This window comes from Staurois parvus, unplaced genomic scaffold (genome assembly GCF_062004578.1).
Source record: "Staurois parvus isolate SC_StPar_1 unplaced genomic scaffold, SC_StPar_1.0 ptg000186l, whole genome shotgun sequence".
NCBI lineage: Eukaryota > Metazoa > Chordata > Amphibia > Anura > Ranidae > Staurois > Staurois parvus.
Window position 1 is genome coordinate 8,899,012 of NW_028317982.1, and position 576,716 is coordinate 9,475,727.

General features: G+C 42.2%; 6 protein-coding genes across 14 annotated transcripts in view; 4 read left to right on the top strand and 2 right to left on the bottom strand.

Moving 5' to 3' along the window:
* Positions 1-9,211, top strand: part of CLRN2 (clarin 2) — a 22,176-nt gene extending 12,965 nt beyond the window's left edge. Inside the window, exons 2-3 of the mRNA XM_089677494.1 lie at positions 2,622-2,801; positions 8,677-9,211. Of these exons, the coding sequence (XP_089533620.1) occupies positions 2,622-2,801; positions 8,677-8,942 (446 nt within the window). The 3' untranslated portion in view covers positions 8,943-9,211. The remainder of the gene's footprint in view (positions 1-2,621; positions 2,802-8,676) is intronic.
* Positions 9,212-23,473: 14,262 nt separating this feature from the next.
* LAP3 (leucine aminopeptidase 3) lies at positions 23,474-47,317 on the top strand. The gene is made up of 13 exons (XM_089677454.1): positions 23,474-23,632; positions 25,291-25,403; positions 25,506-25,560; positions 28,422-28,527; positions 30,616-30,775; positions 33,368-33,532; positions 34,618-34,776; positions 38,119-38,243; positions 40,123-40,211; positions 42,103-42,205; positions 42,951-43,030; positions 45,510-45,622; positions 46,942-47,317. The coding sequence occupies exons 1-13, from the start codon at positions 23,534-23,536 to the stop codon at positions 47,135-47,137; spliced, it is 1,563 nt and encodes a 520-aa protein (XP_089533580.1). The 5' UTR covers positions 23,474-23,533; the 3' UTR covers positions 47,138-47,317.
* A 9,366-nt stretch (positions 47,318-56,683) lies between these two features.
* MED28 (mediator complex subunit 28) lies at positions 56,684-64,415 on the top strand. The gene is made up of 4 exons (XM_089677455.1): positions 56,684-56,879; positions 61,351-61,417; positions 63,392-63,504; positions 64,099-64,415. Exons 1-4 carry the CDS (start codon positions 56,724-56,726, stop codon positions 64,294-64,296), a joined length of 534 nt encoding a protein of 177 aa, XP_089533581.1. The 5' UTR covers positions 56,684-56,723; the 3' UTR covers positions 64,297-64,415.
* A 4,030-nt stretch (positions 64,416-68,445) lies between these two features.
* FAM184B (family with sequence similarity 184 member B) lies at positions 68,446-232,151 on the bottom strand. Its single transcript, XM_089677462.1, has 14 exons — positions 231,605-232,151; positions 125,812-126,576; positions 118,095-118,230; positions 117,850-117,998; positions 115,666-115,872; positions 111,460-111,570; positions 108,460-108,569; positions 106,294-106,378; positions 94,961-95,133; positions 90,121-90,264; positions 85,890-86,004; positions 77,159-77,269; positions 75,081-75,283; positions 68,446-68,721 (listed from the first exon to the last, which is right to left on the bottom strand). The coding sequence occupies exons 1-14, from the start codon at positions 231,728-231,730 to the stop codon at positions 68,631-68,633; spliced, it is 2,526 nt and encodes an 841-aa protein (XP_089533588.1). The 5' UTR covers positions 231,731-232,151; the 3' UTR covers positions 68,446-68,630.
* On the top strand, positions 82,970-337,051 carry NCAPG (non-SMC condensin I complex subunit G). 5 transcript variants are annotated; one of them, XM_089677458.1, is made up of 24 exons: positions 82,970-83,083; positions 89,927-90,011; positions 116,155-116,340; positions 191,771-191,958; positions 281,978-282,181; positions 292,533-292,761; positions 295,108-295,253; positions 295,725-295,809; positions 297,263-297,455; positions 299,074-299,223; positions 304,102-304,242; positions 309,768-309,891; positions 311,639-311,728; positions 316,546-316,725; positions 316,826-316,936; positions 317,430-317,549; positions 319,054-319,314; positions 322,712-322,893; positions 326,204-326,378; positions 327,681-327,842; positions 334,080-334,215; positions 334,947-335,036; positions 335,782-335,854; positions 336,829-337,051. In XM_089677458.1, exons 5-24 carry the CDS (start codon positions 282,071-282,073, stop codon positions 336,956-336,958), a joined length of 2,889 nt encoding a protein of 962 aa, XP_089533584.1. In that variant the 5' UTR covers positions 82,970-83,083; positions 89,927-90,011; positions 116,155-116,340; positions 191,771-191,958; positions 281,978-282,070; the 3' UTR covers positions 336,959-337,051. The 5 variants fall into 5 exon arrangements, with proteins under 5 accessions (XP_089533584.1, XP_089533585.1, XP_089533587.1 ...); XM_089677459.1 differs by lacking the exon at positions 89,927-90,011; XM_089677461.1 differs by lacking the exons at positions 82,970-83,083; positions 89,927-90,011 and adding an exon at positions 88,975-89,082.
* Positions 337,052-367,145: 30,094 nt separating this feature from the next.
* Positions 367,146-513,829, bottom strand: LCORL (ligand dependent nuclear receptor corepressor like). Of its 5 annotated transcripts, none has more exons than XM_089677463.1 (9): positions 513,695-513,829; positions 452,555-452,620; positions 449,081-449,157; positions 448,860-448,989; positions 442,335-442,586; positions 435,015-435,096; positions 392,428-396,530; positions 389,314-389,416; positions 367,146-367,861 (listed from the first exon to the last, which is right to left on the bottom strand). In XM_089677463.1, the coding sequence occupies exons 1-8, from the start codon at positions 513,807-513,809 to the stop codon at positions 389,322-389,324; spliced, it is 4,920 nt and encodes a 1,639-aa protein (XP_089533589.1). In that variant the 5' UTR covers positions 513,810-513,829; the 3' UTR covers positions 367,146-367,861; positions 389,314-389,321. The 5 variants fall into 5 exon arrangements, with proteins under 5 accessions (XP_089533589.1, XP_089533590.1, XP_089533592.1 ...); XM_089677464.1 differs by having other exon boundaries at positions 513,691-513,829; XM_089677467.1 differs by lacking the exons at positions 367,146-367,861; positions 389,314-389,416; positions 392,428-396,530 and adding an exon at positions 429,162-432,905.
* Between the last annotated feature and the right edge of the window lie 62,887 nt (positions 513,830-576,716).

Below are 576,716 nucleotides of genomic sequence, written 5' to 3' on the forward strand. Positions count from 1 at the left end.
GAGAGAAGAGCTGGATGCAGTGGGCCTCGAAGGAGGAGAAGGATAGGGAGGGGGGGTTAGGGAGGACCTGGAAGGTGCTCAGCGGTGACAGGAGCATGCCGACCCCGCCGCCTCTGCGACCACTCGGTCTGGGTGAGTGGGTCCAGACGAGGCCTCCATAGGTGAGTGCTGCAGGGGAGGTGGAGTCAGTGGCTTGGATCCAGGTTTCGGTGACCGCTAGGAGGTTGAGGGAGTGGGAGACAGGTCATGGATGGCGGTGAGCTTGTTGCAAACCGAGCGGGAGTTCAGGAGTGCAACCGAGAGAGGAGGGGTGGATGCGGGGAGGAGGGGGACGGGTATGAGGTTGAGGGGGTTGCGGCGGCTGGCGGGAGCAGGAGGGTGCCTAGAGGGAAAGTGGGGAGGTGAGGGGCCAGGGTTCGGGGAGATGTCACCGGCGGTTAGGAGAAGGGTGAGGAAGGTGGCATGGGATCGGGATGTGCAGGAGCGTATGGATCTGTTAGTGGTGGCGTGTGGGTCGGCGGGAGAATGGAGTATTAGGAGGAGGTGGTGAGAGCCGTAGTGGGGAGAAGGAAGAAGTGAAGGAGCAATGTAGAGCTGTTTTGGGGGAGTAGGGGGGTAGGGGGAGGCAATTTTGGGAATGGAGGAGAGGAATACGAGGAGGAGGAGTGCAGGTGGCATGTTAGGGTGAGCGGAGTGCTGGTCAGATCGGGGAGGTGAGAGGTTTCATATCAGAGCATGATGAAGCAGAGAGTCTGTCACGTCGTGGCAGAGTTCATCTGTGTCCATCTGTAGGAGGAGAGTGAGAGTGGTGGGTGGCTAGGTCAGCAGCTGGCAAGTTGCAGTCTGGGGGTGCTGTGGCACGGTGTCTGGGGATGATCGAGGGAACGGCGTCTGGGGATGATGCAGGGCATGGCGTCTGGAGATGATGCAGGGCACGGCGTCTGGAGTTGATGTAGAGCACGGCGTCTGGGGATGGTGCAGGGCACGGCGTCTGGAGATGAAGCATGGCACGGCGTCTGGAGTTGATGTAGAGCACGGCGTCTGGTGATCCCTGGTGGGATGGTGGCTGGCGATCCCTGGCGAGATGGTGGGTTTGCGATCCCTGGTGGGATGGTGGGTTTGCGATCCCTGGCGGGATGGTGGGCTTGCAATCCCTGGCGGGATGGTGGCTGACGATTCCTGGCGGGATGGTGGGCTTGCGGTCACTGGCGGGATGGTGGGCTTGCGGTCCCTGGCAGGATGGTGGGCTTGCAATCCCTGGCGGGATACTCCCTGGAATCATAAAGAATGCTGTAGATACTCCCTGGATTCATAAAGAATGCTGTAGATACTCCCTGGAATCATAAAGAATGCTGTAGATACTCTCTAGAATCATAAAGAATGCTGTAGATACTCCCTGGAATCACAAAGAGTGCCATAGACACTTCCTGGAACCATGAAGAGTGCCCAAGGGCCTGGGGTCAGTAGGGGGCCCCATGAGATGCCCCTGGTACCTTTTTCATAGGCTTTTTTGAGTTTGGGCAAGGACACAGGGGCCCCATGATCCCCTATTGCCCGGGGGCCCCATGAGTTGTCAGTCCGCCCCTAGTTATAATTAGACACCCTAGCTTCCCACCATGCTTCCCCTAGTCCCCCCAAGAGCCTCCAGCTAGTTGCAGTTCCTCTAACCTCTCACAGTACCCCCTAGCTCCCATAGTGGACCTCAACCTCTCACAGTGCTTTGGTTGTCCCTAAACCTACCACATTCTTCTCCCCGGGCCTCCTAAGTGCCCCAAGCTCTCACAGTGCTCCGGATCTCACAAAATGACTCACAATTTCCCACAGTACTGCCCCACCTGCTGCAGAGCCCTTCTGTCTCCAACAGTGCCTCCACAAAGCATCCCCCCCCCAGTTTGCTTCAAAGTACCCTACCTCTTCCAGAACCCCCTTCCACTTGCAGTGACACCCAACCCCATCCAGAGCCCATAGTGCACTTGAAAGCCCCCTATATGTTTCCTTCTCCTACTGACACCAATGTCAGGGCAATTTTTCCTACTATTGACCACTTACTGGGGGCATTTCTCTCTCCTACTAAAAATCAACACTGGGCAATTTTCCACTATTAACCAATGACCACAAGGTATGATTTTTCTGCTGAATGATGCAAGGACAATTTTTCCTTTTACTGAGAACTAATGCCAGGCCATTTCTTCATGTGTTTGTACTGACCACCAATGTATGCCATGTGAATATTTGCACTAGCTACCAATGTATAACATTGCTAACAGCAGCTTTTCCACTGATCAAAAATATATAATAGAGGCACATTTCAATGACCACCAATGTGCAGAAGAGATATTCCTGTGATAATCACCAGTGTAAAAGAAGGGTCGTCTTTTAGTGCATGCCAGGTTAAAGAGATCTGTTGTCAGAGGTGTCACAAAACAGCGGTGAGAGGTGCTGCTATTAGGAATGCAATATAATCACCAATACAAAGACCACAAAGGTACCACAGAGATAGATGCCAGAGGGCCCCATCAAAACTTTGCTATGTGGTCTTGTGATTTGTATGGCATGTTCATGGTCACGAGTACTGGAATAGAGGATACAATATAATTTTCTGTTTTGTTATTTTTTTACAGTATTTCCGAATCTGGTGAAACAGCTGAACACCGCTCTTCATGTCTTCATTATCCTCTTCCTGTGCACTGCCATTTCTTTTGCTCTGATCAGTCTCGGGTTCTGTGTTTACAACGCACTGAAAGTCCCTTATCGGTCAATTAAAGGTCCTGCTGGAATATGTCTGTGGAACTTCATTGCAGGTAATTAACTGGAAACAACATATATCTAGGTGACATCTGGATGATTAATAATTCACAATAAGGACACGTACCATGAAGTACGGTTTGGTAAGATTTGACTTTACTGAATATACTGTACATACTGTATATTGTACATGTATTTATGTAAGTGTGGGAAATGCTGCCCACCAACAAGAGACGACAATCTTTCAATCCCAACCAAAAAAAGTGATTGGACATGTTGGATTTTATTGTGCAATTGTTATTTTTTAACAAAAGTTGGAAAAGAACTGTACCTGCAAGCTCGCTTCCTAGCTCTAGCCACTGCCTACAGAGGAATACTGTATTTTTGTTGAAGGGTGAGCCAGAGCCATGAAATGATTGGATTGTCAGACATGCAGATCCAATCAGTTTCTGAAGAGAGTTGTTCTTCCATCACACAGAACATATGAATCTGTAGCTCATGTTAGGGCCGTGTTTACCCACACAGGGAAGCACAGGTGTTCTATGCATCCCCGTGCATGCAGACCCATTGCTGTCAATTGGGATGCACGGATACTGCTCCCAGTCTGACATGCATGTGGTGCGGGTCCATGGTAGGGTTACCACCTGTCTGGGATTTGCCCAGAGAGTCCGGTTTTTGAACCATGTGTCTGGTTTTTAGTCTGCCTGAAACCCGGACACATTATTCAGACCAAATTGAACAGCAGGGGCACATTTACTAGAATCGATGGGCTGCATTCTCCTTCTGCAGGAAATGCAGATGATCAATTCTAGTGAATTAGGCCCCCCATCGCCCTCCTGCTTTCTCTGCCTTGTGCTTCCCAGTGTCCGGCACCCCCGCAGTGCTGCAGGTTCCCTTTCCCCCTCCTCTCTTCTCCCTACAACTGCTCTGGATAATGTTTCAGGATGGACAACGGGGAAGGGGGCCCATAAATGTGTCATTTACCGCCCCTTCCTTTTCTGAATGAAAACAGTGAGTGATGAGTACTGATCACTTACTGTTTTCATTCATAACTGAAGCATAGTAAACTGAGAAATATAGTAGACGGAGACAGCATAGCAGCTGAAATTTTTTGAAGCTGGGTGGGCTTAGCCATGGGGATACAGAGAAACCAGGTTCCCATTAGGTCTGTTGCCCTTGTGATTGACAGCAGGCAATGTATGGAGCCTTGGCCAAAAGACAGCCTGTCATGAAATCCACCACCTGCATGCAGAGCACAAACCTTATGGTGAACTAGTGTCTCAGCTTCCCCATTTGGCTCCCTGCCCTGTATCAGTGTCACTGGATGTTTGGAGGCTGTTTGTTGTGAAGTCAATATCATCCTTAACAAACAGTAACAGGTGGGGTTGGGAGGGCATAGTGATGGCAAACATACCGCCTGCTACACAGCACTCTGCCTGTCTTTGTATGCCAAGTTGGAGTTGGCCTTAATAACCTCTAGTTTCATTATCTACAAACTGAAAGTAATTACTGGCATAACAAACAGCACAAAAGACTAATAATGTGAGGCTTTAGTTATGCCATGGCTTAACAAACTCCATTAACAACATATTGTTTTTTATTATGATCAAAATATATTTATCTCTGAAAAAAAAAACATTTACAATTCACCAATTAAAAACATCAAAGATGCTTGAAGAATTTATGACAAAATAATAATAATATAGGACCAGCAAATAATTTGGGCAAGCACAGGTCCCACTCAAGGTCATCAACATCCAAGAATTGCTTGCTGGTCCAATGTTTGTCCCATATATGCTCGGAATATCAGCAACACTTTTGACTATGTGATACACCATTTTGATTTGGGATAGAGAAGTTTGCAGGGCCTTGCTATGGGCTGTGTGGCACATTGCTTACCCTGGTTGGAGGACAATACCTACAGTATACAATAGCTGTGGAACAATTATTTTTTTTGATGGCCAAGTTTGATATAAAAGCATCCAAGCTCCCGAAGAAGTGGCCTCATCCATGAAATGAGTAGACCAGAGAGAGCTAAGATGATCCCATATTACGATACATTTTGTCACAACATCTTCAAGCATGCTATAGGTTGATATTTTTAATTGTTGTATTGTTTTTAAGAGATAAAAGAGAGTATGTGTTTAGCAGACTTTGTGAACCCAAGTTTATAAATGAGCTCCCGACTGGCATAAAGTCTCACTTTATCAGTCTTTTGCACTGTTTGGTAGATTTTTTTAGGATGGTGAACCTGGGACACCATTTATATAATATGTGCTAGTTCCTCAACTCAAATACATATTGGTATAATTTGGCATTCTTTTTAAACCCCTTGCCAAACTCATGGGTATCCACAACCTTCTTTTTGAGATCCTTAAAAGGGCTTTTTGTGTTCATGGAATGAGGACTGCAAAGAGAACAATAGAGACCCTAGATATCTGCATTTTTAAGACAGATTCCATCTGCATAGTCCCTAGAAGATGGTAATTATGGGCACCTAATCTGGAATGCCAAATTCAAATTTCATGGATTTGTAGTGATGGTTAATGTAGGGGAGTACTTACTTTTTCCAGCTGACAAATCTACATTTTGTTAATTTTAGGTTATGAGAATGAATATACCATGTCATGTGTCATTTGTTCACATGTAGTAAATCATCTTTTATTTGTAGGCACTGTTTGACTAAAGGTCTAATGTTTGCCTATTCAACTATGTCAAAGAAGTTACCTTTTCACATGACTGTATGTAATTCCTTCACAAATGCAGCACTGTCTGTTTCTACAAATATCCTATTAGTTTCTCCAGATAGCAGCCTGTATAGTCTCCAGCCTTACCTCCTGCCAACACAGCAACTGGTATGTGGTGTGGTGTGGTGTTCTGGGTTCCCCATGGTGTCAGTGCTACAGTTCTCAGCACATCACATTGTTCACGTTTTTAACCACTTGAGCTCCAGAAGGTTTTTCCCCCTTCATGACCAGAGCAATTTACAATGCTGTATGCAAATTAAATTTTAATCCTTTTTTTTCACACAATATTTTCTACTTTTTGTCTTAAAAATTTTCCAATAAAATCATATTTCTTTATAAATGTAGGCCAAAATGTATTCTGCTACATGTTTTTGGTAAAAAAAAAAAAAAAAAGTGTATATTAATTGGTTTGTGTTGAAGTTATAGCATCTATAAACTATGGTATCTATATATATATATATTTGAAAATGTATCAGTTTTGATGTAGTGACGGCCTATCTAATTTCTTGAGGCCCTAAACTGCAAATATTCTCCAAATGACCCCTTTTTTAAAGTAGACCAGGATATTTAGTAAGAGGCATGGCGAGTTTTTTTAAGTTGTAATTGTTTTGAAAATGAAGAAATTGTAAAAAAAAATTTTTTTCACAATTTCTTTTAACATATTGCCACCAGCGCAGTACAGCATCATCTTGTGGCTGATGTGGCCAGGGACACTGACTGGTAACAGTATGTTTACAAAAAAAAATTTGTTTCCATTATTTTTGAACTTTTATTTTTTCCATACTTTCGGATACTGTACTACTCTGGGGGGGGGGGTGATCAATGATTTTTTTTTCTACATTTTGCTGTTACAATGAAGATCATTGTAACAGCAAAGTTTTCAACTGTCATGAAGGGGTTACATTCATGGTAGCTGTGATCACTACTTATCTACGATTGGCTACAGCTAATCACATGGTACATGTAATTGGCCCAGGTACCATGTGATAGCTGTGGGCCAATCAACGCATAGGAAACACAGTTGTTATGAATGAATTCATTCATTACAGCTTTGTTGAAACTGTGATCATGTAATCGCATGGATCCACAATCTGTTGGTGGACACAGCAGTTGCAGGGGTTGGGAGCAGGCAGAATGACATATATGTAAATTATTTTCCCTGCACATGCCATCCAGCTTCAGTATATGTATTGCGGCTGGTCAGCAAGTGGTTAAAAAAACTTTATTGAAATGTCACACTGACATTTCATCAAGTTCCATTGTGTGCTGCACAGTGCAAGGCAGTGGATTGCCTCTCACTGCGATGTGCTATAAAAAAGTACTGCATGCAGTGTTTCTTTTCAGCTCACACTGCCTGCACACTACCACAACAAGGTGGTATGAACCGGCACATAGGAGACAAGGCAATCTGGAAGCTGGAATACCTGGCCAAACACAATCCCTCTGTATCTGGTGTGAATGAACCCTCATACATTTATTACTCTGCACATCTTGGAATATCTGTTTGCCACTTATGTACAGTAAACAGTAAAATGTAGTTACTTCTGTGTTAGAAATAGTGCTTTACACACTGGAAAAAAATGCAACTCACAGAGATGCCTGGTTTTCATCAGAACAAATGTTATATAGGCCTCTGTGTATATTCTCTAGAAACAGAAGGGTTTTTTTTTAAATCTTTTACTTCTTTCATACAAATTAATTTTTTTCCTTTTCGAGCTAATTCTCTCTCCAAGCTTGCGTGTCTTGGAATACACCTGTGGACTGTAATTGCTAACTTCTCCTTCTGAAAATGCTAGTTCCTTGGCCAACATGCATATTCTCCCTGTGCCTGTGTGGGTTTCCTCCAGGAACTCTGGTTTCCTCCCACACACCAAAGATCCATTACCTCCTGCGCTCAAAGACTCAGATCAAACGGGCATTAGTAACAAACAGCGTGTTCATCCGCTGGTGATCAGAGGTTGTGCAGCTCTATCATGAAGCTGGGGAAGCTTGATAAAACTGTAGAAGAGGATGAAAGAAAGAGCGCACAAACCTTGCGCATTACCTCAATAAATAGTGACTAATTTTATTTAATTTAGGAAATATACTCACAAAGGTGACTGTAAAACAGGCATAAGTAAACTATAATCCACATAGGGTTACAGGTAAATCCAAAGGGGGGGGATAAAACGCATTTCGAAGGGTGCTCTACTGAGTGTCAGTATTACAGCAGTTCAGCCTGTTTAGTTTAAACACTGTAATACTGACACTCAGTGGCTGAATGTCTCCTTGCTATGGGAACTCTGCCATACTGAAGTTTCTATCTGCTCAACCCAGCTCTGATGAAGAAGGGAGCACCCTTCGAAACGCGTTAGTTTTATCCCCCCCCCCCTTTGGATTTACCTGTAAACCTGTGTGGATTATGGCTTACTTATGCCTGTTTTACCATCACCTTTGTGAGTATATTTCCGAAATTAAATAAAATAGTCACTATTTATTGAGGTAATGCACAAGGTTTGTGCGCTCTTTCTTTCATCCTCTTCCTCCCACACACCAAAGACATGCTGATAGGTGAATTGGCTCCTGTCAAAATTGGCCCTAGTATATGTATGTATGAATGTAAGTTAGGGACCTTAGATTGTGCGCCCCTTGAGGGTTAGGGACTGATTATTATTATCATTATTATAATACAGTATTTATATAATGTCAATGTACAATATATATGTAAAGCTCAGCGTAAATTGACGGCGCTATATAAGTACCAGAAATAAACATACTCCTATTTAGGCTGGCCATCCACAGCTAGATTCCACTAGTTTAGCCCCAAGGGCTGAGCAAGAGAAATCACTTAATTCTGGTCTTCAGGCTAAGCAACATGAATGGAGAAGAATCTCCCTTGCTGACTATTGTATTCAGACAGTCAGAGCATGTACGGATGTCTGAATACCTGAACAGTGACTGTAGAACAAGAAAATAGCAAATAAATCAGAATTTTAATTTATTGCATTCTGATTCTGGCACAGTAATTATTAAGATATCTAAAAGCCAGATACATCTAGAAAACTAGAATTTTCGTAAGCATGGTTTTGGAATTAAAGCAAGATTAAGAAGAAGAAACACAAACATGGTTTTAAAAATATAATATGTTAGTACATCTTTTGTGTCCAGATGAACCTATTTATTAATGGAAATTATGTCTTCCCAGGTCTGTTTATTGTATTTGCGGTGACCAGCTTTATAGCTGCAGTCCAGCTCCACCACCTGACAGATCGGATAGCTAATTTCAGTGAAAATGTCTTTAGGATTGTTATTCTGGAAGAGAAGTATGAAGACTCCTTTTGGGTCTGCGTTGCAAGTGGAGCAATGCATGCTGTCAATATGTTGCTAATGGCGGCCACCGCAATACGCTTACCCAAGCGGAAGACTAAAACCGAGGAGGCAAATGTGACTGCAGAGGACATCATGTATTAGTGATATTCATGGAGATACAAACAGATTTCTTCCCGGCATGATGGTGGTTCATTACTTCAAGACTTGCACCTTATCATTTTTTACCCTCTTCAGAGAGATACAGAATATGGTAACTTACAATTAGATTTTACCCCATGGAACTTGTAGATAAAAGAACACTTTGAGACAATGAAGCTGATTTTTGAGTAAATTGGACTCAAAGATGCAACAGAACAAAGGGTGCTTTAAATACACCTAAAAAATAAAATTTAAATTTTATTAAAAATTAACAGTAATTTTGGATTTATTGTATGATAAAACAATGGTGTGTTTATTCTTTATTTTGTATCACAAAAAAATAATACCCTAGAATACAATGCATGATAATAAACCTGCACTAAAATACATTATACAAAATGTGATAAAACCTGCTTTCTGAGACTTTATTATTACTGGGTAACATTGATTTGAAAATTTAACAAAGGAAAGCTGTTAGATGAACCCAACCCCATTCACCTCCAACAAGACAGCCTGTATCCTTCTCAATTCCCATGCAGTCAGCTGGATGCCAAGGCTCTAGAATCTGCATTTGATCCAACGTAGTCCACCTTCAAAATAATAGGCTGCACACCGAGGATGTTCAACTCCAGCCAAGGTTTATTGCAATGACAGAACACTGCTCACTCCCACCCAAAGCTATGCCCTCATGATTAAGCCTTGCTGGGGTGAAACATGTTGGCGGGGTGGCCTTGGGTGAGAGTGACCGGAGTGCTGTCATTGCAAAATAAACCATAGCTGGAGTTAAACGTCTTCATTTTGTGGCATGTTATTTGGAAGGAAACCTGTTAGAGAGTTTTTGGGGTCAGTTGCTGACCCGCCCCTCTGAACTTGCTGGTTGCCTGCCTGTCATGCTTATCCTATGGCTTTCTAAGTCAGTGACCAGTAACAAATATGCAGATCAGAGGTTCTCCGATGAGCCTGACTTAATTTAATAAATGCTTGTTCTGGATCAGTTACTGACATCCAGGCAACCTGCATTGTTAGCAAGCAATGTCATGCCACCTATTTCTCTTGAGTTTTGCTTTAAAGGATAAGGTCACCTTTCCACAAAAAATAATAAATGCACATTTTTTGCAGGTAAAAAATGTGCATTTATCATTTTTTGTGTTAGGCAGGGGCGTCCCTAGGGTTGGTGTCACCCGGGGTGGTAACACTTGGTGTCACCCCTGCAACAATCCCCGCAGGATGGATCAGATCTGCAGATTGAGCATAATGGATCAGAGTCCAATCCATTATGCTCCCCAATCCACAGATCTGATCCATCCTGCAGGGATCGTTGGCTTGCAACCTGTACGGGCTTAGTTGATCTTTCAACACCGGTCCGGTCTGCACGTGCTCGAGAAGTGATGTTAGATGGAGGAGGTTCCTGTTATCGCAGCCGCATTTCTGGTTACAGACAAGTCCCGGATCTTGCACAGCCTTATCTACAGTAGATCAATTAACCCCATATAGGTTGCAAGCCGATAATCCCTGCAAGATGGATTGGATCTGCGGATTGGGGAGCATAATGGATTGGACTCCGATCCATTATGCTCAATCCGCAGATCCGATCCATCTTATGGGGATCGTCGGCTTGCTTTAAAACTTTCCTTTTCGTGGAGCTCGTGGAGAGGGTCCGGTGTCACCCCGTGCGATAGGTGTCACCCGGTGTGGCCCGCACCCATCTAGGGATGCCACTGGTGTTAGGAGCCTGTGAAGCATTGCACCAGCAATCAGCTGATCGCTTATGCCATGCAGGTCTCCTTCACTCTGTCAATGTACTGTATTTGCTTGCTCGTACATTCCATACTGGCAAGCCGATACTTGCTGACAGGAAGACTCAATGAACTCATACGGTGCTCACAGTGCTGCGGTAGTTGATTGAGGACTACAAGCCGACAGCCGCTAAGGCTGTCAGGACATGTAGTCCATTCATGCACAGAGCACTGAATGATGCAGCCGTGTGGGTGGAGCCCCGCACAGCCACACTGTTTTTGAAAACTGACAGCTATTACAGGGAATTTCTCCCCATATTTCCATCACAGGGCAGGGGGGGTGGGGCAACGGGTGGCGGCTGCAGGATCAGGAACATGTTACATGTTGCACCCTATAAACAGGTGGAACATGTAAAATGTTCCCAAAGGTGATACTTTAAAGCTGACCTTTACCCCTTTGCACTAAAAAAATCACACGTAGCTTTGCATATTGATATGAAATCATCTTACGTTCATTAGTTAAATATTTTTGCTTTTACCTAAATTTATGCAAATAATAAAAATCCTAAATGTATCTGTTTATAAATTGCCATTATTACATATTTCCAAGGTTCCCTTGTTGTAACGATGAGGGTAAAATCCGTTTTTAATCAGAGCTGCAGCAGCTGCTACCATAGGGCTCTGCTTCATTGGGGAACAATACACAGAAAAAGAACATAGGTCAACAATCTGCAATGAATATATAATGATTCATCCATAACACAGATATTACTTTCTCCTTGATGGCAGAAACATGTCTCAGAAAAGTTAGGACAAGACTACAATATAGCATCCCCTCTTCTTTAAACAACACTCTGTAAATGTCTGGGAACTGAGGAGACCTGTTGCTGGAGTTTTGGGAGAGGAGTGTTGTCCCATTCTTACCTGACATAGGATTCTAAATACTCCTGGGTGTGTTTTGTCTTATCTTTTGTTTCAAGGTGCAGCAAATATTTTCAGCTGGTGAAAGGTCTGGACTGCAGGCAGGCCAGTTAAGCACCTGGTCTCTTCTACTACGAAGTCGTGCTGTTTCATAGATACAGTATGGGGTCTAGCATTGTCCTGCTGAAATATGCAAGGCCTGCCCTGAAAAAGACATCATCCATATGCTGCTCTAGAACCTGGATATATCTTTAAGCATTGATGGTGCCTTTCCAGATATGCAAGCTGCCCATTCCATACACACTAGTCCCCCCCCCCCCATACCATTAGAAGTGCAGGCTTTTGAATTGAGTGCTGTTAACAAGCCAGAAGGTCCTTCTCTTCTTTAGTCCAGAGGACACGGCACTCAAGGTTGCCAAAAAGAATGTCAAATTTTAATTCATCTGACCACAGAATAGCTTTTCACTTTGCAACAGACCAATTTAAATTAGCTTTGGCCCAGAAAAGAGGGCGACATTGGATGGCACAGCAAACTGTGTTCACAGACAGTGATTTTTGGAAGTATTCCTGAGCCCAGGTAGTAAAGTCCCTCACAGAATCACTCAAGGTTGCCAAAAAGAATGTCAAATTTTAATTCATCTGACCACAGAATAGCTTTTCACTTTGCAACAGACCAATTTAAATTAGCTTTAGCCCGGAAAAGACGGCGACATTGGATTGCACAGCAAACTGTGTTCACAGACAGTGATTTTTGGAAGTATTCCTGAGCCCAGGTAGTAATGTCCCTCACAGAATCACGTCTCCCGCTGCCCTATAGTAGAACTACTGCTACAGGGCTGCGCAAAATCACATATATATATATACTTGATTTGCATCTCCAGGTAGAGGGCACGCACATGCGCCGCCCTACCCATGCCACCATTTGTGGCTAGGGATGTCAGTCACTGGGTTCCAGCTGGAGATTCCCCACCCAGCAATCACCATGTAGAACTGACAGGGGAGAGACCTGTGTGTAAACAACACAGGTCTCTCTCCTGCCAGCAAGGACATGTGCTGTGCACAGCAGAGAAATACACAGCAGCATGTCTCCCTAGTAAAACACACACAGCACATTATGTAAACCAGCACACAGCATACAGTTATCCCTTTGATTGCCCCAGAGGTTAAACCCTTCCAGCCCAGTGTCATTAGTACAGTGATCAGTGCTTTTTATTAGCACTGATCACTGTATTAGCATCAATGGGATGTCAGTGGCAGTCAGTCCCCCCCCCCTCCCCCAGTGTCAGAATGACTGCTGCAGTCCTGCTATAAGTCACTGATTGCCGCCACTACTAGTTAAAAAAGAAGTAAAAATTAAAATTCCAGTATTTATATCGCCATTTGTAGACACTATAGATTTCACGTAAACCAATTAATTTACATGTATTGAGATTTTTTTTCTAGCAAAGACATGTAGTAAAATACATTTTGGCTAAATTTATGAAGAAATTTGATTTTTTAAAATTTTTTACTGGATGTTTTATAGAAAAAAGTCAAAAATATGTTTTTTTTTCAAAATTGTCGATCTTTTTTTGTTTATAGAGCAAAAAATAAAAAGCACACAGGTGGTCAAATATCCCTGAAAGAAAGCTCAATTTGTGGGAAAAATGGACATAAATTTAATTTATGTACAGTGTTGCATGACTGCACAATTGTCAGTTAAAGTAATGCAGCACTGTATCACAAAAAATGGCCTCGTCAGGAAGGGGGGCTCAATCCTCTGGAAGGCAAATGGTTAAAGAAGAAGTATAGCTAAAGCACTTTTGGCTATACTTCTCCTGAGGATCACAGGAGTGCAGTTCATTCTGCACTCCTGTGACCCATTTTTAGTCAACAGCAATTAGACAAGTTGCAAAATGCAAAATGTTCTTCCAGCTCTTCCTTGTTATTACCTGGTAATGCCAGCTTTTTGTTTCCCTGTCCCAATGTTTTTGAGATATGTTGCTGCCATCAATTTCAACATTTTATTATCATTTTATTATTATGATAGCGCTTTACAATATAAAGGGAGACAATACAGCAACAATACAGTTCAATACAAGAGGGTTAGGAGGGCCCTGCTCCTTGGAGCTTACAATCTAAGAGATATTATTATTATGTATTTTATTTTTTTGCTTAAAATGGTACATTTTCTCTTTTGAAACATTTGATGTTTTCTATTGTGAATGAAATATGGGTTTATGAAATTTGCAAATCATTGAATTCTGTTAGATTTTACGCAGCGTCCCAACTTTTTTGGAATTGGGGTTGTGATAAATGTTAGCAAAATTGCAACAATAGCAGGCACACGACATGTGAGTATTTTATGCAAATACTTATACTTCTGCAAATAGAAAGTTTGACTCTTTGGCCTTCCACCTTTTATAATTCACTAACTGACAGTGAAATTGCCTCTTACAGTTATGGTCCATTGGGGGACGCAGTAGGGGGTAAAACCATGTCTTTATGTTAACAAAAACATGCCCTCTGATTTGGGGTTCCAAGGTTCTCTAAGAAAAAAACTTATACCATGAGCAGGCACCAGGCTTGCTATCACTTTGAGGGGCCAGTTCACTAATGTCACATTGGCTAAAGGCTTCATAAAGTTTGTTACAACCACCTGTAATGCATGCCATTACTTTGCTGAGAAAAGCGGAATGCTTAGAAGTAGCGTAAGACACAGTGGGAAGGAAACTGAACTCTCTGTAAAGAGTCATCTTTCAACTAAAAGTATCAAGTTGCTTTGATTACTTAATTCATTAGGCTATGGCTATTCTGGCAGGCAGAAGTGAGATAAGACCATGAATGTAGACAGTGGTATCAATAATACAAGACTTTCAGTAACTGGCAGCATAAGAGGTAGATAAGTAGATGTAAAGACTAAGTGAATGACATTTAGTTTGTAAAAGTACTGTGTATCCTTAAAGGCTCTTGCACACAGGCAACCAAGCCTGTTTAGCATAAATGCCCAGAATCTTTCCTCCACCTGGGTAGCCAGCCTATGTCCAGTATACAGCCTCCAATAGACATGAATGCCTGTGTCCTGCTGTACTTGGGTATGCAGCAGTGCTATCATTAACACAAGTATAGTGTACAAGTATGTGCAAAAAATAGATTTTCTATCTGGCTCTATTACACAAGCCCAGTTCAGTTCCAATGCAGAGACAAGGCAATTTCTTAAGTGTATACCACAACACAGTTCATATCTGTGTATACTGTGTATATATATATATATATATATATATAGTTACATAGTCTGGCTGAAAAAAGACAAAAGTCCATCCAGTTCAACCATAAAAAAAAAAGTTATAATCCTATACCCACAGTCAGGGGCGGACTGACAACTCATGGGGCCCCCGGGGAATAGGAGATCATGGGGCCCCTGTATCCTCACCCACACCCAAAAAAGCCTATGAAAAAGCCAATGAAAGGTACCAGGGGCATCTCATGGGGCCCCCTACTGACCCCAGGCCCTTGGGCAGTGCCCAAGTGCTCAAATGGTCAGTCCGCCCCTGCCCACAGTTAATTCAGAAGAAGGCAAAAAAAACCACAGCAAAGCATAATCCAATTTGCTCCTGCAGGGAAAAAAATTCCTCCCTTGTGCCCGAGAGGCAATTGGATATTCCCTGGATCAACTTTACCTACACCATAGCACCATAGCACCTACACCATAGAACAGTTCCTTCCTGATCCCTCGAGAGGCAATCTGATATTCCCTGGATCAACTTTACCTACACCATAGCACAGTTCATATCTGTGTATACTGTATATATATAGTTACATAGTTAGTCTGGCTGAAAAAAGACAAAAGTCCATCCAGTTCAACCATCAACAAAAAAAAAAAAGTTATAATCCTATACCCACAGTTGATCCAGAGGAAGGCAAAAAAAAAAACAGCAAAGCATAATCTAATTTGCTCCTGCAGGGAAAAAAAATCCTTCCTGATCCCCTGAGAGGCAATTGGATATTCCCTGGATCAACTTTACCTATAAATGTTAGTAACCAGTTATATTCTGTGTATCCAAGAAAGAATTCAGGCCTTTTTTAAAGCAATCCACCTAGCTAGCCAGAACCAACTCTTGTGGGAGTCTATTCCACATTTTCACAGCTCTCGCTGTGAAGAAACCTTTCCGTGTTTGGAGATAAAATTTATTTTCCTCCAGACGTAAAGAGTGCCCCCTTGTCCTCTGTGATGACCTCAGGGTGAATAACTCTACACTGAGTTCACTATATGAACCACTGATGTATTTATACACGTTGATCATATCCCCCTTAATCTCTCCTCAAGAGAGAATACATTCAGTTCCTATATATATGAAAAAAAAAAAAACTATTAACACTTTTATTACTGAAACCATTCTTAATTTACAGCAGTTTTCACAGCTGCCTAACGTTTTCACAGTACAATGTATATATATATATATATATATATATATATATTACTGTGAAAACATTAGGCAGCTGTGAAAAATGCTGTAAATTAAGAATGGTTTCAGTAATAAAAGTGTTAATTGTTTTTTTTCCATTAACAAAATGGAAATTAAATGAACAGAAGAGAAATCCAAATCAAAACAATATTTGGTGTTACCACCCATCAAAACAGCATCAATTCTTTTAGATACACTTGCACAGAGTTTTTCAGTTTTATTTATTTATTTTAGGTACTTATATAGCGCCATTAATTTACGCAGCGCTTTACATACATATTGTACATTCACATCTGTTTCTAACCCTCAAGGGTTGCATAATCTAAGGTTTTAAAGGAACTCTTCAGGTAGGTTGTTCCAAACATCTTGGAGAACTAATCACAGATCTTCTGTGGATGTAGGCTACCTCAGATCCTTCTATCTCTTCAAGTATAATCTGAGACAGACTCAATGATGTTGAGATCAGGACTCTATGGGGGCCAAACCATCACTGACTTCCCCAGTGATACCAATACAGTGATCAGTATTAACCTCCCTGGAGGTACTCGGGGTAAAGTTTCAGCACCACAAGCGGTAACCCTGAGCTACACTCAGGAATACCCTGCAGCGTTGCTCCGGGATCTCTTCTTCACTTACCTTGTCCTGCGCTCCCGCGATGTCCCTGCTGCAGTGTCCCCGGCCATCTCCTCTGGCCGATGCCGGCATCTGTCTTCCGGGTTCCGTTCCCTGCGAGCATTGGTATGTACAGGGACGGAACTGGTGAGAAATTTAAAAATGTCAAAAAGTGACATTCACTAAATACACTAAAATCACATAGTAAAACATTACTGTATCAAACCATTTCACATACATTTTTTCCCGAGTGCTTTGTCCTGTGACCTGCCTGCATTTTTACTGTTCTTTCTGCCTGGAAACTGAGAAACGTCCATGGCGTCCAAAAAGCGTCCCTTTAGGTCACAAGCGGTTTTAGATCAGCTAGAGAACAGCGATAGTAAATTAGAACCACTTGCAGAATCGAGTGATAATGATTTGTGGGGAAATTCGTCATCAGACACTGAAAACGATTTTGCGACTTTGCTCAGTGATCTGCGAACTTGGCGCTATATTTCAAATTTCAGTGTTTTTGGTTTGATTATATTATTGAATTAAATTTATTATTATTATATTATTATTTTTTATGATTATTTATTAAATTATAATTTATGATTTCGTGTTTCAAATTGTAACATACCCGGGATGTTTACTAGACTCTTCTTTGGACAGATTTCAGTGAGTTATTCCTAAAAATTACAGGCCTACAATAAAAAAAACGACATATTTCCATGCAAAAAAATGTACCACTTTGAGCACAGAAATATGGACATAATCAGACCACTAGGGAGGTTAATAAAAGCATTGACACTGTACTAATGGCACTGGGCAGGAAGGCGTTACCATGTGGGGTGATCAAGGAAAAACACAACAAAAATATTTCTCTTTAAATCCTATGGGACTCTCCACACCACTGTGCTGTGGGTGTGGTGTGTTTTGAAAAGTCCTGCACGCTGCACATTTGGTGCTCTTTTTAAAACAGCTCCCCTTTGACATGAATGGAAAGGCATGAAAACTAGGGTTTTGTTTTTGTTGAGTTTTTTAAATCCCATATCCATGTGTCACAGTAGCAAGCCAACCAAAGAAAACGCACCAGAAAAACATCAAAAACGCATATGCGTTTTAACATGTTTTTTTTTAACAGAGCAGAGTGAAAGCACCCTAAAGGACATCTTTCTGTAGGCAGAAACATGATGTGTCATATGGATGGACATGTCCTTGGTCATTAGGAGCGTACTGGCATAACATTTACATCCCCCTAGTAAAAATGAGCCCTAAAATAGATTCTGCAGCAACACAATTTCTAAAGAGAATACTCTATGCTGTTCTCCCAAGCTGGCTCAAACACTGCAGAAGCTCGCTCCCCAGTGATGGAGCAGAAATAGAGAAGCACCTTGCTGGTTTGGTCAATGAGGGAGCACCACTGTTACATACTTGCCAACTTTGAGGCTGAGAAAGGGGCACAAACTTTACTGCAACATATGTAGGAAAAGGTTTTCACCTTCACCTTCACCTTTCACCTCTGGTCATCATCCAGAGTCCCCAACAAACAACTATAAAACCAACACCAACAAATAACTTCTGTTAATGGACTACAATGGACATAATACAGTATATGCAAATATACATACTTCAAAAATATAAACAATACACTATCAGCAACCAGACTTCCAAGAAGACAATTGTTATACAAAGACTAAAAAAACACACTGGTATACCTATCCCCATTAAGACCCAGCCACTGAAGATCCTCAATTTAGTACATGCATATTATGAGGAAACATAAATGAACTCCTCCTATCTCTCCCAAGGCACCTATACCTGTCATTCAACTTTATATCACAGTCATAATAATATAAAATCAGGTTAAATGCCACCTTGGGACATGGAGCCCCTATGGAAAGGCCTGTTCAAAGGTATTTGTAAGTATGGTATGATATCACTGGAGGTGCCATCTTGTGGGGGGGCTGGGCAATCCCTTACTTCTCAGTACATGTTCATTACATGATGCTGTGGGCCATGGCACGTGTGCGTCGTGATGTCATGGGCCACAAATTTGCGACATGATGCTAGACTGGGAGCAGTATGACCCACATGGTAGCAAAATATATTTTAAATATATTTCAAAAATATTATTCCCAAATATATTGACATATATTTGAAATACTACAATTTTGGCCATATTCCATATATGTCAATACAGGGGCGGATTGACCATTTGGAAACTCTGGCACTGCCCGAGGGCCCGGGGTCAGTAGGGGGCCCCATGAGATGCCCCTGGTAACTTTTTCATAGGCTTTTTTGAGTTTGGGCAAGGACACAGGGGCCCCATGATCCCCTATTGCACGGGAGCCCCATGAGTTGTCAGTCTGCCCCTGTTCTGTATATATATATAAATATATATATTTATATTTATATACTGTATGTTGAAATGCATTTTTATTACAAAATATCTGAAAAATATTTTTAAAAATACATATTCAAATATACTGTATGTCTTTAAAAATATATTTATTCTACTTTTTGGAATTTTCCTTCCATGTGGGGAGGACGGCAGGGAAAGAGTGCATCTGGTGGAGTTCTGGTCTAGATGAGTCAGATTTTGCCCCAACTCTCCTTAAGAGGCAGATGATCAGTGTGAGGTTACTTTACATATTAGCCAACACAACATGGATCTTCAAACAATGGCCAAAATTTAATTCAAAGTGATCACATCACAGCAGAAGAGTGCAATGTTTTGAGGCCACGCAGGACCCCTTCATTATCACATGCTTGACCAAGGCTCTTGCATTATGTGAAGATCCATGGTGTGCTGGCAAATATGTACATTGATCTGTGAAGTCTATAGTATCCAGCTGGATGTTGCTGCAGCAGTCTTTGAACCTACCTACTCCAGGACCATGTGTGATGGGTATGTTGCCAGTGTGACATCTGGGGAAGCAGGGTGATACTGGTGGAAATGATCCAGCATCTGCTGGCACCCACCTCTTTCCTCTCTCTCAGGAATGATAGCTAGAAGTATGAACAACTACAGTTATAGTACATCCGAGATTGACATCTATGGCAATGGATGGCTATTTCCAGTTAAGACCCTTGAACCCTGTACACTACAAATAGCAAGTAATTATGTTTGCAACATTCAGATGACCTTGTGAGGAGGCTGCATCTGCATTCCATTTTATGATTTTGTATTGTAAAATGATAATCCATTTTTCTGATTTTGATTCTGATCTATGGACATTGTTGTTGTAAGTGATCAGTGACTGTAATCTATGTTGTATGTGTCAGCATGTGAATTTAAAATATTCTTCTGCGGCAATAAGACAACCTATCTGTGGCCTCATTTGGTGCTGAAAGGACAGTATAGACTGTTCTCCATGACCCACACAGTGGTTGAGTGTGTCATTTTGCTCCCCCACAATGTGTGATGTACACCTGCTGTGGATACTGTATATGTGAGGCTCATTGGGGTTTGGCAAGCAAAGCCCACCTTTTGAGGGCTTTCTTTATAATACATCAGCAGAAGTGTGACTTTTCAGATCAAACCTCATGGATATCTCTGGGATCTCGTGTTTGAAGTGACTATATGTGACATACAATCACTTTTCTGGGTCCTTCTAGAACCATGTTACATGGAAGTATTAACATTTTGAGGATGTTAATATTGATTGAACAATGCTAATCTCTGATACTTGGAGGACCCAGTGAAGTACTATTGCAAACATTAATTGGTGTGTTATCTTGCCATGGCCTAAGTGGTCTGGTATTGGAAGGATCAAGCAAGTTCAAGGTCTAAAAGCATATATTTATTCATGTCCGAGAGTGGAATTTTACATGATGTTATGGTCTTATGTTTGTAATATAAAGTTGAAGTATAGGTATGAGTGCCTTGAGGGAGATAGGAGGAGTAAAATGATGTTTCTTCATAATATACGTGTACTTCTGAGGATCTTTGGTGGGTGGGGTTTATAATGGGGATAGGCATATCAGTGTGGTTTTGTCGTATTTGGAATGTGGCTGATGACAGTGTATTATTTATATTTGTAAGTGTTTAGTTATATATAATGCACGCTTTTCACCTTATATATAGACGTGCAGAACGAAAAATGTGTTCTGTTTATTCTGATTCGTTATTTAAATAATTTTGTTTCATTAAATTCGTTTAATTCATTTTTGGAATCCATTTAGTTTTGTTTATTCGTTTTCAACAGAATTAGACAGAATTCAGAAAATTCAAACCAAATTAGAAAAGTATCAATAGGCATTGAATTTCAAATGTATTCTGTTACAAATTTTAAGTTTAGAAGACGGTTATATTCTTTCCATTTTATTCTATTCTAGTATTTTTTCTATTCTATTCTTTTATTTTCTATTCTGTTTTACTCTACTATTTTCTATTCTATTCCGTTCTTTTACTCTATTATTTTCTATTCTATTCCTTTATTTTCTAACCTATTTTATTCTATTCTTTTATTTTCTATTCTATTCTTTTCTATACTATTCCTTTATCTTCTACTTTATTATGTTTTTTTATTTTCTATTTTATTCTGTTCTGTTTTACTCTACTATTTTCTATTCTATTATTTTATATTCTATTCTATATTTCTATTCTAATCTATTCTATTCCTTTATTTTGTATTCTATTTTATTCTATTCTTTTATTTTCTATTCTATTCTTTTTTGTGTTACTCTATTATTTTTTATTCTATTCTATTCTTTTTATTCTATTCTATTCTTTTCTATTCCTTTATTTTCTATTTTATTTTATTGTATTCTTTTATTTTCTATTCTGCTCTGTTTTACTTAATTATTTTCTATTCTATTCTTTTATTTTCTATTCTTTTTTGTTCTATTCCTTTATTTTCTATTCTATTTTATTCTATTCTTGTTTTCAAATGCGATTTAGTTTTTGCAGAGTGAGGGGATGCTGGGGGGTGGCAAGCAGGAACTGGGAGGGGTGGGGGGGACTAGCTCTGACAGTTTGCAAGGTGTCTCTGTTTTGTGTTAATTGCAAGCTCTCAAATCCAGTCATATTCCATAAATCCTGATCTAATAAAATTACAGTCATAACAAGCATCTACACAATGACCCATTTTACAGTCTGGCAACCAACATATTATGGTATGGAACAAAATGACCATTTGTGCAACACCAAATATGACACTCCTTGGATATTGCTTATACATTATAAGCAATATCCAAGGAGTGTCATATTTGGTGTTGCACAAATGGTCATTTTGTTCCATACCATAATATGTTGGTTGCCAGACTGTAAAATGGGTCATTGAGAAAAATGGAGCTCTTAATTCTCCATCAAAACTATGCCAGAATGCTAAGGCTGGCCATACACTATACAATCATTGTGTAAGAAGACTGTTTGATCCTGTCTTCTCTGATCCTTCCCTTCTTTTTCTGTCCCCAATCCATCCGCCATAGTACAGAGCAACAGCAGCAAGTCTGCACTTGCTCAATTTGTTGTGTATTGCTAGAAAGCTTTGGGTTTTTTTGGGGCGGTGGTGCATGTGATTAGCACAGGGCCAATCAGCACCGTCCAGAGAGAGGGTCAGGGGTCCTGCAGTCTCATAGGACAATCATAGAAGAATAAAAACTCCTCCTATAAGATTAACCAGTGCTCTGCTGGACACTGATAGAAGCCACAAGACTGTTATATACTGCTGATGAGAAAAGGTATTATTAGCAGTTTATACTTAATAAAATAATTGCATTTCCATGTTGTGTGTACTGTGGGAGACCAGATATAGTGAATGCAGGGTCCTGGGTTTAGTAAAACACAGGTGTCAAACAAAAGGCCGAGGATCATATCTGGCCCTCCAGGCCCTTTCATGTGGCCATCAGACCTCTCCTGCAGCTGTGGCACTCCCTCATCTTCACCTTGTCTCAGTAGTCAACAGAAGAGAGAAGGACAGATCTCCTACACCAGATCCTGCTCTTCTCCATGCAGCTACAGAGAGACTCATTTCTGCAACCCCCCACACTTGGTCTCAGCAATTGGCAGCAGAGGACAGATCTCCTCCTACAGATCCTATATATATGTGTGCAGCCGCAGCACCCCCTGTCTCCACCTCCCCTGCAGACTTCAGCAGCTGACTGCAGCCATCCTTTGGTCCTCCTCCAGACCCTGCACTTTCTGCTTCCCAGCTCCACCTCCAGCTTCTTCCTGGCAGCAGCACAAGGTAAGAGGGGTGCACTGTGATGTAGGAGAGATGGGGTGTTCTGGACATCTAGTCTTACATATACAACCAGCCCTTTGTGGGCAACCATAATTTTGATGCGGCCCGTCGTGAGTCTGACACCCCTGCTTTAAAGGATCTGCTACTGATGGCTTGGTGCCAGATATCACAGCACATCTTCAGAGGTCTCCTCGATGGTCAGGCTGTGCCAGAAGAAGGGAATCCTACTCAATATTAGGTAAATGCTCATAAAGTTTTGGGTTCTCAGTCCCAGCTTGCCTCCTCATTACTGACCTCCATCACCAGACAGTGCTGGACATAAAATAATAAAAAAAAAAGTGCTAGTTACAAACGTAACAAAAAAATGATACAAGAAGAGCATAGGAGTCTGCTTGTATTGGTCTGAAGTCAAACAGATGGTTTCTGATTGGTTGTGGTGGATTTGTGTACTTTGCAGATCCTCTGTGCCTTGGACCTGACTTGCTATCCTGCAAGTGACTATTCTGTGCAGTACCGCTAGGTGGCAGACGTGGGTTATAATGATAGACGAATAGTGATGGAGGGGCGGGGTCTGGGATCTTCCCTGTGATAGGGCAGTGGAAGGACATTGGGCGGTCACTCCAGGTTCTCTGCCACAACGTCATCACTGTGTGCCTCCAGTCACATGTTAGAGGACAGTGGCTGTGCAGTGACAGGTCCTGGCAGTCACCATGCTGCATCCGATCAGATGTGTCCTGCACAGGAGTCTTCACCGCGGCTGCTGCCGGCACCTGTCACTGTCAGCTCAATGCTACAACACTGGCCGGAAGGTGAGCCCCTCTCATGGATCCCCCTTGTCTCAGGCGGTGTGTTTACATGGCAGATATGTTACAATCGGTGTTCCCCCCTCATCCCTATAACACCGATCACATTCATTACACAGGGGCTGAGGATCGTACGAGGCAGAGAAGGCACTGAGTTTAGTGACCACCTTAACCAGCCACAGAACCTGTCATTAGTGTGTGATCGGGATTGAAGGGATGAGGGGGAACCCTGATTACAATGATGTGTCTACAGGCCTCGTCCATTTGATGATATTCATGCTGGATACACTATAGAGGCAGGCAGGCAGGCAGGCTGGGTATTGCCATGTATTGCTGGATCTTGGATTACTGAATGCTATGGTCAGCGTTGTGGGATGAAGTCCAAAACCAGCACCACTCTGTGCGTAGACCGCGCTCCTCTCTGTGCGTAGACCGCGCTCCTCTCTTGTGCGTAGACCGCGCTCCTCTCTTGTGCGTAGACCGCGCTCCTCTCTTGTGCGTAGACCGCGCTCCTCTCTTGTGCGTAGACCGCGCTCCTCTCTTGTGCGTAGACCGCGCTCCTCTCTTGTGCGTAGACCGCGCTCCTCTCTTGTGCGTAGACCGCGCTCCTCTCTTGTGCGTAGACCGCGCTCCTCTCTTGTGCGTAGACCGCGCTCCTCTCTGTGCGTAGACCGCGCTCCACTCTGTATATAACTGTCCTGTGTCCCTAATTTCCCCCTAATGCTCTAGTTTTTACAATTCATGGAGATAGGTAGTTGCTGTGGCCATACTGCAGAACGGAATCTAGCCTGTATGATCTGCGGGTGCAGCATAGAAAAGTCTGAGGACACCTTGTGAACACTGCATGTGAGTCACTGATAGTCTGTCACCGGCCCCTTGCAACAGCTGTCCCCATCAGGGCGGCCCCTTACAGCAATTGTCCCCATCAGAGTGCCCCCCCATATCAACTGTCCCCATCAGACTGGCCCAAGAATCCGGGAATGCATTCTCAGAGACCTGAGGGTGTAGGTAAAATCTAGGGGACACAGACCACCCTGGGCCCACAGCACAATGGCTTAAAGTAGAACTTTAATCAGAAAATTACAGCGTCAAAATTGTAGAGGCCGATTTGCTTGCACCTTAAAGATTTACTGCTGCTCAGTGGCTCCTTGACAACAACATTAACAAAGGGGCGGAGCCCCAAAATGCATATGTCCACCCACTCCTCCCCACGGCATTGGCTGTGTGATAGAAGGAACTGTCACAGACACTGTGGGTGGCATGTTTTTTTTGGGAGTCTGGTTTTCCATCATCCAACTCAGCGATCCTCTGATGTCCTGCTGTTGTCCAGTGGAGGCTCACTCTCATCCTTGAAGCTGCTCCACAATTCCCTAGGTGTAAATTTGAATAAGTGTTGTTCAATAAACGTTGCATTTTACTGATCCAGCACCTCGGCCATTTGTCTCTCTTGTAATTAAATACATTGTGGTCAATGCCAGCTTTCCTAAGGCTTAGTTCAAAGCCAATGTAACTAATCTGTGTCATCATACATGAACTAAGAAAATGTTTCAGCTTTTTACCATTGAAAAACCCAACCCTAAAGCAAATGACCAAAAAATGAGCATCACTCTATATACAGCTACACACAATTGTAAGACACATATCGTTTCTTTCTTTTTTTTCAGGGTCTTGTGTTGGGTGCTTATGAAAAAACTGAAGAAGAAAACGTGGTCTTCACTCAGGCAGGGGACAGGTTTGACAACATTGTGTCTGGGAAGCTGAGAGATCAGTTGACAAGGTAATGTAAATCTTCTGTTTCTGTTAGTTATGCCTTATAAATTTGTAATGTTCTCTGAAGCTTGTCAAAAATAAACCGGCATGTTGTCTGTTTCACCTGCAGATCTGGACCTTCCCTCAAGAAAGGCAAATCACGGATATTTTATGGTTTACATGAGGTATTCTTTTCTATAAGCAGGATGTCATTGTAATATGTATCAAAACTTACAATCTTGAGGGTCAAATGATTATAGTTACACACCATTTTGTTTTTAATAATCATAAAATATTCATGCTGGTTTTCCTTGTTTAACCCTTTCGTTGCCAGAGCCGTATGCGTATTGTTTGCACACATGTTTAAAAAATAATAATTTTAGGCCTGAAGATTACACAAAACCCCTGAAACATTATATATTTTCTGAAAGACACCTTAGAGAATAAAATAGTGGTAGTTCCAATATGTCACACAATATTACCGCAAAAGTCTAGGAAATGCAACATTTCAGTAAAAAACACACTAAAGTAATTTTTTAGGGCAAAAAATGCAGTAAATGACCCAATTTTTTTGGTAATATATCAAAGACGAGATTGCACCGAGTAAATAGATACCCAACATGCCAAACCTTAAATTTGTGTGTGCCTATAAAATGGTGACAAACTTCAGTACCCTGTATTTTCTATAGGCGATGCTTCAAAAGCCCCTATAGGTCATCAATTTACACGTGCATTTGTGAGGGGGAGGGGGTGTTATGTGCTTGGGTATAACTTTTTATTATTTTGCAAGAAAAAAAATTGTTTTACTGTTTTCATTACATATGGGAACAAAAAGTCCCCTATGTGACGATGTTTAAGTGACAGGTTCTCTTTATTGAGGCAGGCAGGGTCTCTGGCCTCTAGGCTCCGCTCAGTGTCTGGCCCCTGGCCTCCACTCAATGTATTGCAATGCCGACGCATTGCAATACATTGCTTCTCGGCTGTGCTAGCTGAGAAAGTGACAGCAGTGACCTGGAAGTGACTTAACAAACGTCACCTTCGGGGTCACAGAAAGAAGGGGAGGAGAGTGGATGTTCGTCCGCTCTCCTCTCCATCTGCATGGCTCTCCCCGGGCCTGTAGATGGGCAAGTGGGGCCCAGATACATGGCGGGAGCATACGTGCAGGGGTGGCACCGGTACCGGGGGGCTGTGGAAGCGATTGGGCAGCAGCTGAGCCTCCTGACTTCTTCCACCTGACAGGCAGGAGTCTGCCTGTCAGTTTTATACACAATCCTGGTGTCTGCAGCCAATGATGTACGATGTACGGCCCTGGTGGCGAAAGGGTTAATGCGAACAGGAGCTTGGTGGTTAGTACTTTTTTTTTTGCAGCACTGGGGTCCTCCGTTCAAGTCTTGGTCAGGACAGTATCTACATGGAGTTTGCATGTTCTCTCTGTGCTTGCTGGGTTTCCTGCAGGTGCACCTGTATCCTTCCACACTCCAGAGATATGCTGGCAGGTCAGTTGGCTGCTGCCCAAATTGACGCTAGTATAATAGTGTGCACCCAAGGTGATTGCCTCACCATCTGCCCCAACAGCAGATAATGCACTTTGAGACCCCAGATTGTTATAGAAATCTTGATAATAAAGTTAAACTGAATTAAAAAAAACTTCTCTGAGCAGCTGCTGGTGCCAGTGATGATTAAGGTAAGTTTTGAAAACATAACTTGTCTTGATGGGTCATCACCTGCAGGTGCCAGTGGTGGATTAGTTCGTTTTTGTCCACTTTTGTTTTGTTTTTTTTAGGCAAGGTTTAAAAATATGTACACTCGTTTGTCCTTTACTGTATGGCAGTCTTTGTAATATAATATACTCCTAATTTTCCTTGTACCTTCCTGGTAGTAAAGAGGTTCAGGCAAAGCTGACGCAGCCCTTACCTGCCTCTCTCTGCAGCAGTAGATTACTTCTATTGGGCTCTGCTGTGTGGTAGAGCTTAGTAAATCATAGCTCTGGAAGGACAGAAATCCAAATCCATTGTCAGTTAAAACCGCTTCCTAATACGTTTTCAACTGTTTGCATGAAGTTCAGCTTTAAAGCCTTATCCTGGGAGAGAGCAAAGACCATTGCAGTGTCCCCACACTGCAAGGGGGAAATAGTTCAATGCTTGCCCCTTACATCAGCTGTCCCCATCAGAGTGGCCCCTTACATCAGCTGTCCCCATCAGAGTGGCCCCTTACATCAGCTGTCCCCATCAGAGTGGCCCCCCCTATATCAACTGTCCCCATCAGAATGGCCCCCCCTATATCAACTGTCCCCATCAGAATGGCCCCCCCTATATCAACTGTCCCCATCAGAGTGGCCCCCCCTATATCAACTGTCCCCATCAGAGTGGCCCCCCCTATATCAACTGTCCCCATCAGAGTGGCCCCTGTACATCAACTGTCCCCATCAGAGTGCCCCTGTACATCAACTGTCCCCATCAGACTGGACAAGGATCAGGGAATGCATTCTCAGAGACCTGGGGGGTGCAGGTAAAATCTAGGGGGGGCACAGACCAAACTGGCACCCCTCTAGATCTGGGCACACAGTGTCATAAAGTGGAACTTTAGTCAGAAATTTACTGCGTCAAAATTGTAGAGGCCGATATGCTTGCACCTTAAAGATTTACTGCTGCTCAGTGGCTCCTTGACAACAACATTAAGAAAGGGGAGGAGCCCCAAAATGCATATGTCCGCCCACTCCTCCCCACGGCATTGGCTGTGTGTTAGAGGGAACTGTCACAGACACTGTGGGCGGCATGTTTTTTTGGCAGTCTGGTTTTCCATCATCCGGTAAGTTTTGGAATCCTAACTTATCTTGATGGGTCATCACCTGCAGGTTCCAGTGGTGGATTAGTTCGTTTTTGTCCACTGCAAGGGGGAAATAGTTCAATGCTTGTTAACTCGGGGGTAGAGGAAACGGCTGTAGTACTTTATTTTTTGATGCAATGGCCGCTGATGCTCTTCTCTTCTTGGTTGGAGTTTTTACACTGTATGTGCCAGAGAAGAACTTTTTGTGTTTGTGTTTCAGGAATTTCCCAGTGTTGTAGTGGTTGGGCTGGGTAAAGAATCTGCTGGCTTTAATCAACATGAGGTTTGGAATGAGAGGAAGGAGAACATCAGAACTGCAGTGTCAGGTAATGGCCTTTGGTTTGGCATTGGGGCAGTGTGAACCACATCATACTGCAACTGGAAACAGGGACTCTGCAAAATCACAATTCCAGTCAAAGCCTAACAATGCTTAATCACTCCCCTCCCGGCCTATAGTAATATGACAGCTGGGCAAACCTCTTGTCCCTCCGGGAGGACATCATATGACGTCCTTCCGGAATTGCACATTGCGGTGCCCGCAGGGCCACGCTGTTGCGAGATCTGTCACCGGCTGTGTACCTCAGACATGGCCGATGACAGATCTGTGTACCGATCCCGTTGCCAGTACCATGTGACTTGCTGTGACAAATTACAGCAGGTCACATGACAGTTGGAAGCAATGGATGGCTTCCTTTCATGTCATCCATTTTATACAGGTTTGTCTAGCTGTGAATGGTCACAGTGATCACATGCACAGGCTGGGCAAGTCACAGCCCATCTGTTTCATGTGATTAGTCGTGGCCAATCACAGCTAATCACAACAAAAAAAGCTGAATTAATCGATTTCATTCAGTTAAATGCTTGCTTATAGCAAAGAAATTCTTTGCTGTAAGCAATCAAATTGTGTATAAAAAAAAATACTGATCACTTCCCCAAAGTAGTACAATGTTACTATGGTAACATACTGCTTTGGTCATAGTGAAATATGAAAAACAAATCTTACATAAAGAGAAAAAAAGTAATAAAAAAAAAATGTAAACAAAATTTAATTTTTTTTTTTTTGTACTGTCACCAGTCAGTGTCCCTGATTACCGCCACACCAGTTATATGCTGATGTTGTACTGCACTGGTGACAGTATGTAATAAAAAAAAAAAAAATTGTGATTAATAATTTTTTTTTAATTCATTAATTTTCCAGAAAATCATGACAAAAAAATTACAACTTCAAAAAAACTCGCCATGCCTCTTTTGAAATACATCGGACTGTCTACTTTGCAAAAAGGGGTCATTTGGGGGATATCTGTACTGTTCTGACATTTTTGGGCCTCAAGAAATTAGAGATACTGTCATCATTTGCAGCTGATGGCTTGTAGTTTTCAGTGAACTACCAGAGCGCTGGTGAGTGCTCTAGATTGATCATTGATGCTTTCTGTCATTGTGTAACTGCATGCTCTCAAAAGCTATGAGCAGACAGCTTACACTGACAGTCTGCAAGTCATGCACTGTACCCACAATCTGCGGATTGTGGGTGCAATGCTTTGCAGGCTTCTAGTAAAAAAAATAATAAATGCACATTTATTTACCTGCAAACAGATGTTCATTTATAATTTATCCTTTAAACTTACTCCCACCCCTATTCCAAGCCTATGCTCTCTACCCTGTAAATGGAAGGATGTTTATACTTACCTATTCTGAAGGCAATCAGGTTCGGTTACATGATCTCTCCAGCGGCAGTTTCCGTGTACAGAAAAGACTGCTGACAACGGCCTGGGCGATTACGTCACCCTTATGCTTACTAGGGGGCAGCCATTGTTGGCTCTCCCTCCTCTACACTGAAGCTGGGACCCGATCATGTGACCGCACTAGAGTGACTTCAGAATAGGTAAATCTAGACATCTTCCCTTTTTATAGGATAGATAGAATAGGCTTAGAATGGGGGTGGGAGCAGGTTTAGGTTTAGTTAGGTTTTGACTGAAATTACACTTTAAGGGCTACACGCCAGGACAAGGTAATTTTGCCTTTTGTCCTTTTGGCTTCAGTTCTCACCAAGGTGCAGCATAATGCAAAGTGCAGTAGGGCATCCCAACATGCTGGAGCACAAAGGAATCGCATACATGTTGGAAAAAAAGAAAGTGAGCACTGCAATGCATTTTAAGAATACATTTCAGCATGTGTTGATATTGCATACCGGTGCATGCTTTAGAAGCCTAATAATGTGCACTTTGTGGTGTGAATGGGCTTTTGTCAAACGCTTACAGCCAAAACTGAACTTGCATGCACACTTTTTAACAAGGAAATGTTGAAATGAACTAAATGTTATTAACAATAAGAGAACATCTAAGACAGAAAATGAGAGGTATATTATAATAATGAAATGGACACTTGATGTTGGAATGTGTTTTGGTTTTTTGCAGTGGGCTGCAGACAGCTTCAAGACATGGAAATTGAACAAGCGGAGGTGGACCCTTGTGGAGATGCCCAGGCAGCAGCAGAAGGTGCCCTTCTTGGGCTGTTTGAGTATGATGAGCTTAAGAAGAAAAAGAAGAAACTTGTTTCTACCAGGGTGTATGGGAGGTACAATGTAATACATGCAGTCTTTACGTTTTTATAATCAAAGTGACCACAAACATAATTTTGTTAAGATTTTGAAAAAAGACCTCCGCATGTTGGAAAATGTCCAGCTGTGTTCTGTGAATCAGACATTATATCCGCTACATGACTCCATTACCTGTTTACTTTTAAATATCTGGTAAAAGTCGGCTGTTCCCTCATGCTAGAGCCTCTTGTTGGTCACCTTAGCAATATTTGTTTCAGAACGGGCGCACTCATTTTCTTACTATTGGAGAGCTTTTAAGCCTCTCACACATAATTTGGCTGCCCTTAAAGCTCAACTCCGGGAAACTTGAAGATCTTCCCTTACAGTGGGGCTGTGCTCGTACTGCAAGGGTTAACTGTTTGGGTGTAGGGGGCATATGAAAGGAAATGTATTACACTATCTTCCATTCCTTCATGCTGCAATGGTCCATGCAGTGCCTTTTCCCCATGCATCAGTGGTCTAAAGTCTTCACATCATGAAGACCAATGCAGGGTCTATTGCCCTGCATTGAACATGATCACACTGAAGGAACAGTCCACCATCTGAGTGCTGGGGGAGCAGAGGATCAGGTGCTTTTTACTCTCCACTAAAATAAAAAGTTAACCCTCACAGTGCAGGCAAAGTCCCACCGCAAGGGAGAATTTTCAAGTTTTCTGGAGTTGGACTTTAACAATAGAGAATAGTGTGGTTCACAGACTATCATCAGATTCAACCCTCTTTGGTTTGGCACATGGCTGAAATTTATTTCACGTAGGAGGTATCCTGAAACTGGAGTTAATATTTATTAGCTCCTTGCTCTTTTACTTTCCTATTAGAAAACATATGCTCCTGTAGCATTATAGCTTTGTTTGTGTATGCTAGCCAGAAAGAAAAACTAGCAGTATGTCTTCTTTAATTTACTATGGGTAATTCACAATGGTCTGGAAACAACATTCTTTCCATCATCCATAGGCCAGATTCAGCCACTGCAGATTGTTATTGCCTATTCTGTTGCTTGACTACTGAGTAGCCTTTGTAGTCGTGGTCTATGCCAAAATCATGACACAACATAAGGACTTGTTGCAGGCCTGATATAAAACTTGTAAAGCAATGTGCAGTTGCTAAGTGTTATGGGATCTTGGGATATATTTTTTTTTAAATTCAAAACTAAGCTTTATTGAAAGATTAACATCCATATGTAATAAAGCACAGAGTACAAATATAAATCCTGTAGATAGTTTAAGCATAACAATGGACAAAATTCTTGGCACCTTCTCAAAATTGTAAGAAATAATTGCATTCCAAGTTTGTGATGCTCCTGTAATTTGTAATTAAACTCACCTGTATCAGTTACAAGTGCTAACAATATAGAAATCGCAACGACAACCAGTTAAAATGGTGAAAAATGGACTCCACCTTTCTGTTGTGTGTCTCTGTGTGCCACATGGAGCATGGAGAAGAAAGAGCAGCAAAGAATTGAGGATTTGAGAACGAAAATTGTGGAAAAATATGGACAATTTCAAGGTTACAAGTCCATCTCCAGAGATCTTAATGTTCCTGTGTCCACTGTGCGCAACATTGTCAAGAAGTTTACAGCCCATGGCACTGTAGCTAATCTCCCTGGAACGTGAACAAAAGAGAAAAATCATTCAAAGATTGCAACAAAGGATTGTTTGAATGGTGGATAAAGAACCTCGATCAACTTCCAAACAAATTCAAGCTGACCTTCAGGTACAGGGTACAACTGTGTCCGCTCACACTATATGTCAACATTTTAATGAAAAGGGACGCTGGAGGACCCCACTGCTGACACAGAAACATAAAAAAGCCAGATTGGAGTTTGCCAAAACTTACCTGAGGAACCCAAATGTTTTTTGGGAGAATGTGCTTCAAACAGACAAAATTACATATTTTTGGTAAAGCCCATCATTCTGCTTTCAAAAAAAGCAAAGGATTCTGGGGTGCAATGTAGGGCCCAGTGTCAGAAAGTTGGGTCTCTGTCAGAAGATATGGGTCTTTCAGCAAGACAATGACCCAAAGCACACATCAAAAAGCACCCAGTAATGGTTTAAGACAAAGCGCTGGAGAGTACTGAACTGGACAGCAATGAGTCCAGATCTCAATCCCATAGATCACCTGTGGAGAAATCTCAAAACAGCAGTTGGGAAAAGGAACCCCTCCAATCTGAGAGACGCGGAGCAGTTGGCCAAAGAAGAGAGAAGAGTGGTCCAAAATTCCAGTAGAGAGGTGTAAGAAACTCATTAATTGTTACAGGAAGCAATTGATTTCAGTTCTATTTTTCAAGGGGTGTGCGACCAAATATTACATTGAGGGTGCCAATAATTTTGTGCACTTTTTGGATTTTGCGTTGAATTTGTCAGATTTGGCTTTTAGTTTCTCCACTTTTTTGTGTCATACCAATACAAACAAAAGAAATAAAGATGAGAATGCCTAAACATTTGTAATTGCAACAATTTTCTGGGCGAAGTGGTGCATTATCTGACAGAAATGCAGGAGTGCCAATATTTTTGGTCATGACTGTATATGTTAAAGATGACATCAAGAAATGTGATTGCATTTTTCTACTTTAGTCAAGAAGGAGAGGCCTGGCAGAAAGGAGTGTCCTATGCAGAGGGACAGAACCTGGCCCGCTATCTGATGGAAGCGCCTGCAAACTACATGACTCCGACTAGGTTTGCGCAGATATTTGAGGAGAAGTTGGAAAAGTTGGGAGGCAATGTAAAGGTCTTCACAAGGTACGTTTTGAGTCTGCAGCATATAAAAGCAGTGTTACATAGAACAATGTTTCTCAGTTAGCAGTATACAGACACTTGTGCGATGGCGCTGTTAAAAAATCATATATTCCAGGTATTTCTTCATTGCCAATCACAGTTGGTGCTGTATAAATCCTGTGTAATAATAATAATTTTGATGACCTGTGAAAATTTGTGTCCAGCCCCCCCTTACCACTCCCTCCTGAATGTAATTGCTGGCAGTATAGATTTCTCTCTCCATCCGCACTGTTCATCATGGATGGAGAAATCAAGGAGTGTATGGCTAGCCTTGCTGTCATGAGTATTCTAGTAGAATCAGACGCATTGACACTTCACGTTGAAGTGCTAATACAGTGCCTTGAAAAAGTATTCATACCCTGTGAAATGTTCCACATTTTGTCATGTTACAACCAAAAAACGTAAATGTATTTTATTGGGATTTTATGTGATAGACCAACACAAAGTGGCACATAATTGTGAAGTGGAAGGGAAAATACATTTATGTTTTTGGTTGTAACATGATAAAATGTGGAAAATTTCAAGGGGTATGAATACTTTTTCAAGGGACTGCATTTTACCCTCTGAAGCTTGCCAGTTTTTTTTTTTTTTATCTATCTACATGTCATCTTTTAGCATCCTATTCACATTTTATGTACTATTACTATGGCTTTAAGTAAAATCTGTGTGTGTGTGTATATATATATATATTTGTATATTTTGCTAGTTCAGCTTTTCATCTGCCATAGTACATAAAGAGGGAGCCATGGAGCTCCCAGGGCTTGTATTGTTTAATCATTTTTAGTTGGCCACTTTAAGGTGTCCATTTGACCACGCTTTTTTGCCTGTGGAAATAAAATGAAGATTCCGAAGAATCAACATAGGGAAAACATTATTTTTTTTTTTTCTATACTAGGTCCACCAATACTCCACTAGAGCTTCCTTTTTCAGCACTGTGTAAGCTCATTATTAGATGTAAATATTTGTTGTTGTTTTATTACTAATTATAAACATGTTTTTGATCATTTAAAATGAAAAGTAACTTACAATGACTTTAAATGTCTCCCTAGGTCAAAGCAATGGATAGAGGAACAACAGATGGGAGCATTTTTAAGTGTAGCCAAAGGGTCTGATGAACCTCCACTGCTGTTGGAAATCCACTATACTGGCAGCCCTGACCCTAAGGATCCACCCCTGGTCTTTGTTGGGAAGGGGGTCACTTTTGATAGGTGATGAAACTGAATAGATTGTTGAAGTTAAATGTTTTGTTGTCACCGAAACTGACCTCTAAAATTCTATAACCAGGCAATGTAAAAAAGACAAAGCCTCAGCGCCCAGGACTCTCCTATTAGACACACTATTCCCCGTGAGATGCTGCTGTACACAGGTGCAAAAACCAAAAAAACTTATATCAATAAAAACCAGCGCAAACCCACATAATCAATTGCATTACTCAACTTATTAAACAAACTTAAAGACCGTGACAAAAAAACTTTTGTGCTAATAAGGATTAAATTATAAAATATATATAAATAAATATAAAAAATTATTAAAATTCATAAGTCCAGTGACACAAAAATCCCAAACAATTATTAATTGACAGTCCCGTGACAAAATAAATCAAATTATAAAAAAATTTTCATTGGATTCTTCCGTGCCTTTGATCCCTTCACCATCCACCAGTGCAAAAACCAACATTAACCGCACTCACCAGATATTAGTGAGTCACACGCCTTTCAGGAATATTAAGGGCTCCTGGACCCCCTTTACTTTTTATGAGACCTCCAAATGCTGTTTCTTCTTATGTCTGGGTACCTCTTCTGCTTACTCCTCTCACCGAATCCCCCAAGGAAAATCAGGAAGAAGAAAAGACCATAGCGTGATACCGTAGTGGTTTCTCCTCTAAATAATCTCTCCAGACCACTCACATTTTAGCGGGATGTAACCCGCATTTTATTTGAAACAACAAAGATTTTCCTTCAAAATGATCCACTTTCCAAGTACAGCGACTTTGCATGAAGACCCCACAGCCTAGTATACAGCAGGATGGCAGACCTCAGATGCAAACTCATCCACTATGCTAAGATGGCCGGTGCGTTCCACTCACCGGAAATGACGTCAGACGCCGGAACAGGCAACCGGAAGTGCATCAACGCGTTTCGCCCCACCCACAGGGCGTTATCAAGACGCTCATCTCCACTTCCAAGCCGCTTATAAGGCAATGGGAGATCCCTCCCACTAATTAATCTGGACACAAACCTGGACACAAACATGTCCATCACCGCCATCCCTCTGTATACCCATGTGGGGTCCCCTTACACCAAAAACAGATGCCATTAAATTAGATACATTAAAATTAAAAAAACCTCATTTAAAAACCTAATTTTATAACCTTAAGTCTTCTACCCCAAACATAAGGGTAAAGACAGGGAATTACAATACATTAAATAAAATTCTATATAAAAATAAAATAAAATAATAATAAAAATAAAATAAAAATAAATCTGACTAAAAATAAAAAATAAAATATAAAAATAAAAATTATATAAATAAAAAAAAAAAAATATAGAAATAAAAATAACAATAATAATAAAAATAAAATTAAAAATAAAATAAAAATAAAAATCAAATAAAAATCAAAAACGCCTAATCATGAACACGCACTTCGGACATTAACTGGATATTACCAATTTGACAAAAAGCAATTTATATCTATATCTAGATATAAATTGCTTTTATTATTATTTTTATTTTTATTTCTATATTTTATTTTTTTTTTTTATTTATATAATTTTTATATTTTATTTTATTTTTTTATTTTTAGTCAGATTTATTTTTATTTTATTTTTATTATTATTTTTATTTTATTTTTGTATAGAATTTTATTTAATGTATTGTAATTCCCTGTCTTTACCCTTATGTTTGGGGTAGAAGACTTAAGGTTATAAAATTAGGTTTTTAAATGAGGTTTTTTTAATTTTAATGTATCTAATTTAATGGCATCTGTTTTTGGTGTAAGGGGACCCCACATGGGTATACAGAGGGATGGCGGTGATGGACATGTTTGTGTCCAGGTTTGTGTCCAGATTAATTAGTGGGAGGGATCTCCCATTGCCTTATAAGCGGCTTGGAAGTGGAGATGAGCGTCTTGAGAACGCCCTGTGGGTGGGGCGAAACGCGTTGACGCACTTCCGGTTGCCTGTTCCGGCGTCTGACGTCATTTCCGGTGAGTGGAATGCACGCTGAGCGGTGCGTTCCAAGGGGCCATCTTAGCATAGTGGATGAGTCTGCATCTGAGGTCTGCCATCCTGCTGTATACTAGGCTGTGGGGTCTTCATGCAAAGTCGCTGTACTTGGAAAGTGGATCATTTTGAAGGAAAATCTTTGTTGTTTCAAATAAAATGCGGGTTACATCCCGCTAAAATGTGAGTGGTCTGGAGAGATTATTTAGAGGAGAAACCACTATGGTATCACGCTATGGTCTTTTCTTCTTCCTGATTTTCCTTGGGGGATTCGGTGAGAGGAGTAACCAGAAGAGGTACCCAGACATAAGAGGAAGCAGCATTTGGAGGTCTCATAAAAAGTAAAGGGGGTCCAGGAGCCCTTAATATTCCTGAAAGGCGTGTGACTCACTAATATCTGGTGAGTGCGGTTAATGTTGGTTTTTGCACTGGTGGATGGTGAAGGGATCAAAGGCACGGAAGAATCCAATGAAAATTTTTTTATAATTTGATTTATTTTGTCACGGGACTGTCAATTAATAATTTTTTGGGATTTTTGTGTCACTGGACTTATGAATTTTAATAATTTTTTATATTTATTTATATATATTTTATAATTTAATCCTTATTAGCACAAAAGTTTTTTTGTCACGGTCTTTAAGTTTGTTTAATAAGTTGAGTAATGCAATTGATTATGTGGGTTTGCGCTGGTTTTTATTGATATAACCAGGCAATGTCTGCTAAATGTTATGTAACTATAGATTTAAAAAAGCAATTTTTGTGGTCATGTCCCAGGTTATTTGTTTGGAAGAAAAAAACTATTTAATAGCATTCATAAAAAAATGCACATGAAATTGGGGACCTATTCTGCTAACTAATCCAATGATGCCTCCTGCTGGTAAGTTGGGTACTGCAGTTTGCTATTTTAGTTGTACATAGTAGCGCTAGCATGTAGTGAGTACTATTATTTCTGTTCTGGTGGCAAGAGCAGGTTCCTGTGATTAGGGGAAAAAAAAAAAAAACAGGAGTAGCTGCATCCCTGCAGTTTTGCCCATACATAATATCCCCAGGGTTTCATGTTCCCCCTTCTTTTGTAAACTCAGAGTTTTGTAACTCCCTTATTCTTAATATGTCCTGATCTCCTTTTTAAATTTACATAGACTGGCATCTTTGTCCACCTTACCATATGTGTGGAGTTGGACATAGGATAGAACCCAACATATGTAAAAGGAATATATCATGGTTTTGTAATATTTTCTTTACATATGTTGGTATTACATTTTTTTTATTTTTGTATAACTCTTACCATTACTTTTGATATCTCATCTTATGTCTATTTTTTTCTTTTAGTGGTGGGATTTCTATAAAGCCATCATCGGGAATGGATGCAATGAGAGCAGATATGGGTGGAGCTGCTACTGTCTCTTCTGCAATATTAACTGCTGCAACACTAAAGTTACCCATCAATCTGATTGGTAGGTTAATGTGCCATGCCTGAATATGTGTGGTATGAACACAAGGAAAAACCATCAGTTAATTGAAAGTGGGCTTGTAATTATAACAAAGTGCTGCCATTTGATCTGGTGGTATTAGATTGAAAGCAGAGTGAAGATGGCTATACAACACATTTTGTTGTGATTTGATGCACATAATGATATATTTCCATCCCTATTTAACAATTACACAACATTAATTTTTTGCCCTTTAAATAAGGCATATCACCAACACACAAATTAATTTAGACATAAAATAACAATTTATTGATCTATATATAACCTCAATACATACGTAAGAGATTGATTAAAATTAGAAAGCTGATTTCCTAGATTCCAGTATATATTTATGTAAAGTATACACTATATCCACTCTATTAAACTACTTTCAATGTTTCCATTCAGTTAGATTAATAAGGAGACAGAATGCCATATTGCAGCATATCAGGAGTTGATGCTACTAATAGGTTATCTACAGAATATATGAAAAACCTAAATTAAGGGATAAGTTCACTTTTTGGATCATTAAAGTGGAGTGCCAGTCGCACTGTGAAAAAATAAGTCAGCAACTACAAAAACTGTAGCTGCTGACTTTTAAAAAAAACAACCACTCACCTGTCCCACGATCCTGTGGTGTCCTCCCCGCAGCCCGTTTCACCAACCGTCTGGTGTTCCAGGCTCCGACATCTTCAGTGTGGGCACCCGGCTGTAACAGCTTGTGGCTTCCCAGCCGGGTGCCCACTGCGCATGTGCGATTAGCGCTGTGCTTCCTGAATGGTCCCGTAGTCTTCTGGGACCTGTCAAGTGTCCCAGAAGACTACAGGGAGGGAGGGTAGGACGACAACTTCTGATTGCCTGGGTGATCGCAGCGGAAGTGGGAGCAGGTACCTGTCAATTTTGGGTTCCCGCTCCCCAAAGGTGCCAATCCTTAATGGGGAGCATGTGACCAGTCTTTAAAGCGGAATTTCCCCTTTTGGGTGGAGCTCTGCTTTAAGGTAAAACATGTAACGTTCCAGCCACTGCCGCAGCTCTCCCTGATACCTTCCTCAGTGTGCCAGCCAGTGGGGGATCTTCTCTCCGCATCAGCTGTCACAATTCAAAGAACAACACGGTCACACAGGGCTCCGCCCAGACGGATGCATCATTCATTCAGTTTCCTGTGAGTGACTAAACTACAAGTACCTTCATCCACTGCAGCAGATGGCTTGTAGTTCTGAATGAACTGTGAAGGTTTCTGATGAGCGCCCTTGTAGTTCATTTATACTGACAGCCTGTGCGGATGCATGGGCTGAAAGCTGCAGGGCTTGTCTGCAGAAGCTTGACATTGTACCCCAGATCCACTGATCACAGGTGCAATGCTTTCCAAGCTTCTGCATACAAAAATGATAAATGCATTTTTTTTTTTGCAAAAATGTGTACATTTTGTTATTTTTCTAAAAAGGTGAACTTATCTTTTTAACTTCAAAACAGTTGCAATAGAAAGTGACACTAATCCAAAGGGGTAAACTTCATCTAATCATGCCTAAAGTCTAAAAGAAAAGCATGAACAGTCCAGTGAGTGACCCTCACAGCTTAGTCCAGCAGAGTGTGTTTAGTACTGCACAAATAGGTCAAATGTATTAGATGAAGTACTTTGATAAGTACTCTATCCCAACCTGTATGGCTGTAACATACATCTTGTACTGTTCATCTAAAAATTACATGGCCAGTTGCTTATAGTCAGCTTGTTTAATCAAGCCATCAAAGGCTATAAAAGCAGAGATTATTTCTAAAGTTTTAGACTTTGACACCAAAAAACACTTTGAATTTGTCCTATGTTCGGAACATATTGATAAAATTAATCTACATTGCAATTTTTCAGGTTTGGCTCCTTTGTGCGAAAATATGCCCAGCGGCGGAGCAAATAAACCTGGTGACGTTGTGAAAGCAAAGAATGGAAAGACGATTCAGGTGAAACACTTGCTGGCCTAAAAGTGGAAGTTCACCTTTTCAGGAAAAAAATGAAAAGGTGAACAAACACCCTACTCCTTTCTCACTCCCCACTGTACTTACCTCCATGAGTGATGAGCTGGCAGTGCCCACGCAGCCAGTGTAGCAGTTGGGGGTTTGAAGTCCCCACTCCTCTCCCCCTTCTTTCTGTAGAGCTGGATAAGAGATGGATAAGAGTGATTCTGATTGGTCAATGCTAGCACAGAAAATCGCTCTTATCAATCCCGAAAGCCTTACGGAAGGACGGGGGAATAATAAAGGGGATTTTAAATCCCCAGACTGCTACACTGGCTGTGTAGGCCCTGACAGCTCATCACCCACAGAGGTGAGCACAGCAGATACTGAGGGGTGGGGAGGGTGCAGTGTGCTCCTTTTTCATATTTTTTTCTGAAAAAGTAAACTAACCATTTTAAAGGGAATATTCAATCTACTTTTAGAAAGTGCCAGTGTCTGCACATAGCTGACACTCCCCAGGCATGTATATTTGCCCACCTGTGTTTGCCGCCTCCCCACAATGTCAGATCACTTACTGAGTGGGGTTTTTGGGTACGAAGGACTATGTGACCTTCCCTATATGACAGTGTTCAGGCCTGATCACTCAATTATAGGACCGAACATTGTCACGTAGATGGAGGTGACATATTACCCTATCTAAGCTCTGAAACAAGTCAAATCCACAGCTGAGGAGCATGTAGATGAGGCAGAGGCGAGGGATCATGGCTGGGCATGTATACATATCTAGAGGGGTAAGCTATGTGTGGAAAATGTTGCATTGCAAAGTGAGTGTCTCTGGACAGAGATCAGCATTTTCTGTGAGTGTTCCTACTAGGATTCTGGTCCTGGTGCTCATGACTACCCTAGCTATAGCAAGGATTGTCAGCTCTGTAAATGATTTTAGGAATGGCTGGTTCAATTCAAACAATAGAGTCTGAACACCAAATTTTCTGACAAATAGGTATAATTGATAACCTCCAGCACCACATCTCAATTTTAACATAGTACAAAAAGAAAAATAGGTTCCTCAGGAAAAAATACACAAAATTATATGTAAAAAATCTCACATTTTATTACAGCGTCATATTTTAAAAAGCAGGTTGAACAACCCCCAAAAGGATAAAAAAACAAGTCTGGATGAACCTTAAATCATACATGATCAGCAAATCCCCATACATCTTCCGTAAAGTAATAATACTCATATAGATGATACAATTAACTACATTATGATATTAGAAAATAGATTATGGGGAGTTGCAGCATCTCAATGCATTTCGCAGGTTCTTCAGGGGTTTAGAAGAGGCAGCTGATAAAAAAAAGAACAAAGTGACTCATATGTAGTTAAAAAGTGAATATACATACAATGATACAGATACCATAGAATTTTCTCACAACAATGTATATCAGCCAAAGCATGAAGATTATCGAATGTACAGGTGAAGACCCACCAGGAACACATACAGAGGAGGTAGTGGCAACAAATCAGATAGGGGTGCCTCCCAGCAGTACTGGTTATATATCATAATGTGTTTAATTGTGTCATCTGTATGAGTATTATCATATTTTAGGGAAGGTGTATGGGGGTTTGCTGATCATGTATGGTTTAAGGCTCATCCAAATTTACGGTTTTCCACATATGATTTTGTGTGTTTTTTTTACTGAGGGTTACACATTAGCACATTAAAAAGTCCCATTTACTCATTTCTCTTTTTGCACTATAAACCCCAATTTTACTTGTATGGGTTGCAAGAACCTGCTGCAGTCACAGACTATTTTCACATTGCATAATTGTTAAACCCCTTATTCTTCAACGTATTTTGGTGTTTTAGATTTGGTAAACATCATTATTCTTTGACAGGTGGACAACACTGATGCCGAAGGGCGATTGCTTTTGGCTGATGCTCTCTGTTATGCACATAATTTCAATGCACGAGCCATCGTAAATGCAGCAACTCTAACTGGTATGTACATGCTGGTATTGAATAGTACAACGCAGAAACTAGAAAGAATAGGCTTTGATTTGTTCTTGAGCTTTATTATATACTATACAAACTGGATGTGGGCAACACATGCAAAGTTATTTATGGGTCTAGGAATTGTAAAGGAGTTATCGATATGTCAGTTTGATTTGACCATTGACCACCGCCACAGTTATGCAGTTTTACCTGGAGCTGAACATTTTGGTAGTGTCTAGTGCAGGGTCATTATGCTTTCATTATAACATGGTTCCATACTTGAGATGTCTGCATATGCCTTTTGAAATTTACAACATACCTTACTACTGGCTCAAAACTGGATGGCCTCACTGACCGGTAGGATAGTGCAGAGGGGTTGGGCACAATAAAAATTTTTGCATAATAGTGTGCCCTGGGTAAGGGACTACTCGAGTTCCAGATTTTATTGAAATTTATCCTGCAAATGGAATATTATTGGAATCCTGAACTGAGAAAATTAAAGCTAACATTGCTGACCCTCTTGAAAATGCTAATTTTCCTGACTGTCATGCTGTCTGATGGCTTCGGTACTTTGAGCATCTGGCCTGAAATATGCAGATTAGGTGTTCTGGCATCACTACATATTTATTTCAGTGTCAGTGACTCCAGAGTATTGAGGGTAGAGATGTCCCAGCAGCTAGCATATGCACAGTTTGTCACCCTGACCTAAGTGTCCCAGATTCCTCTCTGCTTACAGTACTCTCTCTTACAGGTGCTATGGACGTGGCTCTAGGATCTGCTGCTACCGGTGTGTTCACCAATTCTTCCTGGCTGTGGACTCATCTTCAAGAGGTTCAACGGTTTTTTTTTTTTCCCCTTATCTACATTACTGTGCAGTTTACAAATAAACTTGTACAATGATATGTAAACTAGTACAATTGGTAAACAGTAATTGTAATAATAGGTGATGGAAGGGACAGGGAATAGAGACTTGAGCACCTTGTGTAAGTCATGCTTGCCTTCATACCCATGGTCACAAAATGTATACAAAACATCATCTTCTGGAATATTCAGAAAAACCTTTTCTGTGCACACTTCTTTTCCTGGTTTTATGTTAACAAGCATTTTACTTTCCTAAAGGAAGCTCCATCCTTTGGTTCCTCCTTTTCCCGAAATACCTCATTTGTTTGACAGCTACATTTAGATTAACTATATATGTGTGGCAGTCTCTGCTACCCCTTCGAAAATCTGCAATGAATTACTTTTCAGAGGGCAGTAGACCTGTGGTTTGCAGGCATTTAGCAAGAGATATTGCCATCTCCTGAATGCCTCTTCTTCTTTTGTGAACAGGGGTTTTGAATGCAATTACTTTGCTGCAACTGTGGTCCAAGCATTTGGCTCATGGTTGCAGCATGATCCCTTTGACTTCAATTGGTTAATTTTTTTTTTTTTACAGGAGGCGGTATGTGTACAGCCCCCTCCTAGCTGTATGATATCTTTTAGGGGGGCAGTCAGAGGCTGGTAAAAACATGGCTCAGATGCCTGCACTTTTGTAAACAAGGCCTTAGTAAAATAAATAATGCATGGCTGATAAAAGAGAAGAACAGAGGGAGAATTAGGGAGTGATAGAACTTCTTGATTACATGCCAATTGCACGTTCTATTTTTCTCTGATCTTTCTTCGTTCTCCATGACTCAAAACAATCTGTGTCAAAATGTGGCTTGATTGTTATTTACGCGTTTATGAAGCAATAGATTATAACATGCTCACTTACAGTCATGTTAAAAATGAAGTACATCCCATGAACGTTGTTTAAATTTTTTAACATAGTTGAACAGGTAGATATTTAGATTTTTATTCAAACAAAGTCTACAGATAAAGGTGATGTACTTGAATAAGAAAACAAGAAACATTTGCCGTTTTATCATTTATTTAAAAAAATACCAATAGATGTAATGATATACTCTGCAAAAGTTTACTACACTCTTGGCATCAAAAACTGGTACTGCCCCTGTAGCATAAATGACTTATTGTAGGCATTTGTATAACTGTCCACCAGTCTCTGACATTGACACATTTAAACTTTTGACCACTTCTTCATGCAACATTCCTTCAGTTGCAAGCTGTTGGTGGGTTTCCTTCCATGAACTGCTTTTTTCAAAATTCTACAAAAGTTTAAATCAGAAACAAACTAGGGCTTTGGTTAGAGCAGTCTATAGCCTTCTCTTTCTTCTTTTTGAGTAATTCCTTGGTGGATTTACTGGTGTGCTTCAGGACATTAGCGTGCAGAAAAACTCCTTTACAATTTACCTTCAGTTTTTTTTCACCAATAGCCTCACATCCTCATCAAGCACACTTTGATGCAGAACGTGTAGTTGACTCGATAACTGTGAGCTGCCCAGGTCCTGAAGCAGCAAAGCAAACCCAAACCATAACATTTTCACCACCATGCTTCACAGTTGTTATGAGGTTCTTCTCCTGAAGTTCTGTTTTCGGTTTGTGACAATCATGCCTTTTTTTTTACTAGGGCCAAACGGCTCTATCTTTGATTTATCAGTCTTTAGCACATTGTTCTGGGAAGTCTGGTGTTTGCTTATATGTTCAGTCGCAAGCTGTAACTTCTAATATTCTTTTTTGGACAGCAAAGTTTTTTTTCTTTATACACCTCATATGCAGGTTGCATTGATGCAATCTCTTTCTGATTTGTAGATGTATGCACTTTGCCCCCCACTGATACCCCACAAATTGTAGGGTTCTTGGAGACTTCATTTAGCACCAAACAGTCAGCTGTTGGGCCAAACCTGGACAAATTAGAAGTTGTTTGAAATCTATCCCACTTATAGATGACTTTGCTTACAGTAGAATGACTGATTTCAAATCATTTGGTGATCTTTTTAAATACTCTACCTGACTCCTAGGCATTCACTTTTTTTTTTCTCTTCTGAGGACCCTAGAGAGCTCTCTTGATCTTAGCATGATGACCCCACACATGTCAATAGCAAAGATATATGATGTTTAAATCGGCACTCCATACTCTCTAATGAAGTTCTAATCCTTGGCACCTAATCTGGAACACTGGGATTTTAATTTCATGGATTTTATTGACGTGGGGGTAAAGGTAGGGGTTGTACTCACTTTTTCCATATGACAAATCATATATCCCTCCTATCGGTAGGCAGTATTTAACTCAAGATCCAATGACTGACTGTTCGGATATGTTCAAAAAGTCAACAATTTCCATGGTGTTTACTTAAGTATTGGTTGTCAGAAGTTGTCCTTTAATAACCCATTAATATTTGTTTTCTAAACTGATTGTATTAATTGTTTTCAGGCCAGTGCTGTGACAGGAGACCGAGTTTGGAGGATGCCTCTGTTTGAGCACTATAGTAAACAAGTGACAGATTCTGCCCTTGCTGACCTTAATAATGTTGGGAAATACAGCAGGTATGATAACAGTGAAAGCTTTTCCTTCTTTGTTTTTCTTTGTTTTGTGCTCACACATGGTGGTAGCCTTTGGAGCTAACTGTATACATAACAAAATTAAATTGTAAGCTCTGTAAGAACGGGGACTGGTGTGACTGTACAGTATGTAAGTTATTGGCGCCGTCTAAATGCCTGTAATAAATTAAATACATTGGTTAAAACTACAGATTTATATAACATATTCCATAAATATAATTCCATCAGGTTGAATAACATTTCAGTGACCTTATCTGTCACTGAATGAGATTCAGCACTGTTTGTATTTATAATGGCAGCATAATGTAATGCTATGGCCATTTGAGAAAACCTACTTGTGTAAAAGTAAATGATTTTTAAGCCTTCTCTTCAGCCCTGGAATGGGTTACAATATATGTGAATAAATAGCATCTGTACTGCCTGACTTTGGAGAATTAATTCTAACTCCTGACAATTTTTGATGTAAAGTGGAGAAGAGTTTTTATTTCTGTGACTGCATTGGGGAAACTGTTAATTAGTTCCTTTCCCCGTGATGCCCTTAGAAGAAATAAGAGGAGCAGTTGTCACCATACAAGTACTAACACTTCCTCACTGCCCTAAAATTGTAATTTTGGTTTTCAGGTCCTTATTGGACCAATTTCCCATCTGTTCCTGCTGTGATGGGAAGTAAAACCAAATCTCCCTGATGGGGACATGAACATGCATAAAAACTTTGACTGCGCCCACTCTAAAGTCAAGACTTTGTATTTAGTTTTGGATAAAGACTATTAGTCTACATGAGGGCAGCACAGTGGCTTAGTGGTTAGCACATCTGCCGTGCAGTAAATAGGTCATGGGTTCAATTCCCAACCATGGCACCTCCTGCATGGAGTTTGCATGTTCTCCCTGTGCTTGCGTGGGTTTCCTCTGGGTACTCCGGTTTCCTCCCACACTCCAAAGACATGCTGGTAGGTTAATTGGCTCCTGTCTAAATTGTCCTAGTTTCATCGCTGGTCACGTGGGATCTCCTGTATGGTAGGGGTTGGGGAAAAACCTGGCAACCTACCCTGTAAAATAATTGCTAAGAGAATTCATGGAAAAAGTCACTTACGAGTGACAGTCCATGCAATCGCCAAGGGTCGGATGTGACTGAATGGATAGAGAGAGTCTACATGCAGTGTTGGGGGGGTAGAGGCAGGTATTTTGTCGAGGAGCTGAGGTCACTGGGGTCCTCAAGAGAGTTAAGATGTCACTGGCTGTGTCTACTCAAGGCTGCAAATCTCAGCAGTATTATAGAAGTAGACTAACTGTATCGTACCTTGCAGGTCTGGAGGAGCGTGTACTGCGGCTGCATTCCTGAAGGAGTTTGTCACCGTGCCTCACTGGGCTCATCTAGACATCGCTGGCGTCATGTCAAACAAGGATGAGGTTCCTTACTTGCGCAAAGGAATGGCAGGGCGCCCCACAAGGACCTTGATTGAATTTGTTGACCGACTTAGTAAAGACAAGAATCCCACATAATGCTGAATGGAATAGACCAGCAACCAGTAATGGAAATTTTCTAGTCATAATGAACTTTATATTCACTTTAAAATACCTAAAATTGCGGTTTTTCTATCTTTTTGTTACTAACATAGCATCCAGAAAAAACGTACATGTTCATAGCATTTTATGGACATTAAAGACAATGGAATAATACAAGTAGTGTTAAACAAGATGTTATTTCTTCTACCATCTGTGTTCTATAAAAAAAAAAACATCACTAGGCAAATGTTTTGATATCATAAACCTTTTCTATAACCTTCCCCTCACCTCAAATCCTACCCCTCATTCTCAAAAATGTCCATAATAAAGTCCAAAATCCAAAAATCCAAAAAATAGTCCACACTCTCCAATCTTCCAACTGTGAAAATATCCGATTCTTCACTCCAATCCAAAATACCTAAAAAAAATAAACTAAATATAGTGCATTATCTTTCACACTATAATATTAAGTGATATCATGCAAAAAACACTAGTGATGTAAAGTATAATATGAACAAGATTAAAATCAACACGTGAAATAGAAATCCACACAACTCCACTAGTGATCTTGTGAAATAATCACTCCAATTCATGAAATGCTACAAATACAAAATTTGTGATCAGTGAAAAAGTGTGCAAAATCAGATAAGTGCCACCACTCTGCGTTTAGGATAACATGCTATTACCCTCTTTCAGCTGCTCCTTCCGGTTGGAAGGACGTGACGTCAGACGCAAAACCGGAAGGAGCAGTGCGGCCATTTTGGATATGGTCTCAGCATAGGAAGGACTCAACATAGGATGGACGGTGTTTTCTAAAATGTAAGCAGATAATAAATTTGTGTTTTATACATATTACTCCACTGAGTTTGCTCTTCTCTGCCCTGTGAGGAACGGGGATCCCAATGCCCATTGCTTTATGAGGAACGGGGGATTCCACTGTACACTCCCATAAGAGGAAAGCCATCTGGCATATGGGATTTGTGAAACGCCTGTGCAAGCTGAAAGAGGGTAATAGCATGTTATCCTAAACGCAGAGTGGTGGCACTTATCTGATTTTGCACACTTTTTCACTGATCACAAATTTTGTATTTGTAGCATTTCACGAATTGGAGTGATTATTTCACAAGATCACTAGTGGAGTTGTGTGGATTTCTACTTCACGTGTTGATTTTAATCTTGTTCATATTATACTTTACATCACTAGTGTTTTTTGCATGATATCACTTAATATTATAGTGTGAAAGATAATGCACTATATTTCATTTTATTTTTTTTAGGTATTTTGGATTGGAGTGAAGAATCGGATATTTTTACAGTTGGAAGATTGGAGAGTGTGGACTATTTTCTGAATTTTGGACTTTATTATGGACATTTTTGAGAATGAGGGGTAGGATTTGAGGTGAGGGGAAGGTTATAGAAAAGGTTTGATATTTGCACTTTCAAGGGTGAAAGTTTTACTTTTCTTTGGGGATTTACAAAGATTCTAATCTAAATGTTTTGATACAATGGTCAAATATCCTAAAACTGTTATCACTGCAAAAAAAACCCAAACCGTTCCCATACTCCCATATATCCGGATAGCTCCGTACTTGCAGCCATCCTAAGGAATGAATAGGTATTGTGGCACACATATGGAAGGAGCAGGGCTGTTTTAAAGAAAAGGCCTCAAAAATGTCAGGACTGCAAATTAAAAATCTAGGGAATAGTGGCAGCACATACTTATTCACGGGAAATACTTGGGGAACCTATAATATCCAAATACAAGAGACGTGTATTGTTCCTTGAATCCTGTTACGTTTTGTGTGTGTATTCCAGAACTGGGTAGCAATCCAGTGTGAAACTTTACCTCTGTGCAGGAGCTTCCTGTAATAGAGCAGCAGTGAGCAGCCTTTGTCTCCTTGTGCAGGGTGGCAGGTTATGTATCTACCCCTTCATTTACTTTTCTGCAGGCATCCTGTAGTGAGTAAGTCTGCTGGACCCCTCTCACTGTTCTACTCTCTGTACAAGCTGTGTGCAGTAAAGTGATGATGGCACTGTTACTTTTACAGGATAAAATCTGGTGCACACTGTGATGAACATGATGCCTGACCCCTGCCCTTCTGACCAACTCAGATCAGCCAATCTCACTCCACACTGTCACTTGCGTTACAATGCCACCCTCAGCTGCACCCTACACAGAGATTTTCCTGCTTGCGGAATCACAATCTAGGTGCCACCATCCTGAAAGTTACTGGGTTAGGTTAATTAGCATTAACCCTTTAAACCCCAATATGCCACTGGATCGCTTTGGGCCTATCAATCCTTCACAATGTTAGCAACTACAAATGTGAACAATAAACATCTGTAACACACACTGTCACCAGAGACAGGTATATTCAGAGGATTATTATATAAAGTAGCACTCTTCACAGGGATTCTTTAGTTTGCCTTAAAAGCCTTAGCGATGGCTTTAACACTTTTCAAAAGGGGGTTTATTAATGAAAAGGCCAAATGGTGCAATTAAGATATTTACAGAAAAGGATGTTACAGAGACATAAAGAGAACAATAACGCAACAGAGAAAGCAGAGTCTAATTGTCCAAGCAAAAACGTTGCTGTGGCTCTCTTGGGTGTTCCTTGGTTGATGTTAAAATGAGAGCCCCCTTAACAGTTTCTGTTATCCCTTTTCTGTGATATCAAAGGGGTGTGGACAGAGACCATCTGACCAATCATCAGGTTTAACCACTTCAAGTCCAGACGCTTTTACCCCCTTCCTGTCTAGGCTAGTTTTCAGCGCTGTCACACTTTGAAGGACAATTGCGCGGTCATGCAACACTGTACCCATATCAATGTTTTAGCATTTTTTTGAGACAGATAAAACTTTAATTTTGGTGGTATTTATTCTCCACTGGGATTTCTATTTTTTTTTGCTATATAAATGAAAGTCCAAAAATTAAAAAAAAAAAGTGTCTTATAAAATTTTGCAAATAATCTTTCTTCATAAATCTGGGCCAAAATGTATTCAGCTATCTTTTTAGTAAAAAAAAAATAATCCAATTTAGTTTATAACTAAAAATTATTATAATTTTTCAACTTTTGTGTTTTTATTTTTATTTTATTTTTTCATATTATGTTTTTTTAACATACTGTCGCCCTAGCAGTACAATTTCACCATAATGACACTGTACTACTTGGGGGGTGATGTTTTTTTTTTTTTTACACCCATAAAGGCTGTAAAAGCAATCATTTCTCCTTCTCTCTGGCTGCATTCTTGCAGCCATTGAGAAATACTGTGAGAGCTGTGATTGGTCACAGCTTGTCACATGGTACAAGGCTGTTGTGAAATCTTAGAATGATCACATGGTACAAGGCTATTCACAAGTAGTAAGCAATGATGTCAGAAGTGACATCTTGCTTACTACTATTCATGTGATCACTGATTGGCCAATCAGTGATCACATGATCGGGACCTCACACAGAGATCCCGTACAGCTCCCAGGGAGCGCGCACAGGCTTAAAATGCGGGCGCCATTTATGAATGGCAACTGACTCCTGCACTGCTCCCATCCAGGTGTTTATGTACATGGGCCAGACGGTAAGTGATTAACGGATAGGTGCTGGGAGGTCACCACGTGTATGACCAAGTCCCAAATACAGTTTTATATTGATGTTAATATCTTCAAACATGTGCAGGTTGTATTCTAGAAACTAGCAGATTAATATTCAGAATTATATTTCGTATCCAGGGATACCAAACACAGCATACCTTGGAGGAATTTGTTCCCAATGAGGCAGGAGAGTGCTATCTCCCCTTTCGTATGTGCTAGCATAGTCCTGTATGACCTTGATTTACTCGGTATGATATTCTCCATTCAAATATATACCTAATATTAATGTGTCCTGTTCCTGTTTGATTTTAGAAATTGTATATGGATTGCTACATTGTGGAATAGACATTTTATGGCACGCTATGCATTCCTAAAGCTTTAATGGCCTTTACAGGTCATGTGTGACAGGCTGACTGAGTTATTATGTTTTTACGATAGGGCAGAGTTTTTCATGGTTCCTGGAAACAGACATCCTGCCAAGACTAATTAGCTGTTCACAGCTAGCATCCAGGCCTGGACTCTGGCGTGTGTTCTAGTGGAGATAAGAGGCTCATTTGAAGTGTTACAAGTTACAACCACAAATTCCATAGTTTGCAGGAGGAGGGAGTAAGGTCACTGCTCATGAAAACAAAATGACCTTAACAAGATGGCTGTCGCATACACCTTCCATGTCCCTATTGCACACAATCATCACACACACACAGTGGATTTACTGTATATCCTTTGTGGCTATTGAGCAATGTATTTAAATTTAACGTTTTTGTGCCCAGAGTTCAGCTTTAACTTTTTTTTTTTTATATATTATTATTATTTTGTATGAAGTAAGAGTAAGATGTGATGTTTTAATATGATGTTTTTAATGATGTTCAATAGTCCCCTCATTTCCTGTGTCAAAGACGGTGAGTGAAAATTTCACTAATGTAAAGGTAAATCCCACCATTGATGGTGACCAGAAGCACCAGAACAGGATGTGAAAGAGAATTTTCCAAATGAGAAAACAGACAAGCTAAAAAGACTTTGCAGTGGTTTTGCTTTTTTCTCAGTCTGTCCAAAACTAGAAAAAAAAATTTGCCTGGAGTTACACTTAAAGGGCTCATTCAGACAGGCGCCGACACCTGTCTTGCCTGCAGAGCCGCTGTTTTCTGCTCTACCTCAGAGCTGTGCACAGGCAGCCTATAGAAGGGGATGCAGATGCAGCGGCTGAACAGACGTCAATGTTCCATCTTCTCCCGGTGTTTTAGATCTGGAGTCTTTGGCCTCCTTGATTGGTTGGCCGGGGATGATGTGACTCATCCAAGCACCCTCAGAAGACCAAGATTGTATACTGAGCCGGGCATGTGTGGCTTAGTGTTCAACTTGACTACTGTAACTCCCTCCTCACTGGCTTACCTCACCGCAGGCTATCCCAGCTTCAGTCTATTCTGAATTCTGCGGCCAGACTCATCCACCTTACTAACCGCTCCGTATCCGCCACCCCCCTCTGCCAATCCCTCCACTGGCTTCCGATTGCCCAACGGATAAAACTCAAAATGCTAACATTGATGTACAAAGCTGTTCATAACATTGCCCCAAACTACATCACCGACCTGATATCCATCTACCACCCAAAAATGCACTCTCCGCTCCTCACAAGACCTCCTACTCACTTGTTCCCTGGTCTCCTCCTCCCATGCCCATCTGCAGGGCTTTCCCCATCCTCTGGAACTCCCTACCCCAATCCATCAGACTGTCACCTACTCTCCTCACCTTTAGGCGCACCCTGAAAACCCACCTCTTCAGGGAAGCCTACCCCACCCTCACCTAACAGCCGATCTCCTCCACTCTTCCTACCACTCCATCCCCCAGAGCTATTTCCCGCTGTACCACTATCCCCTCCCTCCTAGATTGTAAGCTCCAAGGAGCAGGGCCCTTGAACCCCTCGTGTATTGAATTATATTGTTACTGTACTGTCTCGTGTACTGTCTCACATTATAATATACAGCTCTGAGCAAACTGTTGGTGCAAACTGTATGGCAGAAAAGACATACGGGTTGATTTACTAATACTAGAGAGTACAACATCTGGTGCAGCTGTGCATGGTAGCCAATTTGCTTCCATGATTTTTGTCAAGCTTAACTGAACAAGCTGAAGTTAGAAGCTGATTGGATACCATGCACAGCTGTTCCAGATGTTGCACTCTCCAGTATTAGTAAATCGACCCCATTGTGTTTGACATGTATGCAGGAGCTGGTGCGCAGATCTATGAATGCCCACTTTCTGTGTTTGGATGTGTGCACTCACACTCCTGTACATCAAATTATGTCATGCGGCTGTGTCCATGCAGTGTCAGAGAATTTTCTCCTCCAGAACATCATCCCAATTGCAGTCCAAACTCAACTCCACAGCTGACTGCCATGTGGTCCATATAGATATTTAGTTGGTCCCTAGGTGGTTCTACAAGGCAAGGACCAATTCAGACCTAAATGCAGCTCATATCTCATACTAGCAAGATTGGTAACTCATCTACTAATGACTAATATTTTGAATCATATGAGGAATGAAATATATTCCCTCCAACCTTTGGAAAACAATCCAGGCAGTACAGTTCCCCAGTCCTGACTAACTATTCCCTATGTCTACTCAGATGACACCACTCTGTCCATATGCCAAACCCTTTGGATTATTCTAAGGCAAGCCATACACACAGCCTCATGGACTAAATGAGAGAAATCACTTGATTTCCCCTCATCCATGCTAAACAGTGTTTGTAGTAAAAATTTCCCTTGCTGGCTTTTGTATTACCGCGGCTGGCACCTGCGGATGTCAGAATACCCAAACAGTGACTGCATCAGCTTGGCTGCAGTCTGTTCAGCTGACATTTTTACACCCAGCTCCTTCCATTTTCAAATCAAAGTCACTCACTGCTCAAAATCCAACCGATTTAGCAAGAATCAGCTGAAATTCAAGTCGTGGGGCAAGCAGTAGTGTAAAGGTAGACCAACTGGTAGAGAAATGGGATATTAACTTTCCTCTCCTGCTACCTGAGCATTCATTCTTCACTGTCTGAGGCCCCCTTCACATGGGTGGTAAAAAGTAGTGGATCAATGTTTTTACTGCTCCTGACTGCCCATTTAAAGCCTACCAGCCAGAGGGGGTGCCACATGCCTTGGCCATGATGCTTTGCAGTGAATTTATCTTGGCTTGTTGCATTTATCAGACTGCACCACCTGTCAAACACACCCATTAGGACAATAGTTTGAGCCACAACTGAGACAATTGCTTGACTCATGATTTGCAGTGCAGTATTCCATACAAAATCCTCCTTGGGATTAAAAGTGAAAAAAAACAAAACACTTTCACGAGAAGAAAATATCAGCACCTGAATGCCTGAGAGCCATTGCTCTACCGTCCTCTGAAAAATGATTGTGGGTGATTGACTGCCAGCGCAAGGTGAAAGGGACCATGGAGAGTTCGTGCTGGCTGAAAATATTTCTGTATCTGACACTTCCAGAAGTGTCAGAGATTGAGTCCACCTTTTTGTGCTGTGGTCCCACCCACAAACCCTTATGTCACTATAGGGGATGTCATCAGTAACCAGAGCACACAGTGAGGGAACAGCAGAATTTTCAGCGGCAGCATAAGACAGAGAAGATCAGGAATAGAACATGTTTTTAACCATTTTCTTTTCAGGCACAACATATTTTACAGTTTTTTTGTGGGGAGGGATTAGAGTCCCTGTCAGGTTTTTACTTTTGTCTATGCCCCTGCTTGGGAGATTCGCCTGCTTTATTTTTCCTATTTACCATTCACATTGAAAATCCCAAATTTTGGACTATCCCCAGAACAGGAAAAGAGGCTATTTATCCTGTTTACTGTTACCACCAAAAGTGAAAGTAAAAGAAGGATGGGTGCGACTTGAATGCAACTTTGATGCTACTTGAGTGCCAGAGTGTGTAAAGTAGTGTGGCCACCTCATCCTTTTAAAACTGAACACATTAATTACACAGGTTCTGAGGCTAATTTATTGCAGATAAGGCACTCAGGGAGTTTGATTACTGCCTTAACCTCCCTGATGGTATTCCCGAGTGTATCTCGGGGTAAAGTTTCAGCACCACAAGCGGTAAACCCGAGCTACACTCGGAAATATCTTGCAGTTTTGCTCCGGGATCTCTTCTCTTACTTTGTCCTGCGCTCCCGCGATGTCCCTCCTGCAGTGCCCCCTGTAATGTCCTGTAATGCCGGCATCCGTCTTCTGGGTTCCGTTCCCTGTGACATCGGGACGTCCGGGGGACGGAACTGGCGGGAAATTTAAAAATGTCAAAAAGTGACATTTACTCAATAAAGTCACATAGTAAAAATTACTGTATCAAAGCATTTCACATACATTTTGTCCCGAGTACTTTGTCCTGTGCCCTGCCTGCATTTTTACTGTTCTTTCTGCCTGGAAACTGAGAAACGTCCATGGCGTCCAAAAAGCGTCCCTTTAGGTTAAAAACGGTTTTAGATCAGCTAGAGAACAGCGATAGTAAATCAGAACCACTTGCAGAATTGAGTGATGATTTGTGGGGAAATTCGTCATCAGACACTGAAAACGATTCTGTGACTTTGCTCAGTGATGTGCGAACTTGGCACTGTATTTTATATTTCAGTGTTTTTGGTTTGATTATATTATTGAATTAAATTTATTATATTATTTTTTAAGATTATTTATTAAATTATAATTTATGATTTCGTGTTTCAAATTTTAACATACCCGGGATGTTTACTAGACTCTTGTTCGGACAGATTTCAGTTATTCCTAAAAATTACAGGTCTACAATAAAAAAAATACATATTTCCATGCAAAAAAATGTACTGCTTGAGCATAGAAATATGGACATAATCAGACCGCTAGGGCGGTTGCAGCGGAGCTCCACTCACCCTGTCAATAAAAGTCAGCAGCTACAAAAGCCACTTACCTGTCCCATGGTGTGTCCCCCACAGCTCGTTTCCCCGGCCGTCCTGGAGGCCGGCATCTTCAGTGTGGGCACCCAGCTGTGATAGCTTGCGGCTTCACAGCCGGGTACCCACTGCGCATGCACGAGTAGTGCTGCACTTCATGAATGGTCCTGTAGTCTTCTGGGACCTGTCACGTGTCCCAAAAGACTACAGGGAAGGAGGACTCCTATCGTTTCTGATTGCCCTAGGTGATCGGACCGGAAGTGGGAGCGGGTACCTGTCAAATTCGGGTACCTGCTCCCCAAAGGTGCCAATCCTTAATGGGGAGCGGGGAAGCAGTCCTTAAAGCGGAACTTCCCCTTTTGGGTGGAGCTCTGCTTTAATCAGCCACAGAACCTGTGTAATTAATGTGTTCGGGTTAAAAGGGATGAGGTGACAACCCTAGTGTAATGTCACATCAAAGTTGCACTACATAAACAGAACTGTCATAATTTCCTATTAGCGGTAAAAGTTGCACCCATCCAAGGTGACATAAAAGTCGTATCCATCAAAACTTTCCTATTGGCAAAAAAGAAAAAGAAACCCAAACAGATTACATGTGTTTGTGCTGCACATCCAGTGAAGTCCATTGTAATAAAAACGCACCAGCTTGTGTTTAAAAAAAAAACCTCCCCGACCTTTTCCAGAAAGGCAGCGGCTGAAAAACACCCCTTTGAATCTTTGCTTTCCCTTCCAAAGCAGCTGACAATACAGAGGCTTTTCCCAGCAAACAAGCTCAGGCCAGGGAATTGGTCACACAGCATTACAAACTACACATCCTGATCTCCAGGAATATCGCCAGACACTGCACATGGGTTTCCGCCTCTCACGTGACTCGCAATCACATGATTTACCTCGCTGGCTTCTCTCACTTCCAAACTGGTGCCTGCTCGGCGCTAAAATATGACGTCAGCACGGAGGGAGATCCCAAAGTAAAGATGGCGCTCGCGGAATACTGCCTCTTGTTTTGCCCTCAGTTAAGATGGTGTGTGACTTCCGGGAGGTGTTCCTGCAGTGGGCCCGTCCTATCTTCTGGATGTCATGGCGTCCTCCCTGAGCGGGATGTTCTCCGGTCAGCCGCCCGGTCCTCCTCCTCCTATGCAGCCTGGAGGCGCCTCTGGGCTCATGTCCACCCCGCCTGGGGCGAAGAACCCCGGGAACAGCACGCTGGTGGACGAGCTGGAGTCGTCGTTCGAGGTATGGTGGAGGCTGTATGTATGGGAGTTCAGTGCCTGGAGCTCTGTATCTGTGAATGGCAGATATCTAGAATAGAGAACTATAGGCACAACTTTTTAAAATGATTTTGGATAGAGTAATATGTCCCCAATGGAGAGATTTCCCTATACTTCCTGTTTCATAGCCAAGACAGGAAGTGAGAGGACATCTCTCCTAAGTGAGGGAATCCTGAGGTGTCCCCATTAGAAGATTTCCCCTCAATTCCTGTTCTGGGGACAACAATATGTTCAGGATTTCATTTACTTTCACCTTCAATAATAATGGTAGATGGAGAATCTCCCTACAGCCCCATTCACAGCTGAGTGTATTGTAACACAATGCTGAGGAAGAAAACAAAATCAATCATTCTCTATGGAGATGGTTCACATCTCCACTCGCAAGTCGCCTGAGGCCCCGTTCACATTATGGCGTTGTGAATCGCGGAGTTACCACAATTCTGCTCTAGATTTCAAACCGCTCTGCTACAATGACAAGTCACGGAACCGCGTGTTTAGGTGTTATTCATATTCATGGCACCGAATAAAAGCAGAGTAGTTCTGCCACAATTGTCATTCCATAAAATGCATCCTGTGGAGTGTCGCCCAGAAGAAGTTTTGGGTGATGCGCTTTGCACAATGCAGTTTGCTGCGATTTATTGCACCAGAACTGCGCCATGGTAAAATGAATGGCGCCTGAATACGTGGTTCTATATTTTGTCATTTTAGAGAAACGTTTCTGCCCGCGATTCAAAACGCCAGTCTGACCCCGGTTCACATATGTGCGGCACGAGAGCATTTGAATGGACGCCAGTGACACGCAGGGAAGAAGTCCCTGCACTTCTATGGAAAACGCAGCCGAGGTTCCCAGTACGGTTGTGTTTTCCAGTGTAGGCGGCGTGCCGCTAGAACTAATAGCACCCGCCCGCGGGTCCGCATTTACTTGTGCGGGTGGTGCGGCTGCACGGATTTTCGTGTGGATCCACAGCAGCACCACCCCCACAGAAGTTTTGGAGCTCCTTTTGTAGCTGGATTCGGGTAGATTGGTCTGTTTGTGAAGCCTTCTGTTTTTTTTTTTTTTTTTTTTCCTCCACAGAGATGCATTGAAACGTGCGATATGCAAGTTTTTAAGCATTTTCACGCATTTTGTCCCTCATTTGAGTGTTTTTCTGCTCAATTGGAACAATTAAAAATGAATAAATATAAAATACAGAAAAGTTATAATCATAAAATAAATATGAAAGTGTTGTTACTAAGCCCAGGACTCTGCATTCACGCTATCCAGTCCCTCACAGAACTAGGAAATATAATTATTTTAGTAAATATAAACTACTAAATACCTTTTCTCATCAGCAGTTAGAGCAGTCTTGTGACTTCTATCAGTGTTCAGCCAAGCACTAGCTAAAGCTTGCAGGAGGAGTTTCCTTTCTGCTCTAGGAGGAGACAAATCCCCTGACCTCTGTCTGGACAGTGCTGATTGGCCCTGTGCTGATCACATGCACTCTCTCAAGGGAAAAAAAAAAAACCTTTCGTAGCAATACACACTAAACTGTGCATGTGCATGCCTACAGTTCAGTCTGGAGGTAAGAGGTGGTCACTTGAAAATTGTGTCTCCTCCTGTCATCGGGGGGGGGGGGGGGGCCAGGCTCAAAGAACCTGGAAAAGCTGGCCTCCTGCCGTCATCACACAAGAAGATGGCAGCGCGGTACCTGGAGTGCTGAGATGGGGCAGCGGCTTACACTACAGGAGAGGGCAGGTGGGTATGTTTTTGGGGACAGCCCAGTTGTACAGGTAAGACAGTAGAAAAAATGTAAATGGAGGGGGAGTGAAGTTCCTGTTTAAAACAAACCACCTCTCCCCACATCCACTTTTCCAGATATGAATGCCCCCCAATGGCTCCCACTGCTGTCTCAGCCAACGAGAAGGAGTCCTGGGATAGCAGAGACTCCAGTGCACATCACTGGATCGAGAGGGAACTTAGGTTGGTATTGGGGGGCTGCTGCACAAAGAAGGTTTCTTACCTTCATGCATAGAATGAATGAAGGTAAAAAAACCTTTGGAACCACCTTAATGCAGCGTAGTTTGTCTCCATATCATGGGCCTGCACATTTTTATAGCATGGTATGAGAAACACTAAAAAATAACTTTTTTTTTTTTGCACTAATGCAGCTTCTAACGTCTAGATGCCTTTCCTAGGTTAGAATGACGTAGTCATGGGATTCCAGGAGACTTCAAGTCAACAATGTGCAAAGGAAAAGCAGATTAAAGTATAACTAAAGACCAAACCTTTTTTTTTTTGTTAGTCTTGAATACAGTGGGGAGGGATTAGAACACCTGTCAGGTTGCTGCTCTCTGTGCCCCACTAGGGAGATTCACCCTCTCTATTTGTCCTGTTTACTGTTATCATCAAAAGTGAAAGTAATTGAAAAAAAACAATTTTGGGTTGTGTCCAGAACAGGAATAGAGGGGAAATCCCCCTAGGGGACACTAGTTCTGGTGATGCCCTGGGATTCCATCACTTTGGAGGAAGTGAAGGGAATGGGACACAGATGGCAAAAAAAAAGAAAACTGACAGGGGGTATAACCCTCCCTTATATTATCCAAGATGTTTAAAATAAAGTGGGGAAAGGTTAAACCCCTGTCCAGGACTCAGCTCAGTTCACACTGGCTCCTGTTCTGAAAAGTGGATTGCTTTTTGGAGTGCGACTAAACAGCCACTGTCAGGCATTCAGGAGGTGAATCTGTCACCTCCTGGGGGCCTGTTTTTTTTTGCTAGCCCAATGTTTGGCTTGTGGTATGGCATGGCCCTATTGACTTGAATGACCGAGTTTGACAGGTGATGCTACCTGTCAGCTCAGCATGCCGGGTGCATGCACATTGTGCTAGGAGGGCATGCAGTTCCTTCCGTGCTCTGTGTCATGGCTCCCTTGCACATGTGGGAGTGATGTCATTGCTGCTCAGAAGGAAGACTGGGTGAAGTTATGAGCTCTGGCAGTGGTGACAGCACACCAATGGAGGGCTTAGTTATAAGGCAGGTTTCAATGTCTGCGATACATACTAGCACATTGTGCTATTACCTTGCAAGGGGAAAGTTTTTTTTTTTTTTTTTTTTTTTTTTTTTTTTTCTTAAAGTTCACTACTGCTTTAAATGTGCCACAGCAAATAAACAGCCTCTTTCAGCTGTATTTTAGACTTTGAGCAGGCAGCTAAGGAAGGATGAAACTGTTCATGGGCAGATTTTATTTGTGCACCCTAAGTTGTATCCATGTCATGCTGAGCCTCCATGATTGAAAGAACTGAAATCTAATGAATGAAAGGGGTGGGCCAGAGACAGCAAGACTGAGGAGAACTAGATGATGCTGGATGTCCTCCAGCCAGGAAATGTGGTGTGCTCTGTCTGACTTGCTGCAGCTTCTAATACACATTGTAAAAAAAAAAGTGATTAACTGCTTGCTGTCTTGCGGAGTTATACACACCTCCACTCCAGCAATATACTGTCGAGGAGCTCCCTGCTGGCTGCTGACATCTTCAGTTGTCTCCTGCCGGGTCCTGATCTTTTCCCATTTTAATTGGTCAGGCCAACAAAATAGAATGTGACCTTGGCCAGGTCAAGATAGCGTCACTCCTGCGCACACAGCCAAAATTGTAAACTGTAAAGTACATTCAGGCAGATAAAACTAATGCAGAAGAGACATACCAGTAGTATGTCTCTTCTGTATTCAAAAAAAAAAAAAGCCTGTCCGTTCCCAAACTTTTTGGAGGTAAAGTTTCATTTTAAAGTGTAGCTATAGGAAAAGCTTTTTTTTTCTCTCTGTTTTGGACAGAAGAGATGGATTAGAACACCTTCTTGAGGAGCAGAGATTTTCCTTCTCCCCATTTTGGCTATGGGACAGGAAGTGAAGGTAAATCTCCCCAAAGGGACGCAGATGGCAAAAAACCCCAAAAAACTGACCGGGTCTGTAGACCTCCCGTACTCCCTTGCCTATATACTTTAAAGCTGAACTTCACTCAAAAGGGGAAGTTCTGATCTTCATCCTCCTCCTTCAGGTTTGGCACTTAATTTTTTTATTTTGAGGGGGGGAGTGGGTACCTGTTTTAGACATGTACCCGCTCCCGCACTTCCTGTTACATTGTCACAGTGATCTGAGCAGAAGTTTGACCACGCTCTTCCCCACACAATCTTCTGGGACATGTCACAGAAAGCTGTGGGATCTGTGATCACAGACAGCGCCCACAGTTAGGATTCCAGCGCTGGAAACTAAGCCTGATGAACAAAACGACTGGGTGAGCGCAGTGCTGGATCCTGAGACAGGTGAGTGTCTAATTAATAAAAGTCAGCAGCTACAGTTTTTGTAGCTGCTGACCTTCAATTTTTTAATACAGGACTAAGAACCACTTTAAGCTTCAGCAGTTTGTTTTTTCCTGCATAGTTATTGTATTTCTTCTTCATCTTTCAGGCCTGCTTTGCCTCTCTTGTAAGCCAGGACTATGTCAATGGAACAGATCAGGAGGAGATTCGTACTGGTAAGAGCCACAAAGATTAGTTAACGGAAATGTATGGTCAAAGCATACACTTTCATTTTATCGCATCAGCATTGTAATAGCAATAAAAACATTGGGTATTATTGACATTACAGTGTAAGCGTACTTGAAAAATCTCCTTTTTAATGAATTCTGCCTGTCTGCTGGACAACTCTTTTCACAACTGCCTAGATAAACTGCATGATTTGCAGCTTCTCCTCTGCCATTTACCTTCAAATTCTAAGGACTACATATCCCATGGTACCTTGCTGCCTGGAAACTGTAATTCCTGTACTGACTCCACCTCCTGAAACTCCTCCTCTCAGCACCTCTGTAGTACAGAAGGCAGGCTCTGTGAAATGTGTGACATAGCAGTGCCTACTCACAGGGGAGAGTGAATGAGAGTTACAGAATCCAAGGATGTAAATGTGTAGGATCTTCACAAAATAAGTTTATAAACTTCAAGATTATTCAGAGTAATAGGAATAGGCTAGAAATAATTGACATACAATGTGGAAATTGTTATATAATTTTACTTTTTGACCATAGATGCTTTAAAAATATGTGCATTTTTTTTGTATACCTATGCCCACATTTTTTGCTGTTGGCCCCTTTATAAAGCTGTTGAGCAGTGACTACATAGCTGTCTGAGTTGAGAAAAATGAAGTCTGTCAAGTTCAATCTTATGTTCTTTATTATAAATTGGAATGGAAACCATTTTGTGTTGGGAGTAATGTTAAAATTTTCGGTGCACATGTTTAAAAAAAAAAAAAAAAAATATATATATATATTTTTTTTTTTTTTTGTGTGTGTGTTTATTTTGACTGGAAAATTCCCCAGGTGGGAGGGCTTCCGAATCAAATATGGTTGAGGCAGGGATAGTTTGTGTAGGACTTTAGGTGATTCTAAATGCAAAAAAAAACAAAACCACAAACATGGCATACTTACCTGCTCTGTGCAGTGGTCTTGCTCAGAAAAGCCCCAATATCCCTCTTCTGGGGTCCCCTGCTGGCGCTCCTGCCTTCGTTTCCTCGATGAGTGACCCCATAGGAAGAAGTGAGGTCATGCAGCTCGCTCCAGGCTCCACTGTCTGCATCCATAGAAAGGCTTGACCCCGTTCCTTTTCTCCCTCATCAAAGGATTTGATTTTTGAAATTTTGGTGTATCATTGAAATATTGGAGCTGCCAGTGCTGGCATTCTGATCCTGGCGTTATTACCTAGTAAGGTCCTGACCGGGAATGAGCATACTAGTCAAGAGTTCAGGATCTCCAGACTTCCCTGGCTACATGCTTTTGCTAGATCAATGACTTACTGACACCAGGATCAGGATGACAGCCTTGGAGCTCTGCTTAGAGGTTAATTTTCGATTTACTGGAACACAGACTTGCTTCCTTCAGTGAATTTAAAGCATAATTTTTTTTTTTTTTTTAATTAGTCTTAGATAAAGTGGAGATGGATTAGAACACCTGTAACTTTTTATTGCTGTCTGTGCCATTGTTAGGGAGATTTTCCCTCTCTATTTGTCCTGTTTACTGTTGCCACCAAAAGTGAAAGTAAAAGAAGGTCCCAAATTTTGGGTTGCCATGAGAACAATAATAAAAGGGAAATATTCCAATGAGGAAACTAGTTCTGGTGACAAACTGGGATCCACTCACTATGAAGGGATTTTCTCTCACTTCTTGTTTTGGCTCTGGGACAGGAAGTCTCCCCAATGGGAAGTTATGGTTAAAAAATAACCTGACGGGTTATAACCCTCTATTACTGAATCCAGGATGAAAACAAAATCCTTTAGTTACACTTTAATACAATTAGATGTGTTGCTGAGGAAATGCAGATGTATTACATTGAAAGTGAGAGGAAGGAATGCAAGAACTAATCTTCGGCTTTTGTAATACTTGGTTTGCTAACTGAAATTGTATGTGAATGTAAAGTTGTCGGTGGCGCTTATTAAAATGTGCTGCTGTTTCTTCCTCCAGGTGTTGAACAATGCATTCAAAAGTTCCTGGATGTTGCCAGGCAAACAGAATGTTTTTTCTTGCAGAAAAGATTGCAACTTTCTGTACAAAAACAAGAGCAAGTCATTAAAGAGGTAACTATTTCTTTGTGGGGGATGGAAGTTTAAGAATTCCTGGTTGTTATATTTAAATGAAACCACCAAAAATAAATTTTGACTTTAAAGGATAAGTTCACCTTTCTCAGCATGTTACACCCATATTTAGGGTGTAACATGTTGAGCATCTACCTCCTCGCAACCCAATCTGCCCCTCCCTGTGACAGCGGACTAGGGATCATCTCCCAGCACTTGCTGTCATAATTTGAGAACTGCCCATATGGCAGCATCATTCATTCTGTGAAAGAATGCCTACAAGTACTATCAGCTGTTGTGGCTGACAGCTTGTAGTTCTCAATGAACTGCGAAGGCACTGGTGAGCATTCTCATAGTCCACTGAGCTTCCTGGACTTCAGTAACTGCCTGCCTGTATGGGAGATATGGGCTGACAGTGTGTTGACAGTTTGCAAGAGCCTGACATTGCACCCGCGCAAAGCCTTACAGGCACTCCAAAAAATATATTATAAATGCACTTTTTTTTTGTAAACTGCAAAAAAGTGATTTTCTTTATTTAAAGGTGAAGTTCTCTTTTAAAGCCCTATTCCTGGATAAATCATTATTTTCTTTTGGCAGGATGTGACAGAACTGAGAAGTGAGCTACAGAGAAAGGAAGCACTCATTCAGAAGCACCTAACTAAGCTCCGCACCTGGCAGCAGGTTCTGGAAGACATTAATGGTAGCCAAAAGAAGACAACTGAGATGACACAAGGGCCACTTGCTTACCTGGAGCAAGCGTCAGCCAATATCCCTGCTCCTATGAAGCAGACTTGACTCCCGTGTACTCCTTTATACACAAGGTGTTCGTTAAGGACTAGAATTTTTTTTTTTTCTACTGTGTATCATAAACTTAAGTATGTTGTTTTTCATAAGAAATAAAAACCTAAAATGTTTTTATGCAGCTTGATCAAAGACTTATGTCCCAAAACTGATGCAATTCCTATTCTATTGTGCCCCGAGGTCATTGATACCAGGATGCCCAGGTTTAGCTGTACTGTATGCAGCCCAAACATTTGCTTGTAAAAGGGAGTCTGGCTGTTATGCAACTGAATGTTAAAGTAAATTAAACTTCTAACCAGATGGCATTTGGTTTCCTAACGCCTCTCAGTGCTGATCTCCTGCAGTCACTTCTGGTCTATATGCATGCCTTCCAGAAGTCATTCCTCAGGACAAACTTCCTACTTGTTCCAACAATGAATCACACCTGTACACTGCTGCTTATAGTATCAGCCAGATGCAGGCTCTACGGGATGACAAAACGTGACACCAGGACAAAGAGCCTTCCCCACACAACAGAAGTGTGAGATTGGATGTACATTTACTTTAGTCCTCTCACTGCCAGACACTTTTTTTTTTTACAAATGTAAAACAAACCAAAAAAAAAAAAATTTTTAGGTTTCAATATTAACTCAAACCCCCCAAAAGGTATATACAAATATGAAAGCAGAGACCCTGGAGATGAAAAAGGTAGTAGATTCAAATTTTATGTAAAACATTTTAGCCATTTGCGGACCGCTTGCTACAGTTTTTTTTTCAATATATAATCCTCTAATAACCTATTTGTCCTTCCCATATGTAAACGTTTTTAGATTATGTTGTATGTTTACCTGGAAATTGTAGGCGTGATAAAATTGTGCTAACAGTAGGAGGTGCTTAAAACGTATTTATTTATTTCAGGTACTTGAGCTTACAATCCTCGTATCCTGTTTATGAATGGCAACCCGCTCCTGCACGGCTCCCGTCCAGCCGCTTATGTACAAGGGCTGGACGGGAAGTGGTTAAAGTACCTTTTAGACAAATTTTAATTATGTGCAATTTAAATTGTTTCTTGACGGAACATTCTATCCATATTACTAAGTAGTAGTTAGTAATTCATTAAAGTTAGTACAACCTTACTTAAATATTTGTAACTGCGAGGCAACAAAATGAAATAGAACACAAATTTAACCTGAGTTAGTGTCTTAATCAACATATAGGGGTTTCTTTTTTAAAATTGGAGCATGCAAAATCAGGCTCACTTCTGCATAGAAAGCAGGTTCTAGGTTTTATTCACAAAGCTTAATTGAACAAGCTGAGGTTAGAAGCGGATTGGTTTCTATGCAGAAGAAAGTCTAATTTTGCATTCTCCAGCTTTAGTAAATAAACCCCATAGTGTGTTACAAATTGTCACCAGCAAAAGGTTGATGACTGCAGATTTCAGGATCGTCTACTATCACCTCCTAGCAGGGAAGGTTTTGCAAAGGCGACGCAAGCAAATGAGAGTCATTGCAGCAAAAAAGAATGAAAGTGGTAGTAAACTTTTTTTTTTTTAAATTCTTTTATCTGTAGGTAAGCTTATAATAAAGCTTAATATAATCAAACAGGAAACCAAAGAGAATTAATAGTTTGTTTTGAAAGTGAATAGGCTATTTTAAAGCAACTACTGAATGAACCATAAGATGGATGACCTATTCAGTGAAGGTAGGAAATCAGCAACAGAGTTCTGCTTTACATTGTAAGGTGGGGCCTCCATTGATCAGACTTGTTTTTCCAGCACATTTTACAGATGCTTGATAGATTGAGATCTAGAGAATTTGGAGGCCGAGTCTACACCTCTAACTCGTGTTTTTCAAACCATTTTTGCTGTGTGGCAGAGCGATAGACAGTCAGGTCCATAAATATTGGGACATCGACACAATTCTGACATTTTTGGCTTTATACACCACCACAATGGATTTGAAATTAAACGAACAAGATGTGCTTTAACTGCAGACTGTCAGCTTTAATTTGAGGGTATTTACAAATCAGGTGAACGGTGTAGGAATTACAACAGTTTGCATATGTGCCTCCCACTTGTTAAGGGACCAAAAGTAATGGGACAGAATAATCATAAATCAAACTTTCACTTTTTAATACTTGGGTGCAAATCCTTTGCAGTCAATTACAGCCTGAAGTCTGGAACACATAGACATCACCAGACGCTGGGTTTCATCCCTGGTGATGCTCTGCCAGGCCTCTACTGCAACTGCCTTCAGTTCCTGCTTGTTCTTGGGGCATTTTACCTTCAGTTTTGTCTTCAGCAAGTGAAATGCATGCTCAATCGGATTCAGGTCAGGTGATTGACTTGGCCATTGCATAACATTCCACTTTCCCTTAAAAAACTCTTTTGGTTGCTTTTGCAGTATGCTTTGGGTCATTGTCCATCTGCACTGTGAAGCGGCTTCCAATGAGTTCTGAAGCATTTGGCTGAATATGAGCAGATAATATTGCCCGAAACACTTCAGAATTCATCCTGCTGCTTTTGTCAGCAGTCACATCAATAAATACAAGAGAACCAGTTCCATTGGCAGCCATACATGCCCACGCCATGACACTACCACCACCATGCTTCACTGAGCAGGTGGTATGCTTAGGATCATGAGCAGTTCCTTTCCTTCTCCATACTCTTCTCTTCCCATCACTCTGGTACAAGTTGATCTTGGTCTCATCTGTCCATAGGATGTTGTTCCAGAACTGTGAAGGCTTTTTTAGATGTCGTTTGGCAACCTCTAATCTGGCCTTCCTGTTTTTGAGGCTCACCAATGGTTTACATCTTGTGGTAAACCCTCTGTATTCACTCTGGTGAAGTCTTCTCTTGATTGTTGACTTTGACACACATACACCTACCTCCTGGAGAGTGTTCTTGATCTGGCCAACTGTTGTGAAGGGCGTTTTCTTCACCAGGGAAAGAATTCTTCAGTCATCCACCACAGTTGTTTTCTGTGGTCTTCCGGGTCTTTTGGTGTTGCTGAGGTCACCGGTGCGTTCCTTCTTTTTAAGAATGTTCCAAACAGTTGTTTTGGCCACGCCTAATGTTTTTGCTATCTCTCTGATGGGTTTGTTTTGTTTTTTCAGCCTAATGATGGCTTGCGTCACTGATAGTGACAGCTCTTTGGATCTCATCTTGAGAGTTGACAGCAACAGATTCCAAATGCAAATCGCACACTTGAAATTAACTCTGGACCTTTTATCTGCTCATTGTAATTGGGATAATGAGGGAATAACACACACCTGGCCATGGAACAGCTGAGAAGCCAATTGTCCCATTACTTTTGGTCCCTTAACAAGTGGGAGGCACATATGCAAACTGTTGTAATTCCTACACCGTTCACCTGATTTGGATGTAAATACCCTCACATTAAAGCTGACAGTCTGCAATTAAAGCACATCTTGTTTGTTTCATTTCAAATCCATTGTGGTGGTGTATAGAGCCAAAAATGTTAGCATTGTGTCGATGTCCCAATATTTATGGACCTGACTTTATCCTGTTGAAAGAGGTCACTGCCATCAGGGAATACCATTTCCATGAAGGGGGTATACTTGGTAAGTAACAATGTTTAGGTAGGTGGTTCATGTCAAAATAACATTCACATGAATGGCAGGATCCAAGGTTTGCCAGCAGAAGATTGTCCAAAGCATCACCCTGCCTCTGCCATCTTACCTTCTTCTCATACTACATCCTGGTGCTGCCTCTTACCCAGGTAAACAAAACACAAACACCCGACCATCTACATGATGCAAAAGAAAACATTACTCATCAGGCCAGGCCACCTTCTTCCAATGCTCCGTGGTCCAGCTCTGATGCTCATATGACCATTGTAGGCACTTTTGGCTGTCGAAACGAGAGAGCATGGCCACCCTGACTGGTCTGCGGCTATGCAGCTCCATACACAACAAACGGTGTTGCCCATTTTTCTGCTGTCAACACATCAACTTCAAGAATAACATGTTCACTTGCTGCCTAATAGATACCTTCTACTTCCAGATGCCTTTGTAACAAGATCAATGAAATTCGCTTTACGTGTCAGTGATCTTAATGTTATGGCTGATTGATGTATATTTAGAACAGCAACCATACCAGAAACACAAAATAAAACAAATGAAAAAAAAAAACCCAAAACAATCTGACAGGTGATCCTTTCTTGCTTTTTTATTACCAAGAAGCAATTTGGTACCATGAAAAAGCTCACATCATTATTTTATTAACAAAATTAAAATTTACAGCAGAACACATATGACAGTGAAATGTGTGCATTGTAGTAATGCAGCTCATTCATCGGCTCAGTGGTGACTTCAGCTTTGTACTCTTCTCAGAATGAAAAATACTTTGTAAACCATTCAGGACGTTTGGACTCCTGTTCCTTTGCTTCTGTTTTTATTGGTACATTGGCAGGGTTCCGCCTTGGATCAAACAAAATAAAGATTGTCAATAAAAAGACAAGTCCACTTAGAATTTCAGGCTCTAATCACACACACACATGGTGGATCATGCTTTATTGTGTGATGCATTAGAGCAGCCCATTTATAATGACTTGCTTAAAATTGCATTTATTTTTTTTTTTAACTCATTGCACAACACACTACCATGTATTGTGTGCTACGCCATGTGCGCTACCTTACTGTGTTGATGAATGGTACTGCAATGCGTGTTTTGTGCCGTGACAGGCCAGCACCTGGTTACAAGGTAAAATGGCATTGGGTGTGCAGTTTAGCATGGGGGCAACAATTATAATATGGGAGGAATTGTGAACTAGGTGTGAGAGGCTTGAGAAGTCCTCAGGGCCACTGTTAGAAATCATGGGGCCCCGTACAGCTTACCTTACTGGTCCTCCTGCAACACACATTTCTGTCATTCATTATGGGGTCATTACTGACCCCCAACTGCTCCCCCGTATGCTGCAAAGACAGTGCAGGGGGACAACAGATGCTACGGTTATGAAGCTTTTTGCGCAGCAAAAATTATTCCCACTGTCACATTCGTGCACAGCGTAGTAGCACAAATACCTCCCCCCACTTAAAAATAATTATCTTCTCCCTCCCCCTCCTATTACAAATACTCTCATCCCCAGCACAAATCTTTATTACTCTACACCCCACCCCCCCCTCCACATTGTTTCCCAAGTGTCCCCAGTGCAGCCTCCCCTCCCTCAAACACACAGACCTCAGATACAGCGCAGCAAATGGCACTGTCATGTCCTCCTTCCTAGGCTCCTCCTCATCTTGACACATCAGAGCTGAGGAGGAGCCTAGGGGAAGCCGATTTCTAACCCTTTCTACAAGAAGCTGGCGAGAGAGATGGGATTGTGGCTTGGCAGATCAGCACTTTACAGAGTTTGCTTACCCCTCCCCTATCCACATTCTTTGCTAGGAGGAGATGGGGGCGGATAAACAAACTGTAAAGTTCCGATGGGACAGTCCTGATGCAAGAGCGCTGCAGTGACAGCATGAAGCTGGAGAGGGGAGAGAGTACATCCTGCACCTCCTCTCGGCTCTCTTCTGATTTAGCTTCTCTAGTCCAGTGCTAAGCTAACTGGAGTAGTGATGCTGCTGTCACTGTTCCTGTCAGCCTTGTAGTTACAGAAACGCTCCTCCCAGCTCCCCCCCCCACCACCACCACCAGCACATCACATGTTACTATCGCCCTTTTGCTTCCCCCTTGTCCCGGCCCTGCTCTGTGCCCCTGCCACCACCGCTGCTGCCAGAATTACGATCCCTGCACAGTGTTTTTTGTAGTATAAAATAATTCTCCTAATTTACTTTTGGTGGGCTTGTGGCTCTCGGTCTTCCGGGACAGCAGCACTGCCAAGATGTTGGGCAGGACTCCTCCCTGGGCGATGGTGATGCTGCCCTGCAGCTTGTTGAGCTCCTCATCATTGCGGACAGCCAGCTGGAGGGGTGATCCCTGCATTGAGTGTACCCACCCCATGCACCTTGCTGATGGATGGCTTCAGTTCATCACAGTCCTGCCCTCTGCCGTCAACACTTACTGAGGAAGCAAGGCAGACAGGCATCTCTTCCATATCACTCCACCAGGGAAGGACAGGCTGGGGGTGGAACTTTAAACTTATTGTCAGCAAATGCGGTGCTGTCCGCCTCCGCACCGACATAAAAACAAAGAGTTCGTGCTCTGCTGCTGTCTCCTGGGCCCCAGTGATAAAAGGATGAGGTCCCAGGAAATGTTATTTATCTATAGGCCAATCTAGGAGCTGCTCTCGAGCTTTGAACACTACCTGCACGTTACAATGTAACACAAAGCTGCCCTGGCCCCACACGTTTCCTGGGCCCTGTACAGAAGGATTGGTGGTACCCCCTTGTCAGCAGCCCCGTGAGTCCTAGTCTGGGTTCTGCAGCCCAGAAATGTTGAGTTTTGGGTGGGATGAAGTCTCCAACCCTCGGTTCACATTTTGGTGGTAACCAGCACCTACTGATTGTGCAGGTGTACACAAAGGTTTTATTATGGGAGCTGACTGTAGCCCAGGGCTCCTTGTGGGGATAGTGAGGTCTCCTCCGAGGAGTCAGAGTGTGAGTCAATACAGCTGGTAGCCTCTAGAGTCAGTGCATGTGTGCACAAAAGTGAGTGCTGTCTGGAGGATCAGAAAAATCCCTGAGGTATAAGGCCAGAGCAGTTGATTGTACAATGTTTTTCTTACTTCTTGTAACTAGAGGTGAGCCTGGCTGGCCTCCGAACTCATCTCTAACCTGAATGCTTGCTTTTTTGCACTCCAATGAGTTGCGAGCCAGGTCATTCCCTGCCCCAAAGCTCTACTTTAACACCAATGTTGTACTTGCTTTGGTGACACTGTACTCAACTGATCTCCAAATCCATCCTTTGTCTGCATTACTCTACTTTTTTAAACATAATACAAAGTTCTAAAATAAAAAAAAAAGTTAAAAAAGGTAGCTAACTTCATAAGCCTGCAGTCCACACCTCATCTCCTGCAGAATGTGGCAATACCCTTTAAATTAGGGTTTCTCTAGTAAGCATAGCCATGACCATGTTTACTGGCTCTGTCCCACCTGCACAAAAAGCTAACAACTGGCCTGGACTGTTATAGGTAACCACACTAACCAATTAACCGGACTGAAATTTTTGTTCTAGCTACATGTTTCCTTTAAAATGTATATCCACTTTTGCAGTCAAATTTGAGAAATCTCCACTATTTGTTTGTGTTTAACCACCTCCCACCTGGCCTATTATATTAATATAGCTGGGCAGGAGGTCCAGTATCCTGGGAGGATGTCCGCAAGACACAGTGGAAGACAGATCGTTGTACCAGGCCAGCCCTGGTACCATATAACTGCTATCACCAATCACACCAATCACGTTAGATTGGTCACAGTGAGCACATGGTACAGGGACAATCACAGTGGATCCTGATCAACTCCCCAGAGCAGTACAGTGTCAATATGGTGATACTGTACAGCTCTGGTCACAGTATTGACCATAAAAAAAAGTAAACAAAAGGAGTATAAACAAAATTGTAAAAGAAAAAAAAAAGTTTGAAAATCATTAAACATTTTTTTCATACTGTCACCAGACAGTTTCCCTGATCACCTGCACACCAGCCATATGATGACGATGTACTGCTCTAGTAATAATATGTGAAACAAAAATTGTGAAAAAAATAAAATTTATTTAAAGTCTTCATTTTCCACAAAATTTGTGACAAAAAATATAATAAAATAAAAAAACTCACCATGCCTCTTACTAAATACCTTGGACTGTTTACTTTCCAAAAGGGTCATTTGGGGGGTATTTGTCCTGGCATTCAAGGGCCTCAAGAAATTATCAATTTCCATAGTTTGTAGACTCTATGACTTTCACCCAGAGTAAATAATATACACTGATTTGGGTTAATTTTACCAAAGAAATGTAGCAGACATTTGGCCTAAATTTATGAAGAAATATAATTTATTTGTCAAATTTTATAACAGAAACTAGGAAAAATGTGGTGTTTTTTCCAACATTTTTGGTATTTTTTCATTAATATAGCAAAATACTAAAAACCCCGGTGTAACTAAATACCACCAAAGGAAAGCTCTATCTGTCTCTATCTGACAGCGGTGAAATCTGAAAATTGGCCTGGGCAGGAAGGGGATGAAAGTGTCTGATACTGAAGTGGTTAAATTCACACTGCTTACCTATAAATACTTTTAAAAATACTTTCTAACTTTTCTAGTTGTGTCCTTGGAGCAGGTTTATACATAGGACTCTATTTGCAATTAGGGGACAGACTGAGGGACTTTTTTCAAGTGCATTAACTGTATCACCCAAGCCTTAAGATCTTTGACCCTTTGATAGGACAAACAGTGTGCACATCAAGTTTACATACCAAGGGATAATGAGATCTGTCAGCACAGTCCAGACAGGGTTAATTATGGTAAGCATCAACTCCCAGCTCCCTATTTGACATTTGCACAAGTAGCATGTAATAGCAATCAATTAAGGGTGAACATGGGTTTGCTCTGGAAGCTGTCAATCTCGCCTACTGCTACCTAATCAACTGTAGCCAAGGCATTCCGCACCCTGTAGCTGCATGTACACTAAGGGGCAGGGATGCTTGTGACTTCATATAGCCATGTAATTATATTAGAACAATGATATCACGAGCATCCCCTTCCCTTTGTGTACATGCAGCTGTAGGGCGTAGAATGCTCTGGACACAGTTGATTGGGTAGGCAGGAGTGACAGCTTCCTTCCAGGTTCAGTCGGAACCCAAGATCAGACCAAAGCTGTGCTCATCCCTACAATCAATTTCACATGATAGAACAATGATCCATTCATCTGTGACTGCTATAAGATCCTGCTACAGAGCAAGCCATTTGTTCCATTTATTTAGGGATTGTTTGCTTCTGATAGAGATTTATCACTAGTGATTTAAGAGCAGGATTGAGCTACTAAAAATCCACTGGGTAGCTCTAGCCTAATCAGATCACTAGTTTGCTGTGGAAGAAAACTTTTAATGACGAAACACGCTGGTAGGAGCCTCCAACTGAGGTCTTCATGCTTTATCGCATTCAAGGAAGTGGGTGCTGATGGTGGTCCAGTGTGTATATGTACATATGCATGTGTTTTTATTTATGTGAGTGTATTTATTGGCTACAATAAATCATTTTAAAAAGGTTTTACACTATGGAGAGGCTTTCCCTTTCTTGTTTTACATTAATTTTAATGTGGGAATACCTAGCTTATTGATGGTGTTCTTCGGTGATACTGAGGTGGCCTGGAAGGTGTCTCAGATGCTCTGAGAGATTACATAAGCGTTTTATGACCACTCTTAAGTCTAAGGGGGGTCATGGGCAGCTGGTATGAGACCATTCTATTATCACTCTGGGTGTATATTGGTTGTCGGTGACACTACATATACAAGGTTTTGAAAGAGGAGTGGTTTCACTTTCCTGCACATCTCTGGATGGGACTGTTTATTGACTTTTTTTATTTTAATTCCATTTTTCAATTTAAGTTCTTTTGTATGTTATATATTTAATGTATATTTTTGCGCCGTGGTTGTTTTTTGTCTTGTGCAACACATTTTTATTTCTATTAATAAGATCACTACCAGCCATTGGAATAAGGCAGTCTGATCTGACTGCTATACTGGTCGGAAAACAGGTCAATATGATGCATGAAAATTACCTATTATTTACTAGCATTCCTGATCTGCCAGAGTTTTGAGAAAAACTCATCCATACAATTTGTGTAGCCATGCAATGGGTTATTGCTTTTAATTGGAAATCTGCCGCAGTAGTAGACACTATCATGTTAATGGAAAAAATATTTCATAGGATTCATGGTTCTGAGTCTTGATTTGATGATAAATGGAACCCATGGTTCTCCCTGCTGCAGATGAACTGTGCATTTTCCCTGATTTGATTATGGTCAAATGTTTATCTTTATTATGTGTTATCCTTTTTGTATTCTTAGGTGGTGACTATATGGTGATCTTCACTTCTCTGGAGCTTTAACATGGTACCCCTTATATGACATCCTTTTTAAATTGTACCAATTGTTTTTTTCTCTTTTACTTCCCTCTCTGTTTGTTTATATCATTGCTACTAAGTATGTGACTTAAGGGCCAGTTCACAATAGGAACTGCAGCGGAACGTGTTGTGTGATTTATACACAGTTTAGTGTATCAGTTCACTTTGAATGGACTGAAATTGCACCCCACTGACCCAAACCAAAAGTAGTGCATGCACTACTTTTGGAAACTCACTGCAACCAGATCGAATGGTACCTCTGTACCATGCGATTCAGTGCAGGCAAACACGTTGCGTTTGTGCCCTGTGTTTGGGAGTTTTTTTAGCTGAGCATTGACATCTGCTGTAGATCATTCTGAATGCAGTGTGGGAAATGCGCATGGAATGCAGGTTATCCTGCACTGTGTTCTGGTATTCTATTCTATGACTGCAAACCTTCTCTGATCTCTCTGATTTTATTTTTTTTTTTTAAGTGTTGACCCCTTTCACAAGGGAGGACTGATCAGGTCTGTCTGTTCATTTTTAAGGCGGACCTGATCGGACCATCCATTGCCATTCATAGAGTGGTGGTCCATTTACATTCGACCGCCCTATAGGGAACAGTAGGCTGTGTTATCCGCCTATTCCGTGGGGATCTGCGGACAAATTCCTTGCTGAGCTGGTGGATCCGCTGGCAGAGTCCTCCAGTATGAAAGGGGATTTTATTTTATAAAAATTTGTAACAAAGAAAAGGGCCTGCGTGATTTCTTTTTTTTTTTAATACATTTGAGCTCCATTACCTATTTGGCCGGATGATATCTAGAAGCTGTGCAGGTGGTCGGAAAGGATAGCCAGGCTTCATGCTGTGAGCTAAGCTGGGAGAAGATCTCACAGGACTTGTTGGCTTTTTCGAGCTGACACTGTTATTCGTAAAGGTTTTGTCATACGCCGCCAGATTGGGTACGCTGATCACACGGGTTGGTATCTCACCTAATTTTTTTTTCTGCAAGCAAAACAATAAGACACTCTCTTACATGAAAGTTTTTGACAGAAATATATACCTTTAATGTAAATAGCTGACTCAATGTACTTTATCTGAACTCCAGCCTTATCTTCAGTCCTGACTCCTCTCCTGCAATGAAATTGCTTACTCTGATTTCACTGCACACTGTGGTCATCTCATAGTGTGCATTAGAAGATGCAGCAAGTCATATACAGCCTGTCTCTTTTCTTGCCCAGTGTTTTCTAGCCCTTTCCCCCCAGCGTTAGTATTTCTGGACAGCCCCTTTCATTCATTGGTTTTCAGTTCTTTCAATAAAGGAGGCTCCTAATCACATTTTGGCATTGCCTAGGGTGGTCTGCATGCAAATCCAGCCCACTTAGGAACCCCCACTCCTCCAGTTTACTATCCACTCATCAAGGCATTTTGATATTTTTTAGAACACCTTCAAAAACCATCTCACTACTTGCATCAGGGCTGAGGGCTCTTGAGAGAAGTGCTGAGGCAAGGTGTTGAGATGTTTTCGGAAAGCTATGTACAGCATCTTGCCAGCCCCTCCAACCAGGCATAATCTGCCTTCATTGCATAGAGTAGTACAGGTACCTAGTGATGACATAGTAGGGTAAAATAAAGATATTAATGAAAACCGGTTTTATTTAAAAAAAATAATTAGTATGTTAATGAGGGTAGAGGAGAGATCTGGGGTCTAATAGACTCCAGATCTCTCCATAGAGAGGACCTGTCATGGCCCATTCTATAAATAGGGATGTTGAAGTTAAGCTAAAACAAAAACTTTAAAGAAACATTTTAAAAAAATAATTTTAAATAAAATAAATAATACAATTTAAAATAAAATTATAGCGCCCGTTTCCCCAGGCTAAGAGGTGAATACGAATGCCTACGTAGATCCCACGTGCATATCTAAACAGTGATTGCACCACACGTGTATGCTGCAAACGTCAGAGTGAGTGCAATAATTCTAGCGTCAGATCTCCTGTTATTCTAAAATGGTAACCTGTCAAGGCATTTAAAGTGTCACCTATGGAGATTTTTAGGTACCATAGTTTGTCCCCATTCCACAGGTGTATGCAGTTTTAAAGAGTGACATGTTTGGTATCTATTTACTTGGCAAAACATAATTTTTTATATTTTATCAAAAATTGGGTATTATATAGTGTTTAGGTGCACTAAAATTAATTTAAGTGTATTTTGATAAACCACTGCACAGATATTGTGTGACATAAAAAATTGCAACACCACCAATTTTTTCTCTAGGGTCTTTGCTTTCAGAAAATATATCATGTTTAGGGGGTTTAAGCAATTATCTCATTTAAAAAAATGCTAATTATTACATGTAAGTGAGAAATGTCAGAATTGGCCTGGGCAGTACTACAGGAGGAGCAAATGGCATTCTCAGAGACACATCTGTCTGTCTATGGCTACCCTTTGGCAAAATCATTGCACTCTTTAAAACACTTTCGAATGTTCAATGTCCATTATATATATTTAGTTAGGCACTAGGGCCTCCGGTTCAAATCCCAGTCAGGGCATTATCTGCATGGAGATTGCATGTTCTCCCTGTGCTGTTGTGGGTTTCCTCTGTGTACTCCGGTTTCCCCCCACACTCCTAAGACATGCTGGTATTTTAATTGGCTCCTGTCTAAATTGGCCCTAGTATGTGTTTCTGTGAATGTAAGATATGGACCTTAGATTTTAAGCTCAGTGAGGGCATAATAACTAAAGTGTAAATTGTCAGAGCTATATAAATACCTGAAATAAATAAATAAAATGTTAGATGATCACAATCTATTTTAAACACTTTAAACATACATAGATTCCCTTTAAACAATTGGATATGATATTATGAGATTTGTTTACCTTCATTGTGGGTGTTAGACTGCCACCATTTGGATTGCAGGAAAATGAATGACTTCTGTGTGTTTCTTGAATAAGTGGCATTGCGATGTCATCATCAAAGCTTTGAATTTCCTGGAAAAAAAAAAATAAAGCTTTAAATCTACCGTATATTATATTAGCTGGAGGGTCTTCTCTATTATTCACCTAGATTTCCAACAAGAACAAGGGATGCTTTTATTGCATTTGATGCTTATTTTATAATTTATACTGTAATGGTGGTATAGTTTAATCATTTAGTGGAAAATATTATATATTATTATATTATATATGTTAAAAGAGCAGATAAAACCTTGCCGGACACCATTTTAGGAACTATTTACTGATATGCTTGTGCGTCGCAGGGGGATAACTACAAATAATGGGATCTCATAGTAAAATTTTGATGGCACTCCTGGCTAAAGCTGGCTATACAGAATTTTTTATTTTTTTTTCATTCATCCAGCTGAACAAAACAAAAGAAACTAGCATTCCTCCAGTCACACCGATGAGGTGTTTGGTGGAATTCCCTCCACCAGGACATTGTATTCTGACAGCGGGACTGGACACAGTCAGAATACACCGATCAGCAGCTGCAGCCACTGATCAATAGAAGTCTTCCAGCATGTTCCTCCAACAGAAGTTGATCAAATGATCAACTTTTGTGGAGCAGAAATGGCCACACACTGATCAAAATTAAGCTGATCCATGCTGATCCGGCTGAACTTGGATCAGTGTGTATAGTTTAACTCTCCCTGTAGCAGCTTGAAATGTCAGCTGTGCCAATGTGTGCCATTGATCTTAACAGAACATATGCCGAAACTAAGCTAAGGCAACAAGAGAGCTGTCAATACAGTCACTATACTACAAGGCACCAGCAGGGGCAGACTGACCATTTGGAAACTTGGGCACTGCCTGAGGGCCCAGGGTCAGTAGGGGGCCCCATGAGATGCCCCTGGTACCTTTTTCATAGGCTTTTTTGAGTTTGGGCAAGGACACAGGGGCCCCATGATCCCCTATTGCCCTGGGGCCCCATGAGTTGTCAGTCCGCCCCTGGGCACCAGTGCTGTGGATAAAAGTCATAACTGCATCAGCAATAATAAACATCACTATCATGATACCAGCTGCCCTAGGGCGTTTTAGCCGAGGAAAACCTCTTGGATTTTTGATCTATAAGACATACAGGTCTAATCCACACTGCTAAAACAGATAATCAAATGGTTCCTATTTCACAGAGGGGGATCTGTATCTAGCAACAACTGCTGCAGCCTGATTTCAGCCCTTCTATATTAGAAATGTAACACTTTAGTATTTTTCCTTAGCAGCCTCCCTAATGGGGCTCCCTTCTACAACATGCCCCATAACAGATGCCTGGGCTGATATGGCTATTGTTATGCTACCGGTGTGCTGTTTATTGTATCTAGCAGTGTTGTGGTATCTGTGCTCATTTATTGGTTTTGCAGCCTCAACAATAATCCATGTATAATTTTTTTTACCATATGTACAGCATAAATTGTTTACTGGATGTGTTCAGCAACACATATGGGGTATCCATGACTGTTGCATTGGATTTTATCATGTATGTATTGATGCCTTGGTACTTATATCTAGTGGCAGTTCAGTGTAACTAGAGCTTGTTATTTTATGTCTGTAAATGGTATATTCCAGATTTCCTGTATGTTGGGGCTAGTTAGTTTAATCCAGCCTTTCACAACAAGCACCCTGGGGTGCCTTGAGGTTTCTTCAGGAGTGCCTTGGCAAAATGTCTAAAAATTGCCCAAAACTTGTATACAAGCCAGTGGGTTGAACAAGCCTGCCTTTTAGTTACACAAAGATACAGGTTGCCATTGTGCACAATTATGACCTTCTAGCCGCCGACATCCTCACAACCAATGACATCATCAGTTGATAAGGAGGATGTCAGCTGCCCGCACAGCATCCTACTTTGACCCTCCCCTGCCCCTCTCCATCAGTGCTGGGGTCACATTAGCTCAGTGATGGATAAAAACTGAGGGAGAAGAGAAACATTGGAATACTAGTCAGTACCAATGTGCAAAAGTGTATTTGCTTTTGCAGAATAACTCACTTCTAATGTTGGGTGTCCTACATGTGTGGATGTTGTTATATAAAACTATTAGAATCGTTTTTCACATTGTAGACTGTGGTGCCCATTTAAATATATGGACAGCCTTGAGGCACCCCATTTTAGAATGGGGTGCCTCAAGACTGTCCATAATTTTAAAGGGTGCCTTGGGACTGTCCATAATTTTAAAGGGTGCCTTGACTGAGAAAAGGTTGAGAAACACTGGTTTAATCCCTATATAGACCCCTCCTTTCTTCTTCATGTTCTCTCAATAAGCGACCAGCCTAGTTAGCAGGCATGAGAAGATTATTGTTTCTGTACAATTCAAATAATTGGTGAACATCTCATGTATTTCATTTTAAGTAAAACTATGTTGGATTTGTAGAGTTCACCCCCTAAAGGGCCCAAGTTAATATAGAAGCAGCCAGGCTCACAGCAACAGTCACTCTTCTGGCTCAGTGGATAGCCTAGGGGTGTCTCTTTGTTATTTATTGCTGAATAAACTTGGATAGGGTACAGGGGGTACTCCAGTAAAACAGTGCAATAATCAGAGGCTACTCCTCATTTTGTCAGAACTTCTTAGGACAGTCCTTTTAGTAACAGCTAAGGGAATGAGCAGCACTGAGACACCATAAGGAATATCCCACTCAAAGTAAACTCTAGCACTGATGCCCAAGGGATAGTAGCAGCAAACAGTCACTAGGACTTCATGGGACTGAGATTGAGCTCTACAGTCACTTTTGCAGCAGTTGTTTTCTTAATATGGGTCACAATCCTGCACAATGTCCTTTTGTCTCTTTCGGTCAGATGACCATGTCCACCGCACTTATGCCTATCAGATGACGTTTTTCCTGAAACTATATATGCCATCATAACCTTTGATACTGTACCTCATGACACAGCAAATAAAGTGGCAATTTCAGTCACAGAGGCACCAGCTAAGCGGGGACCAACAATTTGCCCTCTTTGAAGCTCAGTAAACTCTGACATGACTCCAGATTACTAGCAGCACACAGTGAATGAAGAAAGTAAGGCTTCCCACCTGTTAGCTAGGTGTCTCATCACACAGCAGAAGCAAAAGAATGTTATATCGCTTCCACTTTCTTTCACAGCTGCAAATCATGTAGTGTTTTCATTTTTTTTTGTCTAACCCCTGTACTTTAACCACTTCCCATAGCAGAAATACTGCTACAGGGTGGCACAGGTGCGCAAAATCACATGTATATACACGTGATTTTGCATTTACGGGTAAGGGGCACGCGCCATTCACGGCCACGGCTGTCAATCACTGGGTCCCGAAGATCTCCAATGGGGAGGAGAACTGTTTTGTTTACTAACAGTTCTCCTCCCTGTCAGCTCGGGCACACTGCTTTGGATGGCTGTGCACCGCACAGCCATCCAAAGCAGTGTGATGACAGTGAAGCATACTGACACCACCCCCATGTAAGCTGAGCATCTCCAACGGGGAGGAGAACTGTTTGTAAACAAAACAGTTCTCCTCCCTGTCAGCTCCTGCATACTGCTTTGGATGGCTGTGCACAGCATAACCATGCAAAGCAGTGTGATTACAGTGATTACAAACACACTGCCCCATAGTATAATACACCCAGCACACAGTTAACCATTTGATCTCCCCTCATATTAACCCCTTCTTGCCCAGTGCCATTACTACAGTGTCAGTGCTTTTTTTTAGCACTGATCACTGTATCGATGTCACTGGGGATGTCAGTGACACCAAGTCAGTTCCCTCCAGTGTCAGAATGTCCGCCGCCGTCCCGCTATAAGTCACTGATCGCCGCCATTACTAGTAAAAAAACAAACAAAATCCCAGTATATATAACGCCATTTTTAAATGCTATAACTTTCACGTAAACCAATTAATTTACACATATAAGGATTTTTTTTTTAGCAAAGACATGTAACAGAATACATTTAGGCATAAATTTATGACAAAATTAGATTTTTAAATTTTTTTTACTGGACATGTTTAATAGCAAAAAGTCAAAAATATTGTTAATTCTCAAAATTGTCAGTCTTTTTTTATAGCGCAAAAAATAAAAAATGTACAGATGATCAAATACCACTGAAAGAAAGCTCAATTTGTGGGAAATAAAGGACGTGAATTTAATTTGGGTGCAGCATTGCATGACCACGCAATTGTCATTTAAAGTAAGGCAGCACCGCAACGCAAAAAATGGCCTGGTCAGAAAGGGGGGTAAATCCTCAGGTGGGCAAGTGGTTAAAGTAAACCTGTGCACACAAGACAAAACAACAGGGTTGCCGGCATGAAGAGAAGAAACTGCATGTAAGCTCCAAGACAATCTGGTCAGACTTTACACCGGGTGCTAAGGACCCCCCATATGACATGGTTTGGACCTCTCAATTGACCACTCAGGCACTTAGTGCTGCAATGTGATAGGAAGAGGAGAGTCATCTGTTCCCCTATACCTGGAAGTACTAGGTATTTTACATTGCCCTGGGAAAAGCACAGATTCACAGAAAATGGGATTAGAAAAATGTACAGTTATAACAAAATCTCTTTTATTTCTTCTTTGCTATCCTTGACTAGATATGCCCTGATCACACTTTTCAGGTTGTAGCTTGCTCATGTCTATTTTTGATTGGTTTTTAGTATAACGTTGTACTAATAAAGTTTGCACATGCATTCACACACTGTCTTTCTTGACAAACAAGTGTTACATATACATCCCCTCCTGTTACATTTAGACAGTCTAGATTATGAATTAATTTACCATCACACAACAGGACAAAGCAGCTTCTATAATGAAGTCTGTACTGACATCTAATGCTGACAGCACACTAATGAGCTTAGATTCATATATTACTGCAGTATTGGCAGAGTACCTAGGATTTTTTAAGCAGGTCATGGGCTTATTCTGTAACGGTGCCAAGTAAAAAAATAATGTGTCAAACGCATTAACCCATAGCATGGCTTTTTGGATAGGCCTAGGGCAGGAAAGTCTAAAGGGGGTAGCTGGATGTACCTGATTGTAACTGGGAAAAACAAGGAATCAATACCTAATGACACAGAGGTAATGCTCATTTATTTTACAGATGGATGAAATTGTGTGATTACAAAAAATCTATAGTCAAGGTGGCCATTTATAGTTACGCATTTTAGTAGCAATCCTATGAGGGCTCAGAGCAGGGAAAAGTCTATTAGCTATTAAATAAAGAAAAAGGAGTTAGATCAGAATTATCACGGGGAAATTTAATGGTTAACAGAGACTGTCAATATTCTCTATGACCAGGGCAAGTGCACACGTGGCATTTTACATTGCTGCACTGCTGTAGGCTATATACTCTCTGGCCATGGAAATTAGATCACTATTAATCAGCATCTGAGGTCTGTACATACAAGTATCTGAGATTTACAGTCATGTGAAAAAGAAAGCATGTACTAGGTAGGTCCCTTATGTGTGAAGTTGGCCATAGATGGATCAAAATGTGACCAGTTCAGCAGGAACCGACGGAATTTCGATCCATCTTTGGCCAGGCTGATTGTACAGAAGTCAATATATTGATTGACTTCAGTACAAGCAGCTTGTCAGTTTTTTTCTTATTCGATCACTGCCGGTGGCTCTAGTCACCATCAGTGATCATTGTATTCTGTGGGTGGGGAGGGCTCCCCTGACTGTGTTGATGGGGGAATCAAGCAATTTTCTTTCCTTCAACCCTTGTTGTTCTGCCCAGGTAATATGCGACAAGGGATTCCTGATGTTTGTGTGGAGGAAGCCAGAAGTAGCCAGCATATAGACTGTGGAGGTTATCCTGGTGGAATGAACTCCTTTCCAGTGACCAAGCCTGTGAGTTTCCTGGTTAGGAACATCTAGCCTTTTGCAACTGAGCACAACTCAATGACCACCAAGGTTGTATTTCCCAACTGGGGCACTTTGGGTTGCTGGCCTTCCCCTTGGTTACAATTATACCCATGGAAACTGTTCTTATCAGTTGCACCTAATCAGAAAAACCTGATACTAATTTGAAGGATTTGATGTGCTACTAAATGTAGGAGTGCACTTACATTTTCCATGTGACAAATCTACAATGTAATTTATTTAGATTATGAGAATGACTGTGGCTTGTCACTTATGACCTTTTTCTAATATGTCCCCTTTATTTGTTAGCACTGTTTGAATGAAGATCTAATGTTTGACTGTTCAAATATGTTGAAAAAGTCAACAGTTTCCATGGGGTGTACTTACTTTTCCCCCTGACTGTACATATATTTTCTATGCCACTGAGGGAGGGTTAGGTTAGATGTATGAAAGCACATGTACCCTATAAGGAGCCTGTGTCAGATGATATTTTGGTTATATGGGTTCTGGAAACGTACACACATACTTTTAAGGCTCCTTCAACACAAGTTACCAGAACGTATGGCAACACACAAGCTTCTGTGCATTACTGTAATATTCCAACATAAAATGTGCCTTGCATAAGATAAGGGATGTCCAGAAGCCACATAACTAGATTATCTCCCACAGCTAGGAGTGCACTCCTACATTCACCACATCAATGCCAACCCTGCCATTCATATTGAATGGCACCCCAACACACTAATGCAGTGTCATTGGATTGTTGTGCATTGCAGTATTCAGCATAAAAAACATGAATGAGCTGCCTTAACGCATGCCAATGTGTAACATTAATGCAACACTAAGGGGTCTATTTATTGCAGGAAGCTCCTTCCTGTATACTAAAGAAACAATACGCTTTTTAATGTCCTCCTTAGCACTGAACCTTACAATACAGACCACTTTTCCTCTCCATCACATATCCTGAAAAATCATTTGGTGTGAACAGTGGCCATCATCCTATCCTTGTTATAAAATATCCATAGCTGGAATTCATCTTTAATGAAAGCAGCCTGGGGCAGTAGCGGACCTAAATGTAATTTTGCACATCACAACCCACAAAGGCTCCATGCACACTGGCTTACAAATTGCTGCTTCTACAGGCGCTTTGTGTTTTGCTTGTAGAAGCAGCTCAGTGTTAGGGCTCATGTACACTGCAGCTGCTAAACTCACGATGAGGAGCTGTTCAGCGTTTTTTTTGGCAGCCCCTGAACTTACCCTAATATTTTCCTATGTGTCCATGTACACATCTTTATTTACAGTCATTTACAGGCAGTTGAGTTTACAGTAGTTTTTTTTAACACAACAAACTTGCATTCAGACGTTGATTTTATCAGCGTTTCAAACACAAAATGCTTGTAAACGAGGCTAAATGCGACAAATCGCGTTTATAAGCATTTGCGGTCGAAATTTTTTTTTAACTCTTCAGTTCCCAATGCTGTCCAGAGCCTTTTTTCATTATGAAAAATGCATGCAAAGAGTTTTCAAGGTGCTCAGATGGACAAAACACTGCACACAGGATGTCCCTACCAAGCTTGTCACACATGACCAATTCACACCTCAGACCTCTCCCACCCTTGGAAACAAAAGAAACAAATGCTCATTCACACCTCAAATTCCTCATGAAGACCCCCTGCCAGGTGACCTTAATGACTCCCTCCACCAGACACCTTCCCACCCTTGGAAACAAAAGAAATGTTAATGAGCAACTCACACCTAATTATCTCAACACATACTGCTGTCTCTGCTTCTACTCTCTGTATTTCTCTGAAACAGTCTGAAATAGTTAATAATTTACCACTTTTCAGTGCATTCTGGGCATTTGAGAAGTTCTCCCGTGCTTATCTTTAAAAAATGCTTCTAAACGAAAACGCACATAAATGCGTTATGCAAACGCGGCTAAACAGATGTTTTTAATCTATGTTTTCCAGCAGTCACTTTCCATCGTTCAGAAGTGTCCTGTGTACATGGGGCCTTATCCTATATGTCCATGCACATTAGGACGATTAGAGGCATATTTTAAGCTCAACGTTTAGAGGCAGGAAAAAAACATTTTCTGGTTTGCGTTTTTGATTGGAGCTTTCTGGCAGAAAAAATGCTAAACTGGCATTTTTTAAGCCCAGTTTGCATGGAGTCTTAGGAAACTTTCAGATGGGGTGGACACGTCAGCGGATCCACTTGCACAGTGGGGGATCTCTGCTGCAGAGCCGACACAGACACAGCCCGCTGTTTTCTATGGGGCGGTCAGATGGAAATGGACAGCCTATTTGATTCCACTCGACTGTCGATCTGATCTGCCAGATGGATGGGGAATGGATCCCCATTCATCTGTTTTGAGCATACAGGATCAGATGCCGGTGGGTCCATAGAGGGCTATGGATGGTCCGATCAGGTCCACCTGAAAAACTGGCAGGCAAATCCAATCGAAAGGGGCCTTAAACTCTCTTGTTCTCAGACAGGAATGTTGGTAGGTCTGTATTTTGACTACAACTTTGTTCAAAACAAGACAAATGTTTTCTCCCTTTGATGCCAGAAACTTTTCTCAGCTGCTTAAACGAAACCTACAACATTCATTGCTGCATCTCAAAATCAGGAAAGAAAACCCCATATGCATAAAACCAGAGATTATATAAGATTAGTCTGGTTGGAGTTCCCAATTCTTCCATAAAGCATTCAAATTCAAAAGAAAAAAATAATGTGATCCTCAACAGGTGTACTTTCAAGAGAAATAATGTGTATAATAGGATAATCTTACCAGCAGGTGTTTAATAATTTGATCTTTATCAGCCAGTTTATCCTGCAAGCTGTTTATAAGCTGCAGATTTTCCATCCGAGGCTGCTTCTTCGCCTTATCTTCCATCTCCTTCAGCCTGTATACATAAACCAAGAAATCAGTTTGAAGTCTGACTAAAGAACCCAATATGATCAGCTACAGATATATCTTTATCCTTCAACAATATAGAAATCCTGAACCTGATCTTTAAAAACAAATTATGTCTGTTATTATTTATTTTAGGGAATTAGAATTAAGAAATTCTGTCAACAAAAGCTAACCTAAAATTTATCTGTAAAAAAGGCAGAAATTATAAAATCTCTGAAAAAAACTGCAAAAACAATGTTTGTCAGTCACAGGTGCTGTCACATTTCTCATTTATATACAGTTTACTGGACTGACAGACTAACAACACTATTTTTCAAAAAATTAAATGCTTACATTACAGCAAAGCCATAAATCAAAAAATCGAATGCAGTTGGTGTATCGTGGAAATGCAGCACCCAGTAAATCCAATTACAGAAAAAATAAAACTAACAGTGCACATTACCATGTAAAACCAAAATAACACCTATATGACTATATACTTATTATGTACAGTACCTCAATCAATATGATCCTAAACCATGCTAGTAAAACAACCAATTCAATATTACTGCACATTAATAATTAAGAAAAAAAAATGTTTTAAAGGTGAAAAATAAAGTCCACACCGAGTGTCCAAATAAGGCCCTAAGAGCAACTTGAACCTGATAAAAAGCTTTGGTTCTGAAATTGAACATACAGTGCTCCCAAATCTCCAGACACCAATAGTGCCAACTCCTTACAAGAAATATATGATCTCTGTGTTATAAAGAGATCAAATACAGTGAAGGATATAAGTATTTGATCCCCTGCTGATTTTCAATGTTTGCCCACTTACTAAGAAATGATCAGTCTACAAATCGAATGGTAGGTGTATTGTATCACTGAGAGACAGAATAGCAACAAAAAATTCAAAAGAAATGCATGTCTAACAAATTATGAACTGATTTGCATGTTCATGAGGGAAATAAATATTTGATCCCCTTCACAAAACATGACTTAGTACTTGGTGGCATATCCCTTGATAGCAATCACAGAGGTCAGACGTTTCCTGTAGTTGGCCACCAGGTTTGCACACCTCAGGAGGTATTTTGGCCCACTCCTCTTGGCAGATCCTTTCCAAGTCATTAAGGTTTGGTGGCTGACGTTTGGCAACTCGAACTTCCAGCTCCCTCCACAGATTTTCAATTGGATTAAGGTCTGGAGACTGGCTAGGCCACTCCAGGACCTTAATGTGCTTCTTCTTGAGCCATTCCTTTGTTGCCTTGGCCATGTGTTTTGGGTCATTGTCATGCTGGAACACCTATCCACGACCCATTCTCAATGCCCTGGCTGAGGGAAGAAGGTTCTCACCCATGATTTGATGGTACATTGGCCCATCCATCGTCCCTTTGATGCGGTGCAGTTGTCCTGTCCCCTTAGCAGAAAAACACCCCCAAAACAGAATGTTTCCACCACCACGTTTGACAGTTGGGATGGTGTTCTTGGGGTCATAGGCAGCATTCCTCCTCCTCTAAACACGGCGAGTTGAGTTGATGCCAAAGAGCTCGATTTTGTTCTCATCTGACCACAACACTTTCAACCAGTCCTCCTCTGCTGCATTTAGATGTTCAGTGGCAAACTTCAGACAGACCTGGACATGTGCTTCCTTGAGAAAAGGGACCTTGCAGGCACTGTAGGATTTCAATCCTTGTCAGCGTAGTGTGTGCCAATTGTTTTCTTGGTGACTGTGGTCCCAGATAATTGACAAGATCCTCACATGTAGTTCTGGGATGATTCCTCACTGTTCTCATGATCGTTGACACTCCACGAGGTGAGATCTTGTATGGTGCACCAGACCTGGGGAAACTGACAGTTGTTTTGTGTTTCTTCCATTTGCAAATGATTGCACCAACTGTTGTCACCTTCTCACCCAGTTGCTTGGCAATAGTTTGGTAGCCCAGTCCAGCCTTGTGTAGTTCTACAGTCTTGTCCCTGACATCCTTGGACAGCTCTTTGGTCTTTGCCATGGTGGAGAGTTTGGAATCTGATTGTTTCATTGCTCCTGTAGACAAGTATCTGTACTGTTAAACCTTCCAAGGCTTAGGAGAGGCCTTAAGAAGTCCTGGATGATCCTAGCTCACTGAGGAGCCATAGGATCGCCTGAAAAGTCACAGGAACACCTAAGGCAACACCCAGAGGGGATCTTCCTGGGAAACTCCAAGCCAGAGTCAAACTGAAGCTGAGAGGAGGCCTTCAGATTGCCTGGACCACAGTGAGTAGGCCTTAGAGAATTTTCAGGAGGAAGACTGTTGCCTGTACCCCCTTTCTTACTAGAGGGACTGTTCCAGACTTTCTGCCAGGGTTGTGCCTTAGAGGAAGGCCTTGTGTTAAAAGCTGTGTGCTACCTTTTGTACAGAGAAATTTGTGCTACTCTGCTTAATTGCTTCAAGACAGTGTCCTCATTCAAGTTATTTAGTTCCTGGCATCCCAAAACTTCACCCAATCCATATCCCAGTTCTACAAAACAAATAAAACAACAAAAAAAGAAACTATCTGCCTGGTTACTGTCTGAGGACTGAGTGAGAGTTTTTGCACCTGGCTAAAAATACCCTGTGCTTGGCTGCTTGCTCCATAAAAGGATCAGAACCTGGGATCAAAATTGCCAGACAAATCCGGTCTGTGAGCTACACACATAACATACACTTACCAGCCACTTTATTAGGTATACCTTGCTAGTATTTATTTATTATAATTTATTGCAGGTACTTATATTCTGGTTTGGACCCCCTTTTGCCTTCAGAACTGCTTCAATTCTTTGGGGCACAGATTCAATAAGGTGGTGGAAACATTTTTCAGAGATTTTGGTCCATACAGACATGATAGCATCACGCAGTTGCTGCACAATTGTCGGCTACACATCCATGACCAGTTGATACAAGGCAGGATGGATCCATGATTTCATGTTGTTTACACCAAATTCTGACCCTACTATCTGAATGTTGTAGCTGAAATCGACTTCTGTGACCAAGTCCCAGTGGGCGGGGTGAAACATGTCAGAGGACGTGGTCAGAATGGCAACTGAGGTCATTCCTCAACTTGGACTCCTGGGGTAAGTTGAGCAGCATCCATCCCTTCACTTGTATTGGCTGACACTGGAATCACTCGGACTCATGCTGCCCTCTTCTTACTTGCTGGTGGGGTGACCCTTTTCCTTCCATCCATAGCTTGGAGCCATAAGGTATACTTTTTCACTATGCAGCTGAATTCGAGACTCATCAGACCATGCAACATTTTTCCAGTCTTCTATTGTCCAGTTTTGGTAAGCCTGTGCGAATTGTAGCCTCTGTTTCCTGTTCTTAGATGACAGGAGTGGCACCTGGAGTGGTCTTCTGCTGCTGTAGCCCATCTGCTTCAAGGTTCGATGTGTTGTGCATTCAGAGATGGTATTCTGCATACCTTGGTTGTAACAAGCAGTTATTTGATTTCTATCATCTCCAACCAGTCTGCCCATTCTCCTCTGACCTCAACAAGGCATTTTTGTCCACACAACTGGCGCTCTCTGAATATTTTCTCTTTTTCTGACCATTCTCTGTAAACCTTAGAGATGGTTGTGCGTGAAAATCCCAGTAGATCAGCAGTTTTTGAAATACTCAGACCAGCTTGTCTGGCGCCAACAACCATGCCACGTTCAAAGTCACCTAAATTCTCTTTCTTCCCCATTCTGATGCTCGGTTTGAACTTCAGCATGGCATCTTCACCTCTCCTAGATACCTAAATGCATTGAATTACTGCCATGTGATTGGCTGATTAGCAATTTGTGTTACCAAACAATTGAATAGGTGTACCTAATAAAGTGGCTGGTGAGTGTATGTATTGCATTTAGTTCAATATTCCTCTGTTCTCACAGCTTATCAATTGCTGCAGTAAACCAATAGTGTATCGGTTTCTCTTAGGGAAGCAATCATCTATCTAAAAAGAACAAGGAAGGGTAGAAGATGTCTCCAGGATCTTCTGGTGGTTTTCAGTGTAGTAATACTAGTAAGTCACGTCATTTTAATTATTTTTTCTACAAATCTGGTATATTAAAAGATCATCAAAGTGTCAAACTGAACCAAGTATGTCACACTGTAGGTTTACATGAACTTACTCAGCTTCCAAGGTAACAATCTTTGCCTGAAGGAAAGTCTGAGCGCTGCTAAACTTGGACACTATGGACTGGATCTCCTGCTGGTGCTGTTGTTTCAATGAGTCCAGTTCAATTCTTTGCTTTAGTTTAAGTTCTTCTTGATTTCTTTCCATGAAATTAAAGAATATAAAAACTTTACAAAAAGCCAAAAGAAGTAAATTTAAGTGATAATTGGCTCCATTCACAGAAGCAAATTGCATGTGATATTTAGGTGTCTGGACACATTTTGCCTAAATACCGCTTGCGATCCTGCAACTGTCAATTCACTATACAATTTTTCTGTATATACCGCAAAATGCTCAAAACCCTCGGTAAATACTGTATGAAAAGGTGTTAAAGTCAGTTCACAGAATGAAATAAATAAATGGATGTAGTAATTAAGTAGTGGTCCAGAGAGCATGCGATATTTAAGGAATGTAAAAATATAAAAGGCAATTTTGAGTCGTCTCTGCCTTTTGGATCAGTTCTCTGAACAGTAATGTATAGAAGCCTAAATATTGAAATATGGAAATCATTGGGGTTGATTTACTGGAAGAATAACTAAAGACCATTTTTTGCTTTATGTTTGGATTTAATGGAGGTGGATTAGAACACCTGTCAGGTTTTTATTGCTGTCTGTGTCCCGTGACGGAGATTCACCCTCTTTACTTGTCCTATTTACCATTATCTTTGAAAGTATAAGTTAAAGAAAATCTAAAATTTTGGGTTGTCCCCAGAAAAGTAATAGTGGGGACATCCTCCAATGGGGACACAGGCAAACAAATTTGAAAAAATTGACAGGGTTATAACCCTCCCTTACTCTATCCAAAATGAAAATAAAAGTGTTGCCTATAGCTCTACTTTAAGGCAAATAGACAAGTTGTTCCAGAGCTTAGTACATGAGGTAAAGCTTCACTTTACAAGTAATACCCAATCACATGCAAGGAAAAAACAGCATTTTTTCTTGCGCATTATTGGATGATGGAAATCAGCAGAGCTCCCCTCATTTATTAAGTTGTGGAGCAACTACACTAACAAAATGGTCAGCCTATGTGTCCTTAGTAAATCAACTCCATCACATGTAGTAAAATATTCCTATTTTCTCCTGTTATTTTGCAAGATTTATAAAGTTTTTGTGTGAATATACAAGCATATACGTCATTTGCTGCAAAACCCTCCCAATCACTCCAAACATAATACAATGTACATGCATATCACAATGGTCTAATCGCTTGTTAGAACATATGTCATACGTAGTGGGGATACTTTACTTTTTCACAATTATTTTTAGAGATATCTTCCCACTGACAAGTTCCCACAGACACCGTTGATCTTTTTAGCTATCTATAAGGGGGTACTTCTTCCCAGTGACCACAAGTGTAAGGAGCATTCTTCCCACTGACCATCACACTAATGTATCATGAGCTGTAGATACAGTCATTATTAACAGGGATTCCTGAGACTGGAAACTATTCCAAGGGTTCCTCTGTATTGGAAAGGTTGAGAAAGGCTGTTTGAAAGTGTAACTAAAGTCAAAACTTTATTTTTCATGTTGGATAGAGTAAAGGAGGGTTAGAACCCCTGTCAGTTTTTGGTCCCATTGGGGAGATTTACCTTCATGATAATGATAAACAGGACAAATAGAGAAGGTGAATCTCCCTAATGGGGGCAGAGACTGCAATAAAAACCTAATAGGTGTTCTAATACCTCTTTACTCTATCCAAAGCTAAAAAACAATGTTTTTCCTTTAGTTATACTTTAGGTAAATATAAAATATCTTTCTAAATGTCAAATATTGAATGAAAATAGTATCAAAAATCGCACACATATATAAATACCTTTCTTCCACTAATAAAAAGACAACATTGTAGAAGAAGGGTATTTATATACGTGTGTGATTTTTGATACTATATTCATTCAGTATTTGAAATTTAGAAAGATAATTTGTATTTACTTCATTTATCTTGTTGTTTGTTGTTTTTGATACACCACTTGTGTCCTCTTTAGTAGCAATAAACACTGACAGGGATTCTAATTCTTCTCCACTGTATCCATCCCACTGTATATCGCATGAGATAAATACCGCATGGTTTCATGAGATAAATGCCACATGGTTTCATGAGATAAATACCGCATGGTTTCATGAGATAAATGCCACATGGTTTCATGAGATAAATACCGCATGGTTTCATGAGATAAATGCCACATGGTTTCATGAGATAAATACCGCATGGTTTCATGAGATCGATGCCACATGCTTTCATGAGATACATACCACATGGTTTCATGAGATAAATACCGCATGGTTTCATGAGATAAATGCCGCATGGTTTCATGAGATAAATGCTGCATGGTTTCATGAGATAAATGCCGCATGGTTTCATGAGATAAATGCCGCATGGTTTCATGAGATAAATGCTGCATGGTTTCATGAGATAAATGCCGCATGGTTTCATGAGATAAATGCCGCATGGTTTCATGAGATAAATGCCACATGTTTCATGAGATAAATACCGCATGGTTTCATGACATAAATGCTGCATGGGTACATGAGATAAATGCCGCATGGTTTCATGAGATAAATGCCACAGGGTTTCATGAGATAAATGCCGCATGGTTTCATGAGATAAATGCCGCATGGTTTCATGAGATAAATGCCACATGGTTTCATGAGATAAATGCCGCATGGTTTCATGAGATAAATGCCGCATGGTTTCATGAGATAAATGCCGCATGGTTTCATGAGATAAATACCGCATGGTTTCATGAGATAAATGCTGCATGGTTTCATGAGATAAATACCGCATGGTTTCATGAGATAAATGCCACATGGTTTCATGAGATAAATGCCACATGGTTTCATGAGATAAATGCCACATGGTTTCATGAGATAAATACCGCATGGTTTAATGAGATAAATGCTGCATGGTTTCATGAGATAAATGCCGCATGGTTTAATGAGATAAATGCCGCATGGTTTCATGAGATAAATACCGCATGGTTTCATGAGATAAATGCTGCATGGTTTCATGAGATAAATACCGCATGGTTTCATGAGATAAATGCCACATGGTTTCATGAGATAAATGCCACATGGTTTCATGAGATAAATACCGCATGGTTTCATGACATAAATGCTGCATGGGTACATGAGATAAATGCCGCATGGTTTAATGAGATAAATGCCGCATGGTTTCATGAGATAAATGCCGCATGGTTTCATGAGATAAATGCCGCATGGTTTCATGAGATAAATACCGCATGGGTACATGAGATAAATGCTGCATGGTTTAATGAGATAAATGCTGCATGGTTTCATGAGATAAATACCGCATGGTTTCATGAGATAAATGCCGCATGGTTTCATGAGATAAATGCCGCATGGTTTCATGAGATAAATACCGCATGGGTACATGAGATAAATGCCGCATGGTTTAATGAGATAAATGCCGCATGGTTTCATGAGATAAATACCGCATGGTTTCATGAGATAAATGCTGCATGGTTTCATGAGATAAATACCGCATGGTTTCATGAGATAAATGCTGCATGGTTTCATGAGATAAATACCGCATGGTTTCATGAGATAAATACTGCATGGTTTCATGAGATAAATGCCGCATGCTTTCATGAGATAAATGCTGCATATTTTGATGAAATAACGCATGCCTTTGGCTTTTTTTGTGAATTGCAAAAATTTTTTAGAAAAATGTTATGAGGTATCTTACCACAAATTTTTAAAGCGGAAATTGCCACTTTGTGAATGGAGCCCACAGTTCTGATAACAAAAATAAGTTCCTGCAGCATTTCACAATCAGGTAATACATCTCAGTTCTGTGAATACTTTCACAGTGTTAGGGTCCTTTCACAAGGGTGATCCAATCAGGCACACCAGTCATTTTTTCATGCGGACCTGATCAGATGGTCCATGCATTCTTAGAGACCGGTGTGTGCAGACAGACTTGTGTTTGTTTACATCCACCTATCTCAGGATTTAATCAGGTCTGCTAAAAAAATGGAAGAGGAGAACTTTATTCTCTTCTGTTTGGGTGGACTGGTCTGTCAGCTCCCGGCCGGTCATAGAGCAGAGCAAGCTGTGTTCATGTCCATTCTGCATAAACTAAGCAGACACAGACCTGCCATCCGCCCGCTCTACTCCAGTCAGGAGATCAGGAGGAGATCAGCGGACAGAACAGAAGGCCCATGTGTGAAAGGGGCCTTAAATTGCATGATGTCCACAAGAGTTGTGATGTGTGTGTGTGCACATCCACGTACGTGTGCCACATAGGTAATGATGATACATTAAAGGGGAACTAAACCCTCCTATCCTTTACAGCCAAGACCTGTTTGATCTGCAGTTGCCACGGTGATGCACGCGATCAGTTATGACATCAGCCATTTGATGGCTTGACAGTTCATTTGAGAGCACAAGCAGCTGTGATAGTTATCATTCACAGCATGCCTTGAATGTAACTGTTTTGTAAAGCTGTTAAATTGATGGGTTTAGTTTCCGCTTTATACAGTTCAAGATGAAGATGACAGAGGCAACAGCATGGCAACCATCCAAAACTCCTCTTATTTATAACTTCAGTATACGGGTGACAATGCCAGATGTCTCATTTTGGTTGTAACATCCTTAATCATGCATTTTCCACACATATTTGCAAATGAATATATTCAAAAATCAAAAATGACCACCTATTACACAGGTCTTCTTTGCATGAATGTATAGCATAGTGTGGGGGAGTTGTGTGTTGTGGACAATTTGTTTGATGGGTTTTTGTGTTTTCATCTACATCATCTATATGTACAACCCCAATACCTGTTTTGCTTTTCTTTTACTCCCAAGGCCTCTTGCTGGGATTTGGAAATTTCTTTGCTTAGTAGTTCCATGGAATCTCGTAAAACTAAATTCTCCTGTTCCATCCGGGACATCTCTATTTCATATTCATCCAACGGAGTATTTTGTTTTTTTAAATCCTGAGCACTTTCTTCCTAAGAACATGATCATAAATAAGAAAGTTACCCCTAAATTAAGAACATTTCTACAGATGTTTGACCGCTCCCTTGAAGCATGGAGACTCCAGCAGCTGTGCCACTATCTTTCTTTGGTCGCCAGTAAAGGCGTGCACCCTGACTTGGAAACTTCTTTTGAACGCATCTGCACAGATGCTTCACCCTCTGCTCATACAATCTCAGCAGCTTATCGCCTACTGGTCCTTCCAGTGCAAACCTTTGTCTCCCCATTTTTACTTCAATGGGAAAGGGACTTGGAGACCTCATTTTCTTCTACTCAAAGGGAAGACATTTTATATTTTGCACAATACTCATCCATCTCTAACAGGTACCAAGAACTGGTTTATAGTATCTTAGTGCGCTGGTACAGGGTGCTGTCAGTGCTAAGCAAAATTTACACCCAAGCCACAAACATCTGTTGGAGATGCCGTAAATCGAAAGGTACACTCATACACATCTTCTGGACTTACAATGAAAATTAGTGTTTTGGGGCCTCAGTCAGGTCTTTCATTCAACAACTAACAGACTTTGATCTGGGTACAGACCTGGCTAAGTATCTGTTACATTCCTCTCATCTACCAAGGAAGAGGTATAAAGAGACACTGTTGATTAAACTAGTGCATGCAGCCAAGGTGTGCATCCCGACCCTCTGGAAGCAAGAGGCTACCCCTACTTTTAAAATGTGGTTCTCCAAGATGAATGAAATTCAGCAAATGGAAACTAACGGCAGCACTAAATGCTAAAGAAGAGCATTGTAGGATTGTAAGTGCACTTGGTTCCACTAGACTATGTTCATGGGAAAATGAGTCCATGTTGGTTAGCAACACATAAAAAATGTCTTACATCGCCTCTGTCGTGCATCATGGCAGTGGTGGTTAAGGCTCCAGGTCATCAGGATCTCTTTTCTGTCCTTCTTTCCCCCCTTGTTTCGCCTTCCTCTTTCTCTCCTCCTCCCTCCATTTTATCTTTTTCTTTTACACCTTTTTTCCTGTTGTAGGGTTGGGGGAATGCTTTGTTTTTTGATGGCAAGGATTAGGTTGTCAGCATTTTGCTTCATGGTGCTAGCAGTTTTATAAGGGTAGGCCTACTGACTCTATCTAAGCTTCACCTCAATGTATGTGACCCTCAAAGGTGATTGTACACTGGTCTGCATTCTATGCTGTAACCTGCTCTCAGGAGGTGGCTGTGCCTACAGTTGCAAGAAAAAGTATGTGAACCCCTTGGGATTATGTGGAGTTTTGCATGAATTGGGAATAAAATGTGCCCTGAACGTCATCTAAGTCACAACAATAGAAGAACACAGTCTGCTGAACATAATACTACACAAACATTAGATGTTGCCATGGTTTAATTGCACATAACATGTAAACATTCACAGTGCAGGGAGGAAAATGTATGTGAGGCCCTAGCTTAATGACTTCTCCCAGAGCTAATTGGAGCCAGGAGTGAGCCAACCTTGACTCCAATCAGTGTGATGATATTGGATGTGTTGCTGACAGCTGTCCTGCCCTTAAAAAACACACACCTGTTTTGGGTTTACTGGTTTCAAGAAGCACTGTCTGATGTGAACCATGCCTTGCAGAAAAGAGCTCTCAGAAGACCTACGATCAAGAATTGTTGACTTGCATGAAGCTGGAAAGGGTTACAAAAGTATCTCCAAAAGCCTTGATGTTCATGTGTCCACAGTAAGACAGACTGTCTACAAATGGAGAAAGTTTAGCACTGTTGCTACTCTCCCTAGGCGTGGTCGTCCTGTAAAAATGACTGCAAGAGCACAGCACAGAATGCTGCATGAGGTAAAGAAGAATCCCAGAGTGTCAGCTAAAGACCTACAGAAATCTCTGGCACATGCTAACATTTTTGTTGATACATCTACAATAAGGAAAACTTTGAAAAAGAATGAAGTACATGGGAGGACATCACAGAGGAAGCCATTGCTGTCCAAAAAGAATATTGCAGCACGTTTGAAGTTTGCAAAAGAGCACCTGGATGTTCCACAGCACTACTGGCAAAATGTACTGTGGACAGATGAAACCAAGATTGAGTTGTTTGGGAAGAACACACAACACTATGTGTGGAGAAAAAAAAGGCACAGCACACCAACATCAAAACCTCATCCCCACTGTAAAACATGGCGGAGGGAACATCATGGTTTGGGGCTGCTTTGCTGCCTCAGGGCCTGGACGGATTGTTGTCATTGATGGGAAAATGAATTACAGAGTTTATCAAGACACTTTGCAGGAAAACGTACGACCATCTGTCCGCCAACTGAAGCTCTGCAGAGGATGGGTGATGCAACAGGACAATGACCCAAAGCATACAAGTAATTCAACAAAACAATGGCTGCAACAGCACAGAATATGCCTTCTGGAGTGGCCCAGTCAGAGTCCTGACCTCAACCCCATTGAAATGCTGTGGCATGACCTTAAGAGAGAACTTCACACCAGACATCCCAAGACTATTGCTACACTGAAACAGTTTTGTGAAGAGGAGTGGTCCAAAATGACTCCAGATCGTTGTGCAGGTCTGATCTGAAACTACAGGAAACGTTTGGTTGAGGTTATTGCTGCCAAAGGAGGGTCAACCAGTTATTAAGTCCAAAGGTTCACATACTTTTTCCTCTCTGCACTGTGAATGTTTACATGTTATGTACAATTAAACCATGGCAACATCTAATGTTTGTGTAGTATTATGTTCAGCAGACTGTGTTCTTCTATTGTTGTAACTTAGATGAAGTTCAGAGCACATTTTATGCCCAATTCATGCAAAACTCTACGTAATCCCAAGGGGTTCACATACTTTTTCTTGCAACTGTATATTCTATTGCTATATAAATTTTGAAAAAGAATAAATAAAAAATGTACAAAAAAAGAGTTCATACTTTGGCTTTACTTTGGAAAGCAGTATGATGACTGGATCTACCCAAATATTTTGATAACTGACCAGTGACAGCTAAGGTACACTGACACTGAATAGGTCAAGCACTCTTTTTCATCCTCACACTTAGACTAAGTTTAGACTTGTGTCTAAACAGCTGCATCTCTAAAAAGCAATCAACACTTGAATTACTTTTTAGAGGCATTTGACAGGCTGTGAAGAGGCAATGTGATGCCTACTCACTGCCTGTTTTAACCCCGTAATGTGCACCAATGTGCCACAGCTGCATGCATTGTGAGCAGTTGTGGGGCATTTGTGGTGCTTATCCATTCACTTGAATGGGTACTTTTTAGCAGGCTTTCTGCTTGCCAAAGATGAAAGGGGCAAAAGTTTTTGACGCAAGTGCAAACCATCACAACCATGACATGTAAACATCCTCATCTTCTGCCTTGGCAGCTTAGGAGGAGGCAGTTAGGAAGCATTAAAAATGCAGTTCAACTGCGCATTTTTAACATCCCCCCCAAGCTCAAGTCTAAACGAGCCCTTAAAGTACATGTATAGCCAAATTTTTCTGTTTTGGATGGAGTAGGGTGTGGAAAAAAACCCTGTCAATTCAATTTATCTTTTATTGTCAGTGTCCTTTTGGGGACCATCCACTTCCTGTTAATGAAGACTGTTAGACAGTAGTCCCCAGAACAGGTGTCCCCATTGGAAGATTTCCCCAACGGAAAAACTGTGGGTGCCTGACATGTCCTTAGCAACCAATGACATCATCAGTTGGTAGGACACAGGAGGGCGTCTGCCTCAGCTTTATAGTTCTAGTAAACTCTAGGGAATTTTGGAAGGGGGGGGGGGAGTTTGTGCTAGGAGCAGGGATTAGGAAGGAATCTGTGTTAGAAGAGGAGATTTTGGGATGGGGGATTTATACCAGGAAGGGGGATTTTGGAGGAGGATTTGTGGAAGCAGAAGTGATTTTGGAGGTAGGGATTTGTGCTAGGAGTGGGGATTTGGGGGGGGGGGGGGTTGTGCTAGAAGAGGGGAATCTGGAGGGGAAGGGATTTGTACTAGAAAGGGGGATTTTGAAGGAAGGGATTTGTGCTAGAAGTGGAGATTTTGGTTGGAGGTTGTGCAAGGAGGGGGTTTTGGAAGGGAGGATTTATGCTAGAAGGGGGGATTTGATTTTTGTGGTGGCGGGAGAGAATTTTTATGCTAGGAGGGGGAACGTTGGGGGGGGGGGGGGGGGGGTTACAACCTACAGACCACTGAACCCTGCCTCACAAAATAACATTTTGGGGCTTGTTCACACCAGGTGTTTTTTTCTTATACCCCTATTTCCCAGTTCTGGGGTTTTTGTTTTTTGATGGCAAGAAGTGAGTTGCCAGTAACTTGCTTCATGGTGCAGCATTTTTAGTGGGGTAGGTCTAGTGACTCTAAGCTTCCTCTTGATGTACAGTATGTGACCCTCAAAGGTAATTGTACACTGGTCTGCATCCTATGCTGTAACCTCCTGTCATAAGGTGGCTGTGCCCATGTTCTATTGCTATGTAAATTTTGAAAATTGTTTAAGGATTTGCAAAAAAAAAAAGAAAATGTCTAAATTCATACTTCGGCTTTACTTTGGAAGCAAGTACGATGACTAAATCTACCTAAATATTTTGATCACTGAGCAGTGACAGCTAAGGTACTCTGGCACTGAATAACAGTTTAGGGCTTGTTCACACCAGATGCAGTGTGATAACATGTGCGAAATGACACCTCTTCCCGCACAGCACAACCGACATGGGTGCCAACAATTCCTAAAGGCACCCCTATGCATACAGCAAATGTGTGTTTGCTTCTGCTAAAACGCATAGTACCGCAGTAGCACACATTTTGGTGCAGCGCAATTTTAAAAATCATGCTGGCACCCTTTGTGTTTTTCACACACATAGAGCAGCCCATTTAAAAAATGCGCAAAAAGGCATGCGCGCGCTCGGACGCAGCTCCTGGTGTGAACAAGCCCTTAGACTGGTGTAGCCCAAGTTTGTGAACAATTTTAAAGTGTGTCTTGACTGAAAGAAGGCTTAAAAACACTAATCTACAGACATACAGTAGAAATGTTAGTGGGGACTGAATTGGAAAGTGGAATTTAAAGTGGAAGTAAAGTCCACTTGTTGAATTTTTATAATAAGGCTTACCTGTAGGTACTGAACTTGCACTGTTTATCAGATATTCACACGGGATGCAGTGGGTGATGTCACTGACACATGTGCTCCGAAGGGACAACATACCAATGTCATACCTTCAGAGCTCCGTGTCCCGGCCATTCATACAGCTGGAGCCCGCAAATTCAGAAGGAAGATCAGATGAAGGCAGAAGCACCAGGGAGCTGTGACAGCACTGTGCTGGGCTCCATGTGTTGGTAAGTCTGTCATAATGTGCTAGTATGTAGTGCATACTAGTACATTATGACTTAAATCTGCAGGGGGCACAATTTTTCTTCATTTTTGTGGTGTTTACTACCGCTTTAAAGGCTCAAGGTTTTTCACCTTCATGCATTTTATGCATGAAGGTAAAAAACCTTGTGTGTGCAGCAGCCCCCCCAGCCTTCTCCCCCCCCCAATCCTCACCTAAGCCCCATCACAATCCAGCGATGTCTGCGAGAGTCTCGGCTTGCTGGGGACTCTCACTCCTCTTTGGCTGGCTCCTGCTGCTGTCAATCACAGCCAGTGAGTCAATGAGGAGAGAGAGGGGGTGGGATCGAAATTGTGGCTCTGTGTGTGAATAGACACACAGAGCAGCAACTCGGGAGTGCGCCTGCTCTGGTGATCCCAAAAGGAGGAAGAGGCCAGGAGCACTGGCAGGGGACCCCAGAAGAGACGGATCGGGGGTTCTCTGTGCAAAACCATTACACAGAGCAGGTAAGTATAACATGTTTGTTATTAAAAAAAAACAAAAAAAAAAAAACGAGCCTTTAGAATCTCTTTAAAGCCCAATTAACTGTTAGCAAATGTCGATTATTTCAATGAAGACTGTATAACAATGCCTTTGGCTGAGTGACAGCAAGAACTATGCAGTCAGCAAAGCTCATGATCTCTGCTGATTACAGAACTCTAGCTGTCGGTCAGCGGAGGGATGTTAGCCCGCTGCTGAGACATTGCTGTTTTCACATGGGGTGCAGTGGTCCTCTGAAGCCTGCTGGCGGGCGAAGAGAAGTATTTTGGGGAAGCATTGAATTGGGCTTTAATGTGTAAAAGGCTCCTTCTATAGTGAAATTTGTGTGCCTGACTTATAAATTTTACTTGTGACATCTCAGAACAACATAGGACTTTTCTTTCATGGTATTCTCATCTAAATCTAGGCCACGGTGTTAAATATTTATGAGTGAGTTATGTTGGCATTGCGGTACAGTCCTTGGCAGGTTGTGGAAGTGACCTTTTTATACAGGGCATTAGGCAGAACACAGAGAGAGGGTGATGTGACAGAAATGCTCAGATCACCGAGAAATAAAATGTCCATTAAGAAAGAATTAGAGCCAAGGCCTTCTGACTTGAAAGAAAGCAACTAATTAGATATCATTTCAATGTAACGTGACTGCTATAAATTTATACATGGTAAGACTGTATGTTATGTGTAATAGCTCAATATATACAGTATATATATATATATATCTATATGTATTTACTTCTGGGAAGGCTGTCCACAAGGTTTAGGAGTCAGTCTATGGGAATGTTTCACCACTCTTCCAGAAGTGCATTTGTGAAGTCTGATGTTGGACGAGAAGGCCTGGCTCAGAGTCTCCTCTCTAATTCATCCCAAAGGTGTTCTGTTGGGTTGAGGTCAGGACTCTCTGCAGGCCAGTCAAGTTCCTCCACCCCAAACTCACTCTTCCATGTCTTTATGGACCTTGCTTTGTGCTTTGGGGCCATCCCCAAACTGTTCCCACAAAGTTGGGAGCATGAAATTGTCCAAAATGTCTTGATAAGCTACACATTAAGAGTTCCCTTCACTGGTACTAAGAGGCCAAGCCAAACCCATGAAAAACAACCTCACACCATAATCCCCCTTCCACCAAACTTTACACTTAGCACAATGTATTCAGGCAAGTACTATTCTGCTGGCAACTACCAAACCCAGACACGTCCATCAGATTGTCAGACAGAGAAGTGTGATTCGTCACTGCAGAGAACACATCTCCACTGCTCTAGAGTCCAGTGGCAGTGTGTGGTTTACACCACTGCATCCAACGCTTTGCATTGCACTTGGTGATGTAAGGCTTGGATGCAGCTGCTTAGCCATGGAAACCCATTCTATGAAGCTCTCTACGCACTGTTGATGTGCTAATCTGAAGGCCACATGAAGTTTGGAGGTCTTTAGCTATTAACTCTACAGACAATTGGTGACTTCTGTGCACTGTATGCTTCAGCATGCTCTGACCCCACTATGTCATTTTACATGGCCTACTGCTTCATGGCTGAGTTGCTGTTGTTCCCAGTTGCTTCCACTTTGTTATAATACCACTAACAGTTGACTGTGGAATATTTAGTAGCAAGGACATTTCACAGATGCACTTATTTCACAGGTGGCAACCTATCACGGTACCACGCTTGAATTCACTGAGCTCCTGAGAGGGACCCATTCTTTCACAAATGTTTGTAGAAGCAGACTGCATCTCTATACACCTGCGGCCATGGAGGTGATTGGAACACCTGAATCCAATGATTTTGGCAATACAGTGTATATATACAGTATATATATATATATATATATATATATATATATATAAACACATGGCATATAGTATCCATATATAATACCTGAGGAAGCTCTCAATCACTGTAGTACATGGCACTGCTACAGTGACAATGGCAATCTTCTGCGTCCTGTGCCGGCTATTGCCCCACTGCATACTGACCACAGGGGTTGCTCGCCACCCTTTACAGAATGCCTTTTATTTTTTCAGTGAATATACGGCATTCTCTGATCAGACGAAGTGAAGATTGTAACACCTCCTCTCCACCTTATCTAATCGAAGAACACATTTGGATTTATCGAAAAATCGCATTACTAACCTACTAAGTGACATATCGGCATGAATGTCGCTCCACTTCCTCAAACTCAATCTTTCAAAAACTGAGCTCATACTATTCCCTCCAGCCTGTGCCCCCTCCCTTGACTTCTCCATCAAGATCAATAACACACCCATCAGTCCCTCCCCTCATGCCAGGGTACTAGTTGTAATCCTGGACTTCCATCTGTCCTTTCATCCCCAAATCCAATCCCTGTTCAAATCTTGTAGACTTCACCTCCGCAACATCTCCAAGATATGCCCGTTCTTAACCGTTGAAACCATTAAGCAACTTATTCACTCCCTTGTTATCTCTCACCTTGACTATTGTAACTCCCTCCTCATTGGCCTACCTCATTGCAGGCTATCCCCTCTTCAGTCTATCGTGAATGTTGCTGCCAGACTCATCCACCTTACTAACCGTTCCGTATCTGCCATCCCTCTCTGCCAATCCCTCCACTGGCTTCTCATTGTCCAACGAATAAAATTCAAAACATTAACAATCACATATAAAACCATTTATAACTCTGCCCCAAATTACATCACCAATTTTGTCTCCAAATATCACCCAAACTGCTCCTCCCATGACCTCCTGCTCTCTAGCTCCCTTGTTTCCTCCTCCCATGCTCATCTCCAGGACTTCTTCAGAGCATCCCCCATCCTCTGGAACTCTCTACCCCAATCTATCAGACTATCGCCTACTCTGCCCACTTTTAGGCAATCTCTGAAAACCTCTCTCTTCAGGGAAGCATATCCTGCCTTCAGCTAATAATGGAAGCTTCTATTCCTTCTATCAGTTCATCCCTCACAGTTATTACCTTTTGAAGCACCAGCCCCTTCCTCTTAAATTGTAAGCTCCAAGGAGCAGGGCCCTCCTAACCCTCTTGTATTGAACTGTATTGTTGCTGTATTGTCTCCCTTTATATTGTAAAGTGCTGAGCAAACTGTTAGCGCTATATAAATCCTGTATTATAATAATAATAAAAATTGCAACATGCTCTGTGAAAGGTAGCGGTGCCAAGCTAGAAACCCCTCATAACAACACTTTTCAGACAATATGGCCTCTTTAACATGACCTGCACCCAATTCATGAAAGCTGTGCCCCAGTTTTGATACCAGTACCGATTAGTGAGTCAGATTCAAGTACTTCTTACTGACACAACCTTTAGAACCAGTCATTACAGATGTAACACATTCAAACAGAATTAATGCCGGTTCTCAGAAATTCAAACCGGTGGTAATTAAGATCAACTCTGTATTGGGGTACACAGAGGTGCCAGCGCTCACAGTTGGAAATTTGTGCCAGAAAGCTGTCATCAATGTAGCAGCTTCCCACACAGGCCTTGTAGTTGCTAGAATGCCGGCAGCCATTGGCTTCGTAGCAAACAATGATTCATCACTGACCCCATTCATCTGTAGGCCTGGCTGATATCATTGTCCAGCTATGGTTATGGCCATTTTTAGGCAACAATATCACCAGTATCCCCATCCCTTTGTTTACTTCCAGCTGTCAGCTGTAGAGGATAAAGTGTTCACAATATTAACTCTCCAGCCTCAGTGCCGCTTCCACTACTGCAAAAGCAAATGAATGAAGCCATCACATCTAAAGATTGGTAACCTGCAATATAATACATTTTTGTTTTTGGGTTTAAATACGCTTTATCTCACTTTTATCTGAATTTAAAATGGTCAGAATAATGAAGAGTGGCTGCTGAGGTTACTCTACTTCACACACTGCCATTTCCCTAAATATTAATCAGTTAAAATCAGAACCATTTACAAATTTCAGCCACTGGACTATTAATGTGGCAACAACTATATGATTACATAAGATACCTATATTGTTTTTATATAAATATATATATATATATATATACACATATACACAGTTGTGCTCAAACGTTTACATACCCTTACAGAAATTGTGAAATTTTGGCATTGATATTGAAAATATGACTGATCATGGAAAAAATGCTCTTTTATTGAAGGATGATGATCATATGAAGCCATTTATTATCAACTAGTTGTTTGGCTCCTTTTTAAATCATAATGATAACAGAAATCACCCAAATGGTCCTGATCAAAGGTGTACATACAAAGAGAGGAGGATACTTTTTCACACATGTACATGGTACAACATACACATCAGGAATATGAAATGTTGGAGTAATATATTCTTTATAGTTTAAGTATATGTAAACTATAACAATTACCTTTACTTATTCGCTCCCTTTTGTTCAGTAATATATACTGAATGAAAGCATTTTGCTATATATGTTTGATAAATGTTGATTCTGCCAGAAACCCAGTGAGCTTGTAACTTTCTGCCAGCTGACAATGCTGTTCTATAATCTCAAGTGTTATTTGCCCTGCCTAGCTCATTTCTGAACTATAGAACACCTCCCCCATTCCTGTTGCCCAAATCTGAAACAAGCAGCCTAGGGAAAATGCTGCTCCATCATAGATAAAGTACAGTGAGCAGGCATTGTTACCCTAGCACAGAAGGTGTGTTGCTGGAGGGATCACCAGGGGAAGATAAAAGAAAATGCAGCTACCACATCTAAGGATTGCAATATATTGCAATATTATTCTTGGGTTTAGATACACTTGTAGCTGTAAACATACAGTATTACAGACAGTTTCTAATACAGTTTAGCTATGCAGTCACCATAACTGGTTTTCTTAGTTTCAAAATTTATCTTTTTTACCTTTTTTACAAAGTTCTGTCATGTGACCGTGCATCTCTTGTTCCTGATAGTGGGGGCTGGGTTACAGGACACTGTACAGACACACACTTTGCCTGTATTCAGTCTCAGGCAAGAGGCAGGCTGTGCTTGAGCAGGGGGGGCATGGTGGCTGAACAAACTACTTAATACATGCTGTGTGTCTCCACAGTGCCCTGTACCTCTAAATGGCCAGGCAAAGGATGAAAACTGACCACCTAATACAGATTAGCTTCTGTGCATTGTGTGGTCAGTTTAGAACATGGAAGAAAAGCCACTGGAAGGATCAACCAGGTGCTTCGGATGGAAGAGGTACATGAAAATTATAGATTCTATGCTTTTCAACATAGACAGACATACTGTATGTGAACAAAAACATAAGAAAATAAATAAAACATATTTATTTTTTATCTGTTATAACAAAACATATATATAAATAGTAACATATGCTTCAAGCTAAAAGGATTACGTGATATAGACAGTGATGAATACCTGTAGTCCAACAACATGTTCGCACTCTGCTTGTGTTGCATGTAATTGAGAAGCAGGGCTTGAAGAACAATCACATAGCTCATATCTATCAAAAAATGCACATATTGTAGAAGATTAATTGTGTTATTAACATGATTATGAATAGCATTAACTTTCATAAGGACTGTGCTCTTTCCTAATGTCTATACAAGCATAACATTCTGATTAAGAACGTCAACCTCCGCTTCAGCTCTTGCCTTGCATTCATGTAATCTCATGCAGATTATTTGACGATTTAGTTTTTGACCTCATTTAAAGATCATCAACCTATATACAGGTAACAGACAACTTCCATTATTATTATTATTACTAGCTCAGACAAGGCAAAACTGGTCAGCCATATTTGTCATCATTCAGCCATACCCAGTGTCCCTTGCATGATCGCTGATTTATCATACAATATGGAAGAACACCCACTCCTGATTAGGTGATCCAATCTTTAAAGTAGAACTATGGCCTACCGTTAAATAAAAAAAAAATGTGCTCCAGCATTTAATTGTAAGTTTGCCATTTTTCCTTAGTACCCCTGCAAAGTCTTACAGATACCTGTTGATCCCATTGGTGAAGTCCATCTAATGCAGCTTCCTGTGATGAGGGGACAACCCTGCTGCACTGATCCTGAAGTCAAAGCAGTGTTGCCACCCTTGTGTAGGCTGTGCCTGCTTACACTACAGTGGGATGAAAAGATGTTGTAGGAGGTGTGGCTATCAGCATTGTCTTTGATGATTCCTAAGCCTGTAGCTTGTCAGCCAACAGCCGGTCACACCTATCCCTGCCCACTGCTTTCTGGATTGGCAGTACTGACTATGTTTCTGAAACCCTCCCAATGTAGACTGCCTTCTCTGGTAGGGAGGGACAAGTGGAGGATTTTGAAGACTCATAAAATGTAGACAAAGTTTTTGTTTCATTTATGAGACTCTTGTACACACATAGTAATTGGATTTGAGCTCTGCCTAAACTGCCACATAGGAGCCTACAGATGTACTTTAGGTGTATGGGTAACCCAGTTGCAGTCTAACACCTTTTTGTCTCTAGTTAGTTTTGTAGCCCCCCCCATGGTATAATTCATGACTCTTTTTCATACAAAATGCTATAATATACTTTCTTCTCAGTGAAAATGCTGAGTCCTTTCTTCTCACTCCAGTGTTTTTACTTATATAGCTAAGTAACAGCCACACTATTCAGAACAAGCGTTGTCACACAGACATGTATTTCAGAAGCAGCAAGGGGGTGTTTCCGACCAGAGCTGTTACTGAGTGCTGATTAATGGGAGCTCCAGGTCTTATTCTTGTGCCTATTAACTGCATTTTGCACAACTGCCGTAACAGGGATGTAGAGGTAAGGCCAGCCAGTGGGCTGATTAGAAAAATAATGAATGGATTCCCCCATACACACAAGTGAGGAGGATGGAGGAATCCTCCCCACTGTGGTATTGTATGAGGACAGTTGGACTTCTCCATTGTCAGAATACACTGATTGGTGGCTGCAGTCAATTGGCTATAGCTGCTGATCTAGAAGTTTCCCAACATCCCCATTCAACAGATGTTGACCGTTAGATCCATTTCTGTCAAGCGGGAATGGTCATAGATGGATCAAAATTAATCCGGTCCATTTTGGACCAGCTGGATTTCAATCAATCTATGGGCAGCTTAAGATTTTGAAAAGTCCACTGTCATCTGATGTCACAGAGCTGGTCCAGGCTCTTAAAAGATCCTGACCGTATGGTCAGGATCCATCCAGATGCCTGGACAGGCAGCTGGCTCAGCTTCTCAGGGAGCTGATGAGATCCTGAACCAGCCGCTCCCACCCCCTCCATAGCCCAGCGCTCCAGTAAGCATTGGAGGGGCATAGCAGAGAGGCAGTGACTAACAGTCATCGGCTGTATGCAGAATGAAGACTGAGCAGCTCAGTTCTCACTCCTCCCCAGTGGGGGACAGATGCAGCATTGGACTGATGCTGCATCCACCTAAGTGAGTATCTTTTCTTTTTTTTTAATTAGTCTATTAGCTTCTGTCAAAGCAGTAGATTTGTTAGTAGATGTCTATTCCACTCACATGATTTCAACTAAACTAGGGAGAATCACCTAGGAGGGGCATTACATCTGCTGTTATACCATCACAACCTTACCTTTTAGTTTCCTTGCTTCTAAAATCAGCCGACAGCTGTGCGTTTTCTTTAATTTCCTTATTCGATATACTTGAACCGGACATTTCACATGGCTGAGGAAGAGCTTTATTCTGATGAAAAATTAAATTATTGTTATATAACTGGTTTTAATACCACAAATGTACACTGCCACTTACAATTAGGTATATCATCATATTTTTACTTATTGAGTTAGACAGCTAACATAGCATTCCAGCCAAGCACACATTGCACTCATATATGAAAGTCCCGGAAAAAACGTCCTATGTTGCCAATGGCAAAATTCTATTCTCCCTTCCACTTTGTTACCTCACTAGAATCATAAAAGGGAAATTCTAAGCTTTATTATTAGCAGAATTAAAGTTTTGTCTTTTTTTTACATGTTTAGGGACTTTTATACAGGACAATTAAGTTAATAAAGCAAGATGAAAGGCTTGAAGCAACAAATTTAACCACTAGCCTACAGGGCACTTATATCCCCTTCCTGCCCAGGCCAATTTCCAGCTTTCAGCGCTGTCACACTTTAAATGACAATTGTGCGGTCATACAACACTGTACCCATATGAAATTTTTATCATTTTTTTAAGACAGATAGAGCTTTTTTTTGGTGGTATTTAATCACCTCTGGGATTTTTATTTTTTCTTAAACAAACCAAAAACCACTGAAAATGTAGAAAAAAAAAGTTTTTTTCTTAGTTTTTGTTATACAATTTTGTAAATAAGTGATTTTTCTCTTCACTGATGTGCGCTAATGAGGCTCCAGTGATAAGCACTGATAGGCTGCACTGATGGACACTGATAGGTGGCACTGATGGGCACTGATGAGGAGGCACTGGTAGGTTGCACTGATGGGCATTGACAGGCATCACTGATGGGCACTGAAAGGCAGCACTGATACATGACACTGATACATGACACTGATAGGCGGCACTGATAGGCGGCACTGACTGGCACTGATAGGCGGCACTGACTGGCACTGATAGGCGGCACTGACTGGCACTGATGCACACTGATAGGCGACACTGACTGGCACTGATAGGTGGCACTGATTGGCATTTATAGGTGGCACTGACTGGCACTGATGGGTGACATTGTTATGTGGCATTGATGTGCACTGGTATGCACTGATTTGTGGCACTGATATGTGGCACTGATGGACACTGGCACGTGGCGCTGATGGGCACTGGCACGTGGCACTGATGAGCACTGACAGGTGGCACTTCTGGGGCCACACTGATCATCAGGGCACACTGATCATCAGTGCCCTGATGATCAGTGTACATGTCCCCTCCGCAGAAAGCCGAATACCGGCTCTCCTCTCCTCTTGAGCTGTCAGCGTGACAGCTCGAGAGGAGAGAAATGCCGATAACCAGCATTTCCATGTTTACATGTGATCAGCTGTGATTGGACACAGCTGATCACATGACCGAGCCGACATCTTCGGCTCTTTCCGTGATCCGCTGTGTCCGCGCTCCCAGAGCGGAGCATGCGCAGTGAGAATGGTAGGATGTCATATGACGTCCTATCAGAACGAGAGAACCACCTTGCGCTCGTCATTGTACTATAGGGCTGGGGGGAATTGGTTAATATGTTTTACATTTAGTGCAGGTCAGAAAAGAAAGAAGCTAGTTGCTGCTGTAGGCAACACAATGGATGTTTCAGAAATAAATCTGGACTCATACAACTTTTTATTAAAGTATAACTAAACGCAACACTTTTTTTTTTCAGGTTTGGATAGAGTGGAGATGGATTATCACACTTGTTAGTTTTTATTTTTACTGTCTGTGCCACCTTTAGGAAGATTCACCCTCTCTATTTGTCCTGTTTACCATTATCATTAAAAGTAAAAGAAAATCCCAAATTTTAGGTTTTCCTCACAAAAGTAATAGAGGGGAAATCTTCCAGTGGGGACACTAGTTCTTGTGACCTGGGGGTCCCCAAGGAATTTCCTTAATTTGCAGGGTTTACTCTTCACTTCCTGTCTGGCTATGGGACAGGAAGTGAAGGAAAATATCTGCAATGGGACACAGATGGCGAAACAAAATCTGACAGGGGGTATAACCCTCCCGTTCCTTTATAGTAACTATAGTTCTTTTTTCAATGAACGTAAATAATGGATTCCAAGCAGAAGCAGCATGTCATCATTGAGTTCTTGACAAAGGAGGATGCGGGCTGTCATGCTTTGTCTTCAGTGCTGGTTTTCCCTTTTTTAAACTTCTTCTTCAATCTGTGCACATTGCTCCTGTCAATGTGTCATTCTGTAGACTTCTGTGGATGTTGGACAGCCTGTACCCCTCCTTCGTCAAGAACTCAGTGATGGCAAGCTGCTTCTGCTTGGAATCCATTATTTACCTGCAGTGAAAAAGAAGAAGAGTTAGTATAGAGGAAGAGTTACTCTATTTGAATGAACTTCAACATAAGTTAATAAAATATTGTCCTATGAAGCTGCAGGACCCCTGACCCTCTGTCTGTACAGTGCTCATTGGCATTGTGCTGATCACATGCACTCTCCCAAGAAAAAAAAACCTCTCTAGCAATACACACTAAACTGAGCATGTGCAGCTTGCCCCCAAGACTCTGTTCTAGCAGAAGGATTGGGGACAGTAGAAGAAGGGGAGGATCAGAAAAGACAGGATCAAACAGCCTTTTTACACAATGCAGGGGATTAACCCCTTTGGTTCCACAGTGAGTATAACAAGCATGCTTTACTGCATATACAGACTGATTTTAGTGTTGTGGGTTTAGTAACACTTTAAGTGACTTTGAATGTGGCATGGTTGTTGGTCCTAGACGGGTTGGTCTTGGTATTTCAGAATATGGTAATAGATCACTGTGTGATCTCTTAAGAGGAAAATAGCCTGGCCAGGTGGTACAATGGTAGGATGAAATGCCCATGGGGATTAGTCTTTGTAAAGGTTCCATTACAGTATGAGCCCTCCACTTTGAAGCACTACCCAGATTGTTCCTTCTTATCACAGATACCTGACATATGGAATCTTGAAGTTTAACATAAAGGGTGTCTCTCTCCTCCATCAGTTGACTGATCTTGGCTTCATTTTTCTTTTTCAGCTCTTCTATATGCATTTCATGTTCCTGTAAGCATTTTAAATGGGCAGAAATGTATTAATAATTAAAACAAAAACACAAAGCAATAAAATAATCTGTCTCTAAACAGAATAAATTTTATATATTTTGTGGGGGGAGGGCCAAGCATGTCAATGTCTGTTTGTAGCTAAACACAGGAATTTGCATTAACTACTTTGTGGCAGTGCACTATAGTACAGGCACCCTGAACAGGAGTACCCACTTCACTACTTTGTGGCAGTGCCTGTACCGGCACCACAGACAGTTCCAGTACTTTGCTTCATTGAAGTTCTGTTCACTGCAGATTGAATGGAACTTAGCCGCTGGTATGTTATAGCTTCAGTGAACACTGTGGACTGGAGTATATGTTAGGTTCATCATGTATCTGATTAAGTGTCCTAAAGGTCCCAATCAGAGTAGACATGTGCAGTTCATTTCGGTCCGAATCTAAATTTGGACACATTTTTGGTTATTTGGGGATTCAGATGTATCTGAATTTCTGAATAACAATAGTAAATTTTTGGTCAAATTCGTTCAGTTCATTTGTTTTTTAATTCCAAATTTTCAGAACAATTTGAATTGTTCAAATTTTTTTTTGACCGATCCAAATTCTGTGTGATGAATAGCTGGTTGTTAAGGAGCAGGCCGGCATGCCAGCTGCCGCAGCCTTAGCAACGGTGACTCATCAACTGTTAGTTGATTTTCCCATTGACAGCTAAATGTAAACAAAAAAATACCGGCAATGGAAAATAAAGAAAATTAAAAAAAACAATGTGGGGTCCCCCCTCCATCCATAACAGGCCCTTTGGATCTGGTATGAATTTCAAGGGGAACCTCAGGCCATAATTTAAAAAAAAAAAAACATCATGGGGTTCCCCCAAAATACATACCTGACCTTTATCTGAGCATGCAGCCCGGCAGGTCAGGAAAGGGGGAACATGAGCGAGTGCCCCCCTCCGCCAAACCCCCACCCCACACACACACACACACTCCTCCTGAGCCATACCAGGCCACATGTCCTCAACATGGGTTTTCTTTTACATTTTTAAAATTTTGACGTTACAATCAATACCATACCCGAAGGGCTTGGTATAGATTGAGCTGTTCGTGGAGAAACCCACTGACTGCTGATGAGTCATAAGTTGTTAAGAACGTGGTGGCTGGCTTTCTGGCGAGCTCTTAAACAACCAGCTATTCTTCACTCAATAAATTTTCGACCGATTCAAATTCAAAAATTTGGAATTCGTTAGAAAATGAATAAATGAAACATGGCAAAATGAAATTATACTAAATTAATTCTGAAACAAATCCATGAAACTAAATTAACAAATTTATCCGAAATGAAACAGAATGCATTTTTCCGTTATGCACATGTCTAAATTAGAGTCTCAATTTCCTATTAAACTGAAGTTAAACCCAAAAACAAAAAAAGTTATATATTTCAGCTTAGCAATCCTTAAATATGGGGGTGGCATTAGTTTCTTGGGGGGTTTTTTGGCTTTATTTTCATCTGACGATCTGGCCAATAACACACCACACTTCCTCCTTAAAACAATTGTAAAGGTTCTGATTTTTTTTAAAATAAACTTATCATACTTACCTGCGCTGTGCAATGGTTTTGCTCCTCTTATCAGGTTCTCCGCTAGTGCTTCAGGCCCCTCCCCGTGATAACTGTCCCCAGAACGAGCTGCTTGTTCAGGGGGCACTGGCGAGTTTTATGTTTTCTGCAGCCAGGCAAAAGTTAGCCAGGGGATTGGGCAATGTACAACCAACTGAAGACGAATAATGAACAACAAATAATGGGCACTATGGTGCGTGAGAAGTTAACTGCAACGCTCAATGACACCCACCCACCTACATTTCTGAAAATATGGCCCCTATGTTGGACTACAACAGCCTTCTAAACCTCGATCAATTTCTTCTCTCTCTTTAGTGTAGCCTGTGAGATGTTATGGGGTTGCATGGCTAACTAGTTCCCAGGGAGCTCTTCAGCTCCTCTCCTTATCCCCCCTCCACCCTGCAACTTGACCTTTCTCTTTTCACCCTTTATTCGTGTGTGCGCTTCCCCTCTTTTTATGCTTTAGTTCCCAATTACAATTCACACTCTATCCCCTATTGCATAGTTGGAGCTTGTGCCTAATTCATTACAATTTCTCCTGTTATCACCTTCCCTATATTGTTCTATGGAAGCATGGTGCATTCTTCCAGCCACTTAGATTTACAGTACAGTTCATATCTACTTTCTCTTTTCTCCTCTGACTGTGGCATTGACTGTCTGTAATTTTTGATATGGAAAACAATGGTGAAACTTTCCTTTCTGTTTAGTTTTTTTATGGAAAACAATGGTGAAACTTTCCTTTCTATTTAGTTTTTTATGGAAATCAATGGTGAAACTTTCCTTTCTATTTAGTTTTTTTATGGAAATCACTGGTGAAACTTTCTTTTCTATTTTGTTTTTTATGGAAATCACTGGTGAAACTTTCCTTTCTATTTTGTTTTTTATGGAAATCAATGGTGAAACTTTCCTTTCTATTTAGTTTTTTATGGAAATCAATGGTGAAACTTTCCTTTCTATTTAGTTTTTTATGGAAATCAATGGTGAAACTTTCCTTTCTATTTTGTTTTTATGGAAATCTATGGTGATACCTCCCTTGCTATATTTTTCATTGTCCTTCTTTAATTGTCAGTGTAATGAATTGTGTACCATTTATGCTTCTGCACATGTAAAACCCAATAAAAATGTTGTGAAACAAAACTCACTGCAGGATAGAGAAATTGGCCCTAGCTTTCTGAAAAGCACTTTGGGGTTGAACTAATAAAGGAGTAGATCAAGTTCACTTTGTTTAGTGACTTTTGGCTCAGCTTAGTGAATAAGATGAATCTGTGCTGAGTTCGATCACCCAATAATGTATAAGGAAAATGTTTTTGTTTTTTTTAATTTGTACCTTAACCAATTGCCCTCCTGACCAGGCAATTTTTTGCGTTACAGCACTGCGTTATTTTAGCTGACAATGGCGCGGTCATGCAATGCTGCACCTAAGTGAAATTTACATCCCCTTTTTCCCACGAATTTAGCTTTCTTGTGGTGGTATTTGATTGCCTGTGCATTTTTTAATTTCTGCGCTATAAAAAAAAGACTGACAATTTTGAGAAAAAAAACTGTATTTTTGACTTTTAGCTATTAAACATGTCCAGTAAAAAAAAAATTTCAAATCAAATTTCATCATAAATTTAGGCCAAAATTTATTCTGCTACAATTCTTTGCTAAAAAAAATCCAAATATGTGAAATTAATTGGTTTACATGAAAGTTATAGCGTTTACAAATGGCGGTATAGATACTGGAATTGTTTTTTTTTTTACTAGTAATGGCGGTGATCAGCGACTTATAGCGGGACTGTGGCGGACATTCTGACATTGGGGGGAACTGATTTGGTGTCACCGACATCCCCAGTGACACCAATACAGTGATCACTGCTAAAAAAAAAAAAGCACTGACACTGTACTATTGGCACTGGGCAGGAAGGGGTAACATGAGGGGCGACCAAAGGGTTAACTGTGTGCAGGGAGTGTTTTACTAGGGGGCGGTGTCAGTGTGCTTCACTGTAATCACACTGCTTTAGATGGCTGTGCTGTGCACAGCCATCCAAAGCAGTGTGCCCGAGCTGACAGAGAGGAGAACTGTTAGTGAACAAAACAGTCCTCCTCCCCATCGGAGGTGCTTGGTAATCACCGGGCACCGGTGGGTAATCAGTGGCCATGACCCGGTGATTGACAGCCGCAGCCCCTGCCCGTAAATGCAAAATCACATATATATACGTGATTTTGCGCACCCATGGCACCCAGTAGTAGTATTTCTGCTATAGGGCAGTCGGGAAGCAGTTAATATGGTTGGGTATTTGCACTTAGCTAAGTAAAAATTCACTTTGCAAAGTGAACATACCTCACTCCTTTAGTAAATCAAACCCAGTGTCCTAACTGAAGAGGGAAGAATGCTTCTAGCTGACAGAGCGCTGTGACTGTTGCACCAATTACCACCAAAGTGGCCACTTTAAGTTATCATCTTTGTACAATAGTGTTTTTTTTTTTCCTGGTTTCTACTGTACTTTTTGCAACTGTCTTTTTTCTGCCTCCATGGCAATTTGCACAGATTTCATCTCTGCAGCGTGGATCTTAGCTAAGTCTTCTCGGCTCTTTGCTAACTGCTCCTTAAGATGCTTGGCCTCTGCCTCTCTCTGGCGTTTTGTTTTACTGACTTCATCTTTGTGCTGTTTCCCATGTTCTTGTCTTGGAACTGAGTGTTCTCTGAATGCCTAGAAAGAAAAAATACAAATGAAATCCAGGAAAGTATACATATGTAATTTTACAGTCAGCCTTTATCAGAAAATTAGCTCAGTACACTGCAGAGAAGAAATGAACTATACTAAAAAAGAATGAACAGGTTCAAATGTGCAGCATGCTGCAGTTTTAGGACAGCAAAGAAAAAGAAAAAAAAATGGGACAGAGAGGCAAAAGAAAACACTATCTGAATATCCACTTGAAGACCAGGTCTTTTCTGACACTTTTCTTGTAACACTCAGTATTTTTTTTCCTAGAAAAATTCAGTGGCACTTCCTGATGACGATGCATTGATCGAAACCAGTCGAGGTTTGAAGACGCAACTTCTGCTGATGTCGTTTCCGCCCTGTGGTACGCATGCTGGGACACGGTGGCCATCTTGGTTCCTATTCACAGGCAGCAAGGCTGAAGACACTGAGTGCCAGGTTATGGGCACTTTGCTTGTGAGTTTTATTCTTATAATTTCTCCCCATCATTAAAGTTTTTTATGGTTTTACACTATGGGATGTTTGCTTTTGTTTCTGTTCACATGCTGAAACTTGGTTTACTGCCTGGGAGGAGAGGAGAAAGTTTAAAAAGGTTCTTTTGAAACTACACTGTCATTTATATCCACGGTGGTCATCATCCTATTGGTTACTATCAGCCAGATCGCATGATTCCCAGGAATGAATATTGGTGCCATTCTTACCATCAAGCATTGGGCTAGTCCCAAATCAGGCGCTTAAGACCAACCTAGAGAGAGATATTCCAGATGAGGTCTTACTAATGATGTGTACCGGGGTAATATGATATATCTCTCTCTGGAGTATATACCTCTATTAATACAAGAGAGGATTTTGGTTGCGTTATAGACAGCAGCTTGGCATTGCATGCCATTATTAAGCTTGTGATCTACCAGAACCCCCAGATCCTTCTCCACCATTGATTCCCCCAGTTGTACTCCCCCTACTATGTATGATGCATGCATATTCTTAGCCCCCAAGTGCATCACCTTACATTTATCAACATTAAACCTCATTTTCCACATAGTTGCCCAATTAAACAGTGCATTGAGGTTGGCTTGTAAGTTGGAGACATCCTGTAAGGACGTTATTCCACTGCATAGCTTGATGTCATCTGCAAAGACTGAAATGGGATTTATAATCCCAGACCCTATATCGTTTATAAATATATTAAAAAGTAAGGGTCCCAACACTGAACCTTGGGGTACACCACTGATGACCCTAGACCATTCAGAGTATAAATCATTAGGCACTACTCTCTGAATACCATCTTTTAGCCAGTTATCTATCCATTTACATATGGATTTTCCCAAGCCCGTAGACTTTACAGATTAACCGTGTGTGGGGAACTGTGTCAGAATATTTAGGGGAAGATGTATTAAAACTAGAGCGCTCAGAATCTGGTGCAGCTGTACATGGTAGCCAATCAGCTTCTAACTTCAGCTTGTTCATTTAAGCTTTGGCAAGAAAAAAGACTGGAAGCTGATTGGTTCTTATGTAGAGTTGCACCAGATTTTTCACTCTCCAGTTTTAGTAAATAACCCCCTTTGTCTTTCTCATTCCTAAGAAAAGTATCACGTTTTTGAAATTATTTGTCACATTTAACAACAGCAAATAAAATAAAATGCGATACAGACACTTAAAAACAATTAAAATTACAAAAATTGTCAGATGAAGCGCACATTATCATAAACTGCCCTGCTGGGACATCTTTATCTCATTGGTCATTGAACAAAGTATAGAAACCAGAATTACAACAACGCCATTAAGCTGTTTGAAGTAATCACAAAGTGAACACGATACAAGCAAGTTGTAACTCTATCGTGTTCCTATTAACTGATAAGCATTCTTGGTGTGGGCTGATAATAGAAAGCAATAAATATCTGCAGTGCATTGTGGGATTTCCATGTAAAGCATTTTTTTTTTCAGCATTGTTTGCTACTATTATACCTGCTTTGAACTGACAGCTTCCCCACTGTCTCTCTTACTTGCACTTGTCTTACGAGATGGCTTCTGCTGAAGTTGATCTAATTGACTTTTTAATTCAGCTAGTTCGCCCAGAGCAGCTTTGTGTGCGCTTGACACGGTCTTCATCTGTTCTGTCAAAACACAGAATGGTATTATTGCTTTACCTTGCAGTACACAACAACTAATGCATGCAGACTGCTGCTCAGTAGAGGATTTACAAGGACTACCTATCTGGCTCTGGATCTCATTTTCTTGTTGTAATAGTCTCTGTTTCGCCACAGCAAGCTCCTCTTCCGCCTGGGACTGTAGGTTTCTGCATTCTATCAGCTCTTGGTCCCTCTGACTTAACTCTAGTTCCAGCTCCTGGAAAAGAGTCATTGCACAGCAATTCCTGTATTGTTGAATCAATAAACCAGTTAGTACAATGTAATATTCTTGATCCTATGGCAGTGTTTGTTAGGATTTTAAACAACATGGGGAATGTTTTGATGTACCAGCTTATTTAAATAAAGGGTTACTTTAGCTCTGTGAAAGTTTTTATAAACTATATATAGGTGGCTCTGTTGGGGTGTTGGAGAAATATCCTTTCTGGTGGTAGTGGAGGCCATATTTATACATAGGTTGCCATGGATATTTTTGTGATGTTTTTATACTGTAGCATAAGTATATGGAATCTAGCATTTTAGCTAAGATCTAGAATTCAGAATCCTTGTTTCCTCTATTCAAATGCTAATTAACTTGTTTAACTGGTTCATAAAAGCTAGTTAAAAAGGAAGTGATGTTGGCAAGAAATGAGAAAACACAGCCATGTACTGAACACTGAAAAGAGCTGGGTAGAAGGAAGAGGGCTCAATAGAACAGAAAAGACCTGGGTAGAAGGAAGAGGGCTCAATAGCACAGAAAAGACCTGGGTAGAAGGAAGAGGGCTCAATAGAACAGAAAAGACCTGGGTAGAAGGAAGAGGGCTCAATAGCACAGAAAAGACCTGGGTAGAAGGAAAACAGCTCCATAACACAAAGAAGAATTGAGAAGGAAAGGGGGCTCCATAACACCAAGGAAGGTCTGTGCCAAAGGGGATTTCATAAAACCAAAGAAGGGACTTCACCTGGCTATGACACCAAATCTAGACTATAACTGAACCCAGTTTCCTGTGATCGCTTAAATAACCTGGAGCCCCCTTTGTTACAGATATCTTGAACGATAACCCAAGCTAAGTAATCTTTTAGTGTCTTATATCGTTTTCCTACAATTGTAAGTAGTTTGTATGTACAGCATTCTTCTTTAGTAAAAAAAACATTAACCCCTTGACACCGACGTAACACAAATAAGCGGCCTCACAGAACTGGGCTTTTTTCCGTGGGGCCACATATTTGCGTACCTGTCTTTGTGCTGGGAGCGTGCCACACTGCGTGCCCCAGCACAAAAAAGGGGTGTCACTGAGAGCCACGGGTCCCGTTAGAATGATCGGGACCCGAGACTCCCAATTCCGGATCACATGATTGATCTGATTGGCTATCTGATTGGCTATCATACTGATCAGTCACTGTACAGCCCGACCCCCTTGTTTTTTTCTCTCTCTATGAGTGGAGGAGAGAGATACATTGTATCTCTCCAACTCCTGGCATAGAGGGAAAAAAAATGTTTGTTGAAAAAAAAAAGAAGATAAATAAAGAAATATTAAAAATAAAATAAAAAATACCTAGATCAAGGTTTGATCTAGTTCAGTGCCAGGGTAAGTGTTTGGGTCAAGGTCAGGGTCAAAGGTCAAAAAGGTCAGGGTCAAAGGTCAGGATTTTTTATTTTTTTTTAATTGGTATTAGTGTCAGCGTGTTTTAGGTAAACAAAAAACAAAATGCGCACTATTGTTTCTGGGCTGTACTATGGGTACAAACAACAAATAACATACACATATATGTTATCGCTGCGATCGTCAAGAGCCAGAAAATTTATTTTGGGTTGTTCTTTGGTGGTAGGTTATGGTATTAACAAGAAACACACAGCTAAATTTAAAAAAAAAGTGGGTTTTTTTACTATTTTGGGCCAGTTTTCCTTTGATAATAAAAAAAAATCCGGAGATTTCTATTACCATTTACCCCCAAATGAAAGCCCAATTTGTCTTGAAAAAAAAAACAAGGTATAATTCACCTGGATGTACAAAGTAGTTGTGATGATATGTACGGTTTTACTAACACAAAATTGTGCTTAGGTATTAAGATTTGTTTTACCCTTAGGCGTGAAGGAGTTAATACACTACAGGGGTTTCTGCTTCCTTGCTTTACAGCAAAGTAACATAAAAGATAGGAGCAAAACTATACATAATGCTCTCCCAAATTATATCTAAATAATGAGCCCCTTGGTCTAAGCAATGACCTGTCGAGCTTTTATTTTAGTAAAAGTGAATGCTAGAATGTGTTACTGCAGGAAGCATGCTGTCTACATTTACTCTGTTAATGTGCAGGCCATCAAAAAGGCTGGATATATGGTCTCATGTTTCCTGAGCTGTAGTGAGTCTTCTGACTCATCTCAACAACTCCTGCACACTTTTCCTCTACATTTCATTTAGTATACTGTATGAGTACCAATGCAGTAAATAAAGTACTGATTACAGCCAGAGGTGCACACATTTAACAAGAGTCATATGATAATATATAGACAATGAGATGTCCAAAAGTCTAAGCCAACAGTTTTTATCACTCCATACCCGTATGGTAAAAACTCTGCACCAAGTGTAATGATACTAAAGGTCATACAGCCCATGCAAGGGGTAGTAATCTTTTTGTTGCATTTTGAAGTTTTAGCACAGCTACAGCTGGTCATGTATGGACAGTTGTGTCAACAAAAGACAACTTCCATTCTCGTAGTATTTTACCTATTACCAAGAATATTAATCAGGATTTTAGACTCAAGGATAACAAAATTATTTTTATTATACTTATTTACACAGACTATGATGTGCATACATGTTTTTTAATATAATCTGTAAAAATATTCAAAGGAAAAGTTCACCTTCTGGAACATGTTATGCATTACACTCATATTTAGGTTTTAACATGTAACATCCAACAGCACATGTCCTCCTCATCCCCCCGATCCTACCCGCTGTGACAGTGGGCGGGGTTCCTATCCCCACACCCGCTGTCACATTTTAACAACAGTGCAGGTGTGCAGGGCTCCTCCCACACAGCCAGGTCATTCGTTCACAGGAATCTGTTTGCCACCATGGCAGTCTCAATGAACCGTGAGGGCAGTGCAGCTTTCAAACTGACAGCCTGTACAGAGAAGCAGGCTGAAAGCTGTAGTACTTGTCTGCAGGAGCCTGACATTGTATCTGCAATCCACTGATCATAGCATATGTCCCAACTGTCCCTGATTTCGAGGGATTGTCCCTGATTTGGAACAAAGTCCCTCTTTTCTCCTCATTTGTCTCTCATGTTGGTCTGAACTATATAGTTGTATATAAAATGCACTATTTATCTTTCAAAAAGTGTTTCACAGTGATAAACTTTTCATCCGGGTACTAAATGGTAGCATTTGTAAACTTCAAAAGCCAGTATAAAGGAATAGTAGTTGTAAAAAAAAACAAATTTTTTTTTTTTATAATTCTCCTTTAAGGGGGTGTGACAGGGGATGTGTCCTATGCCTTCATACATTCGCTAATAGGTGTCCCTCTTTCCTATCTCAAAATGTTGTGAGGTATGTCACAGGTGCAACTCTTTGCAAGATCCTGCAGAATTTTTTTTTTTCTGCAAAAATATGAGCATTTATTTTTTTTTTACCAAAAAGGTGGACTTTAACTACTGCTAGTTTAGTTATATGAAATATATCTTTATTCTATTTTTTCATAATCCACTGCACAACAGAAAGCACGGTGAGAGTGGGAATGCCAGCACTGTAACCTCATTGTGTTCTCATACACCAGGCTCAGTTGACAAAGTTAAAAGCTAGTGCGGCTTCCACATAAACTGTATTGCCAAAAGTATTGGGACGCCTGCCTTTACTCAAACATGAACTTTAATGGCATTCCAGTCTTATTCCGTGGGGGTTCAATATTGAGTTGGCCCACTCTTTGTAGCTATAATAGCTTCACGTTTCTGGGAAGGCTGTCCACAAAGTTTAGGAGTGTGTCCTTGGGAATGTTTGACCATTCTTCCAGAAGCGTATTTGTAAGGTCAGCCACTGATGTCGGACGAGAAGGCCTGGCTCGCAGTCTCCGCTCTAATTCATCCCAAAGGTGTTCTATGGGGTTGAGGTCAGGACTCTGTGCAGGCCAGTCAAGTTCCTCCACTACAAACTGGCTCCTCCATGTCTTTATGGACCTTGCTTTGTGCACTGGTGTGCAGTCATGTTGGGAGAGGAAGGGGTCATCCCCAAACTGTTCCCACAAAGTTGGGAGCATGAAATTGTTCAAAATGTCTTGGTATGCTGACGCCTTAAGGGTTCCCTTCACTGGAACTAAGGGGCCAAGCCCAACACCTGAAAAACAACCCCACACCATAATCCCCCCTCCACCAAACTTTACACTTGGCACAAAGTAGTCAGGCGAGTACCGTTCTCTTGGCAACCGCCAAACCCAGACATGTCCATTGGATTGCCAGACAAAGAAGCGTGATTCATCACTCCAGAGAACACGTCTCCACTGCTCTAGAGTCCAGTGGCGGTGTGCTTTATCTGCAGCTTTGTGCTGCATCTGATGCTTTGCATTGCACTTGGTGATGTAAGGCTTGGATGCAACAGCTCAGCCATGGAAACCCATTCCATGAAGCTGTCTACGCACTGTTGTTGTGCTAATCTGAAGGCCACACGAAGTTTGGAGGTCTTTAGCTATAGACTATGCATTGACAACTTCTGCGCACTGTGCGCTTCAGCATGCGCTGGCCCTGCTCTGTCATTTTACGTGGCCTACCACTTCGTGGCTGAGTTGCTGTTGTTCCCATTTGCTTCCACTTTGTTATAATACCACTAACAGTTGACTGTGGAATATTTAGTAGCAAGGAAATTTTACGGATGGACTTATTGCACAGCTTGCAGCCTATCATGGTACCACGCTTGAATTCACTGAGCTCCTGAGAGCGACCCATTCTTTCACAAATGTTTGTAGAAGCAGTCTGCATGCCTAGGGGCTTGATTTTATATACCTGTGGCCATGGAGGTGATTGGAACACCTGAATCCAATGATTTGGAGGGGTGTCCCAATACTTTTGGCAATGTAATGTATATTTGCAAATGTGTGCAACTAAAACGTCTTTTTTTTTACGTAAATTGTTAGACAGTGCCATTTTATTTTATTTGCAGATTAGCTGGTAAATGTACTAGGAAATCTTTTGTTTTGTATTGTGCAATGCCCTTCCATGTGCACTTTGCATCAGAAGCTAGTTATATATTGGAGTGGTTGCCATTCTTATATAGACAAAGTTAAAACACCCACATAAGCAAACTTATTTTTCGTTTAATGGACAGTTATTTTCACTTGAATCTAATGAGATTTAAAAATTACAGTCACTAAATCACAGTGACTAAAATAAAGACCCTTATCCTCCATGCTACAGCTTTGTAAATTGAGCCGTATGAGACACTGAGGACCTCATTGACTTTTCAGTGAGAAGTATGGAGGAAAGAAGTTGATACTTGACACAAGTGTCAGTAGTGCCATTTATCTGATTATATTGTTCGGGGATGGTGTGTCAATAACAAGACTGGATAAACAGAATTATCTATATTTTGACAGTAAAAAAAAAATCACATATGTGAATTCCTAATATGTTATTATCTATATGGCTGGCTTTCTGATTTAAATAATATGTAATCCCAACATTTCATATTCCTGATGTGTGCTGCTGTACTTGTATGAAAAAGTATCCTCTTCTCTTTGTATTGCTTCCTTTGTGTGAAATCCATGGTGTTCCTGCCAGTCCCTCTGCTTTCCTATTAAAAACTGACCACACTAAGCAGGAGAACACAGTGTGGTCCATTCTCTAGCCGTGCTGGGAACTTAGCCTGCTATCCCCCAATGATCAGACTTGTCCTGACATGCCCTCCCCCCCACAGCCTTTCACTGGGAAGATCAGTCTACAGCTGTTTCTTCTCCCCCAGCTCCTATGCAGCTGAGGACAGATGGTATGTGTTCACTTATAAAAAAGGTATTAAAATGTTTTTTAAATCCATGCACACATGTTCTACCTTTCATTTGTATTTTAAACTGAATAGGTTGTTTTGCAAGGTGAGGGTTTACAATTTAAACCTATATAGAATGCTGAAGAATCAGCACATATATGAATTCCTACTTTGTATTTATTTGTATGGCTGGCTTTATGTTTTAAAAGGGTAACTAAACCCAAGAACAAAAATGTAATATGTTGCAAGTTACAATCCCTAGACATAGTGGCTGCATTAATTTTCTTATTCCTTCAAGCTAAAACATTATAGAAAATATATTTTGATCTTTCCAGAAATGCAATGACCTTGTAACGTCCTGTGACCTGCACCAGAGAATTTCTTCCTTCCTAGCTATCTTCTGTAAACTACCAATTATCCTGCCCTCCATAGTGGAGATGAAGGGATATGGACATGTTTGTAGTCCATATTAGGAGAGCAGCCTAGGGCAAGAACCATGGCCCTTTCCATAGATATGGTGGAGGAGTGATTTAGCCACCCAGGATCAGGAACTGTGTTATTTATAGATACCTAGTGAAGATAAAGCAAAGGAACCTTGAAGAAAGAAAACAAATGCAGCAACCACACAAAATACAACTAATCTGCAATATATTACTTTTTTGGTTTTGGGGTTAGATACACTTTTTTAAGCTTCTATAAAACATTGATGTGTTAGTTTTGTCCAGGAGAAAATTTTTAAAGTTTGCTTGTTGCCATGGGGATGGACCACTGTTGTGAATATTAAAATCTCAAGATTCCCTTAAAGAGGAGTTCCAGGCTCCCCCCAAAAATTAAAATACTGCTGCTGACTTTTAATATTAAGACACCTACCTGTCCATGGGTCCAGCGCCGTGATCACCTAGCCTTTTGGGTTCCCAGTGCCAGTATTGCAAGTAAGGGAAAGCAGAAGTGAAGCCTTGCAGCTTAACTGCTGGTTTCCTACTACGCATGCACAAGTCGCGCTGCGCCTTGTGATTGGTCCCGTAGCCTTCTGGGACCTGTGAAGTGTCCCAGAAGAATGCTGGGGGAAGGAAGGGGGACGAACTTCCAGATCAGTTCGCCGTGGCAAACTCGCCCTTCCATGTGCTCCTTGCTGTGAAGGCAAATTATAGACTGGGGCAGTGGCCATTTTTTTTACTGTTAAATTGTTGATCGAGGGGGTGCACTGAACACCTTAGCTGTCATTGTGCTACATGCTGGGTGTCCAGTGCGATCCTATACCTTTAGGGAGGGGTGAGCTCCCTCAGGTTCACCTGCCCTTGGTCTATCCATTAAATACATGTGCCTCTACTATGGGGGCTCTTAAAATTTGTAGAGTTAGGAACTACAGAATACTGGGGTGCTGTGACGAGGCTCTGTAGCTTACGCATGTATCTGCAATGTGTGCTAACTAAACCCCTGTTTTTAACGCATACTGTTAGACAGGTTAATTCAGTTTGTTTGCAAGCTGGCTGGCAAGTTGAGCTGGGACCTTTTCTGTTTTATTGTTTGACATGCGTTGCCCTTCCATGTGCTCCTTGCTGTGAAGGCCAGTTATAGACTGGGGCAGTGGGCATTTTTTGTACATGTCAAAACCAGGTACCCACTCCCCCCCAAAAAGTGTCAAATGTGGCAGTGGAGGGGGGGGGGAGGGTGCAAACAAGCGGAGCTTCCCCTTTTAGGTGGAGCTCCGCTTTAAGGATGGAATGGCTACAACAAGACATGTACAATGGCATAAAATTGAAAATTGTTGCGTTGTTAAAATGTCCTTAATTGTAATACATGTGTCAGAGAAGAATTCGGTTAAATGCTCACCTGAGTCCTTTCCTGCATCCTGAGAGAAAATTCTTTGGCTTCAAGAATTTCAAGTTCCTTTGCTTTAATGTCCCCTTTTAACTGTTTGACTTCCAGCTGAGTTGCTGCCTCTTTGACCTGGCTAGCCTTCCTCTGATCTTGCTCTTTCTGCTGTAGCTGTTTTATCATTTCAGTAACAGACTGCTGCAAAGCCTTTCTTAAGTTCTCCTTTTCTTTAATGTAATTGCTGTGAAGCTTGTTCGTCTTCATTGTGTACTCCTCTGTCAGCTTGTGGTTCTGGCTCTTAAGACTCTCCACTTCCTTGTTCAGAGCTTGGATCTCCTTGTTAAGCTTTTCATTAAGTTTTTCTATGGATTTTTCTTTCTCACCTAGTGTTCGTTCCCTTCTCAGAGAATCGGCCTCCTCAGTCATCTCTTGTAGACGGGTTTCATAATCAGTTTTCATAGACAGCATTTCCCTGGATAGAGCTGCAATCCTTTCTGCCTGCTCACACTGGGTCTTCAGTTCCCTCTCTTCTGTCTGCTTCTTGTACATTGAGAGGTCTGCTAGAGTTTGTTCCTTCACCATGTTGTTCTTCTCCAAGGTCTCCTCCAGGTTCTGGATCTGTAGTCTCAAGTTCTTCTCCTCCCCCACCATGCTCTCATACTGGAGAACCTTTTCTTTTTTTTCATTGGATATTTGTTCTATTTCATTTTGGTGACTTTCCTTTAGAGTTAGAATGTTCGCTTCATATTCATCAACTTTGAGATTCAAAGCATAAATAACCTTTAAAAAGACAATTAAATGTGTATTAATTATTAATACTAATAGCATTACATGGTAATACATGAGTACAAAGCTTTAAGGAACACCATCATGTTGCTCTTCCACCAACCTGCCAGCTGACAGATCTGGTTAGAGCCACTTTTAGGACACAATGATCTGCACATCATGGGAACTTCCCAATAGATATTGTTGGGCTAGATGCAGATCAGCAGGTGATGAAGACCCAGACCCTAGCTCTGAAATTGATCAAACCAGGAATTTTTGTTGACAGATCTGGGCATGAAGTACTCTACTCAATTGCTAGCTCCAGCAGTTTTTTTTTTTTAAGTATAACTTTAGGCAAAAATGTTTTCTTCATTTTGTAAAGGATAGGGGAGGGTTATAAACCTTGTCAGTTTATTTTTTCCCATCTGTGTCCCATTGGGGATATTTCCTTTCACTATCAGTCCCATATCCAAAACAGGAAGTGAAAGAAAATCCCTGCAAATTAAGGGAATTCATTGGGGACCAACAGGTCACCAAATCTAGTATCATCATTGGAAAATGTCCCCTCTATTACTTTCCCGGGGACAAACCAAAATTTAGGTTTTTTTACTTTCACTTTCGATGATAGTAAACAGGATAAATAGAGAGGGTGACTCTCCCTAACAGGGACACAGACAGCCCCCGGAGCCTTCGGGCTGCTCGGAATCTGGCAGAGGAGATGAATTGGCAGAGTTATTTCTCTATCAATGAGCAGTGACCAACAGAGGAGCTTGAAATCAGGAGAGGAGCTATTAAGCTTGCAGGTCACACCCAATGATTTTCTACAACCAGAGGAAAGGAGCCCTGTACTCAGGCTGAGCACCTAATCCATCCTTAAGGAGACCTCTGGATCCAGCAGATTCCTATCATTTCCCAAGACTTGATGATCATTCCATAGATGGAAGTTCACCTACCTATCCCGCCTACTGAGAGTTACCTTGGTGGCTATTATTTTACATGCGCATTACCTGTGCGCTTCCGGTGAGTGCGCACTTTAACTAGTTCACTTGAACTGATTTATTTATATTATCAGACTAATTTATACATTACTTGCCTTTTATTGGATATTTATTTATTATATATTTAATAAGCGCTGCACCTACATTTTACTGATTTATTTGAAGGTTTATCTTGGTACATTTTTGGTGTTTTAGCAGCTATTTTAAGGAGCGCTCACTATTTATGCTACATTTTACTATTTAGCAATTACAATTTGGCCCTTGTCAAAGTTGCTCAAATTCTTACATTGGCTCATATTTTTTGCTTTCAACACATCAACTTCAGGGAGACGTTCACTTGCTGCCTTATGAATCCCACCCACTTTGTGGTGCCATTGTAATGAGATAATCAGTGTTATTCACTTTACCTGACAGTGGTGGTAATGTTATAACTGATCGCTATATACAGGTGAAACTCGAAAAATTAGAATATCAAAGTTCATTTATTTCAGTAATGCAACTTAAAAGGTTAAACTAATATATGAGATAGACTCATTACATACAAAGCAAGATAGTTCAAGCCGTGATTTACTTACAGCTCATGAAAACCCAAAATCAACAATCTCAGAAAATTAGAATATTGTTAAAATATCAGGGATCCCGGGTCCTCGGCGGCGCGCGCATGCGCAGACCGCCGATCCGTCCCAGCCGGCGAGCGCAGAATCCTCGGCGATCGCGGCGGCCGCGCATGCGCAGTAGCGATCACGGCCGCACCAATGGGAGAGCAGGGCGCTCTATTTAAAGCTGCCCTGTGCATCTCCAAGTTGCCGCAAGGTCTCGTTCCTGTTCCTGTAAGTACGCTTCCTTGTTGCCAAACTCTGCCTGTTCTGTTTATGCTGACCTTCTCCTGCTCTGACCCCGGCTCGTCCCTGACCATCCTTCTGCCTGACCCTCTGTACCGCGCTGCCCGCTACCTGCTGAACCTGGCTTGTGACCCCGACCATTCTCCGCTTACTCCCCCTGTACCACGCTGCCCGCACAATACCGACCCGGCTAGTCTGACCTCGCCTACTCCTGATAGTTGCCCATCCATCCCGCTCGGATCGGGATCTGTCATCCAATCCATCCCGCTCGGATCGGGATCTGTCATCCCATCCATCCTGCTCGGATCGGGATCTGTCATCCCCTTCACAGCAGGCTCAACCCGGGCACATACCCTCAGCGGGACCCCTCTGCCGCCGCCGGGGGTGCCCAGGGACGCGACCTGGTTTCAGTCTTGCACCAAGTCCATCCCCACCATCAGGGGCCCTGGTGAAAAGGCAGACTGGGACTTAGACTCCGCGTCCTGGGAAACCCCGTGCCGTGGACCACTAGAGATCCCGTTGGGCGGAGCCTGACAGTACCTTGCGGCCATGACTGAGCCTGGAAGGGGAACTTCCCCTCTGGACGACATCTGCCAACAGATGGAGACCCTTACACTGTAGGGGCCTACAGGAAGGTTATACGGTATTGGACAGACACATGCAGACCTTAGCTACCCCTACCAGGGGGTCTGGGGAACCCATTAGGAAGACTCCGGGGTTGTTACCCGCACCAGAACCCCGTGTCCCCACACCGGAACGTTTTTCCGGAGACCGAAGTAGATTCAGGGCCTTTCGTAACTCCTGTCAGCTATACTTTGACCTCCAGCCTCAGACCTTTTCCTCCGAATCGGTGAGGGTAGGGTTCATTATTTCCCTACTACAGGGGGGACCCCAAGACTGGGCCCACCATCTCCGAGAGAAGCGAGACCCACTTTTGCAGTCAGTGACGGTATTTTTTGAGGCTATGGCCCTCTTGTATGACGACCCGCTGCGCACCGCAACGGCCGAGAGGGCCCTATATACACTCAGGCAGGGTCACCGGACAGTGGAGGACTATGCCGCCGAATTCAGGCGTTGGCATAGTGACTGCCAATGGAACGAGGCGGCTCTGCACCACCAGTTCCGCGTAGGGTTAGCTGAATCCCTGAAGGATGAATTGGCCCGAATAGACATACCTAGCACTTTGGAGGCCTTGATAGCTTTGACTATTCGAATTGACCGCCGGTTACGGGAGCACAGGCAGGAAAGATGCAACCAAGGACAAGGATCAACTGGAACACCCCCTCAGGCCTCAACCCAGTTACAGCCGGCAGGCCAGAATCAGGTTGCCATGGATTCACCCGAGACCGGGCCATCGGGAAGGATCCGACCGACACTTACGCCTGAGGAACGCCAGAGGCGTCTTGCCAACCATCTCTGCCTCTACTGTGGGGGAGCAGGCCATGTGGTACGTACCTGTCCAGCCAAGAGGGGTAAGTGTTCCGCTGTTTTCTCTACAGTCACTTCTAACAGTGTGGGCAATACTAGTTATCTAGCGGTACCTGTGTCACTTCAGCTGCCGGGGAGAACAGTGGTGACCACGGCTATTGTGGATTCTGGGGCGTGTAGTTGCTTCATAGATTTAGACTTTGCAGTTCAGCAACAAATTCCCCTACAAACCAAGGAGGTGGGATTGAATATTTTTCTAGCAGATGGATCACGTATTAAGTCAGGGGTGGTGGACCACGAGACCCCACCTATCCGTACTACCATATCGACCCATCATGAAGAACTCCTTCGGTTGGACGCCATAGCATCCCCACTATTTCCAATTATTTTGGGGCTCCCGTGGTTACGAGCCCATAATCCCCAGGTGGACTGGAAGGCGGGTTCTATGCAGTTCCTCTCCCCATACTGCCAGCAGCATTGCCTCCCTAAGATCTCCCCGATTCCACCGACCTTGTTGTGTCTAGAGACAGATGCAGAGCTGGCGCAAGTCATTCCGTCAGTTTACCATAATTTTCTGGATGTGTTTAGCAAGCGGGGGGCGGACACTCTCCCTCCGCACCGAGCTTATGACTGCCCAATTGATCTCCTCCCGGGGTCGGAAATCCCATTTGGGCGGATATTCCCCTTATCCGAGCGGGAGTTAGGGGTACTAAAAGAGTATATAGATGAAAACCTCCATAAGGGGTTTATTAGACCCTCCACGTCACCAGCCGGGGCGGGCATTTTCTTTGTGGAGAAAAAAGACAAGTCCCTCCGGCCCTGCGTAGATTACCGGGACTTGAATAAGGTCACAGTAAAAAACCGTTACCCGCTACCACTCGTCCCCGAGCTGTTTCAGAGGCTGAAGTCAGCATCTGTCTTCACTAAACTAGACTTGAGAGGTGCCTATAATTTAGTTCGTATCAGAGAGGGGGACGAGTGGAAGACAGCATTCCGTACCAGATTCGGACACTTTGAATACTTGGTTATGCCCTTTGGCCTATGCAACGCCCCTGCCACCTTCCAACATTTCATAAACGATGTGTTCAGGGACTACCTAGATATCTTCGTCATTGTATACCTGGACGATATCCTTGTCTTTTCCCCAACCTTGGAGGACCATAGAGGTCACGTGAGGCGCGTGTTAGAACGGCTCCGCCAACACAGCTTATATGCCAAGGCAGACAAGTGCTGCTTTGAACAGAGTAGCATTTCATTTCTGGGTCTAACCATCTCTCCCACGGGAATAGCCATGGATCCTCAAAAGGTTTCAGCCATTTTAGATTGGCCAGCCCCCACCGATAAGAAAGCGGTCCAACGCTTCATCGGCTTCGCGAACTTCTACAGAAAGTTCATTAAGAACTTTTCGGGCCTAGTGTCCCCTATCACCCAGCTGACCAGGCAGGGGGTTCGCTTCCAATGGACACCTGAGACACAGAGGGCTTTCGAAGCCTTGAAGGAATTGTTTATGGCGGCTCCTATTCTGAGCCACCCTGATTCGTCCTTGCCATATATCTTGGAGGTGGACGCATCCGAGAATGCGGTCGGGGCGATCCTGTCCCAGAGGAAGGGCATCAAAGAACTCATGCACCCAGTGGCTTTCTTCTCCAGGAAACTAACTCCTGCGGAAAGGAAATTATGATATCGGGGATCGGGAGCTCTTGGCGATTAAGGTGGCACTAGAGGAATGGAGATACTTGTTAGAAGGGGCGGTACACCCAATATTGATTTTTACGGATCATAAGAACCTAGAATATCTGAGGACAGCTAAACGTCTGAGGCCACGTCAAGCCAGGTGGGCGCTGTTCTTTTCACGGTTCTTTTTCCATATAACCTATAGGCCAGGGTCTAAGAACACAAAACCAGATGCGCTCTCCCGCATGTTTGGGGATCCCGAAGAGAACCCCAAGCCAGACACTATCCTGTCCCCAGGAAATTTCTTAGTTCTCCAATCGGAGCTCCATTCTCAACTGCAGACCGCGTCCGTAGGAATGCAAGGTCCACCTGGTGTTCCCTTACTAAATAGGGAAGGACTTTTTTGGAAGGAGGATCAGATTGTGGTCCCTGAGGAGGCCCGTACATTGGTATTAGGATACTGCCACGATCACCCGCTGGCCGGGCACTTTGGGGTACGTAAGACCTTGGAGCTGCTGCAGCGTACTTTCTGGTGGCCTAATATGGCCAGGGAGTGCGAAACCTACATTAAGACCTGTCCCGTGTGTCAGAGAAACAAACCCACTAGGAATAAAGCTTGGGGTCTCTTGCGCCCATTACCCATTCCCGACAGGCCATGGACCATGATTTCCATTGACTTTATCGTGGAACTTCCACCTTCTCAGGACCACACAGCAATCTTCGTGATTGTAGACCGCCTGTCCAAGATGGCCCATTTTGTACCTTTAAAGGACACACCTACGGCCCTTGAGACAGCACGTGTGTTTATTAAGGAAGTAGTAAGACTCCACGGAATTCCCAGGGACATTGTATCTGACAGAGGGGTTCAGTTTACGTACAGGTTCTGGAAAGCTCTATGTGAAACCCTGGGAATTAAGTTATCGTTCTCTTCAGCTTATCACCCATAGACCAATGGCCAGACGGAGCGTACAAACCAGACCCTAGAGCAGTACCTCAGGTGCTATACCACCTTCCTCCAAGATGACTGGGTTACTCTCCTGCCGCTTGCGGAATTCGCATATAATAATGCAAGTCACTCTGCTACTAGACAGTCCCCGTTTTTCGCAAACTATGGGTTCCACCCTGTATTCCTGCCAGATCTAATCCCAGAGGTCGCAGTCCCAGCCACGCAGGATATGTTGACCTTTCTGTCAACCAATAGCAAGGTATTGCAGGAAGCAATGGCAAAGGCCCAGGATGACAATAAGAGGGCGTTTGATAGGAAGAGAAGAGGGGAATTGAGTTTGCGGCCAGAGGACCAGGTTTGGTTGTCCACCGCAAATTTAAAAATGTCCTGCCCTTCGAAGAAATTGGCTCCCAAGTTCTTGGGGCCTTTCCGGGTCAAACGTAAGATCAACGAGGTGGCATACGAGCTGGCACTGCCCGAATCTATGAAGGTTCATCCGGTCTTCCATGTGTCCCTGTTGAAACCGGCAACTCCAGACCCCTTCCCGGATCAAAGGTCTAAGCCACCGGAGGCAGTAGACGTGGATGGGGAGGAGGAATTTGAAGTTGAAGCTATCTTAGATTGCAGGAAGAGGGGAGGCCAAACTCAGTTTCTGGTTAAATGGAAAGGATATGGGGCGGAGGAAAATTCATGGGAGCCGGCCCAAAATGTGCACGCCCCAAGGCTTGTGCGGGAATTTTTTCGGAACCAGCCGTTGAGTAGGGGTCGGTTGGGCATCCGGAGGTTGCCCGTAGGGGGGGGCAATGTCAGGGATCCCGGGTCCTCGGCGGCGCGCGCATGCGCAGACCGCCGATCCGTCCCAGCCGGCGAGCGCAGAATCCTCGGCGATCGCGGCGGCCGCGCATGCGCAGTAGCGATCGCGGCCGCACCAATGGGAGAGCAGGGCGCTCTATTTAAAGCTGCCCTGTGCATCTCCAAGTTGCCGCAAGGTCTCGTTCCTGTTCCTGTAAGTACGCTTCCTTGTTGCCAAACTCTGCCTGTTCTGTTTATGCTGACCTTCTCCTGCTCTGACCCCGGCTCATCCCTGACCATCCTTCTGCCTGACCCTCTGTACCGCGCTGCCCGCTACCTGCTGAACCTGGCTTGTGACCCCGACCATTCTCCGCTTACTCCCCCTGTACCACGTTGCCCGCACAATACCGACCCGGCTAGTCTGACCTCGCCTACTCCTGATAGTTGCCCATCCATCCCGCTCGGATCGGGATCTGTCATCCCATCCATCCCGCTCGGATCGGGATCTGTCATCCCATCCATCCTGCTCGGATCGGGATCTGTCATCCCCTTCACAGCAGGCTCAACCCGGGCACATACCCTCAGCGGGACCCCTCTGCCGCCGCCGGGGGTGCCCAGGGATGCGACCTGGTTTCAGTCTTGCACCAAGTCCATCCCCACCATCAGGGGCCCTGGTGAAAAGGCAGACTGGGACTTAGACTCCGCGTCCTGGGAAACCCCGTGCCGTGGACCACTAGAGATCCCGTTGGGCGGAGCCTGACATAAAAGGTGCAATATTCTAGGCTCAAAGTGTCCCACTCTAAGTAGGCTAATTAAGCCATAACACCTACAAAGGGCTCCTGAGCCTTTAAATGGTCTGTCAGTCTTGTTCTGTAGGAATCACAATCATGGGAAAGACTGCTGACCTGACAGTTGTGCAGAAAACCATCATTGACACCCTCCATAAGGTGGAAAAGCCTCAAAAGGTAATTGCAAAAGAAGTTGGATGTTCCCAAAGTGCTGTATCAAAGCACATTAATAGAAAGTTATGTGGAAGGAAAAAGTGTGGAAGAAAAAAGGTGCACAAGCAGCAGGGATGACCGCAGCCTGGAGAGGATTGTCAGGAAAAGGCCATTCAAAAGTGTTGTAGACTTTCACAAGGAGTGGACTGAGGCTGGAGTCAGTGCATCAAGAGCCACCACACACAGACGGATCCTGAACATGGGCTTCAAATGTCGTATTCCTCGTCAAGCCGCTCCTGAACAACAAACAACGTCAGAAGCATCTTATCTGGGCTAAAGAAAAACAGACCTGGTCTGTTGCTCGGTGGTCCAAAATCCTCTTTTCTGATGAGAGCAACTTTTGCATCTCATTTAGAAACCAAGGACCCAGGTATGGAGGAAGAATGGAGAGGCACACACTGCAAGATGCTTGAAGTCCAGTGTGAAGTTTCCACAGTCTGTGTTGATTTGGGGAGCCATGTCATCTGCTGGTGTTGGTCCACTGTGCTTCATTAAGTCCAGGGTCAACACAGCCGTCTACCAGGAGATTTTGGAGCACTTCATGCTTCCTTCCACAGACGAGCTTTATGAGGATGCTGACTTAATTTTCCAGCAGGACTTGGCACCTGCCCACACTGCCAAAAGCACCAAAACCTGGTTCAATGACCGTGGGATTACTGTGCTTGATTGGCCAGCAAACTCGCCTGACCTGAACCCCATAGAGAATCTATGGGGCATTGCCAAGAGAAAGATGAGAGACATGAGACTGAACAATGCAGTAGAGCTGAAGGCCGCTATTGAAGCATCCTGATCTTCCATAACACCTCAGCAGTTGCTTATACTTTTCAGAGGTCCGATATTGTTCTATGTACAATCCTTGTTTTATTGATTGCATGTAATATTCTAATTTTCTGAGATTGTGGATTTGGGGTTTTCATAAGCTGCAGGCCATAATCATCACAATTATGACAAATCACAGCTTGAACTATCTTGCTTTGCATATAATGAGTCTCATATATTAGTTTCACCTTTTAAGTTGCATTATTGAAATAAATGAACTTTTGCAGGATATTCTAATTTTTCGAGTTTCACCTGTAGTCCAGTAATAAGTTGTCATATTTATGTTAATACATGGGATAAATAATCCGCTTCATACAAAATAACACTCCAGTTGGCTTGAGTCATTTTATACATGGTATACTATGTGAAGATTTTCAGTTCTGCAGTGCTCACTTTGTATCATACATCTCTAATTACATTGTGTAAAGTCTTATTTTAGTATGTCTGCCAATGGATATTCCTTGAAACACAGTCTAAATTTATGGGTGTTACATATTTCAGCATAGATGCTACTGTGAATTTTGGAAATAAGGCAGGCCATAGATGGATCACAGGTGAAAGAAAAGAAAATTGCTTGATTTCTTCATGAACACAGTCAGTGTTGATGGGGGAATGCCTCTCACAGGGCTATTGTGTTCTGAGGCAGGCGGGCATGGGGAGCCTCACAATGATTACTGCTAGTGGCTATAGCTGCGGGCAGTAATTGCATGCTAAAACTCTGACTGGCCGGTTGTACCCAAGCCAGTTGATGGATTGATTGGGTACAATCAGCCTGCCCGTAGATGGATCGAACCCCAGCCGTTCCCTACTGATGTGGCTGAGATTCGATCCATCTATGGCTGACTTAAGGGTTTTTGTCTGCAATTAACACAATAATCTTATTTAATGTTTGTCATGTAGCAGATAAAGAATAAGCCATTGTATTATTGGCCCAATATAATATGTGTAAAGTGTAATGGTGATGTGCAGAGTGCAGTTAAACAGCAACAAATCATATTTTTTCATTTATTGAGAAAATTGGCTTACACCACCATTGGGGTTTCCATTTTGATCTGTGTCTTTGACATATTTATGTAGCCCCAACACAAAGCTGAGTTGTCTGTCCCAATTATACAGACAATTCCTTATGCTCTGTTTTTGGGCCATTCTATATTAGGCTGCCACTTTAAAGTAAACCTGTCATTAGCAAACAAAGTTAAGAGCAGACATCTACAGGTGACTGAACACATCTTTCTCTATTTTACAGAACATCTTCTATTTCCCCTGTAATGGACACTTCCTTATACTGTGCATTAGAAACTCACACGGTGCTTTTTTTTTTACTCAATCTGTTTTTTAATTTACATTTTCAGAGGAAGCTAGGTTCAGAAAGGAGAAAAGGAAAAGGGGGGACACCTTCCCAATTCAGTATGAACATTGGAAATTAATAGCGTCTACTCCATTGTATAACGTAGAAATGTAATTATAACCAAATGATAATACTGCCAGCACCCTAGTTCACCACTAACAGTGTAGTTGAGTTCAGCAATTTTTGGGGGGTTTTTACACACTGCTTTTGCTAACTTTGAGGGTTCATTTTTTAATTTACATCCAGTAAAGGCAATCCAGCCTGCCAGGCCATTTCAAATCCTCTCCTGCAGCTGCGGCACCCCCCTCATCTCCGCTCCCACCTTGTCTTAGCAGTCAGTAGCAGAGAGAGGGACAGAACTCCTCCGCCAGTTCCCGTGCTTCTCTGTGCAGCCGTGGGGAGGCTTGTCTCTGCCCCTGCCCCATATCTCAGCATTCTGAAAGAGGTTTGTAATTTAGTTAGTTAGGAGGTTTAGGAGTGTATCTATGGGAATGTTTGACCATTCTTCCAGAAGTGCATTTGTGAGGTCAGGCACTGATGTCGGACGAGAAGGCCTGGCTCGCAGTCTCCACTCTAATTCATCCCAAAGGTGATCTATCGGGTTGAGGTCAGGACTGCAGGCCAGTCAAGTTCCTCCACCCCACACTTGCTCATACATGTCTTTATGGACCTTGCTTTATGCATTGGTGCGCAGTCATGTTGGTACAGGAAGGGGCCATCCCCAAACTGTTCCCACAAAGTTGGGAGCATGAAATTGTCCAAAATGTCTTGGTATGCTGACGCCTTAGGAGTTCCCTTCACTGGAACTAAGGGGCCAAGCCCAACCCCTGAAAAACAACCCCACACCATAATCCCCCCTCCACCAAACTGTACACTTGGCACAATGCAGTCAGACAAGTACAGTTCTCCTGGCAACTGCCAAACCCAGACACATCAATCAGATTGCCAGACAGAGTAGCATGATTCATCACCCCAGGGAGCATGTCTCCATGGCTCTAGAGTCCAGTGGTGGTGTGCTTTACACCACTGCATCTGACTCTTTGCATTGCACATAGTGATGTAAGGCTTGGATGCAGCTGCTCAGCCATGGAAACCCATTCCATGAAGCTCTCTACACACTGTTGTTGTGATAATCTGAAGGCCACATGAAGTTTGGAGCTATTTAGCTATTGACAGTTGGCGATGTCTGCGCACTGTTCGCTTCAGCATGCGCTGACCCCACTCTGTCATTTTATGTGGCCTACCAACTTTGTGGTTGAGTTGCTGTTGTTCCCAGTTGCTTCCACTTTGTTATAATACCACTAACAGTTGACCATGAAATATTTAGTAGCAAGGAAATTACATGGATGGACTTATTGCACAGGTGGCAACCTATCACGGTACCACGCTTGAATTCACTGAGCTCCTGAGAGTGACCCATTCTTTCACAAATGTTTGTAGAAGCAGTCTGCATGCCTAGGTGCTTGATTTTATACACCTGTGGCCATGGAGGTGATTGGAACACCTGAATCCAATGACTTGGAGGGGTGTCCCAATACTTTTGGAAATATAATGTGTATATATATATATATATATATATATATATATATACACACACACACACACACACATATTTACATATTTTTTTGCATTCCCTATTGTGATGCTGGTGGCCCAGACATAACTGCACTGATGGCCACTGATGAAGAGATACTGATGAGGCTGCACTGATAAGGATGCACTGATGGGTACTGATATGTTGCACTAATGGGGCTGCGCTGATGATCAGGGTTCAGTGCCATGATTACCAGTGTAAATGTCTCTGTAACAGAACAGCTGGTTGTTTGCTTTCCTTTCCTTAGACAGTGACAGCACCTAGGAAAGGAAATGCTGATAACCGGCATTTGTTTACATGTGATTGGACACAGCTGATCATATAGTAAAGAGCTAATGTCATTGGCTCTTTATCCTGATCGGTGAAGCGCTGTATCCGAGGAATACAGCTCACCACAGATCATCGTGCTGCGTGCCCCCAGGGCGCGCATGTGTAGCAAGAATGAGAGGACATCATATGACGTCCTCACAGAATGAGAATGGTCCCGCCGACTGCCATTGTAAAATAGGCCAGGCAGGAACCAGTTAGATGAGTGTAATGCAAGTACCTGGCACCTATAGTCTAAGGTTTTAGTCACTAGCACATGAGGTATGAAGAGTCAGTACAGTTGTACTAGTGCAAATTCTACAAGTGGTTGCCAAGGACAATGGAGGTACAGTCAGCAAGCAACCTGTCGGAAGCGTGTACCTGTTATAGGTGGAACTGCCTGTAATCACAAGGGAGATGTTGTTGGCACTCCCTAAGCCACATGCCGCCTCCATAGTAACCAGAGCGGAACTACATTACAGAGGTCCCCATCCTGTACAGAGGTGCAGAGGTTCCAGCAATAAAGACAAGTGCTCGATGGAGCCCATGCTATGTGCATGGTGGGGTTCCATGCTGTTACCAAGATGCTGGACAGGTGGCTGTGGTCAGTGTTTGGCATGGCCCACCTAATTGCAAGCTCCAGTAGGAAGATATACATTTACATGGGGACCCGAGAGTTAACTGGAGAACAGTTATGCTGCAGATGTACATGTGTATGTTCATGTCTAAAAGTAGAGGCCTGCCTTAAGGTTGAGTATTCCCCCATGGTGACCTCAGCCTTGTCCCAGAGCATTGGTGAATACGCCCTCACCTTCTGCCCGGCAGCAGCACAAGGTAAGGGGGGTGCTCTGTGATATAAAGGAGGGTTGGGAACTCATGACTTCTGATGTCAGGGACACTCTGGACATCTAGTCTTACAGATAGAACCAGCCCTTCGAGGGGAACCATAATGGTAATAAGGTCCGCAATGAAATTGAGCTTGACACCCCTGCTTTACAGGTCCCTTTACATCACCTTCAATACACTGAGCTTTTGATAGGTTTGCTATGTTTTAGGCAACACTAGGCCCCAAGGTCACATAGCATAGCAAGATTGTGTATCTGCTGAGTGTACATTCCACGTTTCGAAAACTAGAGTTATTAGAACATAAGAATACCAACAAGCAGGGGCATAATTTACCACAAGGAAAACTAGGCGTTTGCCTTGGGCAGATTAAAAAAAACGTTCCCCAGCCAAGTGGACTTTTTAATCACTTTCGGGTGCAAGCAAAGTAATGTCCTGCACTACATTTTCCAACAATTAAAATAAGGTCCCGGCCTGCACGGTGGATTTATATAGAAGAGGCAGTGACTTAGTTGTTGGGAAATGCGGTGCAGGGCATTACTCCACCTACACCCGAAAGTGATTAAATAGTCCTATCACAAACACTAATTGTTCACACATCTGGGGTGCCCTATTGTGTTGACTAGGGCAGCACAAAAAACAAAATACACCACAGCCAACAAGAAAGCAATTTTGAATACTTGGTTGGCCTGGTGAACTCCAGCTACATTTGGGATAAAACCATTGCCATGAGGAAATAAGTTGTGCTTACTGTGACTATATCAAACTTTTCATTTTATTTCTGATTGCATTTATTTCATAAAAACCACAAGCCAAAATATGCATGTACAGTAGTATTATCTTTAAATTCTATATTTGTAATCACTAAGATTACTATGTACATTCTAGGCGCTAAGTTGGAACACATATTTATTCCATTATAGACATCTCGTCTCCTCTTGTTTTATTCATAGTCTCTTAAAACACGTGGAACTCTCCAGCTATTAGCTCAGTAACAGTATGTGTATCTGTGTTCCATTTTGAGTTCTTTTAAAGCTCAACTGTGCCCAGTGGGAGTAAACAATGCCCGATCTTTGGTATTAGGGGAGAAATAGTGGTTGCTTTTGGGAGGAATAGTGCCCATTATTGTTGCCAGTGGATGTAATTATACCCCATCCTTGGTATCAGTGGAAGAAATGATGCCCTGTTGTTGGTGTCAGTGGAAGAAATGGTGCCCTGTTGTTGGTGTCAGTGGAAAAAGTGGTGCCCTATTGTTGGTGTCAGTGGCAAGAATTATGCCTCAAGGGCCAGATAAAAGCCAGCAAAGGCCCACATCCGGCCCCAGGGCCGCAGTTTGGAGACCGCTGTCCTAGGGTAACAACACTATCCCTCCATAAATACAGTATGGTAATTGAGCATTTTTATCCTAGGACAGGAATTGAGTTATTGGCAGGATCAGTAGCCTGGACAGACTTTAGTTCTGTCCTCTGATGCGATGAGTGAGGGGAAAGTGCCCTCAGTATTGAATGGGTAGTTGGGAGTTTTTTTCAGATTCTTTTTTTCAGATCCTCAGAGTTCTTTGCCATGAGGTACCATGTTGAACTTCCAGTGACCAGTAAGAGAGAGTGAGAGCGACAACACCAACTTTAACACACCTGAGACCTTGTAACACTAACAAGTCACATGACACCAGGGAGGGAAAATGGCTAATTGGGCCCAATTTGGACATTTTCACTTAGGGGTGTACTCACTTTTGTTGCCAGCGGTTTAGACATTAATGGCTGTGTGTTGAGTTATTTTGAGGGAACAGCAAATTTACATGTTATACAAGATGTACACTCACTACTTTACATTGTAGCAAAGTGTCATTTCTTCAGTGTTGTCACATGAAAAGATAGAATAAAATATTTAAAAAAATGTGAGGGGTGTACTCACTTCTGTGAGAAACTGTATATATACACCCACACAAAAACAATATATCCCCACTTTTGTTTGAATTCTAGGTGATAACACCCCAATCAGCAGCTAGTAGGCTTTCTACTTTCATCTTTAGGAAAAAAAATATTTCTAAATGTTATGTGAGCAGGGGCTTTATTACAGCTACAATAAACGCCACAATATCAATTATTCACTGCATAAAATAGATCTGGATGCAGTGGCGTGTTTATTATTTAATGTCTTTTTCTAACCCATGGTCAGAGCTCTGTGAGTTCAGAAATACAAAGCAGAGTAATGAAAAATTAATTTTTGCAAATGTTGTGGCACTAATCGAGAATCTTTAAAAAGTAGAAAAATATCATGGCAGTTTTCTTAAAGGGAAACAATAATGTTTAGGGATTTGAAACCATTTTAGTAGTTTAAAACTATTGTTAAATATCTTAAAATTTGTATGATAAATCTTTATTTTATAAACATTTCATAGACAGAGAATTACAAATTTAGAGAGAAACGGATTGCTTTCTGACACTCTCTTGTTATTTTTGTCATTTATTTAAAAAGCTCAACAAGCACGGATTATAACATTTCAAAATTTTTGAATGCAATACAGATGTTCCACAATCAAAGAAACAGCTTCAGGTTCTAAAAAGTAAAAAGAAAGTAACTGTAACAAGAATTTCTTAGAGTGGAGTTCCAGCTGCAAAAAAAAAGTCAGCAGCTACAAAAACTGTAGCTGCTGACTTTTAAAATACAGCCACTTACCTGTCCCTTAGTCCAGCGGTGTCCTCACCACTGCTTGTTTCACCGGCCATCTTCTCTCCCTGATGCCGGCATCTTTAGTGTGGGATGCCGGCATCTTTAGTGTGGGCACCCGGCTATGACAGGTGCCCACTGCGCATGCACGAGAAGTGCTGCGCTTTGTGAATGGCCCTGTAGTCTTCTGGGACCTGTCACGTGTCCCAGAAGACTACGAGGAGGGAGGGGGGAGGACAACTTCCGCTACCGATCGCCTAGGCCAGGGGTGGGCAACTGTGGCCCTCCAGCTGTTGTAGAACTACAAGTCCCATGAGGCACTGCAAAACTGACAGTTACAAGCATGACTCCCAAAGGCAGAGACATGATGGGACTTGTAGTTCTCCAACAGCTGGAGGGCCACAGTTGCTCACCACTGGCCTAGGCATTCGCAGCTGAAATGGGAGCGGGGACCTGTCAAATTCGGGTACCTGCTCCCCAAAGGTGTCAATCCTTAATGGGGAGTGGGGGACAAAACATTAAAGTGGAACTTCCCCTTTTGGGTGGAACTCCGCTTTAATTATCAGTTCAAGCTGAACTTTAGGCTCCCGTACCCTCGCTGTACTCCCTGCCAAATGCAACCCATTCATTTGAATGGGGCCATGCTGCAACCGTGTGCAATGCACACGGTTGTGGTGCAGTGGTGCAGTTTAAAGGGGTTTAAACAAGTGGGGAGTAGGCAACATGATGATTTCTCACTGCCTTTCAAATGCCCTTTGAAGAGTGATCCTCTGCTATCCACTGCAATCTGCTGCAATAAGTTCCAATCCATCATATTATTAAAGTGGACCTTCACCCTAAACTAACTTTTATTTTCCTCTGCTTCCTCCCTCTCCAAAATTTAGATATTCATTTAAATGTTTTAAATATGTTTTTTTGTGCTGTCAAGCAGCTCTTCCACATTTCTTGCCTAGGCAAGAATGATGTTTGGCTCCTCCCCCCCGACCCCTTCTACTGTATTCTGTGTGTGCACAGATGTGCCTCAGTGCTTCAGGTCTTGACGGAGTCCTATCAATAAAACCAAGAAGGCATTAAATATTTTTAAACAATAAGCCACCTCACAACTTGCCTAGTGGGCTTTGCCACATGAACTACAAAACAAGCAAAAGAAAAATAATTCCTGGGGAAAAAAAAAAAGAGGGGTTCCCCAGGATAAAGTGATTCACAAAGTAGCAATAATTGTGGCTGCGTTTAATAAACAATTCCCGTATTAGGTACAAAAAGAGTTCACTTAAAAAACATTATCTATATATTATAAATTAACCTTCCAGCTTGAAAAGAAATCACTAAATTAATAGAACGCACAAGAGAGTGCATATATGAAAAACAAAAAACATACATGATAACTAAAATTGTCCAAATGCCAAGAATCAAAAACACAAGAGTTACATTATGGCAATACAGACGTTAAATATCATTATACTGATAGTATCAAAAGGTAATAACTCTGGTTAATTACACAGGTTCTGTGGCTCATTAAGGTGGTAATTAAACTCAATGAGTCCCTTATGTGCAATAAATTAGCCTCAGAACCTGTGTAATTAATATGTGTTCAGTGTTAAAGGGATGAGGTGGCCACCCTACTTGGAAGTTCGAGCTTAGATTTGGTCAATGATTATTTTGAGCTGTGAAATATACAAATAAATTTAGTATTTGGCCATATTGCCCTGAAAAAAGGTTAGTAATGGCCAATAGAAAAACCTAAACATAATAATCCCAAAGGCTATTATTGGGAGTACAAAAATAGCAACTGTCCCATAAATATGTAGATCATTGATAACAACACCATCCCAGTGGAATTCAGTGCTAGAAGATCGTAGCAATAATAAAAACAGATCAGGCCAACTGTTTCCTTAAGATACTGGTAATGGGGCCATCATACAGCAGTTAAGTAACATCAAGCAAAATAGGAGGAGAAAAGCTGAGCCGCACAGTGGCTAAATGGTTAGCACGTCCAACTTGCAGTACTAGGGTCATTGGTTCAAATCCCAATTACGGCACACCTGCCTGGAATTTGCATGCTCTCCCTGTGCTTGTGTGGGGGTACACCTGTTTCCTCCAACACTCTTAAGATATGCTGGTAGGTCAACTGGATACTGTCTAAATTGGTCCTAGTATGTGTAAGTATGAATGTGAGTTAGGAACCTTAGATTGTACACCCCTTGAGGTTTAGGGACTGATGTGAATGTACAATATATATATGTATGTAAAGCACTGCATAATTTGATGGCACTATATAAGTGCATAAAATAAAGACTAAATCATGGACATGCAGTACACACCTGTTATGCAAATTCCAAAACTATGACTTGTATGTGCAGAACATCTACAAACTTGCTGAAGGGCCCTGCCAGCATTCAAAGGCTGAGCAGCGCTTTCTGGCAAAACTGTGCATGTGCCATAATAATGAAAAAGGTGGCCCGGGAGGGGAGGCAGAGCCAAATGAAAGAGGACTGAAGTTTCTCTTTAAGGAAGAAAAAAATGTCTTTCAGCTCCTGCTGTAAACAAAAAAAAGCAATGCAACAAGTTTAAAAATTCACATCAATGCAATGCAGTTCTGTTTTGGGCACCAATTCACAAAAAGAACATTGGGGAACTGGAGAAAGTACAGAGAAGGGCAACCAAACTGATAAGCGGCATGGAGGAACTCAGCTATGAGGAAAGATTAGAGGAAGTGAATTTATTCTCTCTTGAGAAGAGGAGATTACGGGGGATATGATCAACATGTATAAATACATCAGTGGTTCATATAGTGAACTCGGTGTAGATCTATTCACCCTGAGGTCATCACAGAGGACAAGGGGGCACTCTTTACGTCTGGAGGAAAAGAAATGTAATCTCCAAACATGGAAAGGTTTCTTCACAGTGAGAGCTGTGAGAATGTGGAATAGACTCCCTCAAGAGTTGGTTCTGGCCAGCTCAGTGGATTGCTTCAAAAAAGGCCTGGATTCTTTCTTAGATACTCAGAATATAACTGGATACTAACATTTATAGGTAAAGTTGATCCAGGGAATATCTGCCTCTCGGGGGATAGGGAACAGTTTTTTTTCCCAGCAGGAGGAAATTGGATCATGCTTTGCTGTGTTTTTTTGCCTTCCTCTGGATCAACTGTAAGTATAGGATTATAATTTTTTTTTTATGGGTAAACTGGATGGACTTTTGTTTTTTTTTCAGCCAGACTAACTATGTAACACATTGAAAAAAAAAACAGATGTAAGCATTTTAAATACATTGCTGTTTACCTGCGCATGTGCGTTCAGTTTATTTTCCAAACATGAAGCTGCTGTTTCTAGAGCACATTCGATGTGCATTCATAGATAAACAATAATGCAAAAATGCATCAGCTTTTCACAAGACTATGGCTGTGTACGGACATTCAGTTGTACACGTGGATATTGGACGTGCATACACAGATAAACAATAATATAACAACGCATCAGCTTTTCACAAGACTATGGCTGTGTACGGACATTCACAACAGGCTGTACGTGGCACCTGTGGCTCCCCAGGTGCAGGAAAGCATCAGGAAATGGACACTAGGCACATAAAATGCCTACAAATATCTGTGTACATGAACGCTTAGAAAATGATGACATTAATTGCCTTCAAATGCAAGTAATGCTCAGAAAATGCATTGTCACATATTCATATGTATAAAATAATCCTTGGTATCCTTTCCAATTAGCACGCACTTCTCAGTTTATTAGCCCAGCCAACATATTTCTGCTCACTAGCTGAACCCTGCTTGCAGAAACACTGTGCCATCCATCTCTTCAAGTGGCTGGACAATGACATGTAGTTATTGACTTAACAGATGCTACTGGTTAGAAGTAGGTAAGTACATAACTCAAACATGCCCATATTAATCTGTAATGGAGGAGATTGTATATATCCCAGACATGTATCTGAATAAACAGTTTTGTTTGCCGGGTATTCTTTAAATACGTTACATTACAAGGAATGTTTTGGCTGCCTTTGAATGTTGGTAACAGCTGCTCTCCTGTCCTGGAGCAATGTAGAGCTTTAAAATAGAAGTTGGCTTCTGCTGGCAGAGCTCGGCGCATTCAGGAACACTGCAAGTTTAGACATCGAGGAAGTAATAACTCTTTATCCGTTGTTCCATTGCAGAGGGATCTTCTCCTGGAAGTGGCAACTGATTTAAAGAGGTACTTAAGGTAAATGTAAAAAGCTCCAATGACGGCGATATACAGGCAAGCAGCTATATACTGTGGAAACACGTATTCATGAAGGATTTAACCAGCCAAAGGATTTGTAATTATGTACAGTCATTCTTGAGATTAATTAATGCGGAACTCAGCTACTGCATCTGAGCACCACAAACTGAAAATGCTACTTAATTTGTAGGCCTCATGCATCTCAGCTGTCAAACAGCTGTTTTACAGGCGTTTGACTTTTTTTTCTGCATGTAAATGCCCCTCAATGTTAGCCTGGGTGTCCCTGTACACATAGACATTTACAGGCATTTAGAGGCAGAAATATGAACGCACCAAAATCGCATCCAGGAGAGGAGCATTTGGGCAGGAAAACCGCCTGACGTGTCTAAGTGCTTGTACATGCATCTGAATACTAGGTGCATTTAGCACTTAAGCGTTCATTCATTTTACTCCCAGAATAATGTACTATTCTGACCAGTAAATTGAATGAATGCCCAAATGATTGACAAACCTGAATACATGTAAATGCACCTAGACATATTTGAAAAATACGGCTTTAGACATGTTTTTAAGGCTGCTTTTCTCCTGCTAGGCTACTAAGCCCCTGTTCACACCAATGCAAATTGTCATTCAATTTGATAGTTCATATTTGTATGACAACTTGCACCCTTTGTATGACAACTTGCACCCTATTTATGCCTATGGACCTTTCAAATCTGTGCGCCTCTGAAAAAGGTTCCTGCACTATTTTGGGTGATTTCATGTACGACTTGCACTGACGTGTGCATGAAGTTGCAGGCCACACATGAAATTGCACTGACCGGTGGCTTTGAAATTGCGCTACTTCAGTTGAAGCAGCACAATTTCAAAGCCACATGTGGCACCACCTGCCTGGAGTTTGCCTGTTCTCCCTGTGCCTGCATGGGATTCCTCCGAGTACTCCAGTTTCCTCCCACACTCCAAAGACATGCTGGTAGGTTAATTAGATCCTGTCTATATTGGCCCTAGTATGTGTATGTATGAATGTGAGTTAGGGACCTTAGATTGTACACCCCTTGAGGGATAGGGACTGATGTGAATGTACAATATATATATGTAAAGCGTTGCTTAAATTGACAGCACTATATAAGTACCTGAAATACATAATTAAAAATAAATGTGGTGTGAACCAGGACTAAGTCTATATCCTGCTGCACAGCGGGGTATAGTACTCTAATTTAAAATGGAATTATTTTAAGTCTATCTAAGCCCAACATCATACAATGCAAGATGTGGTGGCTAAATTAGTTTTTTAGGTGTATTTTCCTAAAAAATAAGTGCTCTTCAGACAAAAGTACCCTTATTTTATTATCCCTTCCCCTGGCTTAAACGTTCTCACCCTCCCCATCACAGATATATACTTACCAAGATGCCATTGCTTATGTTGCAGCGGTGAAAGGCTTCCTCTCCAGCCATCTCTTTACACATTTTCCTGGATTCCCTGCATGCTGTTCATCTTCTCCACTGCTGTTTACGTTCAATTTCTAAGGACTACATATCACATGGTACAGTGCTGCCTGCAAGCGGTGATTCCTGTACTGACTCCGCCTCCTGAAAATCCTCCTCTCAGCACCTCTGTAGTTCAGAAGGCAGGCTCTGTGAAATGTGTGACACAGCAATGCCTACCCACAGGGGATAGTCAATATGTCACAGAATTCAAAGAAGGAAATGTATGGGGATCTTTACAAAGTACTGTATTTTTCGCTCCATAAGACGCACCTGACCATAAGATGCACCTAGGTTTTAGAGGAGAAAAACAAGAAAAAAAATATTCTGAACCAATAGACTGCAGACACAGTACAGGAGATGACCAGAGACTGCAGACACGGTACAGGAGATGACCAGAGACTGCAGACATGGTACAGGAGATGACCAGAGACTGCGGACACAGTACAAGGGATGACCAGAGACTGCGGACACAGTACAGGGGATGACCAGAGACTGCGGACACGGTACAGGGGATGACCAGGGACTGCGGACACGGTACAGGGGATGACCAGAGACTGCGGACACGGTACAGGGAATGACCAGGGACTGCGGACACGGTACAGAGAATGACCAGGGACTGGGGACACGGTACAGGGAATGACCAGGGACTGGGGACACGGTACAGGGAATGACCAGAGACTGGGGACACGGTACAGGGAATGACCAGAGACTGGGGACACGGTACAGGGAATGACCAGAGACTGGGGACACGGTACAGGGAATGACCAGAGACTGGGGACACGGTACAGGGAATGACCAGAGACTGGGGACACGGTACAGGGAATGACCAGAGACTGGGGACACGGTACAGGGAATGACCAGAGACTGGGGACACGGTACAGGGAATGACCAGAGACTGCGGACACGGTACAGGCAATGACCAGAGACTGCGGACACGGTACAGGGAATGACCAGAGACTGCGGACACGGTACAGGGAATGACCAGAGACTGTGGACACGGTACAGGGGATGACCAGAGACTGTGGGGGAGCCACCATAATGGCACCAGAGACTGCGGACACGGTACAGGGAATGACCAGAGACTGCGGACACGGTACAGGGAATGACCAGAGACTGCGGACACGGTACAGGGAATGACCAGAGACTGCAGACAGTGCAGGGGATGACCAGAGACTGCAGACAGTAAAGGAGATTACCAGAGGCTGCGGACCTTTAGGGAGGGAGGGGGAACGGGTACCTGAATTTGATAGCTACCCGCTCCCACTTCCGCGGAGTTGTCCTTCCTTCTTCCCGCGGCAGCTTCTATGACAGCCGAGTGCCCACTGCGCATGCGCAAAAAGCGCTGTGCTTTGTGAATGGCCGGGAGCCTTCTGCGACCTGTCATGTGTCCCAGAAGACACCAAACCATTCACAAAGCGCGGCGCTTCTCGCGCATGCGCAGTGGGCACCCGGCTGTCACAGAAGCCACCGTGGGAAGACTGCAGCGCTGGAGTGAGAAACTGATAAGGTCCTGCAGGAGAGCGCTGTCATTCCAGGGGCAGCAAATTATATGCAGTAAAGCATGCTTGTTATACTCACTATGGAACCTAAGGGGTTAATCCTCTGCGTTGTGTAAAAAAGCTGTTTGATCCTGACATCTCTGATCCTCCCCTTCTTCAGGTTCCCCCTTCTTATCTTCTGATAAGACATATCATGCTCAGTTAGGTGTGTATTGCTAGAGAGGTTTTTTTTTTTTTGGGAGAGTGCATGTGATCAACAAACCAATCAGCATTGTCCAGACAGAGCTCAGGAGTGAGGTCAGACGTCCTGCATCTTCCTAGAGCAGAATGAAAACTCCTCCTACAAGCTTTAAGCAGTGCTCAGCTGGACACTGATTGAAGTCACAAGACTGCTCTAACTGCTGATGAGAAAAGGTATTTAGCAGTTTATATTTACTAAAATAATTGCACTTCCATGTTCTGTGTACTGTGGGAGACCAGATATAGTGAATGCAGGTTCCGGGGTTTAGTAACACTTTCAGACAGTTCACAGCCCTATCTCTGCTCGTGTAGTGATTCTCAGCTTGGTAGAGCAGTGCAGGAATATAGCCCCTGTTTTTGTCTGTATTAAAGACAGAGAAAAATGACACACTGATATCTGTTTGAATTTGAGACCGATGCGATTCTTGGTTTATCCTAGGCTGCTGATTGTTACTGTGACTTTCAACTGTTAATCACATACTCAAATAAGGGCAACCAATGGCTGCCATGGCAGAACATCAGGTTCAAATACAGCTAAAAGGACCAAAGAACATGAAGATCATAGGACTGCCATACCAACGCTAACAAAGGATGAGCTCTCAGCTCAGATCAGATCTGGCAGTACAGAGAATGGCTGACCTGCTGAACACCACAGGTGTATTGGGAAATTCATCAGAAATTGTGTTCGCTGATAAAAAACGCATTTCTTTGCCACTGATTACGGTTCTTTTTGTAGCCATCTAACATGCCTGCTGAAAAGAAGGCGAAAGGGCAGATCTACTGGTGATTTCAGAATATTAAACATTGGATGCCTGGGAATGGTGGGCTAAGGCTCTCCTGGGTATGAGACACAGTCTTAAAAGGCTGTAATTAAGGGCACAATCAGGACCAGGCAGTCAATAGTCAATAGCAGAATACTATGTCAATACTGGAATTACTTATTATACTGCCTAGGAATTCAAAAGCATTTTTCGGCTCGATAGTGTCAAAGCCTAACCTCACTTTTCAACCATCACCAAACAAAAGAGGAACTTTGTCTGTATTTAGGGGCAGACACAAAACTTGTCAAAAAGAGACAGAGTAGAGGCATGTCGCGGCCGTAGACGCTTACGGTTTTTATGCCCTTTGGTGGGCCAGCTTTCCAAACACAGAGGCTCGGGATCAGCCAGTCTCTGATTGTTGTTTAGACTCACCTCCCTTCTCCAGGCTGGATTCTGCGTTTTTATTCTCAGAGAATAGATGCAGGAACTCAACCATTACCCCCCCCCCCCATACACACCCTCCAAACTGCATCAAATAGTGGGTGTGGCCAAATTTCACTAACACTGGGAGGGTCACAAAGGGGCAGGAAGATCATTCTGTGGGGGTGTCGCCATCTCTGCACCAGGGGGAAAAAATGGAGATCACAGAGGGGCAGCCTACCCTGGGATTACCCCCTCCTGCACATGAACACTGTACCCTGGGCACCTGGACCTTCCTTGTCCCCATCCTGAGCCAAAGGTGGTGGAACTGATTTCCACCAAGTTCCAGCTGAAAAAAAAAACCCTGGGTTTGGGCACGATGACTCCACTTGACAATAGCAAGGAGGCAGCATGTCACATCAGTGGCGTCACTAGGGGGGTGCGGGCCGCACCGGGTGACACCATCACAGGGGGTGACACCAAAATTAAAAGAAGAAAATTCATTAGAACAGACAAGTCTGTTTCCTGTGCAGGAGCAGGATACCAGCAAAGCTTCTGGGTGATTACAAGCTCTGACACCGGCTCTGTCCCAGCACACAGGTGGAGCGGCCTGCAGGGAACGTAGCTCCGTGCCACCAGTAGAGGGCTCTGCCCTGGGTCTTGCCCCCATCCCCCCCTCTCCAGCATGCCGCTCCAGGTCTTGGCTCCGCCCTGGATGCTGTCTTAGAAATAGAAAATTCAATAATAAAGCCGAGGATCAGGCAAGTTCCATGGGGCATGCGCAGAGCTCCATCCAAAACACACATTTTCCTTGACTTGGAAAGTCACCCAAAGCTGCACAAGTGCAGGTAAGAGACATCCCTCCGCCCCGGGCCCCCACGGGAGCACACAGGAGCCACTGTCTGGGCACACTGACTGCTGAGCCAACGCCATGTATACTGTAGGGGACACCATGCATACTGAGAGGGACACCCTGTATACTGAGGGGCAGTGGCGTCACTTTTTACCTAAAACACACTGACGCTGATACCAATTTTTTTTTAAATCTTGACCTTTGTCCTCGACCCTTGACCAAAACAATAACCCTGGCACTGAACTAGATCAAACCTTGATCTAGGTATCTTTTTTTTTTACAAACATTTTTTTTTTCTCTATGCCAGGAGTTAGAGAGATACAATGTATCTCTCTTTTCCATTCATAGAGAGAGAGAAATACAAGGGGGCCGGGCTGCAGTGACTTATCACTAAGATAGCCAATCAGAGGCTATCACAGCAATCATGTGACCCGGAATCAGGAGTCCGATCATTAGAACGGGACCCGTTGCTCTCAATGACATCCTGGTCTTTCTTTTGGGAGCGCGTTTTGCGGCGCACTCCCAGCACAAAAACAGGTAAGCAAATATGCGGCCCCACGGAAAAAAGCCCAGTTCCGTGAGGCCGCATATTTGTGTGATGTCGGTGTCAAGGGGTTAAAGACTTTTGAATTACCTTGGATTAAAGCAAATTTTATTATATGGAAAAAGTCTGGAGTGGTGACACCACGTGTTACCGCACCGGGTGACACCAACCCTAGGGAGGCCTCTGTGTCACATAGGTATCTTTGCTCTGCTTCTGTTTTTTCTTTTACTTTTGGAACATTAGACAAGAATGGGATTTAGGACGTTGCACTTCATTAGCACAACCATATCTCCCTATCTGACCTTGCTGCATTAACACTCCCCATATATAGAGGAGCCATAAAACACCACATATATGTTCTGTCCAATTACACAAATACAATCTGGAGCCATAAATAAACTTTTTCCTAGTTTATTAAAGTTAAAAGGACTCGTGTGCTGTAGATCATGATGAAACCTGAAAATAAACAGAAGCACAATAGATTGCATTCATAAAACAACACTGGCACATTCAGGAGATGCTGCTTTCCCAGTAATTGCTTGCTTCCTGTTAATATATAGTGTTGATTTGATGTGTTTATACTATATAATCTGATGTTAGGAGTGTTTTATAGGCTAGATCTCTGCAAATAAAAGCTTGAAAAGGAGAATCAGACAAAATGCAGCGCTGCATATTTTTGTACATTATTTCCAACATAAATCACTCAAATAAAATCATCTAAAATATTTTAAGCACTATATAATCTAAATGAGCGTAGGGTAGTTCTTCAAACCGTTTTCTAACATGCTTAGCATTCTTTTGCTAAAACTACGTATAACAACATTTTGTTCTTAACCCCTTCCCGCCGGCGCCTCCTGGACCTTTAAGAGTTTCAGACGTCGGGAGGGGCGTGGTTTAGGGATCATGTGACTGCCATGACGATGCGTCATATGATCAGGAAAGGTCCCGATCGAAAGAGCAGACCGGGACCTTTCCGTGAGTACCGGACATGTGTGCTGGGAGCGTGCAGGGCGCGCACTCTCAGCGCATTTTTTTTTGTTACATGAACGCAAATGTGCGGCCGCTCTGCGTTTAGGCCCAGACGCCGGGAGGCCGTACATTTGTGTGTGGCCGGCGTAAAGGGGTTAACGTGTTACTAAACCCAGGACCCTGCATTCACTAAATCTGGTCTCCCACAGTACGCAGAACAAGGAAATGAAATTATTTTAGTAAATATAAACTGCTAAGTACCTTTTCTCATCAGCAGTTAGAGCAGTCTTGTGACTTCAGCAGAGCACTGGTTAAAGCTTGTAGGAGGAGTTTTCTTTCTGCTCTAGGAGGATGTGAAACCTCTGACCTCTGTCTGGACAGTGCTGATTGGCCCTGTGCTGATCACATGCACTATCCCAAGAAAAAAAAAAAACCTTTCTAGCAATACACACCAAACTGAGCATGTGCATGCCTATGGTTCAGTCTGTCTTATCAGGAGATAAGAGGTGGTTGCTTGAAAAAGGGGAGGAACAGAGAAGAAAGGATCAAACGGCCTTTTTACACAATGCAGTGGATTAATCCCTTAAGTTCCACAGTGAGCATAACAAGCATGCTTTACTGTTTACTGCTCTTTGCTGTTTTTCAGTCCCACTGTTCTTGCAAACTTGCCCTATTGCCACATCCCCTATTGTACTGTGTGTGTGTGTGTGTATATATATATATATACACACACATACACAAATATTCTGACTCAGATTGTTGTGATAGCGATTTATCCCTTGTGAGACCTCTCTGCCTAGCCTGTATAAGCGGATATAATCACTGTGGACAATCCTTATCAGATAGCTTGAACTCACCAATACTGTGTTCATCCAGAAGTTGCTTTATTCTGTACATGTGACAACAGGATACAGCAGAGTGAATGGTTTCCAGTATTATGCGGTCAAAAGATGATACTTTCTGTAGCGTACTATGCAGAATACATGTGTCCCTGTTACATGTGGTCTGTTAGCTGCCTCCATGACACAGGAAGTGCTGAACTCAAGAAGAAGGGAGGAGCTTCATATACAAAGGAACTGTGTCATAGATCTCAGGGAGGCAATATAAAACAAATGCATTACCAAATAAGACCACTGGATGGCAGCATAACTAACTATAGAAATGTCTATAGGAAATGGTACAAAAAATAAACTATATGAATTCTCATGTACATTAACATAAATATTAACTGTGTAACAGCATACTCCCCGTCTGGCATTGTAAATGTCACTATTTAAACCATAACGGTAGTTATACAATTGCAAATAAACAACAGTGCAATTTGCTTGATGTCTTGAAGACCTGAAAGACATAAAAAAGAGAACATGCATATAGTGCAACAATTATAACGTAAGGCTTCAAGTTGTATCAATTAAAGTTCAAGACACTTCCTTCTTGAAGTCACAGGTTGGATCCAGCAGCATACGCAAGCAAGTTCATTCTCCAAAGGGCAAGAGCAGAACAAGTTCCGTGATAGGTCTGCTGAAAGTCTTTACAGTCCCTTGTCTTGCAACTTTCACCTCCACCTTGCGTACCTTGCCGTCATCGCTAGGAATGCTCTTTACAATGAGTCCCATAGGCCACTCAATTCTTTCAGCTTGCTGGTCCTTCAGCAGAACGAGATCTCCAACTTTAATGTTAGGGTTCAGGGGTTGTCATTTTCTGCGTCCTTGCAGAGTAGAAATATACTCCATTCTCCAACGATTCCAGAAGCAGTTGGAGAGGTGTTGTACTCGCTTCCACTGGTCATAGCACAGATTTCCTGTTTTAAAGTTTCCAGGTGGAACAGGAATGGACCCAAGCTTCTGGGTAAGTAGAGTAGCTGGGGTATGGATAGTTGGGGTCTCTGGATCTGTAGAAACTGGAACAAGTGGTCTTGAATTGATTATGGCAGATGCTTCTGAGAAGATGTGAAGCTCTTTTCTCTGACTTGTAGCAAGGGAAGCTGAGGTGTAACAGTGTGGTATACTGATTCCATCTAAGGCATGTAGAGATTGTTTCCAGGACTCCCACTTTGGAAGCTTGTCTGTAGGCAGCGGAGCATCCCAATCTTTAATAGACTTTGAGAACTGTCTAAGTAAGGCTTTACCTTGTATGGTGATGGGAGCCACAAATCCCAATGGATCGTATAAGCTGTTCACCACTGACAGAACACCACGCTTGGTAAATGGTTTGTCTGCAGAGCCGACTTGAAAGCCGAAGGTATCTTTTAATAAGTCCCACCGTAGGCCCAGACTTCTCTGTACAGGTGGCATGTCCATCCCAAGATTTAAATCTTTAAACCCAGTGGCATGATCGCCAGGTTGAAAGGCTTTCATAACAGCAACACTGTTCGAGGCAATCTTGTGTAGTCTGAGGTTAGCCTCGGAAAGCATACCTTGTGTCCTTTGGAGCAGGTCTATGGCTTCTTCGTCTGTAGGTAAAGACTTAAGTCCATCGTCAACATAAAAGTCTCTCTCAACGAAGTGTCGAGCATCCGCACCATACTCCTTTTCTCCATCAACGGCAGTCCTTCGTAAACCATATGTTGCAACAGCGGGTGAGGGACTATTTCCAAAAACAAGTACCTTCATGCGGTATTCAATGATCTCATTGTCCATGTTGTTGTTACGGTGCCACAGAAACCTTAGGAGGTTCCTATGGTCTTCACGTACAATGAAGCAATGAAACATTTGCTCAATATCAGCAGTTATGGCAACTGGTTCTCTTCTAAATCTCATAAGTATACCTACAAGGTTGTTGGTTAGATTCGGGCCAGTGAGAAGAACATCGTTCAGGGATACGCCTTGATGCTTGGCACTGGAGTCAAATACTACCCTGATTTGTTTTGGCTTACGTGGATGATACACTCCAAAGAAAGGCAGGTACCAGCACTCATCGTGTCTTTGAAGTGGTGGCGCTGGTTCAGCGTGATCATTGTCAAAGATCCTTTTCATAAAAGCGATGAAATGTTCCTTCATTTCAGGCCTGTTCTTTAGTGTTCGTTGAAGTGAGTTGAATCTGGATAGAGCCTGTTCACGATTGGTTGGGAGTGTGGCCCTTGCAGCACGAAGAGGTAATGGTGCGATCCAGCTGTTAGACTCATCCTGGAAGAATTCTTCGTCCATTATTTTGATGAACTCTCTATCTTCAACTGACAAGGCTATTTTGTTGTCATCGCTTGTAGTACAAAACACTGTGGTACCTAGGTTGTCTTCACAAAGAACAGGAGTAACATCAGGTACTTGGATGATGTCAAGAGGCTTCTCCTTTACTTCATAATGGTGAGGGCACTGTTTGAAGTGGGATGCACGTCCATTTCCCAACATGTAAGTTTTGAAGGAGTGGATCTCAGATAACGTTCTGTCCAGGCATACATCGCCCACTATTACCCAGCCTAGGTCAAGTCTTTGTGCATAAGGGGCATTGTCAGGTCCATCGCATTGGTCACGTACTTTATGTACTCTGAGAATGTCTCTTCCTAGCAGGACCAAGATTTCAGCACTCTTGTCCACCGCAGGAATCTCATCAGCAAGGTGCCTTAAGTGAGGATGATGATATGCAGCTTCTGGAGTAGGAATCTCTCCTCTTTCGTCTGGTATCTGATCACACTCAACTAATGTTGGGAGGGGTATGCCTTCTCCACCCTTGATATGAGAGACCATGAATCCATCGACCCTTCTGCCAAAGGTCTCTACACGACCAGAACAGGTTCTGAGATTATACGGTATGGCGTGACCTTCTAAGCCAAAGATCTCAAAGAATTTAGGCTTAACCAGGGATCTGTTGCTCTGTTCATCTATTATGGCATACATCCTAGCAGCTTCCTCAGGATGATCCTTTGGGTATATCATGACTAGGCATATCTTGGCACAGCATTTGTGATCCAGTCCCTCTCCACAGACTTCTGTGCATGAAGAAGAAACATTACTTTTGGCTAGTGCATGACTTTGTTGCTCCCCGCCATAATTTGAGACAGGGGTTGAGGTAGGTAGCTGCTGCAGGTTGTCTGGAAGTGGAGTAGGATGCATGGCTGTAACATGTCTGTCGCTACCACATTCTGTGCACTTGATGACAACTTTACAGTCTTTAGCAAAGTGGTTATAAGAAGCACAGCACTTGTAGCATATTCCAAGTTTCTGGAGAATCTCCCTGCGCTCTTGTAAAGTCTTTGCCCTAAGCCCACAACATTTCTTAAGAGGGTGAGGCTTCTTGTGAATAGGACACTGACAATCAGGGTCTTTATCTCTGGCATCCACAATGCCTTGGTCAGTAGGCGAGGTTGTGGAGGGTGAGATGTCTGTTCTGTTAACAGATATTGCTCTAGTATAGTCTCTACGTTTAGCTGCTGTGTTATCATACCTTGATGATGATGAGGATGAAGCAGGCAAGTTTGGTTCACTGAAACTGAAGCTGGGATCGTTTCTCGTCCAGGCTTGATCACTAATGAACCTGCAAAAGTATGAGAATGGAGGAAAGGATACGTTCTAGTCTCTTTTGTATCTTGAGCCCTGTTGTGCCCATTTCTCTTGCAGGCCGTATGGCAGTTTAGACACCACTGGGTTGACACAATGAGCGGTGTCCAGGAAGCTTAGTCCAGATAGACGTGGGTCTGTCTTTGCCAACTCTAGCTCCATGAGGAGGTCACTTAGATCTTGGAGCTTGCGATAGTCTTTGTTTCCTATTTTTAGGAAGTTTTGCAGTCTCTTGAATAGAGTGCTCTCTATGGCTTCAGAGCTACCATAGGCTTGCTCAAGTCTTGCCCATGCAGCAACAAGACCTGCATCTGGGTGATCAACATGTACTGTTCTCAGTCTTTTAACACGATCTGCAGATTCTGGTCCCAACCACTTTATGAGCAAATCAAGTTCTTCCTTAGTAGTAAGGTTGAGATCAGCAATAGCAGCCTTGAAGGTTGATCTCCAGGCCCTGTAGCTCTCTGGACAGTCGTCAAACCTTGAGAGGCTGGTGTTAATGAGCTCACGGCGAATCATATATCTGGCAAAGTCATTCAAGTCTGATCTCTCACTCTTTGGTGCCAAAGTAACTTGTGGAACCCCTTGGGTGTGAAAGTTCTCTGGTGATGTAGGGTGAGGTTTACCAGGGTAAAATGATGTTGCATGAGCATTTAACTGTGGTGTAGTCTCTAAGGCTTGTGCTGGCTGTGGCTTGAGCTGCGACTTGTCACTGGAAGTCACCTTGTTGTTGGCAGGAGTTGATGTGGTTTGCTGCATAGATGTACTTGTGTTGTAGATTTGAAGAGGCTTAGTCTTATGGAGCTGAGAGGTCTCTGTGTTGAGAGTCAGAACAGTGTTGTTAGTAGGAGGTACAGGAGATGACTCTGTATCTTCGCAAATGTTATGGTTTAATATGTATTCACTGGTGCGTTCAACTGGATCTTCCAGTTCTGCTGGGATAAGGCAGTCTGAATTAGTACTTTGTCCCATTGCTTGTTCAAGGACTTTCAGCCTTGCTAGGGAAGCTGCTTCCTCCCCTTCCATCTGCAGAATCTTTATTTGGGAATCTGCCTCTGCTTGTTGAGAAGCCATTTGTGCTTGGAGAGCTTTGCTTTTAGCTTCCATCTCTGCTTGTTGAGCTTTGCTTTTAGCTTCCATCTCTGCTTGCTGAGCTATCATCTATGCTTATTGAGCTTTGCTTTTAGCTTCCATCTCTGCTTGCTGAGCTACCTTGCGTGCTTCTATCTCTGCTTGCTGAGCTATCATCTCTGCTTGTTGCGCTATCTTGCGTGCTTCTACCTCTGCTTCCTTTCTGGTAAAAGAGCTTTGCGCCTTTTTTTGATTGAGCATCAGCGCGGGCCTCTATTAGCTTATCGCTTAACGTCGAACTTCTGGAGCGAGAGGATCTAGAAGAAAGTGCAGTGCGCTTGGTTGAGGTGGATCTGTGAGATCTGGTCTCCTGCAGTTGAGTAATGCGGAGTTCTGCTTTAAACTTAGCATTTTGCACTGCAAGATCCCTTTGTTGGTTTAGTGCATCAGTCCTGGTCAGTTCTGCTGAAGAATCCTCTATATTAGAGTCCTGCAAGAAAGCTGAGTATTTTAGAGACAACCGCTGGTAGCGTTCATACGCAGCAGATAGGCGATTTATAGAGTCTCTTAATTCAGCTGGTTGATCATTAAAGTGTGACAAAACTGACATGCATTGTGAAGTTCGGTCCCAGAGGTCTGACAGATTACTGGAGAACTCATCTCTAGTGGCTTCATAGTTTTCCCTGAGTTTCTGTGTCGGTTTTATTGTACGTTTGGGTTTTACGCTCTGTTCGGGAATGTCTGCAGAATCTGCTCCCTGTACGTCTGCTGGTTCAGGGGAATGATGTATCTGCGTTGGTTCGGCCATAAAGGAGTGTTCAGAGCCTTGTCTAGACATTTTTTACTGTTCTGCAAAAATTGGTACTGTCTCTTTAAGAAGACGAGCAGCAGCTTAGACAGGTGGGGTAACAGTTCAATGCAGAGAAACAGTTTTCAACATTCACATGAAGTGCAGTAAGCTTGTGCGGCCATGTGCTTTGCAAGATGGCGGGTGGCACTGAGCTTGATTGCAGATTAGGCACACACATATACACAGCAGGCTGTAGGGATTCTATGCATCTTTTGACTATTCTGACTCAGATTGTTGTGATAGCGATTTATCCCTTGTGAGACCTCTCTGCCTAGCCTGTATAAGTGGATATAATCACTGTGGACAATCCTTATCAGATAGCTTGAACTCACCAATACTGTGTTCATCCAGAAGTTGCTTTATTCTGTACATGTGACAACAGGATACAGCAGAGTGAATGGTTTCCAGTATTATGCGGTCAAAAGATGATACTTTCTGTAGCGTACTATGCAGAATACATGTGTCCCTGTTACATGTGGTCTGTTAGCTGCCTCCATGAAACAGGAAGTGCTGAACTCAAGAAGAAGGGAGGAGCTTCATATACAAAGGAACTGTGTCATAGATCTCAGGGAGGCAATATAAAACAAATGCATTACCAAATAAGACCACTGGATGGCAGCATAACTAACTATATAAATGTCCATAGGAAATGGTACAAAAAATAAACTATATGAATTCTCATGTACATTAACATAAATATTAACTGTGTAACAGCATAACAAACATGTCTATACACACACTACATCACAATTTGGTTTTTACATTTGGCTTAAAGTAATACTAAACAGAGAAGTGTTAATTACCATAATTAATTTGCATAATTCATATATATCATACCACAGTATTTTCTTTTCTTTTAAACCTCTAAGTGCCCTATTACTGCAGCACTTTTGCATGGTCACATAATCATTCCCTGTTCTTTGTCAATTGCAGATGCAAGATCTTGATACTAGCTTTCATTTTGTTTAGACAACATCCGCATCCAAGGCTTTTTTTTTTTTACTTTACAGGTATTACATTTTATATATTTAATACTAATTTATATTAAACTAAGCTTTTTTGCGAGTTTTTTAGTGAATGTAATCAATCAACATACTATATCTCATCCTCGTAGTATTTAGCAATATGAGGATATAGAGGAGGAGGGATGGATGGGAGTGTCACTTACCCCGTGTATATGCCAACATGTGTGACTGAAACTGGAACATGCTCAACAGAGGAAATCAGCTACTCTACACAATCTCAGTCTGCAATGGGGGCACAGAGAAGATGGGAGGGACAGCTGAAGGCAGGATCAACCAGGTATATTTCATTCTATACAAAATGAATGCTTTAGTGTCTTTTTGAGTATGCACACTCTGTTATATAGCATGAGAGAATTAGAGTTTGGGTTTAACGACACTTTAAGGTATAGTGTAATGCATAGACTTCGAATTGTGAGATGTTGTTGCAATTATCTGAGCGGTGACACATAGATAATTCATGTGAACTGTAATTCTGTGGATGTTGTTTTCCACAGTTATTTCACAGCAATTGTTAACTGCTATTTCTATGTGTTTTTAAAGGGTTTTTTTTAAAACAAGTGAAAGCTATCATCTTATTGTATGTTATTTCTCTTTAATGACTGATATGACTGAAAACATTTCACACTTTCCCCTTAATTTTTTATCCCAGTACAGATTGGACCTAGTCTATTAATGTCACATTACTCAATACACCAGCACAAGGAATTTCCCCAGGAGTGCTTTTTTTGCCGCCTTGATGTGAACAAATACAAGACAAGTCACAGCTTAGCATGCTTTCTGTGCTCTGTGTACACAGACCTGGGAAATCTGCATAAATCAGGGGCTAGTTCTACACATAGACCTTTGATTCATTGTTTAATCCCATTACGCTTTAAAGCATGCAAGTATGAAATACAGGTTCATTTTTAATACAGTCCATAGCAACTGCATATTAATAGTTGCTTTGTAGTGTAGATGATTTTATCCATTACGCATAATATATCATTTTCTTATGTCTATACTGCCTGTCCCTAATAAGATACTGTATAATATTGAATTTCATTATTTTACACTACTATTACGACTTTTGTAGACCTTCACGTCCTTATAGTAAACGCATCTTTCAAAACGTTTAAAAACACCAAAATACATAATCACACCGTCTTGCAGGCTCTTGTTTCTTAATTTTTTTTTTTTTAGATTTTATTCTCTCTAGCCCTCGTCTCTTGGTGGCCATTCAAAGAAAGGGCAGATGACTATGTCTGCCTTTACGTTCCATTAAAGTGACACTAAACAATATCCTAATTCTTCAAAAATAATCCATACGCAGCCACTAATTAATGGTCCTGCAATCATCTTCTACCCTCTTCTGTGAGCTCCTAAATCTCTCCTGTCACGGAGTGCCTGCTCCTCTTCTGCCCCCCCCCCTGTGCCTGTGTCTACCCTGCCTCCCCTCACCCTCTTCTCATCCTGTCGCAGCCTTTGAAGATAGGATGAGAAGTCTCACCTCACCCCCCGCCCCTTGTCACCTGCTCACATCCTGACGCAGCCTTTGAAGACAGGCTGCACAGGATTGGAGGAAAGTGACCCCTGCGGCGGACCTCACACCTCTCCCGGCCATATAGCTGAGAAAGGGGTGACCCCTGCTAGGCAATTCCAGCGCAGGGCTACCAACCTATCGCCGCACGCCCCCCAGGTGGGTGCAGCGCGGGCACGAGGCTTCCCAAGCCCTGCACCCGCCGGAGACAAAGGCCGCGCTCTCAAGAGCACGGCCCGTGTCAAGGGGGAGTGCCTCGTTGCCCGGCAACGCGGCACTGGCCCAAGCGTTGCCAGGGCAACCAGGAGCGTCCTGCCCGACCTTAAGAAGGCCAGCACAGGACTCTCCGGTTCTTCGTCCGCTGCCTGAAGCTGCTGGAAGGTCTGCACTGAGTCCAGACTACCACAGCCAACCCCGCTGAGCACTCTGCATAATACTCCAGGGAGATATTAGGACTATAACCCGCTGGGCACTCTGCATAGTACTCCGGGAGATGTTGAGACGATTACCTGCTGGGCGCTCTGCATAATACTCCGGGAGATGTTGGGACTATTACACGCTGGGCACTCTGCTAATACTCAGGGCTCAGGAGGAGTACCCGCTGCTACACTGCCTAATACTGTGGGGCCAGGATTGCCCATGCTGCTGTGTGCTGGAAATACCTGCTTTGTGGATCCTCTGCTGTGTGCTGAGAAGTGTCACTACCTGCTGTCAGCTGCTGTGAGCCAGGAAAAACCCCTGCCAGAACTCTGAGAGCCCTTGCCCCTGTTTTCCCCCTGTATGGACTATCCGTGAACTTTCCCCCTCTTACTCTTCCCTGCCTGGATTACGATTTACCGGGGACTCCAAGTTTGCCTTCCCTGGGGCCGGATTACAATTATTTTGGCCCTTTCCCTGCTCCGGGTACTTGGACGCTACCCTCAGACCCAAATTGAGTGATTGTCATAATTCAATAAAGCTTTGAGTGTTTATCATCTTCTCGGTGTGTTCTGTCCTGCCTACGCTCCGTCCCATCTCCTTTTCCCTCACACATCCGGTTATTTGGAACAAGCAGTGCACCTTATTTGCGGTCATCTGTACTAATCTATGCACACTACAAATACCATAGTTCATAGTCCCTAATGCAACTCAGGTGAGAGCAACGTTCAGATACTAAGGCTTGGTTCACATATGTACGGGTGGTTCCGCTGCGGATCCACACAAAAATCCGTGCAGCCGCACCACCCGCACAGAGAAATGCGGACGTGTGGGCGGGTGCCATTAGTTCGCCCGCACTGGAAAACGCAACCGTACTGGGAACCGAGGTTCCCGTGAGGGCTGCATTTTCAGAAGAAGTGCAGGGACTTCTTCCCTTCGTGTCATGGGATTCCATTCAAATGAATGGGCTTTTGTGCGCGCATAAAACGCACAGCCGCATATATGTGAACCAGGGGTGACAGGAAGTCAGATCACAGCAGCAAAAAAAAAAAAAAAATGGAGATTTGTGGGAGGATCAGAGCAATAGAAGGTACTTTTTTGAGCTATGAATACATACCTTAATAAGTATATTGCTATACTTCATTATGGCAACCCTTCATTTTAAATGGGCTGTGCCAATGCCTTAGCACATGGGTGTCAAACTAGGGGCCTTCCAGCTGTTACAAAACTACAAGTCCCATCATGCCTCTGCCATTGGGAGTTACGCTTGTAACGGTCAATCTTGCAATGCCTCATGGGACTTGTAGTTTGGCAACAGCTGGAGGTTCTCCGGTTTGACACCCGTGCCTTAGCACATAGTAACTGCATCATTGAACAGATCATTTGTATCTGTGTGCTGTGGTGCATTCTAGCACACCGTAAATATGTACTAAAGTGCAATTAAAAACAAATGGCAATGTACAGTTTTGCTCAAAAGTTTGCATTCCCTGGCAGAAATCATGAAATTTTGGCATTGATAATAAAAATATGACTGATCATGCCAAAAAACTTGGCTTCTGCTTAAGGATAGTGATTATATGAAGCCATTTATTATCACATAGTTGTTTGGCTCCTTTTTAAATCATAATGAGAACAGAAATCACCCAAATGGCCCTGATCAAACACTTCTATACAATGGAATGTTTGGCCTTGGTACAGACACACAAGGTGACACACACAGGTTAAAATGGCAATTAAAAGGTACATTTCCCACATCTCTGGCTTTTTAAATTACAATTTATGTCTGTGGATAAATAGTCAGTGAGTTTGTTACCGCTCACATTAATGCACTGAGCAGGGTTGATACTGAGCCATGGGGCCCAGAAAAGAACCATCAAAAGACCTGCATAACAAGGTAGTGGAACCTTAGAACCTAAGATGGAAAATTATATAAAAAGATATTCAAAGCCTTGAATATGCCAGTCAGTACTGTTCAGTCACTTATTAAAAAGTGAAAAATTTAGGAATCTTTTGATACCAAGCCAAGGTCAGGTAGACCAAGAAAGATTGCAGACAGATTCACTCTGACAGGAAGAGACAATGAACTACCACAGTGCTCAGCAGTGCTGTGGTAGTTCATTGAAAACTACAAACCCACAGCTTCAAAGGCTGAAGGTAGTTCCCCAGTCACAGAACTCTGTGATTGAATGATGCGGCCAGGCAAGTTTTTTTAAAATAATGACAGCTAGTAGAGGGAGAAGATCCCCTGCTAGCTGTCACTAGATGCAGCAGAGCGGGGAGACGCTGCAGGAGTGGGAACATGTTACATGTTCCACCCTTAAAATGGGTGGAGCATGTAATATGTTCCCAAAGGTGAACGTATACTTTAAAACGAAAACTTTCACTTATTTTCTAATGCAAAATCAGTAATGTTGTAATTCAAAAAGATTAAGGTCTCATGTACACTGAACATTAAAAACTGCTTTTTTGGGTGTGTGGTATTTTTTTTTCTGCCTCTAAATGCCCCTCCATGGTAGCCTATGTGTCCATGCACACATAGGCATGTAATGGTGTCTAAATGCACATTAATGCTAGGTGCATCAAGCCCTTGAGCGGTAATTCATTCGAATGACAAATATAAATGAACGCACTCCCAAATAAACTCTCAACAATCTGCTGAACGACTTCGGATGTGACTTGTGTTGCACAGAATCGCAAGACAAGGGAAATCTCATTGTTTTCAATAGTTTCTGTTCTAATCAATGCGACTCAGAAGAGTGTCATTTTGGTTCTTCCACAACTGTGGTGCGATTTACAGTGCAACTTGGCCCCATAGAATATGAAAAGTCGCATCAAAGTTTCACTATATAATTGCACTGTAAATCACATCAAAGTCGCATTTGTGAACTGAGCCTTATTCTGACCAAACACACATTAATCCAGTATCAATTTTTATCACTTTCAACTAGATTCGTTTGCAAACGGATTAAACAGATCAATGTAACTTATAAGTAACAATGTACAGTTGTGGCCAAAATTATTCAACCCCCACTGAAATTGAGTGTTTTGGCCAGTTTGACATTGCTTTTGATCATTCAGTCATCTTGCTTACATTTACATTAAAGAGGCACTTGTAGGTCAGACAAATATAACATAACAGTTATAATGAAATAACCACAAATGTCTTTTCTGTGCTCACAGCATTATCAGTTTTATTCAACCCCCAAGTGACATTCAATCTTAGTACTTAGTACAGCATCCTTTTACAGTTATAACAGCTTTTAAACGTGAAGCATAGCTTGACACAAGTGTCTTGCAGCGATCTACGGGTATCTTCGCCCATTCTTCATGGGCAAAGGCCTCCAGTTCAGTCACATTCTTAGGCTTGCGCACTGCAACTGCTTTCTTTAAGTCCCACCAGAGGTTCTCAATCGGATTTAAGTCTGGTGACTGCGATGGCCACTCCAAAATGTTCCAGCCTTTCCTCTGCAACCATGCTCTAGTGGACTTGGAGGTATGCTTGGGATCATTGTCCTGTTGAAAGGTCCAACGTCTCCCAAGCCTCAGGTGTGTGACGGACTGCATCACGTTTCCATCCAATATCTCCTGGTACTGAAGAGAATTCATGGTACCTTGCACACGCTGAAGCTTCCCTGTACCTGCAGAAGCAAAACAGCCCCAAAGCATGATTGACCCTCCACCATGCTTCACAGTAGGCAAGGTGTTCTTTTCATCATAGGCCTTGTTCTTCCTCCTCCAAACATAGCGTTGATCCATGGGCCCAAACAGTTCTAATTTTGTTTCATCAGTCCACAGAACACTATCCCACAACTTTTGTGGTTTGTCCACATGGCTTTTGGCATACTGCAGTCGACTCTTCTTATTCTTTGGAGACAGCAAGGGGGTACGCCTGGGAGTTCTGGCACGGAGGCCTTCATTACGCAGTGTGCGTCTTATTGTCTGGGCTGAAACTTCTGTACCCACATCTGACAAATCTTTTCTCAGTTCCTCAGCAGTCACACGGGGACTTCTCTCCACTCTACGCTTCAGGTAGCGCACAGCAGTCGAAGTCAGCATCTTCTTTCTGCCACGACCAGGTAGCGTTTCAACAGTGCCCTTTGCCTTGAATTTGCGAATGATGCTTCCTAAGGTGTCTCTTGGTATGTTTAACATCTTTGCAATCTTCTTATAGCCATTGCCCTTCCTGTGAAGAGAAATCACCTCTTCTCTTGTCTTCCTGGACCATTCTCTTGCCTTCACCATGTTTGTAACCACACCAGTAAATGTCTAGAAGGAGCTGAGTATCACAGTCATTTTAAAGCTGCCTAATTGGTGCTTATTATGCTTGATTGCTGCTCGGTGACATCCACAGGTGTTTTCAATACCTGATGGAAAGCACCTGTATGAACCTCTGTTCTTCAGAGTGGTAGTCTTTAAGGGGTTGAATAATTGTGGCAATGAAGAAACCACATAAGAACCATTTACTACTGTATTACATAAACAATTGATGTCATTTTAGTTGCATTTGGGTAGTTACAACGTCCTTGTAGGATTTGATTCTGAATACAATTCCAAATGTACACTATAGTCCCTAAACCCCTTTACAGCATTGGGGGTTGAATAATTTTGGCCACAACTGTATATATCAATATCAATCAATATTAACATTTACAGGTTGGTGGTCATTTCCTATGATTCACTCAGTAGTTTTTGCTACAGAAGCCTGGTTAAAAATGGTTGAAATCAGTTCAAATTGCTGTATATATGGCCAGCATATCACTACCACTTATCAGAGATGCTTAGATTTGTTTGGAAGCGCTCTGCCTTTGTGCCTCAAAGTGGGAAACCTCTTCACCCCTTTTCTGACAACATTCTCCATTGAAATGACTGTAGAGGAAAGCGGTGCACATGAAGCGGTTCTTTGGTGCTGCAGTTAACGAGTGCTACAGGGATTTAGAGCAGATGGCACCACCTGGCAGTAATCAGCAAATCCAATCTCACCAGCACAACGTATGATCAAAGGGGAGCTTTATTACTGATACAGTAGGGCCTCTATGGGCATAGCTGTTGACTCGCAATGTGTGATGGACTGCTTTGCCAGCAATGGCTGACCCAGGGTTAGCAGTTGATCAGGAAGCGATATGCTGCCTTGCACACCCCTGTTTAACCACTTCAAGTCTGGACACTTTCACCCCCTTTCTGTCCAGGCCAATTTTCAGCTTTCAGTGCTATCACATTTTGAATGACAATTGCGCGGTCATGCAACACTATACCCATATGAATTTTTGTGCATTTTTTGAGACAGATAAAACTTTATTTTGGTGGTATTTACTCACCACTGGGATTTTATTTTTTCTGCTATATAAATGAAAAAGTCCAAACATTTTAAAAAAAGGTGTTTTTCTTATAACATTTTGCAAATAAATAATCTTTTTTCATAAATCTTGGCCAACATTTATTTAGTTATGTTTTTAGTAAAAATAAAATAACCCAAATTAGTTTATAACCAAAAATCTTTTGGTTCAATTTTTTTTTTACATTTTAATTTTTTTTAAATATATTATTTGTTTTTTTTGTTTTTGTTTTTTTTTAATACTGTCACCCTAGCAGTACAGTGTCGCCATAGTGACACTGTACTGCTTGTGTGGGGGTGTTGAAGATTTTTTTTTTTTTTACACTGATTGCTTTTACACCCATAAAGGCTGTAAAAGCAATTATTTCTCCTCTCTGGCTAAAATCATGCACCCATTGAGAAATACTGTGAGAGCTGTGATTGGTCACAGCTTGTCACATGGTACAAAGCTGTTGTGAATAGCCTTGTACCATGTGACCTCTGTGATCATTCATAGATTTCACTAGTAGTAAGCAATGATGTCAGAAATGACATCTTGTTTACTACTATTCATGTGATCACTGATTGGCCAATTAATGATCACATGATTGGGACCTCACACAGAGGTCCCGAACAGTGATTGGTGTTCCGCTGTGTCCGGCGGACACAGTGTGGGCACTGGATCGCAGTGCAGCGCACTCTCGGGAAGTGCGCACAGGCTGTAAATGCGAGCGCCGTTTATGAACGGCAACCCACTCCTGCACTGCTCCCATCTGGCCATTTATGTACATGACGGGAAGTGGTTAAGGAAGGATTTTACACTGAAATCCCTCTTCACTGCCACAACCACATCCATTGACTGCCGCTACATCATGGCAGCTGTTCAGCCTCATTTTCTGTGTCCAAAAGCAAAGCTTTAAAAAAACTGCCTTAACCACCTGGATTTATTGCATAAAGATGTCCATGTGAAAGGGGCCTAAGAGTGAAGTTTCAGAGCACATGGCCCCTTCATCAGCCAAACAGTGACTGATGAAGGGGCCATGTGCTCCGAAATGTTGCTCTTACTGGGATAAAAAATGAAGTTCCTGTCTGAGCATACAATGTGCTGGTGATATTGGATTTGCTGAACATAAATGATAAAATGTTTTGTGAAACTGAAGGCCTTCTTCCTACACTGAGACCTTTTCCCGTTTTCCTCCATCCTTTCTCATTACAATTAACCAAATAGTAGTTAGTAGGAGAGGTTAGTACAAAGGGATGTGGGAGATGCAACAACTGACTATTGTCCCAGTGGGAAGAAGAAAGATGTTAGGTCTGACTTGGGTTGGTAGGTAAACGCCACAAATGCTAAATCCTTAACAGTACACTCTATAAGGTTGCATGAATCGAAAACCAGTAATATTGCTTTTCATGAACATCACAAATGGAGAACAGGAAAACATTATTTGCGCTCTTAAACATTATCTTCTCAACTTGTGAGAACTAATAAACTAATTGTAGCACATTGCAGAAGCATGTAAAGCTAATTAAATATATGTTAGCAGTAATACTGCACTCTTTATAAATTAAGCAACCCTTGGGTGCCTTGTAATTTATAAATAAAATTTCTGTGGAAAAAGGAAGAGCACCTACCACTGATTTAACCAGCTAATTCAAGTCCTTATGCTGCAGCTGAGTGGGTAGGTCTACCTAACATAACCTATGCATAAGTGAATGACCGGGGACCCATCTACCTGTCTGCACCAAAAGAAGACAGGCAGCCTTGGTTAAACTGGCAATGATGTGGGGATGCTCACACCAATGTATGTAGGCCAAACAGTGGGAGCATACTTTTCTTTAGTTTACAGATTTTATAGTTGCCATTCACAAGGCAGCCCAAGGCCAAATTCACCTATGCCAAAAGCGAGTGACTGGAATGCACCTACTAAGTGCCTCTTAACTGCTGAGCTTGTGTGTTACCATGACTATTTTAGTGATTTTTATAGCTTAAATATATCGAATAATACATTTTAGGTACCATCTGGAATTCAGAAGCTGGGCTTCTATTATATAAATGCTAATTAACTTGTTTAACTGGTTCATAAAGGCTAGTTAAACAGGAAGCGATGTTGACAGGAAATAGGGGAGGCAAAAATGAGATAGCAAAATCATGTGCTGAACACAGAGGAGCAGTCTGGAAGAAGACATGGGTAGAAGGAAGAGGGCCCCATAACACCAAGGAAGGTCTGTGCCATAGAGGACTTTATAAGAAGAAACTTCACCTGGGGTTGACACTAAATCTACACTACGAGAGCACTCGGATTGGTGCAACAATTGCTTGAGTAGCCTGAGTCCTGTTTGTTACAGAGATCACAAACCTATGCTAAGAATCTTTTTAGTGTATCCAGGGGTGGACTGACAATTCATAGGGCCCCCGGGCACTAGGGGATCATGGGGCCCCTGTGTCCTTGCCCAAACTCAAACAATCCTATGAAAAAGGTACCAGGGGCATCTCATGGGGCCCCCTACTGACCCCGGGCCCTCGGGCAGTGCCCGAGTTTCCAAATGGTCAGTCCGCCCCTGAGTGTACCCCTATCCCAGACAGACCATTGTCAGTGCTCATTTGCTAGGAAGGATAGATAGCGTGTTCACACATTAATATACTACAGGGGTTTCTGCTTCCTTGCTTTACCGCAAAGTATCCTAAAAGGCAAGGAAAACATCTTGAAAGGGTAGGCCAAACAGCTCAGTGCATATGTCCCTGTTTTCTAGGTGTCACTCAAGGCTGACCCATTTGGGTGGTACTTGGCTAATCACTTTAGTAGCTTTCACCAGCCAGGAGAGCAGCTCAAGCATAGCTTGATGATTAGTGAAACATCACAGGCGCTGGATTCATCATCTGAGTCAATGTGCCCTAAAGCTACAGTTTACCTTTAGAAACGTGAAAAAGAAGCGGTATGTCAGTTTGTCATAAAATGATATTAGTAGCATGGCATCCATCAGAACTGAACTCCAGGCAGAAATACCAATTAATGAAGTTATGCATTAAAAAAAAAAACGTTAAAAGTTTTTTAAAGTAACTGATGTAAATACCTGAATTTGGCTTGATTTCAGCCTTTTATAAACCACCGTACAACAGAAACTAATAGTGGTATGCGCAGTGCACCACAGCAACTGGTGGGGGTTGAAAAATCACATTAACAGTAGGAGGGCCTTAAAACTTGAGCCTACATACAGAGTACAGGGTTCAAGAGCATGTATCACACATAGTGCAGAGGTCCCAGGTGGGTAACATACATAGTTCAGGGGTCAAGTGTGTGATGTACAGGTGAAAATTAGAATATCGTGCAAAAGTTCATTTATTTCAGTAATGCAACTTAAAAGGTGAAACTAATATATGAGATAGACTCATTACATGCAAAGCAAGATAGTTCAAGCTGTGATTTGTCATAATTGTGATGATTATGGCTTACAGCTCATGAAAACCCCAAATCCACAATCTCAGAAAATCAGAATATTGTGAAAAGGTGCAATATTCTAGGCTCAAAGTGTCCCACTCTAATCAGCTAATTAAGCCATAACATCTGCAAAGGGTTCCTGAGCCTTTAAATGGTCACTCAGTCTGGTTCAGTAGGAATCACAATCATGGGAAAGACTGCTAACCTGACAGTTGTGCAGAAAACCATCACTGACACCCTCCATAAGGAGGGAAAGCCTCAAAAGGTAATTGCAAAAGAAGTTGGATGTTCCCAAAGTGCTGTATCAAAGCACATTAGAAGAAAGTTATGTGGAAGGGAAAAGTGTGGAAGAAAAAGGTGCACAAGCAGCAGGGATGACCACAGCCTGGAGAGGATTGTCAGGAAAAGGCCATTCAAAAGTGTTGGAGACTTTCACAAGGAGTGGACTGAGGCTGGAGTCAGTGCATCAAGAGCCAACACACACAGACGGATCCTGGACATGGGCTTCAAATGTCATATTCCTCTTGTCAAGCCGCTCCTGAACAACAAACGTCAGAAGCGTCTGGGCTAAAGAAAAACAGACCTGGTCTGTTGCTCAGTGGTCCAAAGTCCTCTTTTCTGATGAGAGCAACTTTTGCATCTCATTTGGAAACTAAGGATCCAGAGTATGGAGGAAGAATGGAGAGGCAGACGCTGCAAGATGCTTGAAGTCCAGTGTGAAGTTTCCACAGTCTGTGTTGATTTGGGGAGCCATGTCATCTGCTGGTGTTGGTCCACTGTGCTTCATTAAGTCCAGGGTCAACGCAGCCGTCTACCAGGAGATTTTGGAGCACTTCATGCTTCCTTCCGCAGACGAGCTTTATGGGGATGCTGACTTCATTTTCCAGCAGGGCTTGGCACCTGCCCACACTGCCAAAAGCACCAAAACCTGGTTCAATGACCGTGGGATTACTGTGCTTGATTAGCCAGCAAACTCTCCTGACCTGAACCCCATAGAGAATCTATGGGGCATTGCCAAGAGAAAGATGAGAGACATGAGACCGAACAATGCAGAAGAGCTGAAGGCCGCTATTGAAGCATCCTGGTCTTCCATAACACCTCAGCAGTGCCACAGGCTGATAGCTTCCATGCCACACCACATTGAGGCAGTAATTGCTGCAAAAGGGGCCCAAACCAAGAACTGAGTACATATGCACGATTATACTTTTCAGAGGTCCGATATTATTCTATGTACAATCCTTGTTTTATTGATTGCATGTAATATTCTAATTTTCTGAGATTGTGGATTTGGGGTTTTCATGAGCCGTAAGCCACAATCATCACAATTATGACAAATCACGGCTTGAACTATCTTGCTTTGCATGTAATGAGTCTATATCATATATTAGTTTCACCTTTTAAGTTACATTACTGAAATAAATAAACTTTTGCACGATATTCTAATTTTTCGAGTTTCACCTGTACATAGCCGGGAGCTGGCTACAATAGTTTGAATGCAATGAACATTACTTACTTAGCTGCAGACTGTTCGTTTCTCCCTCTAGTGTTACATTCAGTCAGTTTGCATCACATTCCCAAACCTGGAAGCAAATGACTGTGGGACTTGTAGTTCTGGATTCAGCCATAACTGGACTCCTGAGCCTTCCTTAGGCTACACATCTCAGAAAGCTGCAAAATGGAAAGGTGGATTATGGGAAAGGCTATTTAAGAAGTTGTTGGTCTGGTCACTGCTCTCTTCCCTCCAGTATCCACACCTGTGTGCTAGAACTGCTGTCCAGTGATCAGGATCGTGACCCACTGCCACCTTGCAGTCTACCAGTGTGTCTATATGGGTGGGGGGGCTTGCATCACAGGCCGCTCTAGACTATATTCATTGCCTGTTGCTGGTGATCAGCAGCCTACCTGGAGGGCATCAACCCAGATCACCGAGCCCCATCATGCCAATCACCAGGTCCGGTATCCCATCTGCTGATGTGCTGATCCTGCATCTTCCTGCATGTGCCGACCATTCCCTGGATCTGGTGAGCAGGCTTAAGCCCAACAATCATCTGACCTCTTCAACAACACCCCTATCACAAGAACACCAAATACAATCCTCTGACCCTTTCAACAACACCCCAGTCACAAGAACACCACATACTAATCTCACAGTCCGGATCAGGGAAACATTTCTTTCCTGCTCTATTTACATCATGATTTAATATGACTACCCAAACTCCCTAATGGTTTTACTAAAACTCACTAAGGCCTGACACTTGGACTTACCATCCCCATACTTAACAGAATAAGAACTGGCTCAATGCCCTTTTCAATCTTGCCCATTTAATTTAGAATTAACACCCCATTGTTATTTCTTTTTAGTGTCATCATTTATTGTTTTGACCTTTGTCACTTTTGCAATTTTCCAGTGTTTGCCTGACCAATTTTGGGTGCTGTCCCAGAGATTGACTGACTGACACTTTAATACAGAACACTGTTTGGTTTCAATACAAGAGCTTGGTGTTATTAGCTTGTCTTGTCTGTGATTCATTTGAAGGTGGAAACCATAATATCTGAACCTAGTGTCAGAAGGGTTAGGAAGTTCTCAAGGTCAGGGTAGCTCAAGAGGACCAGCCACATCCAGCGACCTCTACGGGAGTAGTGCTACATCTTGGGGCTCGTCTGAGATTTCCTCTACTGCAAGCCAACTAGACCACAAGCCAATGGGTGAGAGCATCAGAGACTCAGCTGCCACAGCTGTATGGGGCCAACAGCAAGGGACCAACACATAGGACTGTGCACAGTAATCGAGGTCCCAGGGAGCAAATGGAGTCAGAAACAAGTTCAACAGTGGGTAAGGGCCCTATTGCCAGGACAGAGAGCATATATTCTGGACACAAGGGCAGAGCTTACTCTGGACTGTACTCAAGTATTGAAAGAGTGGCAAGAAACCATACCCACTTGTTTCCAGGGAGAAGAGATATGCCTAGCAGAAGGGGTGGATGCTCCAGTGATCCATTTGCAGTTAAGAAAAGACTTGGTAGAGGGGCATTCACGGGCTAGCCCAGAAAATTCTGTGCTCGTTGACACAGACAGCTATGGGGCCAGGGCCCCTACTGCTTCCTTCTATGCTGACATGAGCCAGTTGGTTGAGAGTCTGGGATGTTATCCTTGACAACCCAGTGATTGTCAATCACCGGGTCCTGGCCGGAGATTCCCCGCCGGCACTCGGAGATCGCCGTTTAAAGCTGACAGGTGAGAGACCAGTGTGTAAACACAGTTCTCTGTCCTCCCAGCAAGGACATACTGTCTCTATAGTAAAACAGCACACAGAGTAAAACACACACAGCACACAGTTAACCCTTTGACTGCCCAAAAGTTAACTCCTTCCTGCCCAGTGTCATTAGTACAGTGTCAGTGCTTTTTATTAGCACTGATCACTGTATTAGTAGCACTGGGGATATCAGTGGCAGTTAGTCAGTTCCCACCCAGTGTTAGAATGCCTGCCGCAGTCCCGCTATAAGGTGCTGATAGCCGCCATTACTAGTATACCTAAAATAAAAATTCCAGTATATATACCGCCATTTGTAGATGCTATAACTTTCATGTAAACCAATTAATTTACATGCATTGGGATTTTTTTTAGCAAAGACATGTAGCAGAATACATTTTGGCCTAAATTTATGACGAAAATTGGATTTTAAAATTTTTTTATTGGATATGTTTTATATCAAAAAGCTAAAAATAATGTTTTGGTTTTTTTTTTTAAATTGTCAGTTTTTTTTGGTTTTTAGCACAAAAAATAAAAAACACAGAGGTGATCCAATACTACTAAACGAAAGCTCTATTTGTGGGGGAAAAAGGACATAAATTTCATTTATGTACAGCGTTGCATGACCGCCCAATTGTTAGTTAAAGAAATGCAGCGCCGTATCGCAAACCATGGCCTGGTCAGGAAGGGGGTTAAATCCTCTGGAGGGCAAGTGGTTAAGGAAGGGGTTAACATTATCCTGACCAATGTGGGGGGGTGCTGGTCAGTGGCAGTGAGATTTAACCCCCCCCCCATCCCCCACCTGCATTGATCTTCATGGCAGTGAATGTTTTCCCCTAACCCCCCCCCCCCTCCACCACCTTGCATTAGTCCTCATGGCAGTCATCCACTATCCCCTCCCCCCATATTGGTGGTCATGGGAGGGGTTAAATTTCAAGGCCACTGACCACCAATGTGAGGGAGGTGGTTACTAATGCTGATACCTGTGTTAGGGTTTATTAATGCATCCACTGACACCAATGCTTGGAGTTATCATGGTGTCTACTGATACCTGTGTTGGGTATCACTGACACCAATTCTGGGGGTTAAAAATGCATCTACTGACACCAAAGCTGGGGGCTATTAATGCGTCCACTGGCACCAATGCTGGGAGTTATTATGGAGTCCACTGACACCAGTCCTGGGGGTTATTAATGCGTCCACTGGCACCAATGCTGGGGGTTATTAATGCGTCCACTGGCACCAATGCTGGGGGTTATTAATGCGTCCACTGGCACCAATGCTGGGAGTTATTATAGTGTCCACTGACACGAATGCTGGGGGTTATTAATGAGTCCACTGACATCAATGCTTGGTGTAATTCTTGCATCCAAGGAGGGTGGGTGGGCAAATTGGCATCTTTGCCCTGGGCACTGATTGACCTTGTCCCACCACTGGGTGACACCATCAAGTAGGTAGTGATATCAGACCATGATGGCGTCACCCCTATCCATGACAGTGCACCAAACACATCATTTACAGGGGCCGGTTTAAGGGGCACAATTTGACCACGTGCTGCCGTTCCGAAACTAGCCTGCCCAGTGCCCTGCAGGGCACTGTGGCAGGATAGACAGGCGAGAGTGCAATGCACTAGTCTGCTCAGTGTCTACTGCTCTGTCCTGCTGTCACTCCGCAGTGGCAGGACAGAGCACTATGGCAGGCTAGGGGAGAGGAGCCGTAATGATATGCTAACCTGCTCAGGGCCCTACAGTGGGGCAAACACATATGGGAAAAAATTATTGGGGTGTGACACCATGTTTTATCGCACCAAGTGACACCAACCCTAGTGACACCATTGCTAGTATGTTCATGCACCTGATGCTCCTTGGCAGCACAATGGTCTACTAAGAAGGGCAGAGCCCAGAACCATAGTCAGCTCTCATTCTAAGAGGGCTGTGCACATGTGTACATTTAGAATGCTGGGTACTGGAAAAATGTGGGCCCACGGTTGGAGGGTTCATCCCACGCAAGACTCCACAAAGCCTCCAGGCTTCAGGACCAATTCTAGGATACACCACTTTGGAAGAAAAGTACCAAGCCAGTTTTGTCTGCTCAGAAGAGCCCCTAAATATGCATCGGTGAGAACCCTGTGTGACACCAGACTCTTTTGACTTCCTGACATGGCATAACCCTGTCACAGTATATACACTGGAGGAGACTAAGGCTGGCCATACACTATACAATTTTCTGTCCAATTTCCTTTAGATTTACCTTCAACTATGTAGTGCAAGGACCTGCATAATTGGATACAATTGAAAGTGTTGTTTAGGTTTGACCTCTTATTATATGATTTGTGGTAAATCTAAAGAAAAATTCTCAAGAAATTTGTATAATGTATGGCCAGCCTTACTGAAACTGGAGCGCACAGAATCTGGTGCAGCTGTGAATAGTAACCAATCAGCTTCCAGATTTTATTGTCAAAGCTTGATTGAACAAGCTTAAGTTGGAAGCTGATTGGTTGCTGTGCACAGCTACACCAGATTCTGTGTGCACCAGTTTTAGTAAATCTACTTTACTGTGTATTTAGCTGTTTCCTTGGAGTTCAGCTTTATAATTTTCACTGGTAAAGGGCCAACAATAATGCACTTGAAGATTTTCAATAACACCGAATCAGCAATAGTTCTCCCTGTAAAGCAGACATCAATACCTCTCAGTTAAATTACATTTGGTATCCTGATCAGAAATGTCATTAAAAGTGCACTCTGTGAAAACTGCAATCTCATCTACACATGAGATTTAAATAGCCCACTAGTGAGAGATTAACTCCTTCAATATCTTCTTTTCAGCACAACCAAAATAAATGCATGATTTATATGTTCTACCAGAGTTTAAACTCACTCTAGAAGAAGAAAGGATCAGCACATAAGAAAATTCTTCTAAAGATTTGCTGTATTAATATGCTTTTCAACCTCCCTCAGTAGTGTTCGCATTACCATTTAAAGGAGTTCTTGCAATTAAATTGCAATGCAGCTGTGAAATCTTCACATGTTCTTCTTAAAGTGGAATTCCAACTTTGTAACTAAATATACAAATGCTTCCTTAAAGTGATACTAAACAGAGAAGTGTTAATTGCCATAATTCATTAACACAAATCATATATCATGCCACTGTATTTAAAAAAAAAAAAATCCTTTAAAGTGTTACTAAACCCAGGACCCTGCATTCATTATATCTGGTCTCCCACAGTACACAGAACAGGAAATGCAATTATTTTAGTACATATAAACTGCTAAATACCTTTTCTCATCAGCAGTTAGAGCAGTCTTGTGACTTCAGCAGAGCACTGGTTAAAGCTTGTAGGAGGAGTTTTCTTTCTGCTCTAGGAGGATGTAAAAACCCCTGACCTCTGTCTATACCAGGGGTGGACAAACTTTTTGACTTGAGGGCCGCAATGGGTTCATATATTGGACCCGGGGGCCGGACCAAGAGTAGATGAATGATGTGTATGTGTCATCCATAGTAAGTATAGTAATATTCCCCCATAGTAAGCATAGTAATTAATCCCCCATATAGTAATTCATCCCCCATAGTAATTCATCCCCCATATAGTAATTCATCCCCCATAGTAATTCATCCCCCATATAGTAATTCGTCCCCCATATAGTAATTCATCCCCCATAGTAATTCATCCCCCATATAGCAATTCATCCCCCATATAGTAATTCATCCCCCATAGTAATTCATCCCCCATATAGTAATTCATCCCCCATAGTAATTCATCCCCCATATAGTAATTCATCCCCCATATAGTAATTCATTCCCCATAGTAATTCATCCCCCATATAGTAATTCATCCCCTCTATAGTAATTCATCCCCCATATAGTAATTCATCCCCCATAGTAATTCATCCCCCATATAGTAATTCATCCCCCATATAGTAATTCATCCCCCATATAGTAATTCATCCCCCATAGTAATTCATCCCCTCTATAGTAATTCATCCCCCATATAGTACTTCATCCCCCATAGTAATTCATCCCCCATATAGTAATTCATCCCCCATATAGTAATTCATCCCCCATAGTAATTCATCCCCCATAGTAATTCATCCCCCATATAGTAATTCATCCCCCATAGTAATTTATCCCCCCTATAGTAATTCATCCCCCCTATAGTAATTCATCCCCCATAGTAATTAATCCCCCATATAGTAATTCATCCCCCATAGTAATTCATCCCCCATATAGTAATTCATCCCCCATAGTAATTCATCCCCCCTATAGTAATTCATCCCCCATATAGTAATTCATCCCCCATAGTAATTCATCCCCCATAGTAATTAATCCCCCATATAGTAATTCATCCCCCATAGTAATTAATCCCCCATAGTAATTCATCCCCCATATAGTAATTCATCCCCCATAGTAATTCATCCCCCCTATAGTAATTCATCCCCCTATAGTAATTCATCCCCCATAGTAATTAATCCCCCATATAGTAATTCATCCCCCATAGTAATTCATCCCCCATAGTAATTCACCCCCCATATAGTAATTCATCCCCCATATAGTAATTCATCCCCCATAGTAATTCATCCCCCCTATAGTAATTCATCCCCCATATAGTAATTCATTCCCCATATTAATTCATCCCCCATATTAAGTCCCCAAGTCCCCCCTGTGTCAATTCACTTACCTTTGCTCCTCTTGTTCCCGCGCCGTTCGGTGTAGCATGAAAATCTGTCTCCTATGAGGATCTGTCCCCCTCGACGTATCTGCGCATGTACCAGTTTCAGGCATTAGCAGCCGATCGGCGATCTCCGGCACATGTGCAGATACGTCGAGGGGGGACAGATCCTCATAGGAAACAGATTTTCATGCTACACCGGTCTTCAGGGCGGACTGTGAGAGGAGCCTAGCGGGAGCCTAGCTCCGCGGGCCAGATTAAAAGGTCCGCCGGGCCGTATACGGCCCGCGGGCCGTAGTTTGCCCATTGCTGGTCTATACAGTGCTGATTGGCCCCGTGCTGATCACATTCACTCTCCCAAGAAAAAAAAAAACCTTTTCTATCCATACACACAGAGCATGTGCATGCCTATGGTTCAGTCTGTCTTATCAGGAGATAAGAGGTGGTTGCTTGAAAAAGGGGAGGAACAGAGAAGAAAGGATCAAACAGCCTTTTTACTCAATGCAGAGGTTTAACCCCTTAGGTTCCACAGTGAGTAAAAAAAAGCATACTTTATTATTATTATTATACAGTATTTATATAGCGCCAAAAGGTTTGCTCAGCACTGTACATTATAGTGTGGGACAGTACATGAGACAATACAGTAACAAAACAATACATGAGGGGTTCGAGGGCCCTGCTCTTTCGAGCTTACAATCTTACAATGCTTTACTGTATATACAGACTGATGTTACTGTTGTGGGTTCAGTAACACTTTAATTGCTCTTTGCTGTTTTTCCGTCCCACTGTTCTTACAAACGTGCCCTATTTCCACATCCCCTATTGTACTGTGTGTGTGTGTGTGTTTATGTGTATGTGTGTATATATATATATATATATATATATATATATATATATATATATATATATACACACAAACACGTCTATATACACACTACATGACAATTTGTTTTTTACATTTGGCTTAAAGTGATACTAAACAGAGAAGTGTTAATTGCCATAATTCATTCGCGTAATTCGTATATATCATACCACAATATTTTTTTTCTTTTTAAATCCTTTAAGTGCCCTATTCCTGCAGCGTGTGTGTGTATAGCAATACACACCAAACTGAGAATGTGCATGTGACCACGGGTTCCGTCTGTATCAGGTGGTCATTCCACAGTGAGTATAACGAGCATGCTTTACTGCATATACAGACTGAATTTACTGTTGTGGGTTTAGTAACACTTTAAGTACCATATCCCTGCAGTGCTGTTGTGTGTTCACATGTTCTTTCCCCCTTCTTCGGCATCTGCATAGAAAGATCTGTGGTAGGGACTTCTATTACTCTAGTGATGCATGCTTTCTGCACTAGGAGTCTGTGTCTGGCCAGCCCCGATTGGTAGTGTGCTGGTCACATGACTAAAATAAAATAGTTTCTGAAGAGCAATTTAAATTAAATGATAAATATCAAAATATTGTTTTATAGCTCCCTATAAATCTTTATTGAACATCAAATGTGTATTTTTTTGTACATTAATATCGTGTAGGCAGAATCAAAGATAATTGACACTAGCTTTCATTTTGTTCAGATGGCATTTGCATCCAAGGCTCTTTTCTACTTTACACATATTAGCAACTACATTTGATATATTTAATACTGATTTATATTAAAACAAAGCTTTTTTGTGAATCTCTTTAGTGAATGTAATCAATCAGAATACTATATCCCACCCCTGTATTGTTTACCAATAGGAGGATATGGAGGAGGAGAAAGGCAGGGGAGTGTCATTTACCATTATGTACAGTATATACCCACATGTGTGACTCTATACTCATGTGGACTGCATGGATATGAAAAAGGAGGATAAGAAGAGCTTAGAAGGGAACGGAAACTGGAGCATGCTCAGTAGTGGACATCAGCTAGTCTACACAATGTCAACCTGCAATGGTGGCACAGAGAAGATTGGAGGGACAGCTGAAGGCAGGATTAACCAGGTACAGTTCACTCTACACAAAATGAACGCTTTAGTGGCTTTGTGAGTATGTATACTGTTATATAACATGAAATGAGAGTTATTCATAGTTTGGGTTTAATGATACTTTAAATACCTCCTAATGACTGTCCTGTAAGTTATTTCCTTCCCGTGCTACCAACATGGGAATTTGTACATATTACTTCCTCCTGTTAAATTCACATTGTGTGACGGCCAATTCCTGTCCACAACTGTTGTTTAGACTCCCCTCTGTAGTGCTTGAGTCTACAGAGATGACAGCAACACATTACAAATGCTAATGCTACCTGGCATTGAATGATTTAAGACCCCGCCCAATCGTGCCTTCCTCCTGATATCTGCCCTTCCTCCTGAGTCCTGCCCTTTCTCATGAGCCCTGCTTGTACTATACTTTGCCTGCAAATAACGCCCACCTCCTGAGAATTGCCCATAGTAACTCCTATAACCATTCTGAGACTACAATTAAAAATATAAAAAAAATGTAGTTTCAGGATATTACATGGTAGCAAACAGGAACTTCCTCCAGGTTCCCTGGAGTTAGGGCCAATTCATGGTATAGAAACGCAGACCAGATGCGTTTCGGATGCGTTTTTGCATGCACGTTTTTGACGCATTCCAGTGCGTTTTTGATGTGTTTTTGCCGTGGTCCGGTGTGTTTTTTTTATGCATTTGAGTTAATTTTTCCACTCTCTTGTTCTTTAATTTAAATATGGACATATGCGTTCCAGTGCATTTTTTGTGTGTTCCAGTGCGTTTTTTGATGCATATTACCACGTTCCAATACAGTTCTGTGCAGAAAACATGCAGTCTGTTCCACTTTTTTTTTTCTGAAACTGGAACGCACTGGAACTGCAAGCACTGATGTGAACTATGACATTGACAACTATATAACCTACTTTCTGTGCGTTTTGGATGCAGAAAAAAAACAACGGAAACGCACATAGAGTGCACTAGTCCAAAAAACGGAACTCAAATGTATCTGAGCACCACTAACTGAAAACGCTATTTTAATTTATTTTTAGTATTCAAAGCAAACTTGCCCATCCACCCATGTCTCCATGCTTTATTTTGTTCAGAAATCACTTTACCCCCCCACCGCAGCATTTCTGTCCATAGCCATCTTGAATACGGACAGATGATTCATGTAGCATTTACTTCCTGGAATCCATCTTTCCTTAGCTTAGGCAGGAAGTTGTCCTTAGCTGAGAACGCTCCCTCTCCAGATGAAAGAAAAAAATGCCCAAGAGGACTCCTGTGATATATGACATCATTTTGGCCTAGGCCAGAAACCAGGAAGTCACTGAAAAATTGTTAAAAAAAATGTTTAAAACAGGTAACTATAATATACCTTCCTATCTATTTTTGTAAGGCTAGCAGCATAATGATTAAAATAGTTGATGGTGATTGTCAGAGTTTTCCATTCCAAATGAAGAAAGCATGTGTGATTTCTATACTTGGTCCAGTTGTGACCAGGTCATGAGAAAAGGATAATATTATTTAAATGCAAACAAACAACAATACATGGGTATTATGATAGTTCTGCTTTCAAAACAGTGCTGGAGAGAACCTGTTGTGGTGATAATGCGAACTGGACACCCCAAAAACTGTATGACAACAGACAGTGCAGCCATGTTGTTCAAATATCAAAAGTCAGCAATGACATTTTTTTAGAGAGACATAGCATCAGTGACACAGCTACATCAGGAGTGCTACTATACTGAAAATCTCTGAATATTCCTGTCTGTGGTGACAGCATCTATTTACCGACATGGTGGCAGTGATTTGGTGTATAAAGGGTTACCTGTGTAGTTAACTAAGCCCAGTGATGATCTCTCTCAGTCTGTTGCCACTTAGATTGGGGTCCCACAAGCTGGAAAATCTTTGTGCAGGCTGAGAGTGTCATTGTCGCATATCAGTAACAGTGTGGTGCAGTGGCAGACTGACAACTCATGGGGCCCCCGGGCAATAGGGGATCATGGGGCCCCTGTGTCCTTGCCCAAACTCAAAAAAGCCTATGAAAAAGGTACCAGGGGCATCTCATGGGGCCCCCTACTGACCCTGGGCCCTCGGGCAGTGCCTGAGTTTTCAAATGGTCAGTCCGCCCCTGGTGTGGTGTGAGTTAGACCAGCCATTTGTCACAAGTTGGTGAAGGTGGCTGGTAGGTAGGTGAAGTTACTATTTTAAACTGTTATATATAATAATAGAAGCAAACAGAGAAAAGTTACAGTGCCGTTGTACTGACAGTTCTGAGATACAGCATATTGTGACAGTACGAGGCTCTGTTACTGTGGAAATGTGTTTGAAAAGGACACAGGACTCTCAAACAGTTTGAGAAGCCCCAGCAAATGTTTTGTGAGCAGAGAAAGCTGTTTTAAACTTTCCCTGGAGTTAGTAAGTCTGGATCGGGGCTGGAAGCTTGAAGACCCCAAAGACCATTGGGTGGGATGGAGTCTTCAGTACTGTGTCCAGGGTTTGCTCCACATGCCTACAACCTACGTGAGTGCACAGATGGTCAGGACCATTACCAGGTCTGGGCATAGCTCAGGGGAGTTGGAGATCAAGCTGTTTGAAGACACAGAGCCCTGTCAGGAGAGTTGGGAGTTCCTGGTGGAGACTACAACCCTTGTGAGGGGGATTCTGGGCCCAAGGACTGGGAAAGTCTAGCCAGCTCCGATAGTCTGGGGGACCAAGAGAGGGTCTGGGAGGCTGAGGAAGCTGCAGAGGCCAGCGAGTCCAGGAAGCTGGAGGGAATCTGTGAGTCTTTGGAGGGAGCAAGCTGAGCTACTGGGAAAACTCTGTCAAGAAGCCAAGTGGGGCCTGAACAGCAAGGTGCTGAGAGAGCCTGAATAGTTAGTGGCCTGGGAGACCAAACTGAGCAGTGGTACTGCTAACCAGAGAGCCAGGTAGCTCTGCATTTTCATTGTGCATTATTTTGAGTGAAGTTGAAACCCCCTATTTGGGAAACCTTGTGTTGGGAAGACTTATTTACTTAATAAATGTGGGCTAGCAGGCACTTAAGTTTAGTTTCTGTTTGGCATGGACTCACTTAAAAACATACATCTACCACTTAGCTAAGCATCCCCCATATCACAATATTTTGTGTGTGTGTCTATCTATCTCCTGGACTTGAGCCTTAATGTGTAACATGAGCCGGACTGTAGGTGGTTGGACCATAAGTGGCTGAAACATAATGTTGCCATTATTTTTTTTTCTTCCTGACCGTGAAAAGAGCCATGTTTTTAAAGGGCTTACTGATGTGCTGAATGCTGCTTCTCCTCAATCAATTGTAACATGCACTCGAGTGATATTAGTTTAGAGTTCCATGGCAGGTGAGCTGTGTTATGTTGACCGCACATGAACTGTAGCGTCATCTGATATAACAATTATTTCAATAATAGATTCATATCTTCCAGACATTAAGGAGTCTGTATATAAAAATTGCTTTGCAAATTTCTCAGCATTTGTGCAAAGGCCACCAATAATACCTGTCATGTTTGTAATATGTATATAATGTCAGTTTCTATTTGTTGGCTTTTGCCGGGTGCATGTAACCTTCCTTAACGTTTGATTCTAAGAGAAAATTAAAGTGAAGTTCCAAAAAAAATTTTCATGATCCTTGCCACACAATGCCCACCCGCAGAACAGTCTGTAATGGGATTTTTTTTTCTAAATACCTTTTTTTGCTATCCGCATTCTGCACTTCCAGTCTGGCTGCCTAGGTGATTTTGTCATTAGGTGATTCCCTAGGACTCTTGGGATATCAGCGTCATTTATTCCAGGAGTCTTTGGGAAGCCTAATGGTGAAATCTTGCCGTATTTCTTGACTGGAAGTGACGTATCGGGAGGATTGATTGATTTGACAGGTTGCCATAACAATGGGTTGGGAACTTCCACTTCCATTGTTGGCAACCTACAGACAGCACAGTGCGCTGCGCTGTGTCCCCTGAGAGCGCAGGTGCGTAAACAGGAGGTGCATGCTGGGTAGCCAGCTGCACCGAATCCCAGAAGAAAGCAGGAGCTGGCTTCAGATGCCCACACTAGTAATGGCCACAGCCTATCCGCCGGGATCCTGGTGAGGATTTACAAGTAAGCAAAACACATACACTTAGAACACTGTCCTCATTATATAGTGCAACTGTGGAGAATCACTCTTTTTGTAGAAAAGTGCCGAGGAGACTGGAACTCCGCTTTAAGAATGTGCAGCCAATAGGGAAAATAGCCTAACATTATATGCTGCGTTACTAACTATTAGGATGGCCCGTCAGCTCCTTAGCAACCAGAAGCCCTGAGCAGGAAGTGGTCACATTTAGCAGTAGCAGTAATACAGTTGCACCATTGCAATATGTTTCACTTCCCACTCTAGCATGAGGAAAAACGGGCAAACCTGCAGCTGACTCCCAGACAGCACATAAATAAACAATGCAGAAGTCTCCCTCATGTTATTTCCTCTTCTCTTTGAATGTTCTTTGGCTATAGTGTTAGGCTATTTTCTCTATTGGTCAAATGTTAAGACTTTTTAATCTTAGAACCAAATTTTAGGGATGTTACATTCGCCGAGCAAAAAGCAACAAATAGAAGCTGACATTGCACACATACAGTGGATATAAAAAGTCTACACACCCCTGTTAAAATGTTAGGTTTGTGTGATGAAAGAAAATGAGACAAAGATACCGTATTTTTCGCTCCATAAGACGCACCTGACCATAAGACGCACCCTAGGTTTTAGAGGCAGAAAACAGGAAAAAAAAATTCTGAACTAATGGACTGCAGACATAGTACAGGAGATGACCAGAGACTGCAGACATAGTAGAGGAGATGACCAGAGACTGCGGACAGTACAGGGATGACCAGAGACTGCGGACACAGTACAGGAGATGACCAGAGACTGCGGACACAGTACAGGAGATGACCAGAGACTGCGGACATAGTACAGGAGATGACCAGAGACTGCGGACACAGTACAGGAGACGACCAGAGACTGCGGACATAGTACAGGAGATGACCAGAGACTGCGGACATAGTACATGAGATGACCAGAGACTGCGGACACAGTACAGGAGATGACCAGAGACTGCGGACATAGTACAAGAGATGACCAGAGACTGCGGACATAGTACAGGAGATGACCAGAGACTGCAGACATAGTACAAGAGATGACCAGAGACTGCAGACATAGTACAGGAGATGACCAGAGACTGCGGACACAGTACAGGAGATGACCAGAGACTGCGGACACAGTACAGGAGATGACCAGAGACTGCAGACACAGTACAGGGATGACCAGAGACTGCAGACATAGTACAGGAGATGACCAGAGACTGCGGACACAGTACAGGAGATGACCAGAGACTGCGGACACAGTACAGGAGATGACCAGAGACTGCAGACATAGCACAGGAGATGACTAGAGACTGCGGACACAGTACAGGAGATGACCAGAGACTGCAGACATAGCACAGGAGATGACTAGAGACTGCAGACATAGCACAGGAGATGACTAGAGACTGCGGACACAGTACAGGGATGACCAGAGACTGCAGACATAGCACAGGAGATGACTAGAGACTGCGGACACAGTAGAGGAGATGACCAGAGACTGCGGACAGTACAGGGATGACCAGAGACTGTGGACACAGTACAGGGATGACCAGAGACTGCGGACACAGTACAGGGATGACCAGAGACTGCGGACACAGTACAGGGATGACCAGAGACTGCGGACACAGTACAGGGGATGACCAGAGACTGCGGACACAGTACAGGAGATGACCAGAGACTGCGGACACAGTACAGGAGATGACCAGAGACTGCGGACACAGTACAGGGATGACCAGAGACTGCGGACAGCGCAGGGATGACCAGAGACTGCGGACAGTACAGGGATGACCAGAGACTGCGGACAGCACAGGGATGACCAGAGACTGCGGACAGTACAGGGGTGACCAGAGACTGCGGACACAGTACAGGAGATGACCAGAGACTGCGGACACAGGACAGGAGATGACCAGAGACTGCGGACACAGTACAGGAGATGACCAGAGACTGCGGACACGGTACAGGGATGACCAGAGACTGCGGACAGTGCAGGGATGACCAGAGACTGCGGACAGCACAGGGATGACCAGAGACTGCGGACAGCACAGGGATGATCAGAGACTGCGGACAGCACAGGGATGACCAGAGACTGCGGACAGCACAGGAGATGACCAGAGACTGCGGACAGCACAGGGATGACCAGAGACTGCGGACAGCACAGGGATGACCAGAGACTGCGGACAGCACAGGAGATGACTAGGGGAGGTGGGGAGCGGGTACCTGAATTTGACAGGTACCCGCTCCCACTTCCGCAGAGTTTTTTTTTTATCTTACCTGTTCCTCTATCCAGCCGCGCGCTGTCTTCCCGGCTTCTGTAGTGTGGGCACTCGTCGGACAGCCGGATGCCCAGTGCGCATGCGCGAGAAGCGCTGCGCTTTGTGATTGGTCCGGCGGCTTCTGGGATCTGTCATGTGTCCCAGGTACCGCCTTACCATTCACAAAGAGCACAGCTTCTTGCGCATGCGCACTTGGGACCCGGCTGTCACGCACACTACAGAAGCCGGGAAGACAGCGCGCCGCTGGATAGAGGGACAGGTAAGGTCCCACTGCAGAGCTGAGCGGCCGGCCCGGTATTCTGACACGGCGGCGGTGGAAATACCGGACCGGCCGCTCTATATTCGCTCCATAAGACGCACTGACATTTTCCCTCCTTTTTTGGGGGACAAGAAGTGCGTCTTATGGAGCGAAAAATACGGTAAGTTATTTCAGAACTTTTTCCACCTTTAATGTGACCTATAAACTGTACAACTCAGTTGAACAACAAACTGAAATCTTTTAGGTGAAGGGAAGTAAAAATTAAAAAATAATATGGTTGCATAAGTGTGCACACCCTTAAACTAATACTTTGTCAAATCACATTTTGATTTTATTACAGCACTCAGTCTTTTTGGATATAAGTCTATCAGCATGGCACATCTTGACTTTGCTATATTTGCCGACTCTTCCTTGCAAAAACACTCCAAATCTGTCAGATTGCGAGGGCATCTCCTGTGCACAGTCCTCTTCAGATCACCCCACAGATTTTCGATCGGATTCAGGTCTGGGCCCTGGCTTGGCCATTCCAAAACTTGAATCTTCTTCTGGTGAAGCCATTCCTTTGTTGATTTCGATGTATGCTTTGGGTCGTTGTCATGCTGGAAGATGAAGTTCCTCTTCATGTTCAGCTTTCTAGCAGAAGCCTGATGGTTTTGTGCCAATATTGACTGGTATTTGGAACTGTTCCTAATTCCCTCTACCTTGACTAAGGACCCAGTTCCAGCTGAAGAAAAACAGCCCTTAAACATGATGCTGCCACCACCATGCTTCACTGTGGGTATGGTGTTCTTTTGGTGATGTGCAGTGTTTTAGCACCAAACATATCTTTTGAAATTATGGCCAAAAAGTTAAACCTTGGTTTCATCAGACCAAAACACATTTTCCCACATGCTTTTGGGAGACTTCTGATGTGTTTTTGCAAAATGTAGCCGGGCTTGGATATTTTTCTTCGTAAGAAAAGGCTTCCATCTTGCCACTCTACCCCATAGCTCAGACATATGAAGAATAAGAGAGATTGCTGTCACATGTACCACATAGCTAGTACTTGCCAGATATTCCTGCAGCTCCTTTAATGTTGCTGTAGGCCTCTTTCCGCCTCCCATACAAGTTTTCTTCTCGTCTTTTCATCAATTTTGGAGGGACATCCAGTTCTTGGTAATGTCACTGTTGCGCCATATTTTCTCTACTTGATGATGACTTGATGATGATTGTCTTCACTGTGTTCCATGGTATATGAAATTCTTTTGTACCGTTCTCCTGACTAATACCTTTTAACAATGAGATCCCTCTGATGCTTTGAAAGCTCTCTGCGGACTATGGCTTTTGCTGTAGGATGCGACTAAGAAAACCTACTAGAACAGCTGTGTACTGACTTCTATTTAACATGATTTTGAATGTGATTTTTTAATTCTGAAAACAGCTACATCCCCAGTTATAAGAGGGTGTGCACACTTATGCAACCACATTATTTTAGTTTTTTATGTTTACTCCCCCCTTAAAAGATTTCAGTTTGATTTTCAATTTGAGTTGTACAGTTTATAGGTCACATTAAAGGTGGAAAAACTTCTGAAATAATTTATCTTTGTATCAATTTTTTACATCACAGAAACCTGACATTTTAACAGGGGTGTGTAGACTTTTTATATCCACTGTATTAGAAACATTACGGGTGCTATTCGTGACAGTTGTGCAAATGAGACCTTTACAAAACACATTTTTTTATACATAAACCTTGTGCATTAAGCATTAAAGTGATTGTAAAGTAATTTTTTTAACTAAAATAATAAACAGGTTTATACTTACATGCTCTGTGTAATGCTATTGCACAGAGCAGCCCTGAACCTATTCTTCTCGGGTACCCCCTGGCGATCTTGGCTCCTCTTATTCTGTGTCTGCCCCATAGTAAGCCGCTTGCCATGGGGGGCAAAAGTGCTAGCTCACTCCCGAGCTGAACTGTGTGTGTCCATAGACACACAACAGCCTGGCTCAGCCCTGCTCCTTGCAATCTGCTCACTGGGTTTGATTGACAGCAGCAGGAGCCAATAGCTCCCACTGCTATCAGTAAAGCCTATGAGACTAAGAAGTGGGGAGGCACAGTGATGGATCAATAAAGGACTCGGGTAAGTGTTATGAAGGGGGAAGAGGAACAGGCAGTGCAAGGCTTTTTTTTACCTTGCTGCAGAGAATGCATTAATGTTAAAAAAAAACGTGTTTAGAACCACTGTAATTTCAATTTACAACAATAATGTTCATTACAAAGTGACCATCCTTTCTATCTGAAAACAGTGAAGGAGGTCTTGCATGCAGAGGTCAGAGCTGAAGAGGGGTGAGATGTGGATTGGGGATGCAGAGGTAAGTAGCTGTGAAAGAAGGCTGAGCTCTGCACTCTGTATGTAGCGCACCCCTGAACTCTACACTCTGTATGCAGTACAACCCTGAACTCTACACTCTATATGTAGAGCACCCCTGAACTCTACACTCTATATGTAGAGCACCCCTGAACTCTACACTCTATATGTAGAGCACCCCTGAACTCTACACTCTGTATGCAGTACAACCCTGAACTCTACACTCTATATGTAGAGCACCCCTGAACTCTACACTCTATATGTAGAGCACCCCTGAACTCTACACTCTATATGTAGAGCACCCCTGAACTCTACACTCTGTATGCAGTACAACCCTGAACTCTACACTCTATATGTAGAGCACCTCTGAACTCTACACTCTATATGTAGAGCACCCCTGAACTCTACACTCTATATGTAGAGCACCCCTGAACTCTACACTCTATATGTAGAGCACCCCTGAACTCTACACTCTATATGTAGAGCACCCCTGAACTCTACACTCTATATGTAGAGCACCTCTGAACTCTACACTCTGTATGTAGTGCACCCCTGAACTCTACACTCTGTATGTAGCACACCCCTGAACTCTGCACTATGTATGCAGTGCACCCCTGAACTCTACACTCTGTATATAGCACACCCCTGAACTCGGCACTCTGTATGCAGCGCACCCCTGAACTCTACACTCTGTATGCAGCGCACCCCTGAACTCTACACTCTGTATGTAGCACACCCCTGAACTCTGCACTATGTATGCAGTGCACCCCTGAACTCTACACTCTGTATATAGCACACCCCTGAACTCGGCACTCTGTATGCAGCGCACCCCTGAACTCTACACTCTGTATGCAGCGCACCCCTGAACTCTACACTCTGTATGTAGCACACCCCTGAACTCTGCACTCTGTATGCAGTGCACCCCTGAACTCTGCACTCTGCATGCAGTGCACCCCTGAACTCTGCACTCTGTATGCAGTGCACCCCTGAACTCTGCACTCTGTATGCAGTGCACCCTTGAATTCTGCATGTAGCACACCCCTTAGCTCATTACTGTGTGTAACCCTTCTCCTGAACTATGCACTCTGTATGTAATACAGTCATGGTATGTAATACCCCTTTAAGACCTTCCCACTGTTAGTGAAATTTGACTATACCCACTTTTTGATGCAGTTTGGAGGGTGTGAGTGTGAGTGATATTGTGGGGTAGTGCTTGAGTTCCTGCACCTATTGTCTGGGGGGGGGAAAGCCCTGGTCAAACCAATCCTAATTTCACTACAAATATGATGCTTAGAAAGAAATGGGGCTATGATGGTGTATTGTAAGAAGCAATTTCAAGTTTTTGTAACACTGGCATAGAGAGAAGGCTACTGAGATGCGAATGACTAATCATCTGCTTCATTGGATGAGTAATCCAACAGCGGTGTAATGCTGCAGACAGTTCAACAATTAAGCTTCTAAGTTGCAAAGAATCCCACACTGCACACAGTTTGATGCGTGTTTTTTTTATCTTGTTAGATAGAAAGCTTTACCCACAGAACCTTGACAATAATGTTCACAACGCCGTAGGCCACACAGTTCCCATCCAGTCCTCCTTGTGTAATTACGGAATTCGAACCATTAAATGTGTTTTCCCCTGTGGCTTTGTTAGAAAGAAACACGTCAAGGAATTATGTATATACATTTATGATGTTTTTTTTCATGTTGCCTCATCAGCACTGGAAGAAGCCTATGTTCAGTGTATATATACAATACTTCTCCCTGTGCCTATTCCATCTATCTTTCATTTGTGTCTACTATATCATTAGGCTATTTTTGCTTTGCTTCTGATGCTTCAATCAGATCTTACAAATGTGTACTTTAAAGCCCATCTTTGGGTAAAAAAATGAAACCCATTTCATCTTCTTTCATCCAACGAGCATGCTATTTTTCTCCCATGCCATTTCCAGGTGGGCCCTAATCCAACGCTGTAGATGTTCTCCAATTGTCCCCTTGTGCTGACATCGCTCAAAGTTCTCTTCTGGACCCTGAGGGAACACCGGCACTGCAAAGCCAATAGGACACCCAAAGAAGGACCCTGCTTTCTGTAAGCAGAGAGAGGATTTGGGCTCAGAATGTCATGTGACCATGGATTTAGGTGGGTGAAAAAGATTTTTTTTTTTAATTCTCTGCTAGTGAATAATTAAAGGAGGGTGATGAGCTCCGTTTTAAGCTATGCTCGTGTGTTGATGGGCTTTTGGCTTGTGTAAATGCATTGGTATTACATCAGTCTGAGACACTTCTGAGATCATTGTAAATTCACTGACAGGTGCAATGGACCCACAGTTGACCTCCTTCCCACCTGCACTTGACCTGCTTTGATTGAGCTTTGCATTCTGTATAGACTTGTATCTGAATGTATGTCATGCAAACAAAAACCTGTTGACAAAAGCCCTCACATTTCTTGGAAGCATCCTCTCCGTACATTTTAATAAAGAGAACTAGTCATTACTGGGCTCATACAATAATCTGAATTTCTACCATAACTGTTATACAAAGGCGGCTTGTCTCTCATGGATTATTTGATTGCAGCCTTATTATTTACCACTTGCTGTCACTGCTATCAAACCCTTTAAGAGGATCTAAAGGGAGGTGAACTTTCAGACCTTGTGAGTGCTGTGATTGGCTGTAAAAGTGGTAACGTGATTGGAAGCTCCCAATCACAATTATGCATCAGGAGCTGCCCATGACATCTAAGTTACTGTGCTTGGAGTCAGGGCCGTGGATAAGGGTGTACCACCAGTCCTCCTGTACAGGGCCCAGGCTGTCAGGGGGGCCCAGGCAGCTGGGTGAATCGGATGTGGGCAGGGAGGGTGATCGGCACAGCGGGGTGGCAATTACTAGAACCGATCCCCTGTATGGCTCTCTCTGCAGCAGCTGAAAGCCAGCGGGAGGGCGAGGGAAGAAGCCAGTTTTCACCTGCTGCAAAGAGGGCCATACAGGGAAACGGTTACAATATTTGCCCCCCCCCCCCGGTCCACCCATCACCCTCGCTGTACACCATACATTTCCCTCTGCTGTCCCCACCCCTGTAATGTTCCTGTTCTCTCCTCTCATTCCCATTGGCTGCATACAATAGGATCCTTCAGGATGGAGAGCAGAGCAAGGGTCTGGTAAATAACACATTTACCAGCCCCTTCCTTTCCTGAATGAACACAATGAGTGATTGGTACCAATCAATCACCGTGTTCATTCATAATTGAAGCATAGTAGACTTTTTTGTTTTGTGGGAATGGGGCCCTGTCAGGTTGGCTGTGTGGGGCCCCGTGGTTTCTAACAACAGCCCTGCTTGGACTGCACAGTGAGCATGCTCTCAGCACAGAGAAGCCGTTCCCCCATGGATGTATATATGCATCCACTTGGTGTTAAAGCCCACCCATCCGGAGGTCACATATATGTATATGGGCATAGGGAAAAGCTGAAAGCATAAGTGTCCCGCTGTCAGGATGTAAGAGCATTCTATCTCCTGTTCCAGTTTATTGCTGATAGAAGACACACAAAACACGTATAACAATTTTGTCAGAATTGCATCAAATATCTCTAAATGTTTTACTTTTACTGATCACTTTACCTTTTCCCATCAAGTGCCATGTGCTAAGGCACCAGACAAGTCATCCTCTGTGGGAGCTTTATATCCTGACCCTGAGCTGACATTTCTGCTCTGCCTGGGACAGAATACATTATTACAGCACACACAGCTGCACTGACAGCTTAGTCTGCAATAAAGAATGAACAGAGAGCAAATTCAGATTCTTACAAATGTTCTTTCATGATTTGTTTTTCTATTATATGTAAATTCAGATTGAACCTTTAGTCCCCGGTCACACCGGTGCAAATTGTCAAGTGATTTGATAGTTTCAAATCACATGACAAGTAGCACCCAATTGTCTGCAATGGAAGTGGTCATATCGGTGCAATTCTGACTCCTTCGGAGTCACACTAATTTTGACAGTACTTCATGCACTACTTTTTGCAAGTTCAGGTGTGACTTGCATAGACATCTGTGCATGAAGTAGCACAGATGTGTTCCAAGTCGCTCGTGAAGTCGGACTGACATCCAACTTTGAAATCACCTTCACTTGAATTCGCACGATTTCAAAGTCGTATTCAGTGTGACGGCAAACTTTGACTTAGCTAAATATATTCCAGGTGCATCAAAACAACTGCAAAGCCCTACAGTTAATTTTCTTTCTGAAGCTGCTGCTGAGCAGAAAAGCCTGTCTTCTGTTAGAAGATGGAGAGTAGGGTTCTTAGTCACTGGTCAAACCACTGCGATTTAAAATTGCGCAATTTCTGTGTGATTTCAGGTGCGATATCTGAAGACTTTACTGCACCATGTGAAGATTTTCAATGATTTCTTGCAATTTGCTTTGCGAATTTCCATTATATTCTATGTATGTGAAATCGCGAAAACTACAGAAAAGCAATGCAAGAATTTTAAAAATCGCGCTGCAGCAAATTGCACATGTTGAGACACTGACATTCACATTCATTAGATGCGATTTCAGTTTGCAAATTGCACCTGAAATCTCACCGGTATGACTGGGCACTTGCTCTCTATGAAGAAGCTGTGCAAAGGTCTGACACACTGCCTGCTGAGCCATACATATAGCTCTGCAATCAGCAAAACTGCCTGCTGAGAGCTCTGGCTAAGACTTAGCAGGGGAAGTACAGGACCTCTGCAGGGGGAGTACAGGACCTCTGCAGGGGGAGTACAGGACCGCAAAGAGACCGCTGCTTCTCCACAGAGATACCACTACTTGGGCTGCATCTGGGAAAAAAAAACTGTAATGCAGGCCATACATGGTTTGAATACCGAATGTTTTTCTGTCCAAAAAACGTTGTTCGCTCGGTAATCCAATGGTGCCATCAATGATTTCGAAAATCGGCTGACCAAGTCATCAAGTTCACCCCATATAACAGGCGAAACGTCTGTTCCTTCCAGGTTACGGCTCATGCGCATATTCTTTTTGGAAAAATGGTCGTACGATTTGACCACCATTGAGTCAAAAATCGGTCTTTTTAAACACATTTTCCAACATGCCTGATCACCGAAAAGGGGAGGAACCACGAAAACCGGCCGGTGCCATTGACCCACTAACAGAGCGAAAATTGGCCGATTATCCTTAGGTCTGATTTTCGACCCATGTATGGCCGAGCTAAGGCTCCATGTACACGGGACATTTGGAAAACACTTCTGAATGATGCAAACTGACTGCTGGAAAATGTAGGTTAAAAAATGTCTGTTTGCATACCGCGTTTGCGTTTAGAAGCATTTTTTTACAATAACCTCAGGAGACTTTCCAAAATGCCCAGAATGCACTGAAAAACAGTAAAAAATTAACTATTTCAGACATTTTGAGAGAAATAGAACGAGCAGAAGAGAGCAGTATGTGTTGACATGACCTGTCTTTTCTGGTTGTATTCACTATGGATCCCATCATGAACATAATGCAGCACGTTCTACCATTTTTTCCTTCACGAAAAAACCTGGAACTGACTGCGCTGGTGTACCGGGTCCATTTGAATACATGGAAAACACTTTGCATGCATTTCTGATGCTGAAAAGAGGCTCTGGACAGCATCTGGATATGGAACAGTTAAAAAAATGCTTCTAAACACAAACACTTATAAACACGGTTAGCTGTCTTTACACGCGTTTACAAACGTTTGAAACACTGATAAAATCTATTCCTGAACACAAGTTTGGTGCGTTAAAAAAAACGACTGTAAACTCAACTGCCTGTAAATGACAATGTGTACATGGACACATAGGAAAACTTTAGGGAGAGTTCAGAGGCTGCTGAAAAAAACCCCAGAAAAGCTCCTAAACCTGAGTTTATCAGCTGCAGTGTACATGAGCCCTAAGACTTTACATAACTTTTGATTTAATATACCTGGAATGTATTTAGCTAACATAAAGTAGAGCCAGAGGTAAAACTTTTATTTTCATTTTGGATAGAATAAGGGAGGCTATAACCCCTGTCACTTTTCTGTTTTTTTTTTTTTTTGCGCCATATGTGGGAGGTTTCTCTTCTACTTTCTGCTCCAAAGCCATAAAAGGAAGTGAGAGGAAATTCCAAATTGAGGGAATCCCTTGTCACCAGAACTAGTGAGCCCTGATTTCCCCTCTATTACTGCTCTGGTGATAACCCATAATTTGGGATTTTCTTTCACTTTTGGTTGTAGCATTTAGCAGGACAAATGAGGTTGATGAATCTCCCTAAGGTAAGCACATACAGCAATAAAAATCTGACAGGTGTTCAATTCCTTCTTCACTCTATCCAAAAATAAAAAAAGATTTTGCTTTAGGTATGTTTTACACTAAATGTTGAAATGGCAATGTGTTCACTACACGAAAATAGTATAGTTTGATCTGTCATGAAGGCTGCCCACAGCAATGCTATTTTCTCCATTTGTGTTTTAATGATTCATGAGTAATGTGGATATGCTTGTAGAAATACTTGTAAGAAGCATGTGCGTCATCCAGAGTACTTTTCTTTAAAATAATGTATGGATGGTAATCGTGAATTTTATAGTTTCATTTTTTTTTCTTTTTTTAAACTTTTCTTTTTCAGAAAGGAGAATCCAATAGTGTTCACCTTTGTAAGGCCAACATGAGGGCGCTTAGCTGCTGTGCGTACATCCCAGCATTTTAGTGCATGCGGAAGGCACAGGTGCAGCTTTTAGTCCAGCTGCCTGCAGCCTGGTAAAGCTTATTGCAGCACCTGGATGGGGCTAAATGCTGTACCAAGTGGCTGTCTGGACCTTATAAACTCTAGGCTGGATGCCTGGAATGCAGGTCTTCTGAACGCATAAGGTGCTAAATGTGAGTGAACCCTGCGCAGTTGCAGGTCCCCCTCGACTTTAACAGACTGCCGCTAGCAGGGCTGCGTGCTGCACCTGTGCCTCCTGGGCACACTAAAATGCTGGGATCCAAGTAGAGCAGCTAGATGCCCTGTGTGCAAGGGGCCTAACTGTGTAAAGCTGGCCACAGATGGATTGAAATTTGTCTGGTTAAGCAGGGGCTGGCCAAATTTCAGTCCAACTGTGACTGTTCCCATTTCTAAGAAGTAAGTCTAATAATCTAAAACATTTTCAGCACTGATCAGTGTATTCTGAACGTGGAGAAGTCCCCTCTGTCAGAATACAATAACACAGTAGGGAGGATTACTCCACCCATCTCCTTTGTGTGGATGGGGGAATCCATTCAGTTTTTTTTTTATTATCCCGCTTGTAGGCAAGTGCAGTCTGCTTGCTCCACTGTAGATGGCACTTTTTTTTTTTTTTTTATAATTTAAGCATTTATTAAATTTTTCATGTTAATACAAAAGAAAACAAACCCAAAAAGGGTAATAATTCTCATACAAATAAACATTTGTAACATTTCTACCTTTCCCTTACTAAAAACTCTTTTCTTTCCCATCCCACTACCCCCTCTTCCCCCCCCCACATCCCCCCTCCTCCCCCTCTGCAGACTCTAACCCAATCTAATCTCTTGAGGCTTGTTGATTTTTTGCTAACATCCTAGTTCAAATTTTCCTATATTTCTCTTTCAATCCTGCTCTTTCCCACTTTTCCCATCTGCTAAAATAAACTCTCATCCTATCTTCCTGCATATGGTATGATCTTTCCATTCTACTTATCTGGTTTACTCTATTGATCCAGTCTTCCTCATTCGGTACCTCAACTTTCCGCCAAAACTTGGGTATCAATCCCTTCGCCGCATTCAAGAAGTACCAAATACCTGAATCTTTATATTTATTTACAGATGTCTCAACATTGTGTAGGAGGCACGTCATTGGGTCTAACCCTATGTCAATTTCAGTTATTTCTTTAATCAATTTGACTATTATCTTCCAAAAAGCCTGGATTTTCGGACATTCCCACCATATGTGAATCACCGTGCCAATCTCTCCACATCCTCTCCAACACATATTTGAGTTTTCCCCATTCATCTTGTGCTCTACACTCGGTGTAATGTGCCATCGTGTCACACACTTATAATTAACCTCTACCTCTCTCATACTAACATTATCGTGTATCAATCTAAACATCTTTCTCTGTCTTTCTTTGTCTTCGTCAAACCCAACTCCCATGTCCCTTTCCCAGTTTGTGATAAAAATTAATTTTGTGTTTGTGTCTAATTCTGTGAGTATTCTGTACACTTTTGAAATACCGTGTTTCCCATCCCTTCGTGTCTCTAACAACCTTTCAAACATATTCCACTCCTGTTTTGTTCTCAGAGGTTTCGGTAGATTTCCAATAAAACATTTCAACTGATGATATTTCCACTCATCTATTCTAATAAAAATATCTCCCTTCTTCTCTATTAAATCTTTAAGTGGTCTCAATTCCCCCTCCACCAGAACATCTCTCAGTTGGGTATCCTCCTTTCTAAACCATCTCCCTGATATCTTATTCTTTCCCGGAGGAAAGTACTCAGTATTTGTGAGAGGCATTAATATAGAATTAAATTCCCATTTCATATTTTTGTGTAAATTGTCCCATACTCTAAAAACATTTAAAGTGTAGATACTTGTGCTTTCTTTAATTCCCCTAAACTGTGGTGGAATCCATATCGTCTGACTCAATCTAATACCACTAAGATCATTTTCAATTGTTACCCAACTTTTCCCCTTGTGATTAAATGTCCAATCATATATTCTTGCTAAAACCACTGCTTTATAGTATCTCTTGACATCTGGCAGACCCAATCCTCCTTTCTCTTTAGTCCTACTCAATATTTCATATGCTATTCTAGGTTTTTTATTCTTCCATATATATCTTGTTAACATTTTTTTCATTATCTTAAAGAAGGCTTCTGGAATTTTAATTGGTACCATTTGAAATCTATACAGTATTTTAGGCATAATTACCATTTTGACTAGGTTTATACGTCCTATCCAAGATGGGTTTCCTCCTTCTAGTCTTTTTAAATCTTCCCTAATCTCATTTATCAAAGAGATATAGTTTAATCTATACAAATACTTAAATGAGGCAGTGAGTTTTATTCCTAGGTATTTTATCTCCTTTTCTCTCCATACAAAGGGGAACTCTTTTTGTAGTTTTTCTTTTTCATTCTTTGATATATTAATATTCAGGATCTCTGTTTTCGTTGGGTTAATTTTTAAATTTGATAGTTCACCGTACTCCTTCAGAATCTTCATTATATTTGGGAGAGTTATTCGGGGATTCCCCACATAGAACAATAAGTCGTCTGCAAAGGCCGCTACCTTATGTTCTATGGATTCTATCTGAATTCCCTTTACCGATCCACTATTCCTTATTATTGACAACAGAGGTTCGAGTGACAATACATATAGCAGAGGGGACAGTGGGCAGCCCTGTCTTGTACCATTAGACATTCCGATGGGTTCTGATCTCTCTCCATTTACCGTGATGATTGCAGTAGGCTCCCTATATAGTTTACTTATCCACTCTCGCATTCTATCACCTATCCCCAGCACTTTTAAGTTGTCCATCATAAAGCCCCAGTCCACTCTATCAAATGCCTTCTCTGCATCAATTGACAGGAGCACCACCGGGGCTTTCCCTTTTCTACTTTTCTGAATAAGCATCAGGGTTCTCAAGCCGTTATCTCTACCTTCTCTCCCCGGTACAAAGCCCACCTGGTCTCGATGGATCCATTCAGGCATCAGATCCCTCAACCTGTTTGCTAATACCTTTGCATACAGTTTGGTGTCAGTGTTCAATAATGAGATAGGTCTATAGCTGGAGCACTGAGATGGATCTTTTCCCTCCTTGTGAATGAGTACTACATGGGCCTGTAGGGATTCTCTCCTCACTTCCATCCCACCTCCCAGAGCATTCATATATTTCTCCAACTTGGGTAACAGAACTTCACTAAATTTCTTATAGTACTTAACTGTATAACCATCTGGACCTGGGCTTTTTCCTCCCCCTGTGCTGTTTAATGCTATTTTAATTTCTTCCTGGGAAATTTCTGCGTCTAGGGAGTTCAACTGTGATTCACTTAGTTTTGGTAATCCCGCATTTTCTAAGTATGTCTTCTTTTTTTCATTAATTCCCTCTTGAGCTTCTTTTAAAGGGCCTTGGGGACTAATATTATATAACTTTTTGTAATACTCCGTAAACACTTTAGTAATCTCTTTATTTGAATAAACCAACTGCCCCTTTGAACTTTTTATCTTTTCTATATAGTTCCTATTTTTCTTTTTATTCAGAGCTCTCATTAGATATCTTCCTGGTCTGTCTCCCCATCTATATCTCTCGTTCAAAACCCTGTTGTATACTCTTCTCTTCTCCTCATCCATCAACCTCTCTAGCTCATCTTTTTTATCCAATAACTTCTGTCTCGTATCTTTTGTTATTTTCTTCTTATGGATCTGCTCCAAGTCCAATATATCTTTTAATAGCCCACTAACCCTCTCTCTTCTTTCCTTTTTCTTCCTTGCTCCTGCCGCAATCAAGATTCCTCTTATGAATACCTTATGGCTTTCCCAGACTGTAGCTGTTGATACTTCCTCTGTTTCATTCTCCCTAAAAAATGCCTTAATCTCGTTCTCAATTTTCTGAACTACAACCTCATCCAGAAGAAGAGCCTCATTTAACCTCCACCCTAATCCTCCAGTCCACCTTCTTCCCCATCCCATTTTCATTACGACCGGAGCATGATCCGAGAACGTCCTTGTCTCTATGTCAATTTTAACCAGATGATCTATAAGTTGATGGTCTATTAAGATGTAATCTAATCTCGAGTATATTTCATGTGCATTAGAGAAGAAGGTATAGTCTCTGTCTTTCATATGTGTTATTCTCCAGGTGTCCACTAGTTGATGTTCATGCATCACTTTTTTCAAAGCTCTCAGAGACCTACTCCCCTCTCTCTGCACAGAAGAGGTATTATCCCTTTGTGGGTCCATACAGAAATTGAGGTCTCCAGCCAATATCAAACGCCCTTTTTTAAACTCCATTAGTTTTTTCAACAGACCCTTCATATACATCTCCGGGTTTTTATTTGGGCAGTATATATTGGCTAAAGTACACTCAATCCCCTGAAGTCTACCCTTTAAGAATAGAAACCTCCCCTCCGGGTCGGTTTTCCTATCCTCCAGCTCAAATCTCATATTCTTTGCCAAACCTATTGCAACCCCTTTTGCTCTTTTAATTGGAGAATCTGCATAGTACCATATTGGGTAATGTTTGGATTTCAATTTCACGTTTGCTTCTATCTCAAAGTGCGTCTCCTGTAAAAATACCACTGACGTCGCCCTATGATGTAACTCATTAAACATCCTAAATCTCTTCCCTGGACAACTCAGCCCGTTCACATTATAAGTTATAAACTGTATTTCTTCCATTGTTCCCAATTAACTCCATCTCTCTTCCAGATTGCCTCTTCCTCTCTATCCCTTCTGTCCTGCAGAGTATTGACCCAATACCTCCTCCCCTCCCTCCCTCCCACCCAGATCCCATCCTCTCCCGTCTCCCCACCCCCCCAGGCTTCCCATACCTTTGGATCATATTCTACTTTTGATCCCTCTATAGGGGTTCGACTCTGCCCATGGCCGCTTACCTCCCCCTCCTCCTCCCCAGTGTCCCCTTATCTATTGATTCTCTATTTCCTCTTTTAACCAGCTGCCACTTTCCTGACCCATAAGTGTCCAACTCTCCCTCCTCCACCTCCCAACCAGGGATCTCTTGTCGCTGCAGTCCAAGTTTATCACAAAATTCTTCCATATCTTCCGGGAATCTTAAAATAGCTGTAGTTCCATCCCTCCACCCAATTAAACTTAAGTCACGGCCCCATCTGTATTTCACACTTTGTTTTTTCATCTCTTCTAATAGGGGTTTCAGTGATCTCTTCCTTCTCAGAGTCTCTGCTGTCAAATCTGCAAAAATTTGGATATTTTTCCCTCCATATGTGATATTTGTTCTTCCTTTAATCTTTTTCCATATCTCTTCTCTATCTCCATGGTTATGGAATTTAACGATTATATCCCTTGGTTTTTCTACCTCTTTTCCTTGTTGGTACTTCCCAATCCTGTATACTTCATCCAGTTTAAACATCTCCTCATCCGACTTATCCCTTATGAGGTTCAAGATTTTACCAGTTAGCTCTTTTAGATCTTCCCCCTGTGTCAGTTCCGGAACTCCTCTTACTCTGATATTATTTCTCCTTTCTCTATTTTCTTGTTCTTCCATCCTATAAAGCAATCTCTTGTGTTCTTTTCTATCTTCGATTATCCATTTCTCTAATTTTGGGATGGTCTGAGCTTGGGCTTGTACCTTCTCCTCCATTTCCTCCACCCTAGTTAACAATTGTCCTAGATCTTCCCGGATCATCCCCATCTCTTGCTTTATTGAATTTTCCAAACCTTTAAACATCTCCGCCATTTCTTTTTTATTCGGTATTTGCATATCTCTTTCCAACTCTCTCGGTTCAATACCTTCCATTTGATTATTATATACTGGTCCCGGGGAAAGTCTCGGGCTGTTATCAACACTTATTTCCAGTTCACTTTTTTCACTTATTCCCTGAGTTCTTTCTGGGGTAACATTTCCTTGTGACACATACTTCTTAATCGAACCAGTTTGGGTGTTCTTAGGCCCACTTCCTTTGATATTTTTACCTTTCATGTTGTTGTTAAAATTGTTACTCCAATTCTCTTACTCCTCCCGATCTTCATACCTATCCTAGGAATCCCCTAATTCTTTTATTTTCAAGTTGAGTATTTAAGGCACTGTCTTATTCTGGGCACTTAGAATCTAGTGCAGGAACTCAATATATATAAAAGTCTATTATACAAATCCAATGTATATGGCGTATAAAAGGGGACCTGTAGGCGAACCCACGGTCATCACTCACCCACCATGTTGGAACCTCACTCCAGAAGCAGTCCTCCTCTGTATTTATATCCCCTGGTAGTCTCTTGAAGGGATTCCTAGGGGTCTCGCGTAGCTCATATAGCTTATCTTCCGATCACAGTTCCTCATAAATTAGAGTTGATTTGCATGTTAATATTTGAATAGAGAAAGGAGTAGTGTGGTAGGTATGCTATTTAGCCGTATTATGAGATTGGAGATATAGTATTATAAAACTGTAAAGTTGAGAATGGTATGGAGATGATATGAGGATGGTGTGGAGGAAGGTTAGGTAGAGGAGACAGGGAGATGTTGTGCAGGTTTAGAAGTTGTATATATTGTATATTATGGGGGCAATTTGACCTTTACTTTTCTTTCAACCAGTTCACCCTCCTGTTCAGATGCCGGGCAATCTCTCTCCTTCACAGAGCTCCCAGGGCTCCTCCGCGGCTTCCCACGTGTCGGTGCCGCTCCAATGCTTCGGCCGTCTTACTGGCGTCTCCCTGGCAACCCTGCTCCTCCTCCGAAGCCACTGCGAGACGCCAGAGCATACCACGAGGCGTCCTCTCCTGGCTCTCTCCTGTCTCCAGGCTGCCCGTCCGTTCCCTGGCTACCCTATTCCTCTTCAGATGTAGCCGCAGGGCATCGGGGAAAATACCCCCGAGATGTTCCTCTCCTGGCTCTCTCCTGGATCCGGCCGCCCTCAGGACTCCGCAAACCCTCTCCTGCAGGTGGGTCTCTGGGCGCATTCAATGCTGCTGGTCATTCTGTCGAGGACTCATAGGGAGGATAAACGAGGGGAGGCTAACGAAGAGTGTCTGCTACACCCTCTCCCGTGCCGCCATGATCAGGCTCCACCCCCCCTGCAAAAAACCCACTGTAGATGGCACTTGACCTGAGCGGTACTGCAGCTGTAGAGGAAGTCAGAGAAACCTATTTTCTCTATGGTCCCCTGGTCCCCTGAGACAGTGTTCTGGTTGGCTACGCTGTATTTAAGTGACCCCTGGTGGGCATCATGGGTCAGCAGAGTCTTTTTAGGGCCCTGTCCCAGATTTTGGCATGCATTTTGCAAAGTGGATAGGAGAGGGAAAGAGCACTTGTCTTTCAGGGAAAGTGATTGTGGTAGGGAGAGGTTCCTGATAAGGAAGGTCAGGCTGGGGACACGTCATTCTACTTTGGAAGTCTCCCCATTGGGACCGCAATGGCCAGGCCACATTCTGCTCTCTGAGACAGACATCTGAACCTGTTGCATTATCAAGTCACACGTAACTGTGAGTGTTTCTTGGCATGGTGCTCTCCCACTGGGCTGTCTGTTGAGTTGAGCCTTTCCTTTAATACAAGCTCTTGTTCCTGCTACCGGCCTCAGTGTAATTACTCCATCGCACCTGTACCAGGTTCCACCCTTGCTTTTTGTGAAGATAACTATTAAAGCCCAAGAGCAGCCTTTCTCAACCTTTCCAATGCAGAGGAACCCTTGGTATAACTTTCCGGTCTCTGGGAACCCCTGCTAAAATGACTTTATCTATAATTCATGATACATTAGTGTGATGATCAGTGGGAAATATATTCCTTACACTTGTGGTCATTGGGAAGAATTACCAGATTGCTAAAAAGATCAACGGTGTCAGTAGGAACTTACCTGAGAGGCAAAAATTGCTTATTTCTCTAGGAACCCCTGGCAACATCTGGAGGAACCCTAGGGTTCTACGGAACCCTGGTTGAGAAACCCTGCCCTAGAGGATGACGCCCACTGAGTGGTGAGAATCTCACCCATTATGTGGTTGCAGTGCAGAACCTCTGGGGGATCCTTGAAAAGAGGGATGTGCATGGCTGTGCTGACATTAATGCATCAGACCACATGCTGAGGGCCCTGTTCATAGTAGGTATGAAAGCTGGCACAGTCTGGGGAGACCTGCAGGAGAGAATCAGGATGCAACCCACTGTTTCCTTCCATGCGGTGGACGTGTTTGCATGAGAGCTAGAGGATACGGAAGAAACAATGGCAGTAACCAAAAGATACAAGCCTTTATATCTGAAGGAGGAGTGAGACTCCCCTCAATCCCATAGAGACAAGGATCCACTAGGGAGGGACCCAAAGAGGACCAGAAGTGCTGGTGGTGCGACTGCTATGGACATATATCCAATCACTGTAAGCAGTTTGAGTATAAAAAACCACCCAGGCTGTCATTAAACTAGTGGTTTCTGGGGCAGTGGGATGATCCCCCCCCCCCCCTGGGACAGGCAACTCAAAGTCCCAGCAAGCCGGAGTCCATTTCCAGTGGTATTGGTCCTTGGCAATGACCAGGTGGTCCCATGTCTGACTGATACTGGGTCAGAGGTCACTGTCATGGAATATGATTTCTATGCCCAGAGTTTTGGGGCACAGGAAAAACTGGACCCCTGCTTGCTGAACAGTGACCAATAATCTGCCTATCCTGATCAAAGGCATCACCTGGGTGAAGCCCTCCAAGAAGCTACAGGGAGCTGCCATTATGGTGGAAGCCCGTGAGGACCCCATAGCGCCAGGAGAGTGGCTAGTGAGCCATAACTTGTCCAAATATTCACAACTCAAAAGTCTTGGTACAGCTCATGAATCTGGGAATAACCCCAATATCACTCCCCGTCACGCCATTGTGACGGAGCGTAGGCAGAACAGAACACTCCGAGGAGATGATAAACACTCAAAGGTTTATTGAATTATAACAATCACTCAATTTGGGTCTGAGGGTAGCGTCCACGTCTCCAGAGCAGGGAAGGGCCAAAATAATTGTAATCCAGGCAGGAACGGGTAAGGGGGGAAAATTCACGGACAGTCCGTACAGGGGAAAACAGGGGCAGATGACACTCACAGTTCTGACAGGGGTTTTACCTGGCTCACAGCACCCGACAGCCAGTTGTGATACTTCTTAGGACACAGCAGAGGATCCACACAGCGGGTATTTCCAGCACACAGCAGCACAGGCAATCCTGGCCCCACAGTACCAGGCAGTGTAGCAGAGGGTGCTCCTCCTGAGCCTCGAGTATAAGCAGAGCATTCAGCAGGTAATAGTCCTGCTATCCCTGGGGTAATGCAGAGTACTCAGCAGGTAATAATTCTCGATCTTCCTGGTATAATGCAGAGTACTCAGCGGGTAATAATCCTGAATCTCCCTGGTGTAATGCAGAGTACTCAGCAGGTAATAATCCTGAATCTCCCTGGTGTAATGCAGAGTACTCAGCATGTAATATTCCTCAATCTCTGTCAGGAATGGACTGGCCAGCAATGGTGGGACTCACCTGCTGTATGGGCTGCAGTACCAGGGCTGGCCAGCGGGTGCTCCCAGCAATCAGAGACTCAACCTTGCAGCCAGCCAAACACCTGAAACTGCTTATACTGGTGTATTTAAGGGATGGCCAGACCTGCAGACTCTGCCTTGGTGTGTGGTTTTCCTGGGCCCTGTATCTTGTTCCTGCATCCTGTTCCTGTTCCTGTCTTGTTGCTGACCCTGCCTGATCTGGACCTCTGCTGACATCTCCTGCTCTGACCCCGGCTCGTTCCTGACCATCCCTCTGCCTGACCCTCTGTACCACGCTGCCCGCTACCTGCTGAACCTGGCTTGTGACCCCGACCATTCTCCGCTTGCTCCCCCTGTACCTACCTGCCCGATTGATATTGACCCGGCCTGCCTGACGACGCTTGCATTGTATGTACTGTCATCTGTGGGTGGTTGGTTTGGTTTGTTTGCACTGTGTTATGTTTTAGTATTGCACTGCGTTTTTGTTTGTATTGTTAGTGTTAATAAATTATATTGTTTATAACATATCTGAAGTCTGCGTTTCCCTGCGTCAGTCACACACCTCTGGTCATACCCGGGAGCCCTGACATTACACCAAGGCCAATCCTGACCAGAAGTGGCTGCACAGGGAAGCCATCTTGGTTTGTTGATGGGAAGGATGGATCTTGATGAGGTTGTGTATTTATCTCTGCTAGTGTTTGATGACAGAGAGTATGCTTATCAGACTCTGAAGGAGTATCCCCGGGATGAACTGCTAGAATGTATACGGCTTGCTCATGTTCTAGTAGATCAGGGCACAGAATTCTCTGGGGTGCAGCCATTGATTCAGGTTTGTGCGAAGTCGGTTTCATCTGGTACCCCTCGAATGCAGGGATGAATTTTTGCCGCCATTTAGTGCCGACCAGGTAGAGTCCCTGGTATGGTTATTAGAGGATGATGTGGATTGCTTCTTGGAGCATTATTCTGCATGTTCACCACAGATACTAAGAGATTGTATAAACGCAGTGCAGTCTTTGGTCAGACAGGCTTTGTGTAAGCTCAGCTTTGTTCAACCCATACTGCAGACATGGACAGATTTGTTGCACCCAGCCTCAGTCAGCTTACAAAAACCCAGTCCTGCTTCTAATCTATTTCCTCAAAGCTCTATTCCTGCATTCCCAACAGCTCCTCCTGCCCTGCTATCTACCGCATGTCAGTACCCTGTTCCCACTCGCTGCACCTATCCTGCCTTTAACCCTGTAAAAAAACCCTCTGTAGCAACTGCTCCCTCCTCTGTTCCATCCTCCAGCTCTTCTCTGTCTCCAGCTGCTCCATTCGTTTGCAGACCTGCGTTTACTTGCAGTGCTCCAGTAGTTAAAACCAGAAAAAAGCGAAAATTCTTTCCAACCAATACCATCCTGCCAGTATCCAAACCGGTGAGCCTGCCGTCTGAGAACCTGCCTTCCGTGGTTCAGCCTGGTGCCTCGGCACCCGCACTTCAGCCTGATGCCTGTACCCAGCCTGATGCCTGTACCCAGCCTGATGCCTCTATTCAGCCTGATGCCTCTATTCAGCCTGATGCCTCTACTCAGCCTGATGCCTCTACTCAGCCTGATGCCTCTCTTCAGCCTGATGCCTCTCTTCAGCCTGATGCCTCTCTTCAGCCTGATGCCTCTCTTCAGCCTGATGCCTCTCCTCAGCCTGATGCCTCTCCTCAGCCTGATGCCTCTCCTCAGCCTGATGAACTGATCCAGCCTGATGATCCTATTAGGTCAGTTGACTCGATGCCCGCTGTTGATCCTGACGATCCGGTACCTGATCCGGTGCCCACTGTCGTGCCAATTGACTCAGAGCCCGCTGTCGTACCTGGTGACTCGGTGCCCACTGCCTTGCCAGATGACGTGGTGCCCGCTGGCGAGCCAAATGACCTGATGCCTGGTGACCCAGTGCCCGCTGTCGTACCTGGTGACTCGGTGCCCACTGCCTTGCCAGATGACGTGGTGCCCGCTGGCGAGCCAAATGACCTGATGCCTGGTGACCCAGTGCCCGCTGTCATACCTGGTGACCCGATGCCCGCTGTCGAGCCAGACGATCCAATGCCTGGTGACCTGGTGCCCACTGCCTTGCCAGATGACGCGGTGCCCGCTGGCAAGCCAAATGACCTGATGCCTGGTGACCCAGTGCCCGCTGTCATACCTGGTGACCCGATGCCCACTGTCGAGCCAGACAATCCGGTACCTGATGACCCGGTGCCCGCTGTCGTGCCAATTGACTCAGAGCCCACTGTCGTGCCTGGTGACTTGGTGCCCACTGTCTTGCCAGATGACGCGGTGCCCGCTGTTGAGCCAAATGACCTGATGTCTGGTGACCCGATGCCCGCTGTCCAGCCAGACGATCCAATGTCTGACCCAGTGCCCGCGGTCATGCCAGTTGACTCGGAGCCCACTGCCTTGCCAGATGACGCGGTGCCCGCTGTCGAGCCAAATGACCTGATGCCTGGTGACCCGATGCCCGCTGTGCAGCCAGACGATCCAATGTCTGACCCAGTGCCCGCGGTCATGCCAGTTGACTCGGAGCCCACTGCCTTGCCAGATGACGCGGTGCCCGCTGTCGAGCCAAATGACCTGATGCCTGGTGACCCGATGCCCGCTGTCCAGCCAGACGATCCATTGTCTGACCCAGTGCCAGCGGTCATGCCAGTTGACTCGGAGCCCACTGTCGTGCCTGGTGACTCGGTGCCTGTCGCTCCGCCTGGGGGTCCGGCGCCCGCCGCTCCGCCTGGGGGCCCGAGACCTGTCGCTCCGCCTGGGGGTCCGGCGCCCGCCGCTCCGCCTGGGGGCCCGAGACCTGTCGCTTCGCCTGGGGGTCTGGCGCCCGCCGCTCCGCCTGGGGGCCCGAGACCTGTCGCTTCGCCTGGGGGTCCGGCGCCCGCTGCTCCGCCTGGGGGCCCGAGACCTGTCGCTCCACCTGGGGGTCCGGCGCCTGCCGCTCCGCCTGGGGGCCCGAGACCTGTCGCTCCGCCTGGGGGCCCGATGCCTGTCGCCCCACCTGGGGGCCCGATGCCTGTCACTCCGCCTGGGGGCCCGATGCCTGTTGCCCCGCCTGGGGGCCCGATGCCTGTCGCCCCTCCTGGGGGCCCGGCGCCCGCCGCTCCGCCTGGGGGCCCGATGCCTGTCGCCCCGTCTGGGGGCCCGATGCCTGTCGCCCCGCCTGGGGGCCCGATGCCTGTCGTCCCATCTGGGGGCCCGGTGCCTGCTGCTCCGCCTGGGGGCCCGGTGCCTGCTGCTCCGCCTGGGGGCCCGCTGCCTGCTGCTTCGCCTGGTGATCCGATGGGCCTCTGCCCGGAGTCCAGCCCGATGTGCCGCTGCCCGGAGTCCAGCCCGATGTGCCGCTGCCCGGAGTCCAGCCCGGTGTGCGTCTGCCCGGAGTCCAGCCCGGTGTGCGTCTGCCCGGAGTCCAGCCCGGTGTGCGTCTGCCCGGAGTCCAGCCCGGTGTGCGTCTGCCCGGAGTCCAGCCCGGTGTGCGTCTGCCCGGAGTCCAGCCCGGTGTGCGTCTGCCCGGAGTCCAGCCCGGTGTGCCTCTGCCCGCAGTCCAGCCCGGTGTGCCGCTGCCCAGTGTGCCTCTGCCCGGAGTTCTGCCCGATGTGCCTCTGCCCGGTGTGCCGCTGCCCGGAGTCCTGCCCGGTGTGCCGCTGCCCGGAGTCCTGCCCGGTGTGCCAGTCTTTGATATCCCACCAGTTACCAGACCCGGGCGGTGGAACATTTTGCCCAGCTAGGACTGTTTGGAGCATCCTGAGGCCGCTCCTTGAGGGGGGGGGTACTGTCAGGAATGGACTGGCCAGCAATGGTGGGACTCACCTGCCTTATGGGCTGCAGTACCAGGGCTGGCCAGCGAGTGCTCCCAGCAATCAGAGACTCAACCTTGCAGCCAGCCAAACACCTGAAACTGCTTATACTGGTGTATTTAAGGGATGGCCAGACCTGCAGACTCTGCCTTGGTGTGTGGTTTTCCTGGGCCCTGTATCTTGTTCCTGCATCCTGTTCCTGTTCCTGTCTTGTTGCTGACCCTGCCTGATCTGGACCTCTGCTGACTTCTCCTGCTCTGACCCCGGCTCGTTCCTGACCATCCCTCTGCCTGACCCTCTGTAGCACGCTGCCCGCTACCTGCTGAACCTGGCTTGTGACCCCGACCATTCTCCGCTTGCTCCCCCTGTACCTACCTGCCCGATTGATATTGACCCGGCCTGCCTGACGACGCTTGCATTGTATGTACTGTCATCTGTGGGTGGTTGGTTTGGTTAGTTTGCACTGTGTTATGTTTTAGTATTGCACTGCGTTTATGTTTGTATTGTTAGTGTTAATAAATTATATTGTTTATAACATATCTGAAGTCTGCATTTCCCTGCGTCAGTCACACACCTCTGGTCATACCCGGGAGCCCTGACAATCTCCCTGGTGTAATGCAGAGTACTCAGCGGGTAATAATCCTCAATCTCCCTGGGGTGATGCAGAGTGCTCAGCGGGTAATAATCCGCGATCTCTCTGGTATAATGCAGAATACTCAGCGGGTAATAATCCTGAATCTCCCTGGTGTAATGCAGAGTACTCAGCAGGTAATAATCCTTAATAATCCTTAATCTCCCTGGTGTAATGCAGAGTACTCAGCGGATAATAATCCTCAATCTCCCTAGGGTGATGCAGAGTGCTCAGCAGGTAATGATCCTGCGTTCCCCGGGTCTTAGCAGAGTGGCTGTGGGGGTCTCGCCTCAGCGGAGACTCCCAGCAACTTGCAGCGGAACAGAACAACCAGGAGAGCCCTGCATCTGCCTTCTTAAGGCTTTGCAGGAAGCTCCCGGTTGCCCTGGGAACATCGGGTGGCGCGCCGTGTTGCCCGTGCAACGAGGCACGCCCCTCAACACGGGCCACTCGAGAGAGAGCGCGGCCTTTGTCCCCGGCGGGTGCAGGCGCGGGGGGGGGCACGGTGTCAAGCCGGCAGCCCTGTCCCGGAACCTCCCAGCGGGAGGTCACCCTTCTCCTGGCCGTATGGCCAGGAGCAATGTGAATCTCGCCGCAGGGGGTCATCTTCCTCCCGCCCGGCTACGCCGGATGGGAGGAAGGGGACCGCGGCAGGGGTGAAAAGTTACATATCCTGGTTGGCCCGGCTTCAAAGGGCCGTTACAGGATGAGAAGGGGGGGTGTGAAGGGACACAAGGACTACAAGGGGGGTGGGGGGGAAGCTCCCTGGCAGGCACACCGTGACAGCCATCATCGCAGATCTTTACATGGTGCCTCATCACTGCATCTTGGAAGCTCAACCCAGCTTGGAAGCAGTGTGCACCCCCTTACAGGCTGCCGTGATGTCATTTGACACAATACAAGCTACTACTGGAACAGCTGAAAATACCCTTACAAAACTTCCCTCTGCAGCAGCAGAGACTACTCCATCAGTTGCTAGAGAAACTTCTTCTAGTCTTTGCCACCAGCCTGGAAGACTATGAGTTCACCAAAGCCATGGTCCACACAATTGACACTGAGGTTACACCGCCCATTATAGAATGGTACAAACCCATTCCCCCAGCTCTGTGTCAGGAGGTCAAGGATCTGCTCTTCAACATGCTGCAGAGAAGGGTGATCTTGGAAAGCTGCAGTCCCTGGGCTGCCCCTGTAGTCCTTGTGCAAAAGAAAGATTGAAGTTTGTGGTTTTATGTGGACTGTTGCCTATATGCACAGAGATGCCTACCCACTACCTCTTATAGAGGAGTTGTTCATGGCTCTCGGACAAGCAAAGTGATTTTCCACTCTGGATCTGGTTAGTGGCTATTAGTGATGGACTACATGTTTGAGGTGAACATAAGTTCGACTTGAACATGAGCCATTCATGTGTTCGCTGAACACGTGAACGGTACGGGTGTTTATCGGGCTGTTCGCCAGCCGTGCCCCACAATGCACTGCACCCTGACAGTGCATTGTGACTGACCAATCTCAGGGCATGATGACATCACAAGGGGACAGGGGTGGTCCTGCCCCCTTGTGACATCATCACCCTATTTAAGAACTGTCATCGCATTGCAGCTGTCAGACGGCAGGAGCCAGCATTGAGAGCGGAGTGGAATTTTTTTTTTTTCTCTTTTTCCGTAGGCAGTGGTGGCGGGCATAATGATTGACATTGGATCTACTTTGGGGGAAATTTTTTTTTTAATTTTAATAAAGGACTTGTCAAAGACTGACGTTGTGTTTTTGTTTTTTTTTTTACACTACACTTTGTTTTTATTTTTTGTGAATTGGTAGCGGCACCATACTCATTCACATGGGGGGGCAGGATCTTGTGGCCCCCTTGTTAAAAGGGGCTTCCAGATTCTGATTAACTCCCCCACCTGCAGACCCCCTCAACCACTGACCAAGGTTGTGGGGAAGAGGCCCTTGTTCCCATTAACATGGAGGCAAGGTGCTTTGAGGGGCATGTGATGTTGAGGGTATGTGATCTGGTATGGTTCAGGAGGGGGGGTGCTTGCTTGTCCCCCCCCCACCCCCCTTTTCTCATCTGCTGGGCTGCATGCATGCTCACATAAGGGTCTGGTATGGATTTTGGGGGGGACCCCCAAGCCATTTTTGTTTTCATTTTGACGTGGGGGGGTTCCCCTCAAAATTCATGCCAGACCCGAAGGGCTTGGTATGGATGGGAGGGTGGGCCCTAAGTTGTGTGTTTTTTTTTTTTAAATTGTTGGCCAATGCCAACAATTCTTTTGACATTCAGCTGTCAGCGGGGAACAATTGTTTCACTACTAAAATACCACATGACTCAGATGTGCTAAGATACTGCTCAGTAAATTGTCCCTGTTCGCAATCGAACTTTCAGCAGATTTGAATGTTCGACCGCAAACCGAACAGGGGGGTGTTCAGCCCATAACTAGTGTCTATTGGCAATTCCCTATCAGGAACCAGGACTGTTAAAAGACTGCTTTTATCACACCGTTGGGACTATTCGAATTTAAAACTCATGACCATTGTCCTAAGCACACACCATCCAGCACCTTCCAACTCTTAATGGAAAGATGCCTGGGAAACGTCAAGATTGAAACCGTGTCAGTCTACCTGGATGTCAAGCATCTGGACCTGGTGTTGTTGAAAAATACCAAAAGTACCATGGGCAGTAAAGTGGAGCCCAAGTGGTAGCGTACCCCATATTGGGTGGTAGGGTTGCTAATCTCACCTACCCCAGTGTATGACTTTGTCTCTGGATGTCCCAACCCCGTCAAGAGGCTACTTCATTGTAACACGATAAGATCCTGCATGCTAAGTGGTGACTGCTCCAAAAAGCCTGCTGATGACAGGGAGGCATTCAATTCCACAGATCCACGGAAGTGGTTTCGGCCTCTACTCATGCTCGAGCCTCTAGCTCCCATTGACTCAGAGACTCACAGCTCTGGTGCCAGATATATGGGCAACCCGGCAACTCTTTGCAGTGCAACAGACTGTTCTGATATACTTGAGGCAACAGCCTCAGGCCCAGGTGAGGAGAAACTTACGACATCTTGCCACTTGCAGCCCCCCCAAGTCATGACCACAAGATGAATCCTTGCCAAGTGAGTCCTGCAAGATATTCTGGCTGTTGTTTTGAACTTGTTTTTGTTCTGCCTACTGCTTTCTTTTTCACAATTACTGTTCTTCTTACTGTGCTGCAATGCCAAGGACAGCAGGGGGGAGATTAGACAGGTGCAGTCTGCTTGCTCCAATGTAGGTGGCCCTCGACCGGAGTGGTACCGCAGCTGGAAAGGAAGTTAGGAGAAAACTGGTTGCTCTACGCTTTTTTGGCCCTCTGAGGTAGCTTTCCGGTTGGCTATGCTGCATTCAGGTGACCCCTGGTGGGCATCTTGAGTCAACAGTCTTTTTAAAGCCCTACCCCCAGGTTTTGGCCTGCATTTTGTGAAGATAACCCATGTGAAAACCATGGATACACTCAGGGGCGGAATGACAAATCATGGAGCCCCCGGGCAATAGGGGATCATGAGGCCCCTGTGTCTTTGCCCAAACTCAAAAAAGCCTATGAAAAAGGTACCAGGGGCATCTCATGGAGCCCCCTACTGACCCCAGTCCCTCAATAGGGGATCATGGGGCCCCTGTGTCTTTGCCCAAACTCAAAAAAGCCTATGAAAAAAGGTACCAGGGGCATCTCATGGGGCCCCCTACTGACCCTGGGCCCTCAGGCAGTGCCCGAGCTTCCAAATGGTCAGTCCGCCCCTGGATACACTTCACTGCACCCGTGATGTGGCCAAACTGCAGCAGGGCACTGTGAAACCACCCTTATATTTGTCTTTTAGCAGTTTCCATTCCATTCCATTTCATTTCACATGGTTTTTCCATTATTTTGACCACTATTTGTACAGCTATCATCTACATTAGTTATATAGCATATTAGCACAAGCTGCTTCTACAGCCAGACTCATTTGTTAAGCCTCCATAAAACCAAGGTTTCATACAAATACAGTGCTGTTTATTTATTGTTATTGTTAATGAATACTTCGGGGAGAAATAAAACTCCAAATAAACCATTCAATGTCAAGAATGTGCTATGAAATGTCTCCACAGAGACAAACTTCAGTGCCACAGGAGGCAGCAAAGTCAGAACTAATTATAGGAAACCTGTGAAGAAAGGGAACAATCTGCATGAAAGAATTATTAGCAGCGCCTACATGTGATATATGCTCCCACAGCATGATCATTTGCAAATGTTTTTAAATAAAATATATAGCTATATAATATATACTTTTGCTTTTCATTTCATTCAGGACATAAATTCTGTAAAGTCCCTTAATGCATGTAATTAAATAAAGTATGAATACAGGAGAGATTTAAAGTGATACATAAGCCCTACCTTTGTGCAATTTCTGCAGAGGTAAAGACTTGCAGCTTCTTGATGTAGTGAAGTTCTCCTTTTATCCCTGTTCTGCTGGTCCCTTTAGCACTGGCCCTGCTTTCCTGATTTTAGGGTGTCCCCTTTGCCTTGCAGGGTCTTATGGAGCCACCATTTTATAAGTATCTTTGGGATCAAACTACAGGGCAGCATGCAGAGATTGACTGAGCTAATATGCAAAGGCAACCTGAGAGGACAACACACAGAAGACACTTGTAGGCAGGTGCCTACAGAAGGGTGCTGACTCATGTTGACTTCTGCAGTTATCCATCTCAAGTCGGCTGTCTTTTCTGTGAAATTGTTACAATGTAGATATCTTGTGGATTTGAGAAGTTTACAGATCCACATAAAAAGAGGTTCTCCAATGCCCCAAAGAGTTCTGCTGAAAACCACTGCCGAACTGTAGGCTGTTACTCTGCCAGTCGGTACCCCCATCTTGGGGGCACATGGAGTTCCCCATGGTCCTTGGAACCTGAGGACTCTTATGGACACTTAAAGAACTCCTATGTACTTCTGCCACCTCCTGTGGATCACTTGCAAGTCATGGACTCTAAGTACTCTTTGCTGCCACTCTGTTATGGCACCCTTTGGGCACTAGAGCACCTCTGTACAGAATTATAGATAAGTTGCCTACAAGAACTGTTACTGTATATCTGCCTTACTTCAGTAAAATTTCAGCTCACTGTTTACTGCCTGGTCTAAAATCTTTCTCATAGGTGGTGTATTCCATGGTGCATCCAAAGAACTTATATAAATATCAAGGGTTTGGGTTAGAGTAGGCACTACACAGAGTCCAGCATAGGTATGCTGTCTAGTGTAGGCTATATTTCTGGAACTAGGGATAACTATGTTAATGTGTCATTTGCTTAAGGCAGCCAAGCAGCCAGGGGATGGTGACTTGGCAAGGGTGACGGTTACTCTGGTTATCTTTCCAAAACCAGGTGTAGTTAGCTAGGGAAGGTAGTGGGTTTAATGGTGTAGTGGCTGCTTGTTCCTCATCTAAATATCTGCTTCAAAGTAGAACGATCCATCAGGGAGAAAGGGGGTTAATGACCCTGAACTCACAGCTTTGGAATAGTTAGTGAGAGTAGTAGTTCAGAGTGCCCGTACATACATCGGGAGTGTTAAGCCCAACCCACACACTGTCCAAACGCAATGGAGAATCAGAGGCATGTCCTGTGTGTAGTCCTGCAATGTGCATGTTGGCCCAGCAGTGCCACCCATGCGTAGAATGGTGGCACATGTAGTCCCAAGATTTGTAACAAATTATGTTATGAGTGTTCAATTCCCCACCCAGAAGTTCAGATATGGAGCACACAGGAAGCCGCTGTAAACACACAAAATAGGTTTCTGAACTTTTTTTTTCTCTTGTATTAAAATAATACATGTCAAAGTGTTGTTAAAAAAGACAAGGCTTTAGTAAACCTCTGACGTGAAAAATGAACAAAGCATATCCTTCTATAGTGTGTATTTGTCTTAATCCACAATGCCAAGTATGATTTCTATCTTCTGTCTTATTCCACTGCTATCTACATGAGTCATTTCATGGGTAGTCCTGACTTAAGGTAACCTCAAGATGGGGAGGGGGCCTCCAGCACATAGCATGTGCGTGACAGCCTCAGCTGAGCATAGTTTTCCCTATGAGATTGTGAAGAGGGGTCTGTTCCTTCCACTCAAGTCTCAGATTGCACTCAGCTCTCTTCTTTGAGATTTTCAGTGTGCAAGATCAGGTCTCTACCCCCTGCCTCCTGAAGCTCAGAAAAGCTGTGTAAATTCTGCACTTGAAATGGCTGTAGAGGAGATATGGCCTCAGATAAACAGGTGCAACTTATTTACAAGATGATTTGTTTCATCTCTGTATCACCGGAGGCCATCACTTCACTGAGTATACAGTATGTAATGGTTTAAAACCACTTTAAAGTGAACCACCATAGACAAAGTAATCAGTTTACTCTATAGAAGGAACTGTAGGCAGGTGGTATTGTTGTTCTCCACATTCCCCCAGCATTCTGATCAACCAACTGCATATTCCAAAATTACTGTGTGAGTTTCAACTCTACTCCATGTGACAGTTCTGAGGCTGGCAGCTTACTATTTAGTCACCCGGGGCAGCACTGTAGAGAGACGGAGGGAGTGTCACCTGTTTCTCCATACTGGGAAGAAACACTGAGCTCTAAAGATAGATAAGGGAAGCAGGAAAGTGCAGGGAAGTAAAGCCTGTCTATGGTGCCTCCTATAAAGTTACAAAGCCAGGGGAAAAAAAGACACGTCCATTGGATTTAACCAAAATACAAAAATAAATGAATAATCTGCATCATCAGAATCCTAAACTCACATTGATCCATAAGAAGGCAAAAAAACATTAGGGCTAATGTAAATTAATGTAATTAAAATACACCTACCCAGCCTGGATCTTGCTGCCAGAGGCTGTCATCAAGATCCTGTGTTAAATGTTGCCTGTATACTGTAAACATTAATATATATCTCTATATATATATATATATATATAGATATATATATCTATATATATATAAATAATTTTCTTTTTTTAGGTCCGGTTCACACTAGAATGTGCATGGTCCTGCTCATTCTGGTTTTGCCAGCCAATGCATTTCAATGGGCTGTCAAACATACCAAACGCGAAAAAAATACTTCAAACACTACTGTGTTATTACCATGTTATTTGATGTCCATTTGCATGGCATTTGTGAGATGCATTTGGGCTGCCAATAACAATTTACGGCACCTGTATGTCTTGCAAGGGCAGCACAGCGAAATGGGCACAGAAAGCACCTTTTCTCCACCTCATTCTGGTGTGGCCAGGCCCTTAATGTTTACATGCATACAGTGCAAAAGTCTATTATTGGTTGATAAAACACTTGGTGGCAAGCAGTGAAGGACACATGTTGGCTCTGAGGCTGCATTCACGCTTGAGCGTTTTGTAGGCTGGAGCTCCAAGCTCTAAAAAAGTTCACACCTGATCACAGGCACCATACAGAACAATTGATTTTTTTTAAGTTTAAGCATTTTTGGAGCTTCAGGCTACAAAATGCTCAAGTGTGTATGCAGCGTGAATGAGTCATTTACCAGTAGCAGAGCTTGAATGACTGAAAGCCAATCAATCTGCCCATGGGCAACCGCCACATGAATTACTCATTCACTCAGGGACGACACGTAAACATCCATAGTTTAGATCCATAAAAAAAAAATGAAAAGCTGCAAGGATCTAAACACATGCATCTATGTGCATGAGCCAAATAAAACATGGCTAAGGCTGGCTATAGATGAGTCATTTTTTTTTTCGTTCAATCAGTAGGTTGAACGAAAAAAAAATGACTTTAACCATCTATACATTCATAGATGGGGGATTCCTCTCCACTGAGCTATTGTTTTCTGACAGCGGGATACTGATAAACAGTGCTGGCTTTGGCCAAAAGGGAAATTGTAAGGTCAATCAGTCAACTTCTGTACAAATTCCCTACCCATACCATGGACCGAAATTCTGCTGGTCGCTGCTGAATCGGGTGAATTTAAATTCATGCATGGCCAACTTAGTTTGCTCTAATAAACAAAAAAATCCCCTTTTAGGCAATCAGATACAGGATTGACAATCTAATGTTGTATTTTATCAATAGGTGGTTTTAATTTGTGCACTTAGAAATGCATCCAGTCTTCTTGAAACAACCTGTTATTTTGCCTAGTATTTGCAAAGTATAGGTTTACTTCAAAGCCCAACTCCAGCAAAAGTAAAAATTCACATTGCAAGGGTCATATGCTCATTTAGGCCCCTTTCACACTTACGGTCCTGTCGGGTCCACCTGTCAGTTTTTCAGGCAGACCCGATTGGACAATCCATAGACCTCATGGACCGGCGGGTGTCAGCGGACAAGTGGCCGCTGGCATCTGAGCCGATCCTTTATGCCAAAAACAGTCAAATGTGGATCCATTCCCAATCCATCTGGCAGATCAGATCAGATGACAGTTGGTCTGTTTCCATCCGACCGCCCCATAGGAAAAAAATAGGCTGTGTCTGTGTCTGCTCTGCAGCAGTGGAGCGGACACAGACCTGTCATCCACTTGCTCAGCAGGGATCAGTGGAGACATCCGCTGCTCAGCAAATGGATCTGCTGGCGGGTCCACCCAGCCTTTATGTCTAGGGGACAGGAAAAGCAGTTTTACTTACCCCCAGTCATCTAGTGGAGGATGCTCCGGCATTGGACTGTTCTTCAGCATCCTCATGTCCAGTGCAGAACTGTGAGCTCGGTATCGGTCTTGAAGACGTCAGTGGGCATCTGACCACCAGAGCATAAGGGAGCAGAGGCTACACAGACTGATCTATGAGGGTACAGGAGCCATCTGGAGCGCAGGATCGAGTAAGTAAAAATGCTTTAAAGTTGGAGTTCAGCTTTAAGGAGGTTTTCTAAACCAAGCAAATGAATCCCCTGCTTCTTATAGTGTTCATTTTAATTGGCCTTAATCTCAAGCAACTGCAAATGACATGGTATCACAAGTTATACAACCAAAGTTGTCTACCTCTGTGTTGGACTTCATTATACCAAACAAGTGTAAACCGCAGTGAAGCTAGGGTTCTGGTAAGGGGAAAGGGGAGATGCTCAATGCTAGCAGTAAAAACCTCCCCTACCAATTGTTTAAATAGAAAAAACAGCATCTTTTCAGTAAGTACACAGTTGGGGCTCAATTTATAAAACATCTGTTGCACAAATACCAGAAGCGTTTGGACAAGATGAATGAAATGTTACCGTAATTTTTGTAAGAATTTCTGTATAATTAGCTCTATTTAGTGGCTAAAATTATGTATCGCTTTCTGATTAAAGCGGAGCTCCTGTCAAAATAAAAAAAAAAAATACAACTGACTTTTAAAAAGCAGATACTCACCTGTCCCTCGGTCCCGCCATATCCTCACACTGGCCGGGTTCACTGGCCTTCCTGTGTCCCCAACGCTAGCATCTTCATTGGAGGCACCTGGCTGTGACCGCTTGTGGCTTCACAACCTGGTGCCCACTGAACTGCGCTTTGTCAACGGTACCGTAGTCTTCTGGAACCTGTCACGTGTCCCCGAGAACTACGGGAAGGGAGGGATGAGGACAACTTCTACTTGCGGAAGTGGGAGCGGGTGCCTGTCAAATTCAGGTACCGACCCCCCCCCCCCTTCCCGATCTCCAAAGGTGCCAATCCTTAACGTTGAGCAGGGGGGACAAAGCCTTAAGCCGGAACTTCCCCTTTGTGGTAGAGCTCTGCTTTTAAGGTATTTAAGAAAATTGTTCACATTCTGGTCACTAGGTGCATCTAATGATAAATGTATTAATTGCAGAAAAATTATGGTGACATTTCATTCAGCTGATAAATATGATAAATGTATTAATAATGATAAATGTATTAATTGCAGAAAAATTATGGTGACATTTCATTCAGCTGATAAATATGATAAATGTATTAATAATGATAAATGTATTAATTGCAGAAAAATTATGGTGACATTTCATTCAGCTTGCATGAATGATTCTGACATTCATGCAACAAATGTTTTATAAATAGACCCCTTTTAAGTTGTTTTATTATTATTATTATTATTATTATTATTATACAGAATTTCTATAGTGCCAACAGTTTGCTCAGCGCTTTACAATATGACGGGAGACAATACAGCAACAATACAGTTCAATACAAGAGGGTTAGGAGGGCCCTGCTCCTTGGAGCTTACAATCTAGTTTTTACCCGAAAGTATGCTTTGATGTTACCTGCATGCTTTGATATGCTTGCTGTTCTATACATTTTTTTTTTTTTTTTTTTAAGTAAACTCATAAACACTGTCTTGTGTTCGTCTACAGTATATATTAGGGAATGTAAATGCAACCCATTCATGACTGTGGTGATACGCTACTTAAAGTAAACTTTTGTCATTGCCACCTTTTCTAAAAATGTTAGTTACCTGGCTGTTGTGTTGACACTTTGACTTCAGTACTTTGAGTTACTGACCTGAAACATGTATTCTGTACTGGTAAAGAACAATACTGAACTGCTTACTTGTTACAGAGGGTCAGCATGGCAGCCAAACAGATAACATATGTAAAATGAGAAGAAAGCAATGACGGCATCCACATTTCATTCAGGAAGGGTTTCCTTCATGCCTTGTAAACAATCTTTTGTTTACAGTATGGACAGACCTGACCTATCTGCTGCCCAAAAGTAGCTTGATTACAAATGTTGCTTTCAATTATCGGGCCATTGTATCTCTCCTTGAAGTGAACCTTTCTATTCCCAAACCATATAACCATTCCCCCATCTAATATCTAGAGATAGCCAGGACACATCACTGAATATTCAACATCTAACAGGGGCAAGACAGCTTCTCAGACTTAAACTGGTGGTAAAACTGAGGAAAAATGAACAATTTGTATCCCTCTATAGTGTGTACTTGTCTCACTCAAGAGTGCTAAGTGTCATTTCTGTCTGCTACTTTATTATTCTGCTATCAGCATGAATCACTCCTGACAAGTTTTCTTGACACCAAGAGAAAAATGGGGACAGGGGAGGGAGCTTCAGCAGATTGACAGCCTCAGTTATGTTCCTGTGAACTGTGTCAAGGGGGTGTTGTCTCTTCCGTCCAATCAGCTGTCAGAGCTCTCCTCAGTGAGCTCAGCAGAGTGCAACTTCAGCTTTCCACCCCCTTTTATTTGTGACATTCAGACAAGCTTTTTAAATTCAGCACTTTGAACGGCTGCAGAAAAGACAAGACTACAGATAGACAGACAGGTACAACGTATGTAGGAGGATTTGTTTCATCTCTGTGTATCACCTGAGGCCAGTCATTTCACTGGGTATATATGGGGGTTTACAATCACTTTAACTGTCTGCTTGCTTTTCCAGGTCAGTGATTCCTTAGCCAGGACCGGGGTCTTAGAGAGTCTTGAGGCCTGTTGAAAAAAAAGAAAAGTGCAATGGCAGCTCCCTTATTTCTATCCTCACATGACCATTTTATCCTACATCCTGTGTCATGGTACAATATGTAGCTCCCCATCACCCCCTTGAGACAGTTAGGGACCTCCGGTCTCACATTTCACTTCAAAGTTGGATTCTTGATTTTTTGTGGGATTTGAAAATTGGGTGTCACTCACTTTCAAAAGATTAACAAAGTTAATGACTTGCACTCTGTATTCTTCTGATTGTAAAACAGTAGCAGCACAGTGGCTAAGTAGTTAGCACTTCCGCCTGGCAGTACTAGTGTCGTCAGTTTGAATCCCAACCACGGCACCACCTGCCTGGAGTTTGCATATTCTCCCTGTGCCTGCGTGGGTTTCCTCAGGGTATTCCAGTTTCCTCCCACACTCCAAAGACATGCTGGTAGGTTAATTGGATCCTGTCTAAATTGGCCTTAGTATGTGTATGAATGAATGTGAGTTAGGGACCTTAGATTGTATGCCCCTTGAGGGTTAGGGACTGATGTGAATGTACAATATATGTATGTAAAGCACTGCATAAATTGATGGAGCTATATAAGTACCTAAAATAAAGAAATAAAAAATACTAACTCTCTGAATGAGCTACTAGACTTCCCAATCTTGTACACAGCTTCTCCAGAAACTCTTTCAGTAGACTAGGTTCCTCCCTAGTGATCCTATCCAGGTTCCAGCCTCACTACACCCTGGTAAATCCTTAGGCCAGACAGTGTGAGCTTTCAAGCCTTCCTTCTTCAAGCATTTTATATGCCCAGTAGTCCTGAGAGGTCAGAGAACAGTTACACACAGGTCCTCCCCAAGCAAAGCCTTGGATCCAAGAGCTTCCCGAAGATGTGCCCAAATATTTATACATTTTCCCACCAACACCCTTGGTAAACACTTCTAGTGGTTGTCCAGAGAGATCTAAATATTTATAACCCAGGCTATTGGATCTTCCTACACTACTGGCAGGGACACTCCCCAACAGCAAACAATAACCTGGACTTAGGTGAAAACTGCAGAAAGTAGAATGATCAGTTCAGACCTTGGTTGTCTACTGCCCATCAACATTAGATTTAGAAAAGGGACACTCCTGCTTAGGGCAGTGTCTATACATATATAATATAGCTAATACCTTGACCTTTTGTAGAACCACTTTCTCTGTTTTTTACACGTCCAAAAGCAAATTTCAGTTAATAATTTCAATCAATTGGCATGGGTTTGAGACGCAAAGTTAGGAGCTCCTTCATCTCCCTGCTGAAAAATCGAAAGAATTATTGGATCTCTACTTTTTATGAAAATTCCTTTAAGGAGCAGTGTCCACTAGCGAGAATTAATGGGATAATTACTCATTTTTCAGCTGTGTGTCATGCTGTACAACTCATGCTTCAGTGATACATTTATAGATCTGTCAAAACAACACTTATGCAATCAAGTTCAATACAATGACAGTTACTATTCTTCCATCACAATGCTCTAGAAATATCATGCAGAGAGACATCATAAACTTGGCTGGAAAGTGAAGATCACAGGGGTGACTATATACTATCTCTGAATTACAACCAGCCTGGATTGCTGCAGAGAATCTAATTACAGTGATAGGAGTGAGGAGTCTTTCTCTACCTGATAGTATCCAAATAAAACATTCTAGTCAGCTAAATGTGTATGGAACAATATCTTTTAGAAAGACATTATAAGGTAGAACTCTGGCCAAAACTTTTTTGTTGGTAAGGGTCAACCTTTGCCAGGTTTTATCGGTATCCTCGGAGTGAGCCATCCTATCGAATTGTCCTGGAGGCCATTGACACCAGGACAGGTAGTCTAAAGAAATCTATAAAAACTGGGTTTGTCACTGGAACAAATGTGCCAATCAAGAGGATCTGGTGATAACTCTCAAAGGTGGGATTTGCACTAAGTAAGGGAAGACCTCTTACTTTCTGTCCAGTATTTGGATTATCTAGTGAAGAGAAGAGTCAGAGACCTATGTAAAAATTGGACAAAGGTTCTAACTTCTTTATTATAATCAAAACTAGAAAAAACACAACATAAGAAATCCTTGGACTGCAGTTCTATTTTAAAATGGAACTTTATTCAGAAAGTCTAACTAGATCACTTCAGGCTGGCCCCTTTTGCAGGTATAGCTATGTAAAACATTAAAGTGTCTATACGGTTTAAAATCCAGTAATACACTGCTTCACCCTGCTCTGCACATACTCAGTTGCTCTCTATTTTTAAGCACTGTGCAGAATTCTTAGAGGCCAATCTGCTGACAGCCTAAACATTTACTGCTGCTTGGGGACGCTGGGCTTCAGCAAAATGGCAGCACCAGTAAGAAGAAACAGGAGCAATGCTGGAGGCAATTTATAGCACATACTAATTTTGGCAGCATAATTATTAATGTGGAATATATGTTCCTTGCTAAGGAACCGTTTTTATCAAGTTGTTATTCCATTAATCAGGATGAAACACATCTAGTTACGTCACATCCAGCCTGGGTACTGCGTGCCGCTTCCAGGATAGAAGCAGTGGCGGCCATCTTCCCTAATACAAGCTGCTATACCTGGTTCCAGTTCTTATAGGTACTTTAATATATAAACATGCATATTAATGTGGTTTTATTTGTGATCAAGAGTGGTTAATCTTTGTATTTTTAGTTCTTATAGGCACTATTAAAGAGGAGTTTTGCCCCCCCCCCCTCAAAAAGTAAGTCGACAGCTACAACTGTAGCTGCTGACTTTTAATATTAGGGCACTTACCTATCCAGGGATCCAGCAGTGTCCTCACCCTGAGCCAATTCTTCAATTGGCTGTCCGGCGCTGTTGCTGCCATCTTTACTAAGGGAAACCGGCAGTGAAGCCTTGTGGCTTTACAGCCAGTTTCCTACTGCGCACGCGCTGCACTTTGTGAATGGTCTGCGGTCTTCTAGGACTTGTGATATATCATAGAGGGCTGTGGGGGAAAGGAGGGAGGCTGAACTACCAGCTCAGTTCGCCACGGCAAACTGAGCCAGAAGTGGGAGCGGGTACCTTTCTAATCCAGGTACCCACTCCCCCCCCCCTCAAAAGGTGCCAAATGTGGTAGTGGAGGGTGGGAGGAGGAAGATAAGCAGAGTTTCCAGTTTTGTGCTAATGAAATTAACAACAGGTGCACTAGATGGGCAACAATGAGACAACCCCCAAACAAGAATGGTTTTACAGATGAAGGCCGATGACATTTTTTATCCTACTCATCTTTTCTGACTGTTTTTCAATAGTTTTGCATTTGGCTAGGGTCAGTGTCACTACTGGTAGCATGAGGCGATACCTGGACTCTACAGAGGTTGCACAGGCAGTCCAACTCCTCCAGGATGGCACATCAATACGTGTCATTGCCAGAAGGTTTGCTGTGCCTTCCAACACAGTCTCAAGAGCATGGAGGAGATTCCAGGTGACAGGCAGTTACAATAGGAGAGCTGAACAGGGCCATAGAAGATTCTTAACCCATCAGCAGGACCGGTATCTGCTCCTTTGTGCAAGGAGGAGCAGAATGAGCACTGCCAGAGCTCTACAAAACAACCTCCAGCAGGCCACTGGTGTGAATGTCTCTGACCAAACAATCAGAAACAGACTATATGAGGGTGGCCTGAGGGCCCGACATACTCTAGTGGGCCCTGTGCTCACTGTCCAGCACCACAGAGTTATATTGGCATTTGCCATTGAACACCAGAATTGGCAGGTCCACCACTGGCACCCTGTGCTTTTCACAGATGAGAGCAGGTTCACCCTAAGCACATGTCACAGACATGAAACGGTCTGGAGAAGGCATGAAGAACGTTATGTTGCCTGTAACATCGTTCAGCATGACCGTTTTGGTGGTGAGTCAGTGATGGTCTGGAGAGGCATATCCATGGAAGGACACACTGACCTCTACAGTCTAGACAATGGCACCCTTATTGCCATTAGGTATTGGAATGCAATCCTTGGACCTATTGTCAGGTCCTACACTGGTGCAGTGGGTCCTAGGTTCCTCCATGACAATATCCGGCCTCATGTAGTGAGAGTATGCAGGCAGTTCCTGGAGAATGAAGGAATTGATACCAGTGAATGGCTCAGATGCCAGCTTGCACCTCGGACTGTCCAGGAGCTCAGTGGTGCCCTGGTCCAGATCTGGGAGAAAATCCTCCAGGACACCATCCATCATCTCATTAGGAGCATGCCCCGACATTGTCAGGCATGGATATATGCACGCAAGGGCCATACGAACTACTGAGTGCCATTTTGAGTTACTGCAATGAAATTGCAGCAAAATTAAATCGCCTGCTGCATCATTTTTTCACTTTGATTTTTTGGGTGTCCTTGAATTCAGTCCTCTGTAGGTTGATAATTTTCATTTCCATCAAACGATGGGGCATCATTACATTCCTAACACATTAACCAGTGCATATCAGTATAGATATCCAGCATCATATTTTTCACTATTGAGATCTGATGTTTTTACAAAGTGTTCCTTTAATTTTTTGGAGCAGTGTATTTACTAATGCTAGCAGCATACGGATTAAAAATAGTTAATGATGATTGAGAGAGTTTAGTTTCATTTTAAAAAGTACCTGTTTCTTTGTTCTGCATTGGCAAAACATGTTACATTTTGAGGTACCTTGTGTACTAAGGGATGTTACTTCAATGTTGTGACTACAGCAGGAAGGTCAACCTAAAATGAAACAGAGGGCAGAATTGAGCAGTATATATTTTCAAGGGGAAGGATTATGTTCACTGAGGGTCATACCTAATTAATCCCAGAAAAAAAATTATAGCACTTTGGTAATTAACATTATAGTTACAACTACAATTTACATTTTATCACAGTCAAGGGCATTTTCTGAAGTATTTAGCTGCAAAAAGTATGTTCTGAAGTGTAACCCTTATCAACTGGAGGACAGCTAGGGACTCATTTAAATTAAATCCTAAAAGTGGCTGAGCCTGCAAAAATGAGTCAGAGGGCTGAATGCAGCACAAGAAGATGCAAAGTTAACATTCTTGCCTTGTAGACACATACAATATGTACACTAAACAAACTGTGCATGGGTGCAGAATAAATCTGTACATACACTGGTAGAATTTAATTAGAATTTTTTTAGTTTTAAGAACATTTTTCTAATCATTAATGGAGTCAAGCTGATGTTTCCAGCCGTAGTGATGAGTAGGATGGAAAATTTAATTTGCACAAACTTCTAACAGTGTATGAAGAAACAAGATTTTAACGTTCTTTCAAACGGCATTTGTCAAGTCATTGAATGTATTGAGAATTTCTCGTATTAATGTTTGTACACATATTTGTGTGATTGTTTGTTTGAAAATCTACTAATGTATGGTCAGCTTTGGAATATATAAGCAAGAGATAACCTGCACAATATACTGGAAGACATTAAAGTATAACTGGAGGCAAAACCTTTGTTTTAATTGTGGATAGATTGGAAAGGGATTAGAACACTTGTCTGGATTCATTCCTGTCTGTGCTCCCGTTAGAAAGATCCACCCTCTCTATTTGTCCTGTGTACTGTTATCACTGAAAGTGAAAGACAAAACCCAAATTTTGGGGTGGCAACAAAACCGGAATAGAAGAGAATTCTTCCAATTGAGACACTAATTCTGGTGTCCACCATGGATTTCCCTCATTTGGGAGGGATTTCCTCCTACTTCCTGTTGTGGCTATGGGGCAGGAAGTGAGGGAATTTATTTAATTTTTGCCCATTGAGGGACACAGGAGGTCTTACTTTCAGGATGTTCAAAAGCAGTCTAACTGAGGGGTGGACAGCACAGTAAACAAACTTTAAAAGGCTCCAGAAAACAATAGAGAACTGGGGACTGATTGCAGCTCAGTCAGCCATGTGAAGAACCTTATGCCCAAAGTTGCCAACAGATGAGGCAGATGAAACCATAGGCTTGGATGATGGTCTGCCTGAGTCACCTAAAGATGGTGGAAGGAGAGGCCGATGCCCCTTATGGGGTCCATCTGGAATTACAAAATGGGAATTGGTCTGCCTGAAAGAAGCATGGACTTTCACAGTCTCAACCACATCCAGACAAGCAGGAAAATTTCATTTTGGTGAACTGGAGCTGGTCAGAGGGATGGATAAACAATGTCCTGGTTGAGGGAAAATGAAAAAACTACCTTAGGCAATCGGGAAGTCCTGGGCCTCAACACCACCTTGTCCCTATGCAGCACCAGAAGACACAAGCTGCAAGAAACACAACCTTGTGGCTTTCAGTAGAGAGAGGATTGTCAAGCAGCAGTTTCTGAAGTGAGAGCCAGATTCAGATCCCACAGAGTCAGAGAAATAAACAGATGGACATGGGTGCCTACATGGAGACCCATTTACAAAGCTCTTAATTAAAGAGTGGGAGGCCAACGGTCTCTGAAACAGAGTAGAAACATAATAGAAAAGGCAGATACCAGAACCTTGATAGTGCTGAGAGGCAAACACTGGTGCAGAATCAAGACAAGAACAGGAAGAAGAAAATTCTCATCCCACAGAGAAACCCCAGGGGTGGAAGCCCAAAGATTCACACCAAGTAAAGTATGCCTTCCAATGTCCAATGATAGACCTTGCGAGACTTTAAATCACAATCGTCTTAGCTTTTAAATAATAGGACTTGCAGAGTAAGGGATCCTCTTGTCCTTCAGAATCAGGGCTTCAACTGCCATGATAATAAAGCAAGATGATATATAGGACCTTGGGACAGGAGATCCTAATGATTTGATAAAGCCCACAGAGCATCTACGAGATTCTTTGTACATCGGTGTACCACGTCTGGCTTAGCAAGTTCGGAGCAATGAGGATGACCACAATGCCCTCCAACTTGATCCTGTGGCATTTCAGGGGAAAAAAAAAAAGGATCAGGGTGTACTGATTAATCTCAGCCACCAGAACATTCAGTGCTTCTGCTAGAGAATCCCTGTACCTTGAGACAAACCTGTCCAGTTTGCTTTTGAACCTGGAGGCCAGGAGGTCCTTAGCAAGACATGTGGTTCCTCCCTGATAAATGATGTATGGAAGTTTGAGACTGGAGAGTCTGAAGTTTCTCATGAAACATGGAAGCCTGAGCTGTGTCTAGGAATTGACCCAGAATCTGTATGTCTATCAAGTTGGTTCCAGACACAATTTATTAAGGTTCGGGATATTTGCGAATCATTGTAATGTCTAGATGGTCAATGCCACATTGATTGAAAGAGACATATGCTGACTGTTTCCTTAACAGGAAGTTGTCTGAGTATCCCACCTTGGGGGCGCCAAGAAAACACAGCAGGTCTAGTACTTGGGCCAGCCCCTTCATGAATACCCAAGGTGTAGATGAAGAGCACGGTCATGAATCAGTAGGGCAGGGACCTAAAAATAAAAATATACAAAAAATTCTCCTCTCCTCATAATTTCTGTTTTCATTTACTGGTTTAATTAATAATGTAGGGCAAAGGACAGCAATGTTCTGTGCCCAAATTACCGATTAATAGGAAACAACTGTAGACAATTAACGTCTATTCTTTTACAATCATTTTAATGGATTTTTTAAAAACAAAATAAAAAATAGGGAGGGGGAGTGTTTTTTCTTGTCGAGATCAGTACAATAGGCTTTGTACAATGAAATGACTTCAAACAATAGTTGTGTGTGCAGTTAGGCTAAGAGTAGAACTGCGTCTAAACTGTCGCGCCTCTAAAAAGCCATCCGCATTCAGAGCATTTTTCAGATGCATTTAACCAGCACAAGGAGGCGATATCAGGCCTTTTCACTGCATCTTTTAACCCTTTAAATGCTGCACAAATGCGCCTTAACAGCATATATTGCGCGCAGCTATCTCCATTCGCTTGAATAGATCATGTTCGGCAGAGCTACCACCTAAAGGACGATAATTGTTACTGCGGGCACGAAACAAAGCATCATGACCGCGAAGTATGAACACCCCCTCCGCCACATTTGCGACTTAATGGAGGGTGGTTGGTAGAGCTAAAAATTTTCCTCAACTGCATAATTTTTAACACTCCAAACTGCAAGGTTATCAAGCCTTTAATGAACATCTAAGATTATTCAGGAAATACTGCAGTTCTGCTAAAGTCAGTCTGCTCAGTACCTATATACTTTGCAATCTAAAGCTTTTTTACATTGTAGGGTGGGACTGCAGCTTCTTGTCACAAGATTCTGTTCTGTGGCACCCTCTTCTTTGAGAACTACTGGTCAGTGTTCAGGATCGGATGCAGAGCCATGCAGAAAGCCAGATTTGTGATAAAAGTTATGTTTCCCTATCTTTATATTCTTTCATGTTTTTGCCATTGTTGCATGACTCTGCTACTCAATAAAATTATTTATTACTATAGGATTTGAAGAATTAAATGATTCTCATATATAAGGAATTAGCTTGTGTAAATCAAGACTACACATACTGCAGCAGAACAATTGTTGGGGAACTACAAGTCTCAGCATGCATCCCTAGCTGCTATCTGACAGGTTGTTAGTGTCTGATGTAAATATTTATCACACCAATGTGCAAGCCGGTCTAACCTTTACTACCACACATGCAGTAATCCTTACTTCCCATGTAGTTTTCTGGGAAAAGCATGCATAATATTTTTCTCTCATTTCTACCTATTCAGTTTTATTTTGTAGAAGAAAATATCCTATTTTACACATCTTTTATTTTACCTGATAATTCTACTGCAATGCCTCTGCACCATTCTAAATTATTTAAAATCCACCCACCAGTGCTAATGTTATTTTTTGTGTTACACTTGTATCACAATGTATTTTCTGAAAAAAAAATAATGTTCCAAGTATTAAACATTCACACGGGACCTCTGCTAGTAAACACTAACATATGAATGACTTGCTCCAGCTAGAAGCCATCTAACATATCACAGTACGGGACAAGCTTAATATATATGCAACACACACTGGCTTTTGGAAAGAGCACAATGCAAAGTGCAGTAATATGTAGTAACTCATCAGAATTCATACTCAATATTTTAGGATAATAAAATTACAAAAAAAAAAAATCAAAGACATACATACATAATATTTCACAAATTTCTTTAGAGTTAATTAGGAATTCATATAAACCATAATTATTTAAACAACGCGTAAGCAAAAAAAAAACCTGTTTTGTGCAATCTGTATAAATGACATTGCCCTATGTCATTGCCCTATGTCATTGCTCTGTGACTAAATAAGCGACTTAAATAAGTGACTTATATATACAATAAATACATGGAATTTAAATAAATATAATAAAATCTAAAATAAGTGATTTCCTATAAGTAAAATAAAAACGTAAAATAAAATAAGTAAATAAGAGAACATCTTTTGACTTACAAACAAGTGATGTATCCTTCCTATAAATAAATACATAAAATAATTGAAAAAAATCTCATGACTTGTCATTTCCTTAAGTACAATCCTTTTCGAGAGATCTCTAGATGCAGAGTAGTCAAAAACCATACAGCTCAGATGCTAGGGTAAATGAATACAAATGTTTGTTGATGATTGTGGTAGAGACATTAGATTGTTAGTTCTTTTGGTGACAAATGACTGGCAGTAACTGAACACTGTTCTTAAAAGCCCTACCGGTGATATATAAATAATAGCAATTATAATAATATGAAGCGATGGTGTATTACTAAAGCATGAGCTAGCCCCAGTGGTGCAAATGCAATGTAACCTGGTTTCCATAAATATCCCTGTAATGATGTATTACAAAGCCAGCAGCTTCTATTTGATATCAATCACACTGCTCAAGTCAGGCTGTTTCCTACCTTAGTTAGCTGAGCAATCTTCTTGCACATCTTAACGTGCAGTTCCTCAGTGTATTCTGGAGTTAATACAGGGCTTGCTTTTGATCCATTATACTTGCCATGCTGATGATTTTTCCCTGTGGCCATACTGCTGGGTGAAGGAGATTCAGCAAGTGGGTGCAGTGCTGTCCACCCTGTGCAGTTTTTGTGTAGGGTAAGGCAGTGGCAGCACAGGAGAGGCAGTCCAGGCCCCTGCACGCCTTTCTTGTAACTGCAGATGTCCTGATCCTTCAGAAAGGAGCCAGACTAGGGAGGCTGCAGCATGTGCTGCTGAGTGACTGTCTTTCTTATTGGACTAAAAGCTGACAGGGAGATGCCGGGAATTCTTTTCAGTATGCATTTCTCCTCGCAGACAGAGCCAGTCCTGAGCCAGACGCAGGAAAATGTCCAACCTAGCACATATAATATTAAGGCTGAGGTTCAGATTCTCCTTTCCTGGCATAAAAATAATGCAGTAACAAAGTGATGGATGGGGAGACATAGGCAGAGGCGTAACTGCAAGCCACAGGCTCTGGTACAAATTCTGAGCAAGAGTCGTGATCAGTTGAGGATGACTGTGGCCAATCACAGATGTCTAGAGATGAGCAAAGATGTGAATAGGTGCAGTTTTTAGAAACTGACTGTGATGCTTTACAATTCATTGCTATCAATATTCATGATGTGATTTAGGAGCTGAAAATCTCCCATATCATTTGGGCTTATTCTACCACCTGTAATAAAGCAAAAAAAAACAAATATAAAATCAGCGCAAAGAAATCCCAAAACCATAAGTGTCAGATACCATGATTGATTTCAATGTTGTAAGTCCACTTAGCACTAGGGCAAGCTCTTGAAGCTGTAGCAGGCTCTGGGTAAAAACACAAATGAACATCATCCCTCAACTTTATTTCACTGATGAGCTTCTTTTATATTTCTATCATGTGAGTGGCTTTTCATTGTTCAGGAATAAATGTCCTTCATACTCTTTTTCTTCATTTGTGTTTTTACCGCCTGTAATAAGAATAAGGTCCTGCTAGATTTCTTTTGGCTCTTTTTGGTTTATCAGCAGTGCCATACTTTATCTAGAGATGGCCACACACAGCTCAATGGACCACTAACCTTTTTTTTCTGCCATCACTCTGTATTTCTATGGCCCAAATTCCAGCCATGGGTGGCCCTGCCAAAACCACACAGCTCGACAAACTTCAACTGAGAAATCAAAGGAGCCAGGCAGTAAAAAGTCAGCCAAACAATAACTGCAACCAATCAGGAATCAGGTGCTGGTGTGTGGGTAATACAACGACTGAACAAAGGGACAGCGAGCGCTCAGGGATCTGATAAGATCAGCTGCAAATGCACTAAAAAGGAACCCTAGATCTTATATGTAATGCAGACAAAAAACATTGCCGCGCTAAAAAAAAAAATTATACAGTTCAGGACTAAAAAAATACATAATAATTATTCATTATCATTAGCGGCCAGACTCATCCACCTCACCAAGCGCTCCACATCTGCCTCCCCCCTCTGCCAATCCCTTCATTGGCTCCCGATTGCCCAACGCATCAAGTTCAAGCTGCTAACCCTGACCTACAAAGCCATTCACAATGCCGCCCTGAACTACATAACTGACCTGATACCCAGATACCACCCTACCCCTGCCCTCCGCTCCTCACAGGACCTCCTGCTCTCTAGCTCCCTGGTCTCCTCCTCCCACGCCCAATTGCAGGACTTCTCCAGGACTTCCCCCATCCTCTGGAACTCCCTACCCCAATACATCAGACTGTCACCTACCCTCCTCACCTTCAGGCGCACCCTGAAAACCCTCCTCTTCTAGGAAGCCTACCCCAACCTCACCTAACACCCGACCTTATATAACAACTAACCTCCTCCACTCCACTCACCACTCCATCCCCCACAGCCATCTCCTCCTCTGCCACCTTCCCCTCCCTCCTAGATTGTAAGCTCGAAAGAGCAGGGCCCTCGAACCCCTCGTGTAGTGTATTGTTACTGTCTTCTCTCATGTTATGTCCCCCTTGCTACTGTACAGCGCTGAGCATACCCTTTGGCGCTATATAAATACTGTATAATAATAATTATAAGTGAAAATCAGTAATAAATATAAGTGATAACAAATATAAGTGAATGAAGCACTATGATTGGTGCAATAAAATAAGTGCAGCTGTGACAGTCTTAAAGCAAAAAGTGTTCATAAGATGGTGAAGGTCTGACAAACACCAGTCAGAATATAGTGTTGCAAATGGGTCCTATTGCACTGGTGGTGTCAGATTATTCCATGTGACTTTTATCCGTGCGCGAGATTGATAAAAACGCGCACTCACCAGATGCGCATAGTTAAAACGCAATGTGTTGAACGGTACATTGACCAAGAATCTGCAGGAAGCCCCCTTTAGATGGACCAGACAGACAGCATGGGAAGAGACTCCCTCCTCTGGATATGAGACTGCTCTGTAACCGTAATCCTACTGGGGTCCTGGTAATCGTTAGCTCAATAAAGAGGCAAAAAAGAAGGTGCTCATAGTGTAGTGTTATTCCGCAAACAGTGACCACATAAACATTCAGCATGTGTGAGTAGACTCACACAACTGACAATGGGAAATTTGACCATTCACATTGTTTCACGTGGGTGGGGGAATCTATAAATTTTTCTCTCGTTCAGCTTGTTGAGATGAACAAGAGAAATTTTTATTTGTATGGCCAGCTTAATGTAGAATGATATGCAGGGGTGCGCACACATAGTTTGTAGTGGTGTTAGAGGCTGTACAGCATATTCTCTTTATAAATCTCTTTAGGCTTACTCAGCAACTATACATGCATATTTTACAACTGTGTTGTGTATTACCAATGTGTGTCGACATGCTTTGTCAAGCGTTTTCTGTCTCTTTTTGCATTTTAAAAAGTAGGAGAGACTACCAAATGTTTTTTTATTTAGCAACCAAAAAAAAGAAGCATATGCATTTTTTTTCTGACAGCCAGTTCCAAATGACATTGACGGTAATGGAGACATTGTGTGTCAAGCTGTCTGCGGGAAAGGCTGAGTTGCAATCGTCTTGGACATCTGAGATGTCTCCTGTTCCAGTGCTGTAAGGATGTTGCTATTGCTGCAGGGGTTGTTGAGGAATAGCAGTCAAGGAAGAGGTGAAGGAACTGGGTGCACTCAGTCATAGGCAATCGAAGCAGAAACAAATCAAAATAGTTCTATTTTTTTTTTCTATAATGATCGATTTTACTTGAAGATCCTTGAAAAAGTTAGCGCCTGTAATAAGTTTTCTATCTAAATGCAAAAAAGAAAGCCATACAGTATCTAAGTTTTACAAACCTTGTTATGGCGTACAGCAAGGCTCAAAATTTCAAGTCCTGACCTCGCCAGGCCTTAAGGGTTACTTGACTCCAGTTGCCCCACCCTACCCCTACCATGCCCCGCCCCTAATTCCACTCTTAGACACGCCCTCATAAATGTTCTCATGAAATTACACTGTTAAATGTTCCCCACATTAAATCAGGGTCCCCAGAGTCCCCCTAAACACTCCATCATACTTAGACCATGTACCGCATACAACCATAACCCCCCAAAATCTTTCACTCACAAAACCATAACTCTACAAGCATATCCTACCTACTATCCAACCCAGCAGTACCTCAAATGCCCCATACTCTACCACCGATAATAACCACATAATCCTGAACCTGTCCAAACCACACGTATGCATACACATACCCATACAGATACATGTACACATACAAACATATGCACATGTACATAGACACATATACAGTCAGGTCCATAAATATTGGGACATCGACACAATGCTAACATTTTTGGCTCTATACACCACCACAATGGATTTGAAATGAAACGAACAAGATGTGCTTTAACTGCAGACTGTCAGCTTTAATTTGAGGGTATTTACATCCAAATCAGGTGAACGGTGTAGGAATTACAACAGTTTGCATATGTGCCTCCTACTTGTTAAGGGACCAAAAGTAATGGGACAGAATAATAATCATAAATCAAACTTTCACTTTTTAATACTTGGTTGCAAATCCTTTGCAGTCAATTACAGCCTGAAATCTGGAACGCATAGACATCACCAGATGCTGGGTTTCATCCCTGGTGATGCTCTGCCAGGCCACTACTGCAACTGTCTTCAGTTCCTGCTTGTTCTTGGGGCATTTTCCCTTCAGTTTTGTCTTCAGCAAGAGAAAAAAACAAACAACCGTGTACCTCTAGTAACTACATACAACCCAGCACTAGAAGGGATAAGAAAAATAATCAAAGATTTACAACCCATCATAACAGAGGATGGAACTCTGAAAGAAATATTCCAGCAACCCCCAATACTGGCTTTCAGACAACCCCCCAACCTCAGAAATAAACTAATCAGTAGGAAACTTCCTTCTGATTATGATGCCACAAATAATGGAAGCAAACCCTGCAATAAGAAACGCTGCAAGCTGTGCAACCAAATCAATCCATCAAAAAGTGTCAGACACTCAAAAGGGATCTTCAATATCTCCGGATCATACAGCTGCACCTCCAGTAATGTTGTATACCTTATCCAGTGCAGAAAATGCAGCAAAGGATCTTATGTTGGTGAAACAGGACAGAGGTTGCAAACACGGATGAATTTACACAGACATACCATCAAGGAACATAAAGAAGATGACCTCTGCACACCTGTAGGACACCATTTCTCACAACCAGGCCACAATATGGAAGACCTCAATATTTTAGTTCTGAAAGGAAAATTTAAATCCATCCAGGAAAGAAAAACATTTGAACTAAGAATGATAATTCTATTTGACACTAAAGATAACGGTCTTAATTTGGACATGGGATTCCTCAACCACTATCCGACAGCTTTATGACTATCTATTAGCTAAAACTTGACCCCCTCTGTGTGAGTGTAGTATCCCCCCTCCCCCCCTCACTTTTGATGTATCTTATCTGTAGCCCTTTTTTTTTTTTTTTTCTCTCAATCCATTCTAACATTCTGCTTAAACTTTGTGATTTTTAATAGTACTGCTTAGACCTTGAAGAAGGGGACATACCCCGAAAGCTTGTCCTCAAAATTGTATGTTAGTGCAAATAAAAAAAGTATCACGGACAGTACTCAATTGTTTCTGTCTTCAGCAAGTGAAATGCATGCTCAATTGGATTCAGGTCAGGTGATTGACTTGGCCATTGCATAACATTCCACTTCTTTCCCTTAAAAAACCCTTTGGTTGCTTTTGCAGTATGCTTTGGGTCATTGTCCATCTGCACTGTGAAGCGGCGTCTAATGAGTTCTGAAGCATTTGGCTGAATATGAGCAGATAATATTTCCCGAAACACTTCAGAATTCATCCTGCTGCTTTTGTCAGCAGTCACATCAGCAATAAATACAAGAGAACCAGTTCCATTGGCAGCCATACATGCCCACGCCATGACACTACCACCACCATGCTTCACTGATGAGGTGGTATGCTTAGGACCATGAGCAGTTCCTTTCCTTCTCCATACTCTTCTCTTCCCATCACTCTGGTACAAGTTGATCTTGGTCTCATCTGTCCATAGGATGTTGTTCCAGAACTGTGAAGGCTTTTTTAGATGTTGTTTGGCAGACTCTAATCTGGCCTTCCTGTTTTTGAGGCTCACCAATGGTTTACATCTTGTAGTGAACCCTCTGTATTCACTCTGGTGAAGTCTTCTCTTGATTGTTGACTTTGACACATATACACCTACCTCCTGGAGAGTGTTCTTGATCTGACCAACTGTTGTGAAGGGTGTTTTCTTCACCAGGGAAAGAATTCTTCGGTCATCCACCACAGTTGTTTTCCGTGGTCTTTTGGTGTTGCTGAGCTCACCGGTGCGTTCCTTCTTTTTAAGAATGTTCCAAACAGTTGTTTTGGCCACGCCTAATGTTTTTGCTATCTCTCTGATGGGTTTGTTTGTTTTTTTCAACCTAATGATGGCTTGCTTCACTGATAGTGACAGCTCTTTGGATCTCATCTTGAGAGTTGACAGCAACAGATTCCAAATGCAAATAGCACACTTGAAATGAACTCTGGACCTTTTATCTGCTCTTTGTAATTGGAATAATGAGGGAATAACACACACCTGGCCATGGAACAGCTGAGAAGCCAATTGTCCCATTACTTTTGGTCCCTTAACAAGTGGGAGGCACATATGCAAACTGTTGTAATTCCTACACCGTTCACCTGATTTGGATGTAAATACCCTCAAATTAAAGCTGACAGTCTGCAGTTAAAGCACATCTTGTTTGTTTCATTTCAAATCCATTATGGTGGTGTATAGAGCCAAAAATGTTAGAATTGTGTCGATGTCCCAATATTTATGGACCTGACTGTACATACACACACAAATAGACACATGTACATACACACACATACAGACACCAGTACACACACACAGACACCTGTACACAGACACATGTACACTGACACATGTACACACAGACACATGTACATACACATGTACATACACCCACACATACAGACACATGTACATACACATGTACACACAGAAACATGTACATACACTCACACATACAGACACATGTACATACACATGTACACACAGACACATGTACATACACATGCACATAGACACATGTACATACAGACACATGTAGATACACTCACACATACAGACACATGTACACACAGACATATGTACATACACACAGACACATGTACATACACATGCATATGGACACATGTACATACAGACACGTACGTACACACAGACACATGTACATACACAAACAGACACATGTACACACAGACACATGTACATACACACATACAGCAACATTTACATACACATGCATACAGACACATGTACACACACACACACACATACAGACACATGTACATACACACACATATAGACACATGTACACACACACATACAGACATGTGTGCACACACACACAGAAACACATATACAAACACATGTATACAGCCCTATAAAAAGTTGCAGTACATTACCTTTCCTCACAGAGCCGGATACCGCACTCTAGGGGGAGGCAGAGAGCACAGCACAGACTCTCCCTACATTTGTTTTCACTTTGCTCAGCGTATTGAACAGTCTGATGGCTCCCAGTGCGAGTGACAGAGCTAGCCCTGAGTCCCAAGCCTGCTCAGCAAGGCGGCCCTTGGGGACACATTCCCCCCCCCCCAACACCTTATTTACACTCGCCAAATGCGAGCAAGCGAGTGAACATTTTTAGGCCTGGCTTACAGTATGTAACTGAATCGTCCTCAAAAGGCTGCAGATCAGCTATGGAAGGGGAACCTTATCCTGGGTGAAAAGGTCACCTGGAGGTCTCTGGATGTACTCTATCCCTAACAGGGAGCACCTACAGCAAGATTTCAGCAAGCGTTATTTCTTTACTATTCAGGGAATGTAAGGTTTGCCAGGTGGTGCCAAGCAAGAGACGAGGCACATACAGATAAATCACTGCTTCTACAGGACTTTTGTGTTTTGCCTGTAGAAGCAGCTAAGTGTTATCCTATGTCCATGCACATTAGGATGATTGGAGCAGTGTTTCTCAACCTTTTTCAGTCAAGGCACCCTCTAAAATTATGGACAATGTCAAGGCACCCTATATAATTTTGGCCAGTCCCAAGGCACCCTGTATAATTATGGACAGTGTTGAGGTACCCCATTCTAAAATGTAAAAAACTATTCTAATAGTTTTATACAATGCAACAACGTCCACGCATGTAGGACACCTAATGATAGAGATGATTTATTCTTCCAAAGCAAACACACTGTTGCACAATTTTACTGACTAGTATTCCAATGTTTCTCTTCTCCCTCAGTTTTGCTCCATCCCTGAGCTAATGAGACCATAATGTGACCCCAGCACTGAGGGAGAGGGGCAGGGGAGGGTCATACAAGGATGCTGTGCAGGCAACCGACATCCTCCTTATCAACCAATGATGTAATTGATTGTTAGGACGCTAGAAGCTAGAAGGTCATAATGGTGCACAGTGAAAACCTGTGGCTTTGGGTAACTAAAAGGCAGGCTTGTTCCACCTGCTGGCTTGTATACAAGTTTTGGGCAATTTTTTAGACATTTTGCCAAGGCACCCCTGAAGAAAACTTAAGGCACCCTGGTTGATAAAGGCTGGATTAGAGGCATATTTTAAGCTCAAAATTTAGAGGCAGGGAAAAAACCCTTCTGACGTGCATTTTTGATTGGCGCATTCTGACAGAGAAAAACCCGCTAAACTCACCTAAACTGTGTACGAAAACACTCTATATCAGTGTTTTTCTCTGCCAAGGGAACTGGCATTTCTTTTTTTTAAGCCCAGTGTGCATGGAGCCTAAAGAAGTCTGTGCAGGTAAAAGCAACATTCTCATTGTTTTCCTGTATTAAGGCAAGGTACCTAGTCCTTGCATTGGAAGAGTTCCAAAATGTTCCCATAAGTAACACCTAATTGATGTCTAAGGGAGTCCAGGTCAAACAAAAGACTCATGGAATGATCCATTGAACAGACAGGGACCAACCATTCTGCAGAACCAGACTTAAGCCCCATGTATCAGGACACCCCTGCAAGTGGAGTCTTGGTATGAGAGGAAGAGACCACCCAATTCACACTAAGAGACTGAAGTGTCACATCAGAGACTGTCAGATTCATAGAGACTCTGTGGATGTCTCATCTTACAGTGCCTTGAAAAAGTATTCATACCCCTTGAAATTTTCCACATTTTGTCATGTTACAACCAAAAATGTAAATGTATTTTATGAGATACACCAACACAAAGTGGCACATAATTGTGAAGTGTAAGGAAAATTATAAATGGTTTTCAAAATTTTTTACAAATAAATATGTGCAAAGTGTGGCATACATTTGTATTCAGCCCCCCTGAGTCAATACTTTGTAGAACCACCTTTCGCTGAAACTACAGCTGCAAGTCTTTTTGTGGATGTCTCTACCAGGTTTTCACATCTACAGAGTGAAATGTTTGGCGATTCTTTGCAAAATAGCTCAAGCCCTGTCAGATTGGATGAAAAGCAATTTTCAAGTCTTGCCACAGATTCTCAATTGGCTTTAGATCTGGACTTTGACTGGGTCATTCTAACCCATGGATATGCTTTTATCTAAACCATCTCATTGTAGCTCTGGCTGTATGTTTAGGATCGTTCTCCTGCTCCCCCCTCCAATACTTTTTCAAGGCACTGTAACACGCCTTCTGTCTCAGGGTGAAAACGCTCACTCACTGTAGTGTATCTTTGGAAGAGTAGCGTTGTCACTCTTGGACAGAAGGTGGGTGAGAATTACAGACACCCCCTACCATTAATATATAACTAAAGGCAAAACTTTTTTTGATTTGGATAGAGTGAAAAGGGATTAGAACCCCTGTCTGTTTTCATTGCTTTCTGTGTGCCCATCAGGGAGATCCACCCTTTCTATTTGTCCTGTTTACTATTACCATTGAAAGTGAAAGTAAAGAAAATCCCAGATTTTCGGTTTTCCTCAGAAAAGTAAGAGGGGAAATCTTCCAATTGGAACACCAGTTTTGGTGACATGGATGTCCTCAAGGGATTCCCTCAGTTTGCAGGGATTACTCTCACTTCCTGATTGGCTATGGGACAGGAAGTGAAGGGAAATCTCCAAAATGGAACACAGATGGCAAAAAAAAAATCTGACAGGTATTATAACCCTCCGTTGCTCTATCCAAAATGAAACAAAGTGTTGCCTATAGTTCAACTTTAACATAGGAGAGAGGTGTTCTCTGGTTGACATAGTGATCTGGGGACAGTACTCACTGATAACATATTGCAGGGACAGACAGCACAGAAAGCTTTCTGCTCCGTAGACTTCTGGCAGGATGATCAGGTATATTGACAAATGGATAAAACACCCACAGTCCTTGCTGTACTTGTGTCTGTGGGTGCTGAGCTGTCATTACCACGCAGCCCATGCATCGGTTTGGGAATTAGAAATCCCTGCTCTTCTCCCTCCTCCCTGTGCAGCACCTCTGGGATAGATCAGAGTGGTTCTGATTGGTCAGTGCCTGCACAGAGCATCTTTCTGATCCATCCAATAGTCCCACAGAGAGAAGAAAAAGAAGATTGGGAATTTAAAATCCCCAAACCACTGTATGGGCTGCGAGGGCACTGATAGCTCATCGCCCACAGAGGTAGGCACAGCTGAGACCAGGGGAGGTGGAGAGGGTAAGAAGGGGTGGTGTGATATCTACAGCTATATGGGGAATTGGTGCCTTTGCAAAACTGTGAGCTGTGATCACTTAATTAGGTCTGCTCTATGTGCTCAGCTGCTGTCAATCTGCCTATACCTTCTTCTGTGTCCAGTAAACTTGAGATATTTCTGGATGACAGGTGTGGAGTTATAACATGAACATTGATACAGCCTCAGCCTATCCCAGAGAGACTGGCTCTGATGGTATGCTGGGTAGCTGTATTTATTCAGTGAGCACACAGGACTCTGGATATTTCCTGTATAAGATTGTTCCAGCCTGGAGGGGGCACATTGCCCTCCCAGGCAACTACTGCCATGCGGCCACAGGTAGTGAACACTGAGACCCGGGTTCTACTGTGCTGACTGAGGGTTGTTTTCTGAAGATCAGGTCTGGTATCATGGAGGAAGGCATCCACATGATATTGGGCCTTGTGAGTACAGATATCCCTAATGTATCTTAGAGACTGTGTGCTGTTTAACCCCCTCGGTGCTAGGAAGTTAGTTGCAGGTCTAGCAAAGGGAACTCCAGCTGGTGTTCCAAAGAGCTTTGTCCATCTGTCCTACTTCTTAAAGGGACACTGCTCTGGGGTTCTAAAGAAGTTACTACTGCTACAGATATGGCCTCAAGCTCTGAGGTCCACTGTTTGATTCCAGCAAGGACTCCAACATAGAAAAGAAGAAGTGTTTGGCCGCACACCGGAGGTTTGATGAAAAAGTGAAAAATGTTTATTGATCCATAAAAGGACACAGATAACACCAGAACTCGCATTTATTGCTTCTTTTGTATTACAGTGTGTATAGATGCATACAAGTGTATGCACCCATATTCACATTATGTTTCATCCTATCTTGTTATATGATTATATACATTGAGTGCATAGTATGTGATTGGGTGTGCTTTGTGCAATGTGTGTGTTTGTGTATGTGTGTGTATGTGTATATATAATATACAAAGTGCTTCCAGAAAGTATTCACAGCGCTTAACTTTTGCCACATTTTGTTATGTTACAGCCTTATTCCAAAATTGATTAAATTCATTTTTTTCTTCAACATTCTACAAACAATACCCCATAATGACCACGTGAAAGAAGTTCATTTTTAAATCTTTGCAATTTATTAAAAATAAAAAACTAAAAAAAACACATGTACATAAGTGTTCACAGCCTTTGATCAATACTTTGTTGAAGAACCTTTAGCACCAATTACAGCCTCAAGTCATTTTAAGTATGATGCTACAAGCTTGGCACACCTATTTTTGGGCAATTTCTCCCATTATTCTTTACAGTACCTCTCAAGCTCCATCAGGTTGGATGGGGAGCGTCGGTGCACAACCATTTTCAGATCTCCCCAATCGGGTTCAAGTCTGGGCTCTGGCTGAGCCATTCCAGGACATTAACATAGTTGGCCCGTAGCCACTCCTTTGTTATGTGGGCTGTGTGCTTAGGGTCATTGTCCTGTTGAAAGATGAACTGTCGCAGCAGTCTAAGGTCCAGAGCGCTCTGGAACAGGTTTTCATCAAGGATGTCTTTGTACACTTCTACATTCATCTTTCCTTCGATCCTGACTAGTCCCCCAGTTCCTGCCACTGAAAAACATCCCCACAGCATGATTCTGCTACCACCATGCTTCACTGTAGGGATGGTATTGGCCAGGTTTCCTCCAGACATGACGCTTGCAATTGAGGCCAAAGAGTTCAATCTTTGTTTCAGCAAACCAGAGAGTTTTGTTTCTCATGGTCTGAGAGTCCCTTAGGTGCCTTTTGGCAAACTCCAGGCGGGCTGCCATTTGCCTTTTACTGAGGAGTGGCTTACGTCTGGCCACTCTACCATACAGGCCTGATTGGTGGAGTGCTGCAGAGATGGTTGTTCTTTTTGAAGGTTCTCCTCTCTCTACAAAGAGACACTGGAGTTCTTTCAGAGTGACCATTGGGTGCTTGGTTACCTCCCTGGCTGAGGCCCTTCTCCCTCGATCATTCATTTTAGGCCAGGCGGCCTGCTCTAGGAAGATTTCAAACTTTTTCCATTTACGGATGATGAAGGACACTGTGCTCATTGGGACCTTCAATGCTGCAGAAATTTTTCTGTACCCTTCACCAGATCTGTGCCTTGATACAATCCTGTCTCGGAGGTCTATGGACAATTCCTTGGACTTCATGGCTTGGTTTGTGCCCTGACATGCACTGTTAACTGTGGGACTGTCAAGGTCCCACCTTTTCCAGAGACTGTGCGGCTTCATGTACTGGCATCCATCTTGGGTTTCTGCAGAGCATGGTGGGAGTCTTTTATGCCTTCAGGTCTCTGAGGTCCATCCCCCAGAGGGGTGTGGCTGAGTACATATAAGCCTGTGATCCGCACATGCTCTTTGCACTTGTGTCTTGTGTCTTTGTGTTGCTACAGCTCTGTGTATACTCTTGTCACTCTTCTGGTATTTGACTCGGCTTGTGACTAGACCATTCTCTGTGTTTTCCTTTGATCTGACCTTCCGTTGCTTAACCCGGCCCCTGACCTGTGATTCTTGTCTACTGTTCTGTACCGTTTTGTCCCGTTGTTGTCGACCCGGCCTGCCTGACTACGCTATTGCCATTTCCTACCAGCTACACGCCATTGGCGGCGGCCATTACCGCAGCCGGGGTGTCTCGGGGGCCGCGACCTGATTCCTGGCTGCGTCAAGTCCATCCCCACCATCAGGGGCCCTGGTGAAGGGCAGCCTGGGACTTAGACTCCGCGCCCTGAGGGACTTCGGTCTGTTGGTGGTGGTTGTCATCAGTCAGTGCGTTACCCTGCCGCTAGGCCTACCTGTCCGTTCCACAGCCCTGCCCTGACATTACACAAGTGCAAAGAGCTTGTACGGTTAACACAGGCTTATATGTACTCAGCCACACCCCTCTGGGGGATGGACCTCAGAGACCTGAAGGCATAAAAGACTCCCACCATGCTCTGCAGAAACCCAAGATGGACGCCAGTACATGAAGCCGCACAGTCTCTGGAAAAGGTAGGACCTTGACAGGGACCTTATATAGACAGGTTTATGCCTTTTCTAATCATGTCCAATCAACTGAATTTCCCACAGGTGGACTCCAATCAAGTTGTAGAAACATCTCAAGGATGCACCAGAGCTCAATTTTGAGTGTCATGGCAAAGACTGTGAATACTTATGTACATGTGTTTTTTTTTTATTTTTAATAAATAGCAAAGATTTCAAAACTAACTTCTTTCATATTGTCATTGGGGTATTGTTTGTAGAATGTTGAGGAAAAAAATGAATTTAATCCATTTTGGAGTAAGGTTCTAACTAGAGATGAGCGAAGAAATGAAAAATTCGATTCGACTGATTCGGCGAATTCGTGGACAATATTCGATTCGAGTCGAATAAATTCGCTGTGAATTTAACTTAAAAAAGGGTGTTTCTAGGCTTCAGAGAGACTTAATATTAGTGCAGAACACTGTACCTTTAATTTAAATGCCCTTGGAGTCTGCTGGGGAAGAGAAATAATACTGTCTGTCAGTATGACATGCAGATGAGTGCCGTCGATCTTAGAATCACTGCACACTTCACTCCTTTGGCCAGTCACGGGGCCAAAACCAGTGTTTGGAGCCACAGTGTGGCGGTGGAGGCAGCAGCAATGGGAGGCCATACAGCAACCTATGACAAAATGGAAACCAGCAGGAGCGTGAGGAGACCTGAAAGTGGCACATGGCAGAGTGGGAGCAATGGGAGGCGGTACAGGGACCCAGGTCACACTGTGGGCCCAGCAGCAGCGTGACCAGGCGGTACGGGGGCCCATGGCCGATATGGGGCTTGGTGGCACCTATGGAAGGCCTGTAATCTGCCAGCAACCTATGACAAAATGGACAACCGCAGGAGTGTGAGGAGATTTCAAAGTGGCACATGGCAGAGTGGAAGCAATGGGAGGCCGTACAGGGACCCAGGTCACACTGTGGGCTCAGCAGCAGCGTGACCAGGAGGTACGGGGGCCCATGGTCGATATGGGGCCTGGCGGCACCTATGGAAGGCCGCTAATCTGCCAGCAACCTATGACAAAATGGACAACCGCAGGAGTGTGAGGAGATTTCAAAGAGGTACATGGCAGAGTGGAAGCAATGGGAGGCCGTACAGGGACCCAGGTCACACTGTGGGACCAGCATCAGCGTGAACAGGCGGTACGGGGGCCCATGGCCGATTTGACCTCATTCATCCCATAGTCCTGCCGACTCACGAATAGCGTGGCCTCCTCAAAGGGCCTGAGCAAGCGCAGGTGTCACACATGAGCTGACAATGGCTGACATCTAAGTTACACAGGGAGTACCTTTATCCGCTTTTAACATCAGGAAATCTGTGATGGCCTTTAGCTGTTCGTAAAGGCGGTCTAACATATGTAGGGTTGAATTACACCTTGTTGCAACGTCACAGCATGAGGAGTCGGTACGGGGGCCCATGGCAGATTACATGTCTGGCAGCAGCAATGGGAGGCCCGTAATCTGCCAGCACCCTATGTCAAAAAATGTAACACACCAGCAGTGTGAAGAGACCTGAAAGTGGCACATGGCAGCAGAGTGTGGCGATGGAGACAGCAGCAATGGGAGGCCGTACAGGGACCCATGAGAGACTCTGGACTTGGCAGCAGCATGAGGAGGCGGTATATAGGGGCCCATGGCAGATTAGGGGCCTGGCAGCAGCTATGTGAGGCCCGTAATCTGCCTGCACCCTATGTCAAAAAATTTAACACACCAGCAGTGTGAAGAGACCTGAAAGTGGCACATGGCAGCAGAGTGTGGCGATGGAGACAGCAGCAATGGGAGGCCGTACAGGGACCCATGAGAGACTCTGGACTTGGCAGCAGCATGAGGAGGCGGTATATAGGGGCCCATGGCAGATTAGGGGCCTGGCAGCAGCTATGTGAGGCCCGTAATCTGCCTGCACCCTATGTCAAAAAATTTAACACACCAGCAGTGTGAAGAGACCTGAAAGTGGCACATGGCAGCAGAGTGTGGCGATGGAGACAGCAGCAATGGGAGGCCGTACAGGGACCCATGAGAGACTCTGGACTTGGCAGCAGCATGAGGAGGCGGTATATAGGGGCCCATGGCAGATTAGGGGCCTGGCAGCAGCTATGTGAGGCCCGTAATCTGCCTGCACCCTATGTCAAAAAATTTAACACACCAGCAGTGTGAAGAGACCTGAAAGTGGCACATGGCAGCAGAGTGTGGCGATGGAGACAGCAGCAATGGGAGGCCGTACAGGGACCCATGAGAGACTCTAGACTTGGCAGCAGCATGGGGAGGCGGTTTATAGGGGCCCATGGCAGATTAGGGGCCTGGCAGCAGCTATGTGAGGCCCGTAATCTGCCTGCACCCTATGTCAAAAAATTTAACACACCAGCAGTGTGAAGAGACCTGAAAGTGGCACATGGCAGCAGAGTGTGGCGATGGAGACAGCAGCAATGGGAGGCCGTACAGGGACCCATGAGAGACTCTAGACTTGGCAGCAGCATGAGGAGGCGGTATATAGGGGCCCATGGCAGATTAGGGGCCTGGCAGCAGCTATGTGAGGCCCGTAATCTGCCTGCACCCTATGTCAAAAAATTTAACACACCAGCAGTGTGAAGAGACCTGAAAGTGGCACATGGCAGCAGAGTGTGGCGATGGAGACAGCAGCAATGGGAGGCCGTACAGGGACCCATGAGAGACTCTGGACTTGGCAGCAGCATGAGGAGGCGGTATATAGGGGCCCATGGCAGATTAGGGGCCTGGCAGCAGCTATGTGAGGCCCGTAATCTGCCTGCACCCTATGTCAAAAAATTTAACACACCAGCAGTGTGAAGAGACCTGAAAGTGGCACATGGCAGCAGAGTGTGGCGATGGAGACAGCAGCAATGGGAGGCCGTACAGGGACCCATGAGAGACTCTAGACTTGGCAGCAGCATGAGGAGGCGGTATATAGGGGCCCATGGCAGATTAGGGGCCTGGCAGCAGCTATGTGAGGCCCGTAATCTGCCTGCACCCTATGTCAAAAAATTAAACACACCAGCAGTGTGAAGAGACCTGAAAGTGGCACATGGCAGCAGAGTGTGGCGATGGAGACAGCAGCAATGGGAGGCCGTACAGGGACCCATGAGAGACTCTGGACTTGGCAGCAGCATGAGGAGGCGGTATATAGGGGCCCATGGCAGATTAGGGGCCTGGCAGCAGCTATGTGAGGCCCGTTATCTTGCAGCACCCTATGTCAAAAAATTAAACACACCAGCAGTGTGAAGAGACCTGAAAGTGGCACATGGCAGCAGAGTGTGGCGATGGAGACAGCAGCAATGGGAGGCCGTACAGGGACCCATGAGAGACTCTGGACTTGGCAGCAGCATGAGGAGGCGGTATATAGGGGCCCATGGCAGATTAGGGGCCTGGCAGCAGCTATGTGAGGCCCGTAATCTGCCTGCACCCTATGTCAAAAAATTTAACACACCAGCAGTGTGAAGAGACCTGAAAGTGGCACATGGCAGCAGAGTGTGGCGATGGAGACAGCAGCAATGGGAGGCCGTACAGGGACCCATGAGAGACTCTGGACTTGGCAGCAGCATGAGGAGGCGGTATATAGGGGCCCATGGCAGATTAGGGGCCTGGCAGCAGCTATGTGAGGCCCGTAATCTGCCTGCACCCTATGTCAAAAAATTTAACACACCAGCAGTGTGAAGAGACCTGAAAGTGGCACATGGCAGCAGAGTGTGGCGATGGAGACAGCAGCAATGGGAGGCCGTACAGGGACCCATGAGAGACTCTGGACTTGGCAGCAGCATGAGGAGGCGGTATATAGGGGCCCATGGCAGATTAGGGGCCTGGCAGCAGCTATGTGAGGCCCGTAATCTGCCTGCACCCTATGTCAAAAAATTTAACACACCAGCAGTGTGAAGAGACCTGAAAGTGGCACATGGCAGCAGAGTGTGGCGATGGAGACAGCAGCAATGGGAGGCCGTACAGGGACCCATGAGAGACTCTAGACTTGGCAGCAGCATGAGGAGGCGGTTTATAGGGGCCCATGGCAGATTAGGGGCCTGGCAGCAGCTATGTGAGGCCCGTAATCTGCCTGCACCCTATGTCAAAAAATTTAACACACCAGCAGTGTGAAGAGACCTGAAAGTGGCACATGGCAGCAGAGTGTGGCGATGGAGACAGCAGCAATGGGAGGCCGTACAGGGACCCATGAGAGACTCTAGACTTGGCAGCAGCATGAGGAGGCGGTATATAGGGGCCCATGGCAGATTAGGGGCCTGGCAGCAGCTATGTGAGGCCCGTAATCTGCCTGCACCCTATGTCAAAAAATTAAACACACCAGCAGTGTGAAGAGACCTGAAAGTGGCACATGGCAGCAGAGTGTGGCGATGGAGACAGCAGCAATGGGAGGCCGTACAGGGACCCATGAGAGACTCTGGACTTGGCAGCAGCATGAGGAGGCGGTATATAGGGGCCCATGGCAGATTAGGGGCCTGGCAGCAGCTATGTGAGACCCGTAATCTGCCTGCACCCTATGTCAAAAAATTAAACACACCAGCAGTGTGAAGAGACCTGAAAGTGGCACATGGCAGCAGAGTGTGGCGATGGAGACAGCAGCAATGGGAGGCCGTACAGGGACCCATGAGAGACTCTAGACTTGGCAGCAGCATGAGGAGGCGGTATATAGGGGCCCATGGCAGATTAGGGGCCTGGCAGCAGCTATGTGAGGCCCGTAATCTGCCTGCACCCTATGTCAAAAAATTAAACACACCAGCAGTGTGAAGAGACCTGAAAGTGGCACATGGCAGCAGAGTGTGGCGATGGAGACAGCAGCAATGGGAGGCCGTACAGGGACCCATGAGAGACTCTAGACTTGGCAGCAGCATGAGGAGGCGGTATATAGGGGCCCATGGCAGATTAGGGGCCTGGCAGCAGCTATGTGAGGCCCGTAATCTGCCTGCACCCTATGTCAAAAAATTTAACACACCAGCAGTGTGAAGAGACCTGAAAGTGGCACATGGCAGCAGAGTGTGGCGATGGAGACAGCAGCAATGGGAGGCCGTACAGGGACCCATGAGAGACTCTAGACTTGGCAGCAGCATGAGGAGGCGGTTTATAGGGGCCCATGGCAGATTAGGGGCCTGGCAGCAGCTATGTGAGGCCCGTAATCTGCCTGCACCCTATGTCAAAAAATTAAACACACCAGCAGTGTGAAGAGACCTGAAAGTGGCACATGGCAGCAGAGTGTGGCGATGGAGACAGCAGCAATGGGAGGCCGTACAGGGACCCATGAGAGACTCTAGACTTGGCAGCAGCATGAGGAGGCGGTATATAGGGGCCCATGGCAGATTAGGGGCCTGGCAGCAGCTATGTGAGGCCCGTAATCTGCCTGCACCCTATGTCAAAAAATTAAACACACCAGCAGTGTGAAGAGACCTGAAAGTGGCACATGGCAGCAGAGTGTGGCGATGGAGACAGCAGCAATGGGAGGCCGTACAGGGACCCATGAGAGACTCTGGACTTGGCAGCAGCATGAGGAGGCGGTATATAGGGGCCCATGGCAGATTAGGGGCCTGGCAGCAGCTATGTGAGGCCCGTAATCTGCCTGCACCCTATGTCAAAAAATTTAACACACCAGCAGTGTGAAGAGACCTGAAAGTGGCACATGGCAGCAGAGTGTGGCGATGGAGACAGCAGCAATGGGAGGCCGTACAGGGACCCATGAGAGACTCTGGACTTGGCAGCAGCATGAGGAGGCGGTATATAGGGGCCCATGGCAGATTAGGGGCCTGGCAGCAGCTATGTGAGGCCCGTAATCTGCCTGCACCCTATGTCAAAAAATTTAACACACCAGCAGTGTGAAGAGACCTGAAAGTGGCACATGGCAGCAGAGTGTGGCGATGGAGACAGCAGCAATGGGAGGCCGTACAGGGACCCATGAGAGACTCTGGACTTGGCAGCAGCATGAGGAGGCGGTATATAGGGGCCCATGGCAGATTAGGGGCCTGGCAGCAGCTATGTGAGGCCCGTTATCTTGCAGCACCCTATGTCAAAAAATTAAACACACCAGCAGTGTGAAGAGACCTGAAAGTGGCACATGGCAGCAGAGTGTGGCGATGGAGACAGCAGCAATGGGAGGCCGTACAGGGACCCATGAGAGACTCTGGACTTGGCAGCAGCATGAGGAGGCGGTATATAGGGGCCCATGGCAGATTAGGGGCCTGGCAGCAGCTATGTGAGGCCCGTAATCTGCCTGCACCCTATGTCAAAAAATTTAACACACCAGCAGTGTGAAGAGACCTGAAAGTGGCACATGGCAGCAGAGTGTGGCGATGGAGACAGCAGCAATGGGAGGCCGTACAGGGACCCATGAGAGACTCTGGACTTGGCAGCAGCATGAGGAGGCGGTATATAGGGGCCCATGGCAGATTAGGGGCCTGGCAGCAGCTATGTGAGGCCCGTTATCTTGCAGCACCCTATGTCAAAAAATTAAACACACCAGCAGTGTGAAGAGACCTGAAAGTGGCACATGGCAGCAGAGTGTGGCGATGGAGACAGCAGCAATGGGAGGCCGTACAGGGACCCATGAGAGACTCTGGACTTGGCAGCAGCATGAGGAGGCGGTATATAGGGGCCCATGGCAGATTAGGGGCCTGGCAGCAGCTATGTGAGGCCCGTTATCTTGCAGCACCCTATGTCAAAAAATTAAACACACCAGCAGTGTGAAGAGACCTGAAAGTGGCACATGGCAGCAGAGTGTGGCGATGGAGACAGCAGCAATGGGAGGCCGTACAGGGACCCATGAGAGACTCCAGACTTGGCAGCAGCATGAGGAGGCGGTATATAGGGGCCCATGGCAGATTAGGGGCCTGGCAGCAGCTATGTGAGGCCCGTAATCTGCCTGCACCCTATGTCAAAAAATTAAACACACCAGCAGTGTGAAGAGACCTGAAAGTGGCACATGGCAGCAGAGTGTGGCGATGGAGACAGCAGCAATGGGAGGCCGTACAGGGACCCATGAGAGACTCTGGACTTGGCAGCAGCATGAGGAGGCGGTATATAGGGGCCCATGGCAGATTAGGGGCCTGGCAGCAGCTATGTGAGGCCCGTTATCTTGCAGCACCCTATGTCAAAAAATTAAACACACCAGCAGTGTGAAGAGACCTGAAAGTGGCACATGGCAGCAGAGTGTGGCGATGGAGACAGCAGCAATGGGAGGCCGTACAGGGACCCATGAGAGACTCTGGACTTGGCAGCAGCATGAGGAGGCGGTATATAGGGGCCCATGGCAGATTAGGGGCCTGGCAGCAGCTATGTGAGGCCCGTAATCTGCCTGCACCCTATGTCAAAAAATTAAACACACCAGCAGTGTGAAGAGACCTGAAAGTGGCACATGGCAGCAGAGTGTGGCGATGGAGACAGCAGCAATGGGAGGCCGTACAGGGACCCATGAGAGACTCTGGACCTAGCAGCAGCATGAGGAGGCGGTATATAGGGGCCTATGGCAGATTAGGGGCCTGGCAGCAGCTATAGGAGGCCCGTAATCTGCCAGCACCCTATGTCAAAAAATTAAACACACCAGCAGTGTGAGGAGACCTGAAAGTGGCACATGTTTGAGGCATGATTCATGGCGGATTTAGTCAGTTGTGTCAGGAACTGGTGGTTTGAAATCCAGACTAATCCACGCCTGATTCATTTTCACAAACGTGAGTCTCTCCACACTTTGGGTGGACAGTCGTGTCCTCCGCGGAGTTACAATACCTCCTGCCGCACTAAACACGCGCTCCGATGCCACGCTACTGGCCGGGCATGACAGCCTTTCAAGGGCAAATTCAGCTAGTTGGGGCCAAAGGTCAAGTTTCGTTGCCCAGTAGTCAAGGGGATTGTCTACCTCGGTTGGCAGGGTGCTGTCCAAGTAGGCCCAAGCCTGTTGTTTGAGCTCCTGCTCCAGGTCCACCTGATGCTGCTGCTGCTGCTGCGGCTGGTTAGTAGTTTCCTCACTGCGCTGGTGAAGAAAGCTACTCATCATCGACTGCAGACTGAGGCAGCCACTGCTGGTGGAGCTGCCACTGCTCCTACCACCCCACCCCTCCCCTGCTGCCATGCCAGCGGAACGCGAGCGCACAGGGCCCACAGTGTCTGAGGATGGACGTTGGCGCACAAAGGCAGAGACCAACTGACTACATAGGTGGTTTTTATAGTACGTAATTTTGGCCTCCCTCTCAGCAGGTGTGAAAAAGGCCACCATTTTGGACCGGTAGCGAGGGTCCAACAAGGTGGACAGCCAAAAGTCATCCCTCTGTCTGATGGTTATTATTCGGCTGTCGCTACGCAAGCAACCGAGCATGCTATGGGCCATTTGTGCCAAGGAATGCGAGGGACTCCCTGCCTCCATCTCCACAGCATACTGCCACGGTGCGTCTGGGTCCTCTGTCTCCTCCTCCTCCTCCTCTACCAGATGCTCCTGCTCCTCCACTCCTGTCCGCTGAGTGGAAAAACCACCCATTTCACTCAATAATTCCTGAGCACAAATGTCCTCCTCTACCTCCTCCTCTTCTTCCTGTCCTGCCCCCACAGGGGTCATGTGGCGTTGAGATCTGTGCGCCACGTCTACCGCACCCTGACCAGCCATTGTTAACAGCATTTGTTCCAGGACGTGCAACAGAGGAATGACGTCGTTCATCCCATAGTCCTGCCGACTCACGAATAGCGTGGCCTCCTCAAAGGGCCTGAGCAAGCGGCAGGTGTCACGCATGAGCTGCCAATGGCTGACATCTAAGTTACACAGGGGAGTACCTTTATCCGCTTGTAACATCAGGAAATCGGTGATGGCCTTTCGCTGCTCGTAAAGGCGGTCTAACATGTGTAGGGTTGAATTCCACCTTGTTGCAACGTCGCAGATCAGGCGATGCTGTGGAATTCCGTTCTGCCGCTGCAGCTCAATGAGGGTGTTCTTTGCGGTGTAGGAATGGCTGAAATGCATGCACAGTTTACGTGACATTTTAAGGATGTCTTGCAGTGGGATGGTGGATTTTAGGAACCGCTTGACAACCAGATTGAACACGTGAGCCATGCATGGCGCATGGCACAACCTTCCTTGACGCAGAGCAGACACCATGTTCTTTCCGTTGTCAGTCAACATGGTTCCGATTTTTAGTTTGCGCGGAGACAGCCATCTGTCGATTTCTCTGTTCATTACACTCAGCAGTTCCTCCCCTGTGTGACTACGTTCGCCAAGGCATACCAGGTGCAGCACAGCGTGACACCGTTGCGCCCTGCACATGTGATATGCCGGTCGGGTAATGGGACTTGGCACGGGGGTGGCGGCTGAGGACACGGCGGAAAAAGAGGTGGTAGAGGCGGACATGCTTGCTGGACCAAGGACGTGCAAACGTGGAGGCAAAAGCGTCGTGACCTGTCCAAGTTGCTGGTGCGGCTGTGCCGGCACCACGTTCACCCAGTGGGCCGTAAATGACATGTACTGTCCCTGACCGTAGTTACAGCTCCACACGTCGGCGCTGCCGTGCACTTTGGCAGAGACCGACATGCTCAAAGACTGGCCCACCATCTCTTCTACATGTGAATGCAGGGCTCGCACTGCCTTTTGGGCAAAGAAATGACGGCTTGGCACTCTCCACCGCGGCGCGGCACAAGCCATCATTTCTCGGAAAGGTGCTGAGTCCACCAGTTGGAAAGGGAGGGACTGCAGCACCAGCAACTTGGACAGGAGGACGTTCAGCTTTTGCACCGTCGGGTGCGTGCTCGCAAACTGTTGTCTCTTGGATACGGATTCCAAGAAAGACTGTTGACGGAATCCGAGAAGAGGAGTAGCAGGAGAAGGAGCATCTGAACGAGCGGAAGATGCCAACGAGCGACAACTCCCCTCAGCAGAGGTGTTGGAGCCTTGACTGGCTGATAGAGGGCGATTGACGACGTCGGGTGACGGAGCAAGTAACGGAGCGGGTGATGGAGCGGGGGCTGGGGCAGGCAGAACCGCCGTATGTTTATCACGGTTTTCCCAGGCCACCGAATGGTGACGCTGCATATGCTGACGCAACGCTGTAGTCCCAACATGGGCCCCCTGGCCACGCTTGCATTTCTGGCCACATAGTCGACATACGGCTACGTTTACTTCCTCGGGCGGCTTGAGGAAAAATTGCCACACCACCGAGTAGGAAACTTTGCCCCCGCTACTCTTCACTGGCTGACTGCTACTTCCTCCGTGCGCACCGGCACCACTACTGGCCGTGGTGGTAGGCTGCAGTGGAGCTGGTGCTCTACTCCGTGGACGTTTGGCTCCACTGACACTGATGCGACCCTGCTGCTGTCTCCTGGGCAACCCACCGACTGTTTTGCTCGCTGCCAAGCTGCCACCCTCTTCTCCTGATGATGCGGAAGAAATTGCCTGATGACGACGAGGCTGCCAAGTGCGATCAACCTCCTCATCATCAAGTAGGGTCTCCGCCTCACTACTAGCCCCCTCGGCTGCGTCTGGGTCAGGAGACAGACCTGTCTCTAGACCGGCTACCGAGCCACTCTCCTCGCCAGTACTTGTTCGCTTGGCTGCTGAAAAGGCCGATGTCTCCCCCCGTTCCTGACCGCCCTCTGTTAGCTCTTCCTCACTGTACAGTGGGGCTGAGCCCACAGCATGCGATACTTCGCTTGGTGAGGGAACAGCAAAGGACAGGGGCAGGTAGAGGACACGTGATTTCAGTGGGCTTGGTCCCGGGCCATGCCAACTAACGGTTGTGTCTGACGTACCCACCGACCGTTGGCTGTAGGTGTCAGAGGTGACCTGGGAAGAGGAAGACGACCGAGCCAACCAATCAATGACGGCAGGGTTGTCGGTGGAGACACGACCGCTGGATGACACCGGGAGCACTGGCCTCTGGCTGCGAATACTGCTGCCTCGACCCCTTCCTCTGCTGCCACGTCTGCTCGCTCCTAAAACATTGCCTCCTCTGCCACTCCTCTGCATGTTGTCTGACATACTATTTAATTCAACGATTAGGTGTCCCTGAGTAACAATTCTCTGGCACTCAGTAACAATTCTGTCTGTCCCTGAGTATGAATTCTGTGGCCCTGAGTAACAATTCTGTGTCTGTGCGAGTAACAATTCTGTGTCTGTGCGAGTAACAATTCTGTGTCTGTGCAAGTAACAATTTTGTGTCTGTGCGAGTAACAATTCTCTGGCACTCAGTAACAATTCTGTCTGTCCCTGAGTAACAATTCTCTGGCACTCAGTAACAATTCTGTCTGTCCCTGAGTAACAATTCTCTGGCACTCAGTAACAATTCTGTCTGTCCCTGAGTAACAATTCTCTGGCACTCAGTAACAATTCTGTGTCTGTGCGAGTAACAATTCTGTGTCTGTGCAAGTAACATTTTTGTGTCTGTGCGAGTAACAATTCTCTGGCACTCAGTAACAATTCTGTCTGTCCCTGAGTAACAATTCTCTGGCACTCAGTAACAATTCTGTCTGTCCCTGAGTAACAATTCTCTGGCACTCAGTAACAATTCTGTCTGTCCCTGAGTATGAATTCTGTGGCCCTGAGTAACAATTCTGTGTCTGTGCGAGTAACAATTCTGTGTCTGTGCAAGTAACAATTTTGTGTCTGTGCGAGTAACAATTCTCTGGCACTCAGTAACAATTCTGTCTGTCCCTGAGTAACAATTCTCTGGCACTCAGTAACAATTCTGTCTGTCCCTGAGTAACAATTCTCTGGCACTCAGTAACAATTCTGTCTGTCCCTGAGTAACAATTCTCTGGCACTCAGTAACAATTCTGTCTGTCCCTGAGTAACAATTCTCTGGCACTCAGTAACAATTCTGTCTGTCCCTGAGTATGAATTCTGTGGCCCTGAGTAACAATTCTGTGTCTGTGCGAGTAACAATTCTGTGTCTGTGCAAGTAACAATTTTGTGTCTGTGCGAGTAACAATTCTCTGGCACTCAGTAACAATTCTGTCTGTCCCTGAGTAACAATTCTCTGGCACTCAGTAACAATTCTGTCTGTCCCTGAGTAACAATTCTCTGGCACTCAGTAACAATTCTGTCTGTCCCTGAGTAACAATTCTCTGGCACTCAGTAACAATTCTGTCTGTCCCTGAGTATGAATTCTGTGGCCCTGAGTAACAATTCTGTGTCTGTGCGAGTAACAATTCTGTGTCTGTGCAAGTAACAATTTTGTGTCTGTGCGAGTAACAATTCTCTGGCACTCAGTAACAATTCTGTCTGTCCCTGAGTAACAATTCTCTGGCACTCAGTAACAATTCTGTCTGTCCCTGAGTAACAATTCTCTGGCACTCAGTAACAATTCTGTCTGTCCCTGAGTATGAATTCTGTGGCCCTGAGTAACAATTCTGTGTCTGTGCGAGTAACAATTCTGTGTCTGTGCAAGTAACAATTTTGTGTCTGTGCGAGTAACAATTCTCTGGCACTCAGTAACAATTCTGTCTGTCCCTGAGTAACAATTCTCTGGCACTCAGTAACAATTCTGTCTGTCCCTGAGTAACAATTCTCTGGCACTCAGTAACAATTCTGTCTGTCCCTGAGTAACAATTCTCTGGCACTCAGTAACAATTCTGTGTCTGTGCGAGTAACAATTCTGTGTCTGTGCAAGTAACAATTTTGTGTCTGTGCGAGTAACAATTCTCTGGCACTCAGTAACAATTCTGTCTGTCCCTGAGTAACAATTCTCTGGCACTCAGTAACAATTCTGTCTGTCCCTGAGTAACAATTCTCTGGCACTCAGTAACAATTCTGTCTGTCCCTGAGTATGAATTCTGTGGCCCTGAGTAACAATTCTGTGTCTGTGCGAGTAACAATTCTGTGTCTGTGCAAGTAACAATTTTGTGTCTGTGCGAGTAACAATTCTCTGGCACTCAGTAACAATTCTGTCTGTCCCTGAGTAACAATTCTCTGGCACTCAGTAACAATTCTGTCTGTCCCTGAGTAACAATTCTCTGGCACTCAGTAACAATTCTGTCTGTCCCTGAGTATGAATTCTGTGGCCCTGAGTAACAATTCTGTGTCTGTGCGAGTAACAATTCTGTGTCTGTGCAAGTAACAATTTTGTGTCTGTGCGAGTAACAATTCTCTGGCACTCAGTAACAATTCTGTCTGTCCCTGAGTAACAATTCTCTGGCACTCAGTAACAATTCTGTCTGTCCCTGAGTAACAATTCTCTGGCACTCAGTAACAATTCTGTCTGTCCCTGAGTAACAATTCTCTGGCACTCAGTAACAATTCTGTCTGTCCCTGAGTATGAATTCTGTGGCCCTGAGTAACAATTCTGTCTGTGCGAGTAACAATTCTGTGTCTGTGCAAGTAACAATTTTGTGTCTGTGCGAGTAACAATTCTCTGGCACTCAGTAACAATTCTGTCTGTCCCTGAGTAACAATTCTCTGGCACTCAGTAACAATTCTGTCTGTCCCTGAGTAACAATTCTCTGGCACTCAGTAACAATTCTGTCTGTCCCTGAGTAACAATTCTCTGGCACTCAGTAACAATTCTGTCTGTCCCTGAGTAACAATTCTGTCTGTCCCTGAGAATGAATTCTGTGGCACTGAGTAAGAATTCTCTGGCACTCAGTAACAATTCTGTCTGTCCCTGAGTAACAATTCTCTGGCACTCAGTAACAATTCTGTCTGTCCCTGAGTAAAAATTCTGTGGCCCTAATAACGTTTCTGTGGCCCTAAGTAACAATTCTCTGGCACTGAGTGAAAATTCTGTCTGTCCCTGAGTATGAATTCTGTGGCCCTAACTAGCGTTTCTTTGTCCCTAAATAACGATTCTGTGGCCCTCATTAACAAGTCTGTGTCCCTGAGTAATGGTTCTCTGTCCCTAAGTAACTTCTCTCTGTCCCCAATTCTCGTTTCTGTGGCCCTAACTCTGTCCCTGTCCCTAGTACAGAGCGGTCTGCCTCTGTTCAATGACTGCAGGCAAATGAAGATTTCCAAAATGGCCGCTATATATACCTCGACCATTACACAGTGCTGGCTGGCTGGCTGCTGATTGGCTGATGCGATCACATGTCGTTGAGGAATGCATTATGGGGCAGCGCGCCTTGTCTGCGCGCCTTCCCCGACATCCCCGCTCCGTCGCCGCACATGTCAGCCGCCATTTTCGGAAAAATTTCGATTCGCGCGTCCGAATTAGGCTGTTTTTCGGATTCGGCAGGAATCGAAATTTTTCCGATATTCGACTCGAATTCCACTTCGGATACTTCGATTCGCTCATCTCTAGTTCTAACATAACAAAATGTGGCAAAAGTTAAGCACTGTGAATACTTTCTTGATGCACTGTGTGTGTGTATATATATATCCTTGTTAGATAGAAGATTTTTGCCTGTTGGAGGATGTCTTTCTCCCCATAACATGCTCTTTTTCCCTTGTAGGACTCCTTTCCATGTATTGGGTGTTCTATTTTTGGAGAAACCTCTGATACACATATCTGTCTGAATTTGTATGGACTTAGATAGCACTTCTGACTGTCTGACTATTTTCTTTGTTAAGACTAAGCATGTTAACAGCTAGCATTGTCCTGGTGCTATTTGTGTCCTTTTATGAATCAATAAACATTTTGCACTTTTTCATCAAACCTCCGGTGTGCGTTCAAATCCTTCTTCTTTTCCATGTTGATGTGGTGGCAAGCCAGGGTCTGCATCTGTGTTGGGTTTGATATTGATTGTTTTACCTGCACGGTATTTCTTTTCTTCTTTGGATTCAGCTCTCACTTGTTTTACCTGCTCCCTTTAACTCCCTTTAACTTTGACTGCAATTAATTCAAACATGTCAGACAACAGCACCATGCAGGACATCAGCCGTACTTTCAGGTTGTTGGGAGATAATCCACTCAGAGCTAATGCACATGGGATGTTGAACAGCAATATGGATGGAACTGCAAGCTCTGTAAACTTGCTCTTCCGCAACCTGGAAAGAAACATGACAAAGCAGATTAAAGCCTATTGGGACTCCAGTTTGTTAGCTGAATATTTGTCCCTTGAGCGAAGACCTAGGGGCTTGCGTATAAAGAAATTCTCCATGTTTAAATTGTTTGATGATGATTTAAAGAAACAATGGATGGATACTCTTTCTGCTTGCTCCTTTGCTCTTATGAAGATCATTATTCTTTCGGAAACCAAAGAGATTGAGAAACTACAGAAAGAAATCTCTGATTCACAGGAGGATATTAAACCCCTTCAAAATGTGGCAGAATTTGTTGAATTGGACAAATGCCTTAATGATAAATTGGATCAATTGTAAAAGGAAGTTATAGATGGAAAAAAAGAAAAAATGTTACGAGACAAACTGGACTATATGTAAGCTTCTCTGACACTGTTGCAGAATTTTTGGAGGATACAAAGGCTGCCTCTGCCCTGAATCACTCATCAATGCGACAACCTACTTTTAGACAAAAAATGGAGCCAGTACACCTGTTACTCCAAAAAATGGGAAACAAAAGCACAAAACAATGCATTACAAGGGTACAAAAAGACAAGAAGAGGAAAAAGACAAGGAAGGAACAACCAGTGGCAATCGATACCCACTACGAATACCATCTCGCAAGATGTAGCAGGTACTGTAAATGTGTTAAATCTTTCTAATAGATCTCTCACCACTGATGAGGAATCCCTTTTGTCTAAAGGACTACATTTTTCTTTTTCAATAGAATTATTAATTTTAATTTCAATAAAGTACAGACACCTCCCTGAAATACACGGGAGGAAGAGAGGAAAACAAAAACATGAAACATTAAAGGACTCAATTTTTGCCCACAAAGACATTTTAATTTGTTTGAAACAGTTCTTGATGTTATTAAATTTATTAGAAATATTACCCTCAAGAAACATTACTTTTCTGAGCAGGACAGAGATGATTGTGAGCAATGTTTGAATTCCAATGTTTAGTATTTGCCATTTATTCCAGAGGTCCATATTTTCAGAGAATTGTGAGCATTAAGAGATTTAGAGGACCTCACAGAGGAGGGAGGGGGCAACATTCTTCATAATATGGGTATTGATTTGATTGAGTCTTTTCCTCTCAGGACTCGATCAGATTTTTATCCTATACAATCACACAGTCCTGGGATGGATAGGTATCAGAAGTTGGTTGAGCAGGATTTGACCACCTTGGCATTAGAAGTGTCCACTGATTTGAGTCCATGGCACAATAATTTGACACATGGAGAAAGAACATCTCTGAAAAGGTTAGAAAGTGATAAGTTGATTATCATTCGTAATGCCGATAAAGGTGGAATGGTGGTAGTTATGAATGTTGATATGTATCAGAGGGAAGCAGAAAGGCAACTCCTAGATATTCACACCTATACCAGATTAAAGGGTGACCCTACGAAAAAGTATAAAGTAATTTTAAAAAGTCTTGCTGATAACGGTGCCCGTATTGGTATCTTTACCCAAAAGGAGGTTGGCAGTCTGGTCCTCGAATTTCCCGTACTATCCACATTCTACCACCTACCTAAAACCTATAAAGGATTGGACTCGCTACAAGGGAGGTCCATCATTTCAGGTATTGGGTCTTTAAACGAGAGGTTTGGTCATTGGTTGGATTCACAACTCCAGCCTCTCGTTTTACGATTCCCTAGCTATTTAAGAGATACTAACCATCTCGTTTTACGATTCCCTAGCTATTTAAGAGATACTAACCATCCTCTGAACATCGTAGATGGTCTCTGCTGGGATGATAGCCTTATGTGGGTCACCTGTGATATTGCTAGTTTATATACCTCTATACCCCATCATCTTGCTATCAAAGTGGTATCTTTTTATTTGGAATGCAATATTGGGTTAACCATTGAACATCGTTTATTCATTTTGGATGTATTGGAATACCTGCTTACCCACAATTTCTTGATTTTTTATGGGGAGTCCTTTCTCCAAAAGTTTGGGGCCGCAATGGGAGCCAAGTTCTCACCATCACTCGCCAACCTTTACATGGGTTGGTCGGAGCAGTCCCACATCTACGGTACAAAGAATACCTTCAGGTGTTACATCAAAGTGTTTTTTCATTACATTGATGATCTTATATTTGTTGTGGATAAAGACTTGGGAGACTTACGGTCTTTTCTGTCTTATCTGAACAATAATGATAGGAACTTGACATTCACTGGCCAATTGGATGAGAGAGAGATTTCCTTTCTGGATGTCCATTTGACAGGTGAATATAATAGAGTTGTTACCAGTCTGTATAGGAAACCTCTTCTGGGAATAGCCTTCTTCTAGCCCAATCGGGACATCCCAAACATACAATTAAAAGTATTCCTGTCAGACAATTGTGATGTATTTGTAGTAGCCAACAGGACTTTGACAATGAGACCTCTGTTTTATGCCAAATTTTTTTTACAGAGGGGATATCCCAGATAGATGTTGGATAGAGCATAGTGCATTGCTAGCTCTCCTCGGAGGGAAGATCTATTAATATATAAATTACATGGTGAGAGTGGAAGTAAGATGAATGATATTGCAAGTACAAATAATTCTAATAGAAGAAAACGTACTTTTTCCACCTTATTTAGTTTGGAATTTAATGAGATCAAGCATATTGCAGGGCTTAAAATTTTGAGTCTAGACCTACTAGCCAGGAACAAACCTTACTCTCCACCAGTTGCCCCACCCAACCTTACCCAGGTGCGCTTCCAACCCCACCCCCAGCCTGCCTCCAACCCCGCCCCCAGCCCTGCCCCCAACCACGCCCCCTTAAAGCTTATGAAATTACATTTTTCTTTAGAATAAAGAGTCCAAAATCTAAAACTGTATACAGTAATGTATATTCCAGCTCCCCTGTACTCCATTATAGTGATATGACATGTATACAGTACGTATATCCCTGCTCCCCTGTATTCCATTAAAGTGATATTACTGTATACATGTCATATCACTATAATGGAGTACAGGGGATCTGGGATATACATTACTGAGTAATTTATTTCCCAGCTCCCCAGTACTCCATTATAGTGATATGACATGTATACAGTACTTACTCCTTGAGTCCCCCGCGACAGTGGAGAGGGTGTCTCCTCTCAGCGGAGGAGAGAGGACCTCTCCTGCACCTGTCCCCTCAGCGGCGGTGCCGAAGAAGCTGGAAACCGGAATTCGGAAACCGGAAATCGGCTTCACAATGAGGCTTGGAGCGAGCATTTGGCGAGCAGGCGAGCGGCTTTTTCAAGCCCTGCATATTGTCAATTGTTACCTTCCTATTTTATGTGAGGACCAGATATGTGAAGATACAGTATATTAAAGGATGGTATCAATGTGGTTTCTAAAGAGTTCCCATTTTAGGTAACTTTCTGTCTCCGAGTTTTTACAGTCCCACACATGCTCAATCTACTACGTGGCTGCACTTTAAAGGTAAATACCGCTGTGGTGCGCCCTCTTGTCCATATTGTATACACATCTTAAAAGATAATTATTTTCTTTCTACTGTTCATGATAAGGAATACGATATTACCTCATTTTTTAATTGTAATACTACTTATGTCATTTATCTGATCACTTGCACATTTTGTCATGTTCAGTATGTGGGACGCACAACTAGATAGTTGAGGGATTGAGGGATCGATTTTATGAACATCTTTATAGCATTGAAAAACACCTCTCTATTACAGTTGCCCACCACTTTAATAATTGTCGTGCAGGAGATTTATCAGCAGTGCAAGTACAGGTCATTGAAAAAATCTGATCCCTAAAAACAGGGGGCGATACTTTTTTACGTTTCTGTAAAAGGGAGGTTTTTTTTGGATATTTAATTTGTATATACATGTCCAACAAGATTTGAACCATGAGTGGGACATTGTGTATTTTTATAAATAGGTAGCAGGGAAATTATTGCTGTTCTTTTGCATTCCAGTGTGTATACATGCATACATGTGTATGCATCCATACACGTTTCATCCCATCTTGTCATATGGTTATATACATTAGGTGCATAGTATGTGATTGGGTGCTTTGTGAGCCTTTTGCACATGCACAGATACATATATGTGTGTAGGTATATACAGTATGTGTGTGTGTGTATGTATGTGTGTGTATATATATATATATATATATATGCACACACATGTTGATCCCTGTTAGATAGAAGATTTTCATCTGTTGGTGGATGTCTTTCTCCCCATAACATGCTCTTTTTCCCTTGTAGGACTCCTTTCAATGTACTGGGTGTTTTATTTTTGGAGGAACATATACATATATCTGTCTAAATATGTATAGACTTTATGACTTTATTTTTGATGGATGCGTACAGTGGGGCAAAAAAGTATTTATTCAGCCACCAATTGTGCAAGTTCTCCCTTTTAAGAAGATGAGAGAGGCCTGTAATTGGCATCATAGGTAGACCTCAACTATGAAAGACAAAATGAGAAAAAAAAATCCAGACAATCACATTGGCTGATTTGGAAAGAATTTATTTGCAAATTATGGTGGAAAATAAGTATTTGGTCACCTACAAACAAGCAAGATTTCTGGCTCTCACAGACCTGTACCTTATTCTTTAAGAGGCTCCTCTGTCCTGCACTCATTACCTGTATCAATGGCACCTGTTAGAACTTGTTATCAGTATAAAAGACACCTGTCACACTCCAAACTTCACTATGGTGAAGACCAAAGAGCTGTCGAAGGACACCAGAAACAAAATTGCAGACCTGCACCAGGCTGGGAAGACTGAATCTGCAATAGGCAAGCAGCTTGGTGTGAACACATCAACTGTAGGAGCAATAATTAGAAAATGGAATACATACAAGACCAATCGATCTGGGGCTCCACGCAAGATCTCACCCCGTGGGGTCAAAATGATCACAAGAACAGTGAGCAAAAATCCCAGGACCACACGGGGGGACCTAGTGAATGACCTACAGAGATCTGGGACCAACGTAACAAAGGCTACCATCAGTAACACCCTACACCGCCAGGGACTCAGATCCGCAGTGCCAGACATGTCCCCCTGCTTAAGCCAGTCCGGGCCCATCTGAAGTTTGCTAGAGAGCATTTGGATGATCCAGAAGAAGATTGGGAGAATGTCATATGGTCACATGAAACCAAAATAGAACTGTTTGGTAGAAACACAACTTGTAGTGTTTGGAGGAGAGAGAATGCTGAGTTGCATCCAAAGAAAACCATACCTACTGTGAAGCATGGGGGTGGCAACATCATGCTTTGGGGCTGTTTCTCCACAAAGGGACCAGGACGACTGATCCATGTACAGGACAGATCGAATGGGCCCATGTATTGTGAGATTTTGAGTGCAAACCTCATTCCATCAGCAAGGGCATTGAAGATGAAACGTGGCTGGGTCTTCCAACATGACAATGATCCCAAAAATACCACCCGGGCAACGAAGGAGTGGCTTCGTAAGAAGCATTTCAAGGTCCTGGAGTGGCTTAGCCAGTCTCCAGATCTCAACCCCATAGAAAACCTTTGGAGGGAGTTGAAAGTCTGTGTTGCCCAGCGACACTTCCACCACGATCGCCTAGGTGATCAGAAGCGGAACTTGTCCTCCCCCCCTCCCTCCCCATAGTCTTCTGGAACACGTGACAGGTCCCAGAAGACTACGGGGCCATTCACAAAGCGCAGCACTTCTTGCGCATGTGCAGTGGGGCCCCGGCTGTGAATCCACAAGCTGTCACAGCTGGGTGTCCACACTGAAGATGCCGGCACCAGGAAGAGAAGATGGAATCAGCAGTGGTGAGGATATCGCTGGACCCTGGGACAGGTAGGTGTTTGTAGTTTAAAAGTCAGCAGCTACAGTTTTTGTAGCTGCTGACTCTTATTTTTTTTTTGTTTTTCAGATGGAACTCCGCTTTAATTGATTAACTCTTATAAGAGACAGCACTTCTAACTCTTTTCTTTGTTATGACTAAGCACGTGACCATGTGAACAGCATTAACAGCTAGCATTGTCCTGGTGCTATTTGTGTCCTTTTTTGGATCAATAAACATTTTTTACTTTTTCAACAAACCTCCAGTGTGCAGCCAAATCCTTCTTCTTTTCCATGTTGACATGGTGGCAAGCCAGGGTCTGCATCTGTGTTGGGTTTGATATCGATCGTTTTACCTGAGCTGTATTTCTTTTCTTCATTGGAAGGACTCCAACATAGCTTATCCTGAACACTAGATGATGTCCTCAAATGTATATAGTTCCTTTTTTTGGAGTATCCCACTTATCTCCCTCAACCCTATCCAGGTTCTCCAAAAATAAAAACAACAAAAACACCTCTGGACTGATTATTGGCAAAACGTGTGAATAAGTCTATGGGCCTGACTGTAGGGCAAAGTATTTGGGGAGGACCTAGACAGTATTCCTGTGGCTCCTATGGGAGTAGTGCTACAATGATTTAAGCATCAGAAACATCAAAATAAATTCCCCATGTGCTAATGTGAATAAAACTCAGAATTCAATGTGAAAGTTCTTTTTAAGTCCAATAAAATGAAACTAAATGCACAAATCATGTGTATCGGGAGGTATAATTCCCGCCGTTGGCTGCGGCATGCGCAAACCCACATCTGCTGCTTCTGCAGCTAAACACAGAGTGGTTGGGGGGAGTGGTGGTAAAAATTAAGCTCAATTGAGGGGTCTTACTGCCCCTGAATCATTAGTGTGAATTATCCCAAATCCTCATGGTCCATGTTACAGATGGCATGACAGGAGCGTGTCATTTGCCTATATACTTTGTGCTACAATGTGTCCCTCTTTCCCATCTCTGGTATATGCATTGGACAGGAAAGTAGCAAAAAAATAAAAAAGTGTTCAAAATATTAAATAAAATAAATAAAATGAATAAAATTTAAAGCACCCTGTCATCCCCGTACACACCCCATATAAAAAGTGCAGTGTAGACGAGCATGTGTATATAAACATCAATTGCACCACACATGTGACATTAACGCAAACGTCGAAGTGAGAGCAATAATTCTAGGGCCATAGTTCAACTCTAAACTGCTAACCTGTAAAGGCTATTAAGGTGTAGCCTATGGAGAATTTTGGATCCCATCGTTTTTTGTTATTCCACAGGCATATGCAATTTTAAAGTTTGACGTGTTTGGTATCTATTTACTCAACACAGCCCAATCTTTTATATTTTACTGAAAACTGGGTATCAGATTGTGTTTGCACTAACATTAACCACTTGCCCTCCAGAGGATTTACCCCCCTTCCTGACCAGGCCATTTTTTGCGATACAGCGCTGCTATACTTTAACTGACAATTGCGCGGTCACGCAATGCTGCACCCAAATTAAATTTACGTCCCTTTTCCCCACGAATAGAGCTTTCTTTCTGTGGTATTTGATTGCTTTTGCGTTTTTTATTTTTTGCGCTATAGACAAAGACGGACAATTTTGAGAAAAAAACAATATTTTTTTACTTTTTGCTATTAAACATGTCCAGTAAAAAAAATTTAAAAAAACGAAATTTCGTCATAAATTTAGGCCAAATGTATTCTGCTACATGTCTTTGCTACAAAAAATTCTCAATACATGTAAATTAATTGGTTTACATGAAAGTTAGTGAGCGGTAACAAATGGCGGTATATACAGTATACTAGATTTTTTATTTTTTTACTAGTAATGGTGGCAATCAGCGACTTATAATGGGACTGCTGCGGGCATTCTGACACTGGGGAGAACTTACTTGGTTTCACTGACATCCCCAGTGACACCAAGACAGTGATCAGTGCTAATAAAAAGCACTGACACTGTACTAATGGCACTGGACAGGAAGGGGTTAACATCTTGGGCGATCCAAGGGTTGTTTTACTACATGCTGTGTGTGTTTCGCGGTAGGCACACTGCTTTGTATGGCTCTGCATATGTATTGTTTACATACAGGTCTCTCCCCTGTTGGAAATCCTCAGAGATCGCCGGGTGCTGGCGAGTAATCACTGTGAAATGGTAAAGCTATGTGAGCGCACTAAGATGGGGGGAAAAATAACAGCAGCTATGCACAAAGGTAACCAAGATAAAACCTCAATCAAACAATACAGTAATGGTGCAGCGCTAAAACATTAATACCATAAAATCTTATAAAAATGTGATGAATAAAAGTTCATAAATGAGCGTAAAATGGTTAAAAGTTCAAAAGTGACTTTCAGCTCTCCTAAAGTGCCTGTTTTCCTGGTGGGTCGGTGCTTGTGCAATAATTGTGGAAGAATTGCGTACTCACCAGATGCGCAATGTTAATGCACCCATAAATATAAATCCAGATGTCATCAGGGTATCATCAGGGTAAACCAGGTACTGGGGTAACTTCCCTCTGAAGGGTGGGATGGTACATCAACTGGATCCTGGGGCTTTAAATGTTGATCCAAAATCAGCCAGAGCTTCCCCTTAAGGGATGGGTGGGTGCTGCTCTAAGGATGTGCAGGAGGCTCCCTCTCTGGATACTGGGCTGGATCTTATGCAAGGCGTCTGGAAATTAAATACTCGTTTCTAAAAAAATAGAGTTATCTTGGTGGGAGGTGAACAGCGACATTTAAACCAAAAATTTTACAGAGGACAAGCAAAATTTCTGCTATAGGGCGGTGCAAAAGCGGTTAATACTATTGTATTTTTTCCTGAAAATATGTCTTTGACAAATAGCTGTGCAAACATCATATGACGCAAACATAACTTGCAACATCCACCATTTTATTCTCTGGTCTCTGCTTTCAGAAAATATATACTTTTTGGGAGGTTTACAGTAATTTGTAGGCAAAGATGGTGATTTTAATGAAGGACTCGGGGAACTTTTTTTCCCCATGCAGTGGGGCTGTGTCTGCTTTGCATGAGTAAAATACTAGTTTTTGTCTAGGGGTTCGGAGAGCGGAGATATACTTACCTAATCTGCCGATCCTCCAAGTGCAAGACTGGTCCCTATCACTCCTGTCTCCCCCATGCTAGCAGTCGTTTGAATTGAGTGTTTCTGATGTAATCACACCCATAGACTGGCTCTGGATTTTTGGGATGACCGGAACAGTCCACTGCTGGACGTGGGGAGGTGTGGTTTTCCAAAGGATCAGGTAAGTATAGCCTTTCTGTACACCCCTAGAGAACAAGGAGCAGTTGACCCATTCAATGCAGACACAGCTGGGAAAACACCTTGACTGGAGTTCTGCTTGAACATGCAAAATGTGGTTAAATGTACCGGAAGAACAGAACGGGAAGCTTTTATTTATTATTGTTTATTGTAAAATCATTTTGAATCGCCCAGGTTGCTGTTTGCTCTACGAATGCATAGCAGTACATTATTATCACTTCATCTCCTTGCCTATCATAAAGCATCAATAATACCCCAACTTCCGGGTAAGTGAGGATTCTAAGCGCGTGCTCAGAGTGTAGGTTCCCTGAGCGCGCACGCGGGGCATGTTCTTGTCAAGCGTGTGTCGCGTTCTTCAGTCACGTGATACGCTTTTTCTCTCTGTGGCGTGCAGAAGGAGATTTTGAAAGCGAGCGGGAGCGCGTCTAACTGTCCGGCGGTACAGTGTGTGAGCGCGGAGGGTGCCAGGGTCCCCGGAGACGGAATACAGCCCTATATTATATACAGGGAGCGCCGGAGAGAAGACGTCACCACAATGACTGTAGAGAAGAAAGGACTCCAGATTAAAGAAGCCTTTGACTTGTCTCAGAAGCCGCACCAGAACCTCGCCAAGCTGGTCACCGGGCTCAGAACCACCTATGACCAGGTGAGTGTGGGGGAGGGGTCATCCTGGGTCTATCATTGGTGTCTGAGCAGGATGTGGACATTTAAAAAAAACAAAAAAACTACTTGTCCAAGGAACTAAATCAGGGTCCCAATCTACTTGTCCCCATGACAGTCTACATGTCCTAATAAAACTTTTTAACCAAAACCGTATTTAATTAAGGCTGACCATCCCTTCACTCAGCAATCACGCCGCTGACCATACCTATTGAGGTGGCGTGTGGAGCTCAGGTATGGTGGGAGGTGGCGTGCGGGGATGGTGGGAGGTGGCGTGCGGAGCGCGGGGATGGTGGGAGGTGGCGTGCGGAGCGCGGGGATGGTGGGAGGTGGCGTGCGGAGCGCGGGGATGGTCGGAGGCGGTGTGCGGGGATGGTCGGAGGTGGCGTGCGGAGCGCGCGGATGGTCGGAGGTGGCGTGCGGTGATGGTCAAAGCTGGCGTGCGGAGCGCGGGGATGGTCGGAGGTGACGTGCGGCGCGCAGGGGTGGTCGGAGGTGGCGTGCGGAGATAGTTGGAGGTGACATGCCACCTCTGATTATCCCTACATTCAGCAATCACAAAGTACAATGCAGTATGTGGATGTGACAGGTGGAGTAGATAAGTAGTTATAGGACAGAGTTTAGCCACTTAGTCTACCGGGCACTTATACCCGCTTCCTGCCCAGGCCAATTTTCAGCTTTCAGCGCTGTCGCGCTTGGAATGACAATTGCGCGGTCATGCAATTCTAATTTTTCAAGACAGAGCTTTATTTTGGTGGTATTTAATCACCCCTGGTTTTTTTATTTTTTGCTAATCAAACCAAAAACAACTGAAAATTTTGAAAAAAAAAATTTTTTTTTTTAGTTTGTTATAACATTTTGTAAATGAGTAATTTTTTTTCTTCACTGATGTGCGCTAATGAAGCTGCAGTGTTGGGCACTGATAGGCATCACTGGTGGGCATTGACTGGCATCACTCATATATGGCACTGACGGGCAGCACTGACTGGTACTGATAGTTGGCACTGAAAGGCAGCTCAGATGGGCACTGATATGTGGCATTGATGTGCACTGATGGGCACTGGCACTGTAGATGTACCCTCTGAGGAATGCCAATTACTGGCTCTCCCCTCCTCACAAGCTGTCCGCTGATTGGTGATTCACTGTGTCCCACCACACACGTGGTTAGAGTGGGAGGACGTCATATGACGTCCTCCCAGAACAAAGGAACTGCTGCCTGTCCGTCATTTCCTTTATATGGCAGTCAGGAGGTAGTTGGTGTGTGTTGCCATTGATATGTCCTCTATGGTGGTCTGGGTCCTGAGCAGGGTGGATTTGATTTAAATCACTAGTCAGTAAGGTTTGATTTAAATCCTAGTTTTCTACATAAAGACTAATTCTTGCTGGTATAACTTTAATATGAAAGTAGATGAAGATTTTTAGAATAACAACTTTTCATATTAGTTTTTTTTATCCCCAGTTTAATAGGTTAATCATTCATATTTGGACAACTTTTCTGTTGTACTTAGGAAGGAGAAAAATAATCATTACCTTAATAATAACAATTTAAATAGATTTATTCAACTGAAACAATAACATTCCAGCATATGTGATTTGCTTAAACATCCATGTTTGTTAACTAATTTGGCTAAACAAAATATATATATTTTAAGAAACTTAGACTGTCGGCCCCTTCCTCCTCACACTTAGTTTCACTTTTTTCTTGTGCAGATATATTCCACTCCAAACAATCAGAAAAATATTGTTTCTATTCTATTCACTGAACTTCTTGAAACTTAGCACTGAAGGGGTTGATTCTGTATTCATAGGTTTGTAGAAGTTAGGATTAAGGTCTTTTTCTTAACTCTGTTCATGTTATAACATTTTTGCTGTGAAGAAGAGGCATGTGATCTCCGCTGAGTCAAATTCAGTTGTGAGAACTGCAAAAGTAAACCAAACATCTGTGATAATATCTTGTAGGCAGAGAAACTGCCCAATAATCTTACAAAAACCTCTGGAAGAGCATGACATTGTGAATGGATTAATGGAATTTATTTACCAAACAAATTACCGTATTTTTCGCTTCATAAGACGCACTTTTTTTCCCCCAAAAAAGGGGGGAAAATGTCAGTGCGTCTTTTGGAGCGAATATAGAGCGGCCGGTCCAATATTTCCACCGCCGCCATGTCAGAATACCGGGCCGGCCGCTCAGCTCTGCAGTGGGACCTTAACTGTCCCTCTATCCAGCGGCGCGCTGTCTTCTCGGCTTCTGTAGTGTGTGTGACAGCCGGGTCCCAAGTGCGCATGAGGAAGAAGCAGTGCTCTTTGTGAATGGTAAGGCGGTACCTGGGACACATGACAGATCCCAGAAGCCGCCGGACCAATCACAAAGCGCAGCGCTTCTCGCGCATGCGCACTGGGCATCCGGCTGTCCGACGAGCGCCCACACTACAGAAGCTGGGAAGACAGCGCGCGGCTGGATAGAGGAACAGGTAAGATAAAAAAAAAACTCTGCGGAAGTAAGAGCGGGTACCTGTCAAATTCAGGTACCCGCTCCCCCTCCCTCCCCAAAGGTCAGCAGTCATCTCCTGTACTGTCCGCAGTCTCTGGTCATCCCTGTGCTGTCCGCAGTCTCTGGTCATCCCTGTGCTGTCCGCAGTCTCTGGTCATCCCTGTACTGTGTCCGCAGTCTCTGGTCATCCCTGTGCTGTCCGCAGTCTCTGGTCATCCCTGTGCTGTCCGCAGTCTCTGGTCATCCCTGTGCTGTCCGCAGTCTCTGGTCATCCCTGTGCTGTCCGCAGTCTCTGGTCATCCCTGTGCTGTCCGCAGTCTCTGGTCATCCCTGTGCTGTCCGCAGTCTCTGGTCATCCCTGTGCTGTCCGCAGTCTCTGGTCATCCCTGTGCTGTCCGCAGTCTCTGGTCATCCCTGTGCTGTCCGCAGTCTCTGGTCATCCCTGTGCTGTCCGCAGTCTCTGGTCATCCCTGTGCTGTCCGCAGTCTCTGGTCTTCCCTGTGCTGTCCGCAGTCTCTGGTCATCCCTGTGCTGTCCGCAGTCTCTGGTCATCCCTGTGCTGTCCGCAGTCTCTGGTCATCCCTGTGCTGTCCGCAGTCTCTGGTCATCCCTGTGCTGTCCGCAGTCTCTGGTCATCCCTGTGCTGTCCGCAGTCTCTGGTCATCCCTGTGCTGTCCGCAGTCTCTGGTCATCCCTGTGCTGTCCGCAGTCTCTGGTCATCCCTGTGCTGTCCGCAGTCTCTGGTCATCCCTGTACTGTGTCCGCAGTCTCTGGTCATCCCTGTACTGTGTCCGCAGTCTCTGGTCATCCCTGTGCTGTCCCCAGTCTCTGGTCATCCCTGTGCTGTCCCCAGTCTCTGGTCATCCCTGTGCTGTCCGCAGTCCGTTAGTTCAGAATTTTTTTTTTCCTGTTTTCTGCCTCTAAAACCTAGGTGCGTCTTATGGTCAGGTGCGTCTTATGGAGCGAAAAATACGGTAAACATATACAGCCTTATTCTACATAATTAAAAAAACTAATCTTTATTTCATGATGGAATAACCTTTGGATGGTAATATATTTTCCTCAAAAAGAATTTTATTTAAAAAAATCAGATTTAAATAAAAAAAATCCAATTTAAATCAAACAAATCCAATTTTTTTGATTTTTTAAAAAAAAAATCATTGATTTTTATCCACCCTGGTCCTGAAGCCGCCTGCTGTGTGAGTGTTCTGCAGCAGAGTGTTTGCAGACGGAGGGATACAAATTGAGAGGAGAGCGAGTGCTGAGGGGAGAGGTGTGGGAAGGGCGGCTTTTCAGCATGTCCAAGAAGGAGGAGAGTAAGGAGTGTGGGAGTGGCCAGGACTGACGGGGGCTGCTGAGCGGAGTGGATGGTCTGAGGGAGCCGCCGAGCTAGTGAGAGGCCGGCAGGGAGGGGACTGCCTACACCGGACAGCAGCATGGATGAGTGGAGAGCTTGCCAACTCTGGTGTAGCATGAAGATCTGTTCATGCTTCACTGGTGTCCACTCCGCAAAAAAAAAAGTAAACCCTGCTGCTTGCCCGCATCAGGGCTAAATCTAAATAAACACCACCTGCCCGATGTCTGGAACTGCATGTCCCGGGCGTCAGGCGATATGAATTGCACATCCCTGCTGATGAATGTCTGACATGTCAGTTTACCCCAAGGTCCCATTCACGTCTGTGCAACAGCATAGGACAGCCCATTCACTCGAAGAGACTGCCCTGCATGCTGCAAATGCGCAAAAGTAACTCCTGCACCTTTGTTCTAAAAATCTTGCCTGTCTTTGTACTGCGTGTTTTGGGATGTGACAAAACGCACGTCTCCTAGCTGTGTTTAGGGTGCACAATGTGTGTTTTGGCACTTTTTTTGTTGCATGTTTTCAGTAATGTGCACAGGTACACATGTTTCTGTGCCTGTTCACGGATCACAAAGATATGAACATGGAACAAGGCCTGGGTCACACTGTTGCAGGTGGTGCGGCTCGCATTTGTGCCAGCACAGCAGTCCATTCGTTTGAACTATCAGGGATGTGGACATTTTAAAAAAAAATACTTGTCGAAAGGACTAAATGGGGGTCCTAATCTGCTTATTACTCATGACAGTCTACTTGTCCTGATAAAAAAAATATATAACCAAAACTGTTTAAATCTGAGGTCCTTTTAGGAGTGTCTGCAGCTTTTAAAAATGAAAGAGACTTTATGGCGCCTTAAACTTTTAATGTTTTTAACATTAGGGAAAATTCACTAAAGGTTATCGCATGTGTTATGTTGGTCACGTGACCACATATGTAGTAGTATGAGGTATTTACCACAAATCGCAAAAACACTCGGTAAATACCGTATAAAAAGATGGCAAAGTCACAGAAGGAAATAAATGATTAAATGCATGCAGTAATTAAGTAGTGGTCGAGGCATGTGGTATGTACTGGTTGTTAAGGAGTGGGTGGCAACCGGCATCCTTAACAACCAATAACTGTCATGGTTGTTAAGGTGCAGGCGGCTGCCAGCGTCCTTAAAAGCTGATGAGTCATTAGCTGTCAGCGGGGTTCCCCACTCACAGCTGAATGTGAGGAAAAAAAACAGTGACAGTTGAGAGATAAGGAAAAAAAAAGGCCAGTTGAACACACCCCCATTGACTTCATCAACCCAGCATGCCCCGGTTGACAAGGGAGCGTGGCCACCCGGTGTTGTCACCTGATGGCCCTGCCCCTTAGTTATATAAGAACTGTCAGGTGGCGGAGCTGTCAGACGTGCATTTACATTTGTTTTAACCACTTGCCCTCCTGAGGATTTACCCCCCCTTCCTGACCAGGCCTTTTTTTGCTATACAGCTCTGCACTATTTCAACTGGCAAGTGCGCGTTCATGCTATGCTGTACCGAAACAAAATGTATGTCCTTTTAATTTTTTTCTCACAAATAGAGCTTTCTTTTGGTGGTATTTGATCACCTGTGCCCGTTTTTTTTGCACTATAAACAAAAAAATGCTGCAAATTTTGGAAAAAAAAAAACTATATTTTTTTTTACTTTCGGCTATAAAAAAATATAGTACACTCAGTCATAAATTTAGGTCAAAATGTATTCTGCTACATGTTTTTGGTAAAAAAAAAAATCCCAATAAGTGTATATTGATTGCTTTGTGAAAGTTATAGTGTGTACAAACTATGGTATAGATCAGTGGTCTCCAAACTGTGGCCCTGGGGCCAGATACGGCCCTTTGTTTGCCTTTATCCGGCCCTTGAGGTACTGTTCCATCCACTGACATCAACAATGCGGCATTATTCCTCCAACTGAAACCACCAAAAGGGCACAATTCCTCCCACTGATACCAACGGTGGGGCACAGTGCCCTCCGTTGACACCAAAGATAGGGCATTGTTTACACCCAATGGACTCCAGGACATTTTCTACTCCCACTGGCCCCCCTAAAGTCTGAAGGACAATAAACTGGCCCTTTGTTTAGAAAGTTTGGAGACCTCTGGTATAGATAATGGAATTTATACAGCTTTTACTTTGACTGTCGTACACATATCTTAAAATACCAGGACAGTACAAACACCCCCAAATGACCCCTTTTCGGAAAGTAGACATCCTAAGCTATCTGCTGAGAGGCATGTTGAGTCCGTGGAAGATTTTGTTTTTTGGATGTGTTTTTGTTGGATGTTTTTGCACATGGATGTTTTTGCACATGGACTTTATCACATTTATAATGTTTTTTTAGTCACGTTATTTATTTCTTCATTGTGTTATTGTATTTTACGATGCACAGTAATACATTATTTTGGTTTCACTGTACGCTTATATCACCATTTTCTGTTTTATACTAGTTGCACTGTATATATGTTTGCCTCATTTATTTATAGTATTTATACGGTCAGTAGTAGTTTTCTGTCACATGGCCTTTTGATGCACATTTTGTTATGACCCTTTAGTCACATGGTCAAATTTTTTGGCCTCACTGTGCATTGTTGTTGTCATTCTTCCGTGATAAGTGGTTTGTCCATTTTTACTTTTAATATTTAAGAACTTCATGTTGTATTTTTCACATTTTGCTCCACTTTCTTTTTTACAATGAATTTTATTATAGACAACAACAAAGAAACAGTCAGAGACAAGCTCCTTGATACAAAAAAAGTAAGTTGTACAATTCTGTTAGTGAAGGACATAACAAATGCACTGAAATATTGACACGGCGAGAAGCGGAGTACAAAAACACAATCTCAACAGGGATGGAATGAGACCCTATAAATTGCATTAACAGCAAATAACCAATGAGCTGGTGAGCATAGACCAAGAATAGTCACCAGAGTCATATACAGATGATAGGAAAAGCTGAGCATAAAGTCTCACTGCACGCACATTGGAACCCTACACCAAGGACTTCCGAGCAAGTCCGACCTGTGTATAAGACATTACAGCCACAGTTCTCTAGGGTCATCGCAGTCAGTGCATATAACCTAAAAACTGACAGAAACAAAAAAATAAAGGGAGAGAAAAGCCGAGAAAGGAGAAGCAAAAGAATAGTAAAGACAAAGAAAGGGCTCCAGGGGATCGCACCAGGAGAATCTTATATCGACAGGAGGGTCTGGTCAAATCTAGAAGGTTGAGCCACATCAATCAAAGGATGCCAGATCTGCAGAAACTTAGTGTGGGTGTCTAACAGCATAGCCATTAGCTTCTCATTAACCATTATAAAATTCATCTGATTCTTAACGGCTTCAAAGCTAAGAGGGGTTTTCCAAGCTCTCGCAATTGTCAATTTGGTAGCCATAAATAGATGCTAGCTGCCACTCAGGACGGAGTAGGCCTACTAGTGGTTTAAATAATAGTTCCTCATATGGGTTACGCTTAATATCTGTGTGTAGCATAGTATGGAGAAGGGCATAGACCCTAATCCATAGTCTGCATACCTTGGGGCAAGTCCACCAAATATGGGCCATAGTACCTATTTGTTGACAACCCCGAAAGCAAGTCGGAGAATATGAGGGAATAAAACTAGCCAGCTTTGCTCCACCTTCTCATTAGTTGTACTCACACTATTTCATTTGTTATGACCGACTCATGTCCCACTATTACTGTGATTTAGTTAATATTTTATTTTTTCTGATCATTTCCATGCGTTTTGGTCACGGTTTGTCTTACACCTTCTGGTCCTCATTTTGGACCTTTTTATTATTTCACCTTTTCCCTTCACTCCCGTATTCCTTCCATTTGCTGATTATGTTATGGTGTATTATCTATTGTCTTCTCATCTCATTATTTGTTTTGGAATGTCTGTGACATTATTGTGATTAGCGCCAACATCCGTTTTTTGTTTGTTGTTTTTTTCTAGTGGTATAGCCAGGTGTGTGCTGCTGTCCCAATAGTCCCATCTTTTCTAGTAGCGGTGCTAAAAGTTTTTTACATATTTTTTTACACTTAGTCCAATTGCTTGTAAAGCACAAAAGCATTATATAGAGCCAATTGAAATTATTAACCACTTGCCTACAGGGCACTTATACCCCCTTCCTGCCCAAGCCAATTTTCAGCTTTCAGTGCTGTCACACTTTGAATGACAATTGCGCGGTCATGCAACACTGTACCCATATGAAATTTTTATCATTTTTTGAGGCACTGATAGGTGGCACTGATGAGGAGGCACTGGTAGGTGGCACTGATGGGCATTGACAGGCATCACTGATGGGAACTGAAAGGGGGCACTGTTAGGCGGCACTGACAGGCACTGTTAGGCGGCACTGACGGGCGCTGTTAGGTGGCACCGATAGGCAGCTCAGATGGGCACTGATATGTGGCACTGATGGGCACTGGCAGGTGGCATTGATGGACACTGACTCCTGGTACTGCTGTGGCTTCACTGATCATCAGGGCACACTGGTCATCAGTGCCCTGATGATCAGTGTACATGTCCCCTCTGAGGAAAGCCGATTACTAGCTCTCCTTTCCTCACGAGCTGCTTTGGTGTTAATGAAATTAATAGGTGCACTAGATGGGCAACAATGAGATGACCCCCAAAACGGGAATGGTTTTAGAGGTGAAGGCCACTAACCTTTTTTTCCCTACTCCATCTTTTCTGACTGTTTTTCACTAGTTTTGCATTTGGCTAGGGTCAGTGTCACTACTGGTAGTATGAGGCGATACTTGGACCCTACAGAGGTTGCACAGGCAGCCCAACTCCTCCAGGATGGCTCATCAATACGTGCCATTGCCAGAAGGTTTGCTGTGTCTCCCAGCACAGTCTTAAGAGCATGGAGGAGAATCCAGTAGACAAGCAATTACTCTAGGAGAGCTGGACAGGGCCGTAGAAGGTCCTTACCCCATCAGCAGGACTGGTATGTTCTCCTTTGTGCAAGGAGGAACAGGATGATCACTGCCAGAGCCCTACAAAATGACCTCCAGCAGGCCACTGGTATGAATGTCTCTGACCAAACAATGAGGGTGGCCTGAGGGCCCGACGTCCTCTAGTGGGCCCTGTGCTCACTGCCCAGCACTATAGGGCTCCTTTTGGCATTGCCATTGAACACCAGAATTGGCAGGTCCGCCACTGGCTGCATTATCTTACAGATCTGGCTGTTTTTCTCTCCGATTTGCTTTTGTAAACACAGGACTCTGTGTTGAGATTGGCTACAGCTGATCAGCAGGTCTCAGCCATTAACCATTGGCCAGAACCTACTAACAAAATCCTGCTGTAGCCAGTGACAGCGGGTGTTGGCAGCTGGTGTGTGCATGCATGCCCCTAACAGGCTGCATGATGTACATGTAGGTGATGCAGCTTGCTCATGCGGACCTCCTTCAGTAAAGGTATTGTGGGTAGATGGGAAGTGGCTAGAGTAGTTCTAAAAGCTGAAGGGTTTACACATTTGTACATTTTATGCATGAAGGTAAAAAGCATTCAGTATGCAGCTCCAGGCCCCCCCCCCCCCCACCACACACACACTTCCCCAATACTTACCTAAGCCTGATCTTATTCCAGCGATGTGCATGAGAACAGAGGCTCTCTCAGCTCTATCCATCCTGTTTGACTCAGACAAATGTCAATCATAGCCAGTAAGGAGAGAGACAGCTTGCTATGGGGGCACTGTGCAGGGGGGAGGAGCCAAGAAAACCCGAGGAGGACTTGCAAAACACTCTCCAATTTTTTTTTTTTTTTTATTGTTTTAGCCTATAATTGCACTATTTACTCTCGGACAGGTCCCCCTACTTCAGTTCATACCTTGTCCCAGTTTGTGTGACTGGGCTTCACTATATAATCCCTACAGCCCCTGGTGACATGTCCTTCTCTGAGTAGACTGCACTTCCTTCTGTGGTCAGGTGTGATCTGGTCAGCACCTGGTTGTGACCTTCCCAAAGCCATTGATTAGTTTATATGTTGATGCATTCTCATTAATGCATGGATAATATAGTTCTTTGTAAACAGGTCCGACGTGAGGTGTGGCCCTTGCAGAGATGGGACAGTGCATTTTATTAGGCCACAATAAAGAAAATCCTTTTAAGTGCATGGGCAAACTAAGCTAGGAGTGGAAAGTGGTCAGTACCCTGAAGTCCAGATTTAGCCTGGGTTCACACTTCTGCGGTGTGGCACATCGCATGTGATTTGCACAGGAACTGCACCGCATTCCTGTGCAAATCGCATTTGAATTCTGTGCGGTGCAATTTGAGCCATACATTTTGTATGGCTAAGATCGCACCACATCCGCACCAAAATAGTGCAGGACCCCCTTTTTTTTTTTTTTTTTTTTTTTTTTTTCTTGTCCACACTAGAATCAGATTGCATGGGTATTCGCACCCATGCAATCCAATTCTGCATGTCGCACTGCGTTTTGCGAACCAATTTTGGGGTGTTAACATACAAGCCCGCAGTGGTTCACATGAACGGGGTGCGATTTATGATGCGGTGCGGAATTCACACAGAAACTGATGCGACTTCCGCACTGCATCAGTGTGAACCCAGGATAAATGCAACAATTGATCAGGAACACTGACTCGGGCTATGTCTTCTTAAGTAAATATGATCTATACTTGACTTTTTCAAAAGTGATGTTGAAGCTTCTGCAGAACTACTTGTTGCTTTGTTGCAAGGTGTAAATTGATTGCGGTCAGTGAAAGGTTTGTGACGTAGTCCTTTTGTAGCGTAGTCTTTTTGCAGCATTTGGTGCTAGACATAGACTTGCAGCTTCAGCACCTACTCATGTTATCCAGTGCAGCTGATGACCGTGGAATACCAATGTCTGTAGCTGCATAGAGAAGCAATGTCCGTTACTGCAACTCTGTAGCCAAATGCTCTGCAAAGAAGCAGGAACTGCTACAAATCTCTGGTACAAAGCTGAGTGTTTCATGTTCTCAAGATAATTCCTGTGTTCGTTTTATTTTTTTTTTAAAACTGGTATTCCTCTGGGGATTTTTCACTTCCTGTCTTGTAGAAACAACATGGACTAAAAATCATTGTGCAAGACTTGCTTTCTTAGACAGTTGTCATTGCATCAAGTGTCCCCTTTGGCAGATTCAACTGATAACCTGTTCTGGTAACAAATAAAAATTGAGTTTCAGTCCTAACAACATCCGTAATATGACAGATAGGGACAGTTCACTAAAGGTTGTAGCATGCATTATGTTAGTATTGTTAGTATGCAGTATTTATTGTAAATAGCAAAAACGTTCGGTAAATATCCGATATGCCCCCCGCCTGCACCCCCCCCCCTCCCCACAACCAATAGTCAGGTTTGTGGGGATAAGGTACTTTGGGGGTTGGGCGCAGTAGTATCACACTATCCCTGCCCCAAAGCACCCCCCCCCATGTTGAGGGCGTATGGCCTGGTGTGGTTCAGGAGGAAGGGGTCACTTGTTGACGCCCCCCCCCCCTTTCCTAGCCTACTGGGCTGCATTCTGGAATAAGGGTTTGGTATGGATGTTTGAAGGGGTCCCACATAATTTTTTTTTTAACTTTGGTGTTGGGGGGGGGGGGGGGTGTTTCCCTCAAAATTCATACCAAACCAAATAGTGATGGGGGTGGGGGGAATGAGGGTTTTTTTTTCTTTTTCTTTAATTTTGCCAGCAATTCTTTAATTCACATTCAGCTGTCAGCGGGGAACTTACAGCTGATGACTCGTTACATTACCACATGTTTTCACTACTAAAGTACCACACGACTAACTCATGCAGCATTTTAGTAGCGTTTTTATAGTGAATGCCAACTTTTTTTTTTTTTTTTTGTGGTATTTTATTGCATACTTGGATACAATAAGATACCACTTTGTGAATTGTCCCCAATGGATTTCTTAGAGTGGCCACAGGCACCAATAAAAACCTGACGGGGGTTCCTACCTATTGCCACACTATTAAAAACTTAGTTTGTAAATCTCAGACATGAAAAAGTAACAAAGCATATCCCTCTATAGTGTGCAATATTAATCCAGAGCACTAAGTGTCTGTTGCTGCTTTACTCTATCAGACTGACTCATTTCTGACACCAAGAGAAGAATGTTGACAGGGGAGGGACCTCCATCAGATTGGTGGCCTCAGTTCAGCTCCTGTGAGTGGTGTATCCCTTCCCTCCAATCAATTTTGAGAGATCGCCTCACTGATGTAACCTCAACTGCCCGTTCCCTGCTTTTCAGAGCTTAGAGATCCTGTGTAAAATCAGCACTTTGAATGGATGTAGGGGACTGATGGCTGTAGATTAACAGGAACAACTTATGTAGGAGGATTTGTTTCATCTGTGTATCACCCATGCCCAGTCACTTCACTGGATATATGTAAGGGTTTACAACCACTTTAAATAATTAAAAAAAAAAAAAAAAAAGTGTTTCAGCTTGATCATGCAAGTTGGGGGGGGGGGGGGGGCGCACAGGGCCTTAACGATAACATCCTTTCTATGAGGACTCCAAAATCCTATATACATGTATAATTCTATTTCTGCTGTCACCATTAGGGTTATACAGAACTAATACCATGTTACCATTAACCTTTTACAGATTGAAGACAAAACCATCTTTCTGGGAGAATTCATTCACTACCTGAAATACCCTTTGATAGTTTACAGGAGGGAGCCTTCTGTAGAAAGGGTTATGGATTTTGTGGCAAAGTTTGTAACTTCTTTTCACAATTCTAATGATGAAGAAGATGAGATGGATGAGGAAAACTCCCCTGTCAATTATTTATTTAATTTTCTTCTTCAGGTAAGATAACGTGTTGAAAATGTATTGTTTATATAGCACCAGCAATTTACGCAGCTCTGTTTATTCACATCATTCCCTGCTTTCAAGAGCTCATAATCGAAAATACACACAGCACAAGCACAGGGAGTACATGCAAACTCTATGCAGGTAGTGACCTGCTTGGCATTCAAACAGAGAACCTCAGTGCTAAAATGCTAACCTCTAAGCCACTGTGCTGCTTCTTATACTAACACTTTACATTGTAAACTTTCAGCAATATATAGCTTAAATCAAGCATAGGAATGCGCTAAAAAACACATAAAAAGTGTCCATAAATCAATATGTGGAAGTCCAAAACATCTTAAAAATATAAAGTAACTCGTGTGAAAAAATATAAAACACCGTGAGCAATCCACAACCGAATAAATAGAATGCACTCACCAGAGCTAAGTGCTGATCAAATTATAGACCAGCCTTAGCGCTTTTGCTCTGGGAGCGATGAAAGCAGCAAACTCCAGACTTTTGGTGCAATACTCTGCAGTGGTAATTTTCAGCTGGAAGACACCCCTCTATAGTATAGGCAGATTTTTTAGGAGGAATACTCTGCAGCCACTTTTTCATGAGTGAGTAATCACCATAGCTCCATGTGCATCGGGACCATATTCAGAGACAAAAGAAGAATATAATGGTGCAGCATTTCTTTACAATATATGTTTATTAAAAGATTAAAAAGCCACTCACAAATAAGGTGTCTAAACCGACACCAGCATCGATCACATAGGCAAGGAAAAGAAAACAGAAGCTCCACTCGATTCAGCTGTCTTCCGACAATCGCAGGGAGCGTCCTGACGTCAGCATCTGACTGGCCCCGCCCTACGCGTTTCATCACCACGACGTCCTCACGGGGCGGTAGCTTACTCTTGATATTGTATGGGATCTGTTCATTGTTTTTGCAGTTCAGTATGGTAGGTCTTGAAAAAGTAATCATACCCCTTGAAATTGTCCACATTTTGTCATGTTACAACCAAAAATGTAAATGTATTCTATTGGGATTTTATGTGATCAACACAAAGTGGCACATAATTGTGAAGCGGAAGGAAATGCTAAACTGTTTTCAAAATGTTTTACAAATATCTGAGAAGTGTGGCATGCATTTGTATTTACTCTGTTACCCCTAACTAAAATCTAGTGGAACCAATTGCCTTCAGAAGTCACCTAATTAGTAAATGGAGTCCACCTGTGTATAATTTTAATCTCCGTATAAATGTTCTGTGAAGCCCTCTAGAGGTTTGTTAGAGAACATTAGTGTACAAACAGCATCATGAAGGCCAAGGAACACACCTGACAGGTCAGGGATAAAGTTGTGGAGACGTTTAAAGCAGGGTTAGGTTATGAAAAAAAATATCCCAAGCTTCGAACATTTCACGGAGCACTGTTCAATCTATCATCCCAAAATGGAAAAAGTATGGTACAACTGCAAACTTACCAAGACATGGCCATCTACCTAAACTGACAGGCCGGGCAAGAAGAGCATTAATCAGAGAAGCAGCTAAGAGGCCCATAGTAACTCTGTAGGAGCTGCAGGGATCCACAGCTCAGGTGGGAGAATCTGTCCACAGGACAACTGTTAGTTGTGCACTCCACAAATCTGGCCTTTATGGAAGAGTGGCAAGGAGAAGGCCATTGTTGAAAGAAGCCATAAAAAGTCCTGTATTGCAGTTTGTGAGAAGCCATGTGGGGGACACAGCAAATGTAGAAGAAGGTGCTCTGGTCAGATGAGACCAAAATGTAACTTTTTGGCCTAAAAGCAAAACGCTATGTGTGGCAGAAAGCTAACGCTGCACATCACCCTGAACACACCAGGCCCACTGTGAAACATGGTGGTGGCAGCATCATGTTGTGGGGATCCTTTTCTTCAGCAGGGACAAGGAAGCTGGTCAGAGTTGATGGGAAGATGGATGGAGCCAAGTACAGGGCAATCTTAGAAGAAAACCTGTTAGTCTGCAAAAGACTTGAGACTGAGGTGGAGGTTCACCTTCCAGCAGGACAATGACCCTAAACATACAGCCAGAGCTACAATGGAATGGTTTAGATCAAAGCATATTTATCTGTTAGAATGATCCAGTCAAAGTCCAGACCTAAATCCAATTGAGAATCTGTGGCAAGACCTGAAAATTGCTGTTCACAGACGCTCTCCATCCAATCTGACAGAGCCTGAGCTATTTTGCAAAGAAGAATGGACAAAAAATTCACTCTCTATATGTGCAAAGCTGGTAGAGACATCCCCACAGACTTGCAGCTGGAATTGCACTGAAACGTGGTTCTACAAAGTATAAACAATACAGATCTCTCTGCTGACTGCGGGGATGTGCTGGTTTTGTCCAAAATGGTCACATCTCTTAGTAAAACAGCACATATTGCACACACTACACATAGTTAGGCATACAGTTAAAGCGGAGTTCCACTCACCCTGTCAAAAAACAAGTCGGCAGCTACAAAAACTTTAGCTGCTGACTTTTAAAAAACAGCCACTTACCTGTCCCTTGGTATGTCCCCTGCAGCCCGTTTCACCGGCCGTCCTGTATTCCAGGAGGCCGGCATCTTCAGTGTGGGCACCCGGCTGTAACTGCTTGCGGCTGCGTTTTAGCCCTGTGCTTCATGAATGGTACTGTAGTCTTCTGGGACCTGTCACGTGTCCCAAAAGACTACAGGGAGGACACCTTCCGCTTCCAATCGCCTAGGCGATCGGACCGGAAGTGGGAGCAGGTACGTGTCAAATTCGGGTACTCGTCCCCCCCATCCCCCCAAAGATGCCAATCCTTAATGGGGAGCAGGGAAGCAGTCCTTAAAGCGGAACGTCCCCTTTTGGGTGGAGCTCCACTTTAATCTTTGCCCCAGATGTTAACCCCTTCCTGCCCCGTGTCATTGGTACAGTGTTGGTGCATTTTATTAGCACTGTTCACTGTATTAGTGTTACTGGTGATGTCAGTCAGTGTCAGAATGGCCATATTATCACAGTCCCGCTATAAGTCGCTGGTCGCCACCATTACTAGACCCTGCTTGACCGGCCGCGTCACTCATTCACCGTATTTAGTGTCTGTCAGCTTGTTCTCATGAACCTTCCATGGCACTGTGAGCACTTTGGTAGTTCATTGATTCTTCCTGTCAGTGTATTGAGTTGCTCGTATGGGATATATGGGAAAACAGCTGTACTGACAGTCTGCAGGAGTCCTGCTTGGCACCAGCGATCTGCTAATCACTGGTGCAATGCTTTTCAGCTTACTGCAACAAAAAAAATGCATTTATTTATTTATGTTTGGCAAAAGGTGAACTTATCCTCTAAATTATTGTGCAGCATATACATACTGCTGTCTGCTGTCCATTTCAGTTTTCGGCCAACTGCATCAGGAATTTTCGGTTTTGGTCCATAATTTTCATTTTGGGGCCTCACTTTTATAGTGTGTGTGTGTGTGTGTGTATGTATGTATGTATGTGTATATATCTATATATATATTACACATAAGTGTTTTACCTTTCAATTCTATTGTAAACTGAATGGCTTGTTTTACAAGGTGAGGGTGTACGTATACTTTAACTCAGTGGTGTGATCTAAGGGAGGGTGGTGATGCTTTGGAGTAACCTTCCAGAGTGTTCTTTTTCTCCTCCTGGTGTGCCCTTGATGGAGCTGTGCTTAAGCATTTTTTTCTTTTTTTCCTTTGAGCCTATAGGAGCTAAGCTGGAATATAGAGGAATCCCTGAACTCTCAAAGAAAACAAGAGTAGATGGAGCTGAATAGACCATAGTAGGCAAGTGCACACAAGCCTTGGGTTTGCACATTCAGATTTGCATACTGCACCTTTTAGCTGTACCCTACAGATTCTCTATGGCGTTTTAGGTCAGGCGAGTTTGCTGGCCAATCAAGCACAGTGATACCCTGATCATTAAACCAGGTATTGGTGTGGGCAGGTGCCATGTCCTGCTGGAAAATGAAATCAGCATTTCCATAAAGCTGGTCAGCAGAGGGAAGCATGAAGTGCTCTAGAATATCCTGGTAGAGGGCTGCACTGACTTTGGACTTGATAAAACACAGTGGACCAACATCAGCAGATGACATGGATCCCCAAATCATTACTGACTGGAAACTTCGCACTGGACCTCATGCAACTTGGATTCTGTGCCTCTCTACTCTTCCTCCAGACTCTGGGACCTTGATTTAACTTTCATCCGTCTGAGCAACAGTCCAGTCCTTTCTCCTTAGCCCAGATAAGACACTTCTGATGTTGTCTTTGGTTTAGGAGTGTCTTGACACAAGGAATGTGACAGTTGTAGCCCATGTCCTGGATGCGTCTGTGTGTGGTGCTCTTGAAGCACTGACACCAGCCGTAGTCAACTCCTTGTGAATCTCCCCCAAATTCTTGAATGGCCTTTGCTTCACAATCCCCTCAAGGCTCCTTCCACTCCACTTTCCATTAATATGCTTGGATACAGCACTCTGGACAGCCAGCTTCTTAAGCAATGACCCTTTGTGACTTACCTTCCTTGTGTCAATGACTGTCTTCTGGACAACTGTCAAGTCAGCAGTGTTCCCCATGATGGGGTAACCTACTGAACCAGACTGAAAGACCATTTAAAGGCTCAGGAAACCTTTTACAGGTGTTTTTGTGTTAATTACCTGTAAGAGTGTGACACCATGAGCCTACAATATTGAACTACTTCACAATATTCTGATTTTCTGAGATACTGAATTTTGGGTTTATTTAAATAAAAAAAACAAAGGAATGCTTGAAATATCACTGTGTAATAAATCTGTATAATATATAATATCACTTTTTGAATTGAATTCCTGAAATAAAATAACTTTTTGTTATTCTAATTTATTGAGGTGTGTGTGTGTGTGTGTGTGTAAATATTACACACTGTATTTGAATGTGTGTACTAGAAGTGGAGCGCGGGTGTTGGTTATTTTTTCAGCAGCCATGAATTGGTTATCTCCTTTCCCACCCACACTAGAGGATTGATGGAATGCAATGAACAACTCTTTGCTTTTCATGAAACAAGCGTACAGTCTCCACAACTCTACCTACTTCAGTAGACTGTTAGTTCTTAGTGCGTGCTTGTGACCATCTTCACTGCATAACCAGTTTGTCATGCATCATGATCCAAAAAGGGGTGGCAGTGACCAGTCTTGTGCTTGGAGTATTGGCAGATTAGGGAAGTATATCTCTGCTCTCCTCACCCCTAAACAAAAATAAGCAGTCAACCCATACAGAACGGGCACAGTCCGACTGCATGGGAGAAACATTTTTTTTTTCCTACATGGTGACCTTAAAATATAACTGAATTGCAATTGCATATGTTTTGAAATTTCAGTGGTTAGCGGTGAAAAAAAGCACATATTTGGAATCTAAATAGAGAACTTGGCCTGGGAATCTCAGAAATTGACACCTAGCTGACACTGAATTTGACAAGTCCTGTAGGTTTCTGGCCATAGATGAGGGTTAATTGACTATCACCTCAAACACTCTTGGCTCCAACAACAGGGAGGCAGAGATCTGTGTTCTCTGGGCTCCTTGCTGCCTGCAGTACATTATTTTTGTCCTTTTTCTTGGATCGGAGGGTTTCTGTGTCATTTAATAAAATAAAAATGATTAGTCACAGGAAGATGAAAATGATTCCTTCTGATGCCACGTGTTATGAGCTATGTGCAGATAGAAAATGACATGTCCTGTTTGTACAGAACCCAGTAGGGACCGACAAAACAAGCAATATGGATCCTACCTGCAGCAGTCATGCAGTGGTTGGAGTTGTCACTATTGGACATTGCATTGTGTGTCTGCCGATTGCTCGTAGATGCATGTGTATGTTATCAGATCTTCCAGAGAGGTGTGCTGACAAACTGCAAGTGGCGACAAGCTACTTTGTAGATCGGAAAACCAGAAGTGTGTGGCGATCTTTCGGCTGCTCCCCATAGGGCTTGTTTAGACTTGTGTTTTGTGGACTGCTGTATTGCAGGCAGAGACAGCACTGTTCTTACCCCCTCAAAGTAGACTTCCTCATCCACCAAAATCCAAGGGCGATTTCCGAGGACACGTGATGGACTGCAATACCTTTATATTGATCGGCCACTTTTCTCCCTGTAAAAAATCCACTTCCTTGTTAGACCGCCACCCCCCATGAAAAGAGAAATTTTAGAAAAAATACTTCCCTAACACCATCCAGGCTGAGGTCCTGGGAACATGAACTAAAATCTTGCAGGAATATTCTCTAATATTGTGCAGATGTGGGATCCATAGTGTTTCTAGGATGTTGCATAGGTGCAAATGTTTTTTTTTTTTTTTTTATTTAAAGGGGGCAGGAGATCGGAAGAAAGTGAGCATTGTGTTTTGATGTAAGGTCCATTGTGAAGCATGTATTCTGAGCGAGTAAGTTCAGTATAAGCAAGGCTATATATATAATTATAGTGTGTGTAAATTGGCGATCGTTGCAATATTTTATGTCACATGGTATTTGCACAGTAGTTTTTCAAATGCAATTTTTTTGGGAGAAAATACACTTTAATGAATCTTAATGCAAAAAAATACAATAGATAACCAGCTGTTACGCCAAGTAAATAGACACCTAACATGTCACGCTTTAAAATTGCGCACATTCGTGGAATAGTGACAAACTACAATACTTAAAAATCGCCATAGGCGACTCTTTAAACATTTTTCCAGGTTATAGGAGTTACAGAGGAGGTCTAGCATGAGATTTATTGCTCTTGCTCTGAACAGCTTCTGGAAGTGATCCAGCAGCTCATTAGCTGCTAGGACTGCTTTCATGAGAAAGCCAGTCTCCGGCTGAAAAACAAAATATTGGGGTTATGGCCGATGGCTTCAGCCATAACTCCAGTAAACCACTTGGTAACTGCAACGTATATATACGTATTGCAGTCAGCAGGTGGATACATCACAGTACACAAACCACCAAGGTCCTTTTTTATGTTGCATTTAAACAAGAGATGATAAAGAAAAAAAAAAAAACTATGCAGACTCCAGTCCTTCATTTAGAGGTAGACTGATTCAGTAGCCGTAGTGACATTATTTATTACAATAAATTATTGGCAATACAATTATTATTTGTCACTAACATCAGGCCAGCTGCCTAAATGGCAGAGGGAGGAATGCCTGTTCTCCTCTGTAACGAATGAAGCCAAAAGCAGTGAGGATTTTACCACTTCCAGTTCTGTACTTACCTGGCTGCTAATGGTCAGGGAAGCGGTCGAGTGGCTGTCTTGGAGGGCAGAGTTGGGATCAGGGGTCTAATAGACCTTGTTCTCTCCTTTAAAAAGTACCTGCCACTGCTCAATCACAAGGGATGTTTGTAACCATTTCATGCGCATGTGATATTTTAACTCTCAACATGTTTGTTATGCATCTACTCAGCACAACATCATCTTTTATATTTTACCAAAAATTGGGTCCTACATTGTGTTTGTGTGCATTAAATACATTTTAAGTGTGTGGGTTTTTTTTCAATTGTGTTTGATAAACTTGCAAATCTCGTGTGACATAAAAAATTGCAACAGCCATCATTTTTTTTCTTCAGGGTCTCTGCTTTTAGAACACGTTTGGGGGTTCTAAATAGTTTACTGAAATGCTGATTTTAACATGTACAGTATCTCACAAAAGTGAGTACACCCCTCACATTTTTGTAAATATTTTATTCTATCTTTTCATGTGACAACACTGAAGAAATGACACTTTGCTACAATGTAGTGAGTGTACAGCTTGTATAACATTGTAAATTTGCATATAAAATTTAAATAACTAAACTGTTGGCAACAAAAGTGAGTACAGTAAAAGTGAAAATGTCCAAATTCGGTCCAAAGTGTCAATATTTTGTGTGTCCACCATTATTTCCCAGCACTGCCTTAACCCTCTTGGGCATGGAGTTCACCAAAGCTTCACTGGTTGCCACTGGAGTCCTCTTCCACTCCTCCATGACAACATCACGTAGTTGGTGGATGTTGGAGACCTTTCGCTCCTCCACCTTCCATTTGAGGATGCCCCACAGATGCTCAATAGGGTTTAGGTCTGGAGACATTCTAGGCCAGTCCATCACCTTTACCCTCAGCTTCTGTAGCAAGGCAGTGGTTGTCTTGGAGCTGTGTTTGGGGTCGTTATCATGTTGGAATACTGCCCTGCAGCCCAGTCTCTGAAGGGAGGGGATCATGCTCTGCTTCAGTATGTCACAGTACCATGCTGGGATTCATGGTTCCCTCAATGAGCTGTAGCTCCCCAGTGCTGGCAGCACTCATGCAGCCCCAGACCATGACACTCCCACCACCATGCTTGACTGTAGGCAAAACACACTTGTCTTTGTACTCCTCACCTGGTTGCCGCCACACACGCTTGACACCATCTGAACCAAATAAGTTTATCTTGGTTTCCTCAGACCACAGGACATGGTTCCAGTAATCCATGTCCTTAGACTGCTTTTCTTCAGCAAACTGCGGGCTTTCTTGTGCATCATCTTTAGAAGAGGCTTCCTTCTGGGACAACAGCCATGCAGACCAATTTGATGCAGTGTGCGGCTTATGGTCTGAACACTGACAGGCTGACCCCCCACCCCTTCAACCTCTGTAGCAATGCTGGCAGCACTCATAACGTCTGTTTCCCAAAGACAACTGATGTATGACGCTGAGCACATGCACTCAACTCTTTTGGTCGACCATGTCGAGGCCTGTTTTGAGTGGAACCTGTCCTGTTAAATCGCTGTATGGTCTTGGCCACCGAGCTGCAGCTCAGTTTCAGGGTCTTGGCAATCTTCTTATAGTCTAGACCATCTTTATGTAAAGCAACAATTTTCTTTTCCAGATCCTCAGAGAGTTCTTTGCCATGAGGTGCTATGTTGAACTTCCAGTGACCAGTATGTGAGAGCGATAACGCCAAATTTAAGACACCTGCTCCCCATTCACACCTGAGACCTTGTAACACTAATATGTCACATGACACCAGGGAGGGAAAATGGCTGATTGGGCCCAATTTGGACATTTTTACATAGGGGTGTACTCACTTTTGTTGCCAGCGGTTTAGACATTAATGGCTGTGTGTTGGGTTATTTTGAGGGGACAGCAAATTTACACTGTTATACAAGCTGTACACTCACTACTTTACATTGTAACAAAGTGTCATTTCTTCAGTGTGAAAAGGTGTAATAGAATGTTTACAAAAATGTGAGGGGTGTACTCACTTCTGTGAGATACTGTATGTGAAAAATGACAAAATTGGCCCAGACTGCAAGTGGTTAAGAAAACAAAAATCTATTATACAAACGTTGCCTGGACATTTATTCATCAGACCTTTTGGTCATAAAAAGCTTAAACAAAAATCACACCTCATAACTGCTCCACCTTCTATGCTATCAGTACTAAAAGAATTAGTGTGCACACTCCCCTGCTGATTCCTGCTAGTCAATCTGGAGTTATGGCTTATTCACTTGGGTGACCAGGGGGTGGTAAAAGCAGACGGCTTTACCAACCTCCCACCTAGAGAAGCACATGCACCTTCTAAGGGCTGTACACTTGCCACAGCCACAATTTGCCACAGGGCAGTACCGCTGATGAACACAACTGGTTTGGGTGAATGGGGCCTTGCCAAAACCACCCTGCAACCAAGTACATTGCACGCAATGGTTTCACCTTTTCAGCGGTAAAACAAGCGCTGAATAGGCAACACATTCCCACCTAGTCGCCTGTCAACTGCCCTCTGAAAAGCCATCCACCACAGATTTGTTTTTTTAAAGCGCTACAAGGACTGTTGCATCTGAAATGGGCTTTAAATCGATGAAGAATACATAGAAAACAAATACAGAAGAATGGCTTGTTATAACCTTGTAAAAAAATCCCTTGTGTGTATATTGTATGTCATCAAATATCCTGCAGGATTTCTGAGTATCCTAAAATGGCAAGAAAAAGTGAAGAGAGTGCAATTATTCTTTAAGGTGATGTCTAAACTGTGAGTTTGACAAATTTCATTACCCAGCTGTATTGTGTACACATGAAAGCATTCACTTTCTGAGATCTCTTTTGTGAATTGCCTCATCTACGTGGCTTTCAGAATGTTCATTCCTTGCAGTTTGATTCTTGCATGCAGCTCTTATTTAGGATTATTTGGTTATTTGAGCTCTTATGTCTGCCTTTTATCCTCAGTTTATTCTGTATAAGTTGTGTTTTCTCAGTATGCATGTTTTTATAGCATGCATTGTATGTTGTGAACACTAGATGGTGCTAAAATCTTAAATAATAAAAGTGAGCTTTGTTGAAGAGTTCATTTGTTGAATGTTTCAAGGACACAGTTTATCTGTATTTTTTTTTTTTTTTTTATTTCAGTCCCATGTGGCCAATAGCATGGCAGTTCGGTTCAGGGTTTGCCAACTTATCTATAAACTTCTGGTAAATTTACCCGAAAATGCTCAAATTGATGATGACCTGTTTGATAAGATCCATGATGCCATGCTCATCCGAGTGACTGACAGAGTACCCAATGTGCGGATCCAAGCAGTTCTGGCGCTCGCCAGGCTCCAGGACCCAAGTGATGTTAACTGTCCTGTATCAAATGGTGAGCATTTATTCCTGTGATATGTGAGGTGACACTGATATTTCAGAGACAATTATAGTATGTATTGCATAATGCGTACGGAGGATGATTCACTAAAGAAACCAAATGTTCACACAAATTGTGTGACTGTTCACTTCAATTATCCAATTGTGCAGGTGGAATAAGAAAATGGGGATTTTCTTTCCATCTTATGGAATTAAAGTGAACATTCACATATTGTGTTAACGTTTTCAAATTCTTTCGAAAATCAGCATCACTGTCTCTTGTGTGTCTCAGCTTTTAAAGTGTTACTAAACCCCGGAGCCTGCATTCACTATCCAGTCCTCTCACAGTACACAGAACATCGAAATGCAATTATTTTAGTAAATATAAACTGCTAAATACCTTTTCTCATCAGCAGTTACAGCAGTCTTGTGACTATCAGTGTTCAGCAGAGCACTGGTTAAAGCTTGTAGGAGGAGTTTTCTCTAGGAGGATGCAGAACCCCTGACCTCTGTCTGGGCTGGGCTGATTGGCCCTGTATTGATCACATGCACTCTCCCAAGAAACAAAAACATCGCTAGCCAAACACACCAAATTGAGCATGTGCAGTGTATCCACAGGATATGTCTTATTAAGAGCTAAAAGGGGAGGATCACAGAAGTCAGGATCAAAAAGCATTTTTACATAATGCAGAGGATTAACCCCTTAGGTTCCACAGTGAGTATAACACGCTTTACTGCATATACAGACTGATTTTACGGTTTGTAGGTTTAGTAACACTTTAAACGCACTGACTGATTTTTAGAACTGTTTGCTGATCAGAATAGCATAAAATATCTGTATATCTTCCATACAAGAAATCTATATATGACCATAGGATTTGTCCTGCCAAATTTCAAAAGGTAAGGTCGCCGAAGATGGCTCAGTCTGGTACTTGCAATATATCACCTATACTATCTTATATTTACTTAGGAGGTTAATCCTTTCGAATAGTTGGACTCTTATGTGTAGATGTATCTGAAATGGCTTTTGGGCTCTCAAATCTCCTGGATGCTTCTATTGTCAAAATATAATCGTGACATTGCACTATGGTATTGCCACTCTGCATCTTCCTATGTGTTGCTTATTTGCCCAATGGAGCGCCTTGTGACTTGATACTTGTAATATTAATCCTGTTATGATTTGTCTCATTTTCTGTTATCCTAAAAAAAAAAAAATATACAATATATAATGTGGGAAGGGTGCAAGACGGCCTCATAACGGAGCAAAGATTTCAGACTAGGCACACATTTTATTTATTTCATATATAGTGCCCTCAATTTACGCACCGCTTTACACATATATATATATATATATATTGTACATTCACATCAGTCCCTAATCCTCAAGGGGTGTACAATCTAAGGTCCCTAACTCACTTTCATACATACACATACTATGGACAATTTATACAGGATCCAATTAACCTACCTGCATGTCTTTGGAGTGTGGGAGGAAACCGGAGTACCCGGAGGAAACCCACGCAGGCACAGGGAGAACATGCAAACTCCAGGCAGGTGGTGCCGTGGTTGGGATTCGAACCAACAACCCTAGTACTGCCAGGCAGAAGTGTTAACCACTAAGCCACTGTGCCGCCCATAGTTGGAGCTGGGTGAGTGTAACACAGTCTACAGCTTATGCTGCCCTGTTAGTCTGCTGCTGCGTGTTGGGGAAATGGGGGACCGGTCCATGGGAGATGGGTGGAAGCATCTCTTGCTCGTTCCTTTCACTCTGAAAAATGTGTTCCCCGAATTCCTTGCAATCTGAAACAAGCAGGAGCAATAATTCTCTGTATGGAAGAGTCTCCTGTTTGTTCCTCCCTCCCCTTGTGCAGTGGCAGAACTCTTACACCTAATGATGGCGGCATTGAATCTGGACTGTTACACCCAGCTATCTAGGACACACTCTGCTCTGATATGCTGGTTACTCTTCATATGCTTGTGAGTGCAATTCTGTCTTTGTTTTTCTGTATACATAATCTAATAAAGCTTTGCTATACTAATGAGACTTTCTTTCATCCTTCCCTGTTTGTTTTCTACAGATTTTGGTCTCCCAACCTGATTTTAGCCCATTTATTAGCTAGTAACAGTGAATCAATATTTAGCGCACAGCCTGACTTCTGGGATTTATTTACTTTGTAACATGTTTGATGGCTTTATACACTCTGTATATTTGAGGTTTACTTTCCTAAACCTTTTGCTAATACTTCCTTGTGTTTGATAGTGGATGGTGCTAATTGTGCATGACAGGAGAGCTGTTCTGTTCTGTGCTCTTTGGACTTATTTTTTTTTTCTTTAAAAAAATAAGCATTGTTTTTCTCCATAGCATACATGCAGTTGTTGGAAAATGATTTGAATGCAGAAGTAAGGAGAGCAGTGTTATCCTGCATTGCACCCTCTGCCAGTACCTTACCAAAAATTGTTGGGCGCACTATGGACGTTAAGGAACAAGTGAGGAAACTTGCCTATGAGGTAAATTTTAGGAATTACATCTTATTTATAGGCAATCTAACAATTTGGAAAACAAAAGGGCTTGATCACATGATCTATGTAGATCTGCATAGATCAACGCAAGGGCAAACAGTTATTGTGTGTGTGTGTGTGTGTGTGTGTGTTTGCCCTGTTCACAGCCATTTTCTAAGATTGTCTGGTGTCAGCATCACCTTTTAGACTCATGTAGTAAGCTGAGGAAGGAGACGGTACTGTGTGATCAGTGCTTTGGATTGAGGCAAATGCACACTGTAGGAAGTGATGCAGTGTTAATTATTTTGTCAGAGGTTTGCAATCACTTTAACCATAGAATGTCCAAATTTTCATCTGCTCTAATATTTGAGGCACATTGGCTACTAGAGTCTTAGTATCTGGCACATAAAGGGAACCATCATACCATCCTATGGCTGTAGATATTTAAAGATGTTTGATCTCTCTCTCTACATTTCAAAGGTTTTGGCTGATAAAGTTCACTTAAGAGCACTTACCATTGCCCAGAGAGTTAAGCTTTTGCAACAAGGACTTAATGACAGATCAGGTAAGCATTCCACTCTTTCTAATAAATACTGTAAACCTCCCCCTTTTTTTTTTATTTCAAAATTCTTTATTCATGGCAACAGAACAGCAGTAGAGAAGTGACCATATATTCATACAGGCAAATAAAAAATATAAGAAAAGCATCAATAGCAATTCAAGCATTTACAGAATTCAAGAGAGTACAGAAAAAATATGTTCCAGAATCAGAAATGTAACCCAGTACTCACAAAGGGACCACCACTCCGCTGTTCATTGTAGTTACTCATATGTAGAAGATGTAAAAAAGGTAGAGAAAAAAGAATCAAGAGGAACGTGAGTAGGAAACGAGACACAGCAGAGAGAAAGGGGAGGGGGGGAATGAGAGGGTGGTAAAAAAAAGGGGGGGGGGGAGAGACTATGTGAATGCCAGGTAGGAATAAATTACTCCTCTCCCGTCTCTAGGAGAGACTTCCCTTCCTCCGAGTAGACAAACTGGTTCCAAAGGGTCCAAGTTTTAGAATATACATCACGTTTATGTTGATGCGTCAGCATCAAGTCTTCCACAAGGTTCATTTCCTCCACTTTACATAGCCAAAGCCCTAGTGACGTAGGCTGCGTCTTTCGCCAACATAAGGAGATACAAGATTTGGCCGCATTCAGGAGGTAACATAATATACTGAACGCTTTTCAGTTCTGGGTGGCATATCGGTGACATGTCACAGAAAAAACGCTGGGTCCATAGGCACGGAGTAGTCCGTGAATTTTTGGATGATATGACTAACCCCTTCCCAGTAGTGTGCAAGTTGAGGGGACGACCAGAAAATATGATGAAGTGTTCCCTCTGCCTCCTGACATCTCCAGCAGAGATTAGAGTTGGAGGGAGAGAGCTTCTGTAACACCATCGGAGTTCTGTACCAACGGGACAATATCTTAAAGTTGTTCTCTTGTACTTTTGTGCACGAGGACGATTTCAGCAAGAATAAAAGGATAGTAGACTTTTGGGTCTCTGAGAAGGATCCTCCGAGATCCGATTCCCACTTCAGAAGGTAAGAGGGGGTAAAGTCTGCAGACGGCGTTAGAATTAGGTTATAGACTTTAGATAAGGCATGGGGCATAGTGCCCTCGGCAGACCAGTATTCCTCCAGCACGGTGAGCAGACGCTGAAAGCTAGCGGGTGAGGGAAGCGAGCTCAGGAAGTGTCGCAGTTGGAAAGCTTTCCAGAAATTCAGGTTGTAGGGGCCCGTTGGGTCACAGAGAAGTTGTAATGAGGGCCACGATCGATTCAGTAGAGAGTGAGAGGCCTGAATCTGCCCCAAGCGGTATAGGGACATAAATGGACCATGCAGGAGGCCTGGTTCAAAATTTGAATTTTTTTTTTTTTTCAAATGGCTATTTTGAGTAAAACTATTACATGCTCCTGCATTGAACATATGATACTTTAAGCACTTTATCACAATCCATGTGTCTTGTCACAGAGGCAGTGAAAGGAATCATGCAGAAGAAGCTGCTGCAGTCATGGTTGAAATACACGGAGGGCAACATCTTGGAGCTACTTCATCGGCTGGATGTGGAAAATTCTCCAGAAGTTGCAGTCTCTGCTCTCAATGCAATGTTTTCTCTGTCCTCTCTTAATGAGCTTGTGGAGAAGTGCAAGAATGTTGATGAAAGGTAGGTGACCTTGTGTCCTGTCCATTCCATGGCATTTAAGCTTTTGCTTGCTTTGAATTCTAACTTAAGCAAAGCTTATTTTAAGTTTTAAATGGTGGGTTAGAACCACTGTCAGGTTTTTATTGCCACCGCAACACTTATAGAAGGGAAATCGGAACACTTATTCTTGCAAAAGAGATTTTCCTCACATTTAAAATAATCTCTTGCTTTCTGATGAGTCCACATGACAAGAAGTGAAGGGAAACCTCCTATTTGAAAGAAAGATGGTGAGAAAATACTAGCCCTCCCCTACACGATCCAAAATGTGCCTGCTAAAACAAAGAATATCATTTCAGTTTTTGAAAAACAAGGCCAAACTCTGCAGAAATCCCACTGGTAAGTTTGACACAGTCCCCATCTTTAGGCCACATAGAGGTCTATGATTAAGCTTGAGGAGGGACGAAACATGTCAGAGGGGTGTGACCTAAGGGCAGGCACTGAGTCAACAGCCAGCTACACACAGTAAACTTACCAGTGGGATCTCTGTGGAGTGAGGTCTCATTTTCAATTTTGTTATACATAATGAGCTAAATGGGCTACTGAAACCTGCACCTGGAGCAGTAGACATCCTGGGAGACTGTTTATTAAGACCTTTAAGCAGTGCAGTCTTTTTTTTTTTTTTTTTTTTTTTGGCGTGTTTATAATTTCAGTTTTATTTTAGAAATGTACAAAGAAAACAAAACCACTATAGATTCATTTTGAATTGCATGTCCTAGATTTGTTTTATATTAAAGTATATGTAAACGCTCAACTTGTGAAACCCATTCAGTTTAAACTAGAAATGAAAGGCAAAGCATTCGTGTATACATATAAAAAAACCCCTTATAAATACCTTTTTTTCTTTCCTTTTTATAAGTGATCACATACACTTTGTTCTCAGCTGCATGAAGATTTCAGGGAGGAGAAGTAGCAGCACACTGATCTTCCCAGGCAATGGCTGTGGGGGGGGGGAGGCAGCTAGAGAACTGACTATGGTTTTTTTTTTTTCCCCCCCCCCCTGCTTTATGTGGTCAGTTTGTAATAGGAAAGCAGAAGAAACTGTCAGGAACACCAGGGATTTCACACAAAGGAAACAATACAACGAGAACAGGATACTTTTTCATACCAGTACATGGTTCAGCAGGAAAATGAAGTGTTGGGTTTACATATTCTTTAATGCATGTAATATTTCCATTACATGTGCCCATTGTCGTGGTTTTTTTTTTTTTTAACTGATATTTACGTTTTTGGTGTACACTGTTTGTATCATATGATCTACAACAAGTATCCAATTACTAGTGTATACAGCAAGTGAAGTCAGCACATTTATATACTTCTTGTTCTGGGTTAAATACTCTTTAATCATTGAAGGGATTGAATCAGTATTACAGCCAGGCAACTAGCATTTTCAAAAGTTGGTCAGTAAACATCGCTTATCGCCACTCTGATTTTGTAACTTAACACCGGGATTGCATCCTGCTTTCAGTTCATCAAGGCCAGAAAGACCATGTAGTGTTTCACATATAGTGAGATATGAAGTTGCATAGCAACAGCATACTGGTAGTTTGAATGCAGATAATGTGTTTTTTTATACTTTTAGGAAACTCGTTCCAGTGGATACTTTGACTCCAGAAAATGTTTTGTATTGGAAAGCACTTTGTGAGTACATTAAATCCAAAGGTGATGAAGGAGAGGCTGCACTAGAGCAAATTTTACCAGAGCCAGCTGTGTATGCGGAGTATCTGTTACGGTAATGATGTCCTTCTGTTGAAGTAACCGAAACATGAATATACTTCTGTCTTATGCAGAAAACATGCTTAAAGATCGGTTTTATAATGCATTTGTTGGATGAATGTCACAAGCGTTCATCCAGGCTGCAGGATTTTCCTGTATTTGCTCTAAGATAACGTCCTTTGATCATCAGCTCCATCTAATGACCTATACTTTTTTGAAATACCTCAATCAGAAAATATACTGCAATTTTGCCACTAGATGGAGCACACACCAGACACCACAGTGCTTACTCTATAGAGCATGGTTAAGGAGCCCGCAATGCGCTACTGAGTGTTCTCTGCAGAGTGCAGTCTGATAGAAGAGCCTAGCTACTGGGTGCCTTTATTTCTGTTCCCACCAGTGTTTGCTGTGGTCGTGGTTAATGATCTAGTACTGCGCACTGGCTTCATCCGCTTGGTGAAAAAAGGGAGAGTACGCAGGCGCATGGATCATGCAGTCCATGTAGACTATTATAAGATGGACCATGTTCCAGATCAGGCAGAGGGTAATCCAGTTGACAATAGGGCAGGCTGTGGTACAGTGAAGCATGCTCTAGAGTAGAGAAACAGAAGCAGAGGACACAGCACCTTCTAAGTGTAAACTGTAGAACAATTTATTATTAAAAAGTAAGTTGGGCAACTCACATCTTCTAAAAAGTATACAGGCTCATAGGGATAAAGTGTAGAAAACATCTATCGCCAGATGTTAGTAGGTGCTCTGGAAGGGATCAACGGCCGAACAGCAGGAGGCACTGCACACGGAAGGGCATGGATGGAGAAGCCCGGCTGAGTCCCTGGTGTGTCCGGAGCTGATGGTGTTGCCGTCTGACATCACCAGGATGCGACTCGTTTCTGAGCATGCGCAGGGACAGCTAGGAATCGGCGCTCTTTTGTCAGGCATAGATCATACAAAATGGAGGGAGGGGGAGGGAGAGCCTTTTTATATAGGACAATGAAGGAATGACAGACAGGGCTGGGGGTGGAGAGAGGGGGAAAGGAGTAGGGTGGGGGGCAGTACACAGAGAGTCAGCGGAGCGATGAGAACATGTATATATGCATAAAAACGGGACCAGATAAAACAGGAGAACATATATAAATGCATAAAATACGGGGGATCAGATAAACAAGGATGAGCAATAGATAATGTATATAATTAAAAATGGCAAATCAAAATCAGGATAAGAGAATACATAAGTATACATATAACAAACCAGAGGACATAATGAGTATAATGAATATATGGATATGCCTCAATGAGTATATAATGGACAAATAGTGTGTGCATAATAAAAAGGGTAATAGGTTGCATATATGTACATATAAATTAGGTTATGTTGGGAGAGGGGACCAATATGTATGATGAATAGATGAGTATTCATCAATGAAATATTAATGGACAAGTGGTGTGTAAATAAGTGCACGTATGGATAAATAGGAAATAGTGTGATAAATTAAGAGATGTAAACAATTAATTATACGTTCATCCCTATTGTAATCTATTTAATTGTTTATATCTCTTCAGTTATCACACTATTTCCTATTTATCCATACATCCACTTATTTACACACCAACTGTCCATTAATATTTCATTGATGTATACTCATCTAGTCATCATACCCATTGGTCCGCTTTCCCAACATAACCAATTTATATGTATATATATATGCAACCTATTACTCTTTTTATTACTCACACTCTATTTGTCCATTATATACTCATTGAGGCATATTTATTTATTCATTATACTCATGTCCACTGGTTTGTTACATATATACTTACGTATTTTCTTATCCTGATTATGATTTGCCATTTTTAATTTTATACATTATTTCTCATTCTTGTTTATCTGATTTCCCGTATTTTATGCATGTGTAAATGTTCCCCTGTTTTATCTGTTCCCCTGTTTTATGCATATATACATGTTCTCATCTCTCCGCTGATTCTCCCTGTACCGGCCACCCTGCTCCTTTCTCCCTCTCAACGCCCCCAGCTCTGTCTGTCATTCCTTCATTGTCCTATATAAGGCTCTCCTTCCCTTGTGTATGATCTATGCCTGAAGAAAGAGCACGCCGGTTCCCAGCTGTCCCTGCGCATGCTCAGAAACGCGTCGTAGCCTGATGACGTCATACGCCAACACCATCAGCTCTGGAAATACCAGGGACTCAGCTGGGCTTCTCCATCCATGCCCTTCCGTGTGCAGCGCCTCCTGCTGATCAGCTTTTGATCCCTTCCAGAGCACCTACTAACATCTGGCAATAGACGTTTTCTACACTTTATCCCTATGAGCCTGTATACTTTTTAGAAGATGTGAGTTGCCTAACTTTTTAATAATAAATTGTTCTACAGTTTACACTTGGCGGCGCTGTGTCCTCTGCTTCTGTTCATCCGCTTGGTGGACTGTGATCATGCACGCCACACTCTCTTCTACCATGCAGTGACTAGAAAGCATCTCCTTGCTGCTGCTTCTGTTTGCAAAGAACCACATTGATTGCAAGCTTGTTTTTTGTTGCCTGCCTAAAGCGCCTTTGTTCTTTTCTAGCCATTCAACCCTCGCCTGCTACCAGCTGTTTGGGTTTGTGAGCACCTAAGGCCTTGCTTCTTAGAACATCTGAATCTAGTCATGGAGTTTGAGGAAACAGTCTCACTGTACCGGGTGCCCCAGTTTGCATTACACTGTTTTTAGGGCTGCTTACATTGTGATGTCTGCAGCCTGGAATGTTATCCTCTGATATTTAGAGTCTATTGTTCCTCTGAGTCCTCCACTCTAACAAGTGTGGCTGGGCCCTCTCCCTTGTCAACAGAGGCCACAATTGTGTTCTTGCTGTCTCCTGTGGATTTTTAGATTTAATTTACCTGTGGCCTTAGCAGCTTCTGCCGCCATTGGCCACAAAGACTCTAAATGAGTCACTTAATTTTTTTTTTTTTTGCATTTTTCAATACAAACAGGAAAAAATCAGTCTGGAGAGCAAAAAGGTAAAATTACCATCAATTGGTAGAATTTGAATTAAGTCTAAGAGGGCTCTATGTACAATCAATGATCAACACTATAATGTATTCAAATATTTATTATTTGAGTTCATGAGTCTTCCATAGCTCTATTACTCATTGGGTGAGCTTCTGCTTGGTAGGCCTTGGGAGATGGAAAGGAAAGCGAGGGAAAAAAAAGGGGGTGGGGGGGGGGGGGATTTTTGCAGGAAATGGGACATGGGTAGGGGTTGGGAAAATGTGACCAGAAGTCAACTCATCTACATTATTTCACTGTCCAGTACCTTTAGGATGTTTCTTCGGATCAGCTTCTGGATTCAGCTCCTGGATTCAAGGTACGGAGCGCAATATGTCACAATATTCAGGAGCACAGGCAAACTGGGTCCAATCGAACTTTTTTCTTTTTTTCCCCGGAAGCGTGATTAGTAGAGACTATCAATTCCGCCATGTGTTTTACTTCCCTCCTGGCAAGGAAAATCATGTAGTTGGAGATGTTCCTGACCCCTCAAACTTTTTTTTTTTTGTTTTTTTTGGATCCCAAGAGGCCACATTCAGGAGCCCCAGTAGGTCAGCAGTTTATCCCATTTTTTGACTTTTAGCAAGTTTAGACGTCAACAGAAAATCAATTGTTTTCAAAAGATTTTGTTCACACCCTTGTATTGCATTGCAGTGCATTCCAACATGCTGGCATTGGCTGTGTTGACCTTTTTAGCTTGACATTCAAGTAAATTATTAAAAAGACATGGTCGTCCACCTAAGCTGACAGGCCGGAGAAGGAGAGCATTGGTCAGAGAAGCACCCAAGAGGCCCATGGTAACTCTGGAGGAGCTGCAGAGATCCACAGCTCAGGTGGGAGATTCTGTCCACAGGACAACTATTAGTTGTGCACTCCACAAATCTGACCTTTGTGGAAGAGTGGCAAGAAGAAAGCCTTTGTTGAAAGAAAGCCATATATGTGGAAGAAGGTGCTCTTGTCAGATGATACCAAAATTGAACATTTTGGCCTAAAAGCAAAATGCTATATGTGGCAGGAAACTAACACTGCACATCAGCCTGAACACACCATCCCAACCATGAAACATGGTGGTGGCAGCATCATGTTGTGGGGATGCTTTTATTCAGCAGGGACAGGGATGCTGGTTAGAGTTGATGGGAAGATGGATGGAGCCAAATACAGGGCAATCTTAGAAGAAAACCTGTTGGAGTCTGCAAAAGACTTGATACTGCGGCGGAGGACAACGACCCTAAACATACAGCCAGAGCTATAATGGAATGGTTTAGATCAAAGCATATTCATGTGTTAGAATGACCCAGTCAAAGTCCAGACCTAAATCCAATTGACAATCTGTGGGAAGACTTGAAAATTGTTGTTCAGAGATGCTCTCCATCCAATCTGACAGCTATTTTGCAAAGAATGGGCAAAAATTTCACACTCTAGATGTGGAAAGCTGGTAGACATGCCCAAAAAGACTTGCAGCTGTAATTGCAGTGAAAGGTGGTTCTACAAAGCATTGACTCCAGGGGGGGGGGGGTCATGGCTAAATACAAAAATACAAATGCACACTTTTCAGATATTTTTGTAGAAAATGTTAAACCATTCATCATTTTCCTTCCACTTCACAGTTATGTGCCACTTTCTGTTGGTCTATCAGATGAAATCCCAATAAAATACATTTACCTTTTTGGTTGTAACATGGAAAATGTAGAACATTTCAAAGGGATAGGGATACTTTTTCAAGGCACTGTAATATGGAGCTAAAATTTTAATAAAAAAAAAAATAGATTTTAATACTATTAAGGTTGAATAGAAGGGCAATACTGAGTTTTATTGCAAGAGCAGGATCTTAAAATCCTTTACTCTTTTCTTTAGTTATCTTCAAACACTTCCTGTGCTAACGGAGGAAGAAAAAGCAGATATGACTAAAATTGAAGACCTGATGACTAAAGCATTCATTGGACAGCAGCTGATTCATATAATAGGCTGCCTGGATACCAGTGAAGAGGGAGGAAGGTAGGTCAAAACAGCTTATTTGGTGTTATGTCACTTCACCTTCACTATAGAAACCTTCCCACATACTCATATTTCTCTGCTACCTTTTACAAACCTCCAGAGTCTCTGAAGCATTAATCGTATCTAATGTGCTACACCTCAGAAAATATTCTTGATTATTCTGGCATCCTAATTATATAATCTGATATCACAGGAGCCACAAAAACGTGTATAAAATCTGCATTTTTTTTCACTAGATAAAAAGCTTGTTACCACTGATAAAATAAAGCCTACAGTTGTCATAATAAGCCATATACTTCCTGGTGTCTGGAACAGGAAGGGAGTACTGCGCTAACTATAAAATAGCACCAGTCAACAATTTTTCCTTCGTTTCTGAGGTAGAGATGTGAACATGTAGGTTAGCGGATATAATTTTGCTCTTCGAGCTTGACTGACTTTAAGACTTGTAATATGTAGTTGGAACAATGCCTTTCCCCACCATAGACAGCTATAGCATGCTTAAGGTGCTCCTGCCCCCACCCTTTCTCTTCCCTTGTTCTTCTTTATATGAGTCTTTTAAGATTTAAGTATAAGTTTAGTTTTTCAGGTTGAAAACATTTTATCATAACATATAAACATCACGTCCTGTGAGATGAACTGGAAGCATAAATACTCAGGAATAGGTGTGTGTTATTTACAAATTAACCCCTTAACACCGACGCCACATAAATATGCATCCTCACAGAACTGGGCTTTTTTCTGTGGGGCTGCATATTTGTGTACCTGTCTTTTGTGCTGGGAGTGCGCCGCACAGCGCGCTTCCAGCACAAAGACCGGGGTGTCACTGAGAGCCCCAGGTCCCGTTCTAACGATCGAGATCAGGGACTCCTGGTTCCGGGTCACATGATAGCTGTGATAGCCTCTGATTGGCTTTCACAGTGATCAGTCACCTGTATAACCCCGTCCCCCTTGTTTTTTTTTTGTTTTTTTTCCTCTCTATGAATGGAGGAGAGAGAGAACATTGTATCTCTCGAACTCCTGGCATAGAGGGGAAAAAAATTTTGTTAAAATAAAAAGATAAATATTAAACATTAAAGAAAAAATACCTAGGTCAAGGTTTGATCTAGTCAAAGGTCAGGATTTTTTTTTTATTGGTATCAGTGTCAATGTGTTTTTAGGTAAAACAAAACAAAATGCACACTATTGTTTCTGGGCTGTACTACGGGTACAAACAACAAATAACATACACATATATGGTATCGCTAGGATGGCAATGCCATTCATAAGAGAGTGAGACTTGCTGAGGTGTGAGAGGAATAGAGCTGGAGCCATCCATCCATGTGGGATTTGTCATCTTTTAAATGCTAATTTAGACCTCTTATGTTGTGGGGTCTAAGGATTTGGTAAGCAGCATTATAATCACTTGGTGGTTGGTGCACAGTTGCACCTGAAGATTTTGCACACTTTTGGTGGACTCTAATATTTTGTTTTACAGCACTTTATTTGTGATTTGTTTGTTATACACTATATATTGAATTAGAAGTTTTCCTGGCAGCGCAAAACTTTTTTTTTTTTTTTTTTTAAGTTGTCTTTCAATATATACACTGCTCAAAAAAATTAAAGGAACACTTTTTAATCAGAGTATAGCAGAGGGGTTGTTAATCAGTTTCAGCTGCTTTGGTGTTAATAAAAGTAACAGGTGGGCAACAGTGAGACGACCCCCAAAACAGGAATGGTTTTACGGGTGGAGGACACTGACATTTTTCCCTACTCATCTTTTCTGACTTTTTCACTAGGTTTGCATTTGGCTAGGGTCAGTGTCACTACTGGTAGCATGAGGCGATACCTGGACCCTACAGAGGTTGCACAGGCAGTCCAACTCCTCCAGGATGGCACATCAATATGTGCCATTTCCAGAACGTTTGCTGTGTTTCCCAGCATAGTCTCAGAAGCATGGAGGAGATTCCAGGAGAACAGTTACTCTAGGAGAGCTGGACTGGGCCGAAGAAGGTCCTTAACCCATCAGCAGGACCGGTATCTGCTCTTTTGCAGACAGCCTGAGCACTGCCAGAGCCCTACAAAATGACATCCAGTCAGCCATTGGTGTGAATGTCTCTGACCAAACAATCAGGAACAGGCTTTATGAAGGTGGCCTGAGGGCCCAATGTCTGCCACTGGCACCCTGTCCTTTTCAGATGAGAGTAGGTTCACCCTGAGCACAAGTGACAGACGTACAGTGGATATAATTCTACACACCCCTGTTAAAATGTCAGGTTTCTGTGCTGTAAAAAAACGAGACAAAGATAAATCATTTCAGAACTTTTCCCACCTTTTTAACGTGACATATAAACTGTTTAGTGGTTAGCATGTTTGCCTTGCAGTAAATGGGTCATGGGTTCGATTCCCGAACATGGCGCCTCCTGCATGGAGTTTGCATGTTCTCCCTGTGCTTGCGTGGGTTTGCTCCGGTTTCCTCCCACACTCCAAAGACATGCTGGTAGGTGAATTGCATCCTGTCTAAATTGGCCCTAATATGTGTATGTATGAATGTGAGTTAGGGACCTTAGATTGTTCACCCCTTGAGGGTTAGGGACTGATGTGAATGTTCAATATATATGTGTAAAGCGCTTTGTAAATTGACAGCGCTATATAAGTACCTGAAATAAATAAATTAAATAGTCAGTAGACACCTGCCATCATTTAAAGGGCCTCTGATTAATCCCAAATAAAATTCAGCTGTTCTAGTAGGTCTTTCCTGACATTTTCTTAGTCTCATCCTACTGCAAAAGCCATGGTCCGCAGAGAGCTTTCAAAGCATCAGAGGGTTCTCATTGTTAAAAGGTATCAGCCAGGAGAAGAGTACAAAAGAATTTCCAAGGCATTAGATATACCATGGAACAAAGTGAAGACAGTCATCATCAAGTGGAGAAAATATGGTGCAACAGTGACATTTCCCAAGAACTGGACGTCCCTCCTAAATTGATGAAAAGATGAGAGGAAAACTGGTCTGGGAGGCGGTCAAGAGGCCTACAGTAACATTAAAGGAGCTGCAGGAATATCTGGCAAGTACTAGCTGTTTGGTACATGTGACAACAATCTCCCGTATTCTTCATATGTCTGGGCTGTGGGGTAGAGTGGCAAGACAGAAGCCTTTTCTTATGAAGAAAAACATCCGAACCCAGCTAAATTTTGCAAAAACACATCTGAAGTCTCCCAAAAGCATGTGGGAAAATGTATTATGGTCTGATGAGTTTTCTGGTGGGTCAGTGATGGTCTGGGGAGGCATATCCATGAAGGGACGCACAGACCTCGACAGGCTAGACAATGGCACCCTGACTGCCACTAGGTATCGGGATGAAATCCTTGGAGCCATTACCAGACCCTATGCTGGTGCAGTGGGCCCTGTGTTCCTCTTGGTGCACGACAATGTCCGGCCTCATGTATCGAGAGTATGCAGGCAGTTCCTGGAGGATGAAAGAATTCATACCATTGAATGGCCCCCATGCTCGCTTGACCTGAATCCAATAGAATACCTCTGAGATATCATGTTTCAGTCCATCCGACACCGTGAGGTTGCACCTCAGACTGTCCTGAAGCATGCATGTTGTCAGGCATGCATACAAGCACTTTGGGGCCATACAATCTGAGTACCATGTTTTTGAGTTGCTGCAGTGAAATTTCAGCAAAATGGTATAGCCTGCTGCATCATTTTTTCACTGATTTTCAAGGTGTCTTTGTATTCAGTCCTCTGTAGGTTGATTTTAATTTCCATCAAACGATGGGACAGCCTTATGTTCTTAACAAATTACCCAGTCTATATCAGCATGGTTTTTTTCCCCCCATCGAGATCTGATGTGTTTTCAAAGTGTTCCATTTAAATTTTTGAGCAGTGTATGTGTGAATATCAGGAGTGCTACAGTCAGGATTTTTTTTTACTTTCACATTTTTTTAATTTGATTAATTTGCCAAGTTCTGGTTAAGCACAATATTGGATAGAAGTGTATTACTGCATGTTGTGCGGTAATCCAATGCGCTGGGTGGGTTTGTTGTGGTGCCATTTAGGTACACTTTAAATTGCATGAGGTAAGTATTTGGACACTGTATGCAAACCGTGCTAAGCTGCGTATTCAGTTTCACAGCCTCCTCCACTTGCATATGTTCAAAAGACAAACTTGAATCCCAAAAAGGCTGTATCAGATGTGTTTTTTTTTGTTTGTTCAGCCTGACATTGAAGGGAGCAAATATTACTAATGAAAAGTGAGAGGGTGCTGTGCTACTTGGTGCATGAACAATAAACCATGAAAACAAAAATTGAATATAAATGAATACATGAATATATACAGTACATGTATTCATTTATATTCAGTTTTTGTTTTCATGGTTTATTGTTCATGCACTAGGTAGCGCAGCACTCTTTCATTTGTTTTCACTATTTTGGAATATAGTTAGGTGTTTGCGGCCACTTTTTTGGGGGTCATTGCACTTTACACTAGCAAATATTACTAGTTTCTCGTACTTAAAATTCTGACTTTCCATGCTAAATCCACTGACTTCAATGTGTTCTGCATCTAACTTGGAAAAATAAGTAGATCAGATATTCAGACTTCACTGCTTGTTGCAGGCCAGGCTCAGAAAACATTGCAGCCAGAGACTGTCAGTGGAAAGCATTTTCAAAATGAGGTTGGTTAGTGGCAACCCCCATTTTTCTTTTCGTAAACAGTAGGTTCCTTTACAAGTGTTGGTTACAACTTACTAGAGCCCTGGTGCCCAACCCACACCCTTTTGGCTCTTTTTGTGCAGCCCTCAAGACCACTGCTAATCTGTTTCCTTCCCTGCTGCCCTGTTATAGAAGTAATTTCAAGCAGCCTGTAATGTGTTCAGTCTAAGACTGTCTCCTGAAGCATGTCCACAGTCTTTAACAAATCTGCAGTCTTTGACCATCTTTTGTATCAAAAAAGTTGACCACCATTGGTCTAGAGAAAAAAAAGGTTAGAAGATGCCTATTAAAGAAGAACCTCACACTGCATAAGGTTTGTACAAAAAATGGCTGGTTAACCTGGCCCATTATGATTGCATATCAACTGGCTATTTCTGTGAATATGCTTCACACAGCCAAGAATCGCTGGCAAAATACCTTTTGTTTGTCCTCTTATCCTCCTCTGCAAAGCCAAGTATGGTAAACGATATGCTGGGGGGGGAGGTAGGCTTTCCAAGTTTTCTTGTGAACTCTATTCTGTCAGTGGGAAGGATGATATGGATCGGGGTCACAGACTTTTTCAAGAATGTCAAATGCTAGGCTTAATTGTCTTCCCTCAACTGAAAGGTAAAAGGTTGATTGTATTTAGCAATTTCAACAGCTACTTGTTGTAAAAAGGAAAAAAAAAATTCTGCTTTTCAATTGAGTTAAAGTTCTTTTTTCTATTGTGTAACTATGCAAAAATCTGCAATAAAGACAAAACGTGCATAACAAAGGAATTAAATGAAGGTATTGTTATAATAGTTTTATGACAACTTTGCCTTGAACAATGGCATGTTTTACTTTTCAGAAAACGTCTTCTTGCTGTATTACAAGAGATACTTATCATGCCCAATGTTCCAACATCATTTATATCTCCTCTGGTGGAGATACTACTCCGTGTTATAAAGGATGACGACCGTAGAATCGTAACTGTAAGTCGCAGAATATTTACAGCCATAGATCAATTTATTAATATCCTTACATGAAAAAGGAGCCAGCAATTTTCTCTGAAATAACTTGAAACTGAAAGTAATTGGCATCTGTCATTGTTTAATATTTTATAACATGTTTAGTAAAAATAAACCTTTGATTTTTGTTCATGAAAATGGCATTGACCAAAATGATGGTTCCCATAACCTAATACTATTGTGCACAGCCTTGAGGGGCACTGTACTCAATTGATTTTTTTGTGGCTCTTAATTAGACATCTGCACCTGCTAACAGGTAGTTTGGCCAACAATTCTTGAGCAAAACTGATTCAGCTGTTTTCTGTTTTGAAGAGTGTCTTCTTTGCGCTACGTAGATCAGGTCTTTCCACTGTTGTTTGATAGGATTCAGGTGACGGCTCATAGATAATTTCACAATGTTTGTTTTTTTGCATCTCTTAGGTGCTTTTATCTGTGTGTTTTGGTTCCTTATCCTGTTGGAGGACTCGACCTGTGACTGAGAGAACGCTTTCTCACACTATTTAGTTTAAGAATTCCTTGATGGTCTTGAGTTTTCATTGTACCCCATGTCAGACACAGCAAAGCAGGCCAAAAACATGACCGAGCCTCCTTTATGTTTCACAGAAGGTACAGTGTTCTTTGACAGACACAGCTGTTCTTAATTTTGACAATAGGGTTATGTTGCCACCTGCAGGAGTAGGACACTAGGCAGAAAACTTTGCACCGCCTATGGGACCGTCCCTTCCGGCATTTAACCCCCCACTTGGCTATAGACTATTTTGTTTTTTCTGTCTAGTGTTTAGGAGTAAGGGTCTGGCTCCCTGATTCCCCCCCCCACACACACACACTTTTTACTGGGATTTTTTTTTCTGAAGCGATCTGCAAACAACAGTTGTGCTGGACGACGGGCTGGGTAATCTAGATCCAGTGGTCACCCCAGTCTGGCCAGTGGACGTACGCAGTCCTTTAGCTAAGTGCTGGGTCAACGGCGACATGCCCCATCCTCGACTGGGGCAGCCAGCGAGTTAAACCTTTAACCTTGGGGTTCAGCTTGTATCTCTTTGAAAGGTTTCCTTGAATCTGTCTACCGTTTGCACTATCCTTTTGTTCCATCTGGATTCAGTTTTTGCTCTTGTGGCCATTTCCAGTTGGCTACGCTCCCTTGGACTTAATATTTGCAACTGTAATCACAAGAGTATCAAACTGCTTGGAGGATAATCTGGTAGCTGTTACCTTTTTGGTATGCTTTTGTAAAATGTTTCTTTCTAAGACAACTCTCTACTTTGCTTTCTCTGGTCCACATTCAGTGCAGTGCACATGATGATACCAAACAGTAGAAGTAACTACTTTTTTCTGTTTTCAAGACTGAATGTATGTTATAATTCATTTTTTTAAAATAAAAACAAAACATTTTGAAAGATCACTGTGATCTATTTATTTTTAATCTCTTCTAGGGGTGACAGTCCAGACCATTTCAGAATACTTTTATCATTGTAGAACACTCAACGATTTATCTCTGTTCACTTTCTTTGCTTTATTCTACAACATACCAAAGACATGCAGGTGTACCTGAGACAATTGTTTTTAATGTCATCACTTTCAGGAGGAATGAAGCATTGTTCCAATGGGCTGTAAGGGTATCAATAAATTGTGTCCACATTTATTTATTTTATTTAATTTTCCACACTGTTTTCTACCCATTATTCACCACTACTTCAATCTTTGCTGTTAGGTAGCAGAAATGATTTCTGAGCTCCGAGAGCCAATTGTCACGGTCGACAATCCACCAGATGTTGCAGAGTCCAGGAAACTACAAGTGAAGGTATGATTCTTGATGATTTCATGAGGACAGTGCTTCCCCACTTGTGCTTTTTTTTTTTTTTTAAAGGTCTATCGTTCCTCCCAAATGCTTATAAATGTTTTCTTACCAGCCTGTCACCATAATCCCTGCTTTGATCAGGGACTTTGGAAGCCCCCTCAGCCAGACAACGTATGCTAATCTCAGTTTTTATTCATGTCATTTGATCTACCCCCTCTGCCTCTGGATTTCTAATAATTTGGTGCATGCCCTTTGTAGACTGGCAAGATGCATGCACTGCAAATTGCTCTGACTGAAGGCCATGTCTGTTTGCCTTTTCTACAATTCTAACAAGCTTGTTTGCACTTGCAATTGGGTGGTAAAATCCCACAGTTCTGACTATGATTTGCATCTGATGTGAAGAGTTATCTTAGAATGCCACTATACTCTATGCTGTGCAAGTTTGGAATGCGTTGTCGCATCAGTGTAAACTGACTACACCAGTGCCGCTTTGAAATCGTGCTACTTCAAAGCTGACTGTTCAGTGCGACTTCATTGTGGCATGCCGACACTGTGCAACTTTATTTAACAGATGTCAATGCAGGTTGCAATGAAGTCGCACAAAAATAGTGCAGGAACATTTTTCAAACTCGTGACTTGAGTCAAACCGATTTAAACAGTTCCATAGCCGCTAATGTGTTGGGACTTGTCATACCGCTTTGAACTCTCAAGTCGCATGATGAGCCACACTGGTTCACACAAAATGCGGCTTTGACAACCGATCAGTGCGACTTCATGCGCAGCTTGCCAACATCTGTGCAACTTCATGCACAGATGTCAATGCAAATCACACATGAAATTGCAAAAAATAGGTTCCATAGTCGCAAATAGGATGCAACTTGTCATGCGACTCATCTGTCAAGGCGCATGACAAGTTGCACCGGTGTGAACTGGGACTCAGGCTCCATTCACACCTGGGCATTTTGGGATTGCGAAGGAATTGATCTCAAAACGCACTACAATCGCAAAATGCAGATTCATGTGCGATTATTTTCAATAGCAGCTAAAACACTAGCTAGCTAAAGTGTGGTTATGCTGCGATGTATCGCGTGAAGCTCCTTTTGGGTGACAAGCTTGACACAGTGCGATTTGTCCATGACAATTGCAGCAAAACCACACTGTGTTTTAGGTGCAATTGAAAATAATGGCACCTGAACCTGCATTTTGTGATTTGTGCACTTTGAGATTGCAGGCAGAATTTCAGCAACTGCAAGGTTTCTCCCCTCCCCGCTAGTCCATGGGTGTGGTGTTGGAGAGAGGCAGGGAGGTGAGTAGCAGATAAACAGCGCAATGTTAAAACCTCATTGAAATATGGTTTTGGTTCAAATATATATATTTTTTTTTATCAGGACAAGTAGAGTGTCAAGAGAGACAAATAGATGGGGATCCCAATTTAGTCCCTTGGACAAGTGGTAAAGGCAAAAGTTTTTACCTTGCTATAGAGGCTCTCTACACTGTAGTTTTGCAGCTATGGGCACTCTAAAGGCAGGGGGGGCCAGAAGCGCCCTCAGGAGACCCCAGCAGACAAGAATAAGGGCTGCTCTGTGCAAAACCATTGCACAGCGCAAATAAGTATGATAAGTTTGTTTAAAAAAAAAAAAAAAACCTAAATAAAACTCCCAACGTTAACAATCACTTTAACTACTTGCCTACAGGGCACTTTTACCCCTTCCTGCCCAGGCCAATTTTCTGCTTTCAGCACTCTCGCTTTGAATGACAATTGCGCAGTCATGCAACACTGTACCCATATGACGTTTTTAGCATTTTTTGGGGACAGATAGTGCTTTATTTTGTGCTATTTAATCACCACTGGAATTATTTATTTATTTTTTTCTTTTTTGCTAAATTAAAAAAAAAAAAGACAATTTTCTTCATTTTTGTTAGATGCCCTCCCAGAAATGGATGGCTGCACTGTAGCTGTAATTAGGCTCTAGCGCGGTTGTCACTGGCAGCTCCTAAAGTTTTGATTTTGAGCTTTTGGTGTTTTTTTGTTTTTTTTCCCCCCTGCAAAAGCTCCTAAACTCCACTTGTAGGCTTTTAGCACAATTTAAGAGCTGCTGCGCAAGAATCGTGTTCAGGATAGAAATGTTTTTACCGCTGGCTGCGAGCAATGAAAAACATGGTACTGCGTTTACACGTGTTTTTGCCGTGTGTTGCGTTTTCCCGCATTCAGGGTAGGGTAGTGTACACATAGCCTAAAGGCTCTGTACAGGGAAGTTCAGCATCTGAACACAGAGAAGCTGATAGACTGGAGGGTGTAATATAAGGCATTACAATTGCATTTAAAGTAAGAGTTTGCCAGTATTGTGCATTATATTGAAAGTGATTATATCCATGCAACAATAGTTCCAGCCTCTAGTACTGCTATAATATAAAAGATTTATATTTCCCCTCCACCCTTCACATAGCTTTATGTCTGACTCCCAGTTAAAATACCCGAGAGCGAGAGAGAGGCTGATGCCTTAAGAGTTCCGCACACCATAATCCCCCCTCCACCAAGCTTTACACTTGGCACAATGCAGTCAGACATGTACCGTTCTGGCAGCCGCCAAACCCAGACATGTCCATCAGACAGAGAAGGCTGATTCGGCACTCCAGAGAACACATCTCCACTACGCTAGAGTCTAGGGGTGGCATGCTTTACACCACTGCATCTGATGCTTTGCATTGTACTTGGTGATGTAAGGCTTTGATGCAGCTGCTCGGCCATGGAAATACATTCCTTAAGGTTCTCTTTGCGCAGTTGTGCTAATCTGAAGGTCACACGAAGTTTGGAAGTCTTTAGCTATTGACTCTGCAGACAGTTGGTGACTTCTGCGTACTGTGTGCCTCAGCATGTGCTGACCCCGTTCTGCCATTTTACGTGGCCTACCACTTCGTGTTTGCGTTGCTGTTGTTCCCAGTTGCTTCCACTTTGTTATAATACCACTAACAGCCTTGGAATATACAGTAGCAAGGAAATTTCATGGATGGGCTTATTGCACAGGTGGCAACCTATCACGGTACCAAGCTTGAATTCACTGAGCTCCTGAGAGTGACCCATTCTTTCACAAATGTTTGTAGAAGCAGTCTGCATGCCTAGGGGCTTGATTTTATACACCTGTGGCCATGGAGGTGATTGGAATACCTAAATCCAATGATTTCGAGGGGTGGCCCAATACTTTTGGCAATATAGTGTATGTAAAATAAATATATATATTATTGAAAGAGAGTGTGATATAGATATATATATATCTTTTCCACAGTATAAATTAACCCCTTTTAATAATGATTATCTGCTTTTTTTGTGCTAAAAGGGCTAATTTGTTCTCATTTAACCCCATCAAGACAGGTGATTTTAAAAAAAAAAAAAATGCTACTGCTACTAAATTTCTTTACTGGGGTACACACTGAGATTTTCCGTACCAATAACAGTCGTTTGATTTTCATAATAGTATGTACTGTACATAACGGTCGACAGCCAATTTAGAATTACCAAATGAAAATTTCTGAAGGGGCAAACTCCAAAATTGTTCTGTACATGAACAGAACTAACAATTTTTGTTTTAATGTGTACTATTTTCCTTTAAAAAAAACCAAAACAAAAAAAAAACAAAACTGATTTGAAAGGCTGTGCATGGTCAGAAACGATAAATAACAATCTACAATCTATGCTACAATGTTTCTACATAAAAAAAAATAAAAAATTTGTTGTTCGACAAGACGATTGTTTGCCCGATTTTCTTATGGTCTGTACCCAGCTTTATGCTGGCCATACACATACCAATTTTTGGATGAGAATATTCATAAGAAAATTCTCTGTACATTCGATGAATGGATGTTGTTTGAAAATTTCACTTGCTTTTAACATTTTATTTTAAAATGAATGTAATTGTTTAATGAAAACCACATGCACTGTCCAAAGGTTTTCTATTCTGCGCCTTCCAATTTTCTTCTCACTGTGGTTGAAAACGAATGATGATTTAACCCCACTAACGATTAGAAAATTGAATAAACGTTCTTAAAACAAATTTTCAAAAGAAAGCTTTGTTCATGTATGGCCAGTATAACGACCATGACAAACAATTCTGTGATGCATAATATATTACAATCCTGTCTTTTTTTTTTTTTTTTTTTTTTTTTCTGTAAAGCGACATTAAAACTGTTTTTTTTTTTTTTTTTGTTTTTTTTTTAAATTAAAATAACAATTGTATTATACTTACCTGTTTGGTGCAGTGGTTTTGCACAGAGTAGTCTTGGTCCTCCTTTTCCTGGGCCCCTCACTGGCACCCCTGGCCTCCTGACTAAAAACAGTTGAGCCAGCATTGTTCTTTCCTGCTTTTTTTCTCTTTCTTTCCTTTTTGACTGCACTTCGGTAACAGGTTTTCTTGGTGTATCCCTCACTTCTAACTGTACTTTTTTGACAGAAAATAAGTCCATATAACCAATAGTTAGACTTCAGGATCCTGTGTCCTGTACTGTGCTCTTAAGAAAGCAGATGTTACTGGAATGTCAAAAATCCTATTTTGATATAGAAGTAGTGCATCCTGGTGGTGGTGTTTTATCTAACGTGGACCTAGATTCTGCTATCCTTTAAACAGTAAGTAATAAACAGGTGGATTTTGGGAACAGAAAGAACTGGGTTCACTCTCTCAGGCATAAAGTCTGAATTAAGATCTGATTTACTGTTTTAATTGTTGCTTGCCTTGCTTAATACAAGAATACCTAAAATATGTGCACTGCATTAATGTAGAGGATAATTATGGAGACTATGGTAAAGTAATAATGTAGTCTAATTACAGATTGCTAATATAAAAGTGCAGCTTATGGAAGCCAAGCAAGCTCTGGAGGATTCTATAAATGCTCAAGATTTTGGTAAAGCTTCTGAATTAAAGGAAAAGGTCTCAGAGTTGGAAACGGTGAAAGCACAGCTGATTAAAGAAGCAGAAGAACCAGAACTCAAAGAAATCCGTGTTGAAAAGGTTTGGCCTGGTTTTTTGAAACTTAACTATTCTTTATCTCTCCATGCTTCTTCTTTTTTTTTCATTTTTTTATCTGTACTGTTTACGCCTCTCTTTCCAGAATGACCCTGAAACACTTCTAAAGTGCTTGATTATGTGTAACGAACTCCTAAAGCACATTTCCCTTTCTAAAGGACTTGGAGGAACGTTGAATGAGATAATTCAATCACTGGTAAGTGCCTAGGAGAGGCAAAGTGACTCTCGGGAAATACAATAAATCAGGCAGTCACTTCAATGTAATTCAGGAGTGTTTGGTCCTGTACTCCTGATAGAGGTGTGACTTCAAATCTAACACTGACCGAATTGCATCAGATTTACAGTGATAATTGGGTGTAAAAAGGCGACCTACATCAGTATAGGTATCCAGAAGCATGTTTTTAGATGTTATAGGAAGGTACATAAATTGAAATGACTATTTTCTACAGCAGGATTTTTTAACATTGTTTGTTTTCCTCTGTGGCTTTGCTGGCATGGAGTTCAGGCACTGTAATGAGACGCTTTTTATGTTTCTGCTATGTAGCAAAAAAAATGGCAATTATTGTTTGAAATAGAAAATCTTCCATTAAACAGCAAAATAATTGCTCTTTTTTTTGGATTTGTTTTGGGTTTTTTTTTTGAAAACCATTTGCTCTGTAACCAAATATTCATTTTCTGGCCCCATGCAGATACTTCCAGGAATAACCAATGTTCATCCTTCTGTCAGGAACATGGCAGTCTTGTGCATTGGCTGCTGTGCCTTGCAGAGCAAAGACTTTGCAAAACAACACATGACTCTGCTCCTGCAGGTAAGAAAGCATGAAGCCCTCATGAAGATTTTTTTTTTCCTGTACCATACAGCTGTGTTTTCTTGATTTTCACGAAATAGAAACATTAGAATATTTGAAGATTAACACCTTTCCAATAACAGTATGCAGAAATAGGGCCTCACAGAAGTGGGTCTTTATCTGTGAGGCTGCATATATGTACACCTCTTTGTGCTGGAAGCATGCTGCACAGCGCACTCTCAACACAGAGCTGGGTTCCCACCAAGATCTACGGGTCTCATACTAACGATCGGAACCCAGGACTCCCAGTTCCTGGTCACCTGATTGCTGTGATGGCCTCTGATTAGCTGTCAGTGATCAGTTACTGTGCAGCCCACTCCCATGTTCTCTTCCTCTTCTGAATGGAGAGAAATATGCATTGTAAAAAATTGTTAGATCAGGGCTTGATCTTGGTCAGTGCCAGGGTTGGTGTAATGGTCAAGTTAAGGGTCAAAGGTCGGGGTCAAAAGTCAAGGTCAGACTATTTTTGGCATTCAGCTAGTAAACTGCTAATGCTATCCACTAGACCAGGGGTGTCAAACTACATTTAATTTTTGGCCACATCAGCATTATGGTTGCCCTCAAAGGGCCGGTAGTATCTGAAAGCAGATTTCTAGAGCACCCCCCCTTATATCAGATGTCAGGAGCCCCCCACTTTTCCTTCACAGTACACTCCCCCTTACCTTGTGCTTCTACTTGGAAGAAGCTGGGGTAGTAGCTGGGAAGCAGAAAGTGCAGGGGCTGGAGGAGGACCAGAGGAGGGGCTGGAGTCTGCTGTATTTTGAGCCCAGGGTAGGTGGAGACAAGGGGTGCTGCGGGTGCATGATCTGTAGGAGTTCTGTCCTTTTCTCTGCTGCGGACTGCTGAGATGGGGAGGGGGCCAGAGACAAGTCTCTCTGCGGCTACATGGAAAGGTACAAGATCTGGCAGAGGAGGTCTGTTCTTTCTGTTCCCGACTGCTGAGACAAGGTGTGGGCAGAGACCAGGAGGTAGCCATAGCTGTAGGAGAGATGTGAGGGCCACATGAAATGGCCTGCTGGGCCAGTTTTGGCCAAAGGGCCTTGTGCTTGACTCATGTGCACTAGATAAATGGTCAGAGCACACATAAGTTACCCTTTGTTTCCATTTTTGTTTTAATTCTATGCAGCCACTGTCTGAAGGTGTCTCTTATGCAGTCTTTATTCTGTGCTTTGTGAGGGCAAGGCTGCAAGGAGCTCGGAGAATGGACCATGCTAGAATTCTGGAACACATTGGCTTGCTTTCCGCAGGTTAATGTGAGGGATCTTTAGAGGCTACCAAGGCAGTCAGGAGTGAAAATTGTTGCTAGGAGTTATTGCTATTTACAATGTAGGCTTTTGTCAGTTTTAATGTTTTGAATTTTGTAGAGGTGGCAATGCATTGTTTCACGCTATGGATTTTTTTGCTTAAGTTAAAAAGTAATATAAAATCTATACTTGTACTTCTGGACTTTTTTTGTGCTTTTTAGATATCACAGCTGGACGAGGTCAAGGTGAGGACCAGTGCCTTGAACGCAGTGTTTGATCTTCTTCTGCTTTTTGGACTTGAAATTCTAAAGCCAAAGGAAGATGCTAGTGATAACCCCGAAAATAAACCGGAAGATGAAACCGATGGAGCCCTTGAATCTGAACAGTCTCACCTTGCAGATAAAACTGATGAAGTAGTAACACCTGAGACCTCTGCTTTGAATTCCATATTAAAGATGTTCTCTGATTTCCTGGACAGTGAGGTATAAAGGCAATTAGGCTTTTTTTGCTTATTCTGTTGATGGCAATATTAAAATATTTAAAGTGGAACTTTACCCTAAATAGCATTTACCCACTCTCACTTCTGCTGGAATTGCCTAGTCCCTGCCCACAACCTCTTAGGACACTTCAAAGTCCCAGGAGGCTGCGGGTCTATTCACAAAGCGCACAAAGTGGGAGGCCAGCTGTGTAATTGCAAGGAGTCACAGCCACATTCCCCCAGTAAGCATGCCGGCACCAGGGACACAAAGACTAGCGAAGAACCAGCCCTGGTGAGGATGGCACTGGATTCCAAGACGGGTAAGTGTTCTTTTATTAAAAGTCAGCAGCTACAGCCAGTGTGCTCAGCCTTTTGAAGAGCACTGACACTTAAAGTAAACTACTAAACCCACATCCGTCTGTATATGCAGCAAAGTATGCTTGTTATACTCACTGTGGAACCTAAGGGGTTAATCCTCTGCATTGTGTAAAAAGGCTGTTTGATCCTGACTTCTCTAATCCTCCCCTTCTTCCCGTGTCCCGTTTTTAGCTCCTGATAAGACATATACTGTGGAGACACACACTGCACATGCTCAGTTTTGTGTGTATTGCTAGAGTGTGTAGGGGTTTTTTTTTTTTCTCTTGGGAGAGTGCATGTGATCAGCACAGGGCCAATCGGCACTGTCCAGACAGGTCAAGGGTTTTACATCCTCCTAGAGCAGAAAGAAAACTCCTACAAGCTTTAGCTAGTGCTTTGCTGAACACTGATAGAAGTCACAAGACTGCTTTAACTGCTGAAGAGAAAAGGTATTTAGCAATTTATAGTTACTAACATAATTGCATTTCCATGTTGTGTGTACTGTGGGAGACCTGATATAGTGAATGCAGGGTCCTGGGTTTAGTAACACTTTGTGATGTGGTAACCGTTTGCGAACCAAAATGAAACAAAATGGTTTACAATTTCTAATTTTTTATTTTAAAATGGGATAATGAACATTTTCCTCCTGAAGCCGCTGAATGCTGGTGGAATGGAGAGAATCTGTTCCCCATTATCTGCCTCTCTCGCCGCCTCCTGTCCAAGAGTAAAACAGAATGTGACTTGGAGGCCCCCTGCAGCAACAATGCTGCATCAGTGGTTGGAGGTGTGTGGTAAAAACACGTCTCAACTATGGGGTTTTATCGCCCCCAAACTACAAATGTAAAAAAAGCCCTTACTGTACCGAACCTCCTATGAGGCTGCTTTTACACTGATCTACTGAGGTTTACCAGCACTGAGAGTGCCGCGCAGTGTACTACAGCTTTCCTGTGGGTTAGCTGCACTTTGCCATAGACTTCTATTATATCTTGCAGGTGTGGTGTACTTTCTGAAAGAGCACAAAACCTCCTGCATTCAGTTTGAGGCTGAGGGCCACATCAGAGGGCCACATGTGGACTGCTGGCCACAGGTTGAGCATCCCTGAGCTACAGTATTTGTAGCTGTTGACTTTGTAACTTTTTTTTTTTTTCTGATTGAAGATCCTTTTTAAGAATACGCACTGAAGCACAGCTGATTGCCATTCTATCATATTTTGTTCCTTTACACATTGAAAATGGTTTTACGTTTATCTAATAAATGTATGAACCTCTTGATAATATAAAAAATGAAGGTTCCATGTAATGCTTTTTCTACATGTACTTCATTTTTTTGGGTGGAATGTCTAAGCAGAGCAGTGTTCTTTCTGAACTGTTAATGTCTGATAACACTGTTCAACAGGTAAAAAGTTTTGGGCATAAAATTAGCTAATCTTACATAATTTTGGGGTGCTGAAAACGAAAATGACCCTTAAAAATGTTGATTGGCTCTAGTTTCCATGATATATTCACCCATCTAATGACGTAAGCCATTCAAAATTATGATGCAACTTCAGCTGCATATTGCGCAATTGATACTGGTGACCAATAGAAAATTGCATGTATACTGAGATGATGCAATATTAGCCTTTAATTGCATCACTTCACTGCATAAAAGCTGCAGTATCTGTAGCTGATTGTAGTTCGACAGCGTCTTTACATTTCGTTTTATGCTTATATAGGCTACTCAGTAATGCCTCGAACTTGTGTGAATAAAGCAGATAATTTCTGCTATATCTGCGGTGAAATAACTTTTATCTCACAAAAAAGGAGGATAACAGGAATGATTAAGAAAGCCTACAACTAGTATTTTGGCTGCAAGATAGGAAACCAGGACAAGAGCTGGGCACCACATATATGCTGCAATTCTTGTGGGACGGCACTGGAGCAATGGTTGAATGGAAAAAAGGCATCTATGCCTTTCGCTGTGCCAATGATTTGGAGAGAGCCAACAGATCATGTTAGTAATTGTTACTTTTGTATGGTGCCTCCAATTGTAAAAGGGCTAAATAAGAAGAAAAAGTTATCTGTGCACTATCCAAATATTCCATCGGCAATACGTCCAGTTCCTCATGGAGAGGGGCTACCAATTCCTAAAGCACCAGAATCCTTCGTGGTTGAGTCAAGTGAGGAAGAACCTGAAGCGTGTAGTCACGTGCAGTTGTAAGAGATAGCCCTTTCCTCGAATACAAGAGAAAAGCCAAGAGAAGCAAAACCGACACAAAATGAAGACAAAACTAGTGAGAATCCTAAGTATTAAAATGATTCAACTTAGCTTATGGCTATAATTTTTCTTGGTAATCCTATGCAATATATTATGCCATTTAGGCTTTGTTATGTAGTCAATATCACTTGCTTTATATTTGTGGAAAGACATCTATCTATATAATTATTGTGCATTATGTAGTCATTACGCCTATAGTAGAAAACTTTCCGTTTACAGAAAAACTAGAGCCAATCGACAAATTTCATTGTTATATTTGAACTCAGAATGTGAAATTCATTAAGAAATGGATCCTTTTGTTTCCAAAACTGGCAAAAAATAAAAATTTGTTGAACAGTGTGATCGGCAGAAACCTCTCACTGTTTCTTGATGTTATCTTAATAAATGAATATTGTAGGTCCACAGCCTTATCATTTACAGCTTTCTGCAAATCATGTTTGGACATGCAGGCCTGTTCTGACCAGTAAACATTGTTAGCATAAATACACATGTATGGATCAGCTAAATGTAGGTGTTTATACCTATAAAGGAGGGAGGGTGAGCACTTCAAAACATTTTATTGTTGGCTTGTATCCAGAATGAACGGTAATCATTGGCTTGGATAATCCCATCTTTTCATTCAAGTTATCCAGGGGGTGTCTGCAAGGGTAAGTGAGTCAGATATGCAGGCGTGATTTTACTAGGTCTGATTATAATTTGGTGGTTCAAGTGAAGTGATTGTTTATGCTTTTACAGCTTGTGCCCAGAGACAAAGTGAAATATAGCAGAATTCTCTTTAATATTTTCAGGTTCCAGAAATCAGGACAGAAACTGCTGAAGGTTTAGCCAAACTGATGTTCTCAGGAAGATTGAAAAGTGCTAAGCTCCTGTCACGTCTGATACTTCTGTGGTACAATCCAGTGACTGAAGAGGACACAAAACTGCGTCACTGCCTTGGTGTCTTCTTCCCAATTTTTGCTTATTCGTCTCGGTAAGATATGTGAATTCTGAAACCCCCACCCCACAACCTTCCAATCTTTTCTGAGGTTAGTGGTTCAGAAATATAAAACAAAAACATCGCCCAGCAACTAGCATTTTCAAAATTTTCTCACATGACATTCTGCTGCTTCACACCCTCTCAGTATATAAAATGCACATATCCGTTAAAGCCAAATTCCAGGCATGGATATTTTTGAATAGGTACATTGGCCTTCCTGCTAAGTGAACAACCTCCTGTGTTTACTAAGTGGTTGGGCAGCTGTTCAGCATAAGAACCAAAAGCTGGTAGTAATTACTATAGAAGCAGTGCCTACTACAGTGATTTCTGGCTTTCACAGTATGGCATGCATATACTTGGTCCAAGCTAGACATATTGAACTATGCAAAAATATCTATACCTGGAATTTAGCTTTAACCCCTTCCGTAGTCCTATATATCGTATTTTCCGGCGTATAAGACGACTGGGCGTATAAGACGACCCCCTACTTTTCCTGTTAAAATATAGGGTTTGAGCTATACTTGCCATATAAGACTACCCCTCTTCCAACGCACACCAAATAAAAATGAAAAAACATCAGATTTCATTTCAATATGGTATGGTATTTCAGTATGGTATTCCAATGATGGGGTGCTATTCCTCCCACTGACACCAATGATGAGGCACTACTCCTCCCACTGACACCAATGATGGGGCACTATTTCATCCACTGACACCAATGATGGTGCCCCATCATTAGTGTCAGTGTGTAAGGAATAGTGCCCCATCATTAGTCAGTGGGAGGAATAGTGCCCTATCATTGGTGTCAGTGGGAGGAATAGTGCCCCATCATTGGTGTCAGTGGGAAGAATAGTGCCCCATCATTGGTGTCGGTGGCAGGAATTGCGCCCCATCATTGGTGTCGGTGGCAGGAATTGCGCCCCATCAATGGTGTCGGTGGCAGGAATTGCGCCCCATCAATGGTGTCGGTGGCAGGAATTGCGCCCCATCATTGGTGTCGGTGGGAGGAATTGCGCCCCATCATTGGTGTCGGTGGGAGGAATTGCGCCCCATCATTGGTGTCGGTGGGAGGAATTGCGCCCCATCATTGGTGTCGGTGGCAGGAATTGCGCCCCATCATTGGTGTTGGTGGGAGGAATTGCGCCCCATCGTTGGTATTAGTGGGGAGAATAGTGCCCCATCGTTGGTGTCAGTGGGGAGAATAGTGCCCCATCGTTGGTGTCAGTGGGGAGAATAGTGCCCCATCGTTGGTGTCAGTGGGAAGGAGGAATAGTGCCCCATCGTTGGTATCAGTGGGAGGAATAGTGTCCCATCATTGGTATCAGTGGGGAGGAGGAATAGTGTCCCATCATTGGTATCAGTGGGGAGGAGGAATAGTGTCCCATCGTTGGTATCAGTGGGAGGAATAGTGTCCCATCGTTGGTATCAGTGGGAGGAATAGTGTCCCATCGTTGGTATCAGTGGGAGGAATAGTGTCCCATCGTTGGTATCAGTGGGAGGAATAGTGCCCCATCGTTGGTATCAGTGGGAGGAATAGTGTCCCATCATTGGTATCAGTGGGGAGGAGGAATAGTGCCCCATCATTGGTATCAGTGGGGAGGAGGAATAGTGCCCCATCGTTGGTGTCAGTGGGAGGAATTGTGCCCCATCATTGGTATCAGTGGGGAGGAGGAATTGTGCCCCATCATTGGTATCAGTGGGGAGGAGGAATAGTGCCCCATCATTGGTATCAGTTGGGAGAACAGTGCCTCATCGTTGGTGTCAGTGGGTAGGAACAGTGTCTCATCGTTGGTGTCAGTGGGGGAGAGGAGCGGCTGCTCCTTCCAGTTCGGCCCCTCAATTTTCGCGGGGCCACTCGGCTCTGCCTCCTCGCCGGTTATTGGTCGCCTGTGTGCCTTTCCAGTGCTGGCGCCCAATCACCGGTGAGGAGGCGGAGCCGAGCGGCAGCGTGGCCATCGAGCGGCCGAACTGAAAGAAGGAGCAGCCGCGCTTCTTGGACCGGATCGTCGTGGGACCGGAGCCAGGTAAGGTACAGCAGCCCCTCTGCCCGGCTCGCACCGGCGTATAAGACGACCCCCGACTTTTTAGAAGATTTTCAGGGGTTGAAAAGTCGTCTTATACGCCGGAAAATACGGTACCTAAAACCAAACTGATCTTTATATCCATTGAATAAATTATTATTCAATGGATTATTATTAAGTGCCAGCTTGCTGCAGAGTATGATTTTTGCTTTGTGTGGAATCAGTGGTCTCTCTAAAGAGATACAAGAAATCTTCTTCTGAGTCACAGCTAGAGCTCTGACTAAATTTAATGGAAACCACATGTATGGTAAACTATTCAAATATTTAAATTTTTTATAACCTGTTCCCTGCCGCCTTATAGCAGAACTGCGCAAAATCACATGTATATATACGTCATTTTGTATTTCCAGGTAGGGGGCGCGCACCCCCATTGGCTACAGCTGTCGATCACCGGGTCCCACCCGGCGATCACCAAGGAACAGTAACAGGGGAAAGGTCTGTATGTAAACACAGATCTCTCCCCTGTCAGCACCGGCATGTTGCTTTGTATTGCTCTGCATAGTTTTTCTCTGGTAAAACACACGCAGCACACATAATAAAACAGCACACAGTTAACTCTTTGGCCCCAGATGTTATCCCTTTTCTTCCCAGTGCCATTAGTACAGTGTCAGTGCTTTTTATTAGCAATGACCACTGTATTAGTGTCACTGGGGATGTCAGTGGCAGATAGTCAGTTCCCCTCCAGTGTCAGAATGCGCACCGCAATCCCGAAGTCCTGCTGTAAGTCGGTGATCGCCACCATTACTAGTATAAAAAAATAAGTAATAATTCCAGTGTATATGTACCTTAATTTGTAGACCCTAAAACTTTCATGTAAACCAATTAATTTACATGTATTGGGATTTTTTGTTTAGCAAAGACTTGTAGCAGAATACATTTTGCCCTAAATTTATGATGAAATTTGATTTTTTTTTCACTTTTTTTTTTACTGGGTATGTTTTATAGCAAAAAGTCAAAAAATATTGTTTTTTTTCCAAAATTGTCAATCTTTTTTTTGTTAGTGCAAAAAATAAACCGCAATGGCGATCAAATACTACCAAAAGAGAGCGCTGTTTGTGGGGGAAAAAAGGACACAAATTTAATTTGGGTGCAGCGTTGCGTGACTGCGCAATTGTCAAAGTAATGCAGCACCATATCACAAAAAATGGCCTAGTCCGGAAGGGGGTAAATCCTCTAAATAACTTGTTTACCAATAAATGTACTGCAACCACTTGTTTCTATAGAATAAATCAGGAGTGCTTTGAAGAAGCTTTCCTGCCTACGCTACAGACCCTCTTTAACGCCCCAGCTTCCTCTCCACTTGCTGATGTTGATGTCTCCAATGTTGCCGAACTGCTGGTTGATCTAACAAGGCCAAGTGGATTAAAAGCACAAAAGAATATTTCCCCAGATTATCAGGTAAGCGTATTCTGTAACTGACACTGTGCACATTTATTGTTTTAAAGTTTCAAACCTGACTAAGTTTATAACAACCCATACAGTTTAAGAAAGGAAAGGTAAAACATTTGTGTATAGATATAAAAAACCATAAATACCTTTCCTCCCACCTACCCCCCTGTGTGTTTTTTTTTTTTTTTTTTAAACTGATATCCTCTGTTCCCAGCTGCATTGAGACAAGAGGGAAGAGGTATGGCGATACACTGATCTCTTCAGTACATGGTGCAGCAGGCACATATCAGGATTATGTAATGTTGGGTTTAATATTCTTGAATTAATTCTCTGCATTAAGGTGCAAAAACCTTCCTGATTTTCAGTAAGTAATATATCCAAAAACAAAAATGCAATATTTTGCAGCTCACCAGTTGTTAAATGTGGTGGCTTCATGAGTTTATTTTGTTTTGTCTCTTGTTTTTATTTTCTCCTGATGATCCTGCTAGGAACATGCTTCCTGTCTTGGGGCATCTCCACTTTGGATGGAAGAGCAACAGAAACACCTTTTTGGATCGAGGCATTGACCAGAGGGACGTGTTGATGCGCTAGCTCATACACTGCTTACACTATTTAAAGCGCAGCTATACTCGCCTTCACTCCAGGCCTTTGATGTCTTGGGCTCCCTGCTGGCTGTTGCCATCTTCACCCCGGTGCCTTTAGTTATCAATCCCTGGCCATTTTAATTGGCCAGGCTGAGATGATATCACTCCTGTGCAATGCAGCCACCACATCTAAGAATTGATAAACTGCCATAGGATACATTTTTGTTTTTGGCTTTAATACCACTTAATTCTTTGAAAGCACACAGGCTAAATGCTCTAAATGGAGTGAGCACATCACATGTGTTTTTCACTCCTAGATGTAACTTATCCATGTATTGAGCAACGGCACACAGAAAAATTATCTGGGAAAGAATACTTGAATGTTCTGCAATCTAATGGTGCTTTCTGATAAAGACATTGTAAAAGATGCTGCTGCATAATGAACAGTTGGCAAGGCAGCCTTTGATGTAGCAAAGAATCAAGACTATTTTCCTGTTGGGTGTCTTTAGTAGTTGATCTCCAATAATATAGCCCCCAGTTCTAGTACTGTGATGCTTAATAATATGCCGCAGGCCACGCTTGTGATGTATGAGGGGTTGCTTGGCCTCAGATGCCCATTACATTATCCAGAGGGCAGGCTGTCTTCCTGGATGGTGGTCAGACAAATATACAGTTAACTGAAGAACTTCCTTCAATGTATTTTCTGATAATTCCTGTTATTTTTCAGATTTCCACAGTACACGACAGCTTGGCTCTAAAAATATGCAATGAAATACTGAAAGATCCTACATCTCCAGATGTTCGTATATATGCAAAATCTTTGTGCTCCCTTGAGCTGTCGAAAGAGTTTGCAACAGAGCTGCTGCCAGTTTTGGACATAGCTCTAGAGGTAATGGTTATGGGAACTATAATTTGCCTTATTTGTCTTTTTTTCCATTTGGGTAAGCTAAAGATCCTGTTACACGGTGCTTATATTGTCACACATTTTTTTCGTATCCTGATGTTTGATGACAACCAAACACCATTATCACAATTTTTTCTATTAGAGCACTAACCTAATACAAGCTGTAATTTATTAAAGTACAGTGCCTTGAAAAAGTATTCATATCCCTTGAAATTTTCCATGTTTTGTAATGTTACAACCAACATTGGGGGATTTTATGTAATAGACCAACACAAAGTGGCACATAATTGTGAAGTGGAAGGAAAATGATAAATGTTTTTCAAAATTAAAAAAAAATACAAATATCTCAAAAAGGTGGCGTGCATTTGTATTCGGCTCCCCTGAGTGAATACTTTGTAGAATAACCTTTTGCTGCAATTACAGCTGCAAGTCTGTTTGGATATGCAACTACCAGCTTTGCACATGTAGAGAGTGAAATTTTTGCCCATTCTTTGTAAAATAACTCAGGCTCTGTCAGATTGGATGGGGAGCTTCTCTGAACTGCAATTCTCAAGCCTTGCCACAGATTGTCAATTGGATTTAGGTCTGGACTTTGACTGGGCCATGCTAACACATGAATATGCTTTGATCCAAACCATTCTATTGTAGCTCTGGCTGTATGTTTAGGGTCGTTGTCCTGATGGAAGGTGAACCTCCGCCCCAGTCTCAAGTCTTTTGCAGACTCTAACAGGTTTTCTTCTAAGATTGCCCTGTATTTGGCTCCATCCATCTTCCCATCAACTCTGACCAGCTTCCCTGCTGAAGAAAAACATCCTCCCGACATGATGCTGCCGCCACCATATTTCACAGTGTAGACAGTGTGTTCAGGGTGATGCTCAGTGTTAGTTTTCCGCTACACATAGCATTTTGCTTTTAGGCCAAAAAGTTCATTTTGATCTAATCAGAGCACCTTCTTCCACATGTTTGCTGTGTCCCCCACATGGCTTCTCGCAACCTGCAAACGGGACTTCTTATGGCTCTTTCAACAGTGGTTTTCTTCTTGCCACTCTGAGCTATGGATCTCTGCAGCTCCTCCAGTGTTACCATGGGCCTCTTGGCTGCTTCTCTCATTAATGCTCTCCTTGCCCGGCTTGTCAGTTTAGGCATTCGGCCATGTCTTGGTAAGTTTGCAATTCTGCCATACTCTTTCCATTTTCGGATGATGGATTTAACAGTGTTCCGTGAGATGTTCAAAGCTTGGGGTTTTTTTTTTTTTTTTATAAGCGAACCCTGCTTTAAACTTTACAACTTTATCCCTGACCTATCTGGTGTGTTCCTTGGCCTTTATGATGCTGTTTGTTCACTAATGTTCTCTAACAAACCTCTGAGGGCTTCACAGAACAGCTGTATTTATACTGAGATTAAATTACACACAGGTGGATTCTATTTACTAATTAGGTGACCTCTGAAGGCAATTGTTTCCATTAGATTTTAATTAGAAGTATCAGAGTAAAGGGAGGGCTGAATACAAATGCATGCCACACTTTTCAGATATTTGTAAAAAATTCTGAAGACCATTTATCAGTTTCCTTCCACTTCACAATTACGTGCTACTTCGTGTTTGTCTATCACATACAATCCCAATAAAATACATTTACCTTGTTGGTTGTGTGTGTGTGTGTGTGTGTGTGTGTGTGTGTGTGTGTGTATGTATATATGTATATATATATAATGTGTGTGTGTGTGTATGTATGTGTAATATATATATATATATATATATATATATATATATATATATATATATATATATATATATAGATCACATGACACGGGGGTAGAGACCAAATGGGGCTTGCAAAGGGGAGGCAGAGAAACAACAGTACACTGATCTTTCTGGTTGGGAGGTGTGCAGAGGGGCATGTCAGGTATAAACTTGCCGATTGGTTTACAGACAGGCTCTGCTCCCAAGTACAATGCAAAGAAGAAAACTGACCACACTGGGATGGATGTACTTCCATGCATAGAGCAGTAAGTTTGAAATGGGAAAGCAGAGAGACTGGAAGGAACAACAGGTATTTCTCAAAGAAGAAATGTAAAGGGAACAGGAAACCACCCTTATACAAGTACATGGTACAACAGACACTTATCAGGAATATGAAATGTTGGGGTAACATACACTTTAAGAATTAGTATTGCATATCCGTAATGTGCATATCTAAAGTCCTTCAGCAGGAGAGCTAAGTCAGTAGATTGTGCAGAGGGTAGAAAGGAGATTAAAATATACTATATGTCAGGCCTTGAAATTTCCACTTGCCTGCTTGCCAATGGCGAGTGTAAATTATGGTGGGGGCGAGTGTGTCCCCCAGGGCCGTTTTGCTGAGCAGGCTCGGAGCTCAGGCCGGATCTGTCATTGGCACTGCAAGCTGTCAGACTGCTCAATAGCTTAGCGCAGTGAAAGCAAAGGAAGGAGTGTGTGCTGTGCTCCCTGCCTCCCCCTAGAGTGCAGTGCCCGGCTCTGTGAGTGAACAACAAAGTACTGCAACATTTTTTAGGGCTGTGTGTGTGTTTGTGTCTACCTAATTTCAGCTCACCCTGGTCACATCCTCTGTCAGCCAGTGGTGGATTCAGGGGAGAGGAGATGGCACTTAGCACTTAACAGCGTGCGTGTGTGTGTGTACATGTGTTTGGTGTGTCTGTGTGTGCATGTGTGTATTTGTACATATTTCTGCATGTATGTGCATGTATGTGTGTGTGCATGTATGTGTGTGTGCATGTATGTGTGTGTGCATGTACGTGTGTGTTTGTGTGTATGTACATGTAAATGTTTCTGTGCGTGTGTATTTCTGTGTATGTACATGTATCTGTGTGTATGCGTGTCTGTACGTGCCTGTGTGTATACATTTGTCTGTATGTGTATGTGTCTCTGTGCGTGTGTGTGTAAGTACATGTCTGTGTGTGTGTACAGGTGTCTGTTTGTGTGTGTTTGGTGGCGAGTAACTATTAAAGCCTGGCAAGTAGCTGAGGACTTGAAATTTTAAGCCCTGTACATCATGGAAAGAAATGTACTTTGAAAAAAACAGATCTCCTATTTGTATGTGCTTTATTTTTTTTGTAACTGCATTGCAGAAGTTCCACTAAAAGTTTCTTCTCAAGTTTCTTTTATCAGAGACGGGGCTAAATATTTAACCAAACTGCACGTTTATTGCCCAGGCCCCACAGAAGCAGAGCATTGTCTGAGTTTTTACATGGGGGTACAACATCTTTTCATCCTATGCAGAAATGAAGACTTGAATGTTTAAATTGTTTTTTTCCTTGTTCATTTATAAAATGGAATTCAAGGCGATTCTTACAAAACACACTTACGACTCCTTTGCACCCACCATATTGCAGTAACATGCAGTAAGACGTTACTGGAATAGTATGTGGTCACGTTTCTTCTTTTGGAACCGTAGATTAAATATTTTTCTCCCAATGATAGTCATTTAAAGATTTGTATATTGCGATCATACCATTTATAAGTGTTTCTTCACTTCCAGGGGAAATATGTTTAATTTTTATAGTTCCTCAAAATTGAGGTCTTCAAGCCCCTAATTAGTTTTGTCACCCTTCTCTGGACTCTCTCCATCCCTCTTGAAGATTAGTGAGCAAAACTGAGCTGTATACTCAATATGTGGCCATACCAGAGTTTTGTAAAGTGATAGAATTATAGTTTTATCAATGTATTGTTTTATAGGAGGGAGATTGCTTTGGGTGTTTATATAATGACAACAAATTCTGTCAGCTGTTAATTAATGTCTGTCTGTGCTTCTGAAAGAGTTTACCGCTTCCCGACCACCCTATAGCAGATATACACAGGGCAGCATGGGTGTGCAAAATCACGTGTATATATGCGTGATTTTGTGTTTTCGGGTAGGGGGCACGTGCCCTACCCACGCCGCCATTCGTGGTCGTGGCTGTCATTCACCAGGTCTCAGCCGGTGATTACCGAGCATCTCTGAGGGGAAGGAGGACTGCTTTGTTTACTAACAGTCGTCCTCCCTGTCAGCTCGGGCACACTGCTCTGGATGGGTGTGCACAGTTATCCAGAGCAGTGTGATTACAGTAAAGCCCACACATACTGCCCCCTATGTAAAACACTCCCTGCACACAATTAACCCTTTGACCGCCCCTGATGTTAACCCCTTGCTGCCCAGTGCCGTTAGTACAATGTCAGTGTGGTTTTTTTTTTTTAATATAAATAAATAAATAAATAAATATATATATATATATATATATATATATATATATATATATATACTGATCACTCTATTGGTGTCACTGGGGATGTCAGGGACACCAAGTCAGTTCCCCCCCATGTGTCAGAATGCCCGCCACAATCCCGCTATAAGTCGCTGATTGATGCCATTACTAGTGTAAAAAAAAAAAATTCCAGTGTCTATACCGCCAATTGTAAACACTAACTTTCACGTAAACCAATTAATTAATTTATTTTATTGGGATTTTTTTTTTAGCAGACACATGTAGCAGATATTTTGGCCTAAATTTATGATGAAATTTGATTTTTTAATTTTTTTTACTGGATATGTTTAATAGCAAAAAGTTAAAAATAGTTTTTTGTTTTTTTTTCTAAAAATTGTCGGTCATTTTTTTTTTTATATAGCGCAAAAAATAAAAAAACTCGCAGGCGATCAAATACCACAGAAAGAAAGCTCAATTTGTGGGGGAAAAAAAAGCACGTACCTTTCATTTGGGTTCAGCGTTGCATGACCGCGCAGTTGTCAGTTGACGTAACACAGCACCGTAATGCAAAAAATGGCCTGGTCAGGAAGGGGGGTAAATCCTCAGGAGGGCAAGTGGTTAAAATATCATAACCTTATCAGCAATGCAGATATGGCTTTCATTCAAAATAGTTTTTCTTGTGAATCTAAATAGACCTAAAACGTCATTCAGTTAGTATGCCTTGTGAGAGAACTCTGCACAGCAAAGCAAGGGTACTAACCAAAAAGTTGGAATGTTCCATGCATGGGTATACTGCTTGTCCAGATCTATTACATAGTGTTTAGAGCAACCTTTTTCAACAAGGGTGCCTTGGAAAAATTCCTAAATATTGCCCAAAAGTTATTTCCACGCCAGCAGGTGGATCAGGCCTTTAATTACACAAAGCCACAGGTTTTCATTGTCTAATATTACAACTTTCTAACTGCTGGTGACATAACAACCAGTGATGTCATTAGTTGAGAAGGACAGCAGGCACACAGCATCCTTGCTTGTCCCTGTCAGTCAGCAATGGGGTCACATTAGCTGAGTAAGAGAGAGAAACTGAGGGAGAAGAGAAACAATGGAATACTGGACAGTACCAGTGTACAAAGGTGTATTTTCTTTGGAAGAAAAAATCCCCTCTAACATTGGGTGTCCCGCATGTGCAGATGCTGCTGTGTCCTGTAAAACTACAGTATTAGTCTAGTTTGTATATTTTGTAATGGGTGCCGCAGGATTTTAAAGGGCTCCTAAACCTCTCTGCACTGGCCGAATGCAAATGTGCGGCCTCCCGGCGCCTGGGCCTAGACAGCGAGCGCTGCACATTTGCGTTCTATTAAAAAAAAAAAAACGTGCTGAGAGTGCGCACCCTGCACGCTCCCAGGACACATGTCCGGTACTCACGGAAAGGTCCCGATCTCCTCTTTTGATCGGGACCTTTCCTGATCATGTGACGGCGTGTCATGGCGGTCACATGACCCTAAACCCCACCTCACCTCCCGGCTTCTGAAACCCTTAAAGGGCCGGGAGGTGCCGGCACCAAGTGGTTAAGATTGTGCTGAATTTTAAAGGGTGCCTTGACTGAAAAAAAAGTTGACACTAGTTTAGAGGACAAAAAAATGACATCTAACCTTATTAATATACATGCAGAATTCTTTGACATGCATTAACAGGGCAGACTTACACTAGGACAAAAAGTTGACTGAGAAAGATGTTTGGTAGACAATACCTAGCTACTACTGATCCTTTTCACTTGACGTCTTAAACTGTCCTGCTTCTGCATTTTATTATCAGTTGAATTTGAATTGCCAAGTTTTACAGCAGATTTACTTTAAAACTACATTCTGATTCCCCTTTAGAGTTTTTCTATAATAGTTGAGCTAGTGGTAACCAGCAAAGATCCACCTCCTCCCCCCACCCTCCTACAAATTTCCTTCTTGGCTCTTTCAGGTTTTTTTTCCGTTGTGACCTTTTTATATTTTGTAGGATATAACAGATAAAGTGTGCGAGAGGGCATTAGAAAAGGTCAAGATGCAATTAAGTAACAACAAGAATTCCAAGGAGGAAGGTGCTGTCGCACAGGAAGCCACAAGTGTAGCGAATGATGAAGAAAACATAGAAGGTAACACAGGTTTTCTCAAGTAGTATCTTGTGTGATTGGCATACTTAGTACATGGACCATGATGCCTTTCATCAGACTTAAAGCTTTCATTAATAGCTATATGCATCCCACAGGGAAAGTTACATCCTCACTTCCTGCTCAACAACCCTGTTCTCCAGACACTTAAGTTTTTGGCATAGCCAGTAGATATCTGCAGGGCCTGACAGGCACACTGTTGTTTAAGAGCAACCCGGGCAGGCAAATAAAGGTAACTCTAAACTGGTAAGCTGTAAAGGCTTTTAAAGCATCGCCTATGGAGATGTTTGAGTACCATAGTCTGTCGATGGTCCACGAACATGCACAAATTGGGCTTTGGTAAGTGGGGGGGGGGGGGGATGGGATTGAAGCTGCAGAGAATGTTAAGGTAAAAAAAAACCTTCTGCCTTTAGAACCACTTTATGAAGTTGGGTGCATATAGTTAAAATTATTGGTTAAGCTGACTGAATAGACCCTAAGGATCTTTTCTGCCAATATATTGGTATTTGTCTCATGAAACCTGCCTGAATACTGTGCATAGTAATACATGAAAGCCATACTTTCAGAATTATACATTTCTAGTACTGATATTGGTTGTAAGGTTGCCAGGACATTGAAATGTGTTTGTGTACCATGGATCTATTGTTGTTGTTCAACTACTTACAATCCAAGGATAGGTCGTCATCTGCTAACCAGTGTGGTTGTTTTATTTCTAGCAAAACCAAATGAAGAAAATGATGATGTCTTTGAAGAACAAAATGCTGACTCCTCAAAGATGAAGCCTGTAAAAGGAAAACCCAGCAAAGGTAATATAATCCATACAATTCCTTGAATTTAACCTAAAACTGTCTTTAACTCCTTTGTGTCATTGATAATTTAGTCAAATTATAGAAGTGTCATTTAATGTAACATGCACTACTTTGCACGCCTTAATTTAGAAGGCTTTTATTTGTACACTTTTCCTATTAAAAATGTTGTTAGACTGGCTAATGTGCAACAATGTAAAAAAAAAAAAATCTTAATGTATTTTTGATAGTGTAGGCGTATCTGACAGTTGAACTACTAAATACAGTAGGTGTCAATGTTCATCTGCACTATTTCAGAGCTTACATAGTGATTACATGATCAGGAACCACTCAGCCATACGTTGGCTGCTGGTTCTCAAAAGGGAGAGCGTGCACCAATCTTTCCTTGGCACAAGATATTACGTGGGGGGTGGGGGCATTATTATATAGATAGTGTTCTAAAGTATACCCAAAGATCAAACTTTAAAGAATAAATGTCCCCACTGGAAATTCCCCCCATCCCTATCCTGAGAACATCTGTAACATTTTGGATTTTCTGTCACCTTATGTCCCAGTGAATATAGACACCATAAGAAATATAGCAGGTGAATCTCCGCAGCAGGGGGACACAGCAGTTGTATCCTGACAGGGGTGTTTAAAACTTCTTCACTATCCAAAACTAAAAGGAAACACTTTGGATAATACTTCATTTTGCAGTCTGGATGATAAATGTACCCGTGCTAATGGCATGATTTTATCTCTACAGGTCGCAAAAAGGCACCTTCTACAGGGACCAGGAAGAAGAGTAGCCGGGCTACCGATCGAGGGGATGGTGATGAGTATGTTCAAAATATAAATGTCATAAGTTTTGATGGATATGAATAGAAGCACTGCCTATCATGTTTTTTTTAATGTAGCAACCTTACCAGAGTGACTAAGAAAATCTTACAAATTAAAATAACAAGCGTAGGAATTTATATACTATTCCTAAAATATATCAGATTACTTCACTGCTCTTAGATGGGGTTCACTGGTTGGTGCATACTGGTGTAGCAGAAAGCAAAAAGGGTTTCTCCCCTGCTATGCAAAACTGAGCTGTGTACATCGCAGCACTGGATGGACAAAATACAAATTCTATGTAAAAACCACTCCCATGTATTTAGATGTTTGCCTGATGTTCATCTTTTAAGTCACTGAACAACTAATTTAGGTGGGTTGCCAAATTTCATTCTGTACTATATGAGGCTGATGGAGGGTACCTATTACAGTTACAGGTGAACTCTCAATGCTTATGTTTCTAAACTTTCTGTATAACTCTGAGAAAATATCGCATTTTGTATATCAATGAGCTGTAGTATACTGTATAGCTCTAATTATCCTGACAAAATATCTCCAGTATAAAATGCTTTAAAGGGAATTCTGCTCACAGATCATATTTCAGTTCTAGATATTCAAGGAAGGAATATGATTTCACCTCATTGGTTAGCACCACATACAGATCCCAGAATGCCATAGCAAGGGAACCCTACCCCCTGCTCTTGTAGCCGGACTTATTTTGTCTGTGTAGAACGTGGCTTTGTAGGAACTGGGTGGAATTTGAGTGGAACTTAGAATCTTAATGGTGATCACTCCAATTGGGTCCCTAAAATGTGCAACCACACAAGTTTTTGTTTCTGATTGGGTGGATTTACTATCACTAATCTAGTGGTGGTTTTCTGCTTGGGAATGTGGGGGTATATTGTATAATTAAGCTGGGGTTGCATGTTCTTGCTGTATCTCAGGTCTCTTTACTAAAAATTTGAATGGTCCACAGGGACAAAAAGGAAGAGACACAGACATCTACAGTCAGTACAAGACCTTCAAGAAGAGCCAAAAGCATTGCCATGGAAAAAACTAAAATGAATCTCTCCAAACTTATAAATGAAGAGGCCAACGCACAGTAATACAGTTTTGTAATATATATAGAGATCAAAGTGCCATATATGTGCAGAGCAACTTTAACATTTCTACAATAATAAAGTCATTTACTGTTTGTAGTCCATTGTATTTATCTTCCTACCACTGTACCATGCCGCAGAATATGCCTACTTTCAGCTAATCAAATCTTTTAAAGTGCAAGTGTTTGTTTATAGGATGGCTTTTTCCAATGCATAATTCCTTTATTAAAGTTTTTAGGTTCTCTGGCAAAAATAAAAATCCCATCCTACTCCTGATGGATACCTACCTCAATATCAACATTGCAGCCACTTAAATCCTTTGCCTCCCAGCAGTAGAAATCCTCTTGGCACCAGTGCACTTGCTTCTCATAGATTTCCATAGTTCAAAGAAGGGGCAAAGATGCTGAAAAGTTCTGCTGCCAGAAGATATGAGTGAAGAAACTGTGGCGGTGATAAAGCTGCTGAAGGGGATAACTGGGAGGTTTTGATGGAGAGCATAGAGAAAAAGAAAATTATATAAAAGTAGGGTACGTTTTTTCTGTCCTATCCGACAATATAGGTAAGGAAGATTGCAGGTAATGAAATATGGAATGTTTTGCACCTTTTTCAGCCTAATTGTAAGATTTAAAGGATTTTAAAGTTCACCATTTAAATAAATAAATGCACATAGTTTGCATGTAAAAAAAAAAAAAGTGCATTTATTTTTTTTTCTACTTGGAGCCTGTAAAGCATTGCATCCACGATCAGATTGTGGGTGCAATGCAGGACTCCTGCTGACTTGCCAGTGTATCTGTCTGCTCGTACCTCATATGGGCAGACAGATGCACACTAACTGGAAGAGACCATGAACTACCAGAACATTCAACATCACCATGGTAGTTCATTGAGAATTACAAGCCAACAGCGGCAAAGACTGTGGGTTAATGTAGTTTTTCTTTCATGGAACTCTGTGAATGAATTACGCGGGTGGGCAGAGCCACACACGGCCGTGGTTTTTAAAAAATAGTGACCGCAAGATGGGGAAGATCATCTCCCTGCTTTCTGTCACTAGGCACAGCAGATACAGGAGTGGGAACATGTTACAAAAAAAATGGGTGGAACATGTTACCAAATGTTATGCTTTAACGAAAAACATCTGCCACTGAAGAGAGGCCCCTTGTAGGGAGAATCCAATTTCAGAAGCCAAGTGTATTCTTTGGAAGATGTTCGTGTGTAGATGCAGATGGAAAACCAGCCCACTTTTGGAAAGGTGGTGGCATGAAATTTTTTTTTTTTTTTTTTTTAACACTCACACATAATATACTTACACAATTTTTATCTCAAGAACCTAATTATACTAATTTTTACATTTTTTATTCCGCATTATTCTTGTCATTTTAACCTAGTTTGCTATTAAATCCATTTTGAATTTTTGCACAAGAGCTGGAAGGATGTTTTCAATTTGAGTATATCTCACCAATAAAAGGTATTTCTGTTAAGTTTTTACAGAATATCAAAATAACCTCATTTTAACATATGCTGAGTTTCGGCCAGTTTGATTTTCTCTGAATATTTTTATCCTTCACCTTGTCGAGAGGGAAGATGGGTGCAACGCCTGCAGACTATGAAGTCAAGCTTTCAGGAGAAATAAAAACCTTCAATCGGCATCATTGAAAGAGCGTAGCATCACAATTGGTGAGGACATGTGTGAGAAAATGATGTCCTTTGGTGATGCAATTTTTATCCAAGAGAGCAAAAATGCATTGTATGAAGGGAGACCATCCTAATTAAGTATAAGTAATGGATTTTTTTTTTGATGAATTAACTAGAGACGATAAATTAGAATTCAAAAATCTATCTGCTTATGCTGAAAATGGTCTGCTTTGGTGATACATGTATAATGAATGGTTATAATATTAAGATAGAAAAATTGAACGAAAAAATTAGAAACATGATGAAATGGTTAAGTTTTTATTCTGATTCTTGAGGTTCCTACTAGTAATACTGCTTACTTAGTGAATGTGTGAATTGTCAGATATTGATTGAGCAATTAGATCTACAAAATAAAATTCAAGTCAATAATATTCAGTCATCTGAATTACAGAATGATGTAATGAGAATTTCTGTAAAATATAAGGGAGGGACTAGCCAGAGGCAAGAAACTAAGCAATGTTTTGTACCAGAAATCCAGTTCATAGCACTGGATTTGCAAGATGAGGATATTTTTAAGAGAAAATTAATGTCCAAAGCTGCAGAACATAATCTTAAGATCTTTGATATTCCTTCTTATGATGGGAATGTTTTTGATAATACAGAACATTTTGAATCATATACAGATAGGTACAACTTGACAATTGTGCAGAAAAATGTATGCTTTAAGGCATGGCTGCCATATAAATTTAGCCAGCAATGCAAGCAGTACTAACAGATGGACAGTCAATACATTGCACGGAGTCAGACAGTTTAAAGGCATTCATTAACTTTCATACTAGAGAGAAAATTATTACGGTACTCCAGATATGTTATATTAATTACAAATTTAAAGTAATGATGATCCATTTATTTTTATGAAAAGGAATAAAGAATGGTTATGAGGATTGCGGAAGACAAAACTCCAGCTGCCATGATTTCAGCTTTTGTAAAGACATTTATGTTAGACTCAATTTCCCTTACAGTGGCTGCTCAGAAGCAAAACTTGCAAAATGTGGCATATTTTGTTAAATTTTAGAAGATAAATTGAACTAACCAATCACAAGATTGACAGTGTAACTGTTCAAAATGGTGAACAAAGGCATTACACGTATAGCCACACCCAAATAGGTCAGAGACAGAATGAAAATTGAGTAGACAGGAAATGGCATTTGCTTCTGTTGTAAATGATTTGGTCATTTAAAAGACAATGTTAGCATATCAATTAGATTCACAAATGAAAACTGTGGGTATAGAAAATGAAAAAACAACTTTTGTCTGACTTCTAAAGTGTAAGGCATCTCAGTCAAAACTATTTTTTGGAAATGAAAAAGTGGATTGCACAGAAGTATATTGACAGACAGCAATAGCAATGCAAATAACATGGTAAACCTTATTGTCACTCACAGGAAAGGTTTATTGCCAATATCAAAATTAAATCAAGATTCATTAGAATATGTTACAACTTTATTGTATGAAAGTGGAACGCCACGTGTATAAGGTTTACTTAATGGTAGAAACAAAATTAAACTAATTTTAGATAGTGGAGAAGTGAGTTTGACGAGACAAAAATGACCCGTGAATCCTAATTCTCCTATATGTATTTTTGGTTGATTTTTAGTGGGAAAGGTAATTCTACTGCTAGAAAGTTTTTTCTAATGTGGCTTTTGAGATTCCAGTACTTCTGAAAACTGTCATTGACATCTGGTTGTGTCACAAGGCAGAGAATATTCTTGGCATTGATGTGATTAGTAAGCTAAACTGGGTTATTGATTTGGGATATAGAATAATTTAGAAAGATCCATCCAGGCCCAAATCATTAACTGATCCCTCTCTACACAGTATTGTTGGAAGTATTTGTACAGCAATTTCTGATATGTCTTTGGACCATAAATGGCCACATACAGGAAACAACCTTGAACTGAAACAATTGGTTTGATCACACAAAAATATTTTAGAGTCAAGGCAAAAATGAAGCAGGTTGGCTAAAAGATATTGAAGATAGGGATCCAAAACCTCATGTTCAATATAAGTTCCCATTAGAATCAATCAATCTAGTTTCAGCCATTATACAGGAGTTCTTACAGCAAGGAATTTTGATAAAAAACAATCAGTAAATACTGTATTTGGCCAATCAAAAAAGCTGATAATTCATATTCTTTATCAGTTGATTTCAGGACTCTCAAACACATCACAAGTACCAAAGCAGTTGTTCCTGATTACCTAAAATCATGTCCCATTTGGATGCCAAGGCCAAAGTGTTCTCTGTACTAGGACTCTCTAATAGTCATTTTTCCATACCGTTAGCTAAAAGTTGTCAGTACAAACTTGCTTTTAAATTCCAAAAAGACTATGCATTCACCTGATTAACACCTGGTCTAGATATCAGTGCTGGACTAGTTCAGGTCTAGAGCAAAAATACTATCAAAATTCTCTAGGCCAGAATGTTTTTTTTTTCTTCTTCAAGCATCTGGATAAGCTTTTGCTAAGTATACAGAATTAAGATGAGCATATCACTCTTGTGTGAGTTGTCTTTGATTTTAGTCCTGCTGCTTGCAACAAACACAAAGTCTACATGCTAATTGGTCAAGACAATTTTTGCAAGAAAAAGTTAGATCCGTTTCTGCTATCCCAATTCCAGTAACTTACGAGGCATTGCATTGATTTTTGAATGAAGTAAATCATTGCAGATAATTTATACAAAGAATTTTTTGTTCTTTGAGACATAAAAATGGTGTATTTGATCGGTGGGGTCAAACCCAGAAAGAAGCCTTCGAAATGTTGAAAAAGGAGCTGCAGAATTCTCCTACATTAAGTACCATGGAGTTTTGTCTTTCTATTCCAAACCAATGTGTTAGAGAATGCAATCTTGATTGCCTCGTCTCAATTAAAATAGGGTGACCAAAAAATAGGTTTCTTCTCATAAGTTCTGACAAAAGTGAAGGTAGAAGTCAAAATTTCTAGGGCTAATAAGATCATATTATAGACAGTAAAACTTCTAGAGGAAAATGGTTCAAGATAATTATTTGAAAGATATCCACAGTGGTTCAAGATCTTACAGCAAAACATTTGCTGCAAAGCGCACAAACCAATGTATGTGCATATGGAAAACCTTTAAACAATGTTTTACAAGTACTGAGGAGGGATTTGAACTAGAAACTAATCATTGCATTTTTTTGTACAAACCTTAGTAGAATTAACTAAGGTTTGTACAAAAATCCTAAAATTTAGGTTTATTTAACAAAAAATGCTGAGGTGGAAGCCAGGAAGACAACAATTGATAAAAAGGTGGTAAGCAAGGCTCCACTAATAATTTATAGTAATCAAATGTTTACCACTTATAAGGCAAAGAGAATATGTAGATACATCAAATAATTGAATGTAAGATTATTGAAGTCCGTTATTGAAATTGATTCCGACAGTCCTTGCAGATATGCACTTGTCTTTGTAAATCTAACCAAGAAAGACAAATATGAATTGGCTATGTGAGGTCCACTGGCACATGTTTTAGCCAAAGAGACAGCTACAGTAGCCCAGGTTGATATGACAAAAGCTTCTGTGTAGAAAACAGATATGCATGTGCCTAACTTTACAGAAGTAAGAGCAAAGGCATAACTCATTGCAAGTTTCTTGCCTATCTGAAATTTTTTTTGTCAAAAATTAGGTTTTGAGCTGTGACCAAAAAAAAATGTTTCTTGTTATATTTCACAGAACATTACCAGGAAAGCTTAGGCCATCTTTGGGAAAAAAAAAATAGATCAATCCAAGGTAACTAGAAATGTCCTTTATCAAATGTCCTCTGTCATGATTAAAAATGCTAAGAGATTGTAATATGAATGACTAACTGTAACTACATACAAGTCAGTGCTACAAGATAAATATATGTCTAGACCTTCCACACTGAAAGAAAACTTTGATGCTTGAATAGAAGAGAATCTACGCTGAATGAAGACATAGCACAAAAGTTTCACTTGTTATAATTATGGCTGTCTTAAGTTCAGTAAAGGTTTATCCAAATTTACAGAGCGCAAAGAAGAAAGCTCAAGACCCTCTCATAGAAGAATTAATCAGCAAAATGACTGACCACTGCTGAAAATTTTTTTGTCAGATATATATATATATATATATATTTTTTTTTTGGTATACATTTTAACTACTTGCCCTCTGGAAGACTTCCTGACCGCCTATCACCTTTCTTGAGGTGCTAAAATGCCAGGGCAGTACAAAGGCCAAATGACCCCTTTTTGGAAAGTAGACGCCCTAAGGAATTACTAGGAGGCATGTTGAGTCTATGGAAGATTTTTTTTTTTGCCACAAATTTCTAAAAAAATAACTTTTTTTTTTTAACACACACAAAGTTGTGAATTAAATAATATAATGCTCACGTATATAGCCCACATGGCTATATGTGGAATAACACCCCAAAACACATTCTTCTACTTCTCCTGAATATGGGGATACCACATGTGAGATACTTTTTGCCAGTCTATCCACATAGAGGCTCAAAAATCCAATGGCCACTTTCAGGTTTTCAAAGAGCATATTTCCTCATATCACTTCCTCCCTACCTATCACCATTTTGGAGGCCCTAAAATGCCACGATAGTACAAACACCCCCACAAATGAAAGAAAAAAAAAAAAACACAATCTAAGGAATTTGATCAGAGGCATAGTGAGTATTTTGTGGATAGCATTTTGAAGAAAGAAAACAAAATTTATTTTTTCTTCATTTTCCAAAATTGTGGTAACATATGAGATCAGCAAAATACTCACCATGCCCCTTGGCAAATATCTTGGAGTGTCTACTTTCCAAAATGGGATAATTTGGCGCTTCTACTATCCTAGCATTTCGAGGGCCAACATTAGAAGCTTATGCCACTCTTCTAACCACTTAAAGAAAAAGCCTTTGCTGACACTTTTTCAAACGCAAATTTTTTTTTAAAAAAAAAAACTTTTTGGAAACAATGCACAAAAACACAATATATTGCCTAATTGTTTGATAGCAGATAAAAGATGTTACACCAAATAAATAGATACCAATCATGAGATGCTTTAAAATCATACATGCTCATGCAATGGTGACAAACTACATACATTAATATTGTTAGGCGATGCTTTAAAAGCCTTTACAGGTCACCACTTTATATTTACAGAGGAGGTCTAGTGCTAGAATTACTGTGCTTGATCTGACGTCTGTGGTGCTACCTTACATACATGGTGCAATCTCTATTGACACAGGACCGATGCCTGTATTCGCCTTTCCGCATGAGCATGGGAAGGGGGGGGCGGAACAGGGGTGATTTTTTTTTTTATCCAAACTGTCCCTTTTTCTTTCTTTTTTTTTTTTTCCCTCTTGTTATCACAGGGAATATAAATATCCCGTTTTAGCAATAGACAAAGACAGGTATTCTTTCTTGAGAAATGTGGGGTCAATTAGATCAGATGCTTTCCCAATTTAAAAAGATTACATGTTAAGGTCCGGCACAACACAAACAATAAAATGCTCATAGCTTTTGATCGGAGCTATTCTGGTCTCCCATCAGCTCTATGGTACGCTGGTGGAACTGGCGACTGCATTCTCAGATTTCCCTGTGGGACGGGAGAGCCCAAGAAAGCCATGGAAGACAGCAGCAGTGGGGATGTCCCTACACGCTGCTTGTAAAAATGATCCAGCAGCCAATTAGTGGCTAGGATTGCTTTTATATGAAAGTCGACCACCAGCTGAAAAAAATTATGCCAGGATGATGGCTGTAGCTGTATGCATCATCCTGGTATAACCACTCAAATTCCAGCAACATACTACTAGCATGTTACTGGTCCATGTTGGTCATATATGAAGAGAACATGGGGATATGATGAATCAGGTCTGTGGACCACTATGACCGCAATTCATTCTTTTTTGTAATGCCCATGTTGAAGGTTAGGCCCAAAAAAGTTTTAAATTCAAAAACCATGATAGATTTCCATGTGAATTGGCAAGAGCTGAACTATGGTGAGCAGCGATGCATTGTGCTTATAGATTGCTTTGGCCCACAATCAATTGATACATATCTTCCATCAAAAACAGAGGGCTGAACGCTAGTGGCAAATGGGGCTAATCCTGCTTTTTGGGGACACTATACAAAGGAGGCACTAGAATAGTTCTGTTCGTGATCAATATATTGATCCGTACAAACACTATACTGGTGGTGATCAGAACTTCGTGTGAGTGTGATAGTATCCGGGCAATCTAAAGTTAGCTGACCCTGGCTGGGAGGAGAGCTAACAGACCCTGACGTTATGTGATGTCACTAGTCATATTACAGTGGTCAGTGAAAAATTATTTTACCAAAGATTATAAGCATGTTGAAAGTAACATACAAACCATGACAAATCGTATGATACAAAGCAACAGCAACAATAGAGGATAGGGAAACCTCATAGAACAAACACAGAAGTATACATATAAGACCCACTTCGGGGTCTAGATAACACTGTAAGACAGAGGGCCACAAAGCCCACAATCACATTCAGAAATATAAAAGCTACATTCAAGAAAAGGCAGTAATAAAAAAAAGCCTTGCCTCTTGAGGCAATATTGTCCATGAGAATCATAGATTTGATGGATAACAATAGAAAATGATAGACAATTGGTCTAATAAAAATAAACCATATGAAAGAAGAAAGCGGAAAAAAAGAATCAAGTAGATCCAGAGAGGGCCAAAGGGTCAAAAAAAACCCAGCCCCCCAATCTATAGAAAACAAAAAGGAAAAGAACAGACGAAAGAGAGGCCAGCAAAGAAAAGAAGTTCGCCGGGGGGGGGGGGGGGGAGTCGGGAGACACTATCCCCACATAGGGGGATTGAGGAGGCAAAACCCAACACATCATAGATTAGTGAGCTTTGTGGTAAAACAAGAAACCGGATGGTAATCCACCCACGGTTGCCAAAAGGAGAGAAACTTATCATGTTTGTCCTCCCAACACCGCCATCAATTTTTCATTGATAAAGAAGCCTTGGATCCTGGACCTGACCTCCTCAAATTGTAAAGTGGGGGACTTCCAAGAACCGGCAATAGTCTGCTTAGCCATAAAAGAAAAATTGACCAGTGAGCGAGGTAGGCCACGAAGTGGCTTAAGAAGTAAGGCCTCAATAGGATCTTTTTTAAGGTTAATGGACGTAACTGAATAAATAAGATTATAAACCCTAGTCCACAAGCGGTGGGCCACTGGACAGGTTCCCCAAATGTGGAGCATTGTATCTGCTAGAGACCAGCCCCGAAAACACAGAGTCCTAATCTGGTATAAATTTAGCTAATCAAGATGGGGTAAAATACCATCTCGAAACTACTTTGTAGGAGTTCTTCAATGCTGGTATGTTACAAGAGCATCGGGAAACCGCTTGCCACATAGACCCCCAATGCTCAGCAGAAATTTCTGTCTGAAGCTCCACATTCCATTGCGCACAGTAAGCAGGTAGAGGTTCAGCCATATGATTCCGGATTGATATACATTTGAGATAGGGCACCTTTAGTGGAAGCTGACGCCTTACAAAGCAATTCAAAACCAGAAAAGGTACGGGGGGAATCCCGTCTATGAATCAAAGGTGCAACAAAATGACGTAATTGCAAATAACCCTAAGGGAGGAATAGCATGACTCTCAAAGCTGCGCAAACTTACACATACCCCGACCCGTGAGTAATGAGTGAACCATCATAAAACTATGAGTTATCTTCCAACGAAAGGCCATTTTATTCCAGTCCCCTGGGGAGAAAAGCGGACAGTCGAATAATTGTAAAAGGTAAATGCAGGGAAAGTAGACCCACCGAATACTTACATGAGTCTCAAATTTCCAAAGAATGAGCCAGGACAGGATTCAACAGTTTAGGCCGTGAGGATGGAGGAAACCAGGGCAAGACTGAAGGCAAATGGGTATGTGTGTCCAAAGTATCTATCAATACCCACAAGGGTAAGTCCTTGAGAGAAAAAAAGCTGAATAAGGGGAGTAATTTGGGTCGCAATATAGTAGTACCACCCTAATTGGAAACCGAGAGGATTCAACCACATGATAACGGACTGTAGCAAATGGAATATTATAAAGTCTAGAAATCCACTGAAGAAAATAAACTCCCACACCCTACCTCTGCAAGGCCCTCTGTAAATAAGTCCAGGAAAGAATATCAAAGGGTTTAGTCATATCCAAAGACAGGAACATAAGATCACGGGACCGCATTTGAGCAAAATGACTAAAATAGAGCGTTGAATATTATCGGCCGCCTGGCGGCAAGGCACGAAACCTACTTGATCTTTATCAATTAAGGTAGGTAGTAACACATTCAATCTATTGGCCAGAGTATTAGTCAGAATTTTCACTTCCACATTTAACAGAAATAGGGCGGTAATTCGACCATGATTGCTGATCTTTCTCCAGTTTAGGAATCATCACAATCTGAGCCTTCAGCATTTCTGAGGTCAGCTGACCATCCTGCTTAAGCTGATTGAATACCTGGGCCAGAACAAGGACTACAACATCGCTAAATGTTTTATAAAAGAGAGCCATAAAACCATCTGGGCCAGCATGCTTATGCAGCTTCAAAGATTGAATCATCTACTGAAGTTCATCCTGTGTAATATCAGCACCCAGCATGTCTCTTTGATCGTATGTTATATGAGGTAAAGGAGTCTCCCAAAGGTACGTATCAATGACATCTGCTGGGGCATCCCTCGAGCCAGCATAAAGTTTTGAAAGATGATGAGAAAACTCATCCACTATATGCCTGGGATTAAAGGTTCTCAGACACTTCCTAGTTTTCAGAGTATAATGATGTAGTCGAGGGGCAAACGAACATAACTTATTAGCTAACAGTCCCTATTTTGTTGCCATTAGCATAAAACTTCTAACGAGACTACTGCAAATGGTTCTCAGCCTTGTCAGTCAGGCAAAGATTGAGATCTGCGCAAACACGATCCACCTTTCGTCAGGGCTCAGCCGTTGGAGACCGCTTAAACAGCACAGTAACCCTTTCAAGCTCACGTTCCAAAGCCTACCGATGAAGATTCCGTTCCTTACACCACCTGGAAGCCAATTGTATGATTTGGCCTCTAATAACCGCTTCATATGCTTCCCAAAGAGTAAAAGACGAAGAGACCGTACCCAAATTATTCCGAAAGTAATCCAAGGAATGGATCCGAACATCTTCAATTACAGAGGAAAAAGAGAGAAGGGAATCGTTAAACTACCAGGAGGTAGCTCGTGGACACTGACAGGAAACTGAACACTGCATGATAATGGGATCATGGTCAGACCAAACCAACCCAATTAACGGCTTTGATCTGAGTAGGGAGAAAGGAAAAAAAACTGAAAAACAAACCACTGCTCTCTCCCCCACCCTCCTAGCACCTGCACAAAATCAAAGGGGAATGCCCACCCAGCTGCTAAACTTCCAAAGAGAGACAACTGGGATGGCAAAAAGAGAAACAAACCAACAACAAAAGGTCATGCAGGTCAGCCTGTTTCAGCTGGTTGGAAAATCTGAGAATGAAGCCGGGTCATTGCTTGGGATCTTCTGGCAGCTTCTCGGTTGGAAGGCTTTCTCGGGCTGCGAAGTAATCTAAGCAGATGTGCTGATGAATTAGTTGAAGAAGTCTGCAAAGTAGAGTTGGGAGGCTAGGAGATTAAGCTCCGACAAGCAGTGTTTAAGATCAAGCGGATTAAAGGCATCATATTGAGACCCCTTATACATAAAGGACAGTGTGAAGGGGAATCCCCAGCGATAACGAATATGATTGTCCTGAAGGATCTGGAGATATGGCCTCATAGATCTCTTAAAGATGGTAGTTTGGGAGAGATCAGAGTAAACCTGATAGGGGTAACTGAAACGAAAGGGCCTTCATTTCTCTAGCCATTCGCATCACCTGTTCCTTAGTTTTATAATAATGAAATTTCAAGATGATGTCCCGAGGTGGTCTGTGGCCTAAGGCCCTATGTATCCTATCTATCTCCAAACAATCCACCGGAACGTCAGGAATCAGTTCTTGCAATAAGAATAACACCAAGCCATGGAGATCTGTAATAGTCTCAAGCAGGCCTCCGAAACGAATATTACTGCGACTAGCTCTATTCTCCGCCTCTGCCAGTTGATTCTTAAGAGAATGTAATTCTGTCTGTAGATTCTCTATATCACCCTCATGGTCATCCAGAACTGTAGTATCATCCATTCTGTGTTCTAGAAGAGCAGCCCTCTCAACCACATTTCTAAGTTCTTTGAGTAAATCTGCTGATAGTTTGCGAGAGATCTCGCCAAGTTCCTCCCGAACAATCCCTCGAATCTTACCCAACAGAACCGAATCTTGATCTGTACGGGATGGCTGCAAGGCAAAAGGGAACTGTAAAGAGCTGTCAACTGAATCCTCCGAATCTCCTAATGAATGCCTCGTCTCATCTGCAGGGGGAGCCGACGCCATCTTAGACGGGAGCTGGCACTGCGGCTTAGGATCAGCCTGTTGCTTGGAACGGACCCGATCCAGAAGAGCCATGGCTATTGTTCACTCCCCCACACACTCCGATACCCGTGGAGACCAGCGGGGACTCGATGGGCTCCTGCTAGCTGGAGGGGAGGAGGCGAAGTGTCCGGGTTAGTGGAGCTAGCTCAGATTGCGGCCATCTTGGGCCGCTCTATGCATGCGCCCCCAATCAGTGAAGAATTCTATATACTGACACTTTACTAATGGCACTGGCTGGGTGACAGGGTAAACAAAGGGGTAATCGAAGGGTTAAATGTGCTAATCTAACGTCTGTGTGTAAAATGTAGTACTTTTACTCACAGTGCGGTGTTCTCTCTTCTCTCCCTGGACCAACAGGGGGCGCAGGTGCGTTCAAAAAATAGCAATGTAAAGTTACGTCGCTTTGCCCAGAGCCGATGCTCGCTCCTGTGGGAAGGCGGTCGGAAAGTTGTTAGAAAAAGAAAAAAAACCCTTAAATAAAAATACTATATTAAGAATTTTAAAAAAAATTATTTTTTTTATACTTTTATCAGAGTAGTGCAATGTTACCATAGTAACACTGTACTACTCTGGGGGGTGTGATCAGGGATTTTTTTTTCTCATTTGCATTGCAGAGCAATAATCTTTATTTGCTCTTGCAATACAAAGCTTGCTTTGAAGTGTCAGAATGAGTTAAGTTCGTGACAGTTCAATATAAGCGACCTGTGATTGGCTAGAGCTGGTCACGTGGTACAGGGTGCTGTGATTGGCCCCATGTAGCATGTGTGAGCTGTGGGCCAATCACAGCTCACCAGGAAGAGAAGCACAGCTTTATTCAGAACAGCTTTTGCTAATGTAATCAGGTGTTCCGATCACCTCCATGACCACAGTACATTGCGGGTGGCCGGCAAGCGGTTAAACTTACATATAGTATGTTTATCATAGCAAGATGAAATTATTTATCACTTTTTCTTTCATACACTGTGTATTCTTTCTTTACAATAGAGCCACTTTAGTTAGCAGGAACAATGTAGCTAATTAGACTAGGGATATGTTTTCCCTTAAGTACATATAGAAAAGTTAGGACAGGCTTTACATTATAAACTGTATTTCTAAAATCATTATATAATTTCATATATGAATGTATGTTGAGTTTGAAGTTAAATTTAAAAGGATGTATGGGTTATAGGTCTTCAGGTTAAACATTTTGGAGGGAAAATTAGACATCTATTCTAAAGTGACATCCAGAATTCAAAGTGTTGTGGTCCATTTATTTATTTTATTAAGATGATTATTTGGTGAAAGAAGAAGAGAACAAATATTATCAAGGTATTCCAAACAAAAGATAAATTTACTTTTCTTAATATGGATCCAAAATTATCTTAAAGTGTTACTAAACCCAGGACCCTGCATTCATTATATCTGGTCTCCACAGTACACAGAACATAGAAATGCAATTATTTTAGTAAATATCAACTGCCAAATACCTTTTTTTTATCAGCAGTTAGAGCAGACTTGTGACTCCTATCAGTGTCCAGCCGAGCACTGGTTAACGCTTGTAGGAGGTGTTTTCTTTCTGCTGTAGGAGGATGCAGAACCCCATGACCTCTGTCCAGACAGTGCTGATTGGCTCTTGCTGATCACATGCACTCTCCCAAGGGAAAAAAAAAACATTGCTAGCAATACACACCAAAACTGAACATGTGCAGTGTGTCGCCACACAATATGTTTTATCGAGATAAGAGGGGAACACTGGAAAAAGGGGAAGATCAGAGAAGACAGGATCAAACAGCCTTTTTACACAATGCAGAGGATTAACCCCTTAGGTTCCACAGTGAGTATAACAAGCATGCTTTAATGCATATACAGACTAATTTTACTGTTGTGGGTTTAGTAACACTTTAAGATGTGAAGAAAGAATGAATGGATTGGTATAAAATGGATTCAGATTAAGTGTAATCAATCATTTTGAGAGGGAAATGTTAGAACCCCTTTTTCATCTAATATCGGCTTAGTGACATAACTAATATATTTGTGAATGAGTTGATCTTAAAGAATAATTGAATTGTTATATTTTTATTTGTTCCAGATTGGGGAAAGTAAAATACAAACTTTATAGAATGGTATGTTATATATATATATATATATATATATATATCTATCTATCTTGTTTGTCTATACATTTAGGGCAACATGTGGTGTCTAATTCTTCTCCCAAAATTGCGTGAAGTAAAGAATTCTGCTGAAAGTGCAGAGTTTATTAAGCACGTATAAGTTAATAACATGATCTTTATATTGTAATATTTCTTGATTAAGATATTAATATGGGAAAGGACTTTGCATTTTATAGGTATACGTAGTATGTGATTAAGATGATAAAGTTTTATATAGTATTGGGTATATGGTTGCTTACACATGGTGGTACCAGTCCCCCCTGACTCTTATGGTATGTCATTGTGGTTCTGAAAGGAGACCCCTTCTAGGGAGACTCAAATTTCAGAAACCAAGTGTTTTTTCAAATATGCATTCTTTGCAAGATGTTAGTGTGGACTATTAGATGGAGATGAAAAACCAGTGCACTTTTGGAAGGGTGGGGCATGAAACTTTTTTTGTTTTGGGAAACAAAGGAAACTAGGGGTGAGATTTTGCAGACACACACGATTACAAATACATACACAATTATATCTCAAGAACATGATTATAATTTTTGACATTGTTTTATATTCTGTATGATATTTCTTTGTAATCTTACAGTAGTTTATTAACTCCATTTTGAATGTTTGCACAACTGAAAGGACGTTTTCAATTAGTATATCTCATCAGTAAAGGTTTTTCTGTAAGTTCACAGAATATCAAAATAACCTAATTCTAATAATTGTCCGTGCACAAATTTCTATATAACAAAATCTTTTAGTATTGGGAATTGTATGACATATTAGGAAGACTGCAATGAATTTACAGAGAATTTTTTGTGTGCAGATTAGTCAGTTGACCCTTTATTTGTAAACCTACTATATCACCTCCTCCAAATGGAATTATGTTATGTACACCACATTCAGTGATCGGCATGTGGCAATAGATTCATAAGACCCCAGGCAATGCCATCCACGTTCTAATCCTCTCTTGTAGTCTTATTTTACTTGGCAAAAGATCAGAATTCCACTGCTGTTAGCAGTTTACCCATCCTTATAAACCTTTTTTTAATTTTCTTCTAAATGTTTGTATAGAGGTTATTTGAGCAGTGGGGGACTTCCTTTTACCCTGAAAGTCTGACCATTCTCTGATCTGTTATTAAAAGATAACTGAATAAAGTGGCACAAAACTCTAAATTTCAAAAAAATCTATGTATACACAGCTTGGAATAGTAGTCGCTTCTGTTGTTTCCAAATTCCTTTTTGCTGCTGTCATATTGCTTTCTGTTAGAGGTTGTCAATTTCTCATTCCCCATGTTCCCACTCTATGTAAGAATATAGCTCCCCCCTTGTTCAATCCCAAGATGGACCTACAGTATGTGATCTGTAGTGTTCCTAGTCAGCATGACTGCAACTAACATGTACTGCTTATTCCAAATAAGTGGAAGTGATGGAGGGAAAAGGAGAGGTTTTGGAGCTCACAAAGGATGTTACAAGGAAAACGCAGTAAGTAATGGAATAAAATATAGATTACATGGTCATTAAGTAGTGGATGTGTGTGGATTATTTTTGGAGAATAAGGATATAATTTAGTGTCACTATAAATTCCTCACATCTATTCTGAAGAAATTCTATGATCAGTTTTCCAATCACAATTCCAAACGGAACCAGGCTAAAGGGTTTATGTGCAATTTTTTAAAAAATATGTCAAACTTTGAGCATAATATAAGACTTGTATTTATATGCCATGCGTTGTATGCTGCCTACCATCATTGACAAAAAAAAAAAAAAAAAAAAAAAACTTGCCACCCCAAGCATGCACCATATAATTCCACCCACTCTGAGACTCTATTTTTTTTTCTATTAACAATAAGGAGTGATAGGGGGGCTGTGCCATGTACTATACTCCAAGATAAGGAACAGCTATGTCCTATTATCTTACTCATACATCATACATGTATTCATAGACCATGACTTTAATAAACTGATGGGTGGGCAAACAAAACTGCCAACAGTCCCACAAGAAAATAAGGGCTAAGAAACCCAAACATAAAAAACACAGGTGGCAGCCTTGCAAATGTGGGATGAAGCTGCTTGATGTTGAAAAGCACAAGAGACGGCCATGGACTATGATAGGGAAGAAGAAACCCTGTCCTTAAAAGTGTAAGCCCTGGGGTTGAGTTGTCTGATCCACCTGGCAATAGTGGCGTGGGAAGCCTGACACCCTTAATAAGGGCCTACAGACAGAACAAAGAGGATGTAAAGAAGAGACTGCCTTATGGAGAAAGGGCTCTTTGCAGGAACGATCTACCAACACCCCTAAGAAACACTGGTCAAGGCCAGACCTGAAGAGAAGCCCAAATACGAGTTTTAGAGTATAGTCTATAGTGCCTGGGAATTTTCTTCCTGTCCTCGCACCAGGAAATGTAATCCACCCATCTGTGATGGTAAATTTTGCAGGAGTTGGATTTTCCTGCTCTGAGTAAGGTGTGAATAACAGAGTTGGAGATAGGGAACCTTGGGCCAGGAAGTCTGGTCTGTTGGGGAGAGGCCAAGGCTCTTCTGCCAGAAGTAGGTGTGTGTACTATCATCTGGTCCAATTTGGTGCATTGAGAATTGCAGGAACACTTTCCTCCTCTATCTTGGGCAGCAGTTGAAGGAGGATCGTCATCAGAGGCATGGCATAAGCCAGTTTGAGTTGAATCCGAGGAATCACCAGAGCATCTACTTGAAAGGCTAGATTATCACTGGTATTATCCATGAGTTTGTTCAGCTTGTTCTGGAATCTGGAGCCCAGGATACCCACATCCCACCTTTGACACAGATTTTGAAAGATTTCTGGGTCTCTACATAGACTGCTTATAAAGTCCATCTGTCATTTGTGTACTCCAGGGATGTGGACACCCAAGAGAACTGGGAGAGTATCAGACTTGTTTCTTTTAGGGCAGCTTGACTTCTGGTACCCCTTTTATTGTTGATGTAGGCCACTGCTGTGGTATTGTCCGACTGTACCCTGACTGGGTGACTTTGCAGAAGGGGAGGTCCATTGTTTTAGATATAATCTGATGGCTCTGATGGTTCCAGAAGTTTTGACATTTGTGGGGACCAGGTCCCCTGCACAGCTGGGGAATCATAAACTCTGCCCCAACCTGTAAAGCTACCATCTGTTGTCACCACCTTTCAGGGCCTGTGGAAGGGTGACTTTCCAAATTTCAGGGCAGGATTGGAGCTCCACCATGTCAGGGAGAGCTTTGCCTGGCTGGGCAGAAGCACTGGATGATCTAAGGATTAGATTAGCTTGTTCCACACCATGAGTATCTTGGAGCAGAGAGGTCTGGAGTGAAAATGGGCAAAGGAAACTGCCTCAGTAGAGGATACCATTAAGCACAGAACGCTCATGCAGAAGCAAACTGAGGGGGGCTGTTTTTACCTTAGGGTCCAGGTGTGGGATCTTAGGGAAGCAACCCCTCTTATGAAAAAGCAAAGTTCTGGCTTGGGATGTGTCCAATATTAGACCCAGGTACTCCAGACAGTGTAAGGGCTAGACAGCAGATTTTAGAAAGTAGATTATCCAGCCATACATTGGATGAAACTTGTACAATAACCGGAAACGAGGCAAGCACTTTTGGGAACACTCCAGGAGCAGAGAAGAGCCTGAATGATAGTGCTACAAATTGGATATTTTGGTCTCCTACAACAAAAATGCATTGATGCAAGGAGAAAATGTCCCCATCATCTTGTATGTCATGTCTACCAATGCCAGAAATTGCCCTGCTCTGAGAAACAATGACAAATATTAATCACCTCCATATTTTGGTAAAGGACGAAATATGTTTAGAGATTATAAACCCAGTATTTGGTGGATAACCCCATTTTGGTTTCGAGCCTTTGAATAGACACCACTCTTTGTGCCTGAGTTTGGTGCAAGGTGATCATTAAATACGGTTTGTCTTTTGGTGCAAAACTGGCAGATTGGAAGGCAAAGTTGAGGCGGGACAGAGATGGAAACTCTATTTTGTACCCCTCTGAAATGATAGATTGCATCGGGAGGTCTGAAACATTGCAGATTCATAGTGGAACAAATGCCAACAGATGTCCCTCATTTCTAAGAGTGGGGGTGTCCCTTCATTGTGAGGAGGGCTCCTGGGTAGGTTTGGTGGACTAGGGAGTTCAGGTCTTGTGATGAAAGGATGCAATAAGAATTAAGGCTCATGGAACATAGTCATTAATCCATAAACCTCCACGTATTAAGAGTCCATTATAGGTGCAAATGCAACAAGTCATTGGACTGTGGGCAAGCTGTTGGTGTAGAGCAGAAGACAACTCTATATGGGAAAACACAGGAAGAGAAGAACAGCGCGTCTAAGTGTAGACTTTTTTTTTAATAGGAAATAAACTTACAGAGGAGCCTTATATGGGGGAAGTAGTTAACAATATTCCAGTTATTAACTACATCCCCCATATATATGGCTCCTAATGTATGCTCAAGCACCAGCTTGAGAGAATTCATTACCGAGCCCATGCATGCTGGGAGACGCGGTTTATCCTTGGTGATGTCACAATGCTGCACGTTGCGGTCCACGGTCACGTACCAGTGGGCGGCACAGACCAGTGGAGGTTCTGCCCGGCTTTCTCCATCCACGCCGGCCCGAGAACCATACTGCAGCGGTATCCCACCAATGTGGAGAGATGGTTCGGTCACCCATCTTTACTGATGAACCTGTTTATTTTGCTCAAATGTGAGTTGCCTAACTTATTTGCTATTAAAACCACAAAAAAAGTCTACACTTAGAGGCACTGGTCTTCTCTTCTTGTGCTGAAAGGAGGTGCTAACCCTTGGTTTGGAAGTAGATGCCTAGGAAGAGGAAAAACACATTCACTGAAAATCAGACAGAAAGAGACTCAGGTTTTTTCTTGTGAGGCTGGAATACCTTTCCCCTTTGACTTCTTTGATAAATTTATATCAAGGGATTCCCCAAATATGTGTTCACTATAGAAAGGCATGCGTAGATGAAGCTTTTCTACAAGCAGCTTCAGTAGACTAAGCTTTTGGCCACAAAATCCTTGGCATATGCAGAGAAAATGGACTTTCTCAAGACTGGACATATTATACTCTCTAGAGCAGGGGTCTCCAAACTATGTCCTCCAGCTGTTGAAGTAGTACAAGTCCCATTATGAGTCTGCCTCTGGGAGTCTTACCTGTGGCTGCCAGTCTTGCAAGGCCTCATGCGACTTGCAGTTCCTCAACACCTGGAGGAACATAGTTTGGCAACCTCTGCTCTAGAGGGTTAAAACAAACAACAATGCTGAGGGCATCAGCTGTAATTGTAAGAGAGCAGGTATGTATGGAAATAAAAGCTATTAGAAGAATTTTGAGCTTTATTCACTTTTTTTCAACACACTGCTATTATTTTGAACACAACTGTATATCAGACCAAAATTAGGGAAATTATAAAAATTATATACTTTCCTACCTATTTACTAATGAAAGCAGCATGATTAAAAATAGTCAGTGTTGATTGATAGAGTGAAGTTTCACTTTAAGGCCTTATTAAAGGGGAGAGGGGGGCTTGGCAAAGGAACAAAAACTGACCAAACAAGGAGTGAACACAAGTGTTGTACCCTTCATATACTGCTGTCTTTGTATTTTCAGAAGTGTGTTCATCCCTGGTAAAAAATAAAACAAATTGCATGAAATGCTGCTCCTTTGATTTTCTCTGCTGCAATCAAAATTTTGGTTTGGAAACCTGGCACTTTACTGATAATCCTTTTTCAAGTTTGTTTGTGCTCTTCCCCATCTAGTGGTCAGAGACAGCTCTGTGCACTATGCTATGATTACCACAAATATAGTCAAACATATTGCGAGGATTTCAACCTAGGTTGAAATAGATTCATCTTTTGCCATAATGGGAAAAACTAAAATTCAAGCTTTTTTTTTTTGTTTTCATTTTAAGTAGAGTGAAAAGTATAACAGTATATTATAAATAGGTAGGCGCTGCATATAAATATGTGAAATGTGCAAGGACTGAAGAGGCTAGTATCACTACATGCCCTTAAATAGAACCATTATCATTGAATAGATTCTCAGGGTAAATGCTTTACCATCCTTTCAGGAAATATCTCCCCTCCAGCAGCTCTCCGTTTATGACCATAAGCTAAGGAATAGGAACTCCCAACATGCCTCCAATAGATAAACCAGACATAAAAATCCTTCTAAGTGCAGTATCTATTAAATGAGCATAAAACAAACGATTTTGCGCTCACATGGAATGGTGCCTGTAAACCACCACCAGTATCTGCAGCCTGTGAATATCAAAGATGGCTGACATGCGCTCCACGCCTCGTTTTCACTAAGGCTGGATGTTCCCAGACCCAGAAGTGACCAGTGACGCTTCGATGTGCGTTTCGCCCAGCGGCGTCTTCAGGAAGTCTTTGATAGTCACAGGCTGCAGATACTGGTGCCGGTTTACAGGCACCATTCCATGTGAGTGCAAAATAGTTTGTTTTATGTTTTTATGCTCATTTAATAGATACTGCACTTAGAAGAATTTTTATCTGAGTGGTCCGGCACCAAATCTGCATAGGGATTAGTCCATATCAAACACCATACAAGTATTGGAGGCATGTTGGGAGTTCCTATTCCTTAGCTTATGGCCATAAACTGCCGGAGGAGAGATATTTCCTGAAAGGATGGTCTCCTATATGACCAAAAAGTGCATCTGATCACCTTAATTGGGGTCAAAAGATCTGGTTAGTGATCTTTACTTTCTCTTGCCGGCACATGGTGAAGATATGTTACTTTTTCTGGTTTGGATCACAGTTTAAAGACGTTGACAGGACCGTCACCTTTATTTAAGCACAAATATACCTGCGGACTTTTATTTATTTTTGGTTTATATGTTTTCTGTATAGGTTGTGGGAATATAGCATTGACCCTGAGCATCTATTCGATGATAATGGTTCTATTTAGGGGCATGTAGTGATATTAGCCTCTTCCGTACTTGCACATTTCACATATATATATAGCGCCTACCTGTTTATAATATACATTTACACCAGCGTGGTCATCCACCATATTAGAGGCAGCTTCATATTCTATATATATTTTTTCACACTTGGCACCTCAAATAATTATTTTAGTCACTGAAAAGTGTAAAAGCCCAACCAAAGCCAACTGAAAAATAGGGCAGAAGCTTGTAACATTGTTCCTATAAGCTTCAGTTGCCCAGTATCATTCTTTACAATGCGAATGATTTTCTCTCGGCACATTTCACAATTCTGTAGATCACACTGCTTAGAGGTGTGGCTGCTCTGAATGGAGAGTGGTTGTGTCCATACATCCGTCCAACATGTCTGTGCTACAGCCTACCAATCAGCAATGCCTGTTGAGTGTCAGGTGCTGGGAGAAACAGAACTGTAGGGAATGATACTAGGCAACTGAAGCTTGTAGAACAACGTTACAAGCGTCTGCTCTGTTTTATGCTGGCTTTAATTGGGCTCTAAGGACTCTTTAACATGGATGCTTGCATGCAGCCACTGGCTTTAAGTGGCAAGATTCTTGGAGCTGGGATGAACAGGGCATATGAATAGCAATGGTTACTTAGTCCATACAAATGAATGACATGCTGACATGGTTGCTAATTTTCACCACACACAGAACAGGTACCTGCCGATAGGGAATGATGTCCAAGCCTGGATGCAGCTGATTGCAGTCCAGGCTTGGACATCTCTCCCTAGCTGCAGGTAACCGCTGGCTACATGTGAACAATAGTGGCCGCCATAAGCCTGTCATTAGTTTATATGGGCTGAGTGGCCACTGCTAGTTGCATGCCCTGGTCATTCCAGCCATAAAGATCTGCTAATTCTTGCCGCTGAAATCTGGTGGCTGCATGTAAACAGCTGTGTGAAAGAGACCTCACGTTTTGACATGGTTTTATTTCTATCTGTGCCTGTTACTGGGACAGAAAGCAATGAATACATTTGGATGTTCTAACCCTTCAACACTCTACTAAGTATGGGTTTGTTTGTCTATCTGTGTCATAGTTGGAGAGATTTCCCATCATTTCCGGATCTGACAGAAAGTAAGAAGAAATTTCCCCAACACTGATACAGACAGCAATGAAATCCTGGCAGAGGCTGTAATCTTTACCTGCTCTATCCAACATGAAATATAAAACTTTGCCTGCAACTGGGCTTTGAAGCTGAATTCTAGCTGGAAGACACCGCAACTACAGTGATCTCCACTACCTTCCAAGACCCGCGCTGTACGCGGCTACCCAAATTGCTTACTGAATACAGGAGGTTGCTTGCATTTCTCAATGAATGCAAAATGTGTCACTGCCCCGCCTTCTCCACCCTGTCTAATCGGAGAACACTGTTTATTGAGAAAATACAAAGTGTTCTCTGAATGGAGTATGAGGTGGTAAAGGCCGGAGACCTTTGGAGGGCTTCAAGCGGCAGACTATGGTATCATCAATGTAGTCCAGCCAATTATCGCTGTGGAAAAGTGGGATCTTGAGTCTTTCGATAAGGGATGACTGAACATAGGAGTCAGGAGTCCTTATTAACAATGAGGTGACCAGTTTATCCAGAAGCAGCTTAAGCATTGCCCGTCTCCGTAATGTGGTTGTGGAAAGATTCTGGAGAAATTTTAAACGGGCCCCACTGAATTCCACCATACCCTGCTGCCAAGCTTTACAGAGTATTGTTCCTTTACTGCATAGAAGTCTATGTGGCAAATAACATCCTAAGGTTGTTTGGGATAAGTGGATTTAGGGCTGATTACACCCGAGAATATCAAGGTTGACCATGTCCATAGAGTTGTGTTACCTAATAGGCAGCTAAATATACTGAGTACTGTGTCCTTCAGATGTGAAGAGAGGGTGGATTCTGGAATCCCCAGGATACATACATTATTCTGTCGTATGTGGTCTATTGCCTTTCATGCTGTTCAAACTTATCGTTTCTAGATGCCTTCTTAACAATTCCCTGTTTATACATGGTGCGTTGTCTGTATTTGCCCGAGCATACCTTTTTCTTTATCTTGCTGCATTCTATGTAAAAACGTTCATATACATAAAAGATGCGGGAAAAAAAAAAAAGTTCTCTGAATGGCACGTGGGCCGAGCAAGCAACCTCCTATATTCACAGTGTATCGGGGTAGCCACTTGGCACAGGACCAGAAAGCTTGTGAGATCACTCTACTAACAGTGACCACTACAGTGTTTTCCAGCTTCCAGAAATCGGCCATGTATGGGGAAATTGTCAGTTTTAAAGATGCAGATCTATATACCTGCTGCTGAACTTGCATTGAACATGACTGGCTCTATCATTTCTTCTTTTACTTTAATGAAGATACATTTTATGTTTAGTTGAGAGGCTGAAAGCAGATGCAGCATGGGCATATGTTCTATGTTTCAGAAGATGTCATATTTGACGCAAGAGTCACATAAGCCTCCTCCAGAGCAGAAGGGAAAGCGCTTTGCTTACAAACATGGTGCACCTGGCACTGCAGGTGATTGATCGACGTAACAGGGAATCTCTGTAATGTGTATTTTCAGTAAATACAAATTTGACATTACTGTAATATTTACCTGAATGCTGTGGTGGTGAGAATGTGGTCCCCTGCTGAATACAAAATAAAAAGAACCTAAACTATATTGTCTACTAGCAGGAAGCAGAGCTTGCAACAGCTGCACCTTTCTACATATTCATAGACTGGACTGCATTCAAAGGTATCATTGTAAAGAAGAAAGAAGAATTGTCATCAAGTATGACAGCATCCTAAAAGTGGTAAAAAGTTGTAAAATACATCATATTACTGCAGAAGGCTGTTACTCCAGGATGGCAAGATGGCTGGATGCATAATCAGATATCTGTAAACGTAGCCACCTATGCCATACTATGGTTACCTTTTCTCACTTTTAGGGAGCGGGGAGGCGTGCTTGGCACAGTTGCATGTGATAATAGGTGTAAACACACAGAAAATTACAGGCTGTTGTGTTTAACATTCAATAATATTGTGATTTCATACATTTGTTAGATTTTTGTCCCATCATGGTACCAAGCATCAGGGGCAGGGCCAGATAGGAGCTTTGGGGGTGCTGAACATCTATAAGCACACCCAAAATTTACATACCATTACATTTACAGTTGTGTTCAAAATAATAGTGTGCTGAAAAAAGTGAATAAAGCTCAAAATCCTTCTAATAGCTTTTATTTCCATACACACAAATGCATTGGGAACACTACACATTCTATTCCAAATCAAAACATGAAGAAAAATATATCAAATTTGTGTTGTTCCTCTAAAAAAATTGAAGAAAAGTGAATATTAGACTGTTCAAAAAAATAGCAGTGTTTGTATTCTTCTTTACAAACTCAAACATTCACTATATAAATCTGAAAAATGTTTGAAGATTTTGCTTTCCTATGAATCACTTAATATTTAGTTGTATAAGCACTGTTTCTGAGAACTGCTGTACAGTTGCAAGAAAAAGTATGTGAACCCCTTGGGATTACGTGGAGTTTTGCATGAATTGGGCATAAAACATGCTCTGAACGTCATCTAAGTCACAACAATAGAAGAACACAGTCTGCTGAACATAATACTACACAAACATTAGATGTTGCCATGGTTTAATTGCACATAACATGTAAACATTCACAGTGCAGGGAGGAAAAAGTATGTGAACCTTTGGACTTAACTGGTTGACCCTCCTTTGGCAGCAATAACCTCAACCAAACGTTTCCTGTAGTTGCAGATCAGACCTACACAACGATCTGGAGTATTTTTGGACCACTCCTCTTCACAAAACTGTTTCAGTGTAGCAATATTTTTGGGATGTCTGGTGTGAATCGCTCTCTTAAGGTCATGCCACAGCATTTCAATCGGGTTGAGGTCAGGACTCTGACTGGGCCACTCCAGAAGGCGTATTCTGTGCTGTTGCAGCCATTGTTTTGTTGAATTACTTGTATGCTTTGGGTCATTGTCCTGTTGCATCACCCCTCCTCTGCGGAGCTTCAGTTGGCGGACAGATGATCGTACGTTTTCCTGCAAAATGTCTTGATAAACTCTGGAATTCATTTTCCCATCAATGACAACAATCCGTCCAGGCCCTGAGGCAGCAAAGCAGCCCCAAACCATGATGCTCCCTCCGCCATGTTTTACAGTGGGGATGAGGTTTTGATGTTGGTGTGCTGCGCCTTTTTTTCTCCATACATAGTGTTGTGTGTTCTTCCCAAACAACTCAATCTTGGTTTCATCTGTCCACAGTATATTTTGCCAGTAGTGCTGTGGAACATCCAGGTGCTCTTTTGCGAACTTCAAACGTGCTGCAATATTCTTTTTGGACAGCAATGGCTTCCTCCGTGGTGTCCTCCCATGTACTCCATTCTTGTTTAATGTTTTCCTTATTGCAGATGTGTCAACAAAAATGTTAGCATATGCCAGAGATTTCTGTAGGTCTTTAGCTGGCACTCTGGGATTCTTCTTTACCTCATGCAGCATTCTGCGCTGTGCTCTTGCAGTCATTTTTACAGGACGACCACGCCTAGGGAGAGTAGCAACAGTGCTAAACTTTCTCCATTTGTAGACAGTCTGTCTTACCGTGGACACATGAACATCAAGGCTTTTGGAGATACATTTGTAACCCTTTCCAGCTTCATGCAAGTCAACAATTCTTGATCGTAGGTCTTCTGAGAGCTCTTTTCTGCGAGGCATGGTTCACATCAGACCGTGCTTCTTGAAACCAGTAAACCCAAAACAGGTGTGTGTTTTTTAAGGGCAGGACAGCAACACATCCAATATCATCACACTGATTGGAGTCAAGGTTGGCTCACTCCTGGCTCCAATTAGCTCTGGGAGAAGTCATTAAGCTAGGGCCTCACATACTTTTTCCCTCTCTGCACTGTGAATGTTTACATGTTATGTGCAATTAAACCATGGCAACATCTAATGTTTGTGTAGTATTATGTTCAGCAGACTGTGTTCTTCTATTGTTGTGACTTAGATGACGTTCTGAGCACATTTTATGCCCAATTCATGCAAAACTCCACGTAATCCCAAGGGGTTCACAAACTTTTTCTTGCAACTGTACATCTGTGTTGCATGGAGTCAACCAACTTCTGGCACCTGTGAACAGGTATTCCAGCCCAGGATAATTGGACTACATTCCACAGTTCTTCTCTATTTCTTGGTTTTGCCTCAGAAACTGCATTTTTGATGTCACCCCACAAGTTTTCTATTGGATTAGGATCCGGGGATTGGGCTGGCCACTCCATAACGTCAATCTTGTTGGTCTGGAACCAAGATGTTGCACGTTTACTGGTGTGTTTGGGGTCGTTGTCTTGTTGGAACACCCATTTCAAGGGCATTTCCTCTTCAGCATAAGGCAGCGTGACCTCTTCAAGTATTCTGATGTATTCAAACTGATCCATGATCCCTGGTATGTGATAAATAGGCCCAACACCGTAGTATGAGAAACATCCCCATATCATGATGCTTGTGCAACCATGCTTCACTGTCTTCACAGTGTACTGTGGCTTGAATTCAGTGTTTGGGGGTCGTCTGACAAACTGTCTCTGGCCACTAGACCCAAAAAGAACAATCTTACTTTCATCAGTCCACAAAATGTTGCACCATTTCTCTTTAGGCCAGTCAATGTGCTCTTTGGCAAATTGTAACCTCTTCAGCGCGTCTTTTTTTCAACAGTGGGACTTTGCGGGGGCTTCTTGCAGATAGCTTGGCTTCACATAGGCGTCTTCTAATTGTAACAGTACTCACAGGGAACTTTAGACCCTCTTTAATCTGCTTGGAGCGGATTGTTGGCTGAGTCCTTGCCATTTTGGCTATTCTATCCATTCGAATGATAGTTTTTCGCTTTCTTCCACGTCTTTCAGGTTTTGGTTGCCATTTTAAAGCATTTGCGATCATTTTAGCTGAGCAGCCTATCATTTTCTGCACTTCTTTATATGTTTCCCCTCTTCAATCAGCTTTTTAATCAAGGTACTCTGTTCTTCTGAACAATGTCTGGAATGACCCATTTTCCTCAGAATTTCAGAGAGAAATGCACTGTAACCAGCATGTACAACATTTGCTGCCTTCCTTCCTTAAATAAGGGCAATAATTGCCACCTGTTTTTTAAAGAATGAATGACCTCACTAATAGAACTCCACACTGCTATTATTTTGAACATGTCCCTTTCAATTAGTGATTCAATTACACAGAATCAGCAGCATGCATGACATGACTGTTGGGTCTGTTGGATTTCTATTACTCTACTACACCTGCTAGTAAATTATTTGCCATGTAGAAATATCATTTCTACCAAAAACAGTGATTGATCAGGTTAGTGATGTCTGACTGCTATTATTTTGAACACAACTGTATGTGTTGAGTGTTTTTTTGTTTTTATTTTTTAAATTCAATTCATTGTCTACACATCCTTTATTGATGACAGAAAGCTGGGGACTATTTTTTTTTCCTGTGGAGGGATACAGCAGCTCTGGTCGCAAAGGCTGATGACCTGTAGTTAGTCCCAGCAGGCTGGTATCACAGGTGGATGGATATACAGTCTCCCAGCCAATAGGAAAGCACTGTACTTGCTGCAGCAGTTGGTTGGGAGGAGGAGAGAGAAGAGGCAGCACAGCCTGCTATGGGAGACATTTTTAATGTTTGCGTAGCGCACTCCTTAACCTTGCATCGCGTGCGTAGCCCACTCCTGAACCTTGCATCGCGTGCGTAGCCCACTCCTGAACCTTGCATCGCGTGCGTAGCCCACTCCTGAACCTTGCATCGCGTGCGTAGCCCACTCCTGAACCTTGCACCGCGTGCGTAGCCCACTCCTGAACCTTGCATCGCGTGCGTAGCCCACTCCTGAACCTTGCATCGCGTGCGTAGCCCACTCCTGAACCTTGCATCGCGTGCGTAGCCCACTCCTGAACCTTGCATCGCGTGCGTAGCCCACTCCTGAACCTTGCATCGCGTGCGTAGCCCACTCCTGAACCTTGCATCGCGTGCGTAGCCCACTCCTGAACCTTGCATCGCGTGCGTAGCCCACTCCTGAACCTTGCATCGCGTGCGTAGCCCACTCCTGAACCTTGCATCGCGTGCGTAGCGCACTCCTGAACTTTGCATCGCGTGCGTAGCGCACTCCTGAACCTTGCATCGCGTGCGTACTCAAAATATTTTTTCAAACAATGGCGAAACCCCCTATGTACAATAATAGAAGAGATACAAATTAACAAGTGCATGAGAACATAGTAGTGATGGTGTCACCTTCTTTGCAAAGGTTAAGAAATACCACAGAGTTGCAATGTGCAAATAGTGGTGAAAACACATTATATATATATAATGTAAAATATGTATGTTAATTTTTTATTTTGTATGAATATATATAGGAGGTATCACCACTAATTGCACAGCTCTGCAATATTGCATTTCAGAGAGGACACTATCACTACTATGTTCTAATGCTCTAGTTGATTTGCCCCTTTGCTATTATTGCACGTAGAGGGTTTCGCCATTGTTTGCACATTGCAGCTCCGCAATTTCTCAACATATTTTTGCAGACAGGGTGACACCATCACCACTATATTGCAGTACATTGGTTCAGTCGCACTGGATATTCATATATAGGTTTTACCATTGCATTTATAAGTCCATTTTTAAATTTTATAGACGTGTAGGGTTGCACTGCATTTTTTAACTTTTTATTGATATACAGAGGACATATTGATCACCGTTGTATAGGGGGCACACCAACCACCTCTGGGCAGATGCACACTGACAATTTAAAGGGGCATGCCGAGTATTGACCTCCAATGTAAGAGGGCACACTGAGGAACTACTGTTCTACGCAGTCCTGACCCTCACACTCAATACCAGTGTTTCTCAACCAAGGTACCATGGAACCATAGGGTTCCTCCAGAGGTTGCTAGGGGTTCCTTGAACAATGGGAAATTCATGCCTCTCAGATAAGTAACCAGTGACACCAAAGGTCTTTTTAGCAGTTTTGTAAGGGGTAATTCTTCCCAATGACCACAAGTGTAAGGAGCATTCTTTCCACTGACCATCACATTAATGTATCATGAGTTGTAGATATAGTTAATTTTTAGCAGAGGTTCCTGAGACTGGAAAGTTATTTCAAGTGTTCCTCTGTGTTGAACAGGATGAGAAATGCTGCTCTATATGCTATATAGTGCTAACCTCTTCACTATGTATGCTATGTTGTAGGATGCCATGGGGCCAACTGATTGCTTTATTGCTGGGGGGGTTATTAGTGTACAATAATAGGAGTTAATGTGTTATACTGGAGGTTCATTACTGTTCTGTGCGCAGGATTTATTATTGTACTGTGCTGGGGTTTAATTATCGTGCAGTGTTGGGTGCTAATTGTGTAATTTTGGGGGCCAATTGTCGTGCAATGCTGGTGGTGGTTAATTACTGTGCCATGCTGAGGGTTAAGAATTGAACCATGCCCTGGTTAATTACTGTGCCTTGCTAGGGGTTAATTTCTGTGTCCTACTGTGGGTTAATTATTGTGGGTGCTGTGAGTTAATTTTTTTGCTGTGCTGGGAGTTATTGCTGAACTTGACACAAGATGGGGGTTTTCATCTCTGGTCCCAGCTGGGCCTATTTTAACTCCGGTCTCTTCAGTTTCCCCCCAGGTTTTATTTGGTCTTTACGATGGGAGAAAAATGTTACACTACAAGCCATAGACCATAAAGAAACAACCACTTTCTAGGCATGCCCACTTGCTTGCCACACCCACTTTTTTAGCCATGCACACTGGCATGCAGTAGGTAGCGAGCTACTCATGCTGCATTGGCATTCATCACTCATACTTCAAGCACCAGCATAGCACAACCAAAAAATACATCTGGAGCTGCCCCTGCGAAGCACCCAGTATAAAAAAAAATTTAAAAAAATCAATTAATGCAAATGTCTTAGCATATTTTATTTACAAAATCTCTGCTATTTTCCACAAAACATGTGGTACAAATTGCACCCCACCCTCCCCTAACAGTGCAGAATAGTAAGCGGCAATGGCATCTGCAGTAGTGATTTCACACTTTAATGCAGCTCACAGAAAACCCTTGCAAATTTATATCCTGAAATTGTGCTTTCACAGCATATAGCTAGCTAGCCATTAGAAAGAAGCACTGACCATAAAATCGATCCAACATTTCACATATGACGCAGTGTCCCACCTAATTATAGTCTATTTTCTAGTGAGACATTTCTTCCAGTGCTATGTATGTATATGTACCAACAATCCCCATGAACAGTAATCGGCCTGTAAAAATGTTTTCTCATGAATCTAAGTTTACCCCACCACCCCTGGCACCAATTGCTACTAAAATAACATCACAAAAGTGGTTTTGGCTTAAATCTGTGACACAACAAAAACAATTATAAAAGCTACAGAAAAGAGTATCCAACGTATACACTGAAAATCTATGGAAACTAAGCATAATGGAACTTGAGATGTCTTTAAAATAACAATAGAAATAGTGCAATATATGCTTCTGAGCAGCACCATCTGATGAAGTAAACTTCATAAAGCACCATGACGAACACATGAACAGCTAAGGTAAGGCACAACGGTGTTCCTCCGTGAATTCACAGATATACATTGTCATCGACTTCTGAAAGAGAAGATTAGAGATAATATCAGGTAGAAGTTATTGTGAAAAGGCACACATGGTTCTTTTGGGGCTGGACAATTATGCAGTCTTGTTCAGCAAATAAATACAATAATATACAAAGTACCATAATCCATAGCAATCAAGGAAAATTAGAGTTATTCTGTTAAAAAAGTGTATGTTAACCCAAAATCTAATTTTTACTGCTACTGCCATTTAATGTTACCTAGGGATTTTGCCAGTTTACGAAAAAAATCCACTCACTCCTAGGATAGCTCAGGACAACAGAAATATGGCATGGTTATTGGGAGATCCCGTCCTCTTGTCCATAACAAACATTGGGTGAGGTCCTGTAGTCTTTAGAATATTATAACTTTAGGCTAGGTTCACACTGATGTGGCTCTGCGAGCCGCATTTTGGGTGGACATGGAAGCCCATTCATTTGAATGGGCTACGTTGGTTTCTGAGACGCAGGGAAAAGGTCCCTGCAGTATTTTAGACATTGCAAGTGCAGTGCAATTCCCGGTACTGAAGCAATTTCCAGAGCATGTGGCGTGCCATTAAGATTAATGACACCCGCACATATCTGCATTTTTCTGGGCAGGTGGTTGCGACTGTGAAAACAGGTGCAGCCCCGCAGTGGCAATCACCCACACAGATGTGAGCCTAGCCCAACAGTATACCACAGACAGCAGAAGAAGTGGTCATCTGACAAGACATTTGGTAAGATAGAAAATGTATTTCTTAAACCATACAGTATAGGACACAGGCTACTTTAATCATAGACCTTGGGTTATATGAAGCTCCCCTCAGGTGTCTGAACTGCAATTGGCGCTCATGCTTGGTACAGCAAGTTGAAGTTAGCAGCTTGAGCGGGGGTTCACATTGACGTGGTCCGGAATCTGCAGTGTTTTCTGTACGAATTCCGCACTGCATCAGAATCGCACCGCATTCATATGAACCACTGCGGGTGTGTATTTTAACCTCCCTAGTGGTCTGATTATGTCAGTATTTCTGTGCTCAAAGCGGTACATTTTTTGCACGGAAATATGTAGGGTTTTTTTTGTAGGCCTGTAATTTTTAGGAATAACTCAGTGAAATCTGTCCGAGCAAGAGTCTAGTAAACATCCCGGGTATGATAAAATTTGAAACACGAAATCATAAAATTATAATTTAATAATCATAAAAAAATATAATAATAATACATTTAATTCAATAATATAATCAAACCAAAAACACTGAAAGTTTGAAATGTAGCTCCAAGTTCGCACATCACTGAGCAAAGTCGCAAAATCGTTTTCAGTGTCTGATGACGAATTTCCCCACAAATCATTATCACTCAATTCTGCAAGTGGTTCTAATTTACTATCGCTGTTCTCTAGCTGGTCTGAAACCGCTTTTGACCTAAAAGGGACACTTTTTGGACGCCATGGACGTTTCTCAGTTTCCAGGCAGAAAGAACGGTAAAAATGCAGGCAGGGCACAGGACAAAGCACTCGGGACAAAATCTATGTGAAATGGTTTGATACAGTAATGTTTTACTATGTGATTTTAGTGTATTTAGTGAATGTCACTTTTTCACATTTTTAAATTTCACACAGTTCCGTCTCCCATACGTCCTGACGTTGCAGAGAACGGAACCCAGAAGATGGATGCCGGAATCAGCTGGAGGACATTGCCAGGGACACTGCAGGAGGGACATTGTGGGAGCCAAGGATAAGGTAAGTGAAGAGATCTCAGAGCAGCGCTGCAAGGTATTCCCGAGTGTAGCTCGGGGTTACCGCTTGTGGTGCTGAAACCTTACCCCGAGCTACACTTGGGAATACCTCCAGGGAGGTTAACAACACCTCGAAATCGGTCTGCAAAACTTGGTGCGATGGCGTGAATACCCATGCGATCCGATTCTAGTGCGGGCCAAAAAAATGTTATGGCTCCAATCGCACAGCACACAAATCACATGTGATTTGCACAGGAATGCGGTGCGGTTTCTGTACGAATCACATGCGATGTACTGCACCACATATTTGTGAATTCGGGCTGAAAGTTGCTATAAAAAGTCCATGGCAATAGTGATCCACATTCAATGGGTACTTCCCTGTGAAGGAGTGCCCAGAGCCTGTGTTGTAGTCATGGGAAAATGTATGACACTCTCCAGTGCAGTGACAATGCTATCACAGCAGCCCTGTGGCGATGCAACACGTTTGGGCGGACAGTAGTCTGAAGCTGTAGGCACAGTCCCACCACAAGAGGTGGCTCCTAAAATCTGCGGGTGCCATTTTGAGCTTTTGCTCTGCTACAGACAGCACACTTTTGCTTCGGACACAACCCTGTTCTATGTTGGAATCTGGTCTCAGCACAAGCCTTCAATGGATTATCTACCAGCCTTCAGGCATGAGACACAGGTCGAATACTTTGCTTCACAGAACAGGTCATGAATACCCTTCATGTTATACCCCTACGTGAAAGGTGGACATCAAACAAAAGGTGAATCAGGGTTCCATGGTAACGGTGCTTCCTCAGAGCCCTTCCTCATCCAATCGAGTACCCCATCCCTCCTTTTTAACCAGAGATATATTTTTGGATTCTATAGCATAGCTCATGTGAAAGGTCTCTACAATGATAGAGACCATTAGAAGCTAAAGGCTTAAGCACCAATGGTCAGTGTTCCCTAATAAGTTGATGAAAGGCGCTACCATTGTGAAAGCATTGCTCCTTGAGGAGACAGGAGTATCAGAGTTGAAGGATTTCTTCTAGGAGGATGGCCAGTTGACCACAGTCCCTCCAAATACACGGCTCAAAAAAATTAAAAGGAACACTTTGAAAAGACATCAGATCTCAATGGGGAAAAATATCATGCTGGATATCTATACTGATGTGGACTGGGTAATGTGTTAGGAACGCAAGGATGCCCCATCGTTTGATGGTAATAAAAAATGATTAACCTACAAAGAACTGAATTCAAAGACACCCAGAAAATCAAAGTGAAAAAATGATGCAGCAGGCTAGTCAATTTTGCTGAAATTTCATTGCAGCAACTCAAAGTGGTACTCAGTAGTTTGTATGGTCCCCACGTGCTTGTATGCATGCCTGACGTCATGAGGGCATGCTCCTAATGAGACGACGGATTGTGTCCTTGGGTATTTCCTCCCAGACCTGGACCAGGGCATCACAGAGCTCCTGGACAATCTGAGGTGTAACCTGGTGGCATCGGATGGACCAAAACATGATACCCAGAGGTGTTCTATTGGGTTAAGGTCAGGCGAGTGTGGGGGCCATTTCATTGGTATCAATTCCTTCATCATCCAGGAACTGCCTGCATACTCTTGCCACATGAGGCCAGGCATTGTCTTACACCAGGAGGAACCCAGGACCCACTGCACCAGCATAGGCTCTGACAATAGGTCCAAGGATTTCCTCCCAATACCTAATGGCAGTCAGGTTGCCATTGTCTAGCCTGTAGAGGTCTGTGCGTCCCTCCAAGGACATGCCTCCCCAGGCCATCACTGACCCAATGGTCATGCTGAACAATGTTACAGGCAGCATAACATTCTTCACGGCTTCTCCAGACCCTTTCATGTCTGTCACGTGCTCAGGGTAAACCTGCTCTCATCCTTGAAAGGCACAGGGTGCCAGTGGCGGACCTGCCAATTCTGGTGTTCAATGGCAAATGCCAATCGAGCTCTATATCTGGAGGGCAGTGAGCACAGGGCCCACTAGAAGCCACCCTCATGAAGTCTGTTTCTGATTGTTTGGTCAGAGACATTCACACCAGTGGCCTGCTGGAGGTCATTTTGTAGGGCTCTGGCAGTGCTCATCCTGTTCCTCCTTGCACAAAGGAGCAGATACCGGTCCTGCTGATGGGTTAAAGACCTTCTATGGCCCTGTCCGGCTCTCCTAGAGTAACTGTCTCCTGAAATCTTCTCCATGCTCTTGAGACTGTGCTGGGGGAGACAGCAAACCTTTTGGCAGTGGCACATATTGATATGCCATCCTGGAGGAATTGGACTGCCTGTTCAACCTCTGTAGGGTCAAGGCATCACCTCATGCTTCCAGTAGTGACACTGACCCTAACCAAATGCAAAACTAGTGAAAAACAGTCAGAAAAGATGAGTAGGGAAAAAAATGTCAGTGGCCTCCACCTATAAAACCATTCCTGTTTTGGGGGTTTCCTCATTTTTGCCCATCTAGTGCACCTGTTGTTAATTTCATTAACACCAAAGCAACTGAAACTGATTAACAACCCCCTCTGCTACTTAACTGACCAGATCAATATCCCAGGTGTTTAACTGACTTGATGCTATACTTTGATCACAAAGTATTCCTATAATTTTTTGAGCAGTGTATAAATTAAACCATTGCAGTTTTTTTTAGACATATTACACACTTGTTTAACATTAGAACTGCCTACTAGGCTACCAAATATGGAATCTCTTCTCAAATCCAATAGGCCTGCTAATGCACTTCTGGCCCACCTGTTAGTAGAGAACATTTTGTACAAGGACAAAATAATCACTCCTCCTAAGAGGTTTGCTAAAGAGTACCCTGTTGAAAAGGCTTCCAACAAAAATTGGAAGTTCTGTTAGCGGATCTAGCTTTTTCCTCAGATTCGCTACCAGAACTTTTGATGGGGCAATAAATTGGCTTAATGGTTAGCACTGAGGCAGGATACTATCTGAATAGAGTTTACCTGTTATCCCTGCTTGAATACGTTGAAAATCCTAGTTGAGGACTTCCCCTTCGTATAGGCACTGTGTACAAGAAGCTGGAGGGCCTCCTTTACTCTTAAGCATGGCTAGGCAATCGTCAGTGGTATCTATGGCCGTCTGAAAAACCCCTGTTATTATGTACACAAATTGGTGCCAGAGTTCTCGCCTGGCTCCTATGTCAGTACAGATGCATGCAATAATGTGGTTGTGGTCCTGGTCTGCAGAGGCAGTCTGCAAGAAGTTTCTGGAAACTATTCCATTTGATGGGGAACAACTCTTCAGAGAGATCTAGAATATTTTAATTAGGGCAGTCACTGGAAGAAAAACATGCTTCTTCCTAGTAAGAAAAGAGTGACAGCTCTCATGGCAAAGTCTGGATTGCAGAAGCCCTTCTTCCATGCTTTCCAGGTAACCCCTTTAAAGGCCATACCCTCCACTCTGGTCTGTCACATATCTCAGATGTGCAAACCAAAGCTTCCAAACCCACCTCACAAAGAAGGGGTTCCCACTTGTTTGAGTAGGGGATAGTCTGTGGGTCTTCTTGGCCAACTGGACTCAGAGCATTTCGGAGTTTGGGGTTTGGGACGTGGTGTCCCAGAGATACAAGGTGGAATTTTGGTCCTTGCCTCCCCCGCTTCATGCACACAAAGATTCCCGCTGTGATTAAGGAACTTCAAGCTGCAGCAAATGCACTCCGAGTCATTGTTCTGGTTCTCTCAGAGGAACACTTTCAGAAATTTTATTCCAACCCGTTTACAGTTCCAAAAAAGAATGAGGGCGTGTTCTCCATCCTGGATTTGATGGTTCTTAACACCTTCCTGGAAATCCTAACATTCCATGTGTAGCGATGTAAAATTTTCTAAAAATTTTAAGTCATGGGAAAAAAAAAATTCCCTGTATTTTTCCCAGAAAAAAAATTACATTTTAAGAAAAACTGAAAAAATTCAGCATGGAGTAGTTTTACAAACTGAAAGTAATTTTGTTATAATGGGGACGTGAAATGCAGTGTATACAATAGTGTTATGCTTGAAATAAAAGTGCAGCTTATTCAGTAAAAAAGAACTAAACTTGCTTTTTAAAATTTGTGATGATCCAGAAGCAGCAGAAATTGTTTCTGGAAAAGCTACTTGCACTTTCATTATGATCCTCATCATTTTATTTCATAAAAGTATTTTTTTTAGTGTCTTTAGGACACCTCTGGTATGTCAGGGTGTGTTTTGTTACCCTTGTAGCATTTGAAAAATAATATTTCTTCTCACAATATTTGCAAATTTTAGCTTTGCCTTTAGCAGAAATTTCACTGTGGAAATGTTTCCATACTCTAGATGTTGGCCTCACCATTTTACTGAGAAGGGGAATAGAAAATCAAATTTACTGAGAAGACTATCGGTAAGCATTATGCTGTGATGACGGAGAAGGAATAATAATAGGAATCATTTAAAGGTTATGAAAAACGCATTTGTCAGATTTACCCTTTTACCTGTCAAAGCCTGAGAGGAGGATAGAAAATATCATCTACTATATCCCAACAATCACCCAACTGTTGGAGGTACAAAATGGAGCCCACAAGGAGACTAAACTGGAGCCTGTCCCATGCAGTGCTCGCTAGTGGCAGAAATGCACATTTCTCTTTTTTGAGAACTGTAATTAAGAAGTACAGTGTTACTTGAATTGTATTCCAGATTTCCTTGTCTTCAGCTGAGAGAACTTGCAATAATTTAAGACTTAAAGTCTCAGAAATCTTTAAGTACAGCCAAAGCTATTTTTGCTTTGCTTCTCCTATGGATCACAGGAGTGCAGATTCATTATTCACTCCTATGACCTGTTTTCACTCTGTTGATCCAGGCTCAGGAAACTACTTTAAAGTTGGGACCCACCCAGATTGCCAGCAGCTGGCTCAGTCTCTCAGCGAGCCACTGAGAGCCTGAGCCAGTCGCTGCCACCCCCTCTACAGCCCAGCACTCCAGTGAGTGCTGGAGGGGCAGGCTCCCTGCAGGCTGAAGACCAAAAGCTGTGATTGGTTGTATTTGATCACTCGATTCTCAGTCTTAGAGGCAAAGGGGGACAGCTGCAGTTGGGATCAGTGCAGCAGCCATCTATGTGAGTATGATTGTTTATTTTTTTTTAAAGCCATACTTCCCTATAAAGGTCTTCATGTTATATAGTTTGAATACCATGTCATAGATATATTATTTATCATTGTAAAAGAACATAATCCACACTCTTAAATTTTTTTGGGAAAAAACGGCTTTGGAAAAGCTTTTTTCCAGGTCTTCCCATCTCTATCCATGTAGAATCGGCTCAGTCAGTCATTGCATCCCTGCAACAAGGGGAGTTGTTGGCATTAAGAATGTATATTTACATGTCCTAGCCCCTCCTCATCAGTGTTAAGTTTAAGTTGGTGCACAAACTCCCTCCATCTTCACCAAGGTGTTAGCCCTGGTTCTGGCGCTCTCGAAGTATTAACATTGTGGGATATCCAGACTATGTGCTTTTGAAGGAGCAATCTGCACAGACCTCTGCCATGATCTGACCCTTAGCTACAAGAAGCATCTGTTGGTCTGCTTCTGCATGAGTTGCTGGTGTCTAATAAACACTACTTTTCATTATAAGCAAGGAAACTTACAGTGCATTCAGAAAGTATTCACACAACTTAACTTTTGCCACATTTTGTTATGTTACAGCTTTATTCCAAAATGGATTAAATTCAATTTGTTCTTCAACATTCTACAAACAAAACCCCATAAAGACAACATGAAAGAAGTTTGTTTTTAAATATTTGCAATTAAAAATAAAAAACGAAAAAAAAAACACATGTACATAAGTATTCACAGCCTTTGCTCAATACTTTGTTGAAGCACCTTTAGCACCAATTACAGCTTCATGTCATTTGAGTATGATGCTACAAGCTTGGCACACCTATTTTTGCGCAATTTCTCCCATTCTTTGCAATACCTATCAAGCTCCATCAGGTTGGATGGGGAGCGTCTGTGTACAGCCATTTCCAGATCTCTCAGAGATATTCAAATCGGGTTCAAGCCTGGGCTCTAGCTGGGCCACTCCAGGACATTCACAAAGTTGGCCCGTAGCCACTACTTTGTCATGTGGGCTGTGTGTGCTTAGGGTCGTTGTCCTGTTGAAAGATGAACAGTCGCTCCAGTCTAAGGTCCAGAGCGGTCTGGAACAGGTTTTTATCAAGGATGTCTCTGTACATTGCTGCATTCATCTTTCTTTCGATCCGGACTAGTCTCCTAGTTCCAGCCACTGAAAAACATCCCCAGAGCATGATGCTGCCACCACCATGCTTCACTGTAGGGATGGTATTGGCCAGGTGGTGAGCGGTGCCTGGTTTCTTCCAGACATGACGCTTGGCATTCAGGCCAACGAATTCAATATTTGTTTCATCAGACCAGAGATTTTTGTTCCTCATGGTCTGAGAGTCCCTCAGGTGCCTTTTGGCAAACTCCAAATGGGCTGCCATTTGCCTTTCACTGAGGAGTGGCTTCCGTCCGGCCACTCTAACATACAGGCCTGATTGGTGGAATGCTGCAGAGATGGTTGTTCTTCTGGAAGGTTCTTCTCTCTCCACAGAGCATTGGGTGCTTGGTTGCCTCCCTGGCTAAGGCCCTTCTCCCTCGATCTCTTATTTTGGCCAGGCGGCCCGCTCTAGGAACACTCCTTGTGGTTCCAAACTGTGCTCTTTGGGACCTTCAATGCTATGGAAATTTTTCTGTGCCCTTGCCCAGATCTGTGCCTTGATACAATCCTGTCTCAGAGGTCTACGGACAATTCCTTGGACTTCATGGCTTGGTTTGTGCCCTGACATGCACTGTTAACTTGGACCTTATATAGACATTACATAGACAGGTTTATGCCTTTCCTAATCATGTCCAATCAACTGAATTTCCCACAGGTGGAATCCAATGAAGTTGTGGAAACATCTCAAGAATGATCAGTTGGAACAGGATGCACCAGAGCTCAATTTTGAGTGTCATAGCAAAGGCTGTGAATACTTATGTACATTTTGTATCTTTTTATTTTTAATAAAATTGCAAAGATTTCAAAACAAACTTCTTTCACATTGTCATTATGGGGTATTGTTTGTAGAATGTTGAGGGAAAAAAAATGAATTTAATCCATTTTGGAAGAAGGCTGTAACATAACAAAATGTGGCAAAAGTTAAGCGCTGTGAATACTTTCTGGATGCACTGTAGACCTCCGTAGTAGATAAATGTGCTTTTACTAAATGAAAATGCTATACACAGAAACAATTACAATTAGAAATATAACACAAAACCGACAGATATACCTATAACAAGCAAAAATGCTACCTACCTCCTAGCGAATCTATGTTCTGTATACAATAGTATTAAGCTGAAAAGGTTACTTAACTCAGGTTAGAGTAGGTTCAAGATCTTAATAGGCAATGTGAGGACCCAGGCTTACCATACAGCAATTGCAGGAGATCGGGCAAAAAAACTTTTATCAGAGATCTTGGTGTTAAGTCATCTCTGCTATCACAGAAGACCCACCATCCCTTCATAATGGATATAGAACTTCCCAGTCCCCCTTTTTAAGTCTCTCTAACTGCTCCCCAGGATAAAGGGATTTGGGTTTGAGTACATGTGCAGTTTTGTGAATTGGTTTGGGGCTATCAGGAGGGGTCTGTTCTGTTTCCTCTAAATCTAGGATGATGTTATCTTCACTAGGAGTAGTGTTGCTAATCCTGACAGGTTTCCACCTCTTAAGCAATTCTGCAGTAGAAATCCTATCTCATCTTTAGGTACTCCTGCCTTTAATAGGTCCACCTACATTTGTTTCATAGAGTTAACTAACCTGGTTTCCTCTTCGCCTTCTATCTTCTCTCACATTCCCTATCTTCTCTGTTCTTTTCTGCTTGTTTTCTTCCTGTCTGACCTTGACCTTATCTAGTGCCCTGACAGGTTTTGTTTTAGTCTCCTCTAGCTCCCCCAACCGGTTTAAAAGGGTAGTGGCTTTATGAATCTTGCGGTTTAATCCAGGCCCCCTAACAAGGGCAATAAGGGAGCCCTGAGATTAAGTGGTGCAGACTTCATCAGTGTAGAGTGCAGAGCAAACAAAGGGTTCCATATCTGGGCCCATCCATTCTGTAAACTTATTTAAACCAGTCATACAACCCATCTCACGTAACCTGGAAATGCCTTCTCCTATCATTCACCACGAGTAGGTATTTTACAGGTCACTAGGACTAGCGTATACTCGGATAATCCCATCTCTCACGAAGTCTAACAGTGAAAAATTCACAGTGAACTCTTGGGCTTTGCGCATGGCCTGACGCAATTGCGGATCATGCGTTAAAACCAGACTTGAAAACAGGAGATTATAACAGGAGTCTACTAACCTGTGACAACTGATCTTTCCTGTTAATATTGTAACTGAGATATGAGTGCTAGCAGGGTTGAAGGTTTTGTGCAGTGCACGGTGTGCCACATGTATGCAGCAATGGAGTAACAGCTCCAGGATGGATACTGCTGAGACAGATGTGAGCTGGTTGCCCTTCTGGAAACTCACATTAGAGATCTGGAGGAGCAAGTTGCAACACTGGGCAGAACTGAAAACCTTGAAAAGGATCTTCTGCTCTCTGAGCAGGTAGCTAATGGGATTGATGTGGAGGGGCTAGTCAGGATTATCAGGTAGGAAGATGGGTTACTGTAACAAGAGGGAGTAGTAGGGGCTCACAGAAAAGGAAGGCTGGCCCTGCATTTGAGCACCCGAAAAGTTTTGCCAAGCTGGGTGAAGATGTGGGGGTGGAAAGCTCAGGGGTGGCAGCCCTGGATGTCACTGCTATCCCTAACAGCCGGGAGGGCAGACCATCTGGGAGGGGTAGTGAGATAGTGCAGGAAGGCCTAGACAGCTGGTGGTAGTAGGGGATTCTATGATCAGAAAAACTGATTGACTTGTCGCCAGGATCACCTCAACCAAATGGTTTGCCATCTACCTGGTGCCAGGGTTCGGCATGTGGTGGATCGGGTTGATAAATTACTGGGAGATGCTGGGCATGACCTAGCTGTCTTGGTTCATGTTGGAACCAATGACAGAATACATGGAAGGTGGAGGCTCCTTAGGAATCAATTTAAAGAATTAGGCTGCAAGTTGAAGAGAAGGACCTCCAAGGTGATATTCTCTGAAATATTACCCGTGCCATGTGCAACTCAGGAAAGACAGGTGGAGATCATAGAACAAAACTCCTAGCTGAAGACCTGGTGTAAGAGGGAAGGATTTGGGTTTCTAGAGCACTGGGCCAACTTTTCATTGGGGTGCAACCTATATGCTAGAGATGGTCTGCACTTAAATCGAAGGGGGTCTGTTGTGCTGGGGGAGAGGTTTATGGGAAGGCTGGAGGAGTATTTAAACTAGGCTCGAGGGGGGAGGGAGAATTAGATTATAACGGGGTAGACAGATCAGACAGCGGTCAGTACTTATTGGTGGGTGGAATGGGGAAAGATGGGGGGGAAGGCTATGGCAGATGATAAGAAGGTTCCCATGTTACAAACAACCAGTGGAATTGGTACCATTTGTAAGAAAATAAAAAAAATTTGCAAAATACGTGTGAACAAGGTGTCAATCAATTAAAGTGTTTGTTCACCAATGCAAGACGTCTGCCAAGCAAAATAGGTGAGTTGGAAGCTTTGTTGCATGAAGAGAACTGTGATTTAATTGGTGTTGCTGAATCTTGGCTTCATTCTTCGCATGACTGGGCCATTAATATTCTTGGCTATGTTATCTTTCAGAGAGACAGAGTAAATAGGAAAGGTGGTGGTGTCTGTCTATGTGAGAAGTGATCTCAGAGTGAGTGTGAAAAAGGACCTAGTTGATGGAGAGCGTGATGAGGCTGAAGCATTATGGGTGGAACTGCACACGGGGGTGCGTACTACAAAGGTAATCGTAGTTTGTTATAGGCCTCCCAGTGTTAATGAGGAGGTGTAAACTCCGCTCCTTGCACAGATCGAAAGGGCTGCAAGGTCTGGGACAGTGATAATGGGGGATTTTAACTACCCGGAAATTGACTGGCGTAATGGTACTGCAGGAACAGTTAAAGGGCAAAAATTTTAAAGCCCACTACAGGACAATTTTATGGGACATTTCATAGAGGCCCCTACTAGGAATGATGCTCTGCTGGACCTGGTAATCGCAAACCATGCAGAGCTTATTACGAATGTCCATGTAAAAGAACATCTGGGTAACAGTGACCATAACATGATTTCATTTATTGTTAGCTGTAAACAGCAAGCACATACGGGAAAAATAAAGACGCTCAATTTTAGGAGAGCTAATTTTCCAAAACTTAGACTGGGAGGGAATATTGGCATTGATTAACACAATACAGAAATGGGAGTTCTGCTAAAAGACTATGTGAACACACTGCAAAATACACTCCCATGGGCAACAAGTTTAAAAAGGCTAAAAATCAAACCTATGTGGCTTACGGCCAAAATTAAAAAGGCTATAGATAATAAGAAAAGAGCTTTTATTCAATATAAAAGTGAAGGAACACTATCATCGTTTAAACACTACAAAGAATCTAACAGAATATGCAAAAAGAAAATAAAGGCCGCAAAAAATTGAAAACAAACGACAGATTGCAAAAGATAGCAGGACCAACCACAAAAAATTCTTCAAATATATTAATAGTAAAAAAGGCTCAGTCTGAGCATGTAGGCCCTTTACAAAATAATCTAGAGTGGGTGACGGGACAAAGAGAAGACAAATTTATTTAATACCTTCTTCAGCTCTGTGTATACAAAAGAGCAAGGGGGAGCTCTTGTCCATAATGGGCATGGTATTAATACAGCCCCAGATGATCCACATTGGCTCACAATTGATATGTTCCAAAATTATTTAGACAGTATAAAGGTGAATAAAGCACCTCGACTGGATGGCATACACCCACGGGTGCTTAAAGAATTGAGGTCTGTCATTTCAAAGCCATTGTTTCTAATTTTTAGGGACTCTTAATGACTCGCATAGTACCACTGGATGGGCGTAAGGCCAATGTGGTGCCAATATTTAAAAAGGGGTCAAAAGCAGTAATTATAGACCTGTTAGTTTAACTTCTATAGTTGGGAAGATACTGGAGAGTTTAATAAAAGACCACAGAGATGAGTTCTTGCTGGAAAAAAAATATTTTAAGCAACAGACAGCATGGATTCATGAAAGACAGAAGTCAAACAAATCTGATTTTATGAGGGGATGAGCAAAACCTTGGACAGAGGGGTGGCGGTGGACGTGGTATACTTGGATTTTGTAAAAGCGTTTGACACAGTTCACACATGGCTAAATGTGTAAGGTAAAGTCTACAGGCTTGGAAAAATCCATATGTAAATGGATAGAAAACTGGCTAAAGATCGTATTCAAAGAGTAGTGGTTAATGATTCATAATCTGAATGGTCTGGGATCATCAGTGGTGTACCCCAAGGTTCAGTGTTGTCAACCTCACTGTTTAATTTATTTATAAACGATATAGAGTCTGAGATTAAAAATCCCATTTCAGTCTTTGCAGATGACACCAAGCTGTGCAGTGGAATAACGTCCTTACAGGATGTCTTCAATTTATAAGCCGACCTCAATGCTCTGTTTAATTGGGCAACTATGTTGCAAATGAGGTTTATTGTTGATAAATGTAAGGATATGCACTTGGCGGCTAAGAATATGCATGCATCATACATACTAGGGGGGTACAACTGGGGGAATCAATGGTGGAGAAGGATCTGGGAGTTCTGGTAGATCACAAGCTTAATAATAGCATGCAATGCCAAGCTGCGGTTTCTAAAGCAAGCAAAATCCTCTCTTGTATTAAAAGAGGTATAGACTCCAGAGAGAGAGATATCATATTACCCCTGTACAAATCATTAGTAAGACCTCATCTGGAATAAGCAGTTCAGTTTTGGGCACAAATTCACAAAAAGAACATTGGGGAACTGGAGAAAGTACAGAGAAGGGCAACCAAACTGATACGAGGCATGGAGGACATCAGCTATGAGGAAAGATTAGAGGAACTGAATTTATTCTCTCTTGAGAAGGAGATTAAGGGGGGATATGATCAACATGTATAAATATATCAGTGGTTCATATAGTGAACTCTGTGTAGAGCTATTCACCCTGAGGTCATCACAGAGGACAAGTGGGCACTCTTTACGTCTGGAGGAAAAAAAATTTAATCTCCAAAACACGGAAAGGTTTCTTCACGGTGAGAGCTATGAAAAAGTGGAATAGACTCCCTCAAGAGTTGGTTCTGGCCAGCTCAGTGGATTGCTTCAAAAAAGGCCTGGATTGTTTCTTAGATACACAGAATATTACTGGATACTAACATTTATAGGTAAAGTTGATCCAGGGAATATCCAATTGCCTCTCGGGGAATCGGGATGGAATGTTTTTCCCAGCAGGAGCAAATTGGATCGTGCTTTGCTGGGTTTTTTTTTTGCCTTCCTCTGGTTCAACTGTGGGTATAGGAGTATAACTTTTTTTTTCTTCTATGGTTGAACTGGATGGACTTTTGTCTTTTTTCGGCCATACTAACTATATAACTATGTAACTATGTAACAACACTCCCATAGCCAGCGCTTCCTTGCCTGACAAAACAACACGGTTTGTCCCTTCATCCCACAAAGGTTCCCTTGACCTTTGTTTTGTTTTGCCAGATCATGGAGTTTAGTTTGTTTAACTCCCTTACTTCTTCAAATTCCACATCTCTGGGGTTGTGGTAATGCACCTCCCCATTTGCCATATCCTCTCTATCATGTTGCCTTTTCCTATGCTTGGTAATGAGAGGTCTGGCACACTTTTTTTTTTTGTCTGGCATCATCAGAAATAGCCAACCCTATCTCTTCATCCTCACTATCATTTGAGAAGAGCACATCCTCAAAATCGCAGTTTTGGGATATGACAATGGCACGTACCCTTGCTTTACTAACAGCTTTATGGCCCTTCTTTTTCCTTAAGGCATGAATTGATTTGGTCATGAGGGCTGCACACCGCTCTTGCAAATTATCAGCCCAGCTAGCAGTTGAATGTACACACTCCGAAGCAACTGATAGCTGGTCTTTTAATGCCTTTGCCTTCTCCCTCCATTGTGATTTAGTATAGAGAGCATGAATAAAGTACCAACATACTCTGGACACTGTCCACTTCTCTTCTTTACTTAAATCAATCCCCTCAAGGCCAAAATCTACAAAATTATCTGAGACTTTATCACCCCAAGTATTATTCAAGGGAGAAGCATACTTTACAAATTATTTAGCAAGAGGCTCCCACTCATTTCTGGCACAGGTTGGGATAATGCATGCTGCCTCCTGGTCACCAGAAACCTCTGCAGCCTTGTTTTTCCTAAACAGCTTACGCAGCATTTTTAGTTAACACAAGCCACAGAACACACCACAGAAAACAGGTCTGCTTCAGTTGAACTTTACTGAAAATCTCAGACAAGCCCCCAAATGTTTTGCTTGCGGTCTAGTAAAGGTTCCTTTGTGTTATAAGCAAGAAAACGTAGACCTCCATAGTGTATTATGTGCTTTTACTAAATGAAAATGCTGTACATAGACACAATTATAGGAATACAATAAAAGACTGACATATACTTATAACAAGCACAATTGTCCATTTGCATATCAATAGGAGAGGCCTTAGCTTTTAAAACAGCACATGGTCTTAATATATATCTATAAATGTTACATATCAAAGCTATGAAAATCACCAAATATAGCCAGCAACACAGTTGCTTAAAGCAGCGATGTTTGCCATGTTTCACTCCAGGCCACTGCAGCTCAGTGCACGGATTGCGTGGGAATAACTAAACCAATCACTGGATTGACCCATGCACCTGTCCCCTGAGGGCAGAATATGGATGGCCTGGTGACTGTTAGGAATGTACTTGATTCACAGGACTTGGTTCTGGAGCTGTGTACCATTCTTCTATCCTTTCAGCAGTGGACTGTCCAGCTTCAGGGATGACGGACAAGGGTTCAGTTAGACAACATGGCTGTGGCTTCAATGGATCGTCAGGGTGGCACAAAAGGCAACAGGCAGTTCTATTCCTGGCCTTGGCTGATAGACTTGTTCTAACTTTGTCCACATTCCTAGAATATCCAATTGGCAGGTGGACTTTGTCAGTCATCAGAGCCTGAAAGCTGGGGAATGGTCTCTTCTTCCAAAGTGTTTCAAGACAGTTATCATTGGGAGATCGGGAATGTAGATCTTCTGGCATCCAGCTTCAACTATGTGGACAGTTTGGTGGCCATGACTAGGAATCTGCAGGCCTTGGCAGTGGACAAACTGGTGACCCAAAGGATCATATTTGGCTTGTCTACACTGCAGGATTGAGGTGAGGGGGGTCCGGTGATTCTGGTACAACCAACCTGGCTCAGAAGAGCTTGATGCAGGGGGGAAATAGTACGCTCAACCCCTGAAAAAAAGGCTTTCAGGTAGGCCTTCAACTACTGAGACTAGGGACACATTTTAATATTTAGCAGGTGGATGTTCAGGCCTCTTCTGATATCAATTTTGGGCGCAAGGTTCTGTTGAGTCCTTTGACTTGTTTGTTACTTGGGACTGTTAGCATGTGATGCCCAACCCGTAGTTGGACTGCTTTGGATATTCCACGGTTAAGGCTAATATCCCGAGTCCTGTACAATAAAAAAATGGATTTTACTGGTAAGTCAAAAATCCTATTTTCTTAGAGTACAGGATATAGGTCCCTCCCCTCTGTACTTCTGATCGCCTTATTGCTTAATACAAAACCAAGGACTAATGGGAGTAGAAGGAGTTATATGCTGGATGTCTGTGCAGATTTTTTTGCCATTGCCTAATCACCTGAAGCTAGCTGTAAATAACCATTGATTAAGACATGCGTCCTGTATGGTACTCAAAAAAAAAAAAAAAGATTTTACTGGTAATTCAAAAATCCCATTTTTTTTACTTAAACAGATGTAAACACTTTCAACAGTATATTTAATAGATCGAAAGGGAGTAAATAAGAGTTCATTTATATTATATGGATACCTGCGCTTCTAGTACTGTCCACAAATTTTAAAAGTTAATTTCCAAAGTCACAGGAAAAATTCCATGTAGAACTTGTATTCTCCTAACGTTCTTACCAAGTGATGAATCTAATCAAGCCATTCAGTCCATACACTTGTGTCTAATCTCCTAGTAAACAAAATCAAATAATCATGCTCACATCAAAATTATCTTAATGTGCCAAACTTATTTCTACCATGTGAAAAAAACGGTTCTCCGCTTGTTGATCTCCTCACTGAATGGACTCCCCAAAAAGAAAAATACTTTTATAGTGTAGTAATTTATATCAATAAAAGAAGTGCCTCTATATAAATACACTCACATCCTGTATGTGATTTAATCACCCAAAAAAAGTGTACCATCCACCTGGTGCACAACACTCCTCACCCTTCAGATCATTAACCTTACCAAATTCAAATAAAAACGCAGCATGTATGAGCTTCAAGGACCGCTCTCTTTCAGCCAACACCATCTCATGTCCCCAATGTCTCCATATACTCAGAAGCCATCTGAAATCAAATAAAATAAAACAGTGCAGCAGTATCTCACGAGGAAGTCAATCCAACAAAACACATCAGAAAGTGGCAGTGGCCATCTTGGAAAAGGCCTTGAATGCCAAAATTCATCTTCACGTTGTAAGCAGCTTTTTTTTTTTCTAGCAAAGAGTTTTATTTTTAGATACTCATACAATTGAAGAGTGCTTTCTCAAATTATATACACACACACACACATATACAGTGCACACTTAATATAAAGTGCTATACGTGTAAAACTGTGCAATATGCAATAAGTAAATAAATAATCTCCGTATGATGTCAATCAATGAATATATGGTAATAAATATTGCATATATAATTCAATCTTACAGTGCTATTGTGCAATTTGTGCCATGAGTGAAGATAAAAAGTTCATTTATATATACTCTTTTGGAGTACATATAATAATGATGAACGGGAATTTCAGCAAGAATTGTCCATTCAAATGATAAATCCGGCAGTCTCTGAGGAACAGCATGTGCTGTTTTTCCAGAGACTGTAGAGGCAACCAGAAGACAGACTACATAGTCTAGGAAGGCACCTGTGGGACCAATCTGAAAGCACAGCACAATCTTGCACATGCACAGTAGGGAGTCAGCTTTGAAACAGCAGACAGACTCCAGGGATCTGAAGACCAACATAGAACCAGTGTTGGTGAAGACAGGACTGAACTCATAGGTTGTGGTTGAGCAAATCTTTCCTAGATTTAAAGAGGCACGCACCACTGGTACTCAGAGGATGCTGGATTAACCCCTACCACCCCTGCACCCAGATGTGACAGAATTGTAACCAATGCCTGAATACATCAGAGTTCTGGTGAGTGCGCACCCATAAGAAGTGGTGGATATTCTTAAAGGCACATGCACCATTGCACTTTGGCACAGAATTTATAGTTCAAATGGACAATTCTTGCTGAAATTCCCGTTCATTTATTTATACTCTTTTGGAGTAGATATAATAATGATGGACTTTTTATCTTCACTTATGGCACAAATTGCACTTTAGGATTGAATTATATATGCAATATTTATTACCATATATTGACATCATACGGAGACTATTGTTATCTATTTATTAATTGTATATTGCACAGTTTTGCATTGAGATAGATATATATATATATATAAATATATATATAAAAAATATATATAATATATATATATATAAAATTGTGCTCTACCAGGTATTGTTACCCATACCCTTTTAGTGCTAACGGCTATCTGGTACAACTATTACTCTTTAAATATCCTATGTGTATGCGCTCGCTTATACTTTCTTAAAATATTTTTAGATACTGCTGCACTATGTTTTACACTGCGGAAAAAACAGACACTGAGACATGAGACTGTGTTGGCTTAAAGAGAGCCGTCCTTGGATTTGAAATACTGCTGAGTTTTAGGTGAATTTGGCAAGGTGCATGATCTGAAGAGTGAGGAGTGTTGCCAGGTGGATGGTACACATTTTTTGGGTGATTGAATACCTATAGGCAAATGAAAAAAATTAAAACAGCTTAATACTGTATCTACCACTCATACAATCACATATAAATTTATATAAAGTCCATACACAACCCATATATTGAATAAAGTCCACCTTATTCCAAGTGATTGTAGTTATTCCACACAGTAAAGCAGGAGCAAAAAAAAAAAAAAAAAATATAGGCGATTCTCCCATTCATATAAATGTACTCCTATGCGCTCCACCACTATGAATTACCAACAATAGAGGCTTCTTACCAAATATGTTGGACCTTAAAATTATAAATTGTCAGACTCGCTTTTGAGAAATACACCTTTCACAACTCTTCTCATAGGGTCTACAGGCCAGCGCACTTCCACTCATAGCAATCGTTGTTAAAAGAGAAAATTAAACACCTCCATAGTGTAGTAGGTTAAGAACATCCTTTATTGGACTTAAAAAGGTTTTCAATAAAATCCAGCACAATTTTACAAACTCTCTTGTAGTGCAAAAAGCAAAACAAATAAGCTGATGGTTTTGAAAACGCTGACTCTGACTGGCTAGCGTGTGTGATGTCATCACGTCTAAGCCATGCCCACAAACAACGTCTTTGGGAGATAGGCCTATACATGTTATTGTATGAGTACTAGATATTAAGTACTGCTTTTAAATTTTTTGATTTGCACCTGTTAATTGGTATCACAATTTTATAGTAGCTGCTACTACTTTTTTGACAGGGAGGATTTTAATTTGTTGATTATATTTATGTAGAGGCACTTATTTTATTTATATAAATTACTACACTATATGTTTTCTTCTTTCTGGGGAGTCCATTCGGTGAGGAGATCAACAAGTGAAGAACAGTGGAAGGATAATATGCATAAATGCAAGAATTGTTTGAATTGAGGGTAAGGGTAAAAGTGGTGGACACCTGAGTTTTTCACGTGGTGGAGATAAGTTTGGCACATTAATATAAATTTTGATGTGAGCATGATTATTTGGTTTTATTTACTAGAGAAGATTACACTATATGCAATTTATATATTTTTTTACATGGTGGGAGAGAGAGACAGAGTCAAATTAGAGATCTACATATAAGAGAAGACACAAGTGTATGGTCTCAAGTGCTTGATTCATCACCTGGTGAGAGCATAAGGAGAGTATAAGTTCAGCATGGAATTTTTCCTGTGACCTTGGAAAGGAACTCTTAAAATTTGTGGACAGTACTCGAAGTGCTCATATCCATATAATATTTGGTTTACATAGATTCTAAAGTAGATCTGTAGTCAAATGTTAAAGTGATAGTAAAGGCTAACTGTAAGTGATCCAGCAAGTCGAAGCTTCTGGATCCTGTGACAGACTGAAACAGATTAAAAATAAAAGGTATGTACACATATCATTTTTATACAGGCTATGCAGCCTAGGTGGGAGGAGGAGGGAGGCAACATTTTTATAATTAACCTTATCTTCTGCTTTAACTTAAAAGGAATTGTACTTTGTTCTAAAGAGGCTTGATCATCCCCTCCATTGCTACTATTTATCTTCTCTGCACTGTAGAGCTGCCCCATTTGCCCATTGGAGCCTGACGAAATTCCTTGTGCATTTGGATACGAGAGAGCAAGTGACTCTCTACCATTCTTCCTTAAAGAAGCACTTGACATTAAAGTCAAACCAAAGACATTGCTAGGATTATGGAAGACCTGAGGCACCCTGTGGACAGGAGGAAGCTGGTGCCATGGTGAAATGTAGGTTTGCACAAATTTTGCTAATCGTGGAAGGGGATTAAAGGGGCATGGTTAAAAAAAAAACACCTGAACCTAATCACTATATACACAGCACACATATGCTATAGTCCTTGTGCTCACAAAATAGGTTTTAATTACACAAACAACAGCCTCAGTAACAAACCTCAGTACAATTTTAAAATTTAAATTCTTCCATTACATATGTTTTTCTACACATTGCCTACCTTGAAGAACCTGATTAAAATAGTTAAATCTAGCAACTTTTGAGATAATAAAAACTTTGGCGTGTTATACAGAGTGTAGCGATCGGGAGTACGTAATGCATAGAGTGCAGGAACACACAGTGGAGAAGGAAACTCAACCAGTGCATGGGGTCAGGAACATGTTATCCACAGAATGTAGGGGGCAGGAAATGGTAATACAGCTTATAGAGAAGGTTGATTGTTGTGCATATGTATTGCATTCTCCTGACCACTGCACTCTGTATATTGTGCCATACATTGCATACTCCTGACCACTGTGCTCCACAAGTGCAGTGTTCAGGCCTGTGTAATGTACTGCTTGGTTTACTGAGTGAGAGCCTAAGAGTACACCCCCTGGACCTTTTCAGTTACACCCTAAGCAAAAACTCCCTGCCAAGAAAAAGTCTTACCCCCCCAACACAAATCTCCCTGGCCACCACCCCACTGGCCTCTTTCAACCCACAGGTCATATTTCCCTGCATGATGTTAGGCAATCAGTGCCTTATAAGCATATATCTTTGCTAATAATATTAGTCTTTTATTAGTGAGTATTAGTAGGAAACGTATTCAACTGAATGAGCATTGCTGAGAAAGCTGATAAATCCCCTACTTGGCATATCATAAACCAGATGTCAAACAGTGCACATAGCTTCCTCCACCTTATCTACAAAATGTAAAGAATGTTTTAATATATGACAATAAGTAATTAAGTCTGACCTTGAAAGTTACTTGAGTGGGATACGTATGGGAGTTAATGAATAACTCCCATATTTACTGAGAAGACCCCTAGTGGCAGGAAATCCAACAGGCTTCAGAGGTCCTAGAAAGAGAGAATAGGTTTTTAAAAATAATCTACCAACTATATTAAAATTGACATCAAGTGTTCTTAAACTTCCAGTCAAACACAGAACTTGAATAAGGTATAAAAAGGGAAGGTTTTACTCACAGCAATATCCTAATTGTTCAGTAGTCTTTGGGGACAGTGCACAACTAAGTATATGCCTTGCCACTAGCAGGTTGGACACTAAAAAAAAAAATAGAAGGCTGCCTCCTCCTAATAGGCTATACCCTCCTGGACAGACAGATAGCTTCAGGAGTAGAAAGTGAAAAGGTACATTTAGGTAATGAGAAATGTAGATCATTACCACACCGAGTCTTAACTATAGAATGTAATTTGGCCAGTACCTATTTGACCCACTGGAGAAGGGCCACCTGTGTGCTGGTCTACAGCTTTCTGCAGGATAATCCTAATAAGCAATTTACCAAGGTAGCGAAAGAGAAATAAAGATGTGGTAGAGAAAAAGTGGTCCCTGGTTCTAAGTAAGGCCATGGCCTTGGTCCCATAAAGCCATGGCAAGGCCATGCACTTAAAGTAAAGTTCCTCACTGAGGTGTGCAGAAAACCAGAAATTCTCACTGTTCAAAAACTCCATATAGAATTTCTAGGGCCAAATAAAACTTTGAAAACCTTGAAGTAGAACAACTCTCACAAGAGTATGGTGGAGAGATGGAAACTATCTTGTGGTCAGTGAAGATTACCACTTTTTCCCAGATGTCAGTGATGTTGTCAGGACAGCACTTGGTAAATATCAACAGTCTTCCCATCACCTTTTTGGCTAAATATAGGGACAGACCTTCATGTGGATATAGATTTATCAGACACCGTATTAGGCTTGGTAAGCTTCTATCTAGGTTCAGAGCTCAACTCTGAGGCAAAAAAAAACATCTTCGAGCAAAATCGCATTCCCCCATGGTGTCTTTAATATCTAGGAAGGCCCCTAGAAGACAGACGTATGTGAATTGCCATACCACTAGGACCTTTGAGGGGCTTGTACTGCAAGCAGCACTTAAACCAAAGAATCCTCCACATAGCAAGACACAAAAAGATAGTGTAGGAGATTAGGTGAGCAGCATCTACCATAACAATCACAGGAGCTTGCTGGCCTGCACCTGCAGGTCAATTAAACATGGAGAGGATTTTTCAGGACTCTCTGGCCCATTTGGCTGAGGCCGTGTTCACCCGTGTGGAGAACATGGGCCTGAGTGGGAAACCTGCAGTAAAGAGCAGCTTTGTAAGGGTTTCTATTTTTTCTTGAAGCATGCAGAGTTGGGAACTGTAATTACTTTGGCATTGCCAAGGCGGGATACCACTGGGAAATGTAGACATGCAGAAGAGACTTCAGAATGTGCTCAATCAGCTATTTTGATGCTGAAAAGGAGTGTGGAGCACTCCATCGATTTCCTGATCAGGGAATGAACTTAGAAAAGGTGCTTGCAGAGCATAACAGTGCTGTACCAGTGAGCTGTTCCTAGGAGCAGAATGACTGCTGTTTTACAAGGGTACACAGCGGAGGTGATTTAAAAAAGTGGGTTAAGGAGACCCAGACTTCTCTATAGGGACACAGCAGCACCCCACCCCCCAGGAATATCCTCTCTCACCACTCAGAGATGGGTGCATTTTCAGCAGTGAATACCCAATGTTTGATGATCACAGCATGGATTCTAGGCTGCAAATAGTTCCTGTCCACAAAGAGTAATAGAGGCTGCTGAGACTCTTCAAGGTTTGGTGGCCAAGAGATGATGAACATGCATGAGATCACTTGTTCACAGTGATCTTAGAGCAGAGCTTGCAAGATTTTGAAGCCAAAGTAGGACATAATGTAAATGGCTGTAACGGTGAATATAAGATTTAGTGAATTTGTGTGATAACAGAAAACTAATCTAAACTGGCTCTGACAAGGGTATAGTCCATGAGAAGGAGCCAAGCCTTCTATTATCTTAGTTTCCAACCCCCTAGGGGCAGGGCATTTACTCAGTGGATTACCCCCAGTGAACACTAAGAAAAAAAAGCTGTTTGCCATGGTCTGTTTTTGCTTTTGGATGTACAAATTAAAAAAAAAAAAGTTTATATATTTTCCATATACCATTGAACCTCAAATAGGAAGGCTGTCAGGCATGCACTACTTCTGTGGGTTTTAGATAACACTGTGGCTGTAACAAAATGCGCTTTGATCCAACAAAGCTTAAAAACAGTAAATGATACACTAAAGTGCTCAACAGTTAATGAGCTAGTACACTTTACTGGGGATGTTTCTCTGCACCGGAGATATCCTTGAACATAAAGTCCACCCAATAATTATATTTACTTTTAAAAGAAAGTTGGTAGGAAGGGCCATTATCAGAAAGAATAGTTTTACAACCTATAAAATTAACTAATATGGACAATGCTTAAAAAAATGATCTATGATTCATAAAAGGCCCTTTTGCATCAGTAGAGCTGCATTCACTCTATAGTATTGTAATTATTGAAAAACAAAAACCATGAACCATACATGCCAAGCCATTCATTGTTAATGCCACCCCAAATGCAACCAAAGTGCAACAAACACAGCAATATGCGCTGTTAAAAATGGAAGAGGCTTAAAAATGTTCCTGAGCTAGGTTTAGCACGTTTGTCGCATGTAGGGCAACCCATGGAAAGGAAACATATGCGAGTAGTGCAAAAAGACGCACATATGCGTAACGCCTAACGTTGCACATCATAGTGTAAATGGGGCCTAAATTGTAGTTTATGGAATAATGAAATTTATTTATAAGATTAGATATTGGAAACAATACTGACATATCGCTGTTATCTTCAGCACATCTTTATTCTTCAAAAATACAATATAAACCAGTATTGTAGCCAAAGTAATTTACATATGCCACAAAAAACTTCAAAGCACATAGGAAGTAGGGAGATTTTAGGTAAGATTGAAATTACAGTCTATCAATTACAAAAGTAATAAATCAGCAAGGCATACAGTTTAATAAAAAACGACTCCTGACTTACCTATCTGGAGTTTTGTATAGTCTGTGAGCACCTTTCCTGTGACTAGACGCCGTTCTTTAGGACTGTTTTTTCCTAGACAGAAGGCAACTTTCATATGTTTTTTCCTTTCTTGCAGTATTGATGTATCACAGTGGCTGTATCGTTTTACAGCTCTTCTCACTTTCCTTAGGCACATTTCATATCTACACTGGAGTGCGTTTACTTTTTTAAAACACCGGCGTTTGGTAAGAATTTTGCCCACCCGAAATCCATATTTTGTGCTAAAACTAGGGTTCAATTCCAAACCTGATTTCACAGTACACTTGGTGCTCCTATCAGAAGATATTTCATTTGAAAGTAACATTTTTGTTTCCTTACTTCCACATTTTGTTAGAAAAACTTTGCAGTCTTTAATGCATAGTTTGTTGGAGCATTTAGGTTCAATTTCTCTTAATGCCTTTGTATTTTTATTGGAAAAAACTGACTCAGCGTGTGATGGTAGTGAAGACACTTGTACTGTTTCAAGGCTAGTAGAAGGTTTAAGATCATCTTTGGTTAACTGCATAGTTTCTTTGACGGTGGATTCTGCAGCATCAACTTTTGTTCTACAAAACTCCTGATTTAAATTCTCACCAGGACATGAAAACTTTACAGAGACTTCTTTGGTTTTATCACTGCTACTTTGCAAGATATTCATATTTAGGATTGTTTTGCGCTTGTGCTTGCCTAAATTTAAGGAAAGGCTTTCAGGTTGGACAAATTTAGAAACTCGATGAAGTTCTTCTAAAGTGCTAGACTGGGTCAGCTGCATGCACGGTTTCAAGTATTTTTTAGAAACTGAAAAATGATTGCTGTGTTTTGTTTTTCTTTTACAACCCTTTTCAGTAATTCTGTGAAGAGGTTTGCGAGCATTAGCTTTTCTCACTATTGAAAGGGACTGCGTTTCTGTTGTTTGCATAAACCAGGTAGCAAGGTCATTCATGTCACATTTTTTCTTAAAAAGCATCTGAATGGGTGACCTCGATTCTGAGCTGGAGCATTTCCAGAGTGGTGACAACTGTGTTTCACGGTCTTTCTCTACATTGTTCTCACTGACCCACGTCTTTGCAATATGTTCATACCTGCTTTCTAAATGGTTTAACAAAGTCTCATTTGACGTTGTTGCAGACCACCACTCAATAGCAGTGTCAGCCTGTAGATCAGGTAGATCAGGATCTGTAGAAGTACACAGACTTTGATCTTCATTATCAACACTATTTAAGTGTAGTAATGGTGGCTTACATTGCGGCTTGTAACTTCTCAATTTCTTTCTGTAATGTTTATTTTTGCAAAAGCTATGCTTTTTAGATTTATGAAACAAGGCACATCTTACAGAAAATTTAGACTGGGAACCATAATACAGTGCAAATAATGGTGACTTTTTGGATCTGGTCATATAATTTGACAAGGCCTGTTTCCTAATCATTCGGGATTTCAAAATTGTTTGCTTCTTTGGTTTTGTTTTTTGGTTGAGGTCTTGCTCTGATTGAAATTTTCCCAAGTTAAAAGTGTTTTTACCATCATCCTGTTGAACATCTGACAGAGATTTGATTTTGTTCTTTGTTTTTTGCTGCTGTGAACTGCATTCATTAACCACACACAAATTAGGAACAGTGGAAGGCTTCTTCAGTTTCTGGAGACGTGATGAAAATCGTAGTGATATTTTGCAGTTTTCCCTTTCAAGTGGCATAGTATGGTCTCCCAGGAGTCCGACATTTGCATTGGATATCACAGAAGACTCCAGAATCTTGTGCAATTTTTTAATTTTAATCTGAGTACTGGATATATTTTTGGCTACATATGTTTCAGTGGTACTTGATTCTCTGAAATGATCTGCCATTTTAGAGCGGGTAACAATTTTGCTGGTCTTATAAGGAATAGAAATCTTTAGGTCATTTTTCATTTTAACAGGCATGTCCTTGTCAAGATTCTTTGACCTTGATTGTTTAACAGTTGATTTTCCCACATTTCTCAGGATGTGACGACCAACCATTTCGGACCCTAACAATTTTCGCCTCACAGTGTATGCATCTTTCGGATGATTCTGAGTAGTTACACAAGCTTCAGATGGACTTGAAGATGCAATCACTTTGCACTGTGAATTATGAAAGTTGTTCAGATTGTCAGATTGGCTGAGACAATTTGGCATTGCATTTTTGCTTTGCCCATCATTGGACGGTTTTCTTAACATAGTCATTGGCTGGTGATCTCTGTTGTTATGGGGAGTATACACAGGACTTAAGGCATATTTTTCTCCATCTTCAGATTCAATCTTAGAAACAAACATAAGTTTAATTGGGCTAAGGTATGTGTTCTCGGAAATCCTACATGATACAGAATGAGTTATAGATTTTGAACTTAAAGCTAAATCACCTTGGTTTTTTTGTGTTGCTGATCTCAAGGTTAGATGATTGCTTGACCTAACAGCTGTCAGTGGTTTTATTGACAACTGGCCTGATGGCAACTCAAGTATTTCGCCTTTATTAGTAATGCTTTCTCTAGTTTCACAATTGTTTTTGCTTCCTTCTGGAATTTGTGTACCAGAACCAATGGTGTTTTCCAAACGTTCTACTACTACCATCAAGTGGGCATTTCTTGCTTTATCAGTAGTATTCCTACCAAACAGTGCATCACTTTTAAAGTTCTTTAAAATCCCTGAGTTGTGTTTGATGGTGCATTTGCAAAATAAATTAATGTTTCCTGGAAAAGAACACTGGCCATGAGAGACATCACATAGTTTGCATTTTCCCAAAATATTTTTGGAATATCTTTTTAAAGGAATGTTGCATTCAAAAAAAGAATCTTGGTGAGAACGTATTTTATGCATATTTACATTTTCTGTGGCTGAAAATGTTGAGTCTTCGAGTAAACATAGCTGATTATTTTTGACACAACTAACATTCTTAGAATGTATTCCTGATTTACTATGAGGTAGTTCTGTTTTATTTTCTTGTGCGGCACTCTCTGTTGGAGTATTGTCAGGATCCTTTGTGACTAAAATGTCACAAACCTTCTGTTTTTTATAGCCCACAGCCTTAGCCATATTCTCAGTTGATTTCTGCAAATCTTTCTCATAACCATTTTTTTCCTTAGGAAAAGTGCCACAGAAATTAGGTTTGCTAGTACATTCCATTGACTGACTGCTAGGCAAAGAGCAACCAAATATTGGTGACTTTTGTTGGCTTTTTTGGAATCGTGTTTGAATCCCTGTATCCTCTAGGCTTTTTGTATCTTGGTTTAGCAGCTCTGCAAAATTGTTTGTTTTAGAATTGTTTAGAAGGTGCTTAATTAAATTTCCAAAATGTACTGAGCCAATCTTACATTTGTCTTCAGAACTTTGAGTAGTTGCATTATTTTCTGTAGACATAAGGTTTTTCCTTTCTCCATCAATGCCACATGATGGATCCTTAGTAATTGAACTTTTAGACACAGTCTTGTGGGTTCCTTCGGTCTGGCAGGATTTGTTTTTTATAGAAACGGGTGATGCTGGTTGATTGCAATATTTCAAGTCACTTTTTACCATTGTCCCATCCAAACATGTTGCAACTCTTTGTAACTTCAAACGGGGTAAAGATGAAGAACAACTGATGGCACGGTACCTACTAGAACAGTGAATAAATAATTTCTTCTTTTTTGAACGTGTATTTATGCAGTGCAAAACCTGATCACTGGATGTAAGGTGCAAATCTCCATGTTTAATGGGATTCAGTTTCACAGTTCCTAAGGCTAAATTAGGCCACGTAAGGCGTAAATCTTTTAGGCGGACAGACAGATAAGGCAGATTAGCAGAGGATGCTTGCTCCTTAAGACTTACACAGTTACTGAGTTTTTCATTTGTGCAAGAGTAAAGTACAGCTGGTGATTTGTTTGTTCTTTTAGATGATTTTGCTTGTTCATAAACTTGTAGATGGCCACAGCAAACCTGTGAACATGCTTTCTGTTCCTCTCTTAAAAACTTCAGCATACGTACTGATTGCTGTTGGTGGTACAAACAGTAAGTGGCTAAAACTTTAGTTAAAGCAGTGTTTACTTTCGGACGTTTTGTCACTTTCTTGAGTTTCCGTAAAAAATAACCATTGACGACACTGTAAAAAACAAATGAGAGAAGAAATGAATTTAAGATATATAAATATTAGCCTTATATTTGTAAATAGACAAGGCATTAAAGACACTAAAGTTACTCCATACCTCTACAAATTCATTTTGTGGGATGATCATAATATGTACTAGCATGCTGGCAGCAGGACCTGATCTTGTAGCATGGGGTTTGGTGAGAGTAGGCAGCAGGACCTGATGTTGGAGAGGGGAGGAGGCAGAGAGCAGGCAGTGGAATTTGATCATGGAAGGAGAGTGGCTGAGTAGAGGCAGAACCTGTTCAATGGAGAAGAAAGGGGGGAAAAAAAGAAAGCAGTAGGGCTTAAGCTCCAGTAAGGGATGGATGATGCAGTTGGATTTTATTGTGGAGTGGAGGAATTAGAAGAGGAATCAAGGCCCAAAAATGGAAGTGGAATTGGATGTGGGTAGAAAGGCAGCAAAATTTGAATCCTTGATTTTGAGGGATTTGGAAGGGAGTAGAATAGCAGCTAAACAGTACAAGGAGATTGGACACCAGGAAGGTGAGAAGGTGAAAGTGAATGATAAGGGCAATGTGCAGGTAAAGAAGATAAAAAGAGTAGGTACTGGATTCTGAACTGCCAACTGCAAACAGGAGAAATAGGCTGAGGACAAATAAGCGAGTGTTGAAATGGCATAAAGAAAGCACTGAGCATGCGCAGAAGAGGTAGGGACAGTGGGCAATAAGCAGCAATGATGAGCAGGAGGACAATACACCAACATGAGAAAGAGCATGGAATAGAGAAGAGGACTGCGATGCAGCTAGAGCAGGCAAACTAGAAGAGACTCATAGGAAGCAGGATCTGTAAATTACCAAGAGGAGAGGAATTAACAGTGAAAGAAGATAATAAGAGTCAAGACTTGAAGGTAAGCAAAAAAGACATAGGCAGAAGACATGGCTTCCCGCTACAGTACTGGCTGTGCATTGGGGCATTTGATTTTGTTATTATTTGGCTTTATGTGCCTCAGGCCTAGATCTTTGCTTCTGCCACACTCTCGGGTTCATTTTGAGACCATAGGTAATACATGAAGACTATATACCTTCTGGGAACATCCTTATTGTGTTTAATTTGAGCTCTCATAATATGCTGGACTGTGTAACCTTTACTTACATGTAAAAGGAAAACGGCAATATGTGCATTTTATTCATGCCTATTGCAGAACCTGCATGTTCAAAACGTTTTTAAGTTTGGGTAGAACAGAGAAGCTCCATTCAGGAAATCTCTCCAAACAGTACAAAGGCAGCTATACAGGCACAGGTGAAAGGTTAAATTCTTATTTATATTTTTGTTTTTAATGGTATCTGCATTCCATTAATTCAACATTCTTGAGTGAACCCCCACATTTCTGGAATAGGAAGCAAGAGATCTCCCCTATGGGGGCATGGGCAGCATCTAAAAATGTGTTAGGGCTTCGGAGCCTTCTCACACTGTTGGCCAATATGCTGTTATTGTTTCTAGTCTCAACTCAATATGCCTTTACTAAGAAGTATGATACAAAAATAATTTACTCTTCTTATTCATACTGGAGACTGTGGAGACTGTGGTCAGAGTTATATCATATACATTTCTAATCATTAGAAAAAAAAAAAAGTGTGTGTATATCTATATACCTATCTATCTCTATCTCACAGATTTACAGAACAACAAATTATCTGACAAAAGTACTGCCAGCAAGATCCTGTACAGCAGCAGCAGTCCTGAAATGTTCCCATACAGCCTACAACCCACCTAACTTATATTTTATGTTGAGATATAGTCAACGTATAAAAGAATATCAGAAAGATTTGTATCACTGATTTAACATAAGAGTTACAATAACTTGATTATAGCATACATGTACAGGATGCACAAGAGCAAATGGAACTAGCAGACAGTTTGAACAATACTCAAAAAAAAAAAATGCAGATGACTGAAAACTACAAACTTCCAAAACATTAATGTATATATAAAGAAATATCTAAACAGGAAAACATACCTACCTAAGCTCAGAAAGCTATCAAATATCTATTATTCTACACCCCAAAAAATACAATTAAATATATAAACCTTTTTACCATATATTCCATAACGGTTAATAAACATTACCATTAATAAAAACAATCAAACCAACCACAGTCACTCACATGCCCATTAAGGTGGTAAGATGCATATGGATCATTGTCCACAATTTCAGGTATGTGTATGTTGGCAGGTCACCATGGTATGCAACGTGGTTACGATTAGTGATCTTTGCATTGACGCACACTGGGATTTTTTTTTTTTTTTTTTTTTTTTTTTAAGCGCACTTATCCTCTTTGACTCCTTACCTTTACCTAACCCATCCAACACTGGTGCATTCCGTTGGATCCGTTGTTTGTTTCTATCCAGCGCTGCATGTTTTGCTGATCTGGCTGCACTGTACATTACAGCTTCACTGACTTCCATGAGGCGGTGTCCTGAGTTCAAAGACCATCCCATAGAGGTCTATGGGGCTGTAATGCACAGGTGGGGCCAGGATGGATTATGGAAAACACATTTTGGATGCATTTGAAGAACTGTGGAGGCTTAAAATATAAAAGTGAACTTGTTAGTTCTTTTTTAAATCCATCCATTAGTATGCACTCAGAGATTCTGCATAGAAAACATCACTTTTACATGCATAAAACTAACATGTGCATTTACTGTTTATGGTTATTCACTTACTCCTACAAGCTGTTAAAATTAATCCTTTATGGTAGCTTGTGCATACAAGTTGCGCCTGAGGAAGTGTGGCTCAGAACAGGTTGGGCATTACTCAAGCTGCTGTCCTTGCATTGTTTGAAGCTTCAGTAAAGAAAAGTTATTTTTACAACAGTGCTCTGGGGGTGAATAAATGATGTTGGACAATATCTCCATATGTAACTCACTTGCAAACAGGAGAAGTTTTTTCTATGCTTGATCTGTATGTGGATGTAAATAGCAGTTGCCTTATATCGTGGAAACAAAGGTTAGAATAGAGAAAGACATGGATTATTCCTGTGGATTATTATAGTTGCAAGTGTATTTACTATGAAAGGGAATGTCTATTACAAAAAAAACCTGCCCAAGTTAAAGGTCAGATTTACTTCAGAATAAATGGTCTGTAGCTTAACTTATTGTTAGCTGAAACCTTCCCACCCACAAACCTACTTCTCGTTTTCAGTTGGCATCCTGTGGTGCTTTCAGCCTCAGTGCAGAATTAATGAGTGATGCTACCCACATGTTCATAGTAACTCTTGGATAGGTTGTACCGATACCTTTGGAGTAAGCCCCCAAGCCTATGAAAGTTACTGCACTGGCATGGGCAGAGTAAGATGAGATTTATATACCAAAGTTATAAACACCTGCCAAAGACTATTGCAAGAAGTAAGTAGTCATCTGCATTGGGGGGGCTTAGCTTGTAGGTTAGGGGGCCAGGGAAGTTTTTATTCTTCTGTGAACCTATTCCTAAAAGACAGAATTAAAATAGTACTATTGCTACTAGTACCATGGCATGGTAGCCTAGTGTAAGACTTACTGACTTCATACTGAATATACTGTTCTATCCCTCCTTGTAGAGAAGAAGAAAGTGAAGTGCAATCACTGACAACACAGTATTGTGTATTTTGGAATCATGGCAAGAAAGTGAATCTAACCCTCTCTTAGAAACAAGATAATATGGCTGAAAGCTTGTGGTGCCTAAAAATTTTTGTCTTCAGTTTGATCCTTGTAGAACCCCATGGAGCTTAACCCAACCATTTGCAGGGCTTTGACCCTCCAAGATTAAACAACATGTCAAATGCCGTAACCAGAGGGAGTTGAGAGTCAAGCATTTGACAGTTCATGGACAGGTATGGGTCTAATCTTGACTTGAAGAGATGTAGAGGCTTTGTGCGCAGCCTGTGCCTGGAATTCATTAAAGAATCACTCAAGGATAACAAAATGTATTTACAAGCACCACCAGGGAGATGCCATATAAAAAGAAAAGTTTGCCAGGGACCACATGTTTTTGAAAAACTGCCAAAAATTGCTCACTAGTCGTAATGCCAGATTTTGCCTGCATTATTGTCCTTAAATATGTTCCATATAGGGATGTTTTACTGGGCTTGCAGAAGGTTCATGCTGTTATAATGAATCCTTACAGCAGAAAAGCAGAGCCAGGGAAGCAAGTCATATGTTGGGCTGGTGCTGGGTGGGAGATAAAGTTTCTCCATGTGTCTCCTGTGCCAATTTGTTTTTGATTGCCAATTAGGGAATACATGAAAAGAATCAGTCTGCATTGCACCCACCCACCAACCAATTGGCTGTACACTTTCCTCGTTACTCTGCTGAAAACATGAATAAATACTGACACACTCAGTTACACAATACTTTCCAGTGGTGCATTTATAGAATACTAATCAAGTGACAGTCCTCCTGCCTCCTCCTCCTCACAGGTCAACCAGCCTATGTGAAAGTAGCTGTTACACATCTTTCTCCTCCTCTTCCCTACATATAAAAGGGCATAAACACAGGAATGCTTCTACAGTTGAAATTTGGCTGAGCATATTAAAGTAATGCAGCCAGGAATCCTATACAATACAAAAACAGTTTAAGTTCTTACCTGACAAAAGGATTTATTTTGGCTAGCCAATATGACGATTTACATGCATCAGCTTCACTACTCAGCCAGGGAGATCACTCTAATTGATTCAGATTTACAGCTTCCTGGATAACTTGTCTGCTAACTTCATAATGGGTGATGCTACATTATTGTCCAAGGAGCAACCTAGAAGTGGTGAGGTTACATAAGAAGCTGCATTGCTGATTCAGGTAGTAAATGTGTCACCTGTAAGGCTGTGCAGTTTGGTACAGGTACTTAAATGACAAGAATGGCTGTACAAAAATAAAAATCCTTTCAACTCTGCATTCAGGTTGTAGTTGCACTTGAACCTTCTTGTGTGGGTCTACACATACTTGCTAGAATGATGCACATTAACTTTCAAATTTTCCAAACAAAATTATCAGGTACCATGCTGGGACCCATACCAATGCTGGTCTCTACTCAGCAGACCTTTTGCAAGGCTTGGTTTACATATACAGTCAGGTCCATAAATATTGGGACATCGACACAAATCTAACATTTTTGGCTCTATACACCACCACAATGGATTTGAAATGAAACGAACAAGATGTGCTTTAACTGCAGACTGTCAGCTTTAATTTGAGGGTATTTACATCCAAATCAAGTGAACAGTGTAGGAATTACAACAGTTTGCATATGTGACTCCCAATTGTTAAGGGACCAAAAGTAGTGAGACAATTGGCTTCTCAGCTGTTCCATGGCCAGGTGTGTGTTATTCCCTCATTATCCCAATTACAATGAGCAGATAAAAGGTCCAGAGTTCATTTCAAGTGTGCTAATTACATTTGGAATCTGTTGCGGTCAACTCTCAAGATAAGATCCAAAGAGCTGTCACTATCAGTGAAGTAAGCCATCATTAGGCTGAAAAAAACAAAACAAACCCATCAGAGAGATAGCAAAAACATTAGGCGTGGCCAAAACAACTGTTTGGAACATTCTTAAAAAGAAGGACTGCACCAGTGAGCTCAGCAACACCAAAAGACCCGGAAGACCACGGAAAACAACTGTGGTGGATGACCGAAAAATTATTTCCCTGGTGAAGAAAACACCCTTCACAACAGTTGGCCAGATCAAGAACACTCTCCAGGAGGTTGGTGTATGTGTGTCAAAGTCAACAATCAAGAGAAGACTTCACCAGAGTGAATACAGAGGGTTCACCACAAGATGTAAACCATCGGTGAGCCTCAAAAACAGGAAGGCCAGATTAGAGTTTGCCAAACGACATCTAAAAATGCCTTCACAGTTCTGGAACAACATCCTATGGACAGATGAGACCAAGATCAACTTGTACCAGAGTGATGGGAAGAGAAGAGCATGGAGAAGGAAAGGAACTGCTCATGATCCTAAGCATACCACCTCATCAGTGAAGCATGGTGGTGGTAGTGTCATGGCGTGGGCATGTATGGCTGCCAATGGAACTGGTTCTCTTGTATTTATTGATGATGTGACTGCTGACAAAAGCAGCAGGATGAATTCTGAAGTGTTTCGGGCAATATTATCTGCTCATATTCAGCCAAATGCTTCAGAACTCATTATAAATGTAAATAATATAGTGCAGCGCTTAAAGATAAACCAAAAGTTCCAGCAAAGAACACCAACAAAGCAGGAAAAGATATATAAAGTCAATTAAATATCCGTGGTGCTCTCTAAAATGATGAAAAAAAATCTCCAGAACTTGTCTGCCTCAAACGATAGAAGTGCGCACTCACCAGAAACGCATGGATTATGCGCATATAGGAATAGCCATCCTTGATGTTAGATCCAGGACCAGGTGGTGGGCATCCTTCTCATGGTGGATCATCCAGAGCTCCAATACAGGTCCAGGGGTCCCCTTAAGGTCAGCCAGGTAATCCTCTATGGTGATGATCCCTCCTCTAGATGGTACAGGCACCTTCTCTGTGGGGGCAATAGCTCCACATAGGAGCCCCAAAACAGGTGCCAAAGATAGTGTAGTATGTTCCCAAAATTATTTATTGATATAATAAAAAGACAGGGTAGTATGCACAACACAGGAAACTGAGTAGTGAGAATAGCAGTACTGACCCTAACAAAGATGGCCGCCGGGCCTCCTCGTGGCTCCGGCGGTGAAATGACGTCACGCTCTGCACAGCTCCTCCTTAGGCCTTTCGTGCTAAAGGCACATCATCAGAGGGGAGGCTGTACAGAGGCGTGACCGACGTCCAACGTTTATATAGGGGAAGACGGCGCATGCGCAGTTAGCCGCGGCCATCTTCCCGAAGTTTCGGCCAGTGCGCATGCGCGTTAATAACGGCGCCATTTTGCCGTGGATCCGCGATACTGTCAGTAGAATACAAAGGACAGGGAGATTATTCCCATTCACCATTCGAGGCTAGCTAAAAGTTAGCCAGCCACAGACCCCAGGGAACTAATAAACAGATAATATACTCCCATCATCCATATAACCAATAAAGTGGCAGTGCTCAAGTAATTCTAAAGTCTAACGGTGAGAAATACATATTAGTATCCATGGCCTTAAAGCGGCCCCGCAGTGATTGGCACATAGCTATACTGGCGGACCACGGCAAGGTGGGTGCACTGAATGTATACATATGGTAAGGTACAAATAAATATAAAATGTAAAACACAATATACATAATAATATAAAAATATAAAATATTACCATAGTTGGTTTTATATATATATATATATATATATATATATATATATATATATATATATATATATATATATATATATATATATATATATATATATATATATATATATATATATATATATATATTGGTGCCTCACTAATTCTATTCAAATTCTAAAACATGAATTGCCACTCAAACAATTGATGTAGCACTCAATATATGTAAACGCACATTACCAGAAAATCATATACGGTATATAAAAGTGCAATATAAAATGGTATAAACATAATAAATAATAAAAGGGGCACAGAATAAAGGAAATATGGTTAAACCCAATCAACTGTTGGCAATAAAGCAGTTAACATCTACTTCTATATTGTGGCCTGAGGGGTGTAATGTATTGAGCTCAAACACCCACTTTGTTTCTGCTTGGGAGACCGCTCGTGTCTTATTAATACCTCTCCAGTGATAGCCAATCACATCAATGCCAACAAACTTAAAAGATGATGGGTCCTTATTGTGATAAATACGATAATGATTGGATAACGAATGTTCTCTAAAACCCTTTTTTATATTCGATACATGCTCACGCAAGCGGTCACGTAGACGCCTTGTGGTCCTGCCCACATATTGTTTCTGGCAAGGACATTGTAGCAAGTATACCACAAACTTACTGTAACAGGATATAAATTGTCTTATATTGTATGTTCTACCAGTGACAGATGATCCAAACGTATCAACTTTATGTTTTCTGATGTTGCTACATTTGCAGATGACACATCTGTTACAGGGATGGAAACCCTTTAGCTCATTAAATAGAGAAATATTTTTAGGGGGATCAACATTAGGTGCAATCATATGTCTGACAGCATTAGCTTTTCGGTAAATTATTTCTGGTTTTTCAGGCAAAATCTTTGACAATACCGGATCCATTTTCAAAATGCCCCAATTATTATTGATAATTTTATTAATTAATTTATACTGAGTTGAAAAAGCCGTAATGAAGGGGCTTCAGAACTCATTGGATGCCGCTTCACAGCGCAGATGGACAATGACCCAAAACATACTGCAAAAGCAACCAAAGAGTATAAGGGAAAGAAGTGGAATGTTATGCAATGGCCAAGTCAATCACCTGACCTGAATCCGATTGAGCATGCATTTCACTTGCTGAAGACAAAACTGAAGGGAAAATGCCCCAAGATCAAGCAGGAACTGAAGACAGTTGAAGTAGAGGCCTGGCAGAGCATCACCAGGGATGAAACCCAGCATCTGGTGATGTCTATGCATTTCAGACTTCAGGCTGTAATTGACTGCAAAGGATTTTCAACTAAGTACTAAAAAGTAAAAGTTTGATTTATGATTATTCTGTCCCATTACTTTTGGTCCCTTAACAAGTGGGAGGCACATATGCAAACTGTTGTAATTGCTACACTGTTCACCTGATTTGGATGTAAATACCCTCAAATTAAAGCTGACAGTCTGCAGTTAAAGCACATCTTGTTTGTTTCATTTCAAATCCATTGTGGTGGTGTATAGAGCCAAAAATGTTAGAATTGTGTCGATGTCCCAATATTTATGGACCTGACTGTATGCATTTTGCGTTTGATGGTTTCTCCAGTGCTTTTTGCAGTTTGTTTTGCTTTTTCCTACACACATTTTTGACACATTTTGCATTTTCTTAATTTTTTTGTTAAAGTGGAATTTTGTTTGTTGCTGGGCAGCCTAAAATTGCAAAATGCAGCAAAAATGCACTACCATGCAGCTTCTCCATTGAACTCAATGTTCAGAAAAAGTCCCTGACCCTTTCCAAAGCAGCAGCTCAAAAAAGCATAGATGTGAACATGTTCCAGAGGAAACCATGTTAAATGGACTGTAGTGTGTGTCTCCAAAAAGTACTAAAAAAACCGCATTGGTGTGAACAGAGCCTAAAAGTTTATTCCTTCTGAAAAACAGCTTCTGTACTGCCTAGTGTGTGAAGGTGCTTAGGTACTTCAGTGGCCTTGACAAAGACGTGCGGCTTCCACATATACATATTTGCAAATATTGTGCATTAAAACCTGTTTTTAATAGAAATTAATTTTTAGAAAGTGCCATTTTGTGATTATTTGCAGGATGACAAATATACTTACAATTTAGTTTGTTTTTGCTGCGCACCTTACTGTAAAAGCTAGTTATAAATTGGGGTGGTTGCCATTTTTGTATAGCTTGCTTGGTGGAATTGGTGTGGGGGACACATAAGATGCCTTCAACAGCCATTGTGCTTTGCTGGACATCGTTTGTTCCTGCATCTTTAAAGCAGAGCTCCACCCAAAAGGGGAAGGTCCGTTTTAAGCATTTGTCCCCGGCTCCCCATTAATGCACCTTTGGGGAGCGGGTACCAGAATTTGACAGGTACCCGCTACCATTTACACTGCAATCACTTAACGCAGGCGTCTTCAAACTTTCTAGACAAAGGGCCAGTTTACTGTCCTTCAGATTTTAGGGAGCCGAACTGTGACCTTTGAGAATAGAAAAGGTCCTGATGTCAGTGGAGCAAAAACAATGCCCCATCTTTGGTGTCAGTGGGAGGAATTGTGCCCGTCATGTTTCACATGGCTGTCATATGCCTTTAAGTGTTCTCTGTATTTTGTCTCTGCTCCTCCCTTTTCTTTGGTTTAGTTAATGCTGTATTAGATTGCCCACCCTTTTTCCCAGAAATGCATTTCAGCTTCAAGCCCCATGTCATGAAGCAGATCACATTATGATCATTTGACCTATCCGATGTTCATTGTTGTAAGATTCTCTCAGTTTATGGAATAAACGTCACAAGATCTACAAGATATCATCTGGATTGAGTCACTGCCTGTGTTATTCAACTAAGATTAGAGTTATCGCTATCTCATCACAACTGTAAGTTACAGATATCACACTTTCAATGCTTAGATTGGAGAGACAGAGCAGTCAAAAGATCAGTGAAATGTCTTCATAGGATCCTTGCTAACTTTGGATACACAGTGAGATGTTATATGGACTGGATATAACAGCTACAGACTGTGCAGCCATCTCTACACAAGCCTGTACATGTCTGCAAGTATATCTCAGCATAACTCATCAGTGTCAGGACAAATTATTGATATGAATGTTTTACAACTGCAAGTTTATACACTGCATCTATATGAATTAGCACATGGCTTATCTGTGAAATCTTATAAGTGAAAGAAAACTTTTCTGCAACCATTGCCTAGGAAACCTGAGCTCATACACAGAAAAACTGATACATTTCTCTATAAACTTTCTATCAACCCCTCTCATTGCTATCATGATGTTTCAGGAAAGTAATATACAGTCTGGGGAAACTAATACACAAACACAATCAGAGCTTAATCCAGAGCAGGACTTCGCTAAAAGAGAAAAACGCTTAACAAAACCAACCTGGAAGGTGCAAGAGAATTTTAATGCTGACAAGGAAGAATTGCTGTCTAATATGAATTACTTATGGTCTAATACTGTTAAATGCATGTCTGCTCACTCCCAACAATCGCATGAGCCAATACAACTAGAGGGCGCTATCCAGCAATTGAATGTTGCTTATGAGAATTATCAAAGACTGTGTTAAATATATTGCTCTCTTAAAGCGGTACAACACTCAAAGGTCATTGGAAGAATTAATGAGTTTTGAGGAGCTCAATCTTGAAAGCCAATTTAGAGGTGCAAACAAAGACAAAGGCAGAAGTGAGAATAACACAGCTCCATGAATCCAGATCTTATTGCTCTGCATCTACTGGATGCTCCGCAAGATCTTCCAAATCCCTACAATTAAGGTCTTCTAAATTCGGTCAACAGTGAATAAAAGCCTGTGCTGATGCTGAAGCTTCTAAAATTCAGGCAGCTTTCGCCCAAAAGAAAGCAGAAATGGAGGCTCAGGTCGCATACAAAAAAAAGCAGAAATGGAGGCTCAGGCCGCACATTAGAAAGCAGAGAAAGAAGCTTAAGCAACAAGCCAAAAGGCAGAAATTGAAGTTTTGGAAAAACAATGAACATGCCACAGCCATGGCAAGCTTAAGGGTCTTAGAATAAGCCGCTAGTGAAAATGAAAGACAACTGTTCTAGACACTCAGTTGTATCTTATGTTTCAGATTCTTCACACACCTCTCCAGAACGTCAACTCCCTGTCACAGCAGCCAAACTACTCAATGTCTCTTCTCTGCACCTACTGTACCTCGAGACAATTTGTCCTTATATCCTCCAATACATCAGACTGCAGCATCTCAGCTAGTCGCAGGCACTGGTATGTATTTAATAGACCGTACCTCCTAGCAAACGCACTACTCTACAAACTAACATGCCAATAGACTTTAAGCCAGCTCTGTCATTGAATGCCTTAGCAGCAACATATGTGCCCACATCACTCCACGTAAGTCCACCAACCGTTACAACCAACTCTGTTCCACCTGCAGTCATGCACCCAAAATCTGAAAGCACGGACATGTCACAGTTTGCTAAATACATGCTACGCAGAGAGCTTGTCAAGACAGGCCTCACCAAGTTTGATGTCAAGCCTAAAAATTACAGAGGCTGGAAATCCACTTTTAAGGCCACAATGAGTGACCTAGACATCAATGCCACAGAGGAATTAGATCTGCTCATCAGATGGCTAGGTCCCCTGTTCACTGAACGCATCAAGAGGCTCAAAGCAGTTCATATTGACAACCCTGCTGCAGGCCTTAATGCTGCTTGGGGCAGACATGAACATACCTTTGGCAGCCCAGAGGCCATTGAAGATGCTTTACTCAAAAGGTTGCAAAGCTTCCCAAGGATTTGCTAGCGACAATCTAAAGTTTCAAGAACTCAGCGATGTTCTATTAGAGCTTCAACTTGCTAAGGCCGACATCAACTTACCTGGTCTCAGTTACCTTGACACCTCTCATGGCATCAAATTCATTGTTCTCAAACTACCATATGGAATTCAAGAAAGATGGGCAGCGCTTGGATCAAAGTATAAGGAAGAACATAGAGACCGTAGAGGTCCAGCGTTAGTGAAAAGGACTAATGTTCTACCTGCGCCTGTTGCAGGTCTTGAAAAGACTGATCAAAACAAGAAAATTGAGGACCCAAATCGGCAAATGTCCAATACATAAACCACATCCACTTAAGAAATGTATCGGCTTCAGAAAGAAAACCCTCCAAGAACGTAAGGAACTTTTGAAGAAATTTGGTGTTTGCTACAAATGCTGTGCCTCCACAGAACACTTTGCAAAGGACTGTAAAGCGATCAAATGTATAGAGTGTGACAGTGATGACCATGTGCAAGCTCTTCATCAATATTCACACAACTCTACTACGCTCACAAACAATCTTCCTGAGGAAAAGTAAGGCGGGGAGCGCCCAGATCAAGCAGCACCTCCCATCCCAGTGTTCTCTACATGTACAGAGGTCTGTGGAGAAAGATTCTGCGACAAATCCTGCTTGGATATGCTTGGTACGTGTATACCCCGAAGGTGAAAGTGAAAAGGCAATAAGACTGTATACTATTCTGGATGATCAGAGTAACAGATCTCTTGCAAGAACACAGTTTTTTGAACTGTTGAACATAACTGGAGATGCTCTGCCTTATACTCTAAGCACTTGTTCCGACACTACAGAAGTCTTAGGTAGGAGAGCCAGTGGTCTTGTAGTTACTCCTCTGAATGACAATGTGGAAATATCTTTGCCCACTATCACTGAGTGCAACCAGATTCCAAACATCAAAGAGGAGATCCCTACTCCTGAAGCTGCTTTTCACCATTCTCACTTAAAGCACATAGCCAACCAAATACCAGCCCTCGATGAAAGTGCCGATATCCTGCTGTTACTCGGTCGAGACATCCTTAGGCTGCACAAAGTTCGTAATCGAATCAATGGTCCACACAATGCACCATATGCTCAGCGTCTGGATCTAGGATGGGTCATCATAGGCAATGTCTGCTTAGACAAGGACAGGAGGTCCTACTCAGTCTCTTCCTTTAAAACACATGTCCTGTCAAATGGGCGAACAACTTGTTCTTCACAACGACCACATACATATATTGTGAAAGAAAGACTGTTTGAAAAGGTACACAACAGCACATCATACAAGACAGTAAGAAAGCCCTTGATCTCTGGGATGACAACATCGGCAACACAGTGTTCGAGGTAACCACTAAAGACAATGAGTTGGCAGCTACCATAGAAGACAAAGAATTCTTGAAAACCATGAGTAAAAAGTTCTACCAAGATGTTTCCAACAGCTGGGTAGCACCTCTACCATTTCGTACCCCAAGAAAGAGACTACCAAACAATAGGGTACACGCAGAATCACGGTTTGTTTCTTTAAATCGCAGTTTGAACCAGAAGCCTGAGATGAAAAAGCACTTTGTAGACTTCATGCAGAAGGTGTTTGAGAGATCATGCTGAGCCTGCACCTCCTCTTATGGAAGGAGAAGAATGTTGGTACCTACCATGCTTTGGTGTCTACTATCCTCGCAAGCCTGATCAGATTAGGGTGGTCTTTGACTCAAGTGCTCATCATGAAGGTGTCTTCCTCAATGACAATCTTCTAACTGGGCCTAATCTGAACAATCATCTTATAGGAGTTTTACTTCACTTCAGACAAGAGCCAATTGCTGTTGTGGCTGACATTCAGCAGATGTTCCACTGTTTCATCGTCCATGTAGACTACAGAAACTTCCTCAGGTTCCGATGGTACTGCAATAAAGATGAAGTCATAGACTACCGAATGAAGGTACATGTTTTTGGTAACAGTCCTCCTGCAGTAGCAACTTATGGACTGAGGAAAACAGCTCAAGAGGGTAAGAAAGAATTTGGATCTGATGCAAGACAGTTCAACGAAAGGAATTTCTATGTAGATGATGGACTCAAATCTCTGCCCAATGAAGAAGCTATTGACCTTCTTACTAGAACCCAGAACATGCTTGCCACTGCAAACCTCAGACTTCACAAAATCTCTAACAGCGACAAGGTCAGGATAGCCTTTTCTTCTGATGACCATGCTGTCAGTGTAAAGAAATTCCAACTAGGATCTGACCTGTCACATAACGCAGTCTTGGATTGCTTTGGAATGTTAAACAAGACACGTTCACATTTCAAGCATCAGCCTGTGACAAGCCCTTCACAAAGCAAGGAGTATGGTCTACAGTGAACAGCATTTATGATCTGTTAAGTTTCATTAAACCGCTCACCATTCAGAGTAAGATACTGCTGAGACCACTTCTGAAAGTTCAGACTGGGATACCCCCTTACCCAAGGAGAAACAACAAAGGTGGGAATCCTGTAAACAGTCTCTAAAAGCATTAGAACAACTCCAGATACCACGATCTTACATCCAAGCATCCTTAAAGAATGCCACCAGTAGAGAGATTCAGGTCTTCTCCAATGCTTCCAACGAAGCCATTTCTGCAGTGGCTTATCTTTGAGCTACAGATCCCAGTGGTGAAGTGGGTGTAGGATTTATCATGGGCAAGACCAAGCTCACACCAATACCTGCACATACTATTCCAAGGCTTGAACTTTGTGCAGCTGTGTTAGCTGTGGAAATTACTGAGCTTATAGAACTTGAAACAGATGTTGAAATAGACTCCTTTGACTTTCATACAGACAGCAAAATAGTGCTAGGATATATAAACAATCGCACAAGACAGTTCTACGTGTATGCCGGCAACAGAGTGGAACGCATAAGGAAGTTCTCTACGTCTGAACAATGGCACTATGTTCCCACTAGCCTCAACCCTGTTGACTGCGGCAGTCGTGCAGTACATACTACTGCATTTCAGGACACATCTTGGTTATATCCACCATGAAAGAAAGTTCTGCACACCTTTACTTCAGGCCTATAAAAGGAACTAATACTTCTTTTGCCCAAAGAGGAAGACAAGTCATCAACTTGCTTTAAAAGGGAGGTAAGAAGGAATCGTGCATGTTGCTGCCTTCCCCTTTGAATATGGATTTCCATGTCTCAGCCTAGACTTTTGAGACTAACATCTGCAAGTATTATGCTATATGTTTGCATTGTTTTCCTTTGTTCTTCCTTTCTTTCTTGTTTTGCGGATGTTCCTGGAAAAAAAAATCTTCATTTCTTATATTGGACTAAAGTTTGTTATAATAGAAATCATAGATTTCGACAGGGAGTGTCATGTTTCACATGACACTCATATGCCTTTAAGTGTTCTCTGTATTTTGTCTTTGCTCTTCCCTTTCTTTTGGTTTAGTTAATGCTGTATAGATAGCCCACCCTTTTTCCTAGAAATGCATTTCAGCTTCAAGCCTCATGTCATGAAGCAGATCACATTATGATCTTTTGACCTATTCGATGTGCATTGTTGTAAGATTCTCTCAGTTTATGGCATCAACTTCACAAGATCAACAAGATGTCATCTGGATTGAGACACTGCCTGTGTTATTCAACTAAGATTGGAGTTATCGCTATCTCATCACAACTGTAAGTTACAGAGATCACAATTTCAATGCTTAGATTGGAGAGACAGAACAGCCCTGTCAGCGGTGTCATTGAGCCCCATTGTTTGTGTCATTGTGACCCATCATTGGTGTCAGTAGGGGGAATTATGTCCCATCATTGGTGTCAGTGGGTCCCATTGTTGGTGTCATTGAAATTGTGCCCCATCGTTGGTGTCATTGGGAGGAATTGTGCCCCCTCATTGTTGTCAGTGGGGGTATTTATGCCCCATTGGTGGTATCAGTGGATAAAATAGTGCCCCAAGGGGGCAGGTCCCTGAATACTACAGGACAATTCACAAAGCACAGCGCTACTCACGCAGCAAGCTTCCACAGCCGGGTGCCCACACTGAAGATGCTGACATTGGGGAGAGAAGACGGCTGGTGAAACCAGCCGTGGTAAGGACACCGCTAGACAGAGGGACAGGTAAGTGTATTTTAAAAGTCAGCAGCTACGGGGTTTTTTTTTTTTTTATCTATCAACTGGAACTCTACTTTAAGGAGGAATGTGCTCCCTCCAGGCATACCTGTCCTTAATTTATCCATTGCTATATATGCTCAGATATTAGCATTAAGACCGCACTTTACAGAGGGGCCTTGACGAAGAAGTGCCACTTCATTTTTTTTTTTATAGTATCAATGAAGTTTATAGGGGGAATATGAATTAAGCAGCTCTGTATTTACAAGGGAGGTTGTGATTCATTGCACTTTATTTATATCATCAGTTATATCACGAATTGTGTTTTACGTGTTTACATGCATTTATAATTTTTTAATTTGAAACTTTTTTTTTTTTTGCACATTTATATTGGAATATACACATTTTAGGTGTGCTACACTTTTTCCATATTGATTTCTATTGCTATTTGAATGCACAACAGTGAGGAGCTGCAAAATAAATATATATATATATACACATACATATATATATATATATATATATATATACACACACATACATATATATATATATATATACATACACACACACAGTTGTTTTCAAAATAATAGCAGTCAGACATCACTAACCTTATCAATCAGTTTTTGGTAGAAATTATATTTCTACAAGGCAAATTATTTACTAGCAGGTGTTAGTACAGTAATAGAAATCCAACAGGCTCAACAGTCATGACATGCATGCTGCTGATTCTGTGTAATTGAATCACTAATTGAAAGGGGCATGTTCAAAATAATAGCAGTGTGGAGTTCTATTAGTGAGGTCATTCATTCTTTGAAAAACAGGTGGCAATTATTGCCCTTATTTAAGGAAGGAAGGCAGCAAATGTTGTACATGCTGGTTACAGTGCATTTCTCTCTGAAATTCTGAGGAAAATGGGTCGTTCCAGACATTGTTTAGAAGAACAGTGTACCTTGATTAAAAAGTTGATTGGAGAAGGGAAAACATATAAAAAGTGCAGAAAATGATAGGCTGCTCAGCTAAAATGATCGCAAATGCTTTAAAATGGCAACCAAAACCTGAAAGACGTGGAAGAAAGCGAAAAACTACCATTCAAACGGATAGAAGAATAGCTAAAATGGCAAGGACTCAGCCAACAATCAGCTCCAGGAAGATCAAAGAAGGTCTAAAGTTCCCTGTGAGTACTGTTACAATTAGAAGATGCCTATGTGAAGCCAAGCTATCTGCAAGAAGCCCCCAAAAAGTCCCACTGTTGAAAAAAAGACATGTGCTGAAGAGGTTACAATTTGGCAAAGAGCACGTTGACTGGCCTAAAGAGGAATGGCGCAACATTTTGTGGACTGATTAAAGTAAGATTGTTCTTTTTGGGTCTAGTGGCCGGAGACAGTTTGTCAGACGACCCCCAAACACTGAATTCAAGCCACAGTACACTGTGAAGACAGTGAAGCATGGTTGCAGAAGCATCATGATATGGGGATGTTTCTCATACTACGGTGTTGGGCCTATTTATCGCATATCAGGGATCATGGATCAGTTTGAATACATCAGAATACTTGAAGAGGTCATGCTGCCTTATGCTGAAGAGGAAATGCCCTTGAAATGGGTGTTCCAACAAGACAACGACCCCAAACACACCAGTAAACGTGCAACATCTTGGTTCCAGACCAACAAGATTGAAGTTATGGAGTGGCCAGCCCAATCCCGGGATCTTAATCCAATAAAAAACTTGTGGGGTGACATCAAAAATGCAGTTTCTGAGGCAAAACCAAGAAATAGAGAAGAACTGTGGAATGTAGTCCAATCATCCTGGGCTGGAATACCTGTTCACAGGTGCCAGAAGTTGGTTGACTCCATGCAACACAGATGTACAGCAGTTCTCAGAAACAGTGCTTATACAACTAAATATTCATTAAGTGATTCAAAGGAAAGCAAAATCTTCAAACATTTTTCAGTTTATGTAGTGAATGTTTGAGTTTGTAAAGAATACAAACACTGCTATTTTTTTGAACAGTCTAATATTCACTTTTCTTCAATTATTTTAGAGGAACAACACAAATGTGATATATTTTTCTTCATGTTTTGATTTGGAATAGAATGTGTAGTGTTCCCAATGCATTTGTGTGTATGGAAATAAAAGCTATTAGAAGGATTTGGAGCTTTATTCACTTTTTTCAACACACTGCTATTAGTTTGAACACAACTATATATATATATATATATATATATATATATATATATATATATATATAGTTTGGATATATGCAACCTCTACATATATTTGCATATGTGTACAACTAAAGCTTTTGTTTTAACACAAATTGTTAGCGGTTTCTTTTTTGCAGGCTAGCTGGTAAGTGTACTGGGAAATGTTTTGCGGTTACTTCTGTGCCAAAACTAACAGCTGTACAGCTGGAAGTGTGAGATCTAAGGCACTGCTGTCTCTGTCAGTTCAACAAAACCAGCTGAATTTTGACCAGTGCGTGGGCACCCCTGACTTCTGTTGAAGGTACGAGCTATCCTGCTGTCAGAATACAATGTCTTGGCAGGGGAGGGGGATTTCTCCATCCACCTCATTTGTGCGGGTGGAGGAATCTTTTTTTTTTCCCACTCAGCTGGCTGAACGAAAAAAACCCCAAAAAAACATAAAAGTAAAAAAAAAATAATTTACAGAGTATGAGCAGCTTTAGTTTCACCAGATATGGAGTTAGATGTCTCTACTGTGTTGCTCACTGTTCTCCTTGTTGGAAACTCTGACAAATCACCACAAAATGCCCCCACCAAGATGGCAACCAACCCACAGATACATGAGGGTTGTTTACCATAGATAAATAGGCTGTTCACTTTGCAAGGGAATTTTCACTTAGCTTAGTAAATGAGGTCAAACTCTGACTTTCATCATCCAAGCATGTGCACAAAAAATAAGTTTTAGGTTCCTTTCACAGCCTGGGGCCCCTTTCACAAGGACGTCATCCTTTCAGTCCTGTTTATTCAAAGAAAATTCAGTTTATATATCAGTTTGCACATCCGTCTTAAGTTCAGTTCAGTTTACATCAGTTCAAGTTATATCAGTCTACATACGTTCCAATCCGGACCTGAACTGACATGGAGGTAAACGATCGTCCGTTGACATCTGCCGACCCATAGACCTATAGTACATTGTGGTGAATCCGTCTGAAAACTGACGGATTTAGGATGAACACCTGTGTGAAAGGGGCCTTAGGTATTCTATGCAAAGGGAATTTTAACCACATTCATTAAAGTGAATTACATATATTTATACCTCTATGTATATACCCAGTGAAGTGACTGGCCTCAGGTGATAGAGAGATAAAACAAATCCTCCTACATAAAGTTGTACCTGTTTATCTGTAGCTTTTCTCTTGGTCATTCTAAAAACACACATCAATAGATTTTTCTTAGCTCTAGAACCAAACAGGCTCATAAAATAACATACAGAGATCAGGCTATGAGTCACCTGTGTGCCGGAGGAGTGGGTAGTCTCTCTGGAAGTTGTTGTGTCAGGATAACCTGTCAGAAGTGACTTATGCAGATAGTAGAGGGAAGAGAGGAGACAGAAATCACACTAGGTGCTTTAGATTCAGGATAGTACACACTAAAGAAGACAATTCTTTGTTCTTTTTCATGTCCGAGTTTTACAACCACTTTAGGCTGCATGCTTTTTTTTTCTTAGTTCAGTTTCGCTAAGTTCCACTAGATCTGGAAGCTCCAAATTAAATATGTAAATAGTTCTGTGCATTTAAAGAAAACATTCCAAGGAATAAGTTAGGTGTACGTTTGATCGCATATTATATATTATGCTGCCTTACACCAATGCAGTATAGAAGGCCTAAAGTAAAACTAAAAGGTAAGACCGTTTTTATTTTGTATTTTTTTCATTCTGAGCCCATTGGGGAGATTTTCCCCTCTTCCTGTCCCATAGCCAAAATAGGAAGTGAGAGTAAAAATCCCTCCAAAAAAAGAGAGGGTCGCCAAAACGAATATTCCCTTTGGAATGATATCCCTCTATTACTGTTCTGGAGACAACCCACTTTTAGTGATACCGATGCACAGGACACAGAGTGTGAATCTTTCTAATGGGGGCACAGTCAGCAATAAAACCTGCACAGCAAAGACAGCATGTCTCCCTAGTAAAACACACACAGTTAACCCTCTGATTGCCCCAGATCTTAACTCCTTCCTGCCCAGTGTTGCTAGTACAGTGTCAGTGCTTTTTATTAGCACTGATCACTGTATTAGTGCCACTGGGGATGTCAGTGGCAGTTAGTTCCTACCCAGTGTCAGATTGCCTGCCGCAGTCCCACTATAAGTCGCTGATCACCACCATTACTAGTATAAAAAATAAATAAAAAATTCCAGTATATATACCATTTGTAGATACTATAACTTTCAAGTAAACCAATTAATTTACACATATTGGGGTTTTTTTAATTTAGCAAAGACATGTAGCAGAACACATTTTGGCCTAAATTTATGAAGAAATTTTATTTTTTTATTGGATATGTTTTGAAACAAAAACAATATTTTTGACTTTTTGCTATAAAATTGTCAGTCGTTTTTTGTTTATAGCGCAAAAAATAAAAACCACATAGATGATCAAATACCACTGAAAGAAAGTTCTATTTGTGGGGGGAAAAAAATGACAAAAAAGGGCAAAATATAATTTATGTACAGCGTTGCGTAACTGCACAATTGTCAACAGCGCCGTAGCGCAAAAAATGGCCTGGTCGGGGGGGGGGGGGGGGGGTAAATCCTCTGGAGGGCAAGTGGTTAAATAATTTGTTTGGGACAAACAACCAACACATTGATTCATGCCACATCTAGACCTCGGTTTCTCAACCAGGGCTCCATGGAACCCAAGGGTCGCTCCAGAGGATGCTAGGGGTTTCTTGAGAAATTTCTGCCTCTCAGATAACTACTAATCCACTAACACCATTAACTACTTGCCGACCGCAGATAGCCGAATGACGGCTAAACTGCGGCCGGCCAGTTCTGAGTGGACGTCATATGACGTCCTCCCAGAACGCGCTCTCCTGCGCACCCCAGGGAGCGCGCACCCAGCGATCTCCGTGATCGCTGTGTCCTACGGACACAGCTGATCACGTGATGTGGTAAAAGGCCAATCACAGCGGCCTTTTACCACGTGATCAGCGGTGTCCAATGACACGCTGATCAGAGGGAAATGCAAGTGCCGGTTCTCGGCTGCACTTTCCTCACGCTGTCAGATCGTGAGGAAAGTACTGCCGAGAACCGGCAGTTGTCAGAGCGGGGATCGGCACCGATCATCAGGGCACTGATGATCGGTGCCCAGCAGTGCCACCCGCAAGTTCCCGCCCACCTGTGCCCAGCAGTGCGCCCACTAGCTCCGCCCACGTGTGCCCAGCAGATCACCCACCTGTGCCCAGCAGTGCACCCACCTGTGCCCAGCAGTGCACCCACCTGTGCCACTCTGCAGTGTCACACACCTGTGCCCAGAAGTGCCACCTACTTGTGCCCAGCAGTGCCACCCACCTGTGCCCACCCACCTGTGCCACCCACCAGTGCTGCCCACCAGTGCCGCCCACCAGTGCTGCCCACCAGTGCTGCCAGTCAGTGCCCAGGGGTTGTGCCAGTCAGTGCCGCCAGTCAGTGCCCAGCAGTGATGCCAGTCAGTGCCGTCTATCAGTACCCATCATCAGTGTCACCTATCAGTGCCACCTATCAGTGCTGCATATTAGTGCCGCCTATCCGTGCCACCTCATTAGTACTGCCCATCAGTGCACATCAGTGAAGGAGAAAAAATACCTGTTTGAAAAATTTTATAATAGAAACAAAGAAACTTTTTTTTTTCAAATTTTTTGCAATTTTTTTTATTTATAGCGCAAAAAGTAAAGCGCCCAGTTGCGATTAAATACCACCAAAAGAAAGCTCTATTTGTGAGAAAAAAATAATCAAAATTTCATATGGGTACAATGTTGCATGACCGCGCAATTGTTAATCAAAGTGCGGCAGCGCTGAAAGCTGAAAATTGGCCTGGTAAATAAGGGGGTAGATGTGACTGGTAGGCAAGTGGTTAATCATTTTAGCCATCTATAAGGGGGTAATTTTTCCCCAATTATCACACATGTAAGGAGCATTCTTCCCACTGACCATCACGCTAATCTATTGTGAGTTGTAGATCTAGTCATTTTTAGCAGGGGTTCCCCAAGACTGGAAAGTTATTTCAAGGGTTCCTCTGTGTTGAAAAGATTGAGAAAGGCTGATCTAGAATTTGGAAACCTTTCCACCGTACAAATTCTGCTGAGAGCAAAGCTGCAATTTGCAAATATTGTGAGAAGAAATATTTTTGCTAAATGCTACAAGGATGACAAAACATGTCCTTGCATGCCAGAGGTGCCCTAAAGACATTAAAGATACTATATGGAATTAAATTATGAGGACCATAATAAAAGTGAAAGTAGCTTTTCCCTCCAAAGTTCTCATTCCAAAAACACTTTCTGCTGCTTCCAGATTATCACAAATTTAAAAAGAAAGATCATTTTATTTCCTGAATAAGCTGTACTCTTATTTCAAGCATAATACTTTTATATACACTGTTTCCAGTTTACCAAAATGAGTTTCAGTTTGCAAAACTACTCTGCACTGAATCAATTTGTATAAAAGTTTCCAGGAGGGGAAAAAAAACAAAAAAAAAACACATGGCTTTAAAATTTCCAAAAATTTTACATCTCTACTTATACCTCCTCCACAGGAACTCCACATATACTTGGAACCCCAGCCTCAGAGGCCTTGTATGCTAGTGGCTTTTCTGTTTCTTCCCTATGTGTGGGATTTTCACACACTGTGTCCTATGACATGTGTGCAAATAAATTGGTTTATAAATTTAAAGATAATCCAAGTAGTTTTATACTTTGGGTATACAGTCAGGTCCATAAATATTGGGACATGGACACAATTCTAACATTTTTTGCTCTATACACCACCACAATGGATTTGAAATGAAATGAACAAGATGTGCTTTAACTGCAGACTGTCAGCTTTAATTTGAGGGTATTTACATCCAAATCAGGTGAACGGTGTAGGAATTACAACAGTTTGCATATGTGTCTCCGACTTGTTAAGGGACCAAAAGTAAAGGGACAATTGGCTTCTCAGCTGTTCCATGGTCAGGTGTGTGTTATTCCCTCATTATCCCAATTACAATGAGCAGATAAAAGGTCCAGAGTTCATTTCAAGTGTGCTATTTGCATTTGGAATCTGTTGCTGTCAACTCTCAAGATGAGATCCAAAGAGCTGTCACTATCAGTGAAGCAAGCCATTATTAGGCTGAAAAAAACAAAACAAACCCATCAGAGAGATAGCAAAAACATTAGGCGTGGCCAAAACAACTGTTTGAAACATTCTAAAAAGAAGGAACGCACAGGTGAGCTCAGCAACACCAAAAGACCCGGAAGACCACGGAAAACAACTGTGGTGGATGACCAAAGAATTCTTTCCTTGGTGAAGAAAACACCCTTCAAAACAGTTGTCCAGATCAAGAACACTCTCCAGGAGGTAGATGTATGTGTGTCAAAGTCAACAATCAAGAGAACACTTCACCAGAGTGAATACAGAGGGTTCACCACAAGATGTAAACCATTGGTGAGCCTCAAAAACAGAAAGGCCAGATTAGAGTTTGCCAAACGACATCTAAAAAAGCCTTCACAGTTCTGAAACAACATCCTATGGACAGATGAGACCAAGATCAACTTGTACCAGAGTGATGGGAAGAGAAGAGTATAGAGAAGGAAAGGAACTGCTCATGATCCTAAGCATACCACCTCATCAGTGAAGCATGGTGGTGGTAGTGTCATGGCATGGGCATGTATGGCTGCCAACGGAACTGGTTCTCTTGTATTTATTGATGATGTGACTGCTGACAAAAGCAGCAGGATGAATCTGAAGTGTTTCGGGCAATATTATCTGCTCATATTCAGCCAAATGCTTCAGAACTCATTGGATGCCACTTCACAGTGCAGATGGACAATGACCCAAAGCATACTGCAAAAGCAACCAAAGAGTTTTTTAAGGGAAAGAAGTGGAATGTTATGCAATGGCCAAGTCAATCACCTGACCTGAATCCGATTGAGCATGCATTTCACTTGCTGAAGACAAAACTGAAGGGAAAATGCCCCAAGAACAAGCAGGAACTGAAGACAGTTGCAGTAGAGGCCTGGCAGAGCATCACCAGGGATGAAACCCAGCGTCTGGTGATGTCTATGCGTTCCAGACTTCAGGCTGTAATTGACTGCAAAGGATTTGCAACCAAGCATTAAAAAGTGAAAGTTTGATTTATGATTATTATTCTGTCCCAATACTTTTGGTCCCTTAACAAGTGGGAGGCACATATGCAAACTGTTGAAATTCCTACACCATTCACCTGATTTGGAAGTAAATACCCTCAAATTAAAGCTGACAGTCTGTAGTTAAAGCACATCTTGTTCGCTTCATTTCAAATCCATTGTGGTGGTGTATAGAGCCAAAAATGTTAGAATTGTGTCCATGTCCCAATATTTATGGACCTGACTGTATATGCATAAAATTCTATTTGAATATATTGGTTATGTACGATAATAAAAAATGTCTTATGTGGCATTAAACATTTTCCCTTCCCAGTTTACTAAGCAATGCATGGATAGTGCTTTGATCAATAAATTAGGTGTAAAAAAAAATACTGCTCAAAAACATTAAAGGAACACTTTGAAAACACATCAGATCTCAATGGGGAAAAATATCTTGCTGGATATCTATACTGAGATGGACAGTGTAATGTGTTAGGAAAGTAAGGATGCCTCATCATTTGATGGAAATGAAAATTATCAACCTACAGAACTGAATTCAAAGACACCCAGAAAATCAAAAGTGAAAAAATGGTGCAACAGGCTAGTCCATGTTGCTGAAATTTCATTGCAGCAACTCAAAATGGCCCTCACGCGCTTATATGCATGCCTGACAACATCAGGGCATGCTCCTAAAGAGACGATGGATGGTGTCCTGTGGTAAAAAATGGGAATATCCTCCTGCGCTTAATATGAATAAACCCTATACTAACAGCTGCTAACACTCTGCCTTAACCATTAAGTCATAAAGTACCACACCCTAAAATAGTGAAGCGCTAAAATAAATACCCTATATACACATAATAGGTACCATCAAAAACTATAATAATTATAAAATACCATCAAATAAACCTAATAGTCTATCAATGGAATAACTTAAATATAATAAAAAAACGTGACATATATAACTCATAATAATATAAATCCGTGATTAAAAATAAATATGTGACAAAAATAAATATTCCCTTAATTTTTCAATCCTTCAAATTAATCAGTGATATGAAATCAAAATCCGTGATTATAATATTCAATAATACAAGAATTATATATATATATATATATATATATATATATCCGTGATACATAGTGACAAACCTATACAATTGGAATTAATGAAACTGTGATTCTTAATCAAAATAAGTGATTGTTAATTTCTGTGACGAACCATATATCAAAATATTTCATAAAAAATTAGTTATATATTAAATCCACTGTTTGTTGTGCTAAATAAATACATAAAAAACAACACTGTGCCTAAAATAAGCAAAAAAAAAGTCCATGCAATAATGTGAAAACACTCAGTGATCTTCACTTCTAGTGCTCAAAAGGAATCCTCCAATGGCAGCAATGCCTGCTCACCTCCCCACCTTGACCCACACAGGGCCACAAGGCTATAGCTCTCCTCTAAGGCAATCCTTTAATCCAGGCAGCTCAGCAAGGGATCACAGGACTTCCACTCCACCTCCTCCTCTGCTGCCACTTCCACCAATGTCTCCACTCTACTTCATACCACATGGAACTTCCTGTCTGTACATGACATCACTTCCTGTCTTCCATAGATACTTCCTTTCTGGGTAGAAGTGGTAGTGTGACCCCGGCCTTGTGCTGTGTTTGTATGGACTGTAGATCCTTATAGATGGGTCATCTCCACTTGCATCAAGGGGGACAGAAATATATTACTGCTTAATCCAGCCTTTCTCAGCCAGGGCTCCTCCAAAGATTTCTAGGAGTTCCTTAGTTCAAGTGCCTTATACTTAGCACAAAGACTGGCCAGCTTGTACCCCTCACCACTGAGTGGCCTCCACCTGTAAACCTATTCCTGTTTTGGGGGTCGTCTCATTGTTGCATATCTAGTGCACCTGTTCATTTCATTAACACCAAAGCAGCTGAAACTGATTAACAACCCCCCTCTGCTATTTAACTGACCAGATCAATATCCCAGGAGTTTGACTTGATGCTATACTGTGATTAAAAAGTGTTCCTTTAATTTTTTTGAGCAGTGTAGTTTCATTATTGCCAAATGTTTACATATTGTACTTACTTACCAGACGTCCGGCGGGACGGACGTGCGGCAGCCAGCTCCTGCTCCCCTGGCCCCAATCCGCTGCCATCTGGGCGGCAGCGGACCCTGATGGGGGCCCAACGTCTCTCCGGACCCTGCTCGTCAGCCAGGGAAGGCCACTGGACCTTTTTCCTGGAGCTCCGGGACTTGCGGCCTACCCCGCAGCCTCGTTTTTTTGCCGCGGCCAACCCGGATTGCCGGGCATCGGCCCAGACCGCCGCCGCTCCGTTCCCCGCTTATCTGCCAGCCTCCCCACCGGCCCTGGGCCCATCCCTGACCATCAGGAACCAGCTCTGGCCCACTGCGGATCACTGCTCCACCACCCAGCCCATCGCTCTGCCTGTCTCCCCATCGACTCTGGGTCCACATCAGGCCATTCTGCACCCAGCTACCAGCATCCTACCACCACCCCCGGACACCCTCCGCCCAGCTACCGGGCACCCAGCTACCACCTCTGGACACCCAGTCACCGGGCACTCAGCACCTAGGGGCTGCCTCAGACCACCCAGGACCCTGCATCAGCCGACACCCAGCCTCGGACCAGGGACCTCTCCAGGCCACCCAGCGAACTGAGACGTCGCCGCACCGAGAGAGTCAGCCTCCTCCACCAGCTGCCTCCCTGCAAGCCACTAGGGACCCCAGGCTACTATCCCACCAGGGACCGCAAGCCCACCATCCCACCAGGGACTCAAACAGGGGCACCCACTACCCACCAGGGACTGCAAACCACCAAGGACCCTAGGCTACTATCCCACCTGGGATCGCAAGCCCACCACCCCGCCCTCCGGCGCGCTGTCCCTCTGGCGAAACTCCGGCAACTCATCACCTCCCGAAGCTGTGCACTCAACGCCTCCTGACGCCGGGCCTACAACATCTCCAATCACCGCGTCCCACGGCTCGTCCAGCCGCCGCACCACTGTGCCCACCGACGCCGTACCACAACACCCGCGGACGCCGGCCTACAGCACCCACAGACTGCAGCCAGCTGCGGCCCCAGCCGCCCACCACTCCCTCTCCCCTCCTACGATTGGACACTGATTAACTTCGTCATGGCATAGCGGACTCTCCCCATCCTCACGTCCTGACTGAAACCTCCCTCCTCTCCGACCCGATCAGCATTCTGCCAGCCCTAGCATGCCACCTGCACTCCTCCTCCTCCATCCCCAAACTTGTCTCCCTCTACCCCCCTACTCCCCCAAGACAGCTCTACATCGCACCCGCACTTCTTCCCTCCCCTCTCTACGGCTCTCACCACCTCCTCCTAATACTCAACTCCCCCCGCCGACCCACATGCCACCACCAACAGACCCACACGCTCCTGCACCTCCCGTTCCCATGCCACCTTCCTCACCCTCCTCCTCCTAACCGCCAGTGACATCTCCCCTCTCCCGGCACCCCCCTACTCACGCCAGCCACCGCAACCCCCTCAATCTCATATCTGTCCCCCTCCTCCCCACATCCACCCCTCCCCTCTCGGTTGCACTCCTGAACGCCCGTTCGGTTTGCAACAAGCTCACCGCCATCCACGACCTCTTTATCTCCCACTCCCTCAACCTCCTAGCGGTCACCAAAACCTGGATCCAAGCCACTGACTCCACCTCCCCTGCTGCCCTCTCCTATGGAGGCCTCGTCTGGACCCATTCACCCAGACCGAGCAGACGCAGAGGGGTCGGTATGCTCCTACCACCGCTGAGCACCTTCCAGGTCCTCCCTAACCCCCCCTCCCTATCCTTCCCCTCCTTCGAGGCCCACTGCATCCGGCTCTTCTCTCCCACCCTCCTAAGGATTGCGGTAATCTATCGGCCACCTGGTTCCGCATCCCCCTTCCTAGACGACTTTGCCGCATGGCTTCCCTTCTTCCTCTCCTCCGAGCTACCGACCATCATCCTAGGCGACTTCAATATCCCGATCACCGCCAACAGCCCGGCTACTTCCCAACTCCTCCTTCTAACCTCCTCCTTCGCTCTCACACAGCACACTCAGTCCTCCACCCACTCCAAACGGAAACACCCTGGACCTAGTTTTCTCCCACCTCTGCACCCCCCACGACTTCACTAACACCCCCTCTCTGACCACCACCTCCTCACATTCTCTACCTCCCCCAACAATCCCCCCCCCCCCCCCCCCGAAGCATCTAACCATCACCCGCAACCTCCACAATCTGAACCCGACCCATCTCCACCCAGCAGCTGACCGTCTGTATGACAGTATCCTCCCTCTGTCATGCCCTGACCTGGCCACTACTGCATACGACGACTGTCAGCTGCCCTCGACTCCCTGGCACCCCTAACCACACGTAGCATTAGACCCCGACCGCTTCAACCCTGGCAAAACGACCACACGAAATGCCTCAAACGCCGCTGGAGCGCTTATGGCGCAAAACCAGATCCCTTCGCGCATTCTCCCTCTATAAAGCCGCCTACACCACCTCCCACCAAGCAAGCCTATTTCATAACCCTTATCAACACCCTCTCCACCTGTCCTCGTCGGCTCTCCACTTTCAAATTCCTGCTCTCTCCCCCCCACCCAGCACCTCACTCACCGCCCACAAGATTGCCAATCACTTCCAAAACAAGATTGATACAATCCGTAAGGACATTGTCAACTCACAATCCACCTCTCCACCCAGCCTCCCACCCTCCTTCAACCCCTCATCCGTCCCCTCCCCCGACCTCATAGCCGCACTACCCCCCACTGTACCTAATGCCCCGCACATCATCACCTCCCCAACACTCTGCTCCTTCAGCCCAACTACCCCCGAGGAGGTCTCTAAGGTCTTCACTGAAGCCCGCCTCACCACCTGCCCCCTGGACCCTATCCCCTAACAGCTCCTCCAGTCACCCCCCCTCCCCCCTCACCCACATCTTCAATCTCTCCCTCTCCACTGGCACCTTCCCCTCCCCTCTAAAGCACGCACACTTTACTCCCATACTCAAAAAACCCTCCCTTGACCCCACTAACCTTAACAACCTTAGACCCATCTCCTTGTTGCCCTTCACTTCCAAGCTCCTTGAGCGCCTGGCCTACAATCGCCTAAGCGCCCACCTCACTGATAACAACCTCCTTGACCCCCTACAGTCTAGCTTCCGTCCCCTGCACTCCATTGAAACCGCCCTACTTAAAATCACCAACGACCTGCTAACCGCCAAAGCCAATGGCCACTATTCTATCCTCCTGCTCCTCGACCTCTCCGCGGCCTTCGACACTGTTGACCACCCTCTCCTCCTTGCCAAACTGCACTCCCTTGGCATCAAGGACGCTGCTCTCTCCTGGTTCGCCTCCTACCTTTCCCAATGCTCCTTCAGCATCACCTACAACACTGCCACCTCCCCCTCCCTCCCCCTCTGTCGGGGTCCCCCAAGGCTCTGTCCTTGGGCCCCTCCTCTTCTCCATCTATACCTCCTCCCTTGGCAAACTTATTCACTCCCACGGCTTCAATTACCACCTCTATGCCGACAACACCCAAATTTACCTCTCCACCCCCCCACTCTCTGCCCGCATCGCCCACCTCCTAAACGACAGACTGGATGTCGCTCCATTTCCTCAAACTTAACCTATCCAAAACCGAGCTCCTGGTCTCCCCCCCCCCACATCCTCTTTATCACTACTAACAACGCCACCATCTCTCCCACCCCACATGCCACAGTCCTGGGTGTCACCCTGGACTCCCACCTCTCCTTCCTACCCCACATCCAACTGCTATCTAGATATTGCAGGCTCCACCTCCGCAACATCTCCAAGATTCGCACATTCCTTACCCCAGACACCAAACAACTCGTACACTCCATCATCTCACGCCTGGACTATTGCAATTCCCTTCTCACTGGCCTACCCAAACAAACGCTATCCCCACTCCAGTCGATCCTAAACTCAGCGGCTAGACTCATCCACCTCACCAACCGCTCCACATCTGCCTCCCCCCTCTACCAATCCCTTCATTGGCTCCAGATTGCCCAACGCATCAAATTCAAACTGCTAACTCTGACCTACAAAGCCATTCACAATGCTGCCCCAAACTACATAACTGACCTTATACCCAAATACTACCCTACCTGTGCCCTCCGCTCCTCACAGGACCTCCTACTCTCTAGCTCCCTTGTCTTCTCCTCCCACGCCCGATTGCAGGACTTCCCCCATCCTCTGGAACTCCCTACCCCAATCCATCAGACTGTCGCCTACCCTCCTCACCTTCAGGTGCACCCTGAAAACCCTCCTCTTCAAGGAAGCCTACCCCAACCTCACCTAACACCAGACCTCACCCAACAACGAACCTCCTCCACTCCTCCCGCCACTCCATCCCCCACAGCCATCTCCTCCTGTGCCACCTTCCCCTCCCTCCTAGACTGTAAGCTCGAAAGAGCAGGGTCCTCGAACCCCTCGTGTATTGTATTGTTACTGTCTTGTCTCATGTTCTGTCCCCCTTGCTACTGTACAGCGCTGAGCATACCCTTTGGTGCTAAATACTGTATAATAATAATAATATTGTAATGTATATATATTTACTGTATTATTTAACATGCATACAGGCGATATAGGATTATAACTTTGTATACAACAAAAATCACACTGATTTTTATGCAAGTGTGTTGTCTAGTGCTGCCTATAAAAATACCTTTTTATTTTTTGATATTGTGCAAATCTAGTTTACAACTGATATTGAGATCTGTCAGCACAAGTGCAGGGTTATTATATAAAAATGTAACTCTCCAACCACCTCATAAAGAGACCTAAGTAGGATTTTCAGCCCTGGAGTTATCGGGATGGGGGGGGGGGGGGGACGGGGGGGGGACATTTAAAATGGTAAGCAGTAATTTTTAAATATTTTTTTTTTAAAGTTACGCTCTGTGAATGAAAACCTGTAGCAAATATAAAATAGGCTTTATTCCAATTTGGCTGCAACAAGTGGAAATACACTTTAGGTCAGGTACTGCTGTTTAAATACACTTTCACTCTCTAAAAAGAGACACATTACTTAAAAAAAAAAACAAAAAAAAAAAAAAAAAACCTTTTTTGCCCACCTCAAAGAGTGATTGATTTATACCTTCTAGTCTAGTGTACTGGGACATCTTATTGAGTCAATACTGGTCATAGCTTCTGGCTTTGTTCTCAGCCACCTTTAGGGTTTGCTCTTCATGACAGGTGAAGGGTGAAAGGATGTTTGTAAACTTTATTGGACACTGCCTTGTCTTGTTTGGTAGAAAATACCCGACCCCTTCCAATATGCTCTGTCAGTAGTCCCAATTATTAGTGCTACAATTTTAGTATGAGAAAATCAGAGAGGCACAGGAATAGACTTTTCTGAGGGCAATCTGTACTCAACAGTTTACAGAATGCCCCAGTTGCCATTAGTTCCAAGGGGAATATTTCAAATTGCAAAAAGTATGGGTGGAAACACAATGTGGGATTTAAATATCTGTCTAAATCAAGTATATAATATTTACATTTTTGCTGGTCTTACATGATCATAGATGGCTGCGGATTGAAGTAAATTCTAATGAGATTAGATTAGAAAGACATATGTAGCAATTATGTTAATTTTAATTAAAGTTTCCCTTCAAAGTCAAATATTGGCTTTAATTATTCATTAATCCACTTTTTTTTTTTTTACATATGTAGTCAAAAGTCTGCAAGAGGTCAAACTGGGAAAGGCAATATAAAAGGAGTCATTCATTTGTACTCATGTGCTAATAAGGAGCATGCTGATTGGAGATGAGCACAAAATGAGGTGAGAGCTCAGTCTGCTGCTTCTCCTTTCACTGTCCAGTCATAGGCTCAGGGAAGGACAGGAACCTTAAGTGTAACTCAGCTGCAGTAGAGAAAAATCAGGTCTCCAGCTCTGCTAGACAATGGTGTGTTGTGTCGCAAAGCTGTGTAAATCTTTGGACTGGATGTATAGAAATATAAATCCCTTTTTCAGGTAAAATCGTTTTCTTGTATGCATTTCATCTTTGTATTTAGCCATTTGCTGGGAATTTAGCTTTAACAATTAAATACACACACAATTTACAGGAGGGAAAAAAAAAACAATAAAAAAAAGCAAACAATTCCACTACGAAAGCAAGTAAAATGAAAAATTCTGTATTTAATATACAATGCTGAGGTCAGAGGAAAAGTACTCAGTAATGAGCACAGTGCTGTGTTATTGGTCTAGAATGAGGATAGTAAGAACAGGTTTCTCTACCTGTACATGACAGTACATACTGGATACAAATGCAACAAGTTGAGAAACATTCTTCTACATCTGTACATTGAAATTGGCAATACCACAAATATGACAAAAGATAAAACTATGCACAATAGAAAAAAAAAATTAGTAAGGTATAAATGCAAGAATTTTCTTTAGAATGTGAAGAATAACCATTAACGTTTTATATTAGCTCAATATTCATTCTCTTTTTAAATTTATGTGGAAAAGCAGTGAAGTGCTTTACAATAAATTATAACTTAAGAATACATCAACCAAACAATTCCATACAATCAGGTTTAGCTTTATAAACACAAAGAAAAAACAGAATTACAGTACATTAACATCACGTGACAAGATACAGGAAATTCATTAGAAAATATTGTAATAAATAATTCATGAATTATAGTGCAATTGATTTATGCATAAATAGAACTCACTGCCTAAAATAAGTTTATATAGTCAACAAAATCTTTTGAAAGTCAAGCCAGCTACACACTGCAGTTATACCAAATTACTGGAAATGGAAGTGACAATGGAAAGGCTGTAAATAAAAAAAATAAAATAATAATACACAAACTGGAATATCACTGTAAACGACCAATCATCTTCAGTAGGTTAATTTACAATGCAATATAAAATAGTCAGAAACTACAAGAAATGGTTTAAACAATTTTACCGATCAGTAGTCTTAAAAACAGAGGCACAGCTTTTTTTTCATTTAGTGTTTTTTTTACCTTTTGTTTTTCATTATAAAAGATCTTGATAACATTCAAACAGGCCAAAAATAAAATAAAGGGTTTACCTCTGCCTTCGGTTGTGTTAAGCAGTGAGCAGTAAATACATTTGATTGTTTTACCCAAAGGCATTGATTAAATTATACATAAAAAAGTATTTGAATGTGAAGGACTTGAAATATAGACAAATGTGTTTTAAAGTTGTGTGTTATACCACCAATGCATAAAACAGATAAAATATCCCTATGAAGTTAAAAATAAATACTACAAACTGTACGGATATAAAATTAGTGAAGGCTGTTACTAAAAGACTGTCCCTGATAGTAGGAAATCTGTTAACTGTTTTTTTTTTATTATTTAATTCTACTTAGAGGTTGTCTGGTTACCTTACAGATATTTTATTCACAGCAAAGGTTGAGGAAGTTGATATTACCTGAACTGTGTAAGACATTTTAATGTATTTAAAAACATTTAAAATCAAACAGAGTTACATAGGCGCATGAGATAGACCGTTTTTTGCAAAAAATAAAACTGTAACATTTAGCTGTAGAAGGTCTTTAAGTAATCAAAACCCATGCATGTAAAACTGTACAAAACTAAATTTAAGTGCATACGTGCAAAATAATGTCTGCTCAGAGTAGTTTCAATTTTCTCAAAGAGCTACGGCAATAAAAATTTGATGTATGAAAATAGTCTGAATTTCAGAGGTAAGAGAAACAGTGTAATGCCTTGCAACCCACAACAATGGAGTGTTCGGTGAAGTAGATTACTAATTAGAAAACAAACCTACATCCTACCACTTACAGTAAAAAAATCACAAATTTCATAGAAAAAAACCTCAGTCTAAGGGTGTTTTGTATATTCAAAACCCTGAACAATTTGCAGGTTTGGTCATTAGCAAAAAAGTTACAATTGGTCTGGGGAAAGTCAACTTGGACCACAAAGAAATGGTTTCTGAACTGTGGCAGCAGCAAATACATAAACAGTTACATTGAGGTCCATTGATTGCATGAGTATGACAACACTCGAGGGGGGAAGAAATTACCCATGTTTTAAGCTTATCTTGTGCACATTATGAGCATGCTCTAACCTGCATTCCAGATTTCCTAACATAGTTCATTTTCAAAAAGAAAAAATTTTTTTATAAATTATTTTGATAAAGTTAAATATTTTTGTTTTATAGTTTATTTAAAGTCACTTTCACAGTGACTTTCTACAACTACCTAAATAGGAGATTTTTGTTTTGTTAAATGCCCATCTCATTGATAAAAGATGTAATTAAAATGCAGTATTTTACTTTTACAACATTTAATTAGTATTATACACTTGTAATAATGTGTTCTACCAAACCTCTTTTTAAATCGTATGTGTGGATACTAAAAGATTGGACAGTTATTCTGCATTGAAATAATACTGCATGCTTCCACACATAAGGTCGTCATTACCTGTAGGTGATCCAGAAGAACTTAAAAACCAGAGTAGAAAAACCAATAACTAGAGTACGAAACGTCCTACCACTGTCAAAAGTTTAGGAGTGGAAGTTGTGATTGATACATTGGTACTGTAGTAAGTAATGTTAATCATAGTTTGTTTTCTGCTGTTAACTATGACCTATAAACCCTGAAGAAGTTTTACCTATTTAAGCAAAACGAATGCTTAATACATAGTATCAGTAGTAAGTGTGCAACAAAAAATTTAGTCCACAGTGAAAACCCTGAATTATCTATTTTAAAGGCATGAATGTGGTTAAGAACCGTATCGTTTCGTCAGAGTATGTTACGTCACACTCAGTTGCGTGTACAGTAGAAGTGTGTAACAATACACACGGATAAGATTAGTCAAAAATTCAAAATTAAATCTACATAGACTTGCTACTGTTTCTGGAGTTACCAGTCCCTGAATTAACAACAACATTGTACAAATTAGGGTCTGCCAGGCGAAGCTTTTTTTTCGGAGGGTTCTTCAGTGTTCCAGACCGTTCTTTGACTTTGTATTCTAAAGTGCTGTGAGGTACGCCATAAATTCCTTGTGCTTTAGAAACACTCATTTTCCCACCAAGTACCATGGCTATAGCTTCTTCCATAATTTCATGATCATATTGTCTGTATCTACCCCGTTTTTTCCTTGGCTGTTTGTCTTTCCGGTCATCATCTGGGTTGTCAGAAGATGTGTCGCCAACTCCATTCTTGTTATTAAGACACAAAGGAGAAAGATCTCCATGAACAACATAGGAATCGACGTTGGAACGTGTTAGATTTCCCGAACATTCAACTTTGTTTTGCTTGGGAAGAATGTTTTTTAGTTTTTGTAGAGATGAATTTTCAATAACTCCAGAGGTTTTAGTAACCTGATACATCACATCCAGAAGACCAGAGGAATCGGGCTGTGGTTTGGGCACAGAGTTCACTCGTACCTGAGGAATTTTTAACTGTACAGTGGGAACTGAAGATTCACAATGCAAAACTTCCTTTTTTTCTTTGAACTGAGCAACCATTCTCTGTAGAGTTAACTGATGGAGGTAACTGGAAGCGGTTGGGAGTTTCAGTTCTGAAGTTTCAAGTAGACTGAGTTTACTTTTTTCTGTATGCTCGGCCTGAGCCTTTGCCCACAGGGCGACTTTTTGAAAAACAGCACACGTCTCGGTGCTGTCTTTGTATAAATACCCATCATTACAATTTTGAGCTGTGTTTTTAAAATATGCAGGCTTGCCTGCTGATAAGGCTTTTAAGTGAAGTATTAAAGTTTTTTGAGGTATGCCATAAAGTATGGCTGCTTTGTTAATATCCAGTGTTCCCAGCTGAACATCCTTCAATGCTTTTGAAAGCAAACCGTCTGCAAATTCAGGACTTCGGTCCAAATAGTCATCTCTCTCTCTCTGAAGTCTCCTGGATGAATGGAATGAAACGATGGTCAACGGATGCATGAGACGTGTACACAGGTATGGAAAGGTCCACTCCTTTATTAAAACTCCTTGCTTAGGTAACATCACCGCTTCTGATAAAGTTTTTATTCAAAACGTGGAAGTTAGAAGTTATAGAATCTTTACACGTCTGCTTGGACACTGTCAATGGTACGATGGCTTCTATAGCAACCCAGTCAAGTATTCAAGAACATTTGGTAAATAATTTCTTTAGTATATATTTAAGTGCATACTAATCCAGCTGACAGTTGCTTGCGGAGCCAAACTTATGATTTTTAACTTAAGCAATTAGTAAGCCCTTAATATTCAACTTTTTGTTAGTAGAAACGTGACGTTACCGCTAAACAAGTAATAAAAGAGTAAACCCCCTTTTCAAGGATTTGCTGCAGTAACAAAGTCTTACACACACACACACAAAAAAAATACAATCAGAAAAACTCTACATGAAATGCACCAAACAAACACAGACCCAAACACACATGAAAATATAACAAACATTTGAATAGTTCACCTAGAAGACCCGTGAAGAGATACAAAATGATTTAGTGGACAGAAAGAAACTGAAATGAAACCAACACAAGTGTAACAAATCTGGAAGCTGGAAAAGTTAACTGAGCTGAAGGTCTAACCAAACTCAGCTTTGTTAAAATTTAGGACCTAAGTGTGAAAATGGAGTTAAAGCATTTAGTGTATGGCATGTTTGCATTAAGTACCATGAAACCTGTTCTACTCTTTGATGAATTGAAAAATATGTTAAATCAGAATCATATTGCTGCTTACACAGTTATGAAAAATGTTATATACTGTATATTTTGTAATCTGCCACTTCAATGTTTGTCACTATCAAACATTACTAATCTTGTGTTAAAGAACACCTGTCATAAAAAAAAAACCCCAAAAAAACAAAAAGGTGTGGATTACAGGCTATTGACCTCTATGGGAACTAGTCCTAAACTGCATATTTGTGAACAGGATAAAAACCTGAGCTAATCTAACCTGAACCTGATCCGATGAACAACTACTGTATCCATTAGCTGTGAAACCTGAGCTTCAACCCGCACCACACGTGTGAATCAGCTCTAACAGACAGAGCAAGTGTGTTTTCTGGATGGAGTTTGCTGCCTCTGTTGCTTCCCACCACGCTGCAGTGTCTGGGAGGGAAGTATGTGAGAAACAAAATGGAGGATATTGCTAAAATCGGGGAAGGTAAAGGCTTTTTTTTTTTTTTTTTTTTTTTTTTAAAGGCTTTGGCATCACATAGCAATTGGATTTGGAATTTGTTTAGACTGTCATACAGGAACCTTTATTTGTACTTTTTCAGGACAACAAGACACTCGTCAGATAATATTGTCTTGCAAAAAAACAAAGCACATTTCTTCTAACTTGACACTTTTTTTTTCTGTGAGGTTGCTTTGACAGACATCACATTCAGTTAAAAAAAAAAAAAAAAAAAAAATCACCCCCCTTATTCTTCAGATAAAGAAAAGTAAATACAAAGCAACTATAATATGCGGGAATTTATGGCAAATGTGGTGGGGAGAGTGACACCAGGGGTGTCCTACCCTATATCCACAGCTAAAGTGTTGAAGCCAAAGCATTGTCACGACAGTCAGGGAACTAAGATTTTTCTTAAAAAAAAGTAGAGTTTAGCAATTGTAGGTTACATTTTTTTTTTCATGACAGGTGTTATTTTTAACTGTTAATAGTGCAAAAAAAAAAAGTATATCTAAAATGTGCAAATTTCATACATAAACATTTATAACAGTACTGCAACCTGCTTATGTTTAATCATAGTAATACTAAAAATACTATTACTTGCTGCTATAACTATTGCCGGACTGCTAGTAGTCATAGTCCTTAAGACTACATTCTACAAAGTTTGAGCAGCAGATGCAACCCCCACCTTCCCAAACAAGCCCCCACTATATTCTCTCCATAAAACACAAACATTACAGAAAGGTGCTAGCAACAGGCACAAACAATTTAGCAGCAAGCTAAAACAATGCAGTATGTTTGTCAGATGTGTAACTATTTGCAAAAGGAAAAGTTCCATATAAGTGAAGTTGATACTCACTCAAGTTTGAGATTTTTGATTTTGGAGTTTTCTTCTAGTCCACTGCCATTTCTTTTTACAGAGAGATCCAGAACCCCATCTTCTGCAAAAAACATAAAAAAAACCCCAAAAACTTTGCATAAAACACATTGTATTAGTGTGTTACGTCAGATACATATTAAGAAAAATATCACAAAAGCAACACTAAGTCATCATCTTTTCATTCACTCTTTGCAAACCTTTGCGTTCCAAGCCTATAGAGTGTGAGTGTGTTTCTTACCCATCTCAGTTTATTCGGGAGATGAATAGGCCCTCTTTATAAAATAGTAATCTCAGCATTTTATGCTACATGGATTGTTCTTCACCCACCAGATATGAAATACAAGGACCTTGTACAGTCTTATTTTATTACTGTATTCATGTACTATGTTGAACTTTAAAACAGTAAAATTGCTTTAAAACAAGCTCTTACTGAACTCTGAAGCTGCCTGTACTGTGAAGAAAATAATCCTCAGATTACAACAGAGAATCTGAAGTGAAATTCCAGTCTGTTTGCAACAGGTTATAGTACATCAGAAAGCTGGCACAGATTTGTATTAACAAGAACTAGGCACCCATGCGAGAGTGGATTCTTAGGATCAATAAGATCGCGGAAATGGAGGAGCTGATCTCAGTGGCGAAAGAACACCCCGAGCGATTCAGGAAGACATGGGCATGTTGGACTCACTTCCTATCTACTGAGACTTATCATGGCTTAATGAAGGAATGAGCGAGCAGATTTGGTAAACTGGAGAACCTCTGGATCTTTCACCCCAGGAATAATTCCTTTACTGGACTTTAAAGAGATTATAACCTTAATTTAAGACAGCATCTGTTATAACCAGGCCGATACTATGTGATGTGATTGGTTTAGTTATACTTATTTAATTCTAATCCCCAACTCCCCCCCCCCCCCCCCCTTTTTTTTTTTTTTTTTTTTTTTTTTTCTCCCCCCCTATTTATATGTCTTCCTTATCCCACTCCTCCTCACTCTGATTTTACTTCCCATACTCCTTTTCCATCTCCACTCGAGTCTCTTTCTTTTCTTTTCTTTCTCGTTTTAGCTACCCTTTTTCTCATATTCTAAATAGCAATATTATTTACAAGGATCAGAACACTTCTAGATGTACAAGTGTGATAATACTTTAGAAAATTAACCCACGATTTTTGGATACGGTTATAGCAGACATACGTGCCTTGAGATAATTCGTTTGTCTTGCACCTCATAGTCTTGCTGCTTGAGCTCTCTCTACATAGAGACTACTGTATACCTTATTTATCGAACATTACAGATGGTAATTATTATTACTATGGTTATACTTTTTGCATATGCTTTATTGTGGGAATTGGATGCATGTTGCTCTAAAATCTATTCTAACGTCCTATTCCCGTCTGCGATACGGGAGAACATATACGAAGTTGTGCACGGACTGCGATCCGTATCTGTCTATGATCTGTTTTGTCTTTCTTACTTCAATAAAACTTTTTGGAAAAAAAAAAAAAAAAACAAGAACTAGGCACAAGTTGGTGTTAACAGGATCTAAGCACACGCTAACGATAACTTTCATAAACACTTAGATCCACTTGTACTTTTTACAAATGTACCATTTGGTATGAAAAAAAAAAAAAAAAAAAAAAAAAAAGGACCTTTGCATTTAAAGTCAGTGGCACTAAGGATCTGTCCATTATAGTGACATTTATTAGTGATGCACAGATATATCAGCTGCCGAAATTATCAGTCGAAAATAGCGTTATTGCCATTATTGACAATGTTTTTTTTTTTTTTTCCATACACGCACACTTACACTGTCAATGAAAGGTATTATAAGTTACTGGATATATATTTAAAAAAATAAATAAATTTGGGTTCAGTTTTTGGCCATGTGCATCCTGAATTTTCGGTTTTGGTCCAGAATTTTCATTTTGGAGCACCACTAATATTTATGAGACATTAATATATTATTGCTATTCACTGGGAAGAAAAATGTATTTTAAGAAAAAAAGTAAGCAGTGTAATACATTGTAAGAATGCATTGCACTGTCCCTTCACAAAGCACATGAACAAGTGTACATTATACAAGGCATAACACATGCATGCTGGTATGAATGGGCTCCTAAAGCAGTACTAAACTCATTGATTTAACATATTCAAAAAACAGTTCCACTGCTGGCATGGGTTTAGTTCTGCTTTACGCTTGAGATAGAGGGAATTTACCAAAACTGGGACAGAATCTGGTGCAGCTGTGCAAGGTAGTCCATCAGCTTCTAGCTTCAGCTTGTTCAGTTAAGCTTTAGAAATGCAAGCTAGAAGCCAATTCGCTGCCATGCACAGCTGCTCCATATTCTGGCTGATCCAGTCTTTGTAAATTTGGCTCAATAAGTGTCAAGTATCAAAAAGTGTCTATGTTAAAATAAGCAAGCACCCCTAGAACCTCAAGAACTGATTAAATATCATTTGGTGTACAACTAGCTTCCAGTTGGAGACATGTACCTGGATCACAGGCTAGGGCCACATTAGTGACTTTAGTCTATAGCTGCTTAAAGCTTTAACCACTTTAGCAATCACCTTATTTGCAGCACCCTGAAATCAATGAACTGCTAAAGAGATAACAAGCAAGTAAATCTCTCACTAGAAAGAGAAGACCTTAGCATTAAAATAAACCCTTCATGATGAAATATGAATGTAATCATAGCTTACCTCTATATCTGAGAATCTCATTTGCCTGACTGTCATGGTGACCCCGTTTCTTTTTAATGTTTATGAGTCATTGTCCCTTTATAAGTGCAGCATGTTCATAAAGCTTTGATAATATTCCCACTTTGAATTGGAATAAATTTACTTAACAGTTAGCCTAAGGCTACATTTGCACCAGCGATTAAGGCCGATGTGAATGCCACCGCCTCCTTTCACTATAATGTCAGGTTGCAGCCGGCTGCAACTATTCACAGCTCTTTGCACAGCCAGCAATTACCTGCGGTGATCGCTGACGGATGCACACAAAGTGCATCCAGCAGTGATCACCATAGGTAATTGCTGGCCATCTAGACAGAAGCGAATACCTGCTGTTGACGGTGACCAGTCATTATAGTGAACAGGGCTAGTGGCCCCTGCAATTTGCACAGCCTTTATTGCCAGGCAGGCAAGTGGCATTTTCCTGAGGGGTGCAGCAATGTTTGCAAAAGGTTTTCCACAACACAGCTAACTCCTTTGATGGCTTTTGGTTTTAAATACAGCGGGTAAAATAAGTATAGAACATGTCACCGTTTTTCTAGGTAAATAAATTTCTATCAAGGTGCTACTTTCACTACATGTTGGTAACACCCCATGTAATGCATACATACAAAACAAGTGCAGAAATTAAGTTATGTGTAATAAAATGGAATGACACAGGGAAAAAAGTATTGAACACGCTACCTGAAATGTATTTAATACTTGGTACAAAATCCTTTGTTGGTAATGACAGCTTCCTGTATGGAGAAATTAGTTGCATGCATTGCTCAAGTGTGATTTTGGCCCATTCTTCCATACAGTCTTCAAATCTTGAAGGTTCAGTGGGCCTCTTCTATGAACTCAGAACTAAAGATCATTCTTCAAACTGTCTATTGGATTCAAGTCAGGTGATTGGTTGGGTCATTCTAGCAGCTATATTTTTTTTCTTTGAAACCAATTCAGAGTTTCCTTGGCTTTGTATTGGGGATCATTGTTATGCTGAAATGTCTACACCCATTTCATCTTCATCATCTTGGTAGATGGCAGCATTTTTTTTTTTTTTATCAAGGATGTCTTGGTATATTTTTTCCATTCACCCTTCCTTCAATGAGATGAATCTTGCCAGTACCGGATGCTGAAATACAGCCCCACACCATGATGTTCCCACCTCCAAACCTCACTGTGGGTATGGTGTTTTTGGGGTGATGTGCAATACCATTTGACCTCCAAACATGGTGTGTATTATGGCATCCAAAGGAGGTCAATTTTGGTCTCATCTGACCAGACTATATTCTCCCAGTATTTCAGAGGCTTGCCTAAATGTTGTGCAGCAAACTTTAAACGAGCTTCAACATGCTTTTTCTTCAGCAATGGAGTCTTGTGTGGTGAGCGTGCATACAGGTCATATTGGTTGAGTGCATTACTTATTGTTTTCTTTGAAACCATTGTACCTGCTAATTCCAGGTCTTTCTGAAGCTCTCCACAAGTGGTCCATGGCTCTTGGACAACTCTTCTGGACATGTCCGAAAAAAAAAAAAAAAAAAAGGTACTGTCATCGCCTTCTAATATTGGTAAGAGTTAAAGCAGAGGTGAGCACATGCACATCATCCACTAGGTGGAGTGTTGTGTCCTTTTCCCATCATCCAGTCTGCAGGAAACACTTTCCCACTGCCACTCTTGCTTTAAAGAAGTGCTTTATGGATCAACCATTCTCCTGTCTTACTCCACCGCCCACCATCTTTCCACAATTCTCTTTAGCACCAACTGCTTTGGTCAGAGTATGCAAGGCGTGCCTCATTTTGGACCTAATAGTTTAGTCCACTACATGGTGCAACATGTCTTTTGTTACACAGAGGTCAGTATTGCTGAAATGGGTGATCAATGCCTCAAAAAAAATAAAATAAAAAAAAATTGCTCTCATCAAAAAAGTTTGTCGCTCCACAGCATGAAGCGGAGACCTCTCATGTCCACAAGACCTTTAAAGTGTCACTGAAACCTTATTTCCGAATGAACTTTAATTTTTCTTCTTCTCCATTGAGACATCTCAGGGTGTCACCCACGCAAGCTTTTTCTCTCCTTCACTTCCTGTACCTGGTTACAAGCAGTTCATGCATTTGCAGTCACAAGAACTTCTCTCTTCAAACTATGAATTCCAGGAAGTAATACACATGCCTGTTGAGCTTAGCAGCTCAGTATAAAGAGCGAGACACAGCCACGTGATCAATTGTTTCCTGGTCTCACTGTCACTCTGAAGCATGTGGGCGGAGCTCTGTGGTGGAGATTTTATAATGGAGGTTTCTTGTGCTATTATGTGCCAGGGTTAACTGCGTCAACTCATAACAATAAAGTCCATCTTGGGAGCGAACAGAGGAGGACAGTTATATTCCCCACATATAGTGGGACCATGCAAACTGAACATAGTCACTCTAATAAATGAAATAGAAGGAGAGCAGCTTTGATATTCAGATTTCAGGATGTGCAGATAGAGAGCACTATTACAAGGTACAAGAGAGTAAACAGATATCTGCAATGAATTAGATTTTTAATAACAGGAGAGCCCGACTCTTTGGTGTACTCCACTAGTTTTGCATCCTACCAACTGACTTATGTCCTCCCTAGTACCCCCTTTTTCTTGGTATTAAAATTCTGGAAGGCTTAGGTGAACTTCACTACAAAGAGTCAGTGTCCTTGATTCTTGCAGTTCCTACTAAACCTAGAGTCATATCAGCTACACTCCTTGTGTGTAGCAGATCCTTTACCTCTTTTAGGGAATAGCAAGATGGTTGGGAGCTCTAGTTTATATTTCCCCTTCTTGTCCTGTTTCAGTACTCTGATTCTCCTTCCAGATTAAAGGAACTGGAATTATTACAAAATTTGTACAAAATTGGTCCTTCAGAGCAACAAGTCCCACTAAATTTATGTAGGACCATAAATTTACCACATTTCGTTGGTCAGTATTTTAGCTTGACCTCTGCTGGACTTCATCTGGAGGCTGTAAGAATATTCCCCTTGCAACTGCATTAGTGATTTAATTCCTTATGCTACACAGTGTTGGGTGTGACATTTGTGCTCACACTGTTCCCTTCCTAGACTCAAAGTATTTGTTCCGGATTCATCATCTGATGTTTCCCATTCTAAAAACAGGACTGGTCCTTTCTTCCTTGTAAGGAAGCATTCATCTTAACAAGATGCCTGTATTTCCCTGTAAGGTCAGCAGGCAGGATACCTTGTTACCCAGCTGCAGTGGAAAGCAGGAACGTGCAAGTCCAGAGGCCTCTGTGGGACATACTGGAGATGATCCTCTTCCTACGCTCTCAGTTTAATTATTCCTAATGCTAGCACATAGATTCTTACTCCAAAGCTCTTCTGCAGGAAATTTTTCTACAGCTATGTATATCGATTCATAAATCATGTGTTTAATGTTTTGATAAGTCAGGATGTGGCGTAGCTGCCACACCCCTGAATACCTTTGGGTGTCAGTATCCTTCTGGTCCTAACATCCTTGTATTTTAATTTGCATTACAATATATCCTTACCATGTAAATCCTTTAAAATTGGGTTGTCCAACCCTTTTAAAGGAGATTTAGGATAATACCATCCTTTTCCTTCTCTCTCCATTTAGATATGCTGCTGAGGGCTGTCATATCCATGAATATCCACTTGAGAGATGTCTAATCTTTCAGGTAACATCCTGTGTATTATTATTTTTCTTCCTGCAGTCACTGGCTACTGTACATGGTTGTTTTTTCTTTATAGTGGATTGTTGGATCATCCTCCAAATTATTAGCGGAGGTCCTTCATCCTTTCAGGTAGCAGTTTCACCTAAGTGGGTATTACCTGTCATCATCCTAAAATCTCAGTTTGATACTCTGTCTTTTCTTAGGTCACGGCAATTTCTATAGCTGCCTTAGCCCTTCATCTAGCCTTCGTTGACTTCCTTTAGATGGTCAATTAGCAAGAATTCCATGCCCTATGGATATATGGCTACCGTCCGCCCCTCATTTGGTCTGCTTTTTGATGTCCCAAATATCTAAGATTTGTGTCCCTCAATTGACGATAAAGAAAGTAAGGTTTTTGACCTTACATTAAAATCTTTTTCTTGACGTCCTGAGGCTGGCTTAACACTTTTTTGTCTGCCAATATTCAAGCCTCCTTAAGCCAGCAATAGAACCCAAATGTCTAATTACTACATTCCTTTGTCACTCAAGAAAAAGATCTTACATCAAGTAGGAAAATCTGATTGTAAGAAATGTTAATATGGGGGTGATACTTGGGGATTTCTATCTTTATTGAATATTTTTTAGAGCGATAAAAGGGATAAAAATTAATCCTGAATTGTTGGGCTGCCTTGCTGCATGATAGAATTGATATATGTCCACTACAGGTTTAAAAAAAAATAAAAAAATTCTTCTTTCCTCTTCAACTGTGGAAGGAAAGAGTTGCATTTTTGCAGAAATCCCTGTTGAAAATCCACCTTTTGCACATAGTATCCTGGTTGCATCTGAACTCAAGACTCCAGTGCCGCATTATATGCCACTCTGCCAACATAGAAACCAGCAAATGCTTCTGTTCATTATACATGCATTCCTTACCGTCCTGAAAAGCATGCTCCTGAATCCGGGTTACTGTGAGGTCTAAAGGACTGTCCTGCTCATCCTGAAGTAAGCTTTCTGTTTGGTTCAGCTGGATACCATTACAGCCAAATGGAGAATCAACCATTGTTCCATTGTCTTGATGCATTTTTCGGCTTTTTGAAACATATTCAATTGCGAATTGACGTATCATTTTCTTCATTAGTTCCTGAGCTACAAGTGGAATGTTGGGATCACAGTTCCGAGGAAGATCTGAGTAGAAAAAGACACAATCAGTTCTCCGCACCAACAAATGAATGTTTGAATGTTATCTCTACCAACATCGAACCAGTGGTTTTCATGATCTCACCGATTTATAACTATATTTTAATTCAAATCAAAAGTTACATCAAGTAAAAATCTAATTTTAAAAGAAAACCTGACCAAAAAAGGAATATGTTGGATTCCACTGCTGACTTCCTAAGAATATAGTTTCTTGGCTCTCTGACTTGAATACTCTTTAGGTCACAGATTTGGGACAAGCATAAAAATGTGAAAGTTAGAGGGATGTTCAGCACTATGGAAAATGTTAAGACTAAAAATGTTAAATGCCAGCCTAAATTTCTGCTGAATTGGCAAAACGTCTAAAGAAGATTAAAGCATTGTATGGCTACCTTAAAGTCTTCATTACACTACTGTTGAATCTGTGAGGTGGTCTGTGTGTTTTGGACACAGTAGATTACAGAGCATCTAGTCAGATTAGGGAAAAACAAGTGAACTTTCTAATTTTAGGAAACGTACACAGTGTGCTGAAATCATTAGTTGGACTGCCCTTAAGGGCTTTTGGTCAATTTTCATCATTGCAGCATTGAGGGTATTCTTCTCCACTGTGCTGTAGTTTGGTATGCTGGCTGCAGGGTGGAAGATAAAAAGTTCAGCGCTAAAGCATATCAAAAAAGTTCGTTCTTAGAAGTTCGTTGTCAAAAGTTCATAAGATATCTCGATCAATACTATGGTGTACACAGCTAGAAGGAGCCAGTAGAAATGACAGAAATGCGCACTCACCGACCGCGCATAGGAAATGCGCATTTGTGTGTTAAAAACACAAGTGTCGAACTCCCTCAGGACGAGGTATCATCAGGCGGTGATCTGCTAGGCTCACAGGACCTCCTTAAGATCAGGATTAAAGACGGCCAGGTGAGGGCTCCCTCCTCCAGATATAGCCGTGTCTGCCAGTCTGATAACCCCTCAATAAGGGGTAAAAAACGGGAGAATGCCCATAGTGTAGTATATCAAAAGTTTATTTAAATAACATATATAACAGGACAGGTCAGTATTCAAACTGGCAAACAGCCAGAAAGTGTATAGTAAAAATACTGGTACTGACCTAGAGTAAAATGGCCGCCAGACCTCCTCGTGGTCTGGGCGGCGATGAGGCGTCACAAGCTGTCAGTTCCTCTTGAGGCCTTTCGTGCTAGAGCACATCTTCAGAGGGGAGGCTGACCTCAGCCTCCCCTCTGAAGATGTGCTCTAGCACGAAAGGCCTCAAGAGGAACTGACAGCTTGTGACGCCTCATCGCCGCCCAGACCACGAGGAGGTCTGGCGGCCATTTTACTCTAGGTCAGTACCAGTATTTTTACTATACACTTTCTGGCTGTTTGCCAGTTTGAATACTGACCTGTCCTGTTATATATGTTATTTAAATAAACTTTTGATATACTACACTATGGGCATTCTCCCGTTTTTTACCCCTTATTGAGGGGTTATCAGACTGGCAGACACAGCTATATCTGGAGGAGGGAGCCCTCACCTGGCCGTCTTTAATCCTGATCTTAAGGAGGTCCTGAGAGCCTAGCAGATCACCGCCTGATGATACCTCGTCCTGAGGGAGTTCGACACTTGTGTTTTTAACACACAAATGCGCATTTCCTATGCGCGGTCGGTGAGTGCGCATTTCTGTCATTTCTACTGGATCCTTCTAGCTGTGTACACCATAGTATTGATCGAGATATCTTATGAACTTTTGACAACGAACTTCTAAGAACGAACTTTTTTGATATGCTTTAGCGCTGCACTTTATTCATCTATTTATACAGTCAGAGGAGGTTGTGATCCCCTCTTGTGCCATTAGCTGCTTACTTTTCATTGATATTTTCTTTTTATTTAATGAGCGCTCACTTTATTTTATATTTTATGGAAGATAAAAAGTGCTTGGGTGGTGAAAACAGCACAGCAGACCATAGGTCCAAATCTACCAAATTTGGATACAGCATATGACAGTCAGTTAAAAAAGCAGGAAAAAGCTATTAGTAGTGATCCAACCCATCCATTTTTCCCCTAGGGATAAAAAGTCAATAAATCCACTAGGTACAAGATCATAGGAATTGTATGTGAAATGTATATATATATATATATATATATATATATATATATATATATATATATATATATATATATATATATATACACACACACACACACATATACATATATACACACACACACACACACACACACACACATATATATATTTATATATATATAGTCAGGTCCATAAATATTGGGACATCAACACAATTCTAACAGTTTTGGCTCTATACACCACCACAATGGATTTGAAATGAAACGAACAAGATGTGCTTTAACTACAGACTGTCAGCTTTAATTTGAGGGTATTTACATCCAAATCAGGTGAACGGTGTAGGAATTCCAACAGTTTACATATGTGCCTCCCACTTGTTAAGGGACCAAAAGTAATGGGACAATTGGCTTCTCAGCTGTTCCATGACCAGATGTGTGTTATTCCCTCATTATCCCAATTACAATGAGCAGATAAAAGGTCCAGAGTTCATTTCAAGTGTGCTATTTGCATTTGGAATCTGTTAGTGACAGCTCTTTGGATCTCATCTTGAGAGTTGACAGCATCAGTGAAGCAAGCCATAGTTAGGCTGAAAAAACAAAACAAACCCATCAGAGAGATAGCAAAAGCATTAGGCGTGGCCAAAACAACTGTTTGGAACATTCTTAAAAAGAAGGAACGCACCGGTGAGCTCAGCAACACCAAAAGGCCCGGAAGACCACGGAACACAACTGTGGTGGATGACCAAAGAATTCTTTCCCTGGTGAAGAAAACACCCTTCACAACAGTTGGCCAGATCAAGAACACTATCCAGGAGGTAGGTGTATGTGTGTCAAAGTCAACAATCAAGAGAAGACTTCACCAGAGTGAATACAGAAGGTTCACCACAAGATGTAAACCATTGGTGAGCCTCAAAAACAGGAAGGCCAGATTAGAGTTTGCTAAACGACATCTAAAAAAGCCTTCACAGTTCTGGAACAACCTCCTATGGACAGATGAGACCAAGATCAACTTGTACCAGAGTGATGGGAAGAGAAGAGTATGGAGAAGGAAAGGAACTGCTCATGATCCTAAGCATACCACCTCATCAGTGAAGCATGGTGGTGGTAGTGTCATGGCGTGGGCATGTATGGCTGCCAATGGAACTGGTTTTCTTGTATTTATTGATGATGTGACTGCTGATAAAAGCAGCAGGATGAATTCTGAAGTGTTTCAGGCAATATTATCTGCTCATATTCAGCCAAATGCTTCAGAACTCATTGGACGCCGCTTCACAGTGCAGATGGACAATGACCCAAAGCATACTGCAAAAGCAACCAAAGAGTTTTTTTAAGGGAAAGAAGTGGAATGTTATGCAATGGCCAAGTCAATCACCTGACCTGAATCCGATTGAGCATGCATTTCACTTGCTGAAGACAAAACTGAAGGGAAAATGCCCCAAGAACAAGCAGGAACTGAAGACAGTTGCAGTAGAGGCCTGGCAGAGCATCACCAGGGATTAAACCCAGCATCTGGTGATGTCTATGCGTTCCAGACTTCAGGCTGTAATTGACTGCAAAGGATTTACAACCAAGTATTAAAAAGTGAAAGTTTGATTTATGATTATTATTCTGTCCCATTACTTTTGGTCCCTTAACAAGTGGGAGGCACATATGCAAACTGTTGGAATTCCTACACCGTTCACCTGATTTGGATGTAAATACCCTCAAATTAAAGCTGACAGTCTGCAGTTAAAGCACATCTTGTTCGTTTCATTTCAAATTCATTGTGGTGGTATATAGAGCCAAAAATGTTAGGATTGTGTCGATGTCCCAATATTTATGGACCTGACTGTATATATATATATATATATATATATATATATATATATATATATATACACACACACACACACACACACACACACACACACATACACATACACATACACATAGTGGGGATCGAAAGTTTGGCCACCCCAGCTAAAGATTTGTATTAATGTGCATAAAGAAGCCAAGGAAAGATGGAAAAATCTCCAAAAGGCATCAAATTACAGATTAGACATTCTTATAATATGTCAACAAAAGTTAGATTTTATTTCCATCATTTACACTTTCAAAAAAACAGAAAACAAAAAAATGGCGTCTGTAAAAGTTTGGGCACCCTGCAGAATTTATAGCATGCACTGCCCCCTTTGCAAAGCTGAGACCTGCCAGTGTCATGGATTGTTCTCAATCATCGTCTGGGAAGACCAGGTTATGTCAATCTCAAAGGTTTTCAATGCCCAGACTCATCTGACCTTGCCCCAACAATCAGCACCATGGGTTCTTCTAAGCAGTTGTCTAGAAAACTGAAACTGAAAATAGTTGACGCTCACAAAACTGGAGAAGGCTATAAGAAGATAGCAAAGCATTTTCAGATGTCAATATCCTCTGTTCGGAATGTAATTAAGAAATGGCAGTCATCAGGAACAGTGGAAGTTAAAGCAAGATCTGGAAGACCAAGAAAAATATCAGACAGAACAGCTCGCAGGATTGTGAGAAAAACAATTCAAAACCCACGTTTGACTGCACGATCCCTCCAGAAAGATCTGGCAGACACTGGAGTTGTGGTACACTATTCTACTATAAAGAGATACTTGTACAAATATGGTTTTCACGAAAGAGTCATCAGAAGAAAACCTCTTCTACGTCCTCACCACAAAAATCATCGTTTGAACTTTGCAAATGAACATATAGACAAGCCTGATGCATTTTGGAAACAAGTTCTGTGGACCGATGAGGTTAAAATTGAACTTTTTGGCCGGAATGAGCAAAGGTACGTTTGGAGAAGAAGGGGCACAGAATTTAATGAAAAGAACCTCTGTCCAACTGTTAAGCATGGGGTTGGATCAATCATGCTTTGGGGTTGTGTTGCAGCCAGTGGCACAGGGAACATCTCATGAGTAGAAGGAAAAATGGATTCAATAAAATTTCAGCAAATTTTGGATGGTAACTTGATGCCATCTGTGAAAAAGCTGAAGTTAAAGGGAGGATGGCTTCTACAAATGGATAATGATCCTAAACACACCTCGAAATCCACGGGGGATTACATCAAGAGGCGTAAACTGAAGGTTTTGCCATGGCCTTCACAATCTCCTGACCTCAACATAATTGAAAATCTATGGATAGACCTTAAAAGAGCAGTGCGTGACAGACAGCCCAGAAATCTCAAAGAACTGGAAGACTTTTGTAAGGAAGAATAGGCAAAGATACCTCAAACAAGAATTGAAAGACTCTTGGCTGGCTACAAAAAGCGTTTACAAGCTGTGATACTTGCCAAAGGGGGCAGTACAAGATATTAACTCTGCAGGGTGCCCAAACTTTTGCAGATGCCATTTTTTGTTTTCTGTTATTTTGAAAGTGTAAATGATGGAAATAAAATCTAACTTTTGTTGAAATATTATAAGAATATCTAATCTGTAATTTGATGCCTTTTGGAGATTTTTCCATCTTTCCTTGGCTTCTTTATGCACATTAATATAAATTTTTAGCTGGGGTGCCCAAACTTTTGATCCCCACTGTATATATATTGTAATGTATATATAATTTTTTTGTTTGCTATATTTAAAGACAGATATGTGGGCATGTGTTACTGACAATGTCTCTTATGATTGGAAAGTGTGGCTTCAAATCACATAAAATCACTATGACAAATCATAGTGATTACATTAGGTTTGTTTACAAACCTGCTGGCTCAAGCTGAAGCTGGTCATTGTGTGCAATGCGTAGCTGGTCAATAGGTAAACTACATTTCAGAAAACAGATTTTAGCGTAACCAAATTACAGGATGGAAAAAAAAAATCCCCCCCCCCCCCCCCAAAAAAAAACAAAGACAACCGCCCCCCCTCCCCCCAAAAAAACAAAACAAAACAAAAAAAAAAACAAAGAAAACACAAACATTTTGCCACCCACTTGTCAGCTTATGATAAAACATGAGCAGGGATTTTTTTTTTCTTGTAACACAGTGTACTAATAGCCTTATATGACCTTAGATAATTTACCAATGATTCAGGGAGGCAAACCATAATTCTGCTGATGTAGCTAAATTTGGCCCTGGCATCTAGGATTAAGTTATTGCTAATCATTAAAAGGGTTGAATTAGTATTGTCAGATTTTTTCCATTGTAACTAAAGTGTACGTTTTTTTAGTCAAAGGAAATTACATACCTTTCTTCTGAAAGAGTGCATTTAGGTAATTTTCAGCTTGGCATTCAATTTTCTCTGTGTTGAACTGGCCCTGAGATATCACTTCCCCTGTAGGTGTGGACTGTGCAGAACCACCTGATGGTGTGCAGTCCTTACAAGGCAAAAAAAAAAAGAAATTACAATCTTAGTTCACAAGAACTCCAGTAGCTTCTTGGTAATGTAATGCAGGCAGAAAGACTTACAACTGTCTCCTTGCGAAGGCTACATAATGAGCATTTCTCATCCACACACCAATCAACCAGTTCTTCTGGTTCACAGTCTAAAATACACAAAAACATTGTATGTGTTAAAGTTATGATGTATTTTAACTGAAAATAAAAGACATAAAAAGCATCCAGTAATGATTTGTAATTATCATACAAAAAAAAACAAAAACACACACACACATATATATATATATATATATATATATATATATATATATATATATCTATATATATACATACACACACATACAAAACTAAAAAAAAGAAATCTACACTAAAGTGGATCTGAACATAAAAATAAGGATATGGCATGTTCTAGGGAATATCTAGAGATGTTAAAGCACCCTAAAATATTTTCTACTGAATTACTACTGAATGGCAGTAAAGTTCCCATGCCTCATAGCTGTATATCTGCAGTATGAGAGAATCTCAGGCATTGCTTCTTCTGACTGCTTGCCTCATGAGATTTGATAACTCAGACCAGTTCCCAGACATTTACAAAGTGCTAGTAAAAGAAGAGGGGATGCTACATCATGGCAAACATGGCCCTGTCTCAACATTCTTGAGACTAGTTGCTACCATCATTTTCAAAATCACCTTAATTTTTTCTTACAATGGTAAATTTTCTTAGTTTAAACATCTGATATGTTTCATATTCTCTACTGTGAATAAAATATGGGTTTATGAGATTTGTAAATAATTGCATTCTGGTTTTATGTAGATTTTCCACAACATTCAAATGTTTTTGGAATTGGGGTTGTCCCTAAATGTGTAAGCCTTAGTAAAAACCCAGAGATGGTGGAATGCTTGCTTGCATTACAGAGAATCAGAGTGTTCATATGGAGAGAAAAATCACACTGCATGTACTACATCTAAACAACGCACAGAGATCCATTTGGGATGCTTTGGAGCAGAGGTAAGAGAAGGCATGGTAATGTCCTGATTAAGGTAGGAGGAACCACCTTAGAAAGAAATAAGGCTTGGAACTTCAAAGCCATCTTGTCTTTATGAACAAGGAAGACCGCCCAGTTCTGGGACCAAATTAGATGGACAGCCAAGGAAGCATCCAGAGTATGCTCTGTAAAGCAGAAAGGACGCAATTAGGATCATAAAGGTGACGCAGGTGAATGAACAAGGAGAGCAATGTGAGCCAAAATGTGAACAAATGCATTTACTAGGGAATTAGCAGCTAGTGGTCTCCGAAAGAAACTGGCCAGTACCAAGACTTCAGCCTTCAGCGTGCTCAAGAACAAAATGTTGCTCCAGCCAAGACTAAATATGCCCTGCGGAGTGAAATTTCGGTGTCTCACACCATGCAAAGGTAGCCTTACAAGTGTTATTATGGACCTTGCAGGAAATTAATCTGTTTAAGCAGCATGTCTCTCAGGACTTGGGTTTCAACAGCCAAGCAGTCAAAGCAAGTGACCATAGAGTAGGAAAGTAGACCTGTCTGAAAAAGCAAGTCTGGTCGATATTCACAGAACCAAGTTCTTCTGGGCCAATTTGGTGCTAACAAAATTACAGAATGCCCTTTATCTCAATCCTATCAAGTAGGCAAGGAAGACACCTTAGCAGAGGGAAGGCATATCAGTTGGAATGGACGCCACAGGGTTACAAGTCCACTGCAGATGCTTTGAGTCCTAATCCTGGCCACAAAACTGTCCACTTAGCTTTTAATGCAGGAAGACAACAGATCTTCTTCCAGTGTCCCCCAGTGGTGATAGGTCTCAAAACACACTGGGTTGAGGAGACAATTTTCCCTGTATCCAGGTGCTGACGAATGCAAGTCAGCCTGCCAATTGCTCACTCTGGGAATATGGACAGCGGACAAGCCTGGGATGTGCCTTTCGTCCCAAGCCAGAATTAGGTCTGCTTATCAAAGCACACTGCGGCTTCTGGTGTCACATTGATGACTGATGCAAGTCATGCTTGTGGAGATGTCAGACTGAACCCTCAAGCAGAGTGGGTCAATGCAGAAGGGATAGGCAAGTGACCCTTAGTTCAAGAATGTTGATGAAAAGTCTGTACTCCCACTGCAACCATGCGCCAAGACCATTTCCATTCCTGGAACAGGCACCTGTTGTGAGAACCATCCAGGTTAAAGGGAGTAAGGGCTTCTCCGATTCCATCGCAGGGTTGATAAGCCACCAACTCAGAGGCATTCTGGCCTTGGGACATAACTCCAAAGCCCTGGATTGAAAATGGTCAAACATCACTGCCTTCAATGAGACCACCACAAGGTCCAGTATTCTCATGCAAAATCAGAAACGGTGGCAGGAACACGAGTTTTGATGGTAAACATTCATTTCCGGGACAGAAAAAAAAAATGGACTTGGGATGTGTACTCCAAACAGTTGGTTGGATCTAACCCAGATTTCTCTAGACTGAAAATCCACCTGAAGTCTCTGGCTGGCAGGGCTGGGGCAGAGTGATCCTTAAAGAGATCATCCAGATATAGGATAATGGGGAACCACAACCCTATAGTGCTTCTCACAGGAACTCACAGGAACTGCTAATTGCTGGGGAAAATGGGGACATATAAATATGCATTCTTAATGCTTAAGGATGGTAAAATTCCAGGATTGTGCCATGCGCTTGTCCCAGTCTGCCACAGTTTGGCATACAGCCATAGACACCACCATTGATTGCATGGCCAAGTTCAATAGAGCAAGAGAGACTTTAAGAAGGGCCTCTAACCTCTTGTCTGCTAGAACCATAATGGATTTTTTGAGGCAGGAAATAGCCAGATAAACCACAGGCACTTTCCACTTGTTGTGGTAGGCCTCCTTCACTAGAGGGTACCGCTGCACAACCCCCTTGACAGAAGCATACATATACGCAGCCACTCTTCATACAGCACATAACACACACACACACACTGGTGACCTTATGTCCAAAAGGTGGCGATGGTTCTAATTCCCAGGAGCACATCTCACCCACCAACTGCCTGTCCTCTTGGGAGGAGTTCTTAGACTCCGAGGATTCACTTTTCACTTCGTCCTCTTCCATCTCCTCCTCACTGGGGAGCAACTCTGCCACAATGGACAAGATGGACAATGACTTGAAGCTATAATCATGAATACGTGAGCACAGGAGGCCCATGTAAAATGTGACCCCCTTCACAAAGCACAGTTTTGCACCGATGAGGTTAATGCAAGGAAACACTGGAAAAACACTAATTACATGCATAGTATAGTAAGATGAATCTATAAATAACAGTAACCCACAGCAGCTTTTTATAGTCAAATTAGAAAATAATTATTTCAGATTGACTGCTAAAGATCACCGTATTTTGTATTCTTATTACCTTAAAACAGTACCCTATGTAAACAAATATTTTAGGAGAAAAATTAAAAAAGTGAAAAGTGCACCTTGCCCAAAAATATTATTTCTAGAACACCGATTCATGTATGAAAAGGCAAAATTGTGTATTATATGAAAATAAAATACCATCAAATAAACTGAGGTCTCTACGTAATCCTGGTCCATACAGCCCTTCTAGAATGCTCTCGAAACCTAGAAAATAGAAGAAATATAATCAGATTTCAAATTCTAGGAATAACATTAAATTAGTTTAACCGTACACTCAGACATGGGTTTTTTTTTTCATTTGCAAAGTAAACATCGACAGCCAGTATGGAACAGAATTATTATCTAAAACAAAATCAACTTGGTAATGTGAAACTATGAGCAAACAAAATGCAATTTGTCACCAGCAATAATAGAGACCCTTCTGTAACATAGGTATATTACCTGTTGATCCTGCCAGGTGATCTGTTATTTTTCCACTTAATGTAACATCTCAAGATGTCCAGTGAAAGTAGCAGCTAGTGTCAGCAAACCATATAACGCTGGCAGTGGTGCTTACAATAATCAGTTTTTATTCATATGGCTTAAAATGGTTGAAACTCTTTTTTTTCCTTAATGCATTCTCTGTATTAGGGTAAAAAAACCAAACTTTCCAATACCTGTCCCCTCACCAAAGAGGACATTTGGAATCCAAGTTAATGAACCTTCCTTCTTACCCTTATACATTTGTCATTCAAAATGTTGACGGAAACCTCAAGCATAGAGGCTGCCAGAACTGATCTTTCCTGAAAATGTTGGATTCCCGGCTGTCATATTAACCAAGTGATCTCAATACTTTCTGGGTCATGACTCAAAAAAAAAACAAAAAAGCCGGTCAGGACTTCTGACCTTCCTAATCTGAATACTCATCCAGGTTTGTCTCAGTAAACTCAGTAAGGTCTCAAACCAAAGAGCCACAGAATTATTTAAAAACAACAGTAGCCTCTGTATTTTTCTTAATAGGTACAAATATCTAAGTATGTCATATCACAAGCATAACACAGCATAGGTATTCGCTCCACTGTTGAATCACACCAATAAAAATACACGCATGTATATACAGTAGTTTCTGTAAGCAACACTGAGAACATTTAGCCGGTGATGTTCAGAAATACATACAGGTGTTCAGTACCCAGAATAGAGTAATGAAATGGATAGCTGAGCCAAACACTGGTGAAATATAGAGGAGGAAAACCCAAGGTTTCGGGGATGCAAGAACCCTCTTTCTCAAGGATGTCCTACTTCAAATCATCTTGCATGCAAATAGGAGTCAGTCAAATCCAGAATGTTTTGGGAATACGCAGCTCAGTGTACAATAAATGGAAAACTGCCAGCAGGCAGTGTGTATTATTGAAGAAGAGACATAGCACGACTCTTTTGCAATATACAGCCTGTCTGCATGCAGTTGTCTACAATTAATTTTAAAGTAGAACAAAAACTAAATAAAGTCTACATTTTTATTATTAAAATAACAAACGTGTTATACTTACCTGCTCTGTGCAATAGCTTTGCACAGAGCAGCCCTGAACCTCCTCTTCTGGGGGCTGGCCCTTGTGGCTCCTCATCTTCTATGTGTGCCCCCATAGCAAGCTGCTTGCTATGGGGGCACACATGCATGCTCGCTCCAGAGCTGTGTGTGTCTATGGAGTTGCGCTTAACACAGCGCGGTTTGGCCCCATCTCCCAAGTCCCATCTTACAGCATTTGACTGACAGCTGCTCATGTACCTGTGAGAAGAGGAAGAAAAAGTATAGAGGACTGCAGCTGGGTACAGCACTGGATCCCTGATAGGCTCAGGTAAGTGTTTGGGAGGGCAGGAAATAGTGGGGTGTTTTTGTTTTTTACCTTAAAGCGGAGTTCCAGTCAGTTTTGTGTTTATTAAAAGTCAGCAGCTACAGTTTTTTTAGCTGTTGACTTTTAATAAACACACTTACCTGTCCCAGGGTCCATTGATGTGCTCACCCGCGCCATCCCTTCTCTTCTCAGCGCCGACATCACTGTGGGCACCAGGCTGTGACAGCTTGCAGCTTCACAGCCGGGTGTCCACTGCACATCCGCAAGTTGCGCTATGCATTCCGATTGGACCGGCAGTCTTCTGGGACCTGTAAATGTTCCCAGGAGACTGCGGGAGGAAGGAGGGGGCAAAACTTCACCGTAGTAAACTGAGCCGGAAGTGGGAGCGGGTACCTGTCAAAACCAAGTACCCACTCCCCTCCAAAAGCTGCCAAATATGGCAATGGAGGGGAGGAGGCAGCAAACAAGCGGAGCTTCCACTTTTGAGTGGAACGCTGCTTCAATGTAAGGAATGCATTAAGATGAAGGACATCCAGCTTTTAGAACCATTTTAAGCCATGGGTTGGATCATTGCTTTCTGAAGCACTGTAAGGTTAGGTTCACATTTGTGTGGGTGTGGAGTGCATGTAAATCACACGTGTTCTTGTACCCACATAAAAAACCAGTAGGGGTGTCAACCCTTAATGGCACCCCTACACACTGAAAAATTAGGTTTCCCAAACAAGGCTGCATTTTAAAAAAGATGAAGGGACCTTTTTTCCTGCAGGAAATTAATGGGCTACTGTGCCTGTGCAAACACGGCACACAGAACTGCTGAGATGTGAACCTAATGAGATTTTAAAAGTCTTCATTCCAACATGACAATACATCAAGCAAAACCACACCTAACACAAATTTGAAACTGTAATTGATAGGGAAAGTACAAAGTTTTAGGTTAGAATTTTAAGAAAAAAAGGATTCACTTTACTAGCACACATTTTCCCAGAAGAGCTAATAAAAAAGTAACTACAAAAGGACACGTACATGCACATACATGCTAAAAACAGTAGTGCTAATTCCTTAGAAAACCAATTGTAATCCAGGATCAACCTGGAAGCTGGGCTCAGCCAAAAGCATTTCAACTCTAAAAAGGTTAGTAGACCAAAATGCTAAATGAAGAAAAAAAATAATAGATTTGCTTCCAAAAAACACTAAATATTATATAGATCTACTGATCTTAAAAGTACTAAAAGTGTTTCTATATATCCTCGTGGATTGCAGAACTTATTCTATTACTAATAGAGAAATGAACAATTCTGGGACAAGTCAGTTCAGACATAGGCCCAGCAGATGCTTTTACTACATCACTCAGGGATTTGTTTTCTACAATGTATTATGATTTAATATACATACTAATATCTCACACCCTGGTATAAATTGCAATTATCACACTTTATGATGGATCACTTTATAAAAAAAAAAAGCCATTTTACAAATAAATTTCACAAAAGCCTTTAGGTCTATATGTACAATTGATATCAAGTGCTTCAAAGGAATGCTTCTGGGAACCCAGCGTGGATTGGACTGCAGTATCTGGGCTCACAATAAGGAGTGTTCTACCATCAAAGTCAGTGCTAAGGTTTTAGGAGATGAGTGTATCTGTGTACTACCATTTAAAAAGTTGAACTCCAGGAATTCAGCCACGTTGTACAACGTTCTAGATTTCTATGGATTAAAAATGGTTGTAAAGGCTGAAGGTTTGTTTTTTTTTTACCTTCGTGCATGAAGGTAAAAAGCCTTCTGTATGCAGCAGTGCCCCCAGCCCCCTCAATAATTACCTGAGCCACATTGGGATCCAGCGATGTGAATGACAGCCTTGGCTGTCCCAGGTCTCTGCCTCCTCATTGGCTGAGACAGCAAGCGGAAGCCATTGGCTCCTGCTGCTGTCAATCACAGCCAGTCAGCCAAAGAGGAAAGAGGGGGCAGGGTCAAGCTACTGCTCCGTGTGTGAATGGACACAAGGAGCAATAGGTGCCCCCATAGCAACCTGCTTGCTGTGGGGGCACCTGAGCCAGAAAAGCCTGCATGGGACCCGAGAAGAGCGGGATCCAGGCTGCTCTGTGTAAAAACCACTGCACACAGTAGACAAGTATAGATATGTTTGTTATTTTCCAAACACAAAAAAAAAAATTAACCTTTAGAATCGCTTAAGTCCATAGAGGTGCATGTCCCTTTGTGGACTTATCTCTTTAATCTACAATTTGTATTTTTACTGAGTTCTGGGAATCTAGCTATTGCCATAGTTCCAGAGCACCAATGCTGAACCAGCAGAAGAGAGGGGAAGGTAGAAATCTCTCAGAAACTCAGAAATGTAGCAATAGCTATACTCCCAGAGCTCTGTAAAACTGTCATGTAAATAAAAGGAGACATGCACCTTGCTGGACTTAACTCATAGTAAACCAACACATTTTACAGACTGGATGAATTCCTGGAGTTCAGCTTTAAACTGGTAGCGTATCGAAGCAAATGGAAAGAGGGGTTTTTGATAGCCCAGATAAAACTGTTAAATAAATTAGTCCAAAAGAGAATCTTCCCTCTTTTATCAAATAATCTACCTATATGTACAACAAAAGTTTCCCCATATAGTTCTATACGTGAACTAACAAAAGATCATAAAGTCCAGTGTCCCAATGATCAAAACGAAATCATAAAAGTCCAGTGTCTCGATAATCAAAATAGTAGAACCGAAAAAAAGGATGTGTATCTTGCAGCGTTGATTGTGTTCGGTGATTTATGTGAAAAACCTCAAAGATAAAAAGACTCACAATAGTGCATTACCATAATATAATCAAAATAAAAAAAAAAAAAAAATAAATATATATATATATATATATATATATATATATACGCTTACATGCACACACAAATGTGTATCATAAAGTTGTGCAACACTAAGTGATAGTGAAACACTTGTGAAAACCTTCCAAACAAATAGTAAAATACTCGTGCTCAAAAATTCTGAAATCCTGAAGTGAAACACTCAGTGAAACTACTATCCACACGTGACGCTTCTAGTGAGTAAGGCAAATGTACCCTTACCAACAGTAGAGAAAAACCACGCCTTTATAGTATAATTAGTAGAAATCCTCCAAAGGAACTTTCTCCTCCTCTCCTCCTTCACTTATTGTTAGGGTGATGTTGTAATGCCATCCACTTTCCCAAGTCTATAATCATGGGTTTACCAGGCTCCAGTATAATAGAAATTAGCCATGACGTACCTCCATGTATTCAAAATAACATTTTAATAAGTCTGCTTACATTAAAATATGCGATTGAGACAAACCCCACTTTCTGGGGATTACCAGGCAGTTCCCACAGTTTTCCAGGCAGTTCATACACAGGTATCCAGCGATTCCCCAACAAAGATGGCCGCTGTAACACTTCCGGTTCCTGTTTCTTGCGTATGACGTCACTTCCTCTTGAGGCTGTAATGATTAAGTCCCGGATGTGACGAAACGCGTCAAGAGGAAGTGACGTCATACGCAAGAAACAGGAACCGGAAGTGTTACAGCGGCCATCTTTGTTGGGGAATCGCTGGATACCTGTGTGGGAACTGCCTGGATACCTGTGTGGGAACTGCCTGGATACCTGTGTGGGAACTGCCTGGATACCTGTGTGGGAACTGCCTGGATACCTGTGTGGGAACTGCCTGGATACCTGTGTGGGAACTGCCTGGATACCTGTGTGGGAACTGCCTGGATACCTGTGTGGGAACTGCCTGGATACCTGTGTGGGAACTGCCTGGTAATCCCCAGAAAGTGGGGTTTGTCTCAATCGCATATTTTAATGTAAGCAGACTTATTAAAATGTTATTTTGAATACATGGAGGTACGTCATGGCTAATTTCTATTATACTGGAGCCTGGTAAACCCATGATTATAGACTTGGGAAAGTGGATGGCATTACAACATCACCCTAACAATAAGTGAAGGAGGAGAGGAGGAGAAAGTTCCTTTGGAGGATTTCTACTAATTATACTATAAAGGCGTGGTTTTTCTCTACTGTTGGTAAGGGTACATTTGCCTTACTCACTAGAAGTGTCACGTGTGGATAGTAGTTTCACTTCAGGATTTCAGAATTTTTGAGCACGAGTATTTTACTATTTGTTTGGAAGGTTTTCACAAGTGTTTCACTATCACTTAGTGTTGCACAACTTTATGATACACATTTGTGTGTGCATGTAAGCGTGTATATATATATATATATATATATATATATATATATATATATATATATATATATATATATATTTTTTTTTTTTTTTATTTTTTTTTTTTTTGTTTTGATTATATTATGGTAATGCACTATTGTGAGTCTTTTTATCTTTGAGGTTTTTCACATAAATCACCAAACACAATCAACGCTGCAAGATACACATCCTTTTTTTCGGTTCTACTATTTTGATTATCGAGACACTGGACTTTTATGATTTAGTTTTGATCATTGGGACACTGGACTTTATGATTTTTTGTTAGTTCACGTATAGAACTATATGGGGAAACTTTTGTTGTTGTACATATAGGTAGATTATTTGATAAAAGAGGGAAGATTCTCTTTTGGACTAATTTATTTGATTTTAAACTTTCAGGGGTTGAAAGTTTTTTTTCCAATTTGGAATTAGTGTAGGTTTAAGGGGTTATTGATCGGATATCACATTCACATTGTATTTAACAGATAAAACTGTTAATTGGTCAAGGAGTCCTATGAAATGCCAACATGTTTTGGCTGTTTTGAAAGGCCCTCTTCATCAGGAAGACAAATACAATAAACAAACATGTATACAAAATATTTTGGTAGAATTATGCCTATCATGCACACTAGTTTATTGTAAAATTCTGTTTCTCCTAACAGGAGAAAATCAGAGTTAAAAACTCACCTAAGCTGCGCTTTTTCAAACCAGTTTAGCAGTGTTTGATATTTGGGCGTTCATTTAATTCACTGGCCAGAATTAGAATTTATTTTGGCTACTGAAATTAATAAACGTTGAAGTGCTAAATGCACCTAGGGTTTAGCTGAGTCATATGATTTTTTTCTGCCAAAACTCTGTTGCTCCTGGATGCACTGGCAGTGAGGTTTTTTCTCCCTGCCTCTAAACTCTACTGCTGCTAAAAGTCTATGTGTGCATGGACACCCAGGGGAGTTCAGAGGCAGGAAAAAAAAACAAAACAAAAAACTGATGCAACTAGGAGCCAATCACATTACTGGAATGCTCACCTCCCGGCATTTAGAACCTCTGAAACGGCCAAGAGGCAGCGGCAGGAAGGGGTTAAATGATCTGGAAGATTTCATAGAAGAAAATCATAACACAGGATGATGAGCACGTTGTATTTGTTAACTACAGTAAGACACCATTGACACGAAGGGCCCAATATGGTCCGCTTGTCGGTTTTTCAGCCTCCATTCCCACCCATGGACTGGTGGATGTAAACAGACTTGTGTCAGTTTACATCCCCCTACCACAGATCAAATTATATATAAAAAAAGAAAATAATCCTCCGTCTAGGCAGATCACACTGGAAAGCAGTCGGGTGCAAAAAGGACAGTGGAGTCCGTTTACTCCCAGTCACCCATACAGCACAGTGGGCTGTGTTTGTGTCCACTCTGCATAAACGGAGCGGACACAGACCTGTCATCTGCCCGCTCTGCATAAACTGAGCAGACACAGACCTGTCATCCGCCCGCTCTGCATAAACGGAGCGGACAAAGACCGGTCATCCGCCCGCTCTGCTCTGATCAGCAGAAGGTTAACGGACAGATCTAAATGGAGTCTGGCCCATGTGAAAGGGACCCAAGAGAAAAGTCAGGTCACCAATCTAGCTTGACTTTCTATCACTACTGTATATATTTCAGGATTGGATAAACAGTATACAAGCCCTTTGAAATAAAACAGCTACAACATCTGTATTTCAACTGTATATTAAGCAGTTTGTCTGAAGTTCAACTTTAACTTACTGGACTGCAATGAATTACTGCACTGTGCACAGCCATGGCACTTCACAATACACATTTTCTTCAAAATTAGAATTAAAAAAAAAAAAAAAAACCAAAAAAACCAAAAAAACACAAAAAAAAAAAAACACCACACGTTCATAACCACCTGCATTCCCACAATAAATATTAATGAACATATGACCGCACACAGTACATTCAGAAATGGATATCCCTTCTCTGTGAGAGACTCAACTGTAATTTCTATGGATTTACTGATACTGAAAAATTCAAATGAATAGTATACTTCGACAGCTATACACAACGGGCTCAAACACTAACAATACCAATACAAAAGATTTACATGTGCAACTAAAATCACAATGAATAGGAAATGGAATGCTACATCCTCAAGATATATACATCTGATTATATGTACTGCTCCATTAAACCTGTAAGCAACTGACCACTTATCACTCGTGTTTCCATAGGAACTGATGAATAATGTATATGACACAAATACCGTTTCCATGGAATCAAGAAATTTCTTAATACCTACATACATATACTAGGTAAAAAAAAATTACCTTGTGTCAATTTATGAATATCAATCCAAGAGAGAATAGGAGATTTGGGGAAATCTTCATGCAGATCTGCATGTTATAGCTGCAGAGTATTATCCTTCAAACTGAAAAATATCAGAAAGTACTGTGACAACCAATGGACTACGATGGAAAACAAAATGAGGTGGTACATACTGACAAAAAAAATTACGAAAAAAAAAATGTTCATAGACAAAATCATAAAATGATCACATCAGCTTACGTTAAATTCCTGTTTGTAAAAAAATTATATGGATAAGAAAAATTATGGCCAAAAAGGACAACCGTCCTGTCCTGGGCACATTTTTGCATGTATTTTCAGTGATGAAATAAATACTTTGTCGACTTTTCGGCATATTTACACATTTAAATCAAAGCATAAAATATATCTATAATGAATAAAGAGGAAACACTAGAAGAGCTTGGCTTGTGCATTTTGGTGGGGGGGGGGGGGGGGGGGGAGTTTTGGGGAGACTTAAAGCAGAACTTAACTCTCTCAATCAACAATGACCAATTGAATTCTGCTAGCATTAGTAAATAGCAAAAGAATCATATTTACTTGTTTTAAGCTTTTTTTTTTTCTGTTCGGTTACTTCCTGGTTTCCATGCCTAGGCAAACTATGTATATTCCAGGAGCCTTCGGGAGGGGAGAAGGGATTTTGTCAGCAAAGCTAAGGGCAGATGGATTCTAGGAAGTAAATGCCACATGAATCATCTGCCCTTATTCAAGATGGCCACAGCCAGAAATACTAGGGGGTGTATTTCAAAGAGATTGCTCAGCTGAACAAAGCATGGAGACATGGATGGAGAAGTGAGTTTGCTTTGAATATTAAAAATGAATAAAATGTGTGTGGTGTCAAATGCAGTGTAGTTTCACTTTAAATCTGCTCAAATTAAAAGCTGAACTCCACTGAGAAAACAAAAGTGCCAGCATTAGAAGCCAAACAGGCTCTGCACCTGTGCACACGTACGGATAGGGAATATGCAACAGAGAAGGCTGCAGATGGGGCAGAAGGGATTGGAAACAAAAAACAGTTATGGCCCGTACACACTATACGAAAATTGTACGAACGTATTCATCTGACGAACAGTGCAATTTTCTGACGGTGTGTACATCATTTTCGACAGACGATTCCGATCTTACGAATGAAAATTAACGATGGTGCAAACATAAAAATTTTTGTCATTTGTGAACAGAACGAACGATTTTACGATATGTACAGTTATCGTACGAAAAGAATTGGATACGAACGACCGCGCATGATCGGAAGCTGCTCATGACCCGGAAGAACTCGAGGACAGCAAACACGACGGAATATTCGTAACCATTGATGTAATTAAACAGTTTTCTTCACTCAACACCCAAAAAACTGTTTGTCACTTCATCACAAATAATGTGTGTGTTTGCATGTTCCAAAAAAAAAAAAAAAAAAGTCACAATTAAAAATTATATGTTTTCAAAAATAACTTTATTATTCACAATATTTGCAATACAACATTTTACAAAAATAACCAAAAACCAAGATGAATAAAGTAAACAAAATAGTGCTTTATGTCATATTGAGAAAACAAAGAAAACAAAACATTAAACTACAGATTGATATAACAGACATTAACTTCCAGACATTAACCCAATGGTTTATAAAATTAAAAATATCCAGTAAATACTACACTTAGTTGATGTTAGGGTATACAAACTCAACACAATACCCTTTTATTTTTCCTTATAAAATAAAATATAAAAGATGTGCTGAGTGAAATCAGTACTAAACTCTTAAAATTCTGCAGGTCCACGAAACAGTGAACTCTAGTGCCCAAAAATTTTCCATAAGCAAAATTTTAAAAGTTCCTACAAGCGACACTAGCTTTCATTTTGTTCAGATGGCATCTGCATCCAATTTTTTTTGTTTTTCTTTACAGGTATTTGCAATTACATGTGATAGTTTATTTATATATATATATATATATTTTTAATTTTTAATATAAATCAGTATTAAATATAAGGGTTTTTTGTGTTTCTTAGTAAATGTAATCAATCAGCATACTATATTCAACCCCATAATGTTTAGAAATAGGAAGACATGGAGGAGAGAAAAAGTGGGCTGGTATTTGTACGGTGTATATGCATGTGACTCTACGGTCACGCGGGCTGCTCAGATAAGAAAAAAAAAGGAAATGATGAGCTTAGAAGGGAACTGAAACTGGAGCATGCTCAGTAGATGACAATAGCTGGTCTACACAATCTCAGCCTGCAGTGGGGACACTTAGAAGATGGGACAGCTGAGGGCAGATTCAACCAGGTATATTTTACACATAACGAATACTTTAGTGGTGTTGCGAGTATATATACTCTGTGATATAACATGTAAATGTGACATTAAGTAATGTCAAAATTATTGCGGAATTAACAGGGCAATATAAAATTAAAAAATTGCTGTGGTCCATAAGGGGTGTACAGGTGGTAGGAGATGAAGTGGTCCAATTAAGGCATGCCCCACAATATAACAAAAAAATGGAAAAAAAGAAGCAGATTGTCTTTTCTACAACTGATGGAATACTCAATTATTAAATAATACCATATATACTTGATCCAGGAAACTGATCTTACTGGTTTAGTCGAAGCAGGAAAAAAAAATATTTTTTCCCTGTGCGGGAAACTAGACAAAAGTTACCAGGGTTTTTTTTGTTGTTCCTTTTTATGGACTTATGTTAAAGCTTGTGTAAGGATAAAAGTGATGGATGTTTTTCAACCTAGCCACCTGTGTACACACAAAAAAAAACATCAAAGCAAATCAGCACTTTATGGCAGAGACATCTTTGCTGAGTTTTTGACAGATTAAGTTCACCAATGCTCTTGGCAAGAGGTGCAAGGTGAGGGTTGGTCATCTTTAAAGTATAACAAAAAGGCTTTTTTAAAAATTATTTTTTAGGAATAGAAATGGATTAGAATAGATTGTCCTCTGTTATTACTACTGTCATTTTTATGATAGTTTATAATTTTTTTTAATATGTTTTTAGGGTACAAGATTAATATCCCTTTTTTTCTATTACAATGTTCGGCCGTTTTTACAGTTTTAAAATGGTTAACCTGGATGGTGTATGATCACGGAGGTTTCCCAGTGTTTGGAACGCAGCAAACACCTTTGGTCTATAGAGACCGAGGTCTAACACTTTTACTTCCTGTTTGGGGTTGCTGTTCCGTTTGTGGAGCACATCCTAAATGAGAGGGAGTGTTCTTCTGAGCTCTATATAGTGTGTGATATGGCACGCTGGCCACGCCCCAACGACATCTTTCTGATGAAACGCGTAGGGTGGAGTCACACCATGTGACACAATCGCGCTCTGTATGGACAACGGCCATTTTGTTGGTTTGAAACAACTCAATTGACATGCTGGTTTTTGCTGAAGTCTGTGTACGTGCAATTTTATAAATTAATATACCGGTTAAGTACCTTACTACACTGAGTCAGCATCTCTTCTCTACATGGTATTTTGTTACCTGATGGGAGGTTTGCTGTCTAAAGATCTTATGATTTGGAGAAGTGTTTGGACAAGTCATTGGAGGGAGTCTATATTCAGGAGTTCGTTACATCAGGTGGGCCAGATTGCTGCGCTATTTGACCAGTCCTTTGGGCGGTCAAATTTTCTGGTAAGAGGCTTTCATATGGGGTGGAAGGTGAGGATTTCTTCTCTGGATCGGGCTCTCTTTCCCATGCACCAACTTCTGCCTAGATATACGGATCTTATATGGACTCTTGCTACCAGTGTGTGTTTTTTTAGCACGGTTTCCGTTTTGATTTAAATTAGATATTCTATCAAATTTATTTAGTGTTTATGTTATTGATAGCGCTGCACTTAATTGTTAACATAGTCAGAATCTATCTCCATCGCCCCCATTGAGCGTATAACTCAAAATTTTATGCAGGATCTGCAACTAGATTTTACCTGCTGGAAATCATTCAGTTTTTGTGGTGATTGTGAGTCCTGCCAAGTACTTCAAGCAGCAGGATAAGGACTCTGAAATCTGGCAGGAGGTACTGGCCCTCTTCACAGAGGGGAGAGGATCCAATGATACAGAGTCGTCCCATTTTTCTAACAAATATCTTTATAATAAATGTAACTTTCTGCAAAATGAATTAGAAAGGTACATGTAACTAATGCTTTTCAAAAATGACAAATTAAAGCCACTGTTGTGACATATGAACTCAACATCAGTTAATTTCCCTTAAATATTTTTACAAATCGGTGAATTCAAATCATACAGAGTCAATTAAAGCACTCTTCAAGGTATGCAATAATTAACTGTAAAAAGTGAAATTAATAGCATGCTGGGAGTGGAAGTGGAAAAGATTTTCCTCCTTGAATTAACTTATGATTGCCAAATAGGGCTTTACATTGTGCTGCTGATAAAGTACTACTATCCTAAGACCCCTTGGGTCTAACCTAGCCTTATGCTCTACTTAAATTAACACAATTAAAAGAAAACAGAAAAAAATAGATTTAAATATTTTTAGAACCATATATAAATTGCCAAGGCAAGAGGTCACGTGATTTCTCCTGAGGAAAAGATAAGCCGGTCTAAAATTCTCATCCTTTCAATTACATGACCAAAAGCCAATGCTCTTTAGAAAGGTGGCAAGCACAAAAACATACCCAAGTTAGAATTTTCTCCAGAAAAGCCAAGCATTTCAGCTGTTCAGTTATTCTTTTAAAGTTTGTGTCTCAGGCATATAAACATAAAGCAATTTCAAATGAGCATATATAAATGTCTAATATACTGCAAAATACTTTTATAGAACATAAAATTTCATAAAACCCAAATAAAAAAAAAAAAAATTATATAAACCTTTTTTAAGTGGAACTAAAGAAAAAACAGGCAGGGTATTTATTGAAGACGACATGTTAGGTTTCTTCTGCAATAAAACAAACTTGCCTGCCTTCTGTACACTGCTCAGTTTACATGCTTAGCTTGTGAAGTATATTGTGTGTAATAAATAAATTGTGTGTGTATTGTAGAATATATATATATTGAATGAACATACACAGGCCAGTGACAAGACCACTTTACGCATCAAAAGAACTGTTTTCTATGTTAAATTTATGTAAGGCCAACTTAGTATTTGGGGAATAGTCTGTTCATCTAATTAGACGATTCAAAGGGTGCATTGTTTACACAGTTACGGATGATAAAGAACGTGATTTTGTGATTTGACCATACAGGAAATATCTATTGATGGTAATTAGACTCGAGGATGTATTCATGGGAAATGGTGAAAGGGTGACTTGTTTACCTGGTAAACACTATAGTGACCTTAATTGTTATTTACAGTAATGGCAAGTGAAGTCTTTTCATGTTAAGATCAAAAGTGTTTTGCCAGCCAATCAGAAACCCCTCCAGCTTTGCTTACTGATCGTAAACTGTATATGAAGGGAAATTTTTTGGCTGTAAGTAGAGCTTCTAGCTTTTATTAATATGGAAGCACAGGTATAGATCATAACTCGCATTATTGCATGCATGGAAGCTACCCTAGGTACATATGATAGAATGGGCATATGCTGGACGGTGTAGTATCTCCATGTTTGATATGAAGTATCTTAAATGGGACTCTGAGCCTGGGTCCACACTGATGTGGTGCGAAATTTACAGCGTTTTCTGTGCAAATTCCGCACCGCATCACAGTCGCACCCTGTTCATGCTAACCATTGCGGGTGTGTATGTTAACTTAACAGCCTGAAATCAGTCCGCAAAACGCAGTGCGATGTCCAGAATTAGTTTGCATGGGTGTGAATACCCATGTGATCCAATTCTAGTGCGGACCAAACAAAGGGTCACGCATCTTTTTGGTGTGGATGCAGTGCGATTTGAGCCATACAAAATGTATGGCTCCAATAACACTGCACATAATTTGCATGTAGTATGCACAGGAATGCGGTGCAGCTCCTGTGCGAATCACATGCGATATACCGCACAAGTGTGAACCCAGCCTGAGGGTTGTTTGTTGTAATATTTACAAATATTCATCTGGATTTTTGTCATCTGTTGTAAGTAATGATATCTGAATAAATGTTGTTATCTCTCTCTCGAAAAGAACCATTGAACTTGTTGCTGTGGGAAAATATACTCGTCATCCATGTGTGATATAAGACAAAAGCATGGCGCCTTGGTGCCGGGAAGGATGGCATCCTCGGCATGGCGCCTTGGTGCCGGGAAGGATGGCATCCTCGGCATGGCGCCTTGGTGCCGGGAAGGATGGCATCCTCGGCATGGCGCCTTGGTGCCGGGAAGGATGGCATCCTCGGCATGGCGCCTTGGTGCCGGGAAGGATGGCATCCTCGGCATGGCGCCTTGGTGCCGGGAAGGAATGATTTCCTTCACATGAGCAGGAGTTACGTTATCCGGCGCCAGTAAAGCAAGTCCAGGCACCTTGAAGAACTCAGGCAGAAGATGCCAGCAAGGGACCTCACAAATGTTACAAAGGAAGTATTTGCAGTGTTTTCATTTCAAGTGGACCAAACGATTTAAAAAAAAATAATAAATTAAAAAAAAAGTGTCTAATATACATACACACTTTGTTAAGTGAATCATAACATCTTTGGATGTAAAAACAGCAAAAGAAGAGCAAAGCACAAGCTGAAACATGGGCTGTCCCCTGATGAAGAGTGACTCATTTCATGAAACACACAAGGCATTCCTAGACAGCACAACGTCTTCCCTTTAAGACATAAAGGTCAAGTCTTCCTTTTGTTCCCTTTCACATCAGAAGTCCCCAATGGCAATTAAAGCTAGCAGAGTTCCTCTCCCATGCACCATTTCCTGATTACACAGATTTTCTTTCAAGGAAGAGGGTATTTGCAACTCTTTTGCTGTGTCTATACGGCCTGAATGGTAACCAAAACCCTGCCAGGTTAACAAAAACCTTTCCTATTTACATCTTTCTGAAAAATACATCCTCTGCACGACTGAATAATGTGATGGTTTCTTTCTTACCATTTTCATTCTCAACACATCCCACCCACTAAAATTTGACTTGCTGTAGACAACAAAACAACTCTATATTTTTCTGCACACGCTCTCCTTTGAGGTTCCCAGTCACACCCTAGAGAAATCACTGCAGTAAACTGTCTCTATTGTTATTAGCTACCCACTTTGAACATAAGGAACATCATATAAAAAGTCCATAATTCAAAGCATGAAGGTACACAAGGATTCTGCCAAAAGCAGAAGCCCATTGGAAAATACCTTTTTCATCTAACATGAAAAAATAGTTAACGAAGACTATTTAAATTGTCCTGTATTACTAAATCAGGTTCAAACTGGACAACTGCCAAGAATTTGACTTGTAAAAAGAAATTACCTGAAGGAAATGTTATAAAAGATTCTTGTACTTTCCAAAAAACAGGCCATGCTGCCACTGTTAAACTTGTTTAAATTTGAAAACAATTCAAACTCATAAGCAATTTTAAAACTTTAAAGTTTTGTCTAGAAGACTCCATAAGATGTCTGCTGTTACCTTTGTTCTCCCCTCAAGATTCTGGCTTCACTTATTACAAGGGATTCACTTTCCTTACCACAGTGCTACAGTATGGCCAACATATAGTCCACCACCTTGTACCCAATTTTCAAATTTAACCCTGAATGACAGACCTATTGGCCTTGAAGCTCTGTAACTGCTAAAATATATAGAAAGTACAAAGCATACTCCTTTATTACTATAGGCTGAAGAGAATAAGATTATGCTTCTGTCGGAAAATTGACTTACGATTAATCTGCAGATAAATTTGAAATATTTACGGTAATTAAAATGTATATTAAAGGAATTTTGTATCATTAAAATCCAGATCTTAAGATCTGAACCATAGCCTCACTTCAAAATGTGTTAGAGGATGCGTTTTTGAAACGGCATGTTGCTCAAAAAAAAAAAAAAAAAGTGCTATGGGGCAATGTAAACTGTTGACTACATTTCTTCCCTTGGTCAGTTTTATAAACAAGGTTCAGTATGATTTACCTGGACAGACTGAAGAATTTTATGATTATTCTAGGTGTTAACGTGCCATCACCAAAACACAACTGAGGCTCTTCTCACTAGGACCGCTACATAGCAGGGTGGATTTGATTTAAATCAAACTGATTTAAATCACAATTTAAATCACTAGTCAGTAAGGCTTGATTTAAATCCTAGTTTTCTACATAAAGACTAATTCTTGCTGGTATAACTTTAATATGAAAGTAGATGAAGATTTTTAGAACAACAACTTTTCATATTAGTTTTTTTATCCCAGTTTAATAGGTTAATCATTCATATTTGGACAACTTTTCTGTTGTACTTAGGAAGGAGAAAAATAATCATTACCTTAATAATAACAATTTAAATAGATTTATTCAACTGAAACAATAACATTCCAGCATATGTTATTTGCTTAAACATCCATGTTTGTTAACTAATTTGGCTAAACAAAATATATATATTTTAAGAAGCTTAGACTGTCAGCCCCTTCCTCCTCACACTTCGTTTCACTTTCTTCTTGTGCAGATCTATTCCACTCCAAACAATCAGAAAAATATTGTTTCTATTCTATTCACTGAACTTCTTGAAACTTAGCACTGAAGGGGTTGATTCTGTATTCATAGGTTTGTAGAAGTTAGGATTAAGGTCTTTTTCTTAACTCTGTTCATGTTATAACATTTTTGCTGTGAAGAAGAGGCATGTGATCTCCGCTGAGTCAAATTCAGTTTAGAGAACTGCAAAAGTAAACCAAACATCTGTGATAATATCTTGTAGGCAGAGAAACTGCCCAATAATCTTACAAAAACCTCTGGAAGAACATTACATTGTGAATGGATTAATGGAATTTATTTACCAAAAAAATTAAACATTTACAGCCTTATTCTACATAATTAAAAAACTAATCTTTATTTCATGATGGAATAACCTTTGGATGGTAATATATTTTCCTCAAAAAGCATTTTATTCAAAAAAATCCAATTTAAATCCAAAAAATCCGATTTATATCCAAAAAAATCGGATTTATAGCCAAAAAAAAAAAATCGGATTTTTTTGATTTTTTAAAAAAAATCATTGATTTTTATCCACCTGCTACATAGTGATGTCCCGCTCTCTCCCACAGCTCAGCATTCTTTAAAAACCAGATTAGAACTGCCACTGTGACCTACTCATATGGATGGATCTGACATCACTACTATTATATCAGAAGAGGAGAAATTAATCCAATTTAGAAAAGTAAGCAATGGAAAAAAAGGTTTGGTTACTCAAGCAGGGAACCCCTAGTAATAAATGATTCCAAAGCTTTGACCTCAGTTTTTAATTGGATTGCACGGATTATAAAATTACAATAAAAGGTGGAAAGAATTCTGAAGTGTGTATACATACATACGTACATACATATACACACAGGGGATTCCCCCCCCCCCCCCCCCCCTCAGAGAAGAGGTGCAGGTAGTCCCCCTTCCGAGTCACCTCTTGTCTCCGCCATTTACCCACTTCTGACCACTGTCTATTCATTCCACCCCCTATCCACCTCCTAGTACCGCACCTTTTATAGAAAACAGAACCAAGTATAATTTTGAGTTAAGTAATTTGCTGGGAATTTGTCAATGATAACCAAAAAAAGCAGTAAAATAGGTCCCCTGCAGTCTGCAACAATAGATCTCCCAGCAACAATCGACCCCCCCACCAGCAAGAGTAGATTGCCCTATCAACAGCAGACCCCCTGCAACACAAGATCAACCCCAAGGAACAGACCCCACACCAGCAACAATAGATATTCTAGTAGCCAGCATTATTAGACCTTCCAGCAGCTAGAAATAAGAGGGACAGTAGATCCCCCTTAGCAACAATGGACCCCTCCCTCAACAATAGATCCCATTCATTGACAATAGATCCCCCAGTAGCCAGCACCAATGGACCCTTCAAGCACACTTATACTATATATTACACACACACAGTCGGTTTCTTTAAAAAATAAATGGAAAAATCACACACACTAAAAATTAACACATTCGTGTTCCTTTGACTATTCTGGGATTCTTTACATTAAAGCCTGGTATATATGATATATTTTTTTTGGGCATGATAGTCTCCATATTGAAAATTAAAAGGTTCCTAAAGTTTGGAAAGAATTTGTGCAACAGAATAAAAATTTGGAAGTACTGCATTATATTTTTGGATGAAAACTGTCCCCATGAAACGAAATAATGATATGAGAAACATTTTGCTGCTTGTCCCATCACACGACCTGCCCTGATCGGCTCTTGAAAGCTGTGTACTAACGATCATATTACTGTACGATCAATTTGAAAACTTTTTTTTTTTGTACTTTTTCTGATCATGTGTACGGGCCTAAATTGTTTAAAAGTGGTTCATAGGACTCATCACCCAGGAAAACACTGTTTTTGTTTGAGAATGGCTGACTGAATATGCTTTCAATTCTGCTTACTACGCACACTGGCTCATTATTTCAAAATAGAACAATGTTTTTATGCAGAAAATGAACAACATTCATCATACTTCAGGAAATATATATCTTACTAGGTCTAATTCAAATCCAAGAGATGGAAATTTCTAAGTGCTCTAAATTTAAAACATTTATTCTTAAATTATGTATTCTAAATATACCTAATGCTGTATTGAGTGGAGATATCAGCTACATAAACCACAACTGTCAAGCTTCAGTGCATACAATTTGTGAGTTTACATCAATTCATTAAGAAAAATAGTGTGAAGTATGCGTGAGTAGCATTAAAATAAAACTGTATAGAAGAAGAAGAGGGCAGACATTAATTGTGTTATCCCTTCAAATCAAAACCTAAAAATTTACTATTATGCTCAGCTTCGGATTTTGGTTAAATAAAAAAATAAAAAAAGTTACTTCAATGCCGAACAAATAACAATAATGAGCATATTAAGTGCTCGTAATTTTTAGCCCACAGGCTAACTGGCATCTTTATACTCCTGAATCAAAGAAATTTAGTATATCAATATTCACGTATCCTCAAAATATAGTTCTATATACAAACACCTAAATAAATATATTAATGATACATTCTCCCAATATAAAATCTGGCTGGAGTTGGTGGGGTGGGGAAATTTTCCATTAAAATTTTTAATGCCCTGCTCCTCCAATCTCAAATTAATAAAGTAGGATTAAGCCAGCCACAGACAGTTCAAATCTTGGCCGGTTCAGTAGGAACCAGCCATGAATCAAACCATATGGGCAGGCTGAATGTACCCAAATTGATCAATCAACTTGGGTACAATCAGCCTGCCGGATTTTACATACAATTATCGCTATCGGCTGTTATAGCCACTAGCAATATTCACCGTCTTGTCCTGGTGGGAGGGATTCCACTGTCAGGTTGGCAGGAAAGAAAATTGCATCGCCTATGGCCTGCCTAAGGGAGAACAATGACAAATTATGAAATGAGGTGAGTTTTTTTTTTTTTTTTTTAAAAAGAGGCTGGAGAAAGTGACTGAGAAATGAATGATCATAAACTAAAACTACATGCTTGCATTAGGTGAGTTTCAAAAGATTGCATTTTGTGCAGGGTGGATTTGATTTAAATCAAACTGATTTAAATCACTAGTCAGTAAGGCTTGATTTAAATCCTAGTTTTCTACATAAAGACTAATTCTTGCTGGTATAACATTAATATGCAAGTAGATGAAGATTTTTAGAATAACTTTTCATATTAGTTTTTTTATCCCCAGTTTAATAGGTTAATCATTCATATTTGGACAACTTTTCTGTTGTACTTAGGAAGGAGAAAAATAATCATTACCTTAATAACAACTTAAATAGATTTATTCAACTGAAACTATAACATTCCAGCATATGTTATTTGCTTAAACATCCATGTTTGTTAACTAATTTGGCTAAACAAAATATATATATTTTAAGAAACTTAGACTGTCAGCCCCTTCCTCCTCACACTTAGTTTCACTTTTTTCTTGTGCAGATCTATTCCACTCCAAACAATCAGAAAAATATTGTTTCTATTCTATTCACTGAACTTCTTGAAACTTAGCACTGAAGGGGTTGATTCTGTATTCATAAGTTTGTAGAAGTTAGGATTAAGGTCTTTTTCTTAACTCTGTTCATGTTATAACATTTTTGCTGTGAAGAAGAGGCATGTGATCTCCGCTGAGTCAAATTCAGTTGTGAGAACTGCAAAAGTAAACCAAACATCTGTGATAATATCTTGTAGGCAGAGAAACTGCCCAATCTTACAAAAACCTCTGGAGGAGCATGACATTGTGAATGGATTAATGGAATTTATTTACCAAAAAAATTAAACATATACAGAATTAAACATATACAGCCTTATTCTACATAATTAAAAAAACTAATCTTTATTTCATGATGGAATAACCTTTGGATGGTAATATATTTTCCTCAAAAAGCATTTTATTTAAAAAAAATCTGATTTACATAAAAAAAAAAAAAATCGGATTTAAATTAAAAAAAACAAACAAACAGATTTTTATAAAAAAAATTATTGATTTTTATCCACCCTGATTTTTTGTATATAGTAATTAAACCAACAATGGTTGGACTGGTTAAACCAAACCAATGGGGATATGGATATATATATTTATATATATATAAAAAAACCCTGTTCTTTCCTCAAAAACATGGCACCAATGGAAGTATTACAATGATGTACTGTATACAGTGCCTTAAAGAAAGTATTTTGACATTTTCCACTTTTTGTCATGTTACAACCAAAAACATAAATGTATTTTATTGGGATTTTATGCGGATTAGACCAACACAGAGTGGCACATAATTGTGAAGTGAAAGGAAAATTATAGTTTTCACATTTTTTTTACAAAGAAATATCTGGAAAATGTGGTGTGCATTTGTATTCAGTCCACCTGCGTCAATACTTTGTAGAACCACCTCTCTCTGTAATTACAGCTGCAAGTCTTTTTGGGGATGTCTCTACCAGCTTTGCACAGCTAGAGAGTGAAATTTTTAGCAATTCTTCTTTGCAAAATACACTGCTAAAAATAAATCAAATGAACACTTTTTAATGAGAGTATAGCATCAAGACACTTAAACTCCTGGGATATTTATCTGGTCAATTAAGAAGCAGAGGGGGTTGTTAATCAGTTTCAGCTGCTTTGGTGTTAATGAAATTAACAAGAGGTGCACTATATGGGCAACAATGAGACAACCCCCAAAAACAGGAATGGTTTTACAGGTGGAGGCCACTGACATTTTTCCCCTACTCTTTTCTGACTGTTTTTCACTAGTTTTGCATTTGGCTAGGTCCAGTGTCACTACTGGTAGCATGAGGCAATACCTGGACCCTACAGAGGTTGCACAGGCAGTCCAACTCCTCCAGGATGGCAAATCAATACATGCCATTGCCAGAAGATTTGCTGTGTCTCCCAGCACAGTCTCAAGAGCATGGGGATTCCAGGAGAAAGGCAGTTACTGCAGGAGAGCTGGACAGGGCCGTAGAAGGTCCTTAATCCATCAGCAGGACCGGTATCTGCTTCTTTATGCAAGGAGGAACAGGATGAGAACTGCCAGAGCCCTACAAAATTACCTCCAGCAGGCCACTGGTGTGAATGTTTCTGACCAAACAATCAGAAACAGACTTCATGAGGGTAGCCTGAGAGCCTGACGTCCTCTAGTGCGCCCTGTGCTCACTGCCTGGCACCATAGAGCTCGATTGGCATTTGCCATTGAACACCAGAATTGGCAGGTCCGCCACTGGAAACCTGTGTTTTTCACATATGAGAGCAGGTTCACCCTGAGCACATGTGAAAGACATGAAAGGGTTTGGAGAAGCCGTGGAGAACGTTATGCTGTCTGCAACATCGTTCAGCATGACCGTTTTGGTGCTGTGTTAGTGATGGTCTGGGGAGGCATATCCATGGAGGGACACACAGACCTGTACAGGCTAGACACTGGCACCCTGACAACCATTAGGTGTTGGGATGAAATTCTTGGACCCATTGTCAAACGCTACGCTGGTGCAGTGGGTCCTGGGTTCCACCTGGTACACAATGCCCAGCCTCAGGTGGCGAGAGTATGCAGGCATTTCCTGGAGGATGAAGGAATACCACTGAATGGCCCCCACGCTCGCCTGACCTAAATCTAATAGTACACCTCTGGGATATCATGTTTCGGTCCACCCGACGACGCCAGGTTGCCTATCAAGACTGTCCAGGAGCTCAGTGATGCCCTGGTCCAGATCTGGGAGGAAATACCCCAGGACACCATCAGTAATCTCATTAGGAGCATGCTCCGACATTGTTAGGCATACATACAAGCACATGGGGGCCATACAAACTACTGGGTACCATTTTGAATTGCTGCAATAAATTTCAGCAAAATGGACTAGCCTGCTGCATCATTCAGTCCATATCAGTATAGATATCCAGCATGATATGTTTCCCCATTGATATCTGATGTGTTCCTTTAATCTTTTTGAGCAGTGTAGCTCAAACTCAGTCAGATTGGATAGAGATCGTCTGTGAACAGCAATTTTCAAGTCTTACCAAAGCTTCTCAATTAGATTTAGGTCTGGACTTTGACTGAGTCATTCTAAAACACATGAATATACTTTGATTTAAACCATTCCCTCATAGCTCAGGCTGTATGTTTAGGGTCGTTGTCCTGCTGGAAAGTGAACCTCCGCCCCAGTCTCAAGTCTTTTAACTCTTAACATTTTCTTCTAAGATTGCTCGGTATTTGGCTCCATCCATCTTCTAATCAACTCTGACCAGCTTCTCTGTCCCTGCTAAAGAAAAGGATCCCCACAACCTAATGCTGCCACCACCATGTTTCACAGTGGGGATGGTGTTTTCAGGGTGATGTGCTTTGTTAGTTTTCTGCCACACATAGCGCTTTACTTTTAGGCCAAAAAGTTTAATTGACCAGAGCACCTTCTTTCACATGTTTGCTGTGTCCCCCACATGGCTACTTGCAAACTGGACTTCTTATGGCTTTCTTTCAACAATGGCTTTCTTCTTGTCACTTTAACATAAAGGCCAGATTTGTGGAGTGCATGACTAATATAGTTGTCCTGTGGACAGATTCTCACACCTGAGCTGTGGATCTCTGCAGCGCCTCCAGAGTTGCCTGACATGGCAGTTTACGTGGACTGCCATGTCTGGGTAGGTTTGCAGTTGTGCCATACTCTTTCCATTTTCGGATGATGGATTGAACAGTGCTCAATGAGGTGTTCAAAGCTTTGATTTTTTTTTTTTTTTTTTTTTTTTTAATAACCTAACCCTGCTTTAAACTTCTCCACAACTTTATCCCTGACTTGTCTAGTGTGTTCCATGGCCTTCATAATCCTGTTTGTTCTCTAACAAACCTCTGAGGACTTCACAGGACAGCTGTATTTATACTGAGACTAAATTACACATAGGTGGATTCTATTTACTAATTAGGTGACTTCTGAAGGCAATTGGCTCCACTAGATTTTAGTGAGGGGTATCAGAGTAAAGGGGGCTCAATACAAATGCATGCCACACATTTCAGATATTTGTAAAAAATTTTGAAAAACATTTATCAATTTTCCTTCCACTTCACAATCATATACCACTTTATGTTGATCTATCACATAAAATCCCAATAAAACACATTTGTTTTGGTTGTAACATGAGAAAATTTAAAGGGGTATGAATACTGTTTCAAGGTACTGTAGAACATCTACAATATGAGTTTTTTATACTATGCAAATCATTTGTAAAAATGACTGGTAATAATTATATTATAAGGCTATGTTTTGTACTGTGACCGAAAGGATCTTAACCATGGATTCTGGACACATACTTACAACATACATTTACATAATTATGGTACATAAAGAGATGCCTAGGTAACACAATATGAAGGTTTACAATTTCAACAAACAGTGGAGTTAATCTGTGAAACAAGGAAACACCTTACAAATGAAACCATGTGCCCTTATGTTTGAAAAGCTTCAGTTTGCTCAGACAACAATAGAAAAATCAATATCCCGAAACAAAACATTTGTATTAGGCAAGTTTGGCTTTTAACTGAATTAAAGTAAATTTCCTAGTAACTGTGGGAGAAAGTAACATCATTTGCATAACAAACCTATAAAGGCTACACAGAGAAAAACATTTCAAACACAATGGGGCTTTGTCAAAAATGCCCATGGCTGACAGACATGATCTTCAAAAATAGGAAAGCACAGATCTGCCCAATCGGTTTTTTCCAAGTGTTGTTGTGCATTGCTCACATAGACATGAGATCGCTATTCAGCACAGGCAAAAGCAGATCGAGTGAATGTCATCTCAAGTCAAATGGTAGCTTCATAGTCAAACAGAAGGTATAAGTAGGCCAATACTCCAAAATAAAAAAAAGTAGAGCTAAGACAAGCTCATATATTTCCTGCCAACAGCATCCACTAGATGTACAGTTAGCCATATAGGGCTCATTCACAAGGGATCAAAATCGCATCTGGACGTAGCAGCATTCTACTGTGGCTGCATAGACACTGGACAATTAGCAGTGTCCACTTTGTATGAGGCCAGAGAACACTGGCTCTGGGTTCAAACTACCCACATCTAGGGTCGAACACAGGCCCTAATCGTATGTAATCGCTTGTACGAGTTGTTACCAGTGAACAGCGGCAACGGCAGTCATGGTTTTGTATAGAGTACAAATCTCGTCCTGGCTGTTTGCACACAACGTATGCTCCGAAGGTGAACTTATCCTTTAATGTAAAACAAAAACTCCATCAAAGTCTGTTTAAAAGCAAAAAAAGAACTGATGCAGTGCTGCACAGTGACTGTGCTTCACTCTTTTCCTCCCTTGTTGAAAAGTCTATCATTCCGTTCCAAGCAAGCAAAAACAATTAGCGTTCCTATCTGGTTTATCTCAGCAAGGATGTTTATCAGGCTTCTTGACTAAACAGACTGACACTAAAATATTACAAATTCATATATGAACAGCCATCATAAAAATGTGACAGTTATCAGTTAAAATACCAAAATGACACAATAATTCAATGTGTATACTCACTAAAAAAAAAACAATCTTCTTTCCCATGAAGGGACATTCAACATCTGACGAGAATGGAAAACCCCTACACTTGTGTCCCTAAAGTATACCCGTCATAAAATAGAGGCTGCCATTGCAGTCCTTCTCTTTTGAAAATACTTGTTGCCTGACTGTCATACTAATATCTTGGCTTTAACATTTTCTGAATTACTTATCTCAAACAAGTACAGAGATGAGGTATTCTGACTTTTCTACAGGAGGCCACAGATGGTTCAGCAGGGACCAGCCAAATATTAATCAGTGTGTGGCCAACCCTGTTCGCCAGAAGTCGATCATTGAATGAACAAGCTGTAAGCAGTTTGTCGATCAGTGGCTGTAGCCGATGATCAATAGGTATTCTGACAGTGCCGAACTGTCAGAACACAATGTCCCAAGGAAAAGGGGGAGTTAATTTTTCCATTCAGCTTTTTGTGGGTGGAGGAATCTGCTAATTTTTCCCCCATTCAGCCAGCAAGTTGAGCAAAAAAAAAAAAAAAAAAAACTCCAAAAAACACCACACAATCATCTATAGCCAGACTAAACCTAAAATTTGCATTTGCAATTCAAATGTATTAAAAGCAGACAGACACAGCCAAGTAACATGCTCTTTATAGAAAAAAGTAAACAGAAGCATCCAGATTTCTCTTATGACAGGTGCGTCTCGCCCTCCTCTTGCCTATTATACAAATTTTTGTATAAGAGTTTAATGCAATTACTTTTTTTTTTTTTTAAATCAGCTTTGGTGCAGTCACATGATCAGAGCTGTGGGTCCCCAGCGTTTGTGAACAGCTGCTACAGATGAGAGGGAATGCTGACAACAGAGGGGCAATGGGAGACAATGGGTGATGTCATGGCCCTGTGAATTCAGCCCCGTTGTCAAAAGCTCAACAACACAGGGGAGTGGCAGCTTCGAGATCATGTGACCATACCAAAACTGATAAGAAAATTCACACCAGTCATTTACAGACAATACTGTATGTAGCATAGGTATGAGGAAGATGGGAGGAAACGTCTTTAACCAAACATATATTAGCCTTTACTTCCATTTTTAAATCTCCATTGATCAGCTGTTTCAGCTTTGTGTTTGAGAAGCTCAAAAGTGGAAGCTCCGCTTGTTTCCTCCCTCTCCTCTGCCATGTTTGGTACCTTTTGGGTGGGAGGGGGGAGCGGATACCTGTTTTTGACAGATACCCACTCCCACTTCCGCGGCAAAGTGAGCCGGATGTTCAGCCCCCTCCTTCCTCCCGCAGTCTCCTGGGAACCTTTCACAAGTCCCAGAAGACTGCCAGACCAATCAAAATGTGCAGCATGACTCGTGCATGCGCAGTGGGCACCAGGCTGTAAAGCAACAGTTGTGATGCCGGCACCGGGGAGAGAAGAGGCAGAGAAGGGACGGCGCAGGTCAGCACATCGCTGGACCCTGGGACAGGCAAGTGTGTGTTAACAGTAAGCAGCTACAGTTTTTTTTTTTAATAAACACAAAATGGACTGGAACTCCGCTTTAAGGCCTGGTTCACACTGGTATGATTTCAAACACGACTTGAGTCGCACAAAATCTCATGGCGAGGGAAATTACATTGTATTCAATGGTGTCCATTCACAACAATGCAACTCGGAACAGAGCAATTTTGGAAAGGATTGCTGTACTACTGTGGTGCGATTCTGACCCCATAGAATATAAAAACCATATCTAAGTTGCATAGAACGTTGGATCAAAGTCGTATTGCAGCAGTGTGAACCTAGCCTAAGAGGCTTGTAGAGTTCTGCCAGCTGATGACAGGACTTGCTTTGTAAGTGCCAGCTCTACATTTAGAGGGATAGTTCACCTTTACAAAAAAAAAAAAAAAAAAAAAAGAAGATTGCCTCTGTGCAGGTAAGGAGTTACTGTAAATGAATACACTAGGTGTAGGCCATCTACTTTCAGCCTGAAAAACTTCATATCATCCAATCTTGCTTTGTTCTTAGGATGTTGCCAAGACACTCCCAGTCATTACTGCTCACCCCCACCATCACAGGAGTGATCCCTCAAACTGACCACTATCTCCTCCACTGTAGCATCACTGAGCTCCTGTGACAGGGAAGAGAGCGCATGTGAGGGGGTTTGAATGACAGAAAGCGCTCATTCCTGTGAAGGTGTGGGAGAGCAGTAGTGGCTGGGAGCGTCCTAGCAACAAGGCAGGACCGGATGCCATCTCTGAGTTTTTCAGCTAAGCTTTTGGAGGTGCAAAAATCCTTCCCAGAGCAATTCCATACATTGTAAATATTGTAGAAAATGCCATGGCAGACTACCATTTTACTGACACTCGCACTGGATCTCCACTCGCTTACTTCTTTTGAATGAGTGGGTGGCTTTTCATGCTATAGTCACATGATCAGTCACATAGATACAGACTGGACAGAACTTGGTCTCTACCTCCATGGGCACCTCTGCTGTGATTGCCCACATTCCTCTCTGCTGCTTCAGCACTGACTGCAGTGACAGATGGAGGAAGGGTTGACCACTGCTGACTCTGGTTCTCAGTCGCATGGCGAGAGGCCGAGCCAACGGACCAGATTTGCCCCACCAGCTACTAGTGTGCAATAGTTTTACCTTTTTGTTTTGTACTAGTGCCGCTTCTAAATGATGGCTGGTAGAATGGGATTTTAAATCACACTAATATAGCAGCTGGGAGTTTGGTTATTTATTTAGCTGGAAATGGGCTTTCTGGTGGAAGTTGTCTCCCCTCCCCCACGTCCTTGCATGGCATGTGTCAATGGGTGGAACAAAGGGAAATCTGGAGAATGGACACGGAAGTGACATGTATTTGTGGGTATAGCTGTCACTTTGACTGCTGTGGCTGGGGAAAAAGCTAGCTGAGCACAATCTGTAATCCATTCGCTTCAGTGGGGGAGAGGGGAGACAGCAAGAGTCTATTAGATCTCAAAGCGGAGCTATGCTTACCTCGGCTCCAGCGATGCAGCGTCCCGCTGCTGTCTGCCCTGCTGCCAACATCTTCAGGCGGCCGGCTTGCAGGTCTAGATCACCAGCCGCTGTCATTGGCTGGGCAGGGATGACATTACTCCCGCGCATGCGTGGGAGTTCAGTCAGATTTTGCATTGCTGAAGTTGTACAGTGAGCTGCGCATGCGTGGCTTACTGTATAGGGGCAGACAGGCAGGTAAGTAACTTTAATACAGGAGAAACAATGCATACCTTTTCTGTATTAAAATTCCTGCCTGTTCATTTTATTTTTACCTAAAATTTCACTTTAAAACAGGAATCTGTCATTACAGTATACAATTACATTGGAGGTCATTGATAATAAATACAATTAAAAAGATAAATAACACACAAAAAAATAAAAGTTTTAAAGTCTCAGCCGCCACACAAACAAAAATAACACACATGTAGCAGGTGTGAGAACAATAATTCCAGGGCCATCGTTCATAGCAGACTCTAAACTGGTAACCTCTAAAGGCTTTTAAAAAAAAGTGTTGCCTGTGGGAAGTTTTGAGCACCAAATTTGGTTGCGGTTTCACAGGCACCGTGATTTTACAGCTTGACATGTTTGGTATCCATTTACTTGTCACATCCTCATCTTTTATATTTTGCAAAGGGGAAAAAAAACTGCCAATATTCTGTGCTTTTGTGTTATACAAGTAACTTTGGTGTATTTTTTTTTTTTTTATCGCTGAAAATATGGGTTTGATAAACATGTGTGCCAATATTGTGGGACTTAAAAAAAAAATGCAACTACTGCAATTTTATTCTCCAGGCTCTCCGTTTTTAGAAAATAAAAGTTAGGGTATTTTAACTAACTTTCAGGTCTAAAATATGCATTTTAACATATGCAAAAACCAGAAAAAATGGTTCTGGTAGAATAATGGTTAAAGAAACCTTACGTAAATAGATATGTAGGCAATCATTGTTGAGCTTCCTATGACAAATCTAGCTGCCCTGTTGTCATGCAACGGCTCCAATAATTCCTGACAAAAAAAAGTTTGTTCCTCATCTGTGACTGAGACTTACAAGAACTAAACTGTGAACGTAGTATCTTAAACCACTTAAAGGTAAATGCCACAATAATAATTCAATGTGTGTACTTGCTGTAACTTTCATATGAGGGTGTTTCCACCTTCTACAAGAAAAATGGATTTCAGCAAGCTTTTTTTTGCAGATACACAACTTTCTAAAAGGTAATGCCGTTTGCCTTTTGATGTCCTTTCTTCACCTGAATGACCATGGTGTAATGAGAAAAACTGCTGAACCCACATCCCATAGGTGGCCCTATCACAAGAGAGCAACATTTGAAATTTGACAGTGTTGCAAAATAAAAAAAAAAAAAAAAAAAAAAAACAAAACATTTTGAGAGTCGTTTTCAATAACAAAATGAAAAAGCAGAAAGATTTCCCTTAAATGACATAAAAATCATTACTTTGCCTCTTGGCTCACCAGCAGAAGTTGGCTTCCCATTTGTTTTTGTCAGCAACTAGAACAATTGCTCAGGCATGGAAGAGCCCGTTTGTCCTTCAGGGGGTGCGGGACCGTATGACCACTATGATGCTCAATGAACAGATGTCGAGTATCTGTAACGAATCTCAATGGAAATTCTTCAAAATATGGGAGCCGTGGTTGCAATATGCCTTTCCCACGATCCCCCCAGCTAGTCTGGGGTTGTGCTATTGCTTGGTATTGGCGTTCTTTGACCCCTGCTCTTGTTTTCTTTTTCCTTTTGTACTTCTCTTTCCTTTTCTTTTTTGTTTGTTTTTTGGTGTGGCACTGGATAGCTGCCTTTAGTTTGAGTTACTATCAGTGTTATACTAATGTTTTTGTCATTTATGTACCATTGATAGCCCCTGCGTGGGCGCACCTTTTGCTCTGTTGGTGTAAGAGCACTGATTTTTTTATTTTTTGTATGTGTAATTGATAGCCCCTGCGTGGGCGGGTTTTGTTGCTCCTGTCTTAAACTGTTTATAAATTAATAAAAATATTGAAATACAAAAATCATTACTTTAAACGAACACTATTGCTTGAGCCAAGTAAAAAAATGTAACCTTATTAGTGCTGGATCTGAACATTTAAAAATGCAGACAAGACACAAAACTTTTGTAAAAAGTAATTATTACATACATTTTTGGGCCTGTAGTGGGAAATGAAGGCTGCAGGTGACCTGAAGCTGCTACCCATGACACCAAGTAGCTGAAACACACAAGGTTTGATTAAGACGTTGACACCTCCCTCATACCTACTAAAGACCTGTAGTATTAGAAATAGGCATTTATTAGTGGGGAACGTTCACTGCAGAAACAGATGCCATTCAAACAGTAACATATTTCAAAGGGGCACATAAAGCGAGACGATAAACAGGGCTTGTTCACACCAGAATGCAGTGTACATTGCTTGCGCCCAGCGATCTCTATGACATGCTGAGTAGAGGTGAGCAATAAATTTGCTATTTTCTTTTCATATGGGAATGAAGACCCCATAAACAGTGGTCAGAAAGTGGTTTTAAATGCACCGATTTGCTCTTCTCTGATAGTGGCAAAACTATTGTTTTTCAAAATGCACAGGTCTCAAAAATCACAGGGGTGTGCAAATTTTTTTTTTTTTTTTTTTTTTTAAATGACTTGTCTAATTCCTGAAGGTATGAGAACCATGGGTGGCCTATGACGACAATTTTAACCAGGACTACTCCTTGCTCTCTATGTAATAGCATTGAGGTGACTCGGAACTAGGGTTGGGATTCCATTCCTCCTACAACCCGCCCACCCCCCTTTTTTTTTTAATCTGGCTTTTTGTTCTTTTTTTGGTTTTGAGCATTCATCAGCCCCTCTCTTTTGCTGGCTTGTATGGAATACCTGGCTCACCCCCTCCCTCTGGGGGATTGCGATCATGTCTTACGTGCAAATTCTGCATTCTTTAGTTTTTTTTCCTGCATTACCATGTGTTCATGTTCTAGATATATTGGTAACACTGAGTTTCTGTTGTGCCGCTTATCTGTCTTTGTACCGCCTTTGTAACAATAGGCCTATCGGGCCATCTCCTTCATCTGTTTGTATTTTGTAATCTCACTGGCATCTATTTTCTCTGGCACCACTGTCATTTGATATCTATTTCCATCTTTGTTTCTTTAAAAGTTTTTCTGTAAGGCTCCATGCTCACGGGGCATTTTAATAATGCTAGTAACGTTAGCTGTGTAAAGTCACGTTAAAAAGTTTAGTTTTTCAGCTTTGTTTAGTGTTTTTTGCATTAGCGGTGTTTGCGTTTTTTTTGGTCAAAAAAATGTCCAAAAAGGCTGGTTTGCAGCGTTTTACCACATTTTTCAGCGTTCAAGCATTTTTACAGCTAAAAAAAAAAAACTTGCCTAGAAACCCCCAAGTCCTAGGTTTTTTGTCCAGCCAAAAAAACGTTGATTACAGTCTGTGTGCGCATGAACACATAGGATAACATGCTGGGGAGTTTACGGACTGTAGAAAAAAAAACCATCAAAAGCCAAAAAAATAATCTTAACCAAAACCTTATTTAAATACGGTGAAGGTTTTTTTTTTTTTGCCTGGGGTTTTTAAAAACGAAAAGGGGCTTTATGGCGACTTAAACTTTACATGTTTTTAACAATACGCTGCTCATCTCCTACTCACCTCCCACCAGCACCACACCCAGGGACTAGCAGGGAGAGGAGAGACCTTGTAGTGTGAGGTGCTCATGCTGAGCAGCCAATTCAAGCTCTGGTGTCCATTCCGTTAGAAGAAGGCCTGCCCTTTAAAATGACTAACACTTTTTGTTTACAAGTTAAAATCAAAAATTTGTTTCTAGAAAATTGCTTAGAACACCCAAACATTAATATATATATATATATATATATATATATATATATATATATATATATATATATATATACACACACACACACACACATAAATAAAATACACATATATACATACATTTATATATATATATATATATATATATATATATATATATATATACATATATATACACATACATACATACACATATACGTACATATACATATATATATATACACACACACACACATTTTTTTTTTTGCAGAAATCGTTTTGACTGAAAAAACACCCCTTTCGGCCATCAGCCGATATGAAAAAAAAAAAGCACAGATCTAGATGCCGAAAAAACCCTGCCCTTCGCCGGTGCCGCCACTCGGTACTTCTCAGCCTTACCTGAGAAACCATCGAACGATCCCAGCGCTGGGCATAGAGATTAGTGAAGGAAAGATGGCCTCCACTCATCTCTATGACCTTGGAGGAACCAGAGCGATGGCACTTCCAGTTCCAGCCATTTCTTACTTTTTTTTTTTTTTTTTTTTAAAGCATTAGATTAATGCTTTTTTTTTAATCTAGTGCTTTACACTGCAGAAGAGAGATGTGGGGTCCTATTGACCCAATATTTCTCCATAAAGAGGACCGGTCACTAATTATGTAATTATGCATGCATTCCTTGTGATAAAAGTGATTAAAATTTTTTTTAAAAAAGGGACAGTGCAAAAAAAAAACCAAAAAAAAAAAAAAAAAACACCCCATTAAATAAATAGCAAAAAAAAAATAATAAAAAGTTTAAAGTGCCCCTGTCCCCCCTGTTCTTGAATGCATATGTAGGCCATGTCCATATATGTAAATGGTGTCCAAACCACACACGTGAGGTATCGCCACAAACATCAGAGCAAGAGCAATAATTCTAGCACTAGACCTCCTCTGTAACTTTATACTGCCAAACTGTAGAAATTTTTAAAGCATCACCCATGGAGATTTTTAAGTACCGCAGTTTCGCACCATTCCACAAGTGTGCGCAATTTTAAAGCGCGACATGTTGGGTATCTATTTACTCGCCATAACATCCTCTTTCATTTAAAAAAAAAAAATAATGGGGTATATATTGTTTTTTGTTTACCAAAAATATATATTCATTAAAACTGCGCATTTCGGCCAAGTGCATTTTGAATTTTTGGTTTCAGCACCAGAATTTTAATTTCGGTGTAATTATATATATATATATATATATATATATATATATATATATATATATATATATATATATATATATATATATATATATATATATATATATATATATATACCTCGTGACACGGCAAATAAATTGACAGCTTCAGGTACAGAGGCACCAGCTACAATTTGACATCCTTGAAACTCAGTAAGCTCTGACACTAGCAGCGCACAAAATGAACGAAAGTGAGGCTTCCCACCTGTTAGCTAGGTGTCTCATCACACAGCAGAAGCTTCTGGTTTCAATGTGAAACATGTTGTCTCTTTCACACCTGAAAATCATGTAGCATTTCCATTTTTATGTCTAACCCCTGTACCTGCTGTGTTCAAAGGAACAAGAAACAACCTCTCCAGCGCTCTATGACCCAGAATAAGGGTGTGCAGCTCTAAACAAGGCTGGGGAAGCCCAACCAGTACTGCAAAGTGAAACAAGAAAGAAAGCGCACCAACCTTGCGCATTACCTCAGTAAACCATAATTTTATTAAATTCAGAATGATACAAACAACGAAGTAAATCAAGCATGTAAGTCCTCAAAGGAACTTTAGAAATGTGAAGCCTGTGCGACTCACATTGTAGGGGTAGACAATCAAGAGTACGGCTGGCGCGTTTTGAAGGGCATCCCTTCATCAGAGCTCTGATGAAGAAGGGATCCCCTTCAAAATGCGTCAGCCCTACTCTTGAATGTCTACCCCTACGATGTGAGTCGCACAGGCTTCACATTTCTAAAGTTCCTTTGAGGACTTACATGCTTGATTTACTTCGTTGTTTGTGGGTATCATTCTGAATCTAATAAAATTATGGTTTACTGAGGTAATGCGCAAGGTTGGTGCGCTCTCTTTCCTAATGTGTTCAAAACCATTGCACAGCGGCCACGATCCTTCTCTGCTCTGGTCCCCCATTGGCGTTCCTGGCTTCTTCCCCCGTGAAGTGCCACCAGAGCAAGCTGCTCCCTCTTGGGGCACTCGTACACACACTCCCGAACTGGCTCTGTGCATCTATAAGACGGCTCAGTACCACCCCCCCCCCACTGCCTCCTCACTGGCTGTGATTGACAACAGCGACAGCCAATGGCTCCCGCTGCTGTGTTTGAGCCAATGAGGACAGAGAGCGGAGAGACTTGCTGCTCTTGTGCACATTGCAGGATCGAGATTGTGTTCAGGAAAGTATAATGGAAGGCGGGAGGAGGAGAGAGCTGCTTGACTAAGGTTTTTTACTCTAATGCATAAAATGCAATAAAGGGTATACTTCACATTATACAGCCTATTGTAGTCATTTTAGGTAAGCAAATGCATCAAAATGATGGTTGGTGAGCAATGAAAAGAAATCTGGATTTTTTTTTTTTAAAATCTAAAATTAGCGCTTGACCAAACTGTCATTTTTAAATACCTTCTGATAATCATTCTGATAAAGACTCCAGATAAACATTCACCTATGAACGGTAACAAAAGCCAATTAAGGTTGGTGCATATGTTAGAGTAGGAAGTCAAATCAAGCATGCCTTCAGGTGCTTTAACATTGCTTACATCTGAGATTAAGTTCAGACAAATTCAAAATGCAGTCCCAGACTTGTAAGAGAAAACAATTCCCTGGTAAAAGCAAATGAAAAGCGACTCCATGTGTCCCATACATTAGAACATGAGACCAGCCAGTCTCACATACTCCTCCATGCACAGGTCAGCACAAAAGATTTTGACAAGCAGCTGTGCGGTCTGTAAGTGAGATTTTGCAGGATCAAGAACTAGCTGAAAATCTCACTGGATCAGACAAGTACAGGAGGTGGGTATAAAGAGCAAAAACATAATTGGAAGTGCATTTACACTTTAAAGTGTTACTAATCCCACCACAGTAAAATCAGTCTGTATATGCAGTAAAGCATGCTTGTTATACTGACTGTGGCACCTAAGGAGTTAATCCTCAACACGGTGTAAAAAGGCTGCTTGATACTTTCTTCTCTGTTCCTCTCTTTTTCAAAAGACCACCTCTTACCTCCTGATATGACAGACTTACCCATAGGCATTTTGCACATGCTCAGTTTGGTGTGATTTGCTAGAGAGGCAATTTCTTTTCTTGGGAGAGTGCATGGGATCAGCACAGGATCAATCAGCACTGTCCAGACAGAGGTCAGGGGTTTTGCTTCATGCTAGAGCAGAAAGAAAACGCCTCCTACAAACTTAAACCAGTGCTCAGCTGAACACTTATAAAAGTCACAAGACTGCTCTAACTGCTGATGAGAAAAGGTATTTAGCAGTTTATATTTACTAAAATAATTGCATTTCCATGTTGTGTGTACTGTGGGAGACCAGATAGAGTGAATGCAAGGTCCTGGGCAGGGGCGGACTGACCATTTGGAAACCCGGGCACTGTCCGAGGGCCCCGGGTCATTAGGGGGCCCCATGAGATGCTCCTGGTACCTTTTTCGAGTTTGGGCAAGAACACAAAGGCCCCATGATCCCCTATTGCCCAGGGGCCCTATGAGTTGTCAGTCCACCCCTCGTCCTGGGTTTAGTAACACTTTAACCATTTTAAGAAAAAAGAAATCTGCCATGAGAGAAGAATGCCATCACAGTGCTCATCTGAAAAGGATAGCAGCCTGGCTGATCCTCTCTTTGAATCACTGGCATGAAACAAGTACACAAAATAGGATTTTCCCTAACCCTCCCAATCTATACACTTGCTACAAGCCAGAAAGTATTAACACTGAAGTTTAGGAATTTTTCTCTCTTTATAAAGCACCAGGGAGGTACTCGCCCTGAATGAAGAGTGTCCTGTGTAGTGGTGGCTGCTGTGCTAGGTTGGAACCTGAAGTCCTCTGTCCCCCACCCTCCAAATACTCCACATTCACGATCTTCTGGTACTGCGGGGGTCAAAATGAGTTGTTGAAGCTGTGGCAAGAATGTCAACTTCTGACTACAACTGCCCTTTTTGCCTCTGTACATCATTCAAAGAAGCTGTACTAATGAGTCTCCCCATGAAACGTATTCTATGTATGGAGGACAGGCAGATGAATGAAAGGTCCTCCTCTATTCATAGAGTGCTTTTTATTGTGGGAACAGATTACTGATATGAATGGAAGAGGGAGTTGAAGAGTGCCTGTCAACTGCAGCTGCTCATAACCACCAGCATACGGGACACTTTTCATTCATGGTAAGTACCTGCTGTAAAGAAAACAATTATATATACTTTATGTATCTAAAAATTTGCTAGCTTTAGATACTAGATCAATATGACAGAAAGATAACCAGCATTTCTAAAAGGAGGTTAAACCTTGTATTTTTCGCAAGGCATGTTTATTTTAAGTAAAGTTATATTTACTTGTCTTTTGAGGCTTCTCTCTACCAGGGATCACCGATCAAAATCTACACTCCAAGTTAAAAGTGCCATTGCTACAAAAAGTATCATGACATCGGCACCCCGTCTAGCTCTATTGGGACCAGGGGCAGACTGACAACTCATGGGGCCCCCCGGGCAATAGGGGATCATGGGGCCCCTGTGTCCTTGCCCAAACTCAAAAAAGCCTATGAAAAAGGTACCAGGGGCATCTCATGGGGCCCCCTACTGACCCTGGGCAGTGCCCGAGTTTCCAAATGGTCAGTCCGCCCCTGATTGGGACAGTTCAGATGGGCAGCAAAATCCAAGGTCACATATTACAATCATTATATTGGATTTATATATGTTGTGCCAGTAACAAAGTCTTGTGCTCAGTGATGTGCACATTTCTACATTGCTGCCCATAAAGAGAATTGTGAAGTTTCCAGCAACACAATGATGTTGCAAAGAGAGGGGATAACAAAACAGGTGACTGGCACAGATGGCCTGCAGCAAAGGTGACTGGTGTTCACTCCTTCAAGTACCCTGGAAAAATTTACTTTTGATATAAAATGTCTCCAAAAACCAGCAGTATGGCTTATTGCTATATATCTGCAGTGTGAGACCACCTAAGGCACTGCCACCTCTGACTGTTGGTCTCATGAGACTTGAAGCAAAGTTTAGTGATGTCAATACTGTATTATTCTCCTTGCTGTACATATGAATCTGCAGTGCAAGGATACCAATGTTCCTGCTACATTCTTTGGACCTCACCAGTTGTCATAGTCCCAGTCATCAGGTTGGCAGCAAAGTCTTGCCTCTACCAAAAGGACTTATGTGCATATCCAACTGGTCCTTTCAGGCTATGAACAAACTTATTTTAGTTTCAGTCTCTGCTTACTTTTGTTCAGCTTACACAATCAACATGTAAACAATAGACTAGTTAAAGTATTACTGAAAAAGGTCATTTCTGGCACTTGACCCAATAATTAAAGTAAACTTGGCCCAAACCCATGTTTATTTAAAGTTTTATAAAGGAAACAGACCGTAAACCGGTAATCTGTAAAAGGAATCAGGAGAAAAAAATTGTATCAAATAAAAAAACACTGGAAAAAGCAGATAGATATTGCAAAATATTAAATATGCTGAAATTTACTGAATACAGAAAACATCAAGCGCCTGTAACAGATTGCCGTTCATAATTTACTAGCTGGCATACAGAGATGCTTACACATCATATTAAGAGAACACAATTGCTAAAACAAGCCACTGTGAAATTTAAGGTTTTTAAAAAACACCAATTTCAATCTTCAGCCAGCCATGATTTTGAAAAAAAAAAAAAAAAAAAGTGTCAAAAATGTCAAATGTGGCTTTTCTGTAACCATAGCAACATAGGAGGCATCCTGCCTATTTGATTGGCTTAATGTTTTATCGAGAGAAAAACCACTGGAAAGGCAAAGACTTTCACAATTTGTTTAAATAATCTATGGATTGCAGATTTTTACGGCTGTTGAAAGATTGTGAAAATGAGTAGAGAAAATGCCCCGAGACACTACATAAATAGATCAAAATCATAAACATTGATTTTGGCTTTTTGTAAATAAGCTCCCAAGAGACATAGGAAGCCAATGCATGAATCAAAACATCAGCACTAAAGCTGAAAAAAAATATCGGTTTCTAGGCGTTGCCGGTTCAGGAAAACCACCTTTCTAAACCAGATACGGGGATTGTGTTGCCGAAGATTTCTCTGTGGCCTCTCCAGAATGGCTGGCCATTTATAGGTGCAGTGCTCATGAACATCCATTGTAGAAAGCACCATAATGACTGACCGAAGTAAAAGCTACCGGCAGCATCTAAATACCTCCCCAGAGCTCTTCTGAGTGCCAGGGTATACTCACTCCTATCAGAGGCAACAACATTTTGGTGGATACTTGTGTCCACTCACAAACTATCATGAACAAGAACATTATGGAGAAAAAAAAAAAACCACACAAAACAAAACTGTGCACTGTAAGTAAATAAATAGGTTTTAATGTAGTAGTAAATTCTGCTTTTTGATTTATACCTACAGATTTACACCAATAAGGTTTACCCTGTAAGTACAGTAAATATCTTCTATATGTGTACCGTTTAGGAGATATTTACAGTGCTGTCCATCCAGAGCTCTATGTTGTGACATCATTGCAGCACGGCCACTCAAACAGCCAGAGCCCCCAAACCTGGAAGGACGATCGGGTGAAGATGGAAGCCCTGAGAGCCTGAGAGCCTGAGAGCAGTGAAGGGCTTTGTTTCAAGGAAAGTCTGCATGCTAGCATACTATATTATCCTGTAGGTGCCAATTTTTTTTTCTACTGCTTAAAAAGGCATCTTATAATAATGAGATCTATATATATATATATATAAAAAAAAAAAAAAAAAAACACACAAAAACACCTTTTCCATTGCAATTGTGTGTACTAGGTGTTGGCAGCTCTGGATTAGGCAAGTATGTGACAATCTAGGTTCATTTTAAGAAGAATCTTTATTTTTTTTTTGGCTAGTTATCAGTTAGTGTGCCTTCCCCTCATGGGCAGACCCTAGTTGGTGTTGGGAGGGACCCATCATGAGCTCCATGAGATAAATGGTTATGGCAAATGGAATGTGCTCTCTCTTGCATCAGACCCCATTTTGGATTACAGCCTTAAATCCTGTTGTGGGTGGCACTTTGGATTATAGCCCCATGGATTCATATCTTTCTAGCATTTGGGATGGATTACAGCACCATGGATTCATATCTTTCCAGCATTTGGAATGGATTACAGCACCATGGATTCATATCTTTCCAGCATTTGGAATGGATTACAGCACCATGGATTCATATCTTTCCAGCATTTGGAATGGATTACAGCACCATGGATTCATATCTTTCCAGCATTTGGGATGGAGGTACAATACATTAATCTGTGGTGTCTTCAGATCACATCTTATATATGGATAATTCAAAAATCCCAAACCTTCAGCCTCCCCCCTCTTCCTTTCCCCTCCCCAGTTTCCCTCTTTCCCTTTCTTCTGTCCCTTACCCTTCTCCCTTTTCCATTCCGGTTTGTTTTCTTTGTCCTTTTGGCACTCTGCATTACTACAGCTATGTTTGATCTTCTCGCCCGCAATTGGGGGGGGGGGGGGAGGCGTTTGGGGCCCCCCACAAAAGGTTTCTTTGTTTCTATTTTAAAATTTTGCAAACAGGTAATTTTTCTCCTTTACTGATGTGCGTTGATGAGGCAGCACTGATAGGCAGCACTGATAGGTGGCACTGATGATGGGTACTGATAGTCAGCACTGATAGGCGCAACTGCTGGGCACTGACTGGCAGCACTGCTGGGCACTACTGATGGGCAGAGGTGGGTGGCACCGCTGGGCACTGGTGGGCAGCACTGCTGGGCACAGTTGGGTGGGCACCGATCATCAATACCCTGATGATCGGTGCCGATCCCCGCTCTGACAACTGCCGGTTCTCGGCAGCACTTTCCCCACGTTCTGACAGCGTGAGGAAAGTGCAGCCGAGAACAGGCAATTGCATTTCCCTGTGATCAGCGTGTCATTGGACACGGCTGATCACGTGGTAAAAAGTCGCTGTGATTGGCTTTTTACCACATCACGTGGTCAGCTGTGTCCGTAGGACACAGCGATGATGGAGATCGCCGGACGCGTGTAAGAGCGCGTTCTGGGAGGACATCATATGACGCCCTCCCAGAACTGGCCGGCCGCAGTGTAGCCGTCATTCAGCTATCTGCGGTCGGCAACTGGTTAACCAATGTCATCAGCGGCCTATCTGGAGAACTCTTTGCGGCCTAATATGAACTGTAATTGGCTAAACTGTCAGTTATTTTATTATTTCTTCTTTATGGCTAACACTTTGAAGACGTATAATAAACTGTCTGGATTTTAACAATACTTACTTGTTGTTCCTTGGATACTAAGATAGTCCATATTTTTTGTGCTCCCCTGTCTTGCTACGGAAAGGAAGTTGGTATACGACCCAAAATACATAAATTTCAGTTATCTTTGTGTGGAAATCCTCCCTCAATGCTCACCACAAGCTATCCTTCGAGAAGGAGCTTTAAAAAGCAGTCATTGATGGGCTAGCTCAAGAAATGGTTTGCTGCTTAATGTTTTGTCCTGTACTAAAAATTTCAGTCTGAGCTGTTCTCATTTCAGCAGCACTATCTGTTACCACCAATAAAGCCTTATCTTCGCTGTCCACCTTCGCTCACCCCCCCCCCCCCTTGTCCTTGTCTTCCTTTCACCCAGCCTTGAGCTGTAATAAACCTCTACAATTACAGTACAGTACATCCAGTTAAAATGAGAGAACATACTAGAACGGTTTTTCAGTAGAGTACAGCCAGGCCTGTTCTTTAAAGGGCATGCACTAAATTAGTAATATACATTCATGGACGGTATAGAAACCATTCTGTAGGCACACTGCTTATTGCAAAGGACATTTCTCAGAAAAGCAGACTCCCCCATCATTCCCCACACATAGGAAACACTCAGACTAAAAAGGAATATTTTATTATGTATTAAAATGCTTTTTTTTTACCATTCACCATACTTTGAGCTCAAGGACGAAAAATTGGCTGTAAAAGTGACTACGTATTCTCTTCTTTCCAGGAACTTTACGTTTTCATGAAAGGCTCTGCAGCATTCATAGTGCAGTATAGGGAGCTTCTAGCAGTAGGTTTCCTACATTCCAGCAAAGCATTAAAGGCTCAGAACTTTTTAACCCACTGCATGTGCAAGATTTTCACAGCAGAACAAAGAAAAATGAAATAAAAAAGGGTGAAAAAAAAAAAAATGCGGATGCGAAACATAAGCAAGAGAAAAAAAAATAAAACACAGTAGCACTTCAAGTGTTCGCATCTGTATTTCCAACCCCAGTTATACAAAAGTCTCACCAGTAGTTTAATATTAACCACTTGCCCTCTGGAGGATTTACCTAACTTCCTGACCAGGCCATTTTTGGCGATAGGGTGCTGCGTTACTTTAACTGACAATTGCACGGTCATGCAACCCTGCACCCAACTGAAATTTAAGTCCTTTTTTTTCTACAAATGGAGCTTTCTTTCGGTGGTATTTGATCACCTGTGCGTTTTTATTTTTTGTACTATAAACCAAAAAGACCAACAATTTTGAAAAACAATTTTGACTTTTTGCTATAAAACATATCCAATAAAAATTGTTAAAAAAAAAAAAAAAATCAAATTGCATCATGTCTACATGTCTTTGCAAAAAAAAAAAAATCCTAATATGTGTACATTAATTGGTTTATGTGAAAGTTATAGCGTCTACAAATGGATATATATAGATATATACACACACACACACACATATACATATATATAGACATACATACACACTAGTAATGGAGACAATCAGCGACTTATAGCGGGACAGTGGCAGGCATTCTGACACTGGGGGTGCACTGACTGTCATTAAGATCCCCAGTGACACCAATACAGTGATCAGTGCTAATAAAAAGCACTGACACTGTACTGGCACTGGGCAGGAAGGGGTTAACATCTGGGGCAATCAAAAGGTTAACTGTGTGCTGTATTTTACTGTGTAAGCACACTGCTTTGTATTGTTCTGCTATGCAGAGCAATACAATGCAGCGTGCTGGAGCTGACAGGAGAGAGATCTGTATTGCTTACATAAAATACCTCTTCCCTGTCAGTGTTCCACAGCAATCGCCAGGTGCCGGCGGGGAATCTCCTGCCGGGACCCGGTGATTGACAGCTGTAGCCGCCCCCTACTCGGAAATAGAAAATCACGTATATATGTGATTTTCCACAGCCCTGTAGCAGTAGTTCTGCTATAGGATGGTCCAGAAAGCGGTTAAAGCAGACTTCTATCGCATTGTACACAACAAACTCCAGGAAAAAAATGCAAGAAGGAAAAGAGTAGAGATATGCATAATGTAAACATTTGCTTAATTTTGGTTTCCTTCAATTATTTCTTTTCGTCCTATTTGTTATGTTAGAATGATTCACTGTAGGAACGGTTTGTTATTTGGGGAGAGAATATATATTCATTGTTCGGAATAATTTGTATTTTCCAGTTATTCTTTTGTTATTTCAGAAGATTGGCTATATTAGTTTTAATGTTAATTATTTTGGGAGGTTACCTCTTCACTCTGCATAATCCAACCCAAAATAAAAAGTTGAATGAGCTAACTGGACGATATAAACTCGCATAGATCCGAAAGTAATGAATGGAACAAAATTATTCATTCTGTATATTATGATTCGGAGATACTAATGGATCCAATAAGTAGGAATCATCATCTTTTTTGTTTTTTCAGAAACACACTCATTTCACTTTTAAACCTTACTTTATGTCTTACAATAGGTTTCCATTTCATATGTAGTGCATTTGTTATAATAATGAAAAAATGTAAATACACAAAGAATTGGTTGATTACAATTTTCATATTTCCGAATTAACTGAATCTCAGAATCACAACAGTAACAAATTTCAACGCATCCAAAATAAAATATAGCAAAACAATGAATATTAATTTTTGTTTAATTTGTGTGACAGAATGTAGTAGTTTGGGCCTTGTTGAAACATCCCAAATAACGTAGCATAACTAATGATCCAAATTCTGATCCAATTGTTTTTATTCAAGTGATCATAGAATAAAAACAATTGGATCAGAATTTGGATCATTCGTTATGCTACGTTATTGGGGATGCTTCAACAAGGCCCAAACTACTACATTCTGTCACACAAATTAAACAAAACAAATTAATATTCATTGTTTTGCTATAATTTATTTTGGATGCGTTGAAATTTGTTATTATTGTGATTCTGAGATTCAGGTAATTCGGAAATATGAAAATTGTCCAAATTTTGATTCGTAATGAAACAAAATACATATCTAGAAAGAAGTACTGTGGACATTAAACTTTATATGTTGCATCAGTACACACATTCTGATCATTCTTCATTCATAAAAAGAGCTTATCTGAATGTATACCCTATAGGTCCCCAGATCTCTGCAACTAGCTTTAAAAATGCAACGTAGTCACATTTAGTGGGATCGCTTATAGAGTGCTGGAACAGCCTTACCAAGGCCATAGTGCTGCTTCTCAGAGGAGAAAAAAAACCCATTACATTTATACAGCACAGTGATATACTTTACAAATGTGCTCTCCACTACAGCCTTAAAGTGTATTTCCATTTTTGCAGCCAAATTGGGATAATACCTACTCTTTGTTAAATGTCTCCATTCACATAGCAGAACTTAAAAGTGGTTGTAAAGGCAGAAGGGTCTCTACCTTCATACAAGCTATGTCAGACAGCTCTTAAATAACCAAGGGGTGGGGGCACCTGGTGACATCACCAAGTGAAGCTTACTTGTAAGTACAATGAATATCCCCCAAAACGCGCACTGTTTAACAGATATTCCAGTTGGCAATAGCTGCGGATGTCACCCGCAAATGCACAGTGACGCTTTTCATTCAGGGCATACAGTATGCCGTGCAATGCAGACTGCTGTGCCATGGCTCCCACGTGCATGCACAAGAGTGATGTCATTGCAACCCCGGCCATTCAAATAGCTGGAGCTTGCAAGCCCAGAGGGAAGAACGGGTGAAGATGGAAATGCTGGGGGAGCCATGACAGCAATGCACTGGAGGGCTCCATTTGCAGGTAATTGTGTAATAATGTGCTAGTACGTGGTGCATACTAGCATATTATGTTGAAAAGTGGCAGGGGACCCATTTGGAGGTTTACTACCACTTTAACAAAATGTGCATACAAATTTGAAAAGACAAAACTACAGAAATAAAGACTATATTAGATTGTACTATAGTGTAAAAAAAAAAAAAAAAAAAAAAAAAGAAGAAGGAGGTGTGGCCTCAGTAAAGGTGGCCATAGATGGATCAACATTTGACCAGTTCATCGAGGACTGGCTGGATCTGTATCCATGTATGGTCCTCTCCATATTACAGAAGTCTATCTTTAGAATGTTGGAAAACTTCTCAATCAGCATCTGCAGCCGCTGATCAGTGTATTCACAATGTCTCAGTTGGGAGGATTCTTCTATTCGCTTTGTGTGAATGGAGAAATCCGTTTCTCCTCCCCCCACCCACTCACTAATAGAAACAAAAAAAATAAAACACACACACCTATGGCCACCTTAATTTACGTCAATGCAATCAGGTTGGCACAAGTCTCTTTTAGGGAGGACATTTATATACCATTTACAATGAGAAGAGGCCACAGTCTGCCAGCTAATTATGGCTATACTGCATAAACACTTTTAGCAAACATCAAATGAATGGTCTACTCCCACTGCAAAGACAATATTTTACTACGAGTAGCATTGGATGAGGAATTAATATTTCCCAAATCTCGCAATTCACATCAAAATCAGAAAGCAGATATCAACCCAGCTTTCCCCAAGAGGAACAACTTCCATCCAAAACATTGTTTACAGCCAGACTTATCTGCTACATATTCACCTCCAGATGAAATACACCACAGAATACCTTTATAAATCAAGAACGGCATTCAAAAATAGTTGGAGATCAGCTCTAATGATTCACTGAAACACTCCAGGAGGAACTATTGCAAAGTAGGCCAAAACCTGTTCATGTACCATTAGTGGTTACTAAATGCACATATAGTCTGTACATGTACTTATTATTATGTTCCAAGGAGGAACCGAAGACCATTAATACTTCTCTTCTACAGACAGAGAACGGACGGCCAAGTATAGAAAAAAAAAAAAAAAACCCACACGCAAACAGATTCCCCCATCCAAGCAAGGGAACAGTGCTGTGCTTTAACTGGAACCACACTCTCTCAATCAACATTGACCATTTTTAATCCTTAGGCTGCTAGCATTACAGGGATGTGCAATTCCTATCACCCAATGCCTGGGACATGTAGTTCCGGGCGCCGGGCAGGTAGATTTTTTTTCGCCTTAAGCCCTGCTGCCGCCCGATTGCTTCCACACAGCCCACAGTGCCAGCCTCCCCCCCCCCCCCCACCTGCTATATATCCCGGACTCTGCTTGTCCATCTGCGGGCCCAGGACTGGTTCAGTGGGTGCCATGGGATGTGGTGGAGGGGAGGGAGGAGAGCGGACAAATCCGCTCCCCTCCCCTTCTTGTCCTGACCTGGAAGTGATGTGATGTCACTTCCGGGTCCCCGTTTGGCAGATTCCTGGTCATTGAGGCCAGGAAAGACTGTAATGCAGTGCGACATGCACTGCATTACATTCAGTGAAGCACAGGAGAGATGTCCCCAATAAAAAAAAGAGAACCGGTCACCAAAAAAAAAAAAAAAAAAAAAAAAAAGCTTTCCAGGCTCCTGTAGACAATAATAATGCATTTATTATTTTCCCCAAAAAGGTGAATTACCCTATAAGCCCCATATACACGATCAGAATATCGTACAAAAACCCTGCTTTTAAAACGATCGTACAATAATCTGATCATTAGAATACAATCAGAAAAAAAATGGGCACAAGCACAAAAATGTTTATCGTACAATTTTCGTTTAACCAGTAGTATTTGTCCGCAAATACAATACAAATACATTGATGGCAGAATAAAAATAATGAAGAATATAAAGAATTTTTGTAACCTCTTCACTTTTGATATGAGACTAGCATGCAGGAAAAGAAAAAAAAAAAAAAATGGACGATCATTCGTCGGATATTCTAAATGTGTATACAGGGCATAAAAGGGAAAGTTCATCATCTTCACCAAAGAACTGCCTATGCAGGTAAGGGGCTTCTGTGAATAAAAACAAACTGTGTGTCACTGACTAAAGTTGAACAATGTCCTTGACATAGGTGTAGGCCATTTACATACCTCATGAAGCCTGACAGGAATACTCCCAGGACGTTGCCAAGTGAGGCCTAGTCATTACTGCTCACCCCCACCACAACAGGAGTGAGCTTTTTCTCAGATTCAGACCCCCTCACATGCTCTCTCTCCCCTGATACAGTAGCTCTGAGCTCACACCTGTGATGGCGGAGGTGACAGGAATGACTAGGCCTCCCTTTTACAACGTCCTGGGAGTATTCCAGTCAGGCTTCATGAGGTACTTAAAAAGGTCTGCACCTTTAGCAAGTGTAATATTTAGTCAGAGCTGCAGTTTGTTTTATCCCCTTTGCGCTGTCACATGATCAGAAAAGGTCCTGATCGCAAGGGGAGATCGGGACCGCTCCGCGAGTTACGGACATATGTGCTGGGAGCACGCTCTCAGCACATATGTATTTTCAAATGGTATGCAAATATGCGGCCACTAGGCATCAAGGCCTAGAGGCTTCATATTTGCATGCGCTCAGCGTCTAGGGGTTAATTTACAGCGACCCCTCCCTTATCTGCACAGGCAGTTCTTTGGTCAAGGTGAACTATCCCTTTAAGTATATGGACTGCAGTCCTTCTAAACATCTTCGGTTTCTTGGACTGGAGTATCCATTGAAAAGGTATCATGTGCTAACCTAAAAAGCAGTAACAAACGCTACTCATTCTTTATAACAAAGACAAGTTATACAAATACATAATTTTGAATAGTATGGTCATTACCATGACAACTTTTCTGTTATATACCCTTACTAGATATTAAAGCCGAACTAAACCCTCCACCCTTTACAGACAAGGAAGCTGCCATCTTATCCTCCGTTTGATCTGCAGTTGCCATGGAGCTGTACATGTGATCAGCTAGGATGCCAGACCTTTGACGGTTTGACAGTTCAGATGAAAATTAGGAAATGTAAAAATTATCATTCAAGGCATGCCTTGTTTTGGGAAACCATTACATTGGTGGGCTTAGCTCCACTTTGAGTACATTGTGGAGAAAGAGCATCTATGCATACCGGGAAAAGAATGTCCCAGAAAAAAAAAAAAGCAGCCTGTAAAAAGTAGAACATTTATGATTTATATATTTTTTTTTAATTTCAGGTACTTGTATAGCGCCGTCAATTTACGCAGCGCTTTACATATATTGTACATTCACATCAGTCCCTAACCCTCAGGGGACGTACAAAAGGTCCCTAACTCACATTCATACATACACATACTAGGGCCAATTTAGACAGGAGCCAATTAACCTACAGGCATGTCTTTGGAGTGTAGGAGGAAACCGGAGTACCCGGAGGAAACCCGCACAGGTAGAAGCCTCATTCACACCATGTGCTAAGATGTGTGTTTTTCTGCACGTGTTCTGCAAGAGCACAAAGAAAACCATTGTTCTCCATGTGCCCTGCTCACGCTACAACACTGGCATCATGTGCGGATTTTTTCTGCACAGGAATCTGCAACATGTATAAAACTCACTGCAATGTGCAGGAAAACTCATGTAAATGGATATCTCTGCAAGGGAAATCTGAGTTTTTTTTTCCATACTTTTTTTTTTTTTTTGCATGTATTGTGTGAACAAGGCCTAGTGGTTCATGCACACTGCTGCTCCTAAACTGACGTTTTTGGGGCTTTTAGCATTTTGCGCACCTCAATAAAAGCCTGTGTCCATACATACACACACACAGACGTTTAGCGCCGTTTAGGAGCAGCAGTGTTTACAGGCAGTCAAAGCTTTCAGGAGAGGAACTTTTGGGCATAAAAAAAGTAAAATGCGGCTAAACACACCTAAGTGCATTTAGCACTTGAGCGTTAATTCATTTCAAGGTCCAGAATAAATGAAAATTCTGGCCAATTAAATAAAAGCCCAAATGCGCCTAAACACATTTGAAAAAAAGGTGCATTTTTAATGCAAATTTTCTCTGGTTAAGAGAAACAGCGTTTACAATTAAATTATGTGTATGAGGCCTAAATCAGAACTCAACCACTTCTGAATGGCCTCTACAAACGACACATGCGCAGATCTGCCGCTGGTCTCTTCCAGGCATTTGGGAGCTGGTAGAGACCAATGGCACATCTCCACACACGCAGCGTATTTCCATGTGTGTGCACAGATGGTGCCAGCTTTTGGTGGATGGGCCCTGTAGTACCCTGCGGCATTTGTGCACATATGCAGATCCGCCACACATGTGCACGTGGCTTATTTACACACTGTATCCCAAGAGATCTATGACCTAGCAATCCCAGGAGGCAGCAGGGCCCAGCCTAGGTCAAGAAGGAAGGAAGGAAAAAGAAAAAAAAAAATCTAAACATTTTTAGCATTTGCTGAAGAGGGAGAGATAAAGTAAAATAAAACATTATTTCAGAAAGTTTAGTTGTACGTTAAATGCTCACCTATCCTGCTACCCGTTCCCTAGCAGTGCTTTTGTCAGAATATTCACATCTGGCACACTTTCAGGCATGTTTGATGCCTGGTCCCCTGCTAAATGTAATTCTATCCATCGGCCCATATTTCACTACAGGACACTAATCACTGCTGACTTCTTGGACTTTCCTGATCTGCAATGCAAGATGCTGGTGTTAGTTGCGACATCTTCCCAACAATTCCTTAAGTGCCAAGTTATAACAGTGCAACCTGTCATGCGATCTCACGGTTTTAAAATCGCATGACAGATGGCACCCCATTGTCCACTAATGAAGTGGTCAAATTGGTGCGATTCCAACTTCGTTGGAGTCGCACCGATTTTGAAAGTAATGTATGCACTGCTTTTTGCAAGTTCAGGTGCAACTTGCATAGACACGTGTCCTGCAAGTAACAGATGTCTTTGCAAGTCACATCTGAAGTCAGACTGACATCTGAAATTGTGCAACTTCACTGGATGTTGCACGATTTCAAAGTTGGATAGGTGTGACCAACGACTCAATGAGAAGAGCGAAGAACTGATCGGCTCATGTGATGTTTTGCAACTAGTTAGGAAATCTCTATGGATATGAACAAGTATTTACTGACAAATGTGTACTACTAAATCACCTGATCCTTGACTGAGCATCATACCAGGTGGGATCAAGTGTTTTCAGTCTAAATTAGGACTGAACTTTACGTGATCTCTGTAAGGCCCAACAGGGTCACAAGGGAATTATCCAAGTAAAAAAATAAAATGATAATAAATGTTACATGTGACCACACTGCTATGCAATTTATACTGACAAATGGTATTATATTATACCCTAGACCAATAGAATTCTTGTCTTGGACATGGGACAGTTTCTCAAAAGCCCAGAGAGATCTATGTTATCCCCTAAAAGATGATTAGGGTATTTAAAAGGTAATTCCAGGACTTATAATTGTCCATGAACTGCACTGAACACCTAAAAGCAGCAATAAGAGTCTGGCAAGTCTCACAAAGCACACCAATGCCACAAGCAAATTATATTTTATATATATATATATATATACATACACATACACACACGCACACACATATATACACACACATATACATACACACTGTAGTTATCTACTGCAATCTAGACAGATATGAAAGATTTATTTTTATTTATTTCAGGTACTTAAATATCGCCGTCCATTTGCGCAGTGCTTTACATATATATTGTACATTCACATCAGTCCCTAACCCTCAAGGGGCGTACAATCTAAGGTCCCTAACTTACATTCATACATACACATACTAGGGACAATTTAGACAGGATTCAATTAACCTACCAGCATGTCTTTGGAGTGTGGGAGGAAGCTGGAGTACCTGGAGGAAACCCACGCAGGCACAGGGAGAACATGCAAACTCCAGGCAGGTGGTGCCATGGGTGGGATTTGAACCAATGACCCTAGTACTGCTAGGCAGAAGTGCTAACCATTTAGCCACTGTGCTGCCTTAGATCCAAGTAACTGCAAATTTACATATCATTAAAGCAATTGCCCCTCACTTTCTGCTTTTCTGACAATACTTTACCAGACACTCTCCAACAGCAACACAGACAGAAATATAAAAAATTAAATGACTAGAGCATTTTTAGCTATTCTGCTCTGAGCTACTTTACCTGGCAAATGTGCGGCCATGCAACACTGCATCCAAATGAAATTGATATTTTTTTTTCACACAAATCGAGCTCTCTTTTGGTGGTATTTGATCACCACTGGGTTTTTTTATTTTTTGTTGCATAAATGATAAAGACACCGAAAATTCTGAAAAAACATTTTTTTTACTACTTATAAAAAGATATCCAATAAAAAACAAAAAAAAAAAAACACTAGATTTTTTTTTTTTTTTTTAATTTCTACATAACTTATGCTAACATGTAGTCTGCTACATGTCCTTCGTAAAAAAAAAAAAAAAAAAAATCCCAAAAAGTGTATTAATAGGTTTGTGTGAAAGTTATAGCATCTACAAACTATGGTGTATATATACTGAAATTTACTCAGCGATTATGCTAATCTGGTAATGGCAGTGATCAGTGACAGGCTACGTTCACACTAGCCTTGTTAGCAAGCGGCAGACAGGCGTTTGGGAAGCGTTTTTACCGTTTCCCAAACACCTGGGAAATTCTGCACGTTGCAGCACATGGTGCTGTTCAAATGGGAGCGTTAACGTCGTGGCAAAACGAATGCCTCTGGTTGAGTCAGGAGGAGTTGAAGCCTCCTATTCAAGTCTATGGTGCCGCTCCGCAAATGCCTGGCCGGCGTTTGAGGTGCGGTTGCGGGGCGTTTGCGGAGCGTTAACACCATTCAAACTTCATTATAGGTGTCTGTGGGACGTTTTTAAACGCTTGGCAAATGCCTAGCAACTCCCGCTAAACTGCGCATGCGGCGTTTGCGGAGAATTAAAAACGCTCCGCAAACGCCGGACCAACGCTTGTCAAACGCTATAGGGGCGTTTGGCAAGAGTTGGAAAAACAGTCAAGTGCGAACGAGCCCTTAGGCTGCATTCACACTTTGAGCTACAAAACTCTGAAGCTCCAAAAAAGCTCAAACCTAAAAAATCAATTGTTCTCTATGGTGCCTGTTCACACCTGATCATGATTTTTTCAGTTTGGGCGTTTTTGGAGCTTCAAGCTACAAAACGCTCAAGTGTGAATGCAGCCTTATAGTGGGACTGTGATAGTGTGGTGGGCATCCTGGCCCTAGCTGATACTGGCTGGGAGGCATGATGACGGACATTGAAGTGAACTAATGACATTGGCTGGGAAGGGGTTAACATCTAAGGGCAAAGGGTTAAATGTTTGCCTAGAGATGTGTAATCTGTGTGCCGCTTTTACGAACAGACGTGATTGTTTTTTCTCCCTGCCTTGCAGGAAGAAGAATCGGCCAGATCTCTGTGTACAGAGCCCTGTGTTTGTAAAGCCATAAATCATTGGCCAGGACCTGCTGACAAAATCATGCTGTGTCCAACCACAGTATGGGTCAGCAGTGGGTGTGCATACACGCACCCCAGACCCAGAAGCAGGCCCACAACCTGAATTTACATTGCTGAGCCTGCAGCTGCCACAGTAAATCTACTGTGACGGGGTGGCAAGTGGTTAAGCAGAAACGTCAAGTGGTTGTAAAGGCTCAAGGACTTTTACCTTCAGGAATTCTATGCATGAAGGTAAAAACCCCCAAAAAACAAAAACTGTGCAGTAGTCCTCTCAGCCCTCCCCCAATACTTACTCGAGCCCCCTCTCGATTGAGATATGTACATGAGAGCCTCAGCTGTCTGGGGACTCTCCCTCCTCTTGGCTTAGACAGCAGCAGGAGCCATTGGTTCCTGCTGCTGTCAATCACAGCCAGTGAGCCAATGAGGGAGCATGGCCGATTTTTTTCACCATATAACTGGTGAAGTAGTGATCATGGACACTGACTGGTGACTGTGTAAAAAAATAAATACATTTTTTCTAAAATTTATTAAAATGTTTCACTTTTTTTTTTTTATAATTTTCTTTTCTACTCCTGAGACCAGACCAATACAATGTTATCACAGTAACATTGTACTACTCTGGGCAAGTGATCAGGATTATTTCTAGCATTATGATTGCTTATACCAACGAATTTCATTGATATAAGCAAGCATTTTTACTAATGAAACGGATTCATTGAGCAGTTTTTGTTGTGATCAGCCATAGCTGATCATATGCTATAGATGGGCTGTACATGTGATCACTGTGACCAATGACAGCTCGCAGCACAGTTGTAAGCAATGAATGTCATGAAAGGAAGCCATTCATTGTTCACAACTGTAATGCGATCATACGACACTGGCAATGGGCCGGTGTAGCGATCTGTCATCGGCCCTGTCCCGTGGGCATGGCTGGTGACAGATTTCGCCGGAGTGCGGCCCATGGGGCACACGCGAGGCATGATCCTAGAAGGATGTCATAAGACGTCCTCCCAGGATAATAGGGTTCCCACTCGGCCATCATATTGCTATAGGCCAGGCAGGAAGGAGTTAACAGAGCCGTTGACAGCAGTAAAAGCCCAAAAGGTTCAAATATTGCCTCACTATTTAACATTTAAAAAAAAAAAAAAAACTAAACACGCACACAACTGATGCTCTTTTAAAACTTATTCAGTGTTGCAGTCTATACCCATGCCGACCAGTCACTCTTTTGTGACATCATCATGGTGTGCAGTCTTTGGGAGACTGAGAGAACCCCACCCCAGGAAATGTCCATATCACCCAGGCAGTGACAGAGAAACCTGCTTCAAGGTGAAAGAAATAAAAGACCCATATTTTCACTCAGCAATTAGATTGGGGGGGTAGGATTGTTAATGCCCGGAGGTCAGCACTAAAAAGAGTATGTTGGGGTAAAAAGAGCAAAAAATAAATAAAAAAAAACACAAAAGAAAAAAAGTGCAGTCAAAATGCACTGCTGTGTAAAAACACATAGGTCTGCCATCTGTTCTGAACGGCACCCTCATGCATCTAAAAATGCTATGCGTTGGGAGGGGGGGGGGGGGGGGGGGGGGGGAGTGCGGGAATCACAGGGCGAGAAAAGAGATAAATAAAAAAAATAGCATGGTCAAAAGCACACTGCAATTTCCCTGTGGCCACATTTTTAAAAAGGTACAAGCACTTTTTTTTTTTCCAGGAAATGCAAACTTAAAGCAAAGGAATGGGCTGCTGTGCCCACACAAACTTGGGCTGCTAACCCACAAAGATGTGAACCTAGGGTACCGTGTTTTGAGTGCCTATTTGAGGGCTGCACAAATCCAGAAGAGCCCCCCCGATGGAGAATGTACTGTCAAACTCTCCCACTCTGACTGGCAACTTGCAGTGACGTGAAGCCTTCCTTTCTTTTGTGCTGAGTTCTGACTTTTTGACCAAATGCCATCCATCTAATTCAGCTATTCTCAACCAGGGTCCCTCTAGAGGATTTCCTTGACACATGGCTACATGACCTCAAACTTGATGGTGCCTGCATAGCTCCAGTCAACACCGTTGACAGCTACCTGAACCCAATGACGTTTGCTAGCAGTGTGTAGGGTCGCCAAATGAAACGGGCATTCTTTCCACTGTCCATCAATGCAAGGAGCATTTTTCCCACTAAGCACCAACGTAATGGTTTAGCAAGGGTTCCCTGAAACTTAGTTCAACGGCGCTTCAGGGGTAAAAAGGTTGAGAACTGCTGGTCTAAACTATGTCTCAATGTGGAGCTAGAATGATTTCTTCACATGTCCTCTGCCGCAAATAATGCAGTTTTGAGTGTCTAAGCCATGTGGGGGTCCGAGGGTGTCTAGCACTAAGCAAATACAAATTTCTAGAACAGTCAGTATCTGCACAAGGTCTAAGAAGGGTTGCAGTAGTGGAGCTAGCAACTTGCTTCCCAAGCTTTTTCTAACACTTCTAAGAAATGTAAAAATATGCTGTTTTTGCTACAAAATCACTTAGAACCCCCTTCTGCTGCATATAAAAGTGATCCAGCGCCTTTAGCTACTTAAATCGCTTTTAAGCATTGCCTGCTGAAAAGACTTCTACTGGGGTCTCGACTACAGCTACACCTTGGCCATGGTATAACCACTGAAACTGAAGGACGGACGGGTTATGTCCATTTCAGGAAAGTGATTAAAAACCACACTTGCAATCCAATTTTTTTCCAATTCCTAAAGTTACCCATACACTAGTAGATTTTGGAATCTTAGTACTTTCAATGACATGTCATTCGAAAGTACTTTTGTTTGCTTTACAAAAGTTTTTGAATTTTAATTTTTTTTTCAAAGAGCAGTGTTCAATAAAGAAGTGCAATTAGTGGATTCAACTGGAAAACAGTGTGTTAAACATTTGATTTTCAAATGAATGAACAACCACCCCCCGTGCGTGCCCCACCCACACACACACACAAAAATAAAGTTCTTAAAACATACATTTTCTAACAAAAGAGCCATAAAAAAGGTTTTCAAAGTGCACAGCAAAGACCATTTTCTGAAAAGTTATGTTGTGTGGTTGGGTCTGTAGGAATTCTAGCACAATTATCTTTTCAAGTAGACCCAAACATCTAGGATTCATCAACAACGAATGAGGCATTCGGAATAGTGGGTAGGTGCATGGCTATAGTGAAGAAACTTACCTCTCAGATAAAAAAAAAGAAAAAAATACGAGGCACCTCCAAGGTCTGCTAAACAGAGGAAAAGACTGAGTGACAATCCACCATCGCCTGGTCCTCACTGCTACGATGGGAGCCCCAAGTTCAAACCACAGCTCATAGTGTTATTCTGAACATATTGTACAAAGACATTTCCAAAATGGGAAATAATGTCCACGCAGTAGCTGTCTTTTGTTGCAAGTGAGTGCTCGTTATCCGCCTGTCAATGTGTACGTCAACATTAAATCATATAGCATAGAGCCACACTATTCCCCACTTGGTTTGTCTTTCCTGTCAAAATGCATACATGCCTCAAAAGCTATAAAAATACTGACATTAGATTCATGTGCAGACACCCAAAAGAAACATAAAAGATGTCAACTTTCTTAAAAGAAAAATAAAATAAATAGACAGGGTTAAGCTAGATGAACAGAAAATGGTTTGAAACTTTGTTAAAAATGCCCAATTGTTCAACTTTCTAAATGTTAGAGGCTCATATTTATTCTCGAAATGTAACGATTTATGACAAAAACACAAGTTGGAGGGGTTATTTTTAGTATGAGTGAGTGTGAGTAGAGGAATCAATCATGATAAATTATACATAGTGCGCACGAGTGTTTATCCTGTAATCGATCGACCAAAAAAATTTAAACATTTGTGTTGACAATATATCGATGAGCGGGAGGAAGAACAAATTGTATCAATGATGGCGTTACCACACTCATTCGACAGATCTTTATCAATTTCCTGCTCATCTATGGCTATCCTTAGGTTGCATTCACGCTGATCATTTTTTTCCTTTCGTTTTTGCGTTTAAAAAAGCGGAAGGGAAACACATGCCCATTAAATCCTATGAAACTCTTCACACAGGTCAGTTGCAGGTCCATTGCATTTTTCAAAGTCCTGCAAACTGCATTTTTGCAGCATGTCTGGTGCGGTAAAAAATGCACCTCCCGATTGAAATGAATGGAAAATGCATCAAAAACGCACCAGACGTTGCATTTTTTTTTGAGTTACATGTCCTATTTCACATGTGCAAAACACACTGGAAATGTGGCAAAACCGCATACGTATTTTTACTGCGTTTTTGCAACAGAGCAGTGTGAAAGTAGCCTTAGCCTAGGTTCACATATATGCGATTTTGGAAAAATTTTGAAAGGCACAGACTTCCACGACAGACTAGATGTAATGTTTTCTGATCGCTCTGGCTCACATAGATGCAATCGACATACAGCGGCATGATTCCATAAAGGGTCCAATGAGAGTTTCAAACGGTGCATTCCAAACTCGCAAGAGACAAAGTTTAGTAGCATTCGAAAAGAAGTGTTCACCTGATTGTGAATGACATCCATTTCTGCACTGAAATGAATAGGAAGGCATTTCTGCACTGAAATGAATAGGAAGGCATTTCTGCACTGAAATGAATAGGAAGGCATTTCTGCACTGAAATGAATAGGAAGGCATTTCCGCACTGAAATGAATAGGAAGGCATTTCTGCACTGAAATGAATAGGAAGGCATTTCTGCACTGAAATGAATGGGAGGCGAAATCCTACGGAGCATGCTGAAGTCACAATCGCACTGAAAACTGAATACTATTCACACAAAAACACATGCTTTTGTCGCACTGAGATTTTGGCATGAATATGTGTGAACCCAGGTTTAGTGGTTAGCACTTCAGCTTTGCAGCACTGGGGTCCTTGGCTCAAAATTCTGGTCAGGACGCTACCTTCATGGAGTTATCACGTTCTTCCAGTTTTCTCCTACACCCCAAAGACATGCTAGTAGGTTAACTGGCGCTCGTCAAAATTGGCCCAAATATATATATGTATGAATATGAAGCTGGGACCCTAGATTGTAAGTTCCTGGAGGGCAGGGACTGATGTAAATGTACAATATATAAAATGCTGTATACATTTTCGGCACAATATATATACACCTGTAAATATATATATATATTTGATCACACACTGCAATCATACATATTAAAGGCAATGCAAAGAGAAAAAGAAATTCACACAGTACAGTAGCCCATAAAATCCAAGCAACATTCATTTTTTACAGCTCTAAACTTATGAAAGTAGTAATCTGATTGGTTACTGAAGGATACAGCACTTTGTCTTTTTACTTAAAGCAAACCGGCAAGTGTCACATCATGTATAGTAAAAGTATTTTTGCACCTATAACAAGCAGGCAAGCCCAGGGAATGTTGCAATGATAAAATCTTCATGCAAATAATTATTTTTCCCTTACAATGGGGTGCTTTGCATTGTGTTGCCGAAGGAAAGCGTATTGGTCATCTCTTAATGTAACAGCCTGACATGAAACATATTTGCAAACAGATGATGAAAATACATGAGTTTTCCAAACACAGCATTACTAAGGTGATGGAAACATACCAAGTCCATTGCTGTGATTGTTAGCTAAAATAAACAAAAAAACATTTCCAAAAAGGAAATGCACACAGAAAACAAAGGAGATGCACACAGAAAACAAAACAAAAAAAGCAAACACAAAAAACAAAAAAGGGGGTAAAAGTAAAAAAAAAAAAAAAAAAAAAAAAAAAAAAAAAAAAAAAAAAAAGATATAGCATCACTTTAAACAGTTCAATAAAGCCAACAATCAAATAAAATGAGCTAAACTGCCCTCTTCCTCATTCATCCACCTTATGTCCATAATATCTGTCTTTAGCATTCATGTAAAGGAGATGGAACAATGGGACCCCTTCCCCCACCCAAAAAAAAAAAATGTTTAATTAGAATTAAGCCACGCTGCTGGCAAGGGGATTGCTCGACAATGCAGTCCCAAGGCACATCATTTAAAAGAGGAAAATATATACACCATGTGAACAGACAACTAGCATGCCTCTCAAGATTACTAAAATTAACAGAAAAATATACAAAGTGAGAGAAAGCAATAAGGATCGCAGTGGCATGGACAATGGCAAAAGAGTAGCCTTGTTTGTATCTGACTCCATGTGGCTGATGCGCCTACCTTCACTGGTCTATGGATGTAAAGCACTGCGTCTTAGGTGAGCCTGGCGAAGGCAGCCAACAAGGGGTTAATCACAGTTCAGCTGCCAGAGGGGGTCCCTGACCTATCCCCCCTCCTACTGCAGATGCAATGGAGATTTTGCTGCTATAACTAGAGCTGCAGTACATACAGGCTTAGCAGGAGGTGTGTCCTCCATATCCTTAAAGTGCATCTCCCTTTAAGCTAGGTTACTGCCAACACAACCAGTTAACTCTAGATGATGCAATGATCCCCAGCCGATTCATTCCACTCCTGAACAACCCCCCCCCACCATTCTCTCCTTCCTTCCTAATAAAAATAGTGCAAAAAAACTAGAATAGTGCAGAGTGGATAACTTCGAGCACTCAATGTAAATATGAGCACAGGCACAGCTCAGCTGTCAGTGTCACCAAACAGTTAAACAGGATACATCTACCCAGCGGCCCTGGCTGAGCACATTTCAAAATCAACATGAGAGCATATTCCAACACCTCCCTGACATTAGATTGGGTGGGGTCAGGATATTTGAAGATCCGGGGCACAGGTCACATCTGACAGGCAGGGATAAAACAAAACAAAAAAAAAAACAAGTCACGAGAGAGGTTAGCAGGACGTGTATTTAGGCTCATTTACGTAGATCTTCCTAATCCTGCACTGTTCAAATGAATGCACACAAGGGGGATTATTCTCAGCAGATGGACACAGACGCATCTATATGGGACCGAGAAATCTGCTCAAACTGCACGTAGCATCAAAAAAATCGAAAATCTATTGTATGAGGCACCTACAGGCAACTGATCAGTGTCACTATAATTGCAACATATTTAACAAATAGTCAATGGATCATTATGAAACCACACCTGGGAGGATGAGACCGGTGGATGTAGTTATCACCCAGGTTAGGGATTGAAGCCGATCCTCAACAGATCGCCGTCCGTATACAATGGTACCATACACTCTGTGCGGCACACCAGATCATAGAATGTCTAACCGCAGGTTCAGAATTCGGATAGAACCGCATCAAAAAAGTACTTACTAAGCACTGCCATCAGATACACAACTGTCACTTTTGATGCACATCAACCATATGTCACCAACAATAATATACTATACATGTAAGAATGAGCTACCTGAATGCACAACACTGACAATGATCACAGCCATACACCATAGATCATTGATATACACTATACAGAAAAGAGGTGATTGTACAGACTTATCCATACACATAAAAGAGGTGATTGTACAGACTTATCCATACACATAAAAGAGGTGATTGTACAGACTTATCCATACACATAAAAGAGGTGATTGTACAGACTTATCCATACACATAAAAAGAGGTGATTGTACAGACGGATCATCCATATGCTCATATATATATATATAAAAAAAATAAGAGGTGATTGTACAGACGTATCCATATACACTATATATATATAAAAGATAATTGTACAGACTTACCCATATACACTATATATAAAAGAGGTGATTGTACGGATCGATCATCCATATACTATACACTATATATAAAATAGGGGTGCACAGAGTAGCACATGCAGATACACACCTGGGTACACAAATTCCAGCTAAATGCAGGAGCTACCAGGAAATACACCTTCAAAGTACAATGGGGAAGACTCGGAAAAGTTACATACAGTGTTATTTGTGCCAAGCAGGGTCACACTGTAAAGAAGGTAGAATACAGCGCGATCACCCCCCTCGCCTCCCAAAGTAAAGTATCTACGTAGGTCCCCTAGTCCAGACCTTAATCAATATCACCGTATGTATTATACTTCGTGTGTCAGGTGGTCACTGACCCGACTGCAGCGGCCATTAGTAATAGTCTTGTCATTTAAGTTACCCAACAAAAAAATAAAAATTGAGGAGGAGCAGAGCGCGGGTTTCCAGTGACATAGCAAGGTTCATACTCCGTAACCATGCACAGCCCTGTTGTCATTTTGATTTAACTGACTTTAAATTCCAAAAACAGTTTGTTAACACACCCAAGATAGGACATGCATTCCCCTCCCCCACCCCCATGTAATCTGAACAGGTCCTACCAAAAACAACACTAATCCTTGCACTTTGCTGTGTGTGAAAAGGATTCTGTGTGAACCAGCCCTTAAAGTGTGCTGCCTCCCCGCCCCAAGGTGTAGAATACACAGAGGAGAGTGCACACACCTAGAAAGCAGCTGTCATCAACCAAACACAAAGCCAGAGCACATCTCACACATAAAGAAAGCCGGGGTCCAGTGCAGGAGTGTGCCGATAGAATGTGGGGGGGGGGGGGGGATCAAGTATGGAGAAAGGAATCATCATGTAGAGGGGCAACAGGGATCAGGTATGGAGAAAGGAATCGGGGGGGGGGGGGTTCAGTAGGGATCAGGTATGAAAGTGTAGAGGCAGGGAGAAGGGATCAGGCATGGTAGCAAGGGGCAGGGATCAAGTAGAGAGGCAGGGATCAGGTATGAGGGGGAGGAAAGTACAGAGAGGGGGCCAGGTTAGGTGGCAGGAAGATGGAGATCAGGTAGGAGTCAGGGATCAGGAGGGATGAAGTATAGAAGAAGGGATCAGATATGGTACCAGAGATCAGGAGGGATCAGGTATAGAGGAAGGGATCAGGTGGGGTCAGGTAGAGAGTTAAGGATCAGGTATAGAGGAAAAGATCAGATGGGGTCAGGTATGGGGGAAGGGGTCAAGTGGGGTCAGGTAGGGTGTCAAGTGTGATGATGTAGGGACGAGGTATGGTGGAAGGACGAGGCAGGATGTGGTGTCGGAGAAGTTGCAGTAGAAGTTGCGGTGTCGGTGGGCTGGGAGGAGGAGGGGGGTGTCAGAGCACGAGGTGGGGAAGTTTCCCTCCCCGCTCCAGGACCGGAGTGCGGCTCCCCCCGGTGTCATCAATGATCGGAGTGCAGATGGAGGCTCGGCGGTGACAGCGCTCCCCCGGGCAGTGACACATCCCGGATACAGAGCGCTCCGCGGGTTTGTTTTGCTTCCCTGATGTTGCTGTCATCCGCCCCTCCCCCCTCGGACCCCCTGCACGGCACACGGACTGATCCCTCACCTACACAGTGGATGAGCCGGTGCCGCCACGAGTCGAGTTCCCGCCGGAATCCCTTCCTCTCCGCCGTGCACCGAGGGCTCCGGCACTGGGCAGCCATTCTGACGGTTCCCTTTTTCCATCTGCGTCTGACGTCACCGCTCGTCACTTACTACTCACTCACACACATACAGGCACAGCGGAGGGGCGGGACCGACGGCGCTGATTGACAGGCGCTCTGACTGACGCGGCGCTGAGAGATGGGCGGGGTGACGGATGATTGGCAGTTGGAGCTGTCAGGCCGTGGGGAGGTGGGTGTGTCCGCCTGAAGCGTACAATAACTGTCACTGTCCGGAGAAGCGTGCTGCCATGGAGGAGAGAAGAGGAGAGGTGGCAGCTTCTCTCCGTATTGTGGAATCAGGCATTTCTTGCGGTGACTTCACACTTCTCTGTGTACATCGGGAGGGAATCGTCAACGTGTGTGCGATAATCTTCAGCAAGTCCCATGACTCCACGGTAGTGGATCTCGCTGATTGTGGCAGTTGGCAGCTGTTGGAAAGTCCGGCCCATAGGGACAAAGTGAAACTACTTTCAAAGAGGAACTCAAAAAACGAACGATGTGAACGAAAATCTAAGTTGTTTGATTTTTAATAGGATTGTGGCATCATTGGTTCGGAAATTGCTCGAGCGTTTCTTTTTCATTTCTTGAACAAGTCTGCCGTCAAAGACTAGAAAATACCTCATTCTTAAAGCGGAGCTGCGTTCAAAATTAAAAAGAAATAAAAATAAAAGTCAGCTGCTACAAAAACTGTATCTGCTGACGTTTAAAAACTAGGCACCTGTCCATCCATCCCGCGGTGTCCTCTCCACGGCCCGTCGTCTTCTCTGTCCATCGATCCCGCAGTGTCCTCTCCACGACCCGTCGTCTTCTCTGTCCATCGATCCCGCAATGTCCTCTCCGCGGCCCAACGTCTTCTCTGTCCATCCATCCCGCGGTGTCCTCTCCGCGGCCCGTCATCTTCTCTGTCCATCCATCCCGCGGTGTCCTCTCCACGGCCCGTCGTCTTCTCTGTCCATCGATCCCGCGGTGTCCTCTCCACGGCCCGTCATCTTCTCTGTCCATCGATCCCGCAATGTCCTCTCCACGGCCCGTCGTCTTCTCTGTCCATCGATCCCGCGGTGTCCTCTCCCCACTGCCCCTTCGTCTTCTCTGTCCATCGATCCCGCGGTGTCCTCTCCCCACTGCCCCTTCGTCTTCTCTGTCCATCGATCCCGCGGTGTCCTCTCCCCACTGCCCCTTCATCTTCTCTGTCCATCGATCCCGCGGTGTCTGCTCCCCACGGCCCGTCGTCTTCTCTGTCCATCGATCCCGCGGTGTCCTCTCCCCACGGCCCGTCGTCTTCTCTGTCCATCGATCCCGCGGTGTCCTCTCCCCACTGCCCCTTCGTCTTCTCTGTCCATCGATCCCGCGGTGTCCTCTCCCCACTGCCCCTTCATCTTCTCTGTCCATCGATCCCGCGGTGTCTGCTCCCCACGGCCCGTCGTCTTCTCTGTCCATCGATCCCGCGGTGTCCTCTCCCCACGGCCCGTCGTCTTCTCTGTCCATCGATCCCGCGGTGTCCTCTCCCCACGGCCCGTCGTCTTCTCTGTCCATCGATCCCGCGGTGTCCTCTCTTCACGGCCCGTTGTCTTCTCTGTCCATCGATCCCGCGGTGTCCTCTCCCCACGGCCCGTCGTCTTCTCTGTCCATTGATCCCGCGGTGTCCTCTCCCCACGGCCCGTCGTCTTCTCTGTCCATCGATCCCGTGGTGTCCTCTCCCCACGGCCCGTCGTCTTCTCTGTCCATCGATCCCGCGGTGTCCTCTCCCCACTGCCCGTCATCTTCTCTGTCCATCGATCCCGCAATGTCCTCTCCACGGCCCGTCGTCTTCTCTGTCCATCGATCCCGCGGTGTCCTCTCCCCACGGCCCGTCGTCTTCTCTGTCCATCGATCCTGCGGTGTCCTCTCCCCACGGCCCGTCGTCTTCTCTGTCCATCGATCCTGCGGTGTCCTCTCCCCACTGCCCTTCGTCTTCTCTGTCCATCGATCCCGCGGTGTCCTCTCCCCACGGCCCGTCGTCTTCTCTGTCCATCGATCCCTCGGTGTCCTCTCCCCACGGCCCCTTCGTCTTCTCTGTCCATCGATCCCGTGGTGTCCTTTCCCCACGGCCCGTCGTCTTCTCTGTCCATCGATCCCGCGGTGTCTGCTCCCCACGGCCCGTCGTCTTCTCTGTCCATCGATCCCGCGGTGTCCTCTCCCCACGGCCCGTCGTCTTCTCTGTCCATCGATCCCGCGGTGTCCTCTCCCCACGGCCCGTCGTCTTCTCTGTCCATCGATCCCGCGGTGTCCTCTCTTCACGGCCCGTCGTCTTCTCTGTCCATCGATCCCGAGGTGTCCTCTCCCCACGGCCCATCGTCTTCTCTGTCCATCGATCCCGCGGTGTCCTCTCCCCACGGCCCGTCGTCTTCTCTGTCCATTGATCCCGCGGTGTCCTCTCCCCACGGCCCGTCGTCTTCTCTGTCCATCGATCCCGTGGTGTCCTCTCCCCACGGCCCGTCGTCTTCTCTGTCCATCGATCCCGCGGTGTCCTCTCCCCACTGCCCGTCGTCTTCTCTGTCCATCGATCCCGCAATGTCCTCTCCACGGCCCGTCGTCTTCTCTGTCCATCGATCCCGCGGTGTCCTCTCCCCACGGCCCGTCGTCTTCTCTGTCCATCGATCCCGCGGTGTCCTCTCCCCACTGCGCTTCGTCTTCTCTGTCCATCGATCCCGCGGTGTCCTCTCCCCACGGCCCGTCGTCTTCTCTGTCCATCGATCCCTCGGTGTCCTCTCCCCACGGCCCCTTCGTCTTCTCTGTCCATCGATCCCGTGGTGTCCTCTCCCCACGGCCCGTCGTCTTCTCTGTCCATCGATCCCGCGGTGTCCTCTCCCCACGGCCCGTCGTCTTCTCTGTCCATCGATCCCGCGGTGTCCTCTCTTCACGGCCCGTCGTCTTCTCTGTCCATCGATCCCGAGGTGTCCTCTCCCCACGGCCCGTCGTCTTCTCTGTCCATCGATCCTGCGGTGTCCTCTCCACGGCCTGTCATCTCCTCGCAACGGCACCTTCAGGGTGGGCACCCATCTCTGACAGCTTGCGGCTTCACAGCCGGGTGCCCACTGCGCATGCGCTTTGTGAATGGTCGCGTAGTCTTCTGGGACCTGTCACATGTCCCAGAAGACTACAGGGAGGGAAGGGAGGAGGACAATTTCCAATCGCCTAGGCCAGTGGTGGGCAACCTTTTTTTTCAACTGAGCCAAATCTCGCCAAAACCACGATTGAAATTTATTTTGAGAGCCACATTTTTAAAACTGAAAATACATCTCCCATATAGTAATTCATCCCCCATAGTAATTCATCCCCCATTTAGTAATTCATCCCCCATTTAGTAATTCATCCCCCATAGTAATTCATCCCCCCCATAGTAATTCATCCCCCATAGTAATTCATCCCCCATATAGTAATTCATCCCCCATATAGTAATTCATCCCCCATAGTAATTCATTCCCCATATAGTAATTCATCCCCCATAGTAATTCATCCCCCATATAGTAATTCATCCCCCATATAGTAATTCATCCCCCATATAGTAATTCATCCCCCATAGCAATTCATCCCCCATATAGTAATTCATCCCCCATATAGTAATTCATCCTCCATATAGTAATTCATTCCCCATATAGTAATTCATTCCCCATATAGTAATTCATTCCCCATATAGTAATTTATCCCCCATATAGTAATTTATCCCCCATATAGTAATTCATTCCCCATAGTAATTCATTCCCCATAGTAATTCATCCCCCCTATAGTAATTCATCCCCCCTATAGTAATTCATCCCCCATATAGTAAGTCCCCCCTGTGTCAATTCACTTACCTTTGCTCCGCGCGTTCCTCTCGTCGTGTTCCCGCGCCGTTCTGGTCTTCAGGGCGGACTGTGAGAGGAGAGGAGTTCGTCACGCTGCCCCGCCTACATCCTGGCTGCCCCGCCTACATCCTGACAGCTACAGAGTCCTGACTTTTGGGGCGGCCGCCCGAGAGGAGGGAGGGGAGGGGGCGGCCGCCCGAGAGGAGGGAGGGGAGGGGGCGGCCGCCCGCCCGCCCGAGAGGAGGGAGGGGGCGGCCGCCTGCCCGAGAGGAGGGAGGGGAGCGGGCGCCCGGCACATAGAAGAGCCGCATTGAAGTTTGTAAAGAGCCGCATGTGGCTCGCGAGCCGCGGCTTGCCGACCACTGGCCTAGGCCATGGGTGTCAAACTGCCCTCCAGCTGTTGCCAAACTACAAGTCCCATGAGGCATTGCAAGATTGACAGTTACAAGCATGATTTCCAAGCGGCAGAGGCATGATGGAGGGCCACCAGTTTGACACCCCTGGCCAAGGCAATCGCAGCGGACGTGGAATCAGGTACCTGTCAAATTCAGATGCCCCCTCCCCCCACTCCTCAAAGGTGCCAGTCCTTAACATGGAGCGGGGGATGCAAAGCCTTAAAGCAGAACTTCCCGTTTTGGGTGGAGGTCCACTTTACCTCCCTAGCAGGCCAATTCTGGCATTTCTCTCCTACATGTAAAAATCTGCATTTTTTTGTGCTAGAAAATTACTTATACCCCTCAAATATTATATATATTTAGCAGAGTCCCTAGAGAATAAAATGATGGGTTTTGCAATATTTTATGTCGCATGGTATTTGCACAACATTTTTTCAAACAAAAATTTGAGGGAAAAATACAATTTAATGAATTTTAATGCACACAAACAATATAATACCCAATTGTTTGGTAAAATATAAAAGATGATGTTACGTCGAGTAAATTGATACCTAACATGTCACTCTAAAACTGCTTACACCTGTAGAACGGCGCCAAACTACAGTAGCTAAAAATCTCCATAGGTCGATGCTTTAAAAGCCTTTACAGGTTACCAGTTTAGAGTTACACAGGAGGTCTGGTGCTAGAATTATTGCTCTCGCTATTATTCCGTTGATTGTTGCGATCACTGTTAACATAAGCAAGCACAACCTATGTATGTGTTTGCCTTTGTGCTGGGGGACGGGTGCTTTAAAAAGAAATCTTTTTTTTTTATTTTCTCTTTCAATTATTTTATTACAATCACAAGGAATGTAAACATCACTTGTGATAAGCAGTGACAGGTCCTCTTTACTGCGAGATCTGAGGTCTATTAGACCCCAGATCTCTCCTCTGCCCTTAACAGCATCTGATCACACCAAACTCAGTGTGATCAAATAGTTTCCCAAGCCAAGAATGGCACCGTTTACACTGGTGAAACCGGAAGTGACAAAATACCCGTCACTTACGGTTTCTAATACCATAGAGATGATCAGAGCCATTCCAGTCCTCATTCAGCTCTATGGTAAGCTGGTGATAGCACTGGCTTCAGTCTCGGTCTTCCTGATTACATAGAGCGTGGGAAGGTATCAGAGAGCAGCGGGGGGGGGGGGGGGGGGTGGCACCGCTCCTGCCACTTGTAAAAGCAATTCAGTGGCAAATTAGCTGCTAGGATTGATTTTACATTACAGAGCATTGGTGGCTTAATAAAAAAAAATACTGGGATGATGCCTATGGCTATAGGCATCATGCTGATATCTCCACTTGAAGTCCAGGATGTCATATGAGGTCCTACAGGCGGGGAGTAGTGTTAAAGAAATTTCCAACATGTTCGATTGGTCATTTTCAATGGAAATTGGTTGCCGCTGTGGGGACACTATTTTGAAAATCAATCATTCTTTCAACATGAAATTTTGTTTGTTTTTCAAATCGTGTATGGCCTAGAGATGTGCACAACAGAAACAAATGTTTTGTTTCAATTTGTTAAGTAAATAATTTTGTTTCATCATATTCATTATGTTAGAATGATTCGTTTTCAGAACAATTCGTTATTTCAGGATAGTATATATTTGATCCAAATCGATTCGTATTATCGGAAGTTCCATTATTCTTTGTTATTTGGAAAGATTGGCTATATCCCTGCTAGTCCAATCCTCAAAGAGGATTGGAATGAGCTGATTGGACGATATTGCCTGGAGTTGCTAGCATTTGAAAGTACCGAATGTGACAAAATTAATTCTATGCTATGTTATAATTCAGAGATTCTGATCAACCAACCTCCATCCAACCCAAACATAATAAGTAGGAATCATCATTTTTTTTCCACTTTTCCACCTTACTGCAAGTATTGCATGTAGTGCATTTTTTATAATGAAAATTGTTGATGCCAAAAGAATCAGCTGATTATCCAAGAGTCAAAGACTACTGCGCCGCTCTCATTCAAATAAAACAAATGAATCCAAATGAATGCTATCTACACCTCCTCCATGGATTAGCTGATAGCCTCCCATGGCTTTCAATACTATTTCTATGCTGATGACACCGAAATCTATGTCTCTACCCTCAGCTTACCCCATCAGTCTCCTCACACATCAATAATCTGCTAACAGACATATCAGCCTGGGTGTCACACCACTTCCTCAAATTCAATCTATCCAAAACTGAGCTCATAATATTTCCTCCCCCCACATGCCTCTTCCCTCGACTTCTCTGTCAAGATCGATTGCTCAACTGTCAACACGTCACTGCATGCCAAGGTTTTAGGTGTAAACCTGGACTCTGAACTAGCCTTTCAGCCCCACATCCAATCACTGTCCAAAGCTTGCAGACTCATCCTCCGCAACATCTCCAAAATATGTCTCTTCCTAACCAATCACACCACCAAGTTCTTACTTCACTCCCTTGTTATCTCTCGCCTGACTACTGCAACTTCCTCCTCATTGGCTTACCTTTACATAGGCTATCCCCCCTCCAGTCCATCATGAATACTGCTGCCAGACTCATCCACCTTACCAGCAGCTCAATGTCTGCTACCCCTCTCTGCCAATCCTTCCACTGGCTGACACTCGCCCAACAAATTAATTCAAAATACTAACAACAACATACAAAGCCATCCACAATTCGGTCCCCAGCTACATCACTAACCTGGTCTCAAAACACCAACCAAATCGTTCTCTTCATTCCTCTCAAGACCTCCTGCTCTATAGCTCCCTTTTCACTTCCTCCTATGCTCCCCTCCAGGACTTCTCCAGAGTCTCTCCCATCCTATGGAACTCCCTATCCCAATCTTTCTATCTCCTACTCTGTCCACTTTTAAAAGATCCCTGAAAATCCATCTCTTCAGAGAAGCCTATCCTGCCTCCACCTAACAACTGTACTTTTATTTTCTCTATCAGCTTATCCGCCACACTTATTACCTTTCGTATCTCTTGGCCCTTCTTCGTAGATTGTAAGCTCTACTGAAGACCCTCTGATTCCTCCTGTATTGAATTGTATTGTAACTGTACTGGCTGCCCTTATATTGTAAAGCTATGCTCAAACTGTTGGTACTGTATAAATCCTTTATAATAGTAGTAATACATATTCATTTGTTATGTTTTTAAGTTAAATGAATTTCCCCATTCCCAACTGTTGGGCTGCACACAGAAATACTGATACAGGGCGTCAGGGGTGCGCAAAATCACGTATGTATACGTGATTTTGCAGTTCCAAGTAGGGGCTGCGTGTGCCCTACCCGCACCACCATTCACGGCCTTGGCTGTCAATCACCGGGTCCTTGCTTGTGATTACTCACCGACACCCGGTGATCGCTAAGCATTACCGACGGGGGAGAGAACTGTATGTAAATATACAGTTTTCTCCCCTGTCAGCTCCTGCAGACTGCTTTGTATGGTTCTGCATAGCAGAGCCATACAAAGCAGTGTGCTTACAGTGTAAAGCACACAGCCCCCATAGTGAAACAGCACACAGTTAACCCTTTGATTGCGCCAGATGTTAACCCCTTTCTGCCCAGTGCCATTAGTACATTGTGCTTTTTATTAGCACTGATCACTGTCTTGGTGTCACTGGGGATGTCAGTGACACCAAGTTAGTTCCCCCCAGTGTCAGAATGCCCGCCGCAGTCCTGCTATAAGTCGCTCAGCATTACTAGTACAAAAAAAAATTACAGTATATACAGTCAGGTCCATAAATATTGGGACATCGACACAATTCTAACATTTTTGGCTCTATACACCACCACAATGGATTTGAAATGAAACAAACAAGATGTACTTTAACTGCAGACTGTCAGCTTTAATTTGAGGGTATTTACATCCAAATCAGGTGAACAGTGTAGGAATTACAACAGTTTGCATATGTGCCTCCCACTTCTTAAGGGACCAAAAGTAATGGGACAGAATAATAATCATAAATCAAACTTTCACTTTTAAATTCTTGGTTGCAAATCCTTTGCAGTCAATTACAGCCTGAAGTGTGGAACGCATAGACATCACCAGACGCTGGGTTTCATCTCTGGTGATGCTCTGCCAGGCCTCTACTGCAACTGTCTTCAGTTCCTGCTTTTTCTTGGGGCATTTTCCCTTCAGTTTTGTCTTCAGCAAGTGAAATGCATGCTCAATCAGATTCAGGTCAGGTGATTGACTTGGCCATTGCATAACATTCCACTTCTTTCCCTTAAAAAACTCTTTGGTTGCTTTTGCAGTATGCTTTGGGTCATTGTCCATCTGCACTGTGAAGCGGCGTCCAATGAGTTCTGAAGCATTTGGCTGAATATGAGCAGATAATATTGCCCGAAACACTTCAGAATTCATCCTGCTGCTTTTGTCAGCAGTCACATCATCAATAAATACAAGAGAACCAGTTCCATTGGCAGCCATACATGCCCACACCATGACACTACCACCACCATGCTTCACTGATGAGGTGGTATGCTTAGTATCATGAACAGTTCCTTTCCTTCTCCATACTCCTCTCTTCCATCACTCTGGTACAAGTTGATCTTGGTCTCATCTGTCCATAGTATGTTGTTCCAGAACTGTGAAGGCTTTTTTAGATGTCGTTTGGCAAACTCTAATCTGGCCTTCCTGTTTTTGAGGCTCACCAATGGTTTACATCTTGTGGTGAACCCTCTGTATTCACTCTGGTGAAGTCTTCTCTTGATTGTTGACTTTGACACATATACACCTACCTCCTGGAGAGTGTTCCTGATCTGACCAACTGTTGTGAAGGGTGTTTTCTTCACCAGGGAAAGAATTCTTCAGTCATCCACCACAGGTGTTTTCCGTGGTCTTCCGGGTCTTTTGGTGTTGCTGAGCTCACTGTTGCATTCCTTCTTTTTAAGAATGTTCAAAACAGTTGTTTTGGCCATGCCTAATGTTTTTTCTATCTCTCTGATGGGTTTCTTTTGTTTTTTCAGCCTAATGATGGCTTGCTTCACTGATAGTGACAGCTCTTTGGATCTCATCTTGAGAGTTGATAGCAACAGATTCCAAATGCAAATAGCACACTTGAAATGAACTCTGGACCTTTTATCTGCTCATTGTAATTGGGATAATGAGGGAATAACACACACCTGGACATAGAACAGCTGAGAAGCCAATTGTCCCATTACTTTTGGTCCCTTAAGAAGTGGGAGGCACGTATTCAAACTGTTGTAATTCCTACACCGTTCACCTGATTTGGATGTAGATACCCTCAAATTAAAGCTGACAGTCTGCAGTTAAAGCACATCTTGTTTGTTTCATTTCAAATCCATTGTGGTGGTTTATAGAGCCAAAAATGTTAGAATTGTGTCCATGTCCCAATATTTATGGACCTGACTGTATATACTACCATTAGAAAGCGCTATAACTTTTACGTAAACCAATTAATTTACACATATTGGGATTTTTTTTTAGCAAAGACATGTAGCAGAAAAAATTTTGGCTGACATTTATGACTAAATTTGATTGTTTAAATTTTTTTTATTGGATTTGTTTAATAACAAAAAGTAAAAAATATATTTTTTTCTCAAAATTGTCGGTCTTTTTTTGTTTATAGCGCAAAAAAAAAATGCACAGGTAGTCAAATACCACCGAAAGAAAGCTCTGTTTGTGGGAAAAAAAGGACGTCAATTTCATTTGGGTGCAATGTTGCATGACCGCCTAATTGTCAGTTAAAGTAACACAGCGCCGTATTGCAAAAACTGGCCTGGTCAGGAAGGGGAGTAAATCCTCTGGAGGGCATGTGGTTTAACAAATGGTCTCTCAAATTCAATCCCTATACAAAGGGAATCTTATTAGAATATTCACACTACGCTCGCTCGAATAAAAACGAATGGATCAGAATAAATTTGTATCATTTGTTGTGTTGTTACATTATTTTGGATGCTGAAGGCCCAAACTATTGCATCATGTCATCTGAATGAATACAAATAAATCAGTTATTTTTTTTATTTATATCAGATTTGTTGAAATTTGTTACTACTGTGATTTGGATATATCCAAATCATGAAAGTTTTGTCAGAATTTCAATTTATAACAAAACAAATTGCACATGTCTAGTATGGCCTGCTTTAGGACTTTTACTTGTGTGTGATAGGTTAAAGGCATACTTCACTTTTGTAAAAAAAAATAGTAATGTGTCCACAATGATGAACCTGTTCAGCTGTACAGCAATGTTTTCATTTTTTGCACACATGTAAAATGTAAATCAGTATTTTTGGCCATAAAACCAAGAACTTTATGTTGGAGGAGATGTGGGTTTGAAGGAACTATGGCACATATATGGTGGGATTGCCCTTATATTCAAGAGTTTTGGCAAGGAATAATTCAACATATTCAGGTGATAACAGGAACAAGAATACCAAATAACCCTTGGGTGTGTATATTTCACAAAGGAGACTTCACTGTGAAGCAATATAAGAATACGTTAATATTTCACTTAATATATGCAGCTAAAGGGTTGATTCTGAAATTTTGGCAGAGTAAGGAAACCCTTAAATTAAAAGATTGGTTTAGCAGAGTGGAATATGTGTATAGGATGGAGGAACTTTACCATATCGGAAAAGATAAAACCAAAGAATTTAGAAAAACGTGGGAGGAGTGGATCGTTTATAAAACAACTAAGAGTTATGCAGAATTTAAAGGAATGTGAAGGAAAGAGAAAGGAAAGGGAGAAGGGGAAGAAGAAGGAAGATGAAAGAGAAGGGGAAGTCTGCAGTAAAGGAAGGTATAAGGTTAATTGAGGGTTAAGGTGACCAGGGGTTGGGGAGGGTGGTGTGTAGGGTTTTTTCTTTGTTTAGTGTAAACATTTTTGATATGGAAAAATACTGTTGTACAATGTGAAATAACGTATGGTAATTAAAATTAATAAAAAATATAATTAAAAAAAACAAGAACTTTATATATTTTCCGAAAGCAGAGGCCCTGTAGAATAAAAAAACAGTAGTTGCAATTTTTTTTATGTTGCATGACATTTGCTGAACTGTTTATCAAATGTATATTTTCAGGAAAAAAATATAATAAAATGAATGAGTGTTACTAAAGGCAATTTTTAAAAAAATAAAATAATAAATGTGTTATGCTCATCTGATCTGTAAGGGACAGCCTGGCGGTACCACTAGCACTCCACTGAATAGGCGTCCCCAGCGCACGGAATCTAAGTCCCAGGGTGCTTGTTCACCAGAGCCCCTGATGGTGGGGATGGACTTGGAGCTCCCCGAGACCAGGTCGTGACTACTGGGTGGGTGCGTCCGTCAGTGGTAGTAGTATGCGCCAAGGGCTCCCACGGGGAAGAGTCTGATGTGAGGAGGTCAGAAGACCCCACTGCAAGGGATGGATGGATGGATGAGCAAGGCCAGACGGGCCGGGTCAGTAACAGAGAGGACGGCAAGGTACAAGGCAGCGGGCATAGAATGGTCGGGTCACACGCCAGGTCAGCAACAGCAGGTCAAATCCAATCAGGGGCATTCAGGAGAGAGCTCAGGAAAAGCAAGGGTCAGAACAGGAGAAAGCAGCAAGGTCAGGTATAATCCGGGTAAAAACTTACAAAGGGTAGAGGTTCACAGGATGCAGGGAAGACCAGAAGGCACTGAATGACAGCTCAGGGCCATTTAAATATCCCGCCCTGCGCTGCCATTGGTGCCCAGCGGGCGGCCGCGGCTTCTACTGCGCATGCGCGAACTCGAACGCCGCGGCCGGCCCGGACCTAGTGCCCGTGTCCCTGCACAGGGCGGTGCACTGCGCCTGCGCCGGGACCATCGCGGCAGGGATCGAGGAGATCCCTGACATGATCTGTGCAATGGTTTTGCACAGAATGGCCTAACCTCCTCTTCTGGAGTTCTTCGCCATCAATCTTAGCATCTCCTCCTCTACGTGTGCCACCCATAGCAAGCTGCTTGCTATGGGGGCACACAGTGTGTGCTTGCTCCCGAGCTGTGTGTGTGCCTATGGAGCTGCGCTCCTTAGACTCACACAGCGAGGCTTGGCATCGCCCCCTGCTTCCTCCTCAAAGTCTTTGACATCAGCAGGAGTCTTGTGTGAAGAGGAAGACAGGGAAGAGAAGAGATGCAGTTGTGCACAGCTCTGGATCAATTGAGGGAAAGCATTAAGGTAAAATGTATTTGCACTGTAAGTGCAAACACACAATACCCAATTTTTGGGTACAATATAAAAGATGGGTTTGTGTCTAGTAAAGAGATACCAAACATGCCAAGTCTTAAAGCTGCATGCTCCCATGATACCACAAAAAACTATGGTGTCCAAAAGTCTCCATAGGTGAAAATGTGGAATAGACACCCTCAAGAGTTGGTTCTGGCCAGCTCAGTGGATTGCTTCAAAAAAGGCCTGAATTATTTCTTGGATAGGCAGAATATAACTGGATACTAAAATTTTTTAGGTAAAGTTGATCCAGTGAATATCCGATTGCCTCTCGGGGGATCAGGAAGGAATGTTTTTCCCAGCAGGAGCAAATTGGATTGTGTTTTGCTGGGGTTTTTTTTTGCCTTCCTCTGGATCAACTGTGGGTATAGATTATAACTTTTTGGGTTTTTTTCTATGGTTGAACTGGATGGACTTTTGTCTTTTTTCAGCCAGACTAACTATGTACAGTAACTATGATAGCTTCCTCACATCTCACCTACCCGGCTTGGCTGTAGTATTTCCCAGCAGTGTAGGCAGATCTGCCTCTCTCTTACTTGCAGGGAGATCATTGGTCGGCATCTGGTCCCGCTGGGAGTGAGAGCAAGGCAGGCAGGGATCTGTGAGAGCAGGAAGCTGCTAAGAGGAAACCCGTCCTTGTAAACACAGAAGGCTTCTGTGTTTACAAGTGGCAATGGAGATTGGAGATCGAGAGCTGGAGGTGGCATCACAGAGTTCCATCACGTTCCAGCCTGGTAAGCCAGATTTGGGCCGCGAGCCTTGTGTTTGACAAATATGGCAGGGCTTAAAATTTCAAGTCCTGAGCTACCAGCAAGGCCTTATAGTTACTCGCCACCAACAAACACACACAGAGACACCTATACACACACACAGACATGTACTGTATATACACACACATACACACACAGAAACATGTACACACACGCACAGAGACACATGTACACACACAGACACATGTATACACACACAAGCACGTACAGACACGCATACACACAGATACATGTACATACACAGAAATACACATGCACAGACACATGTACATACACACAGACACATGTACATACATACACACACAGACACATGTACATACATACACAGACACATGTACACACAGACACATGTACGTACATACACACAAACACACACACACGTACACGCACACAGGGCGGTGCACTGCGCCTGCGCCGGGACCATCGCGGCAGGGATCGAGGAGATCCCTGACATTGCCCCCCCCCTACGGGCAGCCTCTGGATGCCCACCCGATCTCTCCACCACGGGTGATCGCGAAAAAACCTCCGGACAAGTCTGGGTGCATGGACATTATGGGCTGGTTCCCAAGAATTGTCCTCAGGGCCATAGCCCTTCCATTTGATAAGGAATTGGGTCTGGCCTCCCCTCCTTCGACACTTCAGGATTGTTTCAACCTCAAATTCTTCTTCTCCCTCGACCGTTACCGCTTCCGGGGGTCTAGATTCCCGGTCAGGGAAGGCATCTGGGACCACTGGCTTCAGCAGGGACACATGGAAGACTGGGTGGATCTTGAGCGTGTCAGGTAGGACGAGTTCGTAGGCTACTTCGTTAACCATCCGTTTAATGCAGAAGGGGCCTATAAATTTGGGTCCCAATTTCTTTGACGGGCAAAGCATCTTTAAATTGGACGTCGCCAGCCAAACCTTCTCCCCAGGCCGCAATACCAGATCTCCTCTCCGTTTCCTGTTGAATGCTTTCCTGTAGTCTTCCTGGGCCCGACTGATGGCCTCTTGAAGCTTCCTATTGTTCGCGGCGAAAAACGTTACCACATCTTGCGTTGCAGGTACTGGGCATTCCGAGACCAAATCCGGGAGGAAGACTGGGTGCAAGCCATAGTTGGCAAAGAACGGGGACTGTCCTGTCGCTGAGTGGCGGGCGTTGTTGTACGCAAATTCCGCTAGAGGTAGAAGTGGCATCCAGTCATCTTGAGTAAACGAAGTATAGCATCTTAAGTATTGCTCTAAGGTCTGATTGGTCCTTTCGGTTTGACCGTTAGTTTGAGGGTGGAACGCAGAGGAGAGAGACAATTTGATGTCCAGGGCTTTGCACAGTGCTCTCCAAAATCTTGACGTGAACTGGACCCCCCGGTCCGAGACAATGTCTTCGGGGACCCCATGCAACCTTACTACCTCACGAATGAAGACTTGCGCGGTCTCGGCCGCCGAGGGGGTTTTCTTCAACGGGATGAAGTGGGCCATCTTCGACAAGCGATCCACGACCACCAGGATTGCCGTGTGGTCTAGGGATGGCGGAAGCTCGACTATAAAGTCTAATGAGATCTTTTGCCAAGGCCGTTCAGGAATAGGTAAGGGTCGCAGCAGACCCCAAACCTTGTTTCTTGCTGGTTTGTTCTTCTGGCAGGTGACACAGGACCTTACATAGCCCTTACAATCCTTAGCCATGTCTGGCCACCAGAATGAGCGTCGGAGAAGTTCCAGGGTCTTTTCTGGGCCAAAGTGCCCCGCCATCGGGTGGTCATGGCAATGCCCCAAGACCAGGGTTCGGGCTTCTTCCGGCACCACAATTCGATCTTCCCTCCATAGGAGTCCCCCCTTGTTCTGGAGCGGCCCTCCGCCTGGGGTAGAGAAGTTTGTGGATGCCTCCATTAGCCTGGAACGAAGGTCCGATTGAAGGGCCAAGAAGTTACCCGAGGACAGGATGGTGTCGGGTACTGGGATCTCCTTGGCGTCTTCGTACATCCGTGATAACGCATCCGGCTTAGTGTTCTTTGATCCAGGCCGGTACGTAATGTGGAAGTTGAATCTTGAAAAGAATAGTGCCCATCTCGCCTGTCGCGGGCGTAGACGCTTGGCGGTTCTCAGATATTCTAATTTCTTTTGGTCAGTAAATATTAAGATGGGGTGCACCGCACCTTCCAGTAGGTACCTCCATTCCTCTAACGCCGTTTTGATCGCTAGTAGCTCTCGATCACCGATATCATAGTTCCTCTCCACTGGGGTAAGCTTCCGTGAGAAGAATGCCACAGGATGGAGCAGTTCCTTGGTGCCTTTTCGTTGGGAGAGGATGGAGCCTACCGCATTCTCCGATGCATCTACCTCCAAGATATAGGGCAGGGCGGCGTCTGGGTGACCCAAAATGGGTGCCGAAGTGAACAGCTTCTTCAAGGCTTCGAAAGCTCCCTGCGCTTCTGGTGTCCATCTTAACCGGGTTCCCAGCTTGGTTAGCTGAGTAATGGGGGAGACCAGACCCGAGAAGTTCTTGATGAACTTCCGGTAAAAATTTGCAAAACCGACGAATCGTTGGACGCCTTTCCTGTCTGTGGGTTCAGGCCAATCCAGTATTGCTGCGACCTTCTGGGGATCCATCGCGACCCCCGCGGTGGAGATAATCAGGCCCAAGAAGGCAATGCTGGATTGTTCAAAACAACATTTCTCTGCCTTGGCGTACAACCCATGCTGCTGCAATCGCCCCAATACCTTTGCTACATGTATTCTGTGTTCCCCCAAAGACGGGGAGAAAATCAGAATGTCGTCTAAATAAACGATAACAAAGACGTCCAAAAAGTCCCTAAAAATATCATTCACAAAGTGTTGAAACGTGGCCGGAGCATTACACAGCCCAAACGGCATGACCAGATATTCAAAATGGCCGAAGCGGGTGCGGAAGGCCGTCTTCCACTCGTCCCCCTCCCTTATGCGAATCAAGTTGTACGCCCCCCTCAGATCCAGCTTGGTAAAAACCACTGCTGACTTTAAACTTTGGAACAGCTCTGGTACTAACGGTAGTGGGTAACGTTTTTTTATCGTGACCCTGTTCAATTCCCTGTAATCGATACACGGCCTTAAGGTCTTGTCTTTCTTTTCAACAAAGAAAATTCCCGCCCCCGCCGGTGAAGTGGAGTGGCGGATGAACCCCTTCTGGAGGCTGTCCTCGATATATTCCTTTAGGGCCCCCAATTCGGGCTCTGAAAGGGGGAAGATTCGCCCAAAAGGAATTTCTGAGCCGGGTAACAGGTCAACGGGACAGTCATAAGGGCGGTGGGGGGGTAGAGTATCGGCTCCCCGTTTGCTGAACACATCTAGAAACCCATGGTAGACTGCAGGGATTACTTGTTTTAATTCAGCTTCCCCCTCAGAGCACAGGAGGATTTGGGGGGCCCCCGGGCCCGAAGTGCGGCAGTATACCCGACAGTATGGGGAAGGGAACGTGATTACTCCGGTCTCCCAGTCAATCTGGGGGTTATGGGCCCGTAACCATGGGAGCCCCAGAATGACTGGGAAGAGGGGTGAAGCTATAGCATCCAGGCGGAGGAGTTCCTGGTGCTGGCCGGCAATGACAGTGGTGATGGAGGGGGTTTCCTGGTTCACTACCCCCGATTTTATTTGGGAACCGTCGGCCAAATAAATATTGAACCCCTTCTGTTTCAATTGGAGAGGAATACCCTGCTGGTGAGCAAAATTAATATCCAAGAAGCAGCTGCATGCCCCCGAGTCAATTATGGCCGATACTTCCACGGTCCTTTCTGGAAGCTGAAAGGAAAGGGGTACCACTAAGTATTGGGATGGACCAACATTGCCAATGGATAAGGAAGAAGAGGTGCACTTACTCAGTTTCTGCGGGCAGGATCGTGCCATATGACCAGCTTCGCCACAATAGAGGCACAGGTTCTGGGATCGTCTGCGCTGATGTTCCTCTGGGGATAGTTTAGGCCGTGCCAGGCCGAGTTGCATGGGTTCGGGGTTATCTCCAGGTGGCCGGTTTTGGGTGATTGGCCTAGGTGCTTGACTGGGACCTTGAAATGACCCCCAGGGATTTCCATGACCCTGGCCGGACCTCTCAAACCTGCGTTCCCGCAGTCTACGGTCAATTTTAATGGTCAGTGCTATTAAGTCCTCTAAAGTCTCAGGTACCTCCACCCGGGCGAGCTCATCTTTCAGGCCTTCTGATAGGCCTATAGGGAACTGATGCAGGAGTGCGAACTCGTTCCAGCGAGTATCCCCCATCCACCGCCTAAACTCAGATGCGTACTCTTCCGCCGCTCGGCGGCCTTGCCGGAGCGTGTACAGAGTAGCTTCAGCAGAAGCTGCCCGCTGCGGATCATCATAAAGGATGGCCATTGCATCAAAAAAACTGTCAACCGAAGTAAGGTGAGGGTCATTTTTTCCCCGTAATCGATGGGCCCAGTCTTGGGGTTCACCCTGCAGGAGGGAGAAGACGAACCCAACCTTCACGGATTCAGTCACGAAGGTCCGGGGTTGTAGCTCAAAATAGAGGAGACAGGACTCGTGGAATGATCTGAAGCGTGTGCGGTCCTCGTGGAAACGTTCCGGTAAGGGTACTCGGGGTTCGGCCGCCGGGAGTGGTGCGGATGCCCCAGACACCAGCACAGGGACTGCTACGGCTGGAGGTGCGGGGACCGCGGCCTGTGGGGCAGGAACGGATATAGTGCAGGTCTGGAATTGGGTTTCAATCTGCTGACATCTATCCTGCAGGGCCGATACGGCCTGTGTCAAATTAGACAGGTGCCTGCAGATCTCCTCAAGCGGCGAGGGCCGTCCTCTAGACTCAGTCATGGCCTTCTGGTACTGTAAGGGACCGCCTGGCGGTACCACTAGCACTCCACTGAATAGGCGTCCCCAGCGCACGGAATCTAAGTCCCAGGGTGCTTGTTCACCAGAGCCCCTGATGGTGGGGATGGACTTGGAGCTCCCCGAGACCAGGTCGTGACTACTGGGTGTGTCCGTCAGTGGTAGTAGTATGCGCCAAGGGCTCCCACGGGGAAGAGTCTGATGTGAGGAGGTCAGAAGACCCCACTGCAAGGGATGGATGGATGGATGAGCAAGGTCAGACGGGCCGGGTCAGTAACAGAGAGGACGGCAAGGTACAAGGCAGCGGGCATAGAATGGTCGGGTCACACGCCAGGTCAGCAACAGCAGGTCAAATCCAATCAGGGGCATTCAGGAGAGAGGTCAGGCAAAGCAAGGGTCAGAACAGGAGAAAGCAGCAAGGTCAGGTATAATCCGGGTCAAAACTTACAAAGGGTACAGGTTCACAGGTTCACAGGATGCAGGGAAGACCAGAAGGCACTGAATGACAGCTCAGGGCCATTTAAATATCCCGCCCTGCGCTGCCATTGGTGCCCAGCGGGCGGCCGCGGCTTCTACTGCGCATGCGCGAACTCGAACGCCGCGGCCGGCCCGGACCTAGTGCCCGTGTCCCTGCACAGGGCGGTGCACTGCGCCTGCGCCGGGACCATCGCGGCAGGGATCGAGGAGATCCCTGACATGATCTGTGCAATGGTTTTGCACAGAATGGCCTAACCTCCTCTTCTGGAGTTCTTCGCCATCAATCTTAGCATCTCCTCCTCTACGTGTGCCACCCATAGCAAGCTGCTTGCTATGGGGCACACAGTGTGTGCTTGCTCCCGAGCTGTGTGTGTGCCTATGGAGCTGCGCTCCTTAGACTCACACAGCGAGGCTTGGCATCGCCCCCTGCTTCCTCCTCAAAGTCTTTGACATCAGCAGGAGTCTTGTGTGAAGAGGAAGACAGGGAAGAGAAGAGATGCAGTTGTGCACAGCTCTGGATCAATTGAGGGAAAGCATTAAGGTAAAATGTATTTGCACTGTAAGTGCAAACACACAATACCCAATTTTTGGGTACAATATAAAAGATGGGTTTGTGTCTAGTAAAGAGATACCAAACATGCCAAGTCTTAAAGCTGCATGCTCCCATGATACCACAAAAAACTATGGTGTCCAAAAGTCTCCATAGGTGAAAATGTGGAATAGACACCCTCAAGAGTTGGTTCTGGCCAGCTCAGTGGATTGCTTCAAAAAAGGCCTGAATTATTTCTTGGATAGGCAGAATATAACTGGATACTAAAATTTTTTAGGTAAAGTTGATCCAGTGAATATCCGATTGCCTCTCGGGGGATCAGGAAGGAATGTTTTTCCCAGCAGGAGCAAATTGGATTGTGTTTTGCTGGGGTTTTTTTTTGCCTTCCTCTGGATCAACTGTGGGTATAGATTATAACTTTTTGGGTTTTTTTCTATGGTTGAACTGGATGGACTTTTGTCTTTTTTCAGCCAGACTAACTATGTACAGTAACTATGATAGCTTCCTCACATCTCACCTACCCGGCTTGGCTGTAGTATTTCCCAGCAGTGTAGGCAGATCTGCCTCTCTCTTACTTGCAGGGAGATCATTGGTCGGCATCTGGTCCCGCTGGGAGTGAGAGCAAGGCAGGCAGGGATCTGTGAGAGCAGGAAGCTGCTAAGAGGAAACCCGTCCTTGTAAACACAGAAGGCTTCTGTGTTTACAAGTGGCAATGGAGATTGGAGATCGAGAGCTGGAGGTGGCATCACGGAGTTCCATCACGTTCCAGCCTGGTAAGCCAGATTTGGGCCGCGAGCCTTGTGTTTGACAAATATGGCAGGGCTTAAAATTTCAAGTCCTGAGCTACCAGCAAGGCCTTATAGTTACTCGCCACCAACAAACACACACAGAGACACCTATACACACACACAGACATGTACTGTATATACACACACATACACACACAGAAACATGTACACACACGCACAGAGACACATGTACACACACAGACACATGTATACACACACAAGCACGTACAGACACGCATACACACAGATACATGTACATACACAGAAATACACATGCACAGACACATGTACATACACACAGACACATGTACATACATACACACACAGACACATGTACATACATACACAGACACATGTACACACAGACACATGTACGTACATACACACAAACACACACACACGTACACGCACACACACACAGACACATGTACACAGACACATACATGTACATACATGCAGACACATGTACAGATACACACATGTACATACACAGACACATGTACAATTGTACATGCATACACAAACACACATGTACACGTATACATACCCCCCCCCATAAAAAGTTGTAGTACTTTGTTGTTTACTCACAGATCCGGGTACTGCACTCTAGGGGGAGGCAGAGAGCACAGCACACACTCCTTGCTTTGCTTTCACTGCGCTCAGCTATTGAGCAGTCTGATGGCTCCCAGTACCATTGACAGATCCGGCCTGAGCTCCGAGCCTGCTCAGCAGGACGGCCCTGGGGGACACACTCGCCCCCACCATAATTTCTACTCGCCGTTGGCGAGCAGGCGAGTGAAAATTTCAAGCCCTGCTCTGGAGTGTCCACAAAAATCTGCTGCCAGAATCACATTTATTCTGAGCAAACTGGACTCTGCACAGCAATCAAGACCAGAAGAACTTTGTTAAATACCTATTTGTCAAGGTCCTACCTTTCCTCAGACCTTGTGCTGCTCCATGTGCTGGCATCCATCTTAGGTGTCTGCAAAGCATTGTGGGATCCTTTATGCTTTCAGCCCTCTGCGGCTCCTCCCCCAGGAGGTGGCAGCTTATCACATATAAGTCTGCTGTTTGTGGCTGTCCATTGCATTCGTGCCCTGTCTGTTGCACAACAGCAAGCTCCTGTTTAGCTACTGATTGCTTTCCTGGATACCGATTCGGCTTTGGCTAAGACTCCTCCTGGCTTCTGACCCCGGCTCTGGCGACCATTCTTCCTGGCTCCTGATCCCGGCTCTGGCGACGATTCTTTCTGGCTCCTGATCCCGGCTCTGGCGACGATTCTTCCTGGCTCTTGACCCCGGCGTTGGCTACGATTTCCGCTGTTGGACTTGCATAGACTCTTGTCTTATTTTTATATGAATAAACCTACCTTTAATTGCACCTCCTTGTGTGTCTGGCTCCTCGCTTCCTGACACTGTCATGGTTAGTGGCCAGACTTGGAGACCAGTAGCTATAGTGGTAGAAAGGTTCCCACCGACCAGCTGGACAAGTGCAGCAGCAGGTCTCCCTGGCAGATGACAAGACTCACCCGAGCTGTGAGTACTAATTGGTGTTCATCAGAGCTCCTGTTGGTGGAGGTGGCTTTTGCTGCATGTTAGTACTAGCTTTCAGTCCTCTGGATTGCCCCAACAGGAGGTGATCAAGATGTGATTCAGTAGCAGATATAGCAGGTAGGGATCAAGCAGAAGTGTAGTCAGTAGATAAGCCAAAGGTCAATAAAAAGTGTTCGTAGGTTGGGATCAAGCAGAATTGTAGTCAGTAGACAAGCCAAAGGTCGGTAACAAGTGTTTGTAGGTTGGGATCAAGCAGAAGTGTAGTCAGTAGACAAGCCAAAGGTCGGTAACAAGTGTTTGTAGGTTGGGATCAAGCAGAAGTGTAGTCAGTAGACAAGCCAAAGGTCGGTAACAAGTGTTTATAGGTAGGGATCAAGCAGAAGTGTAGTCAGTAGACAAGCCAAAGGTCGGTAACAAGTGTTCGTAGGTAGGGATCAAGCAGAAGTGTAATCAAAGAACAAGCCAAAGGTTGGTAACAAGTGGTAGTGAAGATACGGACCGCAGCAGGAGAGACAACAGCAAGATATTGACTGGAGAGAGCACAATAATCTGGCAAACGGAAGTACCAAAACATGACCAAAATAGGAAGTACATGGGAGGAGCAAAGAGTTCAAAGTTCAAGAGAAACAAGTTTTCAGGCAAGGTCATTTAAGATATTGTCCAAGGAGCTGTCCAGTATCCTAGGTGGCTCAGCAAGAATAGACATTGCCAGACACAGCAGTGGTTGTGGGCTCAGTCCAAAGTCCTGACAGTACCTTTTATTCTTAATCCTGTTTATTTTTCTGTTGCTGCTGATATATATATACACACACACTGTATATATACTGTATATACCATCGTTTGTAGACGATATAACTTTCACACAAACCAATCAATATACACTTATTGGGATTTTTTACCAAAGACATGTAGCAGAATACATTTGGCCTAAATGTAGGAAGAAATTCGATTTTTTTTTATGTATTGTAGTGGATGTCTTTTATAGCAGAAAGTAAAAATTGTTTGTTTTTTTTAATTTGTTTACATAATAAAAAATAAAAAAAACTCAAATGCCACCAAAAGAAAGCTCTATTTGTATGAAATTATATAAATTTCATTTCTGTGAAGTGTTGCATGACCGTTGTGGTGGTTTATGTAAGGATATATTCTACTTATAAAGGGCGTGTCCCTTTCCCTTAGATGAAATATTACAGTGCCTCCAGCCGTTAAATACGGCAAATATTTAGTAAACCAATAATTTGGACACCTTGATAATTTGATCACCACTTATTATTATACCTTGAATTCTTTTAGCCAGTATGATTTCGTACCATACACACAAAATTTGCCTTATAATAGATAAATATAAAAATTTATTTATGTACAAAAATTATATATATATTAACACAAAACGCAAAGGACTGGTGATAAATGAATATTGGTACACACAATCAAAGATATACCCTACCAATGTAATACACAATAATAAGGTATCTAACTAATTACATCAATATCACAATTTCTAAATGATCTGATTATTGATTAAATTTATTAATAATTAATAATTTCGAGTATCTCAAAGGTTATATTCTTACAAACCGTGGCCATAGGATTGAAAGAAGATATTCTCTGATAAACTATACTCTAATTATTAATATTCAATAAATTATGAAATATGAAAAAAATTATAATATGGCACCAAACAATTTTTTTACAGTAAAACAGGATCTCTCTACATATATATAACTACCCAATATAGTTGTAATACACTAAGGTAATTCTATGACTCTACACAACAGAGAAAATAGACAATACAAAATTAAATTAACAGTCTCACCACACCCGGAATTCAGACTATGAAACTCTCCCGTGGATCAGCTGGCAATGGAACGCCTTTAGAAATGATATTATAGGGCAAGTGATAGATGTTTAGTATGGGAGAATGTAGGAAGTTAGGAGTACAGAGGTTTAGCAATTTAGTAAAGTTTGGAAGTTTGAAAGGATGGAAGAGGGGTTATAGAGAGGTCTCTTCAGATGTCTTCCGATTTTCTTCCAATGAGGTCTTTCTTCAGTCAGGTTTTTCTTTTGATGAGGGTTTTCTTTTGATCTTTTTTTTTTTTTTTTTAAAGGTACAAGGGCTTTTATACCAACTAATCCATTGTTCTAAGATACCTTCCCACCAGGCTTCTTGATTGGCTAGTTGAGAAATGTGTGTACATAAGCTATTTCTCACCTGCCCGCCAGATGGCAGTCTTGTACCATAGAACAATTTGAGTATTTGAGATGACTCATACCTCGGGTGGAATTTTAAGGTAATTTCAGGGATTAAATATACGTCTTTTTCCAGATATATAAGTGATCATACCTATAGTGTTCTAAATAAGAACCATGGAATATATGTGTATATTCAGTTATTCCTCCCTGAAATACAAGCTTGTGTGAAAGCATCTATTTCCTGATGAGACATACCACTGATGCTAACTCACCATATATCTTACTTTTTATCATCTCAATACTCAAATTAGTGATATACAATTCCCATTGCCGAATATTTGGTGGTGTGTGAAACCTATTCTTTATAACATCTCTAGATACTATGCTTTTGTAGTAATATCTTTGTAGTTAGATACATTCAATTTTTTAGCTTTAAAATGTCCTGAATTTAACTTATGTTTCAGAACCACATTTTCTATGGGTAGGGAAAAACTCTCTGTTTGCCTGGCTCTTGTATTGGAGTCACAGTAAACAACTATTAATACTTTCACCCTTGGTGGACAATAGCATATTGTGATAGTTTGAGAGTTCTGTTGGTTTATCACACTCTGCAAGGTTTGGGTAAGCTCTCAGACAATCAGTTTGGTTCCTCTATTGTCATGTCCAGACCTTGTATATGTTTACCTGCTATTGAAGTCTGAATAATGGTGTTTGACCACCTGTAGAACTTCAAATAGTATATTGTCTCTAGGAGGAAAAAAAATCCCTTCACCCATCGTTTACATTTCTCTAGCTAGATGGTCATTCGACTTTCCAACCAAGACAAATTAACCCTTAACATCCGGCTATGCTGACTTGATGTTATATAGGATTATGTCTTGATAAAATCATGTTTTTGAGACATAATTTCAAAAGGTCCACAACACCGTGCAATTGCCAGTTAAAGTATCGCAGTGCTGAATAGCAAGAAATGCCTGGTCATTGCTAAACACTTCTTAAAGTCCCTATCTTGTAATTTTTAAGATAAGGGTGAAGTTCCTCTTTAAGGCCAATTTGTGAAACTCACATGTTGCCTGATGTAGAATTTATGAGCTTGTGGGTGTAACTGTTCCTCAAATTTTGGACTGACTTCAGTTTCTGACCTTGCTTGTCTGTACTTATAAAGAACTCTTCCTTTCCTGACCTCAGCTGTTTTTTCTGGCTATGTGTTTTCACCTTGCTTTGGTTTTGAACTTTAACTCAAGTTAACCCATGGCAATGATCTTTTACAACTCTTCCAGATCGTGCTTCTGCCTCAATCTTTGACACTGAATTAAACCCCATACACATGGACCAAATATTAACCAAATTCAGCCTGTCCACTGGCTATCATTAAGCCCGTGTGTACAAGTCCTTGTCTTACAGAAGCAGATCTTACAACCTGCTTCTGTCTAATGAACACGCTGGAAAATCAGCAGCCAATCGGTATCTGATCAGCGCAGCGCAATGGCTGCAAGTGCTGACCGGTGTGTTCTGGTGGGGGGGTAGGACAGCATGGAGATCACTGTACTAACATCACATAGTACAGAGGCCTTTTTTTCAACCCTCTGGGTTGAACAAAAAAAATAAATTGCTGTGTGTACCTAGCAATCTGGCTAGATGTGGCCTTTAGTCAATACGCACCTCACCTGCTCCACGTTTCCTAACTTAAGCCTGGTACACACTAAGTTTTTTTTTCCATTCAACCCAGCAAGCCCAACAACAACAAAAAAACCTTACAGATCACTGTACTGACACCAGTGATGTAAGTGTAGCACTACCCCCCCTAGGAGTCACTTTATATTTGGGTCCCCCTATAGTCCTGCAAAGCCAGGCAACACACATTTCCACACAGGCTTACATCCAAAGTCAGAGATCAGTCCATGAGCTTTGGTTTTGTTGGATGGGATGGGCTGTTCCGGTTGCTCCAGGCAATGGCGATATCAACACACATTGTTCTAACTTGAACAGATGAATCAAAAGCAAAGTCCTTCTCACCAGCCACCTGTAGAGCATCATGGAGATCTTCAGATAACCTGGTGTAGCTACCATAGTCAACAGCACTAACAGTATCATTTTCTTGGCTTGTCAGTTGCTAGGCATAGCGGCAGGCAGGTTGCTATAGGAAAATCCCAGAATAACGAGCCCCCACATGTAGTACTACCCACTTAGGAGTCACTATAGATTTGGGTCCCCCTATAGTCCTGCACAGCCAGGCAACACACATTTCCAGGCTTATATCCAGAGTCAGAGACCAGACCTTGAACTTTGGTTTTGTTGTTTTTATTCAGGGAATTTGAACTGAGATAGGGTTAGGGGTGTACAGGATGCCCAAGGGAACTGATGCACTGAGGACAACATCCTAGAACTATTCATAAGCCTTCTCTGCAACACAGTCTCTGTTGGAGAGCTAGCCAGCATCTCCTAATGCACCACCTCAAACCCTAGATATACTCCTCTTCTTCACCCAGCAATCTGGAGGTATCCCTTAACAGGGGATTCAGTTCCTGTCACTTTAAGGGATGAACAGTCACTGGTAGGTGTCAAATCTGGTTTCCCACCAGAGTGCTCCTTCCGCTATCTGCCCAAGGGGAGCAGGGATACTCACTCTCCTCTCCTGTACCGCTGATGGGTTGGTAGCTGCTAACAGGCCTATCAGCTGGGCTGCTCTTTCCCTGCCATACAGGTGGTCCTCGCTCTGGGGACCAATGAAACTCTGAGCTTTCTTCCTTTCCAGCTCCAGGCCTGCAGGTAGGCCTTATCCCACTGGGCCTTCTCCAGCATAAACAGCGTGTTGAATATCACAGACATGGACCCAGCCTGGCTGCGCATGCGCCGTACCAACGACTCGGGAATGTCCTGACGTCACATCCAAAGGCTCTGCCCTGCGCGTTTCGTCATCAACGTCCTCACGGAGCGGATCCACTCCGTGTCTGTGATATTCAACACGCTGTTTATGCTGGTGTCGGCTAAGACACTGCTTTTTGTAAGTGCAATGTGTTTTGATTAAATTGGAAGTTTTATGAAGTACTGCACCATGAGTATTTATTCCCTTGTATTTTGAGTGGAGGTCTGATCATCCTAAGGATTCGGTGATTGAGGGGTGAAGTGGATCCGGATGATATATATTCCCTGCAGAGTATTGCTCCCTGGATACCAGTTACTAAGTTCCCAGTGTTGCAGCCTCAAGTTATTGATCATTGCTCCCAGAGCAGAAAGCGTTATATGCTGACATGATCAGCATCTCGCTCTGGTGAGTTTATTCAGTTAATTCGGTGGTGAATGCACTTTTGGTGATAGTTGGTTCAACAATTATTTCATCACATATTACTTTGGACTTTTTTGTTGGACTTCACAATTTTATTGATTTATATATCATTTGTTTGATTGTATTTCAATTTTTGACTGCACTGATTTTTTCGATTAGTTTATTCATTTTGTTTAGCACAACCTATATATTTTTTTGAATTTTTTTAAATGAAGCCTGCCTGAGTAGTAATTTGATTGTAACATAGACATTTTTTTTGCTAGTTTGTATATAAATGTGCATATAGGGTCAGGTATATTTGTTAATTACCTGTGTTTGCGCTGCTTCTTGTTTATGTGCTATACTATGATTGTCCTTTACTGTTCCTCCCAAGATTATCAGTCTTCTTTTATTGAAGAAACTCTACAGCTCACAGCACATTTGGTATTTTCATTCCCAAGCATGATTAATTTGACTGCAATTTCCGATTCACTTAGCGCACATTTGCATCTATATGCTCCCTTGTGGTGTGCTGTGGATTGTGATATGGCAGTGCATTCATTTGAACCACAATGACCCAAAAATTGGACATGCACCATTATTTCCCGACGCAGCAAACCATGATGTATGGTGGTCTGTTACCCAGCATTGTGCTGCACTCCAACACCAGGGTATTATTTTAGGAGAATTAAAAACTAATGGCACTGTAGCAGATAAACACATGCATGGTGCATTGACGACACACATACTGTAGGTGTGAATGAACCTTAAAAGTTTCAACATACAGATTTGTTAGACTTTGTGACAACATGTTGTATAAAGAATAGTGAAAGGATTATTGCTCCTGAAAATATCAGTAGCTTATCAGTAGCTTCTAGCTGGCATTAAAGTGATGCTAAAGGTCATTTTTTGTGTTAAAATTAAAAAAGAGGTTATACTTACCTGCTCTGTGCAACCATATTGCACAAAGCAGTGTCTTACCTCCTCTTTGGTGGTCTCCTGTTGACACTCTCCACTCTTTTTTCCTCTGAGTGCCCCCCTAGCAAGCTGTGTGCTATGGGGGCACACATGCGCATGCTCCTGATTTGGGCTGTGCATCCACAGACACACACAGAGTCAGTAAACCAACCCTCTGCTGCCTCCTCACAGGAGTTTGACTGACAGAAGCAGAAGCCTATGGGGCCCATTGCCCTCAATGTCTCCTGTGATATCAGAAGTGATGAGAGCGGTGCTAAAGCCAGGACAACGCTGGATCAGTGAGAGGAGTGCTTAGGGATGAGTTAGGAAAGATAGTAGGGAGTTTTTACTTTAATACACTAAGGTAAAAAAACATTTGTACCTTAAGAATCACTTTAACAATGCATTTCAACGTCTATTGGGGGTAGCAAAGAGCAATTCAAGGCGGTAATAAAACAACTCACGACAAACTGGCTTTTAATTGGTAATTGTTCATTTATTTTTCACACCAATGTGATTCTGTTTTTCTGAATTGCCCATTTTGATGTGAGAACTATCATATGCTAAAATAACAAATTGTATCTGCACAGTCATTTAGCAGCATTCCTGATTGTACTGCTTGACGATACCCACATGAAGAAGAATCTACAAATCTATTATTGAGAGCATCAAAAAATTCAATTATGTAAATTTGTAAAATTTAATAAAAATGAATGTCAACTAAATTTTATATTAAAAGATTAAAAGTGTTTACTAATTGAAACTATGCTGTGGCTCTCTTTAAAAAGATGTCCTCCAGTTATGTCACAGCAGTGATAGGCACATCTCATTCAATCCAATAAAGTGTACTTTAGTGTCCTTATTGATCATCTGCCGCAGATGGCAAAGAGAAACAATGGGATTTGGTGGAACAAGGCAATATCCTGTTTGTTCCATGAATAGCTGAATTCAAACAAAACCAGCAGTAAAATTGAGATCTCCAACGTCCAGTCACATGATTAAAGCTGCTTTTTGTCTCCATGTTAATTTATTCTGCTTGCACTAATGGCTTGAAAAAGGATGGCACAGTGATTAAAAGACACATTGAGCATCTGAAGCCTTATGGGCGTAAGGTCCAGAGAGGCCAAGGTTAAGGAGAAGAAGCTACTGTTTCGTGCTTAGAGTTCACCGCCTTAGCAGCTGAGCCATCCATTGTCTTCATTATTACAATAAATAACATGCAGACAGATCAATAAAGAACACCTCATTTCCAATGATCTGTGAAGACTGAAATTGTAAGCATAGGTTTATTTATTAGGATAAAGACCAGTGGCAATATACAAAGAGAGTTGGCTTATAACAGCCAATTAGATTTTGCTTTACTGATGTTAGGTCAGTGCAAGCAAATATTAATGTTAATCTAAACCCAGTAGCTAAAATATCATATGAGCTTTATTTAACATGTTATCCCCTTCCCACCCAGCCCCGGAATCCCTTTAATTGGGTCTTTAAGCCCCCGGGAAGGATAGACTTCTTGATCATGTTATAACCACTGTGATTAATTAGCACAGTAGTCACACAATCAGGAACCTGTCCTGGCTCCCGATCATGACTAGGAATCAAGAGTTGTCCGTGACACCCCAGTCACTGTGCTGGGAGGGTGCAGTTTTGCATGCTCTCAGCACAGAAACCACAGCCATCCATGCATATGTACGTTGTGTGGGCATTAAAGCCCACCATGTTTGACGCTGCATATGCATTACGTAAGCAGCAAAAGGGTTATTGCCATTTCAAAAGTATTTTTCAATTATTATAAATCTGAAACTTTTTTTAAAAGAATACCTAGTGATCCTGCTATGAAGGTCCATTTTTTAGGGCACTTCCTATTATGGAGTGACAACTATTATTATTATTATACAGGATTTATATAGCGCCAACAGTTTGCTCAGCGCTTTACAATATAACGGGAGACAATACAGCAACAATACAGTTCAATACAAGAGGGTTAGGAGGGCCCTGCTCCTTGGAGCTTACAATCTAAGAGGGAGGGGCTAGTGGTACAAAAGGTAATAACTGTGGCGGATGGATTGGTAGGAGGAGTAGAAGATTCCATTATTAGCTGAGGGCAGGATAGGCTTCCCTGAAGAGATAGGTTTTCAGAGATCGCCTAAAAGTAGGCAGAGTAGGCGATAGTCTGATAGATTGGAGTAGAGAGTTCCAGAGAATGGGGGAAGCTCTGGAGAAGTCCTGGAGATGAGCATGGGAGGAGACAAGGGAGCTAGAGAGCAGGAGGTCGTGCGAGGAGTGGAGAGTACAGTTTGGGTAATATTTGGAGACAAGATTGGTGATGTAATTTGGGGCAGAGTTATAAATGGCTTTATATGTTATTGTTAATGTTTTGAATTTAACCGTTTGGCAATGGGAAGCCAGTGGAGGGATTGGCAGAGAGGGGTGGCAGATATGGAACGGTTAGTAAGGTGGATGAGTCTGGCAGCAGCATTATTATTATTATACAGTATTTATATAGCGCCAACAGTTTGCTCAGCGCTGTACATTATAATGGGAGACAGTACACGAGACAGTACAGTAACAATACAGTGCAATACACAAGGGGTTCGAGGGCCCTGCTCCTTGGAGCTTACAATCTAGGAGGGAGGGGATAGTGGTACAGGAGGAAGTGGCTGTGGGGGATGGAGTGGTAGGAAGAGTGGAGGAGATCGGCAATTAGGTGAGGGCGGGGTAGGCTTCCCTGAAGATATGGGTTTTCAGGGTGCGCCTAAAGGTGAGGAGGGTAGGTGACAGTCTGATGGATTGGGGTAGTGAGTTCCAGAGGATGGGGGAAGCCCTGGAGAAGTCCTGGAGACGGGCATGGGAGGAGGAGACTAGAAAACTAGAGAGTAGGAGGTCTTGTGAGGAGCGGAGAGTACGTTTTGGGTGGTATATGGATATCAGGTCAGTGATGTAGTTTGGGGCAGTGTTATGAACAGCTTTGTACATCAATGTTAGTAATTTGAATTTTATGCGTTGGGCAATCGGAAGCCAGTGGAGGGATTGGCAGAGGGGGGTGGCGGATACGGAGCGGTCAGTAAGGTAGATGAGTCTGGCCACAGAATTCAGGATAGACTGAAGCGGGGATAGCCTGCGATGAAGTAGGCCAATGAGGAGGGAGTTACAATAGTCAAGACGAGAGATAACAAGGGATAACAACTATATTTTTGCTCCTATGTTGTCACCTGCACTGCCAACATTCTCATGAAGCAGATCCACAGCAATGACATTTAGCTGATGCTGGATAAAGTGCATCTAGTCAGGAAAGAGGCTGAAGGAGATCAACAGCACTAAGAGGCAAAGAAGGAAAAATCATAGCAATTGTCTATGATACAACTTTAGAAAGCTAAGTACCATACAATTGTGCTGTACATCTACTCTATTTCTAGTTGGTTGCACTGGTGTTAATTTATTAAAGGCAAATGGGCTGTTCACATTGTAAATTATTTTTTTTCCTTTAGGAATGAGGTGAAGCTGTACTAACTTCCATCATCCAATCATGTGCAAGCAAAAATAGTGTTTGTTTTGTTTTCCTTCACTGATGCACATGATTCAATTTTCACCTCATTCACCAAGGTAAGAAAAATTCTAATGCAAAGTGAGCAGTTTTCTTGCCTTTAGTAAATCAGCCCCATAGTGCCCAGTGGGTCCATTCACAAAAACAACTCGCATACGGTATATACTGTAGGTGTCTGGACATATTTTGCCTAAATATCACATGCGATCCTGAAACCTGTCAATTCACTATAACATTTTGCGGTATTTACCACATAACACTCAAAAATGCTTTGTAAATACCGCATGAAAAGGCGTTAAATGTAGTTCACAGAAGGAAATAAATAATTAAATACTTATGGTAATTAAGTAGTGGTCCAGGCATGCGGTATTTAAGAAATAAAATATAATAGGCAATTTTGAGTAGTTTCTGTTTTTGTGGATCAGTTATCTCAACAGTAATGCATAAAAATCTAAATATGGAAATGTGGAAATCATTGAGGTTGTTTTACTTTTTTTTAAACTTTTGAATAGAGTGGAGATGGATTAGAACACCGTTTTTTTTGCTGTCTGTGTCCCTGTTAAGGAGAATCCTCCCCTCTATTATTATTATTTTATTTCAGGTACTTATATAGTGCCATCAATTTACGCAGCGCTTTACATATATATTGTACATTCACATCAGTGCCTAACCCTCAAGGGGCGTACAATCTAAGGTCCCTAACTCACATTCATATACAAGGGTCAATTTAGACAGGATCCAATTAACCTACCAGCATGTCTTTGGAGTGTGGCAGAAAACCAGAGTACCCGAAGGAAACCCACGCAGGCACAGGGAGAACATGCAAACTCCAGGCAGGAGGTGCCATGGCTGCATTTCTAACCAACGACCCTAGTACTGCCAGGTGGAAGTGCCACTGTGCTGCTAACAAACTATTTGTCCTGTTTACGATTATCATTGAAAATGAAATGAAAAAGAACATGTTCTCTGCTGATCATCTCTGTTTCGTAAACCACTAATGATCTGAGATCAGCAACGATCCTTAGGACACCTTAGAAAGATATTTTGTATTTACTTCATTTATTTATTTGTTTTTGATACACTATGTGTGTCCTGTGAAAGCAGCTTCCCTTTGACTAGTATTCTAGTCACCTTTATTCTTTTGTATTAATACATCTGCTGTAGGGAGCGTGGGTTTCCTTCGGGTTGGCATATTTCTATGGTTTAAACAATTTTACCTCTTTATTAACAATAAATCTGACAGGGGTTCTATTTCTTCTCCACTGTATCCATCCCACTGGATATCGCATTAGATAAAATACCACATGGGTTCATGAGATAAATACTGCATACTTCAATTATATACTGCATGCCTTATTTTAGTAGTTTTTTTTGTGAATGCCAAAAAATATTTTTGAAAATCACTATGAGGTATTTTACCGCAAATTTTAAAGAGGAAATTACTGCTTTGTGAACAGAGCCCCATGTGTGCTACACAACAGGATTGTCAATTTATTAAAGTGGTTTTAAACCTTTGAAATGAAAAATGAACAGAGCATATCCTTCTATAGTGTGTACTAGCCTTAATCCAAAGCACCGAGTGACATTTCACTCTGCTGTCTCCTTACTATGCCCTCTGCTTGAGTCCCTTCTAAATGTCAACACCAGACAGTCTTGGGAGCCAGCCTCGCCCCCTCAGCACACAGCAGGTGTATGACAGCCGCAGCAGTCCATGTTGCCCTATGAGACTGTGTAGAGGGGTATATTCTGTGTATTGTGTGACATCAGATCCCCGCCTCCTGAAGCTGAGAAAGAGCCTTTGATCTGTGTGTTTTACAAGGTTGTAACAAAAAGAGGGCTACAGATAAACAGGTACAACTTATGCAGGAGGATTTATTTCATCTCTGTGTATCACCTGAACCTAGTCACTTCAGTGGGTATATATAAGGGTTTACAACCACTTTAACCTCTCTGGAGGTATTCCCGAGTGTAGCTCGGGGTAAAGTTTCAGCACCACAAGCGGTAACCCCGAGCTACACTCGGGAATACCTTGCAGCATTGCTCTGGGATCCCTTCTGCACTTGCCTTGTCCTGCGCTCTCGGGATGTCCCTCCTGCAGTGTCCCCAGCCATCTCCTCCGGCCGATGCCGGCATTTGTCTTCCGGGTTCCTTTCCCTGCAAATTCAGGACGTACGGGGACGGAACTGGCAAGAAATGTAAAAATGTCAAAAAGTGACATTCACTAAATACATTAAAGTCACATAGTAAAACATTACTGTATCAAACCATTTCACATACATTTTGTCCCGAGTGCTTTGTCCTGTGCCCTGCCTGCATTTTTACTGTTCTTTCTGCCTGGAAACTGAGAAATGTCCATGGCGTCCAAAAAGCGTCCCTTTAGGTCAAAAGCGGTTTTAGACCAGCTAGAGAACAGCGATAGTAAATTAGAATCACTTGCAGAATTGAGTGATAATAATTTGTGGGGAAATTCGTCATCAGACACTGAAAACGATTCTGCGACTGAGCTCAGTGATGTGCAAACTTGGCGCTCTATTTCAAATTTCAGTGTTTTTGGTTTGATTATATTATTTAATTAAATTTATTATTATATTATTATTTTTTATGATTATTTATTAAATTATAATTTATGATTTCATGTTTCAAATTTTAACATACCCGGGATGTTTACTAGACTCTTGTTCGGACAGATTTCAGTGAGTTATTCCTAAGAATTACAGGCCTACAATAAAAAAACAACATATTTCCATGCAAAAAAAATACCGCTTTAAGCACAGAAATACTGACATAATCAGACCGCTAGGGAGGTTAAAGAAAAAAAAACATGCGGGAGGCCTATAATGAAAGCTGCTATGTTCTGATGTGTTCCTTTATACAGTGTTTTACAATCATTGTTTAGTTATAGAGTGCCACCATTCCTGGTATAATAGACATAACATAGATATGTAATAGACCAACAAGGAAGATAAACGTACAGATAATATACTGTAAAACATAAAATATTCCAAAGACTAGTACCTTTTAGTTGTTTAGGAAAACATAGTAATAAAAAGAATGAGAGAAAAGGTTGAGCCTGTACAAGTATGTAATCTATAGGGATGGGGGTAAGAGAAGTGAGTAAGCCGTACTTACATAGCTCAGCTGAAAACAAATTCCATTGAATTCAGCCGCAGAATGAAAGAAAGACACTTCCAGGCCACATACGAGTTATACAAACCAGGTCATGGATACCATGCAGTGTAACTAATCATCTTTGTATTTTGTTTTGTGACAGATTCCTTTTTGAATTTGTTTAACGAAATTTTACAACCCCGAAGAACAACTGGAACACAGACAAGCTGAATAATCTTTAATTATAGGGTGTAACAACTGTATCTTCCATTTCATTTTCTTCATGTGCTGAGCACCTGGTACATTGACAAAAATAGTTTGAATATTACTGATTATACATGAATAGACCTATTTAAAGCAGAACTAAACTCTGTCAATCAGCATTAACTATTTATAATACTTATACTGCTTGTATTAGTAAATAAGAAGGTGCATTACATTTACTTGTTTTAAACTTTTATTTATTTTTTTAATTTTTTCAGTTGCTTCTTGGATTCTGACCTAGTTGAAAATAATATCATGGACATTTTTTTTCTTCCATCTGGCTTTCTCAGCTAAGTACACCCTCCTGCCTGCATGCCTGAGCTAAGGGCAGAAGGGTTTCAGGAAGTAAATACTACATGAATCATCTGCCCTTACTCAAGATGGCCATAGCTAGAAATGCTAGAGGGGAGGGTGTGGGTTCAAAGTAATTTCTCAACAAAATAAAGCATGGAGATATGGATGGATGGGTGAGTGTGCTCTGTATATTAACCACTTCAGCTCCAAAAGGCTTTACCCCCTTCATGACCAAGCCATTGTTTTGCTATTTAGCACTGCACTACTTTAACTTGTAATTGCTCATCATGCCACTCTGTATCTAAACAAAATATTTTTTTCACACAAATAGACTTTTCTTTTGGTGGTATTTTATCACCTCTGTTTTTTTTTTATTATAAAAACAAAAAAAAAGAACAAAACTTTTGTTAAAAAAATATTTTTTAACTTTCAGGTATAGAACATATACAATATAGAAAATCAAAAAAAAATCAAATTTATTTGTAAATTTAGGACAAAATGTATTCTGCTACATGTCTTTGGTAAAAAAAAATCCCAATAAGTGTATATTGATTGGTTTGCATGAATGTTATAGCATCTACAAACTATGGTATATATATATACTGGAATTTGTTTTTATACCACTAATTGCGGTGATCAGCAACTTATAGTGGGGCCAGGGGCGGACTGACAACTCATGGGGCCCCCGGGCAATAGGGGGTCATGGGGCCACTGTGTCATTGCCCAAACTAAAAAAAAACTATGAAAAAGGTACCAGGGGCATCTCATGTGGCCCCCTACTGACCCTGGGCCCTCAATAGGGGATCATGGGGCCCCTGTGTCCTTGCCCAAACTAAAAAAAGCCTATGAAAAAGGTACCAGGGGCATCTCATGGGGCCCCTTACTGACCCCGGGCCCTCGGGCAGTGCCCGAGTTTCCAAATGGTCAGTCCGCCCCTGAGTGGGGCTGTGATAGTGCGGCGAGCAATCTGACATTAACTGACACTGGGTGGGAAGTGACTGACACTGACATCACCAATGACACTAATACAGTGATCAGTGATAATACTATACACTGTCACTGTACTAAGAACACTGTCTGAGAAAGGGTTAACATCTAGGGGCGATCAAAGGATTAACCATGTGCCTAACAAGTGTTAATGTGTGTATTATGTCCTGTTTTTACTAAAAATCTTTGCAGGGAGAAGAAACAAAGAGATTGTCCCTCTGTACAGAGCCCTGTGTTGAATGTCAACACAGGACTCTGGGCTGTGATTGGGCACAGCCGATCAGCAGGTCCCAGCCATGATAAAGTCAGTGGGTGGGGGTGTGCGCATGCCCTGTATCCGGAAGAGGCCAGTGACCTGCAAGTACCCATGGTAGTAAATGGTTTAATATCCTACAGGACTTTGCCCAAGAATAATTGAATAAACAACCAACAGCGGTGGCTAAAGGGGCATACTTGGTCACAGCTCCTCTAATGCAGTTTGGAGAACTGAGGCCATGTCTTTTGAATGTATACAGAGGGTGCAATGCCATCTGCACAGTAACATATAATTGCTTTCCTTCAATTTAGTACTTTATGAGGAGAAGTGTGCTGAAGCCTGAAATGTTAGATTCTAGTCATTCTGTCTCCCATTTCCAAGATAGGGTGTGAAAGAAGCCTTCTGTCTCTTTTTGCATGAAACCATATAGGGGGACATTTACTAAAACCAGTGTGCATAGAATTGGGTGCAGCTGTGCATAGAAACCAATCAGCTTCCAGGTTTTATTGTCAAAGCCTAATTGAACAAGCTGAAGTTAGAAGCTGATTGGCTACCATGCACAGTGAACCAGTTTTAGTAAATCTCCCCCATAGTCTTCATAGTATGTTATATTCAAGTTCAATTGGAACATTAACCACTTGACCTCCTGAAGGTTTACCCACCCCCCCTCATGACAAGCCCGTTTTTTGCTTTTGGCAATGCGTTACTTTAACTGACAATCTGCGTGGTCATGCAATGCTGTACACAAAATACATTTATATCATTTATTCACACAAGTAGAGATTTCTTTTGATGATATTTGATCACTTTTTTTTCCTTTTTTTTTGCGCTATAAATGCAAAACCTCAGAATTTTTTTTTTACTTTCTGCTATAAAACATCCAATAAGCATCCAATAAAAAAAATGTAAAAAATAATTTTTTTTTTATAAATGTAGGCCAATATGAATTCTGCTACATATTTTTGGTGAAAAAATTTCCAATAAGTGTATATTGATTGGTTTGCACAAACGTTATAACGTCTACAAACTATGGTGTATATATACTGGAATTTTTATTTATTTTTTTTATATACTAGCAATGGTGGTGATCAGCGACTTATAGCGGGACTGCAATAGTATAGTGGGCAATCTGACACTAATTGACACTTTGTGGGAACCAGTGACACTAATACAGTGATCAGTGCTAAAAATATACACTGTACAAATGACACTGGCTGGGAAGGAGTTAAACATCTAGGGAGATGAAAGAGTTAAATGTATGCCTAACCAGTGTTTATGTGTGTACTGTGAGGTGCTTTCACTAAGGGATGTACTGGTTTTTATTCCCTGCTTTGCAGGCAAACAAAAACCGGCACATCCCCACTGACAGGACAGAGCTCTGTATTGTTACAGTAACAGAGCCCTGTCTTCCTCCTCATTGATCAATGGGTGGTGGCGGTCAATCATTGGCCAGCACCTGCTGATCGGCTTGTGCTGTGTGCACCCCCCCTACCCTGAAGTGCTGGATCACATACTAGATATGTGATCTGGCACAGGAGAGCCGCTCTGCTGCCGTATTCCTATGGGAGGCTGTTGGCAAGTGGTTAATGCTGAACACCATGAGCTCATCTCTCCGTCACTCTGCTCTCTCCTCTTGCCATCATGTTTCTAACACTGCAGCACATCTGCTGTACAGGTACTTACACTTTCTGCTTGAAGGGCTAGTTCACACTAGATGCAGTTCAGTACGCTTTTTTTCTGCATTAAAAATGCATGCACAGTGTTTTCCATGTATTCCAATGGCTATAGTTTACACTCGTTCAGTCAGTTCCAGTCTGTTTCTGCTGCAGAAAAAAAAGTAGAACATGCCGCATTTTGTCTGCACAGAACCATACTGGAACATGGCAAACTGCATCAAAACTGCCCCAGAACTGCATGTGGTGTGAACTGTAAGCAAAAACGAATCCAGAATGCATCTGGAGTGCATTTTTATAGTGTGAACTGCCCCTAAGTATACATTAAACAATATGTAAACCCAACATTTCATATTCCTGATATGTGCCTGCTGTACCATGTACTTGTATGAAAAAGTATCCTGTTCTCTTTGTATTACTTCCTTTGTGTGAAAGCATTGGTGTTCCTGTCAGCCCCTCTGCGTTCCTATTAAAAACTGACCACACTAGGCAGGTGAGCACAGCATGGTCAGTTTTCTGGCTGTGGTGGAACTCAGCCTGCCCTCTTCCAATGATCAGCCTTGTTCTGACATGCACCCCCTCCACAAATCACTCCCCCATTCACTGGAAAGATCAGTGTTCTGCTGTTTCTCCTCCCCTGCTCCTTACACAGCTGAGAACAGAGGGTATAATAAAAAAGAGAAAAAATATATTTATCATTTTTTTTATTTGTCTACAGAAATGTTTTGCCTTTCATTTCTATTTTAAACTGAATGGGTTGTTGTACAAGATGAGGGTTTACGTATACAGCACTTGAATATGCTAACTGGATTTTCGGTTTAAATCAGCTATATACATTCCACGTGCATCAAAACAAAAGGTATTCAAAGTCTTTTAGTTTGCTTTCTTTGTAAAACAGCCACATTCAGCAATCATCTGTCTCCTGCCAGCATGCTACAGGGAAGGATCATCACTGTCCATGTGGAAGCAGTGGTCTCTTTGCAGAGATCCAACATCCCTCAACCCCCTGCTGAACCAGAACTAGAGTTCTCCAATCAGCAGATCTCATGCTCCTGATCAATTAGATACAGTAGCTTTAGCTCTGACTGGGAAGAGGGTGTGCTGGACCTCTGCAAAGAGATCACTGCTTCCACACAAAGAGTAAGAGTCCCTCTCTGCTGCATGCTGGCGGGGTACAGACTTTACTACTCAGGCAGTAACTGCTTTAGAAAGTGAAAGAATTGTAAGACTTTGCACACCTTTTGTTTTGATGCACCTGGATTGTACTAAATTGATTTAAACCAACAGTTTAATTGGGCCTGGGTGAGTATTAATGAATACAAAGCTGTGTTACTATTTGCCTAGAGTTCAGCTTTAAGTTTGCAGTTTATATTTTAGGAATCTTTAAACCCTCATCCTAGGTTCACACCTATGCGTTTTCCACAGCGTTTTGCAGAAACGTAGTACAGTCCATTTAACATGATTTCCCATGGGACGTGTTCACATCTGGGTGTTTTCACCCGGTGCGTTTTTTCGAAAGGGTCAGGGACTTTTTTTTAAAGCAAAAAGTTGCATTTTTAGTTCTATAGACTTCAATGGAAAATCATGTAGTGCATTCTTGGTGCATTTTGTGTTTTAAATCTGCCTAGCAACAAGAAAAAAAAAGAAAATGCAGGTGTAAAACTACAAAGTGCAACGCAAATGCAAATGCAGAAATGGCTCAAAGGCAACCTTCATGGGCGTGAACCTAGCCTAAGGTGAGAATGGGTTATAAAAGGCTTTCCTAAAATAGTAAAGAAATTAAAAGGGTGTTACCACCTTCATTTATAATGGGACTTCTTTGCTTCCCTGCTTAGGGTGATCAGTAGAAGCGCTCAGACTGCCGGTATTCTGTTGTTCTGGTTAGAAGGAGGGATTTCATTCTGGCAGGTATTTAGAAAAAAGATATTTTTTTCAGAATGATGCACAAAATTACCTTTTGTTTTTCTTTTTGTAATGCTGTGATATTTTTAAATTCTAAAAAGAAACAATTGTATATAATATATTTATAAGATTACTGCAATATAGCCATCTACAGAGAGCGAATCTTGTTAATTGAAAAAGAAAAAAAAAAACAAAAAACAACAGCTCGATTCTACCACATGACAAAGCAACTCTAATTTATTTTTATTGCCGTTTTTTCATAGCCCTGATTTACAGCAGACTAATCCCCTCGAACAAATACACTAATAAATTGAGCCTAAAATATAGGAAAATCAATATGACTACTTTTTTTTCTAACACTGTGTCCAGAAGATTTAACAGATTGTAAACTACAGAGCAGAAAGGGATTGTTTAGCTGCATATACAGCCAGAGATATTTTAGTGGTTCATAATACTTTAAAGGCACTGCCTTTTCAGGCATGTAATAATAGTATTACGTATATATTTTTTTTATTGTATCTGAAATGGATAAATATAAATCATGATTAAAGCATGACCTCGGCCTTAAAAATATCTAAACCCAAGAACAACAATTTCATATTTTGTAGTTTACCAATCCTTAGCTGCTGTGGCTGCCTTAAATTTAAAATTTTCAGTACATTTTTTGCAAGTACAAAATATATCTGTTGATCCTGCTAGAAATTGTGTGTCCTTGTAACTTCCTGTGCACTGAAATCTAAAACATTGTATTCAACCTTCCTGGGTGTTTTATGTGAACTGCAAAGCACTTGCCCCATGTAATGAAAATTAGGAGAGGGGGAGGTGTATTTAGTTCAAAATACGAAAACAACCTAGGGTAACAAAGCTTCCCTTCCATAGATACTGTACAGTGAGTGATCGTTGTCACCCTAGAAAAGGAAGTGAGTTACAGGCAGCGGTACTGTGGCAGAAAACAAAAAAAGAAATTGTCTGTGGCTTGGGTTGCCACCTCATCCCTTTAAAACCCAACACATGAATTACACAGGTTCTGTGGCTGATTAAGGTTTAATTAAACTCACCTAGTACCGTATTTGCATTAAATTAGCCTCAGAGCCTGTGTAATTAATATGTGTTCGGTTTTAAAGGGATAAGGTGGCAACCCTACCTGTGGCATTCGTTCACAGATCAGGTGCTGTTAATGAATCCAATGAAACAAATCACTGCTAGTGTTTGAGTAACAACGTGGTCTACTCATTGACTAATGCAGGCCATAGACGGTTCAAAAATCGGCGGATTTTTCATCCGAAAGGATAATAGGATGATTTTCGCACTGTTAGTGGGGCAATGGAATCGGCCAATTTTCGTGGTTCCTCCTCATTTCGTTTATTGGGCATGCTGGAAAATTCGTAAAAAACGACCAATTTTCGAAATCATTGGTGGCAACATCGGATTACAGAACGAACGAGGTTTTGTTTTTTCGAACGAAAAATCATTCGGAATTTGAACCGTCTATGGCCTGCATTAACCTTGCAACAACTTAAAAGTAAACACACATTATTATTATTATTATACAGTGTTTATATAGCGCCAAAAAGTTTGCTCAGCGCTGTACAATATAGTGGGGGACAGTACATGAGACAATACAGTAACAAGACAATATACGAGAGGTTCGAGGGCCCTGCTATTTTGAGCTTACAATCTAGGAGTACATGATACAATATAATAAATTCTTCATACTGGGATATTTGAGAATAACCATAGTCCCGGAGGTAAGGCTGTATAACTAGACATATACAGGTGAAACTCGAAAAATTAGAATATCGTGCAAAAGTTCATTTATTTCAGTAATTCAACTCAAAAGGTGAAACTAATATATGAGATAGACTCATTACATGCAAAGCAAGATAGTTCAAGCTGTGATTTGTCATAATTGTGATGATTATGGCTTACAGCTCATGAAAACCCCAAATCCACAATCTCAGAAAATTAGAATATTGTGAAATGGTGCAATATTCTAGGCTCAAAGTGTCCCACTCTAATCAGCTAATTAAGCCATAGCACCTGCAAAGGGTTCCAGAGCCTTTAAATGGTCTCTCAGTCTGGTTCAGTAGGAATCACAATCATGGGAAAGACTTTTGACCTGACAGTTGTGCAGAAAACCATCATTGACACCTTTTATAAGTAGGGAAAGCCTCAAAAGGTAATTGCAAAAGAAGTTGGATGTTCCCAAAGTGCTGTATCAAAGCACATTAATAGAAAGTTATGTGGAAGGGAAAAGTGTGGAAGAAAAAGGTGCACAAGCAGCAGGGATGACCGCAGCCTGGAGAGGATTGTCAGGAAAAGGCCATTCAAAAGTGTTGGGGACTTTCACAAGGAGTGGACTGAGGCTGGAGTCAGTGCATCAAGAGCCACCACACACAGATGGATCCTGCACATGGGCTTCAAATGTCGTATTCCTCTTGTCAAGCCGCTCCTGAACAACAAACAACATCAGAAGCATCTTATCTGGGCTAAAGAAAAACAGACCTGGTCTGTTGCTCAGTGGTCCAAAGTCCTCTTTTCTGATGAGGGCAACTTTCGCATCTCATTTGGAAACCAAGGACCCAGAGTATGGAGGAAGAACGGAGAGGCACACACTGCAAGATGCTTGAAGTCCAGTGTGAAGTTTCCACAGTCTGTGTTGATTTGGGGAGCCATGTCATCTGCTGGTGTTGGTCCACTGTGCTTCATTAAGTCCAGGGTCAACGCAGCCGTCTACCAGGAGATTTTGGAGTACTTCATGCTTCCTTCTGCAGACGAGCTTTATGGGGATGCTGACTTCATTTTCCAGCAGGACTTGGCACCTGACTACACTGCCAAAAGCACCAAAACCTGGTTCAATGACCGTGGGATTACTGTGCTTGATTGGCCAGCAAACTCGCCTGACCTGAACCCCATAGAGAATCTATGGGGCATTGCCAAGAGAAAGATGAGAGACATGAGACCAAACAATGCAGAAGAGCTGCAGGCCGCTATTGAAGCATCCTGGTCTTCCATAATCAGAACCAAGAGTGTAAAGCGAGCGCTTACTGTAGCAGCCAATGCACCAAAAAGTAACCACAAACTTTCTCAGATGAGCCAATCATAAACGTAGTGCAGCGCTAAACAAATAATCACCAATATGATATAGAAATAATAAATCGTTCATAAATAAGATTCAAATTCAATATGCAATATAGTGTCCAAAATAGCTAATCAGATGGTAGTGATTAATTCCACTGGTGATGAACCAATATAAATATCTCCCTGTGTGTATAGGTCTTGAAATCCGGTGGCTTGCGATCGAGGTGGATATAGAAAGATTGCCCACTCACCGGAAGCGCAATCTTAATGTGCAAAGATCAGATAAGCCAGGAGCAGGAGTTCCCTTGAGGGTACAGCCTGGAGCAGGATCCTCTCCTCTGTAACTCCGGGTGATAGATGAATCCCTTCCAAATGCCCTAGAACACGTGGACTGCAGTGGGGTCTGGTCACTGGTTCCCTCCTCTAATCCTGGTGGTGCACCTGGGGTCCTAGATGGATTTAATTGCTCTCAAGGGAACCCCTGCTCCTGGTTTATCTGATCTTTGCGCATTAAGACTGCGCTTCCAGTGAGTGGACAATCTTTCTATATCCACCTTGATCGCACGCCACCGGATTTCAAGATCTATACACACGGGGAGATATTTATATTGGTCCATCGCTCACCAGTGGGATTAATCACTACTATCTGATTAGCTATTTTGGACACTATATTGCATATTGAATTGGAATCTTATCTATGAATGGTTTATTATGTCTATATCATATTGGTGATTATTTGTTTAGCGCTGCACTACGTTTATGATTGGTCTTCCATAACACCTCAGCAGTGCCACAGACTGATAGCTTCCATGCCACGCCGCATTGAGGTAGTAATTGCTGCAAAAGGGGCCCAAACCAAGTACTGAGTACATATGCATGCTCATACTTTTCAGAGGTCCGATATTGTTCTATGTACAATCCTTGTTTTATTGATTGCATGTAGTATTCTAATTTTCTGAGATTGTGGATTTGGGGTTTTCATGAGCTGTAAGCCATAATCATCACAATTATGACAAATCACAGCTTGAACTATCTTGCTTTGCATGTAATGAGTCTATCTCATATACTAGTTTCACCTTTTAAGTTGCATTACTGAAATAAATGAACTTTTGCACAATATTCTACTTTTTCGAGTTTCACCTGTATATACAAACACTAATGGGACTAGCTGCCGACTCCAATCTGGCTTGGGAAGACCAATATCTGAAATGAATAAATGGGGATGGGGAGAGAGGCACCCAAGGAACCAGTATAGTGTAGTACAGGCGTACCTCAGTTTACAAATTTAATTCATTCCGCAGGACTTTTCATATTGCAAAAAATTCATAAACCAAAACGCGGTTTCCCAATGCCATTTCCCAGGAATGCATTGAAAACCGATTAATCCATTCCGGAGGTCAGAAAAAAGTAAAGAAAAAAGTATTTTATCTGTTCAAAACTCTTTATAAAGTGCACTTTAAAGGCATAAATACTGTACAGGGACATGATTAAAAATTTATTCATAATTGCATTGAAAACCAATTCATCCGTTCCGGAGGTCAGAAAAAAGTAAAAAAAAGTCTTATCTGTTCAAAACTCTTTATAAAGTGCACTTTAAAGGCATAAAAGTACCTGATTAAAAAAAAATTCAGAAATGCATTGAAAACCAATTAATCCATTCCGGAAGTCAGAAAAAAGCAAAAAAAGTCTTATCTGTTCAAAACTCTTTATAAAGTGCACTTTAAAAGCATAGTACTGTACAGGGACATGATTAAAAAAATTGTAAATGCATTGAAAACCAATTAATTCATTCATATTGCGAAAAAAATTAGCAAACTGAGGCATTATTTTCAATGGATTTTCATTCGTAAACCGGAAATTACGCTAACCGAGGCGTTTGTAAACCGAAGTACGCCCGTATGTCAATGGTAGTAGTTCGCGGTAACAGTAGTATGCGGTACTATGGCCTGTCTTGATTTTAACAAAGCATTTCATACAGATAGATGGATAAATACCAGATTGTGGTTGAAGATTCATTCGAAACAGAAACCAATCACTATTGGCACACTACAAGATTGTACTAGGTCCTGTTCTATTTAATCTGAAAGTAACATGATTGAAGCTTTTGTGATTATTACAAAATGAGGAAACAATGTGACCTGGCAGTGGGGAAGAAAAACAAATTATGAGTGCATCCTTAGGAGGATCACCAGCAGAAGGAAGAAGGTTCTGATTCCTTATGTAGAGCTTTAGTTAGACCTTTTGCAGAATACTGTGTTCGGTTCTGGAGACCTGACCAACATAACTATCTTGATAAGACAGAACAAGTCAAGAGATGGGTAACAGAAATGGTGAAAGGTCAGAGAGTATAAAAATATATCAGGAGAGACTGCAGGAACTTAAAGTGGAACTACACTGCATCTTAGCACCACAAGACAAAAATACTATTTAACCACTTGTCGTCTGCCTGCTGTTTATAAAAGGCAGGACGGAGGCACTCCAGGGGCGGGTTGCCGTTCATAAACGGCACCCGCATTTTCTAGCTGTGCGCGCTCCATGGGAGCGCGCAGCACCGCGATCCGGACACAGTGGAACACCGATCGTCGGACGATCACGATCATGTGATCACTCGTTGACCAATCAGTGATTACATGCAGAGTAGTAAGCAAGATGTCACTTGTGACATCATTGCTTACTACGTGTGAAATCTGTGAATGATCACAGAGGTCACATAGTACAAGGCTATTCACAACAGCCTTGTACCATGTGACAAGCTGTGACCAATCACAGCTCACACAGTAGTTCTCAATGGCTGCAAGAATGCAGAGAGAAAGATAAATGATTGCTTTTACAGCCTTTATGGGTGTAAAAGCAATCAGTGTAAAAAAAAGAAAAATCTTCATTACCCCCCACAAGTAGTACAGTGTCACCATGGTGACATTGTACTGCTGGGGTGACAGTATGTTAAAAAAAAAAAAAACATAAATAATATAAAAAAAAAATGTAAAAAAAAATGGTTAAAAATGATAATTTTTGGTTACAAACTAATTTGGGTTATTTTTTTTTTTTTTACTAAAAAGATAACGTAATACATTTTAGCCAAGATTTATGATGAAATACTATTTGCAAAATTTTACAAGAAAAACACTTTTTTTCAAACTTTTTGGACTTTTTATTTACATAGCAAAAAAAATAAAATTCCCAGTGGTGAATAAATACCACCAAAATAAAGCTTTATCTGTCTCAAAAAATGCTAAAAAATTCATATGGGTACAGTGTTGCATGACCGCGCAATTGTTATTCAAAGTGTGATAGTGCTGAAAGCTGAACATTGGCCTGGACAAGAAGGGGGTGAAAGTGTCCGGACTTGTAGTGGTTAAAAGAGAAGTATAGGATTTTTTAATTAAAATAAAACTTACCTAGGTGGATGCAGTGTCGATCTGATGCAGCATCTCTCCCTGGCTGCCTCTAAGGCTGAGAACTGAGCAATCAAACACTGCTGAACGCTCCGTTCTTCCCTCCACTCTGAGCAGAGAACTGGGACTGCTAGTCACCGGCTCTCTGTTCTGCCTCTGCCCCCCCAGGGCTCACTGGAGTGCTGGGCTGTGGATGGGGTGGGAGCGGCTGAGCTAGGTGCCAGTCCAGGCTCCTGGGTGGATCCTAACCATATGGTCAGGATCTTTCCCTAGTTTGGAAGTTTGGACCAGCTCTGTGATTTCAGCTGACAGCAGGCTTTAGCCTGAAAACGGGTTACAGGAGTGCAGAACAAACTGCACTCCTGTGATCTGCAGGGGAAGTACAGCCAAACAAGCTTGGACTGTACTTCTCCTTTAATTAAAGTGATATTAAATCTTTTTTTTTTTTTTTTTATTAAAAAACATGCATGTCATACTTACCTGCTCTCTACAATGGTTTTGCACAAAGCAGCCTCAACCCTCTTCTTCTCTGGTCCCCCTTGAGCAGTGCCTCCAATAGCAACCCACTTGCTGCGGGGGCACTGGTGCGTGCTCGTTCCCAAGCTCTGCTCTATGTGTCCCCACTTTCTACTCATTGTCTCACTGGCTGTGATTGACAGCAGTGGGAGCCAGTGGCTCCCGCTACTGTGTCTCAGCCAATGAGAAAAAAAAGTCCTGGGACAGCCAAGGCTTCTGTGCACATTGCAGGATCAAGAGGAGACTCAGGTGAGTATTAGCAAGCCTGTGGGGGGAGCACCATTCAGAAGGTTTGTATACCTTCAAGCTTAGAATGCATGAAGGTAAAAAACCTTCAGCCTTTACAACAACTTTAATTTGTAATATTCAATGTAAACTTACCCATCCATCCATGTCACCATGCTTTATTTTGCTGATAAATCACTTTGAAAAACATCCTGTAGCAATTCTGTCTGTGGCCATCTTGAGTAAGGGGAGAAGATTCATGTAGCATTTGCTCCCTGGAATCCATCTGCCCTTAGCTCAGGCATGCAGGCAGAAGGGTGTTCTTAGTTGATAAAACCCCTTCTCCCCTCCTGAAAACTCCTGAGATGTATGACATCATTTTCCTAGGCTTGGAAACCAGGACAAAACTGAAAACGCTGGAAAAATATTAAAACAAGTAAATATGATATACGTTCCTATCTATTTACTAATGCTAGCAGCATAAGGAATAAAAATAGTCAATGTTGATTGAGAAAGTGAAGTTATGCTTTAATATGTACAGTCTTGAGGAAAAAAGGGAAGAGAAAGACATGACTGAAACATTAAATACATTAGGATTGTGACTAAGGTTCTGAAGTGCAGTATTTGTAATATGAAGATAAGACCAACAATACGGGGATATAACTTGAAACTGTGAGAGGAAAGTTTAAAACTAACCTAAGTATTATTTTACCGAAAAAGTCATTGGAATAAACTTCCAGTAGAGGTAGTGAATTTAAACATGCTTGGAAAGCAGGTCTTAATTCAGACAAAAAAAATAAAAATAAAAATAAAAAAAATAAAACAAACTTGAGGGATCACTTTCTGCCATCACTCTTCTATGTTTCAGTGTAGCTATCTGGTAGCTGAAACCTACATTTGAAATATAGACACTGCAGTAGCATATGCTTCTTTATTCTAGATTGGTATGACTCACTAAGGATTTGGGTAAACTTCTCCCAACTGCTCAAGGGGAATCATGACTAGCATTACTGTGCTCCCCAAGGAAAGGGAAGCACCCCCTTGTCATCACATGGTAGGCCCAATTCTGTCCACAACATCTTACATTTATTCAGCTTCCCTAAACTGAACACTCCATGACCTGAATGTGCACTCTTTCTCCTTATAGAGTGGAAACTTAGTCAGAAAAGTCCTGATAGATCACTTTAGGCTGGCCCCTTTTGCAGGTGTAACGTAAAACATTAAAAATACAGTTTTGCTCAAAAGTTTGCATACTCTGGCAGAAATTGTGAAATTTTGGCATTGATATTGAAACTATGACTAATCAGGGCAGCACAGTGGCTAAATGGTTAGCACTTCTGCCTGGCAGCACTAGGTTGTTGGTTTGAATCCCAACCACAGGACCACCTGACTGGAATTTTCATGCCCTCCTTGAGCCTGCATGGGTTTCCTCCAGGTACTCCGGTTTTCTCCCACACTCCAAATGCATGCTGATAGGTTAACTGGCTCCGGTCTAAATTGGCCCTAGTATGTGTATGTATGAGTTAGGGACCTTGGACTGTACGCTCCTTGAGGGTTAGGGACTGATGTGAAAATACAATATATATGTAAAGTGCTGCATAATTTGTCAGTGCTATATAAGTACCTGTAATAAATAAATACCAAAAAGCTGTTAACAGAAATCTCCTAAATAACCCTGATCAAAAGTTTATGTACCCTGAAATGTTTGACTTCGAGTCATGTACCTTGGTTAAAGGCTGTGTTGATGAGAGGACTTCCCTTGAGGCTCTGATCCGAGCAGCCCTGAATGTGGTGACAGAGGTACAAGGTTCAAAGAAGCACAGGTGCCGAAAGCTTGATAGCAGGTGATTGCTATTGTCAGGGATGTAGTCAAGGTGAGCCAGGGTCATACACAGTGAGCTAGCAGTGTGGTCAGGAGGCAGGCTGGGGTCAATACCAGGATAGCAAGCAGAGTGAGGTCCAGTAGCAAGCTGAGGTCAGCACCAAGAGATCAGGCAGAGAGTAGTCAGAGGTAAGCCGAGGTAAGCACCAGGACATCAGGCAGAGAGTAGTCAGAGGTAAGCCGAAGTCAGCACCAGGACGTCAGGCAGAGCGTAGTCAGAGGTAAGCCGAGGTCAGCACCAGGACGTCAGGCAGAACGTAGTCAGAGGTAAGCCGAGGTCAGCACCAGGACGTCAGGCAGAGCGTAGTCAGAGGTAAGCCGAGGTCAGCACCAGGACGTCAGGCAGAGAGTAGTCAGAGGTAAGCCAAGGTCAGCACCAGGACGTCAGGCAGAGAGTAGTTAGTGGTAAGCCAAGGTCAGCACCAGGACGTCAGGCAGAGAGTAGTCAGAGGTAAGCCGAGGTCAGCACCAGGACGTCAGGCAGAGAGTAGTCAGTGGTAAGCCGAGGTCAGCACCAGGACGTCAGGCAGAGAGTAGTCAGAGGTAAGCCGAGGTCAGCACCAGGACGTCAGGCAGAGAGTAGTCAGAGGTAAGCTGAGGTAAGCTGAGGTCAGCACCAGGACGTCAGGCAGAGAGTAGACTAAGGCAAGCCGAAGGTCAGAATCCGGAATCCACAGAGCAAGGTCAGGAGCAATCCGGGTCAGCAACAGAAGATCAGACAGTACAAACAGAAACACGGTCACAGGAAGCTGAAGAACATCCAGTGATTAGTACAGTCTCCTTTAAATAGGCATCTTGGCACCAATGCACGCCGATGCGTGATGGCGCATAGAAATGTGCCTACGTGTCAGTGTGTGCTGGATATTAGCCTGGCCTTGTCTGTGTGGTACACGTGCACAAGCATTAGCTGCACGGAAATTAGCATTAGTTGCTGAAAAATTAGCATTAGCTGCACTAGTTTCCTGACACCTTGGTACCCAAGGTGGCGCACACAGGTTAGAATGGCAATTAAAGGTTATATTCCCACGTGTGGCTTTTTAGGCTCCATGCACATTAGCGTTTTTTTTAAGCTAAGAAAACGCTGGAAAAAATGCTGGTAATAGCATTTTTAGTAGCCTTTTAGTAACATTTAGGAGAGTTAGCATTTTATTAGCATTTTTACAGTACATGTAGGGAAAAAAGCTAGAAAGAAGCTGTTAGGAGCTTTTTAGTATCGTTTAGGAGCCTTCAGAGTTTTTCCTGCCAGAAAAATGCTCCCAAAAACTCAACACATTTTTTTTCTGCTTCTAAATGCTAAAGCTTGAAAAATGCTACTAGCTTAAAATAGTGTGCATGGACACATAGGATACCACTATTTAGCAATTTATAGGAGCTTAAAAAATGCTAGTGTGCATGGAGCCCTAAATTGCAATTAGTATCTGTGTATAAATAGTCATTAGTTTGTTCTCACATGGATGCACTGAGCAGGCTAGATACTGAGCCATGGGGAGCAGAAAAGAACTGTTTAAAGACCAGCATAACAAGGTAATGGAACTTTATAAAGATGGAAAAGCATATGAAAAGATATCCAAAGCCTTGAATATACCAGTCAGTACTGTTCAATCACTTATTAAGAAGTGGAACATTTTGGGGATCTCTTGGTAAAGAAAGATTGCAGCCGCAACTGCCAGAAGAATTGTTCGGGATACAAAGAAAAACCCACTGATAACCTTAGGAAAAATACAGGCTGCTCTGGAAAAAGACAGTATGGTTGTTTCAAGGAACACAATACGACGATACTTGAACAAAAATGAGCTGCATGATCAAATTGCCCGAAAGAAGCTTTTACTGTGCTAATGCCGCAAAAGCCTAGTGAGTTGTGTCAAGGTGTTGTCGGGCATATTGTAAAATATATTCACACTGCATATTTGAAGTAAATTGGGATTTGAAGACTTGCATTTAAAGTGGTTCAACTGCCGGTCAATTGCAGGAAAGCAATGCTTATTTACACAAGTAAATAAAGTAAAGAAGTTGCCTATCCTTGTGAGCAAGCCAGGAGTGTTGAAATGCGTCAAAGCAGGTTGGTTTTGGGTTGGAGACATCGCTGTATGCCAGGCATGTCCAAAGTCCGGCCCGTGGGCCATTTACGGCCCGGGGGTCGGTTTAATACGGCCCTCCAACAGCCCTCCCTGCTCTGTGTAATGTGGCCCTCCCACGGCCCTCCCTTCTATGGCAGACAGTTCTCTGATTGAGAGCAGAGGGCAGTGCGCATACCTGACTGCGGCGCGTTCTCCCTGGTCTGTGTAAATGCGGCTGTCGCACGGCCCTCCCTTCTGTGGCAGACAGTCTTCTGCTTGAGAGCAGTGCGCATGCAGAACTGCGCCGCGCTAGGAGCGACAGAGGGCGGTGACGTCAGGGCCAGGCTTCCAGCGTGAAGTGTGTTTCTTCTTCCCCTCCCGGCTGCTGAGCAGAGACTGCAGCTCCAGCTACCTTTTTCACCCTTCACATTAGTGCAGGTAAGTTTTTTTTTAATTTATTTTCAATACATTGTGAAAACTCAGCTGTCAGTTGATCTTAATGTTATGAAATGAAAAGTATGTCGTTTGCAATTAACTTGGCATAAAATAATTTATTTGCATTTAATTGTAATGGTTCAAAGAATGTTCGGAAAAATGTTCGGCCCTCCACCATGTTCACTTCATCCAATCTGGCCCTCTTTGAAAAAAGTTTGGACACCCCTGCTGTATGCAGTCAATTTACTGATTAGTAAAAGTACTGCAAAAAGAACTAATTGGAGTGTGGCTGCTATTTTCTCCTATGTAATTGTTCAGGTTTTCATTATCATGTTGATAAGTGGAGTAAAGAGGAACCAGGGTAGGAAAAAATATAATCAAATTAAGCTTTACTGTCAATATGGTTCACTTTGAAGACTTCTTACAAGCACTTAACATTGTTGAGTATACAGTAAGTACAACATGTAATACATATGTATCCCTTATGAACTAGAATATCATCAGATAATAGCAGATGTGTTAGGCTGCTTTCACACTGACCCTTTTTCTTCTGATTTTGCGAAAAAAAAAAGCGGAAGAAAAATGCATGACCATTAAATCCTATGGAACTCTTCACACTGGTCAGTTGCGGGTGTGTTGTTTTTTTTTCAAAGTCCTGCTTGCTGTGTTTTTAATGCATGTTTGGTATGGTAAATAAATGCATCAAAAACGCACCTCCCCATTGAAATGATTGGAAAAAGCATAAAAAACCATTGCAAAAATGCATAAAAAATTCACCCGTGGCAAAAACGCATAAAAAAGCACCTCCCCATTGAAATGAATAGAAAACGCACCAAAAATACTGCAAAATACATTAATGCTGTAAAATGCACATGTCAGTATACGTTTGCAACTGAGCAGTGTACACTGAATTTCTGTCAATCAGATGACCACATGAACAGAAACTAAGGGACATTCCTACAGAAGGATTTGATTTGATTTCATCTTGGTCTGCATTCACTTTAAATGCCTAACAAGATTTGACACAATTAAAGCAGTTGCATCACCTATTAATTTATTTAATATAGATATTTTTATAGTGCTGTCAATACACGCAACACTTTACATATATGTTGTACATTCACATCAGTCACATCATTACCTAATTAATGTATGTTTTTACAAATCCTACCATTCTGTACACTGTGGACAATTTTACATTTCCCAACTTACATAATCACGCTGAGAAACCCTATAGATAGGAAACCCAGCGGGAGCCTGGGACATTTAAAATGTAATCAATTCTTAAAGGGAAAAAATATGCAATTCCTAGAAAAGCAATCTATTATGACATTTTCCTCTGTGATGGTAAATATAAGTGATGTGCAGTAGTGAAAAAAATTATACTCCACTATAATTAGACATTGAGGAAGTCTTTTTAAGATTTTTTTTTTTTTCACGGTGCTTCAACGAAAGTTATTTCATATCATATAACTGCTGTACGTGATCATTCATGCATCTATAATGAACACAAGCAAACCTTGCTAAAAATGTACTCAGTCTATGGAGCCTGGTTAATAATACATAACTACCTTTTTCAAGAATCTTGATAGAGCAGGAACATTATCTGGGGATCTGGACAGTATTATCCTTCTAGGATTGTACTGCTTATACTCTCTGTGCCTTTTATTCACCACAAATCTGCAGCATCCCTTTCATAATGGCAGCGGTAGATCATATAAATGTTATCAGGGGAGAATGTGGTTTTTAGGTGTGTTTTACAGAATATTCAATTTACATTTGTGTGGACCCAGGAGCGTTCCACCCCTTTATGCCAATTAGAGGTAGCATTGAAATTCACCTTCTCATTCTACGCAGAAATCCCAAAAGGGTGCTTAGTAGTTATCAATGTGAAGTCAGGCCATTAAAAGAGCAGCAACTGTCAAACCTTAGGTGACCTCTCAGTCCTCCTTTTCAGAGCCAAGAGTCAGCCTGGGTTCACATATGTGCGGTGCGGTATATCGCATGTGATTCGTACAGGAACCGCACCGCATTCCTGTGCAAATCACATGCAATTTGTGTGCGGTGCGATTGGAGCCATACATTTTGTATGGCTCTATTTGCACTGCACCCGCACCAAAAACATGCAGGACCCTTTTTTGGGTCCGCACTAGGATCGGATCACATGTGTATTCACACCTATGCAATCCGATTCTGCATATCGCACCAGCGGACCACTTTCGGGGTGTTGTTAACTTAACATACCCACTGCGGCTCCTATGAACAGGGTGCGATTCTGATGCGGTGCAGAATTCACACTGAAAACGCTGTGAATTCCGCACCGCATTAGTGTGAGCCAGGGCTCAGGCTCACACAAAGTTAGTACATCTAGGTATGAGGCCATGTATAAAAGTGGATGTATTATTTTTAAATAGATTAGGGAAGGGTTAAAATCCCTGCCATTTCCCTTTTTCGATGACTGTGTCCCATGTTAGAAGATTTAGCTTCCTGACTTGGGGATGCTACAGGAAGTGAGAGAAAATATCCAAAAGGTGAAGTGAATTCTCCTTTTTAGAGAGTTATCACTAAATTAGGTATTCCTATTCCCTCATCTCTGGTTCTGGTGACAACTGTACAATTTTGGATTGTCCATCTCTTTTTGTCTCAGTGACAATGGTCACCAAAACTATTAGAGAGGGTATATCTACCCAACAGGTACATGGACAACAATAGAAATCTGACATATTTTTTAATCCTGCCCTATTCTATTTAAAACATAAAAAAAACCTAGACATACACTTTACATAAGTAAGACTGAGCATTTACACAGTCAGATTTCTTGTGATGTCATCTACTTCTCTCTGGCTCATCCAATCAGTCAAAATCCTATTATCTATCTCATAGAGTACAGGACACAGGCATAGTCATAGATGACTGGGTTATATGCAGCTGCCGATCATCTATGACTATGCCCATGTCCGCCAAAAATACTATTTTCTTAAAAAAAATGTTGGTCTTTAGGGGGCTGAGGAAGAAGCTTAGAAGCACGTCCCTGTATCCTACTGTGAATGTGAACATCGGCTACATCGGGCTGCCTGCACTTCCGGGGTTGTGGATCGGTGACAGTGTTCCTTCAGTGACAGTGGCTTTATTCTATTACAAGTGCGCTCTCATATCATTGCCAGTGGCCAGTGCAGGAGTCCTGGCTCACACTTCATCACTCCCGGCTTCCAGGCAATCCAGACTGTTGTGCCTAGCATATGCTATCTTTGTGAGTGTATTTTTATTCATTTAATAAATACTTTCTGCTTAAAGCAGAGCTCCAGTCTCTGGTGAACAGAATAAAAGTTCTAATACTAAAGTGCTACAAAAGCTGTAGCTGCTGACTTTTAAAAAACAACCACTCAACTGTGATAGAATCCAGAGGTGTCCTCACCACAGCCGGGTTCACCAGCCGTCCTGTGTCCCTGGTGCCGGCATCTTAAGTGTGAGCACCCAGCTGTGACAGCTAGTGGCATCACAGCTGGGTGCCCACTGCACATGCATGAGAGGCACTGCTCATTGTGAATGGTCCCACAGTCTTCTTGGCCTAACACGTGTCCCAGAAGACTGCGGGGGGGGAGACTGCCTAGACAATCAAAGTGGGAGTGGGAGCAGATACCTGTCAAAATTGGGTGCCCGCTCCCCTCCCACTCCCCAAAGGTGCCAATCCTTAACGGGGATTGGGGGACAAGGCCTTAAAGCAGAACTTCCCTTCTTGGGTGGCGATCCGCTCACTATGGGGTTTTGCGCTCTTGTCTTTCCTTTTGTTTTTCAGTGATTCAAGAGAGCACCAATTCTGGTCCTAGAGCAGCACCTTCATAGTGAGATCATTGCAGATTAGCTATTTGGGCTACTCACATTATTTTCTTTCATGGTAGTGCTAGATCCCCACTTAATCAATCAATCAATCAATCAATCAATCCATTAATCTGTTAACCTCAGGATTGTATGTAGCATATGGATGTTATTGTTTTCTTTTGTCATCAATATTATTAAACTTTTCTTTTTATCTATTTCATGTTTTCTGGTTTGGTCAATTGCTGTTAGATTGATGCATTAGGAGAAGGGAAAATTAGACTTGTGTGGAGTGCTGTGTTTTGTTTTTTTTTGTGGTCCTCCATAGACCAATTAATTTTGTTTTATTCCTATGTATCAAAAAACATTAAAAACCCAGTGGTCATTTGGGAAAAGCATTGCAGGAAAGAGTAATTGTCAGTCACACTATCATAGCACTGGTAATGAAGGGGTAATAGAGGCTGGTACACAAGTGGTTAAAGTTACACTCCTTTTACAAATGAACATTTTTCCATAAAGTACAGGAAATGCAACCTTTTTGCAAACCACCGCAGGTATACTTTCCTTGTGAACAATATTATACAGCCATGTATTTTCCAGTCACACCCTGGGAAAGAGAAATGCCACATTTTGGAGAGTGTCTGCTTTTTCTTCTCAGTTTAGTTCAGGGTTAAACATTGTGGAGGTGTAGCTCTGAATTTATATATAGACTAACAACCAAGGATAGTTAATGCTGGAAGCATAGGGACTTGACACAGAGTGAATTCTGCATGTGAAAGGGTTGCATCATACTGCTTTGGGACACAGTTCCAGAATATTGCTAGTTGCACCTGCAGCCTTAAAGCACTTATGCTTGTGAATGGTAATCAGGATCAGGAAGAATTGAATTTTAGTGAATGACCGTAGTGGCATGTTTTGTACCCATTCAGGCTTATTGAATAATTAATTGATACTTAACCCAAATAAGTAATATCCGGTTGCTCTGTGTTGCTACACGATGAGAAAAGGGAAGCACAGCAACCCAGAGCAGCCAATCAGCAGTCACACTCATTGTTCCCACTGTTCTAACCCGATAGAAGCCAACACCGGTTGCTCTAAGTTCCTTTTCACACTATCTCTGCTCTTTGCACTGCAAAGAGTCATTGCTCTCAGAAGTGATATTTCACTAATGGGAATAGGAAAAGGAGAGATAAAAATAGAAAAGAAAGAAAACTATAAACCTTGACCAACCTAATTAAGGTCTATAGGGATAGTGCTCAAACTGTCTGGCATAATCCGCCGCTATTATCAAATTCTTAAAAGGGAGGAAGGAAAGGGAATAAAATTGCAGAGAAATATCATTATAAAGCCTGTTTCCTCCATATTTGGTTTTACTTTTTCTCTGGGTTTTTTTTATACAGGAAAGTTTGAAGCATTCGATTACCAGGTGTAGCCAAGTCTGTTATCCAGGCTATCTATAGGTTGCTTTTGCCCGATTACCATTGGCAGAGATTGCTATGACACATGCATGTCATTGTGTTTGATGGTGCAGGGTGTGCTCTTTCCTGGAGCTAGAAACATTTCTAGATATCAGTGGCGATGCCAGTCATAGCTCTGGATGGAAGCTTTAATAGTGACAGACAACAGTTGCCTTGGTGGCCTCACTTTTACCAATTGGTCATTGCTCTACAAAAACCCTTCTGACCCTTCTCACTGTAGGGTGAATAGCTGTCTGCTCTATTTGGATATTCCCCTTAGAGATATTATATTATACATTTATATTACATTATATTATGTTTTGCTGTAACCCTAATCAAGGGGAGTTTTTTCTGACCCTCAAAAGGCATTGGATGTTTCTTAGTATAAACATATAAATTAATATAGACTTATTTATTCTTTGGTCTGGGGCTCCTTCCATTAGTGCATGTTTTTTTCTAGTAACCTGCTGGGGTACCCACTTGAGGGTAGCCTTGTTTGTTGTGAGCAGCCTAACCTGAGCTAGTGAGCTCTTCGAGTGTTTTTATTCTTTCACTACTTTATATGAACTCATATCAAAGTCCCAATGCCTTCAGGAGTGCCTCATTGAAATCCCCCTTAGAGCGCAATACATTGCCAGATGGATGGAACAGCTGTATGAAACTTCACTAAAGTATATGCAAAAGCAAAACTTTTTATATTAGTTTTTGATAGAGTGGGGAAGGATAGGAGCCTCAATGAAGTTTTTATTGCTGTCTGTGTCCCTGTTGTGGAGATTCACTCTTCTATTTGTTCTGCTGACCATTGTCACGGAGATATAAAGTGAAATGAAATCCAACATTTTAAAGTTGTCTCCCTAGTAGGGCACAGACACTGAAATACAACTAGACACATGAGTTTTGTTTTTGTAACAAATTGGTTTTCGGACTAAAATTTGATTTTTGGAGATTTGGATGTACACAAATCTCTGAATCAACATGGTAATGAATGTAAACGAAGCAGAAAAAAGATTGTAATGAAATTAACAAATGCATTTGTTTCATTTATTTCATTCGGATGCCATCACATAATTGGATAGTAGTTTGGGCCCATGAAGAAATGAATTCAATTTTTTAGTTCCTTCATGAAGAAATGAATAAAATTTTTGAATTCCTTTGATAATTCGGATTCAAGTAAATTTGTGATAGAAATTAAATTTTTTATTGTGACAGTCAGGCAGTCCCACATTTAATGCAATTCTTAGGTTTGGAAAATTTGGGACTGCTGAATTTTGCATTATTTATTTTGTTGCGTCCAAAAATATTGCATCCAAACAGTTTTGCTAGATAAATAATCAATCCACCCGAAATATCAAATTAGAAAACTAAAATATAGCAATCTTCCGAAAAAATTGCTAAATTTTTAAAATCCAAATGGACCAACGAATATACTAAATGAATGCTGAATATAACAAACAAATCCCGAAAAAGAATCAGTTCAACTAGGCACAGACTGGCACAAAGAATAGGCCCGGGCATTTTAGACCAAATGCCAATTTTCCAGGGACCAGGAAGTGGGAAGTGGCGGGAGTTTGCAGGGGCAGCTGGAGACGGATTTTCATGGAGTGGGTCCTGTGGCCCTTTACAGTGAAGTCCCCTTTATAGCACAGTGTCCCTTTACATTTCAGTGCCCATAGCAATCACAGCCCCCATCACAGTGCCCTTTGCAGTCATGCCCCCCTCTTTTTTCTCTAATCATAGTGCCCCCCTGTCTATGACAGCCAGCTTCAGAAGCCCGGACTTACACTGGATCCCCAGGAAGATCAGCCCATATCAGTCTCCTAGCGATTCATAGACACTGCACACACGCACAGAAACTGGAGGACTGCTGTGCTCACACCTGGAGAAGATCCATCTCCATCACACAGCTCATTGTCTGTTCACTGACTGCTAGTGACAGATGCCAGCCCAGGCCTCCATCCCACCTCTATTACCTGTGTGGGACACACAAGACAGCCACCGGCCTCCTCTTCTCTATCCAGCACAAAGACAGCCTGTCATCAACCAGCTCATGCCGATTACACAGAAGGCATCATTGGAAGGGAGGGACGTCAATCTGGAGCTCCATGTGGTATGGCCCCACCTGCCTCACCTGTTGGGCCCCAAATTACATTATTGGAGGGGCAGGAGAGCCGGGAGAGGGGACACAGTCATGGCCATATAGCAGGAGGTGAGCAGCGACCACGGTCTGTGTTAGTCCTGTCTGGACCGCAGTCGCCGCTTACCTTCCACTGTGCAGCCTGGTCATCAACAGGCCACGGACCGCCCAGGCCTGACCTAAATGCCTGGTGTGCCCTATGGCTAGTCCGGGTCTGGGTTCAACATAATGAATATGATTAAACAAAACTCTTCAATGAATGAATGCTTTTGAAATAAAACACAAATTTCCGCTTTGCACATGTCTAAAAACAACCCTACAGAGGTATAACTCATCACCTATTCTTTCCAAATGTTTTAAAAATACTTGCCTTTACAGGTTTTTTTGGTGTATGTTGAATAGGATAATGCATTCTGCTTTAGGTGTTTCAGTAATTACTAATATCTGACGGACAGCTGGGGAAGCTGAAAATCACTGTAGTAGTTGGCTATGCAAGCAGATGCCCTACTGCACACTCACCGCAGAGGGTTGCTCACTCAGCTCAGCCACTGTTAATAGAAGATGGAGAGAAGGGCAGTGACTTCATGATCTCTGCCTGGTCCAATCAGAGAAAGTCATGTATCTATTGAAAGAACCCCCCCCCCAGGTTTCATAATTGGAAGTGGTGCCAAGTGAGCAACCCCCTGTGGTCACTGTGTAGAGGGGAAGCTGTTCGCATAGCACCTGAGCGAGACCTGGAAGATCAAGGCTATCACTATAATGCAGTAATTTCCAGTGTTCCCAATGACCCCGTATGAGATATGCACACTTACATTGTGCCAAGCTGGGCCAAGAATGCAATAGAAATTATTGCTGGAGTTCAGCTTTAAATCAGTCAAATTCAACTTCTGTAATGCAACTACTTTCCTTTCACCTTACATTATTATAGATCAGTCATAAGATAGGTTGCAGCAGTGGCAGAACTACCAGGGTTGCAAAGGTTGCACTTGTGGCCGGGCCCTGGCATTCTGCCTCTGTGGGGGAGGGGGGGGGGGGGCAAGAGCCCAGACTGTGGCTCACCTGCAGGGTTGCTGGCTGCAGAGCTTTCAGCTGAGAGTTTTTGCTCTCACACAGGCCAGGGTGAGCACTGACAGTCCCCCCCCTCTCCCTCCCTATCACAGATGGGAGAGAGAGCTGATGTGCTCCTTCTCCTTCCACCCCTCTCCTTCTGTGTCTGCCCCACCCACACTCCAATCCCTGGAAGTGCTGTGCTCACAAAAGTGGATGTGTATGCGGGAAATTTGAAGCCCAGCAGCCAGCAGATGCATAGTGGAAATGAAAGTTGCAGATTGCCAATATCCAATCCTGGGTGAGTGAGCTCATCTTCCATCCCATGTCTGTATGTAAAGTCTTCTTCCTTCCTCCCTTCTATCTCCTGCCTCCCAGTGAATAAACTAATGTAAGGGAGACTTAGATGTAAGGGGTACTCTGTGGACTCTGATGTAAGGGGGGCTTTCGTGAGCAGAGATCCCCTTAAATCAATGTTCATACAGCACCCCTTACATCAGAGTTCCCCTTTACATTAGAGTCCACAGAGCTCCCCCTTATAGTGTAAGTGGAAATTCTTCAGACTTGGATGTAAGGGGGGCTCTGCAGACTCGGATATAAGGGGGCTCTGTGGACTCTAATGTAAAGGAGAAGTCTGCAAACTCTGATGTAAGGGGGGACTCTGATGTAAGGGAGACTCTGCAAACTCTGATGTAGGGGAGAACTCTGATATAAGGGGGGCTCTGGGAATCCTGATTAAAGGGGAATGCAGGTAACTCTGATGTAAGTGGGGGCACCAGAGATCCCCTTATATCAGATTTCCCCTTTACACCAGAGTCTGCAGCATTCCCCTTTACAAGAGAGATCACTCCGTACATCAGAGTTCTCAGTGTTCCTCCTTAAATTTAAGTCCCCAGAGTTCTCCCTTACAGCAGAATCTGCAGAGTCCCCCCTTACAGTGTAATGGAATTTGTTGAGTTCAGATGTAAGGAGAGCTCTGCGAGTTCAGATGTAAGGGGAACTCTGTGGATTCAGATATAAAGGGAAACTCTGCAAATTCAGATGTAAAGCGGAACTATGTGGATTCAGATGTAAGGGGAAGCTCTGCAGATTCGGATGTAAAGGGGAACTCTGTGGATTCTGATGCAAGGGAGACTCTTGTGAATAAAACTATGTGATTAAAAATGTTATTTCATCACAAAATATATGTATAGTGTATACTAGAAAAAAAAGAAGAAAATTGCAGTGTGCCACTAAAGTGTTTGGCTTGAATAAAAGGTGGCAACCCTACCTAAGATGGCAGAAAGGTAGCCATTTAAAAGGTTCCCGCTGCCGGACCGTAATAAAGGACCAGGGAATGGAGAGAAGGGGGGGTTCATGGTTTCTTGCACCGGGGCCCTGAAGGTTCCAGTTACTCCTGAGTTGCAGATAGGTTGCTACATGTTGTTTCAATTTTAGGTCCTACCTGCCCTGATCTAATTGTCTCCACATCCCCATTTTCAGATGCATGCTTATGTCAATCCACCATCCTCAGCCATGTCCTTATTCCAGAGAAATTCAAGATATGTTCTGATAAAGAACTATGGGAAATTACTGCAGGTGAAATGACCCCACAGAAGATAGTTGAGTGGGGATGTAAACTAGCGCTGGCATCCAGTATGCACCAAGTTTAGGCTAGTTTAGGCTGGGGGGGCAGAGAAAGACAATGCACTTTATTTTCAAGTGCACCTACCCTTTAAATTGGGCATCATTAAATGCTGGATCCAGACAGATGCCTGAGAGTTCTGTCCTGCCCACCACTGCAGTTGTCTTCCTCGTGGAAGAGCACAAGATTGTAGGCAAGGCAGGTCTGATTAGAGGACAGGACTTTTCACATTAAAAAGCGAGTGTTGGTATCTAAGCTGCAGGGAAGTCCTAGCAATCATTCACCCGCCTTTGACATGAAAAGTTCCTCCCTCTATTCAGAACTACCATGCCTTCAACTCTGTGTGTACAGTAGGACAGTAAAAGGAATCAGGCAGTTGCTGTGATGTGAATGGGAGGACTGTGATATAAGGGTGTGGGGAGGAGAGGGACTATGATGTGAAGGGGACTGTGGTGTAAGGATGTAGGGACTGAAGGCACTGGTGTAAAATGGGGGGGCTGCAGTGTAACACTAGGTTTCCACCTATGCATTTGCTGCGGCTTACATTTGTCTGTGCACAGCAGCCCAGTTATTTGAATAGGCTGCTGTATCTGTTGGAAACACAGTAAATAGGTTTCTGTACCTTTTTAAAAATGCAGCTGCAGGAAAATCACAAGGTGATCTTGCCCCATGTGATTTCCCACACCTGAAAACACGGTCTGGCTGCAGTTGAGGATGCTGGAGTGGGTGCAATTTACACATAGTCCTGCACCCCCTACCACCCGCAACAGTGTGAACCTTGCTTGAAGGGGGGCTGTGATGTAAAGGGGGGGGATGTGACGTGAAGGGGTGTCTAGGAAAGATGAAAAGGGGGAGACTGTGATGTGAAAGGGGGACTGAGGACACTGATTTAAGGGCTCATTCACATTTGTGCAGAGATTTATTTTTCCTGCGCAAGAAAAAACATAGGCCACTGCAAGGACATTTGAAAACAATTGTTTTTTATGTGCCCTGTTCACACTGCAACAGTGTCCTGGGTGCTGAGCAATGCGGTGCAAAAAAATGCATACTGCATTTTTTGTCAACTTGCTGGAGCATATCAGAAGGCTCAGTGTACTGTCTGCTTCTATGCACTGCAGCTGAGCTGTGGTGCATAAAAATTAATGAAATGTAAATTTGACAGTTCAATAAAGTTGAAACAAAAAAAATGGAACAGTGCGATGCTCTTAAATGTGCATTGCACTGCCACTTCCTAGGCCTAACACTAAGGGCTCATGTACACTGCAGCTGGTAAACTCACGTTTAGGAGCTTTTCTGCATTTATTTTCAGCTGCCCCTGAACTCACCCTAATATTTTCCTATGTGTCCATGTACAGATCTTCATTTACAGTCTTTACAGGCAGTTGAGTTTACAGTCGTTTTTTTGAATGCAGAAAATTTGCGTTCAGCAGTAGAT

Coding starts and splice junctions, on each gene's coding strand:
- NCAPG (XM_089677457.1), top strand. CDS start 269,398: ATGACTGTAGAGAAGAAAGGACTCCAGATTAAAGAAGCCTTTGACTTG. Junction 316,726..316,825: donor AAGAAATCCGTGTTGAAAAG/GTTTGGCCTGGT, acceptor CTCTCTTTCCAG/AATGACCCTGAAACACTTCT. Junction 322,894..326,203: donor ATTTTTGCTTATTCGTCTCG/GTAAGATATGTG, acceptor TTGTTTCTATAG/AATAAATCAGGAGTGCTTTG.
- LAP3 (XM_089677454.1), top strand. CDS start 23,534: ATGCTGCATCCGATCAGATGTGTCCTGCACAGGAGTCTTCACCGCGGC. Junction 30,776..33,367: donor TCTACCAGGGTGTATGGGAG/GTACAATGTAAT, acceptor TTTCTACTTTAG/TCAAGAAGGAGAGGCCTGGC. Junction 38,244..40,122: donor GTTACCCATCAATCTGATTG/GTAGGTTAATGT, acceptor GCAATTTTTCAG/GTTTGGCTCCTTTGTGCGAA.
- LCORL (XM_089677463.1), bottom strand. CDS start 513,809: ATGGAAAAAGGGAACCGTCAGAATGGCTGCCCAGTGCCGGAGCCCTCG. Junction 435,097..442,334: donor GGAGCATGCTTTTCAGGACG/GTAAGGAATGCA, acceptor TGTTTTTTGCAG/AAGATGGGGTTCTGGATCTC. Junction 389,417..392,427: donor CTATACAAAACTCCAGATAG/GTAAGTCAGGAG, acceptor CTCTCTTTCTAG/GACCTCTGAAGCCTGTTGGA.
- FAM184B (XM_089677462.1), bottom strand. CDS start 231,730: ATGGCCACAGGGAAAAATCATCAGCATGGCAAGTATAATGGATCAAAA. Junction 117,999..118,094: donor TGAGATCCAGAGCCAGATAG/GTAGTCCTTGTA, acceptor GTGTTTTGACAG/AACAGATGAAGACCGTGTCA. Junction 111,571..115,665: donor AAAAAAGACAGTTGCAAAAA/GTACAGTAGAAA, acceptor AAATGCTTACAG/GAACATGAAATGCATATAGA.
- MED28 (XM_089677455.1), top strand. CDS start 56,724: ATGGCGTCCTCCCTGAGCGGGATGTTCTCCGGTCAGCCGCCCGGTCCT. Junction 61,418..63,391: donor TCAGGAGGAGATTCGTACTG/GTAAGAGCCACA, acceptor TTCTTCCTCCAG/GTGTTGAACAATGCATTCAA. Junction 63,505..64,098: donor AAGAGCAAGTCATTAAAGAG/GTAACTATTTCT, acceptor TTCTTTTGGCAG/GATGTGACAGAACTGAGAAG.